Source organism: Stenella coeruleoalba, assembly GCF_951394435.1.
Source record: "Stenella coeruleoalba genome assembly, chromosome: 10".
Taxonomy (NCBI): domain Eukaryota; kingdom Metazoa; phylum Chordata; class Mammalia; order Artiodactyla; family Delphinidae; genus Stenella; species Stenella coeruleoalba.
In genome coordinates, this window is record NC_137156.1 from 71,121,937 (window position 1) to 71,698,652 (window position 576,716).

At 42.5% G+C, this 576,716-nt stretch overlaps 2 protein-coding genes and 6 long non-coding RNA genes across 11 annotated transcripts in view; 6 read left to right on the forward strand and 2 right to left on the reverse strand.

Annotated features, from left to right (window-relative positions):
• CACNA2D3 (calcium voltage-gated channel auxiliary subunit alpha2delta 3) overlaps positions 1-74,602 on the forward strand; it is a 787,629-nt gene extending 713,027 nt beyond the window's left edge. Inside the window, exons 30-37 of the mRNA XM_079935575.1 lie at positions 2,150-2,220; positions 14,493-14,568; positions 17,204-17,256; positions 19,007-19,062; positions 26,315-26,426; positions 68,797-68,907; positions 69,125-69,212; positions 73,741-74,602. Of these exons, the coding sequence (XP_079791701.1) occupies positions 2,150-2,220; positions 14,493-14,568; positions 17,204-17,256; positions 19,007-19,062; positions 26,315-26,426; positions 68,797-68,907; positions 69,125-69,212; positions 73,741-73,833 (660 nt within the window). The 3' untranslated portion in view covers positions 73,834-74,602. The remainder of the gene's footprint in view (positions 1-2,149; positions 2,221-14,492; positions 14,569-17,203; positions 17,257-19,006; positions 19,063-26,314; positions 26,427-68,796; positions 68,908-69,124; positions 69,213-73,740) is intronic.
• A 68,434-nt stretch (positions 74,603-143,036) lies between these two features.
• Positions 143,037-150,981, forward strand: LOC307193515. Its single transcript, XR_013830346.1, has 4 exons — positions 143,037-143,225; positions 144,721-144,916; positions 145,408-145,493; positions 148,987-150,981. It is a non-coding gene; the product is annotated as an uncharacterized lncRNA (long non-coding RNA).
• Positions 150,982-180,975: 29,994 nt separating this feature from the next.
• LOC307193513 lies at positions 180,976-244,503 on the forward strand. Of its 2 annotated transcripts, none has more exons than XR_013830343.1 (8): positions 180,976-181,372; positions 182,955-183,155; positions 224,437-224,785; positions 224,880-225,080; positions 226,965-227,070; positions 236,938-237,024; positions 237,355-237,480; positions 244,397-244,503. It is a non-coding gene; the product is annotated as an uncharacterized lncRNA (long non-coding RNA). The 2 variants fall into 2 exon arrangements; XR_013830344.1 differs by having other exon boundaries at positions 183,057-183,155.
• Positions 244,504-246,136: 1,633 nt separating this feature from the next.
• LOC307193514 lies at positions 246,137-381,535 on the forward strand. The gene is made up of 7 exons (XR_013830345.1): positions 246,137-246,573; positions 247,010-247,142; positions 250,088-250,194; positions 259,215-259,406; positions 294,917-294,993; positions 377,826-377,996; positions 381,435-381,535. It is a non-coding gene; the product is annotated as an uncharacterized lncRNA (long non-coding RNA).
• A 15,364-nt stretch (positions 381,536-396,899) lies between these two features.
• LOC307192507 lies at positions 396,900-443,716 on the forward strand. Of its 2 annotated transcripts, XR_013830081.1 has the most exons (4): positions 396,900-397,061; positions 398,450-398,567; positions 443,251-443,408; positions 443,666-443,716. It is a non-coding gene; the product is annotated as an uncharacterized lncRNA (long non-coding RNA). The 2 variants fall into 2 exon arrangements; XR_013830082.1 differs by having other exon boundaries at positions 443,251-443,710.
• On the reverse strand, positions 438,090-463,366 carry WNT5A (Wnt family member 5A). Its single transcript, XM_079933473.1, has 5 exons — positions 463,255-463,366; positions 457,249-457,382; positions 455,747-455,997; positions 451,069-451,361; positions 438,090-442,945 (listed from the first exon to the last, which is right to left on the reverse strand). The coding sequence occupies exons 1-5, from the start codon at positions 463,258-463,260 to the stop codon at positions 442,487-442,489; spliced, it is 1,143 nt and encodes a 380-aa protein (XP_079789599.1). The 5' UTR covers positions 463,261-463,366; the 3' UTR covers positions 438,090-442,486.
• Positions 452,603-455,294, forward strand: LOC307192508. Its single transcript, XR_013830083.1, has 3 exons — positions 452,603-452,675; positions 453,409-453,548; positions 453,849-455,294. It is a non-coding gene; the product is annotated as an uncharacterized lncRNA (long non-coding RNA).
• Positions 463,367-468,553: 5,187 nt separating the features above from the next.
• On the reverse strand, positions 468,554-480,608 carry LOC307192548. Of its 2 annotated transcripts, XR_013830097.1 has the most exons (7): positions 480,592-480,608; positions 474,244-474,445; positions 471,666-471,916; positions 470,166-470,362; positions 469,436-469,522; positions 469,201-469,322; positions 468,554-468,701 (listed from the first exon to the last, which is right to left on the reverse strand). It is a non-coding gene; the product is annotated as an uncharacterized lncRNA (long non-coding RNA). The 2 variants fall into 2 exon arrangements; XR_013830098.1 differs by lacking the exon at positions 480,592-480,608 and having other exon boundaries at positions 474,244-474,549.
• Positions 480,609-576,716: the final 96,108 nt, after the last annotated feature.

Consider the following 576,716-nt stretch of genomic DNA (forward strand, 5'->3'; position numbering starts at 1 on the left):
TGGCGAACGGGGGCTACTCTTCGTGGCGGTGCGCGGGCTTCTCATTGTGGTGGCTTCTCTTGTTGCAGAGCGTGGGCTCTAGGGGCGCGGGCTTCAGTAGTTGTGGCACGTGGGCTCAGTAGTTGTGGTTCGTGGGCTCTAGAGCGCAGGCTCAGTAGTTGTGGCGCACAGGCTTAGCTGCTCCACGACATGCAGGATCTTCCTGGACCAGGGATTGAACCCATGTCCCCTGCACTGGCAGGCGGATTCTCAACCACTGCACCACCAGGGAAGCCCATGTTGTGAGATTTTAAATGCACCTTTGGTGGGTGACAGTTACACAGTTGAGCCTCAAGCTGTGCATACACAGTCTCCTCAGATGCTGGACATCACTGGATGTTGGACAGTTGATGGACATTAGATAGGAAAGGTGAGCCCATGAAACAAGGCCAGTCTCTTGGGAGCAGGACTGGCCATAGGCCTATAGTAATATGCCCGTGTGTCTGGGAGGAGTGAGAAACCAAATCAGTCCCCTGTGAGGAGAAGCTCTATTATCCTGCCGTAATCATGGAGGGCTGAGGGTGGGAACCTGATCCTGGGGGAGGAAGGACATGGTGATGTCTTCCAGTGGTGATTCTTGGACCAACCAACAAAGTAAACCACTGAAATAGTGACCCTTTCCCAAGCCATGGCCACTACATGTGGGTCCTGATCCATGCTTCATTTCTGGATAGAATAGCCCAGGGAGCCTATGGGCCTGCCCTGCCTCAGCTTGTTTGGTGTCTGGTTTCCTGTACTCCAATTAGGCTAATTCTTCTTCATCTTACAACCAGTTCCATTGATACTGGCATATTTACACACAAGAAATGCAAATGTCCTTCTTGCTCCCAGCGGCAGCACATACCCACAGAGTTTGCCAAATGTTCAAGTGTCCCTGGAGTGAAAAAGGCAATGCTTGACCTTCAGTCAGTGAAAATGTCATTTCCTTCTTTCCTCCTCTCTCTTCTGCCTTTTTGGCGAAGTCTGTATGTGCCTTTCTGCCTGAAAACTCCTAGGAGCCTTGTTGAGGTCACTGCATTGTAATGGAATCAGGATTTAGTTAATATCATACAAAGCCTATGGAATTTATATAATTTGGGCTCTGAGTGTAATGCCGTCCACCCACATCCACATAAGCTATAAATCCTCAGAGCACCCACAGTACAGATGGGGGTTCTCTACTGATCTACACTGGCCCCTTCCAGGGTGTTGGCAGAGGAAGGCTGTTGCTCCAAGCTCTGTTCTGCTGTATTGGATACACCCTCCCCCTTGGGACACTGATGATAGTGGCTCCAGGAATCTGGAAGGATGCCCGAGGATGTTAATCCTTCATTCCGCCATTCAGAGTTGGCAAATCTCGGCCAGCACCAAGAACTGGACTTGCAGGAGCATCAGCCTGGCGCTGGGGAAGGACTGGTAGGCCTCCAGTGCCCTGAAGACAGCCCCAGAGCTGGGGTTGGCCATTGGAAGTCTGACTGGCCAAGCCTTCTTTTCGCAGGGCTGGACAGCTTCATTCTTGGTCAACATATTAACTGCCTATGGACAAAATGAGGGTGTTCCTCAGAAAGTAATTTAGAGAAAGGACATATTCTCTGCTGTAGGAAATTTATAGAGCCGATGAAGAAGACTGCTACATATCCCTAAACAGGTCATTTAGGAATTATAAACAATTCTTTTTATTACTGCTTAGGAAGCCCTTTCACAGCCTGTTTCTGTCTGTATGAAGTAGTGTTTTAATCACAAGGGATTGAGAGCAGATTAATGCCTACTCCCTCCATCCAAGAGTAATGGTGCATGCGTGTGTGCTTGTATGCATGTGTGTGCACACGTGTGCATGTGTGTTTTAATTACAACACTCAGCACGTGTTATGCAATGTCACCCTTACCCTGCCTCCTCGCCCCTGCCATGTATTTGGAATATTCACATCTGCTTATTAGTTTGCTCTGTAATCCCATAACTTCTCATGACTATTAAGACCTTTTCTGCTGTTATGTAACAGTAGTCCTGAAAACCTGCTCTTTGCCCCTGTCAGCTCCAGGACACAGAGTGTGTCCGTTTTTATTTCTCCTCTGGTGTTTGGGCACATTATTTATCTACACTTCCTCATGGGTCTTCTTTTCTTCCCTGCAGACTGGAGACTTTTTTGGTGAGGTGGAGGGAGCTGTGATGAACAAATTGTTAACAATGGGCTCCTTTAAAAGGTAAGGGATTTTATGGTTCCTTGCGTCCCCCGAGAAAGTTTGCCTAAATAAAATAAAACAAACCAAGGTCAAATAAAGCAAGCCCAGACTTGACCCCATGACTGTGTTCATGCTCCAGAAGATCTTCTGAAATTTGATGCCTTTTGCATGAGTGTTAAGAGTCTCAGAAACTCAGCTCACAATGCATTCCCTGTTCCCTTAGCGTAGCATTTATTAGAGTCTGGTCCTGAAGTCAGAGCCTGTACTGGGAGGTGATTATGTTGGTCTGAAACAAGTGATTGCAGAGAAGTAGGAAGCATTTTCACCTGGTCAAAAGGAGGAGGAGGGTGTCTTGTCTCACACTGACAAACTGGGGCAGCTTGCTAGAAATCTGGAACTCAGAGATGGGAAGTGATGTTTAAAGCCTCGATATAATTTTAGAAAATCATGTAAAAGTTCACAAAACCTGCTCCCAGATGGAGGTAAGTTTAAATCTGTTGCTAGAATTGCTAAAATTGGTGGTAGGGACCACTCCATTGAGTTGTGAGGGCTCTTGTTGACCCTAAGTGAAGCTCGTATAGGATGATTTCCTCACAGCCCCGCGTTCCCTGTGCGCAAGCCAGCCACGCTTTTGGGAACATCAAAGCCAATGAGAAAGATCATCACCCTGCGAGATCAGGAGGCCAGTTTTGTCCCCCCAGGAGTCAACCTGTCTCCCTTCCCTTGGCCTCCCAGGGAGAATGGTGGTCTATTAGTGGTGCTTTCCTGGACATACATGATGCTGTTAAATATATGATATCAGGAAATGCAAGGATGGACCTAGGCTCACCTGTGAGAACTATTGCACATTGGTTGCCAGTGGGAAAGACAGTCCCCCCAATTTATTACCCGCCCCCCCCCCCGCAGCTGAATGGCCAGGAAGTGTTAGCTCAGGAAATCAGACTTTTAAGCTACTCAATAAGACCAACTGAGTGCTGTGCTGAAAGCAGGGAATTCAAAAATGATGACCCAATTTTTGAGATTCCGTAGCTTGTTTGTGCCAGAAACAAGGAAACAAGAAATGATATTTTTAAATGGCATGACTCCAGCACTTCTGCAATCTCTGACACACTTGCTCTCCAGCCTGCCTGAGTGTTCACCCCTGCTCGATTCCCTGTTTAAAATTCAAGTACATTTTTTCCCTCCTTTTGCCAGGAGTCATTGTACATAAACTTGAAAACTGGACTTGGAGCTGGGCTCGGGTTGCTCTGCTGGACTGTCTGCCATCCAGGGCACCACTGGTTTCTTGTATCTTTATGTGGATATGTACATTTGTATTGTGTTAGCTTGTTTTCAACTTGGTGGGGGTAGGGAGAGACAAAAGAGGACGAATAAGCACACACGTGTTTCTCATTTGAAAGCATATTTTTCAACTTTTTTAACAAAATGACTTTTTTTTTTTTTCTCTTCCCTCTTAGATATTCCTTTCAAACAGTTTGGTGGGAGAAAGAAAAAGGTTGTAGCAGAATTTTAAATTCCTAGACTTCTCCTTAATGTGGGTGAAATATAGTTGACATGAATTTAGAACTTTCACAAGAGTAGCTAGCATATTTGAGAAAAGAGGAGTGCTGGGACTCTCTACTAAATTTTAACAGCAACTGCTGTCATTTGGGAATTACTTGACAAACCTCCTAGGCTTCTTTGAAAGGCCCCCTCATGAGGCCAGGACAGCAATGAGAGTTTGGGTTTTGGAGTCAGCTGGATTGGGTTCAAATCCAGGCTCTGACATTTACTAGCTGCATGACTTAGAATAAGTCATGTTACCTCCCCAAGCTTTGGTTTCCGTACGTGGAAAATGAAGATGATGATAATAATTACTTGCAAAGGTTGCTGTCAGAGTTAATGAGATAATAATAAGCATAAAGTTCTGACACGGTGCCTGGCATATATTAAGGGCTCAGTAATTGCTAGCTGCTGCTATGATTTTTGTTGTTGTGGATCTTTGACTTAGCTTTTCACTTGGCACCAGGTGATGCTTTTTTTTTAATTTTACATTCACACATTTCACAATGGGCTTCCCATGACACCTGGTGATGGGGTCTCCATCCAGTGTTGGGGTACTGAGGTCCTCCTGGAACTCAGACGTTCAAGCCCTTGCCCTTTCCAGCATGTTTACTCAGAAAATAAGGTTGACAGTCCTTTTATTCAGAGCAGATCTGTATTTCAGAAGTACTGAAAGGATGTAGCCAAAAGTAACAGTGCCCTGGGACAGATGTCAGGCACCATGTTAAACTGTACCCCACCCCCAAACACAGGATACATGGAGGTTAAGTTGCTTTGGTGGCATGGCTGAGCCCTGGTAAAGCTCAGGATCCTTTCACGTAGCAGACATCTCATCTCAGCATATTGGACAGTGCAACCTAGCACAAAGTTTCTTAATTTGGTCTGCTTACACCCATTTCTAAAGAAACGCCTTTCATACACAAGAGCCCTACAGACCATCTTCTTCAGAAAGACAGAGCTCAAAGTAAAGAACAGCATCTCCCTTTATCAACCTCCCATTTATCTCTCTCTCCAGTGGACCATAGTCACTGCCTCTCTCTCTAAAGCAAGGCGATGCTTGCCTACTTGGCATGGACTCTTTCCTTGATTGTTTGGCCACTTACCTGGTGACCCGATGGCCATTCTACTTAGGTGCCATCAGAGGGAAAGAACATCCACTTGTGCATCTACAGTGCCATGTGGGAGGAAGGGAATTCGTGTGAACTGATTTGTGTGAACAAATTACCAACTTGAGGGAGCTTTGAGAAAGTTCTTCAGCAGCATGTGCAAACCATCTAAGAGGTGAAGTGGTCACTCTTGGTCACTTAGGCTGAGTCTCTGACTTGAATCTGTCCATCCAACTTACAGATGACATAGTGCCCAGGGCCAAATAACATACCAATAGCCTCAGCAATGTGAAAATAATGAAGGTAGCAGTGGCTACCTTCCCAGAGCGCCTACCACATACCAGACCTAGGTTGCAACTGCAGATCTTACTTCTTGCAGTCCTTTCCAACAACTTGTGAGACAGTTATAAACAGGACCAGTGCAAAATGAAAACGTGGTGCCCCTTGCTCAAAAATTATTGAGAGTTTCAAGATGGCAACAGCAGAGCATTAAACAAAGCACGCAGCCCTTCTAAGTGCAAGGTTCTGTCCAGTTACACAGGCCACGTGCCCATGAAGCTGGATCTGGGTATATATATACCTATTTGATAGATGGAAATAATGGGGCTTGGAAAGATTAAGAACTTGTCTCTGTGTAACGGAGCTGGATTCAAACATCCTGCAGTCTAAGCACAGGGAGAATTTTCTAGCCTCTCCCCTTTACCTGGTTCTATGTACAGTAACATTGAGTAGTGCATGGAACTTCCTTCAGTTTTGTTTGAGACAAAGTGAAGGATAGCCAAGGAGGATGTTGGCCCAGCAGTGACTTATGTGGGCAAACAGAACTTTCAGGATGGAGGCCAGCCGAGTGATAAGATCACCCAGATTTCTTTTAACTGAAGTTGATAAATTCTTAAACCAAAGCCATGTCCCCAGGCTTCACATATTTTCTCATAAGATACCATAAGATATTTTCTCATAAGATACCATATTCCGGGTCAGCTTTTTGTGTTTCAAACAGAGGACTTGAAATGCTTTTTTATTCTTACCATGGAAAGTAAATGGACTCCCTAAGTGGCCCTGACTCATTTAGGGCTTTTCATTTTAGCTGCTTTTCTCTTTTAACTCAAGTTCGTGTCCAGTAAGAGCCTTGTGTTCATATTTCTCAAAAGCCACAGTCCATGGCTCTCCTTGCTGGCCTTGGCAGTGACTTTGCCCTTCTCACAATACTAAGAGAAAATCTAGTTTCAAAATATTTTTTATTATACAGTAATTCATTTATTTCACCACCCCTTCTTGCCCCCAGTGATGGAACTCAATGTCAAATATCCAGGGAAAAGTGAGAAAAAAAAATATATAGCTGGTCATAGCAGAGTCCAAGATTCCTGATAGGGCCTCTTTGATATACTGGACTTGAAATATGAAGACTTCAGGTTGAGCCTCAGAATGGCCACTGTGTGGCCGTGGACAGATTCCTCAGTTTCTCTGGGCCTCAGTTTCTTTGCCACCAAAATAGGAATTTTGGTGAGATGGGATTTTGTGAGAATCACCTGAAATAAGAGAAGTGAAAATGCTTTGGAAATTGCAAAGCTACTACAAATAGGAGGTAAGATTAGCTCTTGGATAAGAGCTCCAAATGTCTGAAATCTTTTTTTTTTTTAATTTTCTTCTCTTCTTTTTAAAATCATTAATGACCCCCAAAAGGTAGTTACTGCACAGCAGTCATAGTGTTGGGCGTGGGCCTGTGGGCTTGGACTCAGCTAGCACCCCTGGAGAGCTCTTAAAACACACCCATGCTCCAGCTGTTCCCCAAGAGATTCATATTAGATTTGTCAGGGGACGGAGCCCAGGCATTTATGCTTTTTTTTTTTTTTATGCTTTTTAAAAGCATCCATGTGATTCTCACGTGCAGTCAGGGTCAAGAAATACTAAGTTAAACACACCAGGTGCCAGTCTAGGTGCTGCCCAACTTCGAACTTGCCTGACATTTGGCAACTTTAACTCCATAATTTCAGTTTTCTCTGCAGCAAGATGAAATTGAAAGAGTGATTTTCGTACCTGCAGTGAGGGTTAAGTGGAATAATGCGTGCTTTTACCAAATATCCTTGTGGTTTCTGCCAAAGGGTCTTCCCTTGTTCTTTGTGTATTTAAGTAAGCTAGAGGAAGGAAAGACCCATGGGGCACACCTGGCCCTTGACTTGCAGAGAAACGGACTGCTTGCTAATAATTTGTTTTTGCTTTGGGAGCTACTGAGAATTCCTATCCCTCTTGGTTGTGTCTCTTCCATTTTGTTCTGTTTTGTTTGTTTTATGTGCGTGGCGCAGCATGCCTGAGCTTTCACCCCTCCAAGGCCATTCGTATTTTCCCTGCGGGGCCTGGTGAACGTCCTCCTCACCTCACCCCCTACACGTTCATTAACATAGTCAACTTGTGTAGAATTCCCTGTGGCGGCTCCTTCTAAATTGCCTTTCTAAAAAGGTGTCTCGTCAGGTAGGATTCAAGACTTGGACCATTTCTACCCCTGTCTCCATATGATGGAACTGCACTGGCTCCATGGCGGGTGACTGGAGCTTTCCCTGTCTTTGGTGATTGCGTTACATTTCAGCGAATGCCCTGGCCTTGGAATCCAGAGAGTGTTAGAGGAGAAGTCTGTTATGTTTGGATGGCTGCTCTAATACCGACTGCTCCACCGATGTCTAATACTCAACAGCTCATGTAAGGAATGTAATGGCTTCTTGGCTTCCTGTTGACCTGGCTGTGTCCACTGAAGTATGCTTTGTCAGAGGTGGCATTGAAGGGAACAAGAAGACGGATTGGCTTGGACAAGTGTGTTTCTGGGCCAAACTTTCTGGAATGCAGAAACATGGGGATTCCAATGGACTGCTCTTTAAAACCCTAAAGCTGCTGCTTGAGGATCCCCAATCACAACAATAACAATAGCCACCGTCATCTACATCATAATAGCAGCAGGTCTCATTTATTGAATTATTGCAGTCTCATTATTGAATAATTGCAGTTGACCCTTGAACAACACAGGTTTGAACTGTGGGAGTCCACTTATACACGGATTTTTAAAATCGTAAATACTGAAGTGCTACACAGTCTGTGGTTGGTTGAATCTGTGGATACGGAACCGTGGATATGAAGAAACTGTGTTTACAGAGGGCAAATTGTACTCGGATTTTCGACTGCACGAGGGTCAGCTCCCTAACCCCTACATTGTTCAAGGGTCAACTGTACAGGCAAGGCATTATTCCAAGCAGTTTGCATGCATTACCTATCCTCATGGCAAATCCATGAAATACCTACTATCATTATTGCCATTTGACAGAAGAGGAACTGGAAGTGGAGGCTTCAAGTGTTTTAGTAACTTGTTCAAACTCACCCACAGTAGTGTGTGGGGAGATGGAATTTGAACTCGTGTCTCTTGGATTCTAGATTCTAGACCATGTTTTCCTGGTCACCACTCATCTTTTCCCATAGCTGGAGAAGACTAAGTATTCTCTGCAGGGATATTTGTTCATATTCATGCTTGTTTTGCTTTGAGAGAAAGTAAAAGTCTTTCAAACTTGAAGTCCAATGTATTGGTTAGTAGTTGGTTCTACTAGAAATAATAGGAAATTCCAAAATAACAAAGTGTGAAAGAACATAGGAGTCTTTTTCTCTTTTATGTGAAGGAAGTCTGAAAATACTAATTTGGGGGCCTCATGTTGTCATCATGGACACATGACCACATCTTTTTTTTTCTTTACCTCCTTCTAAGTTGGCTTTTAAAGTCAAGATTACCTCATGATCCAAGATAGCTGCTGAGCTGCAGCCGTTAGTTCTGCAAACTAGGCTGGCAGGAGGATTCTAGGAGGTCCAAAAGGCCAAGTAAAATTCCTTTTTAAAATTTCTTTCTTTATTTAAGTACTTACTCCCGTACAATACTTTTGCTTCCATATAATACTGCTGCTTAATCACATGGCCTCACCTACCTACAAAAGAACCTGGGAAATGTGCATATCAAAAAGTCGGTGTTCTGCTCATTGCGAGAGGAGAATGGCTGTCGGGAGACTATGATAGCCTCTGCCACATCCATCGTGCCCCAGTTTGCTTCAGACCACCCAAGTCCTCTAACTATTGAACCCTGCTTCCTGTGACATCCACTCTGAAACCCTTCCAGAGATGAGGCTATATTCCTAACTCCCAGTTTTCTCCACACCCCACATGCCCGTGCAGTCCTGAACACAAATGGTCATAGCCACCATCTAATGCATCTGTCAGTGATGTCTGACCCCAGGCAATGACAGCAGGAGCACTCGATAACACCTGTTGGGTTTGACTAATCGTAATGACACTGGCAACACCAACATCCCTAGGTTCTAACATCCTGAGCCTCAGTTGTGTGCCCCACACTGTGCTAAGCGCAACTCAGGCATTACCATGGTGCAGTTGTTGTGAAATGTACACATGGCGCCAGGCATTTGGCAGAGCCCAAGGATGCTCCTCTAGCACCCAAGTTTCCTGCCTCAAGTGGGTTTTGCATTCACTCATTCCCTAAGCAGAATTTAGCTGTTTCCTTCTATATCTTACTCAAACAAAGAAGCAAAAGAAATTTAGCCTTTTCTACGTGGGATTAATCATAATTGCATTTTCCCCTTCAGTTTAACACGGAAAGCTAATATTCATGGAAGGCGCAGTTGAATGGGCAGACAAGCCACTGGCTAGGTGCACCTACTAGGCACCTGTGCATGTTATCCTGTGCCCCAGGATTGAAGCAAATTTGGCTGGGAGAGCCACAGTAACTTCACCTCCTGAGCCTTAGTTTCCTCTCCATGTCCTTGACATCAGAGATAATACTTGACTGGCAGAAAGTAATCGATTATTTCTTATTGTTACTGCTTTTATTACCTGGGTGAGATGTTGATGTGGTCAGTATCTGTGACTTTGTTTCTTTTTATAGTCTCAGCACCTGTTGATGAAAAGCATTTGGGGCTGATAGACCCTCTGCTTAATCTATAGAATGAGTGAGGCTCCCCTCTCAGGGTTCTGCACTGGACCCTGAGTGGCCCCAATACCCTAGGTGCTGGGCTTCCAGCTGGTGCAGCCTTATGGCACTTATTCTCTTCTAATGATGGGTGCTCATTAACTACATTTATTTTAGCGATTTTCCATCAGAGCGTTCAAAGGCACCTTCAACTCACCTCCTCTGCTGTGTTAGATGTTCTGTGTTGATCATAAAGAACAGTACAATCTCTGTAAGAAGAGATTGGCCACCAAGGCAAAAAGGAGAGACGGGAGAGCTCCTTCTGGATCTACTATTAGTGTTCAGATGGAACAGACTGAGCTTTCCATTCTCCTGGCTGTCTAAGATGTATGAATGAGTAAACTTCCCATGGTGACAATCCCTTTGTTTAGAATTTCCTGTGTTCTTGCTCCATGCCCTGACACTTGCAAGTTGAAAACTGCCCCAGAGAACACATTTTATAGCTCAACAAAGGATACATATTTTTACATGCTACCCTAGTGAGTCACCTTTGCTTCTCATACTTTTTGATTCAAAATTGCTTAAATATGTCCCTCGGCGGGTCTCTATGTCAGATGCCTCCCTGTCCTGTTTTAGGGCCATATTTGCAAACATTAAGCTGTTTCAAGACTGGTTTTGAGGCACATTTTTAGCCAAAGTGAGTTAGAGTCGTTGCAGGTAATGTACCTGGCCTCATGGGCACAAAGTAGGTGTTTAATAAATGCTGGTCCCCACTGTTACTAATGAGCTTAAATTAGCTGAACTCATGCCTTTGAAATTCAACCTTCTAATTTTTAGAAGAAATCTTTTTCTTGGTCGTGATTTTTGTCTAGTTGGAAAAGAGAAGAATCAGCAAAATGGATTTAAGCAATTGCTAATGTCACGAGCCTGACACCCGAGACTCTACCTAGTACAGGATACATAGGGTTGCCCATGCTTGGTTTGCATTGCTTTGGGTTTCTTCTTCAGAGACTGTATCTGCCTTCTGTCAAAGTTTCAAAGAGACCCATCTGGGGAGCACAGAGATGTTAATGATAAGGTCTCCCCAGCAGCCCGCGGTTGCCGTGGCCTGGTGGTGATGTCATGGGGATTAAGGCATGTTATCTGTAATAAGAATAAACTCCTGCTGCTGAGTGCAGCAGTGCAGCAGCAATCTTGGGCTGGGCACGAGACGCTCGGGGCTTATTTTAGACCCGAAAGAAAGCAGGCAATTATCATGTTCTTTAACTATAATCAGCCGAACAGGATACAGGTAGCCACAAAATGGAGTTATTTAAAACAGTAACAAAATCACTTCAAAAAGGACAACAATCTGGAAGTCTCTCTTTCTGCAACATCTAGTTAAAGCTGCCTAAGCATGGAGAAGAGAGAGAAGGTTTGTTTTGTAACCTCCTCAGTGGCAATCAGATCAGGAAAGCTTATTTGTGAAATGAAAGGCAGGAACCCTGGCCTGGAAGCTGCCCTAGAGCAATTGAGTTTGGACCCAACAAGTAAACTGGAGCCTTTAAAAATGATCCCAGGAGAATCCTGAGCTTCCAGCCATCTGTTTGTCATGGTGGTTACCATGACAAGGGGCTCTCACTAGCCTGGCCAGCTAGTCCAGCCTGGTCTGGTGACCCCGTCACAGCACCTCAGCTTGGGTTGGAAGTTGATTCTGGATATTGATTATGAGACCCTATCTTGGGTAGCATTCCCTGTGACATTCCAATAAGACTCTGGGTTGGGGCACAGGGCTGAATTCTAAGCATTTCCTAGAACCTGCTACTGAGCAGAAGGCAGAGTGAGGTGGATTCAGCATGACCCCCATCTAATTCTGGCTCTGCCACTTGTTAGGTGTGTGAACTTGGGCACATCTTTAGGCTAGCCGAGACTTGGTTTGCCCCTGTGTGAAATGGGGATGATTAGAATCTCTCCTGTAGGAACATGCTTAGAAGAGTACCTTGCTCACAGTTGCTAAATAGACTTCAGTAGACATTAGCTGTTGTTACCCTGTCCTCAGCTATGAAGCTCATGGACAGAAGTTGCCGCATCATCTGCTGATAACCCCAGCATGACTTCTGAAGGTGTCTGTTACTTCAGTAAGAAGTGTGAATTTTACATTGCATCATATATGCCAATGAGCTAAGAAAACCAGGAGGCCTACCCATTCTCCAGCCAGCTGGGTAAAGCCTGAGTCAATTCCCAATGCGTTTAACACCACCCGCATTAATTCATAATGGCAGTGAAAACCAGACTAATAAGTTATAACAGCAGCTGCAGCCCTGCCTTCTGTTGAATGCTTCCTCTGTACTAGGCACTGTGCTAAAGGCAGTACATGTGTATAATCTCACTTAATCCTCACGACCACCCTATAAGGCAGCCATTATTCTCACTATTTTACAGGTGAGGAAACTGAGGCACAAAGAGGCTTAAAAAGAATTGTAATAAGTGGGTGAGTTAGGATTTGAGCTCAGGTCACTGACTTCAAAGCTAGCTTGCTAATCATTAAGTCACACTACCAGTCACTTGGGCCTTTGGGAACAGTGTAGCTTTAAGAGTCAAAAATCTAGCAAAGAACAAAATTAGGCCTTCTGTCATAACAAGGCTAGCACATTGCATAGTATATTTCAGTATACTTTCACATGACTGATTAGTTAAATCTGAGAACATCTCTGGAAGTCACTTTATAAATGAAAAAATAAAGCCTCAGAAGCAACCTGCTATTATAGATGACAACCAACCTTTTAAGCCAAGGCCACAGTGCATCCATGTCTACAAGACCCCAAACACACTCAAGTCCCACTCAACCCATGCTGCCTCTCACCAGCTCTGACCCAAATTCCAGCTGCAGAGATAGAGTTGGGCAGTAGGAAAAGGATAAAGCTAATAATAATTATTGCCAAATCCTAGAAAGCCCTTCCGGGGCACCTGCCGAAATCCGCTGTTGAGGATGCAGACTGTGACGTGGTAGGCCAGTCAGGGGCCAATTAGACTTGTCCATCCTGGCCTGCAGTTGATTTTGTGGCTGAATTCGTGTCAGGGCTGCGTCAATGATGAGCATTTCTGTGAGAAGTTTGTTCAGGGAGTTCCCTGAGCCAGACACTTGGCTGGTTCATAGGCTTCATTTGTCTCTCAGTATACACTGGTTCTGCTTGCATCTGCTGGGAGGAAAAAAGCCAGAGGACAGTCAGCAAGACTAGAAATGTCCTGAAGAGGAAGGGGCTTTGGGGGACTTTCCAGGAGATTGTGTGACACTGGTACCCTCTTGGGCTTTGCTGCCTATAATGCCTGTGTGGTGCTGGTCAGGAGCTGGTTTCCATCTCAATTTGGTCAAGTGGCCAGTTTTCTACCTGGTGCCCATAGATGCTCTTTGGTTTAATCCGTGTGTGTGATATCTCTAATTTATTGTCTAGAGGGGAAAGCCTTCACATCACATTTTGCAGTTGACCTCTTCAGTCTCAGCTGTGTCATCGACTATTCAAGATTCATGCAATCAGGCAGTCATTCATGCATTCAACCTTTTAAATTGGAACACCTTCTCCATGCTGGGTGCTGTGCTAGGTGTGAAACAGATCCAACCCCAGTCCTGCAGCATGGAACTTCTATTGTAGTGTACATTTCCAGCACAGTGTTAAGTATGCTTCACATTACGCACTGTATTATTTCAGAAAGGTATTCCTGTAGGGAGAATTCCTTCCAGTCATTGAGAAGTTCATGTATTACCGTATTAACATGTCATCTGGCAGCTGTTAACATAGCTCAGGCTGGACTTTAAGTGTCTCTCCTTTGGGGGGCCAGGAATAGTGGGAAGAGGAGCTTGGGGGAGAGACGAAATGCCCGTCTCCTTTGGGATAAAGTGTTCGCGCCATCTAAAAGTTCTTAACTTGCTGCTGGAAATTGCCATTCTTTTTACTTTGTAAAGGTGTTAATAGGAAAGTAAAATATCTGTAAAAATTATAAAGTAAAACATCTTTGTAAGTGAGTAAAGATCATAACTAGGAGGAGAGCTGTATTTTTATCACCAAGGGAGAAAAAGACGTCCATTTTCCTGTTTCATAAACTGCACTGTTTTCGAAAGCATACTTAGTAGTGAGTATACATATGTTCACTACCATGGTGGTGGTAATGGAAGGGGGTTAACAACCAATGAGCCAGCTGGTTTCCAACAAATTGTCAAAGTGCTGGCTTTATCTTGGTCCAAGCCTATTTCCTCGTGCTTAAAAGAGACAGAGGATCCTGCCATTTCTTAACTCAAAGTGGCCCTTCCCAGCTCTCCTTGACCTTGCAGACATGATCCATGTGGATTTCATCAGGGGCCCAGAATTCAGTTTAAGAGAGCATCTTTCTCTGGAGTATCCTGGTCCATGCACGTCATCATTGTTCAAACCAAAATGACTATTTGGTCAAGTTGGGGGGTTTCTTCTCCCAACCCTCCATCCCAACGGTACCTTTATTCCCTTTATTCTTTAAGTTCCAAGTGTGACATGACTGTGTCTCCAGTCCTGGACTTTGCTGTGTCCCTTGCTTGTCACCCTTGTTAGGCCTGCCTTGACTTGTGCTTGTCACTGCTGCACTGGCTGGTGGTGTTAGTGACTGTTCACCTTGCTGGTTGGTCCACAGCATCATCTGGTTCTCGTGTTTTCCCATTTAGTGAAGCTCCTTTCCATTCTCTTCTATAGAATTACCCTTTATGACTATCAAGCCATGTGCAGGGCCAACAAGGAGAGCAGCGATGGTGCCCATGGTCTACTGGATGTAAGTACAGTGCAGTCACTCAGAAAACAACTGCATGTTTTTGTCTGTCCCTGCATGTGAGCATATCTTTTTCTTTGGAGTCATCAAGTTTATCTGTTTCAAAACCATGAATATTTAAATGTGTCAAGTCAAGAAGATCACTTCTGTTTAAACCCAAATCCAGTGATTGTGTGTATGATAAACAGGTCTAAAGTATTTGATGGATTAATGCAGCAACCCCCCATCCTTTTGTTGGATAGAAAAGGGGAGAAGTTTTATCAATTCCCTCATTCTCAAATAAAAGAGAATTTGGTTTGGTTCAACAGAAACCTTCCTTTTAGTTTGTAATAGAGCTGTTAGCCTATGCCCAAATTCACATTTTGATCAGATTCTCTGCTCTAATCATGCTGCTGCTTTTAACATCATTTTCCCTGGAGCTGATTCCATCCATGATGTCACAGTTGAGGATCAATCAACATAGCTTTGTATCATTAGAAACTGGCTTTCAGATCACCAGAAATTAACTGTGACAATTTACCCCCAGTTTAAAAATATAATTTACAATGTGCAAGCAATATAAATTTGGTCACCAATAACTTGAAAACACAGAAAAAACAGATACAGATACTTCAACATAGTCTGACATATGGGTATAAATATAACCCTTACATGTTATCATTTTGTAAATTCCAAAAAATCAACCTAAAATTTGGTTTGAAGCACAAAATTTAAGAGCCGTTTTGGTTTTAAAATATAAATATACACCTTCTCATTTACAGATGTAAGATCTTGCAAGGGGATTATTTAAAAACCAAATATTTAACACGGTTCTCCTGCACTAAGGGAGCAAGGAATGATTCTGAGCTGGGACATTTCTGAGAGGCAACTAGGAACTAAAAATGGGACGATTTGAAAAATACCACTTTTTAGTGAGAATCAACACATATCTCCACACCCAGCTTCCCTAGCCTTAGCATGAGTATTTCCAGATTTAAAATGTTCCCAAGATATGTTTTTATCATTAGGCTTAAGACCTCAATGGCTTTACCCTTCTGAATGCTAATGTGCATTAAAATTTTTTAATCCTGTATTTACATAATCCCTTTGTTTACCCTGCATTGAGCCAGCATCTGGCAGGCAATGCTTGAGTATCCTCCTCCCACTGCCGCAGCCAAGCCCCCCTCCACCCCCCCACCCCCGCCCCGGCCCGCCCCGGGCCTCAGGGTGAGCTGCCCCTGTGCCTCCCCCTCTTCCTTCCTTAATCCCTTTATTCATTCTCTCCTCCCACACTATGGAGGACTACTGAAATGTCACTACCCATCCTGGCAGGTACAAAGACACAAAACTGTCCTATGGTCTGACCTCCCTTGGTCCTTTTGAAAGAAAGATGGTTATTTTTCAAGCCATAAGAAGTATAATGGCAGAACCACAGGATTGCATGGCTGCATTTGGTTTTAGGAAATAGTTAAAAGTTCACATCCTTATCTGACCCTGAAAGCCCTGTGATTCAGGGAATGATGAGGACACACTCAGTCAGAGCAAGAGATTTAGTCTGAAATCTGGGTGGGCTGGGAGTAACCCCAGCGGATTGTTGTGTTCTGTACATTTGCTTACTGGCTTGAATAGGCAAGTTTTAAGAATGGTCAGGGGTAAATAAATTTGTCCTTGTTTTATTTGAAACTGGATAATCCTCCCATTCCTAGCTCTAGTCCTTATCATCAAAATGCTTAGGAGGTAGGATTAAGCAGCTGTCACGTCAGAAACCAGGATTGGGCATTTCAATTCCCTGCTACCTAAAGACAACCACAGAAGGTTCTGAGATTTGTCTGGACCTGCAACTTGGGGCTCGGGCTTTGCCAACGTCATTACCTGTCTCTCAGATCCACCCACTGCTCACATATCTAGCATACCTAGGTACAAAGAACCGACTGAGGGGGAGACTTGGTATTTTCCAGAATTCAGGAAATTGAATTATCCACATAGGAAATATCACAGAGTAAACAATCCCACTGCTTTTTTTAATTAAAATATTCTGAAATAAAGATTAGCCCGTCAATGCCTTCTTTTATAGAGTGAAGGGGATTTTCTGCAAGGATAAAATCACATATTTATATGGTTATCATTTTTTTCAAGTCTGAATATGTAAGTGTGAGAAAACGCAGCTTAAATCCTACATAATTCATGGGCGGCATTAAAATCAAGCATGTGCAATTTTTGCTTATTTCAATGAATGACATACAGTGATGGAGAACAGGGAATCACCTTTCCAAGAGGCAGCCCTGTGAATTACCATTTGAAATTAGTTATATGATTCCAACCGCTCAGCATTAGGCTGTGAAATATTAGCCCCCAGAGAGTAAAGGTTTAAGCATCATTTGGTGAACTTCCTTTTTCCTCCCAGAGATAACCCCTGTATTAGATCATGTTTATTTTACTTGTAAATCACATCTCACTACAGGGGAGTTCAAAGTTTTAAAATGTTAGTTTTGGGATACAGTATCCAACCATTTTCTTCTTTAAGCTAGAGCTTCACTGTTTTTTGACATGATATCAATCTCTCTAGAAAAATAACATTGTCTTTTTGTAAAGCCTTAGGTTAAACTACAAATTTTGTGTGTGATACATTGTTTTTAATGAACTGAATTCTTCTCTTCAGCCTTATAATGCCTTCCTTGCTGCAATAAAATGGATAATGACAGAACTTGTCTTGTAAGTACAATTTGCTGCATGTTTAAAAAAGTATTATTGCTTATAAAAAAGTATTACTGCTTTTCTGTGTTAAAAAGTGAATTGGGAGACTCTGCTTCCAATAACCATTACATTCATAATACTCTGCGATAACCTGATTGAACATCTCGAAATATTGAATGTTGAGTCCCCAAAATTATCTTTTATTAAGTTGTTCATGGTCACTGCTCATGCCCTTATATCACCATTTAGCAGACTAACAGCTTGCAATACACAAACCACATTTATTTATTGTGGTTACTGTTAAATGTAACATAGATGTCTGGCTGTTCTTAATGCAGCCTGGGTGGGCTGTGGTCAGAAGAGCAAATTGCCAGGCTGTCCACTGTGCTCCTTTGGATGTCTTGGCATGTGCAGGCGTGGGGGCCTGTGCACTCATGGGTCAGGGGCTTTCTCAGGTGTGATTTAATTGTTTACCCTGTCAAATTACAGTCCTGCTGGATGCATCTGTGACTTAGGTCAGACTTGAAATGGCACAAAGATGAAAGGCTTGACTTCCAGATGAGATATTGGACACATTACAGAAACACTGTGTCACACAGAAAGGAGGAATTCCATGGACCAGCATGGAAACCAGATCATTCAAGCTGCACCAAACTCTCTTATTCTTATTTTCCCCATTAATGTTCCAGTTCTATGAGTTTAAGGCAGATTTCTTGCTATCTGATGAACAGACATTGTCTTCCTTATTGCTTCAATGTAACCTATGTTAACAAAGTTATAACTTCAAGTGGGGAGTAACTTCTAAATGTACATAAGAATCAGAAAATACAGGTAATAGTGAGATTTTGATTGAGAGCTGCTAGAGGATAGCAGCCATGAGCCTGAGAAGGAAATGACTGAATTTTGATCTATTTCCATTTATTTAGAGGATGATTTATATTACTTTTGCATTCTTTACTAGCAGTTGAGACATTATGATTTTTGTGGAGTTGCATTGTGATATAATTTCATAAAATGGAGCTTGTTCTCTCTGTCCCCACCACCCTGCCCTACATACACACACACACACACACACACACACACACACACACACACACACACACAACTGAATACATTTGTGTTACAGTGTAAATTTTGAAAACATCCTTTGTAGTGTAGATCATAGTCTAAGTAGAGAATATTCCATTTGTATTTCTGAACCAAGGCAGGGGAAGCCCTTTGGTTTTTTGTTTGTTTGTTTTTGCGATACGCGGGCCTCTCACTGTTGTGGCTCTCCCGTTGTGGAGCACAGGCTCCGGACGCGCAGGCCCAGCGGCCGTGGCTCACGGGCCCAGCCACTCCACGGCATGTGAGATCTTCCCGGACCAGGGCACGAACCCGTGTCCTCTGCATCGGCAGGCGGACTCTCAACCACCGCGCCACCAGGGAAGCCCAGGGGGAAGCCCTTTGAATGTTGACTTTTTACTATGGACTCAGACTATAAAAAGAAAACAATTTCTGCTTATAAAGCAGATATTTCTCAAAAGAGTCCCTGAGTCTAGGTGAACCTGATTTCAGGGTTTGGCTGGCATTGGTGATAAAATAGTCTTTCACAAGTAAGACAAAACCTAGTGAAAATTCAGTGGTAACTGAACCAAGCACCTTGATATCTCCAGATGATGATGTTATTCTTTCAAATGAGGTGAGTGATGCTGAATAACACAGAATGTCACTTCAATTCAGGGTGTGGGTGACCAAGTAACATTGGGCTTTTTCATTTCCTGTTTAGGTTCCTGGTGGAATTTAACCTCTGCAGTTGGTGGCACTCAGATATGACAGCTAAAGGTAAGCAGCAACTGGCTTCTCTTTCCTTGCTCAGAGTGATGAACCCGGGGTTCACTGGCTACTTTTCACCAGGGATGTGCTCATGTAAAACTACCCAGGACAAAGAAGTGATGATTTCTCCTCTCTGTCAGCAAAAGGCATCCTTTGTGCTAAGGGCAGCGCTGTTCAATCTAACAAAAATTCCACAGGCTTCATTCAGCCCGTGTTGAATGTACACTTTGACCTGTTTCCTTAACTAAGGCTTTGAGGTCATACACTGCACAGGAGAATTCTTCAAAAGCTAGTGGGCAGTGCTGAAATCTAAGGGTCATAGACACATTGCCTTTCTCAGGCTGAATGAATGGATAACCATTACCTTTTTACCATTACCTTCATAAAATATAAATCTGATCATATTACTTTCCCTGCTCAAAACTATCAATGATTTGAGCAGTAATTAGTAGAAAATATTAGAGGCCTGAGTTGTGGAGTTAGATTAGTATGGATTTGAATTCTGGCTCTGAGGTTGGCCTTTGTCAAGTTAGCTGATCGCCTCAAGCCTCAGTTTCCCCACAGTAGGCAAAGTAGAGAAAATAATAAAAAATATTTATCTCTTATCATTTGTGTGTATGTGTACATTTAATGGTAAGATAAATCATGATATATGCTGAGCATAGGACTGGAATATAGTAAGCCCTCAAAAATGGTAGCTGTGATTAATTCATGATAATGGTGATGATGATGTTGACTGTAAAAAAATGAAATATTGCCATTTGCAGAAGTATGGGTGGACCTCGATAACATTATACTTAGTAAAGTAAGTCAGACAGAGAAAGACAAATACTATACGATATCACTTATATGTGGAGTCTAAAAATAATACAAATGAATCTATATACAAAACAGAAAAAGACCCACAGACACAGGAAACAAACTTACGGTTACCACAAAGAAATGACAGCCCATTCACAGAAAGGCATAGGAAATACCTATGAAATTTAGTAATATAGCAAGAAAAACAATATGCAAAGTTGTATACACCCCCCAAAACCCCCCAATGGTTTGGGAGAAGGAGGATGTAGAGTTAAATCAGATCAGCAGTCAGGCCAATGGGAAGTCACTAGGCAGGAACCAGAATAGGAGATAGGGAAACTTTCATGCACCCCAAAGAAAATTTTACCTGTAACATGAACCTGCTTTTGTTTAAAATTGTACATGATTTGAAAAAGAAAGACGAGAAGGAACTTACATAATGGGTGCTTGTTATCTTTTTCTAGTCATTTTTCTTTGGCTAGCATGTCCACAATTTTACTATTAGGGGTGAAAAAAAGGTACATGAGATTAAGTGAGAGAAAAGGAAGAAAGGTGATCAATAGAGGCCAAGAGAATGGATGGCCAGTTGGTTAGATGGCTGCTCTCTGCAGCACCAGTGTCTGGGGACACATCACCACTCCTTGCCAGTCAGGCTTTGAGCTCTGTTTCACCTAGAGATGAAGTGCCGCGACCCTGGAGTCAGGCAGCCTTCCTCTGCCACTTGCTAGCTGTGCGGTTGGACAAGTCTCTTGGTCTCTCTGGGCTTTGGTTTCCTTGCTTGTCCACAGAGATAACAATAGTCGTGATGTGGTTGTGAGCAGTGGATTAAACTGTGCATGCAAAGCCCACGTGCAAGATGGGGCACAGAGCGAGTCTCCAGTGTGGTGGGCGGGGCTCCAGTTTTGGGTGGTGGTGTCTCTTTTGGCTAAGACGTCTGGCTCTCTCTGAGGAGTGTGCTCAGTGCTGGGGCAGCAGGCTGGTGGTCTTCAGTGGTTCACTTTCTGGCATTCCTCTCATTTCTCTGCATATCCGCATGCCTGCACACCCTGGCTGAGCGGCTTTGGTGGTGATCATGTGCACCCTCTTCACGCCAAGCTCCATTGCTGCTTCCCCCATTCTCACCTTGGCCTGCTTCCCTTCCCTGCTGCCACAGGCATCTGCCCTCACTCTTGCTCTGGTCCTTGACATGGACAATTAGTTGTAGAGTTTCTTTTAAGCGCCCCTCCCTGTGATCTCCACTTAGACCAGTGGTTTTCAACCTGGGGGTGATTTTGCCTCCCAGGGGTCACTGCAGTGTCTGGAGACATTTTTGGTTGTCACAACTGGGGATGGGAGAGAGCTATTGGCATCCAGTGGTTAGAGGTCAGAGATGCTGCTAAACATCTTACAACACACAGGACAGCCCCTCACAACAAAGAATTATCTGACTCAATGTGTCAATAGTGTCACTCTTGAGAAACCCTGGTGTAGGGCAGGAGAGATGAATTAGGAAGGGGGATACGGTCTTGGCACTCATGACAGTTACAGAAACTTGTGAAAGTTCCCATTCTGAAATTTCACATCCCTTCTCCCTTCTTGCCCCTCCACCTTAGCTAAGACGAATGACGTGATGCTTCAGGTCTCTGTTTTCTGTCTTAGGAAGCTTTTTAAACAACGCTTAGTAGGTAATTCCAAATCCTCTCACTCCATCGACAGACTGCACAAAGACCTTGTCAGATAGTTACATCATCTGCAAGTTGTGTGCCAATATATAGTGCTTTTTCCTTCCCAGAGAGCTGGAACTAGGTTCTCTTCAGATCCCTTCAACATACCTGAGAGGTGGGGACTGCTGGAATGTGTCACTAAGCCTCTCTGAGGCACGTAAGTCAGGCAGCTAATAGGAAATGGACTCAACCCCAAACCAAGGCCAGCCACCTCCGCTGGAGGACGGCGAGAGACGCACCTGGCTTTCTGTGAGTCCCAAATTGAGCAAGCTGCCGCCCGTGGATTGTCTCATTCAGACCTGCAGCCCTCTGCTGGGCATGGCTATGACTTTTTCTATTTTATAGATGAAGAAACTGGTTCAGATGGTGAATGCACTCGCCCACAGAGCTGCAATCATCTGGATCTTTGTTAGAGGTAAACGTGAATCTCAGACCCAGTGTAAGCAGGGAAAATTCCAAGCACCATAACAATATTGCCTTGAGAGGTTTCTTCATTCTAAATTTACCCTTCCCTCACTGGATAAAGACCCTGAGCTGAGACATACATCTTTGTTTAACTAAAAATGGAATCCATAATTACACTGTTTATCTGCTTCATTTCCTTAATGAAGGGGACTGTGGAAGGCCATTTCTGCTTGATTATCACAAAGGTATCATTTTGGCGAAGCTGCACAAAGAGAACGGAGCTTGCTGGCCCCGGTTATGAATGGGGGTGCATTCACAGAGACAAAAGAAGAGGAAGGCTTTTCAAATGGCAACTCTATTCATTCCTGATTGTCTGCACATAATTACTGTGAACCCAAGTCAGTTATTCTCATCAGGGACATTTGTTGCTAAGGGAAAATTAAAGAAATCCAATTGTGTGGATGCTCCATTGGGTGCTTCATTGTGAGTGAGTGATGGGTTCTGGCGGCTTCATCCTGAGACGTCCAGTGTAACTGGGGTGGGAGGCAGACAGGGTGATGGCCAAGAGCCCAGGCTCCGGGACGTGACCATGTGGATGTGCATTTGGGCTCCATTACATAGTGGTGTGACTGTGGGCAAGCAGTTAACTTCATTTCTCTGAGTTTTAGTCTCTTCGTCAGTAAAACAGGATAGCAGCAGGGCCTTGCTCACTGTGTGATGGTGAAGATTCCATCCATCAAAGGGTCTAGCATGGTGTTTGGCATGTAGTAAGCGCTTAGTGAGTGTTGGCTGCAAAGGTGGTGGTGGTTGTTTTGCTATTTAGGTAATGATCATGACGAGTCACTTTCTTTGGGACTCAAGGCAGGCTATGTCTGCTTTCTGAATTTCAGTTTTCCCTTCTGAGAAAATAAGGAATCAGTCTATCTGAGCTCCATGATGCTTGTGTACCTACACCTTTGTAAGATAATGAGTTTTAAATGCCTGAGAGTTAAAACAGTACCCATCAGATGACTGGCAGCCTTAGTTATTGGTTTGAAATTCCATAGATAAACAGTAATGACTAGCAAATATATGTGGTGTTTTCCATAGCACTCCAGACAAAGAAAGGTCTTCATAATAAACCATGTTATTTAGATTAAATGTGGCCATGGTTTTATATGATAATTTGTGTGTTTCCCAAAAGTACCAAGCAACTTCCAGCCAATCTATAGTCATACTGCAAATAGACTCAATGGCTCATCACCACATTAGTACGGGTGCCCTACAGTTGTCAGAGGAATAAGAATTTCATCTCTAGAAAAGATCAGAGCCAAATGAGTCTCTCCATTGAGAGCGCTGGACTCATTCCATTGTAACTGGGCCCAGACAATTAGAATTAGAGATGGTGCAATTATCAGGGTTATTTAAATCACGTGTGCTGCCTATCTCAGCCTGCCCCAAAGACCTTTCTTCCTTTCTCTCATTGGCCAAACTTCATAAAGCAGTTAAATATATATACATGTGCTGGAGCCAGACGGCTCAAGTTCAAATTTTGGCTCTGCCACATACGCACTGGATGAATTTGGACAATTCACTTCATCCTCTCCTCCATTCACTAATCTCCAAAACAGAGATAACAATTGTTCTTACCTCACAGTTCGAATTTTTTTAAATTTTGTCATGTTGTACTGTTAAATAAATAAATACATGTAAAGCAGAACAACATCTGGCAGATAAATTTCTTAATAAATGTATCCATTACCATCATTGGGTTATTATATGCCATCTGCATGCTGTGCCGTATCCACTTATAATCTGTGCTTTTGTTTACTTAACCTTTATTTCATTTCAACTGACTGACTTTTTGAAAGTTAGATACCTTAAATATTAAAGGGAAGCTTCCCAAATTAAAAGTCAGTATTGTTTGCCATATAGAGAAATCAATTGTAAAAATAAGAACCCTGAAAATAAACTATGTTATCATATTGTAGTCAGGTCCTCTGAGCTTCATGTTTGGCCTCCCTAGGGTAAAGGAGAAAAAAGCAAATGAATGAAAGATGGAAGAAACTCCATCAAACAAAGACATCTTCCTGACAAAAATTGAGGACACTGACAAAGAAATGGGAAGAGAATGATGTTCCCACCCAGCGCCTCTGTGTTGTGACTGTTGGACCTCAGCCTCCTGAAATCCCCTTGCCTTCCCCCAAGGCAGGCAATTTGCCATTAGGGACCGAGAGTCTCCCATTTCCTTTGTGTTATTTGCCTGAAAAACACCATTCAAGAGAATTATTCATTTACTCAGCAAGCATGTAATGACACTTCCTATGAGTTAGCACCGAAGGCTCAGGGGATAGACAGTGTTCGGGACCTGGCCCTTTGAGGGCATGACGACTACCCGCGTGGTACCCTCGGTGGAGTCAGGATCAGGGAGGCAGCCATCTGCTTGCCATTCTAACCAAACAGCAGTGGCTCAAAAAGGCTGACAGTCTGAGGATTCAATGAAGTAACCTTCACAGTAGAAGTGGTCCTGGCAGTAGGCACAAACACTTAAGTAGCCCTAGCAATGTACCAGCCACTTTTAGTGGATGAATTCATTTGATCTTCAAACGACCATGTGGAGTTGGTTCCCATTTTGCAGATGAGAACACTACAGTGTGGCGAAATTAAAAACCCACCTCATGTCATACAGCAGTGGCAGAATTCACAACACCCAGAATTTGTGCTCTTAGCTGTCAATACTACACAATTAGCCCAACTCCTGGCATGTAGATGGTAACATGAAGGCTGCTGGGGAGACGGGGCACACATGTGTGTGAAAATATGCGTGTGTGTCACTCTGTTAAGAGTTGTACATGCATTAGTCTGTTTATTCCTCAGAACAACCCAATGAGTTAGCATGGGAATCTCCCCTTAATGTCAGTGACCAGTTCCTGAAAATCACATTATGCATAAAAAGCTGACTGAGTCTACTTCCATTCGTTTTAAATAAGAAAAATTACAGGTGTTATTCTTCAACCCCAACCAATTTCCTCAAAATAATTAAAGCTCAGTAAAAAGGCTTGTATATTAAAGAATCACGTTAGGATGCAAATGCTTAAAACATGGCTTCCTGATCACCCAACAATTATCTGGTTGTTACCAAATAGTTGTTTTGCATTCAGTAACCCTCTGATGTCTCACTTAGTGCCGGCAGCCTCCCAGATGGTCATTCTACAAAACATCTACTGGTAGTTCTGACATCCAAACCAGTTGCATTTGGAATGTAACTGGAGACTTTGTTACAAATATGTATTTATATTTCTATATAAACATCAGCCAAAAACTTTATACAAAGTTTAGTTATTGGAAACCTATAAGCAAGCATTCTACCGGGAAAATGTTCATGAATAGATCTCCTGTGAAGAGTACCTGTACTACTAGCATCTCCATTTTACAGACGAGAATACTGAGGATTAGCTAAAAGCAGTGAAGCAGGAATTTGTACTCCAAACTGCTCTGACTTAACCAATATGCTATAGTATCTGTCATCATTATCATCATCTCTAATGGCTTCATTAGAATGCTAGCTTTCTTTTTGTTGTAGTTGTTGCTATTATTTTTATTATTATTATTAATTGACATTAGCACTCACTATGTTCCAAGTACTGCACTAAGTACTCAACATATATTATTTCATTGAAATCTCACATCAGCCTCTATTAAAAGAACTATATTATCCCAATTTACAAATTTTAAAAAATTGAGACTTAGGTTTTGGAATTTGCCCACTGGACATAACTTGTTTAAACTAATTAATCCACCACCAAGCCCTTACCAAGTACCTACTGTGTACTCATCCACGTGCCAAGGTTATTTAGTACTATCTTACTGGACAGGGAACTTCATAATAGTAGGATTAGGTTCATGGCTGTGTTTCAAAGACATTATGTATTTTACTATTCCATATTTCAATTTTGTTTTTGTAATAAAACCATGCAATTGTATCATGACCCTAAATAATACGGTGTAACTTGTATTTTTATACATTTATTCAGATGTGTATACGTGTGTGTGTGTGTGTGTTGTTGTCACTGCTAAGTTCAAGTAAGTATGAGGTCAGAGACCGAGTGACTGATGTTGTCCCAGAAAGTAGAATTCTTGTGATGCATAAATGATAGTTGATCACGCCAGCAGAACTGCTTGAGGAATTATAGCTTATAGAGTTGCTTGGCAGATGAAATCACTTGACTAATTAGAAAATAATGCATTATGCTGTGCCTAGAAAAATCACAGAGCAGCAGGAGCGGAACTGCGTTCTGAGTTACTGTGGGCTGCCAGTCACAACAGAGCCTGTGCCTTGTATTCTTTATCATTTTTTTTTCTTATTCCTATAGCCCAGAAATTGAAACAGACCCTGGAGCCTTGTGATACTGAATATCCAGCGTTCGTCTCTGAGCGCACCATCAAGGAAACCTCAGGGAACATTGCTTGTGAAGACTGCTCCAAGTAAGCACCCCCTGCCCCTTTCTGCTCAGTATAGAACTTTTCCAGACAGGCCATTGTGGCTGGCATGAGTAGGATTACGTTGAGAGCTGGAAACATGGCTGCCCTCTTGTGTGAGGAAGTATTTCCATCAGCTTGGAAGAAACATCACTTGGCTTTGCTAGAGAGATCATTTAGAGTTTGGGAAACATTCAAATGTATGAAAATACATCCTAGAATATAAGAGATTTTTAGTTCAGTTTGTAGGCGCGTGGAAAAAGTCCTGGTTGGTTTTTTTTCCCAATTGACAGTTGGCAATTTCAGCTATTTGGGGAAATTTCTCAGGTGTTTTTATTGAAGGCGCCAAGCCTTCAGGATTCACCCAAATCTGACATATTGGAAATGATTTCTTGGAGTCTTAATATGAGAGTCCCTGATTACTAATGAGGTCAGGCCTCTTTCACTGGTTTTATTGGTCATTTGGGGTCTTTGGCCTCTTCATTCCTGTTGGCAGTTCTCTACTGGGTGGTGGATCTGTTCTTACTGATTTGGGCATTCTTTCATTTCAGGTATGATTTCTTTGCAGTTCTCTGCTCTGTATGTGTCTTATTCTTTGGTCTATCTCTTCACTTTTTATAGAAGTCTATAGATGCATATAAAATTTTTTTTGATTTTATTTTAATGTAGTCTAATTTATTCTTATTTTCTTCTTTAATTTGTGCATTTTTTGCCTTGTTTCAGAAAATAGTGTCTGCCCTAATGTAATAAATATATTCTCATATATTTTTATTCTGAACACTTTAAAGGGTTGCCTTTCACATTAGAACTTTAATCCCTCTGGAATTTACTTGTGTGAGTGTCATGAGGTAGGGTCTAATTTGGTCCTTTTCCATATAGTTGGCCTGTTAACCAGCACTTTATATTGAGTACTTTTTATTTTCCAATAGATATATTATGATACCTGTATCATGGACTGAATTCCCATCTATTTGCAGATCTGTTTTCAGGTTTTATGGTTTGCCAAAACCTGTGTCAACACAATATCTCTTTAATTATTATACCTTTGTAATGTGACTTGATAGCCAGGAGAACAAATCTCTTTTTCTTATTCTTCTTCTAAATCAACTTGACTATTATTGCCTTTTTACTCTTTTGTATTAATTTTAGAATCAGCTTATTAATTTTGATGAATTATGCTAGGGTTTTGATTAAAATTGCTATAAGTTATAGATTAATTTGAAGATAAGTGCTATTTTTAATGATACTGGACCTTCCCACTTATAAGCTGAATATCTCTCTTTATTTACATACCTATCAATACAGTTTTATAATTTTATGTTAGATTTATACCTAAGCAGCTTATGGTTTTTTGCTATCAGAAATGGCATATGTTTAAAACTACATTATCTGATCAGTAATTGCTAACATATGAGAAGCTCACTGATTTCTGTATGTTAAATATCCTGCATCCAACTGCTAACTGCTCTTTTAGATCTAATAGTTTGTGTATGGGTTCTCTTGGACTTTTTTTCGTACAGAGTAATATCATTTGTAAAATTTTCCCTTCTAATCTCTACACTTAATTATTGTTTTATTGAACTGGACTTCTGATACATTTGTTGAATAGAAGCTGTGAGAGTAAACAACTGTGTCTTGTTCCTAATTAAAGGAATTGCTTGTAATAATTCCATGTTAAATATGATGTTTGATATAGGGTTTTTAAATTGTAGGAAAATATAAATAATATAAAATTTACCATTGTAACTATTTTTAAGTGTACAATTCAAGGACATCAAGCACATTCCAGTGTTGTGCAACCTTAATTATTATCCATTTCCTAAATTGCTATGAGTTCTTGGTAACCATTTATTAGGTTAAAGAAAACCTCTTCCAGTGTACTTGTTGCTCTGGTTGTTACTGTTTGAAACTTGAATGGATGTTAAAATTTATCGAAAATTTTTTCTACATCCATTATTAAAATACTTTTTAAATATGTTGTTACATTCATATAATTTAAAAAATTTTAAAATCATGAACTATATCGTATATATTATAAATATCTTTAATAGTAGATGGGTTATCTAATATGAAAACATACTTGCTTTCCCAGGATGGACTTTCATTGTCATGATTACAAAAAATGGAAAACAAAAACCATATTACTAGATTCATTTGGTCATATTATATTGTGAATATTTGCATTTGTGCTCAAAAAGGAGAGTGGACTATACTTTCCCTTACTTGTCCTGTCATTTGGCTTTGCTATTAAGGTCATTTTATTGTCACAAAATTACCTGAGGAGTCTTCTTTCTTTCTCTGATATCTTTAACATTTTGTGTAAGATTAAATTATATTTCTTGTAGATTTAGTAAAACTACCCATAAAACTGTCAGTGGCTGATGGGTTTTTGCTTATTTGTTTGTTTTTGTGTGTGAGTAAATTTTCAGTCACTCAGTTTCCTTAGTGGTTAGATATCTCTTTGGAATTTCCATTTCTTTTTTAAATGATTTTGGTGATTATATTTCTGAGAAAATTGCCTGTTTCATCTCACTCTTCAAGTTTATTGCATACATTTGTAAATAGTGTTCTCTTTTCATTAAAAATGTTACCATATTTGTGATTTTGCCCCTTTTAAATCACTCTCTCCTTCTTCCCCTGTCTCCCTCCTTCGCACCCTCTTGTGTTTCCTCCTTTCCTCTTTCCCTCCCTCTCCATACTGGCGCAGATAGGTTTGTTTTGTTTTTCTTTCCAAAGAACCATCATTTAGTTTGTTTCATTCTCTCTGTTTCTTTGACTTTCTGTTTCATTTATTTTGCTTCTTATCTGTATCATTACCTTTCTTCTATGTTTTTGGGATTTACCCTGTTTTTTATTTTCTACGATATTGTGTTTGATGCTTAACTTTTTCAATTTCATTTTTCAGCTTCATTTATATATATATTATATATATATAAACTTTCTCTCTACATTCCAGTTTATCTTTGTAAATTTAATATAGAGAGTTTCATTGTTACTCAGCTCTAACAATTTTCTAACTTTCACCATTTTTTTGATCTGTAAATTTTTAAATAGTGTTTTAAGATTTCCTAATATATGGGTTTTGAGGCTATCTTTTTAAAATTATTGATATCTAATTAAATGACATCGTGATCTGTATAACACATGTGTTTTAGTATGTGTGGAAACTTGCTTTGTATTCTAGTATTTGTCCCCGTGTTTTTGAAAGCAAGTTTTATTCTCTAAAAGCTGAGTACAGGGATTAATATGTATCCATTGGATCAGGTGTGTTTATGTGTTTCAAACTTTGTTTTCCTTGGTCTGTTTTAGATGTCAAGCTCTCACCAGGCTTATGGATTTTTCCATTTCTTCATGTCATTCACTCTGTTTTGCTTTCTATATTGTGAAGCTATATTACCATGGATATTTCTGTTCAAGACTGGTGTAGCTTCCTAATAAATCATTCCTTTTATCATTGTGTAATAACACTCTTTATATGAAAGTCTTTATGCTTTAATGCCTATTTTGTTTGATAATAGCATAGGATTAGTAGTTCTTCTTTAGGTAATATTTTCTAGGCATATTTACCCCTTTCCCTCCATTTTCAAGTTTTTTTTTTTTGTCATTTTGCATTAGGATTTTGTATTGTAAATAGAATATAGCTGGATTTGAAATTTCATTATCTCTATTATTGCAGATTTAATCTTTTAAAATGTATTTTGCTTACCAATAAGTTTGTATTTATTTCTATTGTCATTTTGTGTTTTCTCTTCCCCATGCTTTTTCTTTTCTTTTCTTTCTTTCTTTCTCCCTCTTTCCTTTCTTTTCTTTTCTTTCTTTTTTGCCTTCTGTTGTATTCATTGTGTCTTCTCCATTCCCTTTTTTCCCTTACCAGTATACTAGTATATACTAGAAAAGTATACACTCTGCTCTTTTGCTGGTTACCCTTAACCTTTTAAACATATTTCAATTGGTCAGGATCTCTTCCTTCCTCCAGAACAAACAAAACCTTAGAACCTCTAACTTGGATTACATCTCATCTCTTTCATGTAGTATTTTCTAACATTTTAGTTCTACTGTGTTCTCAACCTACCAAATATTTTATTACTGTTATTGCTGCCTGTAGTAAATGAGATGTTTACCAAGTTGTTTACTTACCATTGCCTTTGTTTTTAACCATTGTTTTTGGTTCTAGAGTACATTAGAAGTTATTTTCAGGAATGATCTGGGAGTGATAAATTATCTCATTCTTTATTTGAAATTTCTTATTTAATATGTACTCTGCAGTGATAATTTAACTTCATGCTATCTAAATTGATACTTTGAAGATCCTATTCCATTGTCTTATGACTTTTAGGTTTGCACCTTTATAAGTAGTCTGGCTTTTCATTCCCCTCTGATGGCTTTTAAAGTGTGTCTCTTTAATGTTCTGAAGTATCACTGAAGTGTATTTAGATTTAAATGTATTTCTGTTTGTGTACTTTATTCTACATAATTTCCTTAAGCATATTAGAGTTCACTAATTTCCTTTTGATTGTGTCTAGTCTGCTGCTTAAAGAGTCCATTGAGATTTTTTAAAAATACTGCATTCTCTTTTTAAATTGAAGTATAGTTGATTTACAATACTATATTAGTTTCACGTGTGCAAAGAATCCATTGAGATTTTAATAAGGTTGTCTTTTTTATTTCTAGAAGTTTTATTTGCTTATTTAAAAAATCTGTATATTTTTTACATAAAGTCTTATTCTTAAGTTTCTATAACCAATAATAAAGGCCTTTTAAGATTATTTTAATAGTTTAAATTTTGAAGGTACCAATCCTGTTGTTTCTTGTGTCTACTTTCTTTCCTGGTTGATTATTTTCTCATGTGTTTTGTCATTTTTTACTGTGAGCTGATCTTTGCTATTGATTATTTTTGTGGGAACAGAATAGAGACCGAGTTTCTCTTCACAGTAGATTTACATTTGGGCTTCAATCATGTATCCTATTGCTATTGACTGCCCAGAAGTAATTGTTATGTTTTTGTAATTAGGAGTCCCTTTATCATATAATTACAGTAAATATTTTTCCTAAGCAGCATGTAGTTTATGCTTAAATTTAGATTTCTCACACTAACATTGTTTTACCCATTCAGAGCCCCAGACAGTACCAGATTATCAGGTTTTTACACTTAGTTATAAATGTACAAGTTGGCTTTTAGTGTCTTTTCTTGTAAGTTCCTTTGTATTTAAACACACTTGTTTTGTTTTACTATTTCATCCAGCATGTCTGAGTGTTTAGAGCAGAATAGCTTCTGTATTTGCCCAGTCCACCATGTCATAGTTTACTACATCAGCTGAGGACTTTAGAGCCACCAGAGGAAAGCACTGAAGTGTAGTGGTTTAGTGCTGGGGCTATGGAATCAGAGGGTTCAGAGTGTGAGTCGTAACTCCATTAATTGCTAATTGTGTAACCGTGAGTAAAAACCTAAGTTCTCTGAAACTCAACTTCTTCCTGATTAATTTGGGGGATAATAATGGTAAGCCTATCATAGACTTTTTATAAGAATTAAGTGGGAAAATTTATGTTGTGAATTTAGCATAATGCTTGGAAGGGAGTAAGTACTCAATAAATGGCCACATTTAACACAAGCATAATACCATACCAACTTAATATAAAAAGTTTTTAACATCCATAAGCCATTCTGTTGAAATGTAAATGTTCCTTTTCAAAGTCTAACATCACTTCACTACTATAGAATTCCCTGGAGAAAGAGGTAATTCAGATGACCAAAGTTCATGTATGACTTAAGGATTGTTGACTATTCATGGCTCTGTGAAGTGGACGCTACTGGTTTTATGATGATCATGAACCGTTTTTTCTTAACTATTTGTTTATTTATTTGGCTGCACTGGGTCTCAGTTGCAGCGTGTGGGATCTTTTAGTTGCAGTATGCGGGATCTTTAGTTGCGGCGTGTGAGATCTTTAGTTGTGGCATGCAGGATCTAGTTCCCTGACCAGGGATCAAACCCAGGTCCCCTACATTGGGAGCACAGAGTCTTAACTGCTGGACCACCAGGGAAGTCCTGATTATGAACCTTTTTGAGCAGAGGGATATTATCTCCCCAGTTATCATAACTACAAACTCTATGAGGTGGCCAATATCTCTTAGCAAATGATAGGCAATCATATTTAGTAGAGTAAGTTAGGTTTCTCATTTCCATTCTAAGTGAGAAAACAAATAGAACCAAGATGGACAACTGCTAGGGCAAGCAGTATTTTTCCTTGTTGACTTGTAGTTAGAAACCAAAGGTATGAATGCTGCTTGATGAAAATAAGTGACCTAAAGGTTTCAAACTAAAGAGAAGACTACCTTTCATTCAATGGGAGGTTAATGTGTTCTTGCTACAGCCCGGAAACTGTGTAGGTGCTTTGGGGACTCCAAGGATGAATAAGATAATGAAGTTGATGCCGAAGGCATTTGTACCCCCCATGATAGTCTTTTTCAGAGTTGAAATTCCACACTGGGTTGAAGACCCACAAGAGGTTGGAAAGCTGAGTAAGGCCATACACAATTTGCAGGCAGCAGTGAAAAGATACCGAGCCTTGGGAAAATTTTGCTTTCAAAGCTTTATTTTAAGACCGCCACCCAGCAGCTCCATCATAAACTATGGAGGCAAACAGTAAAGGCTCTGGGGTCTGAGTGAGGAGAGGAACAGGGGCTTGTGCTTTTCCTTTCTTTTTTAGTAAATTTTTTATTGACATATAACGTATATAAAAAGTGTACAAATTGTAAGTTTGTCACTTGATTAGTTTTCTCACAAAGAGGACACCTCTATGTAACCAGCACGCAGGCTAAGAAGTGAAAGAACATCATCAGCCCTCCAAGAAGCCCCCCACCTACCCGCTTCTGGGCGCAACCCCACTTACCATAAGATAACCACTCTCTTGATTTCTAACATCACAGATTGGCTTCGCCCATTTCTAAGGTCTAATTTGTGAGATGACAATTTAGTTTTTAAGATATGAGGACTGGTACATAAATTACCTTGAAGGATGTTTCTAAGGAATTTGCCTGGAAAGGAAAATAAGTCTTTAGGAAAAAAAATTAAAGATAGCTTAGGACTTCAGTGAACATTTCTTGATTGTGAATTATATCCTAGACACTGGGCTACACTGTGGGGAGACAGCAATGAATGAGGCACACATGGTTCCTTCCTCATGGAGTTTACAAGGAAGTAACTAGGCAATGTCAACACTCCCTGCTTCATGCCAGGATTAGAGAGTAAATGTCACACAGGAGCACAGAAGGGAGGCTTGGAGTGATCAAGAGAGTCTTCCTGGAAGAAGTAGCATCCAATATAAGACCACCAAGTATGGAGGAGTTAGCAGGCAGGAGTATCCAGGCAGGGGGAAGAGCCTTGTGGAGGCAAAAGAAGTTGTGGTTTGTTCCACAAATGGTTGGAAGTTCAGGGAAGCTGGAACACAGAGATGGGGGTGAGGCAAGATGAGAGCGGAGGCAAAGAATGAGTAAGGCCCCAGTCGTATTGCCCCTTTGATCCTGTTGCAGAGTACTAGTCCTTTGAAGGACTTCACACGCTACCCTGACACCCGTATGGAACAACTGAGAAGTTTTAAGGAAGGGAGAAAAAATGATCAGATTCCAAATGATGGGAGAAATGACAGCAATAATGGTGACGTGGGACTGACCTTTGAAGCAGAAACTCCTGATTCAGACAGGCCATTTGCTGCACCTCTGAATGTACCCCTCCCAGCACGCATACCCTGGTCCTAACAGAGCAGACCCATCTGTTTCTTCTTCTTCCTCCTCCTCCTCCTCTTTGTAGGGATTAGAAATTGACAGGTTGGCTGGGGTGAGTAGTTAAATGAGAAGTCGATTCATGACTATTTTTTTTTTCCTAATCCGAAAATTTTTGTGAGGCTTTGTTATAAGATTATGATATGATGCTCATATCAATCTGAATAAACTCATAAAGAATAGTCTCATTGAAGGCTTTTGAAGGATTGAACTCTTTTATTCTTGTTTTTTGCATATCCCATTCTCTCTGGCTTTCCTTTCTCCATTTTATGAAATAAAATTTATTGGAAGGTATATGTGAGTATTTATCAAAGAATGAAGATAACATTTTGTATGAGCTTTGTATTCTTGGAATGCAATATGTTAATGAGGAAAATAATGTTATTTGACTTTTGTCAGCTTTCCCTTCTTGATGGCAGGTAGATTTTTCAGTACAGTGGCCAACAGGTTTGCTGGCAACCAGGCAGCTAAATTTGCCTATCTGCTTTACATTCAATGCATGTAGAAATTTGTCAACCTTTACCTGGAAAGAATGAGAATTTGCAGGACTAGTTCTCTAAGGCAGTTACTAATTTTTGACCAGCTTTGTAGGTAACTTCAGGTCAGGGGCAGTGACATTCAAAAATAACACAATTCTACAGTATTTGGCGATGAGTGAGTTGGAAACTGAGTTTGGTGAAAATTACAGTATTTCAAAAATTACGCACTAAGATCTTTTTCAAAGAAAAACATCTCGCCTCCCGCAATGGAACATATAAAGCTGTGTCCTTTACAAACCATTTTCAAGGCAGCGATTACTTTCCTCCACAAGCAACGGCAAACCATAGAGCAACAATCCCAAAGGATTGTGCACTTCCCACGGGAACGTGCTTCATGTGGCAGTTTGCTTATGGACTGTCATTAACAATCTTCCCATCTCTCAGAAGACATCAGATGACCTTGATGCCTAAACATCTTGCTAGAACTCAGGAAACTATGTCAGGTGGTTCTAGACATATTGTAAAAGTCTTTTTGGTCCCCAGCAATCTTTGAAGACTGGCTGCTCCCAGCTCCATCTCTGTGTCCAGTTTCCAGAATCCCTTGTTGGCTTTATATGGAAAAAACATCAAGAGGTGACTCAGTTGCTCTAAATAGAAACCTTCACAGTGGCAACTCCAAAAGTGGACATTTATCTGTCTATATCATAGACAGATATATTATAACAGAGGGACAGTATGCAATGTTTAAAAAAGGATTTTCAAAAATATAGGGTTTATTAAGAATGCAGGAGCCTAAAAGAAAATAAGAATTTACATAAGAATGTCATTAGGGTTGGTGGTTTGGCTGTGTTAACCAATAATTTTCGTCATTCAATATCCCACTGATTATTAAATTAATCTGTTATTCAAACAGCAGTCTATAACAACTCAGCCCATATTTTCTGGGCATTTGTGACTGTCAACAAGCTTAACAAAATTGGATATCTAAAAAGAATGCAACGTTTTAACTACTTTCCAGTACATTGCTTTTTTTTCTTGTTACTACCCGCCTCGCCCTTTGCTGAGAAAGGGATCCACAAAGGTTCCCTTGGAATGAGAATCAATTGCTGAGTTAAACACTTATAACCAATTTAAAAAATAATTAATCAAGAATGAAATTAAACATGTGTCACATTTTTAATGCCAGAGCTTTAAAATTCTTGTCACATGTCAGTGCTGGCAAGATATTAATTTCTAAGTCAAATTAGATTAGATTTTTATGTTGTTGTTTTGTGTGTCTATGTGTGTGTCCTTTTTTTTTCTTTTTTTTTTTTTTTTGGTAGTATTACTCATCACTTTTCATAAGAATTATGTTGCCATCAGTTTCACTTTGGGATCTGCACACAAGTTTTGCTCATCTTCCTGGAAGCCCCAAAAGCTGTGGCTACACTTTTCTTCTCTCATCACTTCTCCCCACGCGCCTTTCATTTATCCACTAAACTGAAAGAAAGTAATTGGTCTCGAAGCTGTGTTGACATGTTTCGTGGGCTACAGTTCAGAGAACCATAGTTCAGGGATTCCATTTTCCTACAAACGACTCCAATTTCCTGTTGAGGGCTTATGCTGGGTGGGTGATTTACCGCAAATTCTTCAGACTGTTCTCAGTGAATGCCCTGCAGGTGTTCTTACCAAGTGGATCTTACCAAGTGTACAACCTGTACAGTGGACCCACTGCATAAAGGGGACATGGTGTCTTCCTGGAGTAAAGACTAAGAGGATGGGCTCTGGGATTGGGCTGCAGTCTGGGCTATAGCACTTAACCATGCAAAGATTTTAACCAGTTATTTAAATATTGTAGGTTTCAGTCTGCTCATCTCTGAAAGGGGTATAATACCTGTCTCACAGGATCTGTATGTGGGATTTAAAAAAAACTACAGCCCTCATTTTTTTTTTTTTTTTTTTGCGATATGCGAGCCTCTCAGTGCTGTGGCCTCTCCCGTTGCGGAGCACAGGCTCCAGACATGCAGGCTCAGCGGCCATGGCTCACAGGCCTAGCCACTCCATGGCATGTGGGATCTTCCTGGACCGGGGCACGAACCTGTGTCCCCTGCATCGGCAGGCGGACTCTCAACCACTGCGATATTTTTATAGAGATATTTTTATAGAGCACAGTCCACAAACCCATGTGTGTTGACAGTGTTGTAGGAAAACCACAGAACTCCAGTCAGTCCCCTCTTCCAGATTTCTTAGCCTGGAAGATAAAACTAATAGTTTCAATCAGAAAAAGTAGTTGGTGAGGTTTTTGCTCCAATGAGATTGTCCTAGATAATATAGATCTTGGAGTTTTGCCACTTCCTGGATCTACTTGAGCTCTTGGTTCATGAAAAATTTGGAATTCTGAATTAGGGACTACACATATTCAATAGCGATCAGATACTTCATTACACAAATTAGATACAGACTTTGCCAGCTGGAATACATTAGGGTCATGAATAATATAATTTGTAGGTGTTAAAATGTAACAGTTTTTAACCACTTAATTTGCAAGCATACACTAATTTGTTGAAATACTTTTGTATCTCCTGCTCTATAGACTCTTACCAAACTACTGTAGTCAATCTTGTTTTAAACGTGTAAATAAATGAGATTCAATTTCCCATGAAATAATCATTGGCCCTTTTATACGGTCTTAGTTTAGTTCTAAACAAGACAACCTTCCTACTCTGCCGTGAAATTAGCACCAAGGGTCAAGCTCTTCCCTTTGGAGATTGAGGGTTGTGCACCTTATTTTTCTCCAGGTTTTCCCTTGCTGTCGTTTACTCTCTTAGATCTAGCCATGTTGGCTGGTAATGAGCAGAATATAGATCACCAAAATCAAAATAGTTCCTATACCTTTGAATTTCTGTTTATCTATCTATTTATTTATTTATTTATGGCTACGCTGGGTCTTCGTTGCTGCGCGTGGGCTTTCTTTAGTTGTGGCAAGTGGGGTCTACTCTTCGTTGCAGTGCACGGGCTTCTCATCGTGGTGGCTTCCCTTGTTGTGGAGCACGAGCTCAGTAGCTGTGGCTCGCGGGCTCTAGAACACAAGCTCGGTAGTTGTGGCACATGGGCTTAGTTGCTCCATAGCATGTGGGATCTTCCCGGACCAGGGCTCGAACCCGTGTCCCCTGCATTGGCAGGCGGATTCTTAACCACTGCACCACCAGGGAAGTTCTCCCTTTGAATTTTACAGTGTCGAGCCCATGCATCTCAGATGGTGGTATAGGAATAAATTTTGGATTCTAAAAGCAATTTCTTTCCATCGCAAAATATTTAAAATATGATTGTATCAAATATAAAAGTTTTTCAACAATTTGTCATATAATGTTAACGACCTGCCACTCATTCCTTAATAAAGAGCTACCTTCTTTTTATATTATGGTATGGAGCTAGGCTTGAATAATTTAATATTAGCTCTTACAATGAACAACCTAGTTAGTGCTGTATGTTTGTGTTTACTAAAAACATCTTGGCTTTAAACTTTAAAAAGGAGGAGGGGGAAGTAAATGCTTATCTTGGGAGCTTTATTTTGAATTGTTGCAACATCGCCAGAAGATGAAAATGTGGCCCATAAACATTAGAATAATTGGGATTAAAACCTCTGATTGATTTTTGTACCAATTCTTCTGAGTCTCAATTCAGTGAAGCACTTTACTGGAGACAGGATTTCACTGATTCTCTTCCTCAGTTGCTTAAAGGAAAAAAGTGCCTTATTTTCAGAAGCAGGCATGATTACAACTTTGAGGCTCCAGATAGAACAGCCATTGTTGTATAGATGTTACTATCTTTACTTGCTCTTTGATAAGCCATATTTGGAGAGGTTTTAGTACAGGAAATGTAAATTACTGTTTTTCCTTGAGAGTCCATGATGCAAAATGAGAGGGGCACATGTCTGTAATGACTAGGCAGGTCTCTACCTGACATGAATTAGTCTCACAACAATTTCCCATTTGTACATTTCTTAATGTGTGGGAAAGCTGGGTGGGAGCACATGTAACTTTGGCTGGGCTCACGACGCAGTGAGGCTTTCCTCTTCCATGCCGGAGGGTAGGAGACCAGCAGAGCCAAGGAATATTTTTATAATGTTTATTTGCATGCGGAATGGAGGAGTGCAGAGATATATCCACACTATTGACGTTTGCAGGCGGCCTTTCTGCAGTGCATTGTCTCCATCCTGGTGGCTGTTTGCTGTGTGACGCCCACCACCCCTACCTCAAAGAGCAGTCTGTGTTCCTCCCTTGGGCTTCCCAGTGCTGCACCTGAAGTGGCTTAGCAAGTTGCCAGAACTATAGAGGTGTGTTTATTAATTCTCCAGCTTACCCTCCATTTGTTTAGCTTGGAAAGAGTTTATATATTCCTGTGGGTATTAAAAACCCATCTGATGTATTAAAGGAGCTCAAGGGATCAAAGAAGAAATGCTTCTTGAAATGCAGCATGTTGAATGTAGACATAAAACTTCTAGACACAAACCACTTTTTCAAGAGACATTTTGCACACTGAAGAAGGAAATTCACTTTTTAATCATCAGCTTTTCTTTGGGACTTTGGATTTTCTCTTTTTCTTTAGGTGACCTTCACTCCCCTCCTTTTAGGATTGCTCATGATTTTGACAAGAAGACCCCTTGGCAACATAAGGTTGAGAAAGGCACTCATCTCAATACAGTTTTCATGCCTAGGAAGATGTCACCCAAGACCCTTAGAAAACACAGCAGCCCCTGGCACCTCTGTGCATTTGGAAGAAAAATGGGTGGAGAGGTACAAGATGAGACTAAGAATCACTCATGATCCACAGTAATTAGAGGTGTGGATGATCAAAGTCAGAAGGAAGTGGGAGAAATTCTTAGGCTAGAATCTTTATGTCAGATTCTTCTCAAACAAAACACTACTATACTGGCTTTTGGAAAACAAATTATGTATTTCGCAAATGATTCCATTTCTATTGAAGTACTTGCCCTGCAATCTTGGATTATTTTGGTAGATCCGAGCCTATATGAGAATTCATATGTGATTACTGTTTATTGAATGCCTACTTTATACCAAGAGCTTCATGTTCATTTCCACCTTTTTCATTCCATTTTTTCATTTCATCTGCATTTCAACAAGTAGGAACCTGAGGCTCAGAGGAGTTAAGTCTCCTAACTGGCGTTATAAAGCTACTGAGTGCCAGATCTGAATTGAGTCAAGGTCTGCCTGACTCTGAAGCCTGAGAGAGAATTGCTGTGGCATCCAGGTGAATGTCTCCCTGTCATGGTACCAAGTCACCTGTGTAGCCACATGTCAGACTGAGTTCATCTCATGGTCAATGTTTGCTTTGAAAACTGACAATTTCACCATTCACTTGACCTACGGGAAGAAGTCTACAAACATCCACTTGGACAAGAGCCATATGCTTCCTGAATGCCAGTTTCATGCAAATCTCCATCGGACCTACTTGGACGTTCTCTCAGAGCACTTACCCCATTACTGGTCAGGCATCTGTTTGTCTTCCTCCCCCACCAAATGAGGCGCCATGGGCTGGAATTATGGTAAAAAGTAGTTCAGCCTTTGGTGTCATGTAGAGCTGGGTTTGAGTTCTCAGTGCCATCACTTCCTAATTGGGTGATCTTTGCCAGCAAGTAACTTACCCCTCTTAGTTGCCACCTGCTCATTTGTAAAATGAAGGTATTAATAGAGCCTACCAGGCACTGGGTTGATGTGAACACCACAAAGTACAATTATAAAAAACACTTCATCCAGCACCTGACATTTAGTTGGCACTCAATAGCTGGGAGGTCTTATACTCTTATATTCCTAGCACTTAGCATACGGCCTTGTGTGTAAAATAGTGCTCAGAAAGTTGTTGCTTGAGACAAAGTTTCCCAAGGTAATAACTTTGTAAAGAGTGAGCAACAGGGGAGGGGATGTGTGTAATTCTAGTAGCTGAGACACCTGTTATTTTGTGTGGTATTTGAAAACAAGTATGTGCTTTGAAAACAACTAGAAGCTCAGATTCCCAAGAGGGAAAAGAGAACTTTATTATTTTCCTTAGGGAAAGAGAAGGTGGTCCAGGGTAAGGAGGGGGCTTTCCTGACATCCCACAGGGAAGGAGCAGCTGATGCCAGACTCAAAGCCCCACGCTCCTTTTAGGAATCTTTCTCTGCATCCGTGCGTCTTCTCCATATCTGATAATTTAAAAATAAATATTAACTAGCTAAATACATATGTAAATAAAATAAATAATAATACAAAGTATCATACTTGGTAAATAATTCAAATACCAAATACAGATGTGCAGTGAGAATTAAGTCTTCCCCCACCAGTGACCCCTTGCAACCTTTCTAGGGGACAATAGTTTCCAGGTACTAATGTATCCCTCCAGGGATGTCTTATGCAAATACAAAAACACAGGTATATTAGATGTTTCACCACTCATTTCTTACAGGAATGACAGTGTACTATACATATGATACTTCACCTTTTTTCACTTGATAGATCTGAAACTATCTTCATGTCATTATATAGGTTTGTCTTTTTTTTTTTAATGGTTACCTGAGTTTCCATTTTGGAGGATGTTTTCATTTAACTATAATTGGACATTTAGGTTGTTCCAAAATGTTAGCTACTTGAAACAAAGTAGAAAGGAATATCCTTGGGTAATATGTAATTTATTTGTCTGTATGATAAACTACTAGAAGAATCAGTGGGATAAAGTGTATGTAATTTTGATAGATCCTGCAAAAATGCACTCTGGAGATGTTAAACCAATTTGCACTTCTACCAGTTTAGGAGAATATATGTTAGTTAGACTCTTACCAACACAGTGTCTTACCAGAATGTTTCACCCTTTGCCAATCTGATACATGAAAAATGGAATATCATTGTGGCTTTTCTTTTAATGACGGAGGTTGAATATATTTCATATGTCTTAAGGCCATTTATAGTTCCCTTTGCTTATATTCTTACCTCTATTGGGAATTCCCTGGCAGTCCAGTGGTTAGGACTCCATGCTCTCACTGCCAAGGACCCAGGTTCAATCCCTAGTTGGGGAACTAAGATCCCACAAGCCATGTGGTGTGGCTATATATATATATATATATATATACACATACACATATTTATTTATATATATATTTATATATATATACACACACATATATATATTCTTACCTGTATCTTTCTCTTATGTTGTTAGTCTCTTCTTTTAAGATATTAGACTTTTAGATTGAGCTTATATAGTAAGAAAATTAACTATCCTATGTATTGCATTAAAAACATAGCTCATCATAATTATTTTCTTATCACAAAAGTAATATGTGATTTTTATGGAAATGATAGAAAATTATCTACAGTTTCATCATCGAAAAGTAAAACTACTGGGCTTCTTTGGTGGTGCAGTGGTTAAAAATCCACCTGCCAATGCAGGGGACACGGATTTGAGCCCTGGTCCGGGAAGATCCCACATGCCGTGGAGCAACTAAGCCTGTGTGCCACAACTACTGAGCCTGAGCTCTAGAGCCCGCAAGCCACAACTACTGAAGCCCGCGCGCATAGAGCCCATGCTCCACAACAAGAGAAGCCACCGCAATGAGAAGCCCATGCATGACAACGAAGAGTAGCCCCTGCTCACTGCAGCTAGAGAAAGCCTGCTGGCAACAACGAAGAGCCAATGCAGCCAAAAATAAATAAATAAATAAATTTATATATTAAAAAAAAAAAGTAAAACTGATAAAATTTTGGTATATTTACTTCCACTCATGTTTTCTGTAGATTTTTGTTTGTTTGTCTTTGTTTTTGGCCATGCTCTGCGGCATGTGGGATCTTAATTCCCCAACCAGGGATCAAACCCACGTCCGCTGCACTGGAAGCACAGCATCTTAACAAGTGGACTGCCAGGGAAGTCCCTGTAGTTGTTTTTTTTTTTTTCCCCCAAAAAATGGGATGATATTATAAACACTGTTTGATAACATGCCTTTTTTTTTTACTTGAAATGTCATAAGCATATTTCCTTGCCCTTAAATATTTCTGCAACACAATTTTTAAATACAGCCACACAGTATATAGACTTTACTAGTTTTTTTAACCAGCCCCACTTAGGCTGTTTGTAATATTTACTATATAAGCAATGCTACCATACATGAATATCTTTACTCCTAAAACTCTGTGTATCTATGTAATGATTTATTCTAGTATCTATTCCTACAGATAAAATAGTTGGGAACCATTCCATGTTAAGATAAATCTTGATAAGAATCAGTTTCATAGTATAGGTAAAAATGTTTATTTTTCTTTTGATTCCTTTTTCTCTTGCTTATTTTTGGACATAAGCTATACCTTTTATAAAGAACAGATAATAGGTAGAAGTTGTTTTCCAGAAAACCTTCTTCATGAAGATATGACACCAACTGAGAGTAGAAACCGAAGTGGTATAAGTTTTTATTTCTCATATTCAGGTGATAGGATAAGCCTGTTTGTAATTTAGCCTAAGATGTAGAAATAGAAAATACAGTAGTGATAGACAGGTTTACACGTTTAGTGCTTTTGTTAGTAGTTATTTATAAACGTCCTTACATTATTTTTAAAAGTCCAGTTTTAACAAAAGGTATTGACTTCTAGCAGGATGCCAAGTTCAGTTAATTATTTCAACTTAATAATAAGCAACACTGAAATGATATTACACAGGCTTGTTGAGGGGTCAGAGAAAAATGAGCTTCAGAAACACTTTTTGAATGTGTGAGCATGGCTATAATTATTCAGGAAAATTAAAACAACATGAAAAATTGTTGAGATTGCTGACCGCTAATTAAAACAGGGTAAAGTGCTGAGGGTGCACAAAGTCACACAGTTCTCTGAGCAGGCCTGTTTGTTCCAGAATGCTTATGTCAGTCTATAGTAAATCTCTCAAATGAATTATGCTAACACTATTGATTCCAAACGTTTCCTGACAAGCCTATTCATCTATTTTTTTAAACATTTTTATTGGAGTATAATTGCTTTACAATGCTGTGTTACTTTCTGCTGTATAACAAAGTGAATCAGTGATACATATATCCCCATATCTCCTCCCTCTTGCGTCTCCCTCCCACCCTCCCTATCCCACCCCTCTAGGTGGTCACAAAGCACCAAGCTCATCTTCCTGTGCTATGCAGCCGCTTCCCACTAGCTATCTATTTTACATTTGCTAGTGTGTATATGTCTGTGCTACTCTCTCACTTCTTCCCAGCTTACCCTTCCCACTCCCCATGTCCTCAAGTCCATTCTCTGCGTCTGCGTCTTTATTCCTGTTTCTTCAGAACCTTTTGTTTTTCTTTTTTTAGATTCCGTATATATGTGTTAGCATATGGTATTTGTTTTTCTCCTTCTGACTTACTTCACTCTGTATGACAGTCTCTAGGTCCATCCACCTCACTACAAATAACTCAATTTCATTTCTTTTTTATGGCTGAGTAATATTCCGTTGTATATATTTGCCACATCTTCTTTATCCATTCATCTGTCGATGGACACTTGGGTTGCTTCCATGTCCTGGCTATTGTAAATAGAGCTGCAATGAACATTGTGGTACATGACTCTTTTTGAATTATGGTTTCTTCAGGGTAGATGCCCAGTAGTGGGATTGCTGGGTCTTATGGTAGTTCTATTTTTAGTTTTCTAAGGAACCTCCATACTGTTCTCCATAGTGGCTGTATCAATTTACATTCTCACCAACAATGCAAGAGGGTTCCCTTTTCTCCACACCCTCTCCAGCATTTATTGTTTGTAGATTTTTGGATGATGGCCATTCTGACCGGTGTGAAATGATACCTCATTGTAGTTTTTTGTTTGTTTGCTTTTTGATTTTTGCCATTTTGGTTTTCATTGGTGTTATACTTTTTGAAAGAAGTTGAAGTTGGATTTCAATGTTAAGTAATTTGTCCTTTTCTTAATCTTCCTAGCCTCCACCGGGCAATGTGAAAATGCCTAATGTACCCAGTACACAACCAGCACTCATTGTAGTTTTGATTTGCACTTCTCTAATGATTAGTGACGTTGAGCATCCTTTCATGTGTTTGCTGGTAATCTGTATATCTTCTTTGGAAAAATGTCTATTTAGGTCTTCGCCCATTTTTGGATTGGGTTTTTTGTTTTTTTGATATTGAGCTACATGAGTTGCTTGTATATTTTGGAGATTAATCCTTTGACAGTTGCTTCATTTGCAAATATTTTCTCACATTCTGAGGGTTGTCTTTTCGTCTTGTTTATGGTTTCTTTTGCTGTGCAAAAGCCTTTAAGTTTCATTAGGTCCCATTTGATTATTTTTGTTTTTATTTCCATTTCTCTAGGAAGTGGGTCAAAAAGGATCTTTCTGTGATTTATGTCATAGAGTGCTCTGCCTATGTTTTCCTCTAAGAGTTTTATAGTGTCTGGCCTTACATTTAGGTCTTTCATGCATTTCGAGTTTATTTTTGCGTATGGTGTTAGGGAGTGTTCTAATTTCATTCTTTTACATGTAGCTGTCCAGTCTTCCCAGCACCACTTATTGAAGAGGCTGTCTTTTCTCCATTGTATATTCTTGCCTCCTTTATCAAAGATAAGGTGATCATATGTGTGTGGGTTTATCTCTGGGATTTCTATCCTGTTCCATTGATCTGTATTTCTGTTTTTGTGCCAATACCATACTGTCTTGATTACTGTAGCTTTGTAGTATAGTCTGAAGTCAGGGAGCCTGACTCCCCCACCTCTCTTTTTCTTTCTCAATATTGCTTTGGCTATTCAGGGTCTTTTGTGTTTCCATACAAATTGTGAAAGATTTTGTTCTAGTTTTGTGAAAAATGCCACTGGCAGTTTGATAGGGACTGCATTGAATCTGTAGATTGCTTTGGGTAGTATAGTTATTTTCACAATGTTGATTCTTTGAATCCAAGAACATGGTATATCTCTCCATCTCTTTGTATCATCTCTAATTTCTTTCATCAGTGTCTTATAGTTTTCTACATACAGGTCTTTTGTCTCCTTAGGTAGGTTTATTCCTAGATATTTTATTCTTTTGTGGCAATGGTAAATGGGAGTGTTTCCTTAATTTCTCTTTCAGATTTTTCATCATTATTGTATAGGAATGCAAGAGATTTCTGTGCATTAATTTTGTATCCTGCTACTTTACCAAATTCATTGATTACCTCTAGTCATTTTCTGGTAGCATCTTTAGGATTCTCTATGTATAATATCATGTCATCTTCAAACAGCAACACTTTTACTTTTTCTTTTATACTTTGGATTCCTTTTATTTCTTTTTCTTCTCTGATTGCTGTGGCTACAACTTCCAAAACTATGTTGAATGATAGTGGTGAGAGTGGGCAACCTTGTCTTGTTCCTGATCTTAGTGGAAATGGTTTCAGTTTTTCACCTTTGAGAATGATCTTGGCTGTGGGTTTGTCATATATGGCCTTTATTATGTTGAGGTAAGTTCCCTCTATGCCTACTTTCTGGAGGGTTTTTATCATAAATGGGTGTTGAATTTTGTCGAAAGCTTTTTCTGCATCTATTGAGATGATCATATGGTTTTTCTCCTTCAATTTGTTAATATGGTTTATCACATTGTTTGATTCGCATATATTGAAGAATTCTTGCATTCCTGGGATAAATTCCACTTGATCATGGTGTATGATCCTTTTAGTGTGCTGCTGGATTCTGTTTGCTAGTATTTTGTTGAGGATATTTGCATCTATGTTCATCAGTGATATTAGACTGTATTTTATTTTTCTGGTCGTGTCTTTGTCTGGTTTGGGTATCAAGGAGATGGTGGCCTCGTAGAATGAGTTTGGGAGTATTCCCCCCCTGCTATATTTTGGAAGAGTTTGAGAAGGATAGGTTTTAATTCTTCTGTAAATGTTTGATAGAATTCACCTGTGAAGCCATCTGGTCCTGGACTTTTGTCTGTTGGAAGATTTTTTTTTTTTTTTTTTTTGCGGGCCTCTCACTGTTGTGGCCTCTCCCGTTGCGGAGCACAGGCTCCAGACGCACAGGCTCAGCGGCCGTGGCTCACGGGCCCACCCGCTCCACGGCATGCGGGATCTTCCCGGACAGGGCACGAACCCGTGTCCCCTGCATCGGCAGGCGGACTCTCAACCACTGCGCCACCAGGGAAGCCCCTGTTGGAAGATTTTTAATCACAGTTTCAATTTCAGTGTTTGTGATTGGTCTGTTTATATTTTCTATTTCTTCCTGGTTCAGTCTTGGAAGGTAGTGCTTTTCTAAGAATTTGTCCATTTCTTCCAGGTTATCCATTTCGTTGGCATATAGTTGCTTGTAGTAATCTTTCACGATTCTTTGTATTTCTGCAGTGTCAGTTGTTACTGTCAGTTGTTATTGCCGGGGGGAGGGAGGGGTATGGAATGCGGGGCGGGCCTGTGGCAGCAGAAGCCAGTGTGACGTTGCAACAGCCTGAGGTGCGCGGTGTGTTCTCCCTGAGAAGTTGTCCCTGGATCACAAGACCCTGACACCGGCGGGCTGCACAGGCTCTGGGAAGGGAGGTGTGGATAGTGACCTGTGCTTGCACACAGGCGTCTTGGTGGCTGCAGAAGCAGCGTGAGTTTCGTGTCCGTCTCTGGTGTCCGCGCTGATAGCCGCGGCTCGCGCCCTTCTCTGGAGCTTGTTTAGGCAGTGCTCTAAATCCCCTCTCCTCACACACCCTGAAACAATGGTCTCTTGCCTCTTCGGCAGCTCTAGACTTTTTGCGGGACACCCTCCCAGCTAACTGTGGTGCACTAGTCCCCTTCAGGCTGTGTTCACGCCACCAACCCCAGTCCTCTCCCTGGAATCCGACCTCCGAAGCCGGAACCTCAGCTCCCAGACCCCAGCCACCCCCGCGGGTGAGCAGACAAGCCTCTCGGGCTGGTGAGTGCTGGTCAGCACCGATCCTTTGTGCGGGAATCTCTCCGCTTTGCTCTGCACCCCTGTTTCTCTGCTGTCCTTCGTGGCTCCGAAGCTTCCTTCCGCCAACCCCCTGTCTCCGCCAGTGAAGGGGCTTCCTAGTGTGTGGAAACTTTTCCTCCTTCACAGCTCCCTCCCAGATGTGCAGGTCCCATCCCTATTCTTTTGTCTCTATTTTTCCTTTTTTCTTTTGCCCTACCCAGGTACGGAGTATCTTGCCTTTTGGGAGGTCTGAGGTCTTCTGCCAGCGTTCAGTAGGTGTGCTGTAGGAGTTGTTCCACGTGTAGATGTATTTTTGATGTATTTGTGAGGAGGAAGGTGATCTCCCCATCTTTCTCCTCCGCCATCTTGAAGGTCCCCATTTATCTATTCTTTTGTCACGTCTCCATTATAAAGGACTTGGACTTCGGATGCATGCTTCTCAAGCCCTGAAAATTGAATTGTTTTTTAAGAAAGGAGGCAAAACAAATAATATACAACCTTGTTTTCTATGTTTGGAAAACTGCGCAGGTTAGAAAAGAGTTGTACAGTTAGGGTACTTAGGATAATTCTAACAATACTTTCAATCTAAGTCTCTACATATTATGTGAAATGGTGAATTCAGATAACCATCTACTAAAGCATGGGCTAGGGTAGAGGTTAAAATACGTTAGCTCCAGTGATGAAGCTGACTCAAGAGAAAGGTCTTGAATACACATCAGCTTGAATTCTCCACTTAACCTTGCTGTGTAGAGACAACATCAGTCTCAGGTGTTTCCTGAACAGTGGTCTAAAGTTATTTAAAAAGTGAATTAGACAGGTTCAAGGTGATGGCTGTTCTTCTGGGGGCACCTGTGCCTGTGGGCAGCTTCATTAAACCATTTGACTTAGACTATTAACCATATAATAATCCAGCTAGCCATATTGCAATTATCTCCCATCTTACATTATTAGAACATCCCTTGTGATTTATTTTTAAGTCACCGTGAGCAAAGGAATTTTATTTTTTACTTTTTAAAATGATGACATTTTTCTACTTTGTTTTCTCTGTCAGAATATTTAGCAGTTGTTTTTAAACACAGGATGAGGCCCATCAGAATCATCTGGTGGTACTTGTGGAAATGTATGTTCCTGTGCTTCGCCCTGTACTTACTGATTCGCAATCTACAGGAGGTGGGTCTGGGAATCTATATTTTGGCTAGGTTCTCCAGATGAGGGATACTTTCCTGGACTTCATTGCTGAAAGTTTGATTCTTTCTCCTTTTTCCTTATTGGCATAAACTGGGGAAAAAATCATAAATAATTTAGAAAAAAAGAAAAGGAGAAGAAAACTGAGGGCAAGGCAATGCCAAAAGTTTCATGTGTACCTCCCCTCTCCAAAGCTTCAGAGGTTGTTTTTGGTGATGTATCACCACTGTGTGTTCAGGGCTGTAACTGGGAGGTGTGGTTATAAAACAACCAGGCTCAGATGAAAATGGCTAACCTAGTATTTCGAGTTGAGTTTATGGAAAATGAGTGACAGTTAAAAAGGGATGAGTAATCATAAATGAGGTGTGAATCAGGGCTTCAGGAAAACCTGAACAGAATCCACCCAGGCATCACTAGCACTTTGGGAGGAGGGATTTCAGAACTGTGTCATTGAATTTTGGAGAAAGCGGTATTACCTCCCTGTAAGAAGGTGTGCTGAACTATGAACCAAAGCTAGGATGCATGAAGTTAAGTCATCACCATCAATTTAGAAAGGGGAGAAAGTAGACAGGAATGGAGTTCTCCAGATTACTACCACAGTGATTTTTAAAGGATGAGGCAAATTAACTGTTTAGTGTATCATGACATACATTTTTCCTCTCATTTTAGTGTATGTTTTATTTCTTTTTATAAATTCTTCTGTGATGTGACTTTTTCCCTCTGAAGCAGTCTTTTTTTTTCCTTCTAGCATTAAACATATTTTAAAGCAAAAACTGAAGTACAACCCTGCTGTTTTTAGATGAAAGTAAATATAATTTATTAAATGCATTTGTTTATGAGATTATGTGTTCCCTTTGCACACATGTGGTGGCAGACACTGTGGTAAGTACCAGGGATTGGGGATTGAGATTGTCTTCATTCTTTTTCACAGCTGCATAGTGCACTGTTGTATGGATGTATGAGAGTTTATCCACACGACTTTCTATTGATAGACATTTTGGTTGTTTCCAGTCTTTTCTTATTACACCTGATCTTGCAATGAATAGCTTAACACATACATAATTTAACATATTTGGCAAGATATTTGGGGATGTATTCATAGGAGTAGGATTTCTAGATGAAAGGATAAACACATGTATCATTTTCCTAATTGTTGCTTCTCCTTCATGGAGGTTGTGCCATTTTGCATTTCTTCTAGAAAGTTATGAGAGTGCCTGTTACTCTTTAATCTTTCCAGTTAGAGCATTGTCAAACTCTTAGGTTTTTGGGGATTTTTTTTCCCAGTTGAAAAATACTTTTTATTGTAGTTTTAATTATAATATCTCTTACTAGAAGTGATAGTGCAGATTTTTTACTTATATTAGAAATATTGTCTTTTAAAGTAAAATGTTGCAAATAATTTTCCAAAGTTTGGCTTTTAACTTTTTCAAGGAACTATTCTTTGATTTTTTAGAAATTTCCTTTATTGTTCATTTTCTGTTTCTTTGATTATTGTTTTAACTTTATATATTCTTCTATTTACTTTGGGTTTTATTTGCTTTTTTTTTTCTAATTTCTTAAGGTAAAAGCCTAGATCATTGTTTTTAGGTAGTTTTTCTTCTCTAAACATTTAAATCTATAAATTTCCCTCTACAAATGATAACAATATAACAATCCCTCTACGAATGATAACAATGATAACAACAGACTTTGATATGTTGTCTTTTTATTGTCCTCTAGTTTAAAAATATTTTATAATCTGCTTTGTGATTTCCTTTTTGATTTCTGTGTTATTTAAAGTGTGTGGCTTAATTTTCCAAATATTTGGGAAGTTTCTAGATTACTTAATATATTTTATTCCTACTTCAATTCTATTGCAGTTTGAGATCATATTCTGTATGATTTAAGTTCTTTCAAGTTTACTGAGACTTATTTTATGGCCCCGTATATTGCCATCTTGGTGAATACTCCACATGCATTTGAAAAGAATTTGTATTTGACAGTTGTTGCTTGAAGCATTCCATAAATGTCAATCAGGTCAAGATGTTGATAGCATTGTTGAAATCTTCTATATCCTACCCGATTTATGGTCTAATTGTTTTATCAAGCGCTGAGAAAGAGTTGCTAACATCTCCACCTCTGATTGTGGATTTATGTATTTCTCCCTTTATTCTATAAATATTTGTTTCATTATTTTGAGATTCTGTTATTAGGTGCACACAGGATTTTTATGTCCTCTTGATTAATTATCTTATTTTCACTATTAAGAAATGGCCATATTAATCTCTGGTGGTATTCCCAGTCTTTGATATTAATATACCAAACTAGCTTTCTTCTGGTTACTATTTGCATGTTATCTCTTGTACCATTCTCTTACTTTCACCTTGTCTGTGTCTTTATTTTTAAGTGCACCTCTTGGACGCAGCATACGTTTTTGGTCTTGCTCTTTAGTCCCTTTCGTTCTTGATGTTGTTTATGGTATATTTTATTGTATTTTTATTCACATTTTAAATTTACATATGATAAAATTTGTTCTTTTTGTCATAGATGAATTTTGACTGACACTTACAGTTGTATATCTACCATCACAATCAAGATATAACAGTTCCATCACCCTAGAAAATTCTCCTGAGGTGTCCCATTGTGGTCAGCACTATCCCCCAAGCACAGCTTCTAGCAAACAGTGATGTTTTCTGTCCCTATAATTAAGCCATTTCCAGAATATCATATAAGTGGAATCATACAGAATGTAGCCTTTTGAATCTGGCTTCTTTTACTTAATGTAATGCAGTTGAGATTTATTCATGTTATATCTTATCAGCAGTTAATTCCTTTTATTATTGAATAGTATTCCGGTGTATGTATTAGTATAGTATTCCGGATGTTGGTTTATCCATTTTCCAGATGATGGACGTTTGGGCAGTTTGGAATTTTTAATGATTGTGAATAGAACCAGTGTAAACATTCACAGACAGTTGTTTATGTGAACATAAGTTGTCATTTCACTTGAATGAATACCTAGGAGTTGAATTTCAGGACCGTATGTTTAATTGTGTGAGAAATTGCCAAATTAAATTTTTTAAATGACTGTACCATTTTGTCTTTTTGCCAACAGTGTATGAGAGTTTCAATTGCCCCTCATCCTTGCCAGCTTTTGATATTGTCATTTATATTGATTTATTTTTATTTTAGCCATTCTGAGAGCAGCACAATGGCATGTCATTGTGGTATAACATTTCTCTACTGAATAGTGATTTTAGGCTTCTTTTCTTGTGTCTATTTGCCCTCCATGTATTTTGTTCAGTGAAATGTCTGTTCACATGTTTTACCAATTTTTAAAAATTGAGATATAATTGACATATGACATTATATAAGTTTCAGGTATATAGCATAATAATTTGATATTTATATATATTGTGAAATGATCACTACAGTAAGTCTTGTGATGAGAAAACTTTTAAGATCTATGCCCTTAGATAGTGTCAAATATACAGTACAGTATCATTAACTATCACTATATATATATATATATATATATATATATATATATATATACACACGCACACACACACACACAGTCACCGTGCATTTAATCCCTATGACTTATTTATTTTATAACTGTGAGCTTGTAACTTCTGACCACCTTCACCCATTTCACCCACCCCCAACCCCTGCCTCTGGCAACCACCAATCTATTCTCTGTATCTGAGTTTGAGTTTTACTTGTTTGTTTTAGATTCCATGTATAAGTGAAATCATACAATATTTGTCTTTTTCCATCTGACTTATTTCCCTTAGCATAGTGCCCTCAAGGTTCATCCATGTTGTTTTAAATAGCAAGATTTCCTTCTTTTTATGGCTGAATAATATTCCATTTTATATATACCACATTTTCTTATCCATTCATTCATCAATGGGCATTTAGTATGCTTCCATGCCTTGACTATTGTAAATAATGCTGCAGTGATTATGGAGGTACAGATATATTTTCAAGTTAGTGTTTCCATTTCTTTTGGATAAATACCCAGAATTGGAACTGTTGGATCATATGGTAGCTCTATTTTTAATTTTTTTGAGGAACCTCCATACTGTTTGCTATAATGGCTGCACCAGTTTACATTTCCCCCTTTTTGTATACCTGTTGGCTATCCATATGTCTTCTTTAAAAAGGTGTCTATCAGATTCTCTGTCCATTTTTTAATCAAGTTGTGGGGTTTTTTTGCTGTGTTTTGTCCATTTTTTTAAATTGGGTTATTTGTTTTCTTTTTGTTGAGTGTTTTGAGTGTTGAAAAATTTTCGTATGTTCTAGATACAAGTATTTTGTAGAAATATATGATTTAAAAATATTTTCTGCTAGCTTGTAACTTGTCTTTTCATTCTCTTAACAGTGTCTTTCAGACAGAACAGAAATCACTTTTGTTGAAATCTCATTAACTGATTTCTTCGATGGATTGTGTTTTTGTTTTGTATCTAAGAAATCTTTGTCTAACCCAAGATCACAAAGATTTTCTCCTATACTTTCTTCTAATAACTTTATACTCTTCAACTTTATATTTAGGTTTGTAATCCATTTTGAATTAATTTTTGTACATAGTGTGAGGTACATATTGGGATTTTTTTGCATATGGATATCTACTTATTCCATTATCATTTTTGAAAAAACTGTCCTTTCTCCACTGAATTACCTGTGTGCCTTTGTTGAAAATCAGATGACCTTATATATGTGTGTCTATGTTTGCACTCTATGCTATTCAGTTGATCTATGTGTCTATCTTTTCTCCAGTAACAAGCTGTCTTGATTATTGTAGCATTCTGTTATGTCTTGAAACCAGGTAATGAGAATCCATAACCTTTCCTTTTTTCCACTTTTTCAAAATGCCTTTGTATATTCTAGTACATTTGCCTTTCCAAGTAAATTTTGGAATAAGCTCGCCAATTTCTGTAAAATACCCTGCTGGGATTTTGTTTGAAATTGTGTTGACTATAATCAGTTTGGGGAGAATTGACATCAAAACACTACTGAGTCTTCCAGTCTATAGCCAAGGTATATCTCCCCATTTATTTAGGTCTTTGATTTCTTTCATCAGTGTTTTATAGTTTTCAGCTTACAGATTTTTCAAATATTTTATTAGAGTTATACCTAAGTATTTCCTGTTCCTTTGGTACTACTTTAAATGATACTTTTTCATTTTGGTTTCTGACTGTTCATTGCTAGTATATAGATTTTTCCATATTGATCTTGTATTCTCCCTCCTTACTAAACTGACTTATTAATTCTACTTACTTTTTTTTTCTGTGGCTTCTTTAGGACTTTCTGTGTAGACAAATTATGTCATATATGCACAGAGACAGTTTTATTTCTTCTTTTCCAATCTTTCTATTCTTGCCTATTTTACTGACTAGGACCTCCAGGATGATATTGAATAGGAGAGTGTGAATGGACAATCTTGTCATGTTCCTGATCATAAAGGAAAAGGATTTAGAACTTCATTATTAGGTCTAGTGTTAGCTATTGTTTTTTTATTTAATGCCCTTTATTAGATGAAGAAAATTCCCTCTTATTCTTATAAAAGTTTGTCAAAAGTTTTTTTTTCATCCTTTTAGATAATCATAGTTTTCCTACTTTAGTCTTTTTATATACTGTATTGCATTGGTTTTTGAATGTTGAACCAGTCTTTCATTACTGGAGTAAATCATACATGGTCGAGATATAATATTCTTTCCATATACTGCTGGATTCAAATTGCTAATATTATACTGAGAAATTTTTGCTTTATATGGTCTATCGATGTGTAATATCCTTTTCTTGTAATGTTGTTGTATGGTTTTGATATCTGTATAATTGTGGCCTTATAAAAAGATTTGTGAAATGTTTTCTCCTCTTTTACATTCTAGAAGATTTTATGTAGAACCTATATTATTTCTTATTTAAATATGTAGTAGAACTCTCCCAGATTGAACACTTCTGGGCCTTGAGATTTCCTTGTGGGAATTTTTTTGGGTTTGTTTTCGTTTTGGCCACACTGCATGGCTTGTGGGATCTTAATTCCCTGACCGGGGCCAGGCCCTCAGCAGTGAGACCGTGGAGTCCTAACCACTGGAACGCCAGGGAATTCCCTCTTTGTGGGAAAATTTTAACTTCAAATTTAATTTCTTTATTCAACAGAAGACTATTGAAGTTAATCTATTTCTTGTTGAATGAGCTTCGGTAGTTTGTGTCTTTCAAGGAATTTGGTTTATCTGCATTGTCAGATTTATAGTCATAGTGTTGTGTTTTTGTATTCCCTTATCCTTTTCATATCTGTAGGGTCTCTAGTGATGTTCCCTTTTTCATTACTGGTAGTTTTACTTTTAGTTTGTGTCTTCTCTCTTTTTCACTTGGTACTAGAAAAAACAGAATAGAGGTTTAATAGTTTTGTTGATCATGTTAAAGAACCAGTTTTTAGTTTTATTAATTTCTCTGTTGTTTTTGTTTGTTTGTTTGTTTACAAGTTTGCTGTTCTTTTCTTAGCTTTATCACCTCCCTTGTCTTCCTTGCTTTGAATTTTTCTCTTCTTTTTCTAGTTTCTTCTGGTTAAAACTTAGATTATTGATTTGAGACCTTTCTTCTTTTATAATATGAGCATTTAATACTAGAAATTTTCCTTGAAGCAGTTTTTTAACTGCATCTCACAAATTTTGATATGTGTTATGTATTTTGTTTTTCATTAAACATTTTTGGAATATTTCAAAGTATTTTCTCATTTTCCATGAAGCTTCCTCTTTAACCTTAGATTATTTAGAAATGTGTTGCTCAGTTTCAAAGTATTTGAGGGTCTTCCAGAAATCTTTCTGTCATTTATTTTGGGTTTAATTTCATTATGGTTTGGGAACATTCTTTGTATAATTTCAATTCTTTTAAGTTTCCAAAGATTTGCTTTATGACTTATAACATGATTTAATTTGGTGAGTGTTTCCATTTTTTAAAAAACGTATATTTTGCTGTTGTTAATTGGAGTGTTCTATACATGTCAGTTAGGTAAAATTGTTTCTATATCCTGAACAATTTTCTGTCCACTTATTCTGCTAATTCTATTGATTACCAAAAGAGTACTGTTACAGTCTCCAACTATAATTGTGGATTTGTCTATTTTTTCTTTCAGGGTATATTAGTTTTTGCTTCATGCATAATAATTCTAAATGTCTATATACCTAACAACATTTGATATATATGTTATTATGCATTTTGCTGAGTTAACTCCTTTATCACTCTATGATATCCTTCTTTATATTAATATAGTCACTCCAGCTTTTTTTTAATTAGTATTTTCATGGTATATCTTTTAATATTTTTACTTTGAGCTTATCTATGTGTTCATAATTAGAAGGTTTCTTGTTGACGAGATACAGTTGGGTCTCACGTTTTTATGCAGTGTGTCAATCTTTATCTTTTAATTGGTGTGTTTAGACCATTAACTTTTAATTTAGCTCGTGATATGTTTGGCTTAAAAGCTACCATCCTTTTGGTTGTGTTCTGTTTGTTGTTCCTCTCTGTTTCTTTTCTCCTCTTTTTCTCCTACCTTGTTTTCTGTTGAGTGTTTTATGATTCCATTTTTTTCCTGCTACTGGTTTATAATTTATATGTTTTCAAGTAGATTTTTTTAATGACTGTAGTAAGGTTTACAACATACATCTTTAATTTCTCATGGTTTATCTTCAAATAATACTATGTTTCATGTGTAGTGTACATACCTTATGATAATATACTCCCAATTCTTCTCTCTCATTTTAAGCCACCTGATATTTTTTTCTATATTTTTTTGTCCCAGTCTCTCTTTACTCAACTCTGAGATTCAAAATTCTTGTTTGTTAGACTGCTTGATACTGTGTCATTGCTTATTGAAGTTCTGTTCATTTTTGTTTCAATCTTTTTTTCTCTCTTTCTGTTCTCTTATTTGGTGGTTGCTATTAACTTGGCTTCAAGTTTACTGATCTTTTCTTCCATTAAAAGCCCAATCAGCTTTCAAGTCTATTCAATGAATTTTATTTTATTATTTTTTATTCAAGTATAATTAATTTACAATATTATATTAGTTTCAGGTGTACAACATAGTGATTCAGTATTTTTATAGATTATCCTTCATTTAAAGTTGTTATAAAATATTGGCTATATTCTCTGTGCTGCACAATATATCCTTGTTGCTTACGTATTTTGTATATAGTAGTTTGTACTTCTTAGTCCCCCTACCCCTATGTTGCCCCTCCCTCTTTCTCTCCCCACAGTAACCACTAGTTTGTTCTTTCTATCTGTGAGTCTGGTTTTGTTTTGTTAAATTAATTCAATTCATTTGTTTTATTTTTTAGATTCCACATGTAAGTGATGACATAGAGTATTTGCCTTTGTCTGACTTATTTGACTAGCATAATACCCTCCAGGTCCATCATCCATCCATGTTGTTGCAAATGGCAATATTTCATTCTTTTTTATGGCTGATTAATATTCTGTTATATAGGTGTATATGTATATATATAAAATATATGAACCACATCTTCTTTATCAACTAAAATTCATTGTATTTTAGATTTCAGGTACTTTATTCTTTCTGTTTTAGGATTTGAATTTGGTTATTTTATACAGTTTTCGTATTTCTGCTGAAATTCCTTCATCCCTTTGACCAATATATCCATGGTTTTAGGTTCATTAACATATAACTATATTTTCTCATCTACATATTTACTAATTCTAACTTCTGAGTCATATGTTTTTCTCTTTTTAGTGACTGATTTTTCTCCTAAATGTTTTGTCACATTTTATTATTTCTTCACATGTATAGTAGTTTTTGCACACTGAATATTTTGGATGGTACATTGTAGATGCCCTGGATTTTGTAATCTTCCTTTGGAGAATAAACTTGATTGTACATTGCATTTAAATTACCAGTGGATCACCATGCTCTTTGGGTGGCTTGGTTTTAGGTTTTCATTGGTTAGTCTGTTTCATCTTTGCTTCTAGCCCTGGAATGTAGTATTTATTCATTAAAACTTTTTCCCTTTATCATGTATAGCATTTATCTGCATCAGTTAGAATTATAGGTGTCACCCTAGGTTAATTTAACATTCAGAATTTTTGGATTTTAACAAAACACCTCTCTTTTTGTTTTTTTAATAAGAAAAATATGATTTTTGGGACTTCCCTGGTGGTGCAGTGGTTAAGACTTTGTGCTACCAATGCAGGGGGCCTGAGTTCGATCCCTGGTCAGGGAACTAGATCCCACATGCATGCCACAACTAAGAGTTTGCATGCCACAACTAAGGAGCCCTTGAGCCACAACTAAGGAGCCCACCTGCTGCAACTAAGGAGCCCATGTGCCACAATTAAGGAGCCCGCCTGCTGCAACTAAGACCCAGTGCAACCAAATAAATAAATAAATATTTTTTTTAAAAAAAGAAAAGTATGATTCTCTTTAGGGTTGGCAGTGGAGGGAGCTAAACAAAAGAGAAGATGATTGTGACAACTAATCAAAGTCTGTTATATCAACTTAGAGTTTTGTGCAAGGAGGAAACGATGATGTGAAAACCAAGTACTTTATGATGTTAGATTGGGGAGGTACCTTAGAAATCACTTTTGAGGTAGGAAAACTAAGGCTGAGAGAGGGAATGCGATAATTCCCAAGGTGGTTTGCCTATTAATTTCACACTGGGAGCTTGATTCAACTCCACTGACTTTTGAACCAGTCAACTTTCCAGTATCCCCTGCTATTCCCACCTCCTTCATTTTATTCCTCATATCTACTCCACATTGATATTGTCTATGTGGATATGGGAGAATAGTTTTCATTTTTGTTCTGGGACACTTTTTTCCTTCTGTATTGGAGTATATCACCAATAGTCACAAAAATCTGTGTGAACACTAATCTCTCAAACCTACAACACTGCCTTAGATATAATGTTTCTGGAATGCGTCTGTCTCTCTTGAAATTTCCCTATGGCTCTGGGTCTCTACCTCAGTACTTAACACTCTTCAAAACGAATAACTATGCTGTTTTGTGATAAGAAACTATTTAATAGTGGTGGGAATTATTAGCAACATTGGTTTAAGAAGTCAGATCTCAAAATATACCAAACTACATGATTTGTCTGACTCTCTCCCTGGGAGATTGATTCAAAGCTACAAGATATATTATTCAGAAAGCATCAAAGTAACAAAGCGTGGGTTCAGCCTTTATTTCATTTGGTGAAAATATATTGAGTTTCAACTGTACATCAGGCAGAGTTAAAGATGATATTATAGAGGGACTCAGAGAGGGCTCCTGATGGGGACTTAACCCAAGGATATATAGTCAAATTGGTCACATGGAAGAGGGCAGCAAAACCACTAAGGAGGTACTTCCTTTTTCTTTCAATTAATGATCTTGGAGGAATTTCACGTGATTTTAGTTTTAAGCAACTGAGATTGTAAAGCAAATGCTGATCACTGAGATTTAGTTTTCTACATACGTATGTCTATAGTCTAAAAAATAGAAAGCTATTTTTCCATGGTTCTGGTTCCTATTAAATGTAATTTCTACTCATTGTAGAAGACTGAACAGTAGAGAAATATATAAGAATAAAGTAAAAATCACATGCCATCTCACCACTCAGAACTGAGGCAGAGAAATTACATGCTTACACTCTAAAGCCAAGTAGTCTGGATCTAAATCCCAGCTCCATGTCTTATTAGCTCAGTAACTTCAGGCAAGTTACCTAGTTTCTTCATCTATAAACTGTGGATAAGTAAAAGTATTTAAATGGTGCTATATTTCCTTCTAGGCTTTTTTTTCTATGCAAAACTTATACTTAGTCTAATTGGTTTTTTGCTCTTAACAAAGTGTGGTAGACAAAATGCCTTTTTCATATAATGCAAGATGTCCAACCTTTTAGAAAGAAATTATTGATAGTAGAATGTGACTTTTCCAGCTAAAATTAGATGTTCAACTCCCCAGTGAATTCTTTTTAGTTTTGAGTCTGTTTAGACCTCCCGATCGTTCATTATGATGTTGTTCTATTTTGCTAAATGAACCCAACAGTTCACTTGGAGATTGTAGAAGACATTGTAAAGCTAGAAAGTGGGAGATTATAACTGTGAATCCAAAGTAATGTCAATTTGAACCCTCCAATCGAGAGACAGGTTCTCTGGTGTCAGTTTATCAGTGAAATTTGCCCCAAACACTTTTCCATTTGATATTTTGATTTTTATGGGGTAAGATGGAAGGAGTAAAGTCTGACAGCTTAAATCCAGAACTTGGCTCTGATACCTATTACCTGTGCTATCTTAAACCAAGATGGGACCAAATTACTTACATTCTCTAAATCTCAGGTGCTTTTTCTATAACTTGGGAATAATATGACCTGCCTCCTAGAGTTGTTGTGAAATAAACCAGTTTTAGGTAAAAGACCTTCACACAATGACTGCTATGGTAAGGGCTCAGTAAGTGGTAGATGGTGATGACTGTGATGATGGTGATTAAAGTGTAATCATTAAAATAAAGACTTAGAGTCAAATAGGTTTGGTTTTATAGAGTTTTTTTTACTTTGATATTCAGTGGGTTTTAGGATTTGGAAAAGTTGTTTAACTTATCAAAGCATATATATTTTCATCCTTAAAATGAAGATGATAATTCTTTGAGTTGGTATGAAGATTAAAGGGGGAAGTGCTTAGAAAAGTGCTTGGCCCTAGGTAAATACTCCATAAATGTTAGCTATTATTCTCATTATTTATAAGAAAAGACACTAATAGTTCCAGTGAAAATATTTAACAAATTCCTTACTCTTCTTAAGGGATTAGAAGAAAATGGTTCATGTCATAATTAAGAGGATTTACTGAAGACTCTAGTACCAAAAAAATAAATGAATAAATAAAAGACTGAAAAGCTAAAGTAACAGCCAAGTTTTAAAAATATCTTTTGTTGTCAGCTCTTTTGAGATTTTCTTCTTCTGAGATGAGAAAAGAAAATTAGGTCCTTTTTGCATTTAATTCTATGGGGCTCTTTCCCCCATATTTCAAACACAAAATAGCTTTCCTTGCCACCTGCTTTGGGCTGATAATGCCAAAGAACTTCCTGCCCAAGTGGTTTTTAAGCTCTGGGTTGGCACCATAAATCTCAACAAATCCTTGGTGGGGCTGAGGATGACTGAAAGTCATTATTATGGGTCTTTTGGACTCATTCTGTCTGCAGTATAATAAATACCACCGTGGGACACTGCGCCCTGCAGACAAAGCATCACTTGGGCTCTTTGTGTGCACTTTCCATCAGCAAGTCACAAGTGGAATGTCATAATGTGTCCATTGTATATACATTTTTGAATAAATAAGTATAACAAAGACAATATGCTCGTCTCATTTAATCTCAGCTCTTAACTGTGAAAACACAACACATTTCCTACTCAAGTGAAATGGAGCAGGAAAGGCCTGTACCAGTCTGGTTCCTGGCATGCTATCAGAGGAATACCTGGTGGGAGCCATGATGATGGTTTCTAGGGCTCAACTCCCTAATGCCTAAGTTTTCCAATTGTAATTTGATCACTTGTTTTCAGGGATGGGATTTTTGTCAAATGTCTTGTAGGCACCTATTGGACAGATCCCACAGCACTGGCTCTTTTCCAACTCTGGATAGGGTCTCTTACACCGATAGATTTACTGGAAGAATGCCAACAGGTTGTCAAGTGAGGCTTTCCTTGTAGCCCCAGACTGAGGACCTGAGCACCACAGGTTCTAAAGAGAACAGCCATTTAGCTGGCACTGATTTAGAATTGGAAACTCTCCCCCCGACCCCCACCTTCAAGTTTATTTGAGGGTTGACAACTGGTCCGCCTTTAATCTACCACAAGAAGACTGATGAGGGGCCTAACAAGGAAGAGATCTGGGTTCATGGAAAGAGGCGTTTTCCTCCAGGGGGTACTTTTTCCTGCTGGGATCCAGATGGGTGGTGAGGAATTCTCCAAGACTCTAATATATTTTGGGGGTATCTGAAAGAAGGGAGGTACAGCACTGGCCAAATGTCTGCTGGGTGGCAGGTGTGCTGACGTGTCCTATCCAAGCAGGGGAAAGAGATCTAGAGGGAGAGGGCTAGGCTTGGAGAAGGAGCAGCACTGAGGTGGACTATGGCTGGGCCGGCAAAGATGCCTGTTTCCCAGGGGCCAGATAGACAATATGGAAGATTGCTGTCATTTTGCTGAAACTCAACAAGAGCGTTGCTCTCCAGGAGAGGTCCACACTAAGGGCAAGAGGCTGTGGGCACGATGCTGATGACAAGAGCTGTGTGGGTGGTCACGCTGGGACCACGTTGAGGGGCTCTTGGTTCTCAGGAGAATCCACGGTAACCTCACAAAAAAGCCACATTTGGGTGCTGGATCCACACAGAGGACACCAAAGGCCAAGCTGTTACAAGCTGTAGTGAGAGATTGCACCATGGCCTGGTGAGTAGGAAATGCTTGCCTCTTTGCTGCTCCATTTTCCCCACCCCAAATGACTGAAGATGCTAGAAAATAGAAGCTTGAAGGAATGACAGTGTAGAGCTTCAAACTAGATATGAAATTAAAGTATTAAACTAGATTGGGCTAATTTTATTAACCTCAAGTTTTCAGAAAGTTAGGGAATCTTTCCAGATATCATTTAGAGATGAGAAAGCAGGAATTCAATACAGTAGGGTTGAAAATAGAGACTTAAAAAAAATTGTTTCGGGAATTCCCTGGTGGTCCAGTGGTTAGGACTCTGCGCTTTCCCTGCCGAGGGCCCGGTTCCATCCCTGGTCAGAGAACTAGGATCCCACAAGCTGCTCCACACGGCCAAAAAAAAAAAAATTGTTTCATGTTTCTATCTTTATTAAGCTGAGACAACTCAATAAGCTTGTTCATTTGCATTCCTAGGTTAATCCTCACTGCTGCATGCTGTATTTCAATGTCCTACTGAAGTCTGTTTGCTGCATTTCATTTAAGATCTTTGCATCAATATTCACAAAAAGAGATTATTCCGTAGCTCTTCTTTCCACCCTCCTTCCCTTCCTCCCTCCCTCCCTCCCTCTCCCTCTCTCTCTCCCTCTCTCTCTCTCTCTCTCTCTCTCTTTCTCTCTCTCTCTTTCTCTCTTTCTGTCTTTCTGTCTTTCTTTTTGTATAATCTTGGTCAGGTTTTATATCAAGGCCCTTAAAAGAAATCTGAAGTATTTCCTTCTTTCCCTGTGCTCTGAAGCAGCTTAAATGTTTTAGAACTACATGTGCCTTGACATGCTAACATGATTCACCTGTGAAATGTCCTGGGCCTGACACTTTTGGGGGTGAGCAGGGGAGGCCCTGCTGTTCGTTCTTTCACCTTGTTTGAGCTGAGCCATGAGTAGATGAGTGTTGCCCTTTTACCTCCCCCATGCCACAGGGTAGCACAACTATGGATTAGAACATGGCCTCAATATTTAATTTCCAGTTTAAATTTAAGCAGTCCATCACCAAATGCTTGCTCTCCACAACTTATGGGCCTGGGTCACTGTAGGGCATTTGGGGGCACATTGGGGGAATACAGGCGTCTCCCCACCTCCAAAGAGAATAGGGTCTTTGGAGATCCACATACCCAGTCCACCTGGAGAGTAGTACAACCTAGAACACAGTCAGTGCCAGATTCAAATTGATTCCCTGTGATTTACTCATTGTCTTTTATTTTATCTTTAGAAAAAATATGGACAATTTGTAAAGGTTGAAAATCTATAAAAAGTGAAAGACTTTAAAATGTTTTAAGATTCTGTCCTGCCCGATTATTTTTTGAGCCATGGTTTTGTACCCAATTAATGAAAAGCAAGCCAACCAAATTCTCCAAATGTTCACCCTGGGGTCCTCTGGGAATCTTAGCCATGGGTTCCCCCCACCACACACACTTGTCCAGGCAGCATTAGGGGAGCAGTGTGGCCGCCTTCCTCATCTGGGTAGCAAAGCCCCCTCAGCAGATAGTCCCTCTTGTCAAGGGAGGCTGTCTTGAAATTGCATCATCTTTTTTCCTCTAGTTCTTTCTCAGTCTGTTGTGAATGGAAAAGGGAGGACTGGGTTATTTCAGTTCCGGCAATGGACAGATCAAAATTGCTTCCCTCTTCCCTATTCTGTTTCCCTTGAGGACCTAATTTATTTCATGCATTTTGACCTATCCCTGCTTAGAAATGGCTGCTGTGATTCTCTGTTGAGGCATTTCCCTTCCGCCTTGTTTGGCCCCCAGGCCAACCCCACAGGCCACGGTCCCTCTACACAGCGATGTCAGTCTAGCTGCTGGGCCCAGCTGGATGGAGGTGTGTTTTATGAAGTTCAACCCTACACCCTGGGCCATAAATACACATTGTGCACATAAATGTACAGCTAACATTGGCCAGACCCCTCCAAAAAAACATGTTAATAAGCAGACAGTAAGTCTTCAAAATATGGAAAAGCAGTTAATCTTTCCGCTGGCAAATCCTTGGTAGGGGGTGTTTTCCTCCACTGTAGTAATAGCTGCCTGCAGAGATTTCCATCTCCTAGGACTGGGGGTAAAAGGGGGGGAGTTTGCTGTGGGACTTCATGAGAACACTTGGGGAGCCTTCATCTTGGAGGGTAAATGTGTTAAAACGAATAATATCTTGCACTGGTTGTCATTAACCATTCATATCAAGTGATCACTGGGTCTGCCCTTGAGGAGCTTGAGCACTAGTAACTCCAGTACAAGACAGAAAGTCGGCTGCCTATGGTAGCAGCCCCGTAACAGGCCTGGGCTCCAGAGGCTTGCAACTCTGCCCCTGTTACTCTAGGAAATCAGTTAATCTCTTGTTTCCCAATCTCTAATATGGGCACAATTATGTCTTATTGTCTGTATGTTCTCTGAGTCCCAGTTTTCTCTTTTGTGAAATGAGAAAATCAATACTCTTTGCCCCTAGCATAACATTCCATTTTATAAATGTTTTAAGAATACACGTACACATTCGCCTTGTAAAGAACTCCAGTGTTACAGATTAAGTTTAAGTCTCCCAGGACAATTATTCCCAGTCTTCTCCTCTTGTCCACCACTGCCATCCTGTTCCCTCCCCTCCATCCCCTCCTCCCTTGCTCTCTCTTTCACTGATGATGTGGTAGGAGGACCAGACTTGAGGGTAGGGGTGGGGGCTCAGTAGACAGAAGGTGCCTGGAGCCAATACATGCTTGCTTTGTTGGAGAGATGGAAGGTCAAGTCTGCAAATTGCCTCTAATCTGTTGAGCAGCCATGATTTTATCTGCATGTCTCAGGCAGAGCATGGGAGTTGCCAGTGGGTTGACTTAAGGAGGATATAGGTGACAGCTGTCAATCTGGAGATGACATGATCTGTGCCTTATAAATAGTTAATTTCACTTGGTCCTTTCATTCCTTTTTATCACTAGGGAGACACTTCATATGTTTTGTCCTTTTTTGTGTTCTACCCACATGTGCTCCACTTGTTCATTTATTCCTTCTATGTTAACATGAGTCATGGGTCACTTACTGATACTATCTACTCATAACATAACTGATAAGTCTTATCCATCCCATTTATTTATCTTGTTCTCTGTAGCAGAATCAAATACTCTTAGATGAGTATTTCTAAATATTCTTAAACATTTATACTTTATGTATAGTTTTGCAACGTTATTTTCCCACTTATTATGTTTTGGGTAATCTTTCATGATGGTAAATTGACACCTTTTACCCTTTCATCTGGTGCCAAGTAGACCATAGAACAGACACACTGTTGCTTATTTAATCATTCCTCTGTTGATGAACTTTCAGGTGGGTTTTGTTTTTTCCTCCTCTCAATGAACAGTGTTACCAAGAGCATCTTTATGTATGTCTTCTTGGGTTCTTGAACAATAGTTCCTCTTACTGAGAAGTAAAACAACTGGAAAAATAGGATCTAAATGATTTTTCACTGTAACAATAACGAATTGTTCTCATAGGGGCTGTAAAATTCACTTTCCTACCAGCAGTGTAGAATAATATTCACTTCTTCAGCTCTCCATCATTTGATACTACCATAGACAAAATTTTGCCATTCTGCTGGTGAAAAATGCATTTCATTATTTTAATTTCATTTTAATTTATATTTACCTAATTTGTAGTGAGATTGAACCCCTTTTACATATCAGTTGTCTATCTGTGTTTCCTTTTCTGTAAATTATCTCATGGGTTTTGATACTGATTAGGGGCAAGCATCTTCCCTTCTCTCTCTCTCTCTCTCTTTTTTTTTTTTTATAAAATTCAATTTTATACAATTGTCCAGACTGTTCTTTATATTTAATCTTATGAATGAATCTTAGGATCATCACCTCAAATTTCATCAAAATTCCTGTTGGGATTTTTATTGAGATTACTTTGAATTAAAAGGTTAATTGAAGGAGAAATGACACCTTTAATATATAACTGTTTCCTTCCACAACCACTGTGGATTTCTTAGGGTTTTTTTTTTCTTTTATAACAGTGAATTTTGATCATTTTCTTCATAAAGAAACATCTTTTACTAGGTTTATCCTTGGGCATTTCATAGTAATTATTGACAATATCAATGGTTCTTTATTTCATAAATATTTTTTCATTGGTTATTGCCAGTGTCAGGGAAAGGCTGTGGTTTTATATGCTGATTATGTAACTGGGCAGCTTGCTTAGTTCGTTTCTTGGTTCTAACAGTTGGTCAGTGGGTTCATACGGATTTTCTATGAACACAGTGGTATCTGTTCTTTGGGTGACTTGGTAGTATTCACTTGGGGTTAGATTCTCAATGTGCATTTCAGGTTTTTTTCATGCAGTTGGTTTGCTGGTGTTTTTTATAGCTTGGCCAAATGTTGATAATTTATACTTTATTCCCCAAAGTGTGTTTGATCTAAGTTTTCAAATTGTTTGTAATGATATACGTAATACTCACTTAAAATGTTTAAAATGCCTCTGTATATTTTCGGTTTTAATGTAACTTTGTGACTTCTTTTTCTTGATCAGGAGTGCCATAAGTGGACTTATGTCCTTGTTCTTTTAAGCCAGAGTTTGATTCTTTTAGTTATCTTCACGTTTTCATCTGCATCTTATTCTTCTGCTTTTATCTTTATAAGTTCTTTCTGTCATTGATTCAGTGAATGTTTACTGAGCATCTGCTCTGTCCCAGGCATAACTCCGGCTGCTGCGGATAAAAGATAACCAGGGGCAGACGCATGTGGCCTTCCTCCCATGGAAACCACAGTTTGTTGTGAGGGACAGACAGTGAGCAGGGAAGGAGGAAGTGGAGGCAAAGGAGGTTGAGAAGAAAGGCAGTGAGGTCATTGGTGTCCTTGACAAGAACCAATCCAAGGGTGTGGTAAGGACTACAGCCTTATTGGAGTAGATTTGTGAAAGGAGAGAAGTGAGGAAGTAGAGAGAGAGGAGAGAGAGAGGGATTGTGTATAATTCTTTTTAGGAGTTGTACTATAAATGAGGACGGGGAAGTTGTACTATAAATGAGGACGGTGGTAGGTGAAGGTAAAATTAAGGGAGAGTTTTGTGTAAGCTGAAGAAAATGGCTAGTAGACAAGAGAAACTATTTGTACAATGATCACCTCTCTCCTCTTCCATCAGTCACATCCTTGCAGAAGCCTGAGGGCTGGGCTTCGGAGAGGGGCATCAATTCTCAGCACAGTGTACCACAGGGGAGAATGAGTATAGGGCACAGGTGCAGGTTTATGTTCTTATTTTTCCAGTTTCTTGATTCAAAAACACAGTTCATTTATTTGCAAAATTTTTTCCCAGTAAAAATATTTAAGCAGCCCAGACTCAAATCTGCACAGATTTGAGTCTGGGCTGCTCTCAAATCCTCAAGGATTAATTGGATGTGTTTTTAACCTTTAATTTCCACTGCTTATATCTTTTTGCTATTAATTTCTAATTTTAGCCGAATGTAAAAGAAGAACATGTAATTGATGCTTTCTGCTCTTTGGAATGTGTTGCATTTCCCTGCATTTGAAAATAACTTATATTCTGTTATTGCTTAGATCTGAAGAGTTTTTGCTCTATATTTTAAGCAAGTCATGCATTCATCATACCATTTTGGTATTTCTATCAGTTTGTATACTAAGATCATGAAAATTCATGTCATATCTTGTTATACTAGATACACTCTAGAGAACAGAACAAATTTTTTGAGAGAAAGATGAAGATAACTTACAGAGAAATTGACCGTTTTTTAATGTTATAGTCTAGTTCATCTGACTAAACTGAATTTGGTAAAATATCATGAAAAATTTATGTGACAGGGATTCTGGGGCTGGGGCTAAATATTAAGCTAATCTGTCGGCTCTAGAAGAATATGGGATTTGTTCTCTAATTTGTTCCTCCAAAGAGTCACTGGTATTTCTGGTTCAAGGAGTATTTTTATGGTGATATTACTTTGTCATTTCATTGTATTGGGTAAGGTGAGAAAGAGGTGTCGTTAGGCTTACTTATGTTGGACTAGCTGTACCGATAAACCCAGAATGTCAGAAGGGCCATATGGCCTTAGTACCAGCTTAACTTGGTCTCTGAGAAGGATGGATCTCCTTAAACAACTAGCATTAATTTCATCCAAAAAATACCTCTATTACGGGCAGACATTGTGCAAAGTGGTTCAGGGTAAGGTCTAGGAAGTTCACTTCATCTTTTGTCATTAATATGACATAGCTTCAGTCTATCCTTGTTGGAGGGAGAAGGAAAAATATACCTCAGAGAACATCAGATGCAACTTGGGGTGATGTTTAGGCCCTGGGAGAAGAAAATGAGTCTTGGAAAAGCTTAACCTCTTAGACCTTGGAAACTGAGGTGATTTAGCCAACTCTGACTCTCCTGTTCCGTACACGTAAAAGTCCTGTCTTTCCAAGGTGAGGGCTATATATGGACATAGATGTACTGTCTTCTTAGTGAAACTTCGTATTTGAAAGTGAAGAGCCTTGGGGAAGGAGGCAACTTGACTAGTAAAGCAGTCTCTGAAACTTGTTTTCCAAAATATTACAGTAGTTCCCCCACCCCAGGGAAAGTTTTCCTCATGGCTATTAAGTTGAGGGATGGTAAGTGACCACTCACTGTCTCTCTGCCTCTTGTTCCAACAGGTCCTTTGTCATCCAGCAAATCCCAAGCAGCAATCTGTTCATGGTGGTGGTGGACAGTAGCTGCCTCTGTGAGTCTGTGGCCCCCATCACCATGGCACCCATTGAAATCAGGTATATCCTTTTGTGTGTAGGTCCAGCCACTACTGATGAAGCTGGTAAGGGGGATCAACAGTAAGGAAACCTAGGGGAGAAATCTTAGAGAGGAGGAGATGATATCCTTTCCACTATTAGGGAGAGAGAAGTTGTTAAGGGAGTTTAGTGCCAAGTTTTGAGCTCTGAAATTCAGAGTGAGGAAAAGGAGCATCTTGGAAATATGCCTTAACAACAGTCAACATAACGAATCCCTTAAGTGTGAACGTTTAAAGGCTCAGAAGATCAGAAGGCGTCCGGAATCTTGTCATGGCTTCCATCCTGAGGTAATCTGAGAACCCTTCCTACTCTTTTCCCATCAGATTCGCCATGAGAATCTCACAGTAGTCAAAGAACTATAGCTCAAAAGTTTACTCTTGAGAAAGCAGTCCCTTTCAGGCAAACCAAAGAATATACAGGAAGGCTAATGATACTCTACTTTCAGCCTCTCAATGCCTTCTTATTTAGTCTGTGCTTAATAGTCTTATCTTATTATATCCATGTATATTTTTTAAAAGCCTCTTTACTATCTTCCCTACTACAAATGTGCTATAATTTTACCACTTTCCACTATTACACATAAAGTGGCTCTTACCATCTTGTTTTACTTCTTTCAAATTGTAGTTAAAATTATTTTCCTGCTTACTAAAAATATATATATATATTTTTTTTCCTGCTTACTTTTCGACAGCCTTTTATTTGTAAGAAATTCATGTAAAGCAAAGTGGCAATACTAATGTCAGATCAAGAGTCACAATATACAAATGTGGAATGATAAGCCTTTAAACTCCCCTAACCACACGAAGTCACAACTCTAAAGGCACTACAATTACACCAAAAGTGATGATCAGAGAAAAAGTAAACCTAGTACTAAGAAAGGTAAACTTATCACCGATGTAGGTGAATTATGTCCTTCAATGTTGTAGGCAAAAACAATTAAATATGGCAAGAAAAGCTACAGTTTAAAAATTAAGTCCATCCCCCACCTTGAAAAATAGAAAACTTGCCTAGACCAATTACTCTAGGGAGACTGGGAAGATATTCATTTTTTAAAATGCCACCAGAGCCAGCTGAGTGTTAATGTCACCTGTAAATAGCAAATAATTTTAATGTTATTTAAACTATCCAAGTCCTAGAAAATACTTTAAAGTCAGTATAGTACTAAAAAGAATTTGGAATTTATTGAGAATGTTTCCTTCTATATTCGAGGGAGAGTTCAATAACAATATAAGTTGAAAAGGCCTTTGATAAAATTCAGTGATCACCTCTAATAAAAGCTCTATGTAAAATAGAAATGTGAACAATAGTCCAAAAGCAATAATACCACTTCAATTAAAACCAGAACTGCATACATAGCACTAAAGTCACTAGAGTAAAAATCTTTTCAAGTTAATAAGATAATTTGCTTTGGTAAGTAGATACATGATAAACACTAAAAAAAAAATCAGTATTTTTTTTTCTTTAAGTTTCTAGACCCACTGATATGAGGTCAGTGGAACAGAATAGTAATTCTTATGTATGACAAAGGTTCAATTCAAAGGAGAGAGTATAGAATGGACTTGCATGGTAAATGATGGTCTCATAAGAAATTCTAGGGATTGGATTCATGCTCTTGGATTGGAAGAATTAAAGTTGTTAAAATGGCCATACTACCCAAAGCAATCTACAGATTTCATGTGATCTCTATCAAATTACCCATGACATTTTTCACAGAACTAGAACAAATAATCCTAAAACTTATATGGAAACATAAAAGACCCAGAATCGCCAAAGCCATTCTGAGAAAAAAGAACAAAGCAGGAGGCATAACCCTCTCAGGCTTCAGACAATACTACAAGGCTGCAGTAATCAAAACAGCATGGTACTGGCACAGAAAAAGACATATGGATCAGTGGAACAGAATAGAGAGCCGAGAAATAAACCCACACACCTATGGTCAATTAATCTTCAAGAAAGGAGGCAAGAATATACAATGGGGAAAAGACAGTCTCTTCAGCAAATGGTGTTGGGAAAGCTGGACAGTCACATGCAAATCAATGAAGTTAGAACACACCCTCACACCATACACAAAAATAAATTCAAAATACCTTAAAGACTTAAATACACGACATGACACCATAAAACTCCTAGAAGAGAACATAGGCAAGACATTCTCTGACATAAATTGTCCCAGTGTTTTCTTAGGTCAGTCTCCCAAGGCAATAGAAATAAAAGCAAGATGAACAAATACTGTATGCTAACACATATATATGGAATCTAAAAAAAAAGAAAAAAGGTTCTGAAGAACCTAGGGGCAGGAGAGGAATAAAGACGCAGACATAGAGAATGGACTTGAGGACATGGGGAGGGGGAAGGGTAAGCTGGGAAGAAGTGAGAGAGTGGCATGGACATATATACACTACCAAATGTAAAATAGAGAGCTAGTGGGAAGCAGCCGCATATCACAGGGAGATAATCTCGGTGCTTTGTGACCGCCAAGAGGGGTGGGATAAGGAGGGTGGGAGGGAAACACAAGAGGGAGGGGCTATGGGGATACATGTATACATAGAGCTGATTCACTTTGTTATACAGCAGAAACTAAAACACGATGGTAAAGCAATTATACGCCAATAAAGATGTTTGGAAAAAAAATGGGACCTAATCAAACTTATAAGCTTTTATACAGCAAAGGAAACCATAAACAAAACAAAAGGGCATCCTACAGGTTGGGAGAAGATATTTGCAAATGATGCAACTGAAAGGGCTTAATTTTCAAAATATACAAACAACTTGTACAACTCAATAACAAAAATAAAACAGCCCAATTGAAAAATGGGCAGAAAACCTAAATAGACATTTCTCCAAAGAAGAAATACAAACGGGCCAATAGGCACATGAAAAGATGCTCATCATCACTAATTATTAGAGAAATGCAAATCAAAACTACAATGAGGTACCACCTCACACCAGTCAGAATGGCCACCATCAAAAAGTCTACGAATAACAAATGCTGGAGGGGGTGTGGAGAAAAGGGAACCCTCCTACACTGTTGGTGGGAATGTAAATTGGTGCAGCCACTATGGAAAACAGTACAGAGGTTCCTGATAAAAGTAAAAATAGAGTTGCCATATGATCCAGCAATCTCACTCCTGGGCATATATCCAGGTAAAACTATAATTCAGAAAGATACATGCAACCCTATGTTCATAGCAGCACTATTTACAATAGCCAAGATGTAGAAATAACCTGAATGTCCATCAGCAGATGAATGGATAAAGACGATGTGGTGTATATATATAATGGAATATTACTCAGCCATAAAAAATGAAATAATGCCATTTGCAGCAACATGGATGAACCCAGAGATTATCATACTAAGCAAAGTAAATCAGAAACAGAAAGACAAATACCATACGATATCATTTATATGTGGAATCTATCAAGTATAAGTGGAATCAAAAATACGACACAAATGAACATATCTATGAAACGGAAACAGACTCACAGATATAGAGAACAGACTTGTGGTTGCTAAGGGTGTGGGGGAAGGATTGGGAGTTTCGGATTAACAGATGCAAAGTATTATGTCTAGAATGGATAAATAACAAGGTCCTACTGTATAGCACAGGGAACTATATTCAATATCCTGAGATGAACCATAAAGGAAAAGAAAATGGAAAAATATATATATATATATAATATATTATATATATTATATATACTATATATTGTATATACTATATATTATATATATAATATATATGTATCTCAATCATTTTGCTGTACAACAGAAATTTACACAACATTGTAAATCAATTATACTTCAATAAAATTTTAAAAATAAATAAATAAAAAAGAAATTCTAGGGATTGGAGAGACCTTCTTATCCAAGACCAAAAAGTTATAGAAGAAAAACAGATTTATTTAACTATATAAAAATTACAACTTTTTGATGGAAAAACATAACTAAGTCAGTATCCAATTTATAGAACTTGAAAAAATATTTATAAATCGAAGCATAAAGAGCTCTTTAAATTGATAAGTCAAACAACTGCATATAAAAATAAACCGAGGACATGAAAGATACAATTTACTGGGTGATCAGAAAATACAGGTACCAATGAAATATCTAACAATAGCCATCAAAAGCAAAAATACCCTTTAGCTCTGCACTGTCACTCCTGGGCATCTTTACCTAAGGCCAGGGCAGGAGCAAGTATCATTGTTTGGTAAGGACCTATATTCAGCGCTCTTCGTAGCAGTAGAGAACAGATGAGAAGATGAATGACCATCAATAAGAAAAAAAAGAACTGAATAAAATAGACCTAGAATAATGGAGATAGAGAAATTTCCATCAATTAGTGGATAAAAATCATGGTGCAGAAAGGGATAAATAATATGATTTGAGTTTTGTAAAACAGAGCCTCCCTTCCCCCAAATTAAAAGGAAGGCACACACAAAACCTTCCATAGCCAAGTATCTGAAATGATCAGCCCCCTGAGATGTGATCTTTTACTAAGAAGGTCAGTATTTTGCTTTTATAAAATAATCACAAGAGACTTCTCTACCAACAGCCCTTTGCCTCTTGAATGTTCTGCATAATAGTATACAAAGAGTCATTTTGAATACTTTATGCATTGACAAGTGAAATCAGAGATTCTCATTACTAACGTGATGAAATGTAGACAAGTCCATTTCCTGCCATTATCTAGGTTCCAAATGATTTTGTTCGTACACTGGAGAGCAGGGAGGGATATGGGGACTCCACATACCCTGGGAAGTTTAAGGCATCTTGGGATCCACCTCGGCTCTAACCAACCCTGCCTTTCCCTGTAGGAGAATGCGAGGGAGTGTGGGGGTGCGCCGAATCTCCAGGCCAAGATGGTCCTTATCCTGCTCCCTCTGCTTTTGATGCTCTTCTCAAGGTGACACTGATGGAGATGTTCTCTTGGCATGCTAAAGTATGGATAAACTGTGAGCCAAAATATGGTGCAACATAGGAGACATGAAATGTAGTCCAACCATCAGCATCTCATGATATTAAGCTGTGCGTGATATAAACTCTTAGAGATATGTTGACAAAAAAGTTACCTTTTTACTTTGCCAGTCATGCAAATGTGAGTTTGCTACATTATTATTATCCTTCATCAGAAACGGGACTGCAAGTGGGCAGCGTCCCTTCTGCTTGAAACCCATTGAAACCAATTTAAAACTGTGTACTTTTTAAATAAAGTATATTAAAATCATAATCTCCTGGTTTGGGTTTTATTATTATTTTACTGCTGAGAATACAGAATGGAAAGTACATGAAAAAGTCACCCATTCCAGACAGCAAGAAAGGATGGTTGTTGGCAGAGACTTTACTCTACAGCAGATTCTAGACAAGTATTTAACAACTGTTTAGATGCTCCACTCTCAGTTATAAAAATATTTACAGAAGTAAATCAAAATATCATCTACATCAGAAGAATTTATTACACAGAGCTCTGACTTTTGTTGAACAAAACTTCAGTAGAAATCATAATTTGGACGAGAACACAAGCTTCCATAATATTAAAGTGTTGAACTATTTGGGAACAGAAATAGTCATAAATCCTAGGAATTCGTTCTGAGAAGACTTGAAGGAGGAAAAGAACAATGACTACAAATGACTCTCAACCTTATTGCTTGAGAATATGGCTTCTGGCTTTCCCCATAAACAAGAGATGAAATTTGGTCTTATATATAACAGAATATGAAACTACCCAGACCTGTAAGCATTTCTAAATTTCTGAACCAAAGAAAACAGTGTCCATTGGATCATGATTACCAAATAACCATTCCAAGTGGAATAATTTCTATGCCTAGGTAGAAAGGAGAATGCCTTTCTTTAGAGGACAAACATCTAAAAGTCATGTGGAAAAATCAACTTAAACTCTTTTTAAAAAAGCCACATTATCCTGTTGATATTTTAGAAAAACTGATGTAATACTACTTTATCCTAAAATGATTCCAGCATTTATAGGAATAACAACACTACATTGTTATACATCTTTAAATTACTATTCCTCCAACCCACAAGGTCTTCCTGCTCCTCAAGCATGCTAAGTGAGCACCTGCCTCAGGGCCTTTTCACTTGCTATTCCTTCTTTGTGAGATACTCTTTCCCCCAGATATCTGCATGCCTTCCTCCCTTACCTGCTTCAAGTCCTTCCTTCTTTGGCAGTCCACCCTGACCTCCTTGTTTACAGTTGTAACTTCCACACCCCTCCACCCTTTCTCTTCCCTGCTTGATATTCCACCATAGCAGTTATCACCATTGGATTTGTTTATTGTTTGTCTCTCCCCAGGTGAATATAAACACCAAGAAGGCAAGGATTTTGTTTGCTGCTTTTTAATTTTCTCACTGCTATATTCTCATCTCCAAGGAGAGAAGAGTAGAGTGTCCAGCTCAGAGCAGACCCTCAATAAACATTTAAGCAAGTAAGCAAGAGATAGTAGTAGTAAGAGCTGTGCTACCAACATAGGGGGTGACTGTGTATACATACCCCTGTGGTATAGTGCCATGTGGGAGTATCTGCGTTACTGCAGAGAGCAAGGAGTAATACCATATTCTCTATTATCCTGCCATGCTAATTTTTGAAGACTTCTATTTGCAGTATTAATGATTGATGCCAGTCCTATCCAAAGGTATCCTATCACAGAACATTTTATTAAAATGTTTGGTTTGCTGCTTATAATTAAGATAAACTATAAAGTGATACAGTTTAACATAGCGTTATATGGCACAATTAGTTATTAAAATTATAAGCTTTGACATTTAATATAATTGGTAACAGATTCAGAAGGTACCTAGAGGTAATCATAGTGTAACAATCTAGCAATATTCTTCCTGAAATGTAGAAAGCTTTCATATATGTGAAAATTCATAAAAATATAGAACAATTGCAATATTTATTGAAGGTAGATTAATAAAACACAGCATAGACAAGAATAATGGTGTGATACCTTTATCTGTCCTAAAATTAACAACAGGGCAACTCCATATACTATACATTCATTAGATTAAGATGACATAGGACACTAAAATAAGATAGTAATGGCAGTGGTAAAAACTACTATTTAATGTCTGAAGTGGTTTTAAAATAAGGAAATGTAGCATTATTATTCAAATTATGAGCAGTACAGCACTACAGGGGATAATACTTCTCTTGTTATAAGAGACTGTATAGTTTAGTAAAATATTAAAATCATCGGCAGAAGAGCACAGTTTTATTACTGTCAATATTAGAGGTCGTAATAACTTAGCAGACCCTTGAGGGCCATTTGCAGTGTCTGCAATTTGGGAGCTTTGTGAAGATGCCCCTAATTGGCACATGTATGCTGGGGAGCCTGTTGGGGGTATTTCTACTCATGTGACTTTGTCTTATATATCCAGCTTGTAGCAGCTGTAATTCCTGCTGGGGACTTTGCAGGCATCATTTCCCCTAATCCAGTGATTACAAATCCTGGGCAACTTTGCCCACTCGGGAACATTCAGCGATATCTGGAAACATTTTTTGGTTGTCACAATTTGAGACAGGAGGAGGTGCTACTGGCATCTAGTGGGTAGAGGCCAGGGATGCTGTTAAACATCTCCAAATCCTGAGACAGACCACACAGCAAAGAATTATTTAGCCGAGCATTTCAATAGAGCTAAAGTTGAGAAACCCTGCTCTAATCCTTTAACAATCAATAAGCTTTTGTCTTTACAAATAGATGCCACAGACCTGGATCGCCACGTGGCATCTAAATTGTGCACGTTTGCTCCACCAATGCTAGGAATTCTTTACATAGTGTAAGATACTAAAATACAGATTCAATTCAGTAGCAATCCAGGTATATCATATACTCAGATGATGGGGTCCTTCTTGTCCTCCAGGCCTCAGCAGTCTTCCACTGAACACCTGGGAATCCTCGGTCACTGCCTGCTGTTTGCTTCAGAGCAAGGTACTCATGGGGCGCTGGCATTTTCCCGTTCACTCTCAGTCTCCCCTCCCCACACCTGTAGGAGGGAGCTCAACTGTCTTGTTCAGTTCTGGATTCCCGAGGCTGAGAATTGCTCCTCAACTTCAGTGACACCCAGGAAGTGTTTGCTGAAGGAATAAATAAACCACCCCCACAATACCATTTATCAAAACCTTCTATTTACAAGTTACTACGCAGAGAACTTTCCATCATCATTTCCTACATCTGCTATTATTTCCATTTCACTGATGAGGAAACTGAGGCTCAATAAGAAAGTTACCCAAATTGCTAGAGCCAGTAAGAGGCAGGGCCTTATGCCACACCTTTCCCCCTTAACCATTACAATACTATATACCATATGCATATGTATCAGTACAATGTACTATAGTCCCACATGGCAGCAGACCCCAGTCCCCCTGGATAGGTAGGAAGTCAGGATGGCAATACTTTCTAGTTTAGGGTACTCTAATTCAGCAGCATTTGGGCACACTGAAGGCAATATACAATAGTAGATTATAGTGATATTTTTGTAAAATATGGTTATAAACAGAATAATATGACACTGTGGCTATATCTGTAGTATATTCAAAATACAGTCCTTCATACTCACATGCACATTATAGGTAATGCAGGATGGTTTAAACCAGGAGTCAGCAAGCTTTTTCTATAAAGGGCCAGAGTGAACATTTTAGACATTGTGGGCCATGTCGTCTATCTCTGTTGCAACTATTGAACTCTGCCACCGTAGCACAAGAACCCCTGTGTTCCATTAAAACTTTCTTTAAGCACACTGAAATTTGAATTTCATATATTTTCACATGTTGCAAAATATTATTTAGAGCTTTATTCACTTTATTTGAATGGTATTTAAAAATGTAAACACCACTCTTAGCCTGAAAACTGTAGGCAGTGGGCCAGATTTGACACGTGGGCCATATTGGTCAACCCCTTGATTTAGAAGATTGCAGCTGACAATTTTTAAGGCTCTCATTACGTGATAAATTAGGAATATCCTTGCAACTTACAGGCACGCATGCTAGAATTGTGTCAGCACTATCAGTATGGGAGCTTCTACAGTACAAATATGACCACACGATTTTTACTTTAACATCACACAAACTAGTACTGTTTGAGACACTGTAAGTACCCTAGTATAATCTAACGCCTTTATATGTATGTAACTACAAACATAAATAAAAAGCATAACTCACTATAGAGTGCTAGCATTACTGCTACTCGAATTGTAAGGTGAGGGTGTAGGCTGACATAATGTAGTTCAGCACAGTATATTATCATTTCTGTTCCCACAATTACATGTAATAAAGTGAAACATAAAATCACATTGCTGCTGCCAGCATTGGCTGCCTTAAAGCAGTTACTTCCCTCAGCCTATGCTGTACTGTGTGGCCCTAAACTATAATATTGTGTGTCATACTGCTATATCCCATGATGTTAGGCTACCAAGAATCTTGTTAACAAAAATCCTATACCAAATGACACCATATTGTAATTACACTGGCTCTTAATGGCTAACAGTAAACCAGTGATTAGAGAGAAATATTTGAGTGGCACCTTTGCAGTAAGTTATTGTCACAGCAACATGATATGCACTACTAACTGTAGCATCAAGAAGAGTCCTAAATTATAGTCATACTCTTCTTATATTTATCAGTAACTCTGTATTGTCCTTGAATGTGCTATTGCATTATGCTACCACATACTCTCCAAGCTATAGCAATAAACTTGGGGTAGAGAGGGGAGCATTTATTGAGTGCTGACTGTGAAAAGCACTTCACAAAAATTATGTCACATAATCCTCACAGTAAGAGTGCACACAAGCCGTGAGAAGGGGCATGTTGGAGACGACAGGTGTGAGGTTCAGAGATTACAGGACTTGACCAAGTCGCACAGGCAGTGATGGACAAAGCCCTATTTACTTTGCCACCTTGTCAACGTTACTTGTCAATTACACTGTCAGTAATGCTGGCACCAGCATTGCTACTGTATTATCCCATGTACTGTCTTAACAGAAAATTTGGCAATATTATTATTCCACAGTATGGTGCACCAATGACCACTCTACTATGATTTCAGTCGCAATAACACAATTACGCTCTACATATTGTACTTTTTCTAACAATAACGCTGCCCTCCCTTGTCTGTAGTCCTACCTTGCTTCTAGTTATGAGAACAATACACCTGCTGTGCTAGTGCAGCCTGCAGTTTTAGTCGAAACAGCAAAAGTGCTAATAGGGAGCCCAGTGGTCTATACAGTACTATATCCTATGCCTAGAAAACCACCATTGCGACTGCAAGTTTTCAGTAAAATAGTTAAAGAAGCGTCACTGCTCCTCAAAGGCAGGACCATGGTCTGTGACTTCGTCATTTCACATCACTAAAAGCTTGCAATTTGCCCAGCACACTTAGGAATCGCTTGGGTTCTATGCCAGCTCTGATATTGAAAGTAATCCCTTTGCTGCGCTACTCCACATGAGAGTCCTATAATTTTAGCTTTGTTAGGATATTATTGCTAAGCCATGTCACACTGGCTTCCAACTTGGAAGCAGTTCTGCCACTACAATAACTAGTGTGTGATATCTATAATTTTAGCAGAAGTACACAACCAGTCTGACACTTAAATTTTAAGTATTCACAGAATTGATATACCGTAATGCATTTTCGTTTAGCACAGTAGTAAAACAGAATTCTGAAAAGACCACACATATCATGAGAGTCCTAATATTTGTAATTTGTAGTTTTATATGAGTATCGTATATCATTTTAGGTTTCATTAGTATTATTTTTAGTTTTAGTGTTGCTGTAACTACAGTATGTCGCATTTAGCATACTACTCTGACGCTACCAAGAGGAATACATGACTATTACATAAGGCGCGATCTTTGAAGTCAGACAGAGTCAAACATAAGTTTGAGTCACAGCTTCACAACTTAATCCTTATGTAATTTTGCTCTAAGTACCTGGTAGTTGTAAGTCTCAAGTTTCTCAACTACATGATGGAGCTAATCACAGAACCCAACTCACAGTATTGTCCTGAGGTTTAAATGAGACGTATCTAAATGAGAAATACTTCTAATTGCACAAGATATGGTGATTTCAATAATTATTAGTTACTACTATTTTAATTATTTTTACTATTATGTTAATACTGCATACTCATTCTGGTAATAATACTACTAGTAAGCTACTTAGAAATAATGTTACTATATAATAAGCTATCAACTATTTGAACCAATTTTGTAGCAGCAAAGCTACCATCTTATGCTGCATTGATCTCCGCTACTTTCTTCTGTTTTAATACTATTAATGGTAATTTTAACTCTTTTCTTTTGTCCACAACTTTATACCATTCTATCCTAAATTATACCGTATCTCTAATGTTGGTAGTTCTCAGACATTACTACTTACGATAGGCTCTCTGTGATTGAGTCGTTTTGTACTGGCTGTAAACTTGACAAAGAAAGGTATTTGTATAGCTTAACCTATAGACTGTTCTATTTTAATTTTACATCCCACTTGGATGTATTAAAGGCATCTCAATCTTGATATGCCCCAGATAGATCTCTGTATTTTATCCTCCAGTCCTGCTACGCCCTCTTTTCTCATCTTGGTAAACAGCCTCACTGTCCCCACCACCATGGCCCAGTGGCATAATCCAAATGCTTATGAACCACCTTTGACTCCTCTCTTCCAATCCCCTAGGAAGTCCTGCTGACTATCCCTTCAAAACATATTCAAAACCTTTCAACAATATTTTATCTTTACCACTAACCTTAGTACAAGCCATGAGACTCTCTTCATAGAACAAATGAAGTAGCCTACTCAGAGGTCTCTGTGCCGTTCTTCACTGCCCGCCTCCTACCCCTGGATCCATTTTCCTCAGAGAAGACAGGTCAAGTTGTGTCACTTTGCTTATTTTTTTCACTGGAGGTGCATTGATATCACCAACTTACTTCAAACTGCATAAAAATATAAGATGGTTTGATGGGTGAATAGAAAGATAGTAAACTGGGTAGCTTTGAGTCAGTTTCTTAACCTGTCTGAAATGTAATCTTCTCACCTCTAAACAGGGAAATAAAAGGCCTCCTTACAAGATAATTATTGGGAATAAATGTTTTCATGTAGGTCAAGTGTAAAGATGGTTCCTGGCACAGAGGAAGCACACACTAATATCATTCGTTATTCAAAGTCATGGTATAGATCGTATACAATCAAAATGAATTTTACTAACAACCAGAACCAGCTCTTGTGCTTCCCATCCAGGCTACCCACAGACACAAGTACAAGCAGAGAGGGCCTTGTCTGAACCTCTCATTGCTCCCTTTTCAAATCTCAAATAAAAATTCCCAACCATGTGGTAGACATCTTAAGTGAATGCAGACCATTGCCCCATGGAAGCATATGAAACCCATTTGGGTGAAAGCAAGTGGCACAAAGCCTGACAAACACCATGGAACCTCCCCTAATGAATTGCAGTTTGGAACTAGAACTGCTTTTGGTTTTAGAAAGAATGAAATTATTCTAAGATCTGATGATAGAAAATCAGCTGGTGTGGGGAAGGTGAAAGGTGCTGCTATTCTTGAAAGGACAAGGCCTTTGGAAGAAAATGTCTAAACACGCCAGAATTAAAGTGCAACCTTTGTTTGTAAACTCATAAGATTATGGGTTTAGAATTAATTCGAGTTGAGTCCTTTCCAGTTACCAGTAACCTAACGCTTGGATCTATTATGCAATCATGACTCAGTAAGTCCTTCAGAACACCACTTTCAGACACGATGGGAGTTAGACGGACTTTGTAAATATTTGAAGTTGCCAGTTTAAAATTAATTTGACTTATTTGCTTTCTGGTTGCCAGCAACTTACAAAAGTTGGAGCTTTTTCTGTAATCCTACATATCATTCATGAATCTTTTAAAGAATTTATTTGGAAAAACTATAGAGTGGAACTCAGCATACCCATTGCTGAAAATGAAACATTGGTGGTAGGTGATAATAGAGAAAGGGGGAAAAAAAGATGAAATAAAATTTGCCCTTGATGTGTCAATTAAACTTCTAAGTCTAAACACCATAATTCAGTTAGAGATGTAGATGCTGTATTTAGTTCTATTGTTGGACCCAATTAATTTTTGTAAACGACTTCATTGAAATATAATTCACATACTATACAATTCACCCATTTAAAGTGTACAATTCAATAGTTTTTTATATATTCACAGTGATGTGCAATCATCACTACAATCAAATCACCCCAAAGGAAATCCCAGACTCATTAGCAGTCACTTCCATTTTCTTCTCTTTCTGACCGCATCCCTAGGCACCCACTAGTCTACTTTTTTTTTTTTTTTTTTTTGCGGTACGTGGCCTCTCACTGTTGCGGCCTCTCCCGTCGCAGAGCACAGGCTCCAGACACGCAGGCTCAGCGGCCATGGCTCACGGGCCTAGCCGCTCCGCGGCATGTGGGATCTTCCCGGACCGGGGCACGAACCTGTGTCCCCTGCATCAGCAGGCGGACTGTCAACCACTGCACCACCAGGGAAGCCCTAGTCTACTTTTTGTCTCTATAGATTTGTCTATTCTGATTATCTCATATAAATGGAATCATATGTGATCTTTTGTGTCTGGCTTCTTTCACTTAGCATAAAGTTCCTGAGGTTCATTAATGTCATAGCCTGTGTCAGTACTTCTTTCCTTTTTATTGGTGAATAATATTCCAAATGTGACTTGGCCACATTTATTTATTTTTTTTGGCCACATTTATTTATTCATCTGTTCATGGACATTTGGGTCTTTTCTGCATTTTGACTATTATGAACAGTGCTGCTATGCACATTTGTATTTAACTTTTGTGTGGGCATATATTTTCATTTTCCTTGGGTAGATACTTATGAGTGGAATTGCTAGATCATACAGTAATACCACATTTAATATTTTGAGGGACTGCCAAACTGTTTTTCAAAGTGGCTGCACTATTTTACATTCCCACCAGCATTGTATGAGTAATCCAATTTCTCCATATCCTTGCCAATACTTACTATCTTTTTTTATTATTATTGTAGCCATTCTAGTAGATGTGAAATAGTATCTCATGATGGCTTTGGTTTGCTGTTGCCTGATGGCTAATGATGTTGAGCATCTTTTCATGTGTTTATTGGCCATTTGTATATTTTCTTTGGAGAAATGTGTATTCAGATCCTTTGCTCATTTTTTAAATTGTACTGTTTTTCTTTTCATTGTTGAATTGTAGCAGTACTTTATATATCCTGGATACAAATCCCTTCTCAGATACATAATTTGCAAATATTTTCTCACAATCTCTGGGTTGTCTTGATTTTTTTTTAATGGTAAACTATGTTGCTTTCTCTTAAATTTCTGGCATCTGTCTGGCTTACAAAATGCTTCCATGTTTCTCTGTGGATGTTTCCAAGAATTTCAGACCTCTTGTGTGCTGTCCATAACTGAACTTTGTATCCTCTTTTCTCTTATCCCAGATCTACTTCTTTGTAAGTCTTTTCTCTTCAGCCAACTGGTCAACCAAGGCAGAAAGTAACTTCTTAAATCTTCTTTCTCATCACCCATCTCAGGTCCTCTCCTGCACCAAGTAATGTTTCATTTCTGCTTGCAGCCAGGTGTTTGAAATCCTGATCATCTACTATCAAAGTCTGGATCATGTTTTCATCATGTCTCTTCTGGACTCTTTCAACAGCCAAATCCATGTCCTTGCCTTCCAGTTTGGCCCTTCTAAATGCAAAAAAATGATGACACGCCCATGGGATACTAATGGTTACAATCACTGTCTCTGAAATCATACTTTCTTAGTTCAAATCCTGGCTCTTCCATTTAACCTCTGTTTCTCAATTTCTCATATGTAAAATAGGGAATGATAATAGTCCCTGCTTCATAGGGTTGTGTGAGAATTAAATGAATTATTATCTGTGAAATGCTATAAACAGTGGCTGGGATATGATAAGCATTCAGTAAATGTTAGCTAATCTTATTATTATAATTAGTTCTTCTTCTTTTTTTTTTACCATTAATTAAAACTTTTCCAAGGCTTTTCTAACCTATGGGATAAAGTTGAAATGCATTGCTTTGGTACATAACGTGCTCCATGATCTGCAATATAAGCTGAGAAGAAGCTACTGTGAGCACAAAATCCTTACAGGGGTTTTATACCTTCACTTTTCAAAATGTGATACTGAGTTTAGAATTATCAGGTGTAACTTCTTTCCAGGTATTGTTGCTTTACTACCACTAGAGAACATGTATTGTGGACTTACCCCGACCAGGCAGAATGCTAAGCACTCTATGCACTGCCCACCTTAATTCTTACGTCTGCCTTATAAGGGGGTTAGTGTTGCTATGCCCAACTTCATAGCTGAGATAAATGAGTTGGTAAGTCTGTTTGTCCAAGATCACACAAGTAGGAAGGAGAGAAACTTGTATATGGTCTCAGGTCTCTTGGACATCATGTTCTAAGCTCTTGGCTCTGCCTGTGGAAGTTTCTGAAGAGGTGTCCACAGACATTCTCAAAGGCAGTGTGGGAAGGAATGTCAAGTACTTGTATCATACTTGTCATTCCTGAATGGGGTATATCTTCTATCTGGGAAGTCTTTACAATATTATCCAGACATCTGAAAATTCCTAGGACAAGGACATTTTAAATGTAGTTTCTGAAAGCTCTTGCTAAGCAGAAATATCCCTCCCCTGGGGGTAAGTGCTTTCCTTTTCTGGTTGGACTATGGCGGATTAACTCACTTGGCTGAAGCCAGTGATCTTAGACCCAGCTTTCTTCCTTTCCCAGACAGCTCCTCACACAGGGTGAAGGATCAGAGGAGAATATGAATATTTAAGAAAGTCATCTCCTTCTTCAAGAAGTAACTCAAGGTACTCGGGCATTGGTGAGTGACTCAGAGCTGTCATCTTAATATGCAGAGACAGCACATTCCTAACTGTGTGCACAGGAGGTCTTAATTATCTGAAGATAATTGGTGCTGGAAAAATACTACTTAACATAAATCCATCAAAAGTAGGGACTAAATTTTGAAAATAAACTGTAAAAAAACAGTTACTTGAGGCTTTGAAACAAAGATAGCAGTCATGAAAAGAAGCTTATTTTATTTCATTTTCAACAAAATAGATCAAAATAGAGGGTAAGATTAAAACTCTACCCTCTTAGAAAATATATAATATGAATTGAATATTTCTTTTCAGTTGTTCTGACGGAATTGTATAATAGAAAAATTCAACTTTTCTTGAACTTGTGTAACACTGTCGTAAAGTGTCTATCTCCTTCAAAATTATTCAAGGGTTTTACAAATTTTCTGATTTCTCTTACTGTTTGATATTCAAATCATTCTCATTTAATGCTCCAATTACATCCTCAACGTGGTTGATTTTCTCTTTTGGTTTAACTCTGCCCAATCCTCCTTGGTCCACGGCTTTGGGTATAGCTAACTTGATTCTTCAACTTCCCAGGACTCCAAGAAATTTTGCATCCTTTGCAAAGTTTGAAATTTCATTTTGCAGTCAATTTGCCTTGTATTTGCTTTATGTTGTCCAGTGTTTACATTACACAATCAACATGAGACAGACCAACAATGATGTTGACCCATTGGGTTGGGACAGGAGCTGATGTTAAACAGAGAGAGCTCTATAAGAGGGGACAATTTTAAATGGTATTTTTGTGCTATGCCTTTGCTTCCATATGCAAACTCATAATTTTGACACCTCTCATTATTGGCATGTGATTTTCCAAATCTCAGACACAAAGATCCATTCTGGGCTCAGGTACCTTGAATCCTTTAATATTATCTAGAGTTTGCTCCCATGGCTAACTCACTTTTCAGGTGTCAGTTCAATATGAGCTTCTGGAAGGTACCTCCACTGACCCCTCCACTTCACCCTTGAATCACCCTTTTACACGACCTTCTATTTATCTCCTTAATAGCACTTAATAAAGGAGATAGAGATCTGACCTGTCTACTTTCTGATTTCTGTTTCTGAGTCCAGGACATATGTTTCAGGAGAACAAGGACTTTGTCGATTCTCCTTTACACACACAAAAACTGTCTTAGTCTTTGTTAGGTGGAAAACAACACTTTACAATGTGCAAAGAGGTATGTGGAGAGAGCTTGGAGGCACTCCGTGTGCCCGGTTTCCCCGATCTGAAGACCTTAAACCTCTTCCTTGGGGCCATTGAAGGAACCTTTGCTTCTTTCTAAGATACAGAAGCCAACTGAGACATTTTAGATTGTGGGGAAGCCTTCATGAGGAATTTTCCAGGATTAAGAATTAGATACAAAGGAAGTTATTAATTTATGTACATTCCCCCTACCTAAGGATTTTTGCCTTATTGTCAAATTAATCACTTTATTTTCCCACTGAAGGAGAAAAGAGACACGGGAAGCCAGATAAACGGTTCATTTGCTCATGAATTTTCATCAGTCTTTCTCCCAGGACTCTAAGGTTTACTTAAAAGGGCAATTTTCTCTACATTTTAAAGGCTAACTAAAATTGGGAATATCATGAGAAAAATGCTTCCTTGTAACTCACGGACCATTACTGGATGATCCAGATCAGATTCTGCTTGGTGCCAAAGGGAGATAGTCCCGAAGTCCTTGAAACAAAGGAATGGTAAAACTAAACAAGATACAGAAAGATCAGGAATCCGTTTTCCATTGCTAAGACCCCAGAAACCTATAAAAGCCATTGTTTTATGGGAACACTTAGCAAAGTACTGCCCAAGTCCATTTTAAAGGCTTGAAATCCTTTGACATATGGCAGTCATTATGTGTGCTCAGCTGTCTATCTTGCACAACACTTTTTTCTTCCCTCCCCCAAGGAAAGCATTTCTGAGGCCCTACGTTTACCATATTTTACAAGAAGCACTTAGTGGCAAGCAAGGCTCAGAAGCAGTCTCAGGAAGAATAGTCCTGGCTAAGAGCTCCAGGAGCGCCAAAGCATTTTGTCTCAAGTGGAAGCCTTGAGATGAAGCTTTTTCAGGTTAGAAGGGGGCATACATTGCTAATTGGGTTTTACTTTAGAAAAAGGTCTAATGACTCAGACATCGTAGGCGGCAAAATGGAGCATATTGTCTTGCTTGGCCTTTTCCCAAAACAGGAGGATATGTGGGTGTCATTGGGCTTTTGGGGTGTGTTGGGGTTTCCCAGAGAGCAGGTGATGGAAATGATAGAAAAATCAAGGCAAACTCTTTCAGGATACCTCTGCGGCTCCCTTTGTTTCAGAGCATGTGCTGGATTCCTCATCACCAGCACGCTCAGGATAAGATGTTCCTGAGCTCTTGGAAGAGCAGGTAGAGACTTTCCCCATAGCCCTCCTCCTCCATCCTTACTGTGGGAACAGTAGGTAAAATATATCCATATTGTATTCTTGGAAAAGTCTCTGCAAAGCTGCCTTGATGTGGTTCTTCTTACCAAAACCATCCAGACTGTCCCCAGGAAGTAAAAATAGTTGAACCCAAGTAGTAAGGCAGTGCAGTCCAGGTTCGGATCAACTATGGAAGCCATAATATGTTCTCGACATTCCTTCTTGATCTTGGCCCAAACCAGGATGAGCGAGACCTACAAGAAACAAACGATGCCCTAGTTTAGAGTTTGCCACCCGTCAATAAAATCCATCCTCCACACCAGAATGCCTGGGAAGAAATTCACATGGACATTTGCTTTCCCAAAATGTTAAAAGAGTTTTTAGCAAAAGAGCACACAACACACTTCTATTTTCTGCTAGCGGGAGACCCTTCTTCACCCTTCTTGCAATACCAAACTGAAATCAGACTAAAACAGGTGGGTCCAGAGAGGGTGATTTCTCATCTTTTACTCATCCCCAGTCAAATTCAGGCTTCCAAAAGAAAAATAAGCTCAACTCCAGAAACTCTGAGTTGTAGTGTGTTGCTTTTTTGAAGCCTTTTGGAGAGATGGCAAAGGGGAAATTGTACTATGCAATACACAACAAAACTATGAATCCTCTTTGGCCATCCATCTTCTAAAGTCTTAGGCATCACCTTAGCTGCTCACACCCAAATCTTCTCTAAAAACCAACGTCTCCATTCTTCAGCCAGCTCCTCCCAACTTTCCCTCTTGAGTAGCCACTTATCTTTTTTTTAGGTTAATTTTTACAGAAGTTAGATTAAAAAAAAATTAATTTAGCTCTTTTCTCTTCTTCCAATTCTTTTCTCTATCCATTATCCTCACAAGCAAAGTAAATCAAACAGCGAAAACCTTAGAATTCACGGTGAAGGCAAGGCTGTGAATGCTCACAAAAATGTATACCTATTACTCATCATTTATTAAACACACATGCACACAGATTTAGTAGGTATGTGTTCTTTGCAGCATTATTTATCATAGTGAAACTTTAGAAACAAACTAAATACCTCTTAGTCAAATATTGATTAAATAAATTACACAAAATCCTTACAATTGAATGTTACACAGTTGTTAAATATTGTGTTTTCAAATGATTTTCATCACTTGAGATATGTATATGATATAATATTAAGTGGAAAAATAAAAGCAAGATAAAAAGTATGAGTAAACATTATATTGCCAAGTATAAATAACTATAAGCATCTTTACATAGGAAGAAAAAAAAAGAAGGTATGATCCCAACATTTTAAGAGTAAGATTATCTTTGGACTATGGAATTATGAATACTTTTTTGATATATATATATTTTTTGTAATTTCCTAGTCTTCTAATCCTTCCATCATTTTTATTGAAGACCTTCTAGGTGCTGGAGCTACAGCCATTAACAAGCTAGTCCATGCTCTTTGGCATTAAAGCTTTTTTTTAATACTGTAAGCTCCGTGAGAGTAGTATCTCTGTCTATCCTAATGTAACATACCCCTAGTTTATCTTTTTGTTCAATATTCATTCACCTTTTTCTATTAAAACAATATCCTAATTTCTCCTTGGGAAACCACTTCTTTCCCATTGTCAGCCAAGTAGCTCATGGGGAATTGATGCAACTCTAAACTCCAGGAGCAAGCCTTGATTGGTTTAAACTATCAGTCTCTTCTACTCACATAGCCATGGAAAAAGGAAAAACATTTCACAATATGAAACTAATTAAATTAGGTATAAATAAGATATAAGATCTTTGGTCATGGTGTTTGCCAAATCTCTTACTGGTCTTCCTATTCCCCTCTTGCTTGCCTAGAGCCATAATGCCTACCGAGATTAGCATGATCTCTTTAGAACAAGAGATAAGTCTTCCACCCCAAACCCTGAGATGGTGTCCTATCCCACTCAGAAGAGGATGCAAGCACCTTATTGTAGACTGCAAGAGCATGGTGGGGCCCCTGCTCACATTTCCAAATATAGCTTCCCACTGGGGCCCTGCTTACCATGGCTGGCCCACATACCTTCTTTCTGCTCCTGTCCATCCTCAGAGCCTCTGCTCTGGGCTTTTTCTGCAGACGGTGGCATGGCTGACTTCTCACCCTTGGGCTCAGATCTCTGTTCCCTCTCAGGGGCACCTTTGACCACCTTGGCTGAAGGGGTTGGTCCACACTGCCGTTCTTTCCTATCAAATCACCTCACTGTAGAGGCCTTGAAGTCCCAGCCAGCACCTGGAATTGTCTGCACGTGTCGTTGTTTGTTCATTTCTGCAGGAACCTGGTCTCTTTTGTCCAGCACTGTACGTACCCCAGGAGGTGGAAGTGCGCCAGCATAGAGTGCTCAGTGGCTGTGAACTGATTGAATAAGTGAACAGCCCAGCAATATCTGTGAGCTGTATAGGGTAGAGGTTGTGAGGCACTGCCCATCTGTTTTTGATTTCTTGGCTGTGTGTTCTTAGGTGAATTGCTTCACTTCTCTGGGCTTTAACCTCCCCACCTCAAAAGTGGGATGGAGAGTGCCCACTGGGTAGGGTAATGGTGAAGCTGATAAGCATGAATTAGCATAACTTGGCATTTAGTAGGAAGGTAATAAATCTCCCCTCCTACATGGGACCTGGAATTGCAAGGTCAGCATGGAGCTTTTCAGGTTCCTGATGTCATGAGCTTTATGGTCCTTGTTCGGGCACACTTGGGTTTCTGAATATGGTGCTACCAGAGGTTCCATGGCTGACCATCCCTTTTGTTCAAATCCTGTGTTTTTATTTGAGAGTCACAGGCAGCCCTGTCAATGAAAGAAAAGCTTTCTGTGAGCCACACCACATGTAAAACAAAGCTTCAAAATGAGCCGTAAAGGAAAATGCATTCCCTGGCCAGCACGGGGAAGAACATTTCAGGGCCGAGAGGTGCCTACGTTTGAGGCTTAAGAGTCCAGCCCAAGTAGAGATCATAGCCCAAGAGAACAGAACGGAGAAAGGGGAAGGAAGGCCTAAAGTTGGCCTGTCACTCCTGGATGAAAGGCTATTTTCTCTGCTACCTTGCAGCCTGTGGTGAGAGTCCTGGTTAGCTACAAATCAAAGCTGTAGACAGGGAAGATGACCTTACTGGAAAAGCAAATGGCAGCCCTCACTTGTGTTCGGGAATATGTGCACTAGAGAGATGATTCCAACAGCTAAGCTAACTTGTGGATGATATAAGCCCAATTAATTCTCCACTCTTCATGCTGATAGAGGCAGAGTCAGCCTGGGAAAGGGAGGCAGAGGAGGGTGGCTGCTGTCCAAGACCCCTTCAGAAGATCCCATTAGCCAACAAAATCTCTCTGTAAAGATTTCCCTGTCCCAGAGGAGCAGCCAGCTTTTGTGGACCTGACCAATAGTTACTGCAACAAAGCGCTAGGTCATCCAACAAGGCACATTGTCCTAGGAGTTTGCTGCTTTGGAAAGCGAATGATGACTTCGAACAACGGGTGGGACTTAGGTTTACAATATACTCAGAGACATTTCTTGAGGGCTCCCAGCCTTAGCTCTGAGCATCCGTGTGATGCATTCATGGCTACTCACTCTCTAGTCTCTGAGACGTGAAGCTACCTGACTGCATAAGAAGCTGGCAAAACAACAGAACTGGGCACTGTCGTCATGATACATAGCTTTTTACAGTTCACAAAGTATTTCCACACTCATGATCTCATTTGTCTCCACTCTGTGAGGTAGGCTGGATGAGTATTCCCATCTCCCTCGCCTCAGAGATTAGGAAATTGAGGCTTGGAGAGGCTAAGCTACTCGTCCCAGACTAGGTAATGGGAGTGCTGGGATTTACAGCCAGAGCTATGACCAGAGCCCATGCCTACTGAACCACATGTGATATATCTGTTGGCGAGGTTTATGCCATGAAATTATTTTAAAGAATTGAATCCTCACTATCATCTGAGATCCCAGATTTGCAAATTACGAAAGCAAGCATCCTGGTTTAAGAATCAAATGTCAGTTCCCTGGAGCAAGCCAGTTGACAACTTGAGGGCCATCAGTTGTCCTATACCCTTGGCTCACCAAAAGCAGCCTCAGCATGACCACTGCCTAGAAATTTAAAAGGAGGAAGATGAGCTCTTCTAGAAATATGGAAATCCAGTGGGAGACAATCAGCTAGGTGTGCTCTTCCCCTTACACCCCTTTGTTGCTGGAACTACCCACCCTTCAGTATGTCAGCAGGACCCCCCAGGCAGTACATTCAACACATTAATTATCATATGGGAAAGATGCATGTTTGTTTAAACTGGCAGGTTCTTTAACTTCTATGACTCTTACAACTTCCTAAAGACCCCCAGGCTCTTTGTTGAACTGAAGAACCAAATTAGGCTTAATATGATTTAATGTAAAGGTCTGAATTATGCCTTGCATATACTTTCTGGGAGATGAAAGGACCAATATGCTTATAAAGTTCTATTACTCTTTATAAAAGACTTTTAAAATGTTGGAAGTACCTCCTGGCTAGGGAAAGGATTAGATGCCCGGCTTTCAGTTCGTTACTCCTAATATAAACACACGGTATCCCCAGTGCTCAGCATCACTTGACTGTCTTTATACAAACTAAACAGATGGAAGGCCTTGGGCCTTTGTCTCTGAAGTCAGTTTAATGACTAGGGCAAAGTGAGATGTTTTGTCTGATTAAAGGCTCCGCTCTTCAAAGCCATACCTTCTTCCATTTGGGAAATGACAGTGTTTATGGTGCCTGTGCCCAGTTGGTGAATGGATGGAGTAGGTAGTAAACAAATCTCTCTTTGTGCCGAAAAATACCAGTGCTGGTAAAAAAGAGGAGGCCCAAGTGGTCCATGTGCTGGCACGTGATGCAAACCCAATGGCATGTAGATCCTTTGGGGATGCTATCTGTCAGATACCGACATCAGATGCCTTGGTGAAGATAAGTGTAAAGGCATGCTGCTTACAATTAAAAAAATATTTCTAATTTTTAAAAGCGACATATCTGTTACAGAAATTTGGAAAATATAGAAGAGAAAAAAAAATCACCCCCATGATCTTGCAATCCAGAGATCAACACTATTATCATCTTGTTACCTATGTTGCCATTATTCTCCAAATACTTAATACAAAGTTTTTTTCTTTGAGATCCTGCAGATTTGGGGGCTTTCTTTTTTTCGCTCATCAATATATTGTGAACATTTTTCTAAATCAATGAATATAGATCTCTTTCATCACCTTCGATAATTGTATATATCATGTGGATGTACCATTTATCATGACTTAATTAACCAATGTGCAATTGGTAGACTTTTAAGTTATTTTCAATTTTTCGGTATTACGAAGGGCTGAGATAAAGAAAGTAAAGTTCCCCTGCAGGAATCTTTTCTGATTATTTTCTCAGGATAAATTCCTGCAGGATTATAGGCTCAAAGGGAATGCACATTTTTTATCTTGACATTTACTGTTAAATCACCCTTCACAGTTTGTACCAGGAACATATTTGTGGGTTCATTCCTTTGTATTCATATCATTCCTTTGTATTCATACAAGATATCATTTCTCAATTTCAGAGGCAAAAAAAAAAATGACTACACATTGTCTTTCTGATTGGCTCACTGGCGTCCATGTGGAGATGAACGTGTTTTGACTACGTGTGCTGGCCATCAATAGCCCCTCCTTTGTTGTAAATTTCGTTTTCAAGTTTTTTCTTTACTTCTTATTGGTTAAAGAACTTACTGCTTGTAAAGTTATAATCTTCACCTTTCACATATGTTTGTCATTGTCATTTACTTCTGCTTATAGTGTTGTGTTTTTTGTTTTGTTTTGTTCTATTTTGTTTTTACTAAGTTCATATACATATCTTTTTATAACTCAACATTTCTCTGTGGTTTCTATATTTGTCTCTATGCTGAGGAAAGCCTCCTTAGTTCTGAGGTTAGAGGGTCATCATTATCTCTTCCATCTTTGAAAATAGTTTATTTTTATACTTCAGTTCACTTGGATCTTTTTTTGCCATTAATATTTTTTAAAGTGCAAATATGGCAAGATACTTTGAATTTCCGTAGAATTTCAAGGTCCAAAAGGCAAGACAGAGTCCAGTCATTTCTTTCTCTGGCGGCAGAAAGGGAAAATAGCATGACCCCCAATGGGAAAGAGGTCAGGCTGACTGTGCCTCTCCTACTGTACTAAGGTTTTGTGTTCTTCATGAATAAAATTTCAATCAACTCTTCATGCCAAGAATCACTTTAACATTGGTGACTGACTCATTTAGATCCATCAGCAAGAAATGGTGCCCAGTGTGAACATGAGGAACCAAGAATTATAGTGCTCAAATTCCCTTCATACCTCTGAGCAGCTCAGGCCATCTCCTTGAGACACCAAGAGTTCAAAACAGGTCAAGGAGAAAGCTGTGCGTTTGTGGAAAAGGCAGATCTACATGAGACACATCGCGAGGCAAAGTCAGTGAGGACATCCTGAGAGAATGGGATTCGAGCTGAACTTAGACAATTGGGTGGATTTAATTAGGTGGAACAAAGGGAGAAGGAAAGCAAGATGTGGGGGCCAGAGTGAGCAGAGATGCAGGGAAGAAAAGGGGTCCTGGCCATACAGGCAGTTTTTATTTTACAGTCTATTATTTTGCAGACACTTTACATTTCACCAAGTGCTTAGATACATGTCATTGCTTCTCTCATCTCTGAACCTCATTTCATCATCTCTAAAATGGGTGTTTTACATCCATCCAAACAATACTACGTTTCCTTTAAAATTTTCAACTAGCACTACTTAGTTGAAAAAGTGCATTTATTGGCTTAAATAATGGAAAAGTCCGCATACAGCCTTCAGGTGTTGCTTAATACAGGAATTTAAATAATGTCAGTGGGACCTGGTGCCATCCATTTTCAAGTTCTCTGTCATCTCCACCATGACAGGGTCCATATGATCACAAGATGGCAGACAGCAGCTCCCCACCTACATCCTTTTGAGTCCAAGTCCAGGATTCACTCTGATTATACTTGGTCACAAGCCTGTCTATTAAGAGTGTGGTCAGGCTGATGGGATTTTCTGATTGGCCAGGCCTGAACCATATGTTCTATTCCTGGAGCCATGGATGGAGGCCAACCTGAAACCCATAGCCTGAGTGTCAGGGAATAGTGTTTCTCCCAAGGAAACATGGGCACTGTTCCCTGGAGAAGAGGGAGTTGACGCTGGTCAGGCTAAAACAACAGTCCTTTAGACCGAGAACTTTAATGTTTTCTGATTCTGTAAATTAACCCTCGGAAGTTGACGGATTAGGCATCAGCCATCCCCGTGTTACAGTTGACAGCATGGAGGCTCAGAGAGATTAAGTAACTTTCCCCAAGGTCTCCCAGCTGGTAAAAGGTATGGCCACAACTCACACTTGGCCTTTTGACTCCAAAGCCAAACCTCAGTGAAAGAATATTTCAGTCAAGGCAGCTTTATGATCAAGCCTGGCCAGGCAGCTGCTCTGTCAACTTCTGACTGGCCAACCGGGCCACACTGTGGCCATCCTCGCCTTGTCCCCCACTGACTTCATCCTGTGAACAGGCTGAGTGAGCAGTCAGCTCTGTGCCTGCCATGGGTTGGTAGGGATTAATGACCCTGAGAAACTGACCTGACAGGTGTGAAAGGGAAATTTCTGAATGTAAACTGCCCCTGCCACATGCAATCATTCGTGAGTCAAAAAGAAGATAGAGATGACAAATTGGCCATTTTCTGCCCCCTGTGACACAAAGGTAGTAAATCTGGTTTATCTCCTAGCTGGTATTGCCTACTAAAAATAAAATGAAGCATTTAAAGGGCTTGTATAATGGTTGTTAGGCCAGCAGCAGTTCAAATGTCTTATCTCTCATAAAGATCCAATTCCAGCTCACAAATGAGCCTAATATGAAAATGCCCGCCCTGAACAGCGGGCCTTCTTACCAAATACATAACCTTTGAAGTGCTGTCATGGCAGCAGGGGGCAGTGGCCAAGAGCACCGATTTTACAATCCAGCAGATTGCAGAGCTATGGCTGACCAGCTCTGTAATCTCCCTGGGCCTCAGTTTTGTCCTCTGAAAAATGGGAATACATAATGGTACCTTCCTCACATGGTTGGCCGTACATCCATTTTTATTTTTCACTCCATTGATATTTATTATACATTTAGCATGTCATGCGCTGATTTAGAAGGGGATACAGTGTGGGCTACACAGTCCAGCTGCTGCCTTCTTAATCCTTGTGGCTTATTAAAAATGCTATTGATGCATAAAGGTGGTGCTGAAAATGTATATTAATCAATAAAACCTCCATATAAATCTAAAATTTATAATAGTGATTAAGTGCTACAAAGGACGGATAAGTGGTGATATGAGAGTGGACAATAGAGAAATCTGACCCAGTCCTGATGTGAGTGGGAATTAGCCAGACAAGATTAATTCCCACTCATTTTAGGAATTGGGAATTAATCTGTCAAAATGTAAATGGATTGTACCTTTCCTGTGTCCTTGTCCTTTGCAGTGTCCTGGTCAGTGCAAAGGGGCAAGATAAATAACTGAAATATGTAATGAATGAAAAAAAAAAGCTATTACTATTTCCAGATAAAATATGTATACATGTATAGAATCCGATAGAACCTACAAACCATTAGAATGAATTTATCAAGATTACTAGATACAAGGATAATATGAAAGAGAAACATTGTTTTTCTATCTAAAATTATTGAAATACTGAAAACATAATGTAAAACTTTTAAAAAGTAATTTTAAAAATTACAAAAAAGAATTTAAAACTTTAGAAAAAATCTTAACACTTTATATTTGTAGTGGCATTAAGTAACGTCCGATAGCCAGGGGAAATAAGCAATGGGCAAGACGTCCACATGGAAAATCGTAAAATATTATCGAAGTTAAAGGAGATCTAAATAACTTGAGGGTTACATGTTTTATAGATCAGAAGACTCAATATAGAATATTTACAGAGGTTAATATTAATGATCTATATAGTCAGTGCAGCCCTGCTCAAAATTCATTGCCAGTGTTCTAAGCCAAGTATTCTGTTTTATAAATATACCACCATCTATTTATCCATCTTAGTGGCTTAGGCAGTTGGATTATTTTCAGATATCTTTGCCTCCATTTTCTTTCATAAGCCTGAATGAACATATGTTCAAATGCTTCAGTGCAGATAGGTATGAGAGATCATACTGGTTCAGAAGGTACAGAGTTTTCCGCCTCCGTAACCGTGACTTTGGTTCAGCATGGGATGGTTCTTTATCCCACCAACAGGATGGTACCACCATTCTGTTTGAAGAAACCATTGCCATGTCCCAGGTATAAATCAAAACATACACCTTGAACTTTTGAGTGATGTCTTTCTGGGAATGGGCAATTGCTAACTCCATGGGACAGAAACAGATACAGACCATACAGCATAACATAACAACATACAACATAGCAACACCATACAACAAAACCATTCTTTTTGTCTGCATATGAATAGAGTTCCAAATTAGCCTACCCTAGATGTTTACTGAAGTGGCTTCTAAGTCTTTGTACCACCAGCCCCCGCATAAAGATTGTCACATGGTATATGCTTGATAAATACTTGTTAAATTAAAGACCCCTGAAGTTTTTCCCCAGTTTTGATTGCAGCTGTCTCTTGATACACCCCAGAATTTTCTTCAGTTCTAAGTAGTGGGTTTTTTTTTTACTTTGTCTTTCTTTTTTATTATTATTATTTTTTTTATATATATTCAGCAGGTTCTTATTAGTCATCAGTTTTTGTCAATCCCAGTCGTCCAATTCAGCACACCACCATCCCCATCCTCCCGGGGTTTTCCCCCCTTGGTGTCCATACGTTTGTTCTCTACATCTGGGTCTCAACTTCTGCCCTGCAGACCAGTTCATCTGTACCATTTTTCTAGGTTCCACATACATGCGTTAATATACGATATTTGTTTTTCTCTTTCTGACTTACTTCACTCTGTATGACAGTCTCTAGATCCATCCACGTCTCAACAAATGACTCAATTTTGTTCCTTTTTATAGCTGAGTGATATTCCATTGTATATATGTACCACAACTTCTTTATCCACTCATCTGTCGATGGGCATTTAGGTTGCTTCCATGACCAGGCTATTGTAAATAGTGCTGCAATGAACATTGGGGTGCATGTGTCTTTTTGAATTATGGTTTTCTCTGGGTATATGCCCAGTAGTGGGATTGCTGGATCATGTGGTAATTCTATTTTTAGTTTTTCAAAGAACCTCCATACTGTTCTCCATAGAAGCTGTATCAATTTACATTCCCACCAACAGTGCAAGAGGGTTCCCATTTCTGCACACCCTCTCCAGCATTTGTTGTTTGTAGATTTTCTGATGATGCCCATTCTAACTGGTGTGAGGTGATACCTCATTGTAGTTTTGATGTGCATTTCTCTAATGATTAGTGATGTTGAGCAGCTTTTCAAGTGCTTCTTGGCCATCTGTATGCCTTCTTTGGAGAAAGAAGGAGAAATGTCTGTTTAGGTCTTCTGCCCATTTTTGGATTGGGTTGTTTGTTTTTTTAATATTGAGCTGCACGAGCTGTTTATATATTTTGGAGATTAATCCTTTGTCCGTTGATTCGTTTTCAAATATTTTCTCATATTCTGAGGGTTGTCTTTTCGTCTTGTTTATGGTTTCCTTTGCTATGCAAAAGCTTTTAAGTTTCATTAGGTCCCATTTGTTTATTTTTGTTTTTATTTCCAGTACTGTAGGAGGTGGATCAAAAAAGATCTTTCTGTGATTTATGTCAAAGACTGTTCTTCCTGTGTTTTCCTCTGAGAGTTTTATAGTGTCCGGTCTTACATTTTGGTTTTGAATCCATTTTGAGTTTATTTTTGTGTATGGTGCTAGGGAGTGTTCTAATTTCATTCTTTTACATGTAGCTGTCCAGTTTTCCCAGCACCACTTATTGAAGAGACTGGCTTTTCTCCATTGTATATCTTTCCCTCCTTTGTCCTAGATTAGTTGACCACAGGTGCGTGGGTTTATCTCTGGGCTTTCTCTCTTGTTCCATTGATCTATGTTTCTGTTTTTGTGCCAGTACCATATTGTCTTGATTACTCTAGCTTTGTAGTATAGTCTGAAGTCAGGGAGCCTGATTCCTCCAGTTCCGTTTTTTTCCCTCAAGACTGCTTTGGCTATTTGGGGTCTTTTGTGTCTCCATACAAATTTTAAGATTATTTGTTCTAGTTCCGTAAAAAAAATGCCATTGGTAATTTGATAGGGATTGCATTGAATCTGTAGATTGCTTTGGGTAGTATAGTCATTTCCACAATGTTGATTCTTCCAATCCAAGAACATGGTCTATCTCTCCATCTGTTGGTATCTTTAATTTCTTTCATCAGTGTCTTACAGTTTTCTGCATACAGGTCTTTTGTCTCCCTAGGTAAGTTTTTTCCTAGGTATTTTATTCTTTTTGTTGCAATGATAAATGGGAGTGTTTCCTTAACTTCTCTTTCAGATTTTTCATTATTAGTGTATAGGAATGCAAGAGATTTCTGTGCATTAATTTTGTACCCTGCAACTTTCCCTAGTTCATTGATTAGCTCTAGCAGTTTTCTGGTGGCATTTTTAGGATTCTCTATGTATAGTATCACGTCATCTGCAAACAGTGACTGTTTTACTTCTTCTTTTCCAATTTGTATTTCTTTTTCTTCTCTGATTGCTTTGGCTAGGACTTCCAGACTATGTTGAATAATAGTGGTGAGAGTGGACATCCTTGTCTTGTTCCTGACCTTAGAGGAAATGCTTTCAGTTTTTCACCATTGAGAATGATGTTTGCTGTGGGTTTGTCATATATGGCCTTTATTATGTTGAGGTAGGTTCCCTCTGTGCCCACTTTCTGGAGAGTTTTTATAATAAATGGGTGTTGAATTTTGTCAAAAGCTTCTTCTGCATCGATTGAGATGATCATATGGTTTTTATTCTTCAATTTGTTAATGTGGTGTATCACATTGATAGCTTTGCGTATATTGAAGAATCCTTGCATCCCTGGAATAAATCCCACTTGATTATGGTGTATGATCCTTTTAATGTGCTGTTGGATTCTGTTTGCTAGTATTTTGTTGAGGATTTTTGCATCTGTATTCATTAGTGATATTGGTCTGTAATTTTCTTTTTTTGTAGTATCTTTGTCTGGTTTTGGTATCAGGGTGATGGTGGCCTAATAGAATGAGTTTGGGAGTTCATTCCTCTGCAGTTTTTTGGAAGAGTTTGAGAAGGACGGGTGTTAGCTCTTCTCTAAATGTTTGATAGAATTCACCTGTGAAGCCTTCTGGTCCTGGACTTCTGTTTGGTGGAAGATTTTTTTTTTAATTAATTTAATTTTATTATTATTATTATTATTATTATTTTGGCTGCGCTGGGTCTTCGTTGCTATGCACGGTCTTTGGTGGAAGATTTTTAATCACAGTTTCAATTTCATTACTTGTAATTGGTCTGTTCATATTTTCTATTTCTTCCTGGTTCAGTCTTGGAAGCTTATACCTTTCTAAGAATTTGTCCATTTCTTCCAGGTTGTCCATTTTATTGGCATAGAGTTGCTTGTAGTAGTCTCTTAGGATGCTTTGTATTTCTGTGGTGTCTGTTGTAACTTCTCCTTTTTCATTTCTAATTTTATTGATTTGAGTCCTCTCTTTTTCTTGATGAGTCTGGCTAATGGTTTATCAATTTTGTTTATCTTCTCAAAGAACCAGCTTTTAGTTTTATTGATCTTTGCTATTGTTTTCTTTGTTTCTATTTCATTTATTTCTGCTCTGATCTTTATGATTTCTTTCCTTCTGCTAACTTTCGGTTTTGTTTGTTCGTCTTTCTCTAGTTCCTTTAGGTGTAACGTTAGATTTTTTATTTTAGATATTTCTTGTTTCTTGAGGTAGGCTTGTATAGCTATAAAATTCCCTCTTAGAACTGCTTTTGCTGCCTCCCATAGGTTTTGGATCGTGGTGTTTTCATTGTCATTTGTATGTAGGTATTTTTTGATATCCTCTTTGATTTCTTCAGTGATGTCTTGGTTATTTAGTAACATATTGTTTATCCTCCATGTGTTTGTGTTTTTTATGTTTTTTTCCCTGTAATTCATTTCTAATCTCATAGGGTTGTGTTCAGAAAAGATGCTTGATATGATTCCAATTTTCTTAAATTTATTGAGGCTTGATTTGTGACCCAAGATGTGATCTGTCCTGGAGAATGTTCCGTGGGCACTTGAGAAGAAAGTGTAATCTGCTGGTTTTGGATGGAATGTCCTATAAATATCAATTAGATCTATCTGGTCTATTGTGTCATTTAAAGCTTCTGTTTCTTATTTATTTTCATTTTGGATGATCTGTCCATTGGTGTAAGTGAGGTGTTAAAGTCTCCCACTATTATTGTGTTACTGTCGACTGTTAGCAGTTGCCTTATGTATTGAGGTGCTCCTATGTTGGGTGCATATATATATATATTTTTTTTAATTTATTTATTTATTTTTGGCTGTGTTGGGTTTGCGTTTCTGTGCGAGGGCTCTCTCTAGTTGCGATGAGCGGGGGCCACCCTTCATCGCAGTGCACGGGCCTCTCACTATTGCGGCCTCTCGTTGCAGAGCACAAGCTCCAGACGCGCAGGCTCAGCAGTTGTGGCTCACGGGCCTAGTCGCTCCACGGCATGTGGGATCCCCCCAGACCAGGGCTCGAATCCGTGTCCCCTGCATTGGCAGGCAGACTCTCAACCACTGCGCCACCAGGGAAGCATATATATTTATAATTGTTATATCTTCTTCTTGGATTGATCCCTTGATCATTATGTAGTGTCCTTCCTTGTCTCCTGTAACATTCTTTATTTTAAAGTCTATTTTATTTGATATGAGTATAGCTACACCAGTTTTCTTTTGATTTCCATTTGCATGGAATGTCTTTTTCCATCACCTCACTTTCAGTCTGTATGTGTCCCTAGGTCTGAAGTGGGTCTCTTGTAGACAGCATATATATGGGTCTTGTTTTTGTATCCATTCAGCAAGCCTGAGTCTTTTGGTTGGAGCATTTAATCCATTCATGTTTAAGGTAATTATCGATATGTATGTTCCTATGACCATTTTCTTAATTGTTTTGAGTTTGTTTTTGTAGGTCCTTTTCTTCTCTTGTGTTTCCCACTTAGAGAAGTTCCTTTAGCATTTTTTGTACAGCTGGTTTGGTGGTGCTGAATTCTCTTAGCTTTTGCTTGTCTGTAAAGCTTTTGGTTTCTCCATCAAATCTGAATGAAATCCTTGCCAGGTAGAGTAATCTTGGTTGTAGTTTCTTCCCTTTCATCACTTTAAGTATATCATGCCACTCCCTTCTGGCTTGTAGAGTTTCTGCTGAGAAATCAGCTGTTAACCTTATGCGAGTTTCCTTGTGTGTTATTTGTCGTTTTTCCCTTGCTGCTTTCAATAATTTTTCTTTGTCTTTAATTTTTGCCAATTTGATTACTGTGTGTCTCAGCATGTTTCTCCTTGGGTTTATCCTGTATGGGACTCGCTGCACTTCCTGGACTTGGGTGACTATTTCCTTTCCCACGTTAGGGAAGTTTTCGACTGTAATCTCTTCAAATATTTTCTCGGGTCCTTTCTCTCTCTCTTCTTCTGGGACCCCCATAATGCAAATGTTGTTGCATTTAATGTTGTCCCAGAGGTCTCTTAGGCCGTCTTCATTTCTTTTCATTCTTTTTTCTTTATTCTGTTCCACAGCAGTGAATTCCACCATTCTGTCTTCCAGGTCACTTATCCGTTCTTCTGCCTCAGTTATTCTGCTATTGATTCCTTCTAGTGTAGTTTTTATTTCAGTTATTGTATTTTTCATCTCTGTTTGTTTGTTCTTTAATTCTTCTGGGTCTCTGTTAAACATTTCTTGCCTCTTCTCGATCTTTGCCTCCATTCTTTTTCCGAGGCCCTGGATCATCTTCACTATCATTATTCTGAATTCTTTTTCTGGAAGGTTGCCTATCTCCACTTCATTTAGTTGTTTTTCTGGGGTTTTATCTTGTTACTTCATCTGATACATCTGGCCGTCTGCCTTTTCATCTTGTCTGTCTTTCTGTGAATGTGATTTTTGTTCTACAGGCTGCAGGACTGTAGTTCTTCTTGCTTCTGCTGTCTGCCCTCTGGTGGATGAGGCTATCTAAGAGGCTTGTGTAAGTTTCCTGATGGGAGGGACTGGTGGTGGGTAGAGCTGGTGCTGCTCTGGTGGGCAGAGCTCAGTAAAACTTTAATCCGCTTGACTGTTGATGGGTGGGCTGGGTTCCCTCTCTCTTGTTTGTTTGGCCTGAGGTGACCCAACACTGGAGCCTACCTGGTCTGTTTGGTGGGGCTAATGACAGACTCTGGGAGGGCTCATGCCAAGAATTACTTCCCAGAACTTCTGCTGCCAGTGTCCTTGTCCCCATGGTGAGCCACATCTTCCCCCTGCCTCTGCAGGAGACCCTCCAACACTAGCAGGTAGGTCTGGTTCAGTCTCCCCTGGGGTCACTGCTCCTTCCCCTGGGTCCCGATGCGCACACTACTTTTTGTGTGCCCTCCAAGAGTGGTGTCTCTGTTTCCCCCAATCCTGTCGAAGTCCTGCAATCAATTCCCACTATGCTTCAAAGTCCAATTCTCTAGGAATTCCTCCTCCTGTTGCCAGACCTCCAGGTTGGGAAGCCTGATGTGGGGCTCAGAACCTTCACTCCAGTGGGTGGACTTCTGTGGTATAAGTGTTCTCCAGTCTGTGAGTCACCCACTCAGTCTGTGAGTCAGCCACCTTAATCAAATCAAATTAAGGGATTTGATTTTACTGTGATTGCACCCCTCCTACCGTCTCATTGTAGCTTTTCCTTTGTCTTTGGATGTGGGGTATCTTTTTTGGTGAGTTCCAGTGTCTTCCTGTCAATGATTGTCCAGCAGCTAGTTGTGATTCTGGTGTTCTCGCAAGAGGGAGTGAGAGCACGTCCTTCTACTGTGCCATCTTGGTTCCTCTCCTCTTTCTTTTTTTTTTAATTGAAGTATAGTTGATTTACAATGTTGTGCTAATTTCTGGTGTACAGCAAAGTGACTCAGTTATACACATATATACATTCTTTTTTTATATTCTTTTCCAGTATGGTTTATCCCAGGAGACTGGATATAGTTCTCTGTGCTATACAGTAGGACCTTGTTGTTTATCCATTCTAAATGTAATAGTTTGCATCTACTAACCCCAAACTCCCAGTCCATCCCTCTCCCTCTCCCTCTCCCTCTCCCTCTCCCTCTCCCTCTCCCTCTCCCTCTCCCTCTCCCTCTCCCTCTCCCTCTCCCTCTCCCTCTCCCCCTCCCCCTCCCCCATGGCAACCACAAGTCTGTTCTCTATGTCTGTGAGTCTGCTTCTGTTTTGTAGATAGGTTCATTTGTGCCCTATTTTAGATTCCACATATAAGTGATATCATATGGTATTTGTCTTTCTCTTTCTGACTTGCTTCACTCAGTATGATAATCTCTAGTTACATCCATGTTGCTGAAAATGGCATTATTTTGTTCTTTTTTGTGGCTGAGTAGTATTCCATTGTATATATGTACCACATCTTCTTTATCTATTCATCTGTCACTGGACATTTAGGTTGTTTCCATGTTTTGGCTATTGTGAATAGTGCTGCTGTGAACATAGGGGTGCATGTATCTTTTTTAAATTTTATTTTATTATTTATTTATTTTATATACATGTATCTTTTTGAATTATAGTTTTGTCCGGGTATATGCCCAGGAATGGGATTGCTAGATTACATGGTAGTTCTGTTTTTAGTTTTCTGAGGAACCTCCATACTGTTTTCCATAGTGGCTGTACCAACTTACATTTCCACCAACAGTATAGGAGAGCTCCCTTTTCTCCACACCCTCACCAGCATTTCTAACTAGTGGTTTTGATCTTTCTTAGACGAGGGATCTTACTGAGAGCCTGATGAAAGCCATGTACTGTCTCCCCAGAGAATAAACACATTTGTACAAGTGCATATTCTTATCGTGTTCTCTAACCATGAACCCAGGAAATCCTTGGACCTCAGGTGAAGAACTTCTGTCGGTCCTAGGATAACATAACTTCTGATTGGCACTGACAGTCTGGAGGCAAGTTTTGAGAGGGGGTCTAGGGCTGATGCATTTCCAGAAGGAAGAGCACCAAGTGCCCTGGAGGGGGCTGTGGCAGCCCAATGCCAGGTGTTTGCCATCCTTTTCTAGATTTACAGGTCTGTTTTCCAAACATACTTTGTATCCGCCATCTCTATAGCTTCCCTCCAGGTGCTGACTTTACCCGGAATGCCATGGGCTTTCATGGGAGGCAGTAGAGATCTCAGAGTAGGAGATAAGAACGCGGGCTGCAGAGCCCAGTGCTGGCTTACAATTTAATTTATGCCTCCTCATGCCTTGACCCATCACTGGGGCAGAACTTCTTTCAACAGAGTCGGGCTGGAGGCAGCAACTGTGAGAATAACACAAAAGGGTTTAATTAAGTTCTCCCAGGACACAGGGTCTCTGAGAGCTGATGAAGGGGAAGGGACCTCACCTGGCTGTTTTCTTTCCTGGGTGCTCACAACCTTCATAATATCGTTTAAAGTTAAAACAAAATACAGAAGCTTAGTTAATTTATGTCCACTTCCGACACTCTGTTTAATACATTAACTGTTTCCTTAACTTATTGGGTGATTTTGAAGACTGGTCAAAGAGTTTGTTGTCCGGATGACATTTCAGCTTTTTATTACCAGTTTTACTTTGAAAAAATTGCAATATTAAACTGATCACAGATGAAAACTTTTATTAGCGGAAAAGGGTTAAAGAAAGCCACAAAAACATCTTCTCAATTTTTCGGTACTCGGGGACCGGTGCCCATTTCAAACGTTAATTATATATGAACAGTTGGATCAAAGTTGCTCTAAATGAGCCTTGAAGTTCATTACATTCTATGAAACTTAAAGTCCTGAGAAATAGTTGTGCATAAGTTCTCTACCCAATGCAGTAGACAAAATTTCATGAGCATATGGCTCAGAGTCAGCTGGTTTAGTATCTTTAGCTGAGAAGGGTGATAGCCATCAAGATTAAGGAGAGGGTTAAGAGCCATTTCTTTGAGTTTCAGGAGGGAAGGAGGGCGGGGAAGTCAGGAATATATGAGAACAATATGACTGCCTTAATCATACAAGTTAATCCATGGAAGGTCCAGATTCAGTTGTAGTGCCTTGTGAATTGCTGTTGTTTCAATAACAGCTAAATACAACACTAACTCTGTAATCTTGAGAAAATCACTTCACCTCTTCATTACTTTCACTCCCCCTTAGGCAAACGCGACGCAGTTGTGGTACACATACTTCATTGGACTGCTATGAAAAACAGAAACATGAATGTAACATGTATATGTATAGGAAGGGCAGGTCACAAGCTCTCCCTTAACAGGAGCTCCTTTTATTCTTATTATTGAAAATAATAGAATCGGTCTAAAAGTTAAGAAGACTTAAAGCTTAAGCATAGATGACACATACCCGATTCAGGTCCAAATGAGATCAGCATGTGCCAGACACTACTGAAGGTGTCTCATTCATTCATTCCTAAAGCATGCTCTTTCTATATCAGGTAGCAAGTAAAAGTTCATACGAAAGAGACTGTTCAGATTAGAGTCAGGCCCGGAGCAGATGGCTACATGCAAGTCACGTCACTGGGGAAGAGCGAGTGTGCTCTCACTAAGCAGTAGTGATTGATCTGTCCCATGGAAATAGGTAGGTTGGGTCCAATGACGCTACACAATGCAGAAGCTCAGTTGATTAATGATCTACCAAAAACCATGAAGGGACCAATGATTAATCTTTATTGTTTTCATTGACGATAAGAACATTGCCAATTCAGTTGGAAAAGATTACTGCAAAGGGGTGTGAAACCTTGAAACAGAGACAAATGCTACATGCCCAGAAGCTAGTTTCCTTCAGCAAAAGGAAGGTATTCATCATAGGATTACCGTCACCAAAAGAGAAAGACTCCAAAATAAAGGTAAAGAGAAAACTAGCTTTCTCACAAGTGTATAAAGCCATGCCTAAACGGACAATGGAGGCAACACTGTTCACTGAAAAGAGAGGCCCCAGAATTAATGAGAGACTCAGTGAGGGCCATTGGGTCAAAAATGACACAGGGGACCATGGCAGTTAATCGCCATTAACAATGCCTGAGGAAGCAGCCCTGGAATTATCAAGATACAAACCAGGAGAAAACCTGAAATAGCACTATTCAGGTCCAGGCATGGGACATCACAAAAAACTCGGGGGATGTGATAAAATAACCTTCTTTACTGTGCTAAGGGCGAGAGTCAGAGGCAGTCTAGATTTCAAATCTGGAAAATAAATATTACATGAGAGCTCATGGTTGAGCCAGCTGGCTAGGAGACAAGACCAGATTTAGGGATGCTCACTTCTTCCCAGCTGGAGAAGACCAAAGCCTATTCGCTGCTTGTTAAGACGTGTGACTATGAAACAGTGAACATCTAGTGTAAGGTCAGTGCTGTACTGGGGTCTAGGTACCAGCTCTGAGGAAGGGCAGTGCGAGTCAGCGAACACATCTGAAATCCTCGACAAGTATATGGATTACCTTTGTAATCGAGCCATGGATTCTTAGGAAAAACAGTTCTTACTGGAATATTCAGGTAGACTCAGGACTACACAGTTACCTGGGGATGGGGGCAAAAATTTCTTCAAAGCTATATGGTTATAAATTAAGTGTTTTCTTTCATGGAAGATATAGGCAAGTTAGATCCTCTTTAACAAGCAATAACTTAAGCAAAAAAAAAATCTGCATTTATATATTTTTATACATCCCCTCTCCCTGATTTTTTTTTGAATTTTATTTTATTTATTTTTTATGCAGCAGGTTCTTATTAGTTATCCATTTTATGCATATTAGTGTATACATGTCAATCCCAATCTCCCAATTCATCCCACCACCACCACCACCCCCGCCACTTTCCCCTCTTGGTCCCTGATTTTTAATTTGGCTTTGGGACTCGAAAAATTTGCCACTCATGTTGAAGATCTTGGAAACAGCATCTATTGCCAAATTGAACATGAGGATATAGGCAACGTGCACCAATCTTTATGTTTACAATTTCATTTGAAAATCTGGGTACTTAAAATTATACCCAATATTTCCTCACAAATTCATACTGTTGCTGTATCTAAAATGAATTGTAAAGAACAAACATTAAGTCAATGAAGAGTTTTGTTCATTAAACTTGGCTGCATTACATTTAATATATATAATATGGGCTGAAGATGAAGAACTCAGAGTCCAAATGTCTGGGGCGGCTTCCCTGGCGGGGTGGTTGGTTGGCTAATGGGACAGGAATGGAAGCTTCTTCCACAGCCTCATCCACATCAATACCAGCTAACTCCTTTCTCAGCTAGTGTCCATCAGAGTTGTCTGGTGAGTATTCCTGACATTTTCTTTATTAATTTCCAAGACATTTTCTTGGAAAGATAAGGAAAGAAATTGCAGGAATATGATTCCCTTATAGAAATGTTTTGTTTTTATCCTTGAGAAACAGTTTCTGAATATCCTCTGTGTATGCAAAAATATTTCAAGTTACTATTGACAAAATTAGGTACTTTTATTTTCTTTGCTTTTTCATTGCTATACTACAAATGTTTGTATATAGACGAGAATGCTGTGAGTTGAAGTAACAACAGGAATGGCATAGCCAGGGTCATGGGGGTGTAGTAGAAGACGGGTCAGGGACTAGGTCATTCAGGGTCTCAAGGGCACATGAGAAGCCATCAAGACTTAATCCAACTTATGTTTTAAAAAGATGGCTCAGGGGTCAAGACACATAAGAGGCTCTTAACCCTGGAGAGATTTTTAAAAATACCGGTGCCTGGGCCCTACCCTAGACCAATTAAAGTAGGATCTCTGTGACGGGGTGAGTGTTTGGGGGGCACTCTGCAGGTGATTCTCATGTGTAGCCAGAGCTGGGATCCATTGAGAAAAATGGACCTCTCACAGCATAGGGCCTGGGTAGGCTTTTTTCCCCTGCTGGTTGGGGGACATTTAATACAAAGGAAAACAATTAACTGAAACCTCTCACACCAGTGCAGGTGTTAGGTTTACTCTCAGAAACTCAAGCACAAAGGCATTCTAATCAACAGCCTAAAATGCGGTATCACCTAAGTTTGATAGACATCAAAGGCCGGAAAAAGCCTAAGGAATAGAAGGAGCCTGTGATATTAATTATGTATCAGCCAAAAACAACACCATTCAGCATACCATGCCTCCGCTGTGTACTCCTGCTTCAAAATACATCATTTGCCATGCACACGTCAAACTATTCCCGCTAAGGCCCTATTAGGGAACTATTTGGGGCCATGTGGAATCAGTTAAGTCCCACAATGCTGTGAACTACTGTGCTGTGAAGCTGCCTGAGTCGTTCTCCAACTAATGAACCATATCATTAATTACAGTCACCTCAAATAAAAACGCCTGAAAGGCAAGCATGATACACACAATAAATAAAAAGGTCGTGATTTGCAAAGGGGCCAGCTCATTCTGAAGCAATTGTCTCTTGTTTTCCTGGGCTGTAATTGGAGACATTAATTTGATTTATCACACTGGGCTGGGAAAGATCTTGCAGTTCCAGTAGATTAGAGAGTTGTGAAATCTGTGGCCCCCCAAAGTGCTTTCACCAAGTGCAGACAACGCATTTCAGATCGGGTTTATTATTGAAGTGACTCCTTCCAAAGAGAAAGATAAATTGCAGAGAATAATGCTCTCAAAAACCTTGTCCATCCATTTTTCAAAATGACACTTCTGGTTTTAAAAGGTAAGGGTAAACTAAGCAGCTTCAGATACTACTAACAAAAACAGATGAAAATCCTTGAATTATTTTATTCGATGATAGTGACTGTGAAGTTCTTTAAGTAACTAATATTCTTGAAGAGAAACAAGCCTCTGTTGTTAATATTCCTTACAAAAATGTTGTGTGGGTGTCTGTCTCCTTTTCTGCTGTTTTGCGTGTGTGTGTGTGTGTGTTTGTAGTTGATTTTTTATATAAATTCAAGGAAATTCCTTACTGCCTAATTTATGTGTCTAAATATTCACAGGATGGAAATTAGCCTGTTAAATACATTATTGTAGCAGTAGCAAAAACAATTCTTTATAATTCTGTGATGATTCGCGTTTAAAAGGTAGAACATCAGCAATTAAATATCAGTTATTTATTGGTCATAAAAATAAAAGAAATAATATTACCCTGTTTATTCATGGCAAAGAGCCAGTCTGCTAACTTCAGGGCCACATACTAATAATAATGACCATTTATTGAGTGCCTACAGTGTGCTGGGAACTTGGCATCAGGTGACACCTCTTTACACCCTTCACAAGTACAAGCCATGAGTTCTGGGAGGGTGGGGGGACTCACATCTGTTTTGCTCACAATGTAGTCCCAGTGTCTGGTACATCATAAGTCCTTAATAATATTTGTTGAATGACTAAGTGAAATATCTTGGGTCTCGGGCTTTCCAGAGGTTGAGCGTGACCTGGGATGTTTTCATTTTTTTCAGATTCCTTTTATATGGAAAATGTTGGGGACTTCCCTGGTGGTCCAGTGGTTAAGACTTTGCCTTCCAATGCAGGGGGTGTGGGTTCAATCTCTGGTCAGGGAGCTAAGATCCCACATGCCTCTGGGCCAAAAAACCAAAACATAAAACAGGAGCAATATTGTAACAAATTCAATAAAGACTTTAAAAATGGTCCACATCAAAAAATCTTAAGAAAAAGAAAAGAAAATGTTGTAAAAAGGTGTCATGGTACCTGAGAAATTTTCATAGTCTCTTTTTTTTTCTTTTTTTTAAATTAATTTTTATTGAAGTATAGTTGATTTATAATGTTGTGTTTCTGCTGTACAGCAAAGTGAATCAGTTATACACATATCCATTCTTTTTTAGATTCTTTTCCCATATAGGTCATTATAGAGTACTGAGTAGAGTTCCTTGTGCTATACAGTAGGTCCTTGGTGATTATCTGTTTTATATTTAGCAGTGTGTATATGTCAATCCCAATCTCCCAATTTATCCCTCCCCGCCTTCCCCCTTGGTAACCATAAGTTTGTTTTCTATATCTGTGAGTCTATTTCTGTTTTGTAAATAAGTTCATTTGTACCATTTTTTTAGATTCCACATATAAGCAATATCATATGATATTTGTCATATGTCCACATATAAGCAATATGTCCACATATAAGCAATATCATATGATATTTGTCTTTCTCTTTTACTTTCTCTTTTACTTCACTCAGTATGACTCTAGGTCCATCCATGTCACTGCAAATGGCATTATTTCATTCTTTTTAATGGCTGAGTAATATTCCATTGTATATGTGTACCACATCTTCTTTATTCATTCCTCTGTTGATGGACATTTCGGTTGCTTCCTGGCTATTGTAAATAGTGCTGCAGTGAACATTGGGATGCATGTATCTTTTCGAATTATGGTTTTCTCCAGATATATGCCCAGGAGTGGGATTGCTGGATCATATGGCAGCTCTATTTTTAGTTTTTAAAGGAACCTCCATACTGTTCTCCGTAGTGGTTGTACCAATTTACATCCCCACCAACAGTGTAGGAAGGTTCCCTTTTCTCCACACCCTCTTCAGCATTTATTGTTTGTAGATTTTTTGATGATGGCTTTCTGACCAGTGTGAGGTGATACCTCATTGTAGTTTTCTGTTTGTTTTTTTGTTTGTTTTTGCGGTACGCGGGCCTCTCACTGTTGTGGCCTCTCCCGTTGCAGAGCACAGGCTCCGGACACGCAGGCTTAGCAGCCATGGCTCACGGGCCCAGCCGCTCCGCGGCATGTGGGATCTTCCCGGACCGGGGCACGAACCCGTGTCCCCTGCATCGGCAGGCGGACTCTCAACCAGTGCGCCACCAGGGAAGCCCCCTCATTGTAGTTTTGATTTGCGTTTCTGTAATAATTAGTGATGTTGAGCATCTTTTCATGTGCTTTTTGGCCATCTGTCTGTCTTCTTTGGAGAAATGTGTATTTAGATCTTACGCCCATTTTTTTTTCCTTTTTTTTTTTTTTGCGGTACGTGGGCCTCTCACCACTGTGACCTCTCCTGTTGTGGAGCACAGGCTCCGGATGCACAGGCTCAGTGGCCATGGCTCACGGACACAGCCACTCCATGGCATGTGGGATCCTCCTGGACCCGGGCACGAACCCGTGTCCCCTGCATCGGCAGGCGGACTCTCAACCACTGCGCCACCAGGGAAGCCCATTCAGCCCGTTTTTTGATTGGGTTGTTTTTTTTCGATATTGAGCTGTTTGTATATTTTGGAGATTAATCGCTTGTTGGTTGCTTCATTTGCAAATATTTTCTCCCATTCTTTGGGCTGTCTTTTTGTTTAAAGAATGAAATTAGAACATTCTCTAACACCATACACAAAAATAAACTCAAAATGCATTAAAGACCTAAATGTAAGACTGGATACTATAAAACTCTTAGAGGAAAACATAGGCAGAACACTCTTTGACATAAATCACAGCAAGATCTTTTTTTTTTTTTTTTTTTTGGCCTCACCCCACAGCTTGTGGAATTTTAGTTCTCCCTGACCAGGGATCAAGCCCGGGCCCTGTCAGTATTGAGAGCATGAAGTCCTAACCAGTGGACTGCCAGGGTATTCCCAGCAAGATCTTTTTTGATCCACCTCCTAGAGTAGTGAAAATAAAAACAAAAATAAACGAATGGGACCTAATTAAACTTAAAAGCTTTTACACAGCAAAGGAAATTGTAGAGTCTCTTGCATTTCCCTTCTGGCCCCCAGGGTTGTCTCTAAGGTCTAAATGTACCACCTTTTGTGAATAGAAGACCTGTTCAAGGTCCTCATTCTCCTCTGTCCTCTCCCTGCCCCTCACCTGCCCCATGACAGGCCTGACCTGCACCCACGCAAGAGGGTTTCTGGGCAGGACAACATTATACAACAGCCTTCCTGTAGCCCCGTCTGTGCCCCAGGTCCTGAGCCCAACTCACCCTGCAGAATTTTATGATCTGATAATCTGGAACATTATTACTATTTTGAGGACAATTTTAGCCAAAAAGACACGATCTGGGTTTAGTTGAAAGTTCCATTAAGCAGATGTACTAGGAAAAGGATGGTGTCAGCAATTTGCAGAGGGGTGGGAACCTTAGCCCAACCTAGAGGGGACCAGGGTTCTCGAGAGGGAGACCATCCCAAGGAGGACTCTTTGGAAAGTGAGAGGAGAGGTTACTCGTGATGCCGGGGCAGCTGGCTAAACCTGGGCTGTGTCTGAGGAGGTCACATGGTAGGGCTTACCTTTTTCTTCAGTTCCTTCCCATTTCCTGTGTCTTTTTGAGCACTGAAAATCACATTAGTTTGTTGAATCTTGAACCCCTCCAAGGATCTGGTGAAAGTCATGACCGTTCTTCTCGGGAAAATGCACAAGTGCAAAGACCCACAAAACTGTGCTTGTGAGGTCTAGGGGTTTGTAAGTCACCTGACCCCTGTTCATGGGTCTGAAATCAAAGACCTCCTGAACCTTGATGTGTCTATTTTTTTCTTTTATAAATTTTTTTTATTGAAGTATAGTTGATTTACAATATCATGTAGGTTTCAGGTGTACAGCACAGCGATTCAGTTATACATATATATATTATTTTTCAGATTCTTTTCCCTTACAGGTTATTACATAATATTGAGTGTGGAAATCACAGATATTTTCATTTCGTACTACAGTAGTTGTAGATATTTCCAAATATCATTTACTCTCTCGCTCCTTTAGATTTACAGTAGTTATGAGACTTGTGGGTAGATTTTGTTGTTTCTTTTTTTAATTTAGTTTTTTTTATATACAGCAGGTTCTTATTAGTTATCTATTTTATACATATAAGTGTATATATGTCAATCCCAATCTGAGTTTCAAAACAAGTCTTTTACACCATAGTGTGGCATTCCACTTACCCCGTATTTTTTTTTTCCTTCCCTTTGCTAAACCACAATGTTACCTTAGCAGACAGAATATTAGACCAACATGCTGAGCCAATGGTTGCCAAGCCAGTGGTTTTCCAGAGAAAAGAGCCACATGAAAGCCCCCTGAGCTGCATCCGTGTATTTGTAACTGTTTAGTGGTTGGGGGACTAGAGAAAATAACAGCCAATAGGTATAACATCTAAATTCACAGAGAGGATAAAAGCAGCCAAAACTATAAAATGTCTCCACTTTTGGAAATGAGCAAATACTTGAATCCACTGAGGAACCCAATTATTTTCATTTCAGTTTTATCAGAGGACTATATAATATCCGAATGTATAAGGAAGGTTAAAAAAGTCAAAACAAAAAAGATTGGGGGGAAAGGCTGGAATCTCAGGGAGATCTCCCAGGAATATGGGGACATTTCCACTGGGTTGAATGGGGATCAATAATTGCCTAGAAAATGTCTCCCAGAAGCACAGTGGTATTTCATTAACAGAGTCTCCATTCACAAGAAAAGTGCCGGGCGGCTCTGCCAAGAGCCTGTGTGATGGAGGGGAAGGCAGGGACATTGACTAGGTGAGGAGTCCATTAAGAGGAGTAACCATCTATCAGTTCTATTTTCTTTGCCTTTCAATGGAAATATTTCTAGTTGTCATGAGAAATCTCTGGAGTCCCAAATTAGGACGTCCTTCCTTGCTATAACCTTGGGGCTGAATGAATCTCCTACCACCATTCCTCCTTGGCTGAGTGATCCCCATAAAACAAACAAGAGATGGGCAATTGACTGCCCTCGTGACAGAGCCATGCATGCAAGAGGAGGCCCTGTGGGGGCCCCATGCTTCCTGCTGCCTCGGACACCTTCTGCTCTTGGAAGTTGGCTGTCTGGCAGCAATTTTGTCAATAATTGAAAGACAACCTCACTTGTCGGCTAGGTGAGTGTGTGTATGCATGGGCTGCAGGGAGGGACATGAGGCCTGACAACCTTGAACATGCCCCTTCCAGATGACACTCAGAGACGCAGGACTGTAAGAAAGAAAAATGGGGGACGCTAGAAGTTTTCCACATTCATTGATCCAAGCAAAAGAATTTGATCGCTCTCATGGTTTAGCCCACCTCTGTATCAAAAAGCAAATGACCATTTTGCAATGCCTGTGAAATAACCCTGTTTAAGTAAAAATTAAGAATAGATACAAAAATCTTTAAGCAAACCACTGATGGAGAACTAGATATACACGTGACGGTAATGTATGATCCTACAGGTACATGTATCTCATAAGAGGAAAACCTATCACTGTCATGACCTTAAGTAGAGATTGATATGTGGTGGTGGAGGCACCAGGCATGATGTGCCCCTAATGGAAGGCAGTGGGAAGTACCTAGCATTGCTTACCAAGTATTCATGCCAAAAACACTAACGGGATTCTAAAACCAGGTTACAGGAAACGGGGTAGAGGGGATAGACGAACAAGTTTATCAACACCATGAGGAACCAGTTAAACAAATCTAGAAGTGGGGCATTCTACAGGACAAGTTGGCCTGATTTCTTTAACTAGTTTAAATGTCTTAGGAAAATAAAGTAAGGATTGTGGTGAGGGCCTGTTCTAATGAAAAGAGACTCAGTAGAAATAATAATCTGAGAAAATGTATGACTTTTCATCTTAGACTGAACAAAAAAGTTTTAAAAGATATTTGGGGACAGTGAGGGAAATGGGAACATAGGCTTAGATGGTATCAGGCAATTATTAACCTTGTTAGGAGTGATGATGACTTGTGGTTGTGTAGAATAATGGCCTTCTTCAGGGATTCATACTGAACTATTTTAGGATAAAACATCTTGATGTCTGTAATTTAACATCAGAAAAAAAAAAAGATGACTCAAAATGGCAAAATGTTAACACTACTAAATATAGAAAGTGGGTTTGTGGATGTTCATTATGTCATTCTCTACTTTTCTGTTTGTCTGAAAAGTCTTAAAATAAAAAGTCCAAAAAGTGGGAAAAAATTTAAGTGCATTTGCTAGAAGAGGGTCAAGACACAGAGGGGAAAGGGGCAGCTAATGGGAACATCCATGTTACAACTGGGAAGTAATGCCGGAGGGAACACAGTTAAGTGTGCAGCTCCCATTACATAAGCCTCCCCTCCCCTCCCCTCCCCTCACTGCTTGAACCTGGCATGGCTTCCCACTACCTGTAGGGTGAAGTCCAAACTCCCAGCACAGCCCCCAAGGGCTACACCAACAAGCCCTGCCTGCTTCCCCAGGTGCCTTGTGCCCCCTTTGCCCCATCACTGCCCCAGACACTATGGTCTCCACTCAGAACCTCTGTGCCCATGACTTCTGTCTTTACCACTGACCTTGGCATGTGTCGTTACTTTCTCGTGGAACACACCATCAACGCACCTGCATGCAACTCTGTTCAACCCCGCATCCTTTCCCATGCCTCAGTCTCATTCACTTCAGTGTCAGGAGGAGCCACACCTCCCCAGTGGATGCCAAGAGGCTCAGACCATGCTCTCTGACATCTGCAATATATCAAAAAAAAAAAAAAAGAATTGCTTCAAAAGGGTAACACAATCATTTATTTAAGTTATTTAAATTTAACAAATTGGTTTATTTAATACACACACATATACTCATAAGGCAATGGCCATATGTATCTGTATCATCATTTGGGCAGCAAAGCCAAATTTAGATTTGAGTGTGGAGCCAGGGCCAAAACATTTGCACCCCATAAGCTATACCTTGCTGTATTGTCACTGCCAATTTACATTCTTCTTCCCCCTTTAGACCGCAAGCTACATGAGGGCAGTGCATTAGTTTTCTACTGCTGTTGTAACAAATTACCACAAACTTAGTGGCTTAAAGCAACACAAATCTTATTCTCTTGCGGGTCTGTGGGTCAGAAGTCCAGTATGGGTCTCACTGGGCTAACGTCAAGTTTATGCAGGTCTGCCTTACTCTGGAGACTCCAGGGAAGAATCTGTTCCTTGCTTGTTTGGGTTGCTGGCAGAATTCAGTTCCTTGAGGTCCTACAGCTAGAGGTTATCTCTAGACTGACGGCCTTCTCAGCTTCTAGAGACTTCCGAATTCATTGGCTAGTGGTCTCCTTACTCCATCTCAATGCCAGTCCTTCTCATGTCTCATCTCTCTGTCTGAAGCTGGAGAAGACTCTCCACTCTTACAGATTCATGATTAGACTGCGCCTACCCGGAGAATCCAGGATAATTTCCCTGTCTCAAGGTCCAAAACCTTAATCACACCCCCAAAGTCCTTTTTGCCATGTAAGGTAGCATATTCGCAGGTTCTGGGGATTAGGATGTGGACATCTTTGGGGGAGCATTATTCTGCCTGCCACAGGCAGTGACCAAGATTTTCTTGTTTCTGATATTAAATGGTTTTGATATTATTATTATTATTATTCTACATTACTCTTACTATGATCCAGCAAATTGCAAATCAGCTGCTCACTTATGTAAACTGGACAAGCAAAACCATGACAATGATGGTTCTGAATGGGGACACATCCCATCCTATGGGCACTGGGGCATCTGCTGTATGCAGATAGTTATCTGTGATGGTTCTGGAATTAACTCTGTGTTAACCGCTGAGTATCTTTATTCCTGATGGTAGCCAAGAGACTCTGAAAGCCAGAGCAGGGGGTGTATAGAGTTAAGTGTTTGGGATAATTAAGTGAAATAACCCAACCCTTTGGTCTCATTTATCACAGCCCGGTAACAGTCCAGGAACAAATTCCTTTCTTCTTGCAGGTGCAGCTAAAGTCTGTCCAATAGGTCCAGATGAAAGCAGATTTTAGCCTTGAATTAATGGGACCATAGTTGTCCATTGCATTAGATTTGGTTTCTGAGGCCAGAACAGTGATAGGAGCTTCTGTAATGATTGTCCAGGCACAGAAATTGCAGGGTTCTCACCCCTGGATCTCTGGGAGCCAGAGGTATAAGGGATGCTGGCTGTTCATGTTCTACACAAACATATTCGTGCCTGCTCTCCCAGACTGGAGTGGCAGGTACCAGCTTCCACCAGTCCTGCTGGACAGCCAAACACATTTCTCCCTTTTCCCCTTCCAAAACTTCTAAATACAAGTCCAGTTTTTACTGGACCTGTATCCATAATCAAATGATTAACACAGAATAGGGGAGACATAAAAAAGGAAATACCTTTCATCTACATAGTGTGTCTGAACATTCCATCGTACATACCCGTGCAGTCAGGGTTTCTCTCCTGGATGGCGTGACTGATTATGGGTGTGCCTTCTTAGGAAATTACATTCAGAGGGAGCTTTAGAGATCAGTCTTTTGTCCCCTCAGCTAGTTTCTGCCAAAAGGCTAAGATTGCATTAAAATACTTCTCAAAATCTTCAAATTATGTGCTTTGCCCATGGACATCAAACTAAATAATGGAAACAATTATCCAGGTAATTTGATGTGAAAGTATTTTTACTCTTCCCTGCTGTGTAGATGTGGGTATTACATTACCCCTTACCCTGTAACCTAATGTCTTCAGCCTGTAAATCACAGGTTTCCCACTTCATCTGAAGGTGCTCTGAGGAAATTCAGGAGGGTGAGAATCAAAATACCACCTGGGTCAAGATCCACTCTCCGTAACCAGAATAGATTTCCTCCTAGATTTAATGTCTCCTCAATTTCCATTGCTTTGGCAAGATGTGTATAAATCCGACCCACCATGGTATTAGATCTTGGATGAAGCATTGTGGGTCAAATGACTCATCCAAGAGCCTTCTGAAGGCTAAATGTTTAAACAATGAGGAACAGTAGAGGAAATTGGGGTTGGTCTTGGGCATGAGTCAACTTTGTGGTGATCTAATTGGTATTTCTAGGGGTATGAGGCAGTCTGACCAAATTGATCTAGACAGCCTTTTCCCACTGGCAACAACACAAAAACTAAATGACATAATTCACAGTATAGGAAATTAGGAGCAGATAGGAAATGCACACAAGACTACTGTATTTCTTCCAAAGGGGATGCACATATTGAGTAGATTACTAACGAGGATCCTCGAAGTTGGCAAAATCAATTCATTCAAGAGATAGCGGCAGAGTACTGGAGAAGATGAAGGCCAGAATATAAAAGCAAGGAACTTAAAGACTGAAATATGACAGGGGCTTATTTGACCATCCCATTCCTAGAATTTCGTTCACTCCTTTAAGGTCAACAATACTGTAATTCAACATTGACATGTAAGCTAATGGATCTTTGCTGTCGAACATTCAACAGTGAGCTGATGTCTTAATTATTTTCCATTGCCTATACGAGACATTTTTTTCCATAAATTTGAATGAAAGAAATTAAGTTGAAGCAAATTACTTGTAACTACCCAGAAATTGGGGCTTATGGAAATACTTTAGAGCAAAGCACAAGAATAGGTTTCTCCTTTGTCAAGTCCAGCACATCTTTAGCAGAGTGGTAGAACTATCTCCTTCTCCCTTGAACCAGAAAAAGAATATTTTTGGAGCTTTATGACTATGCTAAACTGGCCAAAATTTACTCAGCAGTGTCCACAGGCAGCCATGTCTTTCAACACATCCCCTTTTGCATTCTTTGAGAAAACATTGGGAAACTATAGATAGCCTTGTAATGGAGACATTTTTTTCTCTTGAAAGTAAGGATGACGAGTGTAGCATTTCCTCAGCTATCCCGCACCAGTGGAAGACAAAATGAGAATGACATCCGTTGCACAGCTGGAATTACAAGCGCTTGAATTTCCCACAGGAGCCAAGCGTTGCCTGCCTCTAGGAGGACCAGGCAATCATGAGCAACCCCCCCACCCCCTGTTGTCCCCTTTGGGAATAGCTCAAGTGAGGATGCAATAGAAGCTTACTTTAATTTGTCTGGGTGAAAGATGGTGCCAGGGGCCACTTTTCCCTAATAGAGTTGTACCTGCTCTCTGGTCTTGTTCCTAAGTAGCACATCACTGTAGAAGAGGGGAAGCAAATAAATGAATTTCCAAGTCCTTTAATTGTTCAATAAACCATGCTGGGTTGATTGCAGTTGCTCCGTGACTCCTCTCTTACTTCCTGAAATGCCTTCAGAGCATGGCACAGAGGAGTGGATTATGGCTCAGATCTGGAATGGTAATATATCAAGATAACGGACTCAACCAATAGATGAATACCAGTTGTGTTGGAGTGAGTGACTTTTTTATTTAAGTTGAGATATTGACATATAACATTGTATTAGTTTTAGGTGTGCAACATAATGATTTGATATATGTATATATTGCAAAATTATTACCAAAATAAATTTAGTTAACATCCATCACCACACATAGTTACACTTTTTTTATTGTGATGAGAACTTTGAAGATCTACTGTCTTAGCAACTTTATTAAATATACAGTACAGTATTGTTATACCATGCTGTACACATTGTTTCCCCAAGATTTATCTAGCTTATAAGTGGAAGTTTGTACCTTTTGACCACTTTCGCACATTTTCCCCCGCCCTCCAACTCCTGCCTCTGGGAACCACCAATCTGTTCTCTGTATCTATGATTTTTAGTTTTTTGGTTTGTTTGGGTTTTTTTTAGATTCCAAATATAAGTGATATCATACAGTATTTGTCCTTCTCTGGCTTATTTCACTGAGCATAATGCCTTCAAGTTCCATCCACGTTGTTACAAATGACAAGATTTCCTTCTTTTTTTGTGGCTGAATAATATGCCATTGTGTATATGTATGTATGTGTATATATGTAATGTTTTCTTTATCCATCCATCCATTAGTGGACACTCAGGTTGTTTCCATGTCTTGACTGTTGTAAATAATGCCGCAGTGACCATGGGGGTGCAGATATCTTTTTGAGTTAGTAATTTCTTTTCCTTTGGATAAATACCCAGAAGTGGAATTGCTGGATTATATGGTAGTTCTATTTTTAATTTTTTGATGAAACTTCATACTGTTATCCTTAGTGGCTGCACCAATTTGCATTTCCACCAACAGTGCACAAGTGTTCCCTTTTCTCCACATCCTTGCCAACACTTGTTATTTCTTGTCTTTTTGCTAATAGTCATTCTAACATGTCTGAAGTAATATCTCAGTGGTTTTGATTTGCATTTCCCTAATGATTATGATGTTGTGCACCATTTCATGTGTCTGTTGGCCATTTTTATGTCATCTTTGGAGAAATGTCTATTCAGGTTCTCTGCCCACTTTTTAATCAGATTTTTTTTCTACTGAGTTTTATAAGTTCTCTAAGTATTTTGACCATAACATTATCAGATATATGATTTGCAAATATTTTCTCCCATTAAGTAGGTTGCCTTTTCATTTTGTTGATGGTTTCCTTTGGTGTACAGAAGCTTCTTAGTTTGATGTAGTCCCAGTTGTTTATTCTTACTTTTGTTGCTTTTACTTTTGGTGTCAAATCTGAAAAATCATTGCCAACACCAATGTCAAAGAGCTTACCCCTTATGTTTTCTTCTGGGAGTCTTATGGTTTTAGGCCTTACATTCAAGTCTTTAATCCATTCTGAGTTGACTTTTGTTTATGGGTTTAAGATAGGGATCCAGTGTCATGCTTTTGCATGTTGCTGTCCAGTTTTCCTAACACCATTTATTGAAGAGACTATCCTTTACCCATTGTATATTCTTGTCTCCTTTGTTGTAAATTAATTGACCATATGTGTGGGTTTATATTTGGGCTTTCTATTCTGTTCCTTTGATCTGTGTCTGTTTTTATGCCAATGCCATGTTGTTTCGATTATTATAGCTTTGTAACATAGTTTTAAATCAGGACATGAGATGCCTTCAACTTTGCTCTTTGTTCTCAAGATTGCTTTGACTATTCAGGTTCTTTTGTAGTTCCATACAAATTTAGGATTGCTTATTCTATTTCTGTGAAAAATGCTATTGGAAAAGTGCTCTTTTTTGACTCACTGGAGTCAGAGGGCTCACTTGAGAGTGGGGCATGATAGAGGAGGGGCTCTGCCATTCATTCCTCTTTGGGGCTGATGCCTAACCTGAGAGGTAGTAGTATTTAGTAGTTAAAAATGTGCTAGAGTCAAGCCAACTAGGATTATTGTGTGCTTAGGAGAAATGGAACCCTGGACAAATACTTAATCACTCTGATTGTTTTCCGATTTACAAAATGAGGGTATTAACTACCTTGTAGGATTGGTCTGAGCATTAAAAGAGGTAACTGAAATGCCTAATTCACTACCTGGCACACCATAATCTCTCAAAAATTCTCTTGGTCAGGGCTTCCCTGGTGGCACAGTGGTTGAGAGTCCGCCTGCCGATGCAGGGGACACGGGTTTGTGCCACTGTCCGGGAGGATCCCACATGGCGCGGAGTGGCTGGGCCCGTGAGCCATGGCCGCTGAGCCTGCGCGTCTGGAGCCTGTGCTCCGCAACAGGAGAGGCCACAGCAGTGAGAGGCCTGCGTACCGCACACACACACACACACACACACAAAAAATATATATATATATATCTTGGTCACCACTTATCCAGAACACTGGAGGAGCTTTTGGGCTTTTGGATGAGCAACTCTTTGCATTGCTCCCACCTATAGGAATCAGATATTTTAAACACAGGAGGGATGCCCATGTTCTGATACTGGGAAGATTTTCAGAAATCAGGACAAACTGTACATGATGGGTTCCACAATTACACCCCAACATTTGGAGGCATGGTGTGTACGAGTAGCCGGTGATAATTCTCAAAGGCAGCAGCAGTGCAGTTCAGGGCACCATTTGCCTGTCAGTTGTAAGAAGCTACAGGGCCTCCCGAGTGGAGTCTCTGATAAGAGAGAGTAGTTACAGGCTCATGAACATGGTTAAGTACCTTCCACTTACTCTCAATAGAGAGTTAATTAAATTCAGTGTTTATTTCCTTGACTGTCTTTGCCAAAGCTGCAGAAATTCTGAATGGTTATAGCTGCAATTATTAACATGAATAAATGATTCTAGGGATGATATTAGGAATTATAATGGCACTTGGAGTGGCTAAGAGAAAACAGTTACAATGCAGCCGATATTAGGCTTTTTCCCTTCTTCCTAAAACTGGTAGTGGCATCTAGCTCTTAACAGCTATATCCTCGACTGTTTAGAAAATTCCCTCTTTCTTCTACTGCTTCTGTAAAAGGGGTCATCTTACAATGTCAGAGCAGTATCACGAGAATGAGCAGCATTATGTTAATGGAGAGGTGACAGAGTAAGGGTGATTGCTATTTTCTTCTGTATCTCTTTTCAAATTGTCTGCAGTGAACTCATCGAGAGCTTTTTTGTTTGGACCAGAAGCTCTGAATCACAAAGATGTGGATTTAAACGCTAGTTGTGCTGGGGTTTTTTCTTAACCTTTGGTTCTCAGTTTTTGCATCTATATAATGGAGGAAATGACACTCCCACTTGTGAGGATTATATGAGACCACAAAGATATAGGAAGTGCTTGGCACAATGCCTGGCACACAGGAGAGTGGTCAGTCAATGGTAATCATTATTATGTTTTGGTTTATTGCTATTCTAATAATAATTATTATTATTTTTACTTGAAGAAACAAACATAAATGAAGACAAAAACGAAAATGAATATACTTTAAAATGTCAAATAAGAATACATTAGCAGGTAAAAAGGGAAAACGTTTTATTCCCTGAAATGTAAATGGGACACGGCTTATTTAATAAGGAGAGTTTTATTCCTGCGTGATGACTGACAGCTAAGCCAGCCTTTCCCCACAAGTAAGCTCATTTGATCTCTGTACGGTAGGTCTGAGTGGTCACTGCCTTCTCACTTTGCAGAGGAAACTGAGCTCAGAGAGGTAAAATTTAGCCCAGAAACTAAAACAGACTACGACCCAGTGTCTCTTCCCCAGGCATTTTACACAGGATGCTGCTGGGCAGGTAGGGTCAGCTGTCAATGTATGCACTGCTACGAGCGGGCTGGGGGCTGAAATTCAGTCCCTGGGTGAGACTGCATTCGTTGGAGGCCCGGCACCTTTTCTAGCACAAGGGCTCTTCACATGCCAGGTCATGTGTTCAAAATGCTGTATACGCCCAGAGGGGGCGCCTTTTGCTTATTCAAACAAAGGAACACTACTGGCTAGCTTGGCACTCAGCCAGGCTGTAGCTCCATTTCTATAGCTCCTCTTTGCTGTGGTGGTCGGGGGAGGAGGGGATGTTACTTCTTTTTATTGCAGCAATGCAACTGTCTTTCCCATGTGCTTTTTTTCTTCCTTTTTTCTCTCAGGATACAGAATGGTGGTGCAGGTTTTGTGTGTGTGTGTGTGTGTGTGTGTGTGTGTGTGTGTGTGTGTGTGATTTTTACATCCTGTCTTTGAATCTTTTTATTGGGTTTTATCTAATATGAAATGCTTTTCCTATCAATTAGACAGGGCATTTGAAAGATTTATTTTTCATCCACATGGTTCTTCATTATTTACAATTCTCTGTGACTTGAGTTTATTTGAAAACTTGGGTATCTCACTTCTCAGACCAACATCCAAGTTGTTTCTATAAATAAAAAGCCTGGAGTCACTTAACCTAATTTCAAAGACTCCCCTACATGAAGTTAAATGGAATAGTCTGGAGTTTTCTGGTATTAATCTATGATTTTATTTTAAATAGTAGTATTATGTTGCCATCTTATTTTATCATAATTTTTTTATGTTCTGGGATCACTCTTGAAATGAGCAAGGTTATAATAATAAATGATCATTCTTAAGAATGCTAAGGCTTCTCTAATTTCTGCTTATTTTTATGAACACTCAGGACAATATTGTTTGGTTTTCTAACCTTATCATTTCAGGCCAGCCAAAGCTGCAACATGCTATTTGCAGTCCTGGGCATTGAGGCCATCCATCACGTAGCCTGGTGGGTCTTGACTTGGCCAGGAATGGGGTCATTCTGCACTGGGCTTTGCTCTTGATCAAGTATGTTGCTGTGAGTCAGACTTCTCTTAGAAAAGGCATGAAGTCATGTCCCCCCCACTCTGAAAATGTACTTCCTCCTTCACAGAGCTGAGAGCCTGGCAGGGGAACTCATGTGTATCTGAGTTCATTTCACAAACAGTTTCTGTTATTTGTGTGATTGTGAACAAGTAGGGGCCGGGGCTGGGCTGGGTTTTACCCATTGTTGTATTCCCCACCCTACTTGGCACTGAGCTTTGTGATAGGAAGAACTCAGTGTTTTCTGAATGGAAATGAAATAGCTACCAACCTCTAGCAGAATATAACAACCACAATAAATGCAATGGAAAGAAAGAAGGAATGGAGCATTACTTTTAGGGGAAGGTATCATTTGTTCATTTATTCATGCATGCACGCGTTCATTCATTCATTCCTTTCTTGCCTCGTATCTGAAAGATTTTAAGGCAATGACGTAGGAAGACTTGAAGGCTCCAGCATATGAGCTAGGACCTGCAGAGTAGGTAAATTTGGGGTACAGAGGTCAGGAAGAAAAGGCAGGAGGAATAGCTTTTGCAAAGGCACAGAGGTTGGATGTTGAAGGTTTGGCTTGGGGAGGTGTGAGAAGTGTCCTCTGGCTGGAGCTTAGGGTCATAGAAGGAAGCAGTTAAACAGAGTCTGGAAAAGGAGCTGGAGTCCAGTCATGGGATTGTTGTTCACTGTCCTGCTCCAAGGAAACTAATGATGAATGAAGGATACAGCACAGTTAACCAGAGAGAACCCCACTCTGCAGTCAGGCAGTCCTGGGCACATGATTTCACATTTCTAACTATGCATTTGTAAAATAGAGTGCTAATAATGGTACAAGAGTGCAAGAGCATCGTGCAGGTTAAAGGTGGCTGGCATAGACAGGGATTGGCATATACTAGATGCTCAATAAGGGTAGGTTACCCCGTGTCCCCATTTCTAAGCAACTCTGATCAATATAATTGTCTTCTGATAAAGTACAAGTTAAAGACTATATCTTAGATATATTTTCAAATAGCAAAATATCTGATTTAATTTTTAAGAACCACAACGTTTGGTTGGTCATTCCTGGAGTAATCTGGTTACTTATTGATTAATGGTGTCCTATTTCTTTTCTTAGCAAATTCCTGGCCTCTCTGGTATTTTTCCCACACTTATGTCCTTTGAAATCTATCAGTCTGATCCACCTGAGCCCACCCTTCCCAATGCCCTCCATTGGGAGGCCTCCCAATGGCCTCCCTTAACATGCAGAAATTTCCCAATGCCCTCCATTGGCAGAAATTTAACATACAGAAATTTTTACTCACACCTGAGTTGCATTTTAAATTGGCCATTTGTACCTTCAGATTGAAAAATTAAAGGTCGTTTGCAAGCACTGCTTCCATCAAAATTTAATAGGCAGTTATTTTCCACATACACTTGGAAGTAAAAACAAAAGCCAAAGAGAAGTAGTTTTTGTCACATGGGTGCATTTAAAATTATATTTTAGCATTTTAATTATCCTTTTCAGAAAGCTCTCACTTTTTCTAATCAGTGAAACTCAGGCCCAATACAAAATTTTATCCACAATGAACAGTATAATATTCATATTTGCATTTCCTATATTAGATTTATCATTAAGTGGGAGACCCTTGTTTCCTTGGTCACATGATGATGAGGTAAATGTAAAATGCTTTGTGAATATTTTAAGCATTTAGATAATCTTAAGCAACAGCTGTGATCATTAGTGCTGTCACCAATATTTTGACTCTCCTTTTTCCACACATACGGCAAAACTGAATTTCCCTACTTCCAGGAAGCTAGGAGAGCCAAAGGACTTGTTTGGCCAGTGAAACATGAGTGGAAATGATGTGTCGCTTCCAGGTGGAAACCTTTACGAGCCAGGGAGTAACTTGCTATGTTCCCTTCCCTTGATGAGGTGACTACTGATGTTCCAGATGGTGGAGGCTCTAATAGCCTGTGCCACCCACATGGACTAAAATCCCCAGCCGTACCAAGTAGGACATGTGGCACAAGTGAGAAATAACCCTTTGTTGTTGTTGTGTAACTTTTTATTATGAGATAATTGTATATTCACATGCAGTTGTAAGAAATAGCTCAGAGATCCCACATACCTCCCATCCAGTTTCCCCCAATGGCAACATTTTACATAACTCCAGACCAATACCACAACCAGGAGACAGACATGATACAAGCCACTGATTTGATTCAGATCTCACCAGTTTTACGTGCACTCATTTGTGCGTGCTTGTGCATGTGTTACTTAGTTCTATGAAATTTTATCACTTGTGAGACTTGTATGGCCACCACACCAGAGTCGAGATACAGAACAGTTCCATCACAAGAATCCCTAGCCACAGCCACCTCCCTCCTTTCTTCCTTTTCCCTAACTCCTGGCAACCACTAATCTTTTCTCCATATCTACAAATTTGCCGTCTTAAGAATATGTAAATGGGATCATACAATATGTAACCTTTACTTTTATTGTGGTAAAGTATAGAAAACATGAAATGTGCCACCTTAACCAGTTTTTAGTAAGTGTACAATTCAGTGGCATTAATTATATTCACAGTGTTGTGCAACCAAATGTGTAACCTTTTAAGGTTGGCTTTCTTTTCACTCGGCCGAATTCCCTTGCAATCCATCCAGGTTGTTCAGGAAAGATACTGGGATGATGACACCCAATGCTCAGGTATGTTAAGAGGAAGAAGAGGAAGAGGGAGGGGAGGAGGGAGAGGAAGGAGAAGAGGAAGAGGAGGAGGAGGTGGAGAAAAAAAGGAAAGAAGCAGCTGCAGGCACCGTGGAAGTTTTCCACCTGAGGTTTGGCTATTCGTCATCTTGAAATTTGGCCGCTGAGTGTCTCTGATGCTAATGGGAAGCTTATGAGAAGACGCTCATCCTGAATGAATTTAAAGTTCTTTGAGTTCAGTTGGTATTACTTAATCAAGATCCCTATACAAGACTATAGCCAATTAATGGAACTGTAGGTACTAAAACAGATGGTCCCTCTTTTCAAAAATGGAAAACACTCCTTTATGCCCCCCAAAGGTAAGCATCCTGTTACCGTCATGACCCTTGGAGATTTGGAAGCCCATCCCAGCTCCCAGCATGCTCTTCATCGAGCATCAGGAGCAAGAGAGGATAACCACTTGCCGGGAACTGTGCCAGGCTGTAATTCTCTCTTCAAGGAACTGCTTGCCAGGAGAGCTGCCCGTGCTGGTCATATTTTATTAGCTTCCACTCACCAAGCAGCTATTTGCGACCAAAAAAGTCTCCCCATCCTTAATTGGATTTGGTTTCAAGCAAATGAAACGGTGCCTTGCCACTCTCTGGCAGACAGAGTGGTTTCTCAAGGCATAGATTCGAGCTATAGAAAGGGAATTTAGAGAACCAGAGGGTGTAGGGCTTTGAGTCTGAGATGGAGCATGATGGGTGTAAGGATGTGCTCCACTCGGGCTGTTAAAGCCCCTTGGAGCTGTGAGGCTGGGAGCCTGAGTATCTTGATTCCAAGAGCATCTGTTTTTTCTCACCCACTTATTCAACACTGAGTGCCCGCTCGTGAACCAGACCTTTCCAAACTAGAGAGGCAAAAATTGTACCCTCATGTAGCTTGCATTATACAAGGGAAAGAAAGAAAGGTAACCAAGTCATATAGAAGCAACTTTATGTAGTATGTTAGAAGGTGAGAAGCACTGTGGACCAAAAAAAAGGTAGAGCAGAATGAGGGGAATTGGGATTGTTGGGGGTGAGCAAGTGGTGGCATTAAGAAGGTGGTTTGGGCAAACCTAAGTGAGACTTGAAAGGGGCGAGGGGTTAGCCAAGAGTAGCTGCAGGAAGAACACTTGAGGCAGAGGGAATTGCTGGAGCAAAACCCGGAGGTGGGAGCTGCTGGCACATTCATGAAAGAACAAGGAACACAATGTGGCAGGAGTCAGGAGAGCAATGGGGGAGTGTCCGGACATGGGGTCAGAGGACAGATGGACCCTAAATCATGCCAGACATTGGGAAGACTCTGGCCTTTCCTCTGAGTGAAAGGGAGAGTCATTGAAATCTGACAAAATGTGTACCGCTTTGGTTGCTTTGCTGGAACCATGCCTTAGGGCACAAGGGTAGAAGAAGGGAGCCATGTTTGGAGGCTAGAGCTCCAGCCTAAGAAAGAGGTGGTCATGGCTTGGACTAGAACAGAGGGGAAGTGTTAGAAATGTCAGAATTCTGGATCTATCTTGAAGAGAGAGTCAGCAGAATTTACTTTCCCGTGCATTGGATGTGAGAAACAAGAGAAGGAGTAGAATTTACATGACTCTAAGGATTTTGGCCTGAGCAACTAGAAGGCTGAGCTGCGGAAGGCAGAAGGTAGAGCAGCTTTTGCAAGGGGGTCAGGAGTGAATTTTGGATGTGCTGAATTTGTGACATCCAAGTGAAGGCAGCAGATGGATGAGTTTGGGGTTTGGAAGAGAAATCTGGTCTGGAGAAGTTGGGAGTTAGTGGCATATAGTTGTCACGTGGGATCACCAAGGAGAGGGCAGATGGAGAAGAGGTGAAGACTGAGCCCAGGACGGTCCAGGATGAAGAGCCAAATGAGATAACATGTGGCAGAGCACACACTGCACATGTGTGACGCATAGTAGATGTTCAATGAGTGTTACCTGTGATGGCTATATTTATGATTTTATTTATTGTATGCATAGTGCCTGCTTGCTTTTTGTATCAATCTAAGAAGTGATGTCCTTGAATATTTTTTTTTCTGGCCCTTCAAGAGTGCCAATTCAGTTCCCCAAAAGTCATTGCTGTGGCGTAAATAGATACTTGTTAAAATTAGGAGGAAGTCTGAGACTACCCGTAGCGATCACTAACTATTTTCAAATATTTAAAGTGCAGCAGGCCCTGCATTAGGCCTGAGGAAGAGCACAGAGATGACTAGGAGGACACAACTGCTATCCTGAGGGTGTGTGCAGTCTGGTGGGAGCCACGGAACTATGTATTAAGTGTTACGGGGCTACAACTAAGTACAGAATAAAAAGAAAGGAAGTTTAATTATGAGTTCAGAGTTTAAGATAAGATGGTTAGTAAGTATGGGTGAACATGGACATTTATTCACACATATAGATCAGTACATATGTATGTTCATTGGCTTTTGGAACATGCAAACACCTAAGAAGTGTAAGCATCAGATGATTGAACTAATGGACAGTTGTAGAGACTAGGCGTGGGAGCAGAGAGGCAAGTTCAACGATGTGTCAAACTGAAAAATCTGGGAAACAATGGAAAAGAGTTTTCAAAGAAAGGATTCAGGTCCCGCCCAACCTTCTTTGATGTTCTGCCAGCTTCCTTCAGAATCCCACACTCATTCACCTTGACCTGGGCCTCTGACTTTCACCAGTCTGAGGAAAGTACTTTGATCTGCTTAAAAACAGGGTCTTGGAAAGGTGATGAGGTTCCAAGAGGGTTCTTGGCAGACAGTCCTTGCAGGCTGCCAACCTCCAAGGCAGTTTGGGGTCCTGCTGCTGTTGGCTCCAGCAGTGGCTCCTTGGTGAGGTCTGGAGAAGACTGTGCATTATTCTTAAATCCTGAATCAAGGGGGGAATTGGATCTCAGGGTGGAAAGTCGGGTTCCCGTTGGAAACTCTGATGTCACAGTCAAATTCGCTACCGTTCACAGTTGGGTTCCCCATTTGACAGCTGAGGCTTGAAACAGAATCCGTTTTGAAATCAGAAAAAAGGAGCACATTGGGCTGAATTTCAGGAAATGCCCTAATGATGAAATCTGGGAAATGGTAAACATGCATAGCAAGGGAAGTGGTAGGAGTCTCAAAGCTTGAGTCATTCAAAACCGTGTTGGAGACATCACTGGAAAAAAGTTGGGGGAGAAGGGGCCTTTCTTAGTGGAAAGTCCATGATGCCCCCCCCCCAATGTTATAGCGGCACATTTCTAAGAGCACTTCACGGAGACACTTCCAGATACGTACTGTTTTCTTCTGCATCACACACTATCTACTTACAGCACAAATAAAGCACAGCACAAACTTTCCATTTTCTCATGTCCTAGTCATCATTATCTCTTCAAGTCAAAGTTCCAAAAACAGCTTCAGGAACAAATATGCTAAAAATAGCAAACTCTAGTTAATTACCAATCAGGTCCATAGATTATCTCATTGGAACCCCAGTCTGTCCCCTGGGTGGGCATTCTCTTTTTGTAGGTTTTAATGAGGTTATGATTAGCCTGCTCCCCTTCTCTGCCTCTCGAGAGAATTCAGGGGACAAATCCCACCCCACGTTGTTGTGGTGTGTGTGTTTTTAACTTACGAAAATTCATTTATGTTGAAGGAAAACGTACAGTTTATTAGAAGATAAAAGTACTCCAAACCAGTTACCCAAATAAAATTTTCCTTTGCCTTAAAACATGGCCTTTCTCCCATGCTCTGGCATTTACATAAGATGTGGTCCTGGTTTGCTCCAAAAAACATCCCTCCTGAGTCGGGGATTGACACACTTTTCTGCCTCTCCTTAGATCATCAATAACCTCTTTCCTCTTGTGCATCTTCAGTTTTTCTCCAGTGGGTATTTCTCTACTCTACAAACCTGTTCAAATAGTTTCCATCCCAAACTCACTCCTGCCTTGTGCTAGATTGGTTTTAACCTCCTTCCCACTCTCTCTCACATTCCTTTAACTTCTGAACTTCTTTATAAATGAAACATACACCATGTTCCTCCCTCTGTTTTCTCCTTAATGCCTTACAGGCTAGCTTCTTCCCTATCCTCTTTTGAGATGCTCGTGGAAGGCATCATTAAACTAGTGACCTCATTTCTGTCTGAAGAGCTGATCACCACAGCCTTTTTGAAACCCCCATCAAATGATGTTTCTGGAACACAGTAACTCTTTAGTTCTTCTTCTGTTTCCCTTTTTCTATCCTCTTTTGTAAATACACATTTCAAAGTGTCTATTTCCCAGCAACTTTATTGCTTATAAATAGCCTTAGAAGACCATCCTGTCATTCCAAAGGCTTGACTTTTACTTCTATATACATAATCCCCTAATCTGAGTCTTTTATCTTAAAAATTCTACTGAAATTTAGATCTTTGCATATGAAATTCCTATGAAAAAGAACAACCTAAAGAATTTACCAGCCACTTTTAATTCACTACACCCCAAACCAAGATCATTTTCCATGACCCCACCTTGGTAACACCATCCCAAACTCCTCTCCTGGGCTTGAATCCTTGAGGCATTGCTGACTCCTCCTCTCTTGCTCCTTATAGCCAGTAGCCTGTTAACTTCCCTATTCTGCCTCTTAAATGTACGCGCATCCGTTCCTTTTGTTTTCCACTGAGCTAGTTCAGATGCTCATCATTTCTCGCTAAGCTATTGTCACAGCATCCTGATTGCTGACAGTGATAAAAATAGCTAATTTTTTATGAGAGCCTACTGTGTTGAGTCGCTGTGCTGAGCCGCCTGTGAATATCCACAACACTGTGAATTAGGCACTGCCGTGATCCCCACTTTACAGTGGGGAGCCAGCAGTTCAGAGGCAAAGTACATTTCCAAGGTCACATCATGTACATGAGGAAGAGCCATGACTCAAATTCATTTGAGTGTCAATGCCTGAGCTTATATTCCCAGTGCATATTGCTTCCCAACATGAATTTCAGCCTGATAGTCAAAACCCTACAAAAGGTGGTCTTTTCCCAATTTTCCAGCTTCCTAATTTCCAGTTTAACCATTCCTTCCACTCTAGGCTACTGCTTTTGCAAAAGATGGTCCCTTTATACTGCCTTCCTTCCCATCACATCAACCTTTGAGACTTACCTAAAAACATACACCTTCCCAAGAAGACGCCGCAGGTATCCCCACTTGGCATCAATCTCTCCCCCGTGTGCTCTACATGTAGTTTGCTCAGCACCAGAGCAATGATTTGCCTGCCCTAGTTGTGTGCACACATGTCTGTGTCTCTCACTCGTGTCTGAAAAAGCAGGAGCCGTTGTTTAACTCTTCCCACCCCCTGCCTCAGTGCCTAGTGCAGTGTCTGGCACATGTCAAGTCTTCCATAGGTTTTGGCAGAACTGAATAGCAGGCGTGTGTGCTTGGGGTTTGGATGACTAATGGTGGTGCCAGGTGGGGAGTGAGATGGTAACTGTGGTCAATCTACTGCTTCTGAGGGTCCCAAAGGGACCTCTACACAATGCACCTTGTACCGCCAACTTATAACTGGAGCCCAATGTTCAACTTCCATAAAGCTTTCTACTCAATAAGGGGCATTAATTCCCTCTGAAACAATTCTTTCTGTTCTTAAGCTCCACCAGCAATAGTGGCAGGAATAATAACAATGATAAAAGCTAACATCTACCAAACTTTGCATTTATAATTTCCGTTTGATCTTCAGAACCATTGGATGAGGTGGGTACTACTATTTTCCCTCTTTTTCTGGATGAGAATATTGAGGTTCAGAGGACTGAGCCACTTTCCAGGATCACTCAGCTAGTACGCGGTGAAGCCAGATGCAATCTGACGCCCGCCCACACTCTTAACCACCCAACCGCACCATCTCTCTAGAGGCCTGATGTTAATAAATGTTAGTTTCTCTTCCTCCCCCTCACCCCTCCCCCCCCCCCCAACCAGCAGAGTTGAGAAACAGCAGCCTTAGCTCGGCACAGCTGATGGTCCCTGGCCCTCTGCTTGTCCTCACGTGCCTGGGCAGGGCGCTTTTACAGCCGGCTGCTCGTGTGAAGTCGCCCACTCACATCCTGGTCATCGTTAATCCCCTCATTAAGCTCCTCGGGAGGAGGAAACAGTGGGAATGGCCATGGCTCTGTGCAGGTTGGACTCCCTCGGAGATGGGACGTGAAGTCTTGGCACATCATTGGCCATGAGTCACTGGGAGCCCAAGCTGTGTACCAGGGAGGACGGCAGGAAACCACAGGCCCTGGTTGCGCGCTTGTGGCCGTAGTCTTTCGAGAAGCTGCATGACTGTGGTGGTTCAGCTGCTCCCCGATGGCTGCCCCCGACCCCCAGCAGCGCCGGGCCGTGTTTATCTTGGCCTGTTGGCGCATAGAACCCTTCCTGGCTGCGTCGGTGCTACTGAGGGAGATGCATCCGCTTCCTGAGGCTCTGCTCCCTGCTCTGGTAGCCACAGGCATTTTGTCCAGCTCCTTCCTGCTGTTGGGAGACATGTTTATGGGCAGTTGGGACCTAGGGACTCTTCACCTCGGCAACAGTTTCTCACCAAGCCAACAAATGGTCTTTGAAGTGGTCTTCTTTCCTGAGTGAACAGAACATTTATCCTCCAGCAACAAATGCCCTTTGTTTGGCTCCGAGGTTCACCCTGTCTTGATATGAGATGGTGCCTCCAACCTCAGTGCCACCCAGGAGTCTTCCACTCTCCTGATGACATACCTCATCTCTTAATCCATTCCTGCTGGACTCAGTGCGTGAGAAATTCAGTATCTGAAAAATTCTGTATCTGTCTTTTTCATTAAAAGAAAAAGTTTCCTCAACTTATTTAGCTGTTCGTATGTACACCATACTTTGTGATGCCCACAAGAGGGTGAAACCCAGTTCTAGTCATCAAGAACCTAGGGGAGAGGAATCAGGCTCCCAGACTTCAGACTATACTACAAAGCTACAGTTATCAAAACGGTATGGTACTGGCACAAAAACAGAAAGATAGATCAATGGAACAGGATAGAAAGCCCAGAGATAAACCCATGCATATATGGTCAACTTATCTTTGACAAAGGAGGCAGAAATGTACTGTGGAGAAAGGACAGCCTATTCAATAAGTGGTGCTGGGAAAACTGGACAGCTACATGTAAAAGTATGAAGTTAGATTACTCCCTAACACCATACACAAAAATAAGCTCAAAATGGATTAAAGACCTAAATGTAAGGCCAGAAACTATCAAACTCTTAGAGGAAAACATAGGCAGAACACTCTATGACATAAATCACAGCAAGATTCTTTCTGACCCACCTCCTAGAGTATTGGAAATAAAAACAAGAGTAAACAAATGGGACCTAATGAAACTTAAAAGCTTTTGCACAGCAAAGGAAACCATAAAGAAGACCAAAAGACAACCCTCAGAATGGGAGAAAATATTTGCAAATGAAGCAACTGACAAAGGATTGATCTCCAAAATTTATAAGCAGCTCATGCAGCTTAATAACAAAAAAACAAACAACCCAATCCAAAAATGGGCAGAAGACCTAAATAGACATTTCTCCAAAGAAGATATACAGAGTGCCAACAAACACATGAAAGAATGCTCAACATCACTAATCATGAGAGAAATGCAAATCAAAACTACAATGAGATATCATCTCACACCAGTCAGAATGGCCATCATCAAAAAATCTAGAAACAATAAATGCTGGAGAGGGTGTGGAGAAAAGGGAACCCTCTTACACTGTTGGTGGGAATGTAAATTGATACAGCCACTGTGGAGAACAGTATGGAGGTTCCTTAAAAAGCTACAAATAGAACTACCATATGACCCAGCAATCCCACTACTGGGCATATACCCTGAGAAAACCATAATTCAAAAAGAGTCATGTACCAAAATGTTCATTGCAGCTCTATTTACAATAGCCCAGAGATGGAAACAACCTAAGTGTCCATCATCGGATGAATGGATAAAGAAGATGTGGCACATATATACAATGGAATATTACTCAGCCATAAAAAGAGACGAAATTGAGCTATTTGTAATGAGGTGGATAGACCTAGAGTCTGTCATACAGAGTGAAGTAAGTCAGAAAGAGAGAGACAAATACCGTATGCTAACACATATATATGGAATTTAAAAAAAAAAAAAAATGTCATGAAAAACCTAGGGGTGAAACAGGAATAAAGACACAGACTTACTAGAGAATGGACTTGAGGCTATGGGGAGGGGGAAGTGTAAACGGTGACAAAGCGATAAAGAGGCATGGACATATATACACTACCAAACGTAAGGTAGGTAGCTAGTGGGAAGCAGCCGCATAGCACAGGGAGATCAGCTCGGTGCTTTGTGACCGCCTGGAGGGGTGGGATAGGGAGGGTGGGAGGGAGGGAGACGCAAGCGGGAAGAGATATGGGAATATATGTATATATATAACTGATTCATTTTGTTGTGAAGCTGAAACTAACATACCATTGTAAAGCAATTATACTCCAATAAAGATGTTAAAAAAAAAAAAAAAAAAAAAAAGAACCTAGGGGAGACTTGAATAACTATGAAAAGTTGGGTAGTGTTGCACTATGATCAGAGCAAGAGTGGAGTTGGGTGTGAAAGGAAGCCCGCAAGTAAGTCTCGTCTCTATGGTGAAATGACCAGACAAGTTTCGTTATCCTCAACCGTAGAGCAGTTGAACATGCACGTCTCTCTCAGGGCTGCTTGCGAGGATTAAATGAGACAGTGTCATATCAAGCAGTAGCAGAGTCTCTTACACTTAATTAACACCCCGTAACTGGAAGCAATTATTGTTTCTCACATTTAGGATGTGGAAACGTGCACAGGGCATTACCCTAATTTATAAAAGCCTCTTCCAAAATGAAACTGGACAAAATCAAGGTAGAAAACAGCTTCAGGGGTCCAACCAAAGCAAGAAAACTAAAGCAGTTTTTGCTGAGATAGCTATACAAAACTTAAATCATCGAGTTCTTTGTAGAAGCTCATCTGAACTTATCCGTTTGGGATCAAAGACAGATGGCAGAAAGTTTCCACTTAATCCAGCTTCCAAACCTTCCTTCTGCTGCCAATCATGGAACCAGTCAGCCTCTCCACATTGAGAACACCCCAAGAGAGGGCCCTGGGATGCTCTCCCATCACAGCCTGACCTGCAATTACTTCATAGTTGGACATGGCTACCCCAAAGAGGTTCCAACCATGAATGCAGCTTCAAAGCACTTAGGCCTTGTAGACCATGAGATTGTATTTTTTTTTAACATCTTTATTGGAGTTGTAATTGCTTTACAATGATGTGTTAATTTCTGCTTTATAACAAAGTGAATCAGCTATACATACACATATATCCCCATATCTCCTCCCTCTTACGTCTCGCAGCTCTGTTTACAATAGCCAGGACATGGAAGCAACCGAAGTGTCCATTGACAGATGAGTGGATAAAGAAGATGTGGCACATATATACGATGGAATATTACTCAGCCATAAAAAGAAATGAAATTGAGTTATTTGTAGTGAGGTGGATGGACCTAGAGTCTGTCCTACCGAGTGAAGTAAGTCAGAAAAAGAAAAACAAATACCGCATGAGATTGTATTTTAACATGTCACCCAGAATTCTGATTCTACTTCTATCCCTACCTGGAAACTCACTTTTTCCTCTCAGGTTGCATCCAACAGACTTTGAAAATACTGAATGATAGCTACCCTGGCTCATATGCTCTGAGGAAAGGCTTGCACTCTGGCCAGGCCAGTTTGAACGCAGAGCCACAGTACTGATTTCTGAACCTCCCCTAATGTGTCTGTTTGGCACCTTATATATTTTTGCCCAAGGCTAAGGTCTGTTCTCATTTTCTCTAGATCTTTTTATGCATCCCTAATAACTGCAAGTTGATGTAGTCTAAACACTTGAATTTGTAGCAGCTGCAAGCTTACCTATTTGAAGTCTGTGGGTGAGACTTGGTCCTTGGAGGACATATCAAAAAGCAAGGCACTGAAGTCGTGAGAAGTACCTAAGGTTTTTTTCTTTTTTAAGTGAAAAGACTGAACTCAGCATATATCTTCATTCTTCAAGGTTCTGACCTGGTCCAGATGTTTTCTACTTTGTCCAACATTTTCAGGATTCTTTTCTGTGGCCATAGGTGTACAGAGTATAGATTTGACTTTCCTTTGAATTTCCTACCATTAATAAGGCTCAGGGTCAATATAAAATATGCATTGAATATCTAGGTACATTTTTCAGAAAGCACTAACATTATTCTTTATGAAACACAATGTTTGGTGTACTTGGAAAAGTTTAGCTTGTTTAGAATATGCACCTTTAAGGAAGCTGAATATTTCTTCCTTGATTCCTTCCCTCCCTCCCTCCCTCCCTCCTTCCATCCATCCATCTAGCCATTTCTCCATTCAACACATGTGTACACACTTATGTTAAGCATCTTGGCTCACATTTATGTGAGCCAAGCAGTGAGCTAAGTATTAGAGATTTAAAACAGAATAACACACAACCTGAGTTTTAATCTAGTAGGGACGAAAAAGATGTAAAGTTAAACTGGGAAAATGATGTAAACAAAGCATGAGTTCATTGGAAGAGTTGTACTGACAGATGGGGAAGAGCTTGCTTATAGAGTCAGACGGACCTGGACTTGAAGTTAGCCCTGCCACGAACTAGCTCTGTGTCCTTGGGCAGGTTATTTAACTCTAGTAAGACTTGCTTTCCTAGTCTTAAAATGGGGATCACAATAGTATCTACTTCATGGAATTGTAGTGAGGATTTCTGAATGAAATGAGATCATCACGCAAAGCATTGAGCACAGTTCTCAGCACTTAGTAGGTACTCAACTTTTCTACCATTAGAATTAGAGATAATGTCTGAGAAAACCTTACTGGAGAGTTAACATTGGCCTTGACCTTGAATAATGAGTAGAGATTTGCCAGGTAGAAAAGGGGGAAAGATATTGCAAGCAGAAGGAATAGCACGAATGGCCTGGAGTCACGAATGTGTGTGACATGGTAGGCGACAGTCAGTGTGGTCAGACAGAAAGTATATGTGGGTGAGAGCCAGACTGGATGAATAGGGCAGAAGAGTTGGAGAAGAACCTTGTATTCCGTGGTAAACTTCATGCTTTGTACAGTAAACAATGGAATGTAGCAGGGTAGTACTCCAGAAATAAGGGGATGGAATCCTGGAGTGGGGGGAGAGGAATAAGAAACAGTTTCTTAGCTGTCAATTAGCCTCCTAAGCTCCTAAGCTTTAAGTTTTGTTGTCCACCCTCAAAACCTCAACGACTGTCAGATATTTTTCAAAGTAGACCAAGGTATTTGGCAAAAGATTCAGTAGGCCTCCTGCCTTTCCTCTTCCTCTGCCACTGCAGACACACCTTCGTGGTCTTCTCTGATGCAAGTAATGAAGGGCTGAGAATTGGGGATTCTGGAGTCTCTGGGTAACACTAGTGGGATAATGGTTGAACAAGATGGTCTCCAGGGTTCTTCCAGTTTTGAGTCACAATTCCAAGCCACAAAGATTCACCAACCACCTAAATTAAGTAATAGGTTCAAGGTCACACAGTGAGCAAATAGCAGAGCCATCGTTTGAACCCAAGTCATCTAGTCCTAGACTCTGCTCTTATTTCTTTCAAACCTTATGCTGTCTCTATGCTATTATGCCCAACAATTCTGTTCAGGACAAGGATAATGTTCCCTGCTTGTTGTCATTTGTATTTTAAGGACTGCAGTTGTTCTCAAATTCAGACTTAGAATTCAATTTGAGAGCAAGTGGGTTTTGTGGTCTGTTTAGTTAAAATTCTAGAACACAGAGTCTTCAGCTTTTTTTCCTTAAGGACTAGGGCTTGCTCTGAAAAGCATCATGGGGCTGAACCCCATTCAAGATATGGGAGTTGTTTACAGTAAATCTTGCACTGTACTGTGGGTGGCCCTCTAGGCAGGAGGCCCCTGGGGAGGAAATTCATTGGTCTCACTTGCCACGCTCAGGGTGGCCAGATTCCATTATTTTGCAGCACAGGTGAGGATGAGAGAGACAGTGAGAGGGGGTGGGGGGGGGGAGAGAGAGAGAGTGAGTGCGCGTGTGTGTGTCTGCCTGTAATAAAGTGCATCAGCTTCAAGCAAGGCTTCTTCTCCTCTTGGAAGTTCAAAGTGCAGAGGTGACATATCCTGTTTTAAATTGAGGATGGTGTTTTCAAATACGTTAAAATAGCGCTTATTATGAAAGGGTAAAAAGGAATATGCTTAAAAGTATTAATACCTTATTGGCTTAGAGGCACCTCAGCGGCATTAAAATGCTTTCTTGGCGTGGAGCGTAAATGTTATTGGCTTTGAACTCACCCCTGAATTATGCAAAGCTTTTGTCCCTCTCTTGACTGCCAAATATTTCTGAGTCCCCCTCAGCAGGGTCTCGCTGAGAGGCCACACTGCCAGAGACCATCAGGCGGCTGTAAGATCTGACAGCCTGAGTGAGGGAATCCAAATCTATTTCTTATTGAGTAGCCAGGATGCTTGGGTAACTCCACAGCCAGCCTTAGATCGCTTTTATGGACGGCAAGGGACATGTCATCTCGGTAGCATCTGCGTGGAGTGTCTTCCCGGACCAGTCTAGGCTGAGGAAGGTCCAGGTGTGGCTGTGCGTTTTTTGTAACACCCCTCAGATGTGAGCAAAGCCCACCACCCCACAAATCCTGGGCTTTTCTAGGGCCTCTTCTATCATGAACTTGGTATCTCAATCTTTGGAATTTGAGAATTGACTTAAAAGGTAACTTTCCGGTACCAAGCACTCTGCTCTCCTTCTAATGCTGAATTCACTTCATTATCCAAGCTCTTTAGTCTCTTACAGTAAATAATTGTCCACAGCTGTTGCGAGTTGGTTTATCCTCCAATAAAGGTCAGGATGGCTGACTAGACATCAGAGGAAAAACTTCTAAAATTTGGTGTTTAGACTAACTTACATCTATGTTTATCTCTTTTGTGTTTGTTGTAACTAAATAGGCAAGTGTGGGTTGTGGTTAAAACATGACCAGGCAACCTGGATGTCCTGGTTTTCTTTCTTGTTCTAGTTAATTCTGATGCGTGTGAAATTCTCTCCATCATCCTATGCCTCAGTTTCCCCAGCTGTCACACATAGATCAGCGGTCACCGGTTTCTTACACAGACTTCCTCAGGGAGGTTAACGGGGATCCACTTGTCCATAAGCTGTGAAAGCAAATACTGGAGACCAGTTTTCTTTACAAGACAGAGGGAGGGCCAATCCATCTTCATTGCCTGACGGGCTTCACCTAAAGCCGAATCAGTCACAAACGCAGGACTGCTGGAGCTCACAATGAAGACAGAACTGCTCCACGTGACAGTTTACCTTTAACATCAGGAGGCCGAAGAAGCAAAAAGAAACCCTGTCCCAGCAGGAAGTGGGATCCTTCGGTGCATTCCATTTCCCGGGGAACTGAGAGATGAGGGAAGGCTTCTGCCACATACGTTTCCAGATGGGATTTCTGGTCTTGGCTTGTGGTGGGGCCCACACAGGCTCTCCAGCTGTGTCCTGGGATCTCTAGCGGGAGGCCTAGCAGCAAGATGAAGCAGGAGATATCCTCCCAGGGATAAAAATTTATTAGGTTAAAACCTAATGCAAACACAAGTTTCTCTGGAAACACCAACACAAGGAGCAAAAGGATAAGCAAAGATGATTCCAAAGAAAATGTGGCCCATTGCGATGAATGGTTAGGGAGGAGGGGAAGCAAACTGTGGCAAACTGTAGGCTGGGAACAAAGAACAAGAATCTGAAGGTTTCTACAAAGGAAGCCCCTGACCCCCCCAGTTGGACACATTATCATCTCATGCCTAGAATATTTCTAAGGCTGCTGAATAGGCCTCTCTGACCTCAGTCTCTGATCTGTTGAATAGTTCACTTTCATCATCAGGCTAATTTGGGTATACAGTAGGAGGAGCATAGTATAAAGTAGAACCTCGTGGAGTCAGACAGACCTGGAACTATAAGAGTTACCTAAGGGGACTTCCCTGGCGGTCCAGTGGTTGAGACCGCCTTCCAATGGAGGGCGTGCAGGTTCGATCCCTGGTCAGGTAGTTAAGATCCCACATGCCTCTCTCGGCCAAAAAAACAAAATGTAAGACAGAAGCGATATTGTAACAAATTCAGTAAAGACATTAAAAAATGGTCCACGTCAAAAAAGAATCTAAAATAACAGTTATTGAACTTCACTGGACCTCAATTTTCTTACCTGTAAAATGGGGATAATAATACTATCCCTTTGTAGGACTCTTATGAAGATTGAATGAGATATTGCCTGCAAGGTACTTAGTATACTACCGGGCACATCAGAATCCTTCAATAAATTGTAATTGTTACTCCTCCCAGCACCGTCACTTCCCAGCTTACAACCCTTTCATCACTCCCCATGGCATAAAGGCTGAGCTCCTTGTGTACAAACTGTGGCTCCAGCTGGCTTTCTAGACCAATGCTGTGCAGTAATGGAAATGTTCTCTCTCTGTGCTGTCCAGTACGGTAGCCACTGGCTACATGTGGCCACTGAGCACTTGAAAAGAGTATGACTGAGAAACAGAATGTTAAATTTTTTAAAATTTTAACTTATTTAGTTGTAAATAGTCACGGGCAACTACTATATTAGACAGGGCAAGTCTTAGACTTTTGCATTTCCCTCGGAAAGCATCCATTCTAGCCAAATGGATTTTTTCACCTCTTGCTTTTTTCTTCTAAACCTTCAAGTCTACAGGGTGCTGCATACAGCTGTGTGGTTTGCGCACTGCAGAAAGATGCCTAGCTGAGGGGAGAGTAGGACCTGAAGCTGAGTCAGTGCTTGGCTTATCAACATGCTTGTCCTGATGTGGGGCTATGTCTGCAGGGAGGTTGGGCCATTTTTTCTAACTCACCTACCCAGAAGGGGAGCCTTACTCAAAGGTGCCTTTATGCCATCAGTGTCCCTGTGTACCTGTCCTCCTGCTTATTACCTCTCTGGCCAAAACTATCTTGTCTTATGAGACTAGCCCAAACTCCTGCTCACTCACTAAGCTTCTTCCTCCTCTAACCTTCCAGAAGTTTCTTCATCTGTGAGACAAGGTGGAGGCCAGTGGCTAAGAGTTCGTGTGCCTAGTTGGAATCCCTACTTTGTCACCTATATGTGACTTTGGCCATGTTATTTTCTCTCTCTAAATATGTATTCCAACTATACAATGGGACAACAACAATAGCACTTCTCTCGTAGGATGGTTTTAAGAAGTAAATGACAAAGTGGTTAGGTTCGTAACATGGTGCCTAGCTTAAAGTGAGGGTGGATCCCATGTATATACTCATTCTTTCAATAAATATTTATTGAGCATCTACCACATGCCAGACACCTTGTCAAGCTCTGAGTAAACACAGATAAAACCCTTGGCCACCTAGAGGTATGTGGGGATACAGGTGATATTTCAAATGATGACACAAACAACTGTGGTACTTCAGTGGGGACAAGTCCAAAGGAAAGATTCCTGGTGCTGTGAGAGCCTGTGGTAGGTTTTCTCCTACTCAAGGAGGTCAGAAAAGAGTTTTTTGAGGACAGGATTCTTGAGCTGAAATTGGAAGGAGGGTGAGTAGGTGTTGGCTAGTTGAAGAGGAGAGGGAAGGGTGTTCCAGGCATGGGGAACAGCATATGCAAAGACCTTTGTGGGGTGGGACTGAAGAGCCCCCAGAGGGAAAGAAACAGAAAGGACAAGATGGGGCATGGTATGAGTCCAGGCTGCAGAGGTCAGAGGGGCAGCCTGGGCAGGGTCTTATAGGCATTGGAGGAAGATCAGAGGAATGTCATCGTCTGTTTTTCTTCTCCACGAGACCTCTCTGGCTTTAACGTGGAGAACTGATCAGACGTTACACAGGGTAGAAGTAGGTAGATCTGGAAACTACCGCAGCCCTCCAGGCCAAAGGTGGTGGTGGGGAAAGAGACCCCGAAAATGTTTGGATTTGAGAGCTATTATTATGTTCCTCTCATCCAAGAATTAATGACATACTATTTTTTGATGGTTAACACAGTTTCGTGTTTCTATTTTTTCAAGTCTCCTATCACTGTCTGAAATGCTCTCCTCTGTCATTCCAATTAGAGGATAAAGTCTTTGTAGGCAAGAGTTCTTTTATATTGATATTTTATTTGTATAACTTGCCTGGCACCCTGCTTACAGTAACTGTAAAAGGAATATTTGCTAAGGTGTTTTCTGAATTTCATGTACTAGTGAGAAGGGCAATAGTATGAATGGCTGAAAATTTGGGAGGGTTGTGGAGTATGAGATGACAGAAATCTCTTTTTATCTGTGTTACCAGAGGAACCATGCAAAACCACTAAGGAAGACAAAGTACACAGTTACCCCAACTGGAGGAGGACTTCTTTTCCAAATGGGCAAGCCTTACCTGAGAGAAGTAAGTAAAACCAGCATGACAATACTTACCCCCCAATGTACTTGCAATGAAAGACAAGACCTAAAAATGATCTTCACATGTGCTCTACATTACAGAGGTTGGTGTTATTACTTACTGAAACAACACAGAATAGCTCATTCTTCTTTTTTATTCTCTTCTCAACTTCAAACTTTTAAATACTTTAGTTTTTTGTTTTCAGGGGAAAGCAGTAGAAATCCCAACTCAGGGTGACTTAAGTTAGAAAGAAATTACTCTCTCAAGTAATAGGTGGTCCAGAATCTGGGTGTTCTCCAGGAAAGTCCGTGAGCTCAACTATGTGGTCAAGGATGAGATGCTTGCCCATTCTGTCCTGTAGAGCATCAGCCTCAAACCAAAGCTAATTCCCTTCAAAGTCGTAAGGTAAGTAGGGTAGCCCAGACAGGGTCTTGTTGGCATGGAAGGGAAAACTCTAGGGCAGCAGACACAATAACACGCATCCTTTCCCATCTCTATTGGAAGAAATGGAAAGTTTATCCCCATGCCGCAAACTTAAACTCATCCCCTTCAGTCTGATTGGGTCAAAAAAGGCCATGCGCCTGTTCCCAGACTAATCACAATCTCCATGAAAACTCCCATTCTCTGACTGACTTAGAATAAGATCGATTTACCCCTGGAGCTGAGGTTAGAGAGGTTTCACGAGCAAAACTGGCTGTGCATTCACAAGTGAAAAAGGGAAAAAGGTGTTGGAAAGGCGACAGCTTCCTAGGATGAGCTGCTCTCTAGCAAAACGAGATGATTTTATAACTCACTCCAGTTCCACTTCATTCATCCATCCATTCGTCCACTCACGCATGAATATTTATTGGGTGCTTACTCTGCACTGGCTCTAGGCAAGCTTATTGAGGCATCTCAAGAATTTTTCAACTACCTCTGCATATATTTTTTCATTCACTTGCCACATACGGAGGCAAGTAGCCATATAAGAGACCAACCTATTCACGTGGCACATTTTTAAAAACCCATGCTTCTAACACTCAGTTTTTACATTCAGATCTTCATAAATCTGGATTCCAACAGGACCAGGTCACGATATCATTTTGGGCCATTGTCAAGGAGGATTTATGATGGTTGTGTGCATGACCCAACCATATGCTGTGTCTGTGGAAACACTTGGGTTAGCCTGCTTTAATGTATGTATTGATGACAAAGAAAGTTACACCATACCCCAGGAAAAACACAACATGAAAACATTCCCCAATTTATCAGTGAACTGCCTATAGAAATAATGGCCTTCTTGGTAAAATCAAGACATGATGAAAAATAATTAATAGATACTTCTTGAAAAAGACATAACAATCAGAGGATCTGGAAGCCAGCTGTCATAACATTTCTTGAGAAGAAGGTGCATTTTATTGGCTCCGTGAAACCGGTGCCTTTAGGCCCCTTAGCAAAAGGCCAGGAAATGCAGACCCGACCCACAGATAATGCTGGTTTTTTTGTTCTTATATCCTTTCAGCACAGAGCCCAAGTCTTGGGAAACAAGGTATGATTTTCTGAACTGAACTGATCGTTTCCTGTGGCTGATCTGAGAAATCTGGAGTGTCTTTCGTGGTGATCTGAGAGAATGGGATCCCTTATCTTCACACCCATAAATCACTCAACTTCGTGGATGAAGCTGGGAAAGAAGCCTACAGGATATGTATGTTATGTAGGTAGGCACAAAGATTAAACAAAATACTGCATATAGAGAATACCAGTAAGGGAAGGGGATGGGGAGGGGTTGACTACAAAATGGCAGCGTGAGGATATTTTTAGAAAGATGAATCTGTTCTATATCTTGACAGTGGTGGTGGATACATAGCTGTGTGCACTTGTCAAAAGTCATAGCTCTATATGTCAAAAAGAGTTACCTTTAATATATATTAATAAAAAGTAAATAAAATGCCCACACACAATTTTTAATTAATAAATCCCCAAGTGCCAAGCTAGATTTTCATAATAATAATTTAAAAATACAGCCCCCAGCTTCAAGGAGGTAATCGTTTTGGGGGACAGACATGTAAAATGTTAGCTTCCTCACCATCTCCATAAAATGCCTCTTCACATACACTCAGCTCTCTGCTTCTCAGATTTGTCACTCTCCTGGCCCCTCTGCACAGGCTATTCCCGTTGTCTGGAATATTCTTCTCTCTTTTTCCTGCAGATGGCTAGTTCCTCTTGATCTCTTGGATCTTAGCTTAGTCACCTCCTCCAGGAAGCATTTCTGGAAGGCCTCTTCGCCAGGCTCAGGTGTGTGTTCCTTTTGGGCCCTCCTCAGCACCTCCCGCCTGTGACTCTGCTTACATGCCTGGTGCTTTCATGGATTGTGGGTTGATGAGGGTGGGAACTCTGAGTCTTGTTTGCTTGTGTACCCAGCACCCAGGACAGTGCCTGGATGGTAAGTGCATGATAAAGTTGACAGTACGTAATGAAGAGTAGAGAAATAATTTTTAGTGGATGACAGGTTAATGGCAGGATGATAGAGAGATTCTAAGTGAAGAATAAATAAGGCCCACCCTGACATCTCTACTTAGTTGTGGTTCTTGACCTTGGCAAGTAACAGGAGCCAACTTGAGCAAACTTACACAAAATAGAGACTTTATGGACAGGATATCAGAAGAACTCTGAAACTCAAAACTCATTGGGTTACACGAAAAAATAGAACCAGCAACTGAATAGCTTTTGGAGACCGAGACAGCATTTTTTCTCCACCTCTAATCTCCTTTTTTTTTTTTCCTATGGCTCAATTTCATTCCTCCCTCTGATCCAACTTCATTCTCCTCTGTCCCTGGTGCACATGTTGGAAAAAGCCCACCCAAGAACTCGATGTCCCTTTTCCTTGAAAGGAACTAGTCCAGACTAATTGCTATCTGTAAATCCCAACATCAAAATCCTGGAAGGAAGAATCCAGTTGTTTCACTTGGGGCCAGATCTCTACCTACACATCAGACAATGCTGTCAGGGTGTGGATTCCCATGGCACACACGTGGCTGCCAAGTTGACTCTGCTCTTAGGGAAGGAGTGTTATTTTGGGGTTGAGCAGACATGCCAATTGGCCACCACTGTTATGACAGACAGACTTATTAGGTGACCCCATGATCTTCGTCTCCTGGTGTTTGTGACCTTGAGTGTGGGCAAGGCCTGTGACATGCTTTTATCCAGTAGCATATGACAAAGGTGATATATGTGATTACAGGTATATGATTTTGTAACATAAGGTTGTAGCATCCATCTTGCTGCAGTCTTCCCCTCCCTTCATTTGAGGTGGCAGGTGATCATGTTGGGAGACCCTACATGCTAGGAGCCGAGGATGGCCTCTGGTCAACAGCCATCAAGAAACATTAAGTCCTCAATGCTATGGCCGCAAGAAACTAAATTCTGTCAACAACCTGGATGAGCTGGGAAACGATCCTTCCCTAATCGTCTCAGATGAGATCACAGCCCAGCCAATACTTTAACTGCAGCCTCGTGAGATCTTACTTGGAGGACCCATCTAAACCATGCCTGGAAATTCTGACCCACAGAAACTGTGAGATAATTAAATGTAAGCTGTGTGGAGCTGCTAAGTTTGTGGTGATACTGTTACACAGCAGTCAAAAACTAATAGAACCACACAATATTTTTCAATTAAAGGTACATAAAAAGGGTCACAATTTCTCAGTGAAAACCTATAAAGTAACCTTCAAACTAAGGCCACACTGTTCTGGGTGGTCAAAGAATGGCACAAGAGCCACCCCTGATGGTCAGTTGCAGAGGTGCTCTGAGCCGTCAGCAGGAAGTCACACAGTAGAGGAGGTTTAACGTTGATCCCCCAGCCCCTGCCAGGATGCAGATGTTTTCTCTTGGGAAATTTGTTCTCAGGACATGGAGTGGTGAGCTCACATGGGGGCTTTGAGGTATCATATTTAAATGCCAGCCTCAGGAGTTCACAGTGGTAGAGAGCCCAGAGGCAGCAGGTAGGTGGCCCAGGGAGAAGTGTGAGGTGGGGTAGCAGGAAGGGCGAGGCAGCCAGAAGTGGTGTTCTGTTCTGGAGTGGTGTCTGCGGTGTAGCTTTACTCTGCCTGAGCTAATGGTGGGCTCAAAGATACCGATTTCTGACGCTGCTAAGTTGGGAGTGCGGGGAGGGTTTCGGTGTTGCACACGCCTGCTTCAGGGCACAGGTCTTCATCTCTCAGCTCCAACTTTAGTTACCATAGGAAAGAGAGCTAGTTTCTTCTCTTCCCACGGAGTAGGGAGTGACTGTAATGCTGGAAATATCCACAGGATTGTCCCAGACTTTACTGACAAAAATTGCCTATGATGCTTGTTAAAACTCCAGATTTCCAGAACTCTCCCTTGGAATTCCTGCTTCAGTTGGTCTAGGCTGGGCCCAGGAATCAGGTCTTTCATCAAGCCCTCATGTGACTTGTGTCTTCAGGGCAGTTTGGGAAACTTCTGTACATGACTGTTTGTGGAGTTTGTCCAGCATGATGTCAGTGGTTCTTACCCTATGCTGGAGAGGTGGCCGCATTCCAAGATTAGAATATGATGCCCATTTGAGCCCCCACCCCTCCCCCAACCCTGAGTACTGCATAGAAAGCTCAGAGAAGCCCTACAGCAAAGGATCCGTAGATACACTTCCCAAAGGGACTGGGTCAGGAGACTGCCCTAACTATCCCCATTGCCCACCCACACACCCGAGGAAGGTACCCTCCAGGAGGGCGTCTTCCCGCTAAGACTCTTGGGGAAATAAAACACATGCACCAAAATCGATGTTCACAGACAGAATGCACCTGAACCTTCATGGTCTGGGGGAAGTCAGCCAAAACCCCTCACCCTTCCTGCCCTGTTTGTCCTTGTTTCCTCTGGACCAGGCAACCCAGTCAGGCTGGCTCCTGTCTTGGCTTTCGTCGCTTTTTCTTCCTCATCAACCCGCTACCCTCCCCACTAAAACGCCATCCTTAATAAGCCCATCTGCTCACATGCTCCAGTTCTGCATGACACCTCTGTTGGAAAGGGCCGGCAGAAGCAGCCTCACTTCCCCTTGGTGTACACCAGGAGAACTGTGAACAGGGGAGGGAGCCCAATGTGATCTTGTAAGGCAGTGGAGGATGAAGCCTGACTTTCAGGAAAAGCTCTTTTGGCTTCTGAGCTCTCTTCTGTCTGGCTTTGCCCCTCCTTCTCTGGCCAGTCCTTCTGGATGCTGGCTGTGGCCTCCCTGAGACCAGGCCAGCCAGCCCTGAAATATGTGCTATAAGGGCATGTCCAAGGACAGGCAGGAATTGACAGCCTCTATTCAACAAATGGACCCAGCACAGCTCCTGGCAAATAGAGGTGCTCCAGACCCTATAAAACCACATGGCTATTTGGTCTCCAAGAGGCATGGCTTGCATAAACACAATTAATGAGTCAAAAGTAATAAAAAGGAGCAGAGTTCCTTTACTCCTGTATTTTGAAAATAAGAAAGAAGATGCAAATCCTTGCAATACTTACTACAATCCCATTTCTTGTCTTCTACCTTCCCCAGACCCTGCAGCTACACTAGAACCACCCCAGCCCCCAGCAAACACAGAAACACACACTCACAGCACATACACGTGCATATGGACACAGCATACACATCCAACATGTACACGTGAACATACCCCTGCCGTACTCTGAGGATGGCAGCTTTCCTCCCTCCTCTCCCCCTACCCTGGGTGCTTTATTGTGGAGACTGACTCAGCCTCTCCCACCCTCTAAGTCAGATTCTGTTCTCTCACAGAGGATGCCTGAGGGAGAGAAACGGAGGACCCACCGTAGGATTCTCTCCACCGAGCTGAGACAGAAGATGGACCTGTGAATACTTTTCAGCCCATTTATCCCATTACGTGCGCCATTATCACAGGCAGGTGAGAAATCAGGTATAGCCAGCTGCTTAAAGACAGAACATTCTGATACCTGGAGGTGAGAAAACTAAACTTTGCTTCCACTAGACTGTGAGCTCTCTGGTAGGTGGCCCTGTGCCCTATGGTCTGCATCTCTCTCTAGCGCCTAAATCATGTGTCACACTTGGCACTAAATCTCCCGGAAGGAATCATGTATTGGGTGGTTATTATATACAGTCAGGTAATTTACCCATATTATTTAATCTTTGCTCCAATCCACATCATTGAAGAGTATGAGTTCTAATATAATAATACTAGCACCTAAGTACCTATCTAGTCCTTACCAAGCATTGTTCAGAGTTTTTAACAAACATTAACTCATTTAACCTTCACAAGAATGCCAGGAGGCGGATGCCATTATTATTACCTATTTACACAGAGGGGATGGAAGGCACAGTGAGGCTCTGCACCTTGGCAAGGTGATGGTAAGTGATGGAGGCCTGATGGGCACCCCATCCTGTCCTTAGCTGAAGCTTGCCTGCCTCTCACAGTGTTGTGGGTCAGAGCACAGTTTCCGGATCTGGGCAGCTTGATCTGGAGGTTAACCCTGCACTTTCTAGCTATATGAGCTGAAGTCACTTACTTAACCCATTCAAGCCTGTTTCCTCAACTGGACAAAGAAGATAATAGAGATTTTAAACTCAGAAACTTTCTGTGAGGACTGAGTTAACATATCTTTCTAGAACCCTGCTTGGCATGTATTAAACCTTTCATGAAAAAAAGCCATTATTATTAATAATAGCACCAAGTTGTAGTTGAGAAAACAGAGGACCAGAGAAATTAAATCACTTGCTCAAGGTCACACAGCTAGTCAGTGGTAGATATAAGGTGGAAACCTAGGTTGACCTGCCTTTTAGCCTTGTATTCTTGCTTTTTTTTTTTTTTTTTTTTTGTAGCCTTGTATTCTTTTATCTAGCAAACTTGCCACTACATTTTCATTGAGATCCAGGATATGAAAGCACAGCAAATTGTTTTGTTAGGTCATCTCTTCTACGCGCGTACCACTCTTGCATACAGCCAGCTCCCGGTGACGCTGGACACTCTAGGATGCATGTTCCCAATGCTGTGGATCGTCAACAGAATTAAATCTAAATGTCAAATTACATCCTGTCTGTTTGGCCTTTCCTAAACACACATAAAACTAAAATCTTTGTAGACTGCTGTGCTATTTTCCAAAGCATTTTCCAGATGCGTTATTCTCCCCAGCCTTCAAAGTCCTATACTAGGCCCTCTCCCTCAAGGGCACCTTTGCCTGGACTGTGGTTCAACACATGTGGTCTCTATCCCACCTTTGCTGCACAAGGTCCCTCAGGCATTGTCCACAACATATGAATCTCCAAAGGGTTGCAACTCAAGTTTGGAAAACAGGCTCTGAGTGTCATGTACAGTTCCTGAAGGAGTGGCTACTGTGAGCAAAGGTGTGTTCTCCAAACTCCAGGTCACTACTGGAGAGAGGTAAGCTGAGCCCAAATTAAAGGAAGCCTTATTTGCATTTTGGGGAGTAAATTCATTTAACTCGTACCTCTCTACCCCTGAAAGTGATACAGGTTAAATGCTCAGTTGCTTCAAATTAAACTCTAAATTGTTTCAAGAAGAAGTTTTATAACTAAGAAATTCTTAGTGAGTTACATCCAAAGGAAGAGGTGCTAAAAATCAAACTGGCATATTTGTCTATCTTTGACTTTTTTGGTTGATGTCAGAAAAATAGCCATATTTTCCAACAAATTTATCAGACATGATGTTGGTAAAAGTTTTCTGGGAGGAACTGGGAATTATCTTCCCACTGAGTAAAAGTTTAGTACTGCTTTATTTGCATTTAACTAATTGATAAATACCACCTGCTCATAAATTAAAATTAAAAATACTATTGTTAGTAAATCAGAGTAGTTGATAAAACGTATTATATATATGAATAGACTGGGGGCTGGAATAGATGTATGTAACATTTTCACTCAGAAATAAGGGCCATCATAAGCAAGAGAGCTCCAGCAAGCTTTAAAGCATGGTTTTTATTAGGATTGCCCATGTTTCTGGTGTAGGAGGAAAATATAACTATGCATACAAAGCACATGGCATTGACTTAAAATGTCACTTGCTTATAGAAAAGTCCAAATTAAAACCAAACGAAACAAAAATGGATTAACAGATAATTTTCTTAGCCAGAGATGGATTCTACCCTATATTTATTAGTTGACAAGTGTTTTAACAAAGTATCTTAAATTACCAGGACTATTAAGATGTCCTGTTACATCCCTGCAATATAAGCTAATATTTTATGATTCAAAGATCCTAAGTACAAATTTTTTTCCTAAACACAACTGAAAAAAAGTAAAGACTTTAAAAAAGTTAAATAAAAATATAAGGGCATCAGTGGGATATTATATTTTAAAGCAACCCTTGGAAGATCTTTCTGTGATGTCAATAATCAGTTCCTGATGTATCTGCTTTTTAAAAAAACTCATCTTCCTGTATCTAAAATAAATTTAATAAGAAAAAATAGAAGCCCTTCTTAATCTTTTGTAATTCAGACATTTTGGATCCATTGCACTAGGAAACGCTACTTTTTAAAAACATATTTGATAGTACAGTCTATTAAAACATTGCTCTTATTGTCTCAGGGAGAAAACTTTCTCCTTTATTCCAATGATAAGTCTGTTAAGGCTCAGTGATTGTTGGAGAAACGATAAGTATTTTCAAAAACTCTGCCCAGGAGGACCTTCAAGATTGCGGAGGAGTAAGACGTAGAGATCACCTTCCTCCCCACAGATATATCAAAAATACATCTACATGTGGAACAACTCCTACAGAACACCTACTGAACATTGGAAGAAGACCTCAGACTTCCCAAAAGGCAAGAAACACGCCCACGTACATGACCGTGTGGCAGACAGGGTCTTGGTGCTCCAGCCGGGTGTCAGGCCTGAGCCTTGGAGGTGGGAGAGCTGAGTTCAGGACATTGGACCACCAGAGACCTCCTGGCCCCACAGAATATCAGTTGGCGAGAGCTCTCCCAGAGATCTCCATCTCAATGGGAAGACACAGCTCCACTCAATGACCAGAAAATTCCAGTGCTGGACACCCATGCCAAACAACTAGCAAGACAGGAACACAACCCCACCCATTAGCAGAGAGGCTGCCTAAAATCATAATAAGTTCACAGACACACCTAAACACACCACTGGACTCGGTCCTGCCCACCAGAAAGACAAGATCCAGCCTCATCCACCAGAAAACAGGCACCAGTCCCCTCCACCAGGAAACCTACACAACCCACTGAACCAGCCTTACACACTGGGAGCAAACACCAAAAACAACAGGAACTATGAACATGCAGCCTGAAAAGGAGACCCCAAACACAGTAAGTTAAGCAAAATGAGAAGACAGAGAAATATTCAGCAGATGAAGGAGCAAGGTAAAAACCACCAGACTAAACAAATGAAGAGGAAATAGGCAGTCTACCTGAAAAAGAATTCAGAGTAATGATAGCACAGATGATCCAAAATCTTGGAAATAGAATGGAGAAAATACAAGAAATGCTTAACAAGGACCTAGAAGAACTAAAGAGCAAACAAATGATGATGAACAACACAATAAATGAAATGAAAAATTCTCTAGAAGGAATCAATAGCAGAATAACTGAGGCAGAAGAACGGATAAGTGACCTGGAAGATAAAATAGTCGAAATAACTACCACAGAGCAGAATAAAGAAAAAAGAATGAAAAGAATTGAGGACAGTCTCAGAGACTTCTGGGACAACATTAAACGCACCAACATTCTAATTATAGGGGTTGCAGAAGAACAAGAAGAAAATAAAGGGACTGAGAAAATATTTGAAGAGATTATAGTTGAAAACTTCCCTGATATGGGAAAGGAAATAGTCAAGTCCAGGAAGCACAGAGAGTCCCATACAAGATAAATCCAAGGAGAAACACACCAACACACATATTAATAAAACTATCAATAATTAAATACAAAGAAAAAATATTGAAAGCAGCAAGGGAAAAGCAACAAATAACATACAAGGGAATCCCCATAAGGTTATCTGCTGATCTTTCAGCAGAAACTCTGCAAGCCAGAAGGGAGTGGCAGGACATATTTAAAGTGATGAAAGGAAAAAACCTACAACCAAGATTATTCTACCCAGCAAGGTCCTCATTCAGATTCGACGGAGAAATTAACACCTTTACAGACAAGCAAAAGCTAAGAGAATTCAGCACCACCAAACTAGCTTTACAACAAATGCTAAAGGAACTTCTCTAGGCAGGAAACACAAGAGAAGGAAAAGACATACAATAACAAACCCAAAACAATTAAGAAAATGGTAATAGGAACATACATATCGATAACTACCTTAAATGTAAATGGATTAAATACTCTAAACAAAAGACATAGACTGGCTGAATGGATACAAAAACAAGACCCGTATATATGCTATCTACAAGAGACCCACTTCAGACATAGGGACACATACAGACTGAAAGTGACAGGATGGAAAAAGATATTCCATGCAAATGGAAATCAAAAGAAAGCTGGAATAGCAATTCTCATATCAGACAAAATAGACTTTAAAATAAAGACTATTATAAGAGACAAAGAAGGACACTACATAATGATCAAGCAATCAATCCAAGAAGAAGATTAACAGTTGTAAATATTTATGCACCCAACATAGGAGCACCTCTATATGTAAGGCAAATACTAACAGCCATAAAAGAGGAAATCGACAGTAACACAATCATAGTAGGGGACTTTCATACCCCACTTTCACCAATGGAGAGATCAACCAAAATGAAAATAAATAAGGAAACACAAGCTTTAAATGACACAGTAAACAAGATGGACTTAATTGATATTTATAGGACATTCCATTGAAAAACAACAGAATACACTTTCTTCTCAAGTGCACATAGAACATTCTTCAAGAGAGATTATATCTTGGCTCACAAATCAAGCCTTGGTAAATTTAAGAAAATTGAAATCGTATCAGTTATCTTTGCTGACCACAACGCTATGAGACTAGATAGCAATTACAGGAAAAAAACTGTAAAAAATACAAACACACGGAGGCTGAACAATACGCTACTAAATAACCAAGAGATCACTGAGGAAATAAAAAAATACCTAGAGACAAACGACAACGAAAACACAGTGATCCAAAACCTATGGGATGCAGCAAAAGCAGTTCTAAGAGGGAAGTTTATAGCAATACAATCCTACCTCAAGAAACAAGAAAAGTCTCAAATAAACAACCTAACCTTACACCTAAAGCAAATAGAGAAAAGAGAACAAAAAAAACCCAAAGTTAGCAGAAGGAAAGAAATCAGAAAGATCAGATCCAAAATAAATGAAAAAGAAATGAAGGAAATGATAGCAAAGATCAATAAAATTAAAAGCTGGTTCTTTGAGAAGATAAACAAAATTGATAAACCACTGGCCAGACTCATCAAGAAAAAAAGGGAGAAGATCAAATCAACAGAATTAGAAATTAAAAAGGAGAAGTAACAACTGACACTGCAGAAATACAAAGGATCATGAGAGATTACTACAAGCAACTATATGCTAATAAAATGGACAACCTGGAAGAAACGGACAAATTCTTAGAAAAGCATAGCATTATGAGACTGAACCGGGAAGAAATAGAAAATATAAACAGATCAGTCACAAGTACTGGAATTGAAACTGTGATTTAAAAACTTCCAATAAACAAAAGTTCAGGACCAGATGGATTCACAGGCGAATTCTATCAAACATTTAGAGAAGAGCTAACACCTATCCTTCTTAAACTCTTCCAAAATATAGCAGAGGGAGGAACACTCACAGACTCATTTTACGAGACCACCATCATCCTGATACCAAAATCAAACAAAGATGTCACAAAAAAAGAAAACTACAGGCCAATATCACTGATGAACATAGATGCAAAAATCCTCAACAAAATACTAGCAAACAGAATCCAGCAGCACATTAAAAGGATCATACACCATGATCAAGTGGGGTTTATTCCAGGAATGCAAGGATTCTTCAATATACGCAAATTAATCAATGTTATATACCATATTAACAAACTGAAGGATAAAAACCATATGATCATCTCAATTGATGCAGAAAGAGCTTTCAACAAAATTCAACACCCATTTATGATAAAAAACCCTCCAGAAAGTAGGCATAGAGTGAAATTACCTCAATATAATAAAGGCCATACATGACAAACCCACAGCCAACATCGTCCTCAATGGTAAAAAACTGAAACCATTTCCACTAAGATCAGGAACAAGGCAAGGTTGCCCTCTCTCACCACTATTATTCAACATAGTTTTGGAAGTTTTAGCCATAGCAATCAGAGACAAAAAATAAATAAAAGGAATTGAAATCAGAAAAGAAGTAAAACTGTCACTGTTTGCAGATGACATGATACTATACATAGAGAATCCTAATGATGCTACCAGAAAACTCCTAGCACTAATCAATGAATTTAGTAAAGTAGCAGGATACAAAATTAATGCACAGAAATCTCTTGTATTCCTATACAGTAATGATGAAAAATCTGACAGAGGAATTAAGGAAACACTCCCATTTACCATGGCAACAAAAAAGATAAAATACCTAGGAATAAATCTACCTAAGGAGACAAAAGACCTGTATGCAGAAAACTGTGAGACACTAATGAAAGAAATTAAAGATGATACAAACAGATGGAGAGATACCCCATGTTCTTGGATTGGAAGAATCAACATTGTGAAAATGACTATACTACCAAAGAAATCTACAGATTCAATGCAATCTGTGTCAAAGTACCAGTGGCATTTTTCACAGAACTAGAACAAAAAATTTCACAATTTGTATGGAAGCACAAAAGACCCCAAAGAGTCAAAGCAATCTTGAGAAAGAAAAACAGAGCTGGAGGAATCAGGGTCTGAGACTTCAGACTATACTACAAAGCTACAGTAATCAAGACAGTGTGGTATTGGCACAAAAACAAATATAGATCAATGGAACAGGATAGAAAGCCCAGAGATAAACCCATGCACCTATGGTCACCTTATCTTTCATAAAGGAGGTAAGAATATACAATGGAGAAAAAACAGCCCCTTCAATAAGTGGTGCTAGGAAAACTGGACAGCTACACGTAAAAGAATGAAATTAGAACACTCCCTAACACCACACACAAAAATAAACTCAAAATGCATTGAAGACGTAAATGTAAGGCCAGATACTATAAAACTCTTAGAGGAAAACATAGGCAGAACACCCTATGACATAAATCACAGCAAGATCCTTTTTGACCCACCTCCTAGAGAAATGGAAATAAAAATAATCAAATGGGACCTAATGAAACTTAAAAGCTTTTGCACAACAAAGGAAACCATAAACAAGACGAAAAGACAACCCTCAAAATGGGAGAAAATATTTTCAAATGGAGCAACTGACATAGGATTAATCTCCGAAATATAGAAGCAGCTCATGCAGCTCAATATCAAAAAACCAAACAACCCAATCCAAAAATGAGAAGTCCTAAATAGACATTTCTCCAAAGAAGATATACAGATTGCCAACAAAGACATGAAAAGATGCTCAACATTACTAATCATTAGAGAAATGCAAATCAAATCTACAATGAGGTATTACCTCACACCGTTCAGAATGGCCATAATCAAAAAATCTACAAACAATAAATGCTGGAGAGGGTGTGGAGAAAAAGGAACCCTCCTACACTGTTGGTGGGAATGTAAGTTGGTAAAACCGCTAGGTAGAACAGTATGGGGGTTCCTTAAAAAACTAAAAATAGAACTACCATATGACCCAGCAACCCACTACTGGGCATATACCCAGAGAAAACCATAATTAAAAAAGAATCATGTACCACAATGTTCAATGCAGCAATATTTACAATAGCCAGGATGTGGAAGCAACCTAAGTGTCCATTGACAGATGAATGGATAAAGAAGATGTGGCACATATATACAATGGAATATTACTCAGCCATAAAAAGAAATGAAAGTGAGTTATTTGTAGTGAGGTGGATGGACCTAGAGTCTGTCATATAGAGTGAAGTTAAGTCAGAAAGAGAAAAACAAATACCATACACTAACACATATATATGGAATCTAAAAAAAAAAAAAAAATGGTTCTGAAGAACCTACGGGCAGGACAGGAATAAAGATGCAGACGTAAAGAATGGACTTGAGGACACAGGGAGGGGGAAGGGTAAGCTGGCACGAAGTGAGAGAGTGTCATTGACATATATACACTACCAAATGTAAAATAGCTAGTGGGAAGCAGCCACATAGGACAGGGAGATCAGCTCGGTGCTTTGTGACCACCTAGAGGGGTGGGATAGGGAGGATGGGAGGGAGACACAAGAGGGAGGGGATATGGGGATATGTGTATACGTATAGCTGATTCACTTTGTTATACAGCAGAAACTAAGACAACAATGTGAAGCAATTATACTTCAATACAGATGTTAAAAAATAAATAAGTTTGCAATAGTTGATTTTTGAAAAACAAAATACTGTACTGGCCTGTTGTGAGATACTGATGAGGTAATGCATATAAATACTCAGCAGTAGCATACACATGCTAAACACTCAGGAAAGGTTTGTTTTTTAGTGAACCTTATGGGTTCTGTTTGTTCAATAAATATTTTATCTTTAAAAACAAACAAACAAACAAAAGCTTGTTCCTATGATCTAGACACTGTCAGTCTGCTGGGATCTAGGGATGTTAGAGGCATAACTGAACACAGTAGAGGTGCCTACTTCTTACCGGCTGATTACAGCTGCCTTGGGGAGTTTAGTTTTACTCAATTTTCTGCCTCACCTTGAGCCCAACATGCATCCTATTTCCTATTCCTACCAAACCAGTTTAGAAGAACATTGGACACACCCACAATGTTTGATCATTTTTGAGGATTCTTAGAAAACCAAGCCCAGTATTCTGAGAAATGTGAACACCTGGATGAAGGGACGACTCAGATGAAGGGACGAGTGGGATCTCCCTGCAAGATCTCTGAAACTGTGGCAGCATTTAGCTGAGTTACTAGTGAGGCAGGTCTTAGAACCCTGCATGCATTTGCCCTGCCTAGCCTCTTGGCAAAGAAACTTCTGTCTCTTAACAGGTATTTCCACAAACTGCCTGTCAGTCTCCCTGCTACTGGTTGATACTGACCAAGCCTTTTCTTGGAAAACATAGGACTCTTCCTTACTTAAGCTATGGACAAAACTCAAGATACCAAACATATGCAGAGGAAGGAAATGGTAGCAACAGAATAACAGATTCTGTGGCGACATATTAGATTCTTGTGGGCTGTGTACACAGTTTCACCTGGGTATTCATTTTTCCTGAGACTTAATTTTGCATCCTGAGTGTGTAAATGTAGAGGATAGATCCAGATGATCTCCTGCAGTTCCTTTCAGCTTCTGGGTCTTTGAGCATAGAGTTTAAATTAATTTTGTTCTTCAGTGGAATTACTTATTTCTCTCCTATGAAATATATGATATGGCAGAAGAATGAATGGTCCTGGGGTTTATTACCTCTTTCCTGCTTTTAAGAAATACCCTGGATTCCCCTCGAGGGCAGGGGTAGTACCTCATTCCTTTCAGGATCTGCATGAAGCAGGGAGTCCAACATATTCTGATCTGATTTGAAACAGCATGTTTCGATCACTGGGTCGTTAAGTTCCTTACAAACCTGAGCTACCCAAAGAGGGCTAAGGATTTAGTCTTTTAAAGAGTAGAATCTTTTAAAATTATGTAGATCTATATATCCTGACACAAATCTCTAAGATATAGTCTTGAGGAAAAGGAAGTGTTGAACGGTATTTACAATTTTATCCCACTTATGTGTTTTAAAAAGAAAGCAACCTCCAAACTATTTGTTTCCTTAGGTATATATCTCTGAATGTGAATACATAGAAAAACAACAGCAGCAGCATAAAGGCTATTCAACGCGCTTACAACAGTGCGATCTCTGGGAAGAGGATAAAATGCAGGGAAGAAACCTGACATTCTCTGACGTATTTGCATTTTTAACAACCAAGGAATTATTTCAGTACTTGTGTTCTTAAAAATAAGCAAAAAAGTAAAAGGTCAAAGAAATTTCAAGCCATCCAGGGAACTGAATTCAAACAGAGAAAATAAGTAATAGATCAAAGTTGCATGGCTTATGAAAGCAAGGTGGAAATGCACAAAATGCCTCTTAAAACAAGTTCAGAGAGATGTGGAGAGGGTACAGTTGGGGGCACTTTTCAAATGTACTCTGGAATGTGATATAAATTAGCAGAAGTCACCCTAAGTGCACCAAATGCAATGCGGAAGCAGAGTCATTTGGAAGAGCTACCTATTCTAAATACAAATCTTAAAGGAACATGCTTTAACATGGATGTCAACAAATAGATATATATTTAAATTGAAAATAACTCATTGTTTTTACAAATTTCCCTTTTGGGATGAATAGACAGTGAAAGAGATATTTATGTTATACAAGGCTAACTCCATATAAATCTTTTAAATATTTTGATACTAATGTTTTTCTGATTTATAAATTATCTAAAAATTTTAATGAAAGTCTCTTCATATAAATGTTTAACAAAATATTTACAAGGAAAAATTTCATCATGGCTGAAAATGGAATTTTTCACCAGCCTAGCAATATCTCTTTTTCTCTACTATTTTGTTTAATTAATACAATATTATTTTATTGTAAAATATTTCAGGGTCACTGAAGAAAACCAGAAGTTACAGGAAATAAGAAAGTTAGGAAAAAAATTAAAATACTCATAATTTAAACAGCAGTATCAACCTTGGATTATATCTTTGCCAACCCTCTTATGCATGTATGTATCCGTATTACAATAAAAGATACTGTTTTGCAAAAATCTTTTTAACTTAATGTACTGAAACATTTTTTCAGGCTAATAAATCATTAGATATTTTAAAACCTGGGGACAAGAATGCCTCCTATCCATCAAAGTACTCTAGTCAAGAATTCAGTCAATAGAAATCTTTGGTTGTTTTGAGCAATCACATAACTTTTGAATGTCCCTTTATAAAACCTTCTCAGATAAATCACTTCATTTGATCCTCCCAAAATCTAGTGAGGGAGGAAGAGCAGGCACTGTTAACATCCACGCATTACAAATGACACAGCAAACTCTGAGCATGATAAAACAGCTATTATTTGAACTGGAAAAACAAAAACAAAAACCCAGCAGTTGATTTAAAAAAAAAAAAAAGTTCTGTTCAGTGAAGGGGAAAATCAATCAATAGTTTCATATTATGCGAATGGCCATATGACAGGATTTTTTTTTTGACCTCCCAACCAGCTATTTCTATGTGTATTATAGAAAATACTGGTGGTACATCCTGCAGGGTTTTGTTGGTTTTTTTCAATTTTTTATTAATTACTTTCCCTGTTTTAAAGAAGGACCAGTAGGAAGGCCCCCTAGTGGCCAGTTACTGATTCTATCTCTCCTTGGTCAGCACATCCAAAATGCTTAACTAGAAACAGTCCTGCGCGGGGCTGCATCTCTATTTAAGCACTATTATTAGCCAGAAGGACTTTGAAAAACCAGCTTTTCTCACAAATGGGTAAAACTTCTACAGTTGAAACATTTATTCTCTTTTAATAATTCTTTGTCTTTTCTATGTTTACAAACATAAGAACTCCTACATAAAGCTAAGGGAGAACAAAAGCGTATTTCTGTTTCTCTCTTTACTACTCTATTTGAAGGTTTTGCTTTTTCCTAACCATTTTTTTTTTTTTCTCCAGGAACACTCACCCAAAGAACCTGTCATGAGATACCACTACATATTTCACACTGGTATGTCTTTATTATCCATTTTTTCTCCAATCTGAGTTTGCCTCAGGCAATGGTAGCATAGTTTTAAGTTGATGTATTTGGAAATAATCTATTTTTGAAGTATAAGATTATTTAAAAGAATAACAGACTTCATTTTCAAAAATACTAAAATATTATTTGAGGAGCATTGAGGTGAATGTGATATCACCAAGAATTATAACACTGAAAAACGTTAGCTCTCCAATCTTCATAACAAAGCGACAGTAACAATTTATATTTTTTTGAAAATAAGGCTTTTTCATCTGGGAAAAATGATGTCAAATTGTACATATTTTAAATATCTTTCATTAATATTTATTCTCCTAAAACCCATTCCCTTAAAAATAAAATTAACTATCTGAAGCCTTTCCTGTGATGATAGAATATTGCGTTTTCTGCATTAAATGGAAACGTCTTAATCATTCTTTAAAAGGAAGCAGTAAAACCAAAAACATACAACCCTCAGTCAGTTATACCTTTGGATAAAGAAACTCTTCTTTCAAGATTCACATTTCCTCTATGTACTAATTCAGGTCCATGGCATTTCAGTGCATGTAAAGGCAAATGAAAGGCAGTGATGACGGACTAGTGATGGGTGAGTTTGATTTTGTGATTCTAGCACTCTCCCCTTGGTTTATACAGTTTCTTCTCACTAATCTGTAGTATCTCATTTCATTGTACTCCCTTCAATAGGTGAGTGACTTTGATCATTTTTCAAAGATGAACACACATGAACTGTGTGTATTAGTGTTTTTCTGAACCCCTTTATACAGAATTATACAAAACAAAAGAAGACACATCTCTCCATTTCCAAAACATAACTCGTGTTTCATCGCTATGTTTGTATACATCATCGTCTCTAGAAGCTCCTTCTTGTGTTATCATTGGTGGAATAGTGGGATAGAAAGGTAATTCTGGCCATGGAAATTATTGCTAGCATGATGATTCATGTACACAAAAAGTAGAGACTTCCTGTTCAGGTATTTTGATTATTTTCCAAGTGATGGCTGATATTATGCACTTTGAATGGGAAAATTTTAGAGATCGTTTGTGGCTCAATTAAGGAAAGAGCCAAAAATATCTCCTTAAATGTCCTTTGAACTCAATTAGGAATCCCCCACCTCCCTTTGTGTATTTGTAGGAGATAACATTAATATGAAATATTGCTACTTTATTTTGGGCTTCAGCTGTGGAGGAAGTGGAAAATTTTAGACATGTTAACCCAGCGGACTAAAGAGATGGTCTCTGTGCTTCTTTTGTGTGGGATGATCGATCAGCCCTTACTCACTTTCAGGTTCCTACTTTCCCCAACCAGCCAGCAGCCACCGCGCCATGCTGCACGTACGGACAACAGGCCTTGACGTCTTTGCTGTTAGAATATATAATCTCCCAGAGTTAGAAGTGGAAAATGGGAGCCTCCAATCATAAGCTCATAAAAGGCAATTTCAGTGTCAGAGTGGTGGACTGAGTAAATATAGAAAGGATTTACTGTGAAGTTCTGTAGTGATGTTGGCACCAGCACACTGCTGGGCAACATTCTATCGCCCAAATCCAGGAACTAGCACAAACATTGGACCACTGCATTCTCAGTGACAATAACAAGAGTGGCTTGATGATTGGCTGGCATGGCCACAAAAGACACATGCTGGCATGTTCTGGAACATAAATGATAGATCTGCTGCTGGGAGTTTATAATTATTTAATCAAACCCAGACTGTAGGACCTGGAGGGACATTTTGTGTCCTCCCAAGAGCGGAAAAAGGACAGAACTCAAATGTTGACAGACTCCAGGGGGACCATGAGAGGCAAGGGGCCATGTGGGTGTGTGCTTTCTCTGGCCAGCCAGGGCCCACCCCTGGCCTGGTGAAGGGTCCCTTCCCCTGGGTCGCATCATCCCCCAGTTGGGGCCATCCTCTTGATATGCTGATGGAAGTGGAATCAATTATACTTCCTTTCATGGAATGAAATTTTTGTCCTGCTCTGAACAGGAAATCACTCATTTGATCCAACTTTTTCTCCTTAACACACACACGCACACAAAAGACTTGTGCCAGCTGCTTGCTTATGCATACATAGTTTTCAATCCCAGAAATAACGGGGTGGAGCAGAATAAAAAGCTCCACCCAATTAAACCTCCACAGCCCATGTTTGGAAAATAAAATGATGTTTACACCATGATCATGAAATATCCCTTTACCCTGGATGTCTGGAGAACAGGGTCTGGGATGCCACTGGACTTTGCTCTTCAAATCAGCTTTTAGTTCCATCACAGCCTGATGAAAAACGAAAGGAAGGGATGAGGCTTTCACAAGCAATGATTGTGTGTTTTGGTGGAAAGAGAACAAATTATTATTACTCTTTTTAATTTATTTTATTTATGTATTTATTTTTGGCTGTGTTGGGTCTTCGTTGCTGTGCGCGGGCTTTCTCTAGTTGCAGCGAGCGGGGGCTACTCTTCGTTGCTGTGCGCGGGCTTCTCCTTGCGGTGGCTTCTCGTTGCGAAGCATGGGCTCTAGGTGCGTGGGCTTAAGTAGTTGTGGCTCGCGGGCTCTAGAGCACAGGCTCAGTAGTTGTAGCACACGGGCTTAGTTGCTTCATGGCATGTGGGATCTTCCCGGACCAGGGCTCAAACCCGTGTCCCCCATTGGCAGGCAGATTCTTAACCACTGCGCCACCAGGGAAGTCCCAAGAACAAATTATTAAATTAAGTTAGCATTACATTTCATTCCTAGCTCCTAAGAGAATTGAGAATTTAAATAAGGTACTCTAGAATTTGGTTGTGACATGTAAACTTTGTTTCTCTTTTAAAGCTCCAAGAAATGGAATGATGATGTCATGAAGGCATAGTTGTTGGGTTTGTTTTTTTTTTTTAAGGCTATTGAGTTAAAGCAAACCAGCATTAGGGAAAATGAATTCAATGTGATCTCCATATAACTATTCAACGTGTTAATTCCTGAAGCCTTCCCCAACAGAAACCTTCCATTCTGGATATCAGATTCTTCACACTGCTTCTGCCCGCTCCCCCTTCCCTATTTTTATTTAATCTTCATATACAGAAATGCTTTAGAGGGTGGATGCTACCAGCAGAGCAGACAGTAATTCCTCTCTACTCTTCCGTCCTGGAACCCTACATACAGTGTTCAAACCAGGGGTACCATATCACTTTTTAAATTAGCCATATAGGTATTTTTTCTAAATACAAGGTTTTCTTCTCTATTAAGAGCCATAAAGATTATACAAGTGGCACAAGTGTACATTTTCACTGTAAATAAAATAGAGAAAGAGGTGAGAGCCCTCCTTTGTTGCCCCCAAACCCAATCCTACTCCCCAACCCCAAGGGTAATCATCAGTAATAGATTGGGTGTGTAAATTTTTTCCCCCATATGCTCTTTGTAAGAATAAATCTCAGAAACAAAGTATGCAAAATATTTAACCTTCCACCACTATTATTAAGTTTTGATGTTTAAGAGGGAAAAATGCCCAAACACATAAAAATGGAAAATCCCCAAACAGTTTGGTAAGATATGCGTTTATAGGTTTCTTCGCTCTGGTGGAGAAGTCTTCCAGAGGTTTGACAGACATACTTTCAAACACATGTAAGGACATCTCTACTTCTAGAAAATAAACTAAAAATGAGGTTGATTTCCTTAGAAAATACAAAATCTTTTATCAGTTTACAAAGGGGGGAAAAGGGGCTAGAAGGAAAAAAAAAATTAAACCGTATTTCAACCACTCAAATCTTATGTTCAACCAGTTTTGTCTTTTTCTTTCTGCAGTGCAGTGGCATCCTTCTTAAAACTCATTTTGTGAGTTTGGGCAATTTTAACCCAGTCTCTTCCCATGATATAAATGTACATTTTAAAAAATTGTTTTTTTAATCGGCATTTTAATAAGATAATAATCTTTTATCCCTTTTTTATATACCTCCAGTAATGCTACAATAGTTTATATAGAATCTATAATTAAAAATGTGGACCAAATTTAAATGTTGCAGTCAACACTCCCATTTTGTTTTATAAATGAATTGAGGAATTCAAGCTGGCAGAAGAGATTGGGGTGATGGGATGAACAGTCTGCTTGTGTATAAAATGCTTAAGCAAAAATGATAATGAAATTATCCAGAGAGTCTTGCATTTTCCCTTTCCTGCCCTATGACGACGCATAAGAATTTCATGCTCATGCTGTAAGCATGTTCCCTGACTAATAACTTATTGTTTACAGTTGCTAGCCTGTGCTGAATTTCTTTAAGGGCATTAATTATCAAGGGTACCATTTTCTATTGCCTGTCTGAGTAAGCTCAGGAACAGGATGACATTTTAAGTGCACCTTTAGGCTATGCTCTGTCTTCACATGATGTTAAATTCAGAGAACAAAAGACAAAACCAATCTGAAAAACCACCAAGCTATTTGCCTGGCACCACAAGTCAACAGGTCCAGCCAAAGGATTGAATGCTCACATTTCATTTGCTTTTTAACTGAGATCCTTGTGCAGACAGGGAGAGAGAGACTCAGGAACTCTGTAGCAAAAGACATGTGATCATTCCACTTCAGAGGGTGCTGTGAGTGAAATGAAATATCCAGTCCCCGACACTGAGGAACACACAACCTGGTACAGAAGATCAGACAAACTGCATAAGATTAAAGGATAATTCTGACCAATGGTGGTAAGAAAAGATTCAGGTTGTAAAGTTGCAAAAGAACTTCACGTTAAGAAGTATTTATATGTTTGTGGGTTCTGGTTTTTTTTTTTTTTTCTGTACTGTGTTCTTTCTTTTCCAGAGAGATGTAATTGAATGATAGTTCAGTGATTTGCAGTTCAGCTAATATTTTCCTCCTGAAGTTCAAGTTTTCTCTAAATAGCTTCATTCAAATCATTCACCCAATTCAATTCACTCAGCAGCAGTTTATTTATCGAGCAATTACAATGTATCAGCAGCAACATATTAGTGATGTAGTGACAACGGTCAGCAGGACAGGTGCTGGAACAGGTGCTATTTCAAGGAGAGCAGAGGAGTTTGGAAATGAGGGGTAAGTATAGAGACAGAGAGAGCTCACCGGTTTGGGGAAGCAGGAAGTAACAGAGGACGTGACGTGGACATGGTACACAGGGCAGTGACACTTAGAACAGGAGCGAGCAAGGGAAAGGGAAGGGAGAAGCCAAGCAGGGTGTGTGCAGAGGAGGTCCCATATTCACCTCAATGGGAAGCAATATTGCGGTGGTGTTAGAAGCCCTAGCTCTTTGTTCTTTTCTGGAAATCTTGAATGTGAGTGTCACTTGCTCATGCATTGATTCCATGAACCACGATTGGTTCTCCATGGACAGGGATTTCTCTGGGGCAAATCATTGCCATATTTCCGAGCACATAAACCTCGTCTGGCTCTGAATGGATCAACTAGTGTGAATCAACATAGTGTTTATCAACAGAGTACAGTCAGAGTATGATTCATGGTTGTCAAGTTTGCCAAAGCAAAGGGAAACAATTTTCTAGAATCTTCTATGCCCAGTACCACAGGACATGGTTGAAAATCTGTATTTGGTGGAATATCTCTTTCTGGCCTTGCTCATGCCATGTTACTTGAAAGAGCTTGGCTTCATGGAGACTTTCAGAGACAGCAGCCAGTGAGTGCGCCCAGCCCTCCCGGCAGCTCTGATTTGCGGGGCCGAGTACACCTCGGAGGTATCACTGGCTCCTTCATAGCCCTGGGCTTTTCCACACCTGGAGATAGAATTTTCAGAAAAGATAAGGAACGTTTTTGTAAAATTCTTCTCAACTGGCTCTTTCCTCTATTAGAAACCTGGTAGTTTCATACCCAGGGAGAAAACTTCTTTGCTGCCTAATCTTCAGTGTTTTAAGAGTTAAGGTGGCATTTATGGACTCAAGTCAATCTTATAAAGTTGAAAATGAGCCCACACCATCTCCTTTTAGCCTCATTAATGAAGAAAATTGGCTGAACTAGACTCTGAGCTGAGTTTTCTTTGAGTTAAAGGAGAACCAGGTGCATCATCTCAACAGAAGAAAGTCAGCCTTCTGTCGAAACTCCAATCTATTTAGTTACTGAAGCCTTCCAAAGGAGAAGGGAAAACTTCAACTGTTGCAGCATGGACCTTTCCCAAGGGCCTCCAGTAGAAGTTCTGTGCGATGCCAGCCATAAAGAGGAAGGGGATGGAAACTAGAACATGAGGGCTGAGGACTAGAGAAGGGATGACAAATGGATATCAGTTCTGATTGATTAGTGGCTGCTGCTTGAGCACTGGGTTGGAAGGATGGGAAAGTTGCATCTGGGGTCATTGGAAAGGGCACCATGATCGATTATCAATGTCTGCCTTGGGCACAGAGAGGGATGTAGCTCCAGATGCAATCACCTACACTCGCTGAGTATTGCTAACATCCCTCTTGCTTAAACCTTCTATGGGTCTGTGGAGGCAAAAATATTGTTTGGAAACAATTGATAACTTTTTCAAAGACATAAAGATATAAAAGGCTACAGACTGTAGACACTTAAGTGGTACAAGAGACTAGAAGTAAATTAAGTGGCATGATATTTAGCAAATGACCCATATGGGGACGTTTAGGGGGTCATTTGCACACTTTCTAATTGAGTATTATAACTGTCCATGCTAAGATCGTCGTGTATGTATGGAGCATTAGTTTAGAGTGAGCTGAAAATATTAGTAATGATGATGGCCGTAATAAATAATAACAACAGTAACAACAGCTAGTATTTGCTGAGCATCAGTTAGATGGCAAGCCCTCTTCTGGGTTTTATGTATACATGATATCATTATTTCTCGGAAAAGCCCTTGAAGGAGATACTATTATAGCCCCATATTAAAAATGAGGAGACAGGCTCGTAGAGGTAAAATAAGTTTACCAAGTTTGCAGAGCTAGAAAGTGTTGGCGGAGTTGTGGTTCATAGTGAGGCAGTCTTGTTGGGAATGACCAGGCTTTCAGTATTCACCACAGTATTTCACTACCCTCATGTCTCATGTAGAGTCAAAGGTCAATGTTTTGATAATAAACAATAATACATAAATAATAATGCAAAAAGCCTTTTTCATGCTAGACAGAAGTTATCCAGAGGTAATTTCTACACAACAGAAAAATTTTCCTTTCATAATCTCAGAGATTCTGCCTAACCATGGTTGAATACCTCTAAACGGCCATCAGGACTGCATTAATGGTTTGATTTCAATATTCAACATGGATGATGTCTAGAAGATCATGGGAAGTAACAAATGTGTGCAGGCACGTAAGAATAATTTCTATGGAGCAGGTACAAGGCTTTGTGCTTCCACAGATTTACCGTGAGCATTTTGTGTGCTAAATTTGCTGAGGAAATTTAGCCCTTTCCTTAAGACTACAGAGTCTATGGGGGAGGCCAGACAAGTACATATATAAGCAGAATAGAAGGCTGAAAGTGACTAATTCTAAACGGATGGCATGGGGAAAATGTTCTGGAGAAGAGGGAATCTGAACTTATCTTCAAAGTTTGAATAGTGGTCCAAAGGCACAAGGGACAGAATTCCTGGATTTTGTTCTGAAGGCAATGGGGAGCCATGGAGAGCTTTGGAGTAGAGGAGTATGTTATTCAGAACTGTACCATTAAATGATTATTATGCAGCAGGGCAGAAGCTGGATTGTAAGAAAAAATACTGGAGGCAAAGACACCCAATCGAAAGCCTACTTCAAAAGCCTGGGCAAGAGTTAATGAAGGCTTGACCAAGGTCAGGGACAGGGGCCTGGAAGGAGGAGATGTGCAGGAGTCTCTGTGGGAGGTGAAGCCAACGGGAGGCAGGTGCTGCCAGCTTCTCTCATGGTCAACGCCAGCATGGCCTCTCTCTGAGTCTCAGACTCATACTGTGTTTAGGTAAGGGCAGGAGGGCAGGGGCCTTGCTCTGGGGGAACGTGTCAGCAAGCTTCTGTTCTGAGAAAACTGTAAAGACCTCCAGCATTCTTCTAGGCCCTTGACATTGACTTGACCCTGACCAACATTTTCCTCTCAGTCATGCTTGTACTTTTCCACTTAAACGCAAGACAAGCCTAGTTCCACAGGGATTCCAGGGAGACCAGAAGGGTGAAATCATCTCCCGTCTTGGGATATAGCACGCACGTTATAGCTCTGATCCTTGGGCAAGAGAGAAAGGTATGCAAACAGGTCATCAACAATACCAGGGAGCTTGTGACAGTGATGCAGACACAGAATGTTTGATCAGTGAGGGACCAAGACTTTATCCTCTGTCTGTCCAATGGCTGCCTGAATTCACAGCAGGAAACGAAGAAGCCCATGTTTATTAGGGTGTATTTTGGGACAGAAGCACATTGGTACTGCATTCATTGTTTGAGACCAATAAAATACTAAATTGCTATAGAAATATACCTTGCCTTGAAAGGACTCCCCTGAGTTAATACTTCTGTATTAAATTAGGATAGTGCTATAATAGACTAATATGATACTGTGCTAATCTGGATAGTGAATGAACTTAGATATGCATATTAATACTTAGTTGGATTAAAACAACCCGTAGCCAAACGCTTCACCACGAGCTTGAGGTTGCTAACATAGTTGTAATTTACTGTAATGTCTTCTCCTAGACACCACCCTCCTCATCAATTTTTATTGTCATAGTCTTTTGGTGGCAATTCGTTGTGTCGTTGACTTAAGGACATTTTACTTATATTCAAATTCAAAGTAAAACTCACTTTGCACCATGCTTAGATTACTCCAATGCTCCAGAAGGAAATATCTTCATTCCTACGAGGCGGCTGGAGCCGGCCACCAGTACATGTGGTCAATCCCTTTCTTGCCCCGTTCAGATGTTCTGCCTTTAAGAATGTTCTTGTGTCTGCAGCACACCAGCCCGACTCAGGAGTCAGAATGTGGAAGGAGTCAAAAGGGCTCTTTTCACAGATCTGCCGTTCAGTTCACCTCCCTTTCACAATGAGCGGGCAAAGGATTGTGAGCGGGTGGAATGATGGAGTATTTCTCCCTTTCTTGCTCCCAGCTGTGGCTATCCATCCAGGCTTTCCTTTCTAAGACCTCTGCAGTCCATCCTGGGGTGGGAGTATTTGTAGTACAAGGACATTATTCTGAAATCCGCCAGTCTTCATGTTAAGTGGATTCTTGCATGTTTGCGCCTGTGCTTATTTTTAAGTAAATTTATGTGTGGTTGTAAGATCATTCTGAGACGGGGGATTACTCAAGGGGCCGTTGCAGTCACTCAGGATAAATGGAAAGGGAGAAGTTTGGGCTTGGCTATTTCTGGGATAAGGGGGTTCCTTGGGGGTAGGGGCCATTAGCCAGCTGTCCAGGTAGTGAAAGGGTCTGAGGCTGATTAGAATGGCCCTAGTAGCTGTGACCATCTGCAGGATTGACCTGGGACAGTCCTATCCAAGGTACAGCCTATGGACCGACAGCATCATCATTCACTAGGGCTGGGTTAGAACCTAACTTTCTCCATCCTCAGCCCAGACCCACTGAATTAGTCTCCAGGCATCGGGTCCAGGAATCTATGTTTCAACAAGTTCTCCAGGTGGTTTTCATGCGTGTTGACCTGTGAGAAGCATTGATCTAAGGTGTGGGATGTGCCATCCCCTCAAACTACAGTTAAAGCCAAGCTTACCCACTGACGGGGTACCATCTTTCCCATGATAACCTCTTTCCCCTGCAACGCTTGTGTTCTGGAAACTTAAACATAAATGGAGCCCAAGTTTACATCCTTTCTCAGTTGCCGATAGTCTTTAACAAGTTGCTGGGATACTTTGAAATTATTTGTTTTAGATATAGGGCTGGAAATGTGATATGAAGTTAAACATAGATGAGCTCCATGTTCAAAGACTGAAACCTACAAATGTGCTGGAAAAGACTAGTATTAAGTCAATGATCTTTTTTGTTTTGAAAATCTGTTTGAAAAATGTTTCCAAAGCCCGTTTTAAGAGATCATTTCACTTTAGAGGAGTAAAGGGTAGAGCTGACTTTATTATTCCTATTTGGTAAGTAAGGAGTCTGAGGCCCAGTAGAATATATTCTGAGAGTGCCTTTAACATGGAAGTCTAGCTATGCTTTATCATGTTTCAAAACTTTTCTGGTGGAGCACGTTGCAAAGGTCCACAGTCAGAAGGAAGGTTGAGCTACTGAATCAGATTAGTCTCTCTTCTGGCATTCCTTCTATAGGAATCTTCAACCCCGAATGAAGGGGGAAGCCCAAATCCCACCCGGGCAACAGCGACAAAAGGGATGCATTCCTTGTCTGCTTGAGCTCTGTGGCCCCAGGCTCCGGGGCCGTCATTCAGTGGGCAGATCACCCAGTACCCAGCAGAGGGCCAACAGCGTTTTGATTTTAATAACTCCTAAGCTGAAGATGTCCTAGTTAAACTGAGGCTGGGCAACTACTTAGCAGTTTGTTAATATTTAGACTATTTAGTCATTCGAAACAATGCAATTAAGGATGAATCATGGCTCAGTAACCTAAACAAAATTAAATTAACAAACGAGTGGCCCTCCTTTTGGTCTGGGAGGCTATTTCATAACCTCCCGCCTCGAAATTCCCTGAAATCTTTTTGTGCATATTTCAGGGCATCCAGACTCTAAATTCCTTCCCTTGTTGGTACAGACCCAGCTGTGGTCCTTGGGTGAACAGCTGGGTACTAAAAGGAAAGGGCATTTTGAAGAGGTTTGCCATGTAGAATCTCTGGGCGCTGACGTGACCGGGTAGTTGGTATGAGTACAGACTTTAGGATCAAATAGACAACAACCTGAGTCCTAACTCTACCTCTTACTAGCTGAGTGACTATGGGCAAGTTATTTATCATTTTCCTATCTAAAATACGGAAATAAGAACAGAATCATATATATATATATATATATATATATGTGTGTGTGTGTGTGTGTGTGTGTGTGTAATATGTATGTATCCAACAAGGATAATTATTAATGAATTTAAATTTTGAATCAAGTCTATAATACTAGCATAACTCATTACCAGGCAGTTTTCTATATTATATCTTAAATTCTGATTTTCTTTATGTAAACCTACGATGATTAATATCTTTGGAACTCTGAAGATTTTCATGGGATCATAGACACTTGGAGTGTGAAAGAATTCTACCAGTTTTTGAGAAGTGGGTCCATGGAAGCGTGGTGTCTTTCCCAAGGTTGTGCCACTTGAGACAAAGGTGTGAGTGGCATCTATCCCTGTCAAGGGGTCAACTTCTCTTTGAGATAGAGAGAAGCCAGCTTTCCTCACCTGAAAAGTGAGATGTGTTCTCTACAACAGTACTGCTCAATAGAATTATAATAGGAGTCACATAAGCAATTTTAAATTTTCTAGTAGTCACATTTTAAAAAGTAAAAAGAAACAGATTAAAATAATTATAATACTATATCCATTTAACCCAATATATCCAAAACATCATCTCAACATAGAATCAACGTGAAAATTTATTAATGACATATTGTACATCTTGCACCATATCTTTGAAATCTAGGGTGTGTCTTACTCTTATAGCACATCTCAATTCAGAGGCTAAATTTTTATCAGTCATATTTATATGTATTTAATTTCATAATATTTATGGGAGAAAAAGTAGATTCCCATACCCACGTTATTCTGAACATACTTAGATGTTTTCCAATATCTGAATTGAATGTTTTTAAACTAAAACTTACTAAAATGAAATAAAATTCAGAATTCAGCTCATCGGTTGCACTAGCCACATGGCCACGTTCAAGTGCTCCATTGTCACGTGTACCTAGTTAGCCATCCTATTGGATAGCGCAGTCCTGGGCTCTTCTAGCCCTAAAATTCTAAGTCTTGAGAAACCTTGCTACCATCTCCTACACAAAGATGATATAAAAATGATGACAGAGGGGGTAGGTGGCTTGCCTGGAGAGATGACAGATTTGTGGTTGAGAGAACAGTCATTAGGTTCAAATGCTCTTGCTTGGGTGAATTGGGCAATGGTTTAACCTGCCTGAACTCCAGTTTGCTCGCACATGAAATGGGGATTATAACACTTACTTCAGAAAGTTATCAGAATGGTGCAATGTGAAGGTGTTTGTAGAGTACTAACTCCAGGACAGGAATAACATGTGGTCTAAAAGCTTCTGAACGGGTGGCCCCAGATGTCTGCTTATCTCCATCTGACAAATATAAGCCTTTCACGAAGAGTTCATCTTTGATTATGGCGACACTGTAATAGCCCTCTAGTCATGCCTTTGGGACTGCTGGAAAAAGTCCACTGATACTCTGCAGTTAGAAGTGGTTGCCACTTGGTGATATAATGAGGCAGAATGCTCTTTTTCGATACTAGGCCTTTGTACATGATGTTCCCTTTTTCTGGAATGCTCTTTCTGGTTCCCTCCTTTCTGCAATAAGTAAGCAAATTCTTACTTATTTTTCAGAACCTAGTTCAAGTGTTTCCTTGGGTCTCTTGCAAACAGAATTACTCAGTGTTTCCAAGCATTCTCTACTGTTTTATTTGGAAAGTCATGACGGCTAAGAGGTTATGTGGTGACGGCTAAGAGGTTATGTGGTGACAGTACGGTTTCCTTCTTAGGTAAGTTCACAGGAGGGCTATTATGGAATCAGACAATTTACCTCAAAGAAAAATGTAATTTTTGAGGTCGGGGGATAGTAGCAATACAACTAATAATGACATTAATGTTTGGTACTTTACATGAATTGTTTTATCTAATCCTAAGAGCAGCCCTGTAGAGATACGATTCCCCTTCGGAAATGAGGAAACCTGGCCGAGAAAAACTGATTTTAGAGGCCTGTTCTTAGCCACTGTGCAGCCCAGACTTGCCGTTTTGGAGAACATGACAGACATTGCTATCATCTCTCCCAAATTCACCCTTCTTTTCCCCTTACTAGGAGAACCCCAGATTTGTTTGAGGTATCAGTGTACCCAGTTAAAAACACTCACTGCTTCAGACTCCCTTGTCACATGCCTAAGGCTCCTGGGACAGACAGTTCTGACAGGCCTTTGCTCCTTGCCTCTTCTTCCTTTCTCTAGCCTGAAATTTGCAGTTGACGCCTGGAGGCACAGCAGCCTTCTTGTGACTATGAAGTCAAGAGCCATTATTCTAAGGATCACAGGACAGGAAGCTAGGAGGAGCCAAGATATTTGAAACTTTGACCAGCTATACCTCCCTGGGCTGCTGCATCCAGACTTCCCATTAGGTTATCAATATTAAATCTCCATTTAATTCAGCGGCTATAGTCAGATTTCAGCTACAAGCAGCCAAATGTAGCCCCCGTTAACGGAGAGCATTTAGAGCCAGCCAAGAAACCCAGCAAGCTACATTAGACTTCTTCCTCTTCACAAACTGCTACTTGTTAGAGTCTCTTCTAATTTGGCATTTGCTGTAGGCCCTTATCATTTCAACTGACTGGACAAATTTCCTGTCCTCCTTCCAGAAACTGGTTTTGTTGCCTCCATGATATTTCCCAAGAAGGGTATTTTCTTGGCTGACTGGAGTCATTCCTCCTGGACTATCTGCAAGGTTTCCCACAAATAGCACAGAGATTCATCTGGTAAAACTGAAGATTGCATGGTCATGGTGACAAGGATTCCTGCCTCCCCTCAGGCCAAAAGTCAAGTGGTGCAGAAGCCTGGAGTCCAATTTCCAAAGCAATCAAATAAGCAGCTAAAAGTGACGTCCTAGGACAGGGATTGGCAAACTACAACCTGTAGACCAAATTCCACCTGAACCTGCTTTTGTAAAGTTTTACTGAAACACAGACATGGCCATTTGTTTATGTGTTGTCCTTGGAAGTCTGCTATAATGGCTGAATTGAGTAGTTTTAACAGAGATCGTATAGCCTGTAAAGCCTAAAATATTTACTAGCCCTATACCTCCACAGAAAGTTTGTTCACTCCTCTCAGAGAACGACTAGCTATGGAAGAAAGACATATCAGAGCTCGAACAGTAGAAGGAGAAACAGTAGAAGAAACAACAACAGCTCCAGCCCCCTTTTATCCTACCAAACACAGTGCCAATTAGGTCTCTGCCCCAGTTCTGAAAGGTGCATTTGAACTATTCATTTTATGTGTAAGGATTCTGAGGCTTGTAGGAGGATAAATACCTCCCCTGAGGTCACATCTCGTGATTGATGAAGCCAGAATTCTAACCCAATTCTGTGTGGATCTAAAGATCACAATTTTAGTCATGAATCATTAACTATTACACTACATTCCTCCTCTTCAGTTTAATCCAATTCCTATGGTAAATACTAAAGACAACACAGAGAGCATTTTAAATTAAAAAATGACTATGTGGAAGGAGAAAATCTACTTAGTTCAGAAAGGTCCAGAACAAGGAGGTCAGGATACATGCCCCAAGATAGGCAGCAGAAAAGGAGATCCAGGACCTAAAATGGGTGGAATGAAAGTGCCAGTGAGAATGGAGGGACATTGTTTCTCTGTTCAAACTGGGCCCCGTCAGTGTCAGTCTATGTGGAGGGTCTGTCCAAATAGCTCTCCTTTCATCAGATGACATAACACCTGGAACGCCACCATTAGCCCTCAACTGAAAGAGGAGCTATCACTGAAGAATGGTGCTAATCTAGTGGGAGGCCTCTGAGGACCTGGGTCACAGGGCCCAGTGCTCACTCCTCAACATACTTCTGTGCAAGTTATCAGTGACTCCATTAGGTGTGAGCCATGACTTCATGCTTGAAAAAAAGAGAAGTGGATGACAGATGTTGAGATGGAGGACATGTGCTGAGGCCTGGGGATTTGCAGCGTATGTTTAGCCTGGGAACATCATACCACAGGAGAACACATATGGAAAGAACGGGGTGTGTCTGAAGACTTAATGTAAGTCTGATGCGAGCCCAAGTTTGGAGGTGGCCACTGGAAAAACTAACTTGGTCTTTGGCTTTGCATTAGTTGAAGTATGATATCCAGGGCATGGAAGGTGACAGTTCCATTTAACCCACCCGGGCAGAACACACCAGGATCTGAGAAGATGGAAGTGAAGGATATGAAAGGTCTGGAGATCAACAGCTGTACATCTATCCAAAAATTTTGAGACCCTACCATATGCAAGGCACAGTGGTCTTTGTTGGATATGCAAATGATTTTACCTTTGAGCAGGGTATACAGACATTAAATCAATGATTACACAAACATAGAATTAGGAAACATGGGCTGTGCCATGAGGCGAAAGTACACAGTGATGATGTAGGTTATAACAGGATCCTTAGGTTAGACTGGGTCTCTAGGAAGACCTGTAAGAACATGACATTTAAACTGAGACCTAAGAAGAGGTCAGTGGGTGGCAGCCTCTCAACCAGTGATGAAGAGCAATGCAGGCAGAGGTAACAGCAAGGGCAAAGGCCTGGAGGTAAGAAGGAGGAAGATGCCTCAGGGCATTTAGGCCATTTTAGAGGGCTGGATTTCAATCCCAAGTTCAATGAAGAGCTATTGGAGGGTTTTAAGCAGAGACAAGATAGGACCATTCTGTATCTTTGCTTTGGCTGCTGTGCGATTAGAGGAGGCACAAGATTAGAAGGGGAACGGCCAGCTCTAAGGCTGCTGCAACAGTCCAGCCTAAAGGGAATGACAATAGAGCCACGGAGGAATGTCTGGAAGCCCTGGGAATTGAACCCTGGAGAAACAAGTCTTTGTAGGGAATGTAGTATTTGTCTTCCTATCTCCAAATAGCGAGGATGTGGAAGAGGGACTGGTGTCCGTCAGTCCGGCCAAAGAAAGAATAAGTAGCAATGTCAGACGGCTATTGAGGAGGAGGTTTTCACTCAGCATAGAGAACCTCCAAGGAAGCAGTCACCTGGATGCTGCTTTCCAAAGCATGCTACAAAGCGGGGCTTCTGGAGTCTCATTCTGCGGCCTTTTAGATCCAAGAAATGCTCCGTGAGAAAATAACTCAGTAACTAATTGAACGAGACATGCCGTACACACTCTCCTTGGAGACTCACCTTGTACCTGACTGGATTCTGTAGCAGTACTAAGTCCTGCTGCTAAGAAACTAATTTGGCAAGATTTAAGCCACCATTTTCCAAACTTATCTGCCCCAGAACTCTATAATAAAACTGCCTATTAATATTCTGTGAAACCAGTGGTCGATGGGACACACTTTGGAGGACACTGCTGTAAAGAACTTATCCATGAGTTCAAGGGTGAGTTCTAAAGTTTCTTCCAAGTCTATAATCTGATGTTCTGTGTTAGGCTTTACTTTATTCTTGCACTTCCCTTTTACAAAGCGGATATTTCTGATGCGACAGGAATTCCGGTGTTGAGAGGATCATAATGCATGCAAAGAGTGTTATGAGATAGATGTAGATTTAAACCTTGACCCTCCCACTTACTAGCTGAGTGATCTTGAGTCATCTCTTTAACCTCTGTGATGTCAGTTTCCTCATTTGTAAAATGGGAAAAATGTTAGTGCCAACCACAAAAGTTGTAGAAAGAACTCAATGAAATGCGTAAAGGCTAGTAAGCAATCCATAAACGGGTGCATAGGATCAGTCAGGAATGGCCCTTGTGGTTACCATTAGCCAATGACCCAGGCCAGTGGTTCTCCAACTTCAGTGACATCAGCATCATCAGCACGATCTGGAGGGCTCGTTGCAACACTGATGTGGAGCCCCACCCAAGAGCATCTGATTCAGTAAGTCTGAGGTCCACCTGTTTTCTATTTCTAACAAACTCCCAGATGATGTCAGTGCTGCTGGTCCAGCAACCACACTTTGAGAACCACTCAACTAGGTTGGTGTTCAAAGTCTCCCCCCCAATTTTTCTCCATTCTGGAAGACAGGATCAGGCTTAATTTGCAGGTTATTAATGAGACAAGCCCAGAGTGACTTTCTTCTTACGCAGTTTCCTTCTTGGGGCCAAAACTTGGCTCTTCATGAAAGGGAACCCCCTACCCCACTCCACAGGTGTATTAGAGTGGGGGTGAGGAGGACAGGAGACACAGGAAGCGAAAACACATTCCAGGAGGGGAGAGGATCAGACTAGTTCACACATCTTGGGAGGCCTTTGGTATAGATGCTCGGATTCAAAGACTGTCTCCCATTTATCCTCCAGGCCTGGCTTGGCTCCTGGAGAAGCAATTAATCTTTGGTTCCATTTTCAACCATTTTTCTCCCATTTCAGAGCCCCTGTGGAGGATTTTCCTTCTCACTGGAAGCTCCTAAAAAGACAAGTCCATTTTTTTGGCTTGTCTCCATTGTTCCCAGGAGTTTTTAGGTTCGTTAAAAAAAATACCCATACTTTATTCTCCATTCAAAGTGCTTTTGCAAGTTCTGACACATTTCCTTGTACCATGTTAAAGGCATGGGGTAAGCAGGAGATGATCTCAATAGAAAGAATATTTATGAACTATTATATTTATAAACACCTGGCATTTACATAAACAAGGGAACTGGGATTTTTAACAAGGTAACCTCTCCAGTTTGGCATTCAAATAGAAAACATGCTTGTGTTTTTCTTGTGCATAGGGAATCTCATTGAAAGTACGTGGCACCCAGACAGTATTTTAGTAAACAGTGGTTTTAGTCTCTGGTGAGTTCTAAATTAGACACAACAGATGTGATATTGCAATAGTTAATGATTCTCCCTGGTTTCTTTTCATTTAAGAAGTGATGAATGTCATCTTTATGATGATAAGTCCCCTTGAAGGCTTTGCTGTGGCAGTTGCAATGCTGAGCCCAGAAAGGTGGAGGGACAACATGCCCAGAGCAGACTGCTGATAGCAGGCTCCTCACCATGGGTGTGCCCCTCCCCTAACTGTCTACCCCCTGCCCCACCCGCCACCCCCCAAGTGGCACCAGCCCCTCCTTTCATGTATGAAGAGACTGAGCTTCATGAGGGTCAACTGTCTTACCCAAGGTCACAGAACTCCTAAGCAGCCCAACCAGAACTGAACCAAAGTCTGCCGTAGTCTAGAGCATCTTCCACCCAGACTACAGTCAAAATATTTTGTAGAATTATAAGTTCCAATTTCTCTTGTTTTTATTTCTTGGCCTTAAAAAACTCCAGTTATTAAATTTTTTTTTCTTCCGTATAGCACCAGATGGTGGAAAGACACATATATTAAGCTTCAGACCCTGATCTCAAATCTAGCCATCACCACCTACCAACTGTGAGTATAACTTGAACAAGTTGTTTAGACTCCCAATCTCAGTTTCCTCATTTGTGAAATTGGTGGTGGTATTCTCTCTTCCTGCGGGACCTCTTGAGATAATGAAATGAGATGCTGTTTGTGATGTGCCTGGCACACAGTGGAAGCTCAGAAAATGTTAACTTCTTTCCTTTGCTATCCATTTGGTTTCTCACTATTCTTCACCATCTTCTCCTATGCTCCTTAATGAAGGCTGGACTTTTCTTAAATGTTTTGCCCCGTTCTCCAGGAAAGGCTTCTTTTCCAAGCTCTGAGACTCCCAGGAGATACACGATCCTGCAGCCAAGCACACTCGCTAAGACTCATCCATGTGAGTCATGGATTTTCTCTCTAGGACCTGCGCCTGGTGAGTTCATTTCCACATCTTCTTAATCCCATGTCACTAACAACAGTAGAATCAATAAAACCCACGTGTGATGCGAGACCACAAATCTATTTACCTGTTTGAATCAGGCAGGTACCTACTCTGTTGGCTCTGTCATTAAACTTCTGGGAAAATACTTTCCACACCTGGAAATATGAACTGGAAATCTCATCATGAGAGATTTTCCTGATAATTCCCAGGCTTCACTACATTGTGATGCTCAGGAAATTTTGACCTTGCTTTGTTTTGATCTGGACTAGAGTCAAAAAGCATCTCTTAAATGAAAAATCATTTTCAGAAGGGCTGAAAACGTGGAGCCGTTCATTCTGATTGCCACTGGGTGCTTTTCATTCTGCTCAGCGTCTTTATCCCTAGCATCAAAAAAACACAAAAAAACGTCGAATTGACTAGAGGCCAAGTTGGGTGACTTTGGTGAGAAAAAGTGTATGAAATAAGAGGTTATAGTCACTGAGAGCCTAAAAAGAGTGTAGGAGGTGAAAAAGAAAAAAAAATGACCTGGAAATTATACTTGTCTATTTCTTTTTTTTTTTTTTTGGACAGAACTGAATACATTTTCCAGGCTCTTGAGTTTAATTAAATTCAAAGGAACATCTCAAAGGCAAGTGAAAAAAAAAAGAACAGGCAAGACATTGAGGTGGCTGGAATAAGAAACTGTGTAGAATGTTATGGAAAGACAAAACCAAAAGCAAGGAAAGGAAAGATGATGGGAGAGGAGAGGTGGGGGAGGGGAGGGCAGAGAAGGGAGGGAAATATGAATTTGCCATACCCGACCAGAAGAAACGAACTTGTTTTCTGCCAGCAATACCCACAGCTCTGTTTTAGGCACTGGTACTTCCCTTAATTTCTAGATAGGTCACAGAAGCTAGATTATCTGTCTCATCTAAGGACACACTAGCAAATGGCAGAGTCAAGACCAAACCATTGCTGATTCCAAAGCCCATGTTCTTTCTAATCTACCCCACTACCTTGGCTTACCATTTATGCATTTCATTTTTTAGTGCTGGAGAAAGGGGTTAAAAATAGCTTTATTTCTATTTCTCCCTATAAGAGCAAAGTCAATGCACACGTTGGTACAATAATAATAACAGAACTCACAGGGGTTGTGCTCCTCCTTTGCGCCAGGTCTGGGCCACATGCCTTGGAGGAGTTATCTTATTTCGTCTTTACAGCTCCGTGGAGTAGGTACAAGCATTTGGGATCTCCTTTTACATGTGAGGGCACTGAGGCCCTCCCAGGTTATGTATACATGCTCGAGGCCACGCAGTTAGAGAGGGGAGCTGGGCTCGGAAGCCAGCAGAGTGACTCCCCCGCCTGCCTCAGTCACTGTCCCATCCAGGCAGTTCTTACTGGGAAGTCATTAGAAGAACACTCAGAGTTTCTGACAGCAATTTTGCTAAGAGATATTGATTTGTTAACTATTTTAACTTGCTCTTTGTTTCCTCTTTTTACTTACTCTTGTCCTCAACCATCGTATCTGTGAAACCATTGTTTTAATGTGCTAGTTTCAGATTTTCTAATATACATGAAACTACACACACATTAAAATAAATGAAAAAGTGATAAAATAAAATTTAAAAATTCATCTGTATACCACCTACCAGTAACTTTTATGCCCTGCCAGTGGTAAGAATATTTTCCTCCATCACTGTTCAGAAATATCACTTGTTAATGAGGTAGAAAAAGGTCAGATCATACCCAACACTTCTGAATGGGGAAGAAAGAGGCAGGACCCGGACTCAAGGATTCGACTCCAGACCTTTCCCTCTGCACCACCAGCCTCCCTCCTGTGCCTCCTCTATGTTCCCTGGAATCCCGAGGATGCAGCTGGGGGCTTCAGAAAGCTTTAAGGTACAGCTGATCCTGTCTTTATTTAAAATGCTTGTATTTTGTTCATCGTGGATGTTTTTGCATTAATCTTGATTCTTTAACAAATACTACATAAATTATTATGTGTTTTGATTACTGAGTTTATTTAAATGTTTTAGTATATAATACATTTAATATGTTGTCTTTATACCAACATAGTCAAAAACATACTTTTTAATATTTTTTTAACAGAGAAGGGGGGCCCACAAAGATCACAACATGGCCCTTATGAAGCTGATTACTTCCTACCTCTGACACATCCCCACTTCTCCCTCAGGACCTGGGACCCATGAGAAACCAAAACTGTACCAAGCAGTGTGCCCCACAGTGGCTCAGAGCCACCTGGCCCTTCAACTGCAAAATGCGAATGCGTTTTAAAAGCTTTACCTTGGTACATACTGTTTCTGAGAAACTCCATAATATGTAATTTTAAATTTCCATTCACTTACTGACGCTTATAACCCTTCTTGCAATGTCCTCAGCTTCTCTCTCTGGGGCACTTTAGTCTCCAGCCTTTTATCCATGATAAATTATCCATTTAATCAAACTATCTAGCTTAAGCATTTTTGGTTACTGCTTTATTTTTTTCAAACGAGAGGGGGGCATCCAACAAACCAGATGTGACTGTCTCCAGTTTCGTTTCTTAATGTACAAGTTGCAGATTCCTTATAGATCCTCCGGGGTAAATCACAAACAAGAATTAGCACATCACCAGCCTAACTTCCTCTTCTCAGCATGTCTGTTTCAAATTAAAGTGAACGACAGACTCAAATATCAAAGGCATATTGCCCCTAAATTAGCCAATCAGCTCCAAATACAGCTGGAAACAAGAGCAGGGGATAATGTTTTTCAATCAGCGGACAACCCTTTGAAAGTTTAATTATAAATGGTAGCCGTTTATTTCAAGCTAAATGAAATTTGCCACTTCTATGTAGGCAATACACACTGTATGTCATCCCAGCCCAGTCTCTTATCTCTTAGTGCCTACAACAGGGGGAGCAAAAATTATGTAGATCCCCATTCTCTGACTTCTATTATTTCATTATTCTTTGAAGGGAACGGAAAATGCTTGCTATACAATTGTTAGAAGAAATCAATTTTCTGAGCAGCTTTTTTTTTTTTAACAAAGAAATCGGTCTGGGTTAAACTGACGAGGCAGACTAGAATCCTTGGAATTGGGAATCCTGTTATCCATCAATGAGGACTGTTTTCCAGATCAGGGGAAAGAAGGGGTGGTCAGTTTGAGATTGGTCTCAGGTGTCAGGTCTGGAGAGAAACGAGGTTGTTATCTGTTCCTGTCAAGGAGACGATGACCTCCATCTCAGGGGTTCGCGTTCTGGAGATAATTGCAATCAATCATCATTTGCAAGGCAAGCCTTCAGAACCTTCTGCATGGGCACAGTGCAATCTTCCTCACCCATATGACCCCCACAGCCCCAAATTACATGTCACTTCTCCTCAGGTAGGAAGATCCAGTGGACAGGTATGGATTTGTCTGCCCAGAGCATCACCACCCTTAGGAAACTCCTCGTCCCCCACTTCATACAAGTGCTCCTCTCCTTAGCCCTGCAGGATGAAGTGTGATAACTGGCCAGCCTGAGTCAAGAGCCATCCCTCAAGTGAATCTAAGTGAGATTCAAAGTGTGACATGCCCATTGATTTGCAGGATTCCCATGCTCCTTGGAATCGAGCCCAGAAATGGAAATCTGATATAGAGCTAGTGAGGCAATGAAGCCCAGCCTTTGAAAACGGACAGACCTGCCATGTAAGTAGCTGAGTGACCTCATGCAAACTGCTTAAACACTCTGAGCCTCCATAGTCCTATATGTAAAATGGGGACAATATCTGTCCTACAAAGTTTTTGTAAGGATTATAGTTATTGCTTGCAAAGTTCTGGAACTACTGTAGCTACTAAAAAAATAATAAACATATGTAGTCATATACCAAATTATCAAACCTCATCAGCCAGTGATGATAAAATGGGGTCATATTTGTGTTTAACTCCCAAATGACTGTGATCCTGACTCCAGGTGGTGCACCCCCGGGTACCAGTTCTGCCCCTCCAAAACACCCTGAAATACCTCCCAAGTACTTCATCCTGAAGTACTGTCTCCCATGTGTTCACAAAATGGTCTGAGACCATCTCCAGGATGGATCCTCTGTCAGATAGCATCCACCATGTTTTCCTGTCTTTATTGTCACTGCAGAGTGCGCTCCTTATTATTAAGTCACCAGAGTCCAAGGCGGAGATGCTGTCCCTGATGTCCCCTTGTCATCGCTCCCTGCGGTGATCCAGTGGTGCTGGGTTCTGGTGGCAGTGAGGAGAAAGGTCTCTCCTCAGCTACCTGGCCTCCAGTTCATTCCTTATTTCCCAAAACAACTCAGCAAACTTCAAAGAATCAACAGCATTCAGAAATGATCCCATCGCCATTAATCCATACCCTCCAGAAAACAGTCTGCCAAATGTGAATCGACAGTTCCCACAATACAGACAGAAACCTTTTTGGAGCTGATGGCCGCTTCTCTCCACACCCACCAACACCCCCACTCCATCCCAACAATTTCAGAGACCCGAGGGCTCAGCCTCAGCCAGGTCACGCATGGAATCTGAGTCAACTCTTCATTAATCAAAACAAACCCTGATAAGCTGGGACAACGTGAGAGAGTAGCATTGATATATATACACTACCAAATGTAAAATAGATAGCTAGTGGGAAGCAGCCACATAGCACAGGGAGATCAGCTCGGTGCTTTGTGACCACCTAGAACGGTGGGATAGGGAGGGTGGGAGGGAGACGCAAGAGGGAGGAGATATGGGGATATATGTATATGTACAGCTGATTCACTTTGTTATACAGCAGAAACTAACACACGATTGTAAAGCAATTATACTCCAATAAAGGTGTAAAAAAAACCCAAACAAACCCTGAGTGTAGATCCCGCCCACAGCCAGTGAGTGACCACATGCATGGAGGACAGAGGACAGATGACATATGGGTTTGCAGAGGTCAAGGGGCTCCAAGAAAGGATGTGAATGTGATTCGTTGGAGAGTATGTAAATCAGTTTCTCCTCCTTCTCACTTTCTTACATATGCCCTGTGATATATATGGTTTTCTAACAATAAAGACAAATTATGATGATAACAAGGTCAAGGTACAGCATTATTATAAGTTATATTTCAGTTTGGCTTTATAGGATTATATAGATATTGGGTCAATAAATAATTTGTGTGTATTGAATCATTATCTATATGTTATATATTAGTATGGTGTACACTAATATATATTATATATATTAGTATGTTATATATAAAAATTCATTTTTGTAAGTAAATATAAAACTTTAGACAAATTTAACTAATTAAGCCTTTATTAATGGAGTGGGGTCAAAGGTAGGTGCTTTGGGAAACCTATTTAATTTTTATAAATAAAACACTGATTATAAATAGTAACATATGAATATATCAAGACTCTTGTATTGATCTTCCTAGGCCTTCAGAGCTAACTTTTACTTGCATGTACCCCAAATGTCATGCTGTGATTGAGAAAATCTGCCCACCAGATTTCACAGCCAATTGTTTTTGTGCCAGAGGTGCTATGTGATCATATATGAAAAGGCAGGAAACTCAGGGATTCCAGTGACCCATAAGTGGCCTATTGCCTAGTAGCAAGATTTCAATAAAAACCCTGCATGAAATGAGCCTCACACTTATAACAAAATGAGTCTGAAACAATCAAAAAATGGTATGAGGTCCATGACTCTATGACAAGGCTAAGTCCAGGAGGCAGGCAGAGTAGGACCACAAGGAAGATTCAACACGGTTTTTGCAGCCAACTTTTTCTGGTCACAAATGGCTGTTCTGTATAAATGTTCCTGAAAGTTCTCATTTCTAATGGTGGATCTTAGATAGCAATATTTCACCAAACCACAATTTTTAATGGATCATTACTGTTTTTGCATTTTGTCTTAATGTTACTTGTCTTTCATTTCCTTAGTTGGTTAAACTACTATTTCTTCTCTGTTTCTTGCATTTCATCTCTACTGAGGATGGTATGACTTCTTCATCCTTTCAAATTGATGAAATTAGATTGGGTCTGTTTCCTTAATTCCCTTAATTTAAATGGGTAAGACTGAGTCATTATGGATGAGTGATCTCTTCCAGACTGCCCTCCAGTGTAAATGACTAAGGGAATAAGGCTCTGAGAACTGAGTCATGAGGTCTAACCAGGCTTGCTGGGCAGGGGAGGGTGAAAGAGCCTGCGTAACTCTTTCCTGAAAAGCATAGTGGGGGAGATCTGGGTGAAACCAGAGCAGATCTGCGTGAAACCAGATGTCTTAACCAACCTGTTCTGTTCAGGTAAATTATTTAGTAAAACAAAGCCAAATACAATTTTAGTTAAATCCTATTTGATGAGAAATGGATGTTGTTGCATTGGTTGTTGTTTTTAAATTTTTATTTTGAAATAATTGTAGATTCACATGCATCAATAGTTGCAAGAAGTAATGCAAAGAGATTCCATCTACCCTTTGCCCAGTCTCCTCCAGTGGTAACATCCTACAAAACTGCAGTGCCAGATCACAACCAGGGTATTGACAGTGATACAGTTGAGAGGTAGGACATCTATATCATTGCAAGAATCACTCCTGTTGGCCTTCTCTAGTCACACCCATGCTTTTGCCATCCCCCACGCCTTTCTTAATCTCCGGCAACTGTTAATCTGTTCTCCATTTCTATAAATTTCTCATTTTAAGAATTTTATATAAATGAAATCACACAATATATAACCCTTTGAAACTATTTCCATTCAGCATAATTCTCTGGAGATTCATTCAAGTTGTAGCATGTACCAAGAATTCATTCAGGATTTCTCAATATGGAGATTCCACCATTTGTTTAATCCATTGGGACATCTGGATCATGATAGGCTTTTAAATATTGTACAAATTGCTTGATACTAATGAGCAGTTGTGAGGACACTTACTGGACTCCAGGAGTTGTTTTAAATAATTTATACCAATTTTCTTACTTTACTCTCGTGACAGATTTGATTAAGCAGATGTAATGCATGATTAAACTATAAAATTTATATAAACTATAAGATTAAAGAGAAGATGTCTTCTCCTATGGACTTAGATGAATCTAAAGGGAACTATAGTATAATTCAAAATTAATGAAATTCTTCAGTTGATATAAAATGGGAATTGAGAGAGACTAAAGTAGATGACACGGGACTAGTCACTTGTAAAAGGAAAATATATAAACATCACTTCAAGCATTGTTTTAAAAAAATTAAGTATGAGGCTTAAAAAGTTTGGAGCAAAATAAAATTGAATAACTAAAAAAAAACCGTCTAATGAAAGCTGGGAAAAAATTTGAAAGTAAAAATAAAGAATGTTAAATAAAAAATTATAGTGTTAAACAGCAAAAATTTCTTAATGTATTCAACATTATACTAAGTAAAAATGGAATAAATTAAACACACTAATTAAAAGACAGAACCTTTCAGATTGAATTAAAATGAAAACAAAAATAAGACCAAGCTCTACAATATTTAAAAAAGATACACTTCAGATAACAGGGTGGAGAATCGAGGAAAATAAAGGATAGAAAAAAATGTACCACACAAATAAGAGTCAAAAGGAAATTTAATATATGTAAGATTTATTCAAATTTTAATTTTCTTTAATTTAAAAAATTTTATTGAAATATAGTTGATTTAAAATGTTGTGTTAGTTTCAGCTGTACAGCAAAGTGATTCAGTTATACACACACATATAATATATATTATATATATAATCTTTTTATAGTCTCTTCCATTATACATTATTAAAAGATATTGTAATAGTATAGTTCCCTGTGCTGTACAGTAGGTCCTTGTTGGTTATCTATTTTATATATAGTAGTGTATATATTTTATTTTATTTTTTATCTTTTATTTTTTTTGCGGTACGCTGGCCTCTCACTGTTGTGGCCTCTCCCGTTGCGGAGCACGGGCTCCGGATGTGCAGGCTCAGCGACCATAGCTCACGGGCCCAGCCGCTCCGCGGCATGTGGGATCTTCCCGGACTGGGGCACGAACCCGCGTCCCCTGCATCGGCAGGCGGACTCTCAACCACTGCACCACCAGGGAAGCCCCTATAGTAGTGTATATATTTTAATCCCCAACTTCTAATTTACCCTTCCCCCTTCCCCCTTTGGTAACCATAAGTTTGTCTTCTATGTCTGTGAGTCTATTTCTGTTTTGTAGATAAGTTCATTTGTATCATTTTTTTAGATATCACATATAAGCAATATCATATGATATTTGTCTTTCTCGGTCTGGCTTCACTTAGTATGATAATCTCTAGATCCATCCATGTTGCTGCTAATGGCATTATTTCATTCTTTTTTATGTGTGAGTAATATTCCACTATATAAATAATATATATATGTGTGTGTGTGTACATATATATATATATATATATATATATATATATAAAAAACATCTTCTTAATCCATTCATCTGCCAGTGGACACTTAGGTTGCTTCCAGGTCTTGGCTATTGTAAATCGTGCTACTATGAACATTGGGGTGCACGTATCCTTTCGAATTATGTTTTTCTCCAGATATATGCCCAGGAGTGGTATTGCTGGATCATATGGTAGCTCTATTTTTAGTTTTTTAAAGAACCTCCATACTGTTCTACATAGCGGTTTTACCAATTTACATTCCCACCAACAGTGTAGGAAGGTTCCTTTTTCTCCACACCCTCTCCAGCATTTATTATTTGTAGACTTTTTGATGTTGGCCATTCTGACTGGTGTGAGGTGATACCTCGTTGTAGTTTTGATTTGCATTTATCTAATAATTAGTGATGTTGAACATCTTTTCATGTGCCTTTTGGCCATCTGTATGTCTTCTTTGGAGAAATGTCTATTTAGATCTTCTGCCCACTTTTTGCTTGTTTTCTTGATATTGAGCTGTATGAGCTGTTTATATATTTTGGAGATTAATCCGTTGTCAATTGCATCATTTGCAAATATTCTCTCCCATTTTGTAGGTTGTCTTTTTGTTTTGTTTATGGTTTCTTTTGCTGAGTGAAAGCTTTTAAATTTAATTAGGTCCCATTATGATAAAAACTCTCTCAATAGTGGGCATAGAGGGAACCTACTTCAACATAAAAATATATGACAAACCCACAGTGAACATCATACTCAGTGGTGAAAAGCTGAAAGCATTTTCTCTAAGATCAGGAAAAGACAAGGGTGTCCACTCTCACCTCTTTTATTCAACATAGTTTTGGAAGTCCTAGCCACAGAAATCAGAGACGAAAAAGAAATAAAAGGAATCCAAATTGGAAAATAAGAAGTAAAACTGTCACTGTCGCAGACATAGAGAATGGACTTGAGGACATGTAGAGGGGGAAGGGTAAGCTGGGACGAAGTGAGAGAGTGACATGGACTTCTGTATACTACCAAATGTAAAATAGCTAGCTAGTGGGAAGCAGCAGCATAGCACAGGGAAATCAGTTTAGTGCTTTGTGACCACCTAGAATGGTGGGATAGGGAGGGTGGGAGGGAGATGCAAGAGGGAGGAGATATGGGGACGTATGTATATGTATAGCTGATTCACTTTGTTATAAAGTAGAAACTAACACACGATTGTAAAGCAATTATACTCCAATAAAGATGTTAAAAAAAAAACCAACTGTTTGCAGATGACATGAGACTATGCATAGAAAATCCTAAAGATTCCACCAGAAAACTACTAGAGCTCATCAATGAATTCAGTAAAGTTGCAGGATACAAAATTAATACACAGAGAAATCTGTTGCATTTCTATATACTAACAATGAAAGTTCAGAAAGAGAAATGAAGGAAACAACCCCATTTACCATTGCATCAAAAAGAATAAAATACCTGGGAATAAATCTACCTAAGGAGGCAAAAGACCTGTACTCAGAAAACTATAAGACACTGATGAAAGAAACCGAAGATAACACAAATGGAAAGATATACCATGTTCTTGGATTGGAAGAATCAATGTTGTCAAAATTACTATACTACCCAAGGCAATCTACAGATTCAATGTGATTCCCATCAAATTATCAATGGCATTTTTCACAGAAATAGAACAAAAAAATTTTTAATTTGTATGGAAACAAAAAAGACCCCAAATAGCCAAAGCAATCTTGAGAAAGAAAAACAGAGCTGGAGGAATTTGGCTCCCTGACTTAAGACTGTACAAAGCTACAGTAATCAAAACAGTATGGTACTGGCACAGAAACAGAAATGTAGATCAATGGAACAGGATAAAAAGCCCAGAAATAAACCCATGCACCGACAGTCAATTAATCTATGACAAAGGAGGCAAGAACATACAATGGAGAAAATACAGTCTGTTCAATAAATGGTGCTGGGAAAACTGAACAGCTAAAAAAACTGAACAGCTAAAAAACAGTTAAAAAATGAAATTAGAACATTCTTTAATACCATACACAAAAATAAACTCAAACTGGATTAAAAACCTAAATGTAAGACCAGCTACTATAAAACTCTTAGCAGAAAACACAGGCAGAACCCTCTTTGACATAAATCACAGCAATATCTTTTTGCATCTGTCTCCTAGAGTAATGGAAATAATATATGTAAGATTTTTTAAATCATAAATAACAGAAAGAGATGTTGCATTTATATATAGTTATACATATATATCCAGAAGCAATGATAATAATAAGAGCAAAATACATAAAGCAACAGATGACAGAAATGGGAGAAAGAGAGAGGTAAAAAGCTATTGGAGATTTAAAATCACTGCTCTCAGAAGCTGATGTACCTAATCCAATAAAAATAGACTAGAATATAGAAGACATTAATAAAATAATTAAGAAGTTATGCATATAACTTTATATTAAAATTTGCATACAGACATAGACTACACACTTTTTTTCTAGAATAGATTGGTCATTAAAAGAAACCATATAGTAGAGACAAAACGAAAATATCAATATACTTCTAAGTCTCAAACAGAAAATGTTCTCTAACTTCAATGTAATAAAATTTAAAATTAATAAAACTGAGTTAGCTAAAAATAAAAATCAATTTATTTATAAACTAAGAAAAAATGAAACAAAAAAATTTACTATCAGATAGAACTTGGGGAAACTAGAAAACAAAAGGGGAAATTCTACAGCTTAAAGACGATGAAAGTAGTACATGTCAACATTTACTTGATGTTGCTAATGCAGTTCCTAGAGTGCAATTTATAGCTATGAATACATTCTAAAAATAAAAAATTTGAAAAATAAATAAGCTAAATGATCATCTAAAGATGAAAGGGAGGGCTTCCTTGGTGGCGCAGTGGTTGGGAGTCCGCCTGCCGATGCAGGGGACATGGGTTCGTGTCCCGGTCTGGGAGGATCCCACGTGCCGCGGAGCGTCTGGGCCCGTGAGCCATGGCCGCTGAGCCTGTGCGTCCGGAGCCTGTGCTCCACAGCGGGAGAGGCCACAGCAGTGAGAAGCCCGCGTACTGCAAAAAAAAAAAAAAAAGATGAGAGGGAAAAGACAACAGAGCAGATCCAAAGAAACAAGAAAGGTGGCAATATAAATGACAGCTGCAGAAGATTTTACAAATGAGGGAAGGAATACACAATTCCTAACTTATATACATTGTCATAGAAAGTTGAAAACTGGGGGCAAGTCTGGGCAGCTCATTTCATGAAGCAAGTATAATTTTAATAGCTAAACCAGATGAAAAGAGTTCAAGACAAAAAAAAAGTACTATAATTTGAGTTCTGAAGTTAGTTTTAAAAATATTAAATAAAATATTACCTATTTATTTCCAAAAGTATATTAAAATGATTCAAGGATGGCCCAACATAAGAAAAACTAGCAATATAATTCCCCTTAAAAAAATAGAATAGAATAAAAGACTGGAGGGTCACAATAGAAATAGAGAAAAGCAGATGATAAAGATCAATATCCACTTCTGAAAGAAAACAAAATCTTAGAAAAGTAGAAATAATCTGATAAAGTTTATCATCCAAAATTCATTGAAAACATCATTTTCATAAAGGAATTTTATAAGCATTTTTTTGAGGTCAGGAACAAGACAAACCTTATCACTGTAACAACTGCTATTCCAAATATTTGGAAAAGCAATAAGATCACAAAAATAAATAATTTCCTTTGAATTGGAAAGGACAAGACAAAATATTCATTACATAGAAATCCACGAGAATCAGGAGAAAACCATTAGAATTTGTAAGAGAGTTCAGCAAGTTTTCCAGAAACAAGGTTAAGTTATAAAAACCAGTAGTGGGCACCTACTAAAGCAAGTTCCTATTAGAAGGTATGATAAGAAAATTTACAATAGCAACTAAAACTACGAATTATCTATTAGCTGATTTTAAAAAGATTGCACAGGATATTTGTGGAAAATTTTTAAATTTTATTCTAGGACATGAATAATGACCTGCATAAATATTCTGCCTTAAGGTCTGGGTCAATTAAACACTGAAATGGTATCGATCGATATACCCTGAATTCGTTGAAAATAAATGCAGTTCCAAGAAAAAATTCAAGCATGAACATTTTTTTTGGAAAATGTTTTCTAAAATATATGTGGATGAATAAAAGTTCATGAATGGCAAAGAGTATTTTGAAATAGAAGAGTAGGGAGATCCTTCTTGCCAGGTATTGACATATTAAAAAGCAGAAGTAATTAAGACAGTACAGCCATAAAATAGGAGCAGGACAGTAGACCAAGGGAGCAGCTTAGAGCACCCCCATCGACTCCTGGTGCCTCTGGGACCTGGCATGTTACAGAGAAGGCATCACAAAATAGTAGGAGAAAAGACTGATTATTCGGTAAACAGCATGGGAAAAATAGCCTCACTCTACAGAAAGTTTAAATTAAATCCTTACCTCATACCAAATAAAATAAACTCGATATGGAGTAAGAACTAAACTGAAAGTTAAAAGTATAGAATTAATGAAGGAAATGTAGACAAAATCTTTATGACCTTGGGATACGAGAAGCTTCTTAATCCAGACTCCAACACATAAACCCCAAAGAGATAAATTGATGGCTCTGGTATCAAAATGAAAGATTTCCCCTCAAAATTACACCATAGACAAAGTTATCAGCAGGGGTCAGGCTTACTCTTGACACTGCAATGTCATCAGTTTACCAGTGAGACTGTTAATTGAGCAGTTACTATGTATCAGGCACTGTTCTGAGTACTTTAGATATGTTGAATCATTCACTCTTCTTGAGTACTATTGTTAATCCCATTTTAGGGATGAGGACAATGGGTTAATAAACTTGTCGAAAGTCACGTAGCTGGTGAAGGGTAGAGCTGGGATTCGAACCCTGATAACCTGACCAAATCCAGAATCTGTTCCCATAATTGTGATTACACCACTGTTCAGGATTTTCCATGCTGATGCCGAGGGGAACAAGATAGGGAAGAGAAGAGTCAAGGATGTCAAGTACTGCAAGGATGATGAGGAGAGATCACTGAATGTGTCATTCCAGAGACTTCTGCAAGTACTATTTCAGGTGGAGGTGTGCTGACTTGTGGAGAAGTGACCAAAAAGCAAGACAGCTCAATCCTTTAAACTACAACTCTAGAAAGTTTGAGAAGGACTCATCCTTTCTCTGAATTCTAGGCACGTTAGTGTTTTGTGGTTTGCATTATAAGAATATATTTTTAAAAATTCTTTGGAGAATGCTGCCGATTATGAAAAACATGACAGCTATAAACTTCCATGATTCTTACTCTCCAGAACAGACTCTCCACAAATACAGGGTGTCTGGCAAATTACAGCCAAAGACTGAACAAACTGGTTTTCAAACCAGCATCTCCAACTAATATTTTCCACAACACGCAATCCTATTCTTGTTTGCAGTAAAACATTGGAATGAAACCATACTCTGTTTGTTCTCCAGCTCACATTATGACCTGCTATAAAATGAATTAATATTCATAAATCTTTTTTACTGCGCTAATCTCAATGTTTTAAAGTGGTGATTACCACCTGACATGGGGCAGGCCAACAACTAAAGGAATCTTCAAACAGCATAAGATCCTATTCCCACATGGGGGTTTGAAGAGGAAAGCAAAGGAAAAGGTTCACATGTTGAATTTGGGCATAAACACGAACATTCTGAGAAGATTTTCCATAAGGACTCCAGATACTTTGGGATAAAAATGTCCTGAACATTTTTTCTGTAGAGTGTCTGGAACATGAGCAAGGGTGTTGGGCATGGGTTATGTAACATGGAATATACCACATGGACAACCTTTTTGAAATTTTCCAGATGAGACCTATAGTTTGAAAAGCTTAGAAACATCTTCTGTGATATTCATGTGTTCTGTAATTAAAGTTTCTTCAGGCTCTGACAACTGAGCAGTGGATTAGCGTTGACTATCCGTATCCAAAGCTACTGAGAAAGCCTACAGGCTTCATCAGGCTACCTGAGGAGAGGTAGGCCTCCGAGCTGCCCAGCAGGAAACTCGGAACACATTGGAAACCAAGAATGCCACGGCACACACATCCGAACAGAGAAACTGGGAAGAGAAGTAGTAGATGCTTTGGGTATGATTTTAATTAGAACAATAAGGAAGCAGCATGGTTTATACTGTTGAGAATCTTTATTCTTAGTTTGGGACCTAAGTTTTCAAGACTAGAGAAGGAACGAGGAGAGACTCATTCATTCAATAAATAGTTATTGAATTTCTACCAGAAAGCACCATGCAAGGCCCTGGGGATCTGATGGTGAGCAAAAGCAGAGCTTAAAATTTAGTAGGCAAGATGGCCAAGTAATGAGATGAAGGAGAGGATAATTATAAGCTGAGATCAATGATTTTAAGAAAAGTAATAGAGCTCCAAGATAGTAACAAAAGAGGTTAACCAGGTCTTGAGAGTCACAGAGATGCTAAAGAATTTGAAAGCGTTCACTACATGAAGGGAAGCAGTACCTGAGCTCTCTGCCAGAGAGACCCAAGAAGGGCCATTCTGCCTCGCAGTGTCAGGGGAAAAGTTGTGGTGGGAGAAGCTGGGGAGCAGGGAGAGTGGTAGCCGCCCTCTCCCCCCTTCCCTGAGCACATTCTCCCAAGGGGATGCCTTGTCAACAATATTTTTTAAATACTCCATTGCCAGGAGATTGTGGAAGAACTTTGGAGGGAGCAATGTAGAGCAAGTCCAGGCTCTTAGCTACAGAGATGGTAGTCAAAGGTGTCTTGCAGTCATGCTCATCCCTCAGGTCCCACTATGGGCCAGGCTGCACCACAGGTTTGCTCCTCCACGGGGGTAGGTCCTATCTAGCTCAGACTCTTTTCAGAACTCCAATGTGTAGCTTTACCAAGTTGCCTTTCCTGAGCTGCCGACCCCCAGAGCCATCTGCCTAACGACAGTTTTATTTGCCTGTCTCTCATATATTTCAAGTAAAAAGGGCCCCGAACTGTTCTTCTCTTTCAGTACTAAACCTGCTCCTCCTCTGGTTTTCCATCCTAGTGAATGTCACCACCATCTCCTCATTTGCTCAAGTGGAAAACATGGCAGCCGGGGCATCGTCCTCAATGCTTCCCGTCTGTTTCATCTCTTCCTATCCAACCGATCAGTGAATAACTTTGAAGTCTACCCCCTTGATCCTCTTCCTCCCACCCCTGCCTGTGTTGAGACCACATCACCTCTTCCCTGAAAGACTCCAACTACCTCCAGCTCCAACCTGGTCCCCCTGCTGCACTTCTTGCCCAGCCCCAGCCCCCCACCTCCAGCTCAGTTTTTACCAGAGACCTAGAGAGAATCTAGTGTGTGAAACTTCAGAGAGAGAGAGAAAGCATGACTGCTTCCATCCTCGGAGCATCTCAAGGCAGCCCTCCTGATGCCCTGGGGGACTGGGAAATCCTTGAACTTCTGTTGACAGATGGCAGGGGGCCCATGGCAGAATGCTGGTACTTCAGAGGAGAGGCCATTACTGTGTGAACTTTAGGGAAGATGAATTCCAGGAAGGAAAGGCCTGAGGGAAACTGGTGCTTCACATGCTCTAAAGCGTGGCTTTTCTGTTATTCCAGAAGGCTTTTCTTTAAAAAACAAAACTATAATAACCCTAACACCACCACCACTAGTATGCTATGGCTGACATGGTCAGTGTCTGCCGTATTTCCTTGGATCCCATTATCATTTCCTTCCTTTATTCCTTTTCTGCACACAGCGTCCAGTGTGCCTCCCAAAGCCTGTGCCCACGTCTCTTTCTCGGTGCTGCCCTTAGCCTGCTGGAGTCCACGTGTTTTATCACATGCAGTGAGATGCCGCCTCCCTCTGGGGTGTGTCCACATTGTCTCCAAAGCTCCTTAGGGATTTAGTATTACCCTTGTTGTAACTGCTTGATATCCTTGCTTAGCTTCCTTCCCCTCCCTCTCCCACTTTCCTCTGGTTTTTCCTGGGATGGCCTCCCAATAATCACTTTCCCATGAATCCTGCTCTCAGGTTCTGCTTCTGGAGAACCCAGCTCTCTGCACCAGGCACAGGCTAAGTACTTTCTGTGCATTCTTTCCTCCAATCTTCAAAAGAACCGCATGAGGTCAGGACTATCCATAGCCCCATTTTACTGATGGCAAAACACAGGATCAGGGACATTTGGTTTCTGTCACACGGCCAGTGCTGGGAGAGCCAGGTGTGACCCAACCCATGTCTGATCCAACTTTTGACCATTTTGCTACACCGTGAAATCACACCCACTTCCCTCCACCTTCCTCCACAGAAAGCAGAGTCTGAGAAAGGGGGCTCATTCTGGAGAGTGGTCCCAGGGAACAGGTGGGAGGAGCGGGAAGGACAGCAGGACAGGGGAAAAGCAAATATGAGGTGTGTTCCGGCTGCCTCCGTGGTGGGCTTGATCCCGTCCAGCCAGACACTTGGAGTTGCCTGTGGAACACACCTCAGTATTGCCCACCTGAAGGATGGAAGGGGGAGTGTTCCTCCACCAGCTCTGTCCCCTGCTGGTCAAGGATCCCCAAAGGTTTTCAGTCTCTCCCACTACCACCCCTACCTTGTCAGGGGAGCCCCCGGGCAGAATGTGGGAGAAGCACTGTCAGGTACACCCGGGCTGAGCAGCTGCCACAGCAGTGACTGGGGATGTGAGGCGGGGCACAGAGGGCTTCCAGAACACACCTCCTTCTACCATCTTGTGCAGTCCTCGCCCCTTAGTAGGAAACCACATGTGTTGAGCGTACTATGTGCCGGCCCTGGGCTAAACACTTTCCATGCCTCAGTTTATCCATACCTGGCCACACCTGACTGGGCAAGTCCTGGTATGATTCCCAGATTACATTGTGAAAACCGAGGTCCAGGGTGGTGAGATGACTCGCTCCTGGTGTGTGGCGTTATGGGGACAGGGACTCCTGCTCTTACCCAGCCCTGGGGGCTGCTCCTCGGGGCAGCCCGCCTCACAAACCATGGCAGCTTTCCACGGGCTGGACAGGCCCCAGCTCCGGGCCTGGTTCTTATTCGGGGAACCCGGCCAGAAATCCAGCCAGGGACCGGATGGCGTCTTATAATTTCTCTGTATCCCCCGAGCTGCCTAGCACTAAATAAATACTTGCTGACTGATTGACTCATACTGGCCTTGCTTCCAAGTTTCCCTGGGCCCCTTCTCTAGGCAGCCGTCTCCCTCCCTGGCCTTTTGGACTCCCCCATTTTCACCAGCTCCCAAAGCCTGAATTTGAAAATGTAGGGAGTGTTGTGTTTCTAGAGATACGAGCTGATGACAGAAGGGGCTTAGCAGTGAGGGTGGGTGGCAGTGGAGCCATGAGAGGAAAAGGTCGGATGGGATGGGAGGGGTCTTCACACTCCTTGTGCCAGAGGGGCCCCCAAAGCAACTTGAAACCAAGAAAAATGTGCACTGACCACTCTGAGGAGATATTTGTGGGAGACCCCATAGTTGGGTGGATAAGGACACAGGCTCCAGCCCAGGCCTCCTGGGTTCATATCCGGGCTGCAGCTGTCACCTTACCTCTCTGTGCCTGAGGAATTTCAGCTGTATACTGTGATGATGATAATAATAATAACCACCTCAGGGTTGTTGCTTGGGTTAAAATGAATTAATACAGTGCCTGGCTAGTGGTAAGTGCTCCATGAGTATTAACTGTCGTGGTTGCTGTTCTTATGCGGCCGGGCGTTATAACCCTGCAAGCTCAGCCTGCTACTATCCTTCTATTGAGGTGCAAACAAGGCTCAGGGAAGGCAAATGTCGTGCAAATGTATGGGAGTGTAAATTCAAAAGCAGGTCAGGTTAACTCTGAAGTCCATGAGCTTCTGCTACAATCAGCGTTTACACATTTCAGTTGTTTATCTGTTGGTTATTATTCCAGTATTTATGAGAACTATTTATCGTTATTGCCCAGCATACTTCAAAGATATCTACCAGGAGAAAGTTGCTTGAGGGGAAAAAGAATTGAGCAGTGAGCAAGGGAGAAGAAGCTCAGCTTTCATAATTGAATGGAAGGACAGCCTGGCTCAAAGTGGCCTCAGTTAAACTCAGCTCAAATATCAGGTTTTCTTAAAAACTTGTTCAGATGTTCCAGTATAGTCATTTCATAAACCTGCAGGACTTGGTGCTGCTTTTTAAAATCTCATTCATAACAGTAAAATGGTGTAAGCCTGAAGTTCTATCAACATATAATCTTTGAGTTCTAGACTTAGCTAAGAGGTGTGTCATGTCTATGTCAAAAGTAGTCTGGTTAAACCAGCTGCCCCATTGCCTATGAGGCAGTTGACCCAAGAAACGGCATCTTGGCAACCGAAGGAGCATATTGTGATTCGCAGTCGTGAGCGGTCTGCTTGTACTTCTACCTGTAACACTGTTACTACCCCATACCTGCTTTTATTCCTACTTACTCATATTCACAGAACACCCACTATTTTCTAAGTGTGTTACTCACTTTATCTTCAAAACAATCCTATGAAGTAGGGAATTTTATCTTCATTTTACAGATCAGGAAACCAAGGCCCAGAGAAGCATAGTAACTTCCCGATGACCACCAGTCAGTGAGGTGTGCAGTCACCCCAAGAAATCTGACTGGACTTTCTGGGCTCTCAGCCACTATCCTGAACTCTACTACTCATTCAGAGCATAAAAATGGGCCCCTGTGGTCCCCACCGGCAAAATGCACAGGGAGAGTGTCCCAAGGGGGGCAGTGTTTATAAAACTTGAGCAAGAAAGAACAAGATTCTTAAGGGTATAATAACAGATTCAATTCTGTTCCTATCACATGCCTGTGTCTTTCATGTATGCAACCCTGTGTGACCTTTATAAAAATCTAGCAAAATGGGAATTGTCCATGTTGATGAAAGTGGAAACTGAACCTTAGCAAGGTCAAATGGCTTGGCCCAAACCGCTCAGTTATGCATATGATGTAGCCAGGACTAGGTTTCTTGACCTCTGATTTCAGGACTTGTTCCATTCTACCAGAACTTCTTTGAGGCTCTGAAGGAAACTATATGTATTTATCCCACCTGTTTGGAAATGTAGGTTTCATTATTATTCAGGTATGATGAAGAAAATGAGGACACAACTGCCATTGAAACGATAGTTTGTTACTTACAGTTCCCAAGAGGAGGGGATATGCCATACCAGGCAGGGCTACATAGGGAAGCACCAGTGTCAGTCAGGAGGCAGAGGGAGTGAGGAGAAAAAGTGGGCAAGAAACTTTATTGGTGTTTCCATGGGAAGGAATGTGAAGCAGGGTAAGGAAGCTAAGTGGGTTTTGGATTGGCTACTTTGAATAATCTTGGTGAACTCTGGGGCACTGGGGCTGTCCTTAGTTGTCTGATACTTGGCCCCTGGGGTGATTAGGGCAGGAGGATAGTGGCCCCAGTGTGAGAAGTGGTTGAGGTATGGGCTTCACACTGGTTGATTTGCCGTAAAGGTGCATTCTCTGATGGGTTGTTTACCATAGCTAGGAACCTGTGGAGGAGCAGTCCCTTCCAGTGTCAACAAGGCCCCAAGATGTCAAAGAATCAAAATAAAAAGACACGCCTAATACACCACCCTAGAAGAGAGTAGGCGTAAGGCTGTCCTTATAAGAAGAAACTGAGCAAACAGGACACAATTAGATTGAATGGGTGGTTGGATGGATGGATGGATGGAGCAATAGATATGTAAGGTTTATTCTCCCTGACGTCCATAGCTCTAGTCTAACACATATGGTTGTTTCAGTGGAAACGTCCCTATTTGAAGATCAAGGATAAAGCACAGTCACAAAGCGGCATTCATGCAACCCCTGGATAGATATTTCATCCATTGCTTCAAAATGAAGACCCTGCTAAATGATGTGGAGGGAGATTGTAGGAGCATAGCTGGCCATCTGGGATTTCACATTAGCTGTTATTCCCCATAACTCTGCTGCCGAGACATCAGATCATGGCTGGTTAGCAACATGAAGTCAGTTCCCTTCCAAAATCAATAAGAAACTTCTGACTGGGCTATCTGCATTGACTCGGAAAGAAGAATAAGGATGCAAAGTTAGAAAACCAAAGCTAGAGAATAAAAATTTCTGAATGGGTGCTTTCATTGGTTTGTTGGCAAGAAACACATTCAAGGAAACCAGGTCGATTTTCAATTCCCTTTTTCATAAATTAAAAATAGCTTCTTCTGATAGTTAGACACGTGGGTCCCAAATGGCCCAGGTAATTCATTAGCTCAGATGGAGAAAACATATTTCTCCATCAGTGCGTTGGACTCATCTCACTGTGACACCCCAAGCTCGTAATGACACTGGAAAGAGAGCCACGTTTCAGCCCAGTCCAGCTGAATTCAAAATTTGACTGTCTGCAACTGGTGCTTTTCCTTGCAGGACATTTCTCCAGAAACTCATCCCCGAGACTCGCTATTAATTGGAGAAGGTTTATTTATCCTATAGGCTTGATAATCAATCATCGGATTTCAGCACTTGTTTTGTGGGATTCCATTTCATCACTTGCTACAGTATATATTATTATTCATTATAGAAGTTTGTTAACGGTGTATTTATTTGAGTGACTCTCCCTCTAAATAAAGGGGCCTTATAAAGTTTTTTTTTAAATAAAGGTTTATTTTTACATCAGCTATTTGCTTTCCTATGCTAAACCTCTGAGCAGCATGCAAACCGAATTCCTGCATCTCAGGCCGGGCTGGGGCTGTTGGAAGGGTGATAAAAGCAGCTGGCCGGGCCCTTCAGCAGATTTGGTTTTTTCAGCCCTGTCAGTCACTTTCCCTTTGAGAAGGGAACAAGACGGCTGGTAGAGATTAGGGATGGTAATGTAAAAGTTTCTACCTACTGCATAAAATTCTTTCAAATTAATGCAAGCATTAAATTGTCAATGATTTTTCACATAAAGTAGATATTAAACTGTGCATGCCCGCTGGTGTTGGTATAAATTTTTGTCAACATTTTTGGCACACGGGGGCTGAGCCTGGGGGGTCAAGAAATGTTTTTAACCAAATTTTGTTGTTTCAGTTGCTCTTTTTACACTCGTGTGTTGTAACTCAAACGTAGAATCTTTTCCCAAAAATGAAATTTGGCAGGCCATTAGTCCGTAATGTGGTCTAATGCCTGTGGGTATTTTTTAAACATGTAAATGGCCAAGATATTTAGGTTTTTGAGGTTGAAAAACTGTGCACGCACTCTTAGCAACTTCTTTTTCAGCTGTATTTAGTATGCATATTTATTGCACATGTGTATTATGAAGCATGCCGATTAGACTGGAGATTAGTTGGGAAAATATACAAATGCCTCTTCACAGGGCGAATGTCTTACAGTGCGTGAGTTGATTTGTCTCCTCTTTTTACTAGGGAGTAAGAGGTAGCCCTGAGGCAAACCCTGCCCCCCACGGCCCACTCCCAGAGTGAGGAGACTTCAGGCCATTCCCACTCATCCATGGGGCTAGAAGACTGAATGTGGCAGCCACCCCCAAGCCTGCTGACTGGCTCCATAGCAGAGTAATATCCAAAGAAAGAGGGTGAGCATCTGTATCTCATGGTTCTAAATCCCGTCTCCGGTCTCATTGCCCTAACCTGTACCAATGCCCTGTGGACATGAATCCTGGGCTTTTCCCAACACTCAAGGATCCACACACAGAATCCAAAACAAATACTCTGAGCATAAAGAAAACATATTATGGCCTAATCCACTGTCCAGATCATTGAAAAGTAACAGTTATTACCTCATTTGAAAGTAATCTTTAACAATTAGCTTAGGAAAGTATTTCATAATTTTTTGCTAGCCTTACACAAACTAAAAATTTTTCATGTAATCAATTAAATCTGGCAGCATAGCATCAGGCACTCATTAGGCTGGGCTGCTTGAAATTCATGTACAATTTCTTCCTTATGCTGATCCGCAGGAGCTTTTAAACTTGCACTGGGATGCTGGCAACATCCCCCAAACATCTCAGACACATTGTCTCTCTGAACCTGAACTTTTTTAATGGTGGTTAAACATGTTGTCTGCTTTAGTTTCCTGTCTATCTTCATCATGAGCTAGCACCTGTTTCCAATAAATTATACTGGGCTGTATCAGCAACACCTTGGCAACAGCTGCCACCCTGAAAGGCGGAGTGCCCTTGAGGACAATACACCTGTGAACACACAGAGTGTTTATTTAGCTGAAAGCCAAAACTCTAAGTTACATAAAGCAATTATCTAAAGCCTAATGTATGCCCATTATTAACACAAAATAACCCTGTTCTTAAAAACCAATAAAAATCTATTTAAAGGATTTTTCCAAATCCAGCTGAAATTTGTACTCAACTAGAGAGCTAGTCTTCACCTGGGACTTAAAATTCTAATGGTGGGCCAGGGAGAGGTTTGTACGTGAGTTATAATATTCTTAGCTCACGCCCGGAATATAGGACATGAGCATGAATGGGTGGTACAGCCAAAGCTTTCGACTGTTGAGCAAGGACATGCTTATTTAAAATAATCTTTGTTACAAGTCATTTTTTTAAAAAAACATTTGACTATGGTCTAGAGGTTGGAAAAAGGAGTGGATTGTTTCAGTTTATATTTAAATGGAGGAATAGTTCATCCCAGGATACCTTTCTTTATTTGTACAACCCACCTTTCCCTTATGGTTCATTACCTAATAGCGTTACTCTTAGGTAATGGGGTTAGCAATACACTAATAACGAAAATGGAACCAATGTCAGGTAAAGAGCTTCAAACTTCCATCCTGACACATGAAATATATTAATAATGAAAATTCCAGCCCATTATAGTATCTACTGCACAGAGTTCAGTTTCTAGAGTGTTTGACCTGAGGCCCTTTCAAGAAATGGCATCACATATTACATATTCTTGAGCCATAAATAATAATAGAAAATAGCTATTGTTTCTCCCACCTTGAAGACCCATGAAATCTGAGTGATTTTTTGCTTAGAGTTTGTAATATGTTAATCCCTGTCTGATACTTCCTGTTGACATTTAACTGACGGACCTATAGTCACTTAGGTGCGAATGTGTTTTAGCGCTTCTGTTTGGCTGAATGCAAATGCTGTTGGAAGTAAGTGCTGATGAGTATTACAGCTCCCAGCTTGGTCCATGTCAGTGTCACTGATGGTTCACATGCAGTGCACATGAGTGAGTGCCTGAAGCCTGAGAATCGGACATTGGAAGACAGTTTTGAAACAGCAGGTCTGTGTTTTATAACAAAGTCCACAACACACCAGGCCAGTCATGCTTTCCTTAAACTAGCCATGTGAGTGACGATGAGTTAGGCTGCGGTAGATGGAGGAGAGGCTTAAGAACGTGGCACACCATGGCCATAATTGCTTTTTTCTCCTCTTTGCAAATTGCTGCTTCTTTCATTTATTTAGCAACTGTTTTCTGAGCGCTTATTCCAGACTACAAGCTGGGGATACTAAGATGCATTAGACAGATGGTTGTCCCTTTTTGCTGGATTGCAAAGACCTCCTCTGTGTGTTTGAGACATCTGTGATGAGAGACCAAGGTTCTAACTGTGATTCTGTCACCACTGGTAGAGCTGGTCTGGAACAAGCCGCTGGTCCCCTTTCAGCCAGTTTGCTCCCTTGTAAAACATGAAAACCAATTCTTGGAGCATCTACATCAGAGAAGTGACATAAAACTCAAATAAACAACTAATGCAAATATATCCTGCAACTTTCAAGCTCTGAGTCCTTTTGAGGGTCCTTTTGTTGTTGCGCTTTACTAGCCCTCAAGTTATTTCTTTAGGTGACTTCTTGTGTGTGTGAAGACCCAACAGGAAACTCACAAAATGCAGCCACAGCAGCAGTTTCATTATCAAAACTCCAGCAAGCATTCCAGCCAGACTAATTCCCCACTGGATTCACTTAATGTGTAAGGAGATCTTTCAGCCAGACTTCACTGGGGGGGGGGGGGGGGGGGGCGGGGAAATATATATATATAGAGAGAGAGAGAGAGAGAGAGAGACAGAGAGGGAGAGAAAGAGAGAGAGAGAGAGAAAATTAAGAAAAATATGTTTTCCTTTTCTAATCAGTATAGCATTATGCTAATTCAAGGCTCTCTCTATAAAGATATAGGACTTCCTCCTTTGATTTATTTTTATGATTAGGGGCCCTCACAAACAATTGCTTGTAAATGTGAGAGCACCCAGTTTGCATTCCAGGCCAGAAGAAACCCAGGAATGGATTTTCAAAGGAGAGCTCATTCCTATCCCCCTGGAGAATTTATCTTTATTAAAGGTCAGCAAATGTAGAGCATGCTTTGCTAATTTACCACGCGTATAGGAAATAAGTCATGAGTACAAGTTTGTGCAGAAGATAAGATTTACTATGTTTTAGGTAAACTGATTTTTGAATATTGAAAGGGTAATTCAAAAAACATTTTAAAATACTATTGGTTTCTCTGCCTGCTTGTCAGATTTCCCATTGGTGATGAAACCCTGCCAAGTGTAGTTTTAGTACTGGTCATGAAACCAGAGCTGGGCTTGTGGTTACCTGATAATAACTGTGATAGTAAATTCATCCATTAATTTCTTTCCTGTTTCCCTACATGGGTAACATTAAACCAAGATATTATGCTATTGGATGGAGAAAATCATTTTCATTCACACACACACACACACACACACACACACACACACACACACACACTTTGGAATTCTATTAGGCTGCTAATTCCCAAAGACTACAGATGTCCCTCCTATGCCATGCTGGAAGGATAATGCAAAAATTGCAAACGAGGTGCCCTGTGACCTGGGACTATCAAAGGCTATTAGACACAGTGGCAGGCTCCATGGAGATGGACAAGTGTATTAAAACTGGATTCGTAAAGAAAATAATAAATACAGTAACCTGTATATGATTAATGGGGCAAAACTTGCCCTTGTTTCAAGCTGTCCCATAGATAAATGGAGCTGGGACTAACAAGTGAACTACTGTGAGGTTTTGCTTTGTTTTGTTTTTTGGTGGTGGGTGGGGGTCAGTTAGGCTAGACCCATAGACAAGGGAAAAAATTAGATCTTTATAACACACTCTTACTTTGGGCATCGGAGAATTTATGCGCTTCTGGGGGCATCTCGATGGACTGTGTTTTCCTCACAAACAGATGGGCTTATGAGTGCCATTTTATCAGATTTAAGATTAGGCTTCAGATTTAATTCTGTCCCATACTTGGCAATGGGAGGAGTCTGACTTTTCTGCTTACATGCCTTGAAATGAATCAATGATGATTTGTTTCCCCTCCTTTTCTCCCCCTCTTTACCTTGAAAGCCAGGTAACAGATGAAGCAGAGCCAGAGTGATTTTCAAGTGTCATCCTTTTGTGTGAGGGTGACTTATGGAAACCCCCCAGGCTAGAGGTTCTGAATGCCTCTACGCAAAGCAGAGAGGACAGACAACAGAATGATCTCAGGATGTAAAACTATGCTTGCTTGTGTGGGATTTGATTTAAGCCATTTTTGAACTGCCAGTTCGTTGTTTCCAAAGGCATACCTGCACAGAACCTGTTGTGGTCAAGAAGCTGATTAGCAAAAGAATGTTCTTCAGTTTCTGGAAATCCTATATAAAGAACCATCATGGTTTTTGTTAAGAATCAGATTACCCATGAGTTACCGAAACCCATCCTGCTTTAGTGAAGAGAAGGTTTGGAGGAGAAATAACTCAAGGATGGGAAAAGGATCTAGGAAGAAACCTAGAAAAATAGAGATTCTGAGAGAAATAAGTCTCTTAAGCAGAACTTAGAAAGAGATGAGAATCCCTAAGATTAAGAGGATCCTTATAATTTTAGTATTGAAGAGAAATGGGATCTCTGAGACAGGAGAATCAGGTGGTCATTGCAGGCATAAACTGAAAGCACATTTCCTGGCATCTCTACCTGCTACCTGTGTGTCTGTGGCCAAGTTATTCAACCTCTCTATAACCCATTTTCTGCATCTGTTAAAATGAAGATAAAGTACCTATCTCAAGGGGCTTAAATGAGGATTACATGAAATGATGTATAAGTAGACAAAGTACTTGGCATAGTGTCTGAAATATTATAAATGCTCAATAAATGACAGCTTTTATTAGTTTATAAACTAGAATTTCAATCTTTATCACTGCAGTAGAAATAGGCGTGACTGTGGATTTGAGAGAGTCAGGCAGGGGAATGTACCATGGACAAGGGTCTCCCAACCCCACGTGCAATGCCTGACGCATAAGAGGTATTCAGTAAATTTCTCTCAAGGGATGAATCACATAGATCAGGTCTTTCAGTACGTCGAGTTGGGACTGAGCTTCACTTGCCAAATGTTTTTTGACTGCTTTCTGAAATACCCAGTAGAAATAGTAAGGTCATCCCACTGGTCTTGTCAAGCCAAGAAACACAGATGAACAGACAGACATTCTGGAACACAGGGTATGGTCAAGTCAGTTCTAGGTTGTCCCTATGCACCCATCCTCCCCATGTATCCTGACCTGTGATCTCGCCTAAAGCTCCTGTGGGGATTGCTCTGGTTTGGCCTGGTTATATCAGACTTCCTCAGCATAAGGATAAGTCACTAATGAAGGTTGTAACGTGGGACTGGGTATCTGGCTTCTTTGCCAGACTCTGTATGGACATTCTGGGGTGGCAAGGTCAAGGGAAAGATGTAGAGACATGACCAGTAAACAGGCAAGATGCCACCATACTCTCTCCACTTTATCCCCTGCCACTGGCATGGATAGAGAGCTAGAGGCAAAGCAAGGGATGCATGCCATTCAATAGCATAAGGAGAGGAAGGAAGGAAGAAAGGGTCAGGAAGGGGGAGGAAAGGAAACTCACTTTTACAAAGTCAGACTCAGATCCCATGTGCTCAAGAAATAATTGTTACCTGAGTTGTGATATAATCAAATAAGCAATAATCATTTAATTCATTGTCACTTTATGCCATGAAGCTTCATAAAAATGGATTGGATAATGAGGCAGGAAAAGGAATTATGGAATAGAAGCTGTTCTCCCTGACTGTGAGCCCCTGTTCTGGCTGAAAAATATACAGAGGTCCATCAGGGTAGAAAAGGAACAATCCCAAACCCCTCCAGGGAGTAGGAGGGTGCTAGGACATACAAAGTGGGTTGTTCACTCTAAAGGGACTGTCCAGGCTCTACTTCTTGGGATGGGGTTTGCAGTAGGCCCTAGATGACCTTCAAGGAATATCTGGATTTTGACATGTAGACCTGGGTCTTGTTGGAATCATTGTAGATTCCTATTGTAGTTATGGTGTGGATTTAAGCTGCATCTCTAAACACAGGTGCTAATTCCATTGTCTCTAAATGCATAGAATTGATAATTAAGGGGAGGGAGTTAATATTTTTCAGCATCTTTTGTGTGCTTCGCACTGTGCTAGATGCATCTCACTTAATCCTTCAATAGCACTGGGAAATAGATATTATTTCCATTTTACACATGAAGAAACTGAGGCTCAGAGAGGGCCTTGCTGAGAGTCGTGCAGCTAGGGATTGGTAGAGCTAGGATTATGAACTAGCTCTACCTGCTCTTTCCTCTGTAAAAGAGAGATTCAGAAACTGGCTGGGGGAGGATGTCAAAAATGAAGTTGTGGGCTTCCCTGGTGGCGCAGTGGTTGAGAGTCCGCCTGCCAATGCAGGGGACACGGGTTCGTGCCCCGGTCCGGGAATATCCCATGTGCCGCAGAGCGGCTGGGCCCGTGAGCCATGGCCGCTGAGCCTGCGCGTCCGGAGCCTGTGCTCCGCAACGGGAGAGGCCACAACAGCGAGAGGCCCGCGTACCACAAAAATACAAAAAAAAAAAAAAAAAAAAATGAAGTTGTGAGCATTATAAAAAGCAAAATATGATATTGTCATGTGGACGTATTATAATTAAGCACTGAAAAAATTATCTAATTATGTTGAGGATTTTTTTTTCCATATTGGAAGCGTGCATTTCCTGCATGAACTTTGAAAATATGTATATTCTATAACGTAGAAGTTTTACTTTGTATCTCAGTATTTACTGTACAGAAAAATTTACCAGTGAGCTCAAGGAAGTATGCCCGAGGTTGTTCATTGCAGAATTTCTATAAGAGTAAAAACAAAGCGAAATCAAACCAAACCCGCAAACAAAAACCCTGAAGCCCTGTTGATGAAAGAAGTAAGAGGAGAAATTTTTCAAAACAATGTGAAAAATTTCTTAGATCTGTATAAGTTTTCAGATTGAAAGGGACATCTAGTGTTCAACAAAATGAATACAAAATGACTCACAACAAGGTAGATTATCATGAAGTTTGAAGCATCACAATAAAGAAAACATCCTAAAAGCCTCTGGACAGAATAATGAGTCTCGTATAAAGAATCAGCGGTCAGAATGGCATTAGTCTTCTAAAAGCAGCACTGGAGGATTAGGTGTCAATTTAGCTGATGTGCATGGCCATGCTGAGAGGAGGTAAAGAGTTCTTTTAGTGAGTGTGAGGATGAATTATTGCTAGGTAGATAGAAAACAAAAGATAGGTAAAAGTGAGGCAATTATCAATTCCAAGAAAAACAGAGAGTTCTATAGAAAAAAAATCACATAATCATAGTACTATATATGCTATCAATGAACAGCACTTACAATAATGATAATAATTATTATTATATTTAATCAAGCATAAATATATTACTTATTGGGGATTTGGAGAGAAGAGAAATATATGCATATAAGGGGTGAATGGGGAAGGAGAACTAAATCTTCATCTTTCATCTTTCTAACAAGTCAATGGATAATATCTAAAACTGAAAAAAAAAAAGAAAAGAAATAGCATTATATTTATCTTATTTAGTGCACCAGAAGAAATTCCTTTTCTGGGAAGTGGGATTCGGAGATGAGATGGGGAGCTGCAGAAGACTGCTGCTTTTATCTTAAAGCCTTGGGGTGATATTTTCCTTTTTAAAATACATGCTTCTATTAGTTTGAATGTTAAACTAAAATCAAAGCTCTTGCATGCTTATTGGAAACATTTGGAATGTAAAAATGTGTAAAAATGTAAACAGGATTACTCATAACTTATCACCCAGATATACCCACCGTTAGCGCTCAAAAGTATGATCTTCTAGTCTTATTTTCTTTCTGCTGAAACACACTTTATAGGATCATAAAGCATTTGAGTTTTATAGGCTTCTGTTACTATACAGCTCGTTTCTCCTCCCCCTCCCCTTCCCTCCCCCCTCCCTCCCCCCCTCCCTCTCTCTCACTCTCTCTCTCTCTGCCTCACTAGCTTTGAGGTGTTAAGAGGCCATGTGGGGAACCCCATGTGGCAGGGAACTGTGAGCAGCCTCTTGGAGCTGATGACATCCTTGACTGACAGCCAGCAAGAAGCTCTCGGTCCTACCAGAGGAAGGAATTGAATTCTGCCAACAACTTAAGTGAGCTTAGAAGTGAGTCCTTACCCACACAAGTCCCAGGTGAGACCACAGCCCCTGCCAAAACTCTGAAGTCTTTTGAGACTAATCAGAAGATCCAGCTAAAGTCATGCCCAAAGTCCTGGCATACAGAAACTGTGAGATGATAAATGTTGGTTGCTTTGAGCCATTAAGTCTGTGGTAGTATAATTACATGACAATAGAAAACTAACACTTGTTCTATTGGAGGAATTCACAATTTGAGGCACATCTTTGGGAGCAGACTATGTATAAGAGTGTATAAAATTGGAGTATCCAGCATCATATTGCTCATGCTGGGGATGAAAGTCAAGGTATGCCATGCACCACCCCAGGAGAATAGCCCTGACCTTTCTGAACCAGTATCCTTTTGTTTTCACTCTATGGAAGTGCTGACATGTCAGCTGTTTTTGCATGTGTGAAAGGATCTTACACAGAGGGCTCATGTCTTAGAACATGCACGTGGTGTTTGTACAGCAAAAATAATGTTGGTTTGCAGGACCTACGTATGTAGGATTTTACTGGAGCAGAGAGGCCTTGAAAAAACCTCCCAAGCCAACAAGCTTGTGTTTTCTTTTCAAAGAAAGACCAACCAAGCTTAATTTAAATCAAAACAGAAGGTAACGGTGAAAAAAAGGGGAAAAAATTACATAAGCACGAGATAGCAAAAAGGAAAGTGGCAGGCAACATATGTGAAACTGGAGGAGTGAAAATTCAATGAAAATATAAGTGTAACTAATTGTTTCTCAGAAATGTGACTGATTTACCTCCCTATTAGCAGGAGGCCCTAGCTGAGTGCCTTTTAATTGAAAGGAAAGAATGTACCTTGTATATGTCATCGTCACTTGCTTACTAAAGGGTCCTGTTCTCTTTCCAGCACGTGTGGCAAGAATTGGGATATGCTGAATTGGAAGAAGGAAAAAAAGTAAAATTATTAGCAAAATAGTTTAAAGGATAAGCTATAAGAGAAGATGGAAACAACTGACAGTGATCCAAAAGGGAAACATTAAGGCAAGAGGAAATGTTAATGTAGGCTAAAAACACTTCTGCCTGGGAAGAAAATGACAAATTCCCCTAAAGGGCGATTCACACGCAATAATAAGCATAGTAAGAGTTGAATGCACACCTACTGAATTAAACAACAAGAATATGGACTGAATTAAACCACAAGAATATTGAAAATGATTAGTTAGCATATGGGATCTTCATTGTACCAAACTTTTATTCATTCAGCAAATATTAGCATGCAGTAACTCTTTTATAGTTCACGGCAACTCCATGAGGTAAATAATGTTGTCATTCTCCATTTTACAGACAAGGAGGCTGGAAAAGCTTATGGAACTTGCCCAAATCGCATGGCTAGAAAGTAAAAGAGCTGGGTTTTGAATTCAGGACTCTCTGATCCTAATTTTCTCGCATTTAATATAAGAAATCTCAAGGGCTATGGTGGTAATAGAAAGGAAATGCAGGGCACAGCCTATGTTAAGAAATGCCCACGTGCAGATGGAAGGAAAGACAATGAGCTATTCTTAGGGGCTGAGGAGCACAGCAGTTGCAGAAAATGCCCCAGAGGGATGAGGCACCAAGATAGAGTGTGAGAACTGCTCTCAGGATAAAACAGTAAGAATTGTGGATCCCCTGTTCTTTGATTTTTAAAACCACTATGCCAATATTGGAGCAAATTAAAGAGATTACCTGCATCAGAATCACTTGGGAATCCTGTTAAAGTCCAGATCCCTGCACCAGACTTCAGACCATTTTTAACAAGCCACCATTGACTGGGATGCATACCAAAGCTAGAGAAAGATTCTGCACTAAGATGTGAGTAGAGGATGCTCCTCACTTATAGTAACAACCATAGCGACAGAATGTGTTTGAGTAACACTGACAAGAAGGTTAGCTCACTGGGGAGCCCAAATCACATATTTATCCAGCCCAAATCCACGGCATGGGTAAAAAATTTTTTAAAGACCATGAATAAGGTGATCCCCCCACTCCACCCTAAACAACCCAAGCGAATGAATGAATGAATAAGACATGATATAAGCTGAAACATGTGCCCCTGGGCTGGTCCCCCTGGATGAGGCTGCAGTGAATGGAGGTGAACACAGCACTGACTCTGCTGGGCATCCACAGCTGGATCACAAAAATAGAGGCTGGTGCATGTCCCGTCAGCAGTAGCCAAGCCAGAGGGAAGGCTGGGTGGACTGTCAATTTCAGAAACGCCAGAAAGGTGCCTGAAATTTGAGAATTTCTAGAACAAAAAAGATTCTATGCTTTTTTTATCTCTACATGTTGGATGTGTTTTTCATTCATGTTATTCTACATACAGCATGACTTTTGGTACAGGGTATCAAAGAAGTGGTCAAGCTGCTCATGAGATTGTGGCCAGTCTTGCCTCTTCTAGCTAGATAAAGGCTGTGGAACACTGGATTTCACCTTCTTCACTTAAAATTTTTTTCCAGCTTTATTGAGATGTAATTGACATACAACATTGTATACAATGTTTAAGAATACAATGTGTTGATATGATATAATTAATATGTTGCAAAATTATAACCACTGTAGTGTTAGCTGACACTTCCATCATGTCACATATTTGCCATTTCTCTTCTGTGGTAAAGACATTTCAGGTCTACTCAGTTAACAACTTTCAGGTATATAATACATTATTGTTAACTATAATCACCATGCTGAATGTCAGATTTCCAGAACTTCGTCTTCTAACTAGAAGCTTGTATCCTCACCTTCTTTGATTTTATACTTCCTGGTAAAAGGGTGAAATGCAGACTGTAGATGAAACAGAGAGATGACTTGTTAAGGAATCTAATGGACCCTTTCCTCTCTGCCATTTCTGTAGAATGGTTTTATTCCAGCATCTGTATTTTATCCCAGCTTCTTACAAGTCTCTCTTAATACAGACCATTGCCTGAATCCCTGGAGCCCGTGTACTTCTAAGGCATCCCTGCGGTGTGTTTACTGTTATTACTCTAGCCAACAGACGTGAAACTGAGATGATATTTCTAGAAATAAAATGGCTCCTCATTTCCCTACCTGTCTCAGAATCACACTGGATCCTGAAACAAAGCCAGGAACACCACTCATAGCAACTCTCTAGCTGCAAGGAGATTTGTTTTCAAAGCACCTGACAAGCTACATCTGATTCATCCTCGAAACCGACTTGTCAGGGGAATAAACACCAAGTGTCAGAACTTCCCAAGAAATCTAGTGATGAAAAGCCCTTTAACAATGAACAAATTAAATTCAGTTCTAACGCCAGGAACAGAAAGAAAGCGAAATGAAGAGGCACAGAAGAGCAAGACCAGGTATGATTTTAGATAAGGCTGGAGATGAGTTAGACCGTTAACGAGAAACAGATACTTGAAGAGCTTTCAAGACAGCAGATGCCCAGGAGAAGGAGGCTGATCTGGGAAGGTCTTGCAGCCAGGAGAGGTACTTTGGTGCTGGCATTAGCTAACTTTTTATGAAAATATCCCATCCATGGACATCCACCAGACAATCATGTTTGCCCCTGCTTTTGCCACTCATGTCCTTGCTTTTTTTTTCCCAGACCTTCTATCCCAAGGCTGATATGTACACATCGTGATTTCTTTGTCTTGTTTCCACCTCCGCATTCCTCTCTAGTGCTGTCAGATCAAATAGACATGCTCTAAGTGACCACTCAATACTTCAGGCTTGAGGCTTCTCAAAGCCAACATGTTAGATGAGCTCTAACAGTCTAATGGTGTGATGGTTTCCATTAAGTACTGAATCTTGCCCTGTAGGGATGGAGCTAAGAAATGCATAAATTATTTAATGTAAGGACTTTGCTGATGACTGATAAAATCAAATTAGCTGCTTTGGGCTAAGGATGAATTTGAAACAGAATTCCCTCCTTTGAAGAGACAGTGACAAATCTATTTGATAGGTCTGCATGTCAAGTCTCTTTGGTAGATAATTTAGCAGAATCCTTTGCTAGGCAAAGTGAATGAGATTGACTTAGGTTATGGACTAGTTTTTTTTTTTTTCCTAAAATGTTTATTTTTGTCACATTATTAAACCCATACCCACCCATACACATTTTATTTTAAAAAGCAGAAAAAAAAAACCCTCATTCCTAATTCTAACAGTACAATAAAACTTGACATTTGGAGTATTTCCTTCTAGCCTTTTGTCTACATGGGTGTATAATATAGATATCTTTACAAAATAGAAGTCATTTTATATATATGGATATTTACTTTTTTACATATTTATTAAAACCTGATTTCAACTAGTATATAATAGGCCATATTCTGACTCCATTTTTATTATTGTTTCAGGGTAATTATTCCACTAAAGGTTACAAATAGTTTTAAGTCTCTTAATATATGTTGCCATATTATTTTCCAAAAACTCTGACTCAACTTGTAATCCCAACAAGTAATATACGGGTTTTTAAGTTTTGGGAGGGTTGGGTATTAAAAACGTAGAATTCACTTCCTGTGTGTAGATACTTTCCAAAATATTTGCTAGGTGAAAATACTATCTCATTGCTTTTTGAATTGACTAATAAAATGTATTACTTTTTAGGCTTTTAAGTTACTTTTTTAAAAAAATTAATGTGTGAAGAGTTTTGCTTTGTTCTACTCCTTCCTGGCTACATGATTCCCTAAATCACTACCTGTGTAATTATGACTGGTGTAACCAAGAGTGTGTGTTTTGAAGTAAAAATGCATCACTTTTGTAACCTGAGTAGTTCCTTGGTCACATGTGATCTAGTCCTAGTGTGATTTCGTGTTTGAACAAACATGATACGGGAACCAAAATTAACAACAATTTAAAAAATATATAACTTTGTCTCTCTTAAAGAACATTTTTAAGATCTAATTTATAATCCATGCTAATACTTTTTAAATTATCCTGCTTATTCCTTTCTTTTTTACCCCATGGCTGCTTGAAAGCTCCCCCACCCCACCCCCGCCGCACCCCAGTGCATACTCTCCATCAAAAACTGTGTCCAGCAACCCATACCTCTTAGTCTTTGCCTTTTTTTTCTTTCTTTTTTTTTTTTTTTTTTTTGCGGTACGCAGGCCTCTCACTGTTGTGGCCTCTCCCGTTGCGGAGCACAGGCTCCACACGCGCAGTCTCAGCAGCCATGGCTCACGGGCCTAGCCGCTCCGCGGCGTGTGGGATCTTCCCGGACCGGGGCACGAACCTGTGTCCCCTGCATCGGCAGGCGGACTCTCAACCACTGCACCACCACAGAAGCCCAGTCTTTGCCTTTTATATCACATCCCCCTTCCTCCTGACACGCTGATCTTAATTTCCTCTACCCAGACTCCAAATTTGGTATCAAAAAGTCTCGAATCATGTTGCCAAAGAACTCTGTTTGATGGAATGATAAGACGCACAGGTGCACATTGACTTATGTTTTCTTTATGCTGGCTTTCTGAACGCTACTAGCTGTCAATGTGTAACTGTCAATATGGCTTTGCAGAAAATTATCAGTGTTTGCACAGCAGAGCCCCATCTCAAACCAAGTTAGCACTTGCTGATGGCCAATAAAAAAAATAAATTTCTTTTTGAATTTTATTTTATTTATTTTTTTATACAGCAGGTTATTAGTTATCTATTTTATACATATTAGTGTATACATGTCAATCCCAATCTCCCAATTCATCGCATCACCACCCGCTCCCCGCCACTTTCCCCCCTTGGTGTCCATACGTTTGTTCTCTACATCTGTGTCTCTATTTCTGCCCTGCAAACCAGTTCATCTGTACCATTTTTCTAGGTTCCACATATATGCGTTAATATACAATATTTGTTTTCCTCTTTCTGACTTACTTCACTCTGTATGACAGACTCTAGATCTGACCACGTCTCTACAAATGCCCCAATTTCATTCCTTTTAATGGCTGAGTAATATTCCATTGTATATGTGTACCACATCTTCTTTATCCATTCCTCTGTTGATGGGCATTTCAGTTGCTTCCATGTCCTGGCTATTGTAAATAATGCTGCAATGAACATTGGGGTGCATGTGTCTTTTTGAATTATGGTTTTCTCTGGGTATATGCCCAGTAGTGGGATTGCTGGGTCATATGGTAATTCTATTTTTAGTTTTTTAAGAAACCTCCATACTGTTCTCCATAGTGGCTGTAGCAATTTACATTCTCACCAACAGTGCAAGAGGGTTCCCTTTTCTCCACACCCTCTCCAGCATTTGTTGTTTGTAGATTTTCTGATGATGCCCATTCTAACTGGTGTGAGGTGATACCTCATTGTAGTTTTGATTTGCATTTCTCTAATTATTAGTGATGTTGAGCAGCTTTTCATGTGCTTCTTGGCCATCTGTTTGTCTTCTTTGGAGAAGTGTCTATATAGGTCTTCTGCCCATTTTTGGATTGGGTTGTTTGTTCTTTTAATATTGAGCTGCATGAGCTGTTTATGTATTTTGGAGATTAATCCTTTGTCCATTGCTTCGTTTGCAAATATTTTCTCCCATTCTGAGGGTTGTCTTTTCATCTTCTTTATGGTTTCCTTTGCTGTGCAAAAGCTTTTAAGTTTCATTAGGTCCCATTTGTTTATTTTTGTTTTTATTTCCATTACTCTAGGAAGTGGGTCAAAAAGGATCTTGCTGTGACTTATGTCAAAGACAGTTCTTCCTATGTTTTCCTCTAAGAGTTTTATAGTGTCCGGTCTTACATTTAGGTCTTTAGTCCATTTTGAGTTTATTTTTGTGTATGGTGTTAGAGAGTGTTCTAATTTCATTCTTTTACATGTAGCTGTCCAGTTTTCCCAGCACCACTTATTGAAGAGACTGTCTTTTCTCCATTGTATATCCTTGCCTCCTTTGCCATAGATTAGTTGACCATAGGTGTGTGGGTTTATCTCTGGGCTTTCTATTCTGTTCCATTGATCTATATTTCTGTTTTTGTGCCAGTACCATATTGTCTTGATTACTGTAGCTTTGTAGTATAGTCTGAAGTCACAGAGTCTAATTCCTCCAGCTCTGGTTTTTTCCCTCAAGACTGCTTTGGCTATTCGGGGTCTTTTGTGTCTCCATACAGATTTTAAGATTTTTTTGTTCTAGTTCTGTAAAAAATGCCATTGGTAGTTTGATAGGGAATGCATTGAATCTGTAGATTGCTTTGGGTAGTATAGTCATTTTCACAATATTGATTCTTCCAATCCAAGAACATGGTCTATCTCTCAGTCTTTTTTATCATCTTTAATTTCTTTCATCAGTGTCTTATAGTTTTCTGCATACAGGTCTTTTGTCTCCCTAGGTAAGTTTATTTCTAGGTGTTTTATTCTTTTTGTTGCAATGGTAAATAGGAGTGTTTCCTTAGTTTCTCTTTCAGATTTTTCATCATTAGTGCATAGGAGTGCAAGAGATTTCTGTGCATTAATTTTGTATCCTGCTACTTTACCAAATTCATTGATTAGCTCTAGTAGTTTTCTGGTGGCATCTTTAAGATTCTCTGTGTATAGTATTATGTCATCTGCAAACACTGACAGTTTTACTTCTTTTCCAATTTGTATTCCTTTTATTTCTTTTTCTTCTCTGATTGCCGTGGCTAGGACTTCCAAAACTATGTTGAATAAAGCAGTGAGAGTGGACATCCTTGTCTTGTTCCTGATCTTAGAGGAAATGCTTTCAGTTTTTCACCATTGAGAATGATATTTGCTGTGGGTTTGTCATATATGACCCTTATTATGTTGAGGTAGGTTCCCTCTATGCCCACTTTCTGGAGAGTTTTCATCATAAATCGGTGTTGAATTTTGTCAAAACCTTTTTCTGCATCTATTGAGATGATCATATGGTTTTTATTCTTCTATTTGTTAATATGGTGTATCACATCCATTGCTTTGTGTATATTGAAGAATCCTTGCTTCCCTGGGATAAATCCCACTTGATCATGGTGTATGATCCTTTTAATGTGTTGTTGGATTCTGTTTGCTAGTATTTTGTTGAGGATTTTTGCATCTATTTTCATCAGTGATATTGGTCTGTAGTTTTCTTTTTTTGTAGTATCTTTGTCTGGTTTTGGTCTCAGGGTGATGGTGGCCTCGTAGAATGAGTTTGGGAATGTTCCTTCCTCTGCAATTTTTTGGAAGAGTTTGAGAAGGGCGGTGTTAGCTCTTCTCTAAATGTATGATAGAATTCACCTGTGAAGCCAACTGGTCCTGGACTTTTGTTTGTTGGAAGATTTTTAATCACAGTTTCAATTCATTACTTGTGATTGATCTGTTCATATTTTCTATTTCTTCCTGGTTCAGTCTTGGAAGTTTATACCTTTCTAAGAATTTGTCCATTTCTTCCAGGTTGTCCATTTTATTGGCATAGAGTTGCTTGTAGTAGTCTCTTAGGATGCTTTGTATTTCTGTGGTGTCTGTTGTAACTTCTCCTTTTTCATTTTTAATCTTATTGATTTGAGTCCTCTCCCTCTTTTTCTTCATGAGTCTGGCTAATGGTTTATTAATTTTGTTTATCTTCTCAAAGAACCAGCTTTTAGTTTTATTGATCTGTCCTACTGTTTTCTTTGTTTCTATTTCATTTATTTCTGCTCTCATCTTTATGATTTCTTCTACTAACTTTGGGTTTTTTTTTTGTTGTGGTTTTTTTGGGTTTTTTTTTTTGCTGTGTTGGGTCTTCGTTTCTATGCGAGGGTTTTCTCTAGTTGTGGCAAGTGGGGGCTGCTCTTCATCACGGTGCGTGGGCCTCTCACTATCGCGGCCTCTCTTGTTGTGTAGCACAGGCTCCAGACACGCAGGCTCAGTAGTTGCAGCTCACGGGCCTAGTTGCTCCGCGGCATGTGGGATCCTCCCAGACCAGGGCTCGAACCCGTGTCCCCTGCATTAGCAGGCAGATTCTCAACCACTGTGCCACCAGGGAAGCCCTAACTTTGGGTTTTGATTGTTCTTCTGTCTCCAGTTCCTTTAGGTGTAAGGTTAGATTGTTTATTTGAGATTTTTCTTGTTTCTTGAGGTAGGCTTGTATTGCTATAAACTTCCCTCTTAGAACTGCTTTTGTTGCATCCCATAGGTTTTGGATCATTGTGTTTTCGTTGTCATTTATGTCTAGGTATTTTTGGTTTCCTCTTTGATTTCTTCAGTGATCTCTTTGTTATTTATTAATGTATTGTTTAGCCTCCATGTGTTTGTGTTTTTTACATTTTTTTCCCTGTAATTCATTTCTAATTCATAGTGTTGTGGTCGGAAAAGATACTTGATATGATTTCAATTTTCTTAAATTTACTGAGGCTTGATTTGTGACCCAAGATGTGATCTATCCTGGAGAATGTTCCATGCACACTTGAGAAGAAAGTGTAATCTGCTGTTTTTGGATGGAATGTCCTATAAATATCAATTAAATCTATCTGGTCTATTATGTCATTTAAAGCTTGTGTGTCCTTATTAATTTTCTGTTTGGATGATCTGTCCATTGGTGTAAGTGAGGTGTTAAAGTCCCCCACTATTATTGTGTTACTGTCAATTTCCTCTTTTTTAGCTGTTAGCAGTTGCCTTATGTATTGAGGTGCTCCTATGTTGGGTGCATATATATTTGTAATTGTTATATCTTCTTCTTGGATTGATCCCCAATCAGTATGTAGTATCCTTCCTTGTCTCTTGTAACATTCTTTATTTTAAAGTCTATTTTATCTGGTATGATTATTGCTACGCCAGCTTTCTTTTGAATTCCATTTGCATGGAATATCTTTTTCCATCCCCTCACTTTCAGTCTGTATGTATCCCTAGGTCTGAAGTGGGTCTCTTGTAGACAGCATATATATGGGTCTTGTTTTTGTCTCCATTCAGCAAACCTGTGTCTTTTGGTTGGAGCATTTAATCCATTCACATTTAAGGTAATTATCAATATGTATGTTCCTATTACCATTTTCTTAATTGTTTTGGGTTTGTTTTTGTAGGTTCTTTTCTTCTCTGTGTTTCCCACTTAGAGAAGTTCCTTTAGCATTTGTTGTAGAGCTGGTTTGGTGGTGCTGAATTCTCTTAGCTTTTGCTTATCTGTAAAGCTTTTGATTTCTCTGTCGAATCTGAATGAGATCCTTGCCTGGTAGACTAAGCTGGGTTGTAGGTTCTTCCCTTTCATCACTTTAAATATATCATTGCCACTCCCTTCTGGCTTGTAGAGTTTCTGCTGAGAAATCAGCTGTTAACCTTATGGGAGTTCCCTTGTATGTTATTTGTCATTTTGCCCTTGTTGTTTTCAATAATTTTTCTTTGTGTTTAATTTTTGTCAATTTGATTACTATGTGTCTCAGCATGTTTCTCCTTGGGTTTATCCTGTCTAGGTCTCTCTGTGCTTCCTGAGCTTGGGTGGCTATTTCCTTTCCCATGTTAGGGAAGTTTTCGACTATAATCTCTTCAAATATTTTCTCGGGTCCTTTCTCTCTCTCTTCTCCTTCTGGGACCCCTGTAATGCAAATGTTGTCATGTTTAACGTTGTCCCATAGATCTCTTAGGCTGTCTTCATTTCTTTTCGTTCTTTTTTCTCTATTCTGTTCTGTGGCAGTGAATTCCACCATTCTGTCTTACAGGTCAGTAATCTGTTGTTCTGCCTCAGTTATTCTGCTATTGATTCCTTCTAGTGTATTTTTCATTCCAGTTACTGTATTGTTCATCTCTGTTTGTTTGTTCTTTAATTCTTCTAGGTCTTTGTTAAACATTTCTTGCATCTTCTCGATCTTTGCCTTATTCTTTTTCTGAGGTCCTGGATCACGTTCACTCTCGTTATTCTCAATTCTTATTCTGGAAGGTTGCCTATCTCCATTTCATTTAGTTGTTTTTCTGGAGTTTTATCTTGTTCCTTCATCTGGTACATAGCCCTCTGCCTTTTCACATTGTCTACCTTTCTGTGAATGTGATTTTTGTTCCACAGGCTGCAGGATTGTAGTTCTTCTTGCTTCTGCTGTCTGCCCTCTGGTGGATGAGGCTATCTAAGAGGCTTGTGCAAGTTTCCTGATGGGAGGGACTGGTGGTGGGTAGAGCTGGGTGTTGGTCTGGTGGGCAGAGCTCAGTAAAACTTTAATCAGCTTGTTTGCTGATGGGTGGGGCTGGGTTCCCTCCCTGTTGGTTGTGTTTGGCCTGAGGCGACCCAACACTGGAGCCTACCTGGGCTCTTTGGTAGGGCTAATGGTGGACTCTGGGGGGGTCTTATGCCTAGGACTACTTCCCAGAACTTCTGCTGCCAGTGTCCTTGTCCCCACGGTGAGCCACAGCCACCCCCCACCTCTGCAGAACCTCCAACACTAGCAGGTAGGTCTGGTTCAGTCTCCTATGGAGTCAGTGCGCCTTTCCCTGGGTCCCGGTGCGCACACTGCTTTGTGTGTGCCCTCCAAGAGTGGAGTCTCTGTTTCCCCCAATCCTGTCGAAGTCCTGCAAGCAAATCCCGCTAGCCTTCAAAGTCTGATTCTCTAGGAATTCCTCCTCCCGTTGCCGGACCCCCAGGTTCGGAAGCCTGATGTAGGGCTCAGAACCTTCACTCTGGTGGATGGACTTCTGTGGTATAAGTGTTCTCCAGTTTGCGTGTCACCCACCCAGCAGTTATGGGATTTGATTTTATTGTGATTGTGCCGCCCCTACCGTTTCATTGTGGCTTCTCCTTTGTCTTTGGATGTGCGGTATCTTTTTTGGTGAGTTCCAGTGTCTTCCTGTCGATTGCTCAGCAGTTAATTGTGATTCCGGTGCTCTCGCAAGAGGGAGTGAGCGCATGTCCTTCTACTCCGCCATCTTGAACCAATCCTCTTTCAAAATAAAAAAAATTTTAAGTCATGATTAGATGGCTACTACATTCAAGGTATTGCACTATATGCTCAAGGACAAGGGACATTTGCAAAGATGGAGACTATCTGTTTCCTGTTCTCTAGGTGTCTTCAGTTGGGAAGAAGAAAGCCATAAACATGGAGAGAAAACCCTATCTATCAAAGTAAAATGTATTAATTATGCATTCCAAGAGAAATGCTTTAGAAAGGTCATAGCCACTAGACCAGTGCAATAAGACTATAAAACATATTCCTCCAGCCTCTTTCTTCAAACAAGACACATTCATCCCAGATTGAAAGATATGGCAGCAGGGTCTCCAGCTTGAAACTTTTCAATGTAGTCTGGTCCAGAGAAGGTGGTCTCAAATTTTGGATTCTCCAAAAGTGGTTTTGGTATAGTTAATAGAGATGCTACCAAAAAACCTAAAACGGAAGACGTGCCCATTGTATCCTTTGTTTATTGACTATCTACTATGTGCCATGTACTGTGCAATTCGCTGGGAATATCTTTGTGCACACAACAGAGATGGCTGTTGCTTTTCTGCAGTTTCCAGGGGGTATATTCTGTAAATTGGCCTCCATTTTGGCACTAGTTAACCTTGTTTTCCATTTCCCTGATCTTTCATACTCGTGTTTTCTTTGTTTCATTTTTTTCCCATATTATATGTTTCTTTGTAAGATGCCATAAATTCCTAACACAAGCTGGTTATAAACAACAGAAGAATGTTTCTAGTTAGTCATGTGCCAGCATTTTTTGCCTTGTACTTGATTAGCTACTTGAGGACAGGGTTTCTGTCTCCCTAATTAGAACATGGTATTTCTTTTTGTATTTGTCTTAATACTCAGCATTGTATACAGTATACTTCCCAATAAATGTTTGTAGATATAATTTGTCCCTCTAAAATAGTTTCTATAAGCACTGCCCCTGATTAAAACAGCAGTTCTGCAATCACTCAGGCAAGAGGCTTTGAAATATCCAAAACAATGTATTTGCACAGGAAATCTTGGGTTTAAAAACTCTGCTGGATTGTGAATAGATAAGAGTCACCCAAACCAGCTAGCTTGATTTTCAGGGAACAAACAGGTGGTTAATAGTTTGTTACAATTACTGAGAACCAAGAAGAAAATGGTCTCACTCAAAGAAGAAGTTTTACAGACTCCAGCTGAAGTTCGGGATCAAGAGGAAAAGTAAGGCTGTTGAAGGAGTGAACTGGATGATATATCTTGCCCAGTTTCCATTTGACACCCAAAGGGAAGGAAATTAGAAATGAAAAGGTTTGGCTTTTCTTTGGAAATGATCCTTCCCTGGTTGGACTTTGCAGGGAGTGTTAATGAAGTGATTCCAAGTGGAAAACACAGGCGGCTGACCCAAGACCTGATCAACACAGTATGCATTCAGTTTGATGCAGTGAGCATTTCCCCCGTGTGTTCTGTATAAGACAGTGCCCCAGGCAAGATGAGAATGTGAGGGAGATAGAAGAATGTGGGGGAGGCAAAAATGAACAAATGCACAAAAGAGATGTATTCTGGCCCTAGGAATTGGGGAGGAGCTCGTGGAGAAGGCTTTGGAGGAGGGGTGTCAGAGAGCCAGGCAGAAATGGAAGGATGGGTATTATTCCAGGAGGAGGAAACGTTGAGTACAAAGGCATGGTGATGGAAAATGTGTTCTGTGTTTGGTAAGGGGGGTTGTATGGCTGGACCATTGGGGTGATGTCAAATTACCAAAGTATTAAAATATTTGGAGGCATGTGGGTGACTGAATTACATGCTCTGGTTCCACAGAGATGTTTGGAGTTCTGATACAGTGTGATCCAGACCAGAGAACCTTCTCTCATGCATTACATGTGGGTACTAGGGGACCACATGGAAGTTCATCCGTCTCCACTTCCTCCCTCTACCCTCAGCTAAGCCAGGACTGTTTCTACAAACCTCCTGGGAAGGAGAGAACTAAAACTGTGATGTCATCCATATGGATGAGTGGTTCTCAAGATACATTCAGTGAAATCCTAAGGTTCCTTTGGAAACATCTCAGGGTTCCCCTGGAATGCAGAGACATAAATAAGCAAAATGGGGGTGAAGTACGAGCAGGCACTTATCCTATTTCAAAGAGAGCAGATCTACATTGGTCTATTTTATATATTAGGCCGCTGCATAAGACTTTATTTGGAAAAAAAAGAATTCCATGCCAACAAAACAAACAACAACAATAAAATACTTTTATATCTGAATAATCAGAAAACCACAGCAAACCTGTGGAAATGGGAGGAGGCATGGTAGGTGTCAAGGGCGACGGACATAAAAAGGCAGGCAGTGATATTAATTATCAGAATAATTGCTTTTTTAAAATATCAGGCATTGATTTGAATTTGCTTGGAGGGGAGAAATTTTAAATCTATAGCTAAGTATAACTTGGAATTGTATGATTTTACCTTTCTGAAAGAAATGAAAGAACCCACTGCATGGAGAGAGAAGATATATTTCTCTTGGCATGGGCAAACCATTATAGGCAAACTTCAGTAATAATATCTATATATATTGAGAGCTTACTGAATGCCAGCCACTATGCTAAGCATTTTTATGTCCATTCATATCTAGTCTTTACCTCAAATCTATAAAGTTGTCATTGTTTTTATCTATATTTCTTCATAATAAGGAAACAAGGCTCAGAAACTTCAGTAACATCCCTCAAATCGCACAGTTAATAATAATTAATAATAGGGGTAATTAATAACAATAGGAGTAGCTGATGGAGACCATGTAAGGAGTTTCCAACTCATCCAAGTCCAATTTCAAAAGCAAACACTGACTATGGGACCCAAGATCACTTGGTTATACTGGAAAATTCCACAGGAAGAAATTCATCCGTCTGCCACAGCTACTGCAATCTTTGGATCTTCTGTTTTATGACTCTTTCTTATCTCTTGTCTCCTTTCCCCTCATGGACTATAATATAGTTTCTTAAGCAATGAGATGGATGAGATATACCAAGCTTTTATATGCAAAATATGTGATTTATGGGGTTGTAATTATATTTTAATTATTATCAAAAATTTCTCTTTCTTTATGACAATCACCCTCAAAGCTGCAAATAAATATATTAAAGTTTTTTATCTTAATTCTATTACAAATCAAATATTCCATTCCAGATATTTCAGGGCCAATATCTCTTTCTTTCTTTCTTGTGCCTAATCTCTTAGCTTCAGTAACTCATTGTTAAATGGAAATAATCAGGCCTGTCTTAAAGAGTGGCATGACAATGAAAGATAATGTCTATAAAATGTCTCCTTTAGGGCCTGATCCATGATAGGCACTTTGTGTTACAATGTTGATAATAATATTAATGCACGTGTCTTTCCTTTACTTGGAGAAGCTGTCCTGTTTAATTGAAAGTTATTTCACTGGATTGTGTCTGTTACTTTGCAGGTACTGTATACATTTGATGATCTAGGATTTAAGTCCATGGCCCTTCCATTACCGAGAAGTAGAACGGAGGCAGCATGGGGCTTGCTGGTGCAGACATCTCATAATTCCAAGCAGTGGTAGCCACCAAGAAGAAAGGAGATGAGAAGGTGAAGCAAAAAAGAAGGGAGGAAGGGAAAGAGGAAAGGTACAGATATACAAGAAGCTAAAGGGAAGAGCAGAGCCAACGAGGGCTTTCCACTCTTCACCGACAATGGCAAAATGCCTTCTCATCTGAATGGCTCCCACGCTTCACTCCATTGGAGAACTTCCCTTCTCTCACCCCTTCAGTCTACACTCGGGCTCTTTGCAGGTACCTCTTCTCCCACCTCCTCTGCCTGCCCCAGCTGAGCAGAGTGCCCCTCCTGTGCATTGTGCATTCTGCCATGCTTTGTTCTGCCCACTAGGCTGGATCGTGTGGCAGAAGCCCCATCAGTGTCTGCTGAGCTGGACTGCTAAAAGGTTCTGCACCTCTCACAGATCCAGGGTGTAAACCGAAGAGTATATACTTCCTGGGGATGACTTCACATCACCCAAGTCTATGCAACTGACACAAGCACACTGGTTGAAATACGTATTGGTGATATCTTTGGCATTGCTCAGAACAGGTACAGCAGTTGTTAAAAGCTGTCTTTTGCTTGCTGTGTTGTGAATTGGTTCGGTCAGGGCAGAACTGAAGCACACATCCCAGAGATGGTTGTGGAAAGCACCAGATCTCCTTATGAAAATCACCTTCTAGCTCCCAGGGCCCTTGTCCTGCTGATCTGCCAGGTCAGGAATTCTGCAAGTTGTCAAAAGTGAAACCTCAGTGGCCTGGAGCTGCAGTGCAGCTCTGGGTAGTAATCCTGGGTAGTAATCCCTTGTCAAAAGGCAGCAAGGTGGGCGGGGAGGGGAGCTAAGCACTGTTGAAGTGGACAGGCTTCTCATACAATGTACCTGCTGCCCTCTCACTGTCTGCCTTACCTCCACACCTTCCAGAGTAGGGACCAATCAGATCACGGCTCTCATTACCCGCCCAGTCTCAAATGCTTTACATTGTGACAATGTCGCTCAGCAACATCTAAGCAGTTAGCAGCATTAGGGCAGGGGACATAAAGAACTTGGCCGGAGCCTGCTTTGTTTATGGAGGAGGGGCTTATAATCTGTGTCCTGCAAATCTGCATGTACAGCAACAAGATATATTTCAAAGGTCCACGGGTCATCTGACCACATAGGTAATTGAGTCCAAAGGGTCTTTGAGCTGATAACTGTCAAAGGAAAGCCTCTAGGAATAACTTCTCTAGAGCTGCCCTTTAAATTAGGAAATCTGTCTATAGCAGGTTTTCTCAAACTCTCAGGTAATGCTTCGTCACGGGGGCTGTCCCACGCGTCGTAGGATGTTTGGCAGCCTCCCTGGCTTTTACCCACTAGATGCCAGTAGCCTCACCCTCTTCCTCCCAGCAGTGACAACCAAAAATGTCTCCAGACACTGCCAAGTGTTCCGTGGGGAGGAAGATTGCCCCCAGTGAAGAACCACTGGTGGTAACTCACATGTCTAGCTATGAAATGAAACCTCACTCAAACACAGTCTGAGCTACCCTGATAATCCTGAATCTAGTTGTGCTTTCAAATGACTTCAGATTGGTTACACTTCTCCCCAAGCCTGGTGCCAGTGCAGCAACTCATTCTAAACTATCCAAGCTCACTGAATCCAACCAGCCCAAGCTCTCCCTCGAGCCAGTGTTGACATACATGAGAACAGCTTCTTCAGGTTCATTCATTAAATCAACAAATATTTATCAAACAATATGCCAGGTTATAGAGTTTTGAAAAGATCCACCTGAAGTTTCTCATGAGGTAAAGTCCCTTTCCTGTCTCAAAGGAAAGAAAAACCATAACAATATTTTTAAGCTGCCAACTTCTGTGCTTCTGTACTGTTTCTGGACAATTTGATCACTTTTTATCCTTGGGCCCAATTATCCCTCTGCCTGTTTATGGCTTTGCTTCCCACCTCTGTAGTAACAGGAGCTCGCCATGATGCTTTGCAGTTATCATCACTGACAGCCTTTCCCCAGATAGCGGCATCCAGAAAACCAGAAACAAGGGCAAACCAGTGATGGAAGGCCTATGGCTTGCCAGATGCTACTCTTCTGCAAGAGCAACACACCAGCAATGATTTTGATCCAAAGGTAGCATTAGACATAGACAAAGAAACTGTAAATGTAATCATACAAAATAGGAGAAAAATACATGCAGAACGAGATGGCCACCTGGGAAGGCAAAGGACGGATGTTAAATAGTCAAGGGAGGGCAGTAGATAAAATATTTAGAGGACACGCCTACAGTTTAGGGTGACAGTGTATTTCAATAATCTGGGAAGTGACCCTTTGCCCTTAAAAGTTACTCTTTTCTTCTGCTGCATCATCTTAGCACTTTAGGCGCAAGTCTGCTATGGCCTTTACCCATGTTGCCTTACCTTACCAAGAGCTTTTCTTTGTTTTCTTCCCCACCAGTCCAGAGCGGGCCGTTGCTTATCCATCTCTTCATGTCCCCAGGAGGCAGTTCTCTCTGCGCACCTCTGACACTTGGGACTAGAGCTGGCCTCCATTTGGCCAGTAGGTAAGACACATTTTACTCATTCTACTCACTGTGATTTCCCCACTGATAGTGTTTGACTCTCAGCTTCCATCCTAACTAGGGCTAGTTCCTCAACCATTCTCTCCAACTTGGTAAATCTGTGCCCTAGAGAGGAATACATTAGAATATATAAGCTTGACCATTATTTCTTAGTTCAGGGCCAGTATTAATCCTAATAGGCATTTCGTCATAACATGCTTCTCAAGCAGAGAGTCTGTTGGTGTGACTGGGAATCAGAGGGTCATCACAAAGTCCTCAAGAGAAGGATGATAAATAAAGTGATGGACAGAAGACAGAATGCTCACACCTGGTCCAGGCACCAGTCCGGTTAATATCCTGCCTCGTCTTTCACACCATGATTTGTACTCCCTATAGAGACATGAAACAGCATATGAGGGAAAGTACCTTGGGTCAAATAAAACAGCATGGATAAAAAGTCCTCCTGTGTGTAGAGCCATTCTCCTCTGAGCCTTGACTATAAATCCAAATAACAGCACCTGCATCTTTCCAATGCAGAAGGAAGTTGTGACGGTCAGGAATCAACCTGAGAGTTTTAACCTCAAGAGGCCAAAATACTCCAATTACTACTTGGAGTATTATTGTCTTACTCATATAGTCAACAGTTATTTCTCAGTAGATGGTATTCTGGGGGCATAGTGCTAGGTGGGCATTAAGGAGGACACACAGGTTAACGAGACCCTGCCCCTACTCCTGAAGGGCTTACCGTGAAGCTACTCAGAGGGGGCTGCATGGACTGTGCCTGGCCTGGGGGTTGTTTGTGACCCTCCACAATGGATAAGAAGAAAAACCGAGAGCAAGCATTTAGAAACTTGTACAGCGAGTAATATCATGTGTGTTGAATCTGATAACAAAAATTCAAGTTTGCCTTTTATGTCTTATTTTTAATTCATTTTCAGTACTGATTATGTTTTATAAAGGTAAGGGTCTACAACAGATTGGAAACTGAAAAACAACTTGTCCTTAACTATTTCCTGTTTGAGAAGCACTGGTCAAACACACACATGACTAAACTATAAAACAGGCAAAGGATAAATGTATAATATTAAAAAGCTGAAATAGTTTAATGTTACAGAGGGGGAGGAAGATTCTGAAAGAGATGGGTCCAAAGGTACAGGAAGCCTAGGAAGTCACAAACTTCCCCTTTCCAAGCTGAACAAAAATTAATTAAAAGAAACAATTATTATTGACACTAGTAGGAAAAATAATCTCCTCATGATGAATGACATGATGAACTAAACTTTATGACACTTTAAATATACAGAAATATTTAGATGTGAAACTATTGGGACCAAATGTAAAGAAGATCCTGGAAATCTAAATAGAGTTTTTTTCTGGAAGAAATGAACAGAATGGTTGAAAACAAGCAAGGGGATTCTCAAAAATACCAATGTCTCAAGCTAGAGAAGTATTGGATCCGGGGACACTGGAGACCCCAGAGTAAGTTCCTCAGTGTGCCTTCCAGAGCCACCGTTCTTCTCTCCATAAACAGTATTCTGAGACCACAGGAGTGGACGTGGGGCAGATAAACTTAGTAATAGTTTTCTCTAGTCTAGCGGATGGCAGAAGGCAAGGAAGTAATAATATCCCAGCAGCAAGTGTTTCAACAAAGGCCTGGCAGCAAAAGAGGTGGATTCAAAGGAGAAACATGCCTGTAGCCACACCAAATCGAATGCTTGCTAGCTACAGGGCTTCTCTGTAACTTTACCTCTGTAAAGGAGTGTGCTCACACCACAGATGGGAAAAATTGAAATCTGAAGGATACCTTCCCTTTGGGATGGAATCCACTGCTTCTTCAGTGAGGGGTTTTCTGGTGTAGAAGTTCCAACAAAACCGGAGATTAATCAAACAGAAGCAAAATGACCAACGGCCTTGGCTGCCTTTCCTGGGAAGCTGAGAGATTATCAACATCTCACGCCGAATCTCATTATATAAGAGTTCACACATTTGGGGTAAACATTATTTTTCTGGCAAACAGGAAGACAGACTACCTGCCTTTTAAAAAGTGAACAAGAAAAAAAAAAAAAGCAAGAAAAATTGGCATGTTTCCAACATGAAAGTTCTATCCCCAGTCTTCCCTTCCCCCACCACAAGAAGGAAAGGTTGAGAGAGAGACTGAACAGGTATGGAAAAGAGGGAAAGAGGAGGGCTTCATTTTAGAAGAATTTCAGTTGAAAACAAACAAACATGACAACTTTTACTGAATTCTCAAATAAATTTTAAAGTACATGGATGAAAAAAAGTGCCCAAAATATGGTAAGAAAGCATGATACAAGGAATAGGGATTTAGCAGAACTTAGGAAAGAAATTGAGGAGAAAAGCAATGCTTTAAGACATAAAACTGCAATGATCAAAGCAGGGAGCAGAACCATTGCCACAGGAAACAGGATTTGGGAAGTACAGGAAATGTAGCCTATCACGACAAACTAAAAATGTTAAAAGCAAGAATGGTAGGTGTGGAGGGAAAGGCAGTGTATATAGATATGTGTATTCTGTATATTAAGTATATATGATAATATGTTATATACTTATAATCTGACAAATGGATAATTCATGATCATAAAGAAAAGTAAGAGTTCTACTACAATAAAACAAATATTTGGATAAGGAAGACTTGAGTCTACACACTGAAAGGGGTCACAGAGCCTGGAAAAATCGGTAAACATCAACCAATGCTGAGAAAAAAGTCAGTAAAATTATTGTACTACAATGATGAAGAAACCATTCTGCAAGCATCTATGTAGAATAAGCAAGTTACTTAAGAAAATAAAAGAGACCAGGTAGGTTTCTCACAGAATTAGATACCAGAACATAATGATAGCAGCAGGTTAAGGCCATGGGCTTTGGGGACAGACACACCAGGCTTGTCCATTCACCTGCTGTGTGACCTTGCACTTGTACCAGTTACTTAAAGTTTCTGATTCTCAGTTTCCTCATTTGTATGGAAAGATGACCCAATCATATAAAATTAGCCATTGCATGCTTTTCTAACTCCAGAGAGGTCATGAAGAGGAACGAGACAGACCATGTATCAAAATACAAAAGTCAAAGAAATAACCTCCAAGGCACCACAATATACAGAGTGAGAACTACTGGAGCTCTAAGAAGAAATCCTGAGAAGCATAATAGGGAGGGTGACTTGATAAATGTTTCTAGTCCTCATTAGGACAAATAGAAAACAAATCAATAAGGCAGAAGGGCTTTAAATTGTCTAATCGGTTAAGTAAATATCTGTTTTATGTCTTACAACCGAGAATATATATTAGTGAATTCAAGAGGCATTTACAAAAATGTTCCAAACTACTTCCAAAATTATTCCTATATATATATATAAAATAGTATAGGCTGAACCCTTTAATCACATGCAACATGACACAAAATATATAAAAGAACAAACATTGGGACTTGCCTAGTGGTCCAGTGGTAAAGAATCTGCCTTACAATGCAGGAGACGCGGATTCGATCCCTGGTCAGGGAACTAGGATCCCATATGCCGTGGGGCAACTAAGCCCGCACACCACAAGTACTGAGCCCACACGCCACAACTAGAGCGCCTGCGTGCCGCAAACTACAGAGCAGACGCGCTAGAGAAGTGCCACAAGGAGGGAAGAGAAAACCCACCGCCACAACTGGAAAGAAGCCTGGGGCTTCCCTGGTGGCGCAGTGGTTGAGAGTCCGCCTGCCGATGCAGGGGACACGGGTTCGTGCCCCGGTCCGGGAAGATCCCGCATGCCGCGGAGCGGCTGGGCCCGTGAGCCATGGCCGCTGAGCCTGTGCTCCGCAACGGGAGAGGCCACAACAGTGAGAGGCCCGCGTACCGCCAAAAAAAAAAAAAAAAAAAAGGAAAAAAAAAGAAAGAAGCCTGCGCGCCACAAGGAAGAGCCGGCGCCACAGTGAAAGATCCCATATGCCACAACCAAGACCCGACACAGCCAAAAATAAATAATAAATAAATCTCTTTTTAAAAAAACAACAAACACTACCAACAAACTCCCTGCCCAACAAATGACAATTTTTAAAAAATCTCTACAACATCTCTAATGTTAAAGAGAACATCAAAACCACAAATGCAAAACATGGAAAACTAAATGAGAATATTTCACCCAAAAATCGCTAGGATATAGCAAAAATTAACAAGGTAAAGAGTCACCCTCGCACACATTTGTTATTAAAATGAAAATGTAGAAATAGTAAGATGAACGTTATCCTCAAAAAATACAGCAAAAACACTACAAAAATAAATAAGGAAGCAGAAGAGAGGAAGTCATAAAGGTAAAATAGAGATTGATATAGTAGAAAACAGAAAAAAAAAAACGAGGGACTTGCTAAATCCAAGAACTGGTTCTTTGAAAACCCAGTAAAACAGATAAATCAGTAGCTAGTCTAGTCCATGACCAAAAGCGAGACTGCTCAATACTCAAAACTAGTAATGAGAAATAGAAATTGAACACAAATTTAGACTACTAAGAACCAATAAGTACATGAAAAGATGTTCATGCTCACAAATAATTACATTAATACAAATCAAACCAACATTGCGATAACATTTTTAGCCATAAGATTGGCAAAGATAGGTCACCATCCAGCTTAGGGGAGGATGGTGGGTAATGATCCTTTTTTTCGAATTGATGAGTGTGAAACTTCGTATATACTTCCTGGAGAGCCCTTTGGTAATCTTTGTCAAACCTGTGAATGTGTATAGCCTTTGACCAAATAACTTCACTTAACGGCAATATGTTCTGAGAAGATAATCAGACACACACATGCACACGTGTGGCACAAACAGCAAAACAGTATTCTATGTCCAATAAAATGCATGCCTTTAAAAAATTATGTTATAGATTTACATTGATTGACTTGAAAAGATGTCTACAATATGTTAAGCAAAAAGGAACATGTTAATGGGAAATTATAAATTCGAAATCAAATATTCTGAATACCTATTCTATGCCAGACACTCACCTAGGCAATGTGGTAAGCAGCAGTAAATAAGATAGGAAAAGTTCCTGCCCTCATAGAGATTAGAACAAAAGATAAACCAACACTATTAGGTAACACACATCTGAGGAAAATGGTCACCATGTGTGAACAGTAGTTATCTGTGTTTAATGGGATTTAGGGTAATTTCTACTTTCTTCTTCATTTCTCTGTACTGTTTGAAAATCTTTAAATGAACATATCTGATTATTTTAATCAGGAAAAATTATTTTCTGAGAGGTGTAGAAATTATTTGTGGTTGAGGGCATGGTATATTTGGCGTTTAGGGGGTGCTAGAAAATAAAGGTAGCATTTGCATTATTCAGACTGCAGTAATATTTCCCATTATGATCAATATATATCATTATTTATCAAATTTAAAAATAAGAACATATGCCTATTCATATAAACACACAAAGACTCTCACACAAAATGACATGTCTAGATTTAACAAATCCAGAAGTCTTCTGAGTCCTCATCTTCCAAAGATGAATACAAAAATCAATTAACTACAGCTCTTGTGAGGCATTCAATGGTCAAAATTTCTCTGAGATGAAAGAGCCAATGGCAAACTCCTGTGTGGCTCCAGGTGGCGGTAACTCTACCACAATATTGGTAATTTGTTAGATTTTCCTAACCTCTTCCCATTTCAAACAGTGGTAAAATGTTTGAACAAGAAAAGAATGCATGTTTTAGTTCAACTTATTTTTCATGTTTGACTTTAATTTGGGGTCTACACACTCAGTATTTTGATATTGACATCTGTTTTATGTTTTGATTATTCTTAAATGTGCACTTCAGTTGATGTGAACTCCTCCACTTTTGGGTGGCGTCTGTCATTTGAACTGCAAAACTGTCTGTGGCTTCCCCAGGAGCCCATCACGGGAGTAAGGGGGTTCACTGCCTTCCCTGGTACCACATTCATTTGTCTTCTTTATAAGGTTGACATTAGTGCTGGAATGCCCTGCCTGCTACTGTCTTCTGGAAGCCGTCTGAATCTATTTGGCCTGGGTCAGCAGTTTAGCTCAGGGTAGACGAGTCTCAATGGCATCCATGTCCCTGTGCCCTACCAGAGCACCTCTGTTCTACCATTTGAAAGCAAGGGGCTCACATTCAACCCATCTGTCTGTTATGATAGAGCTTCCCCCATTCAGCCTTAGAAATAAAAAAGAGTGTGTGTAGGAGGGATGCCTCTCATAGACGCTTTGGAGTAAACTTTGAGAGAGGCATGAAGACATAAGCTTTAAAAACAATGAATTGTGTTCTAATATAACAGTGAAGCTTGACTAAAAGGAGCTTAAAAAGAAGGACGTTTTATTTTCAAATAGATAAGAAATTGGAAGCTAGAGAGTCTAGGCACCTAGACAAAGTCATCAGGCAATATTCCATCATTCCTAGGGTGGGCCCTTGTCCTCATGGTACAAGAGGGCTTCTGGAGTTCTAACCATCTCATTAGCATTCTAAAGAGCATTAAAGAGACCTTTTCTCCCTTTCTTGGAGACTTCCTACAAATCCCACACAATACTGCTGTATAAATCCCAGTTTAGTTGCTTGGCTGCCAATAGCTACAAGGTAAACTAGAGGAAGCAGGTTGTTTTTCTGTTTGTTTGTTTTTTACCAGGTGGTAATGAGCAAGCTAAAACTCACGGTCCTTATTAATAGGAAGAATGGGAGAATGGATAGGATATTAGAAGGAAACATGTAAGCACACACCAGGACACGTGTACATAATTTTAATAACTGTTAGCAAAATTCTTCTTAGAGAAGGGGCTGTTACTACCAAGTACCATGAGGTATTACTTGGGTATGAGAAGATAGAGCTTAAGTCAGGATCTGGAGAAAGGGGGCAGGTCTGAAGTAGGACTGAATTTCAAATGGGAAGATCCTGACTTTTGTAGTTGTGCCCAAGAAAGGACTGAGACAGTTAAGTGGAGAGAAGAGAAGGCACAAAGGATATGTGAAGGGGCCAGAGAACTTGGAGAGGTGGTGCAGTGAGTTTTTAAAAAAGAAGTGAAGGAAGGAGGGAAAAGGAGGAGAGGGGATGGAAGGATAGAAAAAATACATAAATGGTAGCCATGAAGTAGCCAAATGGATTTCTAGAACAGGAATGGCCAACATCCAAACCCACCTCCATCTGCCCAAACTTACTATATTCACAAAGGTCATGTGCTGTGGGAGGAGAGTGTACGTCTAGAAAAAAGGCTAGGAAGGATCCTTAGCCAGTCAGTGTACCCCACATGGGGCAGCGGACATGAGGTAACATTAAGTGGAAGCAGCAGTTTTGAGACAAATGTGATTGTGAACAAGAGACCTGCCCTGGAAGTCACAAACATTTTGGGGGTCTGAAGAACAGACATGTAAGTCATGAGGTGGATGCTGAGCCAGTTCTCTCTGGAGCTTAAAGGCCACTTCCTTGTGAGTTAAGTTGCTATAAAACTTTGTCCCCTCGTGTCACTCTCCCAATGTAAGGAGGATGCAAAAATGTTTATTTGAGCTTTAGTAAAACATAAGCTTTATAATATAGAAAAATGAAGTTAAATGCCCTATAGCTGGTAAGTGTTTCAACCAGAACCAGAGCCTGTACTTCTCATGGCCTCCTTCCTTAGGAAGGAAACACGTGTCGTTATCTAGTCAGCTGAGAGAGAGTCTGGAGTGATGTGCTCAGATGCATGACTGAGTCTAGGCTTGGCAGAACTGGTGCCCTGATTCATTAGTAACGTCTGCTCTGTGCTTTGGATGTGGGGCGTCAGCTGCCATGCACTAGATCTGTTGTCCTCCTTTTAGACCATGATGACACTCTAAATTGCTGAGATTTGCAGTAAGGCCATTTGGTGTAATAGATGTAAGAAGTCATGACTGTTCAGACTTTCCAGGAAAAGGAATTTTTAAGTTGCATAATTTTTAGTTAACTTGTGACTAAAGTGAGACAGAAAAACCAGAGAGACATAGACTCTATGGGTTGAAGATACCCTAGTTTATCTAGTTCATCCTACGATGTGATACTTCAACTTCTTCTAAAACAGTCTGTATAAAATCCAGCCATCCTTGGGATTCCTCATGTAGCTGGAGTAATAATAAATATGGCAACAGTAAATAACATGGGCAAGTCTCCTACTATGTGCTGCATGTTATGCTAAGCCCTTCACAGAGCACTACCTTACCTAATTCTCTCAGCAACCTACAAGGTTCAAAGCTACCATTATCCTCATTTTCTAGATGAGAAAACTGACATCATAGGTTAAGAATTCCGCCCAAGGTCCTACAGCTGGTATGTGTTGAAATTCCTCCAACCAGGAGGCCTCCTGCCATGGATTGAGCTGGTAACCCACATCTAGGAGTGAGCACAGGGAGGCCAAGCAGAGCCTCACCAACTCCCAGGAACAAGAAAAGATTTTCATTCCATGTCTGAGTCCCAGAAACCAGCTCAGTGCCGGGATGAATTAATATCCTTAGAAGCAGCTGGGAGAGTAGTGAAATGTTTGTTCTCAGGCATCTTATTGATTTGGTTCCTATTAAGAAGGAAATCTCGTAAGTGAAATCTGGAAGAACAAATATTTTTCTGAAAATATTTCCTTCCCCACAGCACTCCAAGAAAGAGACCCAATGTCCTTAGACTAGAATTGGATTACAGTAATAAAGGCCTCTAAACAAACAACCAAGGTACTTTCTCTCCGAGAGACAAATTAGGAATTTACTGATGCTTCCCCTCACCAGTGTTTCAGTCAATGGAACACCATTTTGTCACTGGTGGAAATTTTCCAGAGTGATTAGTGCAGACAAATCCATGGACCCCAATCAATGGGAGGTGACTGGTCTTGGCCAAGGGGAGGCATGAAGTCTTAGGGTACATCCCTCTTCAACTCTAGACATGGTGGTGTAGGTAGATAGGAAGTGCCTGTCATCTATCCCCTACCGCTATGCCCTCACTCCTTCATTCATTCCTTCTCCCTCTCCCCTAATATGACAGATGGCGTATGATGTGCCAAGCTCTATTTTAGGCACTGGGGAGGCATCAGTGGATGAGCCAGGCTATCAGAGGCTCACACAGGTTCATTGAAGGAGATGCAGACAATACACAGTGACTAACGTCACTAAAAATAATTTCAGATGGTGAAATAGCCACAAAGTGGTAAAGTGACTCTCCGAGGAGCTCAGAGTACCTCTACAACAATCTATCCTCCCAACTGGAGCATTCCTCAGCATAAACTCCAACAAGGTCATGCAAAGCCCATGAATTGTGACACAACCCTCTTCCTCTTAAAAGTGAGTCGCACGCTATAGGATCCACGATCCACAGTTTCACACAGTCTCTTCTCCACCCCTGACCCAAAAGGAAGAAAGCCTCCATCTGGCCTGGCATTTTTAAAAAATGATGCAGTCATGAAGAATGAGAAGACAAAAATAATAAACTCCAGAGCCTGCCTTGAGAATAACGTTTTACCAACAGGATGTGTCATAAATATGAAATGGCAAAGAAAGATGTTCCAGGATTTGTCCTTTGTCCTTTTTTAGCCAGACAGATAATAAGTTACCATCATGGAATTTTTTTTCTCATTTGAACATGAGCTACATATAACTTCCATACTTCTGTAAAAAGGGAACCCATAAATCACAAGTTATTGTTTCCTAGAAACTGGGATTATACGAGGGAGAGCCAAACAAAAGCCTTTGTTTCATGAGCTTGCAACTTTTTAATTAAATACCGCTTTAAACTCACACATGCATAAGCCAAATGTTCCCAATCCTTTCTGCTCTCGAGCCTGGTGTCCAAGCTCCCCCTTCCATCACTGTTGCTGTGGTGGGAGCAGGATTCCTGCATTTATTGGTTTCTAATTTTTCCCTTTATCAATTTAGGTGGAATGAGAAACACGGATCACAGGACAAGGACTAGTTCTTTACATTTCTTTTGTAGACATCATGACCAAGGACTGCGCTATACACGTAAGACTATAAACAAACAAAAAGGGAGGGAAGTAGGGAGGGAAGGAGGAAAAGCAGGGAGGGAGGAAAGGAGAAAGGATGGAGACTCTGTAGCCCAGGAGCTTGTCAACTTAAAACACTTTATCTGATCCCCGTAGATCATTAGGCAGAATCTGGTTGGTTCTTCACAATATCCCTCTTTCCTTCATCTTTGGTATGCTTCTAAAGTGCATTTCCCAATTTCACAGAATGTGGGCAGAGGGATGTGTGTCACTTCCAAAAATGCCCCCTAAAATCTCCTGCTCTGTTCCCCACGTTTTCTCCTCTGCTTCCTGCTGGCTGCCTGCATAGGACCCAGTCGAGGTCTCTGAGGCCCTGGAGGATGGTAGAGCCACACGATGAAAGCGACTAGGTCCGTGCATCACTCTGTGGAGCATAGTGCTTCCCCCACACTGGCCTGGGATGTGAGAAAGAAAGGTAAGAACCAATATATACGGGTTGTTTCTATACGGTTAACCAGGCCTGAATGACACGCTCCTGTCTTGGTCTCTCCGGGCTGCTGTAACAAGATACCATAGACTGTGTGGATCAAACAACAAACATTTATTTCTCAAAGTTCTGGAGGCTGGGAAGTCCAAGGTCAAACTATGGCAGATTTTAGTGTCTGGTGAGAGCCCACTTGTTGGTTCATTGACGGCAGTCTTCTCACTGTGTCCTCACATGGCAGAGGGAGCTCTCTGGGGTCTCTTTTATAAGGGCACTGATCCCATTCATGCAGGCTCCTCTCTTGTGACCTAATCACCTCCCAAAGGCCTTGCCTCCAAACACCATCACACGGGGGATTAGGATTTCAAACTATGGATTTCGTCGGGGACGTAAACAGTCTGTAGCAACAGCCTTGCTCCCTTGTTCCATCCATGGCAGGTGACACTAGTAGATACCTTGTAGATAACTTCTCTCTTACGCTGTCCTCAAACGTGTATGTGGTGCCCCAGATAGCCCTCACTTCATGTTCAGAGGACATCCAGAGATCTTATCCAAGTACTTTAAATACTAAATTTATATTTTTAGCCAGTATGTAATCTACCCCTCACTGTAATTCCTATTTTAAAAGGCCTTTAAAGAATGAGTCCACGATTCAAGTCAAGATGAGATGTTTTCTAAATCAGGGGTCAGCAGTTTTTCTTCTGTGAAGGGCCAGATAGTAAACTTTTTAGGCTGCTTGGGTCTCTGTTGCAACTACTCAGTTCTGACACTGAAGCACGAAAGCAGCTGTAGACACTACAAACGAATGGGCGTGGCTGTGTTCCAATAAGCTGTGATTTATAAAAACAGGCAGGAGGCCAGATTGGGCCCGTGGGCTGTAGTTTGCTGACCCCTGTTCTAAATCATTCTCGCATTTTCACTAAATGGGAAAGAGGCCACGTGTTAATTCCAGTATCCATTTCAATCCCTGTGACACTGGTTTATATTTATTTGTTTGTTTGTTTGTTTTAAACATCATGCCTTAAGTAACATCAGCTATGACAAGTGAAGTTGTAAGCAATATTTAATTCTTCTCTGAACCCCAGGACTGCACTGTGCTGGCACAACGTAAAATGCAATAAATTTTTGTTCCTTCTACTTTCCTTAAAGCTTGCCCTTGAAGGTTAGACTTGAAGTCAGACCTGAGTTTAAGTCCTGTTTCTTAGTCTGTGGCTTTGGTCAAGTCACTTTCTTTTTGTAAGCCTGGGTCTCCAAAACTGTAAAATGAGGATAACATTATATAACACACAATATTTCTTGGAGGGGGAACCAAATAGAATAATGTATATATTTTGTGAGCCGCAGCGCACGGTACAGAGATAAGAGACTATTACTATAAGCTGCCTCTCCCTTCCTTGATTCTGGATTTATTTCTTCCTACTCCAAGAGTGGATTTTTTTTCCCCTGACAGTTCCCAAGGAGGTCCACTAAACCCCTATTTAGCCCAGGCCAGGAGGCTGCTGGTGTCCACAGGCCAGCCCCACCTGTGTTCCGATTGACCAGAAACCTGAGCCTCCTTTACAGCCACTACCTGGATCCAGAGAAGGCAGCTCCAGCTGCCAAGAAGGGTTGCTGCTTTAAAGAGATAAAATGCAATAAAGGTCTTTCTGTAATGGGCACTCTCAGTTTGGTTTGACCAGCCAGTGACACAAGGCACTTGGCCTTGGACCCGATGTTATTTGAAACGAACTCTGGAATTGAGGTCCCGTTCTCATCAAAAGAGCCATACCCTTAGTAGTCCACAGCTAAGACCTTCAAAGTGTAAAAATCAAGACTTTTTTTTTTCGTCTTATATTAAAATGGTGAAAAAAAAATTGTGGATAGAATATTTATCCTCTTGTTGCAAATTTTCATGGCTGTTCCATTCAACTAGAAGTTGCCATGTGTATAAAACTTCAGATTCTAGAGTAAACCCTAGACTTCCCACCTGAGGACATCTGTGTACCATCTAAGAAGAGGAGACATTCACTACTCTAAAAGAAACAAAATCCTTTTTTCTCCATTGAGGATGCTTGCATGAAAACTTGAAGGAAAACATTGCAATTGGTTCTTGTCAATTAGTCATTCAACATGCCTTGACAGTGTCTAGAACAGTACCTGGCAAGGGCTTCAACACAGATCTGCCAACAGACTGAGCCCTGTGAGCTGGACATTGTCCTATAACTGGTAAGGCAGGAATGGCAAATATCTAAAAACTGTGCCATAACTTCCCCACCTGTGGTCATGGCAGGCATCAATAATCACTTGGGGTGGAATTTTCCTGATGACCCAAAACACAGCAACAGTAACATCTTGGCGAGGGCAGCTTTTCTGCATAGTCATACCTCCAGGGTGATGGTTCCTCAGTTATTATTTTGCCTCTCCCCCCTCAAAACGAGGTCCTCCTGCAATCTTAGCTAACCTTAGTAAATTGATCCGCATAGCCACTCAAGACCTCAAGCTAAAAACCTGGTAACATCCTTGAGAAACCCACTAATATCTAACCACTCAAGAAACTCTATGAACTCTAATGCCCAGAATTACTTCTCTTCAGCTCCATCATTATGGACCTGGGCCATCTTTGGTCTCAACCCTTTCAGGAGCTTTTGGAGTGCTCCCTAAGCTCTGCCACCCATACAACCACCAGAGGGCTGCTGTTAAAACTTAAAACAAATCATGTCAATGTCTCACTGAAGGGCCACATAACCTGCGTGATCTAACCCTTCCCCTCCTTTCCAAAACCAGCTCAGTTCGTTCTCCTCTCTGTCCCTGCAATGCACTGCAGCTTCACTGACCTTCTTTCAAGTCTTGGAAAACATCCAGGTCTTGGCCCCATTTAAGGCCTTCACACATTTTGTTGTCGACCTGTGAGTCTGCTGCCCATGACCCTCCTGACTAAGACCTGATTCTTCAGGTCACAACCAAACTGCCACCTCTTCAAAGAGATCTTCCTGGATCACTCACTCAACTACCTTCTTTTCTGTCAAACTGATGCCCCTATTCCTCTGAGCTTATTCTTTCTCTGAAGACTTGGACTTATTGGGAATTTTACATACACGGAAGTTGCAACTTTCAGTAAAAAGGGAAACATCCATGAAAACAGTATCATGGTCATTTCCTAGAAATTACCACATTTCACAATGTTATTTTTTGTTTTTATGCCACTTCTCTTACCTAATGTGATATAAGCTCTACTGGGAGTAGGGACAATGTCTTGTCACTGCTAGAGAAAAAAAAGACACACACACAATTCTTTCTTTGTGGTGAGAAATTCTAAACCATATTCTTAGACACCTTTTGTGGCATCTACCTTGTCCCAATAACTCCCTTTTCCAGGAAATCCATGTACATGCAGAATGAACCCCCATATACAAGGGTAGACCAGATATCCATGTTTGAACTGTGGGGCACTGGTCATCCTCACTGTCCATCAACTGTCTTATCCAAGACACTTTGAGGGCAGGGATCCCACTTGACTTGCCCATTTTCGAATCCGGCAACTGTGACTAGTGACTGTTTTAAGTCTGTGAAAGTGCAGATCCAGGAAGTGACCCAGGCATCCACGTTTTGTTCTTTGGGTGGCCTGGGTTTGGTTTAGTCTCCAGGAATCTAATAAGGGGACACCCAGAAAGATGAAACTATATCCCTAAATGCCTATTCATTCAATAATCCCAAAATAATTTCTAATAAAATTAGAAACAAAGGGCAATTGTGAAGGGTCTTTGTCTGCCTGCCCCCCTCCTCAGACAACCTCCAGGGGCAGTTTTCAGAGCTTTGGATGAGGTTTGGCCTGTGTAAATCCCATTGTCTGTGGTTCCACTGGGAGAGTGACTTTCTTCCTCCAGCCCCATGCAACTCTTTGAAAATGGCACTCAATGAAGGGTGTTCCTTGCTGAGGAACTTTGCCCTTAGGGGAAAGTTCCAGATGACAGATCATAAATTTGGAAGGCCCTGGTCTCAGAAGGTACTCTGAATGATTTCAATAAAGTGCAGAAGGAGAGGATTATTTTTAAAAAAGTTCTGCCAGAGATTTCAGAAAGCAGAGGTCTGTGCAGGAATACCGACCAATTGACTTCCTAAAACACCCGTATATTTTCTGGTCACCCAAGTCGTATATTTTTTGCATCAGTAAAGAGGATATTTACCTACCTACTTGCCAGCTGGGCAAACTGAGTCTGGGAGTTGCTGAATACAATGCTAGAAGAGTACCTTGCAGGGGAGATGCCCAATAGGCCAGGCTCCATGTACCCCAATATCTGTTCTTTCTCTTCATGCTTAGATTCTGAGCCTGGCCAACATCAAAGGTGCTCAGCCCAACAAATGGAGACCTCTTGTCTTAGATAAAGTAGATGCATTCAGGGTGACAGCAGATTAAGTTATGGCCACCATAATAAAGGGAAATAGTGAGACAGTGCAAGTACTTTGGGTAATTTGCATGAGTCTTGCTCTAGTTGACATTTGCATCCATCAGCTCAAACTTGAAGGCAGAGAAGTTATTTGACTTCCTTTTGTATCCAGGCCTGGCTGAAATCATCTTACTCGTTAAACTTGTTCCTCTTTGTGCCTCACTCTATTCATAGCGTTCAGGATAATTTCTGACACATAGTAAACACTCATTAAATACAGTCACCCCTTGTATCCATGAGGGATTGCTTCCAGGACCTGTCCTGGATACCAAAGTCCATGGATGCTGAAATCCCAGAGTCTGCCCTCCGTATGCGTGGGTCCCGCATCTGTGGATATGGAGAGCTGTCTGTATTTGTTAAATTGCTGTTAATGAATATACCACTCCACTTTGGCCTCAGACACTCTCTGACTTTCTGGGATTCAAATCACTGTTCTAAAATAGGTTATTTTTCTTAAGCAATAAGTCAACTGTCATTTCTACCACTGAAGGAACGTGTTATGTGAGACCACCCTTGGTCCCAACCTGGAGAAGTCTCTTGGTCTCTCTGAGGTGCATGGCACAGAGACTGGACATCACAAGCTTCCCCCACACCAGGTCTAAAGGATGAAGGTACAAAGAGCTGAGAATACAACCCATGGACCAGAGCCCAGTGAAGTCACTACTTTAGGGGCCCAGAACTGTCATCACTGTCCTCACAAGTCCACGCTTCTGGACGCTTGTGTGGACTCTGCACACCTGCAGCATCTGGCTCATGGCTGAGCACTTTGACTACAACGGGCCAGATTCAAATCCAGCTTGACCCTGGGACTGTGGGCAGTGCACTGAACTCCTCTGAAGCTCAGTTTCTTTGACTATGAAACGGGAGAGGCTATATCCACCTCAGGATGTAGCAGACAGCAAACTTAGATGTGCACACAAATTGCCTGGGATCTTGTTATGATGTGAGTCCAGACTTGGTAAGTCTGGGATGAGGCCTGAGATCCTGCATTTCTGACAAGCTACCAGGTGACACGATGCTGCTGTCTGGGGGCCACACTCAGAGCAGCAAGGTCATGGGGCATTACATGAGATAACAGTAGAAATAAAAGAGGATTATTAACATTAATAAGCACTATAAAGAAAATTATTAATAATTATTATCAGTAGGAGCATTTCAATTAAAACTCATGAAATTACCACCAACTAGGTTTGAATTAGACTGTTTCTGGCCCTGAATCCTTTTAGGCAAGGTTTGTGATTACATCTGTAACCTCCTTCAGACCCTCCTCATAAGCCCTGACGTAACTACAGAAGTCAAGCGCACAGTGAGAAGATATTTTATTATCGATGTATTTATATATGGGTTTTTGGGGTTTTAAAACTGGCAATTAAAACCTTGTAAATTTGTATTATCAACAAAATAAATGTAGACAGATTAGTTACTCATTGCTAATAAATTTGATCATTCATTTATAAAACGAATGTTCGCCCAAGAATCACAGAGCACTCTATAAATATCGCTTCACTAAGCCACAAACCACCTCGACAAGGAAGGCACACAGCACCCCTGAGGGGTTAAACAAACCGTCTCGGGCCTGGGGGATGGGAGAACAGCCCGAGTTCCAGCCCTCTCATCCCCTTCCCACACTCAGGTTCAGCTCCTGCCCCACAGGGGCCAACTCTTTGAAGCATGATATCTGCTTGGAAGCATTTCAAATCAGCCTGCCTGGGGGCTCCATCCCCAGATAGCCCCAGGTGCCTGTCTGTGTGTGTCAGGAAAAACCATCTTTCTCTCATTTGGGAGGTTGAGGAGGACTTGCCTCACCGCTTCCTCTTTCCCTATCATGTACTCTGGGCAGTTCAGCTACCGTGAAAGAAGGAACTCTCAAAAGCCACTGGCCCAGCTATGGAACCCAAGCATGGAATAAATAAAACAAAATTACTTCACTGCAGATTTCCCATCCTAATATGCCCTCTTCAAGCCTTTCCCAGCTGAGGGTCCCCTTCACTTCTCCAGTATCAAAGAACTCAGTAAACCCTTCTGTCACCATGTCCCGGTGCCCTGAATGGAGTCGGGTTTTGGTGTCTGGCATCGCTGGGTGAATTCCAACCCATGGCTGTGGGAGACCAGGGATCTCATGTTTCTTAGTTGTGAATTGGGTTTTTACAGCCAGCATCGGCTGGTGGCTGTGAGGATGCTCAGAGATGATGTGTGGGAGGCACCGGGCTTGGGTGGCCCATTAGTGGAAGTTATCACTGTTAGTGGCAGGAGAGGCAGTTGTGATGTTGGTCACAGACGCAGCAGCAGCAGCAGAATCTCCAGCCACATCATGCTTCTTAGAAACCCTAAGCAATACAAAGGATATTATGGTGTTCCGTTGACACCCTCCACACACACACACGCACACGTCCTACACCTACACACACACCAACACATGTGCTCACATACACCTCTGCTCCCACAAAGACTGATTGGAAGAGGCCGTATTCTTTTGTTCTCAGCCTCCGCCTACGTGTCCCACTGCTCCTCGCTCCACCTTTGCCTGCGCTCCTGGAACACCCACGTGACCTTCTGCCTGGAGCCCCCACGAGACCTCAAGGATTGCAGGTTGGAGGTTTACTATCATTCATTATCTCTTCAGCCACCTTCCAATTTCTTTTCAACTGGTGGCTCTATCTGTGTTTTCTCTCTGGATTCAGTCTCTGAAAGAGCGGGACTCGTCCTTACTTAATTCCTACTTTAATGAATGCCTTAATTTATTCGTCTCTTATGTAGAGGTAGGAATTCAATGAGAATATGAGATATATTCCTCATCGCTGCCTTTAGTGAATCAACATAGAGACCCACACGATTTTTGAGCAGAGAACCAAAAGCAGAAAACGTATAGGACATTAGGCTTGCTGATACATGTTTGTAGAGAAGAGGGGATCTGGAAAGCTGTTTAATCTATCTCTCTATAAAAGGATGTCTGGTTTGCCCTGGGCTTGAAATGAGTCATCTCCACCGAAGGCTCTAAGACAGTCATCGTTCCGGCTACCGGCCGTGTGGAGGTTCTCCTCTGAGAGCGTGAATGTCTACTACTAGAAACACTACCTGCCATTTTATTAGTCTGAGTCTGGCTGGCTTGTGACCACCGTGTACCAGCCATCCAACCAAAGAGAGAGACCAGATGATTGCTGAAAATGGGTGTGCTAGCATTAAATTTTCAGTTAATGTTTAAAAAAAAGTGTTACTAGCATCTCCAGATCCATGTTTAATTTCTTAACGGAAGCCATCCATGATCAATAGATTTTGCTTGCAAGAATAAAGGTTGCCGACCAGCATATCTTATAAAGTGAACCTCGATGAACTGTTCTGTATTTTTTCTTTTCACTTCCAATATAACAGTTATCCAAAAATTATTTATATCTGTATTTGTTAGTATGGTTAAAAAAATACAGTAGGTTTTCTTTGTTTAATTCAAACAATGTTGGTCAGTGTTTCCTGATTCTGCCTTTTCAGCTCTGGAGCTTCACTCACACTGTTCCTTTCATCTAGACCAGTAACCTTCCTACATATGCTGAGTCTATTTCATCTCTTAAGGCACAGTTGAAGGCTCCCAACCTTTCGGGCTCAAATGCCTCATTCTGTAGTCTTTACTGATTTCTCCACTGGAAGTCATCTCCCCCAGTTATGCACACTTTCACGTGAGAAATAGCAAATGTCAGGTGTTGGTTCATTTAGTTTTCAAAATCAGGGCATCTTGGCAGTCAGGCTTGCATTCTTTTTTTTTTCTAACAGTTTTATTAAGATGTGGTTCACATACCATAAAATTTACCCTTCTTAAATGAATAATTCAGTACTTTTTAGTGCACTCATGGTTGTCCAACCATCATCATAATGTAATTTTAGAAGATTTCCATTACGCCGCAAAGAAACCCCATACACAGTACACATGAGCAGTCATGCCCGTGCCACCCATCCCCAGACCCTAGATACCCACGAATCTACTTTCAGTCTCTATGGATTTGCCTGTTCTGGACATTTCACAGAAATATTATTGTACAATATGTGACCTTTTACGACTGGCTTCTTTTACTTAGCATAATACTTGCAAGTTCATCTACTTTGTAGCACGTATCAGTACTTCGTTCCTTTTCATCCATTGTATGGATGTACCTCCTTCTGTTTCTCCATTTATCAGTTGTTGGACATTTGGGTTGTTTCTTTTTTTGACTATTATGAATAATGCTACTGTGAACATTCATGTACAAGTGTTTGCACAGTTGTGTGTTTTCATTTCTCTTGGGTACCTGGAGTGGAATTTCTGGGTCATATGGTAACTTTAACATTTTGAGGGACTGCCAAACTGTTTTCCAAAATGGCTGCACCATTACCACCAACAATGTAAAAAGGTTTCAATTTCCGCATGTGCCTGCCAACCCTTGTCATTGTCTGTCTTTCTGATTTTCAGGCTTTCATCCTTAGTCTGAAGCTTTATTTCAGAAAACAAGTTGGAAGAAAAGAAGGGTATCTGGAAAACTTACCTCAAGAAACATTTTTTCCATGAAACTCTCATTGAACCTTGGAGTCCTGAACAGGCATAGCACCTTGGAGGGCAGACGTTGCTGTCCCTGAGAACAAGAAAGCCCCTGTGCTTTCCTTCTCAGCTCCGTGCTTTACAAATGATGCACCTTTGGTAGGTTATTGTCTGACCCTTGGTTGCCTTACAGGTAAAATGAAGATGGTATTTTCTTTATTCATTCAAATGAAGTGAGGCATGTGTATGTGAACATGTCTGGAGGCTCACATGGAATTAAGGCAACAGGCTTTCTAGAAAGTTCTTTTTAAATGGTTCTCCCAGAAGTCTTGTACTTTTGTGGCAGTGCCTCTAGGTCCACCAACAGATAAAATGGAAATCTTGGTTAAGTTTTGTAAATATCCCATGCGTGTGACAAGAATGGGGGTACTCTGTTGAGTACAAGGATTTATATAACATGCACATCAAGCATGTTAAATATATGTCAAATCCAATTTATCTTCACCTATTTATTTTTCGGTCTCCTTGGTCGGTGGTTTCTGAGGAAGTTGCAGACACTTTCCCTCACTGACTGTTTATTCATCCATTTTTGTAGTGTCTTTACAGCAGAGACTACGGTCTAGTCCTCTCCTGGGTGCTCTGGTCCATTGCCAAGTCCTCTAAAGCCTGATGCCACCTTCCTCACAGCCTGAGAGCAAAATAACGTGGTGTTAAGGCCCAGGAAGCAAGTGAGTATTGTTGTTAAGAGTGGTAGCTTCAGAGACAGACAAACCTGAGTTCAAATCTCAGCACCATCGCTTCCTAGTTTATGAACTTGGAGAGCTAACTTAACTTCTCTGAGCCTCAGAGTTCCCGTCCGTGAAATGGGAAGATTATTAAGAGTAGCTTCCACTCTGGAAGAGTGAGCAAATTCAATGGGATCATGTATCTAAAGCACTTATCACAGAGCCAGGATCAGGAAACTGGTAAGGGTTTAGTAAATGCCAACTTTTGTGGGTAACACTAAAGAACCTCAACAACAGCAGTAGCTGCTCACCTCCTGGAGTGCTTAATATGTTCTGGGCGCTAAGCCAAGTGCCTCAGATGTATCAGCTCCTTTAAACCCTACAGGAAGCCTGAGACAGCAATGTGGTCACCATCACCATTTTATAGATGAGGCCACTGGGGTACAGAGCGATGAGGCAGCTGGCCCAGCGTCACCAGCAAGCGCTGGTCTTGAACTGCACCTCCAGCCACGAGAGCCTGGGTTCATCTTTTGATTATAAAGTGGGTCATGCAACCAACAAAAAGACACACCACAAAAGGGCCTATTCGTCCCACATCCCTTCCTGTGGCCTCCCAGAAGTGCCCTGCAGCACCAGGCTCCACTCTGGGTGGCTACTGTGGTTCTTCTTTTGTGTCTGAGAAAGATGAGCATTCGATAGGATCCAGCTGCCAGCTCCCTGCAGCCCTACTTGTGTGTTTCCAGAGCAGCTCCTGGGTCTGGGACAACAGAGCCCTTACAGCCTCCTTGTTCCAAGCATAGTCACAAACATTTGAGAAAAAACTGGGTTGGAAAACGAAGCAAACCTTTAAAATGTGGACAATGAAAAGGCACTGTTGGGACATATTTATGGATAACATGCTACACTTTCAAAGCGAACACTCTTGGACACAGCCCTGGTTTCCCAGTCCAAGTCCTATTTTAAAAACAAATGTACAATACACAAATATATTCCCACTGTAAAAAAAAAAAAAAAAGAATAAGTATGATGAATAAAATGAGAAAGTTGATCATTATTCCCCACCTCCACCCCGAACCCACATCTCTTTCCAGTGGTAGCCACCATCAATGGGTTGGATGTGTCTCTGCCCAAGTCTTTTCCTTTGTATTTGAATGCATATATATATAGAGAGACATAAACATGTTTAATTTTGGAAAAATATTCTGTTTCTATACAAATGGTGTCACATTTGTTTGCAGAATAACCTTGCTTGCTTTATTCACTTAACAATAGGTTTGAGAAGAGGCTCCAAGTCCGTGCACACACATGTCCACATCATTCTTTATTAACTGCTGAGATGCTTCCCATGTGTGGTGATACCATAAATGATACATTTGGGTCGCCATGGCTGGCGGCTCTAAGACGGTCCCCAGTGATCTCTACCCCCTGGTATTTGTGCCCCTGTGTAATTGCCTCCCCTTCATCGTGGGCTGGCTTATGATTCGCTTCTAATCAAAAGAATAAAGCAAAGGGGATGAGATGTCACTTCTGTGATTAGCTTCAAGGGAGTGTGACTTGCCTCTTGCTAGCGGATTCTGTCTCTGGCTGGCTTACAGAGAGGCTCACGTGGCAAGGAACTAAGGGCAGCGTCTGACCAACAGCCCACGATTAATGGAATCCTGACAGCAACGATGTGAGTTTGGAAGTGGATCCTTCTCCACTGGAGTCTCAGATGAGCCTCCAGTCCTGGCCAACACCTTAACTGCAGCTCATGAGAGACCCTGAAACAGAGGCCCCAGCTAAGCTGTGCCTCGATTCCAGATCCGCAGAAATAGGCTGCTACATTTACAGTAATTTGAGATGCAGAAAAGGATAACCAGTTGTTACGATACGCAGTTGTTAATTGCTTTCTATCCTAAGCATCACTGGAACAAAGATTCTTCTGCATATGATTAGTGGAGTATTCTAGGATCAAGTCTTAGATCTGAGATTGCTCAATCTAAAGGAAAGGATATTTAACATAGATAAATAACACTAAATTAACCTCTAAAAATATGTGGCAAGTTTACATATGCATGCAGACAGTATGAAAGTTTCTACTTCTCTAATGCCCTTGGCAAAGCATCGATCATTTAAATAATATCAGTCTGATAAAATCAATACTGCTTTGCTTTGATTCCGTTTTCCTGATTGATAGGGTGAGTTTCTTTCTTTTTTTTTAATAAATCCACTGGCCATTTTTTCCCTCTTCATCTGAGACTTACCTTTTGGTATCCTCTGCTTTAATCCTGTTTCAATTCCACAACTGGAAGTACGGATATGAATATTACATCTGGAGACATACAATGGCCATCCTCCCCACTGGTGATGGTGACGTTACCCAGTTTCTCCACTGTTTAGTTACTACTTTGTCCCTTGCAACTAATAGGCAATTTATGGGATGATTCTCTGAGATCATTCAAATATCCTGCTCCTCATTAAACTATCCCCATGGATTTAGTTGGGGTTTAGAACATATTATAATGTTTTATAATACTATATCATATTTTATATTAATATTTATATTATTATTAATAATATTATTATCCACCATTTATTATGGTGGATGCAAAACGATAATTTTCCAAAATGATAGTTTTCCAAGTGTGCAGCACTCCCTCCACATTTACCAGTCGACATTCAGCCTCCGTTTATAGAAGAAGGAAGATCTCCTCTCCTCCCCTATTTATGTATCTATTATTAGTATAGACTCATAATTTCTTGTTTTTCCTCAATGATTTATAATTTATTACTGTCTTTTTGGTACCCCAGTTTTCCCAGATCTGGCCAATGGGAGCCCCTTCGAGTTGGCTATCACTTCCTTGTGATAATGCTTGTCTTTTTGTAAAATTATTATTCTTTTCTTTATTCATATTTATATTTCTTATAATGTTTTCTTATTTATTTTCTGGCTCCACAAAATGTTCCAGGCTCATCTTGTACAAACCTGTTCCAGCCCCAGAAGCAACCATTTCTTTGAGGAGCCCTAGTTCTTTTTGGTGGGCGAAGGTACTAGAGATAAAGATCTGGGCACCAGGTATGCTCATTAAAATGGACCCATTTTAAATGCAGTTCGGTGAGTTTTGATGAATGTATGAACTCTTTTAACTACCAGCGCACTCAAGATATAGAGTTTCCTTCACCCTGCAAAGTCCTCTCATCTTGCTCACTTTTATACAACTTCCTCTGTCCAAAATGTCACTATTTCCTGTGCCCCACACATTCTGCAAAACCCAGATCAAATTTTCCTTCCTTCTTAGAATTATGTTCAGTTTCCTCAACCAAGGTTTCTGGTTCCTTCTTTGTTCTCCTAAAACAGAGGGTAAAAGTGCTGGCTCAGCCCTCAAAGAGCTCTAAGGAAGATGGCTTCTCTTACCCGCCGTGAGTCCTTGGGAGAGTTACTCATCCTCTCTCTGACCATTGTTTTTCCATCTGTAAAAGGGGGCACCCTTGAATCATTCCCATATCCACCACATGCAATCCTGTCAGCTTAACCCCTGAAGTAGCTCTTGATCGTTGCCTTTCTGTGCGTCTCCACAGCCACCCCTCTAGTATCTCCCTCCTGGAAATCTAATCTTTCACCTTCCACCTCTGGGCCCATTATAATGTATTCCCTACAAAGCAGCCAAAGTCATCTTAAGAAATGCCTATCAGCACCATGACCCACCAGGTGCTACACACTCCGGTAGCTTCTCAGTGTCATGGTGAGGATGGCCTTCCTCCCCACATGGTCTGTAAGGACCTTCTGGGTCTGACCTCTCCTTGCTCATATCGCACTGCATTCTCCTGACTTCCTTTCAGTGAGTTCGTCCAATTCTCCACACGCCATCCTGCTGCCCTTTGCTGGAGTACTTTCCCCATCTTACCTGCTTAATTCCGCTTCGTCCTTATGGGGCTACGTCCTCGAGAAGCCTCTCCTGACTTCCTCGATGAGGTCAAATCCCCTCACTGTTCACTCCTCTAGCTCTGTGTCACTTTTTAAAACCGCTTACCGTAGTTGCACCATCTCACCCATAGTTTGTGATAGTTTTAATGAATGTCAGCCTCATTGAATCTAATCTCATAACAGTGGGCACTGTACCTCTCCAAGGATTGACACTCAGTGGGTATTAGCTGAAGAAATGAATACACCATAGGATTGGTGTCTGAGTGCAATGAGATAATGCTGTGTGAGAGAGGGCTATTTATACGTAGTTTTATCACTCTACTTACCATTTTCTATTGTGGGTTCTTATTTAGATGTCTGTCTTCTCGACCATTCCAAAAATGCCTTGAAAGTGGGGTCTATGCCAAGTCCTCTTGTGCCTCTAGCTTCTGGGACAGTGTCTGTACTTCATGAGGGCTTGATATAAGTGTGTGGTGAGTCAGTGAAAAGTTAAATGGATGAATGAAGTTATCTCACCTCCAGATGCTTCTAGTTCCCCATGTGAAAAGGACAAAATATGAGGGTCTAACTCATGGGTTAGTCATGAGGGTTTCGCTGGCTTGATATTTGGAAAGTGCTTAGAATGGTATCTGGCAAATCGTTTAAGTTCTCTGACTGTTAAATGAATATATACAAATGTGCAATGTGCTAGACAAATGTAAAGAATCTGAGTTATCAGGTTCATCACTGAAAGTTTGCATGTAGGGTACAGGGGAATTGTCAAGGGGTCATATCTCTCTCCACACACACAAAACAGCATCTGTCTCTGTTTTAGAAAACTCTAAAGTGTTCATCATCAACCTCTTTTTTAAGTTCACATCATGCTGTCCTAATCACCCTTTATGCATTTTTTTTAAAGCCTATAGTTAACTGTGGGATAAAACGGATTTTCCCTTAAACTGTTCTCTACTGTTCTTTAAAGCCATTGCTATGCAGTCTTGTTCATCTAACCAAACCTAAATTGGGTTATGCAATATTAAAAGCAAACCAGACCAGAAAATGATCGATTTGGACCTTTTTTTTTTTCCAATTATTCATGATTATTCGTTCTAACCACATGTGTAGATTTTAAAAATTCCTCCCCAAAGAACTCCACAGCCCTGATACATCCTCTTCTTAAAACTTCAACTTACGTGAAGACAAAATCCTGTTGATTTTTTGACTTCCAATAGAAGTCTGACAGATGCCACATTTTCCCAACAAATCCAGTGAACAACTTAGTTGCCCTGGTCATTTTGCACCGTGACAACCAGAGTGCCTGAGTCCCTTGTGTCCGAGAGGCTTGCCTCTGAAGATACGGTGCTCTTAAATGAGTCAGGACAGGACAATAAGACCCTCTCAGACTATATGCTTGAGGCGACCTTTCCAGTTCTGAATGAGAAACCGAAAGTTGGCAGCTGTCTCTTTAATATTCAGTTCTTAGTTATGAAGTTCTTGACATTTTCCATTTAAACATTGTTGGTGTGAATCTCCTTTAGGAAACTGAATCAGGCTTTCTATTACTTACACCCCAGAACATAATCTTTTTTTTCTTCAGAAGTAAATAGGACAGTATCTTGGGCTTTTTCTGAACGTCTTGTCAAGGCACAAAACCTTTTCTTTAGGGCCAGCATTCATCAGCTGTGCCTGTCTTTTACTCTGACTGAAAAAGAAAATTGTCCAGTCTTCCAACTGGCTATTCTCTTGTTGCCTTAATTCATGGGAAGCCAAGAAGGGAAAAATTGGTAGGTTCAACAGTGTTGGACAAGGATAAACAGAATCATATCACATTAACTGTAATTTACAACATTTCAACACATCCCTGCTTCTGCCAAAGCCAGCAAGATCAGCCCCCACTGGAAAAAAAGGGAGAATGGGGTGGGGTTGGGAGGTGGAATAGGAAATTCAAATTTCTATTTTCTAAGCTGGAGTTTGAGAATTAGAGACCCATCAGCACTTTCTTGAATGTTTTGCTCATTCATGCTATAAAAATAAATATCACAAAATATTTTCTGGACTCAGCCTCGTCTGTTGCTAAAACCAAAGCCAGTGTGCTTCCAAACACACTCATGAGGCTAGTTTCACAAGGACGGACACTGTCAGGCTGGCAGGCGGCCACTGGAGGAGTTACTGAAATTCAATTCAAAATGATGTACTCTGCATGAAAATGCCCATTTATGAACATTCAAAAGGATGAAGAATTTCACAGGAAGATGACAGCAATGACAACTTCTATGACCGACCGGGGTTGCCTGGAGATGATTACCCCGAAACACACACGCACTCGCAGAGCTTTGCTGGAGAGTCTTCTAAAGACTGGGACTGTTTGTGTTCAGATGGAATCTCCGTATACGAAGCTATTTATTACAGGCTGAGTAAACAAATATATGCAACAGGGGGTTGGTGGAATTTGTAGCTAAAATATCCACAGCAGGGTAGACATCATGGATCCCAACCACCAGGCTCAGAATGGAGCCCAGGGCTTAGGGGACCCCCTTTTCTAACATGAGTGCTCCCCAACACGCTCAGTGAAAGAACATCTGGAAGTTATGTTCTCTCTGGAGAACCCCAGGAAACACTGATATCGTTTTTTCCAGCACATGACCTAGGAACAATTTTTCTAGCTAAAACTGGCTATGTAAGGATATGAGATTTAACAACTCAACCCTAAATATTATCTTCTTTTTTAAACTTTTTCTCAAACAAGATTGAAGCCATCTCTGCAAGGGCAGGGACTTGATCTTATCCATGGCTGCCTTCCCAGGACCTGAACAAGCATCCTCAGAAACATCAGGTAGTCAAAACGCATGTGCCTGGTCACTTCAGAGTTCTTCCAGCAAATTCCTTTGCTACTATTGAATCTGTTAGTGGGATAGGCAGCACCACAGATTTTAAAAGGAAAATTCTGGGAGAGGGGGAATGCACAGCACAGTAGTTAAGAAAAGTCTATTTAGCAATATCATTTAATCCTCTGTGTTGGAAGAAGACCACCAATGTAGCATTTTAGAGGTAGTCATTTCTTAGGCATTTCTTCCGTCTACCTCTAACACCAGCAATTGTTAGAAGCAAAGTTTGAGAATCATCAGCATAACCTATCCTGACGTTGCTGGGAACAGATGTTTAGAATGCAAGTCAGAGTAGGGACCTGATCCTCAGCTTGACTAGCAAATTTTCAACGAATGACCACAGTATAAAGTTACTGCATGAAGTGATTCTTTATGGTTGTTCAATGCCCTGTGTCTGTGCATGGAGTTTCTGCATTCTCAAAGAAAACCAACTCCAACTAACTGGTGACAGCTCCAACCCAAATTAGTGACATTAGAATCCACAGATTATTTTGAGAAGCTTAACCTTTCATAATGTGTAAACCAACCTTCTAATTAAAATGAAAACAACCTAGTACTGCCTAGAAAGGATGAACTTAATTGGTTCATATAAATGGATGTAAAACAATTATTTTTGTTCAGTTAAACATTCATCCACTCTGCATCCATCTATACATCCATTCAACCAAGAGATATTTACTGAGTGTTTTCTGTGTTCCAGGCACTGGTTTACCTGGTTGGGATTCAGCAATAAACCAGACCACGTGGGTGCTGACTTCATGGAACCCATATTCCAGTGCAGAAGACAGATAAACACAATTAGTGAATGGATTCATGAGTAATTTGAGGTATCGGCCAGTACTATGAAGACATTTTATTCAGGAGAAGTGGAGAACAAGTGATAGCACAGTGGAGGTAGGATGGGGTCTTAAATAGGGTGGTCATGACCGCCTCTCTGAGGAGGTTTCACGTGAATCAAGATGAAATGAAAGGGTGGGTTATGTAAGGATCTGGAGGAAGAGCTTTCTAGGCAGAGGGATCAGCAAGTTCTAGGACGCGGAGGCAAGAAGGAACTAGACGCTTTCCAATCATAATGAGAGGGTGGTTGTAGCTGGAGCAGTGGGCAAGGGGGAGAGTGGTAGGAAATGAGATTCAAGAGCGGGGAGGGCCAGGTCACCAAGGGCCTCATAGATCATAGTAAGGTTTTTATAATATATTCTAAGTATGAGAGAAAGCCTTTGAATTTTGTTTGTTTCTTAACAAGGAAATGATTTGATCTGCTTTTTTAAAATGACTCTAATTGTTATGAGAGAGACAAAATCTGTGTGCCCTGTTGCAGGAGATGGCAGGGTCTCGAGATGGGGAAAACCAGACAGATCCATTAGGAAGTTACTACAGTAATACCCTTGAAAGAAATGGCAGGGTCTTAGACCAGAGAAGTAGTAGGGGGGATGTGAGAAACAGTCAGATTAGGACATATTTTAAAATAGAGGGAACAGAACCTCCAGGTGGAAAAGATGTGAATATGAGGAAAAGAGAGAAATCGGGGGCAACTTCTAATATTTTCAGCATGAGCACTGGGGTGCACTTACTGAGATGAAGGGATGGAAAAAGGAACAGATTTGAAGGGGGAAATCAGGAGTTCCTTTCAGGACACATTAATTTGAAATACTCCTTACACATCCAGATAGAGATGCTGAGTAGTCAGATGGAAGTGAGACAAATACTCACAATTCATTGCTGAGGGGTTAAATGTCAAAATTCCAGGAGTAAGCACTTAGTAAATGTGGTTCTCTTACCCCTTAAACTTTGGAAAGTACTTCATTTTATACTCTGAAGAACTAATTTCTTACTAACATGACTAATCGAACATATCTAGAATTCTACACTCCATAGTTACTGAATACAGATTTTTTTAAAAGTATATGTGGAACATTTACCAAAAGAGACCATGTGCTAGACCAATAAGCAAACCTCAACAAATTTTAAAGGAGTATGTTTTTCAACTCAGTGGAATCAAAGTAGAAATCAATAATAGAAAAATAACTAGAAAATGAAATGCTTGGAACTTAAACAACCCACTTCTACATAACCTATGAGTTGAAGAAGTAATTAAGTGGAAAATATAAAATATTTTGAACCAAACAAAAAATGAGACATGACGTATCAAAATGTGTGGGATGCAGCTCAAGCAATTTTGGAGGCAAATTTGTAGCTTTAAATACATATTTGAGAAGAGGAGAAAGAGGAGAAAAAATATTTAAACTTCCACTTTATAAACTATAGATTAGCAAATTAAACTTAAAGAAAGTAAAAGAAAGGAAATGATACAGGTTAGCACAGAAAGCAAAGAAATAGACAGCAGAAATACAATGGGGAAAGGTAACAAAGCCAAAAGTTGATTCTTTGAAAAGATGAATAAATTGACAAACCCTTAGCAAAACTGATCAAGAAAAAAAGAAGAGAGAGAACATAAATTACCAATATCATGATTTTAACAGGCCATATCACTGTAGATTATATAGACATTAAATGAATCACAATGGAGAAAACAAAATAAATTTTTAAAAAATTAAAAATTAAAAAAAAGTTAAATAGAATCACAATGCGTTATGTTGAATATTTTTATGCAATAAATTAAACAAAATAAATTTTTTTTAAATTGAAAAATTTTAAAAAGAATCACGATGGGTTATGTTGAATATCTTTCTGCAATAAATTAATAAATTAAATAATGAATATCTTTATGCAATAAATTAAACTTAGATGAAATGGATAAATCCTTTGTAAAAGACAACTTGTTAAAACAAACACAAGAAGAAATAAGAAATTTGTTTAAAAAATGGAATCTTGGGCTTCCCTGGTGGCGCAGTGGTTGAGAATCTGCCTGCTAATGCAGGGGACACGGGTTCGAGCCCTGGTCTGGGAGGATCCCACATGCTGTGGAGCAGCTAGGCCTGTGAGCCACAACTACTGAGCCTGAGCGTCTGGAGCCTGTGCTCCGCAACAAGAGAGGCCGCGATAGTGAGAGGCCCGCGCACCGCAATGAAGAGTGGCTCCCACTTGCCACAACTAGAGAAAGCCCTCGCACAGAAACAAAGACCCAACACAGCCAAAAATAAATAAATAAAATAAAGGGCCACCCTGGCTACTCTTTAAAAAAAAAAAAAATGAAATCTTTAACTAAAAACCTTCCCACAAAGAAAACTCATCTCAGATGGTTTCATAGGTGAAGTCTTCTAAACATTTAAGAAGAAATAATAGCAATTTTACATAAACTCTTTCAGAGCTTAAAGAAAGGGAAAAATTTTAAACTCATTTTATGAGGTCAGCATAACCCTGACACCAAAAAATGACAAAACTGCTATGAGAAAAGAAAACTGCAGGCCAATCTCTCTCATAAACAAAAAGTGATAATTATTATTTCTTTAAAAAAGCAAACTTTTCTTAAGATATTTCTTGGCTTCCCTTCTATTTTGTTCAGTTAGACTAACTTGTAAGTATATTTTATGACTCTAAGAAATATTTCATTTTTTTAAACTGAAATCTTGCATATGAAAATAAGTGTCTACAGTTTACCCGATACCACCAAAGAATATATTTGTGACCCAAAAACAAAATGAATCATAATTCCTCTTTGTGGAGCAAACCCATCTTTTGGTCCATTTAAAGAAAATAATTAAAATTAAGAGAGTAAAATGACATCAGCCCAGCTCCCCAAAACTCATTTGCATGACAAACATCTGCTGACATAAATGATGATGACATTGAGATCATTCCTCATTGTATGCTTGTGATGAGTTGCAGGTGAAAGCAAGCACGTAATCACTTATTGGGGCGTGCTCTTACCGCTTGGCAACAAATTATAGTGATGAAGAGCTGTGATGTTTCTAGACAACAAATAATAACACACCACCTCAAGTAATTTTTATATAAGAAGTTATTAAATAAAAAGATTGTAGTTTAATATTTTCTTCTTGTAAAAACTTTGGAATAGTTTTGTGTGCCATTTTATTAATCTCAGTGTCCCTGAAATATGCTCACCTTGATTTGGCCATTTTGGAACATAGGGCTCTCAGGCTAATCTATCAGCTGTGTAACTAAATCATCAAATTGGTTGATTTAATTTACTGAATTGACTGAATGCTTCACAGGTGCTTACAAACCAGTTGGCTGCAATGGTTCAAAGGGAGGCACCAAGACCAGAACATGAGCATCACCTGTGAACTTGTTAGAAATGCACGTTCTCTTGTTCGGACCCATCAAATCAGAAACCAAATCAGAAACAGCAATCTGGGCTTTACCAAGCTCTCCAGGTGGCTTTGATGCCCCCTCCAATCTGAGGACCACTGAGAGAGCCCCTAAGGATCCAAGGGTTATCAATTTCATTCATTCATGCATATATTTTTGCTCTTCTTGCAATATATATGCCATATGGTCCTCACTTGTACAACACATTCCCCTAAGATGCAAGTTTCAAGGAAACAAAGGAAAAATTATGGGGAAATAAAGGGCTACAATAATTTGAAATGTAACCATCAGAGGAGATCAGCAATTGTCACTCTGTTTTGGCTGTGGCGTGAATAAAATCGTTTATAGACTTAGGCATAAACTCTAAACACATTGGCTTTAACTCTACTTTCTCACCCAAGAACATTTATCAGAATCACAGCTTGGTGGGAGTGATGGTGCTGTCTACCATCATGATTCACATACAGGAAGAATAAGGGGTCATTAAAAGACTGGGCTCTGGGGCCTGGGTTTAGCTGTGAGATTTTGGACAAGTCTCTTTACCTTTCTGTGCCTCAATTTTCTTATCTGTAAAACGGGAACAATAATTGCTCCTGTCTCATGGGGTTATGAGGATTAAATGAAAGAAACTATATACAGAACATTCTTAGGATAGGGCATGGCACATAGTAAGTCCTAAATAAATGTTATCAATTGTTATTATTAGCATCAATTCCATTAGATCAAACAAAAGTAAACCTTTTATAAATTTCATTTTATGACTGATGTATCAGACTGAGCCCCTTTGATAGCAAGTGACAGAAACTCAGGGCTACATGAAGCAAAAAGAGAGAAATTACTGGTCTGTGGAACCAGACTGTGGAAAAGGTAGCATGAATTGGCTTTGAGAATGATAGCAACCAGGGACTCAAATGCACTCAGGACCCTTTCTCTCTCTCTCTCTCTCTCTCTCTCTCTCTCCACCCCCACCCCCGCACCACCCCCCACCCCCCGCATCACCTGCATTCTCTTAGCCAACAAGATGAGCTTATTTCATTGGTCAGGGAACACAGTCACCAAGTGTTTCTAGTTTTACAGCTTCACCACTTTGTAACCAGAGAGATGATTCGCTTAAAATACTCCACGGATGGCCAAGGCCCAGCCTGCGTCGTTGCCTTTCTTGGGACCAATTTCTCTGGCCAGAGAAGGACTCCTTCCCACTCTACCCACCACACTTGGCCGCAGCACCAGTCCACCACGAGTTTAGCTGAGGATTTGTTTCCCTTTAAGGTAAGCCGTGAGCAGACTCCTTGAGCCATCTGGTTTGAGAGAAGTAACCAACCATTTTATTCCTTCTTCCTGTTGTTGCTGTCATCCTGACCATTTCACAACCTGGTTCTTGACGAGTGTCCCATCTTTCATGGCTTTTGTTGAGTTTGACCCCAGGCTGAAAACGGGACGTGTGTTTATTTTACCTGACAAAGTACCCATGGCTGAAAGGTTTGGAGCTCTCACGAACTGTACTTTCTCCCCCTCCAGATGGGGCTGTAATTATAATTTAACTGTCTGGGTCTAACTTAAGGTGAGGAAAAGATATATTAAGTTTGCACACATGTTATTCTCCTACCCTCACCCACATCCCTTCGGCTCTCCACATTTCATATGCAACCACCTTTGGGGGGAGGTGCGTGCGTATGTGTACAGACAGTCGTGTTACAATTCTCATTTTGCAAAGTTTATGCAAAAACCAAGCACCTAGGTTCAGAGTTTCCTAAAGGAGTCCCATCTGAAGTAGGTGCTTTACGCCAAAACGTCACGAAGATTTATGTGCTTTCATTTGTGCATTAAATTGAGGACAGGTGGGAGAATGCTCAAGCCTGAGAAAAACTGATAGCTCATTTCTCCCTTAGAGGAGAGAGATGGCTGTTAGGACTACTGCTGGTTCAGATACGATAGATACAGACTCTGTTTTTTTATAAAAAAAAAGGGGGGGGGAGGGAGGGCTTGTGTTTGAAAAGCAATATTTCAGCAGTCAAATCATTACCACTGCAATCATGTTTCTCACAAATGGAAACCCTGGACTGAGATCCCAAGGTGAGTCCTGCCCCCAATTCAAACAGAGCAGGCAATACCCTACCCGAACAGCCAGGAAAATGGCCCAGCCTCCGTTCAAGCTCACAGAGAAAGAGTCTCTGGAATTGAGGGAAATGGCGTCCTCGACACATTCCACTTTAATGGCTTGCAACAGGGTCGGTTACACATATGTAACCACTCATTTTTTAATTTGATTCTTGTTTCAAACACCTTTTCAGGACCCAATACATCTAAAAAACGTCGTCACTTGATAGGTCGCTACTCTATGCCTGGCCTTGAAACCAGCGATTCGATGTGCTGAGTATTCACCTGGATTTGAAATAGTGTGAATTTGCATTTCAGAATAAAAATACTATGTGGCAAACACAGGCAAGCCAGATTTTTCACAAAGAGAAATGAGAGCTGCACTTGGAAATCCTGGTGGTCAGCCTCCCCTGGGAGGGACACTGCTTGTCCCTGGGGTGACCTGGAGGCATATTGGGTAAATCAAAATTATTTGGTACACTCAATCCCTTTGAGGTTCAAGCTGAGCTTCTGAATCAAATATTTATCAAACCATTGACTTGCTTCTGAAGCAGGAATTTTCTATTTGGAAACCAGAGCTGTGTTCACACTGCGGGGCAAAGGACATACAATTAGTCTCTGTTTCTGTGTGACTTCATTCAGTTACATGGATACAAATGAAATTTGAAACCTCCTAATGATTTCTGATTTTTTTCTTGTGTAGGCAATTACTACAATTCTAGTGATCTGTCATTTTAGACGACCACTAAATATAATCACCAGATAGTAAGAAATGCTCAACAAGCAATAGGGAAAGCGTTCAGATAAAATACCCTATAACTCCCAGACATTTTTCTCTCACTGTATTTAGCAGCTCAGCTTGTGATATGTATGTGTTCATGGGGTGATAACTATGACTGTTAAAGGCAGGTAGATAAAGGAAGACATTTGGAGATATATGGTGTTAATAGTTCAGTAAGATAAATGCTTGTCTTTTAAAGCTGAATTCCAGAAGAAATTGCAGTGAAAGAACTGACACATCTTTTTCTATGCCAGAAAAACATACTATCTTGCACCTAGATTGAAGACTGGTGTATGATATGCTGAACAATATTGGGATGACACTATTTAATTTCTAAAATATGTACATTTTTTTCTTGTATCACTTTTTAGCAAAAAAAATGTGGGGCTCTGGGGAGTTTTGGGGTTTTTAAAATTTTTATTGAAATATAGTTGATTTACAATGTGTTAGTTTTAGGTATACAGCAAAGTGACTCAACTATACATATATATATATATGTAAGATTATATATATTCTTTTTTTACATTCTCTTCCATTACAGGTTATTATAAGATATTGAGTATAGTTCCCTGTGCTATACAGTAGGTCCTTGTTGGTTATCTATTTTGTCAATATATATAGTAGTGTGTATATTTTAATCCCCAACTCCTAATTTATCCCTTCCCCCCACCCTTTGGTAACCATAAGTTTGTTTTCTATGTCTGTGAGTCTATTTCTGCTTTGTAAATAAGTTCATTTGTATCCTTTCTTTAGATTCCAAATATAAGTGATATCCCATGATATTTGTCTTTCTCTGTCTGGCTATTTCACTTAGTATGATCATCTCTAGGTCCATCCATGTTGCTGCAAATGGCATTACTTCATTCTTTTTTATGGCTGAGTAGTATTTCATTGTATATATGTACCACATCTTCTTTATCCATTCATCTGTCGATGGACATTTAGGTTGTTTCCATGTTTTGGCTATCATAAATAGTGCTGCTATGAACATTGGGGTGCGTGTATCTTTTCAAATTATGGTTTTCTCCAGATATATGCCCAGAAGTGGGATTGCTGGATCATATGGTAATTCTATTTTTACTTTTTTAAGGAACCTCCATACTGTTCTCCCTAGTGGCTGTACCAATTTACATTCCCACCAACAGTGTAGGAGGCTTCCTTTTTCTCCACACCCTCTCGAGCACTTATTGTTTGTGGGCTTTTTTTTTTTTTTTTTTTAAATTTTTGGCTGTGTTGGGTCTTTATTGCTGTGTGGGGGCTTTCTCTAGTTGCGGCGAGCGGGGGTTACTCTTTATTGAGGTGCGAGGGCTTCTCATTGCGGTGGCTTCTGTTGTTGCAGAGCACAGGCTCTAGGCGCACGGGCTTCAATAGTTGTGGCTTGTGGGCTCTAGAGCTCAGGCTCAGCAGCTGCGGTGCTCGGACTGAGTTGCTCCGTGGCATTTGGTATCCTCCCGGACCAGGGCTTGAACCCCTGTCCCCTGAATTGGCAGGCGGATTTTCAACCACTGTGCCACCAGGGAAGCCCTGTGTGTAGACTTTTAGACGTTGGCCATTCTGACAGGTGTGAGGTGATACTTCACTGCAGTTTTGATTTGCATTTCTCTAATATTCAGTAACGTTTAGCATCTTTCATGTGCCTTTTGGCTATCTGTATGTCTTCTTTGGAGAAATGGCTTTTTAGATCTTCTCCCCATTTTTTGATTGGGTTATTTGTTTTTTTTGTTATTGAGCTGCATGAGTTGTTTGTATATTTTGGAGATTAATCCTTTGTCAGTAGCTTAGTTTGCAAATATTTTCTCCCATTCTGAGGGTTGTCTTTTCATCTTGTTTATGGTTTCCTTTGCTGTGCAAAAGCTTTTAAGTTTCATTAGATCCCATTTGTTTATTTTTGTTTCTATTTTCATTGCTCTAGGAGGTGGACCCCACAAGATATTGCTGCAATTTATGTCAGAGAGTGTTCTGCCTATGATTTCCTCTAAGAGTTTTATAGTATCCGGCCTTACATTTAGGACATTTAATGCATTTTGAGTTTATTACATTTAATGCATTTTGAGTTTATTTTTGTGTATGGTGTTAGAGAATGTTCTACTTTCATTCTTTTATATGTAGCTGTCCAGTTTTCCCAGTGCCACATATTGGATAGACTTTTCTCCATTGTATATTCTTGCCTCCTTTGTCATAGATTAATTGACCATATGTGTGTGGGTTTATTTCTGGGCTTTCTATCCTGTTCCATTGATCTATATTTCTGTTTTTGTGCCAGTACCATACTGTTTTGATTATTGTAACTTTGTAGTATAGTCTGAAGTCAGGGCGCCTGATTGCTCCAGCTCCATTTTTTTCCCTCAAGATTGCTTTGGCTATTCAGTGTCTTTTGTGTTTCCATGCAAAATTTAAAATTTCACTGCTTGTTGAAACTATTCCAAGGTATTTTATAATTTAAGAATAAAGAAACAAATTCTAGTCTTTATGGTTTAAAAAGCATGCCTTGAAAGAGAGCCCTACCTTAAATTTGCAGTTTTTCATAACAACGGATCTTAACCATTTTTGAGATACACAACCCAAGCATACAAATAAGTTGCTTACAATGTCAGTGAATCCACAGACTGTCTAATGCCCATTCCCAGGTGCTGTACAGGGTTGTGGAGTCAGATTACCATCCCCAGCTCTGTGCTTGGCACTTTCATCGACTGTCTCTCACTTGATCCAAATAACAGTCCTCAGAGGTTCCTATCCCTCTGTCCAGGTCATGCTCACCTCAAGCCAGGGTCTCTGGCCAGGCCTGAGAACCCAGATCTGACCACTGCCAACTCATACAGAAGGTCTTACTTTCTTTACTTCCTCCACCCTGATCTGGGTCTCTAGAAACAACTTCCCAGGTAGGATCATAGTTGAGGTTACACTATGTCTTCCTTGGTAGTCTGATTGGGCAGAGTGTGAAATACATTTTTCCAGGAAAAATGGCCAGGGTTGTTTGGGTTCCCAGTCTATATCCTCACAAAGTCTGGTGGGTGGAGAGTGCTAGCACTTAACCTCCGTGCATCACAAGGTCTCCATGAGAAAATTCACTGTGGCTTCTTTGGAGTGAATTTCTCCTTGTCACAACAATACCAGAAACATGCTGTCCCAAACCTCTGGCACAAATGACTCCCCTATTTCCCAGTCTTTGGCAATGAACCCCACCATGACTTAAAATAATAGAAACAAGAGCTAATTGTCAGCACTGGCTTTCTACCAGGCACTTAATACATAGTGATTTATTTAATCCATATAACAATCCTATTAGGTAGGTACTATAATTCTACACTTTTCATCATTGAGGAACCTGGGACACAGAAGTGTTTTTTTAGTTTGCTTGTGATCACAGCCAGTAAAGGTTGGAACCAGGACTCAAATCCCAGCTCTGAGTCCAAGCTCTTACCACTTGACTCCACTTAGCAATGAAAAAAGAAATGCACACACTTACAATCAAAAAAATGTACATATGTTGGGGGTCTTGACCAACATTTTAAATTTCTTTTACTGATGTCAGTGTGCAGTCAAGGTGGTTGGGAATACCCCATTCAGTTAATGGGATGTGGAGTTTGAGAAGGCAGCTATAAGGTGTAGAAGTGAGGCAAGCTGTGAACTCAGCCCTGAAGGAAAACCATAGAAGGTCAACTTCTCCTTTTTGTCCACCACCAACATGGCAAGGTATTGTGGAGTCACAGAAGGAGGAAGGTCTGGGTAGAAGTGAAGGTGTAGTTCCAGGGGGTAAGGAATAAGAAGACAAAAGGGAAACACCATGTGATTCCACTCAGCTGAAGCCAGTGTCCAGAGTGGCTCACAACCAGTGGGGGACATAAGTTGGAGATTGTTCCTTTGTACATACTCATGACCTCTTGTTATTCTACCTGCATGCCTGTGTGTGACCATGTACAGTAAAGCTTACATCAGGGAGGCTTAGTTCTAAAGTCACAAGGCAAAACTTGACAAGACTTGACCTTTCCCTGTACATCCTGAAACTCTCTGTGAAGTATACATAGACGTACCTCTGTCAGTGAGGGAAATGCAGCCAATCTGTCCACCAGTAAGGAAAGAAATGTCCGTTCCTTCAATGGGGCACCCCAGCAAGTAGTTTATTTGAATTTAAGGGCCATGTTGTTCAAACGATACAGATTTTTAAATAGCAGAATTGCCCTATTTTTAAATAGGCAGATGCTTGTGCTAGGAGATACACTAGCGAACCAGGACAGAAAAAGGAAACACCAGATTCCTATTTCCCAACTCGTGACCATCCTAGGCATAACCCAATTGAAGGAAATGATGTCCAGAATTGATCTGGGTGGTCACGGTTCGATTTGACTAAGCTGAGCATGTACAAGGGGGATCCCACTGCTATTCTCATAGGCAAGGCTGGTGCTTTGTTGTTACACATTGGCGTTCTGGACTGGCCAGTGAAAGTTCTAGCTGGTCAGTGCCCAAAGTGCCTTGCTGTACCAGTTTAGAGTTTTGACTGTCACTCTCTCTGAATACACATGTGAACCTGTGCGTGCACACACGCCTACCCATGCTTATCTCTCCATCACAGCAGCATCGGTATTATGTCTGGACTCCTTAGCTTTAAGGGTGTGTTTTATGTATCTTCCAAAGCCTGGCTCAGATGCTACCTCCTCTGGGCAGCCTTCCTTGCTTCTCTACAACTGGGCAGGATCTCTCCTTCCTTTTACTTCTTTTGCCATTTCTTCCACTCTGCCTTTTAGTACAGTGATTGGAGGTCTGACGTCCCATGTAGGACGTGAGCTCATGGATCCTTAGTGACCCCCTTTTCAAGAACATTAGAAGATTGCCTTTACAGAGTAAGTGTTCAGCAAATCTTTCGTAGAAAATAAAATAACAAGTGAATGAATGAGCGATTTCATTTATGTGTATGAACCAGAGATCCATGAGAAAAAATAAGTGTGAAAACACTAGTTATATTAGCCTGAAATACATTACCTTTTGTGGGTTTAATGTGACCAACCATTGTTGTCTGTGTCCCCCAGTCTCTCCTTTCTATCTCCTAATTCCAGCTGCCACTATGACAAAGGTAGAATAGAAAACCACTGAATGACAAAGGAATTATGAAACTTGGAATTTGGAATCTATCCTGGTAGAGATGGGAGGTGTTGAGTCAAGACAGCTTCTACCTATTAGTTTTTCCCTTAATAGAAAAGACTGTACAGAAGGCCTCCCTCTCTCTCTCCTTCTGCCTCTCTCTGTCTGCCTCTCTCTGTCTGTCTCTCTCTCTCTCTCTGCCTGCTTACTCACCATCTGTTTTCTCCCTGATTTACAAATTACCCTAATGTCCTACCAGGAAGTATCTTCACCCCATGGCCCCATCATGGTACGCAGAAGTGAGTGAAATTCCAGTACCACCTTCTTCCGTGGAAGTCAACGTCTGCAAGAGCCAGCCCCACCTTTCTCAGATCCAACATAGACAGGGCAGGTCTGTCTCCTGGGTCCTTGAACCTTGGTCTCAGAACTCAAGGGCGGGAGGTCAAGACCCAGGCTAGCAGCCCTGTTCGAGCAGGCTGACCTGGCTGTGGCTTTGCTTCCATTCCTGCTCGCATCTTCCTGGCCCTCCCACCAGCCCTTGGTGCCTGCCCACCTTTACAGCTTCTCAGTCTTCTCTCTGTGAGTCCCCAGGAGCCTCCAAATAAATTCCCCAAGGTTTCAATTAGCCCAAACCAGTTTACGTTGCTAGCAACCAATACTTCTAACCAAGAGGCTTCAGGAAGAAATGTTCTGTACATGCTCGGATTCCACATGCACTGAGATAGTTTCAACCACTGCATACAGAGCGTGGAGCTGATAACTAATCTTGTCAGTGGCAGAAAACAGGTGATGGGTCGTGCCTTTTAGGAAAACTTGCCCTCCTGCCAGCCTGGATCTAGTTGCCCCTCAACATCACCTGCCTGTTTTGTGGGATGTCTCCTTGCAAACAGTTTAAAAAGATGACTCAAATGAAAATATCCCCCTGTGCACCCCCCCCAACACACACACAGCAGCTACTTCTGCTGTTGTATCAAAAATGAAAGTTTTTTGCGTCATCCTGTCGTGTACCAATCCATTCACCAAAGGTAATGAGTTTGTTTTCTTTTTTTTTTTTTTTTTTTTTTTTGCTGTACACGGGCCTCTCACTATTGTAGCCTCGCCCGTTGCGGAGCACAGGCTCCGGACGCGCAGGCTCCGGACGCGCAGGCAAAGCGGCCATGGCTCACGGGCCCAGCCGCTCCGCGGCATGTGGGATCCCCCCGGACCGGGGCACGAACCCGCGTCCCCTGCATCGGCAGGCGGACTCTCAACCACTGCGCCACCAGGGAAGCCCATGAGTTTGTTTTCTTAATGAACTGACTCTCTCACTAGATCCCCTTGGGAAAGCCCCATTACTATTACTTAACTACCTTTAGGGGGATATTGAAAATGACTCCGTTCAATTGGATCTAACTGGTTAAAGTAGCCAAATCAAAGCTTCAGAGTTCCAACCCAAATATTTCTTTTTTAGTTCTTATACACATAATTACATATGATTTACAGTGACGCACAAAATTTCCGGAAATAAAAGCAGGAATCTTTGTTCAAAATTTTATCCAATCCAGAAAAAATATACCCAGGCAACAGAAGACAGATGTCATGATCATGGGACACGTGAGGCTGGAAAATGTTTGCTGAATGCATCTTCACTACCCCCTGAAATCCCATAAAGGCAGGAAAGGAAGATCTTGGCGGTATCCAGGGGAAAACTGAAGTTCTCAGAAGCTCTGAAACCTTTTGTGTTGCTCTGAAAACTTCCCTGCAAGTGATCCAGTGGTTAGAAACATTTCCCTACAGCATGAAGCTACCGGTGGAAGAGCAAGCTCAGAGGGAGGGGTGTGTGCGTGAGGGTGGCAGGGAGAGGACCAAATGATGCGGGGTCTTAGAGAAGCACTCATGGTAAACGACTCAGTGGAAAACGTACTAGAGCTATGCGGTGAAACTCCAGTGGCCACATCAATGTCCAGACGCCGGGGGATTTGCAGCTCAGGCCCTGGCCTCTAGGGAAGGTGGGAAGGTATCATGTTGACTCATGAGGGAAGGTTAAGCAACCAACTATTAAACTGCTTATCTGAGCTGAACTTGTGAACTACAGAGGTTTCCCTATCCTGGGTAATAATTAGCTGTGCACAATTATCAGCTCTAAATAATAGCCGTTGTTGAAAGGAAACTGGGCCAAAACACCGATTGGGGTTTTGCAAGGATTTATCGGCGAAATCAAGTGCATGTAGTTGACCCTGGGCCTCCTCTTCCCCATCATCCCCCTCTCAAAAAGTAAAGGAGATGCCCCTCCCACCACAGACAGACAGACTGGCTTCTTTGGGTCGTGTGCGACCCCCGCTCTAGAAGGGGATGTTCATACCCCATCTCCCAATCTACGTAGACAGATGAGAGGTCTCTGTCTTTGATGCAGGGCCTGTTCTTGGGTCCTTGCATGTCTCTTCAGTCACTTCACACCTCTCTTCCTCTCACACCTGTGGTACACCTGTTGCTCAGCCTTTAGTCACTCTCTAGACCTTTCTCCCTTTCCCACCTCAGCATCTTTGTGTTTGCTGTTCCTCTGCCTGGAATGTTCTCTCTCATGACCAGCTTCACTCTTAGTGCTCCATTTAAATGGCAACCTCCACAGAGAAGACCTCCCTGGAGACTGCCTTGAGTAGTGCCCACCTTGCCATCTTCTAGAGTAGGGTCAGCAAATCATGGCCTGAGGGTCAAATCTGGTGGGCCACCTGCTTTTGTAAACAAAGTTTTATTGGAACACAGCCATGCCTATTATACATAGTCTGTGGTTGCTTTCACCCGACAGTGGCAGAGCTGAGTGGTTGCGACAGAGACCATATGGCCTCCAAAGTCAAAAATATTTACTCCCTGGCCCTTTACAGGAGAAGTTTGCTGCCCCCTATTCCATAGATTGGACACATTCTATAATTATTTTTCTCTACTACTCATTTATTATTATTTTCACTCAAAGCTGTAAGTCCAGCTACTCAGGATCGTGTCTGTTTTATCCCCAGCACCCGGCACGTTGCCTGGCACAAAGATGATATACAACGCTCAAACTAAGCAGGGATTACTACTCCTGTCTTTGAGATGGAAATGTTGAGGGTGAAAGAGAGGAAATGTATCCTGCACTGGAGTGGTTTCACTGGAAGTGGCTAGTGTCCTTTTACTTTAGTTTTCTTTATGGCCCTTTTCTATATTGGTTGGTTTAGAGTCTGTTCCCCCAAGTAGAACATGAGCCCCAAGAGGCCAGTTGCCATTTTTTTCCTGTCTTGATCACCATGGTGTCAACAGCACCCTGAGCAATGCCTGCCACTTAATGAGAGTTCAAGGAAATGTGTTGAGTGACTGAGTGAATGGATATCCTTGGCCTTAGAGGAGGTGTTTCTGACTCTGCCCCAGAGCTGGAGGAATAGTGATGTGCATACTGAACATGGCTACAGTCATAAGGAAGCAACATGCGTATTATTTCTCAAAACCATGTGGCCATATTCCAATTATTCTCATCAATGGAGGGCTGCCCTTGCTCTGGAAATCCTGAATGCAGATGGTTCAGACCCCCATTCTGTTTGGATGGAAAACACCTCCTCTTATGTAGCTGTGACCAATGAACTTTCCCAGTGTGGGTTGGTTTCATTTTTACTAAATCAGTCAATTTTCCCTTTTAAAGGAGAGGAGAGGCAGTAGGCATGGTAGGGGGAAAATTACACACATTGTGAATCTCAGACCCAGGCTTGAACCTACCACTTATAGCTTATATAACCTGGGAATAAATCCAGTAATTTCCCCAAGCCTAAGTGTGCCCATTCATTAAAAAGCGACACAAATATCCACCTTCCTGGATTGTTCTGAGACCACCATGAGATAATGTGTGCCAGAATGTGTCGAGTGTGACACACTGTAGGTCCGTAAGGAGCTGTTTATATCATCATTAGCATCATCAATGATAATAACTTCAGAACAGAGCTGGTGTTCAAATAACTAGCAGGATATAGAACTAGTATAGAATAGTAATTAAGAGTGTGAACTTTGGAGCTAAACTACCAAAGCACAAATCCCAGTTCTGCCATTTACGAGCTATCTGACCTTAGGTAAGTTGTTATTGTTATTATTATTGTCAATAGTTTTACTCCTCAAAAATCCCTCCAGCCCCTGAGAGCTTTCTCTGCAAATTCCACACATAACCTCATAGCTGAAATGGGGATGGTACTGGGAATAAAATATGGGTCAGACTCTGATTAAATATCTCAGGACCTTTTCTCTAAACCATCCTCAGCCTGGAGTTGGTTCTCTACCACTTTCTGCACAACTGTTTTTTTCAATGATTGTTAGGAACATGACCAAAATATATGAAAAGAGCCTAAGTACAAAAGGAGCTTGAAGCATCAGCAGTTGGTCTGTGGAAGCATAGAGAAGGTAGTCAAAGGATACACACCTATTTTAAGGTGGCGGTGCCCCCACCAATCACTGACACAGACCCCACTCCCTCCCCAAGATTAAACCAGAAGTTAGAACCTGGCTGACCCTTACTTGAAAAGGGAGCATGAGGGAGCAGGCTTACATGGCTCTTCTTTGAATGGCTTCTTTCTTTCCATCCTTAAAGTCAAGGCCAGTGACTAGATTCTCTTAAGGAACAAAATCCAACGTTGAGACTCTTATCCAAGTTTTGACTCAGCCAGGGATAGACCTTCCATATTGGGTACTCACCTGTCTTTAATCAACCTCACCACTATAACCTTGGCCATAGCGAGCTGACCTTATGAATTTTTCTCCATTCTTTCGGGATCCACTTAAATCTTTTCAGCTTGAGTGACACTCTGGGCAAGTTTTCATGAATGGGATAGACGGGAAATGTGCCTGAAGCACATGCCTAATCAGAGTATGTGTTTTTCTCGTTCATGCTGCCATAAGCCTTTTTTATTAATATATTTCATCAGTATGAGGATTATTATTAGATATTACTGTTTCTAAACTTTATCCTAAGGATAAGGCAAGCAGGAATTTGCTTCCAAAGCAACTTGCTGTTTCTACCTTTTAATAATTGAAGGTTTTAGTATGGTGACTTATTCTTAAGCCTCTTGATAATCCTGGCAACTCTAGGTGTCAGAAAATGGAAGGCAACCCTCCTGCATTTTGCCATGTATCCAAGTCATAGCATTAATGGAGTCTAGCTAAAGTAAAGACCATTTCAAAACAGGAGAATAAGACGTGGGCAAACCAAGGATCCCACATAAATCCTTCTGTGGAACCAGGAAATGAGCATCTAGTTGAAAAATGTGCCTGTTTTTCTCTCTCCACACCCCTTCCTACCGTCTCAATGTTGCTTTAAGATTTAGCCCTAAATAACTGAAGCATGGGATAGAGCCACAAAATATAGGCAGCGAAAAATCTTTACTGGAGCGCCCGGGTCAAGCTAATCCCTTTAATGCTGACGAGGGCACCATTTTCGTCACCAACCCCTCACAGCCGGACAGAGATGGGGAGAGAGTGGGAATTGCAAGAGCAAATAAAGACCCCTCTTGGGTGTAAAAAAAAAAAAAAAAAAAAAAAAAATTCAGCAGCACCAGGCATTTCTGAAGCCCCAACCCCAGGCAGGCTGGGAGAGACAGTGTACATTTTTTAGATGGGGTACTGCTCTCATAGGCAGTCAGAGCATAGCTGTCTGTTGCCAGAAACCATTCATCAGACTCTGCAAAAAAGGCTGTCAGCTCAGCCTACAGGCCTCAAGCCAGCCTGTCAGGATCCAGGCTAACAGCCAGAGTGTCAGGGGCTGCGGCTGGTAGCCAACCAGAACTTTGATGTCGAAGGGTTGGCCAGCTCGTATGTGAGGGTGGCCGATGGGCTCTGAAACCGTATACTCTGCTCAGAGGTCACGAGTTCTGAGAGTGAGCTGGCTGTTAGAGTGTCTCTAATAGCGATGGTAGTAGACATTTTATATTGTTAAAAAAAAATTGTTCAAATTATTTCAATATTTGTTTTGATTTAAATTTCCATTACACATGCTTTTCATTATGCAACTCAATTAGTATATAAAAGATTTTTCTGTTTAAAATGTTTAAATGAACATAATTGTTCAATTTGGAAAGATTACAATGCTTTTATTTAATTAACACTGCAATAAATACGTTGCTCCTTAATGAACCCCATACTTTTAGGCCATTAACCATTCAATAAATTTGCAATATGGAAGGTTCTTTATGGAGAAGAAGATAAATAAAGCTATTTAAATGAATGTACAACAGCTATGATGCTAAGCGGCAAATTATAGCTTTTTGCTTCTCATCCACTAGAGTTGTACCTTGATTACAAACATATGCGTGTGTAATAAACAGCATACATTTCAATTACTATTTTGAACATGAGGTACGCTGGATGTTAAAGAAAAATTCTGTACCATTGGTGCCGGCTGTACTCCACGGCATCTTCTCAGTGAGAAGCTCTTTCAGAATTCATCCAAAGGCTTATCTGTCATTTGCCTTATCAATCCAGGCCTGGGACTTCCAGAACAAAAATAATCTACATCCAGCAGGCAGCCTCTCAGAACCAGCTGGTTCTACCGTTGATCATAAAATTAAAGTCAGTCCTCTCATGCAGTGCTCCCTGACACACAGGACCCTTCCCATGGCGACAGATCCCGACAGGTCTCAAAGCAGCCGAGGGCATGTCTGACAAGGTAAAGGGTTGCTGGGCCCTGCCCTCCCGTGCCTTCTCCCCGTCTTACACATCAACTACAGTAAAAAGAACAAACTTTCCATGTCTGTCACCCTCTGCCCTCATCTAAATACCTTCAGCTCCTTCTAACGCAAAGTCCTGCAAGGTTGGCCTACACAGCGGGTGCCGATTAGCCCAGATTTCAGACAAAGCCTCTTAGGCTTTGAGAGGTTAAGTGTTGGCATAAAGTCCCAGGGCCAAGATGAGAATTTAATTTTGTCTCTTATCCAATGCTCCTTATTAATATTGGTAGGTATATTGTTGATCATAGCAATAGCAAAAATAGCATATTAACACTGAAAATAAGGACTGCTATTGAGTGATTATCATGTAGCAGGGATTATTATGCTGCATTGTATAGATGAGGAACCTGAAGCTTAGAAGTGTAGGGTTCCTGGCCCAAGTTCACAGGAGCAAAATGGTGAAGTCAAGCCCCAGCTATCCAGCTCCTGCAAAGTTTCTCCCTTCAAATGGTACCTGGGAAGATTTCCCAAAGTCCATCCTTTGGCTTACTTAGTGTCCTTGCCTTTGCTCTCTTTCTTATTCTATTCCTGTGGTTTGGGCCTCTTACAGGATGTCCTAGAATGATCACATTGAGAACTCTTCTTTAACTGTCTTCTCCCCACACATCAGGAAAGAAGGCAGCCCTCAAACTGTGCAGTGGGAACCTCCCTTGGTATTCAGCTGGCCCCATGTGGCTCACAAGACAAAGAGCTTTCAGGAACAGAAGCCAAAGTCCATGTCTGTGGGGAGCAGACAGGCCTGTCTTATGCCCCCATCTCTGCTACTTCCTAACTATGTGACTTTGACCACATTACTTATCCTCTCTGTGTCTCATTTTCCTCAAATATAAAATGTGAAGCATAATTCCTATCTTCATACGGTTATCATGAGCTACAAATTAGATAAGGAAATTTATCTAAATTGGGTTAGTAGGTAGCATGCAGTAAATGCACAGTACCTAGCATATAATAAATGCTTAGTAAAGGACTTCAGGTTCCACATTACAGGTTTAGAGGAAATCTAAACAATCCAACTGATCAGCAAATATTTATTGAGCACCTATTATTTCTGGATACTTCTCCAGGCATTTGGGATAGACAGATGGAGTTTCTGCTCTGGTACTTACTTTGTGTGTAGGGGGGAGTAGGGGGATTGAGGAGGGAGACATAAACCAGTAGACAAAAATATATATAATATTTCAAGTTGTGACAAAAATAAGGAGAGATGAAAGAATCGAGTGATGATGGTGAAGTGAGGGCTATTCAAAGAAATGACGTTTAAATAAAGGCCTGAATGAAGATTCAGATAATGGGGCATGTACCATGGTGCCTGAGACACTGCAGGAAGTCATCAAACACGCGGTGGAGATTACCAGTGGTCCTGTCTGGAGCCAGATTTGTTCCTTTCAGCATACAAACATTTAGGAGGACCTGCTGTGTGATAGGCACTAGGGGAGACAGAGAAATTGCCTTTGGGTTCAAATCAGCTTGAGGTCATGATGATGCTGCTGATAAAAGATTGGCATGGTGGCTTTTTAAAAAAAATTTTATTGATGTATAGCTGATTTACAATATTGTGTTAATTTCCGCTGTACAACAAAGTGATTCACTTATATATATATGTATTCTTTTCCATTATGGTTTATCACAGGATATTGAATATAATTCCCTGTGCTATACAGTAGGGCCTTGTTGTTTATCCGTTCTACATATAATGGTTTGCATCTGCTAATCCCAAACTCCCAATCCATTCCTCCCACCCCCCTCCCCCTGGCAACCACAAGTCTGTTCTCTGTATCTGTGGGTCTGTTTCTCTTTTGTAGATAGGTTCATTTGTGTTGTATTTTAGATTCCACATATAAGTGATATCATATGATATTTGTCTTTCTCTTTCTGACTTGCTTCACTTAGGATGATAATCTCTAGTTGCATCCATGTTGCTGTAAATGGCATTATTTCATTCTTTTTTATGGCTGAGTAGTCTTCCATTGTATATATGTACCACATCTTCTTTATGCATTCATCTGTCGATGGACATTTGGGTTATTTCCTTGTCTTGGCTGTTGAAATAGTGCTGCTGTGAACATAGGGTTGCATGTATCTTTTTGAATTCTAGTTTTGTCTGGACATATGCCCAGGAGTGGGATTGCTGGATCATGTGGCAACTCTGTTTTTAGTTTTGTGAGGAACCTCCATACTGTTTTCCATAATGCCTGCACCAATTTACATGTGGTGGCCTTTTCTAAGCTCCAGAACATTCCAGGACCCATATTTCTCTTCTGAGAAGATGAGTGTGGAGTAAGAGAGGGAAAAGGAAGTCAGGCTTGGAGCCGGGTGGCAGATGTGGCAAAAGGAGCACTGGCCAGGGGTGGAATCTATGTTTGGTCATATTCAATGAGAGGCAATATTCCATATGGAGAGTGCATGGTCAGGAGTTGAAGAAACCTGGGTTCAAGTCCCCCTTATGCAACTTACAGTGATGTGAACTTTTTTTTTTTGCTGAGTCTCTATTTCCCCATATGTGAAATGGGAATAATAGTCTCTACCACACAACGAATTATTACAATGATTAAAAATGACATGTATAACATAAACAAAGTTAAGCACGACCTCTCTTACCAGTTATTTATCTTAAGCAGTGACAATATGTTGATCACTATAGTATGTTTTTAAAATTCCCTCACATTTGAAAAGTTCCTTAAATAAAATATTGGAAATAATATTATGAAAAATGATATATGCAAAATACCTAGGATGGAGGAGGCTTTTGACAGATTATAGTTATTTTAATTTTTTCACTTAGAAATAAATTCTCAGTTTCCACAGGACACCAGGCTCTGGCTAGGAATTAAGATGAAAAGGTACCTTTCTTGTCCTTGATGAGTTCAGTCTTCTATACACTTAACAATCATCGTTTATCTCTTCAGATTTTTCCTGGACCTGATTCCCTATTTTTGCTTTTATTTTATAATTAGTTCCTTGTATGTGTTTATGTATTAAGCCACAAATAATTTGAAGAATCAACCAGGATATAACTGGTTGGTTGGGTGGACAGATGGAGGGATGGACTGGTCATCCAAGGGAAATGTAAAACTCTGCTCAAAAACCCAAGTCACTGGTCCATTAAAAGCAAAGTGGGATAGTTCAACATTTCAGGGCCTGGGCTAGGCTTCTCCTTCTTGAAAGCTCCACCAATGGCTATCACTTCATGCTGCCCAGTGCCTCTTCCTCTGGGAACAGAACCTACCTCCTTGCCAACAGAGGTGGGGTCACAACCCAGGCTGAACCGATCATATCACACCATCATTCCAACTGCAATGATTGGTTTTTCAGTTGTCACATGACCCAAGTCAGGCTAGAGATAGTTCCCAGGATTTTCTCCCTGTTCATAGAGCTGTTAGGATGCTTTGTTAACACAGGAAAATAAGCACCATATCTTTCCATCCCTCCTTCCTCTAAATTGTCTGAAGGAGGAAGTCAACATGCAGAGTGAAGAAAAAAGATCAGACAGTTCTAGGTCATCTGAATCCTTGACTCCAATAGTCTCTGAGGCCAGCCTGCTCCATCCCTGCCCCTAGTACAGTATGGCCACCTAAACTAATACCCTGTTTGTTTAAAAAGTTGTATGCAAGTCCCATCACATACAACTGACAGAGTCTGGGTTAATACACTCGTATTTCACTCTGTTTATGGATACGGCGCTCTCTCTCTCTCTCTCTCTCATCTTCTCTCAATGTAATTCTTTCTAATCATTAGCCATAGGGACCTCCAAAGGGCCTGGGCCTATGTTAGAATCCATAAAGTTTGAAAAAATTATCTTTTATTCTAGCTGTGATGACTATGGAAGGCAGCAAGACAGAAAGTAATGAAAGATTAAATTGTTAGACAAAGATTTCTTAAACTGGTCACAAAAAGCACTAATTGTAAAATAAAAACATTGATACACTGGATTTCACTGAAATTAAGAATGTTCATCAAAAATACCAACAAGATGGTGAAAAAACTGGGAAATAAACACAAAATATAGAAATCTAAAAGAGGACTTACGTTTAGCATGTAGAATAACTCCTACAAATCAATAAGAAAAAGTCAGAGAGCACAATAAGGAAAAATGGGCAAGAGTTGAACAGGGACTTCCCAGAAAATGACATCCAAATGGCCAATAAAGCATATGAAAAGAAGCCCAACGTCATTTCTGTTCAGGAAAATGCAAAATAAAACTCCTGCTGGATATTACCAGCCTACCAGAATGGCTAAAAATAAAAGCCTGACAATACCAAATGTTGACGATGACAGGGAACAGTAAGACCCATACAGCACTGATGAAAGCATAAACTGATAAGCTATTTTAGAAAAAAATATTTAGCAATTCCTACTAAACCTAAATCTAACCTATGGCTCAACAGTTCTATTCCTAGGTATATTATCAAAGAGAAATAAAAGTATATGTCCACCAAAATCATGTACCAGAATATTCACAGCTGCTTTATTCATAATTGCCCCACACTGGAAACAGCTTAAATGACCACCAACAGGAGAATAAATTTTGTCATACGTTCATACAACATAGTACTGCACAGCAATAAAAAAAAAAAGAACAAATTACTATTTTACATAACAAAACGGGTGATGTTGAGCAAAAGCCAGACACAAGAGAGTACCTGTTGGATTGCTCCATTTGTAAGAAGTTCAAGTTAAAGCAAAATTGATCAGTGGTGATAAAAACTAAAAGAGTGGTTACTAGGAAGAGTACTGATTGGGAAATGGGCCCAGTGGAACCATCCAGGGTGCTGGAAATATTCTGTATCTATTACACACCTTTTGAGTCTTGATGAGAGGTGTGGATGCTGCAAAAGTAATAAGTTTAGTATCACTGATCCTAGCACTGTTGTTAATGATATCAATAGTTGGTTGCTCAATATATGCCCATCACTTTAATAAGTACTTTGCAGGCACCCTCCCACTTGTTTTCCAAAGCCACTCCAGCAGTGGGTACCATCATTATGTTCAATTTACAAATGAAGAAATTGGGGCTCAGATGTAAAGAGAACTTTCCCAAGGAAGAAAATGTGAGAAAACGTGAGTCGAGATTCAAAGCCAGGTCTTCTGGCTGCAGAGCCTGTAGGGCCCATGCTCTTAATCACTGAATCATAGGAGTAGCAGTTGGTGACTGTCTTAAAGTCCTGGAAAGCCAAATACCACAGCAACATGAATCCCTGGGAAGCTTCGTCAATGTTTTCTTAACAATCCTGCAATCCTAACTGCACCTGAAAACAAGTAAACATTAAAAACAGAGTTTTTTACACACCAGGAAGTCTAGACACCTGCTTTTGTATATTTTCTGGAGGGGAAAACATAGACTCATTGTATGAAATTTGTTTCAACCATTTGGAGAGGTTTTAGTAGAGATGGGTAATGTTTGCGATTCAGCAGTGAGACATAAATGTTTAACACAGGGTCTTCCTCCTCCCCCGCCCTTCCCCTACGGATGCTTTGAATAGTGCGAAGTCTGTTTTAAGCTCTGCTGATTTACTCAAGAAAAGGATCAGCATATTTTGAAATATTGGTCATATGGTCTGGGGGACGGGAGCATCAAAACACAGCAAAACTCAACAAGCTACTTCCTGTCAGCTGCTTCTCAAAACTTCATGGGCTCATAACACTTAATAAAAAAACATGAGCTGTGAATAATACCTGATTTCAACTGCATTTTTCATCGAACGAACGAGACATTGGGAAGACAGTTTTGTTCTCACTGAGGAGTACATAACCCCCATATGCATGAGATGTTCATTTCCTACCCCTTCATTGAGGACCCACTATGTGCTGAAACTTTACTTTTGGCTTCATTCATAGAAAATGGTTGCTACCCAAATAGCTTTGACCTACAAAAAAGGCAATTTCATATGGCTCAGCCTAACAGATACTTTACACTTACTATCTGTGAGGTAGGTTTTCTTATTATTCTTAGTTCATTAGGATGTTAGTTCCATGAGGACAGAAACTCATCAGCTTAATCTCCTCCAAGTCCTCAGTGCCTAAAACAAGGCCCATCGTAGGTGGTCATTACTTATTCGATGGATGGATGAGTGGATGGATGGATGGGAAGCTAAGGCTTAGGAAGGCCATCCAGCAAGGAAGTCAAGCCAGGCTTTGAGCCCAGGTCTGCTGCAAAGCCCCGCATTCACCAAGCCACAGTCGGTTAAAGGGACAATGCACCAACCGCAATCTTTATTTCTAGTCCCAGGAGTCGTCACCAGTGGCCTTTCTCTGTATCCATGGGCAGAGGGGGAGCCTGGGGCACCCTGTGGCCACAGCCAGCTGCCTTCTCAGGCCTTCCCAGGCCCTATGTGTCTGAGGCAAAGGGACAGAGCAAAGGGCAGCCTTGCTAAAAAGCATCTCAGATGCCCTTGAAGAACAGGAGGCGAGGGGTGAGCCAGAGGTTGCACGGAAGGACAGAAGTCACATGGGAGGAGATGAGACAGAGGACCAAGGTGCAGAGGAGGACCGCGGGTTGATGTGAAGGCGTGTGGAGCTGTGTCCACATTGCCCACATCAGGCTGCACGGCCTCGTTAATTAACCAGGAAGGTGGAGGGGGCACAAGGGCGGGGGGCGGGTGGAAAATAAACCTCAACGAGGAGGAAGACAGGGAAGCAACTCGGGCTGGAATCATTTTGTTTTATGAATAGTTTATGAGGCGTATCAGGAGTCACACTAACGGGCAAGGGCTGGAATGTTTTCTAACTTTAAAGTGAAAGCCGCCCACCAGGCCGCGGCGAGTGTGGGAGAGGCGAAATAGGAAAAACACGGAGGCCCCTCTCGGCGCAGCTCGGTCTTGTAAAACGCGGATCTCGGGCTGTGCGCACCAGCAAACGCAGCCCCCTTTGCCGGCTGACACCACCTTGGAGTTTTCACAACCCTGTGTTCAGGCCGCTTATCTCAGCACCTGGGAATGTGTCACGGATGGCCCCTGGGACCAAGGACGAATCTGGGGAGAAGGAGCATGGAGCCTGTGGGGTGCCCAGCTCAACAGCAAGCGCTTTCTGTGCTCAGAACTCTGCACTGGTCGCCATGGCGCGAGGAGGAGGCCCCCCCGGGGGAAGTGGTCTTGCTGGGGGCAAAGAACACACAAGGAGCCTCAGAAAGGAATCTTTATTTGTCCAGATCAGCTCAGTGCTTTTAACGGCTCCCTCTGCACCCACAAGCGAAGCCACGGGCGCCCCATAAACTGACCCCTGCGTCCCAGGCCTTGGGGAAGCCTCCTCCTTGCTCCCCCCACCACTGGGCGCCATCTCTTAGAATGGAGCCCCCACCTCCACGGTTGACCCTTCTGTGTCGAGGTAGTTCCTAGGCTGCACCCACCCCTGGAACGTATCCCAGCACCATCCCTCGGGTTATCCAGGCCAATGTCCAAGATTCCCCTTTGCCCCATTTCCCACAGTCACAGCCGGTGCCCAAACTGGCTTCTGGATCCAAGCCAGGGTCTGATTCTGGGCCTCTTGCTTGGAATGTAAATTCAGACTTCAGTCAGCAAGCTCGTGCAAGGGACGGTGCTGTCACACAGGCTGCATGTGAAGTCCGGGGAGACCTCCCCACACTGGGGGCACTTTTCCAGCCTCTGCCTTGTATTCCTCTTCCATTCATGAGCTCTGAAAATCTCACTCTCCAGGACATCTCACTGTCAAACCTGCTCTCCGTCTCCTGTACCCCAGTGGAAATTAGAGTCTGTAGAGTTTCTTCCTGATAAGGTTTTCTCTCAGTCTGAATTGAAAGGATTTCCCCTTTCCAGAAAGTTTGGGAAGTTATCCTGGAGATCAGATATATTTCTTGGTGTTCCTCCAATCACACCCGCTCTGCCCCGAGCACACTCTTCTTTCTGTTAGGGAGAAGTTGGTATATCTACCTGGGAAGACTCTGGTATCCTCACAGCTCATTCTGGGATGTTGTTTGCATAAAATCCCTGTAGGAAAGGGATATTAGGATATTAGTCAAGATATTAAACATGGCATCTGCCAGGGAACTGATAGATGTCTAATCCTGCTCTCTTGCTTCATCCATTTATTCAAAATTAATAAGTTAAAGAACAAATAAGTGCCTGTCATGTGTCCTGTCCAGTTCTGTGCAGTAAAACGCAATAAAAGACAAGGTAAAACTTCTCTTGGAGCTCAGAGCTTTGTGAGGCGAGAGAGGCACTAAACAAGTATACAAATAAACGAGCATGATCATTTCAGATGGTAACAGGCTATGAAGACAATAATGAAACGGAAAGTGAAAGGCAGAGGTAGGAGGCTGGAACGTGGAGGTTTACTTGTAACCACGAGAGCAAAGCAAGGAGAATCAGCCCCGCTTTTTGGACTCTTTGGTCTCCGAATTCAATACAGAGTCCTAGAGAGTTAGTCTGAGCTCTGAGAAAAACCCCTTTCCCTAAAGTGGATCTGTCTGAATGGGCAAACAACATTCTACCGGAAAGGCTGAACCCTGGGACCGATGTTGGCATTTCAGGGAAAGAAAGAGTGCAGGTGCCACTAACAAAGGACAGAGAAACTAAATGAGGGAGAGTGTGTGGGCATGAATGTCCCCATCAACTGGGCACCCATGTGTGGAAGCTGAGGAGGGTGAGAGAGCACCCTTGCCAACCAGCTGTTGGCCTGGACAGTGGGACCACCCACAGCAGCTGTCAGGCACCTTCCTTAGATGGAGAAACCAACAACTCCCCCTAGAAGCCAACAGATTGAGGCAGGGGGTGCTTTGGAATTTGGAGATGTCATCAGGTCTCTTAAGCTATTCCCGTTTGCGTCCTCATTTACGTAGCTGTGGACACAGTCACACACTGCAGGCAATGGGGATTGGAGCATAGCAGTAGATGCCCGGGCAATGTGAAGATCAATCTTTGGCTTGAGTCAGGGGCATAGTCCTGGTCTCAGGTGAGGGAGGCTGAGAGGTTATCTGGCTCATAGTTCTGTGTATATTACACAAGCCTGTGCCCCTAATGAAAATGTCATCGGAGAGCCAACCACTGTTCTAGAAAGGGCTCAATGAAGGTACAGCTGTGATCAACCTTTTAGAGATGGAGCAGAGAGATGTACAGGGAACCCAATCAAAAATAACAGGTAGCAAGGCTATTTTAAGAAGGAGGTAACAGTAAGGGAACCTACAGAAGCAGAAGAAAATAAAGGAATGCTATGAACAAGAGGGAGTGGGTTTTCAAATTATGGTGATCTAGGGCTGAGAGGAAGTAATGAAAAGATCTGCTCGTCGATATAGTAATGTTACTGATGCAGCCTCTGCCATGCCTTTAGCATTGACTAGGTGCTAGTTACCGTGCTAAGGGTTTAATACACATTACATCATTTACTGCTCACGGCAGTCCTTGAAGAGAGACATTATGATTTTCATGATGTCATGGTTTTTATGACCCACCCCGCGGGATCTGGTGACCGCTTGCACAGGAATCCCTGCAGGACCTAAGGGATTCGAGATTCCCAGACCCTGCCAGACATGCAGAATCAAAATCTTTGTGTGGAGCCTGGAGATCTGCATTTCAAGCGCTCCTTGGCTGATTTGTAAACCACACTGAGTTGTTTTGAATTTGTTGGAATAGAGGAAGTTTAGTGACTGCTAGGAATCCAAGAGACTGAGTCCAGCAGTATCATTATTTTTCCTTCCTTTTGGTGGAGGATTTTATTTATTTTTGAAATTTTGTATTGAAATATGGTTGATTTATAATGTGTTCGTTTCAGGTGTACACCAAAGTGACTCAGTTATACATATATATAAACATATATATTCATTTTCTATATTCTCTATTATAGGTTATACAAGATATTGAGTGTAGTACCCTGTGCTATACAGTAGGTCCTTTTTGGTTATCTGTTTTATATATAGTAGTGTGTATATGTTAATCCCAAACTCATAATTTATCCCTCCCCCTCCTCTGCTTTGGTAACCATAGATTTTATCTATCTATCTATCTATCTATCTATCTATCTATATCTACCTGCCTACCTACTCTGGGTCTTAGTAGCAGCACACAGGATCTTCGTTGCTGCGTGCAGGATCTTTCAGTCGCAGCATGCGGGACCTTTAGTTGTGGCATGTGGGATCTTTAGTTACGGCACGCGAACTCTTAGTTGCGGCATGTGGGATCTAGTTCCCTGACCAGGGATCGAACCTGGACCCCTTGAATTGGGAGCGTGGAGTCCCAGCCACTGGACCACCAGGGGAGTCCCGATAAGTTTGTTTTCTATGTCTGTGAATCTTTTTCTGTTTTGTAAATAAGTTCATTTGTATCCTTTTTTTAGATTCCAAATATAAGTGATATCCCATGATATTTGTCTTTCTCTGTCTGGCTTATTTCACTTAGTATGATAATCTCTAGGTCTATCCATGTTGCTGCAAATGGCATTGTTTCATTCTTTTTTATGGCTGAGTAGTATTCCATTGTATATATGCATCAATTTATGCATTCATCTGTCGGTGGACCTTTAGGTTGCTTTCATGTCTTGGCTATTGTAAGTCGTGCTGCTATGAACATTGGGGTGCGTGTATCTCTTCGAATTATGTTTTTCTCCAGATATATGACCAAGAGTGAGATTGCAGGATCATGTGGTAGTTCTTTTTTATTTTTTATAAGTTTATTTATTTATTTTATTTTTTGGCTGCGATGGGTCTTCATTGCTGTGCACGGGCTTTCTCTAGTTGCAGTGAGCAGGGGCTACTCTTCATTGTGGTGCGCGGGCTTCTCATTGTGGTGGCTTCTCTTGTTGCAGAGCACAGGCTCTAGGTGCGTGGGCTTCAGTAGTTGTGGCTCGCAGGCTCAGTAGTTGTGGCACACGGTCTTAGTTGCTCCGCAGCATATGGCATCTTCCAGGGCTTGAACCCGTGTCCCCTGCATTGGCAGACGGATTCTTAACCACTCTGCCACCAGGGAAGCCCTCATGTGGTAGTTCTATTTTTAGTTTTTTGAGGAACCTCCATACTGTTTTCCATAGTGGCTGCACCAATTTACATTCCCACCAACAGTGTAGGAGGGTTCCCTTTTCTCCACACCCTCTCCAGCGTTTAGTATTTGTAGAGTTTTTGATGTTGGCCATTCTGACCGGTGTGAGGTGATGCCTCATGGTAGTTTTGATTAACATTTCTCTAATAATTAGCTATGTTGAGCAACTTTTCCTGTGCCTGTTGGCCATCTGCATGTCTTCTTTGGAGAAATGTCTTTTTAGATCTTCTTCCCATTTTTTGATTGGGTTGTTTGGTTTTTTTTGATATTGAGCTGTATGAGCTGTTTGTATATTTTGAAAAAAGCCTTTGATAAAATTCAACATCCATTATGATTAAAGCAACAGCAACAAAAAAAAACCTCTCCAGAAAGTGGGCATGGGGGAACGTACCTCAGCAGTATCATTTAAAAAAAAAAAAATCAGCACTTCCAGCAGAGATGAAGCATGATACCTGCCTTTGGAGATGCTGAAAGGACCCCATTTACAAAACGATGCTAATGGTGTTTATCTGGATGGGACTAAGGTATACAAAGGCTGTTCCCTCCCACCTTCCCCAGAGACCTGGCTTTGCACACTGGACTCAGGAGGGAGGGAGGAAAAGAAGTGTGTCCAGATGAAAGCAGAAGACACAGACTTCTCAGAACTAAGGTCCTGAACTCAGCAGAGTTTAGCCTCCGGGAACAGGAGACAGAGAGATGGAGATGGGGCAGGGGCCCCAAGGAGGCCGACTGTGAAGGTTAGCTGGACTCCTCTTGTATCCCCTGCAAGGCTGAGGGCTAAATCCGTCACTGTGTGGATGAAGCAACACAGCTTTCTTTCTCAGAAAGAGGCACCCAAATGTTTACCGTGGTCCTGAGGACTTATTCTGAGAAGGCAAGCTACCGAAAGGGCCTTCCCAGTTTCCAATGTTTTCCTATTCCCAGGCTCTCATGTTAGAGGGGTCTCGGTCCTCAGTGCGCCTCTGTGAGCCCTGTACAATGTCTTCTGTGCCACTGGCTTCATCAAAGAACAGAGCCTCCTGGTGTGACTTTAGTGTGAATGCAGGAGGTGCCGTCGGGGTGACGAGTGAGGGGCTTTCATCTTCCTACGGAGGGGCTGCCTTTGCTCTGCTTGTGCTTGCCTTCCTGGGGGCTTTGGAGGGAATAGTGGGCCATTGTCGGGGGAGGTCCCCTATCACCCAGCCCCCAGAGGCTAAGGCTGTTAGGCTTCGGCACATGGACACTTTGGGACAAGGGGACCGACTCTTCGAAGGCCGCTATAGCCCCGCAAGAGGCTGGAGGCTGAAGGTGGCAGGGCAGATCCCTTTCTGGAGGTGGAGGAAACAAGACCTGCAGATCCACACCCCTGCCCTGGGGACACTGGGGCTCTTTCCTACTCTCACCAAGTTTGAAGGGCACATCCCAGTTAAAGGAGAGAGAGATCGGCCAAGGACAGATTTTTACACCTGGCTAGGGTGAGACCTGCCATGGTGCAGAGCTATTCAGTCCAGAGCACTTCAGTTACACACTAGCGCGTGGACACGAGCACACCCAGGCACACTCACACACGCACCAAGCCCTCCAGGTGCAGAGCGCACGCCGCAGACAGCTACACCCAGGACAAGCGGGCACGCGGAGCACAGACTCATCAATGAGATTGGGTGCCCATTGTTGGGATGGGCAGGTGCAGGGTCACTGGGCAGGGAGCAAGCCTTAGTGTGCACGTTGAGTGGAACAGCCTGTGTCAGGAGTGAGCAGATTTGCCCAGCAGTGTCCCCAGCTCCCGCTGCCACACTCCAGCTGTCATGTGCCAACCGAGGAGAATCTTGTGCACTCCTCAGATGACTCTGCCAAAACACCCCAGCCCATGATTTAGCTCAAATATTTGTCCACTTGGACTCAATTAATTCTCTAGTGCAGCACAGAGGGCCCAGCAGGCTCTTTGTAGATGCAACATCCTCGTTGTATAGGGTGCTTTATGTCTCCCCTAAGAGGCTGAAACTGTCCTTAAAAATAAGTGTGTGTGTGCGAGAGAGAGAGAGACAGAGAGAGACAGAGCGGGGGAGGTTGGTGGTCAGGAAGGGGAGACAGACAGAGAGAGAGGGGGAGAGAGGCAGAGAGAGAAACAGAGGCCAAAGACAGACAGAGGGATGGACGCTGACCACGCTGACCTTTCCAGAAGAGGCTCACACTCTGAAAAACCCAACACAACAAATCAAACCAAATCCAGGCATGTCCAAGGAGGGCAGCACACGTGGTCGCCACGGGAGCAAGGCTGTACACAGCACAATGAATCCTCTTCCCACAGCACACCTGCAACTCTTCCAGTGTATGTTGTTTGGTTTTACACCCCACCCTCAACAAGCATTTGAATTAATATAAACATCTCTTAGCCGGTCCTTACGACGACAGCAGCATTAGGGTGGGAGGGACCTACTCAGACAAAGATTGGCACAATGCCTTCTTTGTGTCATCCTTCCCGATGGAATAGGGACGGCGGCAAGACTGTGCGGGAGGGTTCTGGGTGGTCCATCGGTTCATCAGTGGCCTGGACTCGTGAGAGATTGGGGCAGGGGACAGGGATGTGTTTGATGACTCTGTGTGTCTGTAACATATGCAAGGCGAGCTTCGGAGTGATGGGAATCTGAGGACGGCCAGAAGGAGCCTTGCTTTTGCCAAAAACGATGCTTTCAAACGACAGCAGGAAATGCGGCCCCGAGGGAGGCTGTTGGAGGTATGGGCGCTGGGCAGAGTTGGTATAGGAGTGGAGGGAAGACTCGGGAGAAAAGGACGAGTTTCCATCAGCAGGAATGGGGAGGAAAACTCAGCACTGGAGAATACAAGCCTAGTGATAACCAGCTTAGGGGTTTTTGCTGTGGCTGATGGGGCAGAAATATCCCCTGCAGAAGAATGATCATAGGTAAGACCACAGAACTGAAACATCTGCCTATGACGCTGAGGATGGCTGAGCTCCCCGTACAGCTGAACTCGTCCCTTCTACACGTGCTGTCACTGTTGGTCACTGAAGGTGCTACGTAGACACAGTGAATAAGAGAGACATGGAATCTGTCCTCTCTGTCACTCTCGGTTTTGTTTTGTTTTGTGTTTTCAGACAAGTGAGAAAGCTTTTTTGAAGTACACATATAATTCCGGGGGTGGGAAACAAACAAAAAAAGCAAGCCACATCCCAGGAACCCAAGTTATGCCCTTTATTTTAACATATTTCTCTGTTCAGTTCGCACATATGATAGAAACCACTGCAGTTTGCCCTCAATCGAGGGGCCTTATAGGAAAGGCCAGGTAGTTAACTCCTCAGTGGTGTTATAGGAAAGACTTCCTCTCAAGTAGAGGCTCTTTTCGCAAACAAATTTTTACAGATACACTTGTAAGAATAAAAAGGTCAGGGAGCATCAGAAGAGGGTCAAATAGTCAAACAGTGTGGTAAGCCCTATAATTTTAGTAAAATGTACAGAGGAATTGGGAAGATGAGTTGGGAGTGCATTTACTCCAGGCAAGGGTATTTGAGAAGGTTGTAGCCAGTCCAGAGTTCCTGTAGGAAGTGTGCTGTATCTCAGTCCTAAAGGATGACTTCCTGTTACCCTATAAAGGGGTGAGGTGCGGGGTACAGTTTTGACATGGGAAGAAACTGCTCCAGGTGGGGAAATGATACAGTCAGAGCCTCAGAGGTTGGGGAGATTACAGTATGTTGATGGAACTGAAAGAAGTCCAACAGAGAGAATAGTTACAAGATGGTGCCAACGGTGAGAGCTGTACACAGGCCCGGTTATAAAGGGCCCTGACGGCCCAGGTGTCTGGGCCTGGTTCTAAGAGAAGGAAACTACTTTTCCAACTTCACTGGTAGGATGGAGACTAGACTGCTCCAATTGGGCTGCAGAAGTGGCCTTGTAGTGAAGTTTGCAAAGCTAGAAAGAAGGTGGGATTGTCTAAAACCATGATCTCTGCTCTTTCCACATTGGCTCCTGAGAGGTAGAAACTTCAGGCCGAAGAGAAACAAGACCAATTGTGTGCAGGGCTGTTAGGTTACTGGCGTTTTTTCCCCATTTCATTTTTGATAGCACTGTGGGAGAAGGAAACAGCTTATGCTGGAGGGGAAGAATGGGTCCTATGTGATCCATTTGGAAACCACCTTGCGTAATAATGCAGAATACCTGGTGGGCATAGGCAGAAGATGTATTTGATCAGTTGATTGATTGGAGAGGCAGCTCACGGGCAGCCAGGCAGGCTCTGTTCCATCTCACTTTGGGAGGTTCCAAGGGGGAGCCATGCTGAAGTTGGATGCCTTGATGACTGATTTCTTAACTCCTTCTCTCCCATTCCCTCTACTGACCCAGATCCAGTGGGAGCTCATGGTGGTGAGTGAGGGCTGCCCCAAAGCATGTGCCTCCCCATTAACAAGCCATGGACCAAGAGTGAGAAATTATAGCTCGAAATCTGGAGTCCGAGATATCTGGATCGCAATCTCAGCATCACCCCTTCCAGACTAAGTGACCTTGGCTCATTTACTTCACCTCCTAACATTCAGCATCCTCACCTGCCCAGTGCAGGTTGTCGTCATGTTCCTTCAAAGAGACACATACAGCGAGGGCTGAATTTGATTATGACACGAAGTGCTTAGCATGGGGCCCAGCACCGTCAACACTCCACAGAAATAGCTCAACGATTACTATTCTCAGTAGTAGCAGTTTTAGCATTAATTTAGTATTATTTTACGTCTTTCTAAGGCCAAGAAGACCCATGTTTATTCATACATAGATGCTTAGCTGCACAAGCAAATGCTGATATGAGCCATCACACTTTTTGCCTACAAGATGCCAAGAGAGCTGGGAAAGTCACTGTAAAACCAGACGCCAGTGACATCAGCAGTCAGTACCATTGGGAAGGGGTGAGGATGCCAAAGATTGAGTTAAGGTTTCACTTTCTAAGTGGCAGTAGTGGTATTCAGGGACAACGTGAGATAGAAAGAGTTGTGTGAAGGGATAAAACGTGCAATACGTCTTTTCACAAATCCTGGGCAACCACGTGCCGTGGTGAGTGGCAGAGTAAAAGAAACCACACAGGGAGTTGGGGAGCTGCCTTCCCAAACACATGAAGCACTTTCCACACCTCTCAGTGCCTGATGAGTTGCTGATGGCGCTGGGAGCTCCACACGTGATGTATGTCGTGAGGTAGAGAGTGAAGGTCGGACGTTTAGAGGCTCTGGCTTCCTGAGTGTTTATGGTGTTGTGCAGATGAGAGCCGCTGAGAAACTAAAATCATGAAGCAATCCATGTGAGAATCGGGGCCCTGGGAACAGCACTGAGACAAGATGCCAAGGGAGGGGAGGGGAGTCGTGTGGTCCATGTTTAGATGCAAGAGGCACCTGCAGTCCACTTGTCTAGATTTACCAAAGGGGGACCATGTCATGCATGGATTTTCTACTTGAAAATATATTTTGGAGAACCTTACACATCAGTAAATGTGCAACTGTCTCCTAATTTTAGAGCCACATAGGGTCCTGCTGTAGGATGCAAATACCTTTTGCCTAAATGTCAATCATTATCTACTGTTTCAGTCAGGATGGGGTAAATTACGCTGCAGTAACAAACGACTCCAAAACCCTAGTGGTTTATGGTAGTCAACAGTAGGCACTCATCAAAGATTGTGACATTTTACCAGTGTGCCCTCCAGAGAGACTATACCAGTTTATAATCCCAGTGGTGATATAGGAAAACTGCCCATTTTACCCCCACTCCTATGCTTTAGGAAAGAACATGACCAGAGCAGGTTAATAAAAAGCACGGCCTTGGCAAAATCATTAGGTTGATGCTCCTTCCTCTTCACCCTCAGCCTGCTGTCCTGTCTTCTTCCCACCCAAAGAATCCTAGACATTCTTTAAGGAAAGCCTATATGCAGACACCACTGTGCTTATTAATTATACTGTGTTGTGTTGGTTCCAAACCCTTGGACTAGAGAAGAATGATTCCCAGAAGGGCTCTTCCTGGCAGAAGGCAGACTCTCCAACTCAGTCTTCCCCGCCACGCAAATATGTGCCTCTTCTAGCCAACGAGACTTTTATTTGCATCCCTTTGTCATTAGCTCTGTGCAAAACTATGAGTGGGGAAGATGAAGAAGAAGGAGGAGGAAAAATGACACAGAACATTCTTCAGAAATCACTTTCTTTTTATTTTGAAGTTTTAACCACGACTGATGACTTTTATCTCCAAGGAAACTGCCTCAGTTCCAGGAAGAGATGCTCCAAGCTTCCTTTGACCTGTACATGGCCATGAAATAAGACAAGGTGCAGGACCTGGGTTCCTGAAGAGCCAGAGGAAAATCATGCCACTAGTAGTTGGCATCTGTCCACACAAGTGCTGGGGATGCCCCAGCTTCAGTGACATTTTCCAGGAACCGGACAGACACAGGCTCACGTTTTCCAGTCCTCATGGCACCCGGTATCCTCCACTGTGTTTCTCCCAGTGGTCGCTGAAGGTCCCCTCACTAGGACTGGCAGGAAGCCCACTCCCTACGATGTGCTGCCAACCTGCCTCAGGGTGGCTTTGACCTTCCCCTTTAGTCACAGTGCATACGTTTGAATCCCGATTTATCAGAAGCCAAGGAGCACAGACTCAGGAAAACTAGAGTTCCAGCTTCACCTGTTCTGCCTCCTAATGGTGAACTCAATGAGTTATTCTTTCTGAATCACACACTGTAAAACATGGGTGACAGCATTTCTCCTGTTGAGTTGTTATACAGGTTAAATGGAGCAATGATGCAGACCTCACACAGAACTTGATGCGTAGGTAAGCATTGACTCATTACCACAATGTCTTACTTTCTATATTCACCATCTTTACTCTAAGCTTCATCACCTCTCCCCAGAATTAGTATAATTGACCCCTGTTGGCTTCCTCTGCATTGACTGTTGCCTTTTGAATTCCACAGTGAGCATCCAGGGGCGAGATCTGTCCTTCACTCATTCATTCATTCATCAGGGTGTTCAGTTTTGCTATATGGGAGGAGCCCGTCTGGCCTGCTGGCTCGTTCTGACATCTAGCAGACCTAACTGTGCCTTAGACCAGTTATCTAATGCACAACCTCGGGGAGGTTACTGAAACTTACCAGCCTCTGTTGCCTCATCTCTAAAATAGGAATCATAAGATCTGCCGCACCAGGAAGTGGTTCTGAAATTTGAGTTTCTATAGAATCCAGCTGGGAAGCCTGTTTAAACGAAGATCTGGGGTGCAGCCTAGGTAACCTTATATGTAATCAACTCTCCATGTGATGTACCTATCATAATTTGAGAAGCCCCCTGCGAAGATTGATAGACACTTCCTGTCAAGGACTTAGTCCAGTGCCTTGCGCATGGTAGGTACTCTTACTATTAATTATAGCATTCATCAGACCTTTGGACCCATCAAAAAATGTTTTGAGCCCCTCTTATGTGCTAGGCGTAGAATACATCAATAACCCAGAGAGACGCTGTCAAGCCATTGATTCTAAAAGGGCAGGCAGACATTGAACAAACATTCTAAGTATTATACAAAAAAAAAGAAACATAGGGCGCTCTAAATCATTGGGAAGATGGTTCAGACATTAGTCTCCCCCTGTGCCCCCACCCCAGTCTTTTGATGTCCACTTCCTGCACCGTGCACGGGCTGCTCCGCCGGAGCCAGCTCATACCAGCTAGGGAGAATTGATTGTTACATTTTCAAGAATTTTGTGAGCCAAGCGACTTCCCACTGATAACTTGAAATTGCTCTTGCTGGATGTATTTACGCCATGGAAATCCAGAAACGTCACAAATCAGGGCTCTCCACCCCCAACCCCAAGAGCCGGTTGCTAAACGTTTACTAGCACACCACGGCACGCGGGTCATCTTCCCAGCCCCCCACGTCTGTTCTTTGCCTTCTTCCCACAGTCCTTGTACTGGTTTGACCCCTACCCCCAACTCTGGATCCAACTGACTGTCTCAGAACAGCCCAGATGAAATCTCATGCCATGTTTAGATTTTTTTCCCTGGGAGAGTGGTTGAATGCCAGGTCACCAATCCTGCTGGCAAGGACGCTAGTGTTCATAATGAATTCCACCTGCTGGGCACACCCTATGCTTCTTGGTGGATAAAAGTAGGAAATTTCCCTCCAGTAACAATGACATCTGATGGAATTTTTCTTGTCATCCCTACCCACCTCCACCACGACATTGCTCTCCGCGGTCACGTTGGCAGAACACGATGTTTTGGAGAGTCCCTTCCGTGGGGTGGGGGCATTCAGGTGCTGTCACCAGCCAGCTGTCTCGCCATGCGCTGGGACAGAGGAGAGCCCAACCCTGGCAGGCCCCTGCAGGAGGTCCCCTCATCAGATCACTGGTTGGCCCCTCTATGGGAAATTCCTTTCTCTTGTACAGAACATTCTCTCCACCCCAGATTCCCTGATAGAAACTCAAAAGGAGAAATGCCAGGCCATAGAATTTAAACAGAAGGGCCTTAGACCACTTATCTCACTTCAGCAACTTTGCAGTTTGTATTTGTAAACCTCACTTATTTACTTGTCCTGTTTTTGTTAAAGTAAACTCATTTGGAGCCGCCACATAAAAGGGTTTTGTTTACATGGCCTCTGCTTTCAGTTTAGATTCCTGGTTCAGTCTATTCACGTGAGCCCCATTTTTTTTCTCCCAAAGAATAAAAAAACTTTAAGTAAAGTTCGGAGCCTCTCAGACAGGAATAACAGGCCCACGATTTTGTACAAAAGGTTCAAAGCATGGCAAGAGAAGGCGCGGGGAGGCAGAGAAGGAATTTGAGTCTTCACAGATCAGGTTTGCCCGGGTACCAGAGTTTGGGGCTTGGGGCTTGCCAAGGTTTTCTGGCCTGGAAACCATGATCAGGTTCCATCAGGACAGAGCTGAGAGCTTGTAACTCGTGTTGGCTCAGTGGGGCTCACAGGAGGATTCCCAGAGTCTCACTGACACCCTCTTACACCCGAGGCCCCTCAGAATCAACACTTCATTATGTGCCTGTGGGATGCCTTTCCACCCACTCATCATGAGAGATGGTCTTATTACTTGCAGAGGAGCCAAAGGAAGGCATTGGCATTCTGTCACCTGTTCCTATGACTCTTTGTGTGTGTGTGTGTGTGTGTGTGTGTGTGTGTTTAGGGAATCTTTCTGGAGCACTGGGGGTAGAAATCACTGCCATGGGATTTACCCACTAACAGCAGTGGGAAACTGGAAAAACATTCATTTTTCTCCTCCCCCCACACCAGCTTCATTCATGTTTCTAGGTGATAGGAAGACAAGTTACCTCCTAGCAAGGAGTTAAGCAGGAGACTCAAGAACCATAAGAACTTGTTCATGTGCTTTGCTTAAAGATTTGAGGCTCCCCTGTGGACTCTTTTTGGGGCACCCTCTCCCCAGTATCTGCTTTCCTTGCTCTGACTAAGTACAGCTCATGGATGCGGGCCTCTCTGCGAAGGAGCCTGGGAAAGCTGTCGCCCTGTAAGCAGCCTCTCAAAGGGAGGGGAAAGAACTCATAGGCAACAATCAATAGGGGAATTATGAAAGTATGATGAAACTGCTCTATGGGCTATCATATGACAGTTAGAAAGGATTAGTTATATTGGAATATCCTGAAAGGGAAACGTCTGGGACACATCGTCCAGTTAAAAAGCAAATGTGCAACGTGGTGTCATTTATGTTAAAAAAAAAAAAAAACTTAATTTCAAAGGCACTATATTGAGTGAAAAAACAATCTCAGAGGGTCAAATACTATATGATTCCATTTATATAATTTATAATTCCATTTAATAATTCTGTCTCAAAATGACAGAATTATAGATATGGAGAAAAGATTAGTGGTTGGAAGGGGTTAGGGAACAGTAGAGGGGGGAGAGGAGGTATGACTATAAAGGAGTAGTTGATGGAATAATTAGAATAATTTATTGAAGAAATAATTCCATATCTTGGTGGTTGCGGACACACAAATCTACATGTGATAAAATGGCATAGAACTATATACCTGCTTTGTGCCAATGTCATTTCCTGGTTTTGATATTGTAGTATTGTTATATAAGATGTAACTGCTGCAGGAAACTGGGTGGAACTGGATACAAGTCTCAAAACAATACCATGTATTTCCATAAATCTATGTGTAAGTAAACCTCACTTACAAACAAACAAAAAGCTAAAAGGATGTATGTCATTGTGGTTGCCGTCGTCACTTGGCCAGAAGGGAGATATGTGCGATTAGGGATTGGTCAGAGGATGCTTAGCCTTTTCTGTAACGTTAGAACATTTCTCCAACTGATACACATTTGTGGAATTTAAAAAAGCATCGTCAACTTTGTAGAGTGAGCCAAAATCAACAAGTGTTGATTGAACATTATATGGTTGTAACAGTGAAAACGCTGATACAATCTCTGTCCTCGTGGGGGGCTGGGTCCAGCCATACAAACTGCCATTAAACAGATGGTCACACATATGGTGGTTGCCAGAGCCAAGAGGCACCATGAGCGGTGAAAATGTGGAACAGAGAACCTGGGATTCGTCTCCGTAGCGTCTGCGACCACCCCGTACCCAGTGTGTTCACTCACTCACACACTTACTTATTCACTCATCAAACATTCACTATGCCTTTCTTGACTACCCCGAGGAGATGGAGAAGAGCAACTGGGCTTCCTGCATCAGTTACAGAGAGCACAGCCCAGAGACTGACCAATAACAAATCTAGGCAACGGGTTTGATCAGGCTGGATTTGCTCTAGTTGAAATGGGGCTTGGGCAAGTGGGCTGTTCACACAGCCTCTACAACATGAATAGTGCCCCCCACTCCCCACGGGAAGTTGTATGAGCCAGTGGTCCTTAACTTGGGGCTCTGGGTCCCACTGAATCCTCTCCATCCTGCTTCAACCTCTCAGAGCCCTCCAAGGGATGCCCCAGAGCCCCACATGGGAGCATCTTTCTGTTTCGACTACTTTCCCCATCTCCTTGATTCAGCAGTTTGATTGTTCTTGGGGAAACCATCTTGCTTTCTCTTTCAATTTTACGTGATTTCATGTAGACAGACTTCCAACCAAGGCTCTAGGCGTGGGATCATCAGAGGCAGGGAGAGATTCAACTCCAAAATTTTTGTGAGAATTATTGAAAAGAGGCCTTGTTTCCACAGGAGCTGAGGTAAGCCTGAAGCCGCCAGCAGCCATCTTGTCTGAAAATGGAATCGGAATCAACGGGAGCAAAACAGAGGTGAGAGAAAGTCTGAGTCCTAAAGATATCTTTTGAGCACTTGGATCCAGCTCTAGGCAGAAGGCTTGAAGCTAGAAATTCCTGTACTTCAGGTGTATGAGCCAGTAAATCCTTCTTTTTGTCCTAAACCAGTTTGAGTTGGGTTTCTACACAGTGTGAAAACTGCTGGGGAGTGGAAGGAACTTTGAATCTCAGAATGTTAATGCTAAAAGACATTACGTGTATGCATAGCCTCTTCAAGGAGCCCCTTCACTTCTTACCACCAATGGATCCTTTTTGTTAATCCTTCTCTACTGCTATCTTGTTTTGATAGATTCTGTGAACCAAAAACATACCATACATTGTTAATCGATAAGGAATTGTTTCTCACTTTTACTGAACACAGTGATAATAGCCATCATTTATATGGCTCTGTTGTAAATACCGTACACTTGGACGTGAATTTTGCCTGCTTTCCCCACTGTGTACTGGGTCACTTTGGGTGAGTAACCTCACCCCTCTAAGTCTCCTTTCCTCATCTGTAAGATGAGACATGAACATCACCCACTTCATAGGGCTGTTGTGTGGAATATTTAAGAGAATGCATGTGAAGTGCATGCCAAGGTGTGAGAACTAGTAGCTGTTAATTAGTATTAAAATTGTCATTATCATGATGTCTAACCTTCACAGTAATTCTGCGTGTGGTGTTATTATTCTAACCTTATGGAGGAGAAAGGTGAGCCTCAGGGAGGTCATAGAACTTGCTTGGCTTATGGTAGGGTCAAGATTGGAACCTAGGTGTCCTTGAATTGTAAGTCCATGCTTTCTCGCCATACTCACTACCCCAGTCCCTCCCTCCCTCCCTCCCTCCCTCTCTCTCTCTCTCTCTCTCTCTCTGTCTCTCTCTGTCTCTCTCTCTCTCTCTGTCTCTCTCTCTCACACACACACATTATTAGAGCAATTAAAGAACAGCATCAAATTTCTATAATATGTATTCTCCAAGTATTAATTGAGCACTTACTAGGTTCCAGGCATTATTCTAGACACTGGATGATGCTAATTAGCCTAGTATTTCCAATAGCCTACTTGGTATTAGGTTGGACAGCCAACAACTTGTTTTCTTTTTTTTTTTCCCATTCTTTTTCAGATTCTTTTCCCATGTAAGTTATTACAGAATATTGAGTAGAGTTCCCTGTGCTATACAGTAGGTCCTCGTTGATTATCTATTTTATACATAGTAGTGTATATATGTTAACCCCAAACTCCTAATTTATCCCTCCCCCCATGTTGCCTTTTTGGTAACTGTAAGTTTGTTTTCAATTTCTATGAGTCTGTTTCTGTTATGTAAATAAGTTCATTTGTATCATTTTTTTAAGTTCCACATATAAGCAACGTCATATGATATTTATCTTTTTCGGTCTGACTTCACTTAGTATGATAATGTCTAGGTCCATCCATGTTGCTGCAAATGGCATTATTTCATTCTTTTTATGCCTGAGTAATATTCCGTTGTGTATATATATATATATATATATATATATATATATATATATATATATATATATATATATATATATATACACACACACCACATCTTGTTTATCCTTTCCTCTGTCGAGGGAAATTTAGGTTGCTCCATGTCTTGGCTATTGTAAATAGTGCTGCAATGAACATTGGGTTGCATGTATCTTTTTGAATTATGGTTTTCTCTGGATATATGCCCAGGAATGGGATTGCTGGACCATATGGAAACTCTATTTTTAGTTTTTTAAGGAACCTCCGTACTGTTCTCCATAGTGGCTGTATCAATTTACATTCCCACCAACAGTGTTGGAGGGTTCCCTTTTCTCCACACCGTCTCCAGCATTTATTGTTTGTAGACATTTTGATGATGGCCATTCTGACTAACGTGAGGTGATAACTCGTTGTAGTGTTGATTTGCATTTCTCTAATAATTAGCAATGTTGAGCATCAACTTCTGATGGAGTTTTATAAAAATACTTAAAGTAGCTCAAAATACTTAAAATAGCTCTTTTAAACACAAGGACCTAAGCACACGCTCATTTATTTCCATGCCCTCCTTCCCAACCAAACCCTTTCAAAATGGCAGTGAAAGATCCAAAGTCATAAACCTGCAGGACAATGAGAACAAGGTATCTGATGAAGGCAAACAAGTGATGTGAACAGAATTGAATGACGTGAGGTTCTAGCTGAAAGGGTCCACAGGGTATACAAATCAGTGAACGATAAAGGACTCACCCTAAGACAAGGAGAAGATCCTAACAGCTGTCAGAGAGAGAGAGAGAGAGAGAGAGAGAGAAGAAAAGAATAGCTCACATTACAAAGAGAGACAAACTGAATGGCAAATACTAATAGAATACCAATGGATTTATATTTAGCAAAATTTGGAAGTAAAACAAAGTAAAAGGAGTTTCAGAAACTCCGATAAGCCTGTTTCGTCCTCAGTAAATTAGTGATAAAATGTTAGAGGGGGGATGAAAGGAATTTATGTTTATCAAACGGCAAGCAAGGCAGAAGTATTCAGTAATGTAATGAATGAAGAGCTTCTCTAATTACTCATCAAAACCCACCTTGGTCAGAACGTAGCTCTCACAGCAGCCTGCTCCCCTTTGGGCGGGGCCCACGACTCCGAGTACGAATCAGAACAGCTCAGAATCTCCTCCTTGATGTAATTAGAAGCTAGATCTCCAAAGTTTTCAGTGCCACCCTCCCACAGAAGGTACCAGACCTCGGGTTGGACCCAGGTGAAAAATCCTATTGTACAATATTGCTTCATCCCTGAGATGTCTCAGCTGCCCACGGCCTTCAAGGGGAGTTTATGGGGAAGGCCTGCTAGGGCTCCAAAGGCCCTCAGGAACCGTTCCTCACAAATCATGGCTTGAGATGGACAAGTAGAGGTTCTAGACCATGGCACGGACATCAGCAGCTTATTCGTCACCTCAACCAAAGCCTCCTGCCCCGCCGTGGCCCCGCATCAGCTTGTGCAATCCCTTGCTGCCTCGAGTGCTGTCAAGGTAATTTTGCCCAGAGTAATACAGGCACTCTGAACAGCCCACCTGCTCCCTGCCTCTCTTTGTGTCAGTTCACCTTCCACACTTTACACTGGTTTTCTTTCCCAAAACACAGATCTGATCTTATCATTTGCAGGCTCAGGAACCTTCTAAGGCTCCCCATTGCAAAGTCAATAAAATATCAACTTCCCAACCTGCCACGTTGGCCCCCCCCTGCGGGCCTCCTAACATCCTTCGGCCCAGGCACCTCCTCCCACCTCCAGACCTGTGCTTGAGCTGTGACCTCTGCCTCCCGGGCCTTTTCCTCCTATCCTGTAGTCGAAGTCCTACCATCCTCCTGCACTTCGTGTGTGCACTGCTCCTGCTTCCTCAGAGTCCAGACTTTATGTGAGTTAACTGTGAATGTCTCTCTCCAAGGGAGACCAACAAGGCAGAATGACCACAGTGTATTTAAGTCGGAATCCCTTGGAACACTCAGCTCAGAGGTGAGCGTTTAATACCAGTCCAGAGATGAGCAGTAAAGTCTAAGTTGTGATGATAAAATCCTGAGCGCTTAGATGCTCTTCCCCTAGCCTGCAGGGCCTGGTGTGTTCTTCATTGGTCAAGGTCACTGTGGGGAAGATGCTGTATTAATCAAATATGCCTTAATCTGCTCTTGATCACATTGTCCCACTTGTAGTTAAAACTCTGTCCTATTTCTTTCTAGTAGAAAAATGAACACTATCATGCCCCATCTAGGATGTCAGGAGCACCGGTTAGCGAGAGAGAAGGAGATCTAGGGAATCAGAAGGTCCTCGAATGCAGTTCAGGGACCCTTACTCCTTCTGGACTAGCAGTAACTCTGTTAATGAACTGCATTTGGAGAGTATTTCTCCACCACCATTGCCGTCACCACCGCCTGGCTCCCCCCACGGAACAGGGGGCTGGCACTGAGCACCCTCATGTAAAATGGGTGGGGCTCACATTATTTGGATTCAGTTTTTTCAGAATGTACATACCTCTCTCCCCCGAATCTCCAACGTGAAATGGACCCTGCTTGAGTGGAGACGTAAATGAACCAATACCTGCTTTGTGAGTTCTCTTTTAAGGGTCACCATCATCGTTCGTTCCTCTCACAACAAAATGAGCGATATTAATACACGAGAAACAATTAAAATGGAATCCCAGTACATCTGGAAGACCCATCAGAGAGGCCTGTGTGACCAAAGCTTAAGAACAACACAGGGAGAAACAAGCAAGAACCCGGCTTTTATCATCGGAAGGTACCACGTGCCTGTGTGTTTGTACCTGCTGCCTCACTCGGGGGTTCAGCGCTTCTAAAGGGAAATCTGTTCGAATGTCAGGGCCCAGACAGCCCTCTTGCTTTTCTCAGTCTGCTTTTTGGGTCTTGATGGCGTCAGGGGAAGGTTTCCGGAGAGTGTGCCTTTTCTTTTCCGGAATGTGAAGTTGTTTGGATGAGGCAGGAGGTGACCCCAGTGGAAAGGCTTGACTCCCCATGACTGGTTTTTGATCTGCATGGAGCAGAGATCTGGTGTTTGCCGCAGGCCGGCCAGGAAGCTGCCTCTAATAACAACCTGGGCTGGACTCGCAGAGGCTCTGGAAGGCTGACGTTCCGCCTTGTCAGCGTCTCCTGATGCGTTCATACCTCTGCGCTCTCACGGTTTACCTGGGAGACTGTGGGTTCTGTGGCCACCCGGGAGGCCCCGGTTCCAGCGCCTTCAAGACAGAGCGCCGTTACTCTCAGCAGACATTTCCAGGCTCCCCTGCCCTCCCGGAGACACGCCTTTGCAGAGGAGTCGAAAGACCTCTGCTCGGGATGGCTGGAGGGGTCGCCCTGCTGACAGAGAGGGCTGTGGTCATGCGGAAACGATGTGCGCAGGGCCGGAGGAAAGGTTTGACACACTTGAAGCGTCGGGCCGACTGGAGAATTCTCTCCCTACACTTCTCCTAAAGAGAAGACCCTGCCAATACCACCACCAGACCAAGTTCAGAGAGACCGAGAACAAAGAAAGCAAGATACGTCCCCCAGATGTTGGCAAGATGAGCAGCGTGTGAGGGGCCAGAAGCCTTCGGCCTGATTCAGACAACGCCAGGGTTATTTTGAGACCTGAATGTGGATGTGAAGGTTTGCCGCAGTGCCTGCCCGTGTCCCTCAGGGGCTCCACCTCACCGAGCACCTTCCACGCTCACTGAGCATCGTTGCACTGGCTGCCTTTCCCCATCAGAGCTCCCGCAGGACCAGGGAGACTATCTCCTAGCCACTTATACAGATGTCAACACAGTAAGGACACAAAGATATGGATAAAGCACCCTTCCCTTTCATGTGCTCACCCACTGACACGCGTCTCTACCATCTCATGTGCCGTGGGGCAGAGGTGTCAGGGCAGAGCGCTGACCAGCACAGCTTGTCCCCTCGTTAAGTCGTAAACTTCAACCCAATTAAGGCAAGACCATCACTCTACTATGCAGAGCAGGGGGGTCTCAAACTTCGGCAGAATTAGACTCACCTAGAGGGGTTATTCCAACACGCTGGCCACACCTCCGGAGTTTTTGATTCAGTTGAGCTGGGGGTAGGGTGCTAAAAAACGGGCATGTCTAACAGATTCCTCAGTGATGTCGAAGCTGCTGCTCCGGCGCTCACCCTGCGAGCCCCTGTACAGGTAAAACACTGAGGCCCATCAGCAGCCAGTAATTAATAATCGTGGCCCAGGTCTCACTTACAGAAAGTAGTTAATCCGAAATTCAGACTCAGGTCTGATTCCAAAGCTTTCTCGTAATGGCGACAGTATTCTGCCAGCCCTATGACACTCCATTCACAAATCCATCAGTTAAATAACATGGCTATTCAGTGAAGGGGAAATTCAAATTTAGAGTTTTAAAAAATAAATTGGGCATATGGATGAGGTGAATGAATTCAGACAAAGGGTGGCCTGGGTGGGACACTAGAGCTAGGGTGACCCCTGTTCTCATTTTCCCCCAGAGAGTCCCAGGTGGTACATTGGTTTACATGATGTTTTATGATGACCCTAACTATAGATGCTACATTTCCTCAATGGATTAGAGTTTTTAACTTGAATTTTAAAAGGCAAGAAAGGAAGGTAACAATCTGAACAAATTTCCCCTGGATCCTCCCCGCGTGCATTTTACAGCCTTCCTCTTGTAAAGAACCATGTGGGGTTGGCTGTTTAATGAGGCATTTCCCACTCTGAGCTACAAAGTGATGATTCCAAATCCTGAGAGAAGCCCAGGGGTGGCTTCCAGCCTTAAGTGCCAAATGAAATGCCACCACGGGGCCTCATGTGAATCTGTGGGACTCCCAAGCTACCCAAGAGATGGTCATTGTACCTTATAAAGGAATGTCATGGACCTATCCCAAAGGCATCGGGCACCAATGCCAAAAGGCAATGAACTTGAACTAAGTAAGCCTCCTGATTGGCCGTTGCTGTTGATGCTGTAGAAGACTCTGCCCGATGGCATTGGGCCTGAGTAAATGCTGGCTTGGCTGACCCAATCCAGTAAAATGAATTGGGCATGACTAACGTGTAGGGATGCCAGGCCTTCCATTAACAGAGAAGGCATGCAGGGGCAGCAGTGAGGGTCAGCATACAAAGCTTGCAAACAAAGATTCCTTTCCAAAGGGTGAGTTACAGGGAGGAAGGAAGGAAAGAGAAGACAAACCTTGATGTCCTTGGGGAATGGGCTGCTTAACAAATCCATCCTTACAATTGCCATGCAGCCTGAGGCAAGAGCCCTTGCCGCCACCAAGCAGACATGGCACATGGACACATCTGTAACGTCCAGGAGCCTCAGCCTTCCCCTCCGTAAAATGGGGTTCACACTCCACTCTGCTCCTAGTAACTGCAAGGAATTGCCATATGGATCAAATGACAGGAGATGGGAGAAAAGAAAGAAGAAAACTTTACATAGTTAAATGCTTTATAGGAATATAAGGTATCCTCTCACAGCACGGGTTGGGGCGGGGCAGTGAAGAAGGAGGGGAAAATCAAAGGGGGCTTTGGCTTTAAGAACAATGTTTAATTTTGTTTGAGGGTGGCAAATTCGCATATAATTTCTGTAATTTTTAAAGACGGGTAGATATGTGCTATATCTACAAGTCAGTATATTCATAAAGACTTGCAGCTCAATTAGATGGCAACATACAACTCTATTTTTTTCCTCATTTGCCCATTCGAATCCACGTTTTGGGGCCAGTTCTTTCCCACCTCTTGGAAAAAGTCTAGAGAGGGTCCCATAAAATTTTTGATCTGCCTGAGACCACAAAATGCCCTCTTGTTAGTTACAGTCTCAGAAATTGTGTCAATTTGATAAATAATGTACAGTGTCATATAAAGGTCAAAATTCAAGTTAAAGCTTCGCCTCTCGCCAACTCAGGCTGCCTCAGGCTGCGACCTCTAATGGGGGGAAGACGCACAAGGATCTTTCTTTATTTCCCTGTCTTTCCCATATCTTCCTGGCCCCAGTCACTGGATTTCTGACTCCTCCAGGCCTGGGAGAGTTAAAAGGCAGGAAGGGTCCTGGGGATCAACACTATAGTGCAACCTGACGATGGTTTTCTCTGGCCACAGCTGATGCTTAAGGCCAGGCATTTTGGGTTGGCAGCGGGGAGTCCGGTTGGTCTGACTTTTCCTCCATCACTGGAGATCTCTCCTCCCCAGTTCCTTTATGCAGACCAAGGTCTCCCCACTGGCTGTTCCACACTTTCCCCTTAGCCCCTGGTGAGGTCCACCCCATGCGGAGTCTCCCCGACATCCCGCGGACTGGGACTCTTCCTGTGTGGCCTACATCTGGTCCAAAGGAAACATTTGGAAGTGAGGGCTATGCGCGAGCAGTCACCCTTCCCCATGCCTACCGGGCAGTAGCCCGCCACGGCCATATGGAGCCCAGGCCTGCATGGCCCCAGAGTCTCCAGGAAGTCTGTGCAACTCCTTGAAGGGTGAGCTTGAAACCTCACTCGTGTGCCTTGGGGTTAAGAGGAAGGAACACCGCGCGCTCACAGCGGGTGGAGGCTGTGGGTGAGGTGAGAAGCACAGCACGCTCATAGCTGTCTCCAAAGGATTCTTCTCCCGATTTCCACCTCTCAGCTTCTTCAATTTTCAGTGCAGCTTTTCAACTTTCTCACCCTTTTATAGCCTCCAGTGAGGGGCTAAAAGGTTGTAAAACATCCTCAGCTACCTAGTTTGCATGTCCCGCAGAGATGATCCAATACATTTTTTCTAAATATTCTGAGATACTAAAATGCAACTCTTTCTGCCCGTTGCCCACAGTGACCCCCAATCAACAGGCATTAAATACTACTGGACTCTTCGCTAAACAAGACAGAAAGGGTTCTCTCCTAACATCCCACTGTAGAAAAAAAGACTGGAAGCAGATATGCTACATGTTAATAGTAGTTAATTCCAAGGCCTGGAACTATGGGTAATTTATTTTCATTGTACTTCTCTATATTAAAAAAAAATTTAACGGAAAATAAGATATTCTTAGTAAAAGATGAAAAATTCTAGTAAAGGGGAGACTATGTTAAAGAATAAAAGAAAGAAGGGAGGAGAGAGGCAAGAAGAAAGGTCAGGGTTCTCTTTTCTCCACACCCTCTCCAGCATTTATTGTTTGTAGATTTTTTGATGATGGCCATTCTGACTGGTGTGAAGTGATACCTCATTGTAGTTTGATCTCCATTTCTCTACTAATTAGTGAGGTTGAACATCTTTTCACGTGCCTCTTGGCCATCTGTATGTCTTCTTTGGAGAAATGTCTATTTAGGTCTTCTGCCCCTTTTTTTTTTCCCTTGAGTATTTAAAAAAAATTTTTTTAACACCTTTATTGGAGTATAATTGCTTTAAATGGTGTGTTAGTTTCTGCTTTACAACAAAATGAATCAGTTATATATACACTTATGTTCCCATATCTCTTCCCTCTTGCGTCTCCGTCCCTCCCACCCTCCCTATCCCACCCCCTAGGTGGTCACAGAGCACCGAGCTGATCTCCCTGTGCTATGCGGCTGCTTCCCACTAGCTAGCTATTTTATGTTTGGTAGTGTATATATGTCAATGCCACTCTCTCGCTTTGTCACAGCTTACCCTTCCCCCTCCCCATATCCTCAAGTCCATTCTCTAGTAGGTCTGTGTCTTTATTCCTGTTTTACCCCTAGGTTCTTCATGACATTTTTTCCCCTTAAATTCCATATATATGTGTTAGCATACGGTATTTGTCTCTCTCTTTCTGACTTACTTCACTCTGTATGACAGACTCTAGGTCTATCCACCTCACTACAAATAGCTCAATTTCGTTTCTTTTCATGGCTGAGTAATATTCCAGTGTATATATGTGCCACGTCTTCTTTATCCATTCATCCGATGATGGATATTGAGCTTCATGGCTGTTTGTATACTTGGAGATTAATCCCTTGTCAGTAACCCTCTTGCACTGTTGGTGGGAATATAAATTGATACAGCCAGTATGGAGAACAGTATGGAGGTTCCTTATAAAACTAGAAATAGAGCTACCATATGACCCAGCAGTCCCACTACTGGGCATATACCCTGAGAAAACTGTAATTCAAAAAGATACATGTACCCCAACGTTCATAGCAGCACTATTTACAATGGCTAGGACATGGAAGCAACCTAAATGTCCATCAACAGATGAATGGATAAAGAAGATGTGGCACATATACACAATGGAATATTACTCAGCCATGAAAAGGAACAAAATTGGGTCATTTGTAGAGATGTGGATGGACCAGAGTCTGTCATACAGAGTGAAGTAAGTCAGAAAGAGAAAAACAAATACCGTATATTAACACATGTATGTGGAATCTACCACATGTATGTGGTATAGATGAACCTATTTGCAGGGCAGGAATAGAGACTCAGACGTAGAAAATGGACATGTGGACACAGTGGGGGGAGGGAGGTGATGAATTGGGAGATTAGGATTGACATATATACACTACCATGTGTAAAACAGATAGCTAGTGGGAACTGGCTGTATAGAGCAGGGAGCTCGGCTCGGTGCTCTGTGATGACCTAGATGGATGGGATGGGGGCAGGGTGGGAGGGAGGTCCAAGAGGGAGGGGATAGATGTATACTTATAGCTGATTCACTTGGTTGTACAACAGAAACTAACACAACATTGTAAAGCAATTATACTCCAATAAAAAAAAATTGTTTTTAAGTAGAAAATTAAAAAAAAAAAAGAAAGGGCAGGAAAGGAGGGTAAAAAGAAGACAAAGAACAAAGCCATGGCATAAAATAGATGACAGAAACAGAGATCATTATTTTCTTTCAAAGCATGTGTTTAAAGTGAAGTCTGCTTTTGCATAGTAAATGCACTCATTAATTTAGAACTAGTATTGCAAACATCTACCTTTTTGTAAAGGCTAAGAAAATATGCTAGACCAGACTATTACCCATGTTTGTTTTGTGTGAACAGACTTGATTCATCTTTGCGTGAATCCCAGGGACAGGCCAACTCCATTGATGGAAAGAAACTCAGAATCAGGATCATTCCATGGGACTGGTGTGACATTTGCATTTTGCACAGGCCATAATGGAAGAAATGTGGGGGAAGTTACGAGAAAGTAGCTACATAAATAAGACTGCAGAGACCACCTACAAGGTCTTTAAATAACATTAATTTAACAGCATCCATTTGAACAATGTGCTAATCTCAGAAAATCTTCTCATAAAACAGGTCTTGGCATCAGCTTCTTCTTATAGCTAGGAAAAGTGAGAAAACACCAATTCCTTTTTCTTTAATTCCAAGACTTCGACTTCTCACTGTTTGAGATGGGATGGCAGGCATCGGGCCTAAGCACTGTGGGGTGCCATTGGAAGGATCTTAGGCGGAGGAGCTGTGTGTGGGGTAATTTCTGTGTGCCTCCAGATGCCCTCTCTGCTGTTCTCCATCCTGCTCTCTACCCCAGGAAGGTTGACCTCGGCAAAGTTCATCCCCTGGGCCTTCCTGCTCTCTACCTTTGAGTTGGGTTTAGTCAGTGGAAGGTGCTGGAGGATATGGAAACATGAGGGGAGAGAGAGATTGGGATATTTATTCATTCATTCATTCTACTGAAGGCTGCAGCTCCTCGCAGATAGCACTCTCCTCCAGCTATAGGTCTTGCCGAGGTCTGGCTGTAGAAGAAAATGTTCGAACCAAGGAGGGCAAGAGTGGATTTCAGGAGATTAGTTGATTATTCTGCGTCCAGGAGGAAGGTGATGATGGTTTAGTCTATGGTATGTAGTGTAGAGAAGTAGATAGATTCTGAAAGCATTAAGGAGATAAACTTAATGCAACCCATGGTCATGGACTGGTCATGGATTGGACATGAGGGTGAAGGAGAGGACTTCTAGGTTGTAGGTCTAAGAAATCAGACCGTTGACGGGCCATTTGCAGTGGTAAGGAACACTTGGATTCAATAATCTCTCTCGGGGAAACTCACTGTGTGAGTTACTCCATTGGAGGTGGAGGTTGGGAAAGGTCCTTTCTCTCTGCCATTCACTGAGAGCCTGCTGAGGAAGCAGCACCCAGTCCCTCAGCAGTGGAGAGTGTTTTAGGGCATGTGGCTCTGTGTGGTTGAGGGGCCTTACCATGCATTTGGAGAGCAAGTTCTTTTCTCGAATTCTAATTTGCATCTACAGAAACTCATACTGTTTCTCTTACAACACCTAATGAAGACAGATTAGGCAAAACAACTTTAAAACTTTACTTCTTCTAGCTCTCTAAGTACCAGAAAAATTGAATGTTAGATTTACAATCACTGTGCGTTTTGTTTGAGAGAGAAAGAAAAAACTCATACGCAAAGAACATTTTCATAAATCATGTCTATGATTAAAAAAATATGGTTCAAACAGACACAACTGCACTTTACCCTGCATCTGTTTCACATACACAAATGTGTCAGGTTTACATAAACCACACTGATACAGATGAAAAATAAGGGAAGAACAAGATAAAAATAGCTCTTACAGTATCAGGGTATCAGTAACACATCTTTTATTATAATTATATATGATACCATTGCAATCAATCACGTTCTTATATTGCATTGACTAGTGACCTCCAGCCCCATGAAGGAAGAGCTAGCCAACATCCAGGAATCGATTCTTGTAGCTTTTTAAAAAAGAAATCTTCAATGTCATATGTTTGGATTTCTGGTGACAATTTCAAAAATAGTGAAATGAAGCAACTTCACCCCCCAGGTGGTGTCCACGTCCTGATTTCGGATGTGTTCCTTTACATGATACCGTCGCAAGGCAGGAGCAGCTAGGGGCAGTGCCCCGTTTCAGGTGCTACTATAGATGGATCATCTGTGAGTGGAACCACCCAACCAGCCACTAGTAGCTTCCCAGGCCTGAGAGATAACACTGTTGATCTGAGCTTTTATCAACCCTCTCTCCTACTGTCCCTGACTATCTGAGCAAACATGCAGCTGGAAAACTCAACTCATTTTTCCCCCTCAACTAAAATATTTAGCTTTTATACTATAATTATAAAAATTGCTGAAGTCTCAAGGGAGGATTTTTTTTTAATGCATGTAAGCTTGACCCTAGTAAGTAACACTCTGCTTTCTCATTCATTGACTAAACACACTTTTTTCTCACAAACTTGCATTATTTCAGCGTCTCTTAATGCTTTAGCTGTACTTTTTGTCCCCTCATCAGCCCTAACCTTGAAGTCCACAGATCTATAAGCAGACACTTTAGTGTTCTACCGGGGCAATTCTATTTAAGGGTAAGGAATCATTCTGCCATGCAAATATTTATCCCAGATATAATATTATACCAATTTTAATCTTCAAATATTGAGGTTGCTTAAAATTCTACTTTGACCCTGGTATCCCATTTGAAAGCATTTGGACATAGGTATCAAAAGACTTTTTTTATTCCCCCTTTTTCTGGGTACAACACCCAAATTTCCATTTATGAAATTGTATTTCCCAGTAGGGGCTGGGGAGGGGGGGATGAATTGGGAGATTGGGATCGACATGTATACACTAATATGTATAAAATAGGTAACTAATAAGAACCTGCTGTATAAAAAATAAATAAAATTCAAAAATAAATAAATAAATAATAAATAGTAATGAAGTCTCATTTTCTTCTAACTTCGAGGAGATAAAAAAATAGATGCAAGGAGACACTTTAATATTCTCTTCCCATCATCAAAAGAAATGGCTGGCATGCAATCTGCTTTGGAAACCACAGGTTTAGACTATTCACAAGCAACCCCAAAAGTTTAAAAAAGAAAAAAAGGAATGGCGCTTCCCCTCCTCTCTCAGGCCACGTGGATTAAATAGGGCTGATGCCATCCCTCACTTCCATGAGTGAAAAGAAGACCCAAGTCCACTTAACGAGAGTGAGCCTTGAGATGTTTGCTGGGATTATTGGGAGAGACGATTTCTTTTTCTGTTCGGGTTGCTGAGTTGGTAGAATGAGGCCCAGAGTGGTTGATATCCATCTTGCTTCCATGTGGGAAAAGCCTACCAGACACTGATGGCAACACAAAGGAGGGCAGAGCCAGGAGCTGGAGGGATATGGACTCATAACAGCTCCGTATGGGCAGGTTGATTCAGCTTTATCTAAAGCACTTCTAGCCTTGATCGTGAACTTTTCAATTACTTTCTTAACTTTCAGTTATAAAACCCTCATTTGTTTAGTTTGGTTGGACTTGGATTTTTATCACTTAGAATCCCCTCTCACATCTCTTTGTTCCATTTTATGCAATATGTGTGTGTGTGTGTGGCGGGGTGTCGAGGACAGGACCCCAGTCAAGGGATCTTAATTAGACTCCCCTTCAGCTGTTGCTCCTTCCTTATAAAGCCAAATGGGAATTGACCACGTGGCATCTAGACCTATGATGGCCCACTCCCTAGGAAATTTCATCATTAGATGGCCTCTCCCTTCATGACACCGGGACCTCAGAGGTATGGAAAATATGGGCTCACCCAGAAGAGAAGTGTTATCCTCTCTCAGAACTCATGACCGTCTATCGGGGTAATGATCTTCAACTCTGCTGTGATGAAACATTTACAGACGGCCCCTCCAAAATCTACTTTGCCAGACATTCCTGGTCAGGGAAGAAACTAGAGAATCTCTTTCCTACAGGGCTTTTACATTCTTTCAGTTCTGAAATATAATGCTTACAAAATTTTAATTTCATCCCTAAATTCCTAAATCTCTGTGATGCAGACCCACTGGGCTGACTCCTCATGACTGGTGCTGGCCCATCCGTAAGAGCTTAGGCACCTCTAGGTGAGGTTGCTGCCTCCATGAAAACTATGGATGTTGTACTTGGATGGGAAGCTCTGGGAGATTATAAAACTCAGTGAGGAGGTAACCACACCCCTAATTCCATAGACCCACAACAATCCATTTGGCAGAAAGACACCTACAGGAGGAATTAGAAAAGGAAAATTTTCCAATAGTCCGCTAAACCTATGAAAACCTAGCTCAATTCCAAAGGGTCCCATAAATACAGTGACACACTTTTGTACACAGACACAGACACACACACACACACACACACACACACACACACACACACACAGAATCTCAACAAAAGAGCAGAAAATGGCAAAATGAACTTTTCTGGCCTGGTTCTTTTTACAGAAGTTCTTACAAAGATGTAAAAATTAAATCCCATTCAGTTAAACTCATCAGGAGTTACCTTTATTAAAAAGAAGAAAATTATATGCAATTAGGACTGTGCGAGAAGGCCGTGGGATACACGATAATTATTATCTCTGGGTATTGTATCCAGCATGAGAAAAGGGAAAGGCATAATAATGGACCCAGGGCTTGGGCCCTATCCACTTAAATACAAACAGCATTAGATTATTAACTACCTATAATTCATTAATGGCTTATTTATGCCACAAAATGCCTTGATCTTCTGTAAGGTTATTAGCAAAGTTAATGCCCCACCACTGGTGACACCCAGTATGCATAATGATCTTCTCTTAATAACCTATAAGACACCTTTGGAGTGTCATGGACTGAATATTTACATCCCCCCAAATTTACATGTTGAAGCCCTAACCCCCAAGTGGCCATATTTGGGGATGGGACCTCTAAGAAAATAATTAAGGTTAAATGAAGTCATAAGGCTAGGACCTTTATCTGATAGGATTAATGTCCTTATAGGAAGCGACACCAGAGCATTTTCTCTCTCTCTCTCTCTTTCTCTCTCTATGCATCTCTCTGCATGCATGCACAGAGGAAAGGCCATCTGACACCTCAATAAGAAGGCAGCAGTCTACAAACTAGGAAGACAGCTTTCTCCAGAAACCAACTTTGCCAGCACCTTGATCATGGACTTCCAGTCTCTGGAACTGTGGGAAAACAAATTTTTGTTGTTTAAGCCACCTAATCTGGTATTTTGTTATAGCAGCCCGAGCTGACTAATTCAAAGAGGAGACAAATAAATGCAGTCATTAATTACTCTACACTTAAGTCCCTCCTCCTCCTTCCATGGGGCCACTGGGGTCATATGTATAATCAAACCATACTAGCTCTATGCCCAGGAGCTCATGGCCTGGCAGTACTGCCTAGTGGTTAGGAGCCTAGTCCTTGGAATGAGCAAACATAGATTTGAATCCAGCTCCATCATTCTGCTACTTGTGTGGTGTCTGGAAAGTCACTTAACTTCCCTGAGCCTCAGCTTTCTTATTGGCAAGACAGTGATGTTGTTAATAATAGCACCTGCCCATTGGGATTGATGGCAGTGTTGAGTGAGATCATGTCTACGACATTATCGTTCAGCTTCCATGAGGTGGCTTTGTTGAGAAGCATCTTCTTGGAACTGATGGCCCTGTGGATACTGGGGGAACAGGTGTGCCTTAACCACCTGATGTTCTCTGCCAAGTGTAGGAGTGGTGACATTTTTAGGCGGAAGTTCTGGTGATAGGTTCATTGGGCTGGAATGGAATATACCTGAATATGGTTTCTTTGAAGATGACAAATCAGGAGTAAAAAGAGACATTGTAAGGAGCTGTAAGCCATCAGGGCTGCTCTCAATGAAGCATAAACTCAGTGAGGACAAGGGCTTTGATCTCTGCTTTGATCACTACTGTTTATGTGGTACCTAGCGTAGGGCCTATCACAGATAGGGGCTTGATCAAGATTTGTTGAGCAAGGGGGAAAAAAAACCAAGCAAGTGATTACTGACCAAATGCTACTTGGCAAGTCCTGGTCAGTGTCACATCATAGATAGTCTTGGTGATGCCACCAATGAAAAAGGTAAGGTTAAACATCAGCTTGTTTCAGAATCGCAGGTTGACTTCAGTGGTGATGAGTGGTCTTGTTCGTTAGAGTCCCACTCCTTGTCCTGACTGTGTGAAACATAAAGCAACAAGGACTTTAATAAATAAACTCATTGCAAGTCCTAAAACTGGCATGACCTAGCATAATTGTCACTCTCTGCATGTTTTAATTTGTAATCGGTTTCGCTGGCTAATGCCTAAATAAATGAGAACAGATATCTGGTACCCAACGGTTTTCTGAGCACATAGCAGATATTTCTAATCAGTCATGACACTTTTTCTTCCTTGGCTTGGTCTCAGACTATTTCTCAACATGGCATTCCAGAGAACCACTGATAGTCAACTGGAGTTGGCTTTCGAGGTGGAACCATTCTGTCTGCCTGCTCTACATGAGTTTCATTTTACACTACTGGCATAGTCATTTGTTGTTTTTCCTCCCAGGCATCCACTCTTCCTTCCTATGATAATATTCTCGTTTTCACTTGAGGATCCGCTTCTCTTCTACTCTTAATTTATTGGCATCCAGGGACACTGCCTCCATCCCTGGATCTCGGATAGAGCACATGACCAGTTGGCTCTCCCTCCCTTCCCCTGACCACAGAGATTTGTTCAGAGTGGTATAAGTCAAGTGATATCATTTAAACCCCTGGATTCAATCAGATACTCCTAGAGTGTTACAAGTAACTTCTCGCTCTGTGCATCTATTCTTTTCCTGAGTTCTTGGATCATCTTTACAATCACTACTCTGAACTCTTTCTCGGGTAGATTGTCTAGCTCCACATCACTTAGTTGTTCTTCTGGGGTTTTATCTTGTTCCTTCATCTGAAACATATTCCTCTGCCATCTCATTTTGTCTAAATGTTTATTAGTATTTTTATGTATGTAGAAAGTTAGTTATGTTTCTTGACCTTGGAGAAGTGACCCTCTGTAGGGGATGTCCTATGTGTCCCAGCAGTACACTCCCCTCTCATCACTCAAGGGCCAGGGACCAGCTGGTCCCAGGGTAGGTTCTGGTCTGTGTTTGTGGACTCAATTCCGCAGGCTGCTGGATGGTGATTTTCTTCTGGTGTCTGCCCTTTGGTGGGTGGAGCTGGGTCCTGGCCCTCTGGTGGGCAGGGCCATGTCAAGGGGCATGTTTAGAGGTGGCTGTGGGCTCAGCAAGTCTTTAGGCAGCCTGTCTGCTGATGCATGGGGCTGTGTTCCCACCATGTTGGTTGTTTGGCCTGAGGCGTCCCAGCACTGGAGCCTGCAGGCTGTTGGGTGGGGCCAGGTCTTGGTGCCAAAACGGTGACCTCCAGGAGAGCTCACGCCGATGATTACTCCCTGGTACGTCGCCACCAGTGTCCTAGTCCCCACAGCGAGCCACAGCCGCCCTGCCGCCCACGCCTCCCCAGAGACCCTCCGAGACTAGCAGGTAGGTCTGCCTCAGGCTCCTATGGAGTCACTGCTTTTTCCCTGGGTCCCGTAATGCATAAGACCTTGTGTGCGCCCTCCAAGAGTTGAGTCTCTGTTTCCACCAGTCCTGTAGAGCTGTTGTAATCAAGCCCCACTGGCCTTCAAAGCCAAATGTTTTGGGGGCTCCTCCTCCAGACTGGGGAGATTGTGTGCGACTCGGAGCTCTCACTTCTGTGGGAGAATTTCTGCAATATAATTGTTCTCCAGTTTGTGGGTCGCCCACCCAGGGGGCATGGGATTTGATTATATTGTGAGTGCACCTTTCCTACCATCTCACTGTGGTTTCCTTTTTATGTCTTTGGATGTAGAATATCTTTTTTAGAAGGCTCCAGTCTCTTTTATCAATGGTTGTTCAGCAGTGAGTTGTGATTTTGGTGTGCTTGTGAGAGCAGGTGAGCTCAAGATCCTTCTACTCCACTTGTCCCACTCTGTTACAATTCCTTTTTTTGTGAAAATTCCTTTTTTTTTTTTTTTTTTCTTATACTGGTATGATTTGGGTGTTCTGCTACTTACAAGAATAAGACTTAAAGCAACACATGCTCTGGTGCATTCCTCCAACTCTTCAAGGTCATGGATCTCATGAAAAGACCTTCCAGGCCCACAACATTGCCAACCTTGCCTTGGCCTGGTTTTGGAAACTTACAGAGCTGCCATCTCTCTCTGGAACAGGGGAAAGCACCTGCTTAAGCAACGAAAGTCTTGATCCGTCCACCGAGGTGGATGGGGCTTTAAAGGGCTTAGAGACCGGCTGGGCATCTGGGGTTTGGAATTGTTCTCCTTCTACCTCACCATGTGAATGTCCCCAGTGCTGGGGTGCTTGCCATCTTCCAGGAATATCATTTCCAAATCTGCTGGCTCTGATTATTCAAAATTTTTCAACCTTTTGAGGAGAGAGAGGAGAGCTAAGCCTGAACCCTCCATTCTAAACTACACCTTTCAGCAAGCATTCTTCGCCCACTTATTTGTTCACACATTCATTTCTTCACACATTCAGTAAATATTTGCTAGTGGCTTCCATGTGTCAGGCACTGGTCCAGGTATTTGGGATACATAAGTGAACAAAATAGATTAAACCCCTGACTCATGGAGCTTACATTCTAGAGACAGAAGACAGGCCATCAGCAATAAGCATGATGATAATAAGTTATGTGGAGCATTAGAAGGTGACAAGTGCCGTGGGAAAAAACAGAGCAGTCTAAGAGCCATCAGGGGCTCAGTTTCACTGTTATAAACAGGTGGTCCAGGTGGGCCTACCTGGTGATGGGAGAGTGAACTGTAACTTGAAGGAGGGGAGGCGTGATCCATGCAGAAAGGTAGGGGTCATAGGACCAGTTTATTAACATTGTTTTCCAAGTTCTCGAACTTCTGAGCTATTTACTCTGTTTCCAACCACCAGTATTTGTTGGTAGTTCAGGGCTGTATCTCTACACAGACCACTTCAACTGAATTTCTCTCTTTTTTGTTTAAGTGTTTAGGGTGGTAAAGGGTGGACAGCTGTCAGATTTTGGCAGCGAGAAGCTGAGGAGTAATGCTGGTGGGAGGCATGCCAACCTCACAGTTTGCCTGAACACTGCCCTGCTAGGGTATCAATTCCAGAAATATCTAGGAAACTGAGTCAGTACCAGAGGACTCAGACAGATGAGCGAGCTGCAGCAGCACCTGACAGGGCTTTTTCTCTTTTTTGAACAGCAGCTAGAGGTGCTGCCTCTGTCGGGGCTGGTGACCTGCTGACCCTGGAGACCAGGGCCTGGGGAGTGGCCACTGGGAGGTGGCCCCCTTGGCCTTGGGCTGCCCCAAGTGGGGGTTATGTGAACCGGCCACCCTTCGCATGTGTGTTGGGGCTTTCTCGTTCCTGACCCGTGCTCCCACTGGCTCTCCTACTTGATAGAGATTTATGTGCCGACGTCACGCTCACCCTGGATCCGTTGAGGAAAACATAAAACAAATCCATAGGATTTGGGAGGGAGGGGCCAGTCATCGGTTACTTTGAGGAAAGTCAGAGACAGCTGCACACGGCCTCCATCACTTCAAGGTGCATCTTGAGGCTGGAGCCCAAATCCCTTCCCTGCCAGTGATGGCAGGGTGCCTGCCTGAGCCTGGTCCCAGGGGCGGCTGTTCTGTGTTTCCCAATGAGAGGCTAACTAAAGGCACTACATACATCCCTCCCTCCCAAGTCTTTCATTTCTCCTCTTCAGATGTCACCAAGGATTGTCTTATTACTGTAACAAACATTTTCTAATTTTCTAATGCGTTAATCTTACCTCCCTAGTGAGATTATAAATGCTGATGGACAAGAAGCATGTTTACTACTCCTTTGTATTTCTTTCTCACCCTCTCCAACATACTAAAACCCCCCCCTTACCACTCCCACACCTACTCCCAAACACTGGGCACAGTAGCCAAAATTAACATACCTGCCATTTATTGAGTGCTTACTATGTGCCACCTCTGATTCTAAAGGCATTTTAAATGCTTAACAACTAACAAATCTAAACACTTAACATCTGAACACTTAACACCTCTCACCTCAATCCAAACCACCATTTTGATTAGGGGATTGTCATTCTCATTTTACAGATGAGGAAACTGTAACTCACTAAAATTAAATAAGCATACAACATGCCCCAGCTGGGAATATTTTAGGATTTGAACTCACTTCTGCCTGTTTCTCAAGCACATGTTCTTTCTTTTCTTTTTTTTTTTTTTTAAGTTTGTAGTAATTTTCTTTTTAACATCTTTATTGGAGTATAATTGCTTTACATTGTTGTATTAGTTTCTGCTGTATAACAAAGTAAGTCAGCTATACGTATACATATATACCCATATCACCTCCCTCTTGTGTCTCCCTCCAACCCTCCCTATCCCACCCCTCTAGGTGGTCACAAATCACCGAGCTGATCTCCCTGTGCTATGTGGCTGCTTCCCACTAGCTATCTATTTCACATTTGATAGTGTATATATGTCAATGCCACTCTCTCACTTCTTCCCAGCTTACCCTTCCTCTCCCCATGTCTTCAAGTCCATTCCCTACGTCTGCATCTTTATTCCTGTCCTGCCCCATCGTTCTTCAGAAGCTTTTTTTTTTAGATTCCATATATATGCGTTAGCATATGGTATTTGTTTTCCTCTTTCTGACTTACTTCACTCTGTATGACAGACTCTCGTTCCATCCACCTCACTACAAATAACTCAGTTTCGTTTCTTTATATGGCTGAGTAATATTCCATTGTATATATGTGCCACATCTTCTTTAACCATTCATCTGTTGATGGACACTTAGGTTGCTTCCATGTCTTGGCTATTGTAAATAGTGCTGCAATGAACATTGGGGTACAGGACTCTTTTTGAATTACGGTTTTCTCAGGGTATATTCCCAGTAGTGGGATTGCTGGGTCATATGGTAGTTCTATTTTTAGTTTTTTAAGGGACCTCCATACTGTTCTCCATAGTGGCTGTATCAATTTACATTCCCACCAACAGTGCAAGAGAGTTCCCTTTTCTCCACACCCTCTCCAGCATTTATTGTTTGTACACATTTTGATGATGGCCATTCTGACTGGTGTGAGGTGATACCTCATTGTAGTTTTGATTTGCGTTTCTGTAATGATTAGTGATGTTAAGCATCCTTTCATGTGTTTGTTGGCAACCTGTACATCTTCTTTGGAGAAAGGTCTATTTAGGTCTTCTGCCCATTTTTGGATTGGGCTGTTTGTTTTTTTGATGTTGAGCTGCATGAGCTGCTTGCATATTTTGGAGATTAATGTTTTGTCAGTTTCTTTGTTTGCAAATGTTTTCTCCCATTCTGAGGGTTGTCTTTTCCTTGTTTATGGTTTCCTTTGCTGTGCAAAAGCTTTTAAGTTTCATTAGATCCCATTTGTTTATTTTGTTTTTGTTTCCATTTCTCTAGGAGGTGGGTCAAAAAGGATCTTTCTGTGATTTATGTCATAGAGTGTTCTCCCTGTTTTCCTCTAAGAGATTTATAGTGTCTGGCCTTACATTTAGGTCTTTCATCCATTTTGAGTTTATTATTGTGTATGGTATTAGGGAGTGTTCTGATTTCATTCTTTGACATGTAACTGTCCAATTTTGCCAATACCACTCATTGAAGAGGCTGTCTTTTCTCCAGTGCATATTCTTGCCTTCTTTATCAAAGATAGGGTGACCATATGTGCATGGGCTTATCTCTGGGCCTTCTCTCCTGTTCCATTGATCTATATTTCTGTTTTTGTGCTGGTACCGTACTGTCTTCATTACTGTAGCTTTGTAGTATAGTCTAACATCTGGGAGCCTGATTCCTGCAGCTCTGTTTTTCTTTCACAAGATTGCTTTGGATCTTCAGGATCTTTTGTGTTTCCATACAAATTGTGAATTTTTTTGTTCTAGTTCTGTGAAAAATGCCATTGGTAGTTTGAGAGGGATTGCATTGACTCTGTAGATTGCTTTGGGTAGTATAGTCCCTTTCACAATGTTGATTCTTCCAATCCAAGAACATGGTATATCTCTCCATCTGTTTGTATCATCTTTAATTTCTTTCATCAGTGTCTTATACTTTTCTGCATACAGGTCTTTTGTCTCCTTAGGAAGGTTTATTCCTAGGTATTTTATTCTTTTTGTTGCAGTGGTACATGGGAGTGTTTCCTTAATTTCTCTTTCAGATTTTTCATCATTAGTGTATAGGAGTGCAAGAGATTTCTGTGCATTAGTTTTGTATCCTGCTACTTTACCAAATTCATTGATTACCTCTAGTAGCTTTCTGTAGTCTTTAGGATTCTCTATGTATAGTATCATGTCATCTGCAAACAATGACAGCTTTACTTCTTTTCTGATTTGGATTCCTTTTATTTCTTTTTCTTCTCTGATTGCTGTGGCTAAAACTTGTAAAACTATGTTGAATAATAGTGGTGAGAGTGGGCAACCTTGTCTTCTTCCTGATCTTAGTGGAAATGCTTTCAGTTTTTCACCATTGAGGACGATGTTGGCTGTGGGTTTGTCATATATGGCCTTTATTATGTTGAGGTAAGTTCCCTCTATGCCTACTTTCTGGAAGGTTTTTATTATAACTGTGTGTTGAATTTTGTCAAAAGTTTTTCCTGCATCTATTGAGATGATCATATGGTTTTTATCCTTCAGTTTGTTAATATGGTGTATCACATTGATTGATTTACTTGTATTGAAGAATCCTTGCATTCCTGGGATAAACCCCACTTGATCATGGTGTATGATCTTTTTAATGTGCTGTTGGATTCTGTTTGCTAGTATTTTGTTGAGGATTTTCGCATCTATGTTGATCAGTGATATTGGCCTGTAGTTTCCTTTTTTGTGACATCTTTGTCTGGTGTTGGTATCAGGGTCATGGTGGCTTTGTAGAATGAGTTTGGGAGTGTTCCTCCCTCTGCTATATTTTGTAAGAGTTTGAGAAGAATAGGTGTTAGCTCTTCTCTAAATGTTTGATAGAATTTTCCTGTGAGTCCACCTGGTCATAGCGTTTTGTTTGTTGGAAGATTTTTTTTATCACGGATTTAATTCTAGTGCTTGTGATTGGTCTGTTTATATTTTCTGTTTCCTCCTGGTTCAGCCTCAGAAGGTTGTGGTTTTCTAAGAATTTGTCCATTTCTTCCAGGTTGTCCATTTTATTGGCGTATCGTTGCTTGTAGTAATCTCTCATGATCCTTTATATTTCTGCAGTGTCAGTTGTTACTTCTCCATTTTCATTTCTAATTCTGTTGATTTGAGTCTTCTCCCTTTTTTTCTTGATGAGACTGGCTAGTGGTTTATCAGTTTTGTTTATCTTCTCAGAGAACCAACTTTTACTTTTATTGATCTTTGCTATCGTTTCCTTCATTTCTATTTTCATTTTTTTCTGATCTGATCTTTATGATTTCTTTCCTTCTGCTAACTTTGTGGTTTTTCTGTTCTTCTTTCTCTAATTGCTTTAGGTGTAAGTTTAGGTTGTTTATGTGAGATTTTTCTTGTTTCTTTAGGTAGGATTGTATTGCTATAAACTTCCCTCTTAGAAGTGCTTTTGCTGCATCCCATAGCTTTTGGGCCATCCTTTTTTCATTGTCTTTTGTTTCTCGGTATTTTTTGATTTCCTCTTTGATTTCTTCAGTGGTCTCTTGGTTATTTAGTAACATATTGTTTAACCTCCATGTGTTTGTATATTTTACAGTTTTTTTCCTGTAATTGATATCTAGTGTCATAACATTGTGGTTGGAAAAGATACTTGGTATGATTTCAATTTTCTTAAACCTTCCAAGACTTGATTTGTGAGCCAAAATATGATTTCTCCTGTAGAATGTTCCATGAGCACTTGAGAAGAAAGTGTATTCTGTTGTTTTTGGATGGAATGTCCTATAAATATCAATTAAGTCCATCTTATTTACTGTGTCATTTAAAGCTTGTGTTTCCTTATTTATTTTCGTTTTGGATGATCTGTCCATTGGTGAAAGTGGGGTGTGAAAGTCACCTACTATGATCGTGTTACTGTCAATTTCCCTATTTTATGGCTGTTAGCATTTGCCTTATTTATTGAGGTGCTCCTATGTTAGGTGCATAAATATTTACAAGTGTTATATCTGCTTCTTGGATTGATCCCTTGATCATTATATAGTGTCCTTCTTTCTCCCTTATAATAGTCTTTATTTTAAAGTCTCTTTTGTCTTATATGAGATTTGCTACTCCAGCTTTCTTTTGATTTCCATTTGCATGGAATATCTTTTTCCATCCCTTCACTTTCAGTCTGTATGTGTCCCTAGGTCTGAAGTTGGTCTCTTGTAGACAGCATATATATGGGTCTTATTTTTGTATGCATTTAGCTAGTTTGTTTCTTTGGTTGGAGCATTTAATCCGTTTACCTTTAAGCTAATTATCTATATGCATGTTCCTATTCCCATCTTCTTAATTGTTTTGGGTTTGTTATTGTAGGTCTTTTCCTTCTCTTGTGTTTCTTGCCTAGAGAAGTTCCTTTAGCATTTGTTGTAAAGCTGGTTTGGTCGTGCTGAATTCTCTTAGCTTTTGCTTGTCTGTAAAGGTTTTAATTTCTCTGTCGAATCTGAATGAGATCCTTGCTGGGTAGAGTAATCTTGGTTGTAGGGTTTTCCCTTTCATCACTTTAAATATGTCCTGCCACTCCCTTATGGCTTGCAGAGTGTCTGCTGAAAGATCAGCTGTTAACCTTATGGGGAATCCCTTGTATGTTATTTATTGCTTTTCCCTTGCTGCTTTTAATATTTTTTCTTTGTATTTAATTTTTGATAGTTTGATTAATATATGTCTTGGCGTGTTTCTCCTTGGATTTATCCTGTATGGGACTCTGCACTTCCTGGACTTGATTAACTATTTCCTTTCCCATATTAGGGAAGTTTTCAACTATAATCTCTTCAAGTATTTTCTCAGTCCTTTTCTTTTTCTCTTCTTCTGTGGGGACCCCTATAATTCGCATGTTGGTGTGTTTACTGTTGTCCCAGATGTCTCTGAGACTGTCCTCAGTTCTTTGCATTCTTTTTTCTTTATTCTGCTCTGCAGTAGTTATTTCCACTATTTTATCTTCCAGGTCACTTATCCGTTCTTCTGCCTCAGTTTATTCTGCTATTGATTCCTTCTAGAGAATTTTTAATTTCATTTGTTGTGCTCTTCACCATTGTTTGTTTGTTCTTTAGTTCTTTTATGTCGTTTGTTAGACATTTCTTGTATTTTCTCCATTCTATTTCCAAGATTTTGGATCATCTTTACTATCATTACTCTGAATTCTTTTTCAGGTAGGCTACCTATTTCCTCCTCATTTGTTTGGTCTGGTGCGTTTTTTCCTTGCTCCTTCATCTGCTGCATAGTTCTCTGTCTTCTCGTTTTGCTTGTTACTGTGTTTGGGGTCTCCTTTTTGCAGGCTACATGTTTATAGTTCCTGTTGTTTTTGGCATCTGCTCCCAGTGGGTAAGGTTGGTTCAGTGGGTTGTGTAGGCTTCCTGGTGGAGGGGAATGGTGCCTGTGTTCTCACGGATGTGGCTGGATCTTGTTTCTCTGGTGGGCAGAACGGAGTCCAGTGGTGTGTTTTGGGGTGTCTGTGACCTTATTATGATTTTAGGCAGCCTCTCTGCTAATGGGTGGGGTTGTGTTCCTGTCTTGCTAGTTGTTTGGCATGGGTGTCCAGCACTGGACTTTTCTGGTTGTTGAGTGGAGCTGGTTCTTAGTGTTGAGATGGAGATCTCTGGGAGAGGTCTCACTGATTGATATTACATAGGGCCAGGAGGTCTCTGGTGGTCCAGTGTACTGAACTTGGCTCTCCCACCTCCGAGGCTCAGGCCTGACACCTGGCCAGAACTCCAAGACCCTGTCAGTCACGCGGTTCAGAAGAAAAGGGAGAAAAAAAAAAGAATGAATGAAAAAGCAAAATAAAATAAAGTTATTAAAATAAAAAAATTTTTAAATGTATTATTAAAATTAAAAATTTAAAAAGTAATTTTTAAAAAAAGAGAGCAAGAAAACCAATAAACAAATCCACCAATGACAACAAGCGCTAAAAAGGAAACTATGATAAACATATAAATCAGAATCTAGTCAGTCGCATACAGCAAACCCCAAGTCTACAGTTGCTCCTGAAGTCCACAGCCTCAATTTTGGGATGAATCATTGTCTCTTCAGGTATTCCACAGATGCAGGGTACATCAAGTTGATTGTTGAGATTTAATCTGCTGCTCCTGAGGCTGCACGAAGAGATTTCCCTTTCTCTTCTTTGTTCACACAGCTACTGGTGTTCAACTTTGGATTTGGCCCTGCCTCTGCATGTAGGTTGCCCTCTGGCATCTGTTCTTCACCTAGACAGGAGGGGATTAAAGGATCGGCTGATTAGGGGGCTCTGGCTCATTCAGGCCCAGGGGGAGGGAGGGGTACGGAACATGGGGTGAGCCTGTGGCGGCAGAGGCTGACGTGATATTGCACCAGCCTGAGGCGTGCCATGTGTTCTCCCTGGGAAACTGTCCTTGGATCATGGGACCCTGGCAGTGGCGGGCTGCACAGGCTCCCAGGAGGGGAGGTGTGGATAGTGACCTGTGCTTGCACACAGGATTCTTGGTGGCGGCAGCAGCAGCCTTTGCATTTCATGCCCATCTCTGGGGTCCGCACTGATAGCCTCAGCTTGCGTCCATCTCTGGAGCTCGTTTAGATGATTTTCTGCCTTCTGTGGGCAGACAGGGAAGGAATCTCCTCTTCTCGCGCACCCCAAAACAATGGTCTCTTGCCTCTTAGGCAGTTCCAGACTTTTTCCCGGCGCTGTGGCGCACTAGCCCCCTTCAGGCTGTGTTCACGCAGCCAACCCCAGTCCTCTCTCTGCACTCCGACCTCCGAAGCCTGAACCTCAGCTCCCAGCCCCCACCTGCCCCAGCGGGTGAGCAGACAAGCTTCTCAGTCCAGTGAGTGCTGGTCGGCACCGATCCTCTGTGTGGGAATCTCTCTGCTTTGCCCTCTGCACCCCTGTTGCTTTGCTCTCCTCCCCCACCCACCCACAGTCTCCACCAGCGAAGGGGCTTCTAGTGTGTAGAAACCTTTCCTCCTTCACAGCTCCCTCCCACTGGTGCAGGTCCCTTCCCTATTCTTTTGTCTCTGTTTTTTCTTTTTTCTTTTGCCCTACCCAGGTATGTGGGGATTTTCTTGCCTTTTGGGAAGTCTGAGGTCTTCTGCCAGTGTTTAGTAGGTGTTCTGTAGGAGTTATTCCACATGTAGATGTATTTTTGATGTATGTATAGGGAGGAAGGTGATCTCCACACCTCACTCCTCCACCATCTTGAAGGTCCCCCCCCCGCCATGTTCTTTCTGATGAATAGCACAGTCCCTTTATAAATACTTAGCACAGGTTGTGCCTGGATGTTTGTCAGTATCCACTAGTCATTTCCAGTACAGGCCTGGTTTGCTGTCTTGCTTCAGTTGGAGGGCAGAGGCAGGAGAGTGTTGGGTGCAACAGTGGTTCTCAGTGTGGGTGGTTGCCCTCCAGGAGACACTTGATCTTTGGAGATATTTTTGCTTGTCAGAACCAAGGCAGGGGATGCTACTGGTCTCTTGTGAGTAGAAGCTGCAGATGATGTTGAACATCCTAAGATCCACAGGGCAGAGAATTATTCCAGCTCGGTGTCATTGATACTGAGGTCAAGAGCTAGAGAATTGGAGCGAGACCCCATCCTATCTCCAAGTTAGGTCCAGAGCTTTCCTTGCAGACACCTAGCTGGGATCAGCTCACAGTCATCTTCCTGTCAGCAATTAAATCTTTACTTTGTTCCCAGAACTCTGGCATTCTCCATCAATAATGAGACCCATATAGTTTCCATAGTATTTGTTAAGGACAATCTTCCAAGTAATTACTAACTTTCTCTTTCTCTTATTTAAGGTAAAATTAGAGTCTTTGCTGGGATGAGTGGATCCACAGGGCTATCACAGTTTATATTCACCCCAAAGCCTTCTGACTTCCTGCCAGAAAGAGTATTTTAATACTGACCAAGAATAATAGCACTTAGGGAATGTAAACCACCTCTTGCTACTCAAAATATACCCTTCATTTTTTGTTTGAATCATTTTCTCCAATTAATTCACAAGCATGTGATACACACAAAACAGGCCTGGGAATCATCTTCGAACGAGGACAGTGTTTGAGTAGATCACCAAGTCTGTAGATCACCTAAGGCTAATACTATTGTTAGATAAAAGTTAAGCAGTTGTGCTATCAGAGCTCTCCAGAGAAACATAACCAATAGGATATATAGATGTATAGATGTAGTTATAGGTGTAGATGTAGATGTAGATGTAAATGTAGAGGGATAGAGACAGAGACAGAGATAGAAATAGATAAGAGGAGATTTATGTTAGGAATTGGCTCCCATGATTAGGAGGCTGAGAAGGGCCAGGATATGCTGTCTGCCAGCTGGAGAACCAGGAATGCTGGTGGTGTAATTCAGTCCAAGTCAAAAGGCTTGAGAATCAGGGGGCTGATCGTGCAAGTCCCAATCTGAGTTCAAAGGCTTGAGAATCAGGAGCACAGATGTCCAAGGGCAGGAAAAAAACAGATATTCCAGTGCAAACAAAGAGAACACATTTGCTTTTCCTCTGCCTTTTTGTTTTAGTCAGGCCTTTAACAGATTGAATCATGCCCACCTGCGTTGGTGAGGGTCATCTTCCTTATTCAGTCCACTGATTCAGATGCTAATCTCTTCCAGAAACACCCTCACAGACACACCCAGAAACAATGTTTACCGGCCATATGAGCATCCCCAAGTCCAGTCAAGTTGACATATAAAATGAACCATTACAGCAGTTAATCCTTGACAAAGTTTCTAAGAACTGGGGTCATGTGGTCCCTTGATTAGAATCTAGAGATGGCTTGATCAAAACATATCAGGACTAAGGCATGGTTTGACTGAGTTGTAAAACTGAAAAGACCAGAGGAAAGGTAACTTCAGGTGTGCCTGAATCCAGGTACACAGAAAGCATCACCAGTATCTGTTGTCTCTATTTATCTGCCCTCCTCCCTCCGTGTTGGCTCCATTTTCACAAGGATTTTACCCTCATGGAAGCAAGACGGCCACTTCAGTTTCTGCCTTTATCCTTGTAGGTTCTAGTCCAATGGAAAAGAGGATGTCTTTTCTGACATTCCCCCAAAACGTCACAGTGTGTTTCTGATTGGATTATGTGCCATTCCTTAGCCAATCACTGAGGCCACAGGAACACGACCCTCCACTTGGCTAGGGCTGCTTCATTGCTGTTAGGGGAGGGATGGAGACAGGAAAGTGGATCGTGCCAGCCAAAGCCACAGTGACCATTTGAGGACAAAATCAGTCCTGCCCAGAATCAGTACTGCTCCAGAAGGCTTGAGCCTGAAGAATCAAGCGCATCACAGGAGTCCTCACTGGGAGTGATAAGTCTATCCCTGACTGGCTGAGTGACCCTGAGCAGGGTACCTGTCCTCTCTAAAGACCTCCAAAGTCCCAACCACTTTAGAATATTTTCCTCTGCAGATGACTTCACCAGTTGCTTCAGAATGTCTACCCCAAGCCATCTGTTCCGTGAAAGCAAATGCTCCACCAAACACAGCAAAAGAAGAAAAATGGGACAAGCGTCTGCAGAGCTCTACTGCTGCTTCGTGTCTTTTCTGGCAGTTACAAAACAAACCAGCAAATCACTTACGATAATCTACTTGGTTTACAAATTTCATGGTAGCACAAACCACTCAGTAGGTTCTGATGAATACCTTTTAGCACCAAAAGGGTAATGTGCCAAGGACAGCAGCCTGAAGAAGACCTCCAGCATCTGACAAAGATGGACAGGAAGAAGGAACAGAGATGAACATGCCTTCTGGGCCAAACACCTCACCTCTTTCCCTTGGGGGAAAATCATTTTCTAGTGGTCAAATCAGGTGGAGTGTGGAACTGATATCAATATTATGATAAAATTACATTCTTTGCTGGAAGCATGAAGCCTGTAATGGTTGATTTCATCCGCTGATGTGGCCACATATGGATACAGATGTTGGTAGTAACTCAGCGGGGATCTTGGCATCACCTACCAAAGCATTGGCTAGCAATACTCGGGAGTCTATTAGGAAAGTAGCATAAGCATGAAATGGTGTGGTAACTGATCCATCGAGGCTGTAACTGTATTACGAAGCAGAGTCTGTGTTTCTCTTAGTAAATCTATTGTCTCTAGGTCTAAAATGGAAAAACCTGCTCTTCCTCTAGAGAGTGGTTAAGAGGCCCATGATGACTCAACAATTAAAGGTAGCAGCATGAGTTCACATTGGAGCCAGAGCCTCAGAGCTGTAGAGGGAATTAGTAAAACGGAAGGCAGAGTGCATTCCAAATGTAGTGAGAAGATGAAAAGATGGATGATACACCCAAGAGGTTAAGACATAGAGAAGGTGGTGGGAGAAGGTTTAACACAAATCTAATCCAAGTTCTGGAAGGTGGTAAAAGACAAAACAAGGGAGAAGTACTATCAAAGAGATAATGTTACCAATTTTCAGATTTAGGATTTAACATAGAGGCATCATAGTGAAACTGATGAAAACCAAAGAAAATGAATCGCTCTTTAAAGCAGGCAATGATAAGACACAGATTGCCTACCAGGAAACAGCCTTTAGAAGGGCTGCTGGTTTCTTAACTACAAGGGAGCCCAGAGGAGTGGAATCTGAGAGAAGAAGGCTGAGAAAAGTTACTGTCAACCTAGAGCTCAGTGAGACTCTTTCAACAATGGTGATCAAATACAGACATGGACAAAAACTGAGTATTTATTCACAAATTAGTAAGCTATAAAATGTCCTTAAGACTCAATTTCTAAAGGATATATATTAGATAGAAAAAAAAATTAGTCCAGATGAAAATCTGACGTAAGTAGAAAGAATAAGCAAATACATTGGTAAATAAGTGGACTAAGTGAATGATTGTATAAAGCAATAATAAAACTAAAACCAAAGGGGATGTGGCAAAGCAAAATAATAGCTGAAATAAAAATGCTGGCTTATAATAGTGAAAGAACTCCAGCTGAGACAATAATAATGGACAATAACAGTTGGAAGGAAGGTGATCTGGGAGTGAGATTATCCTAAGCTTTGTGGATTGTTCAGGAGGATGGGAACTATGTTAATTCAATTTGGACTTTGCTAAACTAAGTATGCTTATTAAAACTACCAGTATACTACTAAAAGAATAAGCATGGAATCTATGTCCATCAAAGAAGTAAATAGCAGGGAAAAATTAAATAGAAAAACAAAATCCAAAAGAAGGACAAGAGAAGAATCAGAAGAAGTAGGACAAACGCAAAGCACATGACAAGATAGAAGAAATAAATTTAAATATATCAACATTCACAATGAATATAAATGGATTAATGTCTACAGATAAAAGACAAAAACTACCAGGCAGAGTTGGAATTTTAAAAGTTCAATTATATTCTGTATATAAAACCAAAAAGTAACAGACCTGCAAGAACTAGGTAAATCTATCTATATAACAGAAATTGCTTTAACACACCTCTCTCAATAACTGTCAGATCAAGCAAACCAAGAAACCATTAAAAATTGTAAAGGACAATTAACAATCCTGATTTAATGGGTTACATAGAACACTGAGCGCAGCAATTGGAGAATACACACTCCTTTCAAGCACAAAATCTGGCCATGGATTATACCATAAAGCTAGCCTCAGGAAGTTCAGAAACTTGGTGTCATCTGTGCTGCATTCTCTGACCTATATGCACTGAAGTGAGAAAATGTGCAGCAGAAAAGATAAACAGAAAAACTGCATATTTGGAAATTAAGAAAAAAAAGAACTAATGTGTCAAAGAAAAATAATAATGAAATCAGAAAGTACTTATGTGGGAAGCTCTAAAATAGTATTACAGGGGAATTATACTGTCAGTACTCCATTAGAAAACAAGAAGGTCTCCAAATTAATGAACTAAGCATTCAACAGACAGATTTAGGGAGGAAAATACAGAATAAAAACAAAGAAAAGAGAAGGAAAGCAATAATAAGGTTAAAAGCAAAAATTAATAAAACAGAAAACAAATACACAAGAGTACAGATCAACAAACCCAGACATTGATTCTTTGAAAAGACTAATATCAATAGAAAATTATCATCAATACTAGCAGAGATTAAAAAAAATCATTCAAATCAGAGATAATATGCAAATAAGCAATATTAGGAGTGAAAGAAAAGATATAACTGCAGATCCTGCAGAGATTATTAGTGAATAACAGGTTATTATGGACAACCTTATGCTAATAAACTTATAAATTTTGTAGAATGGATAAATCCCTAGAAAAACAAACTATTAAAATTGACTCTCAAGAAAGAAGAGAATGTAAGAATAATCCTATAACTGTTTTAAAAATAATATCAAAAGCTTGAAATGTTACAAAAAGAAAACACTGGTCTCAGGTGGCTTTATAGGCATGTTCCACCAAACAGGAACAGATAATTCCGAATTTACATAAACTCTTCCAGAGAATTATTTTATTAGGCCAACCTAACCTTGATTCCAAACAAGACAAGGACAGTATAACAGTCCAGTGTCACTCGTGAGCATAAATGAAAAAAGTGTAAATAAAATATTGGCAAACCAAATTCAGCAATACATAAAAACAATAAAATAACATTACCAATTTGGGTTTGGTCAAGAAATGTAATATTGATTTAATATAGAAAATAGATTAATGCAATTCTTCATATTAACAAATTAGAAAAAAAAATCCCACATGATTATCCTAGGAAACGCAAAAGAAACTTTCCATGAAATTCAACCCAGTCAAGTGAACCTATAACAAGACCACTGCAAATAAGATCCTTAGTGACAAAAGTCGAAAATATTCCATCTCTAAATATTTTTAGAAATCAATATAGAAGAATAACCTTATTACTTCTGTAAGGAAAGCATTTTTAAATAAGACATAAGCACAAACAATAAAGGAAATAACTGGAAGTTTTGACAATTTTAAAATTGTTAAAAAAAACTTTTTCATAAAAAACAGCAAACTGGGAGAAAATTTTGCAACCCATAACCAACAGAGGATTAGTATCAAGGATAAGATTTTCCTATAAAAAGTCATAACTCAACAGAAAAAAAAAATCACAAATAGACATTTAATAGGGAGGAAATAAACAGACCATATGCCTCTTCAAAGTTGATCTCAACTGGTAATTAGATAAATGTGAATTAAAACTACATGGAGATATAATTTTGAACTGGGAATAATCAAAAAAATCTGACAGTACTAGATGTAGGCAAGAATGTGGAGCTATGGAGATTCTCATTACATTGTTAATGGAATATGGATTGGAGCACTTAGAAAAATATTTTGGCATTACTCCAGTAAAGTGACAGTGCACCAGCACCAAGACCCAGCAATTCCAATATCGGGTTGGAAAACTCTTGCAAGAAACTCTCTAACAGAAAACTTACACATGTGTGCCAGGGAACATATACAAAATGATATGGCAAGATCATTCATAAAAGTGAAAAACTGGAAACAATTCAAATGTCCATCCACGCTAGAATGGATAGCTAAGTTGTGGTACACTTCTACAATGAGTAGTATATAACAGTCCAGACGAATAAACTAGAGGAAGTTACAAAAGCATGCAAACAATATAATCCATTTACATCAAGTTCAAGTTCAGGCAGATTAATGGATTCATTGTTTAAGGGCTTGTAAATAGTGACACAACCATAAAGAGAAGAAAAGAAATGAGAAAAAATTTTGAATATTGGTTATCCTAGGTAGAGGAAGGGAGGGAGATGAAATTAGGGAAGTATCAAAATAGAGTTTGGAAGGTAGTGGAAGTGTGTGCGTGTGTGTGTGTGTGTGTGTGTGTGTGTGTGTGTGTTTAATTAATGTGGGTAGTCAGTACTTGGGGCTTATGTGATTATTTTTCTTTAAACTGTAAATACATTTTATAAACTTTTGTATATATGACATATTTTACAATTGAAAGAGCATTTAATAATATTATGGTGTCTTTTTCTCAACTTTAGAAAGACTCTAAAATGAAGCCAGATACTTTTTAAATATGTGTGTTTTAAATTTCTTAAATCAACCAGCAGTACTGTGCTCTTTGATGAAATGCTCTAATTCCCAATGAAATTAAGAACAGGTTAGTAATATCATTACTATTATTTAACATTCTTTACAATATAGCCATGAAATTGGATGATAACATTACATAAAAAGTAAAAGTTTTAGAAAGGGAGAACATAGCTATTATTTCTTGTGGGTTATGTTTTTAGCCCAGAAAATCCAAGAGAATCAGTTAAAAAAAAAAAAAAACTAATGGAGTCAGAAAGAGAATTAAATAAGTTACTCTGGATCAAAATACATATGCAAGAGTAAATAAAATTTTATATAATACCCTATTTTAAGAACATCAGATTTGAAAAATAACTTAAAAACATAAGATACTTAGAAATAAATAAGACATATTCAGGACCTACCCAAATAAGATAATAAAATTATACTGGATAATAAAATTATACAAAATAAAGACAAATAAATCAAGAGATATACCACAGATGTCCTTAGATAGGAAGACATAATATTATATCAATTTTCTTGAAAACTAGTCTGTAAAATACATACCATCTCACTACTTTGGGACTTGATGAAATTGTTCTAGAATTAGTTTGAAGAATAATCAGTGAAAATTGAAAGGAAAATATTTTTTAAAAGGAGAGTAATGCTATAGCAGAGCTTTATCAAACTCCTTGATATTGAAATGCATCATAAAGCCTTGGTGACTAAAACAATATGACATTCACTCAAGTACAAGGACACCATACCAGAACATTTGCTGGAGCACTTTTGGTATAATAAAAGAGGAGCATCTACATGTCTATTGTCATGAACCCATTTAATAAATTATGTGACAGCAGACATTGAAATACACAAATAGTAAAAACCTAAATAAAAGTTAATCTGCATCGAGATACTTCACATTAAATCTACAGGACACAAAAGACAATGCGAAAAATTTTAGAAGCAGGTGGGCAGAAGGTTCTATATTATGAACCAAAATATGGCACTTTAAAGGGCAGGAAACTTCTCAAAAACAACAGTCTAGGTCAGAAGAAGATTGAAGAATATACCAAAAATAGCAAAAATAAATAGTAAGCCTAGAATTTTCCTGTCAGCTAAATTACCATTCCAGAGTGGGAGCATAGAATAAAATAAATATAGTTTCACACAAAGTCTACAGGAATTTACCACTTGAAGTCCCTTCTGAAAGAACCATTAAAGAATGGATGACAAGAGAGAAGGAATCTGAAACTCTCTAGGAGAGGACGGGATGAGAGAAGTAATGTGAACAAATTGGGAAAATCTAAAGCAAGGAGTGGGTGTATGAATTATGAGAAAAAAGCATGCTATCACAATAATCTGTCAATAAAGAGGGCATAATGAGAGTTAAAACATTACATATACTGTGATTTGAAGTTAAGCAACCATGTTAAAAATATTGTGTTGACTCTTAAAAAAATATAAAAGAAGCACATAACTTGCAAACCAGTGGAGGAATAAGAGTTGGAAAGAAAAGAAATCACGCAATTCAACAAAAGAAAGAAAGGAGGAAAAAAATCCATAAAGAATAAACAAGGTAAAGAAAATACCCAAACATAGACAACTTTTGCTCCTTAGGATGTAGAAGGATCTGATGGACCATTTCTCTTGTGTTAACAACAAGACACCAGACAAAATAAAAATCATAATGAGCTAGTAAAGAGCAGTTAGAGCCTTGAATAACTGAATGACAGAGAGAAAAAAAGACCATTATAAAGTGAGTAGAACCTCAGCTTCAGTTTGGATACAGATGGACAGGAGTGGGCTTCAACCATAAACAGAGATAATTTGTGCAGATAAGAAATCAGGCAAACCTCAGATGAAAGCCTGGACCAGCAGGACTAAATCCAAATGCAAAAACAAATGATTCATCCCAACAAAGCTCACCCCTCTTCCACACCCTCAAGTTCTGCCAAGAAAGCATCAATACAGGAGGGGAAAAAAATAGGGTTCAAGGGTCTTGCTGGAGTTGAATTCAAAGATAAAGCAAAACGACAGCCCAACCTCCTCCCAGCTCAAAAACTGACATAATCCAATGGGGAGTGGTTGGGGGAATGAGAAGGACACGTTACCTCTGTGGTTTTCTCTCCCAATTCAAATCCAGTCGTAAGCATGGCATCAAACAAATCCCAAATGAAGGGAATTCTACAGAATACCTGACCAACCCCCCCCCACCCCCCGCCAAATTGTCAGGGTCATAAAAACAAGAGAAGTCTGAGAAAGTGCCATAACCAGAAGAGTCTAAGGAGACATGATGACTAAATGTAATGTGGTCTCTTGGATGGAATCCTGGAACTGAAATGGGACATTAGTGGAAAAACTGGTGACATCTGAAAAAAGTTGGAGTTTAGTTAATAGTAATGTACCAGTGATGGTTTCCGAGTTATGACAAATGCGTAACAGTCATATAAGATGTTAATATATGGGAAAACTGGGTGAGGGATATACATGGCATCTTTGTACTATCCTTCCAACTTTCCTGTAAATCGAAAACTATTCTAAAATAAAAAGATTACTTTTTTATAAATATATCTTCATTGGAGAATAATTGCTTTACAATGCGGTGTTACTTTCTGCTGTACAACAAAGTGAATCAGCTATATGTATACATATATCCCCATATCCCCTCCCTCTTGAGCCTCCCTCCCACCCTCCCTATCCCACCCCTGTAGATCGTCACAAAGCATCGGGCTGATCTCCCTGCGCTATGCAGCAGCTTCCCACTAGCCATCCACTTTACATCTAGTAGTGTATATATGTCAGTGCTACTCTCTCACTTTGTCCCAGCTTCCCCTTCCTGCCCTGTGTCCTCAGGTCTGTTTTCTACATCTGTGTCTTCATTCCGGGCCTGCCACTAGGTTCATCAGTACCATTTTTTCAGATTCCATATATGTGTGTTAGCATACGGTATTTGTTTTCTCTTTGTGACTGACTTCACTCTGTATGACAGACACTAGGTCCATCCACCTCATTACGAATAACTCAATTTTCTTCCTTTTTAGGGCTGAGTAATATTCCATTATATATATATGCCACAACTTCTTTATCCATTCATCTGTTGATGGACATCTAGGTTGCTTCCATGTCCTGGCTATTGTAAATGGTGCTGCAATGAACGTTCTGGTACATGACTCGTTTTGAATTATGGTTTTCTCAGGGTATATGTCCAGCAGTGGGATTCCTGGGTCATATGGTAATTCTATTTCTAGTTTTTCAAGGAACCTCCATACTGTTCTCCATACTGGCTGTATCAATCTACATTCCCACCAACAGTGCAAGAGGGTTCCCTTTTCCCCACACCCTCTCGAGCATTTATTGTTTGTAGACCTTTTGATGATGGCCATCCTGACCAGTGTGAGGTGATACCTCATTGTGATTTTGATTTGCATTTCTCTAACGATTAGTGATGTTGAGCATCTTTCGATGTGTTTGTTGGCCATCTGTATGTCTTCTTTGGCGAAATGTCTATTTACGTCTTGTGCCCATTTTTGGATTAGGTTGTTTGTTTTTTTGATATTGAGCTGCATGAGCTGCTTGTATATTTTGGAGATTAATCCTTTGACAGTTGCTTCATTTGCAAATATTTTCTCCCATTCTGAGGGTTGTCTTTTCATGTTGTTTATAGTTTCCTTTGCTGTGCAAAAGCTTTTAAGTTTCATTAGATCCCATTTGTTTATTTTTGTTTTTATTTCCATTATTGTAGGAGGTGGATCAAAAAGGATCTTGCTGTGATTTATGTCATAGAGCATTCTGCCTATGTTTTCCTCTAAGAGTTTTATAGTGTCTGACCTTACATTTAGGTCTTTAATCCATTTGAGTTTATTTTTGTGTGTGGTGTTAGGAAGTGTTCTGATTTCATTCTTTTACATGTAGCTGTCCAGTTTTCCCAGCATGACTTATTGAAGAGGCTGTCTTTTCTCCATTGTATATTCTGGCCTCCTTTGTCAAAGATAAGGTGACCATATGTGCGTGGGTTTATCTCTGGGCTTTCTATCCTGTTCCATTGATCTATATTTCTGTTTTTGTGCCAGTACCATACTGTCTTGATTACTGTAGCTTTGTAGCATAGTCTGAAGTCAGGGAGTCTGATTCCACCAGCTCCGTTTTTCTTTCACAAGATTGCTTTGGCTATTCTGGGTCTTTTGTGTTTCCATACAAATTGTGAATTTTTTTGTTCTAGTTCTGTGAAAAATGCCATTGGTAGTTTGAGAGGAATTGCATTGACTCTGTAGATTGCTTTGTGTAGTATAGTCCTTTTCACAATACCGATTCTTCCAATCCAAGAACATGGTATATCTTTCCTTCTGTTTGTATCATCTTTGATTTCTTTCATCAGTATCTTATAGTTTTCTGCATACAGGTCTTTTGTCTCCTTAGGTAGATTTATTCCTAGGTATTTTATTCTTTTTGTTGCAGTGCTACATGGGAGTGTTTCCTTAATTTCTCTTTCAGATTATTCATTGTTAGTGTATAGGAATGCAAGAGATTTCTGTGCATTAATTTTGTATCCTGCTACTTTACCAAATTCATTAATTAGCTCTAGTAGTTTTCTGGTGGCATCTTTAGGATTTTCTATGTATAATATCATGTCATCTGCAAACAGTGACAGTTTTACTTCTTCTTTTCCCATTTGGATTCCTTTTATTTCTTTTTCTTCTCTGATTACTGTGGCTAAAACTTCCAAAACTATGTTGGATAATAGTGGTGAGAGTGGGCACCATTGTCTTGTTCCTGATCTTAGTGGAAATGCTTTCAGTTTTTCACCATTGAGGACAATGTTGACTGTGGGTTTGTCATATATGACCTTTAGTTTGTTGAGGTAGATTCCCTCTTTGCCCACTTTCTGGAGAGTTTTTATCATAAATGGGTGTTGAATTTTGTCAAAAGCTTTTTCTGCATCTATTTAGATTATCATATGGTTTTTATCCTTCAGTTTGTTAGTATGGTGTGTCACATTGATTGATTTGCCTGTATTGAAGAACCCTTGCATTCCTGGGATAAATCCCAAATGATCGTGGTGTATTATCCTTTTAATATGCTGTTGGACTCTTTTGCTAGTATTTTGTTGAGGATTTTTGCATCTATATTCATCAGTTATATTAGCCTGTAATTTTCTTTTTTTGTGACATCTTTTCTGGTTTTGGTATCATGGTGATGGTGGCCTCATAGAATGAGTTTGGGAATTTTCCTTCCTCTGCAATTTTTGGGAAGAGTTTGAGAAGGGTAGGTGTTAGCTCTTCCTTAAATGTTTGGAAGAGTTCACCTCTGAAGCCATCTGGTCTTGGATTTCTGTTTGTCAGAAGATTTTTAGTCACAGTTTCAATTTCAGTACTTGTGACTGGCCTGTTCATATTTTCTATTTCTTCCTGGTTCAGTCTTGAAACATTGTACATTTCTAAGAATTTGTCCATTTCTTCCAGGTTGTCCATTTTATTGGCATACAGTTGCTTGTAGTAATCTCTCCTGATCCTTTGTATTTCTGCAGTGTCATTGTTACTTCTCCTTTTTCATTTCTAATTCTGTTTGTTTGGGTCTTCTCCCTTCCTGATCATCTGGCTAATGGTTTATCAATTTTGTTTATCTTCTCAAAGAACCAGATTTTAGTTTTACTGATCTTTGCTACTGTTTCCTTTGTTTCTTTTTCATTTATTTCTGCTCTGATCTTTATGATTTCTTTCCTTCTGCTAACTTTGGGGTTTTTTTGTTCTTCTTTCTCTAATTGCTTTAGGTGTAAGGTTAGGTTGTTTATTTGAGATTTTTCTTGTTTCTTGAGGTAGGATTGTATTGCTATATACTTCCCTTTTAGAACTGCTTTTGCTGCATCCCAAAGGTTTGGGGTCATCGTGTTTTCATTGTGACACATTTCTAAGTATTTCTTGATTTCCTCTTTGATTTCTTCAGTGATCTCTTGGTTGTTTAGTAGTGTATTGTTTAGCCTCCATGTGTTTGTATTTTTTACAGTTTTTTTTCCTGTAATTGATATCTAGTCTCATAGTGCTGTGGTACAAAGAGATGCTTGATATGATTTCAATTTTCTTAAAAAGTTTACTTTTTGAAGGAGAAAAGAAACCCTATCCATTTACAAAGTGCAAAACATTTGCGAATAAATTTAATAAAAGATGAGCAAAACTGGCATGCTGAAAACTAAAACATACATCTCACAACAATTTTTAAAACAGCTAACTAAGTGGAGAGGTGCTGTGTTCATAGACTGAAAGCCTTGACAGTGTTAAGATGTCATTTATCCCCCAGATACATCAGTTGATTCAACGTAATACCAATCTAAATCCCAGTATGCTTTTTCTTGTAGAAATTGACAGGCCAATTCTAAAATTTAAAAGAATAGCCAAAACTACTTTGATAAAGAGGAACAAAGTTGGACAGTTAATACTTCCTGATTTAAAGTCTTACTAACAAGTAGAAGGAATCAAAACAATGCAATAAGGGCATAGCTATCAACATGGAACTAGTACAGCAATAGACACACATGTATATGGTCAGTTGATTTACAGCAGAAGAGTCAGGGTGAATGACTGGGTAAAGGGTGGTCTTTTCAACAAATAGTGCTGACATAATGATATTTTTATTTTAAAACAATGAACATCTACTTCTACATCATACCATGAACAAAGATTAAGTCAAAATGGCTCATAGACTTAATGGAAGCTAAAATTATAAAACTTAATTTAGGAAACGATTTTCATAAGTTTGGGCTAGGTAAACATTATTTGATTGGAGAGGGCGGGGAAGATGGTGGAAGCGTAAGACGCGGAGATCACCTTCCTCCCCACAGATACATCAGAAATACATCTACACGTGGAATAACTCCTACAGAACACCTACTGAACGCAGGCAGAAGACCTCAGACCTCCCAAAAGGCAAGAAACTCCCCACGTACCTGGGTAGGGCAAAATAAAAAAGAATAAACAGAGACAAAAGAATAGGGACTGAACCTGCACCAGTGGGAGGGAGCCATGAAGGAGGAAAGGTTTCCATACGCTAGGAAGCCCCTTCGCAGGCGGAGACTGCGGGTGGCACAGGGGTAAAGCTTCAGAGCCACGGAGGACAGCGCAGCCGCAGGGGTGCGGAGGGCAAAGCGGAGAGATTCCCGCACAGAGTATCAGTGCCGACTGGTACTCACCAGCCCGAGAGGCTTGTTTGCTCACCCGCAAGGGCGGGCGGGGCTGGGAGCTGAGGCTCGGGCTTTGGTCGGAGCGCAGGGAGAGTACTGGGGTTGGCGGCGTGAACACAGCCTGCAGGGGGTTAGTGCACCACGGCTAGCCGTGAGGGAGTCCAGGAAAAAGTCTGGAGCTGCCGAAGAGGCAAGAGACTTTTCTTCCCTCTTTGTTTTCTGGTGCGCGAGGAGAGGGGATTAAGAGCACTGCTTAAAGGAGCTCCAGAGACGGGCGCAAGCCGCGGGTAAAATCTCGGACCCCAGAGACAGGCATGAGATGCTAAGGCTGCTGCTGCCGCCACCAAGAACCCTGTCTGCGAGCACAGGTCACTCTCCACACCTCCCTTCCGGGGAGCCTGTGCAGCCCGCCACTGCCAGGGTCCTGGGATCCAGGGACAACTTCCCTGGGAGAACGCACGGCGCACCTCAGGCTGGTGCAACATCACGCCAGCTTCTGCCACCGCAGGCTCAACCCGCATCATGCCCCTCCTTCCCCCCGGCCTGAGTGAGCCAGATCCCCCAATCAGCGGCTCCTTTAACCCCGTCCTGTCTGAGCGAAGAACAGACGCCCTCCAGGGACCTACACGCAGAGGCGGGGCCAAATCCAAAGCTGAGCCCCGGGAGCTGTGCGAACAAAGAAGAGAAAGGGAAATCTCTCCCAGCAACCTAAGGAGCAGCGGATTAAATCTCCACAATCAACTTGATGCACCCTGCAACTGAGGAATACCTGAATAGGCAACGAATCATCCCAAATTGAGGAGGTGGACTTTGAGAGCAAGATTTATTATTTTTTCCCCTTTTCCTCTTTTTGTGAGCATGTATGTGTATGCCTCTGTGTGAGATTTTGTCTGTATAGCTTTGCTTTCACCATTTATCCTAGGATTCTATCCATCCGTTTTTTTTTTTTACTTAAAAATTTTTTTTTCTTAATAATTATTTTTTATTTTAATAACTTTATTTTATTTTATCTTAATTTATTTTCTTTTCTTTTATCCCCTTCCTTCCTTCCTTCCTTTCTTTCTTTCCTTCCTTCCTTCCTTCCTTCTACTTTTTCTCCCTTTTATTCTGAGCTGTGTGGATGAAAGGCTCTTGGTGCTGCAGCCAGGAGTCAGTGCTGTGCCTCTGAGGTGGGAGAGCCAACTTCAGGACACTGGTCCACAAGAGACCTCCCAGCTCCACGTAATATCAAACGATGAAAATCTCCCAGGGATCTCCATCTCAACACCAACACCCAGCTTCACTCAACGACCAGCAAACTACAGTGCTGGACACCCTATGCCAAACAACTAGCAAGACAGGAACACAACCCCACCCATTAGCAGAGAGGCTGCCTAAAATCATAGTAAGTCCACAGACACCCCAAAACACACCACCAGACGTGGATCTGCCCACCAGAAAGACAAGATCCAGCTTCATTCACCAGAACACAGGCACTAGTCCCCTCCACCAGGAAGCCTACACAACCCACTGAACCAAGTTTAGCCACTGGGGACAGACACCAAAATCAGTGGGAACTACGAACCTGCAGCCTGCAAAAAGGAGACCCCAAACACAGTAAGATAAGCAAAATGAGAAGACAGAAAAACACACAGCAGATGAAGGAGCAAGATAAAAACCCGCCAGACCTAACAAATGAAGAGGAAATAGGCAGTCTACCTGAAAAAGAATTCAGAATAATGATAGTAAAGATGATTCAAAATCTTGGAAATAGAATAGACAAAATGCAAGAAACATTTAACAAGGACCTAGAAGAACTAAAGATGAAACAAGCAATGATGAACAACACAATAAATGAAATTCAAAATACTCTAGAAGGGATCAATAGCAGAATAACTGAGGCAGAAGAATGGATAAGTGACCTGGAAGATAAAATAGTGGAAATAACTACTGCAGAGCAGAATAAAGAAAAAAGAATGAAAAGAACTGAGGACAGTCTCAGAGACATCTGGGATGACATTAAACACACCAACATTTGAATCATAGGGGTTCCAGAAGAAGAGGAAAAGAAATGGACTGAGAAAATATTTGAAGAGATTATAGTCGAAAACTTCCCTAATATGGGAAAGGAAATAGTTAATCAAGTCCAGGAAGCGCAGAGATTCCCATACAGGATAAATCCAAGGAGAAACACGCCAAGACACATATTAATCAAGCTGTCAAAAATTAAATACAAAGAAAACATATTAAAAGCAGCAAGGGAAAAACAACAAATAACACACAAGGGAATCCCCATAAGGTTAACAGCTGATCTTTCAGCAGGAACTCTGCAAGCCAGAAGGGAGTGGCAGGACATATTTAAAGTGATGAAGGAGGAAAACCTACAACCAAGATTACTCTACCCAGCAAGGATCTCATTCAGATTTGATGGAGAAATTAAAACCTTTACAGACAAGCAAAAGCTGAGAGAGTTTAGCACTACAAAACCAGCTTTACAACAAATGCTAAAGGATCTTCTCTAGGCAAGAAACACAAGAGAAGGAAAAGACCTACAATAACAAACCCAAAACAATTATGAAAATGGGAATAGGAACATACATATCGATAATTACCTTAAATGTAAATGGACTAAATGCTCCCACCAAAAGACACAGACTGGCTGAATGGATACAAAAGCAAGACCCATATATATGCTGTCTACAAGAGACCCACTTCAGACCTAAAGACACATACAGACTGAAAGTAAGGGGATGGAAAAAGATATTCCATGCAAATGGAAACCAAAAGAAAACTGGAGTAGCAATTCTCATATCAGACAAAATAGACTTTAAAATAAAGACTATTACAGGAGACAAAGAAGGGCACTACATAATGACCAAGGGATCGATCCAAGAAGAAGATATAATAATTGTAAATATTTATGCACCCAACATAGGAGCACCTCAATACATAAGGCAAATGCTAACAGCCATAAAAGGGGAAATCGACAGTAACACATTCATAGTAGGGGACTTTCACACCCCACTTTCACCAAAGGACAGATCATCCACAATGATAATAAATAAGGAAACACAAGTTTTAAATGATACAATAAACAAGATGGATTTAATTGATATTTATAGGACATTCCATCGAAAAACAATAGAATACACATTTTTCTCAAGTGCTCATGGAACATTCTCCAGGATAGATCATATCTTGGGTCACAAATCAGGCCTTGGTAAATTTAAGAAAATTGAAATTGTTTCAAGTATCTTTTCCAACCACAATGCTATGAGACTAGATATCAACTACAGGAAAAGATCTGTAAAAAATACAAACACATGGAGGCTAAACAATACACTACTTAATAATGAAGTGATCACTGGAGAAGTCAAAGAGGAAATCAGAAAATACATACAAACAAATGACAATGGAGACACGACGACCCAAAACCTATGGGATGCAGCGAAAGCAGTTCTAAGAGGGAAGTTTATAGCAATACAATCCTACCTTAAGAAACAGGTAACATCTTGAATAAACAACCTAACCTTGCACCTAAAGCAATTAGTGAAAGAAGAACAAAAAACCCCCAAAGTTAGCAGAAGGAAAGAAATCATAAAGATCAGATCAGAAAGAAATGAAAAAGAAATGAAGGAAATGATAGCAAAGATCAATAAAAATAAAAGCTGGTTCTTTGAGAAGATAAACAAAATTGATAAACCATTAGCCAGACTCATCAAGAAAAAATGGGAGAAGACTCAAATCAATAGAATTAGAAATGAAAAAGGAGAAATAACAACTGACACTGCAGAAATACTAAAGATCATGAGAGATTACTACAGGCAACCCTATGACAATAAAATGGACAACCTGGAAGAAATGGACAAATTCTTAGAAAAGTACAATGTTTCAAGACTGACTCAGGAAGAAATAGAAAATATGAACAGACCAATCACAAGCACTGAAATGGAAACTGTGATTAAAAATCTTCCAACAAACAAAGGCCCAGGACCAGATGGCTTCACAAGCGAATTCTATCAAACATTTAGAGAAGAGCTAACACGTATCCTTCTAAAACTCTTCCAAAATATAGCAGAGGGAGGAAAACTCCCTCATTCTTCAAGGCCACAATCACCCTGATACCAAAACCAGACACGGATGTCACAAGGAAAGAAGACTACAGGCCAATATCACTGATATCTTGCACTGAAGATAGATGCAAAAATCCTTAACAAAATACTAGCAAACAGAATCCAACAGCACATTAAGAGGATCATACACCGTGATCAGGTGGAGTTTATTCCAGGAATGCAAGGATTCTTCAATATATGCAAATCAATCAATGTGATACACCATATTAACAAATTGAAGGAGAAAAACCATATGGTCATCTCAATAGATGCAGAAAAAGCTTTTGACAAAATTCAACACCCATTTATGATAAAAACCCTCCAGAAAGTAGGCATAGAGGGAACTTTCCTCAACATAATAAAGGCCATATATGACAAACCCACAGCCAACATCGTCCTCAATGGTGAAAAACTGAAAGCATTTCCACTAAGATCAGGAACAAGACAATGGTGCCCACTCTCACCACTCTTATTCAACATTGTTTTGGAAGTTTTAGCCACAGTAATCAGAGAAGAAAAGGAAATAAAAGTAATCCAAATCGGAAAAGAAGAAGTAAAGCCATCACTGTTTGCAGATGACATGACACTATACACAGAGAATCCTAAAGAGGCTACCAGAAAACTACTAGAGCTAATCAATGAATTTGGTAAAGTAGCAGGATACAAAATTAATGCACAGAAATCTCTGGCATTCCTATACACTACTGATGAAAAATGTGAAAGTGAAATCAAGAAACACTCCCATTTACCACTGCAACACAAAGAATAAAATATCTAGGAATAAACCTACCTAAGGGGACAAAAGACCTGTATGCAGAAAATTATAAAACACTGATGAAAGAAATTAAAGACGGTACAAACAGATGGAGAGCTATACCATGTTCTTGGATAGGAAGAATCAACATTGTGAAAATGACTCTACTACCCATAGCAATCTACAGATTCAAGGCAATCCCTATCAAACTACCACTGGCATTTTTCACAGAACTAGAACAAAAAAATTCACAATTTGTATGGAAACACAAAAGACCCTGAATAGCCAAAGCAATATTGAGAATGAAAAACGGAGCTGGAGGAATCAGGTACCCTGACTTCAGACTATACTACAAAGCTACAGTAATCAAGACAATATGGTACTGGCACAAAAACAGAAATATAGATCAATGGAACAGGATAGAAAGCCCAGAGATAAACCCTCGCACATATGGTCACCTTATCTTTGATAAAGGAGGCAGAAATGTACAGTGGAGAAAGGACAGCCTCTTCAATAAGTGGTGCTGGGAAAACTGGACAGGTATATGTAAAAGTATGAGATTAGAACACTCCCTAACACCATACACAAAAATAAACTCAAAATGGATGAAAGACCTAAATGTAAGACCAAAACTATCAAACCCTTAGAGGAAACATAGGCAGAACACTCTTTGACATAAATCACAGCAAGATCCTTTTTGACCCACCTCCTAGAGAAATGGAAACAAAAACAAAAATAAACAAATGGGATCTAATGAAACTTCAAAGCTTTTTCACAGCAAAGGAAACCATAAACAAGTCCAAAAGACAACCCTCAGAATGGGAGAAAATATTTGCAAATGAAGCAACTGACAAAGGATTAATCTCCAAAATTTACAAGCAGCTCATGCAACTCAATAACATAAAAACAAGCAACCCAATCCAAAAATGGGCAGAAGACCTAAATAGACCTTTCTCCAAAGAAGATATACAGAGTGCCAACAAACACATGAAAGAACGCTCAACATCATTAATTATTATAGAAATGCAAATCAAAATTACAATGAGATATCATCTCACACTGGTTAGAATGGCCATCATCAAAAAATCTAGAAACAGTAGATGCTGGAGAGGGTGTGGAGAAAAGGGAACCTTCTCGCACTGTTGGTGGGAATGTAAATTGATACAGCCACTGTGGAGAACAGTATGGAGGTTCCTTAAAAATCTACAAACAGAACTACCATATGACCCAGCAATCCCACTACTGGGCATATACCCTGAGAAAACCATAATTCAAAAAGAGTCATGTACCAAAATGTTCATTGCAGCTCTATTTACAATGGCCAGAAGATGGAAACAACCTAAGTGTCCATCGTCAGATGAATGGATACAGTAGATGTGGCACATATATACAATGGAATATTACTCAGCCATAAAAAGAAACGAAATTGAGTTATTTGTAGTGAGGTGGATGGACCTAGAGTCTGTCATATGGAGTGAAGTAAGTCAGAAAGAGAAAGAAAAATACTGTATGGTAACACATATATATGGAACCTAAGGGAAAAAAAATGTCATGAAGAACTTAGAGGTAACACAGGAATAAAGACACAGACCTACTAGAGAATGACTTGAGGATATGGAGAGGGTGAAGGGTAGGCTGTGACAAAGTCAGAGAGTGGCATGGACATATATACACTACCAAACCTAAAACAGATAGCTAGTGGGAATCAGCCGCATAGCACAGGGAGATCAACTCGCTGCTTTGTGACCACCCAGAGGGGTGGGATAGGGAGGGTGGGAGGGAGGGAGACGCAAGAGGGAAGAGATATGGGAACATATGTATATGTATAACTGATTCACTTTGTTATAAAGCAGAAACTAACACACCATTGTAAAGCAATTATACTCCAATAAAGATGTAAAAAAAAATAACCTTTGAAAATATTTTTTAAAAAAAGATGATTTGATTGGATAACACGAGTATGGATTACAGGAAAAACTGTTAAAGTGGAGTTCATAAAAATTAAATACATCTGCTCTTTAAAATTTATCAGTAGTAAAAAATAGACTACATACCGAGGGAAATATTATATATATATAATATGTATTTGCATCCAAAACATATAGAGAGCACATACATTTCAATAATGATAACATTAATAATCCAATAAAAATGAGTAAAAAATTTAAATATATAATTCCCAAAGTAGATATGCAAATGGCCAATTAGGACATAAATCCTTACTCTTCGTCATTAAAGAAATTCAAATTAAAACCACAGTGAGCTAGCACAGCCTACTCCAGAATGGCTAAATGTTTTAAATTGACAATGCTCACTCTTGGCAACAGTGTGGAGCAGCTGTAACTGCTGATGGCGCCATAAAAGGATGAGACAACTTTGGAAAACGGTTTGGGCGTTGCTTATAAAGGTAAACATCCACTCGTCATCTGACCCAGAAATTCTACTCCTGAATAGTTACCTGAGAGAAAGGAAAATATGTCCACAAAAAGTCGTGCACACCAATTCACAAAGAGGCTTCATTCAAAGAAGTCAAAACCTAGAAGCAACTCTACTGTGCGTCAATCAACAGAAAGAATGAACTGTTGTATATTCATACAATGAAACGCTACTCATCAAGAAAAGGATATAACTCCAAATCATGTAACGATGGTATAGATTTCAAAAATAGGATTTTCTGCCAAAGAGGGAGACATAGAAGAGTACATGTGGTAGGATTCTGCCTATGCAAAGCTCGAGAACAGGTCAGACTTATCTATGGGATAGAAATCAGAGCAGTGGACGCCTCTAGATGGAGGACTGACTACACAGAAGGATGAGGAAAATTTCTGGGGTTATGGAACTATTCTGTATCTTGATTGGAGTATAGATTACACGGGTGTATATATTTGTTAAAGTTCATCTGTCTCCAGATGTAGTAAGCTGTCATCTGTGGTCCATGGGCATTTATTAAGCCCCTGCAGAGTGCAGATATTAATATATGCACCATGGTGAGCTAGGAGCTCTATAGTATGCCCTTAGGTGTCCTCTCATCTTGCTGAGAAGCTAGACTATCCACTTAATCAGGAAGCCAAGCACTCAAGGCATGTGAGCACCAAATGGGAAGAGGCAGGCAGAGAGAGAACAAGAATGTGGATACCAGAACTTTCCCCCAGGTGCCCACGTGCAGCCTTATTTTCAGGGACCCTTTCGACTGCCATGTGTAGCAGGGGCTTCTCCCAAGCTGCTTCCCAGCAATCCCTGTACATCCTAAGGTCCCTGCAGGAAACTCACAGGCTCACAGCTGATCGACACACCTTCCTTTCATCTCTAAGTGAAGTGCAGCTTTCAAGTTCAAGAGTTCATACACCAAAGCCCTCCAGGGGTGTTACCCCACCCTTTGCTCTGTGAAGACAGCACCATGGCCCATCATGGCAGGAAGCTAGCAGCAAGGTGCTGGACTTGGGGCCTTAAAGTTTGGGAGGCCGATGTATACTCTTCTGAGGTGCTCTGCTGAGAGATTCTGTGTGACTGAGTCTCTCCTGGCAGCAAGATACCTCAAAGGGGAAGGCTGAGTGAGCACCAAATGCTTGAGATACAGTTCATCTTTCGTGGCCTCAATTCCCTAAATCTTGTAGCTGCCGAATGGTTCTTGTTAGATTTCTCTCTTCCTGCCCCTATTCCTACGCCTTCCTGGTAGAAAGATGGTGAGTTTGTGAGGGCAAAGCTTGGTCTTAGGGTACCAAGCAGGAGCAATGGCTTCTAGGCATAAAAACCTAGTGCTGGTCCAGAGGAGCAATCAGTCTGGTTCCGACATCAGCAACAAAGGCCTCAAACGATGCTCAGCAACCCCCAGATGACCCTCTAGCTCAGCATCTGTGAAACTGAAACTTAGGTAGTGTCTTAGATAGTGTCCATGCTGGCTGCCTTAACGAAATCCCACAGACCAAGTGGCTTATAAACAATAGAAAATTATTTCTCACAGGTCTAGAGGCTGGAAGTCTGCGATCTGCATTCCCTTATCCCACAGCTATTTATGGAGGACTGGACACTCTCCTAGGTGCTACGGATACAACACTGAACAAACTAGTTCAAAACCCCTGCTCTCACAGAATGCACACTCTAGTGAAGGGACCAATGAACACAGCAACTTCAGGCTGTGAGAAAGGCAGAGGTGGAAACGTGGTGAGGGAAGGAACTTAGTGGGACTTGGCGGAGAGACACTTCCTTTGCTAGGAAAGCTGAGGGGTTGGAAGATCCTCTTGGTTCAAGCATATTAAGGCCCTTCATTTCTCCTCCTCTTTCGTCACGTATTTTCTTAACTACACAGCCAATACCACAGCCCTCACAAGATTTATATCCTTGTTATCTCAGTTCTTTATTTATAAAGAACGGCCTTTCAGTATGTTTAGGAATGTGAAACTCCTCTCTCTCTTAATTGCTTATTCACTCCCCTAATTATAGAGTTCCCATTTGGTGCCAGGCCTGAGGGAGGATGAGAGACCTCCTGATGCTTCACCTGTGGGAAAGATTAAATGCAATGCTAAGAGATCAACCCCTTAGTACTCCACTAGCGGATATTAGAAGCAGGCACCCCTTCCCTCAAAATTCTTTACTTCCACTTGTCTAAAAGTTGTCATAATCAAATAATCACCACATTTTGGGGGAACATAGCATTCTATTGATACCTTCCAGAAAACGCATGTAATAAATATTCTAGTAGCCAATATTTGTGATATAAACGGTATTTCTTAGAGATGGAACACTTGAGCAGTGCACCACCTGCACAACCATACATGGTGGCCCTAGGAAAAACAAAATCCTACATTTCTAGGGAAAGAGCACTGATGTGGGTGGTTGTTCCGGATTTGACCTAATTTTCTGTGTAACTTTGGAGTTCTGAATAGCCTAAGCTAATCATGATAAAATATTAGGGTTTTTTTTTTTTTTTGGTACATAACTTATATTGAGTAAATGTGAGTGAGGGTTAGCTCTACCCCACAACCTTCCTACTGAAAATGAGTTTCAGCCTAAATCTGCCCCACTGGAGGACCTTTTATAAACGGACGTTAATTGGCAGGGAGGCACCAAACAGTTCACACAGCCTGCACTGGAAAATTGATGAGACCCCAGCTCTCTGAGTTCTCAGCAGCAGTGACCATAGCTTGTGTGAAAGGTTGACTTGAAGCAGACATTCCGATAATCTACAGTCAGGTTTGTGTGACCTGTATGGTCTGCCTCAGACAAACAGAAATATGTGCCCCAGTGGCTGAGCGTAGGCTCATTTAATGTCATGCTTCAGAGTCTAGCCCCAAACGAACAGGCCACAGATGGGTTTTCACAACTTGTTTAATGCGAGGATGAGAAGTTGTCCCTAGTATATTTCAACCAATCCACATATATTAAATACACTAGTTTCACCAGTGAGAGCCCATTTCTAACACTCACCGCGTTAATGGACAAGCCACTCATTTCACCAAGGAAAACCCATTTCTAGCATTCTTTCTGCAAACCCCCAGAGCCCATGGTATGGAGAGAAGAGCTAGAGAAAGCCAAATAGGCTTTCTGATCAAAATATTGACTCTCTCGCTAACCCTGGGTCTGACTTCCTGATTAGGGAATTAGCTGCCTGAGGGTGTTACAGCTAACAGCACATTCTTTTTTTTTTTTTTTTTAAATTGGAGTATAGTTGATGTACAATATTATATGTCACAGGTGTACAACATAGTGATTCACAATTTTTAAAGGTTATATTCCATTTATAGTTACTAAAAAATACTGACTACATCCCCTGCGTTGTACAATACATCCTTGTAGCTTATGTGTTTCATGCATAATAGTTTGCACCTCTTAATCCCCTACTGCTATCTAGCCCCTCCCCCTGCCCTCTCCCCACTGGTAAGCGCTAGTTTGTTCTCCATATCTGTGAGTCTGTTTCTTTTTTAACAGCACATCCTTAATATCCCACTGCCTAACGTGCATTGTAAAATATAGGCGCCCCTACCGCGAGAACATCACCTAACCTGCCTTGCCTGTTTCCTCAGTCACTCAGTCCACCCCATTAAACATTTGTTCATGCATGCTGTGATGGAGACTAGAGATACATTCTGCCCTAAGGAGCTCAAAAGTCTAGACAAATCATTTCCTATCGCCAACCCATTGCTAGGAGCTCTGTGGAGTACTGGCTCAAGAAGAATCCAAGCTCAGCAAGAAAAGAAATTTAGGAATGACTAATGTCTGCCATGGCATGAAATGGAAGATGGCCATACATATTTATGTGCTATTCCCACACGTTCCGTAATGAAAAGAAGACAGTCTTACCAACCTCTCCAGACACTTAAAATTATAAAGTAGACTAATTAATTGTAAAAGTACATTGAAAAAAAATCTTAAAGCACTATGCCAATGTGAAGCATTGTTGCTACCAGAAGCAGCTGCCAGTTCAAGCAGAAAGATGGTATCACATGCCCATCTTCAGGGATTCAAGCACACAAGAGATGAAAAGAAGATGAAAAGAGAGAAACGAAAGTGCTGGCAAGCTTTACTTCTGGCAATTTCCTGTGAAGAAAGGTCAGTACATTCCAGACTATGCCAACCATAGCTTCCATTTAGCTTCTCCGAGAAAGCAGGGAAGGATCCAGCTGGCGACGGTCTGGCCGTACTCCGCACAGCACACCTGTTCTGAAGTTAAACCATTAGCGTTTGGGGCTTGGACGCCAATGATCCGAATCAAACCTTACTGGCACAAGACCCCCGACTTAACTGCAACCCCCCCCCTTTTAGAAACAGGGTCAGAGTTTTCCACAGGACTTATGAGGGGAAAAGGTGTTGAAGCACAACATTCAAAATCTTCATCAGGGATGCAGTTTTTAAAAAGATAGGAACCTCATAAAAATGGCGGCACCTTTTTACACGTGTTAAACGTTGAGAAATACATAGTACTGTAATAAATACGGCAGTTTACCTTGAAAAAGTCCTGATGTTCCCTCATGGAAGTGGGCATGGGAAGGGTTGCAGCCTGTGAGGTCTTGGGCAGTGGCAGAAGGAGATTATCTGAAATCAGACGGCAAGTTGGAGCAGTAGATGGGGCTGATGTGGCCCGTAACACCCGTGGTGACCTGAGGCGGACGGTGGGTGTTTGAGGGGTGTGCGTTTCGTGTATTCCTACATGTCTTTGTTCAGCTGGGTTGCAGTCTCCGGAGTTCACCAGGTGTTTCTTCTGGACAAAATTCTGCATACCCAAATGTAATACTCGTGTTATGCTCAAATTGTTCCCTAATATTTTAATATCTCATTGAAATAAATGGGAATTTATAAGACAAGCATCATAGCAGAACTGACTGTATAAAAGTCTAGTCTGGAGCACAGAGGGACTAATGAATAATAGTTATCACTTATTGAGAACTCAGTAAACCCTTACGCAAACTTTCTTAGTCAAGCATCACAACCAACTCATAAAGAAGTTAATATTTGCAACTGAGGAAACTTGGGACACAGAATTTAAATATTTGCCCCTATTGATTCATGCTATACATGGTAAAGAAAATTTTGAACCAAGCTGGCAGGAAATGCAACACCGTGCTCTTCACCACTGCGTCTACTGCCTCCCCAAGGAATTGTTAGATGTGAGGGATAATTTATCCACTCATTGATTCATTATCTGAGATACCAGGGTGAAACAGGGTTATTGTTATGATTAAATTAAATAATAGATATAAAACTCTTAACATAGCAAGTGCGGAATAGATAATAGTTCTCACTTCAACCATGTTCATTGCTGTTCTCATTATCACGGATGTCTTCAGTCAGAAAAGGGCTGGATACAGTGAAAGAGGAATCCCAACCCACCTTGCGTGGGGTCATTGTGAGAACTTCTCATGCAATAAGAAACTGGAGAAAGCCTTTCCAAGGAGGAGACAACGAGGAGAATTTTCATTGGTATAAAAGGACTGGTTTTAAAATGCAGTTCAATCCTTCTCATTAATGCTGGCCTTCTGAAAACCCTGACTCTTATTTCCTCAACTTTGAGGAAGCCACGTGTCATCAAAACGCAGGCAGCCAATTCCAAAACGACTCAAAGAGCCAAGGAGACCAGAGAAACTAAGTTAGCTGCAGTCCTGACAAAACTTTAAAGCAGCAACTGTGGCCTGTTCAGTCATATCCTGTCCCTCATATTATAAAAAAACAAAGTACTCTTAGGGGACGAAGGGGCCTATGATTTGCCATGAAGTAAATCCAGTATTATTCATTTTCACCAAGACAAATACTTCCAATTGTTCATTTTTTAATGTAAAAGGGTACAGAGAATTAAACTCAGTATCTTCAAGGTATGTCGTAGATTTCCCGATTTTCAGGTTGTTGTAAATCAGGTATCAAATTCCAGAGAATAAACCTGAGAGATGAAAAGAAGGATTCTCCATAGGAATCCTCCACAGGAATCCTGTGCTGTTCTGCTACTGGCAGCATCAGGTCCATTTTGCACTGGGGGATCCACCCTTCCCCAACTTAGGTCAACCAACTATTACCTGGGACAATCATATCTTATTCCCCTGCCAGAGTGGGTGGCTCAGGGATAGGCACAAGATCCAATCAAAGTCGGTGAGACCCAATCAGACCTTGGTCTGCATTGTTGGGATAAAGACCAAAGTCTCTCCCCAACTCCGCTGGAACCAGAAAGAATGAAGGCAGTGCTTCTGCCGCTATCAGTATTTTGCCACCTGGAAAGGCAATTCCTTGTGAGAAGTGACCTCTATCAGAGAGCCAGAGTTAGAGAGGACAGAAACTGGAGCCTGGTGGACTCTTTAGAATATGTAGATCTATCCATGCCTGCAGCTATACATTCTCATGGAACACATTTACATGTGCCACTAAATTTACTTCTTGCCTACACCCAAACCTTGCCCATGCCCACCTGCATCTGGTAATTTCCTATCTGGAATGCCTTCATTATTCCTCTCCACCTGTATGAAGTCTAGAAATCTTTCAAGACCAAGATTCTTTTATCAGCAAACTCTCCCCTGACCACACCAGCCCTGGCCACTGCTCCCTCCTCTGGGCTGCCAAACACTGGTTATTGGAGCCATTGCCCTACAACGTGACACATCAGAAAGCATGCTGGGTACTCACCATCATCCCCAATTACTCTGGAAGCATACTGGGGTCCCATGAAGCACCTCACAGAGCCTAGCTCAGCTCCTGACACATAGGTGATCTCAGAAAGTGTTTACTTGACTGTTGAAGTTGATAAAAGTGAGTTTCTGAAATCCAGAGAATGATATTTAGTAAAAGAAATATTTTCTTATCACACAAATTAAAGAGACCAAAGCAATTCATTTCTATTACAGATTCCACATCCTTTATAGTTTTTAACAAAGCACCACCACCACAGCGATGCCAACTGGAATAAACAGGTGCTATTTTTTGAGTGCTTATGGTAGGTCGGTGCTTTGCGTAATATTTTATTTCATCTTCATCACAAACTCATGAACTTAGCCCATTATAAACCCCACTTTTTTTTTTTTTTTTTTTGCGGTACGCGGGCCTCTCACTGCTGCGGCCTCTCCCGTTGCGGAGCACAGGCTCCGGACGCGCAGGCCCAGCGACCATGGCTCACGGGCCCAGCCGCTCCGCGGCATGTGGGATCTTCGCGGACCAGGGCACGAACCCGCGTCCCCTGCATCGGCAGGTGGACTCTCAACCACTGTGCCACCAGGGAAGCCCTAAACCCCACTTTATAAATGAGAAAACCGAGGCTCAGAGACACACAATGACTTGTTTGGGGTCACGAGGTTAGCAAACAGCTGAGCCACGTTTGCTAGTGCTCTGCCAGGGCTCTGAATCCTGGCAGTCCAGCTCCAAGGTACTTTAGTCACTGCACGGCACTAGCTCTCAAAATCACAGCCTCTCTCCTAACGTGTGCTGTGATTTCACCTCTAGAAGTCACGGTCGATGTATCTTGCTAAATGCTTTTCATGTAAATAGTTTATAATTGCTAACAATAATTTTTATCAGTTTGATGAAATTCTCTTTTAAAACACTTCAAAATGATAGAGATTTAGGCTAGTTTTAATTTCCATTAAAGGGCTGCATCAATAGTGCAATGATGACTCTAATGTAAATGGCCACTTGACTAATGTACTATCCATCACTTTCACAAGTGCTGCACAAGGAGTCTATTAAATCCATGGTCCAAGGATAAAGATGAGAGGCCTCCTTTATGACACAATTTTCTTTTAAATACAACCAAATAGATGTCTGATAAAACTGGGTTTGTTGCTCTCTGGAAAGAAGTGCCCTGAGATTTGTACAAGAACTGAAGAACCCCCTACATGGAGGGATGGGATGGAAGCGTTACTGGTTGAAGCCAGTTCTGCAAGTCAATTCACTCCTACTGGTGGGGACCACTTAACACACTTGTCTTATTATGGTTACAGCCTCTGAGGCTGGCGGCTCTGAGTCTGCAGTTTAGATCTAAAATTCCACATCTCTAAGCATAGCCCAGGGGAGTTGCACACATAAACACTCAGCTTCAGAGACTTCAACTACGATTGCTCAGCAGAACATAGGTGTTTTTTCTTTTTGCTTTATTTTTACCATTCTTTTTAAAACTTAAAAAAGAAAAAAAGGGGAAAAAAAGCAACTCATGGTTTCTGCTGGCATGCCAGTGTGTATACACCCTGAGTAAGTACAAGACAAAAGGTGTGAGGTTGCTCCTTGCATGTCTGGTCTAGGCTTTACACCTTTATAAAGGAAAGGGGAGGAAGTGGGGAGGCAAGGAATCGTCAAAGTGAGGATGATTCTAACATTGGACCTATAGTTCTTAAAGACCAGTCTCTAAAGGCAAGCCAGTACTTCATTCAGTGTTCTACCAAAGAAACAATCATCTGTCCAGCATGGAGGGTAACGATGACTACTTTAGATTTTTACCTTACTCGCTTCCCTTAGGACATAACTCCTGTGTCCAATATGACTCGCCTGTGTAGAAAACATGTCCAGTATCCAGCCAAGAGGAGGCGGCTCTGGTGATAGTCCACTATCTTCTGGCTCTCGGTGTGTTCAGCACCTCACCCTTGGCCCACCTGTCCCCTAAGCTATCACTTATCCATCTGGTAGGCAGAGTTCCCCAAAACTGGAGATGGCCAACCAGATAACCACTTGAATTGAAGGAGTAGAACTCTTGGGCATGAACCCAGGTGACCATCAGAGCCATACTCAAGAGTCCAAGATTCAGTTCCTACACAAATATCGACTATGAGAATTCTGTCACTGGGTCATCCAGAAGTTCCACAAATAGCTCCTTACCTTGACCCTAAAGACTTTCCCACACACTGTTCTCTCTGACATCATCTTCAAAGGTTTATGGGTGTTCATAAAAAAAATAATTTCAAGGAAATATACAAAAACATACAGAATGTGTGAAGACAAGTACATTTATAAACATGTTAAGAGAGGATGTCTCCAGGTTAAAGGCTTATGGATAACTTTTGTTTTCTTTTATGGCGCTCTCTCTTTTTTTTCCCTTAAACTATGTTTCAGATTTGTAATTTTATTTTTTTTTGTGTGTTGCCTGCTATGAATCTTTTTTTTATTGAAGTATAGTTGATTTACAATGTTGTGCTATTTTCAGGTGTACAGCAAAGATATATATATATATAGAAATATATATAGATAGATAGATATTCTTTTTCAGATTCTTCTCCCTTATAGGATAATACAAAATATCGAGTACAGTTCCCTGTGCTATACAATAGGTCCTAGTTGGTTATCTATTTTATATACAGTATTCTTTTTCAGATTCTTCTCCCTTATAGGATAATACAAAATATCGAGTACAGTTCCCTGTGCTATACAATAGGTCCTAGTTGGTTATCTATTTTATATACAGTAGTGTGTATATGTTAATCTCAAACTCCTAATTTATCCCTTATCCACCCCCCTTTTCCCCATGGTAACCATAAGTTTGTTTTTGATGTCTGTGTGTATATTTCTGTTTTGTATATAAGTTCATTCGTATCATTTTTTTTTTTTTTAGATTTTACATATAAGCAGTATCACATGATATTGGGTTGGCCAAAATGGAAAAACACAAACGAACTTTTTGGCCAACCCAATATTTGTCTTTCTCTGTCTGACTTGCTTCACTTAGTATGAAAATCTGTAGGTCCATCCATGTTGTGGCAAATGGCATTATTTCATTCTCTTTTATGGCTAATATTCTATTGTATGCATACACCACATCTTCTTTATCCATTCATCTGTTGATGGACATTTAGGTTGCTTCCATGTCTTGGCTATTGTGAATAGTGCTGGTATGAACATAGGGGTGCCTGTATCTTTTTGAATTCTGGGTTTCTCCAGATATATGCCCATGAATGGGATTGCTGGGTCGTATGGTAGTTCTATTTTTAGCTTTTTAAGGAACCTCTATACTGTTCTCCCTAGTGGCTGCACCAATTTACATTTCCATCAACAGTGTAGGAGGGTTCCCTTTTCTCCACACCCTCTCCAGCGTTTATTATTTGTAGACATTTTAGTGATGGCCATTCTGACTGGTGTGAGGTGATACCTCATTGTAGTTTTGACTTGCATTTCTCTAATAATCAGTGATGTTGAGCATCTTTTCATGTGCCTTTTGGCTATCTAGTTGTTTATCTAAGGCATGGGATGATAACAATGATGGTGAAATTTATCAGTTAGAAATTAATTCGGCAATATAATTAATACATAGCTTGGGTAACAATGGCACTACTTAACTTTAAAAGTTAGATGGATAGATAGATAGATAGATAATAGAAAGATAGATGATTGATAGATAGATAGATGATAGATAGATAGATAGATAGATATTCTTTCGCTCCCTGGGCAGCAGAAACCATTTAAAACTTCAGCCACTTTCAGTCCTTGACTCTCTTGGCTCCCGTGTCAAATCCCAGGAGAGACAATTTATTGATCTATTTTAGGCCGCCTTCCCACTCCCTTCTCTGTTGCTGGAAGGTCCCCTAAATTGACAATCCCAGCATGACTCCATGAGGTTAGGGAAGAGGAGCTCCCCAAAGGAAAATCAAGTGCTATTAGTAAGGAAAGGGCTATGGAGGCAAAGGAGAAAAAGCAACCAACATCCACCATAATGAAGACACTGAATATCTGTCAGGTCCCTACTACGTGCTATACACCCAGCTAAATACACACTTAACATAGATCACCCCACTTAATAATAACAGATAGGCTCTATGATTATTTCCATTTTACAGCTGATGAAACTATGATTGAAAAAGATTACCTAGCTTACTTATGTAACAGGGTGAGTGGGAGGGTTGGGACTAACCCCAATCCATTTGACTCTAAATCCCACACTCTTAGCCACTGTACTTACAACCCACCAAAACTTCCCCATCACTGCCCTGTTATTGATGTTACATGTGCATCCTTTAGGTTGGAATAGCAAAGATAATGGACACAGCCAAGTTACACACCATCACCCCCTCCCCCCGTGCCTGATTAAATGGCTACCCGTTGAAGCCAGGGATAACACCATTCAATAGAGTAAGGGTTAAACACAGCCCTATTCACAGATGCATACTGGAAAGGCACAAAGAAATAGACTCAGGAATAAGACCAGATTTCATCTCCCTTCCATTATCAGAAAGAGAAGCGAGGCCAAGATGTGTGCGCGCCAGAGTCCACGAAACCCTCAATGCGTTTCTGTGAGTGCTTCTCCTTCTGGGTCTGACCTGGGTGTATTTCATGAAAAGACAATCTGTCTGTTTTTAATCCGCTTACATTTAATTTATTAAAACGTTTTGGGCCAGAGTTGAGTCCCAAAAAGCATTATGGGTCTATTTTACAAGACTTTAAAATAACTATTTCCTTTGAACAAAGAAGTTCTATTTTGCCTCAAATGGTTTGACCAAAACCTCAAAAAAAGTAAAATTGCTTCTAAATTCAGGACCAAAATGCTTAAGTCTATTCTAAAGTCTATTATCAGGCACCTTAAACACACTCAGGCTACCTAATGGTGATGGGGGTCATCTGGTCTCCTCAAATGTTGACCATCAAAACAAAAGAAGAGATAGTATGATCCATGAAGGGGGGGTGGTGGTGGTTTAAAGCTAGAAGGCAGAGGAACTGGTGGCTTCAGCTGTGTGGCCTCCACTGATCCATTTTCCCTCTCTGGGTCTTGCATTCCTTTCTTTTAAAATAGAAGGGGTATTTATGTTCTTAGTCTACAGGGTGTCCAAGGATCAAGAGAGAATATATGTAAAGGCTTGACCACATATAAAGGATAACCTTCATTATTATCATCACTACTAACTCTACAATAAGTAGAAATAATCACATTGGTATGACCAGCAGCTTAACCAAAGCTAAGAAGATGAATTTTCACAGCTCAGGGCAAAGATTTGCTCAAAGGTCTCAGCTTATAAATGTCAGCAAAACCCAACTCTCAGAGGGTAGTTGATGTGCCCATCACTATGGCAATGGGTTGACATGAGAGCATGTGTTTGTGTGGTCTAAAATCTAAACTAGTCACAGCATAAATTGTGAACAAATTATCAAAATCAATCTGACTCCTGAGCCTCTAGCCCAGTAATAAATATCTGTGTTAGACCTGGCTTACACAAAACCTTTCCTTGAATTTGATCGTGATATAATTTTTATTGCCAGCTCAAAAATGGAAGTTAATGATAGAGCAAATGTGAAGGGAAAGAAGCTCATATGGGTGAAACATTAACTTGTTCAACTTTCAGACCACAGCAGAAAATATGATGGTTCATTTCATGTCTTTGTAGGGAGTAATACACAGAACTGTAATGGTTTCAAAATTAACTAGCAAATGAAAAATTAAGTCTTCCGAATACTCAGAAACAATTTGTTCATTTTATTAAAAATATATAGCAACATATATTATTCTTTGACTCAAGTGACATATTTTCCTGTCGGGAGAACCAAATTGTAGGAATTACATTTGTTTCCCAATGTATTCCATGGGACAATGCCAAAATACAGGCTTACGGGCAGGAAACTTCACATCCACAGTAGATTTTCCACATGTAACTGCTAGTCGAAAGCAGCTCCCCGGAGACAACGTCTGCTCCCGGGGATCACTAAGGGCAATGGTTGTGCTGAAGGGGATTTTTATTAGGGAGATTCTCCCGCATCGACTTTTCCGAACATTTTTCCTTTTCAACCGACCTGGAACTGAGATCAGCTGGTGAGGGCAGAGCAGTGAATGCTATTTTATTTTAAAGAGTTGGAATGTGGATAAGAAAATGTAAACCAGGAACCCCTTTCCCCTGTAGCCACAGAGAACTGAGAGAAAATATTCCCCCTTCCACTCAGTGCTCTAAACCAGGGTCCGTAAGCTTTTCTTAGAAAGTTGGGTAATTACTATTTTTGAATTTATGGGCCAAGAAGCAAATAGAGGATATTCTATAGTTACCTCATGACAATTTTAATTGTAACTATTTAAGGAAAGGCCTCAGGAGGTGGATGGCAAGCCTGAACGTGGACACGGGGATACCTGGCTATCTGCGCACCATTAGAAAGGGGACCCAAGACCATCCTAGGCTGAGTGCCAGCAGAGGGAGAAAGACCTCAGGTCCCCCAGGCTGATGTATAGTGTCTGAGCATAGATGAATCTTGGGCCACAGATGCTGAGTGGAGTTCCCCCGCCCAAAACAGCAGGACGCCAGAGAAAATGTGTCTTCTTGATGGGCTGGGCAAATCAAGCCTAAGACGACCTCACAGAATACCTTCCCTCCCAGAAGGACACACAAACAGAAATATGCCACATCCTTGGAGAGTAACAAGGACACAGGACCAGTGGCTGAAGGAGAGAGAGTTGGATGTGAAGGGACCTTGCCGACGGCAATCCTGAATGACTTAGCAGCAGCTCTGAGTTCCAGGCCAATGATCAGACGAGATGAGGGACACATACTTGGGCACCAGCATGCCAGCAGAAGGGTGATGACTGAAAACCAGAGGATGGGACAGCACCAGTAGATGCCAGCACAGAGAGCTGGGACCAAGGTGGGACCATACAGGCACTCATGACTTGGCCCTCTGCTGTCACCCAGAATTTGGCACAGCTCCAAAGGCAGCATCGGATGCTATGTTCCTGCCACGAGGCAGAAATGGCTTGATTCAGAAGCTGAGCATGGTCGATAGTTGTTTATAGCTATATATCTTACACACCTGAGTCTGAAGGATGAGATTCCTAAACCACTGAAGTGGCTAGTAAAAAAAAAAGAAAAGCAGCGGTCTGGTATGAGATCCAGCTCTGCTACTAACTTACTGTGTGTGTCTTTGATAAACTGAGCCCTGGCTTTCTGATGTGTTAAGAAGGAATGGTCCACGTAATAGATGGCAAATAGGTTTCTTCTCTGTGGGCCACACTGAATGAATCAGTAGCTATTAACTAGCGCGTTGAGTTAAGAGGGCTCTGAGGTTGCATCTAGGTTCTTTTTTTTTTTTTTGCGGTACACGGGCCCCTCACTGTTGTGGCCTCTCCCGTCGCGGAGCACAGGCTCCGGATGTGCAGGCTCAGCGGCCATGGCTCACGGGCCCAGCCGCTCCGCGGCATGTGGGATCTTCCCTGACCGGGGCACGAACCCGTGTCCCCTGCATCGGCAGGCGGACTCTCAACCACTGCGCCACCAGGGAAGCCCACATCTAGGTTCTTTAAGAAAGGATGCCGCCATCCGTTACGGATGGTCCCCTGGGTACAGAGGTAAGGGGAGAAGGCTGGTAGCAGACGCAGCACATTTTATCTACTCCTGAGCAGCTACATGATACCCGAGGTCCCTTTTAATTCAGGAAGTCAGCAGTTGTTCAAAACGCCTAACACCCAGCAGTTGTTCCAGAAACTTTTCTTGGGAAAATTTTTCACCAAGGGTCTAGCTAGCCTTGGCAGAGGCTGAGCTCAGAGAGGTGAAGGTGCTAGCCCTGGAGAGGAGGATGACTGAGCAGACCCACCCACGCGCTTCTCCACACCCAAAACTCCGAGTGAAGCGGGCTGAGCACTAAACGTGGAGTCGACTCCTTTGAAGCCCTGAGCAGCAGCCTCTCTGTTTATTCGACACTGAGCCCCACACAGTGTCAGGGAGATCAGATAAGACGGTGAATGGGGAACGTGCCCAGCACACAGCAGGCACTCAGTAATTGCCCACTGCCCTCTTTCTTGCACGGGGGATTGTGTTTGCCAACAAGATGGCAGTCTACAGGAAAATTCTTTCTGGAATGTGAAAACGGCTTGTCCTCAGGATAATTCCTTTTTTAGGCTTTCAAAGTACAGAAAGTTCAAAGTAATATACATTTTTAAAAAATTCGTTTACAACCCTTGCGTCAGAATTGCATAGGGGCTTTCTAGAAAGCAGATTGCCAGGCCTTGTCTTAGACCTAATGAGTCAGAATCTCGGGGGCTGGGGCCTGGGAGCCTTTTGTTACCACACTTCTGACACCCACTAGCATTCAAGACCATCAGTTTAGCAGCCACTTGTAACCTCTCCCTCCAGCCCAAACCACAAGGTTCATCCCCTTCTCCTCTTCAGGGAGGCCTTCCCTGACCACCCTACCCCCACCCAGCCCTCCTTATCTCCGTTTCATTTTTTTCCATAACACTTTCCATTCACAATGCCATCCATATATTTGATTTGTCTTTTCTTATCCCACCTGACCCTGAATGTCAACTCTACAAAGGCAGGCCTCATTATTTTGTCCACTGCCATGTCCCCAGAGCCTAGACTAGTGCCTGACACACGTGGACACTTGGTAAATATTAGTAGAGTGGTCTTTGCTGCATCCCATGCTCTCATTTGACCTCAGAGGGCCCCAAGAGGGAAGGTCAAAAAGCTGAGAAAGGTAGTCTGTGAAGGGTTCTATCATGACATGATTGAAAAAACACTTATATAGAAACATTAAGTACTGAGTCCCAGTGACCTTTTAAGATAAAAAGGAAACAGATGATCGCCTCAAACCTTGTCCAACCTTGATAATTTTCTCAACTAAATGGCTAACCGATAGCTTTGGTTTTGAGCTGCTTGGTTGGGCAGGGCTGAGACCTGGCCTAAATCCAGGAGCAGAGGGAAGGCGGAAGATCCCGTCTCCAGTCACTCAGTGTCCTTGGTGTCCGCTCACTCTCCAGGTCCAAGCTCCACTTCCCACTGCAGTGGTCTGCCCGTTCCCTGGCCAATGCCCTTGATAGCCAGGACCAAGCCTGGCACCACCCTCTCTTGCCTCTGAAAAATGAGGGTGTGGTTCCAAGCATCTGGAGATGAAGGGGGAGACTGTTATTTAGCAAAAGAGACACATCATTATTTTCTTGCACCAGGATCATGGTTCATTTAGCTAACTTGGCTCCACATTTAAACAGCATCCCCCAGGCAAATAATACAATTAAGCAAATAGAGAGGAGATTTAGTAACAATAAATTCCACAGAACTGGTCATTCTTTTGCATGCAGTTTTAAAAGGAGCAGAACATTTAGAAGGATCAATCACCCTGAATTTCATGGACTCAAACATTATATGGAAACTGCTAGCAAAAACTGATGGGGATTTGAAACATACATACACACCCACCTACACACACCCCCCCCACACACACAGAAATACACTCATGGGTTAGGCCTAGACATACTTTCTTTTTTTTTTTTAACAATCCAATAACTAAAAGACAATTATAAAAATAGGCTTAGGGGCTTCCCTGGTGGCGCAGTGGTTGAGAGTCCACCTGCCGATGCAGGGGACACGGGTTTGTGCCCCGGTCCGGGAAGATCCCACATGCCGCGGAGCGGCTAGGCCCATAAGCCATGGCCGCTGAGCCAGCACGTCCGGAGCCTGTGCTCCGCAATGAGACAGGCCACGACAGTGAGAGGCCCACATAACGCAAAAAAAAAAAAAAAAAAAAAAAAATAGGCTTAGGATACACATGGAAGAATTTAGGCCAAAATGGAAAATAAACTACAAAAATAAAATCTCTGAGAGCCAGTCAGGGAGGGAGAAGTGCCCCTAGGAACTATGTTAGAGCAGATAAAGGATTACTCTGGGCACCAAGAGACCTGAATCACCATATCAGCTCTACCATGCATATTCTGTGTAATTTTAGGCAAGACAATGACATTTGTGAGTTTCCATTTCTCTCTATATAAAACAACTTTTTTGAACCCCATCACCGCCATTTTTACCATCCCCAAGCACCATCAGTATTGCTATTTACATCTTTCATTTAAGTCAACTCTTCTTTATTTGAATATGGTTACGCGCTGGGGAGGGACACGAGTATTCATTATACTATTCGTTGCGTTTTGCTACAACTTGTACATTTCTCATAATAAATACATTTATTTAGAAAGGAAATTATTTCGCTAATATAAAAGGAAAGCCAGAATCACTGGTCTTAAAATAGAAGGTAATGACAAAAATAAGTACAATGAACTCCTGCTTTTAGCCATGACAGACTAGTTTGCTTCAGACCAATCCCTTTGCCAAGAACAACTTAAAAATCTGGATAAAATATATAAAATGTAAAACTGAAAACAAAGAACTTCTGTTTGAAGACATTGGGGAGATACTAAGGCAGCTAGGACCTCAAGAGCCAAGAGCCAGGAGACAAGGAGAGAACATTGAAATAAGTCCAGTATTTAAAGCACTGTTTTCCTCCAGGCATTTGCTGATTTGTAAACTTCATAGGACCCAGAGGCTCAAAAGTCTACAGCCAGTCTCACGATAAAAATTTATGTTTGGGGTCCACCAAAGAGAAGGGCCCTGGTAAACACTTCAGACTTCCAACTGGAACCATGAAAGGGCTACACATTTGAAGTGAGAGTAAAGCAGAAATAGCTCAACCCTCACAAAGACTAAAAACCCAATTTTGAGCTCATTCAAACCCAGATAAGAAAAGTTGACCTACCAGTACTCAAAAGGCCTGACAGAAGCAAAAGAAAATGTAGTTTTCTCTGGAAGAAGGTAACATAATCCAGAATTTCAAATTGGCTCTACAGTTTGTCACAGAGTATGTCCAGCATTTACCAAAAATTATCAGGCATGCCAGGAGACATAAACAAATTACTAAAAACAAAGAAAAAAAGCAGATCCATATGTGAGTAAGATATTGGAGTTATCAGGTACAGACTTCAAAATATCCACAGTTGATAAGCTCAATAAAGTTGGTGACAAGATGGAGAATTTCAAGAGAACTATAATCTTTGTAAAATGAAAAATGCAACTCTGGAATTGAAATATGCACTAACCAAAAATAAGAATTCACCAGATGGGGTTTATTGGCAGATTAGACAATGCAGGAAAGAGAATCTGTAAACTGGAATATATGACAGCAGAAAATATTCAGACTGAGAATGGAAAGCAGAAAAAAAAACCCAAAAGATATGGGACTTGGTGAAAAATTCTAACATGTATGTATTTGGAGATACTGAAGGAGAGACAAGAGACTATTGAGCAGATGTGATACTTGAATAGACGATAGCTGAAAATTTTCCCAAATTTACCAAAGACATCAAGCTAAAGATTTTTAAATCTTTACAGTTTCAAACAAGATAAAGAAAATCACAAATAGGCATATCATAGTGAAACTACTTAAAGACAAAGACAAAACTTGAAATCAGCCAAAGAAAAGAAATATATTACCAACAAAAGAACAACAGAAATGATGGAAGCTGACTTTTAAACAAAAATGATGGAAGCCAAGGAACAATGAAATGACATCTTCAATGTGCTGAAAGCAAAGAATTGTCAACTTAGAACTCAAGGATTATTGAAAATATCCTTCAAACTGTACATGAAATAAAGACATTTTCAAACAAACAAAACATGAGAGCATTCATGTTCAACAGAAATGCATTAAAAGAAATACTGCAGAAAATTCTTTGGGGCAGAAGAAAATGAGATCAAATGGAAGCACGGAAATGAAGAAAAGAATGAAGACAATAGAAAGTACAAATATGTGGGTAATATTAACTGCACCAAATAATATTAATTTATTTTGCTATGTAAAATATGTGTAGAACTAAAATAGGTACAGCAATGACAAAATAATGTGGAGAGTAATGGCCAAGATATGGAAACAACCTAAGTGTCTAACACTTATATGATTGCATATATATACATACATATATATACAGTTGATCCTTGAACAACATGGAGGTTGAGGCACAGAACCTGCTCCCACAGTTGAAAATCCACATATAAATTTACAGTAAAGCCTCTGTACTGAAGGTTCCACATCTGCAGATTCAACCAACCATAGATGGTGTAGTACTATAGTCCATATTTATTGAAAAATCCACATATAAGTGGACCCATGCAGTTCCAACTCATGTTGTTCAAGCCTTAACAATATAGAATGCATATTTTTTTCAACTACACGTGGAACATTTACTAAAATTGACCTTTTGTTGGACCATAAAGCACATCAAAACAAATATCAAAGAATTGGAGTAATATAGAGTGTATTAGTTTTCTCTTGTTGCTGTAACAAATTGCCACAAACTTAGTGGCTTAAAACAACACAAACTTATGACCTTACGATTCTGTCAGTTAGAAGTCAGAAAGGAGAAAACAAAATTAAGAAAACAATTCCATTTATAATAACATCAACAAGAATTAAATGCTTAGGAGTAAATTTAGCCAAGGAGTAGAAAACTTGTACACTGAACACTACAAAATATTTTTCAAAGAAATTAAAGATCTAAATAAAGGGAAAGACATCTGTGTTCATGGATTAAAATATTTAATATTGTTAATATTGCAATACTCTCCAAATTGATTTACAGACTCAATGCAATCCTTATCAAAATTCTGTCTCTTTTGCAGAAATGGATAAGCTGATCTTAAAATCCATATGGAAATGCAAGGGACCCCAAATAGCCAAAATAAGCTTGAAAAAGAAGAACAAAGTTGGAGGCCTCACACTTCCCAATTTCAAAGTCATTACAAAGCTACACTAATCAAAACAGTGTAGTACTGGCATGAGGATAGACATATGGACCAATGAAATGGAATTGAAAGTCCAGAAATAAACCCATACAACTGTAATCAACTGATTTGCAACAGGGGTGTCAAGGCCATTCAGTGGGGAAAAAATAGTCTTTCAGCTATTGGTGTTGGGACAACTGAATATCCATATACAAAAGAATGAATGTGTACCCATACCTCATACAACATAAAGAAATCAACTCAAAATGGATCAAATATCAAAATGTAAAAGCTAAAGTATAACAGTCTTAGAAGGAAACATAGGTGTAAGTCTTTATGACCACATATTAGGCAAGTTCCTTAAATACAACACCAATAGGACGAACAATAAAAGAAAAAATAGACATATTGGACTTCATCAAAAACAAAAATTTTTATGCATCAAAGGACATTATCAGAAAGGTGAAAAGACAAACTACAGAATGGAAGAAAATATTTGAAATCAAATGTCTGGTAAGAATCTAGCCTTCAGAATATTATAAAGGACACTTACAACTAAACAATAAAAAGAAAAATAACCTAATTAAAAATGGGCAAAGTATTTGCATAGAGATTTCTCCAAAGAAGATATACAAGTGGCCAGTAATGTACATGAAAAGATATTCAACATCAATAGTCACTGAAATAATGTAATATTGGGGCTTCCCTGGTGGCACAGTGGTTGAGAGTCCGCCTGCCAATGCAGGGGACACGGGTTCGTGCCCCAGTCTGGGAGGATCCCACATGCTGCAGAGCGGCTAGGCCCGTGAGCCATGGCTGCTAAGGCTGCGCGTCTGGAGCCTGTGCTCCGCAACGGGAGAGGCCACAGTGGTGAGAGGCCCGTGTATCGCAAAAAATAATAATAATGATAATAAATAATAATAATAATGCAATATTGGCTCAAGGTTAGATAGTAGATCAATGGGACACACTAGAAAGCCCAGAAACGAACCTGGAAACATACAGGCACTTGATTCACAACAAAAGACTCTGCAAAGTAGTAGGGAAAAATGATGTTTCTTTAAATATTACTATGTTGAATCAATTATGCATCCAATGGGGAAACAAACACAAATTCTGATCCCTGCCTTACACCATACACTGAAATCGATCCCACAGAGTATACACATGAACTTGAAAGGTAAAACAATAAAGCTTCTTGTACAAGATAACATAAGACAATATCTTTATAACCTTAGGGTAGGCAAAGATTTCTTAAATAAGACCAAAAAAACAAAACAAAGCACCAACCAAAAAGAAAAACATTGATAAGTTGGACCACAGCATCGAAAATAAAGCCACAGAGTGAAAGAAAGCATTTACAATGCCATTACCTAAAAAAGACCTTGTATACAGAATACATAAAGAACTCTTACAAGTCAATTTTTAAAAAAAGACTGACACCTCAATAGAAAAATGGGCAAAAGTCTTGACCAGGTACTTCAAAAAGAGAATATCCAAATGACCAAGAAACAGAAAAAATGGATACTCCATTCCATTAATCACCAGAGTAATGCAAATCTATAATCAAAACCACAATGAGATTTAACTACACACCTACAAGAATGACTGAACACTGTGTACCTAATAGAAAAGCATAGATATGCAAAAGAATGTTCATAGCCACCTAGAACTACTAACCAAAAACTGGAAACAGAGGCCATCCATAATAGAATGGCTAAGTAAATTGTGATGTATTAATACATGGACTAACACATAGCAAAGAAAAAAGAATCAATTAGTGTTACGTAAACAACACAGATGAATCTCCGATATGCAGTATGACACAAAAGAAGCCAAACACAAAAGAAGTGATAGTGAATGATTTCAGTTACATAAATTTCAAAACTGGCAAAGCTTATCTAAGGTATTAGAAGTCAAGATAGTGCTCTCCTGGGGGCTTCCCTGGTGGTGCAGTGGTTGAGAGTCCGCCTGCCGATGCAGGGGACGCGGGTTCGTGTTCCGGTCCGGGAGGATCCCACATGCTGCGGAGCGGCTGGGCCCGTGAGCCATGGCCGCTGAGCCTGCGCGTCTGGAGCCTGTGTTCCGCAACGGGAGAGGCCACAACAGTGAGAGGCCCGTGTAAAGATAGTGTTCTCCTTTGTTGAGGGTTGGGGAGAGAGTTACAGAGAAAGGGACTCCTGAGATACTTCTAATACTGTATGTTTTAATCTGAGCAGTGGTTACATGTGTGTGCTCACTTTTTGAAAAATCATCAAGCTGTATACTTATGAGTGCTTTGCTGTATGTGAATGTACATTTCAATAAATATGGGTTTTTAAAATTGAACACACAAGAAAATATCTGCAATCATCCTAATGCTTTTAGGAATTATATGAATCAAATGTTAGAGCCATGTTCTGTCCTTTGAGTCCAAAAAAGAAATGAATGTGAGTCCACAGTAAATATACTTTTGAAAAAAATAAATACACTCAGTGCATTCGAAACCATGTTGTTCAATTCCAGTGAGATTCTGTTGCCTGCTATAGCTCTGAGCCAAAGGTCTTGTCTCCCGTAGTTAAAAAGAGGTGTTCAAGAAGCACTTTAAGATTTACCACCAAGCTGAGATTGCTTCTCGATATATAATGGAAATAGGACTGAAAAGGAAATTGCTTTCTCCAAATGTGATGCAGTAACATCCATTACTATGTATCATCTGAAATCCCTTGGCTAAACATCAGGGATCCCCAGACACCATCGGACCCACTGGCTTATTTGATCTCAGAGTTGCCTCCCAGCTGACCATCTGTGACTTTGTGATTGAAGGCTGCACCCCAAGGAAAGCTACAGATAGTACCAAACTTGGAAATGGTTTCAGAAAGGAAGATTGAGTCAAGTCCATTGGTTACGGGATTTGTGAAAATGCTTAGGCATCTATCTCTTACCCCATGATATCATGCCACCCCTCCACACATCACAGGCCTAGCCTTGAGAGGATGGATATGCAAAAGGGGCTTCCCTGTCCTGCCCCACATCTGAGCTACCAGCAAAGCCGTCAGCTCTACTTTCAAAATTCATCTGGAATCCATCCACTTCTCACCATCTTCCAAGTCACCATCATCCCTCACCTGCTGGCCTCTTAACAGGTCTCTCCACTTTCACCTTTGTCCTCCTTCAATTTGTTGTCAACAGAGCAGCCAGAGTGATTCTGTCAAAGCCTAACTCAGACTGGAGCACTCTGCTCAAAACTCTCCCATCTCATGGAAAGCAAAAGCCAATAGACTTGCCATGGCCCCCCAGGCCCCCCATGACCTGACAGCCCATCACCTCCCCGACATCATCTCCTACTGGGCTTGCCTGCCTCACTCTGACCCAGACCTCAGAGCTCTCCTTGCTGATTTGGCACCTCTGTTCCCTGTGTCCAGGACACTCTGCACTAGACATCTGGCTCAGCGCCTCACCCACTTCCTTTATTAATGAATCTGCCTCTTACACAAATTCGCACTCCCCTCAATACTGCCAAGCCCTGCTCCCTGCTTTTGTTTTGGCTTAATATTCACCACCATCTAATATTCTATGTATTTATCTACTTACCTCATTTAGAGCTTGTTGCTCTCCTCTTTAACCAGGAGATTTTTCAATAAGGAAAGCGGATCCCAGGACTTCAAATTCAAGAGAAATTTAGACATGAACTTGAAAAGATGCTAACTCCCCTTTTAGCTTTAGACCATTGGTAGTGGTCCACTTGGGTAACAAGACTCCTTTTTTTCACTCTTATTGGGCTGATAAAGCCAAAAAGATAGTCCAGCTGCTGACAGGAAGCTGCTGTTTATCTTTTAAGACCTGACATTCTGTCCAATTCCTCCCTTCCAATTCTGGAGGGCTCACTGATTTACTGGGTGGGGATGGGGGAGCGGGGGGAAAACTTTTGCTCTGTCGCTCCCTTGGGGTGGGAGAGTACAGTTGTTCACTCAGCAAATACTTATTGATTACTACTTATGCGCCAGACAGTGAGCTGTGTGCCAAGAACACACAAGGATCCCACATCGCCTTTGCCTGAGTGACGCTCACAGTCCAGAGAGCGGAGGGGGAGCGGGGCGGGTATCTGAGCGCTCCGATTAAACTTGCAGATGCATGAGACACAACTTCTGCTCGGTCCTGACAGATGTCACGTTGTTGCCAGTAATTTGTAGGTAATAAGCTATTCAAATTTGCAATCATCCAGTCTTAATTTATAGTTGAGAGTGAGTTAAAGGTTGTGCCTATGATGTCACTTTCACTCTCTGATATATACCTTAACTGAGAGAAAAATGAAGTACAAGAAATTAACATAAGCCGGGAAGTGCCCACGGAGTGAGTGTGTCACGCCCGAGGTTGTGAGGTCATGAGGGTGCAAGCTAGAAACTGGGTGAGAACCTCTGCTATAAAATATTCTTTCCCTCAATGCATACCTTGTTCAAATTCACAGGCAGCAATGATAAGGTGACTGTCACTGCTGGTCACTGGTACTTGCAGGCACCATGAGAGGCACTTGGATTAAGAACTCATTTAATCCTCATGCAATAAGAGGGTATTAATTTTTTCCTTTCCATGTTATTGAGGTATAATTAACATGCAGCACTGTGTAAATTTAAGGTGTACAGCATATATTGACTTGACTGACTTATACTGTGAAAATGATTACCACAATAAGTTTAGTTAACATGTATCATCTCATACAAATACCAAAAAAAATTTTTTCCCTGTGATGAGAACTTTCAGGATCTACTCTCTTAACATTTTAAAAATATACCATACAGCAATGTTAACTGTAGTCATCATGTCAAACATTATATCCTCAGTTGTATACATTCCAGTGATCTTATAACTGGAATTTTGTACTGTTTGACCACTTACATCCAATTCTTCCACCCTCCCCCCATTTCTTAATTATGCCTGAATAGTACTCCAAGGTGTATTATTATTTTTTTAATATCTTTATTGGAGTATAATTGCTTTACAATGGTGTGTTAGTTTCTACTTTATAACAAAGTGAATCAGCTATACATATACATATATCCCCATATATCCTCCCTCTTGCGTCTCCCTCCCACCCTCCCTATCCCACCCCTCTAGGTGGTCACAGGGCACTGAGCTGATCTCCCTGTGCTATGCAGCGGCTTCCCACTAGCTATTTTACATTTGGTAGTGTATATATGTCAATGCCACTCTCACACTTCTTCCCAGCTTACGCTTCCCCCTCCCCATGTCTTCAAGTCCATTCTCTATGTCTGCGTCTTTATTCCTGTACTGCCCCATGGTTCTTCAGAACCTTTTTTTTTTTTTTTTTAGATTCCATATATATGCGTTAGCATAAGGTATTTGTTTTTCTCTTTCTGACTTACTTCACTCTGTATGACAGACCCTAGGTCCATCCACGTCACTACACATAACTCAGTTTCGTTTCTTTTTATGGCTGAGTAGTATTCCATTGTATATATGTGCCACATCTTCTTTATCCATTCATCTCTCGATGGACACAGGTTGCTTCCATGTCTTGGCTATTGTAAATAGACCTGCAGTGAACATTGTGGTACATGACTCTTTGAATTATGGTTTTCTCAGGGTACATGCCCAGTAGTGAGATTGCTGGCTGGTATGATAGTTCTATTTTTAGTTTTTTAAGGAACCTCCATACTGTTCTCCATAGTGGCTGTATCAATTTACATTCCCACCAACAGTGCAAGAGTGTTCCCTTTTCTCCACACCCTCTCCAGCATTTATTGTTTGTACACATTTTGATAATGGCCTTTCTGACTGGTGTGAGGTGATACCTCGTAGTTTTGATTTGCATTCTCTAATGATTAGTGATGTTGAACATCCTTTCATGTGTTTGTTGGCAATCTGTATATCTCCTTTGGAGAAATGTCTGTTTAGGTCTTCTGCTCATTTTTAGATTGGGTTTTTTTTTTTTCTGATATTGAGCTGCATGAGCTGCTTGTATATTTTGGAGATTAATTCTTTGTCAATTGCTTCGTTTGCAAATATTTTCTCCCATTCTGAGGGTTGCCTTTCATCTTGTTTGTAGTTTCCTTTGCTGTGCAAAAGCTTTTAAGTTTCATTAGATCCCATTTGTTTATTTTGTTTTTATTTCCATTTCTCTAGGAGGTGGGTCAAAAAGGATCTTGCTGTGATTTATGTCATAGAGTTTTCTGCCTATATTTTCCTGTAAGAGTTCTATAGTATCTGGCCTTACATTTAGGACTTTAATCGATTTTGAGTTTATTTTTGTGTATGGTGTTAGGAAGTGTTCTGATTTCCTTCTTTTACATGTCTCTGTCCAGTTTTTCCAGTACCACTTATTGAAGAGGCTTTCTTTTCTCCATTGTATATTCTCGCCTCCTTTATGAAAGTTAAGGTGACCGTGTGTGCGTGGGTTTATCTCTGGGCTTTCTATCCTGTTCCATTGATCTATATTTCTGTTTTCTGTGCCAGCACCATACTGTCTTGATTACTATAGCTTTGTAGTACAGTCTGAAGTCAGGGAGTGTGATTCCTCCAGCTCTGTTTTTCTTTCTCAAGATTGCTTTGGCTATTCGGGGTCTTTTGTGTTTCCATACAAATTGCAAAATTTTTTGTTCTAGTTCTGTGAAAAATGCCATTGGTAGTTTGAGAGGAATTGCATTGAATCTGTAGATTGCTTTGGGTAGTAGAGTCATTTTCACAGTGCTGATTCTTCCAATCCAAGAACATGGTATGTCTCTCCATCTGTTGGTATCATCTGTAATTTCTTTCATCAGTGTCTTATAGTTTTCTGCATACAGGTCTTTTGTCTCCTTAGGTAGGTTTATTCCTAGATATTTTATTCTTTTTGTTGCAATGGTAAATGGGAGTGTTTTCTTGATTTCACTTTCAGATTTTTCATCATTAGTGTATAGGAATGCCAGAGATTTCTGTGCATTAATTTTGTATCCTGCTACTTTACCAAATTCATTGATTAGCTCTAGTAGTTTTCTGGTAGCATCTTTAGGATTCTCTATGTATAGTATCATGTCATCTGCAAACAGTGACAGTTTTACTTCTTCTTTCCGATTTGGATTCCTTTTATTTCTTTTTCTTCTCTGATTTCTGTGGCTACAACTTCCAAAACTATGTTGAATAATAGTGGTGAGAGTGGGCAACCTTCTATTTTTCTTGATCGTGAGGAAATGCTTTCAGTTTTTCACCATTGAGGACGATGTTGGCTGTGGGTTTGTCATATATGGCCTTTATTATGTTGAGGTAAGTTCCCTCTATGCCTACTTTCTGGAGGGTTTTTTATCATAACTGTGTGTTGAATTTTGTCGAAAGCTTTTTCTGCATCTATTGAGATGATCATATGGTTTTTATCCTTCAATTTCTTAGTATGGTGTACCACATTGTTTTGTGTATATTGAAGAATCCTTGCATTCCTAGGGTAAACCCCACTTGATTATGGTTTATGATCCTTTTACTGTGCTGTTGGATTCTGTTTGCTAGTATTCTGTTGAGGATTTTTGCATCTATGTTCATCAGTGATATTGGCCTGTAGTTTTCTTTTTTTGTGACATCTTTAGTTTTGGTATCATGGTAATCGTGGCCTCGTAGAATGAGTTTAGGAGTGTTCCTCCCTCTGCTATATTTTGGAAGAGTTTGAGAAGGATAGGTGTTAGCTCTTCTCTAAATGTTTGATAGAGTTTGCCTGTGAATCCATCTGTTCCTGGACTTTTGTTTGTTGGAAGATTTTTAATCACAGTTTCAATTTCAGTGCTTGTGATTGGTCTGTTCATATTTTCTATTTCTTCCTGGTTCAGTCTTAGAAGGTTGTGCTTTTCTAAGAATTTGTCCATTTCTTACAGGTTGTCCATTTTATTGGCATATAGTTGCTTGTAGTAATCTCTCATGATCCTTTGTATTTCTGAAGTGTCAGTTGTTACTTCTCCATTTTCACTTCTAATTCTGTTGATGTGAGTCTTCTCCCTTTTCTTTGTGTTGAGTCTGGCTAGTGGTTTATCAATTTTGTTTATCTTCTCAAATAACCGGCTTTCAATTTTATTGATCTTTGCTATCATTTCCTTCATATCTTTTTCATTTATTTCTATTGTCATTTTTTTCTGATCTGATCTTTATGATTTCTTTCCTTCTGCTAACTTTGGGGTGTTTTTGTTCTTCTTTCTCTAATTGCTTTAGGTGTAAAGTTAGGTTGTTTATTTGAGATTTTTCTTGTTTCTTGAGGTAGGATTGTATTGCTATAAACTTCCCTCTTAGAAGTGCTTTTGCTGCATCCCATATGCTTTGGGCCATCATGTTTTCATTGTCATTTGTTTCTAGGTATTCTTTTGATTTCCTCTTTGATTTCTTCAGTGGTCTCTTGGTTATTTAGTATCATATTGTTTAGCCTCCATGTGTTTGTATATTTTAGTTTTTTTCCTGTAATTGATATCTAGTCTCATAACATTGTGGTTGGAAAAGATACCTGATACGATTTAAATTTTCTTAAACTTACTAAGGCTTGATTTGTGACCCAAGATATGATTTCTCCTGGAGAATGTTCCACCAGCACTTGAGAAGAAGGTGTATTCTGTTGTTTTTGGATGGAATATCTTACAAATGTCAATTAAGTCCATCTTGTTTACTTTGTCATTTAAAGCTTGTGTTTCCTTATTTATTTTCATTTTGGTTGATCTGTCCATTGGTGAAAGTGGGGTGTGAAAGTCCCCTACTATGAATGTGTTACTGTCGATTTCCCCTTTTATGGCTGTTTAGCATTTGCCTTATGTATTGAGGTGCTCCTATGTTGGGTGCATAAATATTTACAATGGTTATATATTCTTCTTGGATTGATCCCTTGATTATTATGTACTGTCCTTCTTTGTCTCTTGTAATAGTCTTTATTTTAAGGTCTATTTTATCTGATCTGAGAATTGCTACTCCAGCTTTCTTTGGTTTACATTTACATGGAATATCTTTTTCCATCGCCTCACTTTCAGTCTGTATGTGTCCCTCGGTCTGAAGTGGGTTTCTTGTAGACAGCATATATACGGGTCTGATTTTTGTATGCATTCAGCTAGTTTGTGTCTTTTGGTTGGAACATTTAATCCATTTGCATTTAAGGTAATAATCGTTATGTATGTTCCTATTCCCATTTTCTTAATTTTTTTGGGTTTGTTATTGTAGGTCTTTTCCTTCTCTTGTGTTTCTTGCCTAGAGAAGCTCCTTTAGCATTTGTTGTAAAGCTAGTTTGGTGGTGCTGAATACTCTTAGCTTTTGCTTGTCTGTAAAGGTTTTAATTTCTTCATTGAATCTGAATGAGATCCTTGCTGGGTAGAGTAATCTTGGTTGTAAGTTCTTCCCTTTCATCACTTTAAATATGTCCTGCCACTCCCTTCTGGCTTGCAGAGTTTCTGCTGAAGGATCAGCTGTTAACCTTATGGGGATTCCCTTGTATGTTATTTGTTGTTCTTCCTTTGCTGCTTTTAATATTTTTTCTTCGTATTTAATTTTTGATTAATATGTGTCTTGGCGTTTTTCTCCTTGGGTTTATCCTGTATGGGACTCTCTGTGCTTCCTGGACTTGATTAACTATTTCCTTTCCCACATTAGGGAAGTTTTCAACTATAATCTCTTCAAATATTTTCTCAGTCCCTTTCTTTTTCTCTTCTTCTTCTGGGACCCCTATAATTCGAATTTTGGTGCATTTAATGTTGTCCCAGAAGTCTCTGAGACTGTCCTCAATTCTTTGCATTCTTTTTTCTTTATTCTGCTCTGCAGTAGTTATTTCCACTATTTTATCTTCCAGGTCACTTATCCGTTCTTCTGCCTCAGTTATTCTGCTATTGATTTCTTCTACAGAATTTTTAATTTCATTTATTGTGTTTTTCATCATTGTTTGTTTGCTCCTTAGTTTTTCTACATCCTTGGTAGACATTTCTTGTATTTTCTCCATTCTATTTCCAAGATTTTGGATCATCTTTACTATCATTATTCTGAATTCTTTTTCAGGTAGCCTGCCTATTTCCTCTTCATTTGTTTGGTCTGGGGGTTTCTGCCTTGCTCCTTCATCTGCTGTGTTTTTTTCTGTCTTCTCCTTTTGCTTAACTTACTGTGCTTGGGGTCTCCTTTTTTCAGGCTGCAGGTTCATAGTTCTCGTTGTTTTTGATGTCTGCCCCCAGTGGGTTGTGTAGGCTTCCTGGTGGAGGGGAGTAGTGCCTGTGTTCTGGTGGATGAGGCTGGATCTTGTCTTTCTGGTGGGCAGGACCATGTCCGGTGGTGTGTGTTGGGGTGTCTGTGACCTTATTATGATTTTAGGCAGCCTCTCTGCTAATGGGTGGGTTTGTGTTCCTGTCTTGCTAGTTGTTTGGCATAGGGTGTCCAGCACTGTAGCTTGCTGGTCATTGTGTGGACTGGGGTGTTAGCATTGAGATGGAGATCTCTGGGAGCGCTTTCTCCATTTGATATCACATGGAGCCAGGAGGTCTCTGGAGGACCAATGTCCCAAGCTCTCCTCTCCCACCTCAGAGGCACAGGCCTGATAACCGGCCAGAGCACCAAGACCCTGTCAGCCACACAGCTCAGAAGAAAAGGGAGAAAAAAAAGAAAGAAGGAATAAAAATAATGTTATTAAAATAAAAAATAATTATTAAAAATAAAAGAAATTAAAAAGTAATAAAAAAAGAAAGAGAACTAAAGAGAGCAATGAAACCAAAAAATAGATTCACCAATGATAACAAGTGCTAAAAACTATACTAAAAAAAAAAAATACGGACAGACAGAACCATAGGACAAATGGTAAAAGCAAAGCTATACAGACAAAATCACATAAAGAAGCATACACATACACACTCACAAAAAGAGAAAAAGGAAAAAAATATATATATATCATTGCTCCCAAAGTCCACTGCCTCAATTTGGGATGATTCACTGTCTATTCAGGTATCCCACAGATGCAGGGTACATCAAGTTGATTGTGGAGATTTAATCTGCTGCTCCTGAAGCTGCTGGGAGAGATTTCCTTTTCTCTTCTTTGTTCGCACAGCTCCCCTGGTTCAGCTTTGGATTTGGACCCACCTCTGCATGTAGGTCGCCTGAGGGCGTCTGTTCTTCGCTCAGACAGGACAGGGTTAAAGAAGCAGCTGATTCGGGGGCTCTGGCTCACTCAGGCCGGGGGGGAGGGAGGGTTACGGATGCGGGGTGAGCCTCCGGCAGCAGCGGCTGGCATGACATTGCACCAGCCTGAGGCGCGCCGTGCGTTCTCCCAGGGAAGTTGTCCCTGAATCACGGGACCCTGGCAGTGGTGGGCTGCACAGGCTCCCGGGAGGGGAGGTGTGGATAGTGACCTGTGCTTGCACACAGGCTTCTTGGTGGCGGCAGCAGCAGCCTTAGCGTCTCATGCCCGTCTCTGGGGTCCGCGCTGATAGCCGCGGCTCGTGCCTGTCTCTGGAGCTCGTTTAGGCTGTGCTCTGAATCCCCTCTCCTCGCACACTCCGAAACAATGGTCTCTTGCCTCTTCGGCAGGTCAAGACTTTTCCCCGGACTCCCTAAGTTAGTGGTGCGCTAACCCCCCGCAGACTGTGTTCACGCAGCCAACCCCAGTCCTCTCCCTGCGCTCCGACCGAAGCCCAAGCCTCAGCTCCCAGCCCCGCTCGCCCCAGCGGGTGAGCAGACAAGCCTCTCGGCCTGGTGAGTGCTGGTCGGCACCAATCCTCTGTGCGGGAATCTCTCCGCTTTGCCCTCCGCACCCCTGTTTCTGTGCTCTCCTCCGTGGCTCCGAAGCTTCCCCGCTCCGCCACCCACAGTCTCCGCCCGCGAAGGGGCTTTCTAGCGTGTGGAAACCTTTTCTCCTTCACAGCTCCCTCCCACTCTTGCAGGTCCCGTCTCTATTTTTTTGTCTCTGTTTTTTCTTTTGCCCTACCCAGGTACGTGGGGAGTTTCTTGCCTTTTGGGGGGTCTGAGGTCTTCCGCCATCATTCAGTACGTGTTCTGTAGGAGTTGTTCCACGTGTAGATGTATTTCTGATGTATTTGTGGGAAGGAAGGTGATCTCCGCGTCTTACTCTTCCGCCATCTTGAAGGTCTCCCCGTAAGTATTATTTAATCTCACTTGTTCAGATGCAGAAATTGACACTGGGGTTTGTGTTAAATACATTACCTCAGGTTATACAGAGGGCAAGAGAGAATTGGAATTGAAACCCAGATTTGTCTGATTCCAAAAGCTTTGAATAAAATCCTTCTGGCATGCAGCTTGGTAAATCAAGTTGGAAGTTTTTGGAATCAGACTCTCCTTTGAAGAGAGATTTGATGCATTTATGAACAAATGTGATATAACCAAGAACTAATTAAGTGAAATAAGGTATGTAAAGTGGGTAACCCAGGACTTAACCCATAGTAAGAGCTAGATGCTAGGCAACTCATCATCACCCTTTTCTATCACATTTGCTCCCTCCCTCCTTCCCTCTCCCCCTTCTTTCCCTCCTTCCTTCCTTCCTTCCTTCCTTCCTCCCTCCCTCCCTCCCTTCGTCCCTTTGTTTTTACCTTAAAACAACTACCATCTATTCTTGCTCATGAGTCTTCTGGCTGCCTGGACAGTTCTGCTGAGTGAGGCTGGACTCAGCTAAGCTTGTTCATGTGCAGCTTGTGAGCTGGCTGGGCTGGCTGGTGTAGGATGGCCTCAGCCATGCCTCTAGAGATTGGCTGGCTTTCGGTTTGGGGTGACAACCCGCAGGCCAGCCCAGGCTTGTTCACACGTTGGCAGCAGTGTTACAAGAGAGTGAATGGAAGCAAGCGCGGTCTCTTGAGGCCTGGGCTCAGAATTGGCCTCCCTCACTACTATTTCAATACAATTTATAAAGCCAGCCCAATCCAGGGAATGTGGAAATAGGCTCCTACCTCTTAATGGGTGGGGCTGAAAAATCACATTTCCAAGGATGCCTTACTTTTACTCTTACTCTCGGTTCTCCTAGTGGACGGACAGACCTTTACAGGCACAAGAACTTCCTGCCTCCAAACAGGTTCCTATACTCAGGTTCAATCTGACTACCTATTGTTTAATGTTAATAATTCTTACTGCTCCTCTGATTTAAGTTGGTGATATCTTTTTTTCCCCTGAAAATGGGAGCCCACCCACAATATCTTTTCCTAGTGGAGTTTCCACTGTTACCCTTTTATTTGCTAAGTAGTCATATTACATTACTTTGGGTCCAATAGCTGTGAATAAGTAAGGCATCCAGAGCTACAGGTTCTCCCCACTGAAAGAGCTCTGCAGAGTCACACCTCACCCAAACCCATGGCTTTGGACCCACCGTGAACCTGGCCAAAATTTACCTTTTGTAACCTTGTTTTCTGCTGCTACCCCACATGCACCCTCCTGCTGGGGCCAAGCTTCCAAGGCCTCGCTCAACCCACCATGAAACTGTATGTGCTCCTTACTTTTGTACATGCTGTTCCTGCCGCCTGGCCTGTGTGTCCTACCCCCTCTTCTCCACCTGGTGAGCCTCCATGAATCCTTTACAACGCAGATTATGTCTCATTTTCATTCATGCCATCATTCAACAAGTATGTACCGATGTGCCAGGCCCAAGACACCGGTGGACTAAAAACAGACTCAGCCCCTTCTCCTCATGGAATTATTGTCACACTTGTGTGAAACACCCAATTTCTAAGTCCCTGCCTCTACTCTGTTCCCATAGGGGTGTGTGTGTGTGTGTGTATGTGTCTGTGCATACATATGTATACGTATGATTGTGTGTGTTTATATGTATGTGTACACACACACATGCACACATACCTTTTACACACAGACTACATTGGATTCTGATGGTTCGTTGGTGAATTCTTCTCTTCCATTAAACTGAGCTCTTTCCACTTAGGGATCATACCTCATTAGTCCATTATTATGATTAGATCACCCGGTCTTTCCTTATAGTAGAAATCCAAATCAACATTAGCTGAACAGACAAATGACTGAACGTCAGAAGGAAAAGGTGTTTTTGGCTCAATGTCTTAATTTTGCCAATGAAAAATCTAAAACCCAGGCAATTAAACTAGTTATTGTGACTACAATGCCTTGACATAGGGAACAGTGTGGTTGCCCAACTTCAGAGTCAAAACGGAGATGGTTTTATGTTTTAAACACAGTTTCTGGTTTTAAGGAATTGTGTTTTGCATTTTATAAAAATTTCAAGTGGGCAAAATACAGTACATCAAAAGTGATTAAGAAATTGGGCTTCTGAGCCAGACAGATTTGGAATAAAATTCTGGCACTGTCTGACCTCAGGCAAGTTAATTTTACCTCTAAGTCTCACTTTCCTTACCTATAAAATGGAGCTAACGATCAGTACCTGCCCCAGACATGTTGGGAAGATTTAAAAAGCACAGGACTTAATCCATAGAAAATGCATGATATAATAAGCTATGATTTTTTATCATTATTATTTTGCTATTAATTTAAATGATACCTAGAAAATAGCATTAGCTAAATATTTAAAGGTCTAACCATTTAAATATTTCAAGTCTAACCACAATTGTACTCAAGAGGTCTCCACAATGGTTGCTATCTTAAAACAGCTACAACAAATCTCTTGTTATTAAAAAAAAAAACTTGCGTGTATTTTTGTCAGACGTTTCAGATGCAGTATTACTTTTTCCCACAGGATTTACCTACAGGAATTAAAGCATTAGCAAGGTCCTGAGCGCAAGGAAATGAACGCATTCCAATGCGTGACGGCAAAGCCCAGGATCGCAAAGAGAGTGATTCAGATGCCATTACTGAACTAGTAGAACCTGCTTTTAATGGCCAGAAGATGTTCATTTCCTGAGGCTCGGTTAGTACAAATACCGAACAGTCCTTTTTTCCATGCATAAAAATGGAAATGTAAAGGTTAGAATGCTATGGTTAAGAAGGGTTTTAAACAATATTTTATGGCATCTGAAAGCAACCCTTTTATCTTTTACATCTTCACTTTTTATTGTCTGGGCTTTTATGAGCTGCGTGCTTGAACTAGACCCAAATCCTGGGTGCCACGCTCAAAATCATATGGTACATCTGTGTCTCTGACTGAGGACGTGGTGGGATTCCGCATATCAAAATCTTCCTCCCATCATACACTTATGTTTGGTGAAAGAAATGGAAAATGTTGCATCCATGCCTTCTCTCAACAAGGGCAGTTCTGTTCACATCCCATGGGGCCATGGGTCAGGGCAAAGCCAGAGTCACCAGGAGGACATCAAGTTTACTGTCTCAAGCCTCCTACATGGGCATTCATTTCCCCCCCGGGAATCTTCAGAACTGGTGATGGTCCACACCTTATGTGGACCTTGACCTTGGCTGGTACTCCCTGGGCAAACGGAAATGCCCTATCATTATTTCAGAAATCAAGCAAATGCCTTTTAGTCTTTTCCCAAATATGGGATGGATTTTTTAATAAGAACATGATTAAATTATTTTAAATTAGGAGAAAGTCAAGGGAGACGTGTGTTATAACAAGAGCTACAGTGATAAGTGTCCTACTGTTGTTTGTGGAACTAAGTAAACTTTGTCTGGCAGAAGCAGTATTCTCTTCCAAAAGGAATTTGTATTTATAAAAATTTTGTGCCAAAAGTTAACCGAGAGACACCAACTGTGTCTTGAGCCTGCACATTTCAGTGATGTTATCCAGAATTCACCCGAGCCATAGCATGAGGGCTGAGTGAAATGCAAGACCCGAGGAATTGGAGAAGGCAAATGGAACCCCTGAGAACAGAGTAGTTGGCATAGAGGGCGAATCAAAAGATCTGGTTGGAAATTATACTGGAAAGGCACACTAGGGTGAAGCTATCAAAGGGTTTGAATGTCAAGCTAAAAAAAAAAAAAGTCTAAGATTAACACTCTAAACACTAAGGGGCCACTGATGTTTTTGAGTATATCAGTTTCTGGAGTTCACAGGGGCTAGGCTGTTCCTGCCCCTCTTAACATTACTAGGGGGCTCTGGCCCTCACCTGTGATTAGTGAGCACGAGCCCTCCCCCAGGTTCAACTACCATTCCTGAATTGGTCAACCGTGTCGCCAGTGGGATATTTTCAGGCTCTCCTGTTCTCAAGCCCATCAGAGGCCCTGTTGCTACCCTCTGTTTCTGCTACATAGACGCTGATCCCTGGGAGTCTTGTGGTTCTTGATGGTTTATCCTCATTCCTTCCATTTGGGGGTTTGTAGGACTACCTTGGCTTGGGAGAGGCAGTTGAGATGTTTGGTAAATGTTGACCGTTGGTTTATGGCTTTGCTATCCAGCTGTCCTTTTTGTATGGAGGAATTTGGAAAGATTAAAAAAGATGCATCCACTACCACTTTCCCAGAACCTAGAATTGGGTTTTGTTTTGGTTTTGTTTTTTGGTGGAAATGGGTGAACTCCTGGTTCGACCTAGAACAGAGTGGGATAATGAGAAAATGCAGCACGGTGAGACAGTACAGTTTACAAAATAAATTCAAAAGAACAAGGAGCTCAGATCTAGAGGTGACCTTGAGGAGGGAGCCCTAGAAAAAGAACAGAGGTATCTGTGAGGGCTTTGAACTTTCTCAAAAGGTACACGGGGAGCTGCTGTCTGGTTCAGTGCAGTCAGGAGCTCTTGGGTCATAATGACGGTCTCTTTGGTGGTGAGTGGCAGGGTGGTCTCTTCTTGGGGCATCTCCTTGGGGCATCCCAAAGTCTCCAGGTGAGAGTTCAGGCTCAGCTCTGATGACCACTTCTTAGGGAGGAGGCCAAGACATGAAGACCAAAGATATGTGAATAGACGTGAAAAAAAGGGAGTTGAGAAGCATCAGCCTCAGTACTTGTGGAAGGAGTTCCACCAGGTGAACATGGTTTTCTTGGTCGGTTCTCCATACTTGGGATGGAGCCCTAGCATGGAAATGTAGGGAGGTGGTTACTTACATGCCATGGGAGGAAGTGTGTTCCCCTCTCAGAGAAACGCCTTTCCTAATGTATGAGATAAATGCTAAGTACCCTTGTTCCTCCCCTGGAATCCCAGACCCTGCAATGAAACATGGGTGCCTCAAACCCTCCTTGGCTGTCTGTGACAGAAGACTTTCCAGGACATGAAATAAGTTCCTCTCTTTCCCTCGTTCATAAGGCAAAGTCCAGGGAAATTTTCAAAACCTGACAACATGAGAGAGATCCTAGACTCTCATGCAAGCTGCGTTAGAGACCCTTGCACTCGTACCCTTGACCTGAGAGACAGAAAGGCAACCGCATGGAGGGAACATAACACAAAGGAAGCAGAGTTCTGGCCTCCTGGCAGGCCACATGCACAGCACAAGAGAGGGACACACAGTTCCGGGACAGGTGGCCTGACACCTGATGATGAGGCACCTTTGAGGCAGAGCAGCAAAGGGTCAGGGGACTTTTTCAACGATGAGCCTTACCACACATACCTTCCAGTCTGCGTCCAGAGCTGGTCCTGGCAGCAATCACCAAGCTAACAAAGTACCATTGGGTCGTTCCTCGTCTTATCCTGTTCAAGTCCTCTCCCGCTCTCCCCGCAGTGACATCCCTTTCCTGTTGATTTCCAGGAGCCCACTGACCTTGAGCCTTAAGGGGATAAAAGAGCACAGACTTTGAAACCAAGGACGTTGGACATGTTTCTTGACTTCCCTGAACCTTAGTTCCCTCGTCTAAATGGGCAGGATAATTTCTCATTGCTACAAACATGATATATCCATACATGAGGAGACCATGCAAACCTGTTGATGCAAGACACTCCCACTTTTTGCCTGTTGCCCTGGCACCCCATCCCTCAAATGAGCATCTCTTTTCACTCTCAGAAGCATTCCACTTTGGAGGATAAATTCTGTGGTTACTCTATAAAGCTCCTAACGCAAAACCTGACAAAGAAGAGGCAATAGGCCATCCCCAATACTTTCCTACCCAATGTGCTTTCAGAACCTTCAGTCACATTGAAGTGTAAATGTTTGACAGTATTTAAATATTAGCGCTGGCAGAAATCTTAAACCAGAAAGGTGTATCTCTTGTGGCAGAATCTCAGTGACCAGTTTGTGAGCTGGGAAGATACTGGGGGAGGAGGGGGGCTGGGGACCATCGTACCTCCCATGCATAAGACTGACCCCCAGTGGCCATTCTGAGCTTTGTGACTATTCTTCAGCCTTAACTGTCACCCCCAACCCCGCCACCAAACATTCCAGCGTAGGTGGCTCAACACCCTCAGAAGGTAGGGTTCTCCCAGGCAAGTTCTCCATCCTCCAGGTGGTTCAAAGCCTTCTCTCTGAACAGGGACCGCTGATGCTCCCGATCCCCTTGGTGTATGAAGAGGACATAACGCACAACAACCTGAAATGCACCGGGAAGTGGATATCCCACCCTGGAGACGCGGGATTATTAGAGGTGAGGGACGTGGTAAGAAGACTGCGCCTCACAAAGCAAACAGAACACATTTTAAAATATTAAGTTAACAATTTACTCCACAGCTATTTAGTTTAGTCATTAAACAAACATGTGAACATCTACCAGATGCCAGAATCCTGGAGGCACGGTAGTCCCCAACTGGTCAGCAAGATGGCCAGGATCATAAGGCCGGGGGGGCGGGTAGGAGAGGCGAGTGTCATGTGTGGAGACCAAAGTGAAACTCCCTAACCAGTGGCAGACGCTGCAGCCAATTTTAAAACTCCCCCACCCAGACTCTACTTTCTCCATTAAAAAAATAAATGTTATATTGTTTAAATAATATATGTTCATTATTATACAATTGGAAAGCCTATATCAATTAAAAGAAGTGAAATGCTAATCTTAATCCCCCCCAGGTAAATACAACCACTATGAACTTTTTGGCATTTTTCCTATCGCCACTTTTCTTCTGTCCTTAGTTATCTTTGTTCCTTCCTTTTGACCCCATGGAAGGTAAAATTTTAAACATTTATTTCTTCTGATTACAAAAGTACATATATTTATTGTAGAAAAGGGGAGACACATTCCAAATCCAAAGGATAGAATAACAGCCATTCACAACTTGCCCAGCAGGTAACTACTAGTGATGTTTGGAAATGAATCCAACAGATTGTTTAAAACTATAAATACACATTAAAACAATAAAATGTAAAATGTGAATAATTTTAAACATACCTCTTACAGTGAATAAATGAGTTATTAATTGGGAAAAATCTATAAACACACCATTTTCCTGCTAAGAGTGGTTGTTGTACTATAGGAACCCAAGAAAATAATGTCCCTAATCTTTCAGTGCTTGATTTATTCACTTACTAGGTTGTGTAAAAGCTGCGATTAATGAAATTCCTTCTACAAACGTGATTTCTAATGTCTGTATAGAAGACCGTCAGAGAGATAAAATTATTTCATCCTCTGGGTGCACCTTGAGGTTTTGTTTGTATCTTTGTTTTTCATTTGCTTGTAATTTGCAGTTTGGTCACTTAATAATTCTTTGCCAAATGCCCGCTATGTGCCAGAAACTGTTCTAGGTTCTGATACTAGAAACAAGTGTCTGTTCACTGTAAACAGATTTCTCTATATACATCTTAGATTATTTCCTTAGATCCATTTCTAGAAGTAGAGACATTGGACTAAAGGGTCAAACCGATTTAATTTATACTCCCACAAGTGCCATGTAAAAGTACCTTGTCCTCTCACAAATAATGACTTTCTAACAGCTTTTGAGTTTGGGAGAAGGGCAATAATTTGTAGGAAGCCAGCAGGTGAAGTTCTAGGAGATATGCACCACTTAAAATCTATTGGGAATAAAGAAAGAATGTCCTTATTAATCATAAAGTAATAAAATGGAAGACATGGCTAAGCACCCAACTCCAGAGCCGGACTGACTATGTTGGAATCCTGGTTCTGCCACCCACTAGGGAGTGGCTTGGGGAAAGTTATTTATCCTTTCTGCACCTCAGTTTCCTCATCTGTGAAATGGGAATAATAATACTACTACCTCAAAGGGCTGTTGTGGTGACTAGGTGAGTTTAAAACACATAAAGCACTGAGAACAGTGCCTGCCATTTACTAAGTACTCCTGTGTTTTTTAAAAAATAAAGTCTTATCTGTATAACTTTCTAGATAGCACAGTTATTGGCAAAGTAAATCTAGTTCTCTCCCATTTCTAAAAAACTTGTTGATCCAGAAAAATTATAAAGGAATACTAAAAATTAGATTTGAACCCTAAAGGAGCTCGAATTATCTCCCTTCCATCACTTTCTATATAGCTCAGTTCTTCACGTAGGTCCCGAGGCATCATCAAGCCCTTCTTGGTCCCAGGACCACGGAACATTCTCTACTCCTCAGTCTGAACACGACCATCTCTCCACTGATGCCAAGAACCATAGAGCTTCATGGGAGAAATACCCTGCCTGGGGCTCTTATTCTGAAGAAAAGCTCAAAATTCAATTGTCTAAAGCTCTCAGTGCCATTGGCCTGCAGGAAAGTGTCAAATCCTGGAGAGACATGGCATTTTGAATTATGGGACAAACTACCCAAAGAAGGCAGATTTTGACGGGAGCTATAGCTGTGAATTCTGACATCCGTTCGCTAGTGATTAATGACATCAGGAAAAACAAGCCAGCAGGCACCGATGCTAAGAGAGAAAGCTATTTTAAACATCCCCCATTCTAATTAAATATTTCTTCTTATAACACTTGGAACCTAAAAATAGGTTTGATCTGTCCATTGGGGGCCACTTCGAGTTGACAGAAGTTTAATTAGATTGCCTCAAGCAGGAATGTTATTCTCCAAGGTTTTTGATACTGGTGTTCCCTCCAGGACTGAAGTCTAGCTTACATGTGTGTGCAGTGGGTGCTCGCTGAAGTAGAAGATAGTATTTTCTACAAAGTCCTGACACCGGAGGAGGCTGGAAGAAAGGCACATTTACACCTGGTGCATTAGGCCTTTAACAATCCAGCAGTGGGTGATCATAAATATAGTTAACCCTTTAATGTAGAAAGTGTTTCATATGCTTTGACTCCAATTCAACACAGAAGCAACAGTGGTGTCCCTGGCATGAATACCTGATGGAATAGAAACAAGGCATACACCCCTACACCCCTCCCCACAAGGCATCATTTGGACTGAATTCATGTCAGTTTAGTCAACACGCTGGTAGGTAGTTGGTTAAACTACTGGGCATTTGGCAACCTAGAGTGTTGATGGGCTTAAGCAACACCCGTGATGAACATGGAGAAGGTCTCCAATGTCTTGCTACTCAAAACACTCTCTCATCCTTGGTACAGGCTCCCCATCCTAGTGGTAATGAAAATGGAGGAAACTCTCCAAATACTGTGTGAATCTTAATTTCTAGAAGTAGAACTGTTGAATTTGGAACTTTGGATAAATGTAGCCATGCTGCCTCACCAGCAGTCGACCACACGCTTACCATCATTCTTTTTTATCTTTTCCAATTTGACAGGCAGAACATGGTATCTCAGGATTGTCTTGTGGGTTTTTTTTTTTTTAATTACTAATAAGATTGAACATGTTCTTCAAATATTTGTTGACTCGTTGAACTTATTGTGTGAGTCATCTGCTTATATCCTTCATTCATTTTTTTCTGCCAGCATCCTTAAATATACACCTCTACATAGTTTCTACACATTTTTCAATGGTGTTTTTTCCCTTTGATGTTTAGTTTTATATATTAAAGAAATTAAACCTGCTCAACATCACTAATCATCAAGGAAATGCAAATCAAAACCGCAATGAGCTATCACCTTACCCCGGTTAGAATGGCTATTTTCAAAAGGACAAGATAACAAATGCTGGCTAGGATGTGGAGAAAAAGGAACCCCTGTGTGCTGCCGTTGAGAATGCAAACTGGTGCAGCCGCTATGGAACACAGCATGGAGGTTCCTCAAGACATTAAAATAGAACTACCATATGACCCAGCAATCCCACTTCTGGGTCCATATCCCAAGGAAACAAAGTCATTATCTTGAAGAGATAGCTGTACTCCCATGTTCATTGCAGCATTATTCACAGTCACTAAGGTATGGAAACAAAGTGTCCATCAACAGATGAATGGACCAAGAAAATGTTATATATATGTATATATGTATGTATGTGTGTGTGTGTGTGTGTGTATGGAATATTATTTAACCTTAAAAAATACAGAAATCTTGTCATTTGCAACAACATGGATGAAACTGCAGGACATTACGCTAGGTGATATAAACCAGACAGAGAAAGAAAGATTCTGCATGGTATCATTCATATGTGAAATCTTAAAAAAAAAAAAAAAAAGTCAAACTCATAGAAACAGAGAGTAGAAAATAGTTGCCAGGGGCTGGGAATGGGGGAAATAGGAGAGATTGCTAAAAGGGTACAAAATTTCAGTTATAAGATGAGAAAGTTCTGAGGAACTAATGTCTGATGGGGACTGTAGTGATAACACTGTATTGTGTAATTGAAATATGCTAAGAAAGTAGAATTTAAATGTTCTCTCCCCAAAACGGGTAAAGAGAAAAATTTTTTAACGAATTAACCATTTGTCAGCAAATAACTCTATAAGGTTGTGGTTTCTCAAGATTTTCTTTAGGAGTTTGGGGGAGGGCGTCTGTGCTGAAGATTTTTTAACTCTTACGTAATTGTCTTTGTGTTTCTGCCTTCAGTAACATGTTTAGAGGTGTCCATATCCCCCAAACTATGTTTTAAATGTTGATTCATATTTTCTTCTTGTTTAAATCTTTAACTCATCCAGGATTTTGATATGAGGTGAGAGACAGAATCTAGTTATATTTTTCCCCAAGTGCAACTGGTTGTCTGAGTTTTCTTTAAACTTTCCAAATGTTTCTACTGGTGTCCAGAGACACAGCCCAAATGGGGCCTCATTCGGCAGTCCAAAGCATCAAATGACCGCCAATGGAATGACCACAAGGCAATAAACAGGTTCCATCAAAAATTATGGAGGAGAGAGCCAAGTATTTTCCCTCTTAGAGTATTATTAAGAAAAGTATTTTGTCTCAAAGCTATAGCTGTGGGAACAAATGCTACTTAAAAAATCAGAGAAATATTTATTCTGAGCCAGTGGGCAAGGTGAAAATGAAAAGAGATACAAAGGCCAGGTGGGATTGAAAGGTTGATTGTCCTTGTTAAAGATCAAGAAAAATTTTCCTCATAAAAGCACATAAATATTAATTTATTCAGATGGTAACTCTCAGTGCCAGGACAAAATGTCCATGGCCTTTCCTTGGGTTAGAATTCTGACAGCCTGGCCGAGTTGCCAGTTCAGAGGATTGTTTGTTTCTTGCTTGACTTGGAAGAATCTCTAGGCCTAGAAAATACAGATCATGGGTGGTCGAGTGTTGTCCTGGCTAGAAGGATGGACGTGATGTCCAGAGACTCATGTTGACAGGTCTTCAGATGCCTATCTCATGATTGTTCTTCCTTTTTATCCTTGTTCCCTTATTCCTTGTTTTCAGAAACATGATGGCCACATGTTTGAGATATGCCCGGTGAGCTCCAGATATAGCTTCCTCTGCCTTCTTTTATTCCCCAAATATTTACTGAGAATCTTTTATGTGCCAAGGACTGTTATAGACTTAGGATATTGTGACGGACAAGACAGACAGAAGCCTGGCCTCATGGAGCTTAGATTCTAAAACAGGTTGGCAAACTATAGCCTGCTGCCCCACTGAATATTTCTGTAAGGTGCAGGAGCTAAAAAGAATGTCTGTATATGTAAGGTCCAGGTTATTACATTTTTTGAAGATTTTTTGAATCAAAAGAGTATTTTGTGACACGTGAAAATTATATGGATTTCAAGTTTCAGGGTCCACAGATAAAGGACTGGAACACAGCCACATCTATTCACTTACATTTTGTCTAGATGTGCTCTTTCACACTAAAATTGCAGAGTCGAATCTTTGTGACAGAAACCATAGGGCCACAGAGCTTAGAATATTTTCTATCTGGCCCTTTACTGAAAAGGTTTGCTGTGCCAGAAGACAGACTAAACAGGAAAATAAGATGATTACTGACTAAGCCAGCTGGAGCACATCACTGAGTGAGATGTGGAGGTACTGATGGCCAAGGTCAGGGAGAGCATTGCTGGAGAAATGTGATTCGAATTGAGACCCCCAAGGAGGACAAAAACATAGCTTGCGAAGGGCCATGAGGGAAAAAATTTCCAGGCAGTAGAAATACAAAGACCCTGGGCGTGAAGATTCAGAAAACCAGCCTGTGCTGGGGCAAGTGGGAATGGGAGGCTGGGAGGCTGATGAGACGAGACTTGGGCAGGACCGGATCACTCGGACCACACGGGAGCAGGGCTGGAAGCCGACTCTTCCGGGAGGCCAGGAGAGAGACCAAGGGGGCTGAGACCAACGTGGTGGTGCAGAAATGCAGATCCTGTGTAGAGTCAATAGATATTTTGGGGGTGGAGCCCACAAAACAGTGCTGGATTGGAGGTGGGGAAAGGGAAGAGTTACGGGTGGGGACTGGATGTCTGGCTTAAACTAGGCAGCTGGTGGTACCATCGCTGATGGAGAGGACCGAGAGTTATAGTGTGTGTAGGAGTCGGGGCGGGGAAGGGGCGGGGAGGGTAACTAGAGAACTTGTCTTTAAGATGCTCAAGGAAAAATGTCAAATTGGGGTGGAGATAAGAGTCTGGAACTCAAGGGAGACGTTGGGGATGGGCCTGACATACACACTCTCTGAGCCTGTGTGTTTAAAAAGACACCCTGGGGCTTCCCTGGTGGCGCAGTGGTTGAGAGTCCACCTGCCGATGCAGGGGACACGGGTTCGTGCCCCGGTCCGGGAAGATCCCACATGCCGCGGTGCGGCTGGGCCCGTGAGCCATGGCCGCTGAGCCTGCGCGTCCGGAGCCTGTTGCTCCGCAACGGGAGAGGCCACAACAGTGAGAGGCCCGCGTACGGCAAAAAAAAAAAAAAAAAAAAAAAAAAGACACCCTGAATATCCTATTGGTGAATCTGCGGCTTCTCTGCCGACGGGCCATGGAGCTGCCATGGCTTCCAGCGACCAGATGCTCTAAGTCTGCCCCACCCCTCCCAACCAGAGGGATGTTCCGTGCACACGCATTTGGCCATCTGACAAACACGTATGAGCTGCTTTTTACTCTCATTATCTCCTCAAGTCATACACATCCATCACTGCCCACTGTCCCTAGACACAAAGCGGCATTCCTAGAGGGAGGACGAGTTTTCATTACAAGAGGTCGCCACACCTCATTATACGGGGCTCATGAAAAGCGTTTCCTGCTCAACATGGAGCAGCTCTGGACCTGTGAGAACCCACCTCCTGCTTTCATCAGGAGAGCTCAGCTTGGAAATGCCAGGGCGGTTAGGTAGACAGGAGGGCTCTACAGATTTCTGTGAGCCTTTGGACTTGCCTGGGTCACTGAAAAACCATTAGCAAGGTCACCTCTCAGACAACACTGGCACCAGCCCCCCATCTCCTTGGCAAGCCCCATCCTGTAAGTATGCAAGCATAAAATTACCCAATTTGTACCCCAGAGATCCCCTCTGCATTCTTTCAGGCTGTGAGGACCTCCCCAAATCAGGGGTTTTTTTTAGTTTATTTTATTGAATAATTGATTTACAATATTGTGGTAATTTCTGCTATACAGCAAAGTGATTCAGTTATACATATACATACATTCTTTTCTTTTTTCATATTCTTTTCCATCATGGTTTATCACAGGATATTGAATATAGTTCCCTATGTTATGCAGTAGGACCTTGTTTATCCATCCTATGTATAACAGTTTGCATCTGCTAATCCCAAACTCCCCCACCGCCCTCCCCCTTGGCAACCAGAAGTCTGTTCTCTACGTCTGTGAGTCTGTTTCTGTTTCATAGATAAGTTCGTCTGTGCCATATTTTAGATTCTACACATAAGTGATCAAAACCAGTTTTATAGAAGGGTTTACCAGCTCCCAAGGTCCAGTACAGATCCAAAGGTATTAAAATCCACACCCTCCACTCCATGGCACTCCGTGAAGACATTTCAAGTCACCTTCAGGTGATTGTCTTGACAAAATCCGAGGTTTTGTGCACTGCCATGGGTACACCATTGGCTCAAATCTAGAAGCTAGGGATCCTGTACTGCTTTTTCCACCCGCTGGCTGTCTGGGCACAGATCGTTCCCTCTCTGTGTCTCAGACTCCTCAACTGTAACAGGAGGGAGCTTATGCCCTATTTCAGAGGCATTTGATGAGCACGGCAGAGGCTGTGCTAGGCCCTGGGGATACAGATATGGGAAGACAGGTGCCTGACCTCGAGGAGACTAGAGTGTGGGCTGGCTCGGGCACAGGCAGCACTTTACATGCTAGACTCGGTGTGATCAGTGCTGAGCACATCGCACGAATGACCTCATCTCCCTCAGCAACCCTACGAAGGAGGCTTGACTACCCCATTTTACCTATGGGGAAACTGAAGTTTAGAGAGAGTAAGTGGCTCATCCAACAGTGTCACATACACAGCAACTAAGAGGCAAAGCCAGGACTCAGTGCCAGGCAGGCTGAATTCAGTGACCCCCCAATCTTCAACACTTGAAGGGCCTCTCAGTCAGGTACGGCTTCCCAGAGAAGGCTCATCCTGTGATTCCCTTGCCACCTTTCAGCAAGTCTGTGAGTGGAGGCCCCTGGCAGCTTTGTAAGGTCTGACACTTATGTGCTCTGCTGTTTTCTTAGCCTCTCTGGACCTCAGCTTTCCCAGAAGCAGCTCAGAATGTCCAATATAGGAGGAGCCTCAGAAGCCATCAGGGCAAATTACTTCATTCTTAGAGATGGGGAAAACAGAGGCAGGAACATTGGAATGTCTTGGTCAAATTCTCCCCAAGAATGAGCAACAGAGCCCAGTCACGATCTCAAGCCAAGTCAGGAGTCCAACCTCATGGTCACATTCTTCTCCACTACACATCTCAGGCTTTGCATTATCCTTTTTTTTTTAAAGATTGATTGATTGATTGATTGATTTTTGGCTGCATCGGGTCTTAGTTGTGGCGCGTAGGATCTTCGTTGAGACGCTCAGACTTCTCTCTAGCTGTGGCGGCGGGTTTTCTCCTCCTCTAGTTGTGGCACACTGGCTCCAGGGTGCGTGGGCTCTGTAGTTGTGGCACGCAGGCTTAGTTGCCCCCCGGCATGTGGGATCCTAGTTCCCTGACCAGGGATCAAACCCCAGTGCCCCGCATTGGAAGGCGGATTCTCTACCACTGGACCACCAGGGAAGTCCTCGTATTATTATCATATTTTTTGGCTGCATTGCGTCTTTGTCGCTGCTCGCAGGCTTTCTCTAGTTGTGGTGCGCGGGCTTCTCGTTGTGGTGGCTTCTCTTGTTGCAGAGCATGGGCTCTAGGCACACGGGCTTCAGTAGTTGTGGCGCACGGGCTTAGTTGCTCTGAGGCATGTGGCATCTTCCCGGACCAAGGCTCGAACCCGTGTGCCCTGCGCTTGGCAGACGGATTCTTAACCACTGCGCCACCAGGGAAGCCCTCCCCGTGTTATCTTTTAGTGCAGGAGGAAATTAGGGCCTAGGTGAAGGAACCAGCTTAACCAAAGTCTCCCAACCAGAAAGTAGCAAAGTGAAGACTGGAAACCATTTATTGTTGACAGGAACATGGAAACCAGGTGAGAGCGTGGCGTTTGGAATTGGGTGTGGACCTTCCTAGTTCTGGGAGCTTAGGCAATTGACCTGACACCTGCAAATGGGAACAATTACAACGGCACCCTCATCAGACTAAGTGACACACACAATGGGTTGAGCACAGTGCCTGACATACAGCAACCCTTACAAATATCTACTGAGCAGCTACTATTCCAAGTGCTTTTATCCTTCTTTACAACCTACTGGGTAGGTCTTACTTTTTATTTTATTTTTTTGCGGTATGCGGGCCTCTCACTGCTGTGGCCTCTCCCGTTGCGGAGCACAGGCTCCGGACGCGCAGGCTCAGTGGCCATGGCCCACAGGCCCAGCCGCTCCGCGGCACGCGGGATCCTCCCGGACCAGGGCACGAACCCGCGTCCCCCGCATCAGCAGGCGGACTCCCAACCACTGCGCCACCAGGGAAGCCCTTTTCAGATGAGCGTGTTGTAGTAAGTCACTCGCCCCAATTGCTCAGCTTTAACTGGTGAGGGCAGGATTCACACCCGTGCAGTCCGGCTCCAGACGTCCAACAGTCTTCTATGCCAAGCTCTTCTGCCTGCACCCCCTTTGAGTGTTGTCGTAAAACAAGCCTCAGGAAGGCACAGTAGGCAGTCTTTCCATCATATAACAAGGTTGTCCTTTGAAACGAAGCCATGGGGGTGAGCAGGGAAAGAAGCCATGGTGGGTGGGTGATTCAGTGCAGGGAGACCAGAAGCTGCATCTCGGGGCTGACGGAGGACTGAATATAACCTAGCAGGACCCTATGGGGCCTTCTGGGGACAGACCCCTCCCCCATGTCCTCTGCTTTAGCTCCTCCCTGAAGTACCTAGATAATGGTATCTGATGCACATCTCCTGAGTTTATCCGATGCTAAACCACCACCAAATGGAAGAAATTAACTACTTGATGACCATGAGCACGTAGCCCCCAGACCTACTGGTGCCTAAGGATTGGTAATGTTAACCCCTGTGACACCGCCCTGTTACCTCACCATGAACCAATCCAAGAACTGTGCACACACATACCCTAGGATGCCCCTCCCTCACCTGGCCTTTAAAAAGGCCTTGCTGAAACCCGTATGGGAGTTGGGGGATTTTGAGCGTGGGCCACCTGTTCTTGTACTGGCAGCTTACCATAAAGCTTCACTTTATTGAAAGACCAGCTTGGGTGTAAGGGAAGTTTCAACCCAGGCACAAGGTTAGTTTCAAAGGCTAGGTAATAAATCTATCTTGCTTTATTTTCTCTTTTTGCACAGAAGCTGGTAATCTAGAACCTATGTGTGAACAACTTTATATATGAATATTTTTGGTACTTGGTTTACTTGGGCTGGTAGGATACATTATATTGAAGTTCCTTGAATACTGTAGATATCCCCCTAATGTGTATGAATGACTGAGGCTTTGTAAATTAGGGACGTTTGTGTGAATAAAGTTATTTGATGGGGTCAAAGAAGCCAGATGTGACTGGAAAAAATAATTCTTTTTTTGGCTTTATTGGCTTGACTGCACGCGGGCAAGCAGACCCAAGTTTGGTTCGGTAACATGAATGCATCTCTGCCCGGGGGTCTCAGCAGCCCAGAAGGCCTGTGAGAGAAGGCCTGGCTCCTCATCCCGTAATCTACCACTGGATGAACCTGCTCTCAAAAGAGCGAGTTGGGTGACCAACACGGCCAGTGCCTGGGAGGGCCCCGCTTTTTCAGATCCCACAGAAGCAAGTGTTACTGGAATGGAAGGGCTGTGTCCAGACTGGACCCCAGCGCAGAGGCAGGCGGGGTTAGGAGGGGTCTGTACCCTTCACCGTAAGTGACAGCTGTGTGCTCTGAAGCCACAGGACCAGTGTCATTTAGAGCAACAGAGCTTGTCCACCCCATTGCATTATTTTTCTTCCTCCTGGTGGTTTTTCCCATCTTTGGAGCTGGATTATGTTACAGCTGATCTTCCAGTTCATTCCATTGTCGTGGCTGATTTGCTTGGCTTTCGCTCAGCCATGTGCTTTAGAGAACTGATAGAGATCTAGAGGAAGGTTTTCTCTTTTTTGGTTGAAACACACTTGCATCACTTTCCCTAAAGTGGAAGAAAGGGGTATAGATGTTAGGTTTGCACTTTTCTGACTCCATTTCTCCCTCTGGTTTCCTTCCCAGGAATGAAAGGCATCCACTTGAGTACCTGTTCTCTCAACTCCATCACAGGGCATGCACGAGCACAGCCCAAACAGCCACTTGTCCGGGATGGGCAGAGGGACAGGGACACTGGAGATCACCTGAACCACATGGGACTTTGAACCAGATAAACCCCCAGGGCTGCTGCCAATGCTAAGATGCTATGCTTTCCACAGCATCACCTGAAGTGGGTAAGTCGGGATGAGTATCCCTCCTGGGGGTGAGGAATTTGTCAAGAATAATACTTAAGTCCTATAACTGTACATATAACCACTGGTCCCCTACAGTAATCATATGTGGTAGGTACTAGCATTATTCCTATTATAGGGCAGAGGAGCTGAGTCACAGAGAGGTTGAGTGACTGATCCAAGGTGACACAGGTAGTTTATAGCAGACCTAGGATCTGAGCCCAGGCAGACAGACTCCAGAATCTGTGTTCCTAAACTCCAACCAGTATAGCCTCTATAACCCGGTCCAAAGAGATAAAATACGGAGTCATGGCTTAGAATTTAGCCTGTGATCTTAACAACAAACCGCAGTGGGTTTAGAGCTCAGAGTCGACTGGTCTGGTCTGCACACTGCACTGAATGGCCATCGCCCTTCCCAGTCTCCCCACCCCTCCACGGTGTACCCTTCCCATTCCCACCAAAGCCCGTGCTGTCTCTTGCTTCCAGACCTTTGAGCCCTGCTGTCCTTCAGCTTGGTACAGACACACCACCCCCTACGCCTGGATCACCCCTACTCACCCTTCAAGACTGAACGTAAGCCTCCCTGCCACCTTGACTTTCCAAATCTGACATTTGTGCCCCTCCTGCACACACACGTATCAAACCCAGCACCCCAATCTCTGCACATATCACAGTAATGCTGGGTGGGAATAAGCATATCCTGTCCCTCTCCCAGACTGTCAGCTCCAAGAGGGAAGAGATGAGCTCTCTACTCGGCATCTCGATAACTTTTTAGTGACAGGAATTTGAGGGGTGGGGTGACTTGCAGCTGCCCCCGGTATACCCCAGACAGAGAATTTGTAGTTCCTTCAGTCCCTCTAGGGTATCATGCTGTCCCTCACCACTGGGCCTTTGTACATGCTTTGCCCATGGCCTCCTTTTCAATCTACTCTCTTGTCCCCTAGCTGGGTCATGTTGCCTTGTTTGAAGCTCTCATCAACATATGTACTTTTCCTTTAAAGACATTGTTCCCAAGGTGTGATCCCTGGACCCCTGGGAGGTCCTTTAGATCCTTTCAGGGAGTTTGTGAGATCAAAACTGTTTTTATAAATCATCAATCATCAATAGAGTACCCTGAAACGAATACAAGGTAACATGTCAATTTTATCTCAATTAAAAAAAAGTACAAAGCAAATCATAGTAGGTGCTCAATAAATATTCAGAAAATGAGTGACCCCAAGCCCTACTGATGGGTCTGAGGGTCAATGTGCATGCCCGAGACAAACCCCGCCTCGCCAAGGGCAGCTCCGAGTGGGGCCTCTGGGAAGGGGCTGTGGAAGACTTCTCCTGGGGGAGACACGGGAGGAGAAAGAACGGAGGCAACGCATCCCCTGGCGCCGGGTACCCACTGGGCAGCATCTTTGGGCCCAACCTGGTGCTCTAAACGTGCAACTTCCCCCTTGGCTCTGCATTTTCCCCATTTCTCGCAAGTGCATCTGGAATACATTAGAAAGGGGTCAGGCTGGTTTGGAAAATGTTTGGGTAACTCTGGATGTGGGAGGTGGAGCTGGAAACCTGTGGGGAAGAACATGACCCCCAGACAGAGTTCAGAGTTGTGGCTGGAGAGCTGCTCGCCTGCCAGCCCCGGACGAGCGCCCAGGCCTCCCGCACTCAGGCCCTATCCATCTGGAGGCCTCTGGCTCCACCTTCATCCCTCAGAGACCCCCTTTCAGACTGGCTGTGTAAGGAGACATCCCTCTGTGCACCCCTCCTCATCCCCCCATATCCTTCTCCTGTTGCTTCTCCCGACCCAAACCACAAACTCAGCCCAGGCCCCGCTCCATGAATAGCGATGGTCATGATGGTAATTGGGACCCATAAATCATTTCCCATCTGTGGAGCCCTCATGTCCCAGGTGAAGAGCTTCACGCACGTTCTCTCCCGTTTTATCCTTTGAATAAACACTCCAATCATATGTACTCCTGTTCCCACGTCGCAGATAAGGACACTGTGGGGCAGGAAGTTGACCCAGCTCTCTCGGGGTCATAACGCTGAAACTCAAACCCAGAGCTGCCCAGCACCAAAAGTTTGTTTCATACCCTCCACAGCACACCAATATCCCAGGAACGTAAAAGACTCGCCTGGAAGCCAATTCCTTTTCTCCCAAATCAAGGAGATGCCAAAGCGGCTAAGAGGAGGAGCTTGGAAGCAGAAGGAAACCTCTTATCCATGGCACCTGGTAACCTGTAACAACTAGCTCGTTTTATTGATAAATTAGCCTCCCCTGCCCTCAGCTGTAGCTCCCAAGTCAAATCTCCGCCACCTGCCGCGTTAACGGGCTTTGAGCAGCTACCAGGGACTTAAAACCCGCTTCCTCAGCCCACCCCAGCCCTCAGAAGATGGGAGCGCTTCAGGGAAGTTAATTTTCTCAAAACAACTCTTCTCTTGGACTATCCCTGAGAAATCCAGGGCTAACGTTGAACTCGGGGTATGCAGTGGAGACCAGAGACCCAGGGCTCTGCAGAGCAGAGAAGAGGCTGGCCAGGGGCACTTCCTTGCTCACAGCTCGTGGTCAAAGGACAGCACAGCCCTCCAGCGGGTGGCAGTGCTAAAAAGGGCACAGGACGGAAACCTGGGAAGGGCCACATCTGCCGTCCACTTCACTCCAACTTTTCCTCGGTCTAGACCCACGCTGTCCCATGCTGCAGCCACGAGCCACCTGTGACCCCAGGAACACGGCTAGTCTGAATCCCTGTGTCCTGGCTGAGATACACTCCTGACCTCGAAGACTTAACACCAGAGAAATGTGAGTTATCTCAATAATGATGTTTACGTTGATTTCACGTAGAAATGATAAATCTTTCTGGTATATTGGGTTAAATATATAATCAGAATTAATTTCACCTCTTTTGCTGTTTCTAATGGGCTATCAGACAATTGTAAATTACACAGGGGCTTGGCGTTATATTTCTATCTGACAGCACCGCCCTGGGGTTTCCTTCCCTCCCGCTCAAGCCCCGCCCATCCAGTTACCAGAAGCCCCTTCCTCCCTTTGAAGCCTGCCCCTCCCTTGCTCCAGATTCCCCAGAGCTCCCCATTACAGGTCATATCAAGCCTAAGCCACTCTCCCCAGCTTTCCGGGCCACCTGGTTCATTGACTGACCCCGTCCTGACCCCGGAAGCTGTCTCCATCTTCCTTTCATCCCCTCTGCGTCCTGGCACACTGCCGCTGCCGGGGCCCCAGGAAGAGACCCACCCTCCCCCGGCCCCGCTCCTTCTGGTCTTTTGCCTTCTGAAGTTTGCAGGTAATTGCTCCTTCTCTCCTCTTTAATGAGCTCCTGGCTCCTGGGCTGCAGGGAACACGGGCCTGGGCTTTGCCCTCCGTCCAGAGCCAGTTGCTGCCCAGCCTCACCCAGATCACCCTAGCGCAGATGCCCAATAGGTATGGGCCCACCGAGCCCAGCCTCTCCCTCTGAGCTGCGCCCCCGTGGGGCACTGACACTGGGCAGAGCCACAGCCACTGGGCGCTCCCTGCTCCCACTGTTCCTCCCCGCCCCGGGAGCTCTTCTGCTGGAGAGGATCTCCCTGACTTCCCTTCCTGCGAAACATCCTGCTCCGCCACCTGCAGAAGCCCCCTCTCACCACCCCAGGCTTCCCTGCCATCACCTCAACCAAGTGTGTACTTCTGCTCTTAGAACTCCCAAAGCGCTTACCTCGGGGGCAGAAAGAAGGCCCCGTGGTCTGCAGTCCTCACTGAGGACGTTGATACTCACCAAGCACATTCACCTGTGGTCTTTAATTCCTGCAGCAATTCCACGTGGTGGCAATCATGCCCGTTTAACGATGAAGAAGTCCAGGCTCAAGAGCGATGGAGGAACGTTCTCAGCATCCCCTGGAGGCAGGCTCTGAAGCCAAGAAGTCGACCTCTGAACTTCCATGCTCTTTAGTGTTGAAAGAAGACCACAGACGGAGCAAGGTTTGAATCCCGCTTTATCATTTTCAAAGTCTGTGACTGTGCAAGCTTCTTTTTTTTTTTAAAGTTAATCCCAAACTCCTAATTTATCCCCCCTTTCCCTTTGGTAACCATAAGTTTGTTCGCTATGTCTGTGAGTCTGTTTCTGTTTTGTAAATGAGTTCATTTGTATCATATTTTAGATTCCACATTTATGTGATAACATGGAATTACTGTCTTTCTCTGTCTGACTTACTTCACTTAGTATGATAATCTCTAGGTCCATGCATGTTGCTGAAAATGACATTATTTCATTCTTTTTTTAAGGCTGAGTAGTATTCTGTTGTGTATATACCACATCTTTATCCATTCATCAGTTGATGGACATTTAGGTTGCTTCCATGTCTTGAATATTGTAAATAGTGCAGTTATGAGCATTGGGGTGTATGTATCTTTTCAAATTAGAGTTTTCTCCGGATATATGCCCAAGAGTGGGATTGCTATATCATATGGTAACTGTATTCTTAGTTTATTAAGGAAACTCCATTCTGTTCTCCATAGTGGCTGCACAAATTTACATTCCCAACAACAGTGTAGGAGGGTTCCTTCTTCTCCACACCCATCCAGCATTTATTATTTGTAGATTTTTTGATGATGGACATTCTGACTAGTGTCAGATGATACATCTTTATAGTTGTGATTTGCCTTTCTCTAATAATTAACGATGTTGAACACCTTTTCCATGTACCTATTGGCGATCTATGTGTCTTTTTTAGAGAAAAGTCTATTTAGGTCTTCTGCTCTTTTTTTTTTTTTTTTTTTTTTGCAATACGCGGGCCTCTCACTGTTGTGGCCTCTCCCGTTGCGGAGCACAGGCTCTGGACGCGCAGGCTCAGCGGCCATGGCTTATGGGCCCAGCCGCTCTGTGTCACGTGGTATCCTCCCGGACCGGGGCACGAACCCGTGTCCCCTGCATCGGCAGGTGGACTCCCAACCACTGTGCCACCAGGGAAGCCCCTGCTCATTTTTTGATTGGGTTGTTTTTTTGTTATTGAGTTGTGTGAGCTGTTTGTATTTTTTGGAAATTAAGCCCTTGTCATTTGCATTGTTTGCAAATACTTTCTTCCATTCCACAGCTTGTTTTTTTGTTTTATTTATGGTTTCCTTTGCTGTGCAAAAGCTTATAAATTTGATTAGGTCTGTGTAAGCTTCTTAATCCCTCGGTGCCTCACTCAGTTTCCTCATTTGTAAAATGCCAGGGATCATCTCAGAGTTGTCATGGGGATTAAGTGAGTTGGTGCAGGGTTTGCATTTAAAGCAGTGCCTAAGGGTGCCATATAGTAAGTTCTCAATAAACGGGAGCTGTTGATATTAATAAGTATTTAATAAGTACCCAATCTTCTCTCCACTAGGCTGTAAGCTCCTGGAGTATGAGAGATGTGCCCTGGACCATACTTGGCCTCCCAGCCCTAGTCTCCAGTGAGGGTCTTGAAAGTGCTGTGATGATGACAGCAAGACAGGGGGATCCAGGTAAGTGCAGATTTTGTGAACTAAATGTTTGCGGCCTCCACAAAATTTCTATTGAAATCCTAACGCCCAGTGTGTTGGTATTTGGGAGCTACAGCTGAGGGCACAGGAGGCTAAATTTGAAACAGGAGCTGGTTGTTAAAGGTAATCATGTGCCATGGACAAGACGTTTTCCTCTGCTTTCAAGCTCCTTCTCTAGCTGCTTTTGCAACTCCTTGGTTTGGGACAAAAGGAATTGGCTTCTAGATGGATTCTTTAGGTTCCTGGGATATCTGTGTGCTGCGGATGGTATTGAAGCAAACTTTGGTGCTGGGGAAAATGTAGGACAAATGTTCTATTGAGTTTGACACCAGCTGGAATTAGACATTTGTTTTTAAGAAATGCAATATTCGTATGTTTAAGTGCAGTTTGTGATTCTAACTTTTGGCTAGCAGAATAAATAATGTGGAGGTTTGAACAGCCCAGCTTTATGGAACAAATAAGCAAAAGGGGAAGCAAAGGCCAATATTTGTAAGAGTGGTTCCAAGTAACCTGTTCTTCACATGCAATGCCATATTAAATCTTAAATCCTACTGAATAGTATTATACCTGGTTCTATAGACAAGGACACTTACGACTCAGAGGCTTTGTTGGTGACACAGATCACTCAGCAGTAGCTGTGTAGTCAGGATTCAAATCCAAGTCTGTTGGCTCCAGTGTCCACGTTTCCTTCCACTGGCCCAGGTGGCAGAGTGACTAATGGGGGACTTAGTCTGAAGGTCAGCTCTGTTATACGTGATAAAATAGCCCATACAGTCTGCCCATGTTCATAGGTTCTTCATCAAACTTTTCCCCATAGAACAGGAGGAAAAAACCACATCTAACGTCACCTCAATTACCATCTACTGAAAACAGCAATAAATCACACTCATATTTGTATGTACTATAGTCTTAAAAATGTACATAAAAGCTAAAAGTAAAAAAAAAATCCAAAAAGGATAAGTGTTAATGAGGAATTCCATTCACAGAAAGCTAAAAACGGCAACAACAAACGCCTATTTTAGGGTTGCAAGTGGTTATGAAATCTCTGGTTGCTATAGGACATGAAAATGATGATTTACAGTATACCAAAACTTATACAACACTGGCTTGCAGAAAAGAAAAATTATTTTCTCTGAAATGATTGGGTGTCACAAACCTGAGTTTACTTGTGTAGTTTGAAGTTGCATTCAGATGATGGAAAACACTGATCTGGTGCTGTGAAGAGGGACTTGTTGGTAGTTATTTGGTTTTGTGTTTTTAACTGAAGTATAGTTGATTTACAATGTTATGTTAGTGTCCGGTGTACAGTAAAGTGATTCAGTTATGCATTTATATATATATATATTTTTTTTCTTCCTATTCTTTTCCATTGTAGATTATAACAATATATTGAATATAGTTCCCCGTGCTATACAATAGGACTTGTTGTTTATCTATTTTATTTATAGTAGTTTATACCTGCTAATCCCAAACCCCTAATTTATCCCTCCCCAGCCCTTTTCCCCTTTGGTAACCATAAGTTAGTTTTTTATGTCTATGAGTCTGTTTTGGCTTTGTAAATAAGTTCATTTGTATCATACTTTAGATTCTACATAAAAGTGATATTATATGGAATTTGTCTCTGACTTACTTCACCTAGTATGATCATCTCTCGTCCATCCATGTTGCCGCAGATGGCATGATTTCATTCTTTTTTATGGCTGAGTAGTATTCCATTGTGTGGAGCAAGAGCATGGGATATCTTTCCATTTCTTTAAATCATCCTCTGTTGTCTTTATCAATGCTTCATAGTTCTCAGCATATGTCTTTCACCTCCTTTTTCAGGTTTATTCCTAAGCATTTCATTCTTTTTGATGTGATTTTAAAAGTGATTGTTTTTGACTTTCCCTTCCCTTTCATTGTTAGCATAAAGAAATGCAACAGATTTCTGTATGTTAATCTTATATCCTGCTACATTGCTGAACCTGATTTTCAGTTCTAGTAGTTTTTGTGTGGCATCTTTAGGATTTTCTAACATAGTATCACATTATCTATGCATAATGACAAATTTACCTCTTCCCTTCCAATGTGGATACGTTTTCTTTCTTTCTCTCACCTGATTGCTGTGACTAGGACTTCCAATACTATGTTGAGTAGAAGTGGTGAGGGTGGGCTTCCTTGTCTTGCTCTAGATTTTAGCAGGAAGATTTTAAACATTTCACTGTTGAGTATTATGTTGGCTGTAAGGTTGTCCTAAATAGCTTTTATTACGTTGAGATATGTTCCCTGTATACCCACTTTCGTAAGAGGGTTTTTTTTTTTTATCATGAATGGATGTTGAATTTTGTCAGATGCTTTTTCTGCTTCTATTGAGATGATCGTGTGGTTTTGTCATTGCATTTGTTGGTGTGGTGTATCAAATTGATTGATTTGCATATGTTGAATGATCCTTGTGACCCTGGGATGAATCCACCTTGATTATAGTGTATGATCTTTTTTTTTTTTTTTTTAACATCTTTATTGGGGTATAATTGCTTTACAATGGTGTGTTAGTTTCTGCTTTATAACAAAGTGAATCAGTCATACATAAACATATGTTCCCATATGTCTTCCCTCTTGCGTCTCCCTCCCTCCCACCCTCCCTATCCCACCCCTCCTAGCTGTCACAAAGCACCGAGCCAATATCCCTGTGCCATGCGGCTGCTTCCCACTAGCTATCTACCTTACTGCGTTTGTTACTGTGTATATGCCCATGACTCTCTCTCGCCCTGTCACAGCTCACCCTTCCCCCTCCCGATAACCTCAAGTCCGTTCTCTAAGAGGTCTGCATCTTTATTCCTGCTTTACCCCTAGGTTCTTCATGACATTTTTTTCTTAAATTCCATATATATGTGTTAGCATACGGTATTTGTCTTTTTCTTTCTGACTTACTTCACTCTGTATGACAGACTCTAGGTCTATCCACCTCATTACAAATAGCTCAATTTCGTTTCTTTTTATGGCTGAGTATGATCTTTTTTATGTGTTGTTGGATTCAGTTTGCTAATGTTTTGTTGAGAATTTTTGCATCTATATTCATCAAAGATATGGTCAGTGATTTTCTATTTTGGTATTGTCTTTGTCGGGTTTTGGCATCAGGGTGATGGTGGCTTCATAGAACGACTTTGGGGGTATTCCCTCCTCTTCAGTCTTTCGGAAAAGTTTGAGAAGGATTGATATACATTCTTTTTGCATGTTTGGCAGAATTCCCCAGTGAAGCCATCTAGTCCTGGACTTTTGTTTCCAGGGAGTTTTTTAAATTACAGGTTCTATTTCACTTCTAGTGATCAATTTGTTCAGAATATCTATTTCTTCTTGATTCAGTTTTGGTGGGCTGTACGTTTTAGAAACTTGTCCATTTCTTACAGGTTGTCCAATTTGTTGCAATATATTTGTTTTTTTTTAATTCCTTGTTTTTATTTTACTTTTTAAAATTTTTATTTTACATTGGAGTGTAGTTGATTAACAATGTTGTGTTAGTTTCTGGTGTACAGCAAAGTGATTCAGTTAAACATATACAGGTATCTATTCTTTTTCAAATTCTGTTCCTGTTTAGGTTATTACAGAGTATTGAACAGAATTCCCTGTGCTGTATGGTAGGTAGGTCCTTGTTGGTTACGTTTTTAAAATATAGCAGTGTGTTCATGTCAATCCCAATCTCCCAATCTATCCCTCCTCCCACCCCATCCTTCTCCCCTCTGGTAACCATAAGTTCATTTTCTAAGTCTGTGAGTCTGTTTCTGTTCTGTAAATAAGTTCATTTGTATCATTATTTTTAGATTCCACATGTAAGCAATATATAATAATTGTCTTTCTCTGTCTGATTTACTTCACTTAGTATAAGAATTTCCAGGTCCATCCATGTTGCTGCAAATAACATTATTTCATTCCTTTTAATGGCTGAATTATATTCCATTGAATATATGTACCACATCTTCTTTATTCATTCATCTGTCAATGGACATTTAGTTTGCTTCCATGTCTTGGCTATTGTAAACAGTGCTGCAGTGAACACTGGGGTGCATGTATCCTTTTGAACCATGTTTTTCTCTGGACGTATGCCCAGGAGTGAGATTGCTGGATCATATGGTAGCTCTATTATTTCTTTCTTAAGGAACTTCCATACTGTTCTCCATAGTGGCTGTATCAATTTACATTCCCACCAACAGTGTAAGGAGGGTTCCCTTTTCTCCACACCCTTTCCAGCATTTGTTGTTTGTAGATTTTCTGATGATGCCCATTCTAACTGGTGTGAGGTGATACTTCATTGTGGTTTTGATTTGCATTTCTCTAATAATTAGCGACGTTGAGCATCTTTTCATGTGTCTCTTGGCCATCTGTATGTCTTCTTTGGAGAAATGTCTATTTAGGTCTTCTGCCCATTTTCTTACTGTGTTGCTTGTTTTTTTGATATTGAGCTGCATGAGCTGTTTGTAAGTTTTAGAGATTAATCCCTTTATAGTCTCATCGTTTGGAAATATTTTCTCCCATTCTGAGGTTGTATTTTCATTTTGCTTATGGTCTCCTTTGCTGTGCAAAAGGATTTGAGTTTAATTAGGTCCCATTTGTTTATCTTTGTTTTTTATTTCCATTACTCTAGGAGATGGATTGAAAAAGATATTGCTGCGATTTATGTCAAAGAGTGTTCCTCTAAGAGTTTTATAGTATCTGGTCTTACATTTAGGTTTTTATGTTTGTGTATGGGGTTAAAGAATGTTCTAACTTCATTTTTTAACATGTAGCTGTTCAGTGTTCCCAGCACTATTTATTGAACAGACTGTCTTTTCTCCATTGTATAGTCTTGCCTCCTGTGTCATAGATTAATTGCCCAAAGGTGGGTGGGTTTATTTCTGAGCTTTCTATCTGGTTCCATTGATCCATATGTCTATTTTTGTGCCAGTACCATATGGTTTTGATGACTGTAGCTTTATAGTATAGTCTGAAGTCAGGGCACCTGATTCCTCTAGCTCTGTTTTTCTTTCTCAAGATTTCTTTGGCTATTCAGGGTCTCTTTTGTCTCCACACAAGTTAAAAATTTTTTTGTTCTAGTTCTGTGAAAAATGCCATTGGTAATTTGATAGGGATTGCACTGAATCTGTAGATTGCCTTGGGTAGTACAGTCATTTTGACAATATTGATTCTTCCAATCCAAGAACACAGTATATCTTTCCAAATGTTTGCGTCATCTTTGATTTCTTTCATCAGTGTCTTATAGTTTTCTGAGTACAGTTCTTTTACCTCCTTGGGTAGGTTTATTCCAAGTACTTTATTATTTTTGATGTGATGATAAATGAAATTGTTTCCTTAATTTCCCTTTCTGACCTTTTATTGTTAGTGTATAGAAATGCAACAGATTTCTGTGTGTTAATTTTGTATCCTACAACTTTACTGAAATCATTGATGAGCTCTAGTAGTTTCCTGGTAGTGTCTTTAGAATTTTCTTTGTATAGTATCATGTCATCTGCAAACAGTGATTGGATTCCTTTTAGTTCTTTTTCTTCTCTGATTGCCGTGGCTAGGACTGCCAAGACTATGTTGAATAAAAGTGGTGACAATGGACATCTTTGCCTTGTTCCTGATCTTAGAGGGAATGCTTTAACGTTTCACTGTTGAGCATGAGGTTAGCTGTGGGTTTGTTGTACATGGCCTTTATTATGTTGAGGTAGGTTCCCTCTATGCCCACTTTCTGGAGAGTTTTTTTATCATAAATGGGTGTTGAATTTTGTGAAAAGCTTTTTCTGCATCTATTGAGATGATCATATGGTTTTTATTCTTCAGTTTGTTAGTATGGTGTATCACATTGAGTGATTTGCATGTATTGAAAAGTCCTTGCATCCCTGGGATAAATCCCACTTGATTGTGGTGTATGATCCTTTTAATGTATTGTTGGATTGGGTTTGCTAGTATTTTGTTGAGGGTGTTTGCATCTGTGTTCATCAGTGATATTGGCCTGTAATTTTCTTTTTTGTGGTATCTTTGTCTGGTTTTGTTATCAGCCTGAGGGTGGCCTCATAGAATAAGATTGGGAGTGTTTCTTCATCTGCAATTTTTTTGAATATGTCCTGAAGGATTAGTGTTAAGTTTTCTCTAAATGTTTGATAGAATTTGCCTGTGAAGCCATCTGGCCCTGGACTTTTTCTTGGGAGTATTTAAATCACAGATTCAATTTCATTACTTGTGATTGGTCTGTTCATATTTTCTATTTCTTCCTGTTTCACTCTTGGGAGATTGTACCCTTCTAAGAATTTGTGCATTTCTTCTAGTTGTCCATTTTATTGGCATATAGTTGCATAGTTGCTTGTAGTAGTGTCTTATGAACCTTTGTATTTCTATGGTGTCTGTTGTAACTACTCCTTTTTCATTTCTAATTTTACTGATTTGATCCCTCTCCCTTTTTTCTCTTGATGACTCTGGCTAAAGGTTTATCAATTTTGTTTATCTTTTCTTATTTCTGCTCTGATCTTTATGATTTCTTTACTTTCTTTGGGTTTTGTTTGTTCTTTTTTCTCTAGTTGCTTTAGGTGTAAGGTTAGGTTGTTCATTTGAGATTTTTCTTGTTTCCTGAGGTAAGAGTGTATTGCTATAAACTTCCCACTTAAAACTACTTTTGCTGTGCCCCATAGATTTTGGATTGTCGTGCTTTTGTTGGATCATTTGTCTCTAGGTATATTTTGATTTCCTCTGATTTCTTCAGTGATCCTTCAGTTGCTTAGTAGCATATTGTTTATCCTCCATGTGTTTGTATTATTTACAGTTTTATTTTTCTTATTAGTCATCCATTTTATATACATCAGTGTATACATGTCAATCCCAATCTCCCAATTCATCATACCCCAATCCCCACCACCCGCCGCTTTCCCCTCTTGGTGTCCATATGTTTTTTCTCTACTTCTGTGTCTCAATTTCTGCTCTGCAAACCGGTTCATCTGTACCACTTTCTAGGTTCCACGTATATGCGTTAATATACAATATTTGTTTTCCTCCTTCTGACTTCCTTCACTCTGTATGACACTCTCTAGATGCATCCACATCTCTACAAATGACCCAATTTAGTTCCTGTTTATGGCTGAGTAATATCCCATTGTATATGTGTACCACATCTTCTTTCATCTGTCAATGGGCATTTAGGTTGATTCCATGACATGGCTATTGTAAATAGTGCTGCAGTGAACACTGGGGTGCATGTGTTTTTTTGAATTATGGTTTTCTCTGGGTATATGCCCAGTAGTGGAATTGCTGGGTGATATGATAATTCTATTTTTAGTTCTTTAAGGAACCTCCATACTGTTCTCCATAGTGGCTATAGCAATTTAAATTCCCACCAGCAGTGCAGGAGGGTTCCCTTTTCACCACACCCCCTCCAGCATTTCTTGTTTTTAGATTTTCTGATGATGCCCATTCTAACTGGTGTGAGGTGATACCTCATGGTAGTTTTGATTTGCATTTCTATAATAATTAGTGATGTTGAGCAGCTTTTCATGTGCTTCTTGGCTATCAGTATGTCTTCTTAGGAGAAATGTCTATTTAGGTCTTCTGACCACTTTTTGATTGGGTTGTTTATTTTTTTTTTAATATTGAGCTGCATGAGCTGTTTATATATTTCGGAGATTAATGCTTTGTCTGATGATTCATTTGCAAATACTTTCTCCCATTCTGAGGGTTGTCTTTTCATCTTATTTATGGTTTCCTTTTCTGTGCAAAAGCTTTTAAGTTTGATTAGGTCCCACTTGTGTATTTTTGTTTTTATTTCCATTACTCTAGGAGGTGGGTCAAAAAAGATCTTGCTGTGATTTATGTCAAAGAGTGTTCTTCCTATGTTTTCCTCTAAGAGTTTTATAGTGTCCGGTCTTACATTTAGGTCTCTAATCCATTTGGAGTTTATTTTTGTGTATGATGTTAGGGCGTGTTCTGATTTCATTCTTTTACATGTAGCTGTCCAGTTTTCCCAGCACCACTTATTGAAGAGACTGTCTTTTCTCCATTGTATATCCTTGCCTCTTTTGTCATAATTAGTTGACCATAGGTGCATGGGTTTATCTCTGGGCTTTCTATCCTGTTCCATTGATCTCTATTTCTGTTTTTGTGCCAGTAGCATATTGTCTTACTACTGTAGTTCTGTAGTATAGTGTGAAGTCAGGGAGTCTGATTCCTCCAGCTCCGTTTTTTTCCCTCAAGACTGCTTTGGCTATGCGGGATCTTTTGTGTCTCCATACAAATTTTAAGACTTTTTGTTCGAGTTCTGTAAAAAATGCCATTGGTAATTTGATGGGGATTGCAATGAATCTATAGATTGCTTTGGGTATTATAGTCATTTTCACAATATTGATTCTCTCAATCCAAGAACATGGTATATCTCTCCATCTGTTGGTATCATCTGTAATTTCTTTCATCAGTGTCTTATACTTTTCTGCGTATAGGTCTTTTGTCTCCCTAGGTAGTTTATTCCTGGGTATTTTATTCTTTTTGTTGCAGTGGTAAATGGGAGTGTTTCCTTAATTTCTCTTTCAGATTTTTCATCATTAGTGTATAGGAATGCAAGAGATTTCTGTACATTAATTTTGTATCCTGCAACTTTACCGAATTCACTGATTAGCTCTAGTAGCTTTCTGGTGAGATATTTAGGATTCTCTGTGTGTAGTATCATGTCATTTGCAAACAGTGACAGTTTTACTTCTTCTTTTCCAATTTGTATTCCTTTTATTTCTTTTTCTTCTCTGATTTCCGTGGCTAGGATTTCCAAAACTATGTTGAATAGTAGTGGCGAGAGTGGACATCCTTGTCTTATTCCTGATCTTAGAGGAAATGCTTTCAGTTTTTCACCATTGAGAATGATGTTTGCTGTGGGTTTGTCATATATGGCCTTTATTATGTCGATGTAGGTTCCCTCTATGCCCACTTTCTGGAGAGTTTTTATCATAAATGGGTGTCGAATTTTCAAAAGCTTTTTTTGCATCTATTGAGATGATCATGTGATTTTTATTCTTCAATTTGTTAATATGGTGTATCACAGTGACTGATTTGCATATATTGAAGAATCCTTGCATCTCTGGGATAAATCCCACTTGATCGTGTTGTATGATCCTTTTAATGTGTTGTTGGATTGTGTTTGCTAGTATTTTGTTGAGGATTTTTGCATCTATATTTATCAGTGAAAAGGGTCTGTAATTTTCTTTTTTTGTACTATCTTTGTCTGGTTTTGGTATCAGGGTGATGGTGGCCTCATAGAATGAGGTTGGGAGTTTTCCTTCCTTTGCAATTTTTTGGAAGAGTTTAAGAAGGATTGGTGTTAGCTCCTCTCTAAATGTTTGATAGAATTCACCTGTAAAGCCATCTGGTCCTGGACTTTGGTTTGTTGGAAGATGTTTAATCCCAGTTTCAATTTCATTACTTGTGATTGGTCTGTTCATATGTTCAATTTCTTCCTGGTTGTCCATTTTATTGGCATAGAGTTGCTTGTAGTAGTCTCTTAGGATGCTTTGTATTTCTGCGGTGTCTGTTGTAACTTCTCCTTTTTCATTTCTAATTTTGTTGATTGAGTCCTCTCCCTCTTTTTCTTGATGAGTATGGCTAATGGTTTATCAATTTGTTTATCTTCTCAAAGAACCAGCTTTTAGTTTTATTGATCTGTGCTATTGTTTCTCTTCTTTGTGTTTCATTTATTTCTGCTCTGATCTTTATGACTTCTTTCCTTCTGCTAACTTTGGGTTTTGTTTGTTCTTCTTTCTCTAGTTCCTTTAGGTGTAACGTTAATTTGTTTATTTGAGATTTTTCTTGTTTCTTGAGGTAGGCTTGTATAGCTATAAACTTCCCTCTTAGAGCTGCTTTTGCTGCATCCCATAGGTTTTGCATTGTCGTGTATTCATTGTCATTTGACTCTAGGTATTTTTTGATTTCCTCTTTGATTTCTTCAGTGATATCTTGGTTATTTAGTAACGTATTGTTTAGCCTCCATGCGTTTGTGTTTTTTATGTTTTTTCCCTGTAATTCATTTCTAATCTCATAGCATTGTGGTCAGAAAAGATGCATGATATGATTTCAATTTTCTTAAATTTACTGAGGCTTGATTTGTGACCCAAGATGTGATCTATCCTGGAGAATGTTCCATGCACACTTGAGAAGAAAGTGTAATCTGCTGTTTTTGGATGGAATGTCCTATAAATATCAATTAAATCTCTCTGGTCTGTTGTGTCATTTAATGCTTATGTTTCCTTATTAATTTTTTGTTTGGATGATCTGTCCATTGGTGTAAGTGAGGTGTTAAAGTCCCCCACTATTGTGTTACTGTCGATTTCCTCTTTTAGAGCTGTTAGAAGTTGCCTTATGTATTGAGGTGCTCCTATGTTGGGTGCATATGTATTTATAATTGTTATATCTTCTTCTTGGATTGATCATTACATAGTGTCCTTTCTTGTCTCTTGTAACATTCTTTATTTTACAGTCTATTTTGTCTGATATGAGTATTGCTACTCCAGCTTTCTATTGATTTCCATTTGCATGGAATATCTTTTTCCATCCCCTCACTTTCAGTCTGTATGTGTCCCTAGGTCTGAAATGGGTCTCTTTTAGACAGCATATATATGGGTCTTGTTTTTGTATCCATTCAGCAAGCCTGCGTCTTTTGGTTGGAGCATTTAATCCATTGATTTTTAAGGTAATTATTGATATATATGTTCCAATTACCATTTTCTTAATTGTTTTGGGTTTTTGTAGATCCTTTTCTTGTGTTTCCCACTTAGAGAAGTTCCTTTAGCATTTGTTGTAGAGCTGGTTTGGTGGTGCTGAATTCTCTTAATTTTTGCTTGTCTGTAAAGCTTTTGATTTCTCCGTTGAATCTGAATGAGATCCTTCCTGGGTAGAGTAATCTTGGTTGTAGGTTCTTCCCTTTCATCACTTTAAGTATAACATGCCACTCCCTTCTGGCTTGTAGAGTTTCTGCCAAGAAATTAGCTGTTAACCTTATGGAAGTTCTCTTGTATGTTATTTGTCGTTTTTCCCTTGCTGGTTTCAATAATTTTTCTTTGTCTTTAATTTTTGCCAGTTTGTTTACCATGTGTCTCGGAATGTTTCTCCTTGGGTTTATCCTGTATGGGACTCGCTGCACTTCCTGGACTTGGGTGGCTATTTCCTTTCCCATGTTAGGGAAGTTTTTGACTATAATCTCTTCAAATATTTTCTCGGGTCCTTTCTCTCTCTCTTCTCCTTCTGGGACCCCTATAATGCGAATGTTGTTGCATTTAATGTTGTCCCCGAGGTCTCTTAGGCCGTCTTCATTTCTTTTCATTCTTTTTTCTTTATTCTGTTCCACAGCAGTGAATTCCACCATTCTGTTTCCAGGTCACTTATCCGTTCTTCTGCCTCAGTTATTCTGCTATTGATTCCTTCTAGTGTAGTTTTTATTTCAGTTCTTGTATTGTTCATCTCTGTTTGTTTGTTCTTTAATTCTTCTAGGTCTTTTTTAAACATTTCTTGCCTCTTCTCAATCTTTGCCTCCATTCTTTTTCTGAGGTCCTGGATCATCTTCACTATCATTATTCTGAATTCTTTTTCCGGAAAATTGCCTATCTCCATTTCATTTAGTTGTTTTTCTGAGGTTTTATCTTGTTCCTTCATCTGGTACATAGCCCTCTGCCTTTTCATCTTGTCTGTCTTTCTGTGAATGTGGTTTTTGTTCCACAGGCTGCAGGATTGTAGTTCTTCTTGCTTCTGCTGTCTGCCCTCTGGTGGATGAGGCTATCTAAGAGGCTTGTGCAAGTTTCCTGATGGGAGGGACTGGTGGTGGGTAGAGTTGGATGTTGCTCTGGTGGGCAGAGCTCAGTAAAACTTTAATCCACTTGTCTGCTGATGGGTGGGGCTGGGGTCCCTCCCTGTTGGTTGTTTGGCCTGAGGCGACCCAACACTGGAGGCTACCTGGGCTCTTTTGTGGAGCTAATGGCAGACTCTGGGAGGGCTCACGCCAAAGAGTACTTCCCAGAACTTCTGCTGCCAGTGTCCTTGTCCCTGTGGTGAGCCACATCTTACCCCTGCCTCTGCAGGAGATCCTCCAACACTAGCAGGTAGGTCTGGTTCAGTCTCCTATGGGGTCACTGCTCCTTCCCCTGGGTCCTGAGGCACACACTACTTTGTGTATGCCCTCCAAGAGTGGAGTCTGTTTAACTCAGTCCTGCCGAAGTCCTGCAATCAAATCGTGCTAGCCTTCAAAGTCTGATTCTCTAGGAATTTCTCCTCCCCTTTCCAGACCCCCAGTCTGGGAAGCCTGACGTGTGGCTCCGAACCTTCACTCCAGTGGGTGGACTTCTGTGGTATAAGTATTCTCTAGTTTGTGAGTCACCCAACCAGCAGTTATTGGGTTTCATGTTATTGCGATAGCTCCCCTCCTACCATCTCATTGCAACTTCTCCTTGTCTTTGCATGTGGGGTATCTTTTTCGGTGAGTTCCAGTGTCTTCCTGTCGATGAATGTTCAGCAGTTAGTTGTGATTCCAGTGTTGTCGAAAGAGGGAGTGAGAGCATGTCCTTCTACTCTACCATCTTGAACCAATCTCCCCTACAGTTTTTTTCTGGTTGTTGATTTCTAATCTCATAGTGTTGTGGTTGGAAATGGTGCTTGATGTGATTTCAGTTTTCTTAAATTTGCTAAGGCTTTCTTTGTGGCCTAGCACGTGATCTATCTTGGAGAATGTTGCACTTGAAAAGAATGTGCATTCTGCTGCTTTCAGACAGAATGCTCTATAAATATTATCTAAGTCCATCTGGTCTAATGTGTCATCTAAGACCTGTGTTTCCTCATTGATTTTCTGTCTTGGCGATCTGTCTGTTGATATAAGTTGGTTGTTATAATCCCCCAATATTGTGTTACTGTCAATTTCTTCTTTTATATCTGTTAACATTTGCCTTCTATATTGAGTTGCTTCTGTGTTGGGTACCTATATTTACAATTCTTATATCTTGGATTGATCCCTTGATTATTATGTAGTGTCCTTCTTTGTCTCTTGTAACAGTCTTTATTTTAAAGTCTATTTTTTCTGATATAAGTATTGCTACTCTAGCTTTCTTTTGATTTCCATTTGCGTGGAATACCTTTTTCCAACCTGTCACTTTCAGTCTGTATATGTCTCTCTATCTGAAGTGGGTCTGTTTTAGAAAGTGTATATATGCTTCCTGTTTTTGTATCCATCTAGCCAGTCTTTGTCTTTTGGTTGGAGCAATTAATCTGTTTACATTTAAGGTAATTATCAATATGTATGTTCTTATTGCCATTTTGTTAATTGTTTTGGATTTGTTTTTGTAGGGTTTTTTTTCCCCTTTCCTCTTTTGTTATCTTGTGATTTGAAGATGTCCTTCAGCGCTGTGTTTGGATTCCTTTTTTCACGTGTGTCTGTACATCTATTAAAAATTTTTGGTTTGAGGTTACCATGAGGATTTGATATAGTATTCTCTCTATATACGTGATTGTCTTAAGTGGCTGATCTCTTAATTTTCAAATACATTTTAAATACTGTGCATTCGTACTCACCTTCTCTCACAATCACTGTTTTCGATATCATATTTTACATCTAATTGTTTTGTGTGTCCCTTAACGTCTTATTTTTTATATAGATGATCTTGTTACTTTTGTCTTTTAACCTCCCTACTGGATTGCGTGTGGATGATTTCCTACCTTTACTGTATCTTTGCCTTTACCAATGAGCCTTCCCATTTTGTAATTTCCTTGCTACCAGTAGTGGCCTTTTTTTCCCACCTAGAGAAATGCCTTTAACATTTGTTGTAAATATGGTTTGGTCTTGCTGAATTCTTTTAGCTGTCACTTGTTTGTAAAGCTTTTGATTTCTCTGTCAAATCTGAATGAGAGCCTTGCTGCACAGTATTCTTGGTTGTAGGTTTTTCCCTTTCATCATTTTAAATATATCATGCCACTCACTTCTGGCCTGCAGAGTTTCTGCTGAAAAATCAGCTGATAGCATTATGGGTGTTCCCTTTTATGTTATTTGTTGCTTTTCCCTCATTGCTTCTAATATAGTCTTTTTATTTTATTTTTATTTTTTTCAACTTCATTACTACGTGTCTCGCCATGTTCCTCCTTGGGTTAATCCTGTATGGGACTCTGCATTTCCTGGACTTGGACTACTTTTTCCTTTCACACATTAAGGAAGTTTTCAGCTAATCTCTCTTCAAATATTTTCACGGGCCCTTTCTCTCTCTCTTATCATTTTGGGACCCCCTATAATGTGAATCTTAGTATGTTTGATGTTATCCCAGGGGTCTCTTTTTTTTTTTGAAATTTATTTTATTTTTTTTATACAGCAGGTCATTAGTTATCTATTTTATACTAATTAGTGTATATATGTCAATCCGAATCTCCCAGTTCATCCCACCCCCACTCCCCCGCTGTCCCCCCTTGGTGTCCATACGTTTGGTCTCTACATCTGTATCTCTGTTTCTGCCTTGCAAATTGGTTCATCTGTAACATTTTTCTATATTCCACATATATGCGTTAATATACGATATTTGTTTTTCTCCTTCTGACTTCCTTCACTCTGTATGACACTCTCTAGATGCATCCACGTGTCTACAAATGACCCAATTTCGTTCCTTTTTATGGCTGAGTAATATTCCATTGTATGTATGTTCCACATCTTCTTTATTCATTTGTCTGTCGATGGGCATTTAGGTTGTTTCCGTGACCTGGCTATTGTAAATAGTGCTGTGGTGCATATTGGGGTGCATGTGTCTTTTTGAATTATGGTTTTCTCTGGGTATATGACCAGTAGTGGGATTGCTGGGTCATATGGTAATTCTGTTTTTAGTTTTTTAAGGAACCTCCATACTGTTCTCCATAGTGGCTGTATCAATTTACATTCCACCAACAGTGCAGGAGGGTTCCCTTTTCACCACACCCTCTCCAGCATTTCTTGTTTGTAGATTGTCAGATGATACCCATTCTAACTGGTGTGAGGTGGTACCTCATTGTAGTTTTGATTTGCATTTCTCTAATAATTAGTGATGTTGAACAACTTTTCATGTGCCTCTTGGTCATCTGTATGTCTTCTTTGGAGAAATGCCTGTTTAGCTCTTCTGCCCATTTTTCGATTGGGTTGTTTGTTTTTTTAATATTGAGCTGTGTGAGCTGTTTATATATTTTGGAGATCAATCTTTTGTCTGTTGATTCATTTGCAAATATTTTCTCCCATTCTGAGGGCTGTCTTTTTGTCTTGTTTGTAGTTTGCTTTGCTGTGTAAAACCTTTTGAGATTCATTAGGTCCCATTTGTTTATGTTGTCTTTATTCCCATTACTCTAGGAGGTGGACCAAGAAAGATCTTGCTGTGATTTATGTCAAAGAGTGTTCTTCCTATGTTTTCCTCTAAGAGTTTTATAGTGTCCGGTCTTACATTTAGGTCTTTAAATCCATTTTGAGTTTATTTTTGTGTATGGTGTTATGGAGTGTTCTAATTGCATTCTTTTACATTTAGGTGTCCAGCTTTCCCAGCATCACTTGTTGAAGAGGCTGTCTTTCCTCCATTGTATATCCTTGACTCCTTTGTCGTAGATTAGTTGACCATAGGTGCATGGGCTTATCTCTGGGCTTTCTATCCTGTTCCATTGATCTATATTTTTGCTTTTGTGCCAGTACTATATTGTCTTGATTACTGTAGCTTTGTAGTATAGTCTTAAGTCAAGGAGTCTGATTCCTCCAGCTCCGTTTATTCCCTCAAGATTGCTTTGGCTCTTTGGGGACTTTTGTGCCTCCACGCAAATTTTAAGACTTTTTGTTCTAGTTCTGTTAAAAAAAAAAAAATAGCCATTGGTAATTTGATAGGGATTGCATTGAATCTGTAGATTGTTTTGGGTAATATAGTCATTTTCAAAATATTGAGTCTTCCAATTCAAGAACATGGTATATCTCTCCATCTGTTTGTGTCATCTTTGTTTTCTTTCATCAATGTCTTATAGTTTTCTGAGCACATGTCATTTACCTCCTTAGGTAGGTTTATTCCTAGGTATTTTATTCTTTTTGTTTCAGTGGTGAGTGGGATTGTTTCCTCAAATTCTCTTACTGGTCTTTCGTTGTTAGTGTATAGGAATGCAAGAGTTTTCTGTACATTAGTTTTGTATCCTGCAGATTTACCACATTCATTGATTACCTTTAGTAGTTTTCTGGTGGCATCTTTAGGATTCTCAATGTATAGTATCATGTCATCTGCAAACAGTGACAGTTTTACTTCTTCTTTTCCAATTTGCATTCCTTTTATTTCTTTTTCTTCTCTGATTTCCGTGGCTAGGATTTCCAAAACTATGTTGAATAATAGTGGCAAGGGTGGACATCCTTGTCTTGTTCCTGATCTTAGAGGAAATGCTTTCAGTTTTTCACCATTGAGAATGATGTTTGCTGTGCGTTTTTCATATATGGCCTTTATTATGTTGAGGGAGGTTCCCTCTGCCCACTTTCTGGAGAGTTTTTATCATAAATGGGTGTTGATTTTTGTCAAAAGCTTTTTCTTCATCTATTGAGATGATCATATGGTTTTTATTCTTCAATTTGTTAATAACGGTGTATCACAGTGATTGATTTGCATATGTTGAAGAATCCTTGCAACCCTGGGATAAATCCCACTTTATCATGGTGTATTATCCTTTTAAGCTGTTCTTGGATTGTGTTTGCTAGTATTTTGTTGAGGATTTTTGCATCAGTGTTCATCAGTGATACTGGCCTGTAGTTTTCTTTTTTTGTGACATCTTCGTCTGGTTTTGGTACCAGGGTGATGTTGGCGTCATAGAATGAGTGTGGGAGTATTCCTTCCTCTGCAAATTTTTGGAAGAGTTTGAGAAGGATGGGTGTTAGCTCTTCTCTAAATGTTTGAGAGAATTCACCTGTGAAGCCATTTGGTCTTGGACTTTGGTTTGTTGGAAGATGTTTAATCACAGTTTCAATTTCAGTGCTTGTGATTGGTCTGTTTATATTTTCTATTTCTTCCTGGTTCAGTTTTGGAAGGTTATACCTTTCTAAGAATTTGTCAGTTTCTTCCAGGTTGTCCATTTTATTGGCATAGAGTTGCTTGTAGTAGTCTCTTAGGATGCTTTGTATTTCTGCAGTGTCCGTTGTAACTTCTCCTTTTTCCTTTCTAATTTTATTGATTTGAGTCCTCTCCCGCTTTTTCTTCATGAGTCTGGCTAAAGGGTAATCAATCTTGTTTATCTTCTGAAAGAAACAGCTTTTAGTTTTATTGATCTTTGCTATTGTTTCTCTTGCTTGTGTTTCATTTATTTCTGCTCTGATCTTTACGATTTCTTTCCTTCTGCTAACTTTGGGTTTTGTTTGTTCATTTTTCTCTAGTTCCTTTAGGTGTAAGGTTAGATTGCTTATTTGAGATTTTTCTTGTTTCTTGAGGTAGGATTGTATTGCTATAAGCTTTCCTCTTAGAAGTGCTTTTGCTGCATCCCATAGGTTTTGCATTGTCGTGTATTCATTGTCATTTGTTTCTAGGTATTCTTTGATTTCCTCTTTGATTTCTTCAGTGATCTCTTGGTTATTTAGTAAAGTATTGTTTAGTCTCCATGTGTTTGTGTTTTTTTGTTTTTTTCCTTGTAATTCATTTCTAATCTCATAGCATTGTGGTCAGAAAAGATGCTTGATATAATTTCAGTTTTCTTAAATTTGCTGAGGCTTGATTTGTGACCCAAGATGTGATCTATCCTGGAGAATGTTCCATGCACACTTGAGAAAAAAGTGTAATATGCTGTTTTTGGATGAAATGTCCTATAAATATCAATTAAATCTCTCTGGTCTATTGTGTCATTTAAAGCTTGTGTTTCCTTATTAATTTTCTGTTTGGATGATCTGTCCGTTGGTGCAAGTGATGTGTTAAAGTCCCCCACTATTATTGTGTTACTGTCGATTTCCTCTTTTAGAATTGTTAGCAGTTGCCTTATATACTGAGGTGCTCCTATGTTGGGTGCATATATATTTATAATTGTTATATCTTCTTCTTGGATTGATCCCTTGATCATTACATAGTGTCCTTCCTTGTCTCTTGTAACATTCTTTATTTTAAAGTCTATTTTATCTGATATGAATATTGCTATGCCAGCTTTCTTTTGATTTCAATTTGCATGGAATATCTTTTTCCATCCCCTCACTTTCAGTCTGTATGTGTCTCTAGGTCTGAAGTGGGTCTCTTGTAGACAGCATACATATGGGTCTTGTTTTTGTATCCATTCAGTGAGCCTGTGTCTTTTGGTTGGAGCATTTAGTCCGTTCACATTTAAGGTAATTATCAGTATGTATGTTCCTATTACCATTTTCTTAATTGTTTTGGGTTTGTTTTTGTAGGTCCTTTTCTTCTATTGTGTTTCCCACTTAGAGACGTTCTTTTAGCATTTGTTGTAGAGCTGGTTTCGTGGTGCTGAATTCTCTTAGTTTTTGCTTGTATATAAAGCTTTTGATTTCTCCGTAGTATCTGAATGTGTTCCTTGCCAGGTAGAGTAATCTTGGTTGTAGCTTCTTCCCTTTAGTCACTTTAAATATATCATGCCACTCCCTTCTGACTTGTAGATTTTCTGCTGAGAAATCAGCTGTTATCCTTATGGGAGTTCCCCTGTATGTTATTTGTCGTTCTTTCCTTGTTGCTTTTAATAATTTTGCTTTGTCTTTAATTTTTGTCCATTTGATTACTATGTGTCTTGGCGTGTATATCGTGCCTGAGACTCTCTGCACTTCGTGGATTGGGAAGCTATTTCCTTTCCCATGTTAGGGAAATTTTTGGCTATAATCTCTTCAAATATTTTCTCGGGTCCTTTCTCTCTCTCTTCTCCTTTTGGGACCCCTGTAATGCGAATGTTGGTGCATTTAATGTTGTCCCAGATGTTTCTTAGGCTGTCTTCATTTCTCTTCATTTTTTTCCCTTATTCTGTTCTGCAGCAGTGATTTCCACCATTTTGTCTTCCAGGTCACTTATCCGTTCTTCTCCCTCAGTTATTCTGCTATTGATTTCTTCTAGTATATTTTTCATTTCAGTTATTGTATTGTTCATCTCTGTTTGTTTGTTCTTTAATTATTCTAGATCTTTGTTAAATGTTTGTTGCATCTTCTCAGTCTTTGCCTCCATTCTTTTTCTTAGGTCCTGCATCATCTTCACTATCATTATTCTGAATTCTTTTTCTGGAAGGTTGCCTATTCCACTTTATTTAGTTGTTCTTCTGGTGTTTTATCTTGTGCCTTCATCTGGTACATAGTCCTCTGACTTTTCATTTTGTGTATCTTTCTGTGAATGTGGTTTTCATTTCATAGGCTACAGGATTGTAGTTCTTGCTTCTCATCCCTGAGGTCTCTTAAACTGTCCCCTTTTCTTTTCATCTTCTTTTTTTATCAATATTTTTATTGAAGTATCATTGATTTACAATGTTGTGTTAATTTGTTCTGTAGTGCCAACTGATTCACCTATCCATATATATAATAATCCTTTTTATATATTCTTTTCTATTATGGTTTATTGTAGGATACTGAGTATAGTTGTCTGTGCTGTATAGTAGGAACTTGTTGTTTATCTATTCCATGTATAAAAGCTTACATCTCCTAACCCCAACCTCCCACTCCATTCCTCTCCCAGCCCATTCACTTTGGCCTCCAACAGTCTGTTCTATGTCCGTGATTCTGTTTCTGTTTCACTGATAGGTTTATTTGTGCCATAGTTTAGAGTCCACATATAAGTGATATCATATGGTGTTTGTCATTCTCTTACTGCCTTACTTCACTTTGTACAACTCTGTAGTTGCATCCATGTTGCTGCAAATGGCATTATGTCATTGTTCTTTATGGCTGAGTAGTATTCCATTGTGTATATTTATCACATCTTTATCCATTCACCTGTCGATGGACGTTTAAGTCATTCCATGTCTTGGCCTTTTTAAGTAAGCAGTGCTTCTATGGACATAGAGGTGCATGTATCTTTTTGCAGTATAGTTTTGTCTGGATATATGCCCAGGAATGGGATTGCTGGACATATGGTAATTCTAATTTTAGTTTTCAGAGGAACCTCTGTATGGTTTTCCACAGTGGCTGCACCAACTTACATTCCCACCAACAGTGTGGGAGGGTTCCTTTTTTTGCACACCTTCTCCAGCATTTGTTATTTGTAAACTTTTTTTTTTTTTTTTTAAATTTATTTATTTTGGCTGTGCTGGGTCTTCATTTCTGTGCGAGGGCTTTCTCTAGTTGTGGCAAGCGGGGGCTACTCTTCATCGCGGTGCGCGGGCCTCTCACTTATCGCGGCCTCTCTTGCTGCGGAGCACAGGCTCCAGACGCGCAGGCTCAGTAGTTGTGGCTCACGGGCCTAGTTGCTCCGCGGCATGTGGGATCCTCCCAGACCAGGGCTCGAACCCGTGTCCCCTGCATTAGCAGGCAGACTCCCAACCACTGCGCCACCAGGGAAGTCCCTGTAAACTTTTTAATGGTGGCCATTCTGACTGGTGTGAACTCATGTCATTGTCGTTTTCACTTACATTCAATAGCTCTGCTGAGCATCTATTTATGTGCATATTGGCCATCTGTATCTCTTATTTGGAGGAATGTCTGTTTAGGCCTTCTGCCCATTTTTTGATTGGGTTGTTTTTTTTTTTTTTTTTTGCGGTACGCGGGCCTCTCACTATTGTTGCCTCTCCTGTTGCGGAGCACAGGCTCCGGATGCGCAGGCTCAGTGGCCATGGCTCACGGGCCCAGCCGCTCCGCGGCATGTGTGATCTTCCCGGACCGGGGCACGAACCCATGTCCCCTGCATCGGCAGGCGGACTCTCAACCACTGCGCCACCAGGGAAGCCCTGATTTTGTTTTTTTGAGTTGTATGAGCTGCTTATATATTTTGGAAATTAAGCCCTTGTCAGTCTCATCATTTGAAAATATTTTCTCCCATTCTGAAGGTTGTCTTTTCATGTTGTTTATGGTTTTGTTTGCTGTCGAAAAGATTGTAAGTTTGATTAGGTCCCATTTGTTTGTTTTTGTATCTTTTGCCTTGGGAGACTGACCTAAGAAAACATTGGTACAATTTATGTCAGACTTTTGCCTATGGTCACTTCTAGGAGTTTTATGCTGTCATATCTTATGTTTAAGTCTTTAAGCCATTTTGAGTTTATTTTTGTGTGTGGTGAGAGGTTGTGTTCTAACTTCATTGGTTTATATGCGGCTGTCCAGTTTTCCCAACACCATTAGCAGCCACTTTCTTTTTCCTGTTGTATATCTTTGCCTCCTTTGTCGAAGATGCATTGACTGTAAGTGTGTGGGTTTATTTCAGGGCTTTCTATTCTGTTCCACTGACTCATATGTTTGTTTTTGTGCCAATACCATGCTGTTTCAATTACTATAACTTTGTAATATTATCTGAAGTCTGTTAGGGTTATGCCTCCTGCTTTGTTCTTTTTCTTCAGGATTGCTTTGGCAATTCTGGGTCTTTCATGTTTCCATATTAATTTTAGCATTATTTGTTCTAGTTTTGTGAAAAATGTCATGGGTAATTTAATAGGGATTATATTAAATCTGTAGATTGTTTTGGGTATTATGGCCATTTTAATAATATTAATTCTTCCAACTGAAGAGCATGGGGATTCCCTGGCCATTCAGTGGTTAAGAGTTGGTGATCCCACTGCTGGGCCTCTGGTTTGATCCCTGGTCAGGGAACTAAGATCCCACAAGCTGTGTGATGCAGCCAAACAAACAAATAAACAAACAAAACAGAAGAGCACAGGGTATCTTTCCGTTTCTTTGAGTCATCTTCAGTTTTCTTTATTAATGTTTTATCGTTCTCAGTGTATAAGTCTTTCATCTCCTTGGTCAGGTTTATTCCTAATTATGTAATCTTTTAGGGTGCGATTTAAAAGGTAATTTTTTTACATTCCTTTTCTGATATTTCACTATCAGTGCAAAAAATGCAACCGATTTCTGTATGTGAATCTTGTATCCTGCTACCTTGCTGAATTTGTTTATCAGTTCTAGTAGTTTTTGTATGGAGTCTTTAGGGTTTTCTATATATAGTATCATACCATCTGCATATAATGACAGTTTTACCTCTTCTTTTCCTACTTAGATACACTTTATTTCTTTTTCTCATCTGATTGCTGTGGCTAGGACTTCCAATACTATGTTGATTAGAAGAGGTGACAGTGGGCATCCTTGTCTTCTTCCAGATTTTAGCAGGGAGTCTTTTAGCTTTTCACCATTTGGTATTATTCAGGTGTGGGTTTGTCATAAATAGCTTTTATTATATTGTGATATGTTCCCTCTATACCCACCTTGGTAAGATCTTTTATCATGAATAGATGTTGAATTTTGTCAAATGCTTTTTCTGCGTCTATTGAGATAAACATGTGGTTTTTGTCTTGTCTGTTGTTTATGTGGTGTATCACATTGATTGATTTGTGTATGCTAAACCATCACTGTGAACTTTGGATGAATCCCACTTGGTCATGGTGTATGATCTTTTCTATGCATTGTTGGATTCAGTTTGCTAATATTTTGTTGAGAATTTTTATATCTATGTTCATCAAAGATATTGGCCTTTAATTTTCTTTTTTCATGGTGTCTTTGTCTGGTTTTGGTATCAGGGTGATGGTGGCTTCATAGAATGTCTTTGGGAGCGTTCCTTCCTCTTCAATATTTTGGAAGAGTTTAAGATGGATTGGTATAAGTTCTTTGTGTGTTTGGTAGAATTAACCTGTGAAGCCATCTGGTCCAGGACTTTTGTTTGCAGGGAGTTTTTTAATTACAAATTCTATTTCACTTCTAGTGATCAGTCTGTTCAAATTATCTGTTTTTTCTTGACTCAGTTTTGGTGGGCTGTATGTTTCTAGAAACTTGTCCATTTTTTCTAAGTTGTCGAATTTGTTGGCATATAATTGTTCATAGTATTCCCTTATGTTTTTTGTATTTCTGTGATATCAGCTGTTATGTCTCCTTTTTCATTTCTTATTTTGTCTATGTGGGTTCTCTCTTTTCTTTTTGATGAGCCTGACCAGATGTTTGGCAATCTTGTTTATCCTTTCATATAACAAGCTCTTGGTTTTATTGACTTTTTCTGTTGTGTTTTTCTTTTTATCTTTTTTTTTTTTTTTTTTTTTTTTGCTGTATGCGTGCCTCTCACTGTTGTGGCCTCTCCCATTGTGGAGCACAGACTCCGGACGCACAGGCTTAGTGGCCAAGGCTCACGGGCCCAGCCGCTCTGCGGCATGTGGGATCTTTCCAGACCGGGGCACGAACCCGTGTCCCCTGCATCGGCAGGCGGACTCTCAACCACTGCACCACCAGGGAAGCCCCTCTATTGTGCTTTTAATCTCTATTTTATTTATTTCCTCTCTGATCTTTATTTCCTTCCTTCTGCTGACTTTAGGTTTTGTTTGTTCTTCTTTTGCTAATTCTTTTAAGTGGTAGATTTCGTTGTTTATTTGAGATTTTCCTTGTTTTTTGAGTAAGGCCTGTATTGCTATGAATTTCTCTCTAACAACTGATTTTGGTGCCTCCCATAGATTTTGTATGGTTGTGTTTTCATTGTCATTTGTCTGAAGATATCTTTATTTTCCTCTTCTTTTCCACATTGACCCATTGGTTGTTGTTGTTTAATCTCCATGTAATCTTTTTTTTCCTCATTTCTTTTTCTGTGGTTAATTTCTAGTTTCATGCCATTGTGGTCAGAAAAGAGGCTTGAGATCATTTCTATGCTCTAAAATTTGTTGCTTGTTTTGTGCCCTAGTATGTGGTCAATCCTAGAGACTGTTCCATGTGCACTTGGAAAGAATGTGTATTCTGGGGTTTTTGGGATATAATGTCCTGAAAATATCAATTAAGTCTAACTGTTCTATAGTATCATTTAGGATCTCTGTTGCTTTATTGATTTTCTCTTTAGAAGATCTGTTCATTGATGTGAGTGGGGTGATAAAATTTCCTACTATTATTGTATTTCTGTCAATTTCTCCTTTTATGTCTGTTAGTATTTGTTTTATGTATTTGGGTGCTCATATATTAGGTGCATATTTGTTGAAAAGTGTAAAATTCTCTTCTTGTATTCATCCTTTTATCATTATAGAGTGTCCTTCTTTATCGCCTTTGTTTTAAAGTCTATTTCGTCTGATATGGGTACTGTGACCCCTGCTTACTTGTCATTTCTGTTTGCCTGAAATATCTTTTTCTATCCCCTCACTTACAGTCTATGTGTGTCCTTTGCCCTAAAGTGGGTCTTTTGTAGGTAGCATATCATAGGCACTTGTTTTTTTGTTTGTTTGTTTTTTAAATCCAATCTGCCACACTGTGTCTTTTGATTGGAGCATTTAGTCCATTGACATTTAAGGTAATTACTGATATATATGAGTTTATTGCCATTTTAAACTTTGTTTTCCCATTGATTTTATATTTCTTCTTTGTTCCTTTTTCTTTTCTTTCCTTTGTGTGTGTGTGTGGTTTGATGATTTTCTTTTGTATTATACTTATGTTCTCTTCTTTTTGTTTTTTGTGAATCTGTTGTATATTTTTGATTTGTGGTTACCCTGTTTTTCAAGTATGTTACCCCCTTCCTATATCTACTTGCCTTAGACTGATAGTTATACAGGCTCTAACACATTCGAGATAAAAAAATCTGTTTCCTTTCTCTCCCCCACCACATTTTATGATTTTGATGTCCTCTTTTACATCTTCCTGTTCATCCTTTTTCTGTTCATGGTGGTTATCATCACATTCACAGAAATTTTTTACTTTCTTAAAAAATCCATGTACTGGTTTATTGAAGTGATTGTCTTTCCAATTGTGATTTTCTCTTTCCTATAGATTCTTAATACTTTTCTATTTAGAGAAGACCTTTCAATACTTCCTTTAGGATAGGTGTAGTAGTATTCCTTTAGTTTTTGCTTGTCTGAGAAATTTTTTCTCCTATTCTAAATGATAATCTTGCTGGGTAGAGTATCCTAGGTTGCAGGTTTTTCTCTTTCAGGACTTTGAATATATCTTGCCACTCCCTCCTGGCTTGTAAGTTTTCTGTAGAGAAATCAGCTGATAGCCTTATAGGGGTTCCCTTGTAATTAGCTCTTTGTTTTTTCACTTGCTGCCTTTAGAATCCTCTCTTTAACTTTTGCCTTTTTTATTATAATATATCTTGGTGTAGGTCTGTCTGGGTTTATCATGTTTGGGACCCTCAGTGCTTCCTGAAACTGGATATCTGTTTCCTTCTTTAGGTTTGGGAAGTTTTCAGCCGTGATTTCTTCAGATACATTTTTGATCCCCTTTTCTCTTTCTTCCCCTTCTGGAATCCCCATTATGCATAGATTGACCCACATTTTATTACCCCATAGGTCTTTTATCTTGCTTTCACTTTTTTTTTTTTTTGGTCTTTCATTATCTCATTTTTGAAATGGGCATCTATTAAACTAAAGAGATTTGTTTCCTTGTTTGTTCTTTCAGGGGAATTCTCTTGGTCTTTTACCTGGGAGTGGGTTCCTCTGCGTCTTTATTTTACTTACATTTCCCTTGCTCTCTGAGTTTAGGAGAAACAATTACGTACTGTGGTTTTTTAGGGCTCTTTACATGTGGGAGGGTGTCACTGTGTAGGTTGGCTGGGTTTAGTATATTGATATTTGGTGTGGTGGTTGTTTTTAGTATAGATGCCTATAGCCTCTTTCCTCAGCATGTGCTGGTCATTATCCCCTTGAGTGGGGGTGTGCAGATAAGGTGGCTGATACCCAATCCTGGGGTTCTCAGCAGCAGCGGCAGCTCAGGTGCACCCCTGGAGCATGTGATGGGAGCAGAGGTGGCTCACAACCTCTCTTGGAGTCTGGATGGGCAGTGATGGCTCGAAACCACTCACAGTGACTGGACAGGTGACAGTGGAAGCTCACTACCCCTTCATTCTTTTTTCTTTATTCTGTTCCACGGCAGTGATTTCCACTACTATGTCTTCCAGATCACTGATCCATTCTTATACCTCATTTATTCTGCTATTGATTCCTTCTAGTGTATTTTTCATTTAATTTATTGTATTCTTCAACTCTGATTGGTTGTTCTTGATATTTTCTAACTCTTTGTTAAAAACTTCTTGTAACTTCTCGCTTTGTGCATCCATTCTTTTCCAGAGTTCTTGGATTGTCTTTATGATCATTCCTCTGAACTCTTTCTTGTGTAGATTGCCTTTCCCAGATAGATTGCTTATCGCCATCTCACTTAGTTGTTCTTCTGGGGTTTTATCTTAATCCTTCCTCTGGAACATATTCTTCTGCCATCTCATTTTGTGTAAACGTCCAGTTGTATTTTCATGTCTGTGGTATGTTTCTTGATCTTGGAGAAGTGGCCCTCTGTAGGGGATGTCCTATGTATCCCAGCAGTACATTCCCCTCTCGCCATCCAAGGGCCAGTGATGAGCCCCACGGTAGGTTCTGGCTGGGGTTTGTGGACTCAGTTTCACAGGCTGAAGGACTGTAGATTTTTGCCTCTGGTGTCTGCACCCTGGTGGGTGAGGCTGGTCTAGAGGCTTGTGCAGGCTTCTTGCTGGGAGGGGCTCATGCCTGCCCACTGGTGGGTGGAGCTGGGTCTTGGCCTTCTGTTGGGCAGGGCCGTGTCAAGGGGCATGTCTAGAGGCGGCTCTGGGCTCAGCAAGTCTTTAAGCAGCCTGTCTATTGATGGATGTGGCTGTGTTCCTACCCTGTATTTTGTTGGGCTTAGGCGTCCCAGCACTGGGGCCTACAGTCAGTGGGGGCCAGGTCTCGGTGCTAATGACCTAAGTAAGATATCAATCTCCAGTGAAAATTTACTCAGATGAATAGTCCCTGATATCTCTGCCACCAGTGTCTATGTCCCCAGGGTGAGCACAGTCTCCCCCCTTCCCCGACTCCCCAGGGGACCCTCCAAGAATAGCAGGTAAGTCTGGCCCAGACTCCTATGAAGTCACTGCTTTTGCTCTGGTTCCTGGTGCTCATGAGACCTTGTGTGTGCCCTCCAAGAGTGGAGTCTCTGTTTTCCCCAGTCCTGTGGAGCTCCTACAATCAAGCCTCGTTGGTTTTCAAAGCCAAATGCTCTGGGGGCTCCTCCTCCCAATGCTGGACTGCCAGGCTGGGGAGCCTGATGTGGAGCTCAGAACTCTCACTCCTGTGGGAGAACTTCTGTGATATAATTATTCTCCAGTTTGTGGGTCATCCACCCAGGGGGTATGGGATTTGATTACATTATGTGCATGCCCCTCCTTTATGTCTTTGGATGTAGAATACTGTTTTTAGTAGGTTCCAGTCTTTTTTATTGATGGTTGTTCAGCTATTAGTTGTGATTTTGGTGTGCTTATGAGAACAGGTGAGCTCACAGTTCTTCTACTTCACCATCTTGTCTCTCATCCCTTAAAGAAAGCCATACTTTCTTCAAATACACTTTCAATCCCCTTTTCCCTTTCTTCTCCTTCTCAGATCCCTATTATGTATAGATTGGCTCGTTTTGTATTATCCCATAGGTCTCATATATTGCTTTCATTTTTTTTTCATTTGTCTTTCTGTCTGCTGTTTTCACTGAGTGATCTCCATTGTTCTATCCTCCAGATCACTTATTTATTCTTCTGCATTATTTACTTTGCTATTTATTGCCTGTAGCTTGGCTTTCATCTCAGAAAATGAATTTTCTAATTTTAATTGGCTCCTCTTTATAGTTTCTAGTTCCTTGTTACAGTGATCTGTATTTCTATCAATAACCTTTCTTAATTCCTTCAGTATTTTTATTACCTCCTTTGAACCAGGGATCTGGCAGACTGGAGAGGTCTGTTTCATTGTTCCTTCTTTCAGGGGAATTCTCTTGTTCTTTTAGTTGGGAGTGGTTCCTCTGTTTCATTTCTCTGACTCTATTAAGTTAGGAGAAACAGTAATCTACTGTGGTCCTGAAAGGCTATTTGTATGTGGAGGCTGCATGAGTGTAATATTTTTGGTGTGAGGGCTTTCTTGAGTCTGGACAGCTACCACATCTTTCCTCAGTGTGTTCTGGCCATTATCACCTTGATAGGTGGTGTGATTGCTGTTGTGACCCAAGCTGCACTAGATGTTGAGTGGGGTGTCTTCTTTGCTCTGTGGTTGTCACGACACTGTCTGGGGCAGGGTTTGCTCCCCAGTTGTTGGAGTAGAGGTCCCCGGATCTCCTTCTGATCTGTAGTGTGAGGTAGGTGGGACTGCAGTGCTTCTGCTGGGAGAGGAGCCACCGAGTATTCCTTGGCAGGAGCTGTCCACCAGGCAGTGCACTCTGCAGTATCACCTGTCACCCTTCGTGAACACTCACAAAGTACACTGTTGCTGGCGCTGCCCTTGGCCCCGCCTCATGGGAATGCAGGCAGTCAGCCCAGATGTCCCTGAGGCACTGTGCTCACAAAGCCTCCAGTGCAGACCTACTGAAGTCAGACACCAGGACCAGCTGTCGTCACACACCTGGACCTGCCAAGGAAGCTATGGGGTCAGCCCAGACCCTGGCCCCACCTCAGCATTTGTTATTTATAGGCTTTTTGATGATGGCCATTCTGAGCAGTGTGAGCTGATACTTCATTGTAGTTGTGATTTGCATTTCTTTCGTAATTAGTGATATTGAGCATCTTTTCATGTGCTTATTGGCCATCAGTATATCTTCTTTGGAGAAATGTCTATGTAGGTCTTCTGCCCATTCTTGATTGGGTTGTTTGTTTTTTTTGTTATTGAGCTGCATGAGCTGTTTGTATATTTTGGCAATTAAGCCCTTGTCAGTTGCATCATTTGCAAATATTTTCTCTCAGTCCATCCACAGGTTGTCTTTGTTTTGTTTATGGTTTCCTTTGCTGTGCCAAAGCTTGTAAGTTTGATTGGGCTCCATTTGTTTATTTTTGCTTTTTTTTCTTATTGCCTTGGGAGACTGACCTAAGAAAACAGTGCTGTGATTTATGTCAGAGAATGTTTTGCCTATGTTCTCTTCTAAGAATTTCATGGTGTCATGTCTTATATTTAAGTCTTTAAGCCATTTTGAGTTTATTTTTGTGTATGGTGTGAAGGAGTGTTCTAATTTCATTGATTTCATGGGGCTGTCCAGTTTTCCCAACAACACTGGCTGAAGAGACTGTCTTTTTCCACTGTATATTTGGGAAGGGATGGAGCAGGGACCTGTGTAGAGAATGGGGAGATTGTTGACACTGACTTATGCTTTTTACCAACTATTTTGAAAAATTAGTCAAGAAGAATTTGTTGATTATCTACCTTTCTCCTTTTCATAAAATGAGCTTTAGCAAGCTATATCTACCTTCTCCTTTTGATGAAATGAGCTTTAGCAAGCTATATCTCTCTCAAGAATACCCCAGGGCTTCCCTGGTGGCATGGTGGTTGAGAGTCCGCCTGCCAATGCAGGGGACACGGGTTCGTGCCCCGGTCTGGGAAGATCCCACATGCCGCGGAGCGGCTGGGCCCGTGAGCCATGGCCGCTGAGCCTGTGCGTCCGGAGCCTGTGCTCTGCAACGGGAGAGGCCACAACAGTGAGAGGCTCGCGTACCGCAAAAAAAAACCAGACAGGGAGTTTAGATATATGTCTAGCTACAAACTGTTAGCAGGAAGACTTTGATAGCAAGTGCCTTGTGCTTTAGACTGGGTCTTATCTTATCCTTGGGAATCAGGCATGTCTGGCTGGCTGCCTTTCTTCTTTCCTTCCTTCTACTTCTCTACTATGAATTATAAATAGAAAGATATCATTTTAGTAGACAGCCCAACATCTTCAACACAGTTTGCAAGCTCTTCATGATCTCCAGCTGAACTTCCCAGCCCAGTTGGCCACTGTCCCCACCATTCTTAGTCATCCAGTCTCACTGGCCATTTTTCAGCTTCTCAAAGGTGCCAGTCCACCACAGGGCCTTTGCATTTGCTGTTTCTTGTGCCTGGATTACTCTCCCCTGACACCACTCTTCCCAGCCCTGCCTTTGCCCAAGGTACCTCCTACTTATTCACCAAGCTTCAGTGTAATTCCCAGCTCAATTTCTCTTTCTTTGAGGGAAACTTTCCCTGGTCCCCCCGATTGGGTCAAGCTCCCTAGTATAAACTCTCAGAGCACCATGAGCCCTTCATATCAGTTACCAATTGCAATTTCATATTTATTTGTGTAATGGTTTGATTGTCTGCTTTTCCAACTATCTGGTTAGTCCCGTAAGAATAGAGACAGAGTTTGCACTGGCTCGTACCTGATTCCTGGGTGTCTAGCACACAGCTTTGTTATCATAATATTTTGTGAGTCAAAGGGATGGATGAATAATTGTCATTTCATACCCAGGAAAACGTCCATTTAAGATTGATGGTTAAATAAAAATATTTTCAATAAAAAAAAACTAAGACAATTCCCATCAACTCACTAAAAGAACTTCTAAAGGCTGCACTTCTGGCGCTAAGGAAAGTCAATACAGATCACAGGTGGTCTAAGAGACAAGATCTTGGCATATATGTTGGAAAATCTAAATGAACATTGACTGTTTAAAATAATAACTGTAGTATCTACTTTAGGGCATTAAGTAACCAGGACACTGGTCAAATAAGAGCGTATACATTAGGAGAAGAAAAACTGGAATTGAAATGATCTAGGAACCTCACATTGCTTGAGAAGATGATCAAGGTACTGATTAATATTAGACTTTATTCAATATAAATATTTAAGCATAGAGGGTATCCATATTTAAAAAAAATAGGAAATATAGCTTCCGAAACAAAAAGAAAATGGAATGAGAAAAAGGAAATACAAATCACCCCAAAGAGCAAGAAAGGAAGATAAACAAAAGAAAGAAAAAGTAGGACAAACAGAAAGCTCAAAATATATACAATCAAAATAATGAACTAACTTTTCAGTTAAAAGGCAAAGAGTGAAGATCGTCAGAGTAAAGAAAATCCAACTCCAGATGTTTAAAAGAGACACTCAAAACCTAAAGATACAGAGCAGTTGAACAAAAGGATTAAAAGAGACAAGTACCAACCAAAAGGAGACGACGGTAGCCGCACTGATACCAAACCCAATAGAATTTGAGGTGCAAAACGTCTGGTATTAATAGGGATAGTATATAATAATAAAAGTTTTTATTTGCCAGCAACATAGCAAGTGAAGAAGATGCCGTCAACTCATTTGCATCTTCAAGTCATGGTGAAAACATGTCCATGGAAAGGGAGCAGCTCTGTTGAAACCAAGGGGGAAGCTCACCCCTCGGCTGAGGACGCATCAGCCCAGGGGGGATGCCGTCCGCCTTTACCACCAGCCTCAAACGGAAGGACCTCCCCGAGCTCACCATGGCTTCACTTCCCTTGACTGCCGGCCGAGTGGACTGACTTATGCTGCCGTTTGGCACAATTCCTCAGTCACCTCCACTGAAAGCGACAACTGCTCACCCACACGTCCTTGGTCCCGTGCTCTTCCAGCCCCAGGTCAGAAACCTAAAAGAACCCAAATGCTCTGTGTCAAGTAAACATCCTCTGATTCTCCCTCCTCTCCAAGCTTCACCATGTGAGTCTGACGTAAATTCTTTCTTCATTTTTTCCTCCTGTACTTTTGCATAATTATCAGCACTGAGCACTGTCCCAGGTACAAAGGAAAAACCCCTTCAGAGTCCTTAGCCTGACTCTCAGGACCTAGCCTAGCGGGTCCTTCTCCCATCGCCTCCTGCGGAGGGAGCGGTGTGACGCCGATTACGACTCCTGAGCCGTTCTCCACCCTTGGAAGCCAAAACTTTGCTTAGCTTCAAGCGTGAAGTTAGCCCTCAGAGATCGTTTTCCACACTGTTCACAGGGGTAGTCACATGCATGTCAACCATTATTTCATGTGTCCATTTTTATATTTAAAAATGACCTTTAATGATTGCAAAAAAATCATTTTCATCATAGAAATATTAGAATATAAAGATTAATAAAACTGAAAACTGACTTCACCGCTGTGAACACTTTGGTGCACTGCTATTCAGACATTTTTCCCATACACACAAACACACACACACAGGAATAGTTTTACCCATTCATTTCCATTATGAAATAGAGCATTTAGTCTGAGGGCAAAAAGGAGATGAAGACCCTTGGATATCACCAAGTCAGGTGTGTGAAGCACCCCTTCAAATCACGTGTTCTCAGGACTAAGTTTTTCACTGAAAAGTTGCAAAATCAACAGCACATTTAATAGTAAGAGTAATGGCTTTCAAATTGTTTCCCCCCAAAAGAAAATAGAGCTCTTTGAATTGGTTACCTGTGACTGCATGACAAAATGCCTCACTACCCCTAGACGTCACAAAATAAAGCCCTGAAACGGCATTGGCCCCGTAGGAGCTGTGTCTGTGCTCTCTGAACACCTCATCAGAACTCCCTCCTTTTTTTCTTTAAATTGTGGTAAGAGAACTTAACATGAGATCTACCTGTTAACAAATTTTTAAGTGTACAATACAGTATTGTTAACCGCAGGCACAGTGCTGTACAGCAGGTCTCTAGAATTTATTCTTCTTGCGTGACTGAAACTTTATACCCGTTTGAACAGCAGCTCCCTATTTCGCCCTCCCCCCATCATCCCCTGGCAACCACCATTCTAGTCTCTGTTTCTAGGAGTTGGACGATTGTGGATGCCTCCTGTAAGTGGAATCATGCGGTATCTTGTCCTTCTGTGACTGGTTTATTTCACTTAGCATAACGTCTGTCCTCCAGTTTCATCTACGTTGTTGTGTATGGCAGGATTTCCTTTTTTTAATCGAAGCTGAATAATATTTCCTTGTACGTATATATCACATTTTCTTTATCCATTCATCTGTCGATAGACATTTAGGCTATTTTCAGATCTTGGCTATTGTGAAGAATGCTGCACTGAATACGGGAGTGCACATGTCTCTCTGAGATCCTGATTCCAATTCTTTTGGACAAAGACCCAGAAGTGGGACTGCTGGGTTATATGGTAGTTCCAGGAATTTAGACCCCAGGAATCGGACTTGAGCCCAGAAACTCTGCTGCCCTTCCTCCGCACCCCCAGCTGTGCTGATTGAACAATGGCAGATGAATGGGCGAATCAGATCCTCGCTCTGGATTATGGCATTCAACCTGGCAGCAGGGTTTCTAGAAACACAGGAGAGCTGGGAGTGCAGATCTGGAACATAGGTTTTAGTCTCATCCAAGGAGCCTAGAAAAAACAGATTCCCAGGACTCCCACCAAGCGTGATGAATCTGCACGTCCAAGGGAGGGCCCTAGCATCTGTATTTTATGAATATCCTAGCCGATTCGGGAGCTCTGTCAAATTTGGAGAGCACAGCAGAGGGCAAATTCACGCATTTCTGATCTGAGGTCCCCGGAGCCACCCCTATGGCTCGAGACTTCCTTGGCTTCCAGGAGACATGGCAACATCTTCCAAGGAGCTGTTGTTTCTTCCAGCTGAAGTTGGATTCTGGGATTGTGGTCAAAAGAACCTTAACTTAATACGGTCCAGAACCATTGGCACTCTGGGCACCTGCCGTGTTACAGCCTCCATTTTGCACTTTGCAGTCTTTGCTGATCTTGTGTTGCATCTGCCTCTCTGTGGAGTATTTTCCCGCATTTGGACATGATGCATACGAGAAACAGGGTCCTCAGAACAAGACAGCTGATTTGTGAGTTTCAAATTCTCGATTCTGGGGGAAGCTGATCTCTGTAAGGTGTTTTTCTGATTTAAGTCAGCACCCTGTTGACCGCAGGTGTTGGTGTGGTTTAAAGGTGGTGGAGGCCACAATGCTTCCTGCAGGTACAGCTTGAGCATCTAGGGGGTACAGGCACAGCTCCAGGCCAGTGCTTCCAGTAGAACTTTCCTCAGTGCTGGAAAGTGCTGTAACTACGCGTCACTTTGGATGTGTGGTTGTTAAGCATGTGAGATGTAGCCAGTGCAACTGAGGAACTGGATATTTTATTTTATTTTAATTAAATTTAAATCGCCAAATGTGGTTAATGGCTCCTGTATTGGACAGTGCCGTTCTAGATACTTCACCTGATTAATTGTGCAAGGCAGGAACACCAGCTTCATGATCCAGGTGAGGAAATCGATACTCATAGGGGCAAAAGGAGATGCCTGAGGTCCCCAAGTGAGACAGGGCAAGGATTCAAACCCAAATTCAATCCATGATATGATAACTGGTCTCCCCCACCCCCCCCACACACACAAATATACAAGCACAGACACACATACACAATGTGTGTGAAATCCTGAGAAGGGATAAAATAAAACTGAACAGCTCATGTCTGAGGCATCAGCTCTGTTTTAGTTACAAAGCCAAAACGAAAAGAAAAGCCACAAAGCAGGACACACACTGTCAATTCCTCCTAACCCTGTAGCCGGTCAGGGCAACGGGCTTGGCTTCTCCTCCAGCCGTCCTGGCTCAACACGGGGCCTGTGGTCGAGTGTGTTTCATTGCATGCCGAAAACTCCAAGATAGCTCGGCCTCCAAGAACAAAAGTGATTGTGGGGTGAAGAGGGAAGGGGGCCAAGAGGCAGTCCCTCCCGCCTCCTAGGACGAACACTGCGTCTAACAAGAGGCATCCTGGCCTTTAAAACTACCGCCCAGCTGCGGAGGGGCCCTGTGCCCCGGGAAAACTCCATCACTAACGGTTATGGTCAGCCATTTAAATCACATTACACTGTAAGTGGATATACAAATTGTCAGCCCTAATGAAATTTAGGAGGAAGCAGTGGGAGAGGTGAAAACACTTAGAACTGGTTTCTTGGTTTGCGAGACCCGAATTCAAGTGGTTTAAACTGCTCGCTGAGAACGTGCTCGAGTGTGGTTTTCCTGCCGGCGCGTGGAGGCTCCCTGGGAATCACCGTGCAGTCTCCTTCCTGGTTCAGCCTGGACTTGCACCTCGCCGTCGACCTCGAGGTCAACTTGGAGCGGCTCGAGGCATGAGAGGGTCTCACTCTTTTCCGCACCTTGCAGAAGGCCTGGCGCCCAGCAGCGTCTGGGGAAGGTGGAGGGAGAGAATAAAAGCAGACAGCCTTCAGGCACAGCCGGAATCGTGAAAGTCTGAAGAGGCCCTAGGAAGGGAAATCCACCTCGAGGATGCCAGAAATCCCTCCAGAAAGACGGCCGGGGGCTGGGAGGGCTGCGAAGAATTGACCGCTTTTAGTCTCTTCTCCCAGGAAGCACACTCAGGGGACAACGTGCCGAGGAGTGCGTTGGAGTTAACTCGTGGATTATCTGCTGCTACATAGTTGATCAGGCTTCTCTCCAGGGTGGGAGGGGTCCCGGCAGACAGGCGGGCTTACAGATTAGGATAATAACATAAGAGCTTCTGGTTAATGAGTGGTCACCATGTGCCTATCACTGCGGGAACCCTTTTCCAGGTAATCCTCACAGCAGCCCTGCACCGTGGATAGGGTTTGCCCCTTTCACAGACCAGGAAATGAGAGCTCAGAAAGGTCAGATTTGCCCAAGATGGTGCAGGTGTTTCTGATTCTGACACTCACAGTTTTCCTGTGTTGCCACCTCATGCTGGGTGGGGCATGGAGCCAGGACGTGGTAGAGGAGGACGCGCAAACGAGATGCTCTCCCTGTATGTATCCGGAAGCAGCGGAGGCCGGTTTTCATTTGCATTCTTTTATTCCCAAGTATTAGGGTTTGAGGCCTGTTCTCCACCTCCACATGCCAGCAATTTCCTGGGACGCGATACTGCTGAACAGGAAACCAAACTCAGTCATGTGACCCCATCCAAACCATTGTGCATATGTCAGGAAATAAGGCCCACCGAGGGGAAGGGATTTGCCCAAAGTCACACAGCAAAGTGGTGGCCAGAGTTGGGCCACTATCCAGATGGTGAAAGTGCTGTTGGGCTGGTCATAAAGCCAGAGTCTAGGTCTCTCAGGCCTGGCTCATGTGCAGAGGGAAACCTTGCAAGAGTGTGTGAACTTTCACCAGGGACTCCAAGGTGGTCTCAGCTCGAAAACTAGGACAAGTGACTCTGGGTCAGGAATGAAATGTTAGGTTTCTAGTGTTTCTAGCCTTCCATTTTTCTCTTTCCAGTAACCCTGAGGTAGTGTCATCTTGTGGATAAAATGAGGGCTCTATAATCAGAGGGACCTGGCTTTGCTTCTTACCAGCTCTGTAGTTTCGGAAAAGACACTTAGTCTTCTGGGGCTTCTGTTTCTTCTGGAAAATGAAAAGAGTAACGCTTCTTTTTGTTGGATGCCATGAGATCAAACAAAATAATGAAAAATACATTAAAAAAAAACAAAAACCACCCAGGACATGTGTGCAGTAAATGGGAGCAGTTGCACAGGTCTTATTATTTCCACTTGATAGACAGGAACCTGAGGCCCAAAGGAAGCTCACTGGCTTACGCACGGGGGCACAGCTTGATACCCGCAGGAAGCGAAGTGGGGTACGGTGCAGGGTGTGCCTAGGGTTCAGGGCTGCTCTTCTCAGCCTCAAAATCTTGCTCTGTAAAGAAGAGGTGGGTCCCCACCCTGCTCGTGTCACGGGTCTCTCCTGAGACATGGGAAAACATTCCTCGGAGTTTCCCAGGGATGGGGGAGGACTTGGCATGTCTGAGCTGAGGCTGAGCCCATCCTCTGATTCCCCACCCTCTGCTTCCCCAGCCTGAGCCTGACCAGGAACCTTCAGGAGTCCCCTCCCAGTGCCTTGAAGGGAGCGCCCTGCAAGTTGCTGAATCAGGGAGGCTCATGAGTCATCAAAAGCTGGTGATGGGAATGTGGCTGTTTTCTCCCCATGCCAGCGGGTGACTGCTGCCACCACCACCATCATCCCTGCCACTGCTTGAGGTCCTACTCAGTGCCATGCTCTTCACTTCCATGATTAGCAGTCCTCACCAACACCCTATAACGTTATCATATCCTCATGTGCCACGTGAGAATACTGAATGAAGCTCAGAGGGGTTAAGTAACTGGCTGAAGGACACACAGCTAATAAGAGCAAAGCTTGGAACCAGGTTTTCTTGACTCCAAATTCTTTGTCCTACCCTCTGCCCCATGCTTAAGGTGGGTTTCTGGGGGTGAGAGAAGGGAATCCTATTGCAGCTGCTGTCAGAGGAGAGAGGCGAGGTAGAGCCACTCAAACACTGTGGAATCTTGGCCCACGGGAGGGACCATCTGAAGATGCTGCAGCAACTTCTCCCAGTCTGTACAGATCTCCTTTGCAATGTGATCTCCTTTGCAATGGGACTTTGCCACTCCTCTCATTGAGAGGTGGTGCCTATTTCTCTATCTCTTTGAATCTGGGCTGTCCATGGGCTTGCTTTGGCCAGTGCATGCAGTGGAAGTGATATATAGTCATCCCTCCACGTCCATGGGAATTGGTTCCAGGACCCCCCCTCAGATACCAAAATGCGAGGACGCTCAATTCCCGATGTCAGCGTTCTGTATCTGTGGATGTGGAGGGCCAACTCCAGTGTAACTGGATTTCAGGCCTCAAGAGGCCTTTGAGGCTTCCAGTCTCACCTTCGTGGGATGTGGTATCACAGTGTGAAAGAGCCCAGGGCACCCCTTATCCTTAAAGATAAGAGACCACATGGAGAGAAAGGCCCCGCCAGCAGCCAGAACCAGCTATTGAAGTGTGCGAGAGAGAGAGGCTGTGTGGGATCAGCCAGCCCCTCATCCGTCCGCCGCCCCTCACAGTTAACCCAGCCCATATCGTCTACCCACAGGATCCCAAGCAAATACAATGGTGATCGTTTTCAGCCACTGATTTTTGGTGTGAGTGTGGTGTGTTATTCAGCAATGGACAACTGATAAAGTGAGTGACTTAATTCTCCCAGCCTCGGCATCCTCATCTGTAAAATGGGCATGATGCTCACGTCCGTGTCTGATAAGCTTGTCAGGGAGAGTGAAGGCGATGAAGCCTGTGAGTCTTGAGGCGCTGAGTCTAGTACGGTGTTGGCGGCATCGGCATCAAGGGGTCACCACCGGTGTGAGCGGCTCTGGTCAGGGTCTCTGAGGCAAGAGGCACGTGGTAAGCCCCTCTGAGGGTCTGATGCACACAATAGCCCCTCACAATTATTTGGCCCAAAATGTCAGTCAGGGTGAGGTTGAGAAACTCTGAGTTAGAGGGAAGACACTTGTGACAACCATGGCAAGTGCGTGAGTCTGCAGGGGTCAGTTAGGTGGCATAAATGGCTGGCTAACTGGACACAGCCGGCCTTGTCTGGAAGGCGCAGTGGCTGCTGGGATCCAGCTGAGTGTCGCTACAGGGGACCTGTGACGCCATGTACTCAGGTGGCCAGTTCTTCCTGTTTTGAAGCAAGAAATCCCAATTTGAATGTGAAAATACTCATCTTTTTAAGTGCTGCCAATTAATTTGAGTATCTTTTTAACGCTTGCCAGTCAAACAAAACACATCTGGAAATGTTATATACACAGAGGGCCACGGTTTGTAACCTCCCCCAAACACTAAGGGGGCCTTCCTAGCACTGAGCTAGCCGCTGGGGGGTATTTTAAAGAACACTGGCCCACCTTCCTGGGTTTAGTCTTCAGACTTACTTCATCCTTCTTAGCTAGCCTATAGTGAGCTCTTCCTATGTACTCGAACCTGCGCGCTAAACAGTCCAAACACGGTAACTCATGTTTACGAGAACCTACAGTGTAATACTCTCTCCCACTTTAACTGGGTGCTCAGAGAGGTTATACAGCTTTCCCAAGGTGACAGAGCTAAGGGCGATACCAGTATCTGAACACAGGCGGTCTGGCTCCAGAGCCTGTATTCTTCATCACTGAGCCAGGCTGCCCTGTGAAGGATGCTGCAGCTCCACACTCTACGTGGGGAAGCTTGCAAGGGACCTCGCAGGTTCATTCGTCACCCCAGGCAAGCACCAGTCCACCACCGTGGTCAGCCTGCGTTCCCCAAGTGCTCAGAACCTCAGTTCCTCCATCTAGAGCTGTGCGTCTCACCTGGGGTTGATTCTGCACCCTGGGGTACACTGTGCAGTGTCTAGAGACACTTTTGCTTGTCACAAATGGGGGAGCTACTGGCATCTAGTGGGTAGAGGCTAGTGATGCTGCTAAACATTGCACAGGACAGCCCCCCACAATAAAGAATTATCCAGCCTGAGAAGCCAAAAGTGCTGAGGTGGAGAAACCTGATCTAAACACCTGGCTGGCAACCGTGGCAATTTCCAAAAGGGAACCAGCAGAGAATATTCCAGGTGATTCAGGCTGTTTACCTAGGACACTTTTTTTTCTCTCCTCGAATCACTCTTTCTTCTCTTGCCCTGGTATTTCTTCACAATCCCATGTCGCTGTGCTAAATGCCTGCGCTGAATAATAATCTCCCAACACAACTCTCATATATTAGCAGCAGAACGAATAAGAAATGGGGAGAAAAACAGCTACAGGCAAAAAAAGATAAGCATTAAAATACACAATAGATCCTTGAGATTTGACCATAGTATCATCTACATGCCTGAAATGGGCATTTTTTCCTGGATTCGCTAAGCCATAATCACACTCTAGGCCCACATCAAATTTCAACTGCCACGGACACCATCTCTGCCAAACACACACGTGACCGCACTGATTTTATAAAATGACTTTAATAGAAAAGTAGTACAAGATATGAACAAAAATAAATAATCTTTATCTATTTCTAGCCCAGCAAATGGTACACTGCTTGTAAAATTGGTCTTTTGCATGCAATTTTCCTTATTCCTTTTTTGCTTTTGAAATACTGAGACAGAATGTTAATTAAATCTTCTAGATTAAAATTGATACATTTTTGGTTTTTAAAAAAAAATCGTACCGACCTTTAATCATTCCACATCCATTTTTAAAAGTTGGCTAACAAGATGATGTTTTACTAACATAAAATATTATCCAGTCATCAGAGTTAAATGTAAGGTCTGTGCGAACAGGTAAATTAGAAGATTCCTTTACTAAGTTTTAATTCCTACGTTGCTGAATGTTTCCTGTATTAAGAATGCGTTTCATCATCTTACTTTCAAAGTATGGCATCTGGCTTTCACCATTCCACAGAGAGGGGAGACTAACAAATACTTTCTTAAAAAAATAAATATTTTAGAAGTACACTTTACAGTGATAATGCAGTATCTTAGACCTATGTCTTGGTGCGTATTTGCATCATATATACCCTTCAAGTTATCAGTACCTTTTCTAGTTGTCTCTATTTAAATTACGGGTCACTCAGTCTTTGGGGACTGTTTCTGCTAACGATCTCTGTGAGTCAGCCAGTGACTCTCTTATTTGGAGTACTTATCCTGCTACAGTGTCATCTTTGATACTTCTGGTGGCTTGAACAAGGTCTTGCAAAAACAAATTGAAAATTGTATTGGCAAATCGTACAAGCAAAGGGTTTGCATGGGCTACTGAAACACAGTGCCGGTCTCGGGAGGTCAGCAGCTTGAAAAACTGAACAGATACACTGGACTAAAGCTTAAAACAGTCTTCCTGGTACTTAAGTCCATAATTACTATTTTGAACATAGCTCTGTTTGTCGCTGCCTGTATATAAATTTTTTGTTAATTTTCCTGTATTGGGAAGCTCTTGAATGCACTCCAGGATGAGAAGGAAAAAAAATATGCTGACGCTCCTAAATCGCGTATATGTTTTTGCAATAAAGAACACTGGTCAATATACAACTGAGGAAAAACTGAAACAGATGTGAGTCCTAGAACCACAAGCGTTTGAATTTGCCCAGAAATGCTATTTTAAACACTCTATATGTTGGTCTACTGTTTTTTTGTGGAATAATGCATTCTTGGCATCCTTAAAAGGTTTCAATATGTTACAAGGTTATCCGGAAAGAAAAAAAGCAAAGGGCTAACGTATCAATCTGTGCGTCGCGGGCCAGGCTTCGCTGCGCGTTTTCAAGAAGCACAGGGCTTGTATTAATTGCACTTAACACAACGAACCTTCAGTTTCCTTCATTCTCTGCAGACTGAGGCTTGCTTTTCATAAACCTGCTTTCCAAGGGGCAAAGAGACACTCCATCCACACAGTAACTTCGAACTAGAGCAGCGCGCTAGCTGCAGTGGTGAACACAAATACACTTTTTTTTGGACTAAACTTCTGGTCATGGATAAAAGCATGTGCCTTTTCAGTTCTTAGCTCTGAGATGTTACAACACCAACAAGCTCTAAAACAATTAAGTTACATGCCTAATGCTCGAAGAATGTGAGCAATCCTATAACCAGCTTTAAGCCATCTGCTTGATTTCTTTTTCTGAGGAACATATATAGGAAAAGAGAATTCCCCTTTTGTTCCGTTACATATAGAAATCTTTTGAAGCTCCCAAATAGTTTGGTTTTGGTAAAATTCTCCACTCTTCTGTTATTCTGACATGTAGTCACCCCTAAACTATCCCTCATGTTTTCTCAAAAACTCTCCACATGAAGTATCTGAAGGACAATTGAAACCACTTACCAATATCCAAGTAACGTTTTATTTTATATTCTATCTTCCATTTGGCATAAGCCTTTCGATGTTTGTTTGTTTTCTGAACCAGTGAAATATACAAATCGCACGAGACAGAAATATGTACATGAAAAGTATAGAATAAAGGCCATAGAAGATATACATAATATCTGAATGACAAGTAGAATATTTTACATTAAATAGTTTCCTTTAAAAACTAGGATTGTTAAACTCAACTCTCTTCATAAACAGGAATCACTAAAAAGGAACAAAATCTGGTTTAGCAAATAAAAAGAACTTACTTCATGGTTTTTGTATAATAAAAACCAAAAAAGTGACATTTTAAGCTAATTAGTGCTTCTTACTTTCAAGATCTTTTGCTTGCAATTCACTGCAACTGCAGGGGAGTGAACATCCTTGTGCAACAAGAGCCGCAGGTGGCTGAGGTGATCTGAGGGCCACCCGTTCCCACGAGGGCTGCAGGAGATGTGTATCTTTCCCAACTTTTAAAGCAACAGAAGTCTGAGATAAGAACACATTTGACGGTACTCTTTGCAAAGAGGTGTCCTGGTTTAAAAAACTTTTTAAACTAGCCATATATGTTGTGAGCTGGATTTTCCTCAGGGACTCAAATAGGTACTACCAGGTCTAATGGGCACCAGTTTCCACTCTGCAAAACGCATGAAGGAAAGGGAAATGCCGACAATGCTTCTGAGTGTTGAATTATCTCTTCATTCCCACGTCTGTGATGAATAAGTAATGCCCTCTCCAGAAAGGGTACAGAAAAGGAGGATGGGGCGGGGAAGATAAAAGAAATCTTCAAACCAACAATGCACATGAGTATGAGACCTTCCGGATTCCTCAGAAACAAGGCTGCTCCGCGATGCTCAGGGCGTGATGGCGTGGAGGCCACAGCCCCAGCTCAACTCAGAAACCGTCTGCAAAAATCCCAATTGGATTGCAATGGAGGACGACAAGGCTCTAGACCCGAGTAAACTGTAGATCTAAATCACTGGCTGCACTGAGATATAATTATATCTATATTTATATATATATATGTGTATATATATATATATATATATATGTATGTTATGTACAAGAGACTGAGATATCAGGCACCATTAAACCACATTTCCCCCCTTATAAATGCAACTGTTCAAGTCCTCTAGGAACAGTTCTGGGGTACACCTGCAGGGTAATAGGAAAGCGTGAGTGGAGAGTCTAAACACAGGATCATAACAGGGAAACGCTGCCACACCTCTGTGAAGTCCATTCGCCAAGTAATGTCATTAAAACATAGAAAACTACTGCTCCTCAAAGTAAAAGTTATAGGGGAAAACCAAAATCCCTAAGTAGCAAACTGTCTCCCAAGCGGAGCTCCTCTGTTTCATTTCCTGTCCTACTATCAGAGGGGACGCAGTGGAGCTGCCGTTTGGAAACGTGGCCGGCGTCACAGCGCAGCAAGGCATGGAGGAATCGGACAGGGCGCGGGGTCAAGTAGGGAGGGCGGATGTCACGTTTCCCCCTCAAATAGGTTTTCTGCTCTGGTGCAGTGCTGAACTGCAGGCAATTACCTTGTAGCTCGGGCTGAGGATCTGTGAATGGAATTCATTTATTAGTTTCATTGTTATCATTTATTAACCAAGTATCCCTAAGAAAATTACAGTATATTTTCCTTTACAGTCAAGTCAACCTCCCTTGCCCTTCTCCAAACAAAAAGTCTAGTACCCAGAATCGCTCGGGGATCCTTTTCCAAGTGGATAACCTAATTCCCACAACAGCGTCAAATCACTGACTTACTTAATATAAGGAGTTTTTAAGTTTTCTCTTTTTTTTTTAATTTCTGGGGCTTCCCTCCCTGCTCCCCAAGTTTCAGTAGCTAGTAGAATGGACCATCTGTAGATGGAATGTTTGAGAACAGTGCGACACGTGATAAACCTTTTTTCTTTAAGGGATATGAGATTTTTGCTCTTGGACTTTAAATACCATTTTGGAAATGTTTCAGGCTGGCAGCCCCTGGGAAAGGGGCGGGGGGGTGTGTGGGTCTCATTGTTTTGTTTTTTTCTCAAGACCTTTCAACTTTCACCAGAGCACCGAATTCCTTTTAGTCACAGGAGCTAAGCCACGCATAGATCTGTACCACCCTCTTGCAGCTGGACGCTACCTGTCCCATATGACCCCATAGTTGAGACAAAGAAAACAGTGTTTCCTTGACCTTCCAGATGTGCACACATCTAACTGAAGGTGTGCGTTATGCCCCCCTCATCCTATATACCAGCAAAAGAAGTCTTGTCTTACTTTTCAATGATCCACAAAATAAATATTTTCTTGGTTCCCACCCCCCCTTTTTGCCAAATAATAATTATAATATTAATAATAAACCACAGAGTTCTCAGATGGGAACAGAAAGAAAAAAATGGTTCCGGTTGCAATTCTTGGGGACAAAAAATAAACAGTATTAAAGACAACAACAACAACAGAATCACTGTACTTTCTATAAATAAGTGGGTCCTGGGAGTGGGGCTGGGTGACAGGCGGGCGGCGGGGTGCCCACTACTTGCACACGAACTGGTCCACGATCTCCGTGCACTTCTTGCACTTGACGTAGCAGCACCAGTGGAACTTGCAGTGGCAGCGCTCGGTCTGCACCGTCTTAAACTGGTCGTAGCCACGGCCGCAGCACATGAGCTCGCAGCCGTCCATGCCCTCGGACGTCTTGTTGCACAGGCGGCCCTGTGTGCCCAGCGAGCCGGTGCTCTCGTTGCGCACGCAGTAGTCGGGGCTGGGGTCGATGTAGACCAGGTCCTGCGTGGTGGGCGAGTTGAAGCGGCTGTTGACCTGCACCAGCTTGCCCCGGCTGTTGAGCCGCATGGCCGCTGCGCTGTCGTACTTCTCCTTCAGGGCGTCGCCCACCTTGCGGAAGTCGGCCAACTGCAGCCAGCACGTCTTGAGGCTGCACGAGCCTGACACCCCGTGGCACTTGCAGGCCACGTCCGCCAGGTTGTACACCGTCTGTGGGGAGAAGGGGACAGTCAGCGGGCGAACTCACCCGGGAGCCCAGACTCGGGCGGGGGTCGGGTGACCGAGCTCCCCGGCTGGGTGGAGCCCTGGTCACCAGCTCAACCTGGGCCTGGGCTACTTCCCCCTCGTCCTCCATGACCAGGAGCCTTGTGTTGCCTTCTTTAAAAAGTCTGCAAAATAAATAGCCTCTTAGCCCCTCATTATTACACATCATCATAATAAACAACCACAGTGTTTGAATGGGAGCGGGGAAAAAAATTGGTTCCATTTGTCTCTTTTTTTTTTTTTTTTTGCAGAGAAGAACATTGGCAGCAACTCGTACATCTTGAACACTCAGCCCAGAGCTGCTATCAGTTCCTCACCTGCGTCACCTGGATTCATCCTCACCACCAGCCCACGAGGGAAGAGCTCTATCATCTGCATCTCACAGAGAAGGGAAGCGAGACCCAGCAAGGTGAGTTACTGACCCAACCACTGGGAAGGAGCGGGGGCGGGGGTGGGGGGCAGGATTTGAACCCAGGCAGGTGGGCTCCAAGCTCATGCTCATGACTTGGCCCTGGGCACCCAGGTGGTAAGTGGCAGGGCTGGGCAGGTGTCCAGCCCAGGTAGGATCAGGGTTCAAATCGTTCCTCACTCTTACTATCACTACTGCTGTGTGGCAGGTACTATCGTAAGAGCCTTTACGCTCTTCATCTCACTTAATGCCCCCAGCGAGGTTGTAACGTGGCCTGGATTAGATGATGGCAGTGACGCAGACAGAGGGTAAGTGGCCCGCACAGGTCGCACAGCTAGAATGTGGGAGAACCGGGCGTGGATCTCAGGTACCCTCACTCCTGCTTCTCGCACACTCCCTACTCCCTATCTGCCCCTGCCTAGGCGAAAAGCATCCATCTTGGGCCCAGGCGGACCTGGGTTCTGTCCTAATCTGTCCCTGAATTTAGGCAACAGGCTTCACCATTCTGAGCCTCCGTTTTCAATTTGGGAAGGGCACTGTGATGGTTGCAACCTCACAGCACGGTTGCAAGGATAAGATCAGGAGATGCATGAAAGTACTTAGCAGGCAGGATGCAATCAGTAAACCTGGTCTGCAGGGTGACCGTCTGGACGCTGGTCCTGGGCCCTTGCCCAGGACCTATGGGCTTGGCAGCACCTATGGGTCTGGCCTCACGGTGCTGTGTGCCCAGCAGTCTGGGAGGTGGCGGCTGCCTATTTATAGTGCCGACTGCCCACAGTTCCTGTGCCAGTGACCCTCCAGAGCCGGCGTGCCGCTGGTACGCTGCACAGCGCCTGTCAGGAACCTGGAGGGCCAGAGTGAGTTAGAAGGCTGCTTCTGCCCAGAACAGCTACCTTCTCCCTCCAGGGATGCATAAGGGGCTTTCTTACAAGGGGAGCTGAAGTGTACTCCCTTGAGATGAAGTGTTTCAGTCCCGCTAGTCTGCAGAAGGGTTTTGCAAACCCTTCTATGTAACCTTCGCTCCCCTTTGAGGAAAATCAAAAGCTAATGTCCCAAGGAGATTCTAATATGATTTCCTGGTACAGTGTCTAACTTTCCTCCTCCCACCCCCACTACCCCGCAGAAAAGCTGTCTTCCCAGTAATCTCACCCACCAGAATCCAAGCACAGTTCATTGCTCCAATTATAAAATTTCCAAAAACACTCCCCCTAGTTAAAAATCCAAATGTTAAATGAAATTCTATTGAAGGGGCTTTTCCCACTCTCCAAAATCCCCTCTCTCCACCTGGAAATCCCTTGACCTTCTCTTCTTGGTTGCTGTAAGCCCCTAAGGATCTCTCCATGAGGGAAGTCGAAGAAATCCACAAAGATGGATGAAAGCACCAAACAGGGGCAAAGTGGGGCACAGAAGGGTCAGCCATACCTGTCCTGGAAGCGTTTCTGGTCTGAGAAGCTGGGCACCCGGCATGCAGCGTAAGGTGATGTGTCCCTGATGAGGGCAAGACCAAAGTCCTAGGGCCCCAGAGAGAGCGGGACTGGCATGCCCACTCCATGGCGCGGGTCGGCTGCCGTGGGGCGTGAGTCCACGCACACTGCCAGCACCACGGCAACGGGCGGCCTCGGAAAGGAGGGGCCGCACTCACCTGGAGCAACTACCTGGCCCCTCAAGGCACCACAGGTGAAATTCTCCAGAGTTTAGTCTTTCCCTGAGAACCGCCCCCCCCCCCAAATAGTTAAGATCAAACTTGAGAAGAAATGGGTTAGCTGGAATGATCTAGATAATCTTTGGCTTCCCGAAGTCCTTTGCTTCCTGTAACTAAGCTATCATTTATCAAGCACTTACCTCAGCCCTTCAATTGAACCTTATGAAATTGGATGTCAGAAATGGTGAAGTATTGGTAATAAGGTACAATCTACTATGTGATGCCAGTGAGTCCTACAGCAACCCCAGGTGATAGCTAACGCCCATTTAACAGATGTGCAAATGGGGAAACGGAGGCTCAGAAACGAACAGACAGAAAGGGATTTTAACCTAGATTTCTTTAATCCCCAAAACTATGGCCCTTTACCCTCGAGCTGTGACGCATTAGTTTCATTAAAAAAAAAAAGCGCCTGGGCTTACAGGTCAATCCACTAATTCTCCCCACGGGCTTGAAGTGGTTCTCCAGCCTCAGTTTCCCAGTTTTTAAATGAGGGGGTGTGGATGAGGGGCCCAAAGGCTCCTTCCAGGCCTCTAGCTTCACTCTGTGATTATCGTCCCTTTTCCTCACCCCAAAATACAGAAGACTGAAATCTCTGACCAGAAAGTTCCTGGCATTTACCTTGGGTTCTGTGAAAAAATAATGGCTCTGGTTTTCAGTGCTGCCAAAGTTAGGAAGAGTTTTCACCCCTTCATTATAAAGCAGCCATAAAGTGCCATGTGTTTAACCACAGGAAAAAAGGGTCTTTTTTAACGATTGTGGGCGAGCCTTTCACATCCGCATCAGGGGAAGGAAAGAATGAAACCGGGAGACTGGGGCTACCTGGCAAGGATTTCCTCTCTGCACACTGCTGAGTGGCTCTCTCCCCTCCCCAGAGCATCTCTCTGCACACCTCTGAGTGGCTCTCTCCCCTCCCCAGAGCATCTCTCTGCACACTTCTGAGTGGCTGTCCCCTCTCCAGAGCACGTCTTTGCACACTACCCAGTGGCTCTCTCCCCTCTCCAGAGCACCTCTCTGCAAATTTCTCAGTGGCTCTCTCACCTTTCCAGAGCATCTCTCTGCACAATTCTGAGTGGTACTGCCCTCTCCAGAGCATCTCTCTGCACACTTATTTTTTTTTCTTTTTTTGTGCTACGCGGGCCTCTCACTGTTGTACCCTCTCCCGTTGCGGAGCATGGGCTCTGGATGCAAAGGCTCAGCGGCCATGGCTCATGGGCCCAGCCGCTCCGCGGCATGTGGGATCTTCCAGGACCTGGGCACGAACCCGTGTCCCCTGCATCGGAAGGCAGACTCTCCACCACTGCGCCACCAGGTGAGCCATCTCTGCACACTTCTGAGTGGCGCTCTCCCCTCTCCAGAGCATCTCTGTCCACACTTCATTTTTTTGGTGTTGTTTTTGTTTTGTTTTTTTGTTTTGTTTTAGTTTTTTGCGGTACGCGGGCCTCTCCCTGTTGCGGCCTCTCCCGTTGCGGAGCACAGGCTCTGGACGCGCAGGCTCAGCGGCCATGGCTCACGGGCCCAGCCGCTCCGCGGCATGTGGGATCTTCCCGGACCGGGGCACAAACCCGTGTCCCCTGCATCGGCAGGCGGACTCCCAACCACTGCGCCACCAGGGAAGCCCTCTCTGCACACTTCTGAGTGGCTCACCCCTCTCCAGAGCACCTATCTGCACACATCTGAGTGCCTCTCTCCCCTCTCCAGAGCATCTCTCTGCAACTTCTGAGTTTCTGTCCCCTCTCCAGAGCACATCTTTGCACATTCCTCAGTGGCTCTCCTCCCTAGCCCGAGCACCTCTCTGCACACTTCTGAGTGGCTCTCTCCCCTCTCCAGAGCATCTCTCTGCACCTCTGAGTGGCTCTCTCCCCTCTCCAGAGCATCTCTGTCCACACTTCATTTTTTTTGCAGTTGTTTTCATTTTGTTTTTTGTTGTTTTGTTTTTTTGTGGTACGCGGGCCTCTCACTATTGCGGCCTCTACCGTTGTGGAGCACAGACTCAGGACGCGCAGGCTCAGCGGCCATGGCTCACGGGCCCAGTCGCTCCGCGGCATGTGGAATCTTCCCAGACCGGGGCACGAACCCGTGTCCCCTACATCAGCAGGCAGACTCTCAACCACTGTGCCACCAGGTAAGCCCGCTCTGCACAATTCTGAGTGGCTCACCCCTCTCCAGAGCATCTCTCTGCACACTTCTGAGGGGCACTCCCCTCTCAACAGCATGTCTCTGTTCACTTCTGAGTGGCTCTCCCCTCTCCAGAGCATCTCTCTGCACACCTCTGAGTGGCTCTCCCCTCTCCAGATCATCGCTCTGCACAGGTCAAGTGGCTCGCCCGTCTCCAGAGCATCTCTGTGCACACTTCTGAGTGGCTGTCACCTCTCCAGAGCAGGACTTTGCACACTGCTCAGTGGCTCTGTCACCCCTCCAGACCACCTGTCTGCACACTTCTCAGTGGCCCTCTCCTCCTTCCAGAGCATCTCTCTGCACACTTCTGAGTGGCTGTCCCTTCTCCAGAGCTCGTCTTTGCACACTACTCAGTGGCTCTCTCGCCTCTCCAGAAAGTCTCTCTGCACACCTCTGAGTGGCTGTCTCCCCTTTCCAGAGCATCTCTCTGCACACTTCTGAGTGGCTCTCCTCTCTCAAGGGCAACTCTCTGCACACTTTTGAGTACCTCTCCCCTCTCCAGAGCACCTGTCCGCACACTTCTGAGTAGCTCTCTCCCTTCTCCAGAGAATCTCTCTGCACACTTCCTAGTGCCTCTCCCCTCTGCACAGCATCTCTCTACACACTTCCGAGTGGCTCTCCCCTCTCCAGCGCATCTCTCTGCACACTTCTGAGTGGCTCTCTCCCCTTTCCAGATCATCTCTCCAGACACTTCTGAGGGGCTCTCTCCCTCTCCAGAGCACCTCTCTCCACACTTCTGAGTGGCTCTCTCCCCTTTCCAGATCATCTCTCCAGACACTTCTGAGGGGCTCTCTCCCTCTCCAGAGCACCTCTCTCCTCACTTTTGAGTGGCTCTCTCCCCTTTCCAGAGCATCTCTGCGGACAATTCTGAGGGGCTCTCTCCCCTCTCCAGAGCATCACTCTGCACACTTCTGAGTGGCTCTCTCCCCTCTCCAGAGCATCACTCTGCACACTTCTGAGTGGTTGTCCTCTCTCCATAGCACGTCTTTGCACACTACTCAGTGGGTCTCTCCACTCTCCAGAGAACCTCTGCGCACACTTTGGAGTGGCTCTCTCCCCTCTCCAGAGCATCTCTCCGGACACTTCTGAGTGGCTCTCCCCTCTCCAGAGCATCTCTCTGTACACGTGTTCGTGGCTCTCCCCTCTCCAGAGGATCTCCCTGCAGACCTCGGAGAGGCTATCTCCCCTCTCCAGAGCCTCTCTCTGCACACTTCTGAGTGGCTCTCTCCCCTCTCCAGCGCATCTCTCTGCACACTTCTGAATAGCTCTCCCCTCTCCAGAGCACGTCTTTGAACACTACTCAGTGGCTCTCTCCCCTCTCCAGAGAACTGTGCACACTAGAGTGGCTCTCTCCCCTCTCCAGAGCACCTCTCTGCACACTTCTTAGTGCCTCTCCCCTCTCCAGAGAATCACTCTGCACACTTCTGAGTACCTCTCCCCTCTCAACAGCATCACTGTGCACACTTCTGTGTACCTCTCCCCTCTCCAGAACATCTCTCTGCACACTTGTGGCTCTCCCCTCTCCAGAGCATGCCCCTGCACACTTCTGAGTGGCTGTCCTCTCTCCACAGCACGTCTTTGCACACTACTCAGTGGGTGTCTCCACTCTCCAGAGAACCTCTGTGCACACTTTGGAGTGGCTCTCTCCCCTCTCCAGAGCATCTCTCTGCACACTTCTGAGTGGCTGTCCTCTCTCCCCAGCATGTCTTTGCACACTTGTGAGTGGCGCTCCCCTCTCCAGCGCATCTCCCTGCACACTTCTGAACTGCTCTACCCTCTCCAGAGCACATCTTTGAACACTACTCAGTGGCTCTCTCCCCTCTTCAGAGAACCTCTCTGCACACTTCTGAGTGGCTCTATCCTCTCTCCAGAGCATCTCTCTGCACACTTCTGAGTACCTCTCCCCTCTCCAGAACATCTCTCTGCACACTCGTGAGTGGCTCTCCCCTCTCCAGAGCATCACTCTGCACACTTCTGAGTGGCTGTCCTCTCTCCACAGCACGTCTTTGCACACTACTCAGTGGGTTTCTCCACTCTCCAGAGAACCTCTGTGCACACTTTGGAGTGGCTCTCTCCCCTCTCCAGAGCACATCTCTGCACACTTCTGACTGTCTCTCCCCTCTCCAGAGGATCTCCCCTTTGCACAGCATCTCTCTGCATACCTCTGAGTGGCTCTCCCCTCTCCTGAGCTTCTCTCCGCACACTTCTGAGTGCCTCTTCCCTCTCCAGAGCACCTCTCTGCACACTTTGAGTGGCTCTCCCTTCTCAAGAGCAACTCTCTGCACACTTCTGAGTGGCTCTCTCCCCTCTCCAGACCATCTCTCTGCACACTTCTGAGTGGCTGTCCTCTCTCCAGAGCACGTCTTTGCACACTACTCAGTGGCTCTCTCCCTTCCCAGAGTACCTCTCTGCACACTTCTTCACGGGTCTCCCCTCTCCAGAGCATCTCTCTGCGCACTTCTGACTGGCTCTCTCCTCTCTCCACAGCATCTCTCTGCGCACCTCTGACTGGCTGTCTCCCCTCTCCAGAGCATCTCTCTGCACACTTCTGAGTGTCTGTCCCCTCTGCAGATCACGTCTTTGCACACTACTCAGTGGCTCTCCCCTCTCCAGAGGATCTCTATGCACACCTCGGAGTGGCTCTCCCCTCTCCAGAACATCTCGCTGCACACCTCTGAGCAGCTCTCTCCCTTCTCCAAAGCCCTCTCTTCACACTTCTGAGTGGCTCTCCCCTCTCCAGAGCATCTCTCTACACCTTTTTTTTTCCTTTTTTTGCGCTACGCGGGCCTCTCACTGTTGTGGCCTCTCCCATTGCGGAGCACAGGCTCCAGACGCGCAGGCTCAGTGGCCATGGCTCACGGGCCCAGCCGCTCCGTGGCATGTGGGATCTTCCCGGACCGGGGCACGAACCCACATCCCCTGCATCAGCAGGCGGACTCTCAACAACTGCGCCTCCAGGGAAGCCCTCTGTGCACACTTCTGAGTGGCTCACCCCTCTCCAGAGCATCTCTGCACACTTCTGAGTGGCTGTTCCTCTCCAGAGCATCTGTCTGCACACTTCTGAGTCACTCTCTCACGTCTCCAGAGCATCTCTCTGCACACCTCTGAGCGGCTCTCCCCTCTCCAGAGCACCTCGATGGGCCTGTTGGTCAGACCTATATAAAACTCAAGTCTGATAAAAATGCTCCTCGTTTTGGTAGAACTTGTGTATCTGAAAAACCCTGAATCCATCATGCCTGCTATCTAATGACACGAGGAGGGGCACGAAGAAAGCAGCGGGGAAGGTAAGTAACCCTGGAAGCTTGGGTGAGGGCCTTATGAGCTGGGCACCTACTGGCATAAGTAACTCCCCTGTCCTCCATTGAAGCCCAGCCACAAACTTGATCCCGGGCGGAGGGCAGCGAACGTCAGGAACGTTTTTACTGGTGAGCTGGCCTGGCCAGCAGTACTGTGGACCAACTACAAAGGCAAAGAAAGCTCTTTCTCAGGCCAGGTCGGGAGCACCTTGGCTGGAGGGGGCCAAGGCGGGATGCTTCCCCTCCAGGAGGCCTTTCTGGGGTGTCCACCCCTCTCCAGGGAGGCCTGTGTGTAGCTGCTTGGGGAGGGGGTGGGGGGAGAGTGGAAAGAGAGCAGCAGTGAGAGGCGGGGAGAGACCGGCAAAGCTAGGACGGGAGGCAGAGACGGGAAGAGAGGGAGACCCAGACGCAGAGACAGAGAGAGAAACGGAGAGTGGAGCACAGCACCGCCCGCCCCCAGGAGGGACGCGGCGGCGGGGATGCTCACCCTGCGGCCGGCCTCGTTGTTGTGCAGGTTCATGAGGATGCGCGCGCTCTCATAGGAGCCCTTGGCGTGGATGCGCTCCCGCTCGCGCGCGTCCACGAACTCCTTGGCGAAGCGGTAGCCGTAGTCGATGTTGTCGCCGCAGCCGCCCCACAGCCAGTCCCGCGGCAGGTCCTTGGGGCGCGCGGCGCGGCTGCAGCCACAGGTGGACAGCTCGCCCTCGCGGCAGGCGCGGCTCATGGCGTTGACCACCCCCGCGGCGCTCACGGCGTACGTGAAGGCCGTCTCGCGGCTGCCTGCGGGCGAGGACGGGTGAGTGGGCGCCCCGCGCTCCGCAGCCCCGGCCGGGGCAGTGCCGCAGAGGGCGGGTGGCGGGGGACCGGCTGGCACACCGCCGAGCCCCCGCTCCTGGCTGGGGAACAAGGAGGCCCTGAGCCTCCGCCCCCTCCCCCCCGGGGGAAGGCGGGAGACATTCCCCCCACACACGTAGAAGCGACACATGACAAAGGAGTAGCATCCCTGGTACCTCTGCTCTGACACTTAAGAGCCCAAGGCAGGATTCTAAGCAGTGCTGGCCTGAGTTTTCTCTACACCTCTTATGAAAATATTCCAAACTTATTTTCCAAAATGCCCATGAAAGAAGTCACTGAGGGAAACGTAGACTTGGGGTAGACTTCCTTACACTTATTTTAATGTTTGGTATTATTTTCATTCTGAGTTACCTACAGGGCAGGAGCCTGGGAGCTGCAAGGCTTAGAGCCCCTGCAGCAGCCCCTCCCCACTCCCTGCGGCCTCGGTGGTTGAAACCCGTCTTTCCCATCCTCCATCCACAGCATCTAGCCTGTCTCAGAACAAGGCTCCTGACTTTCCCAGAGGACGTTTCTAAACCGGTCCCTAGAGAGTTTTAAATGAAACTCGCCTCTTCTCAAACCCCAAGCTGACCGGGCTGACACTTCTCACTCACGTAGGTGAGTGTCTACTTTTAAAACAGCCCACGGTTCCTTAGTGTCACTTCTGCAGCTCCCCAGCAGCCTCTGACTCCAAGTGTTAGGATAACAGCAAAAAGGAGGAACAAAAATAAAAAGGTTCTTCTTCCCCAAACTTGTAAAGAATATACAGGCCTAGAGGAAAGAAGTTCTCTCCTTCCCTAAAACGTGTAAAGAGTGTCTCCCTGTCAAACGGTTCTATAGGAGCCCTATGTGTAAGGACAAAACAAGAGGTAACCATAGACTACCTCCATCTCCACTTGCATGTGGAGACATTTCCACATGTAACAAGAAGTCACTTAAAGTATTGTCCTATGAGAGAGAGAGGGTTAACACCCGGCCAGCTGAAGCTGGACCTGGGGTGGAGGGGTGGAAGGGGGGGCAAGATGAGGGGGTCCTTAGTTTCCTCAACTATAAAATTAAGGGTATTGAACTAGATGCCTAGGGAAAAAAAGGGCCCCTTCTGGCACTAGAAGCTCTTTACCGGAAACGGTTGCTCCTATACTTAAAGAGCTTGCTAACAATCTTTTTCTTTTGGGGGGGGTGGACAAGGGGGGAGAGCACAAGAACAGCTGACAACAGGACTCAGCCCCAACCATCCTGCAGGAAGACGGCTCTGCCCAGGCAAGTGTCCCCCAGGCTGCCCTTTTCTTGGACTTCTGCTCCACACTTCAATCCACAGCCGTTTGTGATCTCCCTTCCAGGAATAGTGATGGTTCTGATTTACCAGAGCTTCCCTCCCACATTTTAAAAAATGAATAACTTGAGGACTGTATCGGTGGTTGACAGGAGGATCCAGGAAGTTCCTGTTGGGGGGGGGGGGTGAGGCGTGGGGGGGGTGTTACAGCTACCTAGCCTGAATTGGCAAGGCAGAGAACAGCAAGGGAGTGGAGAGAAATGAGGAGAGCAGACAGATTCTAGGGAGTGATTTGAGGATTAACGCTGATAATATAGAAAATGCTGTGTCCCTGGACGGGAGACTTGTAGAATAAAGAGGTAGTCTGAGGAAGAGAGAGAAAGAAAATCCTCTGGAGACAGAGAAAATAAACCACTCCTGTATATATAGAGCACAAAAGGGCTTTTACGTAAAACACAATAATGCTGCTATTTTCATAAGTCTATCTTGAACGTATCCTTTTTTGGCCCCAGAACACAAACCTGGTAGAAATCTCTAAGCTAACTGGTCATTGCAGGGAAACGTCAGCTTGGAAAGTGCTCTTTGGCTAAAGCCTGTGGATACCGTCATCCTGGATGGAACGCTGCTGGTCCAGTTACAGCTCCCTCCCTGGGAAATCTGCATCTACTCCTATTCTCACCCTCCTTAAAAATGGCGCCTTTCTTATACATCTTTTCACAGCATGGAGACAAAGATGAGACAGAGACAAAAGCTGGAAGGAAAGGCTAGCGTGATGAAAAAACGAGAAAGCTTCCACAATGAAGAGTGGGCCCTTTATGAGGCGACGGTGTACAGCGCCTGGACTGGCCTTGAGAAAGGAGGTAAGGGGTTGGGGGTGGCAGCCTGAGTCAGACACTGGCCCCATCACAGGGTCAGATTCTCAGGGACAGGAACTGGCCTCCACGTCCCTGCTGTACTAAGTGCTCTGGAGTGGGGCACCCACACACCTAGCATCAAAGGTGTTTTAAATTTTCCCTTAGCTCATTCTCTTCCAACATACCGTTACATAGAAAAGTGAAAGCTAAGTAACTTTTCCACTATTGGTGTGGGGTCCATGTTTCTCTTCCATAAAAATCTATTCTGATTGTTCTTCTCTCCATCTCTCTCTTTTTTTTTTAAAGGCTCTGTCTGCGTTCACCCGAAAGCCACCCAGCAGTAGCTTTCTGCTCTGAGACCTTGGACACCTGAGGATCCTTGGGCAGGGTGCTCCCAGGGCCTCCGTGACTTGCTAATAGGATCTAGGAGGGCTCCCTCCTCTGAGGCCGCCACAAGGTTCCACTCCCGCCCAGTTCGATTCAACCTAGACAGTGCCACACAGCTGAGGACCAGAGAGTCGACTTCCAGGGGACAATTAAATACAGGCCTTTGTACCAAGGGTTCTGCTTGCTCCCTGAGGAAGCAGGCTCTTTGAATCTTGGACCACATTTTAAATAAATCTTCAGCAGAACTCAAATCCACTTAGCAAATGATAGCTTATTCTGAACATGTTGGCCCAAAACAGACTACGCAGGAAGAGGATCTTAAAGCTGTGCTCCAGTGACTACCCAGAAAAACAGTTGCAACTGCTGTCTTCCTTCCTTGTTGCCATCGGAGGTGTATGATTTTCACTAACTCATATACATGTGAAAAGCCACTCCCATAGTTTAGTGTGAGAGGAAGGCAGATAGATAGGGGGAACATATAAGGCAAAGGTGACGGGGGAAAGCTGACAGGTCACCATTCTGATACAGCCAAAAAAAAAGTTCTTGGGTCACTCACAATATCAAAATGCAGCAGAATTCAATCTTCACTACACTGCCAGTTAACTACATAAGGCAGCCCATAATCGGGGAAAACTCCGGTGTTCCTGAAGCTTAACTCCTAGAGTCAGAGCCCAGTACATACATTAGCACATTTTAATCATTAACAGGAAGGACAAAGCCCTATGAAACTCTGCAGGCTGAGGCTGCAGACCATTTTCCCATTCAATTAGAGGAACAGCTTCCAGTCCTGTATTATTTTAGTTTATGAAGCCGCTTGGCTCAAACATCCACTGACAACTCTTTTTTGTTCTCAATGAATGCACTTTTCAGGGTTTTTAAAAAAGCGTTTTATCCGTCCATGACGGACATTAAGCCAACTTTTTATCTTCAGTCAGTATAAATAGTTAATTGCTTTGATAAATTGCTTCTTATTTTAGGAGTCACTGCAGTCATATTAATTACACAGGCTTGTTTGCATAAAAGTAAAAAGAGACCGAAAATATTCACTAGAAAACACAGACAGGACCACATCTGTCAGACTGTAGCCTATGCTATTCAACCAAACCAGAGGCAAACTGATGTGCCAAATTCTTTGCCTTTAGCCCAGTTTTAACGCCGCCACCTCCTCCCTGAATGGAATAGCAAGTTCAACAACACATTTAAAAATAAAGCATTGGACCGTGAGCCGTACGTTAAAACTTTTTAAAGTTTCTAGGCTGAGATCTGAAGCACGTGCCTTTGTATCAATGGCCAACATCGCAAATGTAAATTGGATCACATCTGATTAAACTTCTTTCTGGGACTAAAAATAAAGCCTTTAACATATATCTATCATCTTGATAGCCTTAGGAAATATCTATATTAGGAAAATTGAAACCTTGTTTACTTCCAACACATCCAGCATTCTGAAAGATGACAGTTTTTAGTCTGATGCTTGGGCCACTTTAAAGTGACTCAGCTTTCCTCCTCATCTTTCGAGAGACCAAAATAAGTGTTCTGCTACTACTATTTTAAACAAAATGCTTTTTAGAAAAATTAAGTGTGCAGAAAAATGAAGGTGTCTTTGATGCCCTCCCCCATCTCCTGATTTGGGTCAAGAAGTCCAAAACTTATAATTAGATGTGGGGACAGGCATAGCACACAGCCATAATGACAAAATTCCCAAGCCACCAGCCTGCTGGAAGACTCCCTCCATATCAAGCTTGTAAGTAACACTAAAGACTTCTCCTAGGAGAAAAGTTTCTACATATTTAAAAATACATTAAATGGTTTCCTACCTATCTGCATGACCCTGCCGAAGACTGAGGTGTTATCCACGGTGCTGCAGTTCCACCTCCGGTGTCGGAACTGATACTGGCATTCTTTGATGCCTGTCTTTGCGCCCTCTCCGATGTACTGCATGTGGTCCTGATACAAGTGGCATAGTTTCTTCTGTCCTTGAGAAAGTCCTGCCAGTTGGCTGCACAGAGGCTGTGCTCCTATGATATATACTTCTGACATCTGAACAGGGTTATTCATACCTAGCGACCTAAAAAAGGGGGGGAGATGTGCATTCAAGATTTACGTGAACTCTCAAGGTGGGCCCCCTGAAAACATGTCAGCAATACATAGTTTTAAGCACACAGATGCTTTTTCTCTCCTGCTTGTCCTCATGACAAAGTATGAGAAGGGCTTCATAAAACTCCTCTGTTTAAACTCCACTCAGAAAACAGAGGTATTGTGTAGTCCCCATCCCGCCATCTGGCTCCTCCGTTAGAGTTTTCACTCCCTTCCTTGCCCCTCGCCGCCATATACCTGAAGCAGAATTTCACAGAATTCTGAAATCCACACCAGAGAAGGGGGAAGTGGCAGTTTGGGGTACGGGCCTCTGACATTAAAGAAAATGACTCACTTTGCCCCACAAACTGGACCGATCTGCCTTGAAAAATGTATGAATGCCGAAAGTAGACACAATTAGACACGGGTAGGAGATAGATAGCAGTTCCTTTTGACTGATGGAAGAACAGTAGGACAAGTGTACTGAAGAATACTTGTCCTACCGAAGAAAAATTCAGCCCGTTCCGGACATTTTAAAAGGGCTCCTTATGTGATTGTGAAAGACCCAAGACAGGGTATCCAGTGAACAGAAGTCGTGTTTGACAGTCAGAAAAATGCTGTTCATTTACAGCGAAAAAATATCCAGAACGCCGTCAAAAATAATCCCCTGGATATACTGCAGTCTATCTTCAAGGCCCCTGCCGGCAAGAAACCCTCGTTTAGGGACATTCGACTACTTCAAGTTGACCTCCTTTTGATCAAATTTCAAGCCCCAAATACCCACTTGGAGGTTAGCTGTCTTCCTACAACTCTGCCTACCTCAGACCCTGAAGGTTAATAACCTCAAGTGACAGAAAATAAACGCTGGAACTCACTTTTACTGCCTCGAGGTGGCAAAAAGTAAATTTTATAGATAGGCTTACAATTATTAGAGAAGTGAATTTCGGTTCCCCTTTATTACATGATGTCCTACAAGCATACCTCTGAACAAGGACCTCATAGAAAAAGGTCTGAATTTATAGGTTCTGATTCCCTATGGAGCTAAAGATGAGCTTCAAAGCATTAGCAAATTTAAAAATGTTTTGATTTAAAGATACATATATGTATATATATACCTGTATAAGAGATATATATATATATATGTATTAGATAAATGCACCCAAACTCACGACTCAGCTTTAAATACTGCAGCATTATACAAACGAATCTTTAAATAAAAGAGTATGCACATAGAAAAACTTACCACCAAGAATTGCCTTCTATTACGACCTGGGCGAAGGAGATAAATATGGCCAAAGCCATTAGGAAGAACTTGGAAGACATTGCCCTTCCAGCCGTCCCCAAAGCAACTCCTGGGCTTAATATTCCAATCGACTTCTGGAGAGGGAAGAAAGGAGCAGATGTTTATTGCCTCTCAGATAATTTTCAAGCATACAAGTTTAAACAACGGAAGCATCCGGGGTCTCTTAAGTTTACTGCTGATTGACTGCGCTTCTCCTCCGTGAGTTTTTTGATGGCAAGATATAGGCAGTTTCTTTTTCCAAATTAATCCACCCACGCAACCTCACCAGGAAATCTGATTTCGCTGGGATCCTGCGCGCGGGGCACGCCAGCGATTACAAACATGTCTCAATGCTGTTGAGTCAAAACCCCGGTGCCAGGCGCTGCCTCCTTCCTGCTTGCTCACGTCCCGCACCCCCTCGCTCCCCTCTAGTTCGCGCTGCGCTGAGTCCCTCCTCGGGAATTCACTCAGGAACCCGCTGCCACCCTCGTCCGCTCCCCGACCTGGGCAGAGCAACAAGTGGAGCCGGAATTAATTCCATGGGCGAGAGGAGCGCAAAGGCGAGAGGATCGCGCCGCCGGCGGCTGCGGAGGAGGCGGAGTGGCCGGGGTGGGGGGTGGGGGCAGCACGCGGGGGGGGGGGGGGAGGGCAAGGGGTGGGGGGCGAGGCCCCCGGGAGCAGCGCGCGCGCGAGTGCCCAGCTGGGAAATGCGGCTCCGAATTAACATCGTCTGTTTCATAATCAGTTTACGGCCCGCTTTGGGGCCAGCCACTTCCAGAGGGGGAAGGGCAGCCCGGGTTTCCTTAGAACGCTCTTCAGCCAGACTGGAGGGGGGAGAAGGAGATGGGGGGGGGCACAGGGGATAAGGGGGAGAGCGAGCTGCTCTCCCAACCAAGGAAAGCGGAAAACAATGCCCTCTCCCCTGCCTTCGGCCTCCTCCTTGGACTCAGTGTACCCCAGAGAAGGGATATACCCCAGAGGAAAGAAGGAGGTCTGGGTCCCGCTGTCCCGAGAGACGGGTTCCCTCGGCCCTCCCCGCAACCCTCCCCCAAATTCTGATTTTCTCACTCCCCCTACCGCCCCCCTCCGATCTCCACTCCTGGCAGCTGCCACGGAGAAAGGGGAAAGGAAGCCAAGAGGGACTCCAGTTTCCTTTGGTCCGGGTCTGGAGTTGACCATCTCTCTATCGCGACACCGTGAGCCTGGTCCTGGAACAGCGCTACCCCACCCTCCAGCCCAATTCGGACTTGGTTGGGTCAGTCCCGAAAGGTGAGGGTCCAAGGCGAGGCCAGAGCCGGTGCGAGTGAGCCCCCGCCGGCGGGGCCAGAGATGCTCCCGCGCCTCAGCTGAGTCCCTGCATTCCAGGGCGCCAGGGCCCTTGGCGGCGAAGGTTCGCGTCGTGAAGAATTTCGGAGGCAGGGGGCGGCCTTGGAAGCTTCCGCTGCCGTCCTCCCCACTGGTGACTTCTCCACCTGTAGGCGGCGGCGGAGCGAGGCGGTGGAGGGTGCGGGTGGGAGGAGCGGGTTTCCAAATCCCCTTTTACATCTCTGATAAGGGTAACCCGGCCGCGCTGCGCCACCCGCAACCCCCGAGGGAGCCCCTTCCTCGGAAAAGGGAAGGTGAGCCTCCTCCAGGCGGCAGAACGGCCTGGCCTGGAACCTGCGCCGGAAAAGAGATCGAGGGAACCTAGGCAGCCGTGGAAACGCGAAGGGGCTCGGGAGCGCGCCACAGCTTTTCCCTGCCAGCCGCCCTTTTGGCCCAGACTCCTTGGGGCTCCTCGAGAGGAAATGCTTATGTGGTCCCAGTGCCCGCTACCCAGGGCTCCGCGCCTGTGTCCCACTCGTCCCTAAGACGCCGCAAAGCCCGGGGAGCATCCCGGAGAATAGAAACCTGGGGTTTCCCCAGCCCAGCAGAGAGAAGGCTCCGTCTTCCTCCCCACCCCCGCCCCAAGTGTCAAGTTTCCTCCAGGGGAGGGGGTTGGTTGCGAGGGCTGCCTTCGCGCGCGGCCCAGGCTGCGAAGTCTCCTCTCCCCAGCGGCGGCCAGGACCGCGCGCGCACACATTCATACACACACTCACGCACATTCACACACTCACTCGTCCACAGACACACACGCTCCGACGTGCTTCCAAGGAGGCGGCAGAGATCGCTGCGGGCCGCGCGCACTTTCCGAGCTTCCCGACGGGCGGGGCGCGTGGGGCGGGGAGCGGGCAGTGGAGAAATTGGTAACAGATTCGGCGGATTACTGCGGATCTCTTTGTTAGAGGCGAAGCCACACAAACCGAACCCACTCTCGGCCCGACGACCCCGGGGCGAGTCCACTCGTTCACAGAATGGGGGCCACCTGGGAGCGGGCCATTTGGTTTGTGCGACTCGGGTCTCTAAGCGCCAGGCTGGGGGTAGGCCGGAGGTGTCCCAAAGGGGATCCGGCAGGAGAGCCCCGCGAGTCGCGTCTCCACTTAACCCCGTGTGCTTGGCCGGAAACACCTTGGTCCTCTTCCCGCTCCAATCCCCGCGCAACCCAGAAAAGGCCCCACAAGTTTGAAAGACAAGGAACCCACAGCAAACACAGTTCACAGTAGGGTGAACGTCCCTGCCTGTTTGCCAAGAGATCTGATCCGAAAAGAGTACGAATAAGACCTCTCCGGAGACTGTTAACACCGAGGGTAAAACAAAAGTTCTGGGGAGAAGCTGAGTTTACCAAAGAACGGACTAAAAGTTTTTGAACAATTTCAGGGCCCAAGGAAACCGACTTTGTAAGGATCCTTGGAATCTGTTCCTAGTGTGCGACAAGTAGGAGGGTTGCGGGCATTTGAGAGGTTCAAGCACAGGGGAGGGGTGAGGTGGGGGTAGGGCGTTCGTTCGCACGCCCTTGTTTCCAGCCTCAGAACAGATCCATAACCCTTCTTGAGAGAGAGAGAGAGAGAGAGAGAGAGAAATCCGTCACACTAGTTCAGAGGACGTTTGGGGCAGCAGAAAGCTTCGGAACGCACGCGCAAACTCGCGCGGCACCCAAGTCCGAGGCCGGAGGCCACTAAAACGAAATTCCCCGGAGGGAGGGCGAAGATTCTGGACCCTCGGCCGACGGCGCTACCTCACTTGATCTGGGTATCCCCTGCCACCTCCACCCTCAGCCCCCACCCCCAGTCTCTGGGAGCGGAAATGATGGAGAAACTGGGAGGAAGAAATTAGATTGACCTGGGCTCGCGCTGGCGAAAAGCACAGGAAACCCCAAGAATCCCAGCTCTTTGTGGGAGATAAATTTTGTTTTCCCCCCCACCTGCGATCTCTCCTGAAAGCAAGGAAAGAGACGGCGAAAATTGCAGAAGAAAAATCAGTGGCAGCCACAAAATTGGGGCGTCCTGCCCAGGGGAACGCCGCTGTGAGAAGCAGGAGGGGATGATGGGCTGAAAGGAGGTCCGCTTTGGGGGAGCAGACAAGGAGCCAGCGCTCCGCCAAGGGTGCCTCGGGAAGTGTCCACAGCGCTGCGTGCTGGGGGGGGGCGGGGGCTGTGTGGAGCGGAGGAGAGAGGAGGTGGAGGAGGGAGCTCCTTGAGCCCAAATCAGTGCAAGGAAGGTGTGCAGCCTCTGATTGCCCTGTCTCAGAACTGACACCAGGTCCGGTAACAGGGCATATCCAAGGGAAGAACGGTGGCCAAGTCTAGTTCTGTTCCTTGCCTCACCTCATCCATCCCCAGACAAGGCTCTCCAGACTGCAAGACAACTCTCTCTCTGTCTCTCTCTCACACACACACAGATGCCACTTCCACCTTCCCACACAAGATGTCTAGCTCTCTCTAGCCACAGGCTCTCAACTCTGTCCAGAAGAGCTGTTTGTCGGCAGAAGGAGAAAGAAAATTAAAGAACACTTCAACCCCCACTCTTCAGAGGCAGTTTCAACTCCACTTTTTAATAGACAAGAAACAGACCGAGAGGGAGAGAAAGCACCACTTGTCCTGGACCACAGGGAAAACTGGTGAGAGCGCCAAGGCCAGACCAGAGACTTCCTAGGGTGAGGCTCCTGTTCCTTGCTATGCCCTGGAGAAGCGGTACCAATCCTTCTTCCACTTGCCCGAGCCCCATTTGCTGCGTCGCACCCTTGGCCCCTTCCTTATTAACGCAGCCGCCCAGTGCAGCTTGGCCTCTGGGGGCCTCCGAGGGCCCCTCCTGGGAGAGTGGGACCTGGTGATCTGAAGGGATGTGCTTGCAGAGCCAGAGGTGGGAGGAAGAGGCGAGCAGCTGCCCGCCGGCCCAAGGAACCGAGACTCCAAGACGTCCTACCTCAAGGCAGCCAACAGGGGGCAGCCGGTACCGCACAGCGAGGAAGAAAAAGACTTCAGGACTAGCTGAGGTCTGGCGCACCGTACTAACCCCTTGTGCACCGGGGAGCTCCGCTGAGCGGAGGGAAAAGCAAGGGACTCTGGCTGGGCCTCCTGGGCAGGGTCTTCCTTTGTGGAGACGGGCCTGGCTAAGTAAGGCTAGTATATCCAAGACCCGAGAACAACTGACCTTCTACTCCGCCCCAAAACACGCAGGGCACAGATCCACACACTCGGACACACAATTTCCACTGCCTCCCATCGCCTGCGCGCTTTCTTTCAGCTTTGGCCCCTCGGAACTCCCCTGGCAGAGATTGTCTAGAAACAAAATCTCCGCATCTGGCTGGAGCAGCCTTGAACGTTGGCGGGAGGGCAGGGGTTGAAGAGGTGCGATCCCACCGCTGGCTCCAAGTGACTTCCAAACAGTAAGCTGTCCATTTAAAGAAAGACGAGGGAGGAGAAGGGACCCTGATGCCAGGCTGCGATTGTAAAGTAAAACAAGGCCACAGGGTCTCCCAAGTTTGGGGGTTTTAAAAACGGGGTTTTTTTTTGGTGGGGGGGGGGCTTGTTTGCTTTAGGAAACATCTTAATTACAATTCCAAGCTTATTTTCTAGAAAAACTGAAAAGGGGAGAGATCAAGAAAAATGAAAATAAGGATCGAAGCTTGGAGGACAGAGAGGAAAAGTTGTTCGGAAAATAGCAAGTTATACCGCAGGAAGAAATGTTAACTTTCTGTAAAAGTGAACTCTCGGTGACCCTCGGAGTGTGTGACTCGGCTTTAACATACAACTGACAATTAAAACAAACAAGAGTTCACAAACTGCCCCCCGCCCGCTCTCCCAACGCGGAGGCCCAAATGTTTCTAAAGGACAAGGCAGATTCCGCGCAGGGGGCCGGGGCGCGCTCTCCCAGCGGACAGGATTAGAGCCACCACTGCCAGCCCTCCCCGCCCCCATCACTGCTGCAAACTGCGGAGCTCACCCAGTGGCAACTAATAATGCTAATAACGCGACCCCGTTCCCCGAGCCAGGGTGCACGCTGGCCCCCTGCCAGGCACTCTTAAAGGCACAGGGCCTGCAGCGCTTGGGTCCCCGGCTGCGTTGAGCTTGCAACCTGGCCTCTGGCTGCAGAGGGCGAGAGGTGCGCTGCTCGGCACAGTCGGCCCCTAGTCCAGCTTCACGGTCTCTCAACCAAGGAGTCCCCTTCCCCTTTCTGAGCCCTGGCTGCACACCTTCTCTGTGCCCGCGCTTGGTAAATATTTGTTGAATTGAATCATTATGCTGTTACTGAGATATACAGAGTAAATTACACTCGCGTTTCTCAGGGCAAAAGGAAACTCATCCGTGAACCGCTGTGTTTCTGTCTCGTCTCTTCCCCACTTTTTCTCCAAAGTCTAAAAAGTTTGCAGAACGTTTGGTGGGACCAGGTCTCCTGGGAGGCCGAGGCAGTGCGCGGGGCGGGGGTGGGGGGGTAGCGCGGCAGGGAAAGGGTAGGGGTCCCTGCCAGCTACGCGGGAGTTCTAAGCCTCTCCAGGCATTAGGAGAACTGGCGGGGGAGGGATAGGAATAGGTGGAGGGGGGGCGGGATATTTAGTTAACTTCCAAAAGAAAAAAAAGTGGCGAGCGTCGGCGGAGCACAGAACACCTACCTTCATTGCGAGGGGGAGGGGGCGCGGGGAGGAAGTCGCCGCAAGACCGAGGGCAGCCGAAGAATCTGAGCGGAGCGGCCAGGTTAAGCCTGGAGGGACGATCCGGCGCAGAGCTGCGTGCTCCTCCAGGGCGCGTCGGGCAGGCTCAGGGGATTGGAGCCCAAGCGGTCACTGGCATCGAGTCTGGGTGCCTGAGCCGGAGCAGCGCTGGGATGCGTCCGTGAACCGAGGGGCGCCGAAGTCCGCCTGCCGGCAGCAGGAACAGGGCCCGGCCAGCGCGCAACAAGGGAGCCGCGGGTCCGGCGAGGGCGCGCAGGCGACTGTTTCGCGGCGAGGCGCTCCCTCTCCAACGTCCATCAGCGACGGCGGTAATTAGGGCTTTCCAACCCCAAATGTGGGCGTGATTGTGCAAAATACTTTACAACAAATAAAAAAAAAATCTTCACAAGCGGGTGAAAAAAATGCCCCACAACTCAACTCTGGCCCGGGGCGGGGGGGTGGGGGAGGCGATCCGTGCGCCCAGGTGCCCCCAGTTCATTCACACCACGGATTCTGCAGACTCCTGGCGGCTCACGCCTCCTGATCTCCAGCTCCTCCTCTCCAAGTCTGTGGCCGAAACGTCTGCTTCCAGGCGCTGATCCTGCGGCCGCGAGTGAGTGTGTGGATGTCTGTGTACACACACAGACACACACCCAAACACACACACACCCACACGCACTGCAGCTTGGGGGCCACAGAACAATCAGGCGCGCATGGGTTTTTCTCCGGGAGATGCCGCTGAAAATGCAGAAGTCGCCATCCGAGCTGCAAGAGTCAGCGCCAACTTTTGTCCTTTCATTTTAGGGTTTGGTAAAAAGGGGGAGCAAACTGGGTAAAAGTTGTCCCCGAAAGTTCTGCCTCCAGTGGGTTCGGGGACGATGCGCGACTGCCCCAGGGGAGACACTGGCTCCCCCCTCCCAACCCCCTTCTTTCCCTCTTCTGGTTAATCCCCCTCTTTTCCCCGCCTTTCCAGGGCGAAGAGGCGCGCGGGCACCGCGGCCGTGGGGCTAGAGAGGGGCGAGGGCGAGGGACTCCGCGGCGGCTGTTCAGCTCCGGCGGTCCATGGCCGGCGTGGCTCCCCACCTCCTCGTTTGGCGCCGGGACGAAGGGGCGGGAGAGTGAGCAGGCGGGCGGCGGGCGGTCGGGGCACGGCGGCGGCGGGAGGAGCTCGCTCGGCAGCGGCCGCACGGAACCGGACTCCGGGCGGCGGAGGCGGCGCCTCGGAGCTTGCAGCAGCCTTCCACGCTATCCTGCGCCCCACAGACAGACTGACCGACCGCAGGGACCACGTACCCCCCACCCACCCCCCGGCCTCCCTCTCTCCCTCACTCTCTCCGGACTCCTCTTTCCCCTGGTGTTCTTAGAGGAAAAAAAAAAAATTTTTTTTTAAGTTTTAGAACCAAAGGCTGCTGGAAAGGGGGGGAGGGGAGGGGAGGGGAGACAGAAAAAAAACTCAACTTTGTCTTTGCGCATGCGTGCTGAGGCCGACCTATGACAAACTCTGCAGGATTTTAAAGCCGTACCACGAGCTGGGGTGCAGGGGGGCGGGATACACTCCCTGCTCGATCCCCCTGCTTTTGGCTCCCCATCCCCCAGGCGTCTGCTGAGAGAGAGAGAGGTCCACTCCGCAGCCGCTGCCTGACCGCCGCCCGGCCCTCTGCTCTCCTTCCAAAACCGCCTACCCAATGGAAGCTGAACCCCAACTTCAGCCTGGACCCCTTGGCTCACCTGTCCAAGGCCGCTCGCACTGGGGCTGCACAGGGGGCTGTCGCCATGACACGGGATCTCTAGCAGGACCTCCTTCCCATTCTTAACCTTGGGGGAGGGTCCCTAAGCCCGGGGGCTGGAGACGAGGACAGGCGCACACATCCTGCCCCGCCCCCAGTGTAGGAGATCTGGGTGCTGGGGTGCGCGAGTGAGCATCTGGCTGCGACCCAACGCATCCAGAAGCGACCCGTGATCCTGCCGGGTTGCATCTTGGCTGGTCCCCTCAGGTGAAAAGGCTGCGAAGTTCGGCAAAACCAGGTTCTGCAGGGCACCACAACGTGCAGGCACTTCCAGACACCTGTGGTTTGGGCGACCCCGATTGGGCGGGGTTGGTGGACGTGTGACCCCTACCTCCCGCACGCCAGGGGCGCCACCCACAAACAGTGGTTCACATTGGAGTGCAGTTCTTGTTCTCAGCCCTCCCCATCCTCAACCCAAGGTGGAAGACACACACACACACACACACACACACACACACACACACGCACACGCACACGCACACACTGGATTCAATTTCTGCCATACATCTGGCATGCCCTTGACCTTAAAGCACAAAACCCTTGGCCTGGGTACTTGGGGCAGTGGCTGTTTCGTTCTTTCCATCCCCCACTCCAATCTCTGGTTGACCACCCCAGGGCGATGCTGCCCCACCCTCTGCAAGTCCCTTCCTGACCCTTACTTGTCCCAGCTGCCTGTACCCCTCCAGGGTCCTGGCCTTTGCTGGGCACACCAGAATGGCAGTGTGGGCTTCCCACAAACTACAAGAGAAGCCCTGGCTTCCTCCGGGGACGATTTCTTTCACCAGGGACGCATGCAGACTTAAGAAGGGGGAACCCAACTTTATCATAGATGCCCTTGGGACAGCTCCCATTCACCTGAATCCCCTCTCCCTTCACATTCTCTAGGCCTTGACCACATAGTGGCTATTTTCCAATTTCTAATCTAGCCTTAGATCTGCCCATGGGAAGGAGGGTCTAAACAAAGAAGGGTCCCCTCCTGGCAAACTGCCCCTGGGCAGTCAGTGTCTCTCCGCAGTTCCCTCCCTCCAGCTCTTTGGCCCAGCGGCTGGCAGCCTGGATTCTCCGGGCTGTGGGGAACACACCCTCCTCCTGGGCTGGCACCCCAGCAATGCTCCGCAGCATGGCTTCGGACCCAGTTCACCCACGGAGGCTCTGATAAGTGTCAGGAAGTAAAGTGACTAAGAATAGAGTTCCCAAAGGGTGCTGAGCTGAAGCCCCCCACGTGGGGGGCACCTGAGTGCTGGAGGTAGAATGCTTATAAGATCCTATTCTGAGAATTTGCTCCAGAAACACTAGCTACCTAACCACAAACCTTAAAAAAAACAAAAAGTTATATTCTGAATTATCAGAATAATTGCCGGCTTCTCTCTAATTGCCTTTGTTAGTTAGCCTTTGTTAGCCCCAAGAGTTTCATATCCTGTTTTGCTGTCTTTCCTCTAGTGGGAACTGGTGCTAGGTTATGGTTGAGTGTAAACTCTGCAGTCTGGAGTTCCAGTCCCAATCTGCCTCTTTCCAGCTGTGAAACCTTAGACAAGTCATTTAGCCTCTCAGAATCCTCTTAAACACACACATATGACAACACAAATATTGATTTTGTTACAATACAAACAAACAAAACCCAGAGAAATATAATGACCTCGCCACACAACAAAGAAAAACAGAAACATGATGACCTACCTGGTAGGAGAGCAGTGAAAACGAAACAGATGACCTTGAAAATCAGGGGTGCAGTGAGAATGAACAGTGATGCTTCTGGAGAACTTAGCAGGGGTCAGGCACGCACTGGGCACTGAATACCCGCTACTCTACAAAAAGCAGCTCTGAAAACAGGTTTTTAAGCTCCTTTGGTGGCAAAGCTGTACCTCCCATGACAAGATCATTTATAGTCTTAATTTATCCGAGTTGGAGTGAATGTTCGTACTCTTCACAGACGAAATATGAACGATGTTGGGTTACCGGGTACTTCCCCAGACCTCACCGGGGCTATGTGCAAACGAAATAATCATATGCCCCATTTTATCTTTCAAAAAAAATTCCAAAATTTCCAACAAACCAGTCTATCCCCAAGCAGTTCAGATAAAGGGTTGTGAATTTCATCTGATGAAATTAATATTGGGTGTGCTGAGATTAAACCCCACGAGGATGCAATAACCTCTGTGACAGTGTTTTTCATGGCTGCAACTCCAGTGCTCAGAACAGTGCCTGGCACTTGGTAGGTGCTCAACAGTATTTGTTGAATGACCAAATGAATGCATGAATGGATGAAGGAATTCTTTCCAGGGGAAAATGTCAAGGGAGACCAACTGTGAAATCCACTGAGAACCTTCAACCAGGTCCTGCTCTGGAAAGTCGGGCTCCGTTGTAAGAACCAGTCCCACCATGGGTGCTGGTTAATTTGGCTGTGAGAGGAGCAGACAGTTGGAAGGAGGCAAATGGATGCCTCTTCACCTCCACCTTCAAATATTCTCGTTTAACCTACCTCCAATTCGTGGAACTCCATGGTTTCCCTTTGCAAACCGCGTGTGCATTTGGGTGTGTGCACACAGATTGAGTCATCTGCAGACACACTGGCAAGGCATCGCCATACTCCACTCATTAAAAATGCTTTTGAGTCTGTGGAACAAATAAATCAATATTTTTGGCTGCTCTCCCAACAGGGTTATTTCACAAAACAGAGTGCAAGATAAGGAATTTATGAACGATCGCATCCCTGTGCCGCCTTTCCCAGTGGGAGAAAGCAGGGCCTGGGTTGTCATTCTGGGAAAATCTACCCCCCTTTTATGCCCAGCAAATAATATTTTATGGCCCTAGGTTTATGGTGGTGTTTTAATGATCCGCTGTAGAAAGCGGTTTTCTCTCCGGTCACTAGAATTTGTCAAGAAGGGCTGGAGGCCATAAAAGAGGGACGGGCCCCAGGGACAAACAGGCTCCATCTTCTGAAATAAACTAATAAAGATTTCCAAGATGTTTACTTCTCCACCTCAGAGTCAAGACCAGCCGGGCTGCCGGCGAGGGGCCCACAGATGGAGCACTAAACAGGACAAAGAGGCCGGAAGGGGGTCAGGGCTTCCTCACCACCGCATGGCCACAGTCAAAGTAATACCACCACATTGTGTTGCCGCTGGCCACCGGCCTTGCAGGGAGGAAGGGACAGAGGCTCCTTTGAGGTTGGAGGACAATTTTGGACACTGGGCAGACTCAAGGAGTCTCTTTGAGAACCTCAGGCTCTCCTAGCACTGGCCTAATCACGGTGCTCTCCTAACTTAGAGCCCTCTTTATTTTTATAGTCAATGGTGCTTTTTTTGTGGGGTGGGGGGGTGGGGGTTCTGAATGGATGCTTTGTTTTTTTGAGTTTTAAGGGACATCGAGGTCAAACAGACCTAAGTCTGAATCTCCACTCTGCCTCTTGCTGACCAAGTAACCTACAGGGGTCACTTTCCCTTCTGAGCCCCATCTCCTCACCTGTAAGATGGAGCACATCAGGGAGGCTCCAACAATTGAGACAATGTACAGAAGGCTTCGGTCCAGCCTCTGCCCGTGGAGAAGACTGCTGCACTGATTTCAACATGAGGAATATCTGTCCCTGGGTCTCCGGGGAAAATCCTGAGACAAATGAGTTGCCTGAGGAGGGTAGGGGTGGATGTGTGGGAAGAGGAGAGAAATATGGTAGGCAATTATACATGATCCGCCGGGTCTGCACGGTAGAATTCAATAAGGAGGAGGCTGATAAGTGCCGAGATAATAATGAGTCATGAATAATAGTAATGATTGCTGGTAACATTTATTGAGCTCTTATTATGTGCCAGATACCAGCTCCTGTCTGAACTCTTTAAATTCATGGCTTTGTTTCATCCTTACTACTTCATGGGGTAGATCCTGTTATTATCTGCGCGATATGGAGAAAAAAAGGGTTCAAAGAGGTCACAATTTCTATAAACCCAAGCTGTTCTAGTATTCAAACCCAACAGTTTGAACCCTGGTAATCTGCATCTAAATAACAGAGGCTTAACCACCATACTTTACCTATAAATAAAGAGAAAACCACTTTTTTAAAGGTATCTCCCCGATTCCCCAAATGTGCCCACACTTTTCCCCTTGGCCTCCCCCACATGAGGCTTACCTTAGTGGAAAGAGTCTTTTCCTGAAAGCTTCTGATTCACTCCACTAAGCCCCGAACACAAAAACCACCAGAATAAGCCACACCAGGAAAGTCTGATTCAAGTCCAGTTCAGTCTGATGGATCTGTCAAAGATTTGTCCTTATTTCATTCACTGGCGTGCCGTGAAGCCACGACTTCCCTGCCCGCATTCCACCAGCACCGTCAGCAGTCAAAGCATCCATGCTCAGCAACTCACCTGGAATGCTGACCTTGTCTGGACAATGTCCTCCGAATTCCCGGTTCTCTGAGAAGGCCTTGGCCTGCTGCTCCTCCTGTGTTATCCCTGACACGAGAGATGGGGACATGAGGGCTCGCCCTCCCCAGTGCAGCTCAGATCATATCACTCCCCTGCTCGAAGTCTTGCACGGACTCCCTACCTTACCAGATAAAGTCTAAAGAAGTTGACCTGCCTGACAGCCACATCGTAATGCATCCTTCGCGCCTGCTGTTCCCGGTGCCTGGAAAGCTATTCCTCCCGCCTGGGCACCCTCACTTCATTCAGGCCACCGCCTCAGTGTATACATCCTAACCTAAGGGACCTCCAGCTCCCCCTGCCGGTGGTTCTCTGCATGATTTTCTTCTTCCATCCTGGTCTAAAATGAGCTCATTTCCTCGGCACGCCTATTTCTTTGTTTTCTGTTTCCCCTCACTAGAATGTAAGCTCCAGGAGGGCAGGGGTCTCATCTAGCGTGTTCAGAGCTGTAACCTCCAGTGTCCGGCCCAGAGGAAACGCTCAGAATGAATGAATGGTCATGCCCATAGCAAGGGTTTGAACCTTGGTACTCTGACTGTAATATCAGGAGCTTCACCAGTATACTTTATAGATACTTTACCTACAAATAAAGGCAAAACTATTTTTTAATGTTTCCCTGGTTCCCCAAATGTGCCCCCATTTTTCCCCCTGGTCTCTCCCACACAAGGCTTACCTTAAGTGGAAGGAGTCTGATAAGAGAAATTGTTTTCTTCTGAAGGAAGATGGCGTTCCATTACTCCCCCTTTTGCCGTACTATTTCTTCGGAAAGGCGATTTTTGTCTTAACTGGCATTTACTTTTAAAAGGCAGCTGGCATGGTCAGTCTTGTTGCCCATTCCATATTGTGTGTGGGCCACTGGGCCTCTAGATGCTGGGTATAGGAGAACATAGGTTAACTATTTGCAGGGGAACCCAAGTCCATTTATTAGACTCTCCTGAGAGACAGGAGAAAATGTTGGAATTTTATTTTGTCTTATTTATTTACTGGTCACACATTTCAACATCACGTGCCTAAATCTGTGTATTAGGATTTGCAGATCTGATTTGGCTACACTCGGTAATTACTTTTGTTCCCAAACAACCCATTACCCGGCCAAACTTCTGGGTATGTAAGAGGAGGTTTTCAAATTCTTCAGCTAAGTTCCTTTCTCTGGAAGAAAAATCTAGAAAAGTGTAATAGGTTTCAAAAATTTCCGACTTAGGCATGCAGTGAAACTGGTTGGCAGAAGAACACAATCTCAGTAGAAAGGGGCTGGATAATGTGCAGATTCGGCTCTAAGAAGATTCCAACGTAGATCAAATCTATCCTTTCCAGATACGAAGCAATGAACAAGTTTCCTTTCATGACCACCTGGAAAGCCTACCTGGAGGATGAGTGTTAAAAATGGATTTTGCCTGAAGAAGAAAAGTGCATCCTGGCATCTCAAGACTACCTAAGAATATGAACATCTCTTTTTGTTATTTTCAGCTATGTGACACAATTTTTAACTTCAAACCAATGATGGAGAAAATTTTTCAGCAAGAGAGATACATAATAGTAACGTACCTAAATGAAAGGGACAACATTTCACCATTTAGTCGTTTATTTGGAATTCCTGATACCAACCTGTGCACAAAGTATCTAGGAAGCTGAGGAATTTTTTTTTTTTAACTTTTCAGGAACGTTCTGACTTACAATAGCAATTGCACATCTTACTGAATTTTAACTGGAGTGACTCTCACCAGATTTTTCTCTTCTGTGCAAATATTCTCGACCTCCTTAAAAGGGACCACAAATAATTCCAAATAGCAGAATTAAACCCCAAGTCCTTTTCATTTTGTATACATTGGCACTATAATCATCAATGCTCAATTAAGTGACACTGTTATGACTTCCCAAATCTGTCTCAATAAATCAGAGAATTTTGGATAAAAGCTTCTTTTCTCCACTTAGTTTAATCCTTAATTCAGTGATCTATAAGTGTCCATTAAGGTCAAGTGACAATTCATTGACTTTGAAAAACATGAGAAACACTCCTAGGGCAAAAGATCCTGATGTCTCTGAATGTATTTAAAGTAAGTGGTTTTGACTTAAGCAAAGATTTCTACTTAACCCAGAAGAAAAGCAGTTACTCCTTGGAAATAGCACAGAATTCAGGAAAGTGAAATGAATAATGGCAAAGGATTAAACTTACCTATTCCAGCCCGTACATATATCTACCGAGTATATACAGGAACACGATGGCTCCACTCATGTGTCATTTGTGGACAACCCTCCTTTCCTCAACCCAGGAGCATGATACTCTCAGTCATGCAGACGTGTCATAACAGAGATTAGTGAGTACGTAAGCACCATGCCTCCCTCATTCTGCATGCTCAGTTCAAGGATGTTTGAAAATACCTCTTTCTATTTGAAAACGGAATTCAATCCATGTGATGGCATCATCTATTTCAAAATTCAACAACAGGAAATAAAAACAAGTCATAAATTTAGAGTGTCAGTTTGCTGGGACTGAATTATAGCTACAGAAAATAAATCAAAGATCAGCTTAACACATATGGAAAGTAGTAGCCGTGGACATGACTGACAGGCCATTCATTCATTCATTCATTCAGCCAACATTTATGGCTCATCTACTGTAGATCATCAACTATTCATTTAACAAGCTTTACGACGCATTCATTCATTCATACATTCATCACATTAGTATTGTATGTGCCAGGTCATGTTATCATGTTGGTTTGTTCATTTTAGTCAACAGGTAATTACTGAGCACTTATACTAGGCACTAGACCCGAACAGGCTCTAGAATAAAATCTCAAACGTGTGACTGAGGGGGAAGCCCCCCGAATGTGTTTCTAAACATTTCCTGGTTGTTACTGCTGCTTGGGTGAGGGCTCTGGGTCTGTGACCTCTTAAGGACCAAGTTCAACGTTGGGGATCCCTCCTCGTGCTGGCTGGCCACGCTACAAGTCCCAAGGGGGTCCAGCAAGAGACAGGGGTTTACTCTGACTCCATGGGTCACCATCAGAAGACAAACCCTCTACACCCATGTCATTGCCAGGTCTCCCAAGCACTGAAGTCTTACAGGAGGCTCAGAGAACAGATGCACACTGTCCTCTGTCGAATGACACTGGTTGGAGGTTGGGAGAACTTGTAAACAGTCTCTTTTCTACAATCGTGACTACCTACCCCATAGAAAATAGAATTTCCCCCCACTTCTGTCTTAAAACACTCACTCAGGTCTGTGCTAAGCATTTTATGGACATAATATGGAGCCTGACCTGAAGGCTGTTATTATCCTGATGTTACAGAAGGGGAACGTAAGTTTGGAGTAGTGAAGCAACTTGCCCCAGGGCACATAGCCAGGCTAAAGATGAATCTTGCAGATCAAGAGCCCTGGTTGGCTATAAATGTGTTTCTGGGTAAGGGGTTGGGAAGCATCCCATGACATAAGGAAGTGTTGAAAATAAAGGCAATACAGAAGTAAGCAGAACCCAGAAATGGAGAACAACAATGGGGCTTGTCGAAGCCCTTGGATCCAGCCGTGCCTGAGGGCCACCTTAACCTCCTTACCTTTCTTTTGTGAAATCAGTTTGAACTGGGCTTTAGCACTTGCAGTTCAAAGAGTTCTGACAATACAACAGTGTTGGGTTGTCTTAGGGAAATTAATATTTAAGTTAAAAAGGCAAATTCAGGTTTAGGGTTAAATGGCAGATACCTGTTCCCTGCTGGGGTTTGGACCAGCCCCCTCGAAACTAAAGGAGATTTGATCTGAGACCATCCTCAGGTTCTCTTGAGACAGACTATCTTGTCAGAGCAGGAAGAAGCCATGGGGGCTGAGCACTAATGTATGAATGGTGTGGCGTGGGAGAAGAGTCCATACGTGAGTCGGGCGAGGACCTCGGGAGCACTTGGAGGATAAGCGGTGAGGTCCAGGCCAGGAAAAGAGTATGTGAGGGTTTTTTCTCAGAGACAAAATACTCTGAGGCTGAGAGACGGACGGTGCAGCCTGCGACCTACGGTAACATCTACAGGACATCTGCCTTTGACGTATTTGGGACTATCAGTGAGGAAGTCAACAATTGTCTTTTAAAAGTAGACCCTCGGGAATTCCCCGGTGGTCCAGTGGTTAGGACTCCACACTTTCACCGCCGAGGGCCAGGGTTCAGCCCCTGGTCGGGGGAACTAAGATCCCACAAGCCACGCGGTGCGACCAAAACAAAACAAACAGCAAAACAAGTAGACTCTTGATTTCTGTGGTCTCTCTGATGCCATTTCATTTGGAAACATAAACGGTTTAAATAGATTAAATTCATTACTTTAAGCCTTAAAATCCAGATACTCAGGGGAGAGAAAGAAGGGACTTAGATTCCCTATGCCCATTAGGAATCAAGTTTGAAGTAACTGATTTCTCCATGTGGATTCATCAATTTGCTCCCCAAAAAAGACTTCTTGCAAGTCTCCTTCATGCCTGGCACTTTGCAGGGCTACAGAGATGGGCAAAAATTGGATAAGGTTCTTGCCCATATGGTACCTACGTATCTTCCCTGCCTAAGAGATCCTCCTTTTCCATGGTAGTGAATATATTCATTCAGTCATTCATTTAATGGTTTTTCATTTATACCAACTTGTATAAATATACATATTAAATATGACCAAGTAAAAGCTCAGCTAGCAGGATGTTCTAGGAAAGAGCTATTCTTTGAGGATAAATTAATGGTTTAGCAAACTGGGAATGTAAGAATTAACATGTTAAACTCCTGCTATACCTTTTTGTTACCTTTGTTAAAAATGGAAATTTACTGAGTTTCTTCCTCGGGAAATACAGTCTGGTAAACCTGGATGACACAGACTTCAGTGACTCAGGCATGACGGTACAGGGGTGAGAGCTACACACGCCCAGTACAGTGGTCACGGACCACATGCAGCTGCTGAGCACTTGGAAATGTGGCTCGTCCAAATTCAGATGGGCTGTAAGTGCAAAATATAAACGGAATGTCAAAGCCTCATCACGAAAAAAGAAAAAGATTATAAGATATTAAGAGCGTCTAAACCGACTATGTTGCAATGATAATATTTTGGATATACTGCATTAGAGAAAATATATCATTGAAATTAATTTCTCCTGCTTCTTTTTAACTTTTTTAAAAATATAGCTGCTAGCAGATTTAAAATTGCATACATGGCTTGCATTATTTTCTGTTGGATGGCTCTGGGTTAGAGCAGGGCCCTGGAGTCAGAGTAAGGATTGAAACCTGGTGCCTCTATTTAATAACCGTAGGGACGGATAACTTAGCCTCACTAAACCTCGGTTTCCCCCCTGTAAGACAGTTACTAACAGTACCTACCTCCCTGGGCTGTTGTGACAATTAAGTGAGCAAATGTACTCACAGTGTCTAGCACAATGCTTGGCATGTAGTTCCTTCTCAGTGAATGTCAGCTGTTCAGAGCTACTCTGCAGTTATCGTCTCCGGAAAGTCAGGAGATGGGGCTAGATCAGCACTGACAAAAAAATATACTATAGGAATTTGCATACATCCCTGACACCGAGTTGTTTCCTTTTCATTTGCCATTTTCCTAAATCTAAAGTGCTCACCAAACGAGGGTGGTGTTACTGGACAGCCGTGATGAGCCAGGTTCTGGTTAAACACAAGCTCTGATGAGTTAGGTTCTGCTTAATCGAGGACTAATGCTCATTATAATTCTTCGTGGCATTGAAGAATACATGCAGTTATGGTCACACACACTATTAACATAGGTAATGGTTCCTGGGAGCCTACCATGTGCTGGACATTGTGTTAAGCATTTTCCTTAAAGGTCATGCTCCCAACAGCCTTAAAGCACAGGGAGGTGGAGAGATTTGCTTAGGGTCACCCAGCCAGGAAGTGGCAGAGACGGGACTCAACCTGTCTGTTTGACCCCAAAAGTCAATCTAAGTATTACTGAAGCAGAAATAGTCTGGGTAATTCCTTGTGGTCATGAAACTATGGTGCTTTCCTCAGAGCTCCACGGACTGTTTAGCTAGAGGAGAAAGCTTGGTTTATCACAGGAGTTCCCGATTGTTGCACCAACCAAACAGAATCAGAGATTTCATAATAATGAAAAGTTCTGCTTTCAAAAGGTGTCCATTCTCTAGTTATAAGGAAGCGGAGGACATCCGTCTGTAATAACGACCCCATTAAATGCAAGCCTTCCCATTTATGGCTCTAAAATATTACCAGGCAGAAACGGAAAAGTGGCAGAACTTTCTCTCTTGAGAATTTTCCAGGACCTTACAAACATGACCCCATTAATCCACTCAATACCCGGATGAGATAGGTAGTTGGTTGTTATTATTCTTCTCACTTTCAAGATAGAAAACCTGAAGCTAAGAGAGATTAAGCAATTAGTTGAAGGTCAAATGGTGAGCTAGAGACAGACCTGGAAATGAAACAATTATCTTCTGAAATTCCAATCAAACGCACAAACTGATTGGCTAGTTACCACCATGTGCTAATATCCAGTTAGATGCCCTCAGCACAAAATGACTGGCTTTTACAGGAGACTTCTGCAGCTGTATTTGCCTGAATTTGTATGGATTGGTTTAATACCAATGTCCAAACTGACATCAGATTTTTCCAAAATATTGGCTGAAGGAAAATACGGTTCCTTGCTCCAAATGTGGTATCCATTTTACCTAGCTCGGTTACATTTAATCATACCTACCAGTGCCGTTTCTGGAGGATAAAGGGAGGATTGTTCCACAAAGCCGTCCCGCTCGTGTTTTGTTTTCTTCAGAGATAAGCTGTAGCACAGAAAAAGGTTTAGGGGGCATCTTGCAAGTTACTCTTATGTTGAGACTGAAAAAAGATGAACATAAACTATCTCGGAGTTGTACAAAATCTGGAATCCAATTTGCCTGTATTATCGTCCTTCAGTCAAATGCCTTTTACTCTTTTCGGCTGGATACTTTTGACAGTAGGTGACACTGTATGAACCAGAGTCATAGGTTAGGAAAAGACAAAACTTCCAGGTGCACCAGGAGGAATCCATGCTTTTCGGAACAACTGCAAGGACACATGCACAGAAAATTGGTCTCCTGAAGAAAGTGCTACTAGTGATGTCTCTTGTCCAATTTTGCAAAAGGCCCTGCCCCTCCAAATACCTGGAGCAAATTTTTATTTCTTTCTGCCTACTTGAGTCTTAGGTAATTTAAAATCAACTACTCTGTTATCAATTTCGACTGGTTTGGGGCAACATGATATATCAATGAAACCGTTGTTGTCAGAAGGAAAATAGGGCCATTTCATTAGCTTGGTAGAAGGGCATCTACACTTCTAAAAATGGCCCCATGCCATGCTCTGAACTCGTTCTTTAAGAATTCACTGTGATCACTTTTCAATTTGTTGAATTTCAGTTTCTTTGGCCAGCCAAAGAAGACTCTTGGAGAAATTCTTCTCCCATGACTTTATAATTTCTGGAAGTTCAGGAGACTTGGGACTGGTCATCTTAAGAAATTCCAATTCTGTCCCCTATCACTGCTCAACCTGCTCGACTTCTGCTCACCCGCCTCGGTCCTGTGCTGATGTGGACAGCTCCTTCTAGAAACACAAATTCAACCTAAGCCCACTGCAGGAATGCTAGCCTGCTAATGCACGGACACTGCACGGGAAGAAATAATAGTAGCAATAAAGCTTAGCCGGTTTCTTCTTTCTTAAAAAAATCAAACACTTTGCGGGAATCCAAAGGCAAGACATTTTTTTCCCTGCGACCCATTTTAACTTCCTTTCTCATAAGCTGAAAACATGACGCTCAGAAACCAAAGAATCTTCAACTACAGTTTGGGGTCTAAGTCTGACACCTTGCAAAGGAGTATCTTGAGCATTTCCGATTGGAGTCACGGTGTCAATCTCTCTAAAAGTCCTAGTATGTTGCTGTCATGGGATATTTCCATGGAACCCATTAAGCTACCTTGTTTGAAGGATGCTGAACAGCTTGGCATCATTTCCAAGCGACCATGCTAAACTGAGAAAGGCAACGCCATTACCAAAGGGACACTGAAAACCAAGGCTGTGGATTGTGGCCAGAGGTGAAGGTACTGATTCCTAACCAACCCATGGCTCATCCTAAACGCTTAATTCTTCTTCCAGATGTATGCAGCACTTGGGAAGGAAAAAGGAAACGGTCCTGCCAGTGCAAAGGCTTCCAGTGGTGTTTTGCCACACTGGTATCAGTCCTTTCTCTGTTTTCTAACCAGGCACCCGTTTCTTATCATACAGGTTGGGCAGCTCTTCCCTGCATTTTAAAACCCTGGTGTCTTATTGTCTACAACGCTCGATGTTGACTTGAGTTCACGTGTTTTGTGGAAATACAAGTGGTAATTACACAGCTACCTGCCATTGGCAACCGTCACCAGGGAAATTTACGGCCTCCAATATCCACATCTGGTAACTGGTTATTAAACGTGGTTGATGAAAACACTGACATGGCAAATGGGATCTGAGCAAGGACTGGCTCAGCAGCGATTCTTGTGAGACAACGGCTGGAGGTCGACAAGCGACCATCGATTTTATTTCATTAAACATTCTAGTATTTATGGCAATGTTACTACTACTAATAGTTATCGTTTCCATTTTTTGAGAATCTGTCACGTGGCTGGCATTGTGTTAAGTGCCTATTTGATCCTTATTAAAAAAGAAAAAAACTCTTCTGGGAATGTATTATAAAAATTTTAGGATTAGAAGACAGGCACAGAGAGGCTAAGTAACCAGCCCAGGGTCACTTTTTGGGCTGTGATGGAGTCAGGATTTTAACCTTTCCCGAACCTGCAAACTCAAATACCTTCAGGCGGTCAGGCTGGTAACACTCTGGGGTGAAGTGGGCCAGGTGTAGCTTTACAGAGAGAAATGAGGACAATCGAGAAGTGGCAAGTACATCTAACATCTCCCCAAGTTCCCAAACTCCAAGCCTATCACTACTGCCCTGGGGGAAAAAACCCTAAGACACGGTACTGGCCAGACAAGAAGTATTCGAAATCTGAATTCATTCCACAGGCCCTAGTTTTCCAGCCTTCGTCATCTGAAACTGGATTCATGCTTAATGACATTACATCTTTTTAGGATACTTTTTCAATGAGATACACAGACGGAAACGTGCACAGATTATACGTATGTCACCTGATGCATTTTCATAAACTGAACATAACCATGTAACCGACTTCCAGGCCAAGAATCAGAATATCACCAGCATCCCAGTGACCTTTTCTTGTGCCCTTACCGGTTACAAACACTCTGAAGGCGAGCCATTATCCTGAATTCTAACCCCATAGAGGAAATCGGTCTGTTTCTGAGGTTTACATAAATGGACTCGCACAGTTGGTTCTCTTGTGTCCATGTGCTTTCACCTAATGCTATGTGAGATTCATCCATGTCGTGGCAAATGGCAGTAACTCCTTCTCAACAGCTTTTACCCTAAAGTCTATTGCTTGATATATTTGCCTGAATACATTATAGCTGAGCCTCTAACGAGGAAGACTTCCTTCTCTGGAAACAGGTTCTAAAAATTGAAACAAGTCACTCTAGGACTTTGTTAGAATTATGGAGAGAGTACGGTTGTTAAAATAGTTTTTCTAAACATTTTCTCGTTTATTGTCTCATTTTATCTTCTCACATACCACGCCAGGTAGTTAAGAGACATATTATTCCCGTTGGTTAGATTCAGAAACGGAGGGTACATGCAATTATGTGACTGCATGCTACCATAGAGCAAGTGTGGCAAACTAGTTATAAAACAGAGATTTCATCTATGTCTTCATCGCCAATCTAATGTTTCCACCTGAACGTACATCCTGTTCCTCCTTTCTGGGTCAAGGTTCTATTCACAGGTAAAATAAACCCGTCTCCAATGATGTTTTGCTGTGAGTACGTCATACTGCTGTGTGCCTTTGATGCTTCCCTTCTCAGCACCCATTTCCCTTTCTTATTTGAGAGTCCATTCTTTCCCCTTTCTCGATCCACAAGAGTGAGGTGGGCTCCATCCCTAGTGGGGAACAGCACATGACTCCTCCCCTAGGGGTCTAGGGTCTCACCTGAAACCTGGCGACTGTTCAAGAATGGATTCCCACGAAGGAATCAAAACTGAGAAAAGGACAGTGAGAAGTCATTTGAGCCCCTGGGACAAGCCACTCCTGAAACCCACTACCTCTGAACTGTTCACTGCATGAAGCCATATATATGTATGTGTATGTCTGTATTTGTTTTTGCTCAAATTGTCTTGTGTTATGTTTTTGTTCTTTTCTTCTTTGCTGGGGGAGGGGGATACTTGCGAAAGAAAAAACTTCTAACAGTTATGCTTACGTAAATAAATACTCGTATTTCACCTCTCAAATTCAAACAGCCATAATGTCCTTATCCAGTGAGTTGCAGTTATGCAGACATGGAGATTTTGTCTTGAATTTATGCAAAGTTTCTCTCCTGAGTCCTGTCTAAGTGAAGTCACAGTGTTGGCACAGACAACATCTGTTTTTAACCCATAGAAATGCTGGCTTTGCCCTGCACTTGGGAAAGGGTCTGTTCTGCCCACAATGATCACTTCTGCCACAGATGCTGAAGTAATCCAACAGGGGGAGGCAAGGCTAGAGGTGGCAAAGGTATTTTCAAATAGAAGAGAAAACTGACTGGTCCAAACAACGGACCGAATCAATGAACTGTTGATTTAGACAGTTTTGATCCAAAAGACTTTGGGAACTTCTCTAGCCAGTGTGGTGTCCTCTATACTTCCGGCAGAATGTTCTGAGACAGAGATCTGATCATTTATCTCTACACTTTAAAAATCTATCATAAAGTGGGAGGAATAAGTAAGTACGGTGGAGCAACCTGACAAACACTACCTCAGCCAGGTGATCAATCAAGGTTAACATCGAACAGCCAACAACCGTATCGATAGTATGCACCCTTGATATGATGTGATGAAAGTGGCACTCTACCTCTGTGGTCTTCTGCCCATAACCCATATTCCCAGTCTGACCATGAGAAAAAGATCAGACACATCCTAGCGGAGGGGCAACCTACAATATACCCGATCCGTACTCCTCATAACTGTCAAGATCATCAAAAACAAAGACAGTGTGAGAAACTCACAGTCAAGTGGAGCCGACAGGGACATGACAACCAGACGTAATGTGGATTCTGGATGAGCTCCTGGAACAGAGAAAGGACATTACCTTAAAACTAAAGAAATCTAAATGAACATAGGCTATTAATAACAACGTATTCATGTTTGTTCCATTAGTGACAATATACCATGTGAATGTAAGATCTTAATAACAGAGGAAACTGTATCTGTGTGGGAAGGAAGGTTATATGGGAACTCTCCGTACTATCTGCTCAGTTTTTCTGTAAATCTAAGAATGTTCTAAAAATAAAGCCTATTAAAAATGAAGTTTATTTAAAAATCTCTCTCTGGATTTTTGTTGCTGCAGGAGGGTTTCCTAAAATTCAGAGATCAAAGTGGACCCTTGAAATGATTACAGGGGGTCCACAGGCACAGTCTGAAATATCCCCAAGCCACAGAGTTAAACATTCCTTCACTGACCATTTTCAATCATTCTGATTCAGTAACAAAGAAAAACTCTCTGTTCAGCCCCACAAACACATTTCTAACCTTTGCCAGTTTCCCTCTTCAGCAAAGAAAGAGAAAGCTTCAGACTCAGAACTTTGTTTTCAATACTTACTTTTATCGTTCTTATTTTCATTATTTTTTGTTCTTATATTTGGCGATGGCTACGTATGGAAAATTATCCCACTTACTCATCTATGATGGTGGCATTTTTTTTCTTAAAGTATATTCATTTAAATAAAACAGTAAGCCTATTTAATTTTATAAGGTACTTAACTCGACTACATATTGTCTTAAGACATAGTAAGAATCTGGCAAGCAGTATGCAAATAACTGGAGTTGAGAACCAAAGGCCAACGGGATTAGGTCTACACCCCTTAGCCTGGAGCTCAGGGTCCTCTCCCACCTGAGGACACCTGTCCAGTCTCCTGTCACCAGATGCTCCACCTTGCAAACCCAAAGATGCCTAGAAAATCAGATGCCGATGCCCGGACAATGAGAGCTTAGAAGAAACCAGAGAGGCCCATGGCTAGCAGGTTAAAATGCAACAGGCTAAGCGTTGTCTCAGCTCTCCTTTCACACGTGGCTGGACTTCCTTTGGGCCCCACTGCCATTCTCCCATCACATGGGCCAGCAGTGGCGCTGATGAAGCAAACAATTCCTCCAAGCCTCTGTGAGCTGGATAGTCGTGGTGGAGACCGAACTTGCGATATGGAAGCACTGCTGGGTGGGTACCGGCAGGATCTGAATTTCAGCCCCATATGCTCCACCCACCTGACCCGGGGCCTGAAGCAGAGGGCTTGCTGAGCACTGGGTGCGAAGCCTGGCTCCACCACGTACCATCTGGGCGACGCTGGGTGGGGTGTGTAAGCTCTCTGGCCTCTTTCTCCTTGTCTGTAAAGTGAGGATGATAGTAATACCATACTACACGAGGACAGTACCTACCTCATGGGATTCCTGTCAGGACAGGTGAATTCATGTAAGTACAGCATTTAGCACAACGCTCCCCCAAGTACGTGTGCTCGATAAATGTGCACCGTTTCTGGTCACCTCCGCGGGCCTCCATTCCCCTCGCTGTGAAATGTGGGTCACGGCAGTACCTACCTCATGCGACTGCTGTCAGGAATAAAGGAGTGGTGCCCATGGGTCCCTGGGGCCATGGTCTGGCTCCTCGCAAACACTCCATAATGTTCAATTACTTTTATCTGTGTTTACTTATTATTAGTGTGATTATTCTTATGAATTAGTGACGCCAAGAATTAGAATGTCTCTCCAATCTTTTGTAACAGCAGTTCACAGACACAAGAAGCAGTCAGGGTGGACTTTCAAGGTCAGACGTTAGGCTTGTCTATATGCTTCAGCGGAACTAAAGGTATGGGTGGGCCTGCAGCTGAGGGCGGCAGTTTGTGAGCTGGTGCTCTTCCTTCCAGAAGGACTGCTTCTGTGCACATAGGAGCAGAGGCTCCATCTGGTCAGCTGGGCTCATATAACCAGGCTTGAACGCAAGCTGGCTGCTTCAGGAAGTTCTATGAGGTAAGAAATTCTTGTCCAACAAAAGTTCTTTTTCCATAAAAAGGTACATCATGAAAAGGGCAAATGACTTTGCAGGTTGCCCCCAAAATGTGTCTGACTGTGAGAGAATTTCACACCCAGTGGCTTTGAGTCCATAAAGTATAGAAATGAAATGATATTTCCCCTGTGTCATCAAGGGCCAACTGGGAGGAAGAGAGTCTGTCTCATCCTCTCCTCCCCAGAGAGCCTTCAGGGACACATATTCCTGTTTCGGAAGTTCTAGGGACAGCCTTGGGTTGCAGTGAACTTACCGTCTACGCCTGGATCAGTTGCTTCCGGCTGGGCCTCAGTTTCCCCATCTGTAAAATGAAGATATCAGGTTACATGACATATACCTTCTAGCAATATAAATCAATTACTGTTTAACTGCAATAATGGTAAGAATTGATAATTTGTTTCCTCGAATATGATTCAAACTTTTAACGAAACCAGGAGCTGATTCTCCACTGCGATCCACAGGTGAGCTGCAAAGGCTGGTGAGCCCTTGCACGGACAATCCTGTCTGTATTTTTCTGGATGATTTTGTGCATGTATCCAAGGGATGGCAGGGCTATTGTTATAGCTCCTCAGCTTTCAGTGTCTTTCTTCTAGACTACAGCCCTTTTTTTTTTTCTTTGGAAACTACATCTCCCATATCCAGTAAGGCTGGATGTATGATCCAAAAAGGACCAGTAAGAGTCCCTCTAGAGGGCTGTTATGGATGCTGGAAGAGAGGGGTGTGTCTCTTCTAAAATCCAAGAATACTCAAAGCTGTTGGGAGTCATCTTTGCCACCAAGTGGAGAGAAGCAGCAGGACTGATGTCAACCTCATGGAACGTGCAGAAGAAACAAGGAGGAAAAGAGGAAGGGAGGAGGAGAGGGGAAAAAAGGGAAGTGAGAAAAGGTGGGAAGGAGGAAGAGAGGGAGGGATAAAGAGAGATCGAGAACGAGGCTGGAACTGAGAGAGAGAGAAAGACAAAAACGGAAAGGAAAGAGGGAGGGAAGGAGGAAGGGAGACGCCACCAGTGACTTAATTACTTAACACAGTATGAGCCCTTAGATCCAGCTATGCATAGAGGGAAATTTACACCTTGGCTCTTCCAGTAAAGTGAGTCCATAACTTCCCTTTTGCTTCCTTTTGTCTTCAAGTCCATAGCTTCTTCAAAGGGGGATCCATGACCCAAACAAGATTAGAAACCACCACAGTTGGAGCATTTATTCAAGATGGAATGAACTCGCTTCAGAAAGAAACAAAGTTTATTTGATGAATATAAATAAGGCGATCAGCACAAAGTACTTCTCATACACGTGATAACAAGTTTATGAACTGTACATACCTTGTACGTTGTACTTCTACTAGACACGAGGTTACAATGACTGGCTACTACATGCCCACTGGTAGTTTCTGAGGGTTCCTTAGTTTTATTTATTTATTTTTTATATCGAAGTCCATAATCACATGGTCAATATCACAACCCACATGCCACTCACTTGGAGAAATATTACAAGAAGCACTATCAAACGAGGGTCGCTGGGAACTAGATACACTGACCCCTGGCAGCATTCAAACGCCACTCGACACAAAAACATCTCAGTAGAGCTTATGTCAACACATGTGAGGTCTCGTCATAAACACTGTTTAAAAAGTAAATGGAAACCCACTTTCAAATGAAAGTTGACACGCTGTTAACGTGCATACTGGATACACAAAAATCATTAAATACAAAATAGAGACAGTACATCGAAATCAAACGGGGTATAAAGTATAAGCTTGCTTTTGCACAAAGCAAGAAGACCAACTCCTCCTAAATGTTAGTCTCGACTTTTTCAATTTCGTTATGATTAAGGGGGAAACCTGCTAAAGTCTGTGCAAAGGAAATGTCTTCCCAATAACACAGTGTTTGTTGTAAACACAAACTATTTTTAATACGTGAAAAGGGAATTTTTTTTTGCTAAACCCCCAATCTCAGAGAATACTACATGATATATAATGAAAAGATGCTATGTTAGACAGAATTCAATTTTTAAGGGACTAAATGATAATGCCCCCGTAAAAGTAAGATCGGGACGACTTTAAACATAAGTGGGGCAAAAATGAGCCCCCAAACAATAGGTGTGACAAAATTGGCACATACTTGGAAATAGCTAACTATACACGGTTGGTTGATTTTTCTGTTTCTAGGACCCTCTATTCCCTAGTGGATTTCCTACTTCCTACTTCAAGTATTCAGTGGCAGGGTTCAGATCAGGACCTGGTTGCAGGAGGCAGTGCGGCCACCTATTTGAGGACACCCAAACCGTTCACGGGGACACGCCGCAGGCCTGGGTTTTCAGTGCAACATCATGTCAGAGTGTGCGAAATACGTCTGCAAAGAACTCTGCTCATTTCTCCAGTCAAGACCTAGATCCCTTTGATAGTTAAAGGACAAACTTTTTAAACATGAATGTATTGGATCGCTTATGCAACACAAAAGCTTTACACAGTTTGCAATACTTACGACAAGAACAAAGCCAGAAGCAAGAAACCTGCTCGAATATATTACCCCTAACGCACCAAGGATGAACAGTGCACCCCAGACACGGTTTCGTCTTCCCCGATAGATAAATAAGGTGTCTGACTTTTAACTATCTCTATGGCTCACGCGAGAGGTCCAGAGTTAATTGCACCGACATTTTAAAAAGTAATAATAACGACTAAATTCAATGCAAGACTTCAGGAATGTCTGCTTAGAATCCTTTCCACAGCAGCAAAGAAAGACAACTATATTTATTAAGGCCACTCATGCTTAAATTCACTGTTTGTCCTTTAAAAATGCAGATTTTCATCCCCCATTTGCATACCTGTGGAAGTGTTTCTTCCAATGACAAGAAAATGGATCAGTACAAGAGTTGCACATGTTTGCCAGACTTGGTCATGAGTTTTATGAAGTTATAACAACTTTAAGTTGTTTTGAATCTTCAGAGGAAGCAGGAGTTTAATTCTCCTTAGTACCATGTCACTGTATGTAAAAGACCTCAAAATTGGGTCTCTTTCCCTGGCATGTGCTTTAAGTAATGACTCTGTACCACAAACATGTTGTGTAGAGCTATATACAGATACACTGCTTTTGTGATTATTCCTCATTCATCAATGTTTTCATGTTTGATGCTGAAAATGTTTTGGAATCCATGTTGGAGACATTTTTAAAACAATGAGAAATGACCCTTCGCTTACAGAAGATCTAAGCTCACGCTGTTTGCACAGCGTTTGGATCTTGAATGTGAACGAGTCCCAGCTTCTTCGTGGAGACCTGCGTGTACAGGAATGGTAAGAGTCTGAGGCTCAGTCGCATCCCAGCCACGGGGGATGCAGGAAACACATAGAAGAGAAATATGCAGGTGTCTCAGGCTCTGGCCACTCCCCAGTACAAAAACAGGGTAGATAAAACTATGAGTGATCAACTTAGATGCGCCATGCGTTGTCAGAGACACACACCATGTTCTCATAAGGCGATTTCTTGGCAAGTACTAGTGGTTTAAAAAATTGATTTCATTTCCAACCTGGCCCAGAGGTAACTACTGGTTCCACCATCAAAACGTGGTTCTTCAAACAGCAGATTAAAGAAATAGAGGAGGGTAAAGGCTCACCACTTTTGGTGTTTTGGTTTCTTTGTCAAACACTCCATGCATCTTGGTATACAGACACTGCCAACACCACTCACTCACAGAATTTACACTTTTTGATAATCTAATGCATTAGGTATGACCACTTAGACTGAACCAGCAGAAAAACGGGAGATGAAGCTAGCTGTCCAACAGAAGCTGAATCCACAGTTAAAATCCCATGAAGTTCAAATTTATCCAGTGATGTTTAAGTAACATAAGTAAAATGTTATCAAATAATGACATTCAGAGGAGATGAACACATTTTAAATGCCCAAATCCCGACCAAAAAAATGGAGGACCTGCCATGTTTTCCTCCTCTGCATTCTCCTTTCCAACATGTCTGAATCCATGAGAAAGGACATGAGACGATGAAGGAAATACCAAGTTGAACAGAATTGTGCTCAGTAATGAAAGTGAAAACTCCTCTTCGGTCCTGATGAGCGTTCCCGGGTGGTGATAGACAGTGATGTGAGCTGCACTGCAATAGATTATCAGAATATTGCTGCAGAGCTGCATTTCCCCTTTAGTCAGCCCTTCTGATAGCTGCAACAAGAAAGCACATAGTTTAGCAGGGAGAGGAACTGGCAGTGATATTGGAGATAATCCTGGCAGGCACTCCCCCAACTCCCACCCCTGCCCACCCCCACCACTCTCTTTGATCGGGGTTGATTGGGATTGGGGAGGGCAGTGAGGCGGAGGAAGCATGGAGCGACGAAGTGAACAGAAAGTTACATTATGTCCTGCAAACACATCTGCGAAGAGGCCTCTTTCAAAATATTTCACATACAGGTGTAGATGACTCTTGATATGCAAAAGGAAATTGAAAGGAAATAAGCCAAAACTGTTGTAGTGATTATCTCTATGTGATCAGATTATGAATTTTTTTCTCTCCACGGGTTTTCTACAATGAGTATGGTTTTTAAATTATTTTTAAACTTGACTTTATAGATATTAGAGAGTTGAAGATGGTCAAGACACCAGAAATCTTAACATTCACTTACAAACCACCTAAGAGCAATGATTTAAAAGAATACTGGAAATTTCACTCCTAGGTATATACCTGGACGAATGGAAAACAGGGACTCAAAGACTACTTGTACACAATTGCTCACAGCAGCATTACTGACAATAACCGAAAGGTAGAAACAAATCCCAAGTATCCAGCAACAGATGAATGGAGAAACAAAAGGTGGTATATACACACAACAGAATATTATTCAGCCCTAAAAAGAAATAAAGTTCTGATTCATGCTACAACATGGATGAACCTTGAGGACATGACGCTAAGTGAAATAAACCAGTCACCAAAGGACAAATACTGTACGATTCTACTTACGTGAAACATCTACAATAGACAAATTCAAAGATGCAGAAAACAAATTAGAGGTTACAGGGGCTCAAAGGGAAGGGGGGAATGAAGAGCTATCTTTTAACGGGTACAGAGTTTCTGTTTGCAGTCATGAATAAGTTCTGGAAATGGATAGCAGTGTTGCTTGTACAATGCTGTGTATGTATTTAATGCCACTGAACTGTACACTTAAATTGGTTAAAATGGTAGAATTTTAATGTCTATTTTACCACAATAAAAGCATAACTTAAAAAAGAATATTGATATCTCCTTAAGCAGAGCAGAATGAAACAAAGTTGGCTGCCATCCCCACATCCCATGACGTGTGTGTATATGTTCAGCCCTAAACATAAATGCAACAGTCATCCATTTGCATACTTCACGCCCTGGGGAAGATGTATCCAGAAGCACCCCGAGTTTTCTCACTGTCCCCATAAGGGTCCCTGGGTGTGGAATACAACTGCAGCCTGGGAAGAAACGGTAAAATGGGTGAGAAGAGAGGACCAGCCCACAACGAGCCTGCAAATGATGACTTTCTTCCCTACTGATGCTGGACTTTGTGCACCTGCATCATTATCATTCACATATGGTCTCTGAATACTTCGGGAGTTTCCGGGCACACGGCAGTAGCGCAGCTACCTGGGGAATATGGCGGGGAGGGGAAAGATCAGACACACACACTCACACGCATGTGAGCCACTTTTTATATATAGTCTCAGCTGTCTGATCTGGTGGTCGATACACAGCATTTCTCAAGTCCCCCTGACTAAGGAGCCAACCAAAGATCCCACTGTCTGCACAGGTAGGCAAGTTATTTCGAGCCCTTATTAAGCAGTGCAAACGAAATAGGTGGCTTAGATGAACTGTGCTAATTCATACTCTGAGGAGTTTGGTGTAACCCTTCTGGTTAAGAAACTTGAATCGGGGCAAAAAAATGACTTTTGCAGAGCCAGAAAGCTAGGGAGTTCCTAGAGCAGATCATATTACTCATTCTGGCACATAAAATCTCTGCAAACTTTGTATGAAAATTGTAAGTCAGAGCACGCTTTCTGCTTCATGAGCTGTGCATAGCTCTAATTCTTCTGTGCACTAAGCATTTCTTAATCATCCTTTTAAGGGGATGACCAATATATTAAAAGGCCACATGATTAAAAGGTAAAGAGAAACCCAAAGTAGTACTAAAATGCACCGGTCGTATTTTACAGATGGGGAAATGAGTGAAAAATAATTACAGCCAATGGCCAACGTCCTTGATGTTTTTCCAAGATAAAGTAGCAAAGAACAATCATTTATTCAGTTGAAAGAAAGATTTCCAGCTGGGTAACAGGTCACAAGGCAGAATACAGTGCCTCACGACAGCAACACACTGCTTTGGGGTAAGGTTTGCACTGTGGAAAAGAGAACTCTCAAAAAGTGTCGCCGTTCCTTCCACTGGACAGTCCATTCGCCAGGAGGCCTAATGGATTTGAGGGGAAAAAACTCAGATGACACTGCCAGCAGTTGCAAACGTAAATGATCCCGTGTTGAGGGGCAAATAAGCACACACTTTAAAAAAAGTTTTAAAAAGCAACCCTGGCTTCCAGCAAGGAAGCAGTCTGGGCAGCCACCCACTGTGAGATAATCTCTGGCCGGTCCTCCCTGCCCTGGATGGTCACAGCAGCCCCAACCTGTCCCCACGCGTCCTCTCTTCCAGCACCCACTCTACATTGTCACCGGTACAGCCAACAGTGCTATTTCAACAACAACATCTACTTCATCTTGCACTCCCTGTTTACAGCCTTCATTTATAATCCCATCACCGTCAGGGTGGAGGACGGACTCCAGGCCATGCTGGCCTCTCTCTCTCTCTCTCTCTCTCTCTCCAGCTCCACGCTTCATGTTCCCCCTACGCTGTACTTGCTTCCGCAGTCCTAAAGCTTCCCTTCCTCCTCATTGCACAGACTTGTCTTTCTGTCTGACATGCATTCACACTAACCCTTGACCTGACCGATTCCTACTTATTCTTCGGTCTCACTTTAGATGTCTCTTCTTTCCTGGAGGTCTTTCCTGACCCTCCTAAGTGTGGGATGCGGCACGAGAAGTCTCACACATACGGCACTGTCCCCTTTCGTGACTTGTCTAGACTTTTACTGTCCAATATGGTATCCGCTGAACAAATGCGTCTACTCAGCACTTGAAATGTGGCTAGTCCAACTTGAGATGTGCTATACGTGTAAAATGTGCACCAGATTTGAAAGATTTAGTGTGAATTTAGTTTTGTTCTATTGACTTCATGTTAAAAATGATATTTTGGATATACTGGATAAAATGAAATATATTATTAGAATTAATTTCACCTGTTTCTTATAACGCTTTTCAATGTGGCTACTAGAAAACTCAAAACTACAGATGTGGTTTGCAATATCTTTCTAATGAACAACATTGGTCTAGGCTACAAGCTCTATGAGGGCAGGGGTCATGCTGGACTTGCTCACTAGCATTCCCTGTGCCGTGCACACTTCATGGAATAAGCTGATTCACTCACCCTTTCCATAGATACTAGAGAGCACCTAGAGTAGGCAGAATCCTAAAGTCCTCCCCACCCCAAAGATTTCCTGCTGTAACCGCTGACACTGGGACTGTGAACATCTCACAACAATTCCATTTCCAATTCCACAATTCCATATGTATGATTATGTTACCTTACAGATATAATTAAGGTTACTAATCAGTTGGCTTTAAATTAATCAAAAGAGAGAATGAGTGGACCTAATTTAATCACGGGAGCCCTTTAATAGCAGAAGACTTTTCTCTTGCTGGTAGCAGAAGAGAAAGTCAGAGAAATCTGAAATACAAGAGGGATTTGCTGAGATGGAGGGAGCCACAGGGCAAGGACCTGAGAGTATCCTGAGGGATCCAAGAGTAGCCCACAACTAACAGCCAACAAGGAAATGGGGACCTCTGTCCTACAACCACAAGGAACTAAATTCTGCCACAACCTGAATGAGCTCAGAGGTGGGTGCTTCCCCAGAGCCTCCAGGTTAAATCCAGCCTGGCCCACACCTTGACTCTGGCCTTATAAGACAAAGAAGAGAACCCAGTGGAGCCTGAATGGTCTTCTGCACCACAGAAATGTGAGATAATAAATGGATGCCGTTTTAAGCCACGAAGCTTGTGGTAATTTGTTATACAGTATAGAAAACTAACATAGCTCCTTTCTGTGCCAGGCAGTGTGCTTGGTGCCAAGAATACAATAGTAAAAATGACAGACAAATTCTATGCCCCCATGGAGCCAGTATTTTCAAGAGTGAGACAGGCAACAAATAGATAAATAAATAAATAAGAGAATGAGGAGTTTAAAACTTTGTGCCTGGAAGGAAATTAATAGGGATCTGTGACAGGCATGCTTAAGATTTATTGACTACACGACAATTTTTATCTATTTTTTAATATAGAAAGATGTCCATAATTTTTCAGTGAAAAATGCAGATGGCAATTCCATACGTATAGTTCAATCTTATTTTTGTATCAACATAAACACTTGCAAATGCATATTCCAGAATATTGTTAATAATTATCTCTGGGTGGTGTTTTAAAATTTTCTTCTTTCAATTTTTTTTTTTTTTGGTTGCACTTTTTGGATTTTTTTAAACCAGAGAATGTGTAACTAGTATCACAGCAGAATTGAAAGCTATTTCCATTGTGAAAAAATCAGTACTGGATGCGATCAATGCTCTTGACTTGGTTTTTTCAAAGGGAATCCTGCAGTTGGTGTGCAGGGGTCGGGGGGGTGGGGCGTGCAGGCGAGCTGAGTGCAGCAGTCAGATTCTGCCCCAGGACAAGCGCCCCCAGGAGAGCAGGCTATAAACGTGTGGTGTCTCACAAATATTCCTTCAGACTGTTTTTCTTTGGAATAAAGACACCTGCCGGATTATGGCTTTCTTCTCCTGCCCTTTCAGTAGTGATTTGCAGAAACAGGCTGGGAGAAAGGGCTCTTTGGTAAATACGGAGGGGTTAAAGGGGAAACTGTTTAATAACAGTAGTAAAACACAGGCTATTTTTGACATCTGGGTTAATGTCCATTACGCTCCATGTGCTTTCCAAATGTGTGCAGTGTGCCCCCAGGTACAAAAACAGACAACCATTCACGGCAGCTTCGGATGCCCCTGACATTGCACATGGTGCCCACGTCAGAGCCAGCCCCTGATAGGCTAATTAACACAGTCCGAAGAGAAGAGCTGTTTGTTCTGGGGGCAGTGGGCATCCTGTGGAACAGCTCCACTAAGTGACTCTGCTCGCAGGAAAACCCAGTAGAGTCGTTTCTGCTCAAAAAAATCTATAACTACATCTGTGTTATTACTTAACATCTTTTAAAACGGCGTGGAATAGGTTTCTCGTTTTCCTCATGAAGATTTATTTATTATTGTTGTGATCAAAGTGACAACAAATTATGTTAAATCATTTAATTTTCTTGATAGGAGCAACCACCTTGAAGCCGTAATTCAAAAATATGACTGGAGAGCAACATGTTACCTTGCGAGTGGCCTCCTACAGCTCCACAGGGCAATAAAATGTAACACTTCAGAGCCCAAAGGGCTGACGCTGGGGCTGCGGGTGGACCCAGCAAGGCCTCAGCTCAGAATTCAAACTGCTGTAGAGCCTGCTGGGTGGGAGGGGCCCTGAGCGTCTCCGGATTTCATCTTTACCTTTGCTTTCTGTGCCCTGGGGTGCAACTCAGCCGCAAGGTTTTAAATGAAGGGATTTTGATGGATTCAGATGTGTACAGCAAAACGGCAACATACACTGCTGTGCCTCCTGAGAATTTATTTTTGCCATTATCACTGTGGTCAGAATTACTCGCAGCTAACATTCTGTGCACGCTGCCTGCCACGCTGGGCGCTCTGGGCTTTTGAGTGAATTATCTCCAACAAGTTTGACAGCCCTATGATACTGACCTGGTTGACAGCCCCTTAGTAGGTGAGGAAACTGAAGCTTAAGGGAAAGGAATGCGTTTGGTCAAATTCCCATCTTCCTGGGGCTTGATTTGAAACCACATCTTCTCGACTCCAGAGCACATTCTCTTTACCATGAGGCCAGGGCTTCCTAAACCTCGGTCCTTTGTGTTCTACTGTCCCAGTTTTTGTAACCTTTCTGTAACACCTGCCACAGTGGATCGATATTTTTCTTTAAAAGTCTTTTCTAAAACCCAATTTCCTTTTGAAGAAAGATTTATTTTAATACCATACTGGAGTATTTATCTAATATACCTTACAATAATTGCATAGCTATTAAAATGAAAGTGCTTCCCCATGAAACACCTAAAGCTATCTTCTCGTGGACATGCAACGCCCTGCCTGCCCCTAGCCCTCCCTGCCTTGGAGACCAGTCCCACTGCCCTGGGTGGCCTTCTCCAGAGCAGCTCCTGGTCTGTCGGCTGGCCTGAGCATGGGCCACACTCGGGCCACCAGCTATCCCCAGCACTGCCTCAGACGACACTTTAGGCTCAGCTACCATGGGCACTCTTTTCTCGTTTCTTCTCCACGGGCAGATGGCAGCAGAAGTAAAGGTCAGAAATCTGCCACTCAACGTCAGTGTTAGGTACGCTATGTAATTTTTAAAATACTGGTTGAGTAGAAATGTGCTTTTAGTTGCCATCTTTTCCTTAAAATGATACCTTCTTTACCCCGAGAGATTGCCTACAAGCTAAAGGCCTTTGCCACTCTACTCCATAATTTCTTGATCTTGGTACCATGGACATTTGAGGCTGGATAATTCTTTGTTGTGAGGACTGTCCTGTGCATTATAGGATGTTTAGGAGCATCCCTGACCGCTGTCCATTAGATGCCAGCAGCATCACTCCCTCTCCCAATAATGACAATAAAAAATGTCTCCAGATATTGCCAAGTTCCCCTTGCGGCGGGGAGCGGGCAGCAAAATTGCCCCCATTTGAGAACCACTGGTCTCATCAATTGTTTCTGTATTTAACTGGATGATGGTATAAGCATTGTAAAATATGTAAGATAATTACATATTATAAGATATTTTGATAAGCTATGTATATGCATACATGCATCTACCAACCCATAAAAGATACGAGCAATTTTGCAAAAATAAAGATCTATTTCTAAGCTCCCATCATATTATTGCAGACACCGCAGCATAGATTTAAAAGTCCTGTGGAAAGAGGTACAAGCTAAGTTATAAAAATAATGAAAATGTACAAGTTATCCGACATAAAATAGAAATGCCGCAATCCTGAGATAGCAAGACACCTAAGACACTTGCTGAGCTAAGTGAAAAGGTACAATCTAGTTTAAATTTATAGCATTCCTTCAGTGTCCCTCTAGGAGTTTGGCGTTTTGCCAGGGTTCCTTGTTAAAAATTTGTTAAACGTGTTTGGCATTAATGCAAACACAAAGTGGTCATTTGTTACAAATTCTATTGGAATGCATTCATTTAAGGCAATGAAGTAGTTACTAGAAAAGAAAAAAAGTTCATTAAATACATTTTAAAAATACAATGATGTATGCAGTGTGTAGCCGTGGCGCCCTGGTGGCTGTATAAATCGCTGACAGAATAACCACACGTTGTGTTTAGTTTGAAATTGGAATCTTTTAAACATAAGTGATAGAACAAAAACTGGTTTTGTTTGTTGTCAAAACCCATGTTAGTCTTTCTTTTCCGAACGGGTTAAAATAACCAGAAGTTTGGCATACGATTTCTAGCATCTCAAATCAGTGAAACATATAGGTTCAAATCATGCTTTGGGAATCTTTTCCGGGAACTGGCTGTGACATTGGAGATGAAGGCTGATTCAACAAACAGAATGCCCGCCTCCCCCCGCCCACCCGGAGAGGGGGGAAAATGCCCGTGTCATCGTGGGAACCCCACTCAGGGAGGGTCAGTACCTCTGTGTCCTCACAGCTGTCTGAGGTTATTAGGTTACCTGTAGAGGGAAAACCATTGGCTTTCATCATGGAGACAATGGAATCCTATGAGCAAATATTCTAAGCCTGGTGTATAGAACTTCCACCTTCCTGTCCCACCCTGCACTGTTCACACAAAGGAATTATTGCTGGGTAGTGATGACTCCTTATCTCCTTCAAGAAACGGTTCTGAAGCTCAGCTTTTGAGGAAAGGGTCTATTTGACATTCTATGACATTTGATCCTGCCACGTTACCCTGCTGTGGATGTATGTATGGAATATGCCATCTCAGGGCCCCGAGATGTTTGCTAAAAGCCAATCCTAAAGGTGAATAGGAAACTCACGTTTCACAAGAATATTCAGAAAGTATTCACTGCTTTCTTCCTCCCTCTTTCTCTCACTCTCACATACTTACTGCCATGAGAGCATCTGGAGGATAGAATCCCCGTAGTCCAGGGAGCCACAATCCCAAACCCCCATGGCCCCCAAACCTCTCTCTAGGTTGGCCTCTTTCGCCAACTGAGTTTGGCGTTATCCAGGCCGCCCTCGAAGGGGACAGACTCCGAGTCTTGAAATATTCCCCTAATTCAAGAGTAAACTTAGACAAAACCTGGTATCCTGTGTGTGACCTAAAGAAGTTTGCCCTTCCCGTCACAAAGGCCAAACAGGGCCAAGAAGCCGAACATCTAAGAACAGGGAGAAAATACTTATCTCCCAGGAGCAACCAGAATGCATGATATAAAAGGTAAGAAACACACCAAGTATTACAGAGCACACCGTGGTTTTATACCATTCGTTGGGCCCTCTTTTAGAAAACGATTGGCAGACAGATGACGGTTTCAAACTGGACAAAACTATACGGCCACGAGAACACACTGTTAAGGCCTCTCTCAGGGCCTGGGAAGAGGTCTGTGTGCTTGAGGGGCCAGAAGCTTATGCCCCGTTAGATTCATGATAAATCTCTTCTGCTTGCAATTAAAGTGTATTTTTGAGATTGCATTCAAATTCTAATGAGAATAAACTAAAGCATGTTTTCAAATCCCTTACGGACAAGGATTCAGCTGTAGGATGATATTGGGAAAGCGCATCGGAGCCCGAGGGAGTTGCAGGCATGAGACGGCCCTCCTCGAGAAAGGGGCAGACGAGGCATCCTGGAGGATTTGAAACATGACGGAACCATTTGATATCTCAAGTTTGCCGACCAGAAGTGGCTCGGATGACAAGTGTTTACAACAGGATCTTCATACAGTCAATAATGGCAATTAGTCCCCAGGATTTGAAGGCGCCCTTCCCGCCTTGCCTCACTGAGGTGGAATGCCACTTACTCTTGGGGCTGGCGACTAATTAGGGGTCTCTTTTGAAGATCAAGGTTTTGCGATCCCTGTTTCTTAATAACAAGGTTGGCCTGTCGGCCACCTGGGTCCAGGCGAGACCTCCCTTTCCCCCTCCCCAAACAGCAGGCACCGCCTGAGGCCAGGAGCAAGTGCGGGCAGGAACACACAGATCCAGCCGGGTGAGCAATTTAACCTCTTCACCACCAAGGTTCTGCAATCCAGTGCTCCATTCAGCCGCCCGGAAACAGACACAATTGACCTCGCTTCTCAGGAAGGGCTGAAGGCCTGGGTGTGTTGCAAAGTAACCATGCTCAAGGTGCAAACACTACACAGCAAGCGTTCATACGGGAAGAGGGGCAGGAAGACTCCACTTCTCCAGAGGAGTGGCGAACGAAGAGGCTCTTTGCATCTCCTTCAGCTCGGGCAAGTTCCAGAAGGAATTTTAGAAGTCACCAGCTAACCAAGGCTGAAGGTGGAGGGGGAAGGACAATGAAGCGTCCCTTCTGGAGCCCTAATCTGTCATCAGACCTGAGAGAAAGGTGCCCGCCTCTGCTGACCTCTTACCGGGGCCCCCACGGCCTGGCCGGATGAGGCTGGGCGGGCTGCTATGCTCTTTAAGACACCGTCAGGGAGAGAGAGAGGCCAAGACAGCAGGAAAAGGAAGCTGCAAAGAATTAAACTTGTGACAAGCTGGGCAAAGCACAAACAGCAGGAGAGGTCGGTCCTTTTGGCTGGTGACACACTCTGGCCTGGGTTGGTTATGGTCACCAAGCCCATCGGCATTCCAAAGTGGCCCAGCTAATGCAGCCAGTTCAGCGTGGTTTTGTTTCATTTCTGAATGCTGGCTGCACGGCGGCAGTGATGGCTGCTGAAGGCCGGCAACCCCACTGCCGTAAACAGTCAGCACTGTCGGAGATTCTGAAAATCACTGAAAAAACGATTTATTTTTGGCAGATAGGGGCTAAGTGGAGCTTGCATTTGACTAACTGTACTTTAATCTCAACTCGCTTCAAACTTTTTTGTGTTTTCTAAGCAACACCAAATGAGAGTTTCCTCAACAAAAGGAACTAGCCTTTTTGAGGGAGGGGGAGACTTCTTTGGTAGGTGGGGAGGGCAACGTGTAAACACAAGCCAGCAACCAGCTGAGTGAAGTCAGGCCTTTCAGAGACATAGTCAGGGTCTCTGAGCCCGCTGAGCCCTGATCCACACCCCCTGCAAATCAAGGTATAGGTAAAAAGCTCCCTCACTTTAGTCCATAGAGTTGAAAGTGAAATAGGTTATTAACTGTGATGCAAAGGCAAATTCAGTTTGCATTTTTTATTGTCTTTAAGCCACGTTTATGAAAAGCACGAGAATCCTTCCTCCCTCCCCTCCCTCCCTCCCTCCCTCCTTCCCTTCCCTCTCTCCCTCACAATTGTGAGCGCATCTACCAAGAACCACGCTAAGTACTGGAGACATACGGCTGAACGAGATAGACGCTAGCTCTGACTTTCATGGAACACACATCTAGTGAGCCTGTCAGACATCACATTCAACAAATAATTAAACTGAACATGTGCTTAATTAATTAAAATTGTAGTAAGTACCAAGGAGGAAGAATGACCTGTCAACATTCTCTGAGCACAGCGCTTCTGACACGTGGCATCCAGTCCTCACACTCTGAAGAAGTCGCTACGATTAACTTATTACACTGCTCCAGAAAGAGGCACAGAGAGGTAAAGACACATACTCAGAGTCACACAACTAGGAGGTGGTGGGGTCACGGGGCAATCACACACACTAGGACATCAAATCCCCAATTTATAGGAACAAATGGGGGCCCTGACCTGATCTGCTAAGAGAGCTGGAAAGACTTTCCAAGGAGGTGATGTGTATGTTGGGGTACACACGCCAACTGGAAGAGAACGGCTTCTTCCAAGACAACTTCTTCTTCCTGTTCCTGTTCCTCCTCCCCCTTCTCCTTTTGCTCTGTGCTAACTGAAAAGTAAGTCTGTGGACTTCTATGTATTCCTAGGGTTTCGTCCAGACTCTCTGTCCTTTGAAATGGATTTTTACTCAGCGCTTTTTGTCTGTCAACACGAGCTCACCTACAGCCTCCTTCAAAAACCTCCACTTCAGAGTATCGTGGCACATGCATCTTCCTTCCCCCTAAGAGTCTGCATTATGGCCTTCCAGCTTCGTGGTATTTGGGATGATTAATCACTTTTAAATATGAAAAAAATTAACATGTCTGAAGCATTCTTCTCCACTGTCAGAGGTTTTGCTTTAACATAGATCCAGAATGTCTCCCTTTCCCAGCAATTCCAAAGCAACATATCTTCTGTTGGAAATTCAACTGTAAGATCCCATGCAGAAGCCCCAAGCAATATATCTTAACATCTTAATTTCATTTAGGAGGAATGCAATGATTGATTATTTATCATTCTGAGATTGAGTGAACTATCTGGAGGATTCCAATCTATTGCCTCTACGCAACTGATGGGATATTCACATGTCTTCTGGCTGCAGGAGGGATTTGGAGTCCAAGTTGCCTTTGAAGAAGTGGGATGCTAAAAGGATTACTGAGCTGGCGGGGGGCGGGGGGGTCTGCCTTTACCAGCAAAGTATGACTCCAAGGCTTGACTTTCTCCAAATTAGAGCTTCCCCCAGTGATAGCCAGGATGTCTGCTGTCGAGTTACTCCCATTTCTCTATCCCCACACATGGAATCATGCCTTGCTGCCCTTATCCTTTCATAGGTAACCTTAAAAGGCCTGGGGAAACCTTGACATGAAATCCATTGACACTGGTGGACTTGACTTCTCATCCATGAGATTTCTTTTTTTTTTTTTTTTTTTTGCGGTATGCGGGCCTCTCACTGTTGTGCCCTCTCCCATTGTGGAGCACAGGCTCCGGACATGCAGGCTCAGTGGCCATGGCTCACAGGCCCAGCCGCTCTGCGGCATGTGGGATCTTCCCGGACCGGGGCACGAACCCGTGTCCCCTGCATCGGCAGGCGGACTCCCAACCACTGCGCCACCAGGGAAGCCCCATGAGATTTCTATTTAACTGAAAGCTGCTTTGTCAGAAAGGAATTGTTACCACAGTATAAACAAAATGGCACCTTCCTGGGACATCTGGGTCAGACCATTGGCCTCATAGCTGCATTCTGGTTGCCACACAAGACATCATTAATACCTCTTCATGTTGGTACTGTTGCTTGGTCAGCAGGAGAATTGGCCAAAATGTTAGAGAACAAGACTTTTGGAGTGTCTACAGTACCACTGATCTTCTGCTAGATGTGTGGGTGAGCGTGGGCAACAAAAACATGGTCCTCAAGTCCAAGTACATGTTCTATAATGATAGATCCAAACTGAGTACCTACTATGTGTTTTACACAGTGTAGGTTTTAAGAAATACTCACAGAACAAGATGCCTCCAAAATCACAACCCATCTCGGCAAACACACACTTGTGTAGCTTGCTCGGGAATCTCATTGCCCAGTGGACCACCTTACAAAGAAAAAAAAATGACATTCGCTCCAGAGAATGAAAAGTTTGGGACAAGCAGAGGTTATTTCAGAGGGAATCTAAGGCCAGTCACATCTGCACAGTGCTAAACAGCAGACATGCTCTCTAGTTTGAATTTACATTTAAATTCCATGTCGAAGTCTGCCCCTGTAGGTCTGCACAGAGCACAAGGCCAGTGGCTGCAGCCCTAGGTCTTCCACCTCCAGCTCCTGCTCGGGGATGTAAGTGAACTCTGTAACCGGCACTGGGACTGAGGGGCTCTGAGTGAAACTGAAAGAGGGTTAACAATAGGCCCCTCAAGGGGACCCATTCTCCCATCTGTTATGAGGCTTCTGGCTATCACAAATGTTTCCAACTTAGATGTGGAGGTGCCCTGAGAGGGAACTCCAGCACTGCTTTTGTCACTGGTCACTTTGAAGATTAAAGAGGGGAAAACGCATTTTCATAATACATGAACTCACCGGAAGTTTCCCTATTAAATCCCAAGGTCCTGGTAGGTGGGGGCTATGTTTAACTCTTCCAAGACAGACCTGGCATCCGGGATGGAGGGCCAGGAAACGCCTTGGGAAAGAACGGGGCCAGAGATCAAGGAGCTGGGACAGGACAAAGTAGACACGTGAGGCATGACCCCAGCTGGTCCTGGGTCCCTTGGAGTCACTTCCAAAGCCCAATATGGCAGGACTCCAAAGTCCTCCAGCAGTCTCCAGGGGACCAAAGGATACACCAGAGGCCTCGACTTTGCGGCAGAGAACTTCCTTAGGATTCGGCCCCATGGAATGTCGCAAACCCCTGCAAGAGCACAGGAAAGTCCTGACTGGCAGTGCCAATCTATGAGTACAGATCTGTACTGCAGGAGGGGGCACAGGGCTGGGTCCTCGTTCAGGGCTTTTTCAGGGCAGTTCCTTCTGCCTGGAGCACTTTCTCCATCGTCCTTCACCTGGCTACCTCCTGTTCAGGTGTCAGCTTAAATGCCACTTCTTCAGAGGAGGGTCTTCCCTGACTGCTGTTCCTGGTCAAATCTCCCTGCCCAGCTCTCCCTCAGCCCTCCCCGCCTCTCCCTCACGCCCCTGCTTCGGAACAATCTGGAGTCGTGCGTCTGTGTCAGTACTTGATTAACGTCTGACGTAGCCTCAGTTGCCTTCAGGAGGACAGACTGTGTAGACCTTTCTCATCACAGTATTTCATATATGCCTTCCACACAGTGGGTGCCCAATAACTATTTCAGTGGATTAAAGGGAGAAGTGAATCCACTGATGATAACAAACGTTTATCGAATGCTTACTACATGCCCGGAAGAGTCCGAAATGCTTTACAGCAGTGATTTTCAACTTTGGCACTGCTGACATTTGGGGTGGATAACCCTTTGCTGTGGGGGGCTGTCCTGTGCTTTGTACAATGTTTAGCAGCATCCCTGGCCTCCACCTGCTAGATGCCAGTAGCACGCCTCCCCTTCCGCTTCACGACAATCAAAAATGTCTCCAGACATTGCCAAAGCCTCCTGGGAGGGCAACCTCAGCCCCTACTCCCTGCTGAGAACCACTGACGCACACACCTCAACCCACTTAATCTTCCACAGTTACCCCATGAACTGGGCACCATTAGTCTTCTCCTGTTAGAGTTAAGAAAACGGAGGCTCAGAGAGGTTAAGTAACTTGCCCAAAGTCACAACACCAGCAGGAAGTGGAACTGGGACACGGGAAATTCAGTTGCTCAATTTGAAGAGGTGTTGGAATGAGAAAGGGCTGGCCCCCCGGTCACACAGGTGACAGGTGGCCACTGGGGGACCAGGACCTGGCCTTTCCTACCTTCGCCCAGTGAGCTTCTTGGCTGTGGCCCTGGGGTGCCTTTTCAGACTGTCCCAAACCAGGACATTGGTGCTGGGCTTTCAGAAGGACTCCTCATAGACCAGAAGCAGCTGCGCATCTTCTGTTCAGTGACTGCTTCTCTTTCCCGAGTCAGTGGCCAGTGATGCCAGACCCTCTGGGAGCAAGGCTGTTAGGAACCAGCAAGGTGAGGTCAAGGGCACCTCACTCCCAGGCATGTGGGATGTGATGGGGAAGTGGGGACTCAGACCCAGGTCTGCCTGCATCTGAGCATGGTGGGGAGCAAGCCCTGGACTGTGGTGCAGCCATGCTGAGTAGCAGTCCAAGTTCGGGCACAGTCTACCTTTCTTGCACCTGCTCAAGTGACTCCACTCGACCCTCGACCTCTCATCCAAGGGTGAGTGGGAGGGGTGAGACTGTCCACCTCAGAGGGTTACCCTGAGACAGGGCCTAACAGAAGCTTTGCACACGTGAACTGCCTACCACTTTTTCCTCTTCTTAGTTTGAGTGATCTCTGGTAAATCACGTAACCTCTCTGAGCCTCAGTTTTTTCATCTACAAAGCAAAGATAATAATTCTAACCTCTCCAGGTAGTTGAGAAGATAAAAGAAAATGAGCTTGCTGATAAAGCCCCTAGATCAGCGCCTGACATGTAATAGGCGTTAATTAGCAGTCGTTCTTGTCACCTTCCCCTCTACACTAGCCCACATACAGTAGAGAGAGACGGGCATCAGGACCAGCTTGATACAGAGTGTGGAAAGTACCAGCCCGGGGTGTTCGTGCCTAGCTTATTCATGGGGTTGGACCAGGGCCTGGGCATTTCATGAAAGGAAGCATGCAGAGCAAAGAGGGAGCACATCAGAGGAGCCTAGAAGGAGCAGTGGCCGAAGGAACCCAAAGCTTCTCCCAAACTGCAAATTCCATGCCTCCAACCTGGAGCACCTCCGGCAGCCGGCCGCACTGGCAGCCTCCCCCTTTCTCCTTGGGCTCTTCCTGTTGGCACAGCCCAGCCGCTTTATAAAGCTTCAGGAGAGTTTTTTCATGGCTCCAGCTGTTAGATAAACTTTCAAGGATATTTCTGTGGCAGGTACAAACCTGGACAGGAAGCCTCGGGAAGAAATCCTAAATTAATTATATGTCAACATTTAAGCCACAAGAAGGAGCAGTTGCCATAAATTTTGGGGAGGTTAGAATCCAATTTTAGTGGTAAATGGGAGCGAGCTCGCTGACTCACTTGTGAACTGGTGCCAACAGAATGATATATTTTACGTTCTTTCACGGTTTGTTTTGGCTAAACACAATGAATAAAGGGGGAGGGGATTACAGTTTTTACTCTTTAGCGGGCCGATATGTTCAATCATGCAAAAGAGCTACATCACACATGTGCCAAAGTAGAAGAAATGAGCTCGACTCAGCCACTTTTTCTGTTGCCTTCCACCTCTGTTGAGAAAGGAGATGGGGCTGAAAACTCAACACAAGGCCACAGGCACTACGGTCACCTTCAGTGGGACCCGACGCCAGATATTCCCAGCAACAAATCAAGACTCCCCTAGGAACTGTTCTCCTGGTTGATCTTCAGTTCTGACCAAACCCTGGTACGGTAAGGGTCTCCGAAACATCAGTTCTCTGAGCACTTGTCACAGGTTAAACCTGGTGTCAGGCGGTCATTGGCAGAAAGGTAAAAAAAGTCTCCTTTGATCTCCACAAAATTAGGAATGTGGCTGGGTACTATGATTATTTTTGCTTTCTGCTTTCTTCCTTCTTCATTCCTTCAATTGGTTATTCAACTCAGGAAGCATTTATTTCTGCTGCCATGAGCTAGGACTGGAGGTTCAATGGAGAATAAGACACAGACCCTGATCTTAGAGTCTGGCGGCTAAGTCGGAGGCATGGCTGGGTAAAGAGATGACTGCAATACAGTGTGATGTGTGAGCGAATGGGGACGGGTGGGGAGGGAGCCCGGGAGGCACCTGATACAGTGTCTGGGAGGGTCAGCAAAGACCCCACAGAGGAGATGACTACCAGGTTGAGAGGTGAGGGGTAAGAAGCGGGAGTAACCACAGGAAGAGGGCAGACCGTTCTGACTAGCGGGTCAACGTATGTAAGCGCACGGCCTGACGTAGAGCCAGACCGAGGCCTGCTTAGAGGACTGGAAGCACCAAGGACAGTCAAACACAGAATGTAGGTGGGGAAGCAATGTTGCAGGCATCGAGGAAAGCCAGGCCGAGCGGGGCAGGAGATTGGACACTTCCCCGGGGGCAACGGGGCACCACGGCAGGGAAGTGATCTGGCCAGGTGTGGGATTTAGGAAGGTCCCTTCAGGCAACGTGGAGGCTGGATGGTGGCAATTGGTGAGGCTGCGGGGAGGAGGTACATACCCTTCCTCAAGGGAAAATCAACCCGCTGAGTGGCGGTATGGGTTGAACTGTGTCCCCTAAAAGGAGATGTTTAAGTCCTAATCCCTGGTACGTGTGAATGTGACTTTGTTTGGAAATAGGGTCTTTATAGATGTCATCAAATTAAGATGAGGTTAGGGCTTCTCTGGTGGCGCAGTGGTTGAGAGTCTGCCTGCCGATGCAGGGGACACGGGTTCGTGCCCCGGTCTGGGAAGATCCCACATGCCGCGGAGCGGCTGGGCCCGTGAGCCATGGCCGCTGAGCCTGTGCGTCCGGAGCCTGTGCTCTGCAATGGGAGAGGCCACGACAGTGAGAGGCCCGCGTACCGCAAAAAAAAAAAATTAAGATGAGGTTAGAGTGGATGAGGGTGGGCCTTAATCCAATGACTGGTGTCCTTCCAAGAAGAGGGAACTTTGGACACAGAGACACAGGGAACACACACAAGGAGAAGAGCATGTGACAATGGAGGCAGAGATTAGAGTGAGGTATCTGTAAGTCAAGGAACACCAAGGATTACCAGCAACCACCAGAAACTAGGAAGAGCCTCCAAAGAGAGCGCGGCCCTGCCGACACCTTGATTTTGGACTTCTGGACTCCAGAAACTTGAGAGAATACATCTGTTGCCTTAAACCACCAAGTCGATGACACTTTGTCACAGCAGCTCTAGCGGACTAACACAGGGGTCATGGTGGAGTCTTGCTGTTCTGCTCCCACCAGCATCAAAACTCCAAGCTGCCTGTGTGCTGAGACAGCTGGGGTCCATATGGGAGACGGTCATCTGAGATCCAAGAAGCATCTACCCTTGACTCTGGTCCCCTTTGACCTGCTTGGTGGCCTGTGATGGGCCTCTCCCAAGGGTGGCCATCCGTGAGAGAGTTAGCGCCAAAAGTCAATATTTGTCCACAGGCAACAGTTGTGTTTGCACTATGAAAGCCCCAACAGGTTTTTACAGAGATTTCAATCCGTGTGGTCTTCAGGCCATGAAGTAACCCTGTCCTGAAGAAACCCCTGAAGATGAGCCAGGAGGAGTGAAAGTCCCAAAGAGTACGCTCTGACAGCCAGTGGCTCAGGAGGCGCGAGGGGACTGGTCCCAGGGCCAGGATCTTCCGGGGCGCTCTGCAGACAATCGCTGTGCTTGTACTGCTGGCAGGCTGGACTTCCTCATGTGGCTCCTCTGAGGCTCCTGAGCCCTCCCTCTGTGCTGACCAGCTATTCCCAGCTGGAAGCGCTAATGTCATCCGCTTCCCAGAGACGCCAGCTGATACAGCTGATGGGACTGCTGGCCATCAGGAGTGCACATGTCCCCACACCTCGTGTGGGAGGAGATGCCTTGCCACCCTGGTTTTGACTGGGTGGGGCTGGGGGTTCAGGAAGCATCTGCAGGGCCGCTCAGTGCCAAGGGCAGTGCCAAGGGCAGTGCCTGGAACTAGGGGCTTCTCAATAAATGAGTAAGTAAGTAAATGAAGGCTACGGGCTTTTTAATCCAATGGAACTTAAATTCAATCCTGGCCTGGCCTATGGTGAGCTGTGCAACCCCGGGCTTCAACTGCCTCATCTGTGAGATGGTGATACTGAAAATATAGAAGTGTTGAGAGGATTAAATGAGATCATAAGTGCTTAGTGGAGTAGCTGACAGTAATAAGGGCTCAATAAATATTAGCCATCGCAATTATCATTCTTCTTCTTCATGCAGTCAGGCGCCAGTGTAACAGAAGTGTTAATATTGGCCAGTTCTAGACTTGGAGGCAGGAGTGGGAGGAAGGGAAGAGAGAGTAGAGAAATCCTCATTAGAACGCAGTTTGCAAACCCCTTCTATTGCCTTGATCATTACTGGCTGTCATGACAACCCTGTGACATAGGTCAAGGGTTGTCATCTCTACTCCTGATAAGAGAGTCCGAAGTTCACACCAGTTAAATAACTCAAGCAAATGCTTTCTAGTGATAAGTGGCAGAACAAAACCAAGCCCAGTTTTCCCTTCACATCGGGACAGAGCCCAGAGGCACTGGATGACTCCTCCCTGAATAAATGAATGAATGAGAGATCCAACTGCAAACCAATCTTCAGGAGCAGGTGGGGGAAGTCAGAGCTGACAAGGATAAGATGGGAGCATTAGGAGACCTGCCTGGACACCACTTGCTGTGTGTGTTTGGGCAAGTCACCACCCCTTCTCTGACCTCAGTCCCTAAATCTCTTACAAATCCTAGGAGAGGAGTAGTAAGGGGGAACCAGAAGCTACTGATTAGCAATCATTTAATTTCCCGAGCCTCAGTTTCCCCATCTGTCCAATGGAGATGATGATACCCATCCAGTCTTACTCTGAGGCTTGGATGTGATATATATATGAAAGGGCTCTGCAAAAGGATGAAGCAAAATATGATGGCAGATTGGAAAAGAGAAAAGGAAGGAAATGGCCCAAGATAAAAATGCATTAATATTAACCAACAGGTTCCTTCAGAACAACAAAGCAATGAAACAATAATTTTAGAGAAACAAAACCCAGCCTAGGAAAAGTCTGTCAGAGGGAGCGGAAATGAAGGAACAACCAAGTGGCCCTTGGCTTACCCATCTGGAAAACACAAGATGAAAAAGATTTTTTGTAAACCAATATTTGTAAAAGCCTCACTGGGCTCTCTGCCTGCACAGACTGCCTATCATCCTGGCAAAGGATGAAAACAAGTGAATTCTCATTTTAAATGAGTATGAAGCAAATTCAGGCAAATGTTATCAGCATCATCATGAGCTACCATTTCCTGAATGCCTACTATGTGCTGGGCAATGTGCCAGGAACTTTGCATGGATACGATATTTGGTAAACATTTTTAGCACCTTTATAAGGCAAGCATAATAGTCAATCATTCATACATTTGTATATTTTCGTATGTTTATTTGTTCAACAGATATTTCTGAAGTGTCCCCTACAAACACTAAATGCTGGAGAGGGTGTGGAGAAAAGGGAAGCTTCCTACACCGTTGGGGGGAATGTAAATTGGTACCACCACTATTGAGAACAGTATGGAGGTTCCTTAAAAACTAAAAATAGAACTAGCATATGACCCAGCAATCCCACTCCTGGGCATATATCTGGAGAAAACCATAATTCGAAAAGATACATGCACCCCAATGTTCACTGCAGCACCCTATTTACAATAGCCAGGACAGGGAAGCACCCTAAATGTCTAACGACCGAGGAATGGATAAAGAAGATGTGGTACATATATACGATGGAATATTAGCCATAAATACAATGAAATAATGCCATTTGCAGCAACATGGATGGACCTAGAGATGATCATAGTAAGTGAGGTCAGTCTGACAAAGACAAATATCGTGATATTACTCATATGTGGAATCTAATTTAAAAAAATGATACAAATGAACTTATTTACAAAACAAAAACAGACTCACAGAAATCAAAAACACTCTTACGGCTACCAAAGGGGAAAGGTGGAGGGGAGGATTAAATCAGGAGCTTGGGATGGACACAAACACACTACTATATATAAAATAGATAACCAACAAGGACCTACTGTATAGCACAGGGAACTCTACTCAGTATTCTGTAATAACCAATATGAGAAAAATATCTGAAAAAGAATGAATATATGTACATGTATAACTGAATCACTCTGCTGTACGCCTGAAACTAACCCAACATTGTAAATCAACTACACTCCAGTACAGTTTTAAAAAAAAAGAAAAAGCAGGTAACTAACAACAACAACAAATGTCCATTATGCGTTAGAGATGGTACTGTCTGGTACAGGTGCGTGATGAGCAAGGTCTAGTCCCTTCCTGTAAGTCAAGGTTTCTCAGTGTCAGCACTTGTGACTTTCTGGGCCAGTCCTTCTCTGTATGATAATTCTTTGTTGGGGGGTGGGTGGGGCGGGGCACTATCCTGTAAACTGTAAGGTGTTTAGCAGCATCCCTGGTCTCTACTTACATAGATGCCCGTTGCACCCTAGCCTGACAACCAAAAATGTCTCCAGACCCTGCCAAATTTCCCCTGGAGGGGGGGGGGGTGAGATTGCTCCCAGCTGAGAGCCACTGCCTTAAGTAAAAAGATGAGGAAAGTAAATCTCAGAGAGGGAAAGTCCAAGGTTGCACAGCTAGTCAGGGAGTCGGATGAAGCAGAAGCCAGAGCTGATCTTTGATGCTGACGTGACTTTGTTTCTATGCGTTGAGCTCCTGGGGGTGGGAGATCCCAGGCCAGAGTCACTGTGATCTTGTCTTGTTTGCTATCAATACACGTCACCCTTCAACTCTACCTTTGGATTCTTTCGCTTTTTCGCTCCCTGCCAAACCACATCAGTCACAAACATTTAATTCTTGAAACGTGGAGGAAACTCTAGGTGACCCGCGTTCTGACCCCAAGACATCCTCACATATTGCTGTGAAGGTAAGTCAATTCTCCAATGAGCCCCTGGATGGCCCTTGGGAGTACAGTTCATGTTTCGGCTCCTTCAACAGTAACTCAGTGGGGGGAGTAGAGAAAGTCGTAGAGGAAAGAGAATTGCGATTATTATATTCCCAAAATATCCTGGAATTTTTAAACTTCAAAGTTGTATTTCAGTTCCAAGAGTAGCCTAACCTTTGCAAAGGTTACTCTACAAATACATATAAGATAAAGAATTCCCTGGGAGAGTATCTGCCAGGATCCTAAACCTATATTCATATCTAATTTATAATCACCCTGAAAAAGACGGGTTCCTTTCACAAGGAGCACACGTTACCCCTGGTCTGGCATTGTGCAGAGGACTGACAGGTGCAATTTGTGTGAATAACCACCGCAATCAACTGCGCTTGAGAAGGAACCAGGGACGCGTTCTTCAGAGGGAGAAACTGCTGAGTCACACAGTCAACTTTTGCTCCCCAAAATGGTGCCAAGGGCACTGGTTGTTACTGACCAAATTCAGAGGACCCGGCAGAATTAATCTGGCCATCTATCGGGATCTAAGTTCCCCGACTTGGAAGACCTAGGCTCTGGTTCCAACTGTGCTATTAACCCATCATGTGATCTGGAAGAAGACCTTTCCCTTCACTGGGCCTCAGTTTCCTCATCTGTAAAATTAGATCACTGGACTAGATGAGAACAAAGGATTTGTCTTGCTTAAACAGTCAATGATTTTCCAGAAGCATCCTTTTCTCCACAGTAGTTGTGGCCTATAGCCTGGGAGTTCCTCAGGGGAAGGGACTATGTACGAATATGATGACATTGATGATAACATCTCAGGGCAGGCGGTCCTTGAATGAATGACTCAAGGGATGAGTGTGGGTGTGGCCGTCTTGCACTTGGAGCACAGAGCTGCCTCTGCCATCTCACTGGATCCCAAACCCAGGATAACTTACTCTGGGACATAAGGGATTTATGGGTTTGTGAGAACCATTGTGTGGATCAAGGATTGGATAGAGAGTAAAGGGTCACACAATAAATATTTCAGAGTCTGCAGATCTTATGGTCTCTGTCACAACTACTCAGTTCTGCAATTGTGGCGTCGAAGGAGGCCATAGACAGTAAGTAAATGCACGGGTGTGGCTACGAGCCAATAAAACAAAAGTGGGTGGGGGGCTGGATTTGGCTCTGGGCTGTAGTTGGCGGGTAGTCCTGGGTGTAGCCAAAGTATGTGATGTGTGTCTTCTCCATCTTGATCGGTCCCTGGTGTCTGGGCCTGGGGAACAGCATGGCCACTTCCTGAAATAACTACAATAATAACAGTCCCACCTCTCCCTTGGCTCATCCTCCTGCAGTCACTGGAGGCTAAAAACACCTCCTTTGAAGAGCCCAGTTTTCAGCTGAGGAGCAAAGAGCTCCAAAATTACTGGCATCAAAAGCCACACTGTCTCCCTACATGAGGCTCCAGGGCCGTAAGAGCAGGGAAATCAGACGGAAGGGGTGGATGGCACTGCAGCACCCATGCACGGGAACTTGGCTCGCCTTCCCTGGGAAATCAAATCCAAGTGTTAAGAGTTATGACGCCCAGTTACAGCAGGCAGCAGCGGCTGAAGGTGGGGGTGGGCTTTGCTCCCACCAGAACACCTTTGCGGTTCACACATGAGCACAATTTGGATTCTAACAGGACTATGAAAGAATAGTTTGATCGTGAGGTCATCACGTGGGGCTCCAGAGCCCAACTGACCTTTTGAAGTTGGCTCAGGGAACCTCATTATGTTGCATTTCTGCATCGATCCCTCTTCTGATTTTTTTCAAGTCCCTTTGCCCCTGCATTCCTTTGATTAGATTTTTGCCTCGATAGAGAGGCACAGGCTGAGGGGAGGGGAGCCATGGAGGGAACCGAGAGGAAAAGACCTGATTATTAAGTGAATAATCCACCCTGGGGGCCTTGGCTTGCTACTCCTTGGGCTGGGCTTACTGGAGAGGATATCTTTAAGGAGTAGTAATTCTCCAGAAGGCAGGACTCCCATCGCTTACCAACACCATTTGGAATGAATTGATGCAACCGTCGAGTCGCAAGCAACAACCCCGGCCAAAGCAAGCACGAAGTTTCCCATCTTGGAAAGCAGTCATTGGGAGTCGCTCCTCCAGAAAGGAAGCCAACCCTTCCACGTGACAGGCCACTCCTCCCTTGCCTCTTGAACAGAAGTGTGTTTGCTCAGCCCACTGTCTGCCCCGATGTGCTTTTGCGTCCTTGCTGCCATTTTTCATAGTAATGACCCTTGACTTTCTGCTAGCAGAATGTCAGAGCACAGAGAGGTCCCCAGAGATTCTCGGTTCCCTTTAAAAAGATGATAAAGGACGGCTTGGCGTATAACTGCACGCAGAAATCACCGTCTTCGTGATCCAGTCAGGAGAAGAGGTAACTCTCCCCCTGATTTCAACCTGCTGATGGGAACCCTCAGTCAGGCTCAGGCCCCCAGCTCAGTGATAAAAACTGCTTCCCCTGCCTGGCTGCCATGCTTAGAAAGCTAGGCTTTCCCTGGGCCACGACTGGCAGCCACAGGATGCCTCTTCTTCCAGATTCAACATATTGGAAGAGTTTTAAGGCACAAAGCGAACCTGGGGGGGGGGGGGCTCCTCTCACTTGTTGGAATAAGAAGCTTGTAAATTTCAGAGTCATTAATCATGGTAGTAAAAAGACTGGGAAATAGAACCCAGGGAGGCTGTCCTCCAGGTTTTAGCCTTTCCAGGCTGATACTTCATATCCAAAGCTGCTTCATACCAAGACTCCAGGGCCGTACAAGACCTCTGCTTGAGCCGCGTCATCTCCTCCATTGGTGTTCCAGATCTCTTCTGTGGTGTAAAGATGGTGAGGGCCATTAAAAGTAACTGTGACTTGGAAACGCCCTCACATGAATGAAAGACCACAGGGATTGACATTCACACATAGGGTGTGTTAATGTCACACACCCTATGACATTAACACATAGGGTGACCCGGGTTAAGCTGCACAACTTTTCAATGCTTTGATCAGGGCCCCTCCGGCTGCACAGGTCTCTCCCTCTGACCTAAGGACCGACACAGTATGATTACTTTCTCTTTATCATCACAAACATCACCAGCAACAGGGGCTCCTATTATGTGCTCGGCGTGAGCTAGGGCTGGGGCACAAAACTCCATAAGACACATCCCTGCCCTCCAACAGAAAGCAAACAAACCTTTCCAATATCTCAAGTGCGTAATCACAACGACAATACTTAGCACAGACCAGGCGCAAAGTATGGTTTCCAAAGCCGTTTCTATACATTAACTCATCAAATCCCCCCAAGTCCCTTTTAAGTACTTTTTTCATCCTAGTTTGAGAGATGAGAACATCAAGGACCTAACAGGTCAAGACCATTGCTCGGGGTCCCACGGGTGTTAAGTGATGAAGTTGGGAACAAACCCAGCCTGACAGCAGGGCCATCTCAAGGGGCACTCCCACCTCAAGGACATAATGGTGGTGTGGGGCTCCTTCCTCACTGGTGTGGTTCTCTCACTTAATCAACACACCTTTCCCTTTACTCCAAAACATTTTAATGAACCCCTTGTAGGAACCTGACTCCACGCTGGGACTATGGCAGCAGCCGGGAAAGACAGGGTCCCAGCACTCACGGGGCTCACAATGGAGCAGGAAAGACCCCTTCTCCCCCCAAAACCGCTTTAAACCCTTCTTCACTGGCGAAGACCCTTTGTCCCTAGAAACCTGGGGCATGAGTCGGAAAATGTCTTCCCAGGGGACAGGACAGGCTAAACTGCAAAGACTGAGTCACGGCCAGGAGCAGCTCAGTGTAAGACCTGTTTTCCCAAAGTGCGTTTTCTCACCTGACAGGGATATTTTCTTGGTCAGCAAAAGATGTATCCATCAGGGGACACAGGGAGGGACACAGGGAGGTCTGGTGGGGGCGTCACAGGCAGGAGTGGCCAGGCTGAGGCCTCCTGGGCACAAGGGCTGAGTCCAAGAAGGGTTCTGGGTGCTTCTGTGACTATGGAGGTGGGGGTGGGGCGGAGGTTATCTCAGGACTGGAGGTTCTAACCAGGACTCACGACTCTTCAAATGTTCCCGCACCTCCAACTCCCTTCTATGTCCTTACGACGATACTCAAATGAGTCACAGCAGGATCCACCAGTTGTCGAGTGCCCTGTGCAGCCGTCGGGCCGAGGGCATGATGTGTATTCCGGCATTTCATCCTCACCACCGCCCTGCATGGTGGGTGTTAATATTCCCATCCCATTCCAATTCCAATGCTACTCTCTCTGTATGACTGTTATCTCAGACCAGAGGCAGCAAAGGAATGAAAACCCAGAAGACTGCAAAGAAGGGAGCAGAAAATGAGAGGCGGCATGACAAGGACTTGGGGGTGAGGGGAGCAGGTTGGAGAGGCAGCTTCTTCCATGTGGGCTGGCGGGTGGAGGTCAGGATGACAGCTGACAAGAGCTCCCCTCGTGGAGGGAGGTGACTCGCTGAACATTTCGGGGCCTCTCTCTGCTTATCCCCTAAGCCTCACATGCCCACCCTTCATCTGGGACAACTCTGCATTTTCTCCCTTCTATATTTTGTGGTTCCTTATACGATTTCCTATGAACTAAAGGCTCCGTATCATTTTGATGATGTAGAGAAAGTGAAGCCCAGAGAGGGGCAGGTCACCCCGTGGGTGAGTGATGGCACGATAAGGCGGTTAAGAATGTGGCCTTTACAATCAGAGGTGTCGGGTTTGAACCCCAGCTCTGTGGCTTACTGGCCAGGTGTCTTGGGCAAGTTACTTCATCTCTTCAAGCCCAGTTTCTTCTGTTGTAAAAGGACAAGAGGAACTCCTCACTGGCTTGGATGGAAGGATTTGCTGAGAACATGGGCTGAAGAACCTATCGCAGAGCCTGGCACAAAGTAATAGCCCAGTAAACGATAGGAAGTATTATTTTCAGTCTCATTCGAATTCTGACTCGTAGTCTTGAAGTCAGGGTAGAATCTGAATTTAGCACCAAGCAGTGACACAAGGTTCTCCAGTCATTTCAGGACCCAACAGAACCCTGGAGTTCCCATGGCTTTGAAGAGAGAGCAGTTAAGCGTCACAGTCAGTGGAAGACATAAAGGTGGAGAGCTGAGGGGTCCCTAAAGCATCCAGTGACTGGAGTCTTGCATCTGAAACAGGCCGGGGCACGTGTGGCCATAACTCAGCCCTGGTGCATCCAGAATGTGGTCTTTCACCGTGTGTGACCTCCCCAGGTTATTTCAGTGGCTCAGAGCTTCATTTCCTACCCGAGCTTCCGAGTGGAGCTGACACACGTTCCCCCTTCGTGCCTGACTTGTTATTTCACCAGGCCCCCCTTCTAAATGACAGGGGAAACATCCCCTGGAATATTGGAAAGCAGGAAACTACCTTTCAAAAATAAATGGGTACCTTAAGCCAGCCTTCCGGAATTCTACTACACGACCGCCTTCCAAATTCAATGACGGCCTAAAGCGTGTGTGAGCGTGTGCAGGCCCAGGGATATTATTTTTAGAAAGAAAGGCTGGGAGCAGGGGGAGGAGAAAGTGAGAGTCTATCCTAAGCCACAGTTGAGGGGTGACTCTGGAGCAAAAGATTAACACCTGGGACACAAGCATTTTGGGAAACTGAGAGTCTGGTGACTGGGTGAGCCACCGGCAGCACATGACAGTGGGAGGGAGGGGCTCAAATAGATGTGAAGCTCAGGCACATGAATGGGGCCGTCGAGGCCCTCTCCCTGCCCCGTGATCTGGGGAAGGGGATGAGATCCTCTCCCCCAGCCCACAGGGACCCGATTCCATTTCTTACAATTAAACGAAACAATAGTTTTAAGTGCCAAATTCCAAATCATCGTCCCCAGTGCAGCCAGAGTGAATTTACTAAAACAGAAAGAGATTAAGCCCCTCGCTTGTGTAAGACCCTTCTGAAGCTCCCCTTAATTTTTTTTTTTTTTTTTTTGAGGTACGCGGGCCTCTCACCGCTGCGGCCTCTCCAGCTGCAGAGCACAGGCTCCGGACGCGCAGGCCCAGCGGCCATGGCTCACGGGCCCAGCCGCTCCGCGGCATGTGGGAGCTTCCCGGACCAGGGCACAAACCCGCGTCCCCTGCATTGACAGGCGGACTCTCAACCACTGCGCCACCAGGGAAGCCCAGCTCCCCTTACTTTCAGGAGAAAGACCAGTTCACCTCTTCCAGCTTCTTTCATAGTCTAGCTGCCTCTCTCTGATCTAGCTCTCTCCTTTCCTTGTCACCTGACAAACTCAAATTCACCCTTCCATCTCAGGTTAGACAGCATTTCTATGAAGTCTTCCCTGAGCCCCTGGTCTAAGTCAGATGACCCTCGCCCTTGCTCACAAGGCCCCCCGACCCACCCACCCCTCCTGGCGCTTCTCACACGTATATGGCTAGTCTTCCCAGTTACACCGCATGTCCATGGGCATAGGGACCCTGTCTCCAGTCCATCGCTGTGCCCTAACACTGTGCCCAAAGCATAGTATATGCCCACGAAGTATTTGTGGATCCACTGAGCTGACTTGATATAGGGCCTGGGGTAAGGTCTTATAGAACCCAAACGTATCAGCCTCTGTCTAAGGAGCTGAAGTCATAAATTGACAGACTGTGAAATATAAAAATTGAAACTTAAAGATTTTGGTAGCAATGAATCCAAACTTCCTGCCTCCCACGGAACTAAACACAGGGGTTTATGGTGGAAGGAGGGAAGCCCCCTACCATCTGACTCAGGTATCAAGAGGCAGGCCCTGGGTTGCTCTCAGTAGCATGCTGATGGCCTCCCAGCCCCCTCTGCCCAATGCCTCAACCCTGCCCGACAGGAAGGGACTGTGAAACCTCAAGCTCTTGCCTTGAAATTAGAGGCATCTAAACCTGTAGCTTAAGAACTTTTGCCACATGTAATTATTGGCCTGAGACATCAGTCACCTTCAAAAGTTCTGCGCTGACAGAGGGCAAAAGAAAAGCATCTAGAATATCAAAAGGTAAAGGGTCCAGATTAAAAAGGGAGAGGCAAGGAGGGCTTTTCCCAAGTCATAGCCTTTAATTGACTCCAGTCTCTGCTGAGCACCTTGGCCTTCTTTGTCAGAATGCTGGGAGGTGGGCTGGGCTCCACTGACACCGGTAACTCGCTGCAGACAGGCCCAGCCAGCAGACACATCTCCCGGAGAAACGTCCCCTCACTGCCATGCTGGGGGCCATGAGCAATCAACATCTAGAAGTGACAGGTCTGTGGCAAGAACAGTCTTAGAAGCTGGGATGGGTCTGGAGCATAGAGGTAGAGGACGGTCCCATCCTCCCTCCTACCCCTGGAAGTGACAGACTACAGAAAAACCACGAGAATATCAAAGGGTGAGATGCCAGGCCTGGCCCTTGACAAACTCTGGGCCAAAGGGAGGCTGACTGGCTGGCATTTTTAATTCAAAGGTCAGTTGAGCAAATTTCACAAGTCAGCTCATTCCTCTGCGTCCTAGTTTACCAATCTGTGAAGTGGTTCTAGAAAATTATCTGTGTCTCTGCCCTTCACTCCCACTTTAGAGCACAGGCATATTTTTAAATAAAACAAGACCTTCTCTTCTCAGAAAGATTGCACGTGTAGTTTCCGTCAGCCTCCAGTTCAGTGCAAATGCAGCTTTCCTTTGCACTATTTCAGATATAAAGAAATCGCAGGCTGCCTTGGAAGGAAATTAAAAAGACAAACCAGAGTAATTCCTCCAGAAAGCCTTAGAAACCAAAGTCCTGCTTATTCTGCGTGGAGAGCACAGGCAATGAGGACACATATTTCAACTTTTTTTTTTTAAATGTTACATTAGCATTGTACTTTCCTGCAAGGAAGTCCAAAAATGAACCAAAGGGCTTTAGAATCGCGAATGAAGGTGCTGCCTATTAGTCTATCAGAACACTGCAAACCGCGTCCACCCCACCCCCCCCACCGCGCCCCGACTGTGGACAAGCCTACCATCTTCGATTTGTCTCTCTGGTTGGCATGCGGGACGCAGCACAGAGGAGACGCTCTGTAGGATCGGCCTGTCAGATCCTTTGAGTTCATATAGGATAAAAACTGGTATCAAAAGGAATGTCAAGCAAAGAAATCTAAATAATTAAAATCTGTTTAGTGGCTATAGACATCATCTCTTTCTCTTTGCATTTCTGTCCCTAGCTTTTTCTTTATCTCTGAATTCCCCACCAACCCGTGGGACTTTGCTGGGCAAAACCCAGTTCTCCTCCGGTTGCTGCGCTGTGCTTATTAAATGTGGATGAATGTCAATGTCACCCAGCTCATTAATAATTGATTTCCAGCCCTGTCTCTATTTGCAGAGCAGAAGCCACTTACGGAGTCTATTATTCCAACTCTGTGTGTGGGTCATGGGGCCAAAGAGGTTCCACCAGGGGTAACCTTTGTTGACAACCATCACCATGGCAACTCCACACATCTCCAGCCTCAACTCAGATGCCCACGAAGGTGTCAAGTCCTGCCCTGCGCTGGGGACGGGGCTGGAGTTTGCCGAGCTAAATGTCTATACGAGCAACACTGCTGGCAAAATGGGATTTTTCCGTTTTAATTCTGGTCTTTGTCGAATAGCATTGCCTTCTTTAACGAACACATTTGGAAACGGTCATGGAAAAGGGCATTTTCAGATTTTAAAAAACAAAACCCTGTTTTTCCTTCTGTCTCCTCGGGCAAAAAATAAAGACAAAGTAAATCTCCCTCTGGCTGCTTTTTAAATTAGGTCATTTTAAATCAACGAAACCTATATAATCCCGGAATAACCGATGGTTTCCTTTCCACCCGACCAAAGGCTGCAAGCTTAGACGGGAAGAATTACTGTTTTGCTTTTAACCAACCTATTAATATTTTGTCCTACTAGCCACGCTTCCTCTATCCCTCTATCCCTTCTTTGAAGATTTCCCCCCACTAAATTAATGTTTGACAATTAAATGAAGCCAACGGAGAGTTTTGAAAGATCCACACAATTACGGATTGGGTGGGCGTGCAGAGCCTTTAATTTAAGTGGGAAATGTTTCCCAAATTATGGCCTGAGACCTCACAGCTAATTACGTAATTTTTGGCATCTGAAAAAACATAAGCTGAGAAAACGCAAACAGAATCACACTGATAATGAGAGAGAAAAACCTGGAAGTGGGTCCATCTATTATTTTAGAAAATAAAGCTACTAGATATATCAAGGAAGACTCCATAGCAGAAAAACAGTGCTCGAACTCCACGTGGTTTGAGAGATCATCTGTCCTATATTTGTCAAGTTGAGGCAGGGTGCTTGATTAAACAAGACCACACATTTGCGAATTAGTGTATATTTCACCCCTGCTTGCCAATTTTCTAAGGCACTTTTTTTCATATTGAAGGCTCTGCTAAGTCCTGCAATGAAATAACATATTTAATTTGTAGTCCAAAATTGGCCAAATTTATGTGATTTTATAAAAAGAATACTTATTTAAGTAACGTTTATTGAAACAAAATCAAAAATATTTTAAAGTACTTATTTTAAATAAATAACACTGATTTAATACATCCTGGGGAGACTTTTATTTTTTTAAGTAAACTTTTTGTGCTCCTGTGCAACCTGAATTTCTCCAAATACACTTTAGAAAACGCTGGATGAATTCTATGCCTTATAAACAAAGACACTGAGTCCCAGAAAGAGCATCTAAAGGGTTTCTTGGAGGAAGAGAAGGGTGGATCACAATATTCCCAGGCCAATGCCCTCTGGATCAGAGCTCACTGATGCCCTACCTGAGAGATGAGAATATACCACGGAGACAGACTGGATTCGAGGCCATGACTGGGATAAGTCAATGTGCCTTTCTGTGACATCCTCAAAAGAATGCGCTCTTGAAGTGAGAAGATAGAAGGTACTTGGGGGAATTGGGGTGATGTGCACTTGGGAGACTGGGGCGCCAGCTCATCAGAAGAGGTACCTCCTTCTCACGTGGGAGTCATTTCATACTGTGCTCTTCTACTCTGGCTAATGATAACTTGGAGTGGTAGGAATGTTCCAGACTGAGAGCCAAGGAGACTAGGCTGGTGCTATTTCAGGCTGATCTTTGCTACAAAATATGCATGTTGAGGTGGCTGGGGGCAGGAGTAGGGGTAAGAGGTAGCCCATCCTCACTTGGGAGAAGAAAAGATAAGATTTAATGAAAGCTTTGCCACTGACTCGTTTTTTGCTTAGGACATGACTTTTAATCTGAGGTCTTAGATTCTCCATCTGTAAAATGAGGGAGGTGAACCCCCGTATCTTGAAGGCCCTTCCCAGCTTTAACATTCTTTATCCTACCCTCCTGGGAGTGACACTCAAAGCCACATTCACACAATGACTATACCATGAATAGCTGCTTTTAAAGTCAAAACCGTCTTCTCTGAGAAAGAATCGTCTTTGTTTCTTTAAAGAGCAAGGTCAGTTCAGACCAGCACCCCACAGACCAAATGCTTATGCAAAGCTTATGCCTTTTCTGGGAGGCACTAGGGCAATCCTGTAAGGGCTGGCTGTTCCTTACTCTGCAGAGACTTTCAGATAACAGCTTCTCTTGTTATAGTCTGGCTCTCACTCCCTGTGAAGAAAAGCAAGAGGTGCAGATGTGCAGAAGCCAACAAATACATATATATATAAAGTTTTCTTTGGAAGAAAATTTCAGAACTCAGAAAAGTTAGGTCCCAAGTCCAAGTTCAGCTCAGGTCTTCCTCCTGATCAAAAGTCTCCATTCCTGAAATGCTATCTGAGAGAAAACAACTTCGTTCAGGACATCAAGCCGTGAAGTCACCAAGTTTTGAAGAATATCAACCTCCCAGACCGCCATCTGTTATGCAAGCTACACGCAACGAATAAGGTTGCTAATTTTTTTTGGCAAGAACTTCAAATTCCATGCTTTTACAAATTAAGATGACAAACAGCTTATTTTACAAACACTTTGGGCCAGCAGAAAACAGTCCGGTTCCCCCAGCAAAACCACAGCTTTGATGAGAGGTCTGAGACAGTCAAGTTGAGCCAGTGGTGCTTGCCGGGATTTGGACCCTGCATCCAGGCTGACAAGACCCCTGGTGGTGGGGCTCCTAGAGGAAAAGTCATTGACTTCATTTTAAACAAAAGCTAGGAAAGATCATTCCCGTTTTTGTTCTTAACTAGCTTGTGCAACTGATCATCTCTGGTAAGGAAAGTTCACGGGACAGTTTAATGATTCATCAAGAGCAACTTTCATAATCTTTATATTGCCTTCTCCAACGTAAAAATTGGTCCGTTTTCAGCACATACCATTCACAGAATTCAAAAATTGTACAGGAAAATTGAACATTTCTACACAAAATGGGTTGTTTAGAAAGCCAGACAAGGACGGTCATTTGATTCCAGATAATAATACAAGCAGGAATGTTTTTGCCCTGGTTAGTTTCATAGACCTTGGAAATAGACAAGTCAATGTGCTACACGCCAAGTCAGTTTTGTTTGAATCGATTCAGCCCCAGACATATTGAGCTTTAAATTTTCCCAATACCAAGCTACCTTTCATTGAGCACCTATTATTTTCTAGGCACTATGAAAAGCAGTAACATGTACCGTCTTTAATTCCTCACAGCAATCTGGCATAGTCTATATTTTAAAACTCATTTTATAGTTGGGGAAATTGAGACTCAAAAAGCCTAAACATTTATCCAAGAGCACGAGACTTGTTCTATGAAGCCAAGATTTGAATCCAAGCCTGCAGAGCTGGGTTCTTTCCCCTATATTCTGTAGGAGAAGCCAGTTCTGGTTCCTTTTACTACAGCTAGAGCAGCGCTCACCATTCCCTTTGCCATTTTAATGCCAAAATGCTAAGGCCATGGAAGATTGTATCAAAAAGACAAAACCGCCCAAGGTGGTCAATGTGGCTCATTAGAGAGCTAATGACCGCCTGGAGATCTGTATTCACTGTGGCTCAGTGAAAAGAAGGCTGGCCAGTTTGGGGGATACCAGCCATGGGAGAGGAGAGTATTGTTATCTGTATCATTTATTTTCTGACTCTGAGCTACAGGATACTATCAGGACCAAAATTCATCTCCTTCTCTCAATCTTGTTCTTTCTCTCATGCCTTGAAAAAGCAACAATCAGTGACTCCATGACATATTCCACCAAACTTTACTTCCCCCAGGGAATTACTCTAGCAGTAAAATAGTCAAGAACAGGGGAAAAAAAAAAAAAAAAAAGATGGCACAGATCTTCTTTCATAGAAAACTGAAGAGCCCTGAGTGCCCTTCAAATCATTTCCCCCTTTGCCCCTCCTCACTGACAGCTGCTCTGGGTCACCTTTTTCATTCAGGTTTCTGTCTATGTCAAGGTGACTCACAGCTTGCCTACCAGCAGACCAGTTCTCTCTTGCCTGACACCAAAAGGAACGTTCAAAGACTTCTCCGAGTCTTCTAATGGATTCCACTGTGGCCCATACGTGCCTTCCTTCTGCATCCTATTTCCACGCAGAAAGGCGTTTGGTCTTCCGACCCAATCATATATAGTCACTCTTGTCTTCTGTCCCTTAGGGTAGGGCACCCTCTCTAGAGGTCCCTCCGGGGCTCTGTCTGTTGGGACAGTTTCCTAGTTCCCCTATCTGCTCAAAGCTTCTGAATTGATGGTATTCCTCTGCAAGCCCAAGATGATCCCTTCTCCTGGCCTGCCTTCTCGACCTCCTGTGCCCTTTGTGTTTAATCTGTCCTCTCATCTGTCCCTGAACTCCATCAGACCTCATCTCTGGGGGAAATGCAGGAGCAAGGCTGAAAAAACAACAGGGGCTGCTGGGGAGTTGTTTGGGAGGAGAGCAGCCGCAGAGGGCTGTCCACGCGTAAGCAGTCAGATATCGGAACTTGGAGGGAGAGCTTTAGGGAGACAGGGTTTATATCCGCCAGCAACATCGAGGGCCGGAGCTTAGACTAATAGGAAGAAATAAAAATGGGAATGTTTCGGCTGGACATCAAGAAAAACATCCTGATGAAAAGGGAAGGCTCCCACGTGGGGGATGTTCTCATAAAGATGAGTGAGTGGCCAGGTCACTGCTGCGCTCAGCTCCAGCGGGTTATAAACAAGGCCGTGCTGCCTCGGGCGAGTTGGAGCCTGGCCTCCCTCCAGTTTCCTTTCCCTTGGAGAAGACCACGGAGGTGGGGCATGCAGATAGATCATGCAGTGTGTGGCCAACCTTGGTTGTAAGAATCAGGAGGCACTTAAGCTAAATCAAGAAAATGGGAGTTTGGGCAAGCATTCTGCTGGTCTTGGGGAGAATGTCATATGTCATATTTGGGACTGAAAGAGGATCTGACAAGTGCCAGGAGCTAGGACAGCACGAAACCCCTCTCTCCTGCGTGGGTTGTCCCCGTCTGCCATTTGATCCTCTCTGTGGACGCTTTTTTCCTGGTTCCTCATGCTTTCTGCATCCACAGAGCCTCAGCCTGCAGGCAGTGGCTGGCCTGGCCTCTCCTGCCTCGCCAGCCTTGCAGCCTTACCCTCATGGCTAATCAACTCTACCTCCCCTCTATTCAGAGTCCCAAGAACAAGAACCTGACGGGCCCATATCACTGGTTCCTGGAAGGCCAGCTCACAGGTCAGCAACCGGGTGCCCAGCCCTCATCCAGTTAGTGATGGCTGAGGTGGGGCTGGGCAGTGGTGTCTACACATGGTTGCCTAGGGGATAGGAGCCGTGGATGGGGCATGGGGGGTGAGCGGGGGATTTAGAAAGCGATGTGGGCCTTAGAAACCACCAGACCTGTCTGGGACTACCTCTCCCCTATTTCAAGCACATAACTCAGTCCTCCAAGCTCCAGGTTTCAGTCTCCCCATTAGAGCTAGACCCCCTCCTGAGCTCCAAGGCCCTCCTGCTTGGGTTGGGCGACTGCTCAGCAGATGGAAAAAAGGCGACCTTCCCACTCACACATATGGCCCAGCGACTGGCTATGGGGTTTATTGGGTCTCAACAACAGCCTTTTATCAGTGACGGATGTGCCATTTGTTCCCCCTCCCCCTCCCCCCAATTCTGCCACACCTACCCTTTGCTCCTGGCTGTGAAGAGGCCAGTCCTTCCCCACCTATGATGTCCCCCACCTCCCCGTGTCAGTGGAGGGGGTAGTGAGGGGCACCCTCTGTGAATGGTCTGCTGGGGGTTGTTTTCCTCTCACTTATCGGAGTCACTTAGGATAAATCTGAATTCCAGAATGTTTGCCAGATAGTGGCTCGTTGCTTGACTCTCCCTGGATTCATTAAAGAATTCAGCTTCAAGTCAAGGAACCACTTCCGAGACCCTTACCAGGGCTGAGTAACAGGGTGGGGGGATGGGGGAGACAGCACTCCCCATTATTCACCACCACAATATACAGGTCGTCACAGTGTGCCAGCCCCATGAGAAAGGACTCATTACTATCTCCATTAAACAGATGAAGAAGTAGCTCTCAGAAAGTTCAACTACTTTGTCCAAGGTCTTGTGATTAGTGCCAGACGTGAGATTTGACATCCATATTAGTCTTTACTAAAGGTATATCACTTTCGTAGGTCAAGATTTTTTTTTTTTTTTGGCGGTACGCGGGCCTCTCACTGTTGTGGCCTCTCCCATTGCGGAGCACAGGCTCCGGATGCGCAGGCTCAGCGGCCATGGCTCACGGGCCCAGCCGCTCCGCGGCATGTGGGACCTTCCCGGACTGGGGCATGAACCCGTGTCCCCTGCATCGGCAGGCGGACTCTCAACCACTGTGCCACCAGGGAAGCCCCCAATTTTTTTTTTTTAGTATAGCATCGTTTACTATTTTATTGTACATTTAATAAAAAGTAGAAACACACACATATCCCCTCCCCCGACATCATTAGGGAGGGCTGTTTACATTTTTCTTAATGCAGATCTGGCCAACTTTTGTGGTTGTCATTGCCATGTGACTGTTACGTAGTATAAAATAGCTCCTGCTTTTCTCCACTGTAGTACTGCACCTTCATTTGTACTGTTATCATTCTGATGGCTGTAAGAGTGCTTTCTCCAAAGGACTACTCCTCTCCCGTCTAATCAGTCACTAAGTCCTGCTGCTTTTATCTTCAGAATGTCTCTGGGATGTGGTCCTATTTCCCATCCTCACCGCCACAGCTGCCACATCTCTCTCCTAGACTCCCTCATGGATTCTAACAGGGCTCCCTGCCTCCAGCCACGGCACCCTCCCCAGCCACACTGCAAATTCCAAATGGCAACCAGAGGGCTCCTTGCAAGGGGGAGATCTGATGATATGACTCCAGAGGGAGGGATGGAAGGATGGAGTGATGAGAAGCAGAGAGCCCTGAGGATGTGCAGTGAACACTGACACTGAATTTCCACAGAGCTGCAGAAGGACAGGGACCACTATGCCTGGGACCAGGTGGATGGGAACAGAGTGCAGCTGGCCTGAGCACCTGAGGAGCAGTTCATCCTCCTCTCGGTGGGACTGCCAAGGACAATCTGCTCCCATTGGCAACTTTCTTCCCCAAGGAGCACTCGGTATCAGCAAATCTCTGCCCTCCAGGAAAGAGCTTCCGTACGTGTCACATGGAGCAAAAACAGTACAAAGATGGGACGAAGAGAAAGTAGTCAAAGGTAGAAGCAAACAGAGGCTAGCAAGCTGTGCTCACACCTACTGTGCCAAGCTATGGCCCACTGGGCCGAGGTCCTCCCGCCAGTGTTGTCAGAAGCACAGCCCAGAGTTCTGGGGTGTGGTTCAGAGCGCGGGGGCACAGCTAGGTGTCCCCGCCCCCCGTTCCTGGAGGAATCCAAGGGCAGGGGAGTCAGGTCCATTAGGGGGCCCTGAGTCCCCTCACCCTGTTTTCAGTGCCCTCCTTAGGGGCTCTGAGCATTCACTGGCTCAGCACACACAGGGGCCCTCAGTAACTGTTTCTGCAGTGAATAGGTGGAAGGAGGGTAGAGCAGGAAGTGAGGACCCGGTGGCCCGGAGCCAGGCACCATCAGCAGCTATGTAGGTAAGGGGCAGCCTAGGAAAAGCTTCAGATGGGTGTGGGGATCCAGACGCCTGACGATTATCAGTTTATATAATGAAAGCAAGAATAACAAAGGCAGCAGCTACCCAGGAGCCAGGTGCTGTGCAAGGCACTTCACTGCCATCTCATTCCAGACGGCCTGGCCTCATGGCTGTTCCTTCATAAACCAAGCTGGCTCCCACCTCAGGGCCTTTGCCTTCCCTGTGCCCTCTGCCAGGAGCACTGTTCCCTCACCTCCGTCAAGTCTTTAAATCACATTCCAATGAGACCCTCCTTGATCACCCCATTAATCCTGTTCCTCCCCCTCCCCCTCCCACCCCTTCTCTGGGCTGCATTTCTCTCCAAGGCGTTTACATCATCCTCTGACACAAGACATCATTTCCTTATTTATCATATTTACTGTCTGTCTCGTCTCTTCCACCAGAATCCAGGCCCCATGAGGGCTGGGATTTTATTTTGCTCATTGCTCTATCTCTAGGGCCAAACACAGTGCCTGGCACATAGAATTTGCTGAGACATCTGCTGAATGAATCTTACTTAACCATCACAATGACACTGATAAAACCAGGTGTTGTATCTCTTCCCGTTTCACAGATGAGAAAACTGAGGCTCAGTGAAGGCAGGGAACTGCCTAAGTGAAAACAGCTAGTAAGTGATGAGGAAGGAACATGTGTGTGTGCCTAGGTCTCTCTGATACTCGAGAGCAGTCTCCTTCCCACACCCAAAAGAAGAGTTTGGGCTTGGTGATTTCTGAGGTTCCCTCTCCTGACTTGTGAGGGGGAGTCACAAGTGGTTTAAGGAATGAGAGTTTGAGTCCCGTTTTCCCTACTCAGCCCTGGGGCCTTGGTACCCTTCTCAGCATCTCTGAGCCTCTGCTCCTCTGCTGCAAAATGGGAATGACAACAGCGCATCTCTACAGGGGAGTCATCAAGAAGCCAAGATGCACATAAAAGGCTCTCACGGTGCCCCGCACAAAGTGCACGTCACGGTCGGTCTGCCGAGGCCTAGGACCCTCTCCCTACTCACCCTCGCCCTGCTTCTTTCTGTGCAGCTCCCCATCACTGAATCTCCTGGGGCAGGGAAGCACCCCGCTCCTGTTATCCTCTGAAGCAGCCAGGTCCTAACGGTTCAGCCTCCGAGAGGCGGGGTAGGGCCCAGTGGGCCATGTTTGCAGCCCGGCAAATGTTCCTAGAGCCTTGTTTTTTGTTCTGTTGCTGGGCCATTTGTTTTTATAGCTTATCGTTTCTGCAGGGGGGCTTTGAAAGGCTGCCATTGCTCCAATGGATGTTTCCGGTTCGCCTCCATCAAGCCACATTTAATGAAAACCAGTTTAAGGTCTTCTTTCTCATAAAATGTCTCAGGGTTGCTCCTGCAGCTCCTCTTGGGAAATAATGAAGATGAGCGCTCCCCGCTTGGGGCAGCAAACCCTCAGCCGCGGGAGATGCTCTGTCCCCAGGAAGTTTCAAAGACTGGAGGAGAAAAAACAATCCAGTGCAGCCTCTACTAGGGGGGAGGAGAGGTGAAGCCTGGGGATCCTGAACGTTGCAGACAAAGGCAATGGAGCTGGGTTCCTCGTCCCCTCTCAAGGAATTGTCAGACCGAAGAATTTTTGCTCTGGGAAGGGGTAGTCTCTAAGCCCCTCAATAAACACTTGCAGTCCAGGGAAGTGAAAGACCTAAGATCACACAGCACAGTTCGGTTAGTTGGAGCAGAGCTGGGAATAGAGGCCAGTTCTCCTGGGGAGGACTCCATGAGCCAGGGCCAGGGGACCTCCTTCAGGCTGTCAGGCCTAAGCTAGGGTCGGGGATATCTGATGAAGATCTGACAGGTCTGCAATAGGGGCCGGAAGTAGCTGGAATACAGTTTCACAGACAGCAGGAGGCCTCCTCTGAATATAAAACACAAGGATTTCAGATGCATGTGCTTGAATGCACTGGGGCCCAGGCACTTGTGGTTACCAGCTGATATAAACACCCATGGGTGAGATCTGGTTCTCCCCAAACATGCCGCGTGGGAAAGGACCGACACAGCATAGCAATGCTCTTCTCCTGGACATACAGCTACTTTTCTCCTTTCAGATTACCTTTGTGGTAATAAATCATTTTGGAACTACTCTACCAATTGATTGTTTTGTCAATTGTTGCAGGAGATAAAAGGGTTCCGTATAGCTGATTGATTTGGGTTCTTTGCAAAAGTGACATGGACTTTTTTCCCTAAATGTGTCTCCACATTTACTTCTAATTTGCCCATTACTCTAGCTGCCACACTTGCTCTCACTGGAGCCCTCCCTTCTGGGCAGGAAAAATAAGAGCAGAAAAGAAATGGCCACGCTGGAGCCTCTCCTGTGGACCTGACAGATGTTATGTCAGCAAAGATGTTGATGTGGGGTGGGGGTGACCTGGGAGTGGAGGCAGCCGGGTTCTCTCTCTGCTCCTATCATAGCACCCCAAAGCTGTGTGTCCTTTGATAGGTCATTTGGCTTCTATGGAACACTTTTCCCACTTCTGAAAGAGGAGGTTGGTTCAGATTAGAGGTCACGACTGTACAGTGTTTGCTTGGGCAGTAGGCGGGCAACAGTCCTGTCGTGGGAGTGGGAGGGACTGTGGCAAACTGGGAGCCGTTCCTGCCCTGACGGAAGGGGCGGCCAGCTCTCCGCTCCAGCCCATGTTGTTGTCCACACGTGGAGATTCTTAGCGGCCAGACTACCCATTTTTCAAAAGGAACTAAAAATCTAGATTTTTATGGGAACAACCAAGTTCTAAATCTTGGCAATAAAATCAGATGTTTCAAATACCATGCACACAGGTAAAAAAAAAAAAAAAAAAATCCAATTGTTGATCTCTAAAGTAACCCTGGGTTTAAAACTCTAGAATCCATACTCATTTATTACCAAAAAGCAGAGGGTGTATAAAACAGAGCTGAATTTGCTTGTACAAGAGAGGAGCTGGAGTCCTGAATTCACCACTTAACCCGAAGCACCCATCACCTCCAGTGTCTGAGCTCCTTGTCTATGAAACGGAACAAGATTGCCTGCCCTTTGTTCCTGCAGCGCGGTGGCGGCGTGAGGATTAAATAGGGTCTCTTGTGTGGAAGGACTTTATAAAGGGTAGGGTGCCATGCCCTGGCTATTCTCATTAAAAATTCTTCTCACCACTGGGGACCCTGAGGCCTAAACTTGGAACTAAGCAGTCATCTGCGAGGCGAGGCTGCTCTCCCTAAGCAAAATGCCTGGGACAATATGGAAACCAGATGCGGAGCAAACACCGTCTTACCTTTTTTTTTTTTCAGTGCTTTTGTAATGTTTCTAAGTCGTTCCACATTCATGAGCTCTGATATCACTAAACTCACAGCTGCTCTGCAAGGCTGTTAGATCAGGTATTATTACTTTCCAGATGGGGAAACTGAGGCTCAGAGATAAGAATGACTGGGCCAAGGTCCCAGAGGAAGTAAGTGAAACAAGATGGAGACCCTGTGGCCTAGACAGCTTCTGGCTGGCGATCCTTTCTGGGTGGCTGGCTGCTTGCAAAAGACATACTTTTCTAAATACAGGCTTAACATGTACGGTCCTGCCCTCGGCGAGCACTAAGGCAGCTGAAGCATCTTGGTAAATTTCATTTTCAGTGGCAGGAGTGACAATGCTAAAAGGAATAGCTGCTTCCGCCACTATCACTCTTGCAGCCTGTAGCCTGGAGAACTGAAGACACCCACTGGGCGCCCTCTGCAGCTTTACCAACCCACTAAACCTTAGTCCAGGGTCATCTTTCCTAAAGGCAAGACATTTCTCTCTCGCGCTCTCCCTCTCCCTCTCCCTCTCTCACACTCACACTCACACTCACACAAACACACACACACACACACACACACTGTTACTAGAAAACTTTTCCGTGGCTTCTTACTGCCCATCATGGTCTGAACCATACTCTTCACATTCTTTGCAGCACAGCTTCTAGCCTGGCCCAGCCTGATGTCCATGCACCTTTGGCCTCTGCAATCTTCCCTTGCCTTATGCTCCTCCCCTCTCCCCCTGGCCTTCCTGCAGTAATACTTACCTTCTTCCCTCTCTCTTCAGGGCCTTTGCAACACCTGTTCCCCCCTCAGCTCAAGCATCACTGCCTCCAGCATGCCCTCCCTGAAGCCCCTATTCTTGGTCATATTCCTTCGCGCAGATCTCTCATAGAATCCTGGTCCTTTACTTCAAAGGCTTTATCCCAATTTGTGAGTATACGTTCAGGAGTGCGATGATCTCATTTAGTTCCATCTCCTCCACTGAAATCTAAGCTGCTGGAGGGCAGTGGTCTCACCTCTTTGTATTCAGCATCATAACTCCAACGCCAAGGATGGTGTACAGTAAATATTTGTTGAATCAGTGCATAAATAAATATGTGAATTAGGCTACACTAACTATCTCATTTAATTCTCTCCAAATTCTATGAAGTAGATTCTATGAAATATTCCTTGTTGGAGGTGGGGAGACAGAGTCTAGGAAGGTCAGTGACTTGCCCAAAGTCATACAGATAGTAAGAGATACAGGTGGGATTCAGCCAGAGGTCTTCCTGATTTCCAAATTTTCAAACATAGACTATTTAACAAAATAGTAGAGTAAACCTCTGTATTAGTCAGGGTGCTCTAGAGAAACAGAACCAACAGGATGTGTGCAGTGTGTGTACATGACAGAAAGAGAGAGAGAAGGAGACTGACTCTAAGGAATTAGCTCATGCAATTGTGGAGGCTTGGTGGATTTAAAATCTTTTAGGTGAGGCCGGCAGGCTGGAAATTCAGGGGAAAATTGAAGATGGGTCCAACGGCCATCTGTTGGCAGAATTCCTTCTTGCTTAGTGGAAGTCAGTCTGTGTTTTATTAAGGTCTTCAACTGACTGGATGAAACCCACCCACATTATGTAGGGTAACCAGCCTTACTCAAAGTCCACTGATTTAAATGTTAATCTTATCCAAAAAAAAAAAAAATCTTCATAGAAACATCCAGAATAATGTTTGAAAATACCTGGGCACTGTGGCTCAGACAAGTTGACATGTAAAATTAAGCATCACAACCTCCATTCACCCATCATTCAGATTCAGCATTGATCAAGAAGTTGCTATATTTGCTTCAGCTAGCCTTTTGTCCTTTCTTTTTTTCCTTCTTTCTTTCTTTCTTTTCTTTTTCTTTCCTTCTTTCTTTCCTTCCTTCCTTCTTTTCTTTTCTTCCTTCCTTTTTTTTTTTTCTGTTGGTGAGTGTTTTGCAACATGTCGCTGGCCCTCTATCGTTATACCCCAACCTACTTTGTAACTCAAGCCTGCACCCAATGACAATGCCTGCCCACGGTCCCCTGCACCTCCAAGAGCGGGGTCCCGTCCTCAACTTGGAGCAACCTGGTCTCTCAAAATGCAGAGAGGAGGCTTTCCAGGGCTCAGGGCCCAATCTCCACTACCTGGAAGGTGAGGTCTGATTTGTGGGACAATTTCCAGGGTCTCAGTGAGAAGTTTCCTCTACGTTCCAGCAAGTCTGCACGTAAATTGAGCTTGGCAGGGATGGGGTGGGGATGGGGGCAGGTAGCAATGCTTGCACCTTCTACTCCGGAAACTCACTCTCCCTTTTTCCACAGCCGTATATTATTTTCATTTTCAGGTTGCGCCCACCCGCTCCCCGTCGTTTATTGCTGTCTCCTTCCTCCCCCTCCCTCTCTTCCTCTGGCTTTGAGAGGTCTGGACTTCTGCACACTAGAGAAAGGGACCCATTCAATCTACTGTATCTACAAGCTTTGTAAACAAGGTACAGTGAGTGAATCATGGAAAAAATGTACATTATGTGAAAAAGTTCATTATATGGCTTTGTTCTATTAAATTGCCTGGTGTGACTAACCCTACCCCGCGAATTTGGGGGAAAAAAAAAAGAGAGAGAGAGAGAGAGAGAAAACAAAGGGACCCCTGGAAATGCCCCACTGGTATCTATGTCCCGAAATTCCACATCAACATTCATATCATTTCTGTTGGTTTAAAAACACATGAATGGACTATTTCTCTAAGCATGAAATACAGGGACTCATTTTATGTTGCCTTCTAATCATCTCTTCCTTAAAAAAATTTTTTTACTTGTCCAAATAGATTTAGGAAGTAGGGTTAAAAACCCACCAACTGAATACATTCTTTTCTTGAGTGGTTGAATAATTTGTAATCATTCTTCTACTTTAGCATCATTTTTGTAACTTAATAATTTTGTGTTGTTATGATTGTGGGGCTTCCAGATTTTTCTATTTTTCTTACGATGATAACAACAACGAGTTATTAAAATGCACTGGGCACTGTGCTGAACGCCCTACATTGGTAATTTTGTTTTATCCTTACAACAGCCCCATGAGGACACGGAGGCTTTGTGGGGTTAAGTAACAGGCCCCAGGTCACAGCTAGGAAATGACAGCACTGAGACTCAAAACTTACACCTCTGCATCATTTAAAGTCTAATTTTCCAAGTTACAAAAAGAGGGTTGGAGATCAAGACATACTAATGATAATGGAATTGGCTGAAAGAGGTTGGAATACTGGGTGACTTTCAGTTTCTTCTTTAAACGTTATTAAAATTTTTAGAGTTTCTAAAATGAATCATGGAGTAGTGCTTTTATAAAGGTTTTGTCGGGGAAACAATGTAATCCTGCCTAGGCTTGTAAAGGGAAGACTGAATGTCTTCTATAAGGTGTCTCAATGCACCTGAGAGGAAATAATACAAAATATGCCTGATTCTTTGTATACTGCGAGAAAATGCAGTTTCAGGACACAGAGGACGCAGACTGTGCTGGCTGCCCAGCTCCTCACTGTGATTAAATGGGTGAGCTCCTCCCCTTCCCTGGGCCTCAGTTGTTTCACGTGTACAAATGGGACTGATAGGTTGAAATACTTTCAAGGCCCTTCTGGCTGTAAACTTCTACGACCGAATAACTTAGATGGCTCTGTGTCACCAAATATTCAAAGACAATGCTTTATGGGAGCTCATGATATCCTTAACAGGTAGAAGGAACTTTTAGGCATTTTCCGTCCTTTTGTTAATGTTTTCAAGACAGAGGTGCGGAGAGGGCCCCGAGGGATTAATAGCCAGGCTGTAGTTGGCCTCTTAGGGACTGTGACAGGAGACACGGGCCTGTTTTCAGGAGATATTAAATGGATGACATCCTCTCCTGGGGTCTGAAGGGTCTCAGGATGCTGTGATTGGCTCTTTCTTCTCCTGCTTCTGCAGGGACAGCCTTGGACTCTCCATTAGTGACAAAACAAAGCCACTTGCAAATTGCACGGTTGTGAATTTTCACTGTTGCTTCCCAGGAAGCTGGGTTTCCATGCCTGTGCCCCATGCGGCAGGTTGCCCCTGTTTTAAATCGAGAGTGAGGGCTGAGCCCAGGGGCACAGCCAACCTCACCTTGGAGCGCCTGGGTTCTCAAGGCCGGCAAATCTCTTTCCGCCCAAGCTCCAAGAGAGGCTGTAGCTGCTCTGCCCGCTAAGTCTTCAGTTCACCCACCCCTGGAAAGTAAGGAAGGGAGCCTTGGACTGCCTGTGAGGTGGGGCCTGAAGCCGGCCCGGAGCCCTGGCTCAGACAGAGACTTCACCAGTGATTCTGCGGATACCATTTCCCATCACCACACCTAGCTGCCTTGAAGAAATCGGCCCTGGATGCCGTGGAAAAAAATTAAAATGCAGGCACAAATAATAGTAATAATCCTAATAATCTGAGACCTGCCATCCTTGCTAACAGGACCATAAAGGGCATTTGTTTCTAATTAAACACCAAAACCCTAAACCTTTCAACTCTGCATCCACAACTACTGTAAATGTTTATGAAAAACGGGAAATTCTCGTTTAATTCAAACCATGCCAGAAATGCGTTTGCATTGTCTCGACTGGTGGAGAAACCCTGTCAGCCCCAGCTTGAGCACATCTGAGCTTTAAATTAAGAAGGGCAACCTGCCTGCGAGCAAAGCTGAGTCCTGGGCAAGACCTACGTGAGGAGTTAGGCCAGAGCAAAAGCCAGAGTGCTTTCCAGAAAGAGAAATGGGTACCAGAGGTGCTAACGTTTGGGGGGAGGATGACAGACACCTCAGAAATGGATCAGGCTGCCCAGCAAAATGGTTACAAGCACAATCAGATAACTGGGGTCAACTTGTTATCCCCTGGGTGATCCAAGACAAAATTGTTAAACTTTGTGGGTCTCAGGTTCTTCAAAGATCATTATGTTAATTGAGATCAAGCCCTAGCCATTGGCAGCGAGCAAAGCTGGCATGGTCCCTGCCCTCAGGAAGCCGATGGGCCATGCGGAGAAGCGGCATTAGTCAGATACTCGTCCCCAGCTCTGGGGTATCTCCTGGCAGCCCTTCTGAACCCTCATCAGTAAAGACCCCTAGAGTTGCTGAAATTGCCCCCACTCACTGAGGAAGCAGGTCAGAAAGGTGTCAGCAGGTGGGGAGCAGCCCTTTCAACAATTCCAACGTGACTGTGCCCCAGGGCCTGTGGAACCTTGAATGCCTTTCCAGAATTCACAGCACCCAGAATTCATCAGCACGCTGATGTCCACCCCGGCTGTGGAAATTCCTAGGACAGGGGGCATCTCTGCCTTCTAAATCAGAGGATGCAAGTCCTCCCTCGGAGACAAACATTTCATTTTGCCTGAGAAAGAGCAAAGAAGAAGCCTCAAGGGCTCGCTTAGCTGCATTTCCTCACCCTTCATCCAGCCTTAAAAATTGGGGGATTTCCTTTGCAAGTCTTTGGGGAGAAAGCTTAGGACCTAAAATCAGGGGCTGAAGCATCCTTTCTCTCACTCTCTGCATATTCCCACTCTAACGATGTCAGCATTGGCCTCTCAAAAGCAGGGAGGTCCACCCTCCCACCTACCCAATAGGGTCGCATTACTGCCCTCTAGGAGAGTAGAGGGGGCATAGGGTTTTGCCTTTTGACATCCAGTTACCTTACCTCCAGGAAGGTAGCCCCAATTCTCACCTCCTGCAGCTCTGTCCACATGTTCCACCCCCAGCTATAGCCGTACAGCCTGGGACACAGCTTGACCAACCATAGTATGGTACACTCCCTGGCCTACAACCACTCAATCAGACCTAATGGGGTGAACTGAGAGTTTTACTCGACTATTGGAAGAAAGGTGACTTCTCTTTGCCAACAGACCCGAACCTGGTGGCCATCTTGCTACCAGGTGGAGCTTGAGGGGGTAACCGATGCACAGGAAAGCACAGGCACAGGGTGAAGGGAAATGATCCCGACCACATCATTTGAGCCCCTGGTTCCCACCATGCCCGAGGGTGGGATCTCAATCTTCTAATGTCACAGGCCAATACATTCTCTTATTTGATTATGCGATTTTGAACTGGTTTTTCTTTCATTCACAACTGAAAGAGTTGAAAAAGAGAAGAGCTAGATATGTGATGGACAAGAGGCAAAGTCTATTAACAACACCTAACAAATATTTACCGAAAGCCTGTTATGCGCCTGGCACGGTGCGAGGTACACTATGGAACACCAGGACCCAAACACACACACAGGCCTAGAGTTCACAGTCTTTTAGGAGAGATGAGATATGAGCTTAAGTGACAGAAATATAAGGAAAAATGTGACAAAGGCTGCAAGAAAGGGGTAAGAAATTCTGCTGACACACGAGGAATGAGAGCCTTCCTCTGGCTAAGGGCCAGGAGCAGTATTCACGGAGCCGGCATTTCAGCGCCACTTTGAAGAGAGGTAGAATTTCATGAGCAGAATTTGGAACGGGAAGTGGCAGATAGCACCCCTGGTGGAGGGGACAGTGTGAGCAAAGGTGAGGGACACACGTTCTGGAGCGGCAGATACCACTGTCCCCACTGACAGGCCAGTACCAGGGAAAACGGGGAGCAGACGAGAATTCTGTGTGGACGTGGCCAGGGCTCGCCCTCCCTCTCAGCCCACCTCTAGTGTCTTTGTCTCCATCATGCAACCATTCTGGCTGAAATTCCGCCACCTTGGGCTGCTGAAGGCAAAGGTTTCTACAACAGATCTCAGCCTGCAAAGGACTCTAGCTTTTGCTATCCTGGCCACCTCTGGAGGGAATCCTTTATGTGTAGAGTAGTTGCCACGTGAGTTCTGCTCTCTCTGAAAGTTAAACAGTTCACTTGGCACTCTCCAAAGGCTGCTTCTAACATAGACCATGCAGTCTGGGCAGGAAATCCACTTGGAAAAGGACCGGGAGGGGCACACTAGTCAAGGCCCTGCACGGGTTGGCCATACTAACCTCTTCTCACTCCACTCGTCTCTTGGCTTTCTGCATTCTGATGCCACCTCCAGCCACAGGGCCTTTGCACATGCTGTTCTCTCTGCCTGGAACTCCATCTCTTTACCTAATCAACTCCAACTTACCCTGCAGATCACGACTCAATTGCCACTTCATCACAAAAGCCCTCCTGGACCTCCAGAACTCAACTCCTCCTGGTGTATGAGTTAAGGGCCAGGATTCTTGTGTCCGAATGCCTGGGTCTGAATTCCAGCTCTAATGCTTACTAGGTGTGTGACCTTTCTGTGTTTCTGTTTCCTCATCTGTAATACAGGCATAATAATGGAGAAGCTCCATAACAGCAATAGCGTTAGCACATAAAGACACGTGGTAGACAGGAGCCGTCATCACGTGACTCCAGAGCGCCACTCTTTGCCTCTTCACAGATGTAACTTAATGTTTTCATGTGATCCTTTGATTGACATCTGTCTTTGCCAACTGAGTGACAGCCCCATGATGCAGGGGTAATGTCTGCTTTTGCTCACTGTCATATCCCTACCACTTGGTGCATTGCTTGGCGTATAGTACGTGCTTACTAAATACCTCAGGAATGCAGTTATGAATGAAAGAATCCAGGGGGAATAAAAGAGAGATCCCAAATATTCTTATCGTTTGTAGAATCCCTGATCTCAACATGTCCCTCCAAGTAACTCAAGAGCAAGATCTTGAAGTTGCAAACATCTGTTGTTTAAAAAGATGAAGAAAACAGGTTCCGGAAGATGCTCCAGCCACCAAATTCCCCTTTAGCCATTCATTTCCTCCTAAAAAATAGATACAAGGCTCGGAGTAAATGTAGCCAGCCAACCAGATGCAACACTCTGAATTCAGCAGAAGTCTGTCCAATGTGCATCAAATGACTATAATTCCTCCTCTAGCATCCCTAACAGTTGCTGAGAGATTTCTGTGTTTGTGGCCTTTGGCCCAGATTTTAAATAATATTATGCTTTGCTCTGTAATGCATCTGAGAGTTTACATGTTTAGGGTACATTTCTCTATGTGCCTCATACCATATAATGGGCCAAACTCTCCTCTGAGATCCACACTGGATCTCCAAAGTATGGAATATGTTATAGATCCATGGGTAAATAGTGGTTTCCATGCCAAACTTTTGATCCATCCTGTTCTGTGGTCCTCCAGAAAGCATGGCTCAGATGGGAATGACCAAAAGTGAGCATGGTTTGCAGTGGGGGCATCAACATTTCCCCCTGCAAAACTCATCGATTTAGTCCTTACAGCAAGGTCTGGAGAAGCAGATGCTAAGTGAGCACTGACAGAAATGCAGGCAAGAGAGCCCGATGCTAGGGCTGCACCTTTGGACGGACTCTGACGTGCAGCTCCATCTGGGCACTGGTTTCCCCGGAGCAGGGCTCCTTATTCTGCTTTCCCTTGTCCCAAGTGCCTGAGCCAGCCCAGCCAGGCTCACTTCATGCATCTCTCTGTAGGTCTGAACCACAGAGATGATGTTTTCCTTCCTGCATTATTCAGCCTTCTGAAAATGTTTCTGCATCTTTCCTCCTTCCTTCCAAGGACATGATTCTCCAACTCTGAGGTTCTGATTCATGCAGCATCCGGGGAGTACGGTTCTGGACCACAACTCTCCCCTCACAATGGCTTCTTACACAGAAGAAAGTGCTAGAGAGACAATAAGAGCATGCATATACCCAAAACCCACACACACCTTCCCTGCGACTGAAGCCATAGCCTCTCAAACCTTACCAACCTGAACTCCCACCTCTCCGGGGTTCCTATTTCGTTACCTTGTTTTAGGTCCCATATCTACCTGTTTAGCAACTAAATTGTTAGAAATCAATGCTAGAAATCCGATTAGCTGCATCAGACAACACGTGTGTCCCTGAGAGACCCGGCTGGTGAAATGAGGCTGGAAAGGAGGCCCTAGTGGATGGGGCCCGAGCACTGAGGTGGGCTAGGTTTTCAGGGGTGAACCTAGATCCCTGCAAAACTCCACAGAGAGGGGCCTCAGAGGACAACGCCTCCCGTGTATCCATCAATGTCCTCCTTGTCTTTGGCTTCTCTCCATTGGAGATGGAGAACAAAGAGAGAACAAGAGAGATTAATTTCTTTCTAATCCTTCCCTTCAAGCAAGGGCCTGACCACTTGGCTTGGCCTGTATCAGCTCTGTCCCGGGCAAGGCCATATTTCACGCCAAATCATCGGTTTCTAGGGGAACAATGTACCACCCCGTGGGGTACGGATGGCTGTCCTATCTCACAAGGGCCCACGGGGGCTGCTCAGACGTGATGTCATTCATCCTCGCCCTCCAGAGCAAGGTGGGGACCAAGAGCTTCATCTTGCCTGTGCTGGGAGGGAGCTTTAGCCCAGAGGCGAGGTGCCTCTCTTGAATCCTGCGGCACCAGGAGTGATGCCCAGGCCAGTCCTCCTTAGCTTGTCAACAGCACAGCTCTTCTTCCCGGCCCAGGCAGCACGGTGGTAACAAACTCATATGTAAATGAGTGGGCGTGGCTGTGTTCCAATAAAACCTTACTTACAAAAGCAGTGTTTGGCTCATGGGACATAGTTTGTTAACCCCGTCTTAGTATAAGGCCTGCCAGAGAGAGAGTTCCTGCTCAAAACATTGTCAGACTGAAGCAGGTTTCTCAGCCTCGGCACTATTGACATTTGGGGCCCGGTCACTGTGGTGAGGGCTGTTCTGTGCACTGTTTTAACAGCATCCCTGGCCTCTGCCTAAGATGCTGGTAGCACTTCCCCCTAAGTCATGACAATCAAAAATGTCTGCAGATACTGCCAAATATCCCCTGGGGAGCAAAATCGCCAGAAGTGGAGAACTACTAGGTTGGAGGGAACTTAGAGACCCTGATGCTTGAGTCCTTTCAACTGTTGTCCCCGCCCAGGGTAACCCAGGCTCGGCTGGCATACCTGCAGGCAGAGGGATACTGGATACTCTCACTTAGAACAGTCCACCTGGAATCAGATGATGCAAAGGGTGCCACAGCTCCTACTTACTGAGCACGTCCAACAAGCCGGGCTCTGTGCTGTGGGCTTTGTAGGTATCATCACAGCAACCCTATGAAGTGGGTACTGCTTGATCCCACGTTAGAGTGAAGCTAGATGGACCCCAGATGACACAGCCAACAAGGGCAGAGGCTGGGCTTCAAACCCCTAGCCCATCTGCTCGGGGACCAGAAGACCACGCCCTCGGCCTCCCAGTCATTCCGATGTTAACTAGTATCTGCCTTCTTCACCCAGACTTTTTCTAACACTGGCTGGGACTGGGGCCAGTTGGTTGTATCTGACGTCCCGCCTGTCTGCTCAGAATGGAGACTTGCCCACTCTCTGACTGTGCCGGGCAGGGTAGATACAAGAGCTAGACTCCTCCAGGTCCACGCTTAGCTGTTTGACCCTGAGCCAGTGCCCCATCCTCCTACAGCTTCATATGTCAGTGAAGTGAGAATGATCATCTTGCCCTTGAAAGGCTGCTGGAAGACCAGAAAGATAATGTAGGTTAAAGGCTTGGCAAAACCAAGCTCTGTAGACATATTGGATTCATTACTGTTACTGGGCTGACGATCTCTTTCTCTAGCGTGGCTGCTACTTCTGGACTGGCTCCCTCTCTAGCTTCATTCTAAGTTTGCATTTTTCATTTTGGGTTCTGGGATCCCTGAGCCCTTCTCAGAGGTTCCTTTGGGACTCTTCGAAGAGTGGCAATTAGCCAGATCCCAGGTCCCCTTGTGCCATGCCCTTTACCCAGAGCACCTCTGCTTTTATCTTTTGTACGCACTGAGCCTCAACTTGAGATTCCTTTGGTAAAGTAGGCTCAGCTGCTAAATAGAGCTAAACACCATCGCTCTAGGGCTTTGCTCTCCAAGTGTGGCCCTTGAACCAGCACATCAGCATCTAGCCTCACCTGGGAGATCATCAGATTTGCAGAATGTCAGTCCTTATCTGCATTTTCATGAGATATCCCAAGAGAAGCATATGCCAGGGAAGTCTGAGTGGCTGTGCTCTAGGGGTCCTCTGATGCAGGAATGCACATTATTGTACCCTCCTGGGAGCTCCTGCACTGGAAACAGGACACTGCTTTGACTAAGTCAATCCAAAGCTGCAGTTGGGAGAGCCTTTGGCTATGCAGAAATTTCTGTAGACTGTAACTGCATTTGTTCTAAGGGGATTAGATATAATATATTACTGTGTGGATTAAAGATGGCCATAAAAAGCGGAGTCCATTGTTCCACCCACTGAATCTGCTCTGGCCTGTGACTGCTTTGCCCCATGGAGTATGGTGGAAGTGATGCTATGTCCCAGATTCTATAAGAACTAGTAGCTTCTGCGACATCACTAATTATTAGAGAAATGCAGATCAAAACTACAATGAGGTACCACCTCACATTCGTCAGAATGGCCATCATTAAAAGTCTACAAATAATAAATGCTGGAGAGGGTGTGGAGAAGAGGGAACCCGCCTACATGGTTGGTGGGAATGTAAAGTGGTGCAGCCACTATGAAAAACAGTATGGAGTTTCCTCAAAAAACTAAAAATAGAGTGGCCATATGATCCAGCAATCCCACTCCTGGGCATATACCTAGACAAAACTATAATTCGAAAAGATACACGCACCCCTATGTTCATAGCAGCACTATTCACAATAGCCTAGACATGGAAACACCCTAAACATCCATCAACAGATGACTGGATAAAGAAGATGTGGTATTGAATACATATACACAATGGAATACTACTCAGCCATAAAAAGAAGGAAATCATGCCATTTGCAGCAACATGGATGGACCTAGATTATCATACTAAGCGAAGTAAGTCAGAAAGAGAAAGCCAAATACCATATGATATCATGTATACGTGGAATCTAAAATGTGATATAAATCAACATGTCTAAGAAACAAAAACAGACTCAAAGATATAGAGACTTGTGGTTGCCAAGGGGGAGGGGTGGTAGGGGAGGGAAGGTATGGGAGTTTGGGATTAGCAGAGGCAAACTATTATATATAGGATGGATAAACAACAAGGTCATACTGTACAGCACAGGGAACTATATCTAATATTCCGTGACAAATCACAGTGGAAAAGAGTATGGAAAAGTTACATCTATATATATATAACTGAGTCACTTTGCTATACAGAAGAAATTAACACAACATTGTAAGTCAACTACACTTCAATAAAAGTTAAAAAAAAAAAAAAAAGAACGGAACTAGCAGCTTCTGCATTGGTCTCCTGGAAACCTAAACTGCCATGTAAGGAATCAGGCTACCCAGATGAAGAGTCCACAGGGAAGGCTCTAAGAGTACATGGAAAAGAGGGCCCCGGCTGAGCCCAGCCTGCAGCCATGCCCACCAGGGCACCAGGCATGTGACTGAAGCCTTCTGGGATTCTCCAGCCCAGTCCAGCCACCAACTGAATATCACTGAGGGACCTCAGTCCACACCACATGGAGCTGAACTGCCCAGTGAAGCCCTAATAGAATTCCTGACCCCCGAAATTGTGAGATTTAAGAAAACGGTTGTTTAAGACACTAAGTTTTGGGGTAATTTGTTATGCAATGAGAGATAACTGTTAGAATAATTTCAGAGAAGAATGAGGAAAATCTATCATTTGGTCAAAAGTCTTAGAAACTCAGGTTAGAAATATGATCAAGGAGGAACCAAATGGTCAGAAAGCCACTGTTGGGGCAGAGTATTTAGGTCATTGTCTTGGCAGGCTGTTGGCCTATTAAGCCCCTCACATCCCTTTTCTGAGTACGCTGAACCTTGTCTCCCAGCAAGACTCAGGGCACCAAGTGAGGGAGGGCACTCCAGACTTTCCCCCCACCGTGGCTTGGGATGCAAACTTGAAAGACTGGCTTATCAATGGATCAATGGCTAAAGGCAAATACGATTTCATCAGTTCAGGCAGAAGGTTTAGATGATGTTGGAATGTTCCCACCAAGCTATTGCTTCTTCACTTAAAAAAAAAAAGAGAGAAGAGAAAAACTTAGGCTAGAAATCATACATTCTGGGATGTAGAACAAGCTCTGTCACCTTGGATAGTGACAAGCTTTGTGACCTTGGGAAAATTTCTTGACATTCCTGGTTTTTAATTTTTCCATATGTCCACTATGGGTTTGTACAAGCTCACAGGTTTTCATATACAGTTCTTGGGAGTTCGTGGAAGATCCTCAGAGACTGTGTATGTTTAGTTGGGTTAGAAGCAGGCAAGAGGGAAAACTCAGCAAACTGTACTCTGGGTCCTCCAGCTTCATTTCAGTCAAAGGAATTTACTAGCATTCAGTGAAATATTTAATTCGAAAATGAAAGCTAAAAACATCCCTGAATATCACCAGTCTTTGTGATTTGTAAGGGTCCTTCTAGAATCCTCATCCCTAAATTCTCCGTTCTTAATTTTGAGGGGGAGTGGGTATGGCAGTCGTGCACGTATTTCACCCACTGTAGTTTTCAGAAAGGTAGCATGTGGGCCACTCTTTTTTTTTTCCTGCACAGTATCCACTCGCTTCTGCCCAAATTTCCTTTGGGAAACCACCCCTCCTGTACTCTCAGTCTAAGTAGGATATGACCATACATGGTCAGTCACAATGCAGCATCCTCTTGGCCATGACGTATTTTTCAGCAATGGATAGGCACGGGTCCCAAACCCGTCCAATGAGCGTCTGCCCTGAACTTTTACTAGAACTGTTAGAAAAGTGACCATCTCTTCATGGAGCTGTAGGACGCCAGCCTGGAGCTGATAGCAGCCATCTTGCCTCCTCAATGTGAAAGCCAGCCTAAGAATGAATCCAACCCAGAGGAGAGGAGAGCCAAGAGATGGAGAGAGACACTATCTTGATGGCATCATATGAGGTTCTGGACCCAGCTACATGTGAAGTCAATAGACCCTTGGACCTTCTAGTTACTTAAGCTGAAAAATCCTGCTCTCCCCCTTCTTTTTCAATTAAGCCATTTTGAGTTGGGTATTTGTCACTTGAAACCAAGCATCTCAACTAACAGAGTAAGTACTTACAGCTTAATTGAATCTGGGGATGTCATATGAGAAAAGTCCAAGTGTTTTGCAGAGAAAGCAACCGCCAAGGTTGGTGGCCTGAGAGTTTGTGCAACACCAAAGAACACCAAGCTCACCCAGCCCAGTTGCCCTCACATCCTTTCTTTCCCCATTTCTTTCCAGCTGTACCTTCTTTTATAGAGCTCATCTTTCTCCAGCCAAGACATCCAAAATGACATGCTATTGGAAGACATTTCTGTCCATGCTACTACCTGCATTTAAATTTCTTTGTTGTGTTTAAAAAAATGATCGTGATGTGATAGCAAATGAATGTTGGCAAATTACCAACCGACAGGCGTAAAATTTTATGAACATGCACATTCCAAAGGAATGTGGAAATAAGCCATCCACTGTAGTCCAGTTTGGCAGAAATGTTACAAAAATATAAGTTTGGCATATACTGTAATTCATTTAAAGATGCTTAAAAACCCATCCATCAACCTTGGACGGAAGGTCAAAGAAACATATGAATCCCAAATAAACAGTAACTGATGTACAAGGAAAAGGCCTGAATGTCAGCCCTGGATACCAGAGAGAACACACACATGTGAAGAAGATGGTGGTGAGGTTTGTTTGGAAGGCTGAGCTTCTAAACCTTCATCCGTGTTTAAAAAGAAATAATAACCACTTCTTAACAATAAGTGGGGTGGACTCCTGCTTGCTGAATGGCCGTCTGAATTCTGCTCCTCGGAGAGAATTTTGCTAATGGACCGATGAGTACGCATCCTTACAGTCGACATTTTTTACTTCAAGGACCATGTCTGTGAAAGGAGCAAAAAGAGTCCAACAGATTGCCCTTGCATATCCGGCATGCAGACCCTCTCCACCTCAACATGAACTGGAGGCGCTGACTCACTCCTTCAGTCCCAAAAGGGCTCCTGACTGGGACCTGACCAGTCAGATTGTCTGATTATTAATAATCAGATTATTCAAACCCTAGTCATTGTGACTGGTTCAAGGGTGGTGAGTGTTCCATCTGAGCCTTCCATATAATCTGATAAGTGAATACTGAAGAGGGGGCAGGGAGGGAGACCAATCCTTTTCTTCGAGGATCCTCAGCAGAAAAGACCATGGGCTGTGGAGAAATTGCTACCTTTTCCTTAGCCTTTTGTAGAAAAAGGGAATGAGGTCAACATGCTGAGAGAAGTAAGATAGATGCAACAAGGGTGGGAGAGATAGAGATGGAGATAGAGACAGAGAGAGAGAAAGAGACAGAGGTAGAAAGATCTGAGGTCCAGCTGTGCCTGCAAACAGAACCACCCCTGCCTGGACTTCTCAGTAACGCTAGCCAATAAATATTCTCTTCAGCTTCAGCTAGTTTGAGCTGGGTTTCTGCCATCTGGAACTGAACTAATTTTGACTGATACAGTTACCCACAATATTTGCAGCATGACCAAGACCGTAAAAGAAGTTGGACAAAGAAGAAGGATGACACGGTGCTTACTTCAAAGAAACTCACAGTCGAATCGTGCTCAGTTTGGTAATGGCTGGCTAAGCATCTGTTCTGTTCCAAGGCCTGTGCGAGGTGCTGGGTGATCCTAAGATGAAGATGACACAGGTCTCATCCTAAAGGATCTCTCTCTCAAGCCAAGAGGTGGCTTTCTTCTTGGCGTTTTGAAGGTAAGGAGATTTGTGACTATTTGGAATCAGGAAAGCACCATTCTGCTCTGGAAGAAGGCGAGCAAAGTACAGGGGAAGAAGGAGAGCTTGGGGGAATGTATAGGGGACTCGGAAGTTCAGTTGTAGTGTTTTAGTACAGTGGCAAATCATTAAAGAAAGACTGGAAAATTATTAAAGAGAGATGGTCCCTCGATGTCTTCTAATCCCCTAATTCTAAGTGGCCTTGTTCTTTTTCACATTTTAATCATTTGTGAAACTGCAGTGTAGCTTCTAAGTCGCTTGAGTGCTTGAGATTCAGCTTCCCCAACTGCAGTGTGGGATAACAATATTCATGTTGTAGGATTCTTGGGACAGGAACACTGCTAGTTGCCCACCCTACTTTTTGCTCACCGTTCTTCTTAGTTACAGGATCTCTGACTTTTGGATAGACACATGGCTACTAGAATAATGACCATATTTTCCAGCCTCTCCTGCAGCTGTGTGTGACCATTTGTTTAAATTCTGACTGGTGAAACGCAAGCAGACTGGTCCTATGCAATTTCTAGGACATGTCCATAGAGGGAGAAGGAGGCCGTATTCCTGTTGCTTAGAATACAGCCCTGATGGCTGGAGCTTGAGCAGCCATTTTGAATCAGAAGGCAGAAACCACGTCCTACCCTAGGACAGGGATCAGCAAATGTATTCCTTTCAGGGTCAGATAGTAAGTACTTTTGGCTTTGTGGGCAATACGTTCTCTGTGGCAGCTACTCAACTCTGTCGTAGTGCAAAAGCAGGCCTAGACAATATGTAAATGAATGAGCATGGCTGTGTTCCAATAAAACTATATTTACAGCAACAGGTAGTGGGCTGCAGGCCTCAGTTTGCTAAGATGGAAGAGCAGCAAGTTAAAGGGACCAGGGTCCCTGATGACATCATGACACCCCTTACCTGCACATGAACTGCCTCCCACAAGACTTATTTTATATGAGAAAAAAAATAATAAATTTCATGATTGCTTTAGAATTTCTGCCATTATAAGCCAAACCTAATTCTAACTAAAATAATTGTTTAAGGAATGAGTAAATGATACATGTAAAACATCCAGAAAAAACATTAAAGTGAATATTGAATAAAGTGGGTATTTCATAATACTAAGCAGATAGCTATATTTAAAAAAAACCTTTAACCTCCCTCCAAGTTGAGGACCTAGTGACCAACAGGCCTCAAGTCTTCCTGGAAGAGAGGGAAAGAGTCTGGGCCACAGACAGTGTACAGATTAACCCTTCTGCCGTTGCATGCACCTCTTGCTCTGCATGGGGTCAGGGAATCTGCTCTCCTCTATTTTATCGGGCTGGTATTCCTTCCCAGCCTGCTGAGATGCTGCCATCAGGACAACAATAAACCACTCAGAAAAGAAAAAGTGCTGAAATTATTAAACGTCATAAAAAAGAAGTGACTGCCTAGGCCCACGTAAGCTCACTTGGGTTAGAGCACCCAGGCTTGGCCGTAAGTCACCCTCTGGCAACCGAAACCACATGAAGCACAGTGTTGAAAACTTGCTAAATCATTTGTCACTCAAAGACTTTTAAAATAAAATATTTTCAGAGTAATCATTTGATTTCAGGCTCTAAACTGTGGGCTTCACTGAGCTGAATGTAAATACTCTGTCTTCACAGGCACATTCAATAGCAACTGAAATCAGGGCTAGTCAAAAGACTTTTGCTGTCAAGTTTCAAATCCAAAAATACACTTCTCTCAAATTCCACATTTCTTCTTCCTTATGCCTCAAATGAAATAGTTGCATCTGGGTGGAGGCGGAGGTCCCTAAACCTAGGGGAAAATGTCCTGGCTACTGAGTTTTCTGGCTCTGGATTTAAGTATACTTGACGTTCATTCTATTTATGTTATTCCTTCACTGAACTTCCTACTGTGTGTCAAGAGCATCTGCTCTATTCTGACTATGTGGGTTCAACTCCTGGCTTCACCACTTACCAAATGTGGGACTTCGGGCAAATATGTAACCTCTCAACTGCAAAATTGGTTACATGAAGAATTAATTCATTCATACATCATGAAAAAAATTTTTTTGAGCACCTACTATGCACCAGGTACTATTCACTGTGCAGGGAACAAAGTAGACAAATACCATGCATGTATTATGCCTGGTGCAAAATAATTACTCAATTAAAGCTTGCTCTTACTATGCTGATCATATATATTGTGTGTGTGTATATATACACACACACACATATATATTAGACCACATTCTAGGTGTGAGAAATCCAGAGGGAAACACCAGAAGTCCTTCTTCCCATATCACTTGCATATGAGTGGAGAAGGCAGGCAATATATAAATATAAAACCAAGATCCTTTCCTATGGTTATAAATGCCATGAAAACAACTAGCTGGAGTTATCTGACAAAGTGATAATACGGGTCAGGGTGGTCAGGGGAAGATTGCTTGAAGTACCATGGGCAGATCTGGGACAGAGCACTCCAGGCAGTGGGATGGGCCTGTGCAAAGACCCTGAGGCCAGGAAGGCCTTGATGTTAGAGGAACAGACAGAAGGTCAATGAAGCAAAGGGAAGAGTGGCATAAAGTACAGTTGGAGAGGCGGGCAAGTAAGTCCCTCATCATATGGAATTTAGAAGCCCTGGTAAATCTTTTGGATTTTATCCAAATGAAATGAGATCTCACTGGAAGGTTTTCAGGAAGAGCTTAATCTGATTTTCAGTTTAAAACCTGATCCTTATGAATGTATAGACACTAGGGTGAAAGCAGGATGACCAGCTAGGAGGCTGCTGTGGTCCAGCTGGGAGATGGACTGGGTGGTAAATGGTAAGATGATAAGAAATGGACAGTGGTGGGGTGAACATATTGGGTGGAGGAGGTGAAAGAGAAGGAAGAGGAGACAATGATTTCAAGGCTTTTCAGGAGGAGGACCAGATCTGGAAAGACAGTGAGAAGACACTGAGAAGATGATTTCCCAGTGGGGATAGAAACAGGGGTCTGGAGCCCTGCTTCAGGCTTTAGAGTCACCACCCATGGATGGAAGATGAAGCCAGGGGAATGGATGAGGTCACTCTGGTGATTAGTGGAACAACATACAGCAGCTGGGAGAATTTCCTTCCGGCCTTTTCCCTCACAGCTGTTCTAGCACTATCCGGTGAGTTTCACTCCTGGTGATGGTTTCCCTCTCTGGACCTTTCTAATCTGTTTCCTTTTAGAAGGTGGCTGTTTTCAGTGGATTTTCATTTCTTTCTCATTTCTTTCTTTTATTGCTCATAGCCTTCTCTTTAGCTGCCTTGGCAGGGAGATGCTATATATTAAAATAATTATAATTTTATTTTATAGCTCAGTCGAATCTATATTCAGCTCATTACAAGTGTATGGGCCCCACTAGCCAAGTACACTTCATAACAGTGAGCTCTTATTGAGAGAGAAATCTCATGTTCTCTTCGTATCTCCCGTAGGCTGCTCCCTGAATTGTGATGAATCACATGTGGGCACAAGAGGCCCACAGTTTGGGTCAGCACTAGTTAAAGCATTGTCCTGGTTCAACTTGGCAATGCTTATAAAGCTGGGACCCATGAGGTCTAAGCTCAGAGTGGCAAAGTAACAAGAGGAGAATCACCCAGCAACCTGTGGTTAGTAGGTATCTCAAAACTAACATGTCCCGAACCGAGCTCCCGATCATTACCAACTCATTCTGTTCTGTCGTCTTCTCTATTCCAGGTGGTGGCAACTCTGCTCCTCCAGCTGCTCAGGCCAAAAATTTGGAGACATCTTTGACTTCTGTCTTTCACACTCCACATCCAATCTTTCAGCAAATGCTGTCATTTCTCCCTTCAAAACCCACCAAAAAGCCACTGTTACCTTCACCTCCCTTCCCCTCCACTGTTACCACCTTGGTTCAGATCCCTCAACGTCTCTTTCCTGGGTTGTTTTAACAGCCTTCCTGCCCTTGTCCACATTCTGTCTATTCTCAAGTCAGCCAGAGAATTCCCATGAAAATGAAGTCAGATCATGACCTGCCCAAAACCTTCCAATAACTTTCCTTTTCACGAACAGTAAAAGTCAAAGTCCTTCTGTGGCTTCTGAGGCCCTACATGGTCTGGCCTTGTTTCCTCTCAACTTATCCCCTGCTGCTCTCCCAATGCTCGCCATACTCATGTTGAATGTCACGAACACATGAGACACATTCCCATCTCAGGGGCTTTGCAGGTACCCTTTCCACCACCAGGAATGTTCTTCCCCCAGATATAAGCAAGGCTCACTCTCTCACCTCCTTCAGGTCTCAAATATGACATACGACATTCTCACCAAGGCCTTCCCAGGCATCCCGATTTAAAAACTGCAGCTGTCCCACACCTCTCATCACCTCTTCTTTTCTGAATCTCTTCTTCTTCTTGACAAGAAGAAGCAGAACCATCAGCAAGTATTTCACCTATTTATCTTTCTTAAATCACCTATCTCCCTGAACTGAGGGTAGGGATTTCTGTTTTGTTCATTGCTGTATCTCCAGTGCTTCATCCAGCACCTGGCACAGAGTAGGTGCTCAATAAACATTTGTTAAATGAATGAACGAGTGAATAAAAAGACAGTCTTTAAAAATTCAAGTTTTTTTTAAATTACATTGACCTTACCACTAGGAAGGGCTTTGCTCACATATAAGTCAGGATGTGCCAAGTTGTGCTGCAGTAACAAACTGAAATCTCAGTGGTTTTTACACAGCACAGTTTATTCCTTGTTCACGCTCTGTGTCTACAATGGGTTATCGGGGGTTCTGCTTGTCATAGTTACTTGGAATCCACCCCAGCACAAGCTCCACAGTCAGAGAGGTAAGGAGGAGAGAGCAAGGTGAACTACACATGGCTCTAAAAGCTTCTGCACAGAAGTGCCACACATTGCCTCTGTTCACAGTTCATTAGTCAGAGCGAGACACCAGTTCAAGTCTGACTTCAGGAGGAAGGGAGGTGAAATCCCCCCTTGTACCCAGAGTGATGTTGGTCAAGGGCCCAAATAACTACCCCAGTCTAGCAGAACGCAGTAAAATTCTCTTCATCTGTGTCCCCGCAGCATTCCCTGCAGCCTCTCCAGTTCCTCCCACCCTCTGTCCCCTCATCCCCCAAAGCTCCTCCAACACAATTCTCCTTCTTTCTTCAAGGCATGCCCCTCTCCAGCTCTAACTCTTCCCCTGGACATACACACATATCATTCCGCAGATTCTGCATCAAAGAAGCCAAGGACCTGGTTCTGCAGGGACGGCCCCCGCAGGGGTGAGGTTGGTGGGGGTAACCTTTTCTCAGCTGGAAAAGCCAGAACCTTTTCAGCCGGCTGGCTGAAGGGCAAGGCTGGTAAAACTCACAAGTTATAAGCTTTGTCCAGTAGCACGGGCACACGGCATCCTGCCCACTAGCCAGAACATAGCACTGGTGCTGATTTCCACATCCCTGACACCAAGATCTTAAAGTGATCAAGGGAAGATCCAGCCCTTTGGCATCCTGTGCCTTCAAGAAAAACCCAGAAAATCTATTTAGATCATCCTTGTAAACGCAGGGAATCTGTGATGTCTAACCAGACTATTAGCCTGGCAGAATTATACCCATTTCCCTCGCTATTCCTTTTAATAGAGGTGTTACTATGTCAATCGTTTTGTGAGTCCTTAAATCTCCATTCATCATTTCAACAAATTTTTACTGAGTATCTACTACGTGTCAGGTACAGAGTGAACAAGATGAAGCTCCTTGCCCTCCAGGAGATTAAATTCTTACCAGGGGTGACAGACATTGAAACAGATAAAATGCTATCATGTTGGAAGATGCCAAGCGATATGGTGAAAATAGACATGGAGCAGAGGAAGGGAGCTTTGGAATGTGGCTGGAGGTGGATCTGTTGTTCCAGGCCATGGCGAATACAATCACTGTGCGGGAAGGTGATGCAGAAGATTACGGTAAGCTGTCGTGTCACCTGTGGCCCAGGTAAGCCAAATAGAAAGCTAGTGTCACAGGGATGCTGTGGGTGGCTCTCATCACCCCATCAGCCAGGGACCACTGCTTCTTTTTATCCTCTTCATTTCAGAGTGATGAAAATGGAATGGGTTCTCCATTTTCCTCACCTTTCATTCATCTCTCATTGGGATCATTCCAGGAACTTCTGGGTAATATGATTGAGGGAGAGGGGCTAAAAGTTGCCTCTGGACCCACTTCAAGGAAATGCCACTGAAACCCCAGAATTCATCACACTTCAGTGAGCAGGTACCCTTGTCTCCAAGGAGCTGAGGAGGCAGCAACTTTCCAACCTATCTGATTAAACAAATAGATGAAAAGACCACATTTGGCGGCAACAAAGGATCAAAAATCCCTCCATGATTATCTTGGGCTGAATCTGAAGAAAGAATCTGCACTCATTCCAATAACGCAGTAAAGTTCAGTGGCTGAAAAATCTGCAGAACAAGTTGGGTCCCAGTGTGGAAAGGGCAAGGAAGGAGCATGCACTCACTCTGCCAATGGGGAGGAAAAAATTTTAACGAGGGCAAGATAAGAGCCAGACGTGTAGAAATATTTCTCTTTGAGGATATTCTTTGTACCAATTACTCTTCAAAGATATCATGTTAGCGTTTTTGGCACAACTTGACAATTAAATTAGACGAATGGTTTTCAATGTTTTTGCATCTGATGTGCCTGAAACTCTTATTATGCTAACATTTTCAGCCCGTCACACACATTTTTAAAACTTTGGCAAGTCATATAAACACTGATTTCAATTAAGTCAAGAATTTAAAAACATTTCACTATTCATCTTTTTTAATGACATGGCAAGTAATTAATTGGGCTTGATTCTCGTTTTGCGGTGCCCAAAGTCTGAGGATAGAAGGAAACACAGCCACTAAATTTCTACTTTCAGATGATGCCTTTCAAGATGGCTTCATTTCTTATATTCATTGACTCTCCTCTCCTCCCAAGAATTAATGGTGCCTTGAATCAACCCCCCCCCCTTTCAATTTCATGCTCCAAAATGGTTCCTGTCCTGGTGCTACTGGTCCCATCTCCATCACAGAAAGGAGAAGAATGCTGTACTGGACATTGGAAAGGAGCATAATAACCGTGTGGTTTGCATATGAACCTCAGCCAGAGGAGAAGCAAATCTCAGGTCTTATCTCTAGGGTCATAGTTTCCCACTTGCTGATGTGACAATGTAACTTGATGAGATAATGATTTCCAGGTTGGTTCCAAATGGTCTGGGATTGGAAGGTGAGTGTAGATGGAAGGCCAGCAGGAGTTGCAGCAAGCAGATGACACACGGATTGGAAGACGTGGCTATTCTGCAGGACATCTTTCCCAGGAGTTCAAAGAGTTCTGACAATATTCTCTAACACACTGCCGATAGTGATAGAACAGATGGTCTATCTTCAGATAAGCCATAAAGACTGGTACGTGATAAGGAAGTTCAAGGAACCTCTAAACCTTGGAGCTTCCCTTTTCTTCTCTGCCCTTCCCTCACTTCCTGCCTTTCCCCTGCACAAGTCTCTTTGTTTTCTTCTCGCTTTTGACACGTGCCAGTTCTTAATCAGGCTGGCCAATTTTGACCAATATCAGTAAAGAGAAGTGATGTTCCTTTCTCCATACCCATTCTCTGTGCAGAGGGTTCTTTCAGGTCATCAGGGATATTTACTTATGAAAAATCCCACAGAAGTCTGTTCTTTCTCTATTTCATCTGTCAGTACATTTTAGAATGACCGGTGATCTGATGTCTTCATCCCTGCTGGGTGGAAAACTCCATGGGGACAGGGCTCAGGTCTGTTTTGTGTACCACGTATGCCCCAGAGCCTAGGTGCATTAAACATTTTTTGTTTTTATTCTGATATTTGGACATCTAGGGCCTTACTGACCCTAGAAAGACTGCCCATCCCAGGATCAGCTGATTGCTAGAGACAGGAAACGACTTGCCTCTCAGTGTACCTTTCATAAGCAAAGCGCCCAGCAGAAGCCGATTCCCCCAACCACCTCCTTTCCTGGGCACTCACAGGGTTCATATACTTGCTCTAGGCTAATACTGCCCTGCCCTAATCACCCCAGGGCCAGGTACCAGACAACTCAGGACAGCCTGTACGTGACAGAGACCAGTGAAATTACTCAAAGCAACCAATCCTGAGCCTGTTTGCCCTGCCTTTCCTGTGGAAACCACAATAAAGGCTCTTGCCCACTTCTTCCCCTTGCACCTCCTGCCTCCCAACTGACTCTGGTGCTTCCCCACGTGGTCCTGCATGGCATGCCTCCTACCCTTGGGAACTGTGGGTTAACAAACTAACTTTTCAATGGCAATCATCTCCTTATCTGTTGGCCTCACCATCCCTGAATAATAACAAAACCTACATTTTGAAACAGTGGCATGGTGCCTGGCATAGCGTAGGTGCTCAATAACTAAGTGGATAGCTCTTCCAGCCCTTCCTCCAAACTTAAAAGTCCCCCCAGATTCCCTGCCTATTGTTTCTTCGGGCTTCTTCCTTCCTTACAAGATAATGTCAACACCAGGCCACCCACCTTGGCCAAAATTCAGGTGGTCCCTCTCCACCCAGGGAGTGCTGTTTTTCCTCCCCTGGCAGGATTTGCCTGGCCCAAGAAGGCAAGGCTGATGGTGTTGCTGAGGGGAGATGGCGTTGGGACACTGAAAGGGCTTTTCCTGGCCGCCTGTCATTGTGAGACATTCCAGCTAGCAAGGAGAACAAAGACAACAGCCAGGGAACCTCGCCTTTTACGGTTCTGTCCTGGCAGCACTTCAGGAACAGCCCAGCATGTAGGTGGGGGGCCAGGCAGGCTTTGTTACCCACTTATGTGCTCCTAGGCCACCGGTTCTCCAGCTAGAGAAACACTCATCACTGCAAGAGGTGCAGGGATCTGAAAGTGAGAATGCAATTGCTGAGGAGGACACCATTCCTGGAAATTAGCTTTCCTCATGCCCATCCCCAATCATTTCCCATACACACCTGCGTGGGCATCAGAAAGAAAGGACTGAAGGAATTCCATACTTAAATAACACCAGTGACATGTTTTTTGACCCCTTGGGGATATTTGGAATCTTCTACAACATGATAGGTAATATTTATTGAGCAGTTCCTCCATGCCAGCACCATTCTGAGCACTTTGTTTGTGTGATAGCCAAGCCTTACAATAACCCTGCCAAGGGGTATCGCCAGCTCCATTTTCAGATAGAAACGTGGAGATTGGGTAAAGGGACTTGCCCAAGGTCACAAAGTCGGGGGGGTGGCAGGTTTACACTCTCAATATGTAGCTTTCAAACAGCCAAATTCTAAGCATTCAAAAGCCTTATCTGGGTGGCCTCTCAGGGCCTCAGTTTCCCTCTTTACTTTGAAGCAGTCGCCCCAGATGCTGCCACTCAGGGGCTTTTTGCGCTCTATTATTTTCACTCAACAAATGACATTCCAAGCATCACAGATTTTCCTTTGTTGCTGAGAAAACTGCAGGGTGTCTGAAGCCCCTTCATAGGCTGTGACCTCGAACAAGTTGCTTAACTTCTCTGAGATACAGGAAAGGAAACAAAATAGTCCCCAAGCAGGTTTGACCCCCAAACCCCAAGTTCTTTCCAAGTATTCTCCACCTGTACCACTTCTTTCCTCACCAGTATTCCTTTGTCAAGGCACATATTTCTGGAATCTTATGGAATTACAGGACATGACACATAGAGGAATGGGAAAGGGATAGGCCTTAATGTTGCTGAACCTTATCTCTACTACTTCCTAGGAAATATTTAGCTTTCTCTGTGCCTCAATTCTCTCATCTGTAAAATGGGCACTGACAGTAGTCATTGTTCCACAGAGTTACGTGAGAACTGCCTGAGATGATGCATTTTGCATGAAGCTGGCCGACAGCAAGAACTCAATAAATGTCAGCCATTAATATGATCGTTGAACTTTATGATTTACTCTATTCTCTGCATGCCTCCTACATCTGGAATGATGATGTGAAGAGCAACAGATGTGAGGGCAGTCAGGATGGCGGGGACCACAGCGGCCATCTGGTAGTGAGCAGAAATTCAGCACCAAGAGGCAATGTCACAGCTAGTTGGAGACAGGCTATAAAAGGGAAGACTGGGTTAGCTGGACGACCCATTGGGCTACTCTCAGGTAGTCCCTCACAGTTGTCATTACTTCTTCCTCTATTTGCACAGCCAAGGTCTGTCCGTCCCTCAGTCCTCTGCTTGCCCGAGTCAACTGCCTGGACCTTCTTGAGCCCAGGCGTCCCTGCCTCGTCTTCACCCTGCACGCACTCAGTTCAGGCATCCATGAAGCCTGCCACAGGCAAGAAGCCTGTGTAGAAACGATTCTGTCTACAAACTTCTTTGGAGTGAGGAGGAACCATGAATTTCCATAGTCCTAAAATGCATTATTTTCCTACCTTTAAGCTTTTTAGAAATTAGAATAGAGTTCACATTTGATGAGTGCACTTGACGTGATGTTTCTTATCACCCAAGAACTGTAAATAAATGGGACGGGCATTTTAGAGGTGAGGGAATACACTCACTTATCCCTGCATTTTGTGCAGAAATTAAATACTATCCTGCTAGGGTTGGTAGTAGTAGTAATAACAACAACAACGACAACTGTTATTATTATTGTTGTTCTTGGTGTTCTTGTTATTATTAGCAGCCACTTTGTGTTGAGTTCTTAAAAAATGCCCAAGACTTTCCATGTAATATTTTTAATCCCTTATAAACAGAGCTCTGAAGAGTGGGTTCTGTTAATCTTGTTTGATCAACGAGGAAACTGTGGTTCATAGAGGTGAAGTGACTCACCCAAAACTGCACAGCTGTATAGCCAAAGGGTTTGGATATCCATAACTTCTCTCCAGAGAATGAGAGCCTAGATCAGCTATCACCCGTCCCCGCAGGTCAGAACGGGTCCCCTCTGTCCCTGTGGCCAGTAAGTGCTAAGGCGTTAGCTGGTCACCACTGCTACATGAGCACCCACTTGTCCATGACAGAGAACCACACACCAAAGGAGGGGTGGCTTTGGGGTCCCTCTTCTGAACTACTGGCTCACAGAAGGTCTATTTCCCTATCCCTCTCCTGGTCTGGCCAACCCAGGGTTCTTCTGACCGACAGAGTACAGTGGATACGTTGTGGTTCTGTAGTCAGGCTGCCTGGGTGCAAATCTGCGCTGTCTCATGCTGACTAGCCCACGTGACCTCTTGAAAATTATGTCACCTCTCAGTTATCTGCAAAAGGGGGATAATGGAAACAAAACCACCCTGCAGGGCTGTTCTAAGAATTCTTTGGGGAGGATGGGCACAGAAGTCAACTATCATTATTCTGAACTCGCCCAACAGGATGCCAGGCCTGATTCCTGGCCCCAGCGCCCTCCCCCACCAGCCAGCCATGAGCCTCCCAGGCTGCTTCAGCTCAAGAGCTTCTGCAGTCCGACTAGGGGCTCAGTGCAAGGCAAGGAGAAAGAGCATGGGCGCCATCAGGACGTCACCAGACTAAATTCCACCAGCCTAAGGCCTTCTGACTGAAAAGAGCGTGCCTTTGGAGGAAACCCAGAATAGCAAGAGCGGCCAGACGCTGCTGGAACTGTGTGCCAAGCCCTGGGCTGTGCATGAGACATACCTGACTGCACCGAACCCTTTCCATAAACGATCACATAGGTACTTTCACTATGCCCGTTGGACAGAAGAACAAGCGGAGATTCAGAAAGCCTGCGACGTGATCTGCTTCAGGTCACACAGCGACTTAACAATCAAGCTGGAATTCCAACCCAGGTCTGTGGGAATCTACAGGCCCATTTCTACACATCCTGCTCCAAAATAAAAACACCTATGAAGTTCCTATCACGCACCAGGAGCTCCTGCTGGTGTGTTAGCGTATCTAATGTCCCACATGAGTGCACTTGATGTAGTGTTTCTCTCCTCATCACCAAAGAGCTGTTAATAAGAGGAAGGGGCATTTTAGATTTGAGGGAATTCACTCACTTATTCCTCAAAAATTAGTATACGTCATACCCTTCAAAGAATATATATATATACATATATATATATATATATATAATTTTATAGATGAGTAAACTGAGGCTCAGAAGGTGAAGGGACATGCCCAAGGGCAGCAGGGGAGCAGCTCTGGAATCCAGGTCTGCTAGGCTCCAGGCACCAGCCCTTAGGCATTTTCCGTGTCATTACCCTGGGGCTCCTCCCAGGCTCCAGAGTGGAAGCAGGTGCCGGGCATGCCCTCTCCAGCTCTGAGCCAAAACAAGAAGTAGAGAACCAGCCTCCAAGTAAGTCTACAGCCCTGCGGGCCTTTCCACTGGCTAAGAGCCCTCTGGGTCTCCTTATAGCCTTGGCTGACAGCATCCTCTTAGTTCTCGGCCCTCAGCTTCTGACCCACCGCACCATATGGGAAAACTGAGGCTCCAAAGTGGTGGCAAACGTTAGTCACGCAGCATCACCAGAGACTCAGGGGAGAATCTTCTTGTGCGAGATGATGTCACACCCTCAGGGCCCCATGGCCTTTTCTGAACTGGGCTCTGGTCTCTCTCTTCAGGGGCGAGACCTGCCACACTTGGTTCCTAGACAGGTCAGGTGATAAAAGATCAAAAGACAAGCCGAGGCTGCTGGCTTACCGACAGGCTATTGTCTGCCCTGTCCCCAGAGCCACTTTCCAGGACTCGGAGGCCTGCGAGCAGTCCCTCTCCACCCGACCACCTTCTCTTTCACAACTGATTTAAAAAAAAACCCTCCTCCTCCTCTTAATTGCATGCTGTGTGTTCAGATTTCCTGAAGTTCATGAACTGCTGTGAAATTTAAGACAAGCCTGCATTCCTGCTGCATTGCTACTTTTTAATTCTAAATTCCACCCACCCTTCCTAGGGAAAAAAGGAAAAAAAAAAAAAAAAGCCAAGCTGAGTCAAAGAAAATTTATGCCAGTCGAAAGGAGAAGGCCAGCCCCAAATAATTCTACTAATAAAAGGGCAGCGAGAGACAGGGTAAAAATAATAACGCGATATCCTCATAAAGTTCGTTTATTTGTGATTCCCAAGGCACTTGGGGAACGTTAGCTCATCAGGGCAGGGTCCCAGATTCAGCATCTGCTCCCAGTGGCCGCCTCCATCACTCCGGGTGCTCCATAAACGCTGGATCCTAGCGGTCTAGGGCCTTCAACGTGGGTTGGTGGGAAGCGTGAACCAGAGGAATTTTATAGCAGGAGAAAGAGGCGCCAAAAAGCCTAAAGACTTCCCCATGGTCACCTGATGAGTCAGGCTGAACCCCAAACAGAGCCCAGGCACGCACTCCAGACTTTGGAGAGGAACCCACTGGGCGGTGGCCACAGGCCATTAAGAGATGCTTTGTAATAACAAAGACCACGTCCTGGAGCGGTTCATGGGGCCTCCACAGTCCTGTGGAAGAGGAAGAGCACCCCTCCCAGGCCACTGGAGTGAAAGGAAAGGGAAGAGATTGGATAGGACTTCACCGCACCAGTCAGAGATCATAAATTCAGAGAAGAACTTTCCTAAGGCAAGCCTTTCCTAAGGCCCTACTGTGTGCGTGGCCCCGGAGGTGGGGAGACAAAGGAGACAGGCGCCCTGCTCAGGGAGCCCACCGTCCCCTGGTGGCAGCACTGCTGGGTGAACAGCAGGCTCTGAACAAGGAAGAATGGGGCGCGTGCTATGGCAGGCACAGAGCGGGCCTGCTCTCTCAGGGCCAGCCTCGTCTGAGTCACCAGCGACACTCATCTGACCTCTGCCGCGGTCTGTCAACTGCTTTCTTGAGGCCACCACACAAGAGCCAGACGGTGAAAAATATACAGTGTCACTCCCCCATGTCAATGTCCTCCATGGCTTCTCCCAGCACTTGTACCACAGTCTGGCTCCTGTCTCTCTCGCAGACCTCTGTTCCCACTATTCCCTTTCTACTTCGTCATTCCCCCAACCCTGTCTTGGGACCTTCACACGAGCTTTTCTTTGCTCCAGGAAAACTCTTGCCTCAACCCTACCCACAGTCAGCATCCTCTAATCATTCAGATCTTGGCCCACCAGTCCCCTCCTCAGAAAGGCCTTCACTTAGCTTCTTATATAAAGTAGACTGTGCAGCTCCCTCTCCATCATGTGACCCTGTCTTATTTCCTTCATGGCAGTTGTCCCTATCTGATCTGCTTACTCTCCCTTATGTATTTGTTCACTTACATATAGCCAGTCTTCCCGTATTAGTTAGCTATTGCTGTATAACAAACCACCCTGAAACTCAGTGGCTTAAAATAGCAATGATTGATTGTGGTTCATGAGTCTATAGGTCAACTGGATGATTCATCTGGTCTCGGCTGGGCTCACTCATGTGTCTACAGGGATTAGTCAGGTGGCTCTGCTGATCTCAGCTAGGTACTCTCACGTCTTTGGGAGTTGACTGGCTGTGATCTGGTCTAGGATGGTCCTTGTTGGAGCAACCAGGGTCTCCTGTACATGGCCTCTTATCTACCAGAAGGCTAGTGTGGGCTTGTTTTAGCATGATTAGCAGAGTTCTGTGTGTGTGTGTGTGTGTGTGTGTGTGTGTGTGTGTGTGTCTGTGTGTGTGAGAGAGAGAGAGACAGAGTCAGAGACAGAGACAGAGACAGAGACAAGAAAAAGAGAGCAGGAGTTCACAAGGCATCTGAAGGTTTAGGCTTCAAACTGGCACGCTGTCATTTCTGCCACATTTTGCTAGCCAAAGGAAGTCTCAAGACTAGACCAGATTCAAGAGGAGGTGAGCCAGAATTCTACCTTTTTATGGGAGAATCTGCAGCACTACATTGCAGAGCATGTGGATAAATGGATTCTGAAAAACTGGGGACATTTTTGCAGTCAATCTAGCACATTCTTCATGTAACTTCCACGAGAGGAAGGACCTCAGTGAGCACTTGCCACGTACCATACATAGCTTTAACCATTCACATAGTATACATAATTCACGATCTGTGTTTGGTGTGTGTGTCAATTTTTTAAAAGTGGCGCAAAACCCTTTGTAACACTGGATTCTGGGACAAGGTTGTGATCTGCGTTAGACAAGTTACAACAGGCGTCTACCGTATGGAGCTGTTCTGTGCTGGGAGACGTATTTGCCCCCTGAGATATCAAAATCCACGTAATAACAGGTCATGTTATAACGAGGTTTTGCTGCACATGCTTGCTCTCAATTTAGACAGCAGGCCCTGCCAGGTCTTCCTCCAGCTGCTGGCTTCAGACCCCTCTTTCCAGAAGGATAAGAACTACCTGTCAAAATGCAAAGCTCTAACAATGAAATATACAGCGCATGCTGTGGGAAAGCCCTCGGTTTACTTCCACGGGCTGCAGCTGGCGTGCACGGCTGAAATGATTCATTCCTCCACCCAGCAAAACAAGTCCGTTTACAGGGCCTCCTAAACAGAACACATCCTCAGCCTTTCACATGCTCTGCGTTCGGCTGGTGATTTAACCTCCTTTGCGCTGAAGAGCAGCAGACTCGGGGCTGGAAAAGGCGGCTCCTTCCTGCATCGCTCTCTGCTCCAAGGCAATGTACTGTTACATTTCTAGGAAATCAGAATGTCTTTTGAATCCTGCTTCAAGTATCTACACATTCCATGCTAAGCTGCAATGCTTAATTTAATATCTCCACAGCAGTGGTAAGAGTTTCAGACAATAGAGCACGCAGCCTCAGGGACACAGGAGGAGAACTCAAAAAATGAAATAATAGTTTGGGGATGACTGCACATTTGAGATGAGGCAAAAAAGACCAAAAAGCAAGCACAGTTTTGGCCACAGTTGTCAAAAGTGAATGTAAATGCCGCTTGAGAGCAACATCAAGGACATCTTTTCTCTTGGGAAGCATGAACTTTACAGGGTTCCATTTTCGGAGGGGGTAGAGGTTAAAGGCTAAAGGCTATCCCTTGGCTGAAAACCTGAGGGCAAAAACCTATTTCAGCCATCGAAAGAGCCACGGCTTTTCAACGTCAGGGGAATCTGAGGATGGAAACCGAGAGAGGCCGAATTCACTTCCTTTGGAAATCACTGTCTGGATCAGGCGTCCTCAGATTGTTACCTACTCCCACGAGAGCCTTGAAATCATTTCTCCAAATCAAAGGCGCTCATTGCTTTCTTAAGGGTGCTGGCTAGAGTGGAACCCAAGAGCATGGCAAGTGCGATGTTCTCATTCCTCTGGGCCTGAATGATGCTGGAGTTTTGGAATGTAAACCTGTAGATTGACTACATACACATTCTGACCCCTGAGATGCCTGTCTTCCTCAAACCCACACAGGCGTGTTATTTGTCCATTAATTCGTTAAATATACATTGAATACCCCTAGTATGAGCCGTGGACTGTTCTAAGAACAGTGAGCTTACATGCTTGCCTGCATGACGCTTATAAACAAATTCAATAATGGAATACTAAATACTAAAAATAAATAGTATTTAGATAATGATAAGTGCCAGATACACCACGGACGGGGGTGGGGTTTATTTTTAAATATGGTGGTTAGATGAGCCCTCACTGAGTAGGTGACATTTCAACAAGAGTTTGAATGTGGTGAGTAAGTCCTGTGGTTATCTGGGGGAAGTGAATTATAGGCAGAGAGAACAGGCAGTGCAAAGACCCTGTAGCAGTAAGTGCCTAGCTTGTTTGAGGAGCCTCCAGGAGGCCAGTGGTGGAGGAGAGGGATGGGAGTGGGATAAAGGGGACACACTGTATTGGGACCCGTGTGACACCGATTTTAAGAATGTGTTCCTCTAAGGCAGTGCTCAGTGATTTCCATCAGCCCTCCAAGGAGTCAATTTTAGGATGAGCAATTCAGAAGGGAAACAGAGGTACTGTCAATCTTTTCCTTTTCAAATACTTAAGCCCTGGTGCTCCTACTGCCACTTCCTTTAAAGAGGAAAGTAAGTGAGAAAGAAAACAGCATGTCTAAAAATAGGCATGCAGTAATATTATTTAGTCCAGCCATGGGGAGAAAAGGTGAAATGTTCAGGGTCATTCATCAAGGTGAGTTTATAGACTGTAACTTCTTTCAGACAGTAATTACACTGATGGCTGATAAACCCAGGGAACTTACCCAGAGGTAGGGACTTTAGATGTGTAAGGAGAAGTCTACATGGGCAGGAAAGCGTGGCCAGCACTGTTTCTAAGTGGGAGTCAAGGTGAGAGTGAACACAACAGGGTTCCTGACCAGTGGTCCTTTCAGCCCCACTTCATGGGTGGGCTTCAGAAGGTACCTGTGAACCTCCTAAAATGATATACAACATCTCATAGGCACTGTGTGCTTTTTCCTGGAAAAGGGTCCAGAGCCTCTCAGAAATTTTCATGACCTCCTCCAAGACAAAGAACCATTGACTTCCCATAATCTAATTGGTCTGAGCACTGTCAAGTCCTCCAATTGCACACAGGCTCTCATTTACTTCCTGGACTCCACACATGCTGTTCCCTCTGTTTAGAACACTCTTCCCTGTTTTTCACACAGCTAACGCTCACATGTCATTCAGGTCTCAGTAAAACGACATCTCCTATAGGAGGCGATTCCTGGTGGGTAGACTAGGCTATGAACACCTATAGCATCCTGCGTGTTTCCTATCTCATCCCATCAGAGTTTATTGTGAGTTCCAGCTTCATAGACGCTTTCCCCGCTAGGATGTAAGCCCTGGGAGGGCAGGAACTGGGGCTCTCTCCCTTGCCACAGGGCCCCGGATCTAGTAGGTACCCAATAGGTACTTCCAGATGGATGGACAGATGGGTGTACTGATCAATTACTCTTAGCAGAGAGGTAAGTTGTTTGGGACAACAACCTGTTCTACTCCCCAACCGGTGGCCAGGAGCCATGAAATGGGCTATTGCAACCTACAACTTCTGATTCTCATGGATTGAGTAGTTACGCCCAGAAGCTGGCTATCAAACTTTTGTGGGAGAATCTTCTTTTTAAAAATTTTTTGCTCTACCTCAAGGATTGGATTTTGCACAGTGGATTGACTCCCACTTTGAATGAGCTTTTAAGCAAGCCCAAACTACCTTCTGCCTCTGTACCACTTCACACTTCACAGACTTCTTCAGGGCTTCCTGCTGAGCCTTCCCTTGCATGAAGGAGTAAATGTTGAGCCTGACCTTGAGAGCCTTTGTCAAAACAGACAGGATGACATAGGTAGCCCGAGTTCAAATTTAGACTTTATTATAAACCAGCTGAGGGACCTTGGTGAGCCATCTAGTGTCTCTGAGCCTCAGTTTCCCTGCACGTGATCAACTCGTGGTGGTTAAGAGTATGGGACTTCAAAGGCAAAGCTCTGAGTTTGAATGATGACTCAACATTTGCCAACTGTGTGGCAACATGAGGGTTACTTAAACTATGTGGGCTTCAGTTTTCTCATCTGACGAAATGAGGCTAAAAGAGGTTTACTGCAAAAATATCTACTGCTTAGCACAGAGACTGAACTTGGTAAGTACTAATTATTGTGCTAGTATTGAAATCATATTATCTTCATAGTTACTGATATGCTACGTAGACCAGAATAATAAGACAGCTATTCCTACAGCTAAATCAAGGAGAGAGGACTTGGGTTGTTTCCTCAACACTACCCAGAGGCCAAAGCAAACTGTCAGATTCTTACCCCCCAAAAGATGGCCTGTAGTCTCTTTGCATTAGCGAGTAAGAATCTAGAAAAATCACATGTGAAGTCAGGCATCTGTTAGCTATTGGCTACTTTCCAATGCAAAAGCACTCATTCCATTCACCCATTCATTCAGGAAAGAAAGCAAGGGTGCACTGGGCGATTATTAGCTTCCCTAATAATTTACTGAGTACAATTCTATGTCAGCAACTATGCTCAGAGCAACGGTGGCACCAGACAGTAGGGGCTAGTGGAAGCTGGGGGACCTGCTCAGCACAGGTGATGGAACCAGCCAAGTATATGATGGAAAAGTCCCAGATCTTCTAAGGAATCCAAGGGTTCACTGAGTCGCTCCTGCCATTGTGGCCTTCAAAGGGCAGCAGGGGCCTAGGAGGAGTCCTTGCCAGCAAGTCCAACTACACCCCGACCGCCTTGCTCCCCATCCTAACAGTCCAAATTCTCAAGATTTCCTGGGCTGGAATCTTGACCCCTCCACATATTAGTTACATGACTCTGAGTAAGTCACTCAACCTCCCAAGTCTTAGTTTTCTTATGTATAAAAGAGTAATAAGCAACATCCGAGTCTGACTGCAAGGAACAAAGGCGATAAGGCAGGCAAAGTGCTTCCTTAATAGTGCTTGGCACAGGGAAAGCGCTCAGTAGACAGCTATTATTATTATTATTATTAGCAGTAATAACAGTGTACTCTCAGAGACCCTACAGTGTAGCCTACTGGTTAAGAGCTCACTCTGGAGCCAGATGACCTGGGTTTCGAGACGGGGCCTGCCACTTCCTAGTTGTACACCACCTGGGGTAGGGTGCTTCATCTCTTGCAGACTCAGCTTCCCCATCTGCAAAATGGGATCAAGAATAGCACCCAAGGGCTTCCCTGGTGGCTCCGTGGTTGAGAGTCCGCCTGCCGATGCAGGGGACACGGGTTTGTGCCCCGGTCTGGGAAGATCCTACATGCCGCGGAGCGGCTGGGCCCGTGAGCCATGGCCGCTGAGCCTGCGCGTCCGGAGCCTGTGCTCCGCAACGGGAGAGGCCACAACAGTGAGAGGCCCGCGTACCGCAAAAAAAAAAAAAAAAAAAAAAAAAAAGAATAGCACCCACTTCCTGGAACTTTGATGAGGACTCAATGAATCAACAGGCATGAAGCCCTCAGAGTCATGCCTGCTTTATCTCAATGTGCACTAAAGATGGCTGCTGTTACTGTTCACTATTCATGCCAGGTGTTCGGGGCTCAATTCCTGACTCTGCCCCTATCTTGCTGAGACTCAGAGGAAAGGCCATTCCCCTCAGTTAGACGAGGTTTTAAAACCACATGCTTTCTTACCTTCTCACTCACTTTATTATAATGCGGAGACCCTGAGGCATGGGGTGGACTTTGTAGAGGCTAAAAACTCTCTCACTTGATATGTCCTGTGGGCTATTTACAACTTTCCTCTTTACTGCCACGCCATCCTGCTCTGGTGAGTGGAAGCAGCCACGGTCCACATCTTCCTGCTAAGGCCATCTTTTTACACAAGACCCCCCCAGATGGGGTGGGGATAGAAGGATGTGTGTGGGAAGGATAACATAAGACAGACAGCAGCAATTCCTCACTGAGTTGGGAAGATTGACAGGGGAACCCCACCAGCAAATTGGAATCACACATGTAGCACTCGGGCATTCCTGTCCAAAGAGGGAGGTGTCCAAACGAATGGCTTGTCTCAAGCTGAGCAGAGGCCCTGATTTTATCACGGAGTCAATGGACAACAAGAACCAGACTTGCCTGCAAATGCCCGGGGAGTTACAAATCCAAATACGGTCTTGTCTTTGCTGTTTCAGGAGCCTGATGTATGTCTGTCCATTTGGTGGGGAGGAGCTCAGGCAGAAACCGGGTTCTTTCGAGCTGGCTTCTGCCGCCACTGTGGTCCCTGAGATTCGGTTCTTCGAGTTCCTCTGTTTACCGTAAAACTCAAGTGGTACCATCTATTAAGTCCAGATTCCCCAGCTTGTTCTGAAATAAATAGCACCCCGAATGGTCTCCATAGCTGACTGTGCTGTCAACTGGGCAGCTCTCAGCAGGGTGGGTTAACAGCCTTAGGACTAAATTTCTAAAAGGTGCCTCCTTCCAGTTTCTCATTTCTCCTGTGTCAGGGCTCAGGGTTTTTACACTGTTAACTGTCCTTGGGCATCAATGGCCCGCTAAATGGCTAGGCTGACCATCACTGACCTGGGGCTCCATTCAGCCGGATGTTCCTCCAATAACCAGCTCGACAGTCATCACCTCAGGTAGCTGCCGAGCCCACAATAATGCAACTCAGAGTTATTAGGATATGAAGAAAATTCCCTACATACCCCCTTCCTCTTTCTGCAACTGCTATGGTTCTAGGTTGTTAAAAATGTGATCTTTGTCACAGGGTGCTGCTGAGAAATGATAAGCAAGAGTTCTACTTGAATTTGCTTGTCAGAGAGAGCTCTCTGGGGGACTTCTCCCTGGAAGAGAATAAAACTCCAAACTGTATAAGGATGTTTAATTGTTACTCCCAGTCATATAGGCCAACGGTATGGCTACTGAGGGATGTCTGTGGGTTTGAGGTTTGTTGACCCCAGTCCTTCCTTTGTGGCCACGTGAATCACCTTCTTGATTATTAAGAACACAAAGTGACCTAGAAAAGTCTGCAGGTTTCATGGAAATGAAAGACCCACAAACAAACACAGCTGGTTTCAGCTTTGATGCCGATAAACTATGCGAGGCAGAGCAGAACCGCAGAACGAAAATCAAAAACCAGCCTGAAAACAAGAAAAGAAAACCTTTTTCCTCTCAGCCTGTAGATGTGGGAGGGAGGCTAGAGGGAGCTTTGCAAAGGGCAGTGTTTGAGAGCAGGGCTTCCAGGAAGGGAGTCTGGGAGCCCTGAGCTGTGTCCTGGGTCACATAGAGGCCCTGGCTGCAGGCCTGTTGTCCAGAGCACTGGCACACCCAAATGGACCCCAGGCCGGGGGAGGAACAGTAATTATGGGGGGGTAGGGGAAGGACCAGGATGAAACCAAGTGAGAAGTTGATATTTCCCAAAAGAGAGTGGGTTGGGTGGATGGGACCATATTCCGAAAGAGAATAACCTGCTTGTAGGAGGGTAAAGCAAATGTCCACAAGCCCTCTTCAGATGCAAGAGAAGGACCCTGGCACTTAACTGCCCAAAGAAGCCCTGGGAAGACATGTGGAGTGGCCCTTGGGCTGTGGGTCTTTTTTTGCATTTCCAAGGTTAATTCCAAACCCTCCTTGCCCAGCACAAAGGTGGATTCTGGTCATGATGCTTAGAGATATGCTATTCATAGATCCCATGCTACTTGGGGAAAAGATTTTATGATGAAAGTGTAACTTTATATTACTGCATTTGACCATCGCAGCAAAAAACACAACTATTACTAAAAACATCTTACTGGGAGATTTCCCCACTCTGCATTTACAAACATAGAAACACAGTCTGAGTTGGTGACCTAGCTGGTGACCCATTTAGCCATAATTAATTTAAAGAAAACTGCATTTAAAACAACTGTAGTCTCTAATTGTCCTTAAAAAAAGAGTGCATATTTTTTAGCCAAATTTTCAAACTCTTTTTAAATCTCTTACTGCTCTAACCTTTTCCACATTTTGTGACATAACACGAAATTCCTTAACCCCCCCCGGCTTGCACTATAGGAAAAAGAGATACAAACTCTTTGAAAGGAGTATTTTTATCCTTTTATTCCTTTTTCTGTGGGAAACTTAATTTTATTTATTAAAAAATCTATTGTGGGGCTTCCCTGGTGGCGCAGTGGTTGAGAGTCTGCCTGCCGATGCAGGGCACACGGGTTCGTGCCCCGGTCCGGGAAGATCCCACATGCCGCGGACCGGCTGCGCCCGTGAGCCATGGCCACTGAGCCTGCGCGTCCGGAGCCTATGCTCCGCAACGGGAGAGGTCACGACAGTGAGAGGCCCGCGTACCGCAAAAAAAAAAAAAAAAAAAAAAAAAAAAAAATTCTATTGTGAAATAGTTCAAACATGCAGAATAAAATTGAAAATCATGTTTTAAGCACTTATATACCCACTTTTATTTATATCCGGTGGAATAAATAAACCTTAACATTTTGCCATACTCCCTTCAAATCCTTTTTTCTAGGAACAAAAAATACAGATATAATTTAAATCCCCCATTCTTGATTTTCTTCCCCTCCCTTCCCTAATTCCAAAGTAAACACTAAACTGAAGTTGGTGAGTATTATTTCTATGCACGTTTGTTATGCTTTTAATACTGTTGTGCTCTATGTATTCATTAATAAATGTAGTATAAATCTGCAAGTTAAAAAATTTTTAAGCAAATATTTTCATACTGCATTTATCACTATTAAACTTGCTTCTTTCATTTAATATGTTTTTGCAATTTACCCATTTTAATGTAGTTGGCTCAAGTGCATTTTAATGCTGTGATGTATCCTTTTGCATAAATATACCAGAACTTCTGTTGATAAATATTTGTATTGTGTCCAATTTTTTGCTATTACAAAGCTTCAGTGATGCTAATTACACCTGTCCTCATGTACATAGAGTCAAGCATTTCCCTAGGGTATATACCTAGAGGTCGAATTGCTATGTCGAATTGTTAGTGACTGTCTAACTTAAACTTGACTAGATGTTGCTGAGTTGCACTCCAAAGTGGTTATAAAATCCGTACCAGCAGAGTCAGGGCAATCCACTTTTGCTGTAAAGTATTAATTTTCCTTGTCTGCTAGGCTGGCAATAATATTATTCAGTGGTTTCTACGTGCCGGGCCTTGTGCTATGCTTTTCAAACATATTATCCCATGTAATCCTAACAACGACCTTGTAAAACAGGTTTTATCAATCCCATTTCACAGACAGGAATCAGAGGCCTGGACAAGCCACTTACACATGGTCAAGCTAACAGTGAGTAGTGTGTTGGTCATAGCAACCAGCTGTGTCTGGCTCCAGAGCTCTTAAAAAGTTAAGTACCACTGCCTTCAAAACTGCAAAAACATCCCTTTTCATTGACCAGACCCATGATTTTAAACCACAGAGACAATAAAGTTAGCCAAGTGACTAAAAAATTGCTATGCAACTCTAGGCTGAACCCAGTCTCCTGACTCCTTACTCCCAATTTGAGGCTGGTGCAAATGTCAAGGTTGCTTCCTTAACAGTTTTCCCCAAGGGACCACAGAAGGCTCCAAGCTGGGTGGCATCAAGGGCAAGCATCTCTGCTTCCCAAGCCTAGCTGTAATGGTGTTCACAGACCCCAGCCCCTCCTTCCAGGAACAGTCCTCCAGCCACGGCCTCCCCACCATCAATCAGGGCGCCGTGGAACGCATCAGTCACGCAAACCATTTGGAGCATTTTTCCAAGAAAGGGAACAACATCATAAAGTCTCAGCAACTGAATCAGAACAAATGGATCTTAAAGACAACTTTCAAATTAGGCCCCAGTAGGTGGACGAAATGTTAAAAAGACACATGAACCTCAGAAGTGAAAGCAGAGAGCGAGAGGGAAATCCCCTCGGCCTGATGACTCAATTCCAGAAAAACCCTTTCACCTGGTCCCCATCCATCAGCACCAGAGTCAGAAGAGGCGAAATGTTGGCTCTCACTCTTAGCACCTCTGCATTAATGTTACCCACGCTCTGAGTGTGGTCAAAGGAAACTGATTCTGGGACAGAGACCAGGAAATCCTGACTTGGGAAGAGTGTACCTCGAAAAAGTGGTTCCTCCTTCCCAAGTGAGATCCAGAGATGCTGCTCTCCCGATGAGATCGCTGTGGGCAGGAACTGTGCTCTAACGCTTTGGTTTTGTTCACAGAAAGGTTCTGTTGGGTCATGAGGGTCCCTTGGGTTGCTTCAAGTTCATTGTTTCAGTACGGCCCGCTGGCCACCTAGCCCTTCCAGAGTGGTGGACAGGCCGACTGAACCCAGTGCTTGTGCCACAGCCATGGCTTGGGGTATTGTGGAAGCCTCTGAGGATAACCAGATCCCAATACAGAGGCAGAGCAGGGCAAGAGTTAAGCACAGACTCTGTGGTCAGCTGGACCTGGGTCTGAATTCACTTACTAGCTGTGTGACTTGAGCAAGCAACTTAACCTCTCTGAGACTCAGTTTCCTCAGCTTTAGAGAGGGAAGTGATATCACCAACCTCAGAAGGCTACTGGAATGATAAAAAAAATGAAGTGTTTAGAGCACACAGAGCAGTGCCTGGCACATGGTTAACTCTGCTTCTCTCAGTTGTGGTGGTTCTGTCTGAATTAGAAAAAACACCCCCTTCTTCAAGACACTTGATGGCCATCTGGCAGAAATAATCCTGCAAATCTACAATTACTGTGCGATGAATGGTGCCCCTGGAGTTGTGCAGTGGACAACCTGCACAACCATAAGCACTGGCCTTGCAAATGGTAAGTGCTCAATAAACTAATACTAATAAACTAATACTTCATCAGTAAGAATAAAAATTACCATCACCTAGGAGATCTATGAGGAGTCTTTCAGCTGGCACTGCATCCTTGAAGGAAGTTGTAAATGAGTTCCCAGGACTCCAAAAGCGTACAGAACTCATGGTTGAGGGGTTTGGGAAGGGTGATGTGGGGAGGGCAATGAAAGGTTTTCAGGCAACAGTCCCAGCAGGAGACAGGCAAGCAGAGGATTCAGAATCCTCAGGTCAAGCCCAAGAGGCAAGCCTCATCAGTCACGGGCAAGTTGAAGGTCTGACAACCAGGAGGTCATCCAGAGCTCAGCCTACCTCCCAGGACTGCACCGAGGAGCACATAGGGGCAATAATACACACGAAAGAAAATGCCGTGAACTGCACGACTTGCCGAAGGATTACTACCTTTGCTCACGCATCTCCAGTCCGTGAAATCCTTGTCCTCCCAACAGCTTTGGGAGGTCCTGCGTTTTCACCGTACCTTTAAAAAAAATCACTTTATTGGGGTTTGTTTGTTACTAATTATAAAATTAGGACAATTTTTTTTTAAAGACAATAATTTCACTCAAAAAATGGGCCACAGATAATAATGGGAAATTCTTAGGACAAAAAAATGGCTACTGAACAAATGAAAATAAGTTACATATAAGAGAAATAAAAATTAAAACAGTGAGTGAAAATTAAAACAATTTTCCACTCACCAGACTGGGAAAAAAAAAATTGACTGATGTTGTCCAAAGCTATTAAGATTATGGGGAAACGGGCCCCCTCTCATCCTACTGGTGGGTGTATAAGGTGCTTTCAAACATTGTGGAAACCAGTTTGGAAGACTTTATTAAAATTGAAAGAGAGCATCCTCTGACTCAGAAGTTATACTTCTAGGAGTTGATTCCACAGAAATAAAAGCACCAGAATACAGAGCAAAACGTAAAGATGTGTTTGCTGCAGTCTTCTTGATACCACCAAAAAAACCAAACCAAAACAAAAAAACAACTGGAAACAACCTGTTGCCCGTCAAAAGGGTATAACTGAATAAGTATGTTTTTTTTCCTATGGTCTGGAACAGTATGCTGCGTTAAACTTAGGAGGTAAGTCTATATATACAGGTCTGAAGGAATGAAACTGATATGGTATCAAGTGAACCACAATGGCCCCAAAATGCAAATTGCAGGCCACGATTCCATAAAAATTACATATGTATGTATGCATACATGCAAATAGAGATATGTGTTATAAACTCAGGGAAAAACTGCGAAGGACAAACACCAAACTGTCAACTGAGGTAGCATCTGGGCGTGTGATCCAACTGCCAAAAGGAGGGGTGCAAAACACTGACTTCCCACTTTATATCTCTATTTAAGAATTGTGGGTGATTTTCACTTGTGACTTTAGCAAATTTTTGTTCGCACAAGAACTTAAAAGCACATGCTCTATATTATTGAGCGGTTAGGAAATACTGAGAAGTAGTTTTTCATTTTCGTATCCGTCTCTTCTCTTACTTAGGACTGCATTATGCCATGTACGACCTCACAGTTCTACCCCGGTGGGACCCGGCACTGTGACAGGGAGGGGAGGTCTCTGGTGCAGAAAGTCTAGTGGAGAGTCCTCAGACCCGAACCTCAAAGTTGGTTCACATGAATCAATATCGCATTTGCACCCTTTGTTTTCCAGATGCAGACACTGGGCCTGGAACATGCTGTTACTCATGCAGGCCGGGAACTATTTACAAAGAGGATGAGAACTCAAAACATAAGCATGTGTGGTTCTGATGGAAGAAGCAGCTGACTGAAGCCCAAACCAAACATCCACAACGAGGATAAACAAGCACAGGTTTGAGTGGGTGCTGGGGGGGTCTCTCCTGCCAGGTTCACTGCCCTCCTTCTCTTTGCCAGACCCTCTGTCAAGCACCTGATCTCCGTTATCCTCATCCTTACCATGGCCTCCGAGGCAGGTTGGATGTATCCCATTTACTAACGAGGAAACTGAGGGTCAGAAAAAATAACCTGGTTGCATAAGGTCACACAGTGTACAAAGGACCGAGGCAGATTTTAAATCCAGTTATGTCTGTCTAATGCCCTAACACACAGCTAAAGAAAACATGACTTCCCTGTCTCAAGGCTTTCTTGGAAGAAGCATTTGTGAAAAAGAGCAGTGCCCAAAAAGGTGCCAGCCAAAAGCGGGCTTTGTGAGGGACAGCTCTCCAATCACGCCAGGCTGTCCGCCAAGGAATAGCTGGTGAGGCTTCCTTGGGCTGTTCCAACGTGTGGGCAAGGCAGGAAGTTGGGATTCTAAGTGACCCAGCAAAACGGGAAGGGCGGCCAGGCCAGACGCAGGCTTCCTGGAGCTTATGGTAGCTCACTGATGAGTTCTGCTTACTCAAAGGCTGCCATCAGAGCCAGGAGAACAAAAGCCACTCGTGCTGACTCAGTAGCTTGGGCCACTGTGGGCATGTCCCTAAGCCCAGGCACAAGCTTTGCTCAATCCATTTTTGTCATCTGTTAAAAAGCACCTGATTGGTAAGCTTTTGTTTTGAAAATAAACACTCTCGGATTCCACACTCTCTAGGCCAATCTTTTCAGCCTTTATTGATGCTCCTATCTCTCCCCTCTGCCCTCTCCTTCTGAAGAGATATTTTTCTTTTATTCTTTTGGGATTTGCCTGACAATCCTTTTCTCCATGCTGGTGGAGTCATAGGGAAAGGTAGAGAAAGATCTATTTTAGGAGGGGGTGTGGGGAGAGGATAGAAAGCGTGAGTGAGAAGGGGACTCTGCTTCTTTATCTGAAACCCATTTTCATCTCTCTCTGCCTTCTTGGGACCCCAGCTTCCTGTCTATAATGACAAAGTGTATATACATACACATTAATAGCGAGAATGAAAAATGACTAAACCACCTTGGATCAGATCACCGAAGAGATAGGAGCTAAATTATCAATAAGCCAAACCAACAGATGTAGACATCCAGGTAGTTAAATCTGAGCAATTCTGGACAGCCCCCACCCAGCTCTGCCGAAAGTATTTCCTTTCACCTGCCCACCAGTGGTAGCTGACATTCTACTATTAGAGAGTCATTCTTTGGACTGATAACAGTGCTTGTTAAAATGCACATCAGAATAACAATCTCTCATATCTGCAAAGGATGAGGTGTTTGAAGACCTCTCATATTCTTGCATTAACCTAGTCAAATAAATTCTATGAGCCCCTACTGTATGCTAGGGGCTATCAAGCCCCTAATTGATAACATGCTGGTATTGCAATGGCAAGTTAGAAAGACATGATACCTTGTGCTCCAGGAGGACACGATAACGGGTTAACCATCTAGACCTGGGGCCACACTCCATGCCCTTGACTCCTGATGCTGGGCTCCTCTATCTGACTACCTGTCACACTAACGCTTGGGTGGTATGAGACACCACACCTTTGCAACCTTCCTCACCTTGGCGCAAATCAGTCCACTGGTTCATTTCCGTGTAATAGCCATCTAAGAACAGGGCTGGGCACGGGGAGATGGAAAGGAAGGGCCCCATGGTGGGGGGCGTGGGAGGGCCATCCATGGGATTCCACATGGTTGCTTAGGGTGCACAGAATATCCCAGGGACAGAAACCAGGGTGAGGATAGTATGGGAAGATCCAGAAACACACACCTCCTGCCCGTCACAATGCTCCTTGGCAAGTCTTTTGATCACTGGCTAACGTCCTCTCCCATTTCAGACAATGGTTTTTGTCCAAATTTCTCCTTATGCCTCCAAACATCTCTCATGCTCATCAGAGATCTCACCTGCTTTTAAGAGACAGTCAAGGTCATTCAACATGAGCCTCACAGATTATACTTTTCCTCACCTGGTGATATTCCCTGTCTGCTCACTGGGGATGTGGCAGGTGCTTTTACAAGCTAATGAACTCATCCTCCTACCTCTCCCATTTCCTCCGGGACCAAATATCTGAAATCTTCCTGCTTTTGTATCTTCCTACTCAGCTTCCTCTGGCTCCCTCCTCTTGGTCTACAAATAGGCCTGATTCTCTCCTATCTAAAAAAAAAATCTTTCCACACTACAACCTCCTCTCCCTCTCTCTTCAATGTCTGCGGCCTCCACCTCCTCATCTAGACATTGCTCAACTCTTCTTTTTTCACCATCTCAGTGATTTTGTGTCAGATGCCAACATTGAATCTTCAGTGCCAAAAGTCATGGTCTTGCCCAGGCTTCCTTATCCTCATCGTGTATCCTGTAATAGGAAACACTGTCCTTCCTCCTCTACCTGGAATTGTCCCCCTTCTCTGCTTCTGTGACACTACACTCAGATTCTGTCCCAGCCTTGCTGATGGCTCTTTTTCTCTCCTGCATTGTCATCCCTGAGTTCCACACTCATGTATCCAAATGACCACAGAAAGAAAAGGTGGCAAAAAGATGATGGAGACGTGTTCAAGGAGACAGAAGAAGAACTCCAAAATGTCCAAAGTCACAGAAGCCGAGAAATGAGCAAGTTTTAGGAAGGAGACAGATGTTGACAAAATCAGATGACTCAGAGTAACACTGCTAGCTCTTTCTAAGACAAATCCAGGCCTGAAGACACAGTTGCAGGAATGAACTAGGCTTTTGTGGTTTGTGGTCTACAATAGAATTTTATTAAGAAAGGCCCTCCTAGTTACTCAAAGTGCCCAAATGAAAAGTGGAGGACTCTAGGTCAGGTAGTAGTAGAAAATTCGGCCTTTTCTCCAGTTCTTTGATTATATAATATCCTTTCTCAGACTTGAAAGAACTCCTAACATACGGTTATCACCACCACCAATATCATCATCTTCATCACCGTTATTACCACCAACATCAGTATTCTCACCACCAGCACCACCACTACCACCATCAGCACATTTATTACCATTCTCTCTACCACAACCACTTTCATTATCATCATAATCATCAAATTTCATTGAACAATCTCCGAGTATGTACTTAGTATGTACCATGTTTTGTGCTGAGCACTTCATGTGTATTATCTCACTTAACGTTTATATCAGCTCTAAAAAGTCAGTTTATTATTTCAATGTTACAGATGATAAAACCAAACTCAGAAAAGTTCATTAACTCACTTATGATTACATAGTTAGTATGTCCTAGAATCAGAATTCAAGGGCTGATCTGCCTGAGAGATTTTGCTTCCCTATGGCAGGCTGCCTCTCTTGAAATGTGAAAGTAGACGAACCTGCCAATGACATATTCAACAAGCTAATACGGAAGAGGAAGTTCTTTCAAAAAATAAGCAAGAAATCTCGCCATAAATTGCAAACATGTTGATTCCAGAAAAGTTAACATTCCCAGTCTTGGTCACATTAAGACAAGCCTGTCTTTCAGCACACGTATTTCCCAGCTTGTTAAACTGGGATGACTCTACATTTGTTCATGAAGAGTTTGGCATCTTCTGCTAAAAATCTACTGCAATGATCAGAAGATAAAAGACCTCTCTTTTCTTATTTGCTTAGAAGGACCCACCAGTTTAAAATGTTTTCTCTACTAATATACACAAAAGAGTTTATTAATCCAAAATCAAGATATCTGTTTAAATGTAGACCAAAGGATTGAGGTCAAAAAGACATAGATATGACTTGCTTATCTTTAACAGGATACATTGAAACTAAATAGCGGTTTAATAGCATCATTCCAACATTTTGTCTCCTAATGGACTTTGCAGGATTATTTTACATTAAAAATTTTCCTGTCCAATACTAAGGTTCTTCAAAGACTTTATCATCATCCCTTACCCTTTTGGGAGGTGGCGGCAGGGAAGAGAGGGGGAGGTGAAAAAGCCCTCTTGCAAATCCTTTTGCAAAGATCTTTGGCTGAACAAAGTCTTTCCCATTTAAGAGCAGGTGACAGTAAGATCTCTCCCATAGGCAGCACATTAAGACTCTCTGCAGCAGTAAACAAATCCGTTATGATGAAAGCCGGACATTCCTCAGGGCCAGGATCTAATGAAAATGTCAGTGTTTTATGCAGTTTAAAAACTGACAATTCAACAGTTTTACAGGAGCTATTTAACATTTATCATCACTTACAAGAGCTCAAATGTAGACAAGCAGAAGGGCAACAGAAGAAACCAAGTGACTCCTTGCTTAGAAGCTGCTATGTTACCCACAACCCAAGAGCATTTTACAATCTGTCAATTACCGGAACAGAGCACAGGTCTTCGCAAAGGCAAGTTGGAAGCCTGCACTCCAAGATATAACCATCACAGTGACCATGATCTGCACTTATATTTATACCTCACCCCATTAAAGACCCAACCACTCAGGAGTCAGGATCCTAGAGAAAGCTGTTAAACCAACTGAAGGCAATGCATTAAAGGCCTCTGAGTGTCTGCCAAATTATGCTTTAGATACTATCCGAACCACTATGAGAAGAGAAATAGAATATGTAACTTCCAAATCAGTAGAGGAGAAAATAAAAAGAAATAAAGGAAGCATAGACAATTCAAACAAAGCAGTAAAGAAGAGAAAAGGAAGAAAAAAATGCCCATGGAACATGCAAAATAAGAAGGCAAAGTTAAGTCCGAATAGATTAGTTACAATAAGTATAATTAGCTTAAATTCCCCCATCAAAAGACAGAGACACCCAATTAAAAACAAAAAAACAAACAAAAACTCCAGCTTTATGTTGCTTATAAAATGGACCAGAAACACACAAAGGCTGAAAATGAAAGGATGGAAAAAGCAAACACCACATTAACCAAAAGGATGTTGTTATAGCAATATTATCAGACAAAATAAAATTCATAGGTAAAAGCGTTAGTAGGATAAAGGGAGAGATTAATTAATAACAAGAATAACCCACTAGGAGCTGTAACATTAGATAATGAAATGTAATACAGTTAAGATCATAGGCTGGAAATATATAAAACAAAAATTGATAGAATTACTGAGAAATGAGCAAACGCACAACCATGAATATGTGAATGCTTATCTCTAAGCAACTGAGAAGTTAAACAGCTAAAACATTAATAGAGATATAGAAGATTTCAGTTACATAATTTATAAGCTGCATCTAAAAAACAAAGAAGAGGCACTTGAAGGAAAAATACACATGCTCTTCAAGTACACATGGAATGTTTACAAAAAATTGAACATGGGCTTGACCTTTAAAAAAACTCAACAAATCCCAAGAAGTGATATCACGTGCTTGACATCTGAACTTCTCTGTTGAAAGAATAATGAAATTGTAGAACCGTATACATCAAGGCTATTCCACCCGATTCTTTGCCTAGAGAGTTCTTCTCATTTTCCAAGCCTTTTCTTAGTGTCTCCTCCTCAAAGCAGCCTTCTCTGATCACCTTAGGTAGAGTAGGTCCTTCCAAGCTCAGTCACTGTTATATTGCTCTACTGTATCTTCTTCATGCATTTAACTGGTTTCTGAAGTCACCTTATTTGTTTATTTACTGGTTTATTGTCTCTCCCCGTGGCCTCCAACCCTAAATATAATGGAATGCATTTTTAATCTCTTGCTCTTAGAATGGAACCTGGCCATAGTAGGCACTCAATGAACATTTGCTGATGTCAGCCTGACTTGGCAGCCTGCAGTGCTCTAGCCCCTCACAGAGGTACAGAGCTGTCCCCTAGAATAGATCCCATTACATCAGGTTATTTGTGTGACAGTCTCAGTAAGAGAGAGCGAGCTTGTCATCATATCTGCATATGTAATAGATACCAAATAAATGGCTGTTGAATAAACTATGATCACCCTGTGTACCAGAAGTCTGAAACCTCGAGGAGCCACATGACCTGCTTCAAGCCACATCTTGTTAATGAAAGTGCCTGATTCCTCACCATGAGCGTCACACTGGTCCCCTCCAAGCAACCTCTGAAGCACATCCTATCACGGGTGGAGGCTGCAAATGAGGACAGAGAAGACAACTTGGAAATATCTTTTTCAGCAAACTCAGTGTTCCTGTTACTGTTATACAGATACCAGCCTTTGCCGAGTCTATTAAAATTGACTCAAATGATCACTTCTTGTAGTAACTGCATGTCTATATGTACAAGGACTGCATTTTCCAAGTAAGGAAATGAGGAAGGGATAAAACTTAAAATAATAGCTTGTTGACTTAAAATCAGCAATGTGGCCATGTTGTAAGCCCAGTGGTTAAAGTAGGAGGAATCACTACGTGACTTTGGACAAGTCAACTAGTAGGCCTAAGCCTCAGTTTCCCTATCTATGAAATGGTCATAATATTAGTGCTTACTTCATAGACTGCTATGAAGCCTAATTAGATTAATCCATCAAAGCACTGAATATAGTATGTGTCCCAGTGAACTTGACAAATGTCACTAAGATTTCAGACCCTTGCATGGTCAACTTGATTACTTTGGCATTAGTTGTTTGCAAGCTTTGCTCAAGAAGCTGGTGTTTGGTAATCTGTCTTCTGGAGCTCTTCCGGAGAGGTAAAACAGTTATAGAATGGGCCTTAAGGTCTCCTTGAATCTGATTAAATCCATTCCCTATTGTTAGAGCTGAGCTAGAAAAATCCTGGCCAATGCTACATGTATTTGCTGAATGGCCTTTTTACCGAAGATTTCAGGAAGATGAGGCTGCTAGAGGGGCAGCCAAGATGACAGCACTGATTAACAAAGGGGCATATTGTCTGGCACATTCTTCTCTGACCTAACCCACCTCCTGCCTCAGAAGGAACTATTCTGGAATGGAAAGTTTCACCATAAACATCTGCTTGCCAGATCTGTCCCAACACTGCAGCCACTGGTGACAGCCATCAGGCACTAAGCATTTTCCC

Coding starts and splice junctions, on each gene's coding strand:
- WNT5A (XM_079933473.1), bottom strand. Junction 451,362..455,746: donor CGGCAGGGTCATGCAGATAG/GTAGGAAACCAT, acceptor CCTCGCCCGCAG/GCAGCCGCGAGACGGCCTTC. Junction 442,946..451,068: donor ACAACGAGGCCGGCCGCAGG/GTGAGCATCCCC, acceptor TTCTCCCCACAG/ACGGTGTACAACCTGGCGGA.